Raw genomic sequence first — 564621 nt, 5'->3', positions numbered from 1 at the left:
TCTCACGAGATATTTCGGAAGAAAAGCGATTTATGACTCTTTAATATCTCTTCTGCTACCATGCTAACAGTAAGAACAGAGATCGTCTAATTTAGGACACTGGATGTCCGATACAGTTTAATTATCTACGGTCAAGATCAAAGACTTATGGTACTTACTCGAGTGACGTTGGATGATAAACTCAATAATCCAAATATGATGAAATATATCTGACTGATACAAACTACAGTGGGAAAACTATTAATTTAGACAGACAAATATTTTATACATCGAAAAAAGTAAGAAGCTAATTATAATGACACCAAGACTTAAAACACAAAAATCAATTTTGTGACAAAAGATTCTATGCCATTCGTCATTATGTAATATTTGGGCATTCAAACTGACAAAAATCTCATCACAATCACACAAATATATATCCAACTAAAGCAACGCCGCCATGTAGCTGGAATATAGCGGCGTAAAAGTAAACACACTCAACCAACTAAAGTCCCTTATCCTTTCTGGTATACTGTTGTTGAGTCTGTTAGTGATTATCATGTAAGCATATTTTTCCGGCTACCTGATTGGTCTAGAGGCGGGCATGTGACCGTCGACAGAAAAGCATATTGACTCCAACCCTGGTCCGACCAAAAGTCATATTGACTTGAAGTACTTTGACGTCAAGCTGTGTCATAGTAAAGCTGATATAACGTTATTGGTTTGTAGTGAAAATAGAATTTCTTATCTTGAATGGACACGTTTTGGTTTTAAGCAGCTTTTTTCGGTAATTACATAATAAAACAATGATAGACTGGTGAATTCGGTCAATACCTGCTTTTATGGACCCGCGAAAAGCAATAACCGAGTCCGAGGTTAATATTGCTCTTCCCGGGACGTTAAAATCAGGTATTGACCTCATCACCAGTCTATGATTGTAAAGTATCGAAGCACTTTCCTACCCAGAGTTTCATGCGGCAAGCCAGCATAGCATCTCTGCCACAGGCCAGAAAGATGTGACGATTCCTCACACCTTACACAGTCCATTTAATACTATGTATACAATTTCTTAACTTCTTTATTTTTGATGAGTCTGCATATCAAATTAAACATCGTTGTTGAAATGGTTTAGTTTCACTGAGAAACTATCCTAAAACGTGTAACACTATTTCGATTTGCGCAGCGATCCTTTGTTTACATGGGTTATACGGCTCCACGTGCTGTCATCGAAGCTTAATGGGGAGCAAAGGATGAAACCGTTTTGAAAAATAAATATGTATTGTCATAAACCCTACTGACGCAGTTGCAGAAGAACATTTTCGTAACAGTGTAAAACAATATAAAAACCTCGTCGTATCAATTCCGTTATGCCAGTCTCAGCTTATTTATGAATATGTGCACTTGTTTACAAACATGAGAAAAGTCCGGTCACGTGATATACAAATTAGCCTGTGGCAGTGATGTTATGCTAAGTCATCGCTGCGCCTGAGTGTGGTATCGTAGTGCTTATACGAGGTGTTCACAAAAGGTCAATGTAGTCAATGTCACACACAGCACAACGTCATCGGCACACGGCATAACGTCAATGGCATACGTCACACACGCATAACGTCAGTGGCATACGTCACAAGCGGCATAACGTCATCAGTAAGGCTGTGTATTGGCAACTACATTACATTGCAATATATAGACCATTCTTAATTTTTATGCATGTGACCTTTGACCGATATCAAAACGAGGTTATACCCGCGAAATCTGCGAATTGTGATGGCGACGAAATCTGGAAGCGATCTGACAGCTGTACCGTCTCTCACTTTTTCCTTCGTGGAGACTTATATTCAGATGAACAGCAGAAGTGCCGGTACTTCCCAACTGAACAAAGGCTTCAAATATTACAGTGAAGGTTTCATTTTCAATTTGCGAAGTAAGTTTCATTCATCAATTTCCATCTGTAAATGGTAACTATCGCACTGGCTGTCAATGTCATTATGTCATTGCCGATTTATGACTGAAGATGTTTTTATTTTCACATAACATGTTATCGTATAAATACGGAACACACGTTAATTATTATGATGTGCAACGCAGAAGCTCTTTTGGGACTTCTTTTAGTTAGATTAATGACATTTACAATGTTTACATGTTACTGTGACCTACATTCAAGCATGTCAATAATCAAGGTCGTAATTCTCAGATCATATTACGTTAAATTCATATAAAATTATTCCAAGTAATTTCTATTTTCTTGTCTTGTATCTTTTTTCACTTGTAATCGTTTTCTTGCAGCAACATGTGATGACACATCTTGTGTAATAACAGCTGGCTGTCACCGTTCCATGAAGAAAAATGAATCGCCACATAAAGTAACTGTAAGTTGGGTACATGATATTGTCTGGAAACAATGTGTGTGTGTGTGTGTGTGTGTGTGTGTGTGTGTGTGTGTGTGTGTGTGTGTGTGTGTGTGTGTGTGTGAGTGAGAGAATGCATATTTTGTTAAATGTCTCACTTGTGCTTATTAATTGTGATAGCCTAGTTGATTCATTTCATAAAAGTACATGTACTATTAAATGCAGGTCACCTTAGAGATCAGTCCAGTGGTCAGAGTGGTCAGTGCCAGCTGCAACTGTGCTATAGGTCAGAGCCAGTGCTGTGGTCATGTGACAGGTATGTCATGAGCCTATTTCTATCAGGGATGGCAATTTTCCACGGAAATCAGGTCCTCCTGTTTCCTTTCGTGTTCCATGTATAATATTAATATATGTCTGGGTATTTTTAACTCAGGATCTGATTCTGTCATTCCTATTGTTTGAAAATATGTTTTTTCTTCCACAGGTGTTTTATACCTGATGGCCCACTATAAGCAGCGAGGATTGAAGTCCATCCCACGGGATGTTGCCAAGACCTCCATGCCACAGACATGGCACATCCCTCGGCTGGATAAAATTGCCGGTATGTCTGTACCAGAGATAAAGGTGTCTGGTTACAAGAATGATGGAGAGGACCGGCCTGTGAAATCAACCCTCTACAACCCCATTAGGTCTGCCCTTGCACCGTTGGAACCGTTTTTGTCATCTCTCAAGTTAAATTATCCTGATTTGTCATTATTAACAACAGTTCCACAGACTGATGAGCCTGAACCACCTCTTGTAAGAACCAATTTTGGACTGTTTCTTAAGGGCAGTACCATCAGCCATCAACAGAAGTTATCTGGGAATTGTCTGATAAACATTGTAGATGGATTTTATCCTGACTTACCCCTTAGTGTTGGGCAGATTGGGGACAACAACTACAGCAATGTGCTGACAGCCAGCCAGACAACCCTGCTAGACTCCCTCAGTGTCAGTCAGGAGGATGCTGTGGAGATAGAGAGAGCCACCAGACTACAGGCACAGGACAAGAAGTGGGTGCGTCTCAGACATCACAGGGTCACAGCTTCCAAAGTTGGAGAAATTTCAAAGCGTAGGAAAGGTAAACACAGAAAAACCTTACTTACATCAGGTTTTCTGTCTTTAGTTTCATTAACAGAAAAGTTTTGACCCAAATCCCCAATGTGTGTAATATTTCAGAACCTGAGAAGTTTGCAGAGAGGCTGAGATCTTCTTCAAGGACCGTCCTCACAGAGGCAATGAGAGAGGGTGTTGCTAATGAACCTGTAGCAGTAGAGACATATGGGAAGGTAAACATTTCCAACTGATTAACTCATATGTGTTAATGGATCAACTAAAGTAATGTGCATGTGTACATGTACTTCAAATTGTATGTTAATATTTCAGATAAGGAGGCTAATATCAACATACATAATAATGAGGTGTACACGTATAGTGGTATTTAAAAATAGTGTGTTGATGTTTCAGGTAAAGGAGGGCAATGTGAATATATATCCCTGTGGGATTGTGATAAGTCCCAGAGCAGCATGGATGGCTGCTTCTCCAGACCGAAAGGTGCTAGACCCCAGGTCCAACCCTCCTTTTGGCCTACTGGAGGTGAAGTGTCCAGACCTGCGGAACAAGGACCTCCATGATCTGCCCTACCTCAGCCGGAAAGACAATGGCCAGCTTGCTCTTAAGATAACATCAAACTACTATCATCAGATCCAGATGCAGCTGGCAGTGACTGGTTTGAAGTGGTGTGATTTGTTTGTATGGTCTGAAAGGCAACACCATCTTGACAGAATCGACTTTTGTCCTGAGAGTTGGCAAAGTGTGAAAGACAAGGCAGATAAATTCTACTTTGATTACATTCTCTCTTAGGGTCTGTATCACTCTGTTACCAGTCATTTCTCTGTCTATTTTAATTACCTATATAATCAGCATTATTCTCAACATCAAGACAGATGAAATTAGATCATGTTTAATGCATTCAGAAAAATACAATAAAGGTAAACCTCTTTCATTGTTTAATTGTGAGGTAAGCATGTCACATATACATAAGACATATTACCTTTTCATTTTGATATTGTAATTTATCCTTTTTGAAACAAAACCTTACAATAGTATGGTATGGGCTAAGGGGAGATAATCACAGTTCCAGGAAATAATTTTGTGCATTTGTACTGAAGCTGTTATGATACATTCGCATATTCGGCGAATTGAACCATAGCCTTTCATGAATTCAGTTCATTATTCAGTCCCCAGTACCAAATATGAATGATTTACATTTGTTTTAATGGAGCATGTTTTACTTGAGCCCTTATGTCTATTTTCAAAGTGAAATATGCAAAAATGTAATATGTACTAGCCTTGCAGAAGTGCAAGTTATGTTGGTTTGCAATTGTTGCACTTAGTACTGTGGATTATGTCAGATCACTGGTTATTACTACAACAGTTAGTATTGGGGTTCCGTATTATTCATTAATCACTTAATCAGGGCTACAGATAAGGAGCGTACAGGCGTAATGTACGCCTAAAACTCAATGACATACGACATAATATAAGATTTCAAGCGTATCATGTATGCACATAAATACCTTTCTATGTCAAACATAAATGAAGTTTAATGAAGTTTAAGATGAAAAGTTGTTTAATATTATAAATAACAAACTATTTCTCCGGCTTGGTGACTCAAAAATATACCAATACTCTTTCAAACGTCTCAGTACACTTCCACTTGCAGCATGAGGGGTAATTACACACACACACCGAAAAGTTTTCTAGAGCCCAGCTTAACTAAATTATTGCATTCATGAATAATAATTTGTTACCAAATAGTTGTGATACATGTCATATTCAGCACTTAGAGTATCCATTGCAATCCTTACTTTTACCATCTTCTGTTTCCATTACAATATACTGACACCTATAAGCCTATAAAATTTAATAGATCTGTATATTCAGAAATTTTACATTTTATGAATATTACATATTTCACCATTTGTCAAAAAAGTTTTCTTATATTACTGCAGCACTGATTCAACGAAATGTAATTATGACATATTTTTAAGGTTTGAAAAAAGATATGTAAAACCACAGCATATCATCTGTAAGTACAAATTTCCGCTGTCACTATAGTTTCATTATGTGCACTGAATCTATTACAGACTGATGAAAACTAACACTGTACATAAATACTCTCTTATAGCATTAATGTAAATATGATGTATATTTTTTTATCTCATAAAAATAAATTGCACATTTCTATTAATGAACATGAACACTCAATCAGTTTTTATTCATTTCTTTTTTATCAATGGTCCTTGAAAACTTGAAGTAATGCAAGCTACAGTCCACAGCTGATTGATGCTGCCCAGCTCTGCAAGAGATATTGTAGAATCAAACAGGTGATTCTCTTTAACTCTTCTGATCAATCTTTCCACATGAATCCTAAGTGATGCAATGGACTGGGTCTCCTCTACTTCACTAGGTGTGAACTGCCCAGAGGAATACAGAAATGGAGGAATGTTAAGACCAACACCTCTCTCACTCAGTATACTGGCAATAGTAAAACCTTTGTCAGTCATAACACTGTCCCCTGGCTCCAGCAAATCTAGAATGCCAGACAATTTTGTTATTTCAACATCTGACATGACACCTGTGTATAGATTAGATACAAAGGTAATAGCACCATTTGGAGCAATGCCAATCAAGCCTTTCAGAGTGCAGGAGCTTTTGTAATGGGAATAAAACATGGAATTTAACACCAAAGCTGAGGGAATTTGGATCCTGAGCTCCGTACAGTCTAAAATGACTCTAGTAGATGGGTATGTTATCTGAAACTCAGGAGGCATGTATCTGTCTACTGTCACTCTGGAGGGCCAGATAGGAATTGATCCTAGAACAAAATACAGAAAATTTGACCAGGTGATAATTTTTCGACTAACAGTCGAAATGTGGCAATTAAAACGAACAGCAAGATCCTGCTCTGGTAAGCCAAGCCTCAGACGTACAAAAAACATGAACATTTCATCAATAAGGGCCATGTTTCTTGGCCTACCTGCAAGAGAAATGGCATTTGCACATGCGTAATACATACTGCACATATTGGAGGCACTTGGCTTTACAAATTCAAAAAACTGTCTGAACAATTTATAAGAACGAAATGATGTGTAGTACTGGATGAGATCATCATTTCCAGCGAATCTTTCTAATCCAAATCTCTCAATGGTGAGCTGTTGTTTTAACAAATCGTTCTCCTTCTCCAGTTCCAGAATTCTTTTTAGAAGAAGCTGTGTATCTGGCAGGCTGACATCTGTCTGGGTCTGAGCTGACAAACTGTCCTCCTCTTCTTCATGGGGGTCACAGTCTAACAGGGAGCTTGTAGGACTGGAAAAATAAAGAATTTTACATACAGTGGAAATCAAGAAATGTGTGTGTGCATGTTAATGTGTTTGCTCATTTCTGAATATCATGAAACACAGACGTCCAATTAATGTTTCTTTCAAAGGAATCAATGATTATGATTATCAATGAGGTGTTGCAGATACTAATCAGATTTAATGCTTTAAAATTAAACAATGCTACTCCAAAAAACAGACTTTGGTTTGAAGAGCATTTGAACTGAAGTAGAGCTTAAAATAAGAATGCTTTCTTATCTACAAACATGTTTCTAACTTTAAACCGACCTTTCTGATGAATTTGGATTTTTCGGCATAAGTGGATGACGGATGGCTGGTGCTTTCCTCAACTTCATATTTTCCAAGTTCCAAGGAAATATGGATGGCACAGATCCTTGCTTGAGGGTCCTCCTTACTGGTGTGTACTTGTAGTCCTCGGGCCGGAAATGCTTCGAGCATACAACACTCTTCCTTGTTATCTAAATACAAGTGAATTTAAAATAAGCCCATTGCCATTATAAAAATTTATCAAAGCTATAAAAAGAAGCAAGTCTTTTTTCCGAATGGTTACAATAAATAGTTGTAACCTCGCGCACGCAACACACTTGCTTCTTTGAGTATATAATCATTGTTCTTGCGGTCTATCTGCCACTTTTTGAACTTTTTCAATTACAGCACCACACTGAGCAATCGTTACCATGTGTTGTTAATTAACTTAATTTATCGTTTAGGCACCATGACATGTTGTTAAGGAATAAATATTATTTTTCTGTTGTATGCGCTGCTTGACAGCTGCAGCTCCGATAGAATGATTGCAGTTTGAATTTGGCGCCTCAAATAACTCGAGATTTAATTCAGAAAATTCTGAATGAAAATTATAGCCTACCGTAAAGAAGGGTCCTTCGTCTCGTCGAATAGCAACTTTCCACCTCTTTCGAAGAGCTTCGGGCTTTGGAAACGTGTGAAATGACAGTGAACCGTCGTTTCGTGCAACGGATGTACACAGGTACACAACAATGGTCAGCAGCCATCGTTGCGGGTATAACCTCGTTTTGGAATCAGTCAAAGGTCACATGCATAAATATTAAGAATCGGCTATTGCGATTCTGGGGCCCGTTTCATGAAACTCTCGTAAGCCTAAGATCTCGTAACTTTTCTCGTAGTACTATAAAATAGGAAGTAGGAATGCTATGAGAAAAGTTACGAGACCTTAGGCTTACGAGAGTTTTGTGAAAGGGGCCACTGGTGGGGTATATACGCATAAGCAATGATTGACAGTACGTCACACGTATTGTACATGCAGATCACACAGTTGTACAAACTAAGGCAGTCAAAATAAATGCTAAGGTGCTGATAACATTAATCTCAAAATAGGGTTGAAAGGTTACGAATTCTAACTTTCCTTCTTTTTAAACATTTCATGTCAAGGTAAGCCTGTATGTGCCGTTTTGTCAGCAATTTGCGAAGTGAAATATCATTTGTGAATGAAGATATGCTTAGTTTTTACACTTAAACCATAATTATACTCACAAAACATACATATTTTTAACTGAAAAAATACCGGTACTGATAATGAATTATTGTAATAAGTATCGTCTGTAAAGCGTATATTGTGATAAACATGAAGCCAGAAAAACTGTACCGTGCTTGTCATCATTCATAATCCTTAGCAGTCAGTGGAGCTATGACATTACTAGCAATACACCTTTAACGATTCGTGCCCTGATGTCAAGGAGTATATTCATCCCAACATCAAGTCACGAGGTCAACACGTTTCAGACAAAACCACCTATGGATGAGTGATCACTCTTCACGCGCAGAGAACTTGGAAAACACTAATTATGCATCATCCAGGGTCAAGTATGCGGTAATTAAGCCCATCCCATGATGCAATTCACCAGAGAACACGTGTAAGGTGAAATTAGACTGCACTTTGCACCCATATCACTGATAAGCTAAAAGACATTATAAACACACATTCAGAAATGATAATATAGCGCATTCAAGTGAAACCAAATATGAAAGTAGGAGAGCAACCTACCTTTGTTGCAGAATTCGTCGCAGCCGGTCTTATGTAACTCCTCACAGCGCCTTTACCTCGCACACTGATACTGAGCTTGACCGAATTCCCGATTAAAACTTCACAGATAACTCAGTAATACGTTCAAGAATCCACGCACCTGCAAATCAATATGGCTTTTATTATGGTTGAATCAAATGTGACAATACTTTGGTCATGAAAAATGTTCGGGTGATCTTTGCAGACTCATTTCAAGCAGGGATGATTTGTGAGTATACTTATAGCTCTTGGTCAGAAATTTAAAAGTCTTAATTAAGCGCATGAAAAGTGACTTAACTGAATTTTGAAAAATTTGTGTCCGATATCATATAGAAAGATGGTGTACACGTTAGATCACTTCGCACAGTAAGTTGCGCGAAAGCATGCTATGTAACTCTGCTGTAGTTTCACAGACCACATATGATCATAAACACTTATAATTAAATAGCCAGAAAATCGAACCTCGCATTCAAGTATAATCACCAAAACAATAATGATTAGACACATCCAGTTCTATAATATTCAGGCTCTGTATGCGAGTAACGACACATTACTGCAGGAATCTTCAGTATTTCGTTGTTACCGGACGAAAAACTGCTGACTGGACACAAATGATTTTTCTATAAAAATTCGGTCGGTAGAAATGTGTGTCAAGTAATGACAGGTCTCTGACCCATCAGCTCCGTGTCACCCTGACAGCTACTGTAAGTCTTAACGTCAAGCACAAGTGAGGATTCGGCAGTGATCGTGACAAGCGCGTGAAGAGCTCGAGCTGACCTTGTGACGTCACCAGACGTTGGTACCCGGCATATACGTTACAAGTGCACTGTGTGGGGTTCATATGGACTTGGATACGGACTTAGGGGCGTCCCGCATCAGATATAGCGTCACACCTGCAGGTTAGTCATCTACGGGCCACCCAGATCGTATCACCTATTTCAGCACGGCTCCCTTGGGGGCTGCTTTCGCCGCCTTACACGCGCATGCTGCATGTCGTTTGATAGCTGGACCCTGGAGCCTCACCAAGAATTTTTCGTATACCCAATGCTCATCTTATCATTAAGTAGGGCAAGGCTCGGTGAAACTGGGGCTTGTTCTATTGGACTTGTGGAAACGTCACGTCAAAGTTAATGATGAATATTGATCTGCCATTTAATGATCAACCTCCTCATATATTTAGAGGTAGTAGTAACAGCGGTAGATGTCATTACTGTAGCAGTCTCGGTAGTTGAGGTAGTAGTAGTGGTGGTGGTAGTAGTAGTCGTAGTAGTGGTGGTGGTGGTAGTAGTGGTGGTGATAGTAGTAATGGTAGTAGTAGTGGTGGTGGTAGTAGTAGTAGTAGTAGCAGCATCCTCGGTAGTAGTAGTAGTAGTAGTAGTAGTAGTAGTAGTAGTAGTAGTAGTTGTTGTGAGCGAGCGTAGTTTTAAGCCACTTGTAGCAATAATTCAATAATTCAGCAATATCACTACGGGGGCACCAGAAATGGACTTTACACATTGTACCTATGTGAGGAATCGAAATTATTGCTGCCCTGAGAAATTGATTTTGCATTGATAAGGTCATTGAACGGATGATTGAAAGGAAGATGTGTGAATCAGTTTAAAGACGAAGCTCTCCCATCATCTGTGTGAGGAAAAGTGGGTTTTGAACTGCAAAGACTGCCTAATTACCCAGGTTGTTTTTCAGACACACAAGTCTATAAGGGAATAATTATTAGTTTTACTCACGGGTTTTTTTTTATAATTATGTACAAAAATAAGAACATGTTGTCCCTTGTCCCATGTTTACAGCGATATAATTACTAGGGTGTCTTATCATTCAGTACAGCCTAAGAGGTAGGCAAGCTCACACCTTGAAACCACTCAAACCGCACACCGCGTACAGAAATATGCATTGGCAAGTCTAGAGGTTGCGGCATTTGAGAGTAATGGGTCACGGGAAAAGATGCTGGGACGCCATGACGGTGTGTGACGTTGAGTTTGCTATTTCTAGAGGAAGGGAACGAATGAGTGAGTTTAGTTTTACGTCGCACTCAGCATCATTCCCACTATATGGCGACGGTCTGTAAATAATCGAGTTTGGACCAGACAATCAAGTGATCAACAGCCTGAGCATTGATCTGCGGAATGGATGATATGTGCCAACCAAGTCAGCGAGTCTGACACCACCCGATCCCGTTAGTCGCCTCTTACGACAAGCATAGTCGTGGCAAGCAATGTGCTGAAGGCCTATTCTACCGAGAACCTTCACGGAGGGAAAGGGAACGAAGTGATGGCGTGAGTGGGTCGGTGGGCAAGTTGGAGAATATTGCTAAAGCGGCGCAAAACTAAACTCTCTCGTTCACGCGTTAGGTAGGTAAAGGCGAGGCGTCACAGTATCTTATCCCGACCAAAGTAGCTTCAAAAGAATTCATGTTGGACATCAGATCCACATTTGCGTAATGTTAAACACGTCATGTTCACAATGTACATATACTTACACAGTATATATGCGTGCACCTCCAGACCTCCGTAGACTTTCACCCTAACATCAAACGTACAAGCATCACGTGACTTTGTCGTTATCACCAGTTTGTCACATTATCAGCTGTCACAAAAGGTCTCTTAGTATATATACATTTGTACTGTTTTATTTGCGTGTTTGTTTGCACAGTCGGCCAGTTTCCGGCTATATGACGTCGGTCTGCAAATGATCGAGTCTGGAGCAGACAGTCTAGTGATTGCCTTCACGATCATCGATCTATGCTGTTGCTTTATGATACATGAATCAACGAAACCAGTGCGCCTGACCAGCTGATCCCTAATCGCTTTAAAGGACCTCACGTATATTCAAATTCGCAGCCGGTATCCCAGAAGCTCTGACACATGTCACGTCAACTAGCGCAATCTAGCAGCATAACCTGAACACGGAACTGGTGGCTGTTTCACCTAGTTATTCCCTTTGACCTGGCCTGTTATCACGTGTCCGAATTGTTACCTTGCCAAGAAATGGCGAGGTCGCACTCAAGGAGCAAACAGCATAAGCACATTATCATACTATTCTCTAGTCTGACCCAGTTATACCGAGCCAAGATAAACCACTGTGCCAATGACAGGTGGACGATAGGAGGAAGTGAAACAGGCAAGAAGTGGTTACTCGATGGTGATATCATTATAGGTAGTCTAGTACTCGCACAAGTTGACGTACACGCCACCAGGAATCCAGGCTTGCAGATTGAAAGTACGGTAGTGAACAAAGTGAAGCCGTTATTTTCCTCATCAATGTGTGTTGATTAACAGATGTCACACATCCTACATGACCACAACTAGAGATAGTGCTCGCCCAGTTCACATCAACGATGTCGTAGGCCGCCTGTCAACGTCAGTGGGAGTACTTTTCGTGTGGACCTTGCTATACGTTTGCAATGTTTGGGTAATAACTTACAGTTTGTTTGTTATCGTCACACTTAGCAATAATCCAACTATATGGCGGCGGTCCGTAAATAATCGAATCAGGACCAGACAATCCAGTGATCAGCAGCATAAGCATCGCTCTACGCAGCTGGGATACGATGACGTGTCAACCAAGTCAGCCAGTTAGACAGGTAACTTGTTGTTAGCGTTTGTAGTTTGCTGACAAATCAAGCGGAAGAGACAGGTAAGGTGTTTTAAGAAAGCTTATATCATGATTACTACCGCTGAAGATGAGTAGGGACCTTTTACACAAAGACATCTTAGCGTGAAGGAGATTGCAATTCCCATGCCTTATGATTAGCTTACAGCAGTGATGGGTCACTTTGTGAAATGGGGCCCTAGTGGTCCTAGTCACAGTCCCTGAACCACATTACTTTCCCTACTGCCAAGCCTTCTCTGTAGCGCTTGAGCTTACTGCCAAGCCTTCTCTGTAGCGCTTGAGCTTACTGTCAAGCCTTCTCTGTAGCGCTTGAGCTTACTGTCAAGCCTTCTCTGTAGCGCTTGAGCTTACTGTCAAGCCTTCTCTGTAGCGCTTGAGCTTACTGCCAAGCCTTCTCTGTAGCGCTTGAGCTTACTGCCAAGCCTTCTCTGTAGCGCTTGAGCTACTGCCAAGCCTTCTCTGTAGCACTTGAGCTACTGCCAAGCCTTCTCCGTAACGCTTGAGCTACTGACAAGCCTTATCTTTAGCACTTGAGCTACTGACAAGCCTTCTCCGTAACGCTTGAGCTACTGCCAAGCCTTCTCCGTAACGCTTGAGCTACTGCCAAGCCTTCCCCGTAACGCTTGAGCTACTGCCAAGCCTTCTCTGTAATGCTTGAGCTTCAAATGAAGCAAGGCTACATTTCCTCAGGTTCTGAATCCCAGGTCTAGTTGGGGCACCTTTTCAATTTATGTGGGTTAGTTTGTAACTATCAAAATTACATATATTCAGAGACTAAGCATTAGTCTGTGTTAGCCTAGGGCATGTGTGTACACGTTTTACCGTTGAAGGACGTATCTCCAAGTACTCATTACACAATGATGCTGTGTGCCTTTAGAGTTCTTCCTTTTGCAGAAGCGTTCTTCAGAAGGGATGTCTTGGGTGTTGGCAATTCCGTCGAGATGGACCATTTTATGTCTTACATAGAGAGTGCTGGCATTGCAACAGCACACACTGACATGACAAGTCAGTTAATCAGTCAATAAGTGTATTATTTAAGGGGAGACTAAGCGCAATACCCAGTCTCAACTGTAGCCTTGTAACCAAAGTCTTTTGAACATTGCTGCTGTGTAGTTATAACAGTTCGATAAGCATTATTAAATGCAGCCCACTTGCAAAGCGGTGTTAGACTGAGTGTTTTGTGCTGGGACTTACAACTTTGTTCCAGTCAAGTCTTCCTTGAAGCCCACTCGTCTCCAGCAAACCCTCTATACACACACTCATAAGAAACCAGAAACCAAGACTCGATAAAAAGCTTTTATCGTTTCTTGACCTTGTGGAGATTACAGGACGTATTGGCTTCCTCGGACCCGTGCTTGCATGAGGTAACTAGGGTTTGCTGCCATTCATAGCCTGTGGTCTGGGACGTCATGTGAAACCTGATCACCAATTACCCACCACACACTGACATCTTCAACTGACCTTGTAACAGTAACCTGTATTATCACCTGATAACGTCACGCCTCCCTGCGATAAAAGCAAGCCGCGATGCTCGGTAATTGTACACAGTTGCTTTGATCGTATGTACTAACCACACCGCCGCCAGTGTACGTGCTATACAATACGTTTCACAACACAGGTAAGTAAGAGGTAACTCGGGAACTATGATCACCAAATCTGGACCGTTATGCTGTTTTACGCCGTACTCAGCAATATTCCAGCTTTATCGCGGCGGTCTGTACATAATGGAGTCTGGACCAGACAATCCGGTGACATATATGAGCATCGATGTACACAACTAGAATACGATGACCTGTGTCAGCCAAGTCAGCGAGCCTGACCACCCGCTGCCTTTACTCGCCTCTTACGACAAGCATGGGTTACAGAAGATAATTTTAATCCGGATCTTCACGGGTCACACGAACTGGAGAAAGTAAGCTGCTTGTACATGGATTATTATATAATAACTAATATTAGTTATGTATATATTTCAAGTGTTTAAGTGTTGTTGCACATTTATTTTGAACAGAATGGACACCAGATAATCATTTATTCAATGTTAGTATATTGCACTTAAGACTATCACGCTAAGAGAGCTTCAAAAATGTAGGCCCAGGGTTCTGTTCCCAAACAAAGGTACTATGTGTGAAGCAAATCCCTGGTGTCTCAACCGTTACATTGCTGAAAGCGGCGTAAACCCACACTCACTCACAATGGTGGCAGTAATCAGGTGTCAGGTAACTGTCGTCACGCGTTGTGGCCTAATGCACTAGGAGCTTAGCAGACAAGGGTGATATTACATTCGAACGCGTTTGAATAATTTTGACACTACCTGCATACTAACATGCTCATGCACACCAGACAGATTCATGTATCCACCGATAGGTGTTGAATTTGGTGAGCAATCTGTTTGAATGGCAAATGTTTAGTTTGTTTTTTTCTTCTTTTTTTCTTTTTTGTTTGTATAGTAAATGTATATGATACAATTGCGCTCATCAATACGACTCTGCAATCAGTTTGAGCTATTAATATTGTTCACATAGTCAGTTTTACAAATATATATACCACTAACAAGGGGAATGTGGAGACGTGGAGAATATATTACTTTTATAAGACGCCTTTCAGAACAAACAGCTGTCTCAGTAACATGACATTGTCCAGATTTTATAAATACATGCCCACCTCAGCTATAAGAGTAGGCCGAGTTAAACTGAACCCACGTGGTGTGTATTCCTCATCCACACTCGTAGTTATTGCAAACACAATGACAGTATATTGGCGCACTTGTGGTATTTGCAGACTGTAAACTAGAGCCTACATAGAGTGACATTAGTCATGCTATTTTGCATCTTTGTGATATTGAATGGGAGATATGCTTTGTGATTACGTGGACCAGAGAATGCTGTAATGGAATAAATGATGCATTAATAACATATGTAATGTAGAGAAATATATATTTACCACGTTAATTAATTCCTGATCGGGAACGTCAACTCGGCACATATATCACTTATCTAACATATATCACTTATCAACAGACGACGGTACTGCCTCAGTTCGAGGCGGCTGGGTAGCCTACTGGTCAAGGCGTTCGCTCGCCAGGCCGAAAACCCGCTTTGATTCCCCATATGGTTACAATGTGTAAGGCCCATTTAACTGGTGCCCCCTGCTATGATGTTGTTAGAATATTTCTAAAGGCGGCGTAAAACTACACACATTCACTCACTGTGTCAGTTAATTTGACAGGCATCTCCAGTGTTTGCGGTCCCTAACTAATCGACTTACAATCCGGTGTACTTGAACATTGATTTACAACTCGGAATCGATGATATGCGTCAACAAGTCAGCGAGTCTGACCACCCGATCCCGTTAGTTGCTTCTTACGGCAAACATAGTCGCCTTTAGTGGCAAGCATGGGTTGCTGAAGACCTATTCTACCCCGGATCTTCAAGGGTCACTTTTTGGTTTTGTGTTAAGTAAATCTTGGACAACAATCATGTGGTCGGACTTTTCCCGGCTTTACATCAATGTCATAATGCATTTTAGACGGAAGAGACGCTCTACGTCACCAAAATATGTGCTTGCTATCAATCAACTGTTCTTGATACTGTTAATCTGTTCATAACAGTGTGCGAATCAACATGACCATGCCCTTCTGTGCAGTAGACAAAAGACTGGTGATAATGTCATGCTTCAAGAATCAAGGAGCATCCTGTTACGACTGGCAGTCGTGGTCTTCACATTTATCTTGGTACACAAAGTCCTTTGTGTAGACTACCAGTTTCTGGCTTCTATTTCTGTGGTGGCTGAGTAGGTTAGATGGCTGTTTTGTGTGCTGGCGATTAGGGGCCTTCCTTTAGTGGCATTATTTAGAAGTTAGAGAGTAATATATGGACAAGCTTTAAGAATGAACAGCTTCTCGCTTGCTAGTTTGACAACGATACAAGAATCTGTATCGAAACGTCGCATCATCAGAATAAAGAAGTTGTTCGTCCATAATGCTTGTCCATGAATTAGGAGCCTCACTGAGGGTGATGGAATCTCGAATTGGACTCAACCCCCAAAAAGAATGACAATGGTTTTACGTAGGTTTTAGCAAAATTCCAGCTATATCACAAAAGAAATGAGATTCTCTCATTGTACCCATGTGGGAGGCCGGGGATTCGGGGGGGATGAGCGAACGCTACCCCATCGACCTTCTACACAAAAGCAAATATAAAGAAGAACTAGGCTCGACTAAATGACAGTCCTAGCATTTTTATATTTCCTTGTATATAGTGGCAGTGTCTTAGTCTACCAGTCCATGTGACACTGCGCACATACATACTGCTGTTAAAGATGGGCGACATTTGACAACCGACGATGTCTGAATGTCACCCATGGTATGAGTTCCTGCATACAGACCAGACAGATCATGGCCATCACACCATGAGTCTCTCTCTTCAAATGCACTTTTATAATCCACTCACCTGACAACCACTACTGTAACACAACAAGTACTTCTTTTCCCCTACTCGATAAGAAGTCGTGTCTGATAAGTATGTAAGTATCCAGTATCCCATAACTGATTGCTTGAAAGATTGTTTGAGTGATTGATGTTTAACGCCGCACTCAGCAATATTTCAGTTGTATGGCAGCGGTCTGTAAATAATGGAGTCTGGACAAGACAATCCAATGATCTACAGCATGAGCACCGATGACATGTATCAACCAAGTCAGACAGCCTGGCAATCCGATCACGTCAGTCGCCTCTTACAAGCACATTCAAGAGGTCTCCTCAGTGACGATTGGATGGCTATACAGCGTTTGGCCTGGGTCATGTATTCATGCTATCACCCACTCGGTACTCATCTCGGAACTCCCTGATTTACAGCAAACAGTGGATTAGTGATGACCATCAGAAAGTAGATTCGAACCTAATTTAATGATAACAACTTGCTACATCTTCCTACCTGAAACAATATATCAACCAATTTTAGACCTCCCCATTGTAAACCACTTGTATGAGTGCTGTAGGTTCCACATGGACAAACCTATTTCATGAACAAACCTATTTTTCAAATTTTATAAAGCACATTAGATCATACAAGACTAAAGTTCTGTTGTACAATAAATATAGTAAAACATAGCAAATCACCAACCATTAGTTTAGGAGACGCTGATGTACACGTGAAAATGAAAACATGAAATGGCAGATTTAATTTGAACGGCGTGCCTGGTTGACGTATTAGCCAATGGCAGACCATGCAGGCACAAATCGATGCAGCATCGGTTGTATGGCTTGTAGAGCATCGTAATATGAAGTAAAAGGGACCCACGACGTAATGCAGCAGGCGGTGATCCAGGGTGTTGTGTGGGAGGCTTGTCTCGTGCTGGGTGTAGGAGGGATGGAGGAGTTGGTTAGCATTGTTGTTGGTGATTGTTGTAAGATCGATCAATGAATGTAAGGATATGTCATGTAAATACAAAAATATTGATTACCCTCAAGTGCACTACTCCCCGAATCACCCTCGCCCACACTTCTCCCGGAATCACCCACTCCTGCACTACACCCCAAATCACGCTTTCCAGGACTACCCCCGAATCACCCTCTCCTGCACTACTCCCCGAATCAGCCTCTCCTGCACTACACCCCAAATCACCCTTTCCAGCACTACCCCCGAATCACCCTCTCCTGCACTACTCCCCGAATCAGCCTCTCCAGCACTACACCCCAAATCACCCTTTCCAGCACTGCACCCCAAATCACCCTTTCCTGAACTACTCCCCGAATCATCCTCGTCTAGCGTGAGAACCTTCCTGTACATCGGAGCGTAGTGTAGGAGTGCATAGTTCAGGGTGTAGCTGGGGGTGCTAATCCAGGGTGTAGTGTGCGTGTGCCGGCGGTGTTAATCCAGGATAGTGTAGCAGTGATCATGATCCAGGGTGTAGTGTGCGTGTGCCGGGGGTGTTAATCCAGGATAGGGTGTAGCAGTGATCCAGGGTGTAGTGTGCGTGTGACGGGGGTGTTAATCCAGGATAGGGTGTAGCAGTGATCCAGGTTGTAGTGTGCGTGTGCCGGCGGTGTTAATCCAGGATAGGGTGTAGCAGTGGTCCAGGGGTGATACGGATGGGTGGGATACACCAGGTGTAGTGTAGGTTGGGATACGCCAGGCGTAGTGTAGGTTGGGATACAACAGGCGTAGTGTAGGTTGGGATACAACAGGCGTAGTGTAGGTTGGGATACAACAGGCGTAGTGTAGGTTGGGATACAACAGGCGTAGTGTAGGTTGGGATATTCCAGGCGTAGTATAGGTTGGGATACTCCAGGCGTAGTGTAGGTTGGAATATTCTAGGGAGCAGTGAAGGGTAGGACACTCCAGGGTATAGTGTAGGGTGGGATATTCCAGGCGTAGTGTAGGTTGGGATACTCCAGGCGTAGTGTAGGTTGGGATACTCCAGGCGTAGTGTAGGTTGGGATACACCAGGCGTAGTGTAGGTTGGGATACATCAGGCGTAGTGTAGGTTGGGATACACCAGGCGTAGTGTAGGTTGAGATACAACAGGCGTAGTGTAGGTTGAGATACAACAGGCGTAGTGTAGGTTGAGATATTCCAGGCGTAGTGTAGGTTGGGATACAACAGGCGTAGTGTAGGTTGGGATATTCCAGGCGTAGTGTAGGTTGAGATATTCCAGGCGTACTGTAGGTTGAGATATTCCAGGCGTAGTGAAGGTTGAGACATTCCAGGCGTAGTGTAGCTTGAGATATTCCAGGCGTAGTGTAGGTTGGGATATTCCAGGCGTAGTGAAGGTTGAGACATTCCAGGCGTAGTGTAGCTTGAGATATTCCAGGCGTAGTGTAGGTTGAGATATTCCAGGCGTAGTGAAGGTTGAGACATTCCAGGCGTAGTGTAGCTTGAGATATTCCAGGCGTAGTGTAGGTTGGGATATTCCAGGCGTAGTGTAGGTTGGGATATTCCAGGCGTAGTGTAGGTTGAGATATTCCAGGCGTAGTGTAGGTTGAGACATTCCAGGCGTAGTGTAGGTTGGGATACAACAGGCGTAGTGTAGGTTGAGATATTCCAGGCGTAGTGTAGGTTGGGATACAACAGGCGTTGTGTAGGTTGGGATACACCAGGCGTAGTGTAGGTTGAGATATTCCAGGCGTAGTGTAGGTTGTGATATTCCAGGCGTAGTGTAGGTTGGGATATTCCAGGCGTAGTGTAGGTTGGGATATTCCAGGCGTAGTGTAGGTTGAGATATTCCAGGCGTAGTGTAGGTTGGGATACAACAGGCGTAGTGTAGGTTGGGATACACCAGGCGTAGTGTAGGTTGAGATACAACAGGCGTAGTGTAGGTTGGGATATTCCAGGCGTAGTGTAGGTTGAGATATTCCAGGTGTAGTGTAGGTTGGGATACAACAGGCGTAGTGTAGGTTGGGATATTCCAGGTGTAGTGTAGGTTGGGATACAACAGGCGTAGTGTAGGTTGAGATATTCCAGGTGTAGTGTAGGTTGGGATACAACAGGCGTAGTGTAGGTTGAGATATTCCAGGTGTAGTGTAGGTTGGGATACACCAGGCGTAGTGTAGGTTGAGATACAACAGGCGTAGTGTAGGTTGAGATATTCCAGGCGTAGTGTAGGTTGAGATATTCCAGGCGTAGTGTAGGTTGGGATACAACAGGCGTAGTGTAGGTTGGGATATTCCAGGTGTAGTGTAGGTTGAGATATTCCAGGCGTAGTGTAGGTTGAGATATTCCAGGCGTAGTGTAGGTTGGGATACAACAGGCGTAGTGTAGGTTGGGATACACCAGGCGTAGTGTAGGTTGAGATACAACAGGCGTAGTGTAGGTTGAGATATTCCAGGCGTAGTGTAGGTTGAGATATTCCAGGTGTAGTGTAGGTTGAGATATTCCAGGCGTAGTGTAGGTTGGGATACAACAGGCGTAGTGTAGGTTGAGATATTCCAGGCGTAGTGTAGGTTGGGATACAACAGGCGTAGTGTAGGTTGGGATATTCCAGGCGTAGTATAGGTTGAGATATTCCAGGCGTAGTGTAGGTTGGGATACTCCAGGCATAGTGTAGGTTGGGATATTCCAGGCGTAGTGTAGGTTGAGATATCCCAGGCGTTGTGTAGGTTGGGATACAACAGGTGTAGTGTAGGTTGAGATATTCCAGGCGTAGTGTAGGTTGGGATACCCTAGGCGTAGTGTAGGTTGGGATATTCCAGGCGTAGTCTAGGTTGGGATATTCCAGGCGTAGTGTAGGTTGGGATACAACAGGCGTAGTGTAGGTTGAGATATTCCAGGCGTAGTGTAGGTTGGGATATTCCAGGCGTAGTGTAGGTTGGGATATTCCAGACGTAGTGTAGGTTAGGATATTCCAGGCGTAGTGTAGGTTGGGATATTCCAGGCGTAGTGTAGGTTGAGATATTCCAGGTGTAGTGTAGGTTGGGATACTCCAGACGTAGTGTAGGTTGGGATATTCCAGGCGTAGTGTAGGTTGGGATACAACAGGCGTAGTGTAGGTTGAGACATTCCAGGCGTAGTGTAGGTTGATATATTCCAGGCGTAGTGTAGGTTGGGATACAACAGGCGTAGTGTAGCTTGAGATATTCCAGGCGTAGCGTAGGTTGAGATATTCCAGGCGTAGTGTAGGTTGGGATACACCAGGCGTAGTGTAGGTTGGGATACACCAGGCGTAGTGTAGGTTGGGATACACCAGGCGTAGTGTAGGTTAGGTTACTCCAGGCGTTGTGTAGGTTGGGATACCCCAGGCGTACTGTAGGTTGGGATATTCCAGGCGTAGTGTAGGTTGAGATACACCAGGCGTAGTGTAGGTTGGGATAATCCAGGCGTAGTGTAGGTTGGGATACAACAGGCGTAGTGTAGGTTGGGATACACCAGGCGTAGTGTAGGTTGGGATACACCAGGCGTAGTGTAGGTTGGGATACACCAGGCGTAGTGTAGGTTGGGTTACTCCAGGCTTTGTGTAGGTTGGGATACACCAGGCGTACTGTAGGTTGGGATACACCAGGTGTAGTGTAGGTTGGGATACACCAGGCGTAGTGTAGGTTGGGATACAACAGGCGTAGTGTAGGTTGGGATACAACAGGCGTAGTGTAGGTTGGGATACACCAGGCGTAGTGTAGATTGGGTTACTCCAGGCGTAGTGTAGGTTAGGATACACCAGGCGTAGTGTAAGTTGGGATACACCAGGCGTAGTGTAGGCCGGGATACACCAGGCGTAGTGTAGGTTGGGTTACTCCAGGCGTAGTGTAGGTTGGGATACACCAGGCATAGTGTAGGTTGGGATGCAACAGGCGTAGTGTAGGTTGGAATATTCTAGGGAGCAGTGAAGGGTAGGATACTCCAGGGTATAGTGTAGGGTGGGATGCTCCAGAGCGCTGTGTATAAGTGGGTGCATGGGAGTTCGACGTGCAGGAGGGGGTAATCCAGGGCGTAGCATGGAAGGGCGTAGTGCAGGAGAGGGTGATGCGGGGCGTCATGTAGAAGAACTGATGAAGGCAGCAGTGTGGGAGGAGTTGAACCATTGTGTTGAGTGAGAAGTTACGTCAACGGTTGCTGGTTTGACGAAGCCAAGATATGGTTCTAATTCACAACTCTTCTCACCGCCTAAACAAAGCCGGACAGCCACATCGCTATAGGTTAACCTTGTTGATGTTTTATTCTTCCATTTTAGATTTATGCCCGAGTGGTACTTTTCATGGCATAATAAAGATGTGGATGACCCAGGATAAGGACAGTTTGGTCAATGAGAATGTTTAAATTGTGTCCTCCAGCGGGACAAGTCGAACCCTGTCAGCCCCTTATTCAGCATATCAGAGTCTTGTATTACAATGACCCAGAGTTGACTTGTGACCTAACCACATGCGGTTATACTTACCCAACCAGTAAACTCATCATGTAAGGAACACATTTCCTGCAATTGTTTAAGAACACATGGTAACCATATGCCAAGGTGAAGGTCACGGACGGTGTCCCGTGAGACCTCGCACGGAAGGCAGGAACACTAGAAAGGTCAAGGCCTGATATTGCTTTGTTTCGTGGTGCAACATGCATGTCAGCGACAGTTAACTAGACATTGGACCAAATACTACAGTTGGAAACAACCCAGGCATGTTAGACAGACAGATAACTGATCTTGTCGCGACGTAATTGCGTGTAACCATTCAACGTTAAAGGACGTGACATTTGTCCTTTGGAGTTTTATGTTCTCCGACAGGTCATGTTTTCAAATTGGTTTATTTTGCAAGGTTGTTTTGTTAATTTCCTGTTCAAATTAGAGTGTAACTGCTTCTCAAGGTCGTAATTCTATTATAAAAAAATATTTTTACAATGACGCTGACGTAGTTGGTGTTCTAAAGCAGTACACATCTATATGCCACACTTGCAGCGATCACAAACACATTCTGAAACCTTCATACATATACGTTTCCATAAAATTAGCATTTCAGCAAACTTTATTACAACATCTCCTCTCTTCTCCTTTCCCGTCCACCTTTTTCAACACATAAAAATCATATTTCGCTGTTCTCGGTTCACTCGCGCATGTGTGCTTTCTCATTAAATTTCAAAGCTGCATATCATCCCCTCAGGCGGCCTGCACTGAGAGAGTTGGGGACTGTTTCACACCGACCCGACCAGCTACCTTACAGTCTGTGTTAACTATACTAGAAGAATTGCAATTTATACAATTTGAGTATTTAGCCATTATTTCGAACTGCATGTTAACAGTGCAACAAGTTCAAAACAATTTGTTTGTTAAGAACAATTAATGTGTTGTGCAGAGTTGCTCCCCTTACATAACCTGTCTTAACACCACGTGTAGGTCGGTTTCCCTGGTAAACGTCAGTGACGACTTCGGTTCATCTTACTGTTTTGTTTGTTTGTTTGTCTGTTTAACGCAGCACTAAGCAATAATCCAGCTGCAAATAATGGCGTCTGGACCAGACTATGCAGTGATTAACATATGAGCATCAATCGAACCACCAGCCTTCCACTATCCGCTGCCCTTATCTGTATCAACGGCCTGTTTCACAAAGTATCTACTGTACATTAACACTGACTTACGACGGTGCGGGGTGCAAGGCCGTTTCACAAGCTGACTCGCTTGACATGCGAACTGCATGCCATCGTAACCCTTCAGTCGTTATTCCTAATATCAATCACCCGACATCTAAGGCTTGTGTGTGGCAGCACACTCAAGATGCGATAGGTTTCCAGTGCAATATCACATTCTGCATCCCAGTGCACATGCAACACGTGGGACTTGATTTGTGCATTAACCCTATCGCAAGGGTGCACTAATTCAAAGGGACATCACTGGAGGGGAACAAATCATTGCTTTGTTCTGGGAAAAGGCTTACTCAACAACAAAGGGTCTGTAATGTCTCAGTTTTCAAACAGCATTGTCTGGACTTCGACAACCTTCGTGATGCTGGAGTTGACGATGTTTGACATTCGTGCAGTCGTTTAGAACTGACAGATCGTGGTGTCCAGGACACGCTACCACAGTGACGGTAATTCATATTTTGAAGTTGCCAAACATGAAGGTAATTAATCTGACCCCCAAGGGATTATTTCGAGTTGAGGGTATCGATACACGTCAGATATGACAAAAGGTCATGCTCACTGCCAATATCAAAGCCAAGCGAAGAGCAAAGACCTCAAACAAACCGTACTGTAGTTTACCAACTAGTCTCTCCGCCTGTCTGTCTCACGGTTCCTGAACAGCATTACATTCCCTCCTGTTCACCCCCACCTGTCCACCCCCTTCTGTCTGTAATGCCAAAACATACAATGAACCCAGTCTAGATTTCCTCCGGTTCTCAATCTCCTGTCTCACCGAGGCTGTTTTCTGTCTACATGGTATTCTTGGTTTCGATCAAACATTTATTATTCAGAAACTAAGCGTAAGTTTAGTACTGATACTTCTAGTGACAAATTTGACATTAGGTTTCAGTTGTTTCACTACCCTCAAATATATAATTATCCGTTCAGAAACTAAGCTTTAGTCTATGAAAGTCATTGAATCATATTACGTGTCTTTCCATCGAACTTTTGTAATGCGAAATGCCTACATGAAGCAGGCCCGAATATGCCTCACGTTTGGCCTCGTCACCTCTCATATCACTTTGACTCTTGTTCAGTATGTGCCATTGTGATGTCGTAGTTCAAATCAAGTACTGCCAGGAATCAATTTGCCTCAACTGATCCCATAAAGCACTAAAGTATCCCTTCATCACGCACGCTAGATATCGATCGGCATCCGGCATGGTTGTAAATATGAGAAGCTTATCTCTGTCTGTTCATGGAACAGAACATAAATGATACAATTATCTGTTTCAGCAAGTGCGTGATCAAACTCTGGGACCAGTTGACACTGTCTGATAGCCGCATTATACACACTAGATCATGGCCTCGTCTGGCATGGTCTGGCGCTCACCATCAGAATAGTATGGCGGCGATGATCTGAGCTCGGATCTATGCATACAGAACATATGTGCGTCTCCTATCGTATAATTCTTGAACCATATTATTTTCCTTCTGCCAATCCCTCCCTCCATTGCTAAAGCTCTAGACTAGATTTGTGTCAGGTTCAGGATCTCACTGGGGCTCCGCTTTATTTTGAATGGGTATATTTCTTACTACAATGAATAATATAATCAGAATAATAAGAGAGACAACACGTCAGTATTGCATGTAGAGTCTAATTTACTGACGGCAACCACGATCATGACATGGCGATACTGGTCCACTCCTCAGAGAAATGTTTGTTGTCGAAGAAGGTGGGGTATGCGCGCACGTACACACACCACCACTTCACGCACACACATACCACAGCACTCGCACGCATGCACCTGCACGCACGTACACACACAGGGGGGTTCGTATCACCCATCACACAGGGTCCTTTTCAAATTACATGGAACTGTTTGAGGTGGTGCTTTTATGGATTTAAGGCAAGTTACGGACATAAGGAGATAAGGGAGGCAATCGCCACAGTTAGACGTGCAGAGCTGCGTCCCTTGGGCTCGTTAGAAACCTGTGATGATTCGATGGAATCCCGGTTCGATTTACCCCGATTATGTTTCTAGGTTAGACGTCGACAGACCCGTGGTAAACAAAGACGTATATCACTCACACAGAGAGGTGGCTGGAACACTGTTAGAAGAGGCGAGAAACTGAATCCGCTCACTATTCAGATTAATATGCCCTCCCCACTTTCCCAACACACACACACAGACACTCACTCATTCTCTCTCTCTCTGACACACACACACACACACACACTCACACTCACACTCACACTCACTCAAACACACATTCACTCACTTCGACCCGAGCGTTTATTTAGTAAAACACGGTAACGCTAGTGTCTGTTACAAATGCGCATACTTTATACTCCCTCCGCTACACTGATTGTCGAGTCAATGACATTACTGGAATCTTTCTCCACGTCAATGTTAACTGTCGACTGTTTCCACTGAGTTGCAGTTTGTTTACATTCTTCAGAACAAGTAATGGAACACTAAATTTAGGGCTGGGACGACTAACCCGGATACCAGAGAAGGATGGGTAATTAATGAGTTGAATCCGGGTACACATCTCAATACCCGGACCCGTTATGATCATGTCACTAATACATTAACCAGTGTAATGTGTTATTCTTTCATGATTAAAAAGTCGTATTGTCTTTGAAGCATTACCGATTTTTAACATTGTCAAGATACTGAAAAGTTCGAATGTTTAGCCTCCGAGCTGTAGAATATATTTCCGTTTGATGTAAGGAATAAACACAATGTTTACCCGGATAAGGTAGGATAATACATAGTGGATTAACCGGGAAGAAAATTTGACCCGTACCCACCCTGTTTAATTTCATACCTCTTCACGCAGAGCGTTGTAGACAGAGTATCAGGGATCGGAATGCATAGCGAAAACAGTGGGGGTAAATCGTACAACCTACGGGCGTACAGAGTACAACAAGTGTTATTATAGCTAGTAAGGGTTTACGGAACTACCCTGCCATGGCAACATGTATCGTCGCCAGTGTTGTTCTGTGACATGTAGGTCTGCATTCTAGACTACCGCTTATAAGTATATATATACAGTCAATTAGCCAGAGGTACTTGAATGCACAAACAGGCCCACGCAGCTTCACCCACGTGGAGCTTTATGACGCAATAACTGGGAACCGTCTAGATTTGGTTACGCATAGTCACAAACACACCATATTTATCGAATAATCAGAATGAGCTGTGCTTATAAACACGCCCCCCGTCTGTAACGTGATAAATACATAGAGCCAAGTGGCAGACATGGATTTAGACAGAGTAGCAAGTAGTACAGCTTCATTCCATCACAGCTGACCTAGTTCCTGTCAAAATAAACCCTGGAGAAGCGAGCAAACGACACTTACCTTACGGTAGAGAAACAGGCGACAGTTCGACCTTGAAGCAAAGTCACAGCAAGTACATTGTCCGTAACATGGTTGACCTTCACAGCGGACACGGGTTCCGAAATACTCTGTATTCTTCAGGTACAGCTATAAATACACCACTTCTAACGAGCAGCCATGGTGGTTCTGTTGAGTAGTTACGAGTGACGATCAATGGAGGGTAGATCAGACTCTCACAGACAATCCTGCAGAAATGACCTGGCAGATTGAAAAAGGACAATTTATGTAGCATCGGGTTTATCACTGACAGCAACTCTTTCAGGAAGGATAACCTGAGCTTTGAACACGTAAGAGATCATATGACCTCTGTATGTAATAAATAAGAGGGATTGTTTAAGGTATTACATATCACGTGAGTGAGGTCAGTTTTACGCCGCTTTTTAGCAATATTCCAGCAATACCACGGCGGGGGCCACCAGAAAATGGGCTTCACACATTGTACCCATGTGGGGAATCGAACTCGGGTCTTCGGCGTGACGAGCGAACGCTTTAATCACTAGGCTACCCCCACCGCCCCCTGTTATATATTACGATGCATTCAGATTCACAGTTCCAGTATTGCCAGGTTTTTCATTCAAGGTGGTTCAGGTCCATTCAGTTTCTTACTACAGATGAGGCACGACTACGACAGTAGACGAGCACGACCACTCTACAACACAGATTCGCACTACTTGTCCAGGATCCGCTGAATGTGGATTCGAATCCAAGTGTCTTAGAGCTTACGATTCATGGATTGTCAACCCCGTACCTGCTGTTATGCGTGTGTTTCATTGTGCTATACGTCATGCATTGTGATGGTTTTCACACTCACTCACTCACTCACTCACTCACTCATATAGTCACTCACTCACACAATGGAATCAGAGACGCTGTACAACATCTTGAATATAGAAATATTGTACAAATCGGTGAAATGAGTCATTGAGAGAGACGGGTTAAAAGAACCAGAATATTACATATTAGCATTTAAGGCATCTGAACCCCAGATTAGATTAATATGTCGTGGGCATATCTTCTATCCCAAAAAAAAGAAACGCATAGGTGAATTTTTAGGATTTTTACAAATCTATTAATTACCTATTGTTTTCTAACAATCGTCAAAATATGTAACAAAAGTGTTGATACCATGGTTTTATACAACTGCACAAGTTTAAAAATCGATTTCACCTGAAAATATTGATTTTGATGAGGTTTCTTACAACGATTAGAAAGGCATCGCTACAACACACCAGAGATCACCTCTCAGTTGAAATTGTGCTTTGCCAGCAAAGAGCATTTACTGTCTGTCAATAAAAAAATCCAGATTACTTTCAGAAAAAGGCATGTGTTGTGAATGAGTTTCAAGGTCAAATCATGACATCAGGTCTTGACTCAGGGAACATCGCCATTAAAAGAATGCATACTGGAAATCGTCTGAATGTTAGTCTGAGCAGGGAGCCTATATTATAGAGTATCCCTGGTCTGAGCAAGACATCATGGCTTGCAGTTCGCTGCAACCAAACAGGTATGTACGTCCACGTACAGGCAGACCTCGAGGTATCACTGCAGCCCAAGACTGGTACATCCGGGTACTACAGTTGCGGCATCGTACTGCCACGGGTGAGAGCACTGCATCCAGGGTGCCCAGACTTTCGAGGATATCCGGTCAAACTGTACGGAACAGGCTGAAAGAGATTGATCTGAGAACCAGGAAACCCGACGTCGGAGTCGTACTTCATCGTCACCATCGCGCTCAGCGTCTCCGTTATCTAAAAGCATCCACTTGGTTGTATAGACATTATCTTCTTCTAAACTGGCGTGAAATGTCATGCACTAGAGTCCATTTGTGGACGGGTTATACATGTGTCATAGACTTTCTTTAAAACTTCATTCATTTAAACGACCTATTAGTTTCAATATATGTGCATCGAAATTGTATCCCCTTTGTCTATGTAATGTATTCAGCAAATGTATTCGGTGTATCTCCTCTTATCATAAATCCCCTCAGGGCAGGATCCTTAATTCTCAAACGCTGTCAATATATGTCAATTAACACCTCCCTACGTCGGCGAATCTTACGTATGTACATGTGCATGGACCAGTGACCTTGCACAATGTGGCGTAATAGCCCTGTGTATAAAAACCTGACTGATATGGTCAGAACGGGAGACCAACCAGCAAGACCATCCAGCAAGACCAAGCAGGGATACCATCCAGCAAGACCAAGCAGGGAGACCATCCAGCGAACCTAATCAAGGAGACCAGTTACGGCAATCAGACAGGCCGTCGCCCCACCTACAACTCCGTCGACGATGAAGAATCGCCGTCGGACTTCTGAATGTGTGTAAGTGACAGAGCGGCTCTCCACATCAGGATCATTAACCACTCAGTCCCGATGTGCGTTCTGTCACAAGTTTCCAACTGTATAGTTACCATTTCGACCATCTTTCGATCAAACACTCATAAAACATGGCTGCTACTGTCTTCAAGTCTACCACTGACTCTTGTCTTCCCTGTTTCTTGCCCACCATCCTGAACCATCACCCTAGAGCAACCACTACGGACGCTCTTGGACGCATGTTTGAAAATACAACATTTTCGCACAAGATTTCGCGTCTATACTTTTCTTTTTGGTGGGGGTGGGGGATAGTATACATTGATATGTCGGCGGCAATTTGGAATGGACAACAGTACATCACTGGCATCCTAGACAGGGTGGTTGTATGTAATTTCGATCCCTGTATTTTGTACATAACACCAGTCTTCATGGACGACAAGGCTAGACGACGTCATGAAGGTGCCGCTGAAGACGTTTACGTCAAGAGACGCTGGCAACGCTGCTATGGACCGCCAGGAATCCAGATCAAAGATTGGTTTGATGGTTTGATGTTTATGGCAACCATACTCCTGCTATATGTCGAGTCTTAACTACTTCTTTACCTTACTTCGATACCGTTTTCGTGACATTTGATCAAAATCTTATCAACCACACATCTTGTATTTTGCAAATGGTTATATTTCAATGCAATTTCACTAAACAATAGTCATTTCGATGTAGAATGCTAAAAAGAACTTGAATTTATTAAAGAGATTTTTTCTGGGGTGATAGATGAACTGTTGTTACTATTCAAAATATGGACGCTGCGTATGCCTTTCCATATGTATTCATGATGCAGTTTTTTAACTTCTCCAAATTGGCAGAACTCAGTCCTTCACAATCGTAGGTAGTGAAAATCCATGATTAATGACCTTAGTATGGTTGCATAAAGCCATAGGAAATGCAACGGCTATTGCAAATTTGCATAATGAATTTCAGCCTTGCAACAGAATAACATTGTTCATTATATGATTATACATTAACATGTACTGCTGATGTTTGGATAAATTTATTTATTGGTGTTTGTAAGGTTCTCTTCCAAATTACCCAATACCTAATTCAAATTTGATTTGACAGTTTCCAAAACATCGCATATATGTTATATACGTTCAAATTCAACACTTTCAAATGCCCACAATTCACATTTGTAAAGTGATACTGGGACCAACAGTTTGCCAAAAGTAACAAGGCAATTACAGGTTAGTTCAAATTTCGTGCACGCTTTAGTTTAAGTCGTTGATGCCTTTCATCCAAATATCTGCTCCATATTTAAGACTGTCTCCAGCCTACAATTTCTGTGGAATGAAACCCCGAATCACTTCCGGTTTCCGGTGATTATAGAATAGACATGTTTTGTTTCTTTCGCCTTAACCAGATCCAAATATACCATCCTTATGTTATTTTGATTATCCTACAATATCTATTTGTTATCAGGCGTCAGATAGGGACCACGAGACACCATGGCACCGAACAAATTACAAACAATGATGATCACAAGAAAACACAAGGTCAAATGTTTTCCCATAGTGTTCCATAGTATACTTCGTTATATTTGCTTTAACAAATAACCAGGCCTTTAACCGACAGCTCTTGATGTTCATATATGCATAGTATAGCCGAAAACCTGCAATATAATAAACACGCATTATAGCCATCTTAACCAGTTTCTGTTCCGAGCACCGGAAGCTGAACACACCAACACCAATTTCACACCAAATGTCATCTTCTTAAAAACATATGTGCTCACAGTCAGGCATAAATCATCGTGTTAAAAAAAGATAGCACTAGATATCAGAAATGAAGTCAGTTTTAATTATTGACAGATGTACATTTACTAAACAAATATCTTACATAATATCATCCAATCACAGGTGTCACATATCTCAATCATTGCCCAGGTAGCAGCATCTTCTTATGGAGTGTAGCGCAGAACCGGAAATGGTGACAGGTAAGCATACCTCTTCTGAATGACCCAGTTCTTGGCTGACGAGCAAACAATAAACTGAAGATGTTCAGTACAGTGCTGCTCAGAGGTTCCCACTCAACAAAATACCAAGACCTTTCCAGATTACTTGACACCTTGACTCATCCATGCCTGAGGTTTCCTACAATGTGAAAGATATTTACGACCTGGGTGCCGTTGTACAAAACGATCTCAGCGCCAAAGTGACCTGAACTCCCATACGTTAACATAGACGTATAGACTATAAGAGAGTCTTAGAGAAGAAGTACAACAGCACCTTGCGATCATTCTACCTGCAATCGTGACAGAGTACTGACGAGTTTGTACACTCACCCACTCACTCACCAACTCAATCACCAACTCTCTCGCTCATTCGATCACTTCGTGTTCCAATTAGCTGTTAATAAGAAATCGTTCATTTTGTACAAAGGTATGACTAACACACAAACGGGATGAAATTCCTGTTAATAATGAAGTTAACAATGAAATGCAACCAACACTGCACAGTTCTGACGTACTGTCATACGTACCGATGACACTGACACATGACAGTGCCTTCATTCACCCTGTGTGTTATCAAGCCAAACAAAACAAACGGGCCTTGTGCGTCTTTAGTGACGTCGATCAACGACCTTGACCTGAATCATAATATGTTTACAAGGAATCAAATTATAGTAATGGTGGATTTTTTATCATGGTGGTGTTGTTGCTTTCGTAATTTGACGTTGCACATAATCAACATTACCCTTTAAGCTTACAAAACGGACGCGCTATGGCGTGTCGAAATATTCGTTGCTACATGACGTCCAATATTTAGGGAGGAACAAAGGGAAAGGCGCTGAGTTATATAATCATCCACCGCGACACGAAATACCAAGGTATAACTCTCCATATTCATCCGATGTCGTCCACATTTCAAAAGAATTACATTAAAAGAAGACAAAGAACAAAAACAATTTCACGAAGGATCATATTTCTCTCCGTCATGAGACTGATGGTAATTAAATATACACCACTGACGTAAGTTTAAACTCATATACAGTTGCGAACATGAGTTTCTTTCCACGCGGCCCTAGTATTATCATGAATGAATATCGCTGTTGAAAGGGGAGTAACTGTTCACCTACATTCCAGTTGTATTGTCATGTGAAGAGTTAGTGTACTGGATATGGCATAAAACCACAACGACATCAGGAGAGTTGGAGACTGTTTCCAGAGGCTTTTAAAGCAGTTGGAGACATAAACTTCAGAGTAAAGGGAACTTGTCACCGTTCATCCTGTAAGGAACACTCTATTGTAAAATAAACTGGAACATACCCTATGGAACATGTCTGGAACATGTCTCCCACTACAGAGCCAGGTCAACTGCAAGCTGCTTTACGCGAGGAATGGTGTAGAGAGGACCAGGAAGCTGACAGGGGGTATGGGGAGGCGAGTGCTACCTGTCATACACCCATACATTATAAGCGTTATTGAAATTGAATCTGAATATATCACACACACACACACACACACACACACACACACACACACACACACACACACACACACACACACACACACACACACACACACACACACACACACACACACACACACACACACACACACACATTCTCGCTATATATATATATATCTCTCTCTCTCTGGATCCGACTATGCATGTTTTGTATGAAAAGCGGTGGGTTATTTATAAAATGAGCAGTTATCATCATAAATTCGACATGGCATCCAATCATTTTGTCGTATGAGTCAAAGGATCATACGGATATGCCAACGTGGTCACCACGAGAGGTTATATGTAAGTAAAACCTATCATTGCATACCTATCATTGCAAAAATAGAGGGGTGCTTAACGAAGTTACTTGCGCACATGGATACACGCGCACGCGCACGCGCACGCGCACGCACGTGCACACACACACACAAACATACATACATACATACATACATACATACATACATACATACATACATACATACATACATACATACATACATACATACATACATACATACATACATACCCATGGGCCGTGTTCATCTCATAATTAGGCCTGATTAACCATAATACCACAGTAAGGAAATTATATCATAGCGTATGCGCGACAGATGAATTATTGTTTCATTGATATATGCTCAAACGGGGCCGCGCTATTTCGATCACAGGCCCTTCACATTTGTAGTTAAAGCACTGTCGTAGACAGCAATATAGAAAATGTCATGGTTGTCACATTTACATTCGCCCCGAGTGATATAGGTTTCGTTACTAAGGAAACACTGATGTCCACATGGGAATATTAATAATAGCTCTTTACATGTATCATTCAATTACATATATCAGTGTTGCATTTCTTAGCCATACAAGGCCATGTTCTGCGGTGCACATAGTATATATAATGAACGAGTTTCTATATGAACCTAACAGGAATAATTATCATTTAACATATAGGAAGTAGTCGACCTACATCAATATGCATATTATTTTGGGGGGCCCCGTATTGAGTGTGTTTGAAGCCCCGATCGAGAATAACATGGTCAGTTGCAAGATAGAGACGCAGAAGCAAGACACCATGGGAAATATTGATCCGTGAGACAAGACTCAGCTGGAGATGATGAAATTCATCCACTAATCAATAGAGATCGATAGCTAGAACCGCTTCGGGTGCCATCTTTGATCTTCATTTCGGGACTCCAGTCATGTCTGCCCAGTACGTTCGTTGAAACATGCAGTGATTGTTTTGGTGTAAGGTCACTGTGACATGACCTCCCTGTTTGTAACATGAGATGAATGAACGTTACATACCAGCAGTTTACAGTAGATCTCGGTTATCCAGGTTTCAGCATGAATAATTTTAAAAGGGGGGCGGCGGGGTAGGCCAGTGGTAAAAGCGTTCGGTCGTCACGCAGTAGTTCGATTCAGTAGTGCGCACGGTGAGTGTACCCCATTCTAGGTGTCTCCTGTCCTAATAAAAATGCTAAAGGCAACGTAAAACTATACTCACTCACTCAAGATAAAACAATCAAGAACATCTTGCTCGATAATGAAACAAAATCATCTAAACATTTCGCATGTTGTTTTTATCACTGACTTTTGAGGTGTTAGCTTGGTTATGGTTCAGTACAACAGATGAGTTGACCAATACCCGTTTCTGCATGAGACTTCTGGATCTCCTTTCGTCGTTACATGATTGATTGCTGATCATAAACCTTTTTCTGACAAAAAAACATTCAGAAATGTTTTGCTTATATATGTAATATCTGCATGATCTTGTCCCATCTTTTAAAACAACAAGCATGTTTCTTTAAATAATTCGCATCCGATAAGTAGCGACAAAAATCAGATTTGGGAACATCAGACACTTTCTGCGAATAGTATTAAAACTGTTGATAGTTTGCAAGTTAAAATGAAAGAGAAAATATCAAAATCTTAAGAAAGTATCACGGTTTTGATGTGTGAAGCCCATCTCTGGCGTCCCCCACAGTGATACCGCTGAGATTCATTAATTCATTAACTCACTCATGTACATAGACGATACATGCATGCATATACACACATACAGGTAGGTAGGTGTATGTGTGTGTGTGTGTGTGTGTGTGTGTGTGTGTGTGTGTGTGTCTGTGTGTGTGTGTCTGTGTGTGTCTGTGTGTGAACGTTTACAATTGCAATTGAACGATAAACCCATTAAGATGTCAGTTTGTGGTGAATGATAGCGTCTCGGCACAAAAGCACACTTGAGTAAGTAGATACCTTGGGTTGATGGTAGACTTCTTTCCTAGGATCTCAACATCTCCTTCAGGTATTCTCTATTCCAATGATTAATGTCAGTATAGGTAGTTTTCTAAATTGCCAGGCAATACTGATGCAAGTTGTCCTTTCTTCCTTGTTCCTTCCCCCGATTAGGTAAGACAGAGACGAAGAGAAAGTAACTGACTTGACTGAATGGGAACTGTTCAACGCTCCTATGAAAAGTATTTATCATGTGTCCAGTTTTTATTGTTGTAGATATTGCCACAGTGGAACACAACTATCCACAGAAGCCCATGAACACAAGTAGTCGAACTTAATTCTGGTCGAATCTGGATTCGAACCCTTGATTATAGGAGCCAGAATCGCAAAGGGACGTAACTCTGTATGGCGATATGGCATCGGTAATGTTACAGATATCGCTTTGAGACAAAGTCCTGAGTTTCGCGCTCAAAATGCCATGTTTAATAAACCTACATGTATTCACAAATAATAAACCAGATAGCATAGCCAAAATCTGTTATCATATATAGAACGTCAAACAAATCTAGACGATTTCAAGATCATCCTAGATCATTCTTTATATTTCAATTAGTATACGTTCTGTTACTCCGACTTATTGTTGTATATCTCGTTTGTGTTGTCTATAGAATATTGTCACTGTTTCTACTTGTTTCTACTTTGCGCAAGAAAAGTATCTTGTCCCTTGTATCTTAAATGGTAAGGGGTAAACATAATTCCTCTACCTTTCGAACTGGCGGTGCGTGAGGCGGATTATTTGAAGGGCAAATGAAAGGCCAGAGACGTAAGGGATCTCCCAGTACCAACAGCATTGTTTAGAAATATAAATATACGTTTCCACGACAACGAAACGCCAACGAGATTTTTGGATAGCCATTTCAGATATCGTGGTATTCATTTTCACCTCTAGATAACCCACGAAACCAACCGAAGTCAGGGTCACAAACATTGCGTACAGCTGCACGGGTTGATCAGGTACACGCGCGTAACACGATCTGGAATTCCACGCGCGATGGTTTCATGGCTGGTGTCAAACGTAAAGTGTTTATTAACGTTTTCCATAAGACATTCTTTCGGCATAAACTGCCATGTAAGTGCATTACGATTATCATGACATAAATGTGAACGTTTTATTAAACAGTTACCAAAATAGTTACTTTTATTGATGATATCGAATTGACAAGAGAGGTACAACGGAAATTTTGACAAGTGCCCTCGTTTTTGTTGTGGTTCAATGTGAATCTGTATGTGATGGAAGCCAGTAAAACGCCAAGTCTCGTTGACTTCATTGGACGAAGCAATTAGATGACTGTTTTGCCTTCTGGTGGTTTGCTGATCGATAACAGGGCAATATCGATTTCATTATTTGGTATGCCAGACTCATTTTGTGTCGACCAGCGAAGGTCCGGGATAGAATAGGTCTTCAGCAACCCATGCTTGCCGTAGCAAGTGACTTTGTTTGTCGTAAGAGACGACTAACGGGATCGGGTGGTCAGGCTCGCTGACTTGGTTGACACATGCCATCGGTTCCCAATTGCGCAAATCGATGCCCATGTTGTTGGTCACTGGTTTGTCTGGTCCAGGCTCGATTATTTACAGACCGCCGCCATATAGCTGGAATATTGCTGAGTGCGGCGTAAACCTAAACTCACTCACGCACTCATTTTGTGTAATTTCTTTCAAAAATCTTTCTTTACAATGTTTACAATCTCCCTGTTTAGAACAAATATACACATTAACGGAGATTAACAGATCTAAAACCATGAAATCGCTGGTGTGGCTCTTCATGGCGTTGACAGAAGTTCGATTCCCATCACGGGGTTGGCCAAACTCACAAATATGCAAATTAATTAGCTGCTAAAAATGTAAACCAACAATTTTCAAGTTGGCCTATTTTCTGCTATTAGGATATGCTTTGAGCATTGTAAAATTATCTCCCTGTTTCCATAATGCCTCCCTCCCAGATGTATTACCAGTATGGTATGACAAGTCCAATTCCAATATATTTATTGTATTTCAGGTCTCCGGCCCATACAAATTGGAGTTACATACATTATACAATCACATACTGCTTGAACACACAGATGATGTTAACAGAAATATTACGCTTAGACATTGCATAAGGAATGTATTGTGATGTTTTCAAGTTGATACAGTTATCTCAAGCCCTGCTTTGAATACAAAGGTTGAGCCAATGTTGTTTTAAGCAACAACCCATTGGTGCCAACCCATTGCTGAGACAACGTATATATATATAACTGAGCCGTGACCTGGCAGATGGTGACAGGGAGGAAGAGCTGTAATCCTCATTATCTGACTGGATACTGAGGTCCTACGGGTCAGGGTAATAACTGGTCATCACCAACCCATGATTGTCGTAAGAGGCGACTAACGGGATTGAGAGGTCCTTCTTGCTGACTGCTGACTTGGTTGACCCCAAATGTAGTCGTATCCCCATTGCGTAGATTGATGTCCATGCTGGTGATCACTGGATTGTCTGCCCTAGACTCGAATATTTACAGACACTGCCATATAGGCGGAATATTTTGCTGAGTTCGGCGCAAGACAACAAACAGAGGTGATGTCCTTCTACCGAATCTCAACAGGGACTCCACCTATAGACAAACGTTTCGACGCATGTTTTGTGTACATCAGTCCTAAGAGAGTATATGAAACTTCATGAGTTAAATATGTATTGACTTCGTCTGTAATGCGGTTTCACACTAGTTGTCTTAATACTTTCTAAGTTGGCAAACATCGCTGAGTTTATGCCGAGATTTTAGAGGAGGCGAATTGCAATAGTCCCAGAAGAGTTATCTCCCACAATCACGAATTGTGTTGTTCGCAACCGCTCAGGCACTGGGAACACAAATAGAACACCTACGACAGACAAGTGAGTATGATTGCCGATGGTTTTTGACAAAATGCCTGCTTACTGTCGGGGAAATGATGTGTACATGTTGCAATAAGTTTTCATACTCGTGGAATGCTTCTGCCGATCGAATCTAGCCCTACACAGGTGCTGTCAACGTGACTGAAATTAACAAAGGAATATAAGAAGTGAGTGTTTGCTGTCTTGGGTGATCCATGAATTTGGCCTGGAATCGCTGTTTTCGACGAGTCGTGGCGTATAACCTTTGAAATAATGATCTGATTGTGACCATTTAAAGATCATCTCGAGTGGCTTTCAATCCACTTGCATGGGTCGTAGTGGACGAAATCTAACGTTGACAGAGGAGGGGGTGGTTTTGTCGTCACACCCCTTTCCTTTCATATAGTACTAGGGTGGGGTCTGTACACCTCTCTCTCTTTCTAACACCGTTTCTAAGAGATACAAGGCCCTCTAAAGATTGCTATAAGTAGAAATTGAAAATATGTTTCATTTTACCATTAAGAGTTGAAGATATATTATCTGTACTGCCGCCGTTGTTGTTGTTGTTGTTGTTGCTAGAATTTTCGTTGCAGTTATTCTGTTTTAAAATTAAAAAATAAAATACATAAAATAAAAAATGAAAGCTTTGAAGGGTGGCCAAATGTTTACTCATAGACTTCCATGTGATTCAACATGTACATTTAGAGTTAACTCCCCTGTTCCGTCATTCGTTTCAGGCAGTGGCGCTAAGGTACATGGTACACGACACCACGTTTTCCCATAGGTGTCTATATCAGTGTTTAAAACTCCCAAATTTTCAAGCCAGACTGTCGGACTGGTAACATTAAAATATTACCAGTCCGGATACAAACTTGCTTGTCCCGTTTTCAACAATACAAAAAGCCTAAAATAATCAGGTTTCTGAATACTGCCTTTACTGCATGAAAGCCACATGGCGTGGTTTATAAATCTGATCATTTTCTACCTCACAGTCACAATCATGATCAGACAAATCTGAGTCAGTCTGAGTCGGCAGTGCATTTTATTTCAGCAGCAGGAACCTCGTCATCATCTGCAGCTAAAATTAACCTAAATGCTGTTGAAACACAATAGCACTCTTCGAAGTTTTTTGGACCTGGGTAAGAAGTCAGGTCTTCTGTGGTGATTTTGATTCCATCTGAATCTGTCTGCGGATACTATGAAAAGTATACTCTTAGCCACTTAGGCAAATTAAGGGTAAAAATATCTACCAGACCACCGGACTGGCAACTTTTGAAATTAGACCGTCCGAGATGAAAACAGACCGTCCCGGACGGTCGAGTAGGCGGGAATTTTAAACACGTTCGCTAGTAACCCTATATTTTTTTAAAAAATATCCAGGCTATCAACAACCATTCCATGTATATAGGGGTACAGTCTGGTCTTTAAGCGACAATAAACCACAAATTCTTTCCAACCTGTCCTGTGATTTTTCCCGCACAGGAAGCGGCACACATCAACCCTCCATTCCGCACCAAATGTCACCTACTTGAAAATATCGGTCCACACATAAGCATAAGTCATGGTGATATAAATGACAGCACTAAATACTTCAAATTGTGGTCAGTTTTAATTACAGGATGGGTGTGCTTTTAACACATAAACATCTAACACTATTTCATCCAATCACAGCTGTCATGGGCCTCTGCTGAAGACCGATTCTAACCTGGATCATTGGAGATGCCTAGATCTTGTAATCCTGTTTCATAGGTGATCTTGAGACCTATGTTTGGAAAAATATCAAGCCCAGATATTGAGTTTAACTGAGTGAGTTTAGTTTTAGGCCGCACTCAGCAGTATTCCAGCTACATGGAGGCGGTCAGTACATAATCGTAAATAATCGACCAGACAACATGAACATCGATCATCAATTGGGAGCTGATGACATGTGTAAACCATGTAAGTGAACCTGACCACCCGATTCTGTTAGTCGACTCTTACGACAAGCATAGTCGCCTTTTGTGGCAAGCAAGGGCTGCTGAAGACTAATTCTAACCCGGATCTTCGCTGGTACCTAGATCTTGTTATACTGTTTCAAAGACGATCTTGAAACGTATGTTGGAAAAAAAATACCAAGCCACACATAAGTGTGTGAATGCGAAGTGCAAGGTTAGACTAAATCTAGAGTTAATGTAAATCTCATAGTTTAGGTGACTGGCTGCACAGATCCCTCGCTACGCCCGATGTTTGAGAGTGAACATAGAAACCCATAGACTATACTCTGAATGCCGTTTTAATAGTCTTTCCTACTGTTCCCGAACCACATATCTATACCTGTCTGTATAGCCTTATCTGAAGCAAGTTCCCATCTCACTAATTATGTGTTTCCATTTCAGACAGTCATCATCAGTCCAGCGCTGAGGAAACGAGGACCAGTTCGGGTTTGCCGATAAGTCACACTGAGCTGCGACAGATCTCGTCGGAAGTGTCGGGAGTCGAGATTTCAGCCGCTTGTTTCAAAATGCTCAGCAATTGTCAGCAGTACACAAATGTATCTGCTTTGCATGAAAAGTACCTCATGTCTGAAGGTGGTTAAAACTGAAACAAACCAGAATTCCTCAGATGACTTTGCTGTGTATGCTAAGGGTATGAGTGAGTGAGTGAGTGAGTGAGGAGTGAGTGAGTGAGTGAGCAATATTCCAGCAACAGGGACACCAGAAATAGACTTCCCACAATGCACTCATGCAGGGAATCGAATCCGAACCTTCGGCCTGACGAGCGAATGGACCTAAGTATGCTGTGTTTCCCTCGACTGTTATCAGCATAGAACCACTTTGATAACGTTTGTAATTATCTTTCGTCAACGGAAATCATCAAGTTTATATTTCTTTTCCAGTTAATGTATAGTGGTTAATGGGGTCGCTTGGAAGCTCATGAAAACTATCAAACGTCATGACCAAGATCACGTGCTATAGTGACGTTACGTTTCTTAGTAAGATAGCATCGCTAGGACTGTGGGTTACTGAAATTCTACTTGTCAAACTTCGATAAAAATTTAGCACTGACCGTGTTCATTACACACCGAAATGAAGCTGACACCTTTTGAGTGAGTATTGTTTTATGGCGCCGTTAGCAACACGTCAGCAATATCACGACAGGGGACACCATAAAACTGGGAATGGAACCCGGGCTTTCGATGATTACATAATTCACATTCTACATGTATCTCCATATATTATCATCATGATGAAATCACGGATCCTTATTACCCCAAACAGCGTCCCCATATGGACACAACTATAGTTAACTCTGGCCAGTCAGGTTAACAGCTCAAAACAACCGTGGAACGACATTCATTGGTTTTCTTCCGAGACCAAACACGCCACAGACTGTTTACCGAGACATTGGCATTCGGTCAGTGCTCATGTACTAAAGGTCCGGGGCGGTGGTTAAAGCGGATGTCACGCTGAAGACACGAGGTCGACTCCCCACACTGGAGCTGGTGTCCCAGTTGTGCTGTTCCTGGAATATTGTTAAATGAACTCACTTACTCACTCACTCACACAATAGGATGTTCACCACAGGTTATTCTGTTGTCAGATTATAATATCTCTCATCGTCTCCAAAATAGAAGCGGCCATAAAATCTTGCAACTAGTCCATCTCGTGTCACGGTTAACAACAATAAGAGTATACAGATTTGTTTATAAACACTTTACAGCTGGAGAGGATGCATCGTCGATTATCAAGTGTGCTGCATCTCCATGGTGACAAATACACTGGACCATCCACTACGGCCTTGCCATTCTGAGCCTTGTTGGAATAATTCTCTCTCTCTCTCTCTCTCTCTCTCTCTCTCTCTCTCTCCCACCTCTCTCTCTCTCTCTCTCTCTCTCTCTCTCTCTCTCCACACCCCCACCCCACACCTTACACACATCACCCCTCCAGTCATTCATTATGAACGCCTCCGTGCGGTTCTTTTCCATTTACGGGTGGAGTGGCGGGGTAGCCTTGTGGTTAAAGCCTCGTTCGGTCGAAGACACGGGTTCGATTCCCCACATAGGTACAAGATGTGAAGTCCATTTCTGATGGCCACCGGCGAGATATTGTTGGAATATTGCTAAAAGTGGCATAAAACTAAACTCACTCACTCCACTCATGAGAACTATAAAAATTCCACGAAACGCTCTGCAGAAATACACCTTTATCACTGTGAACCATGTTTATACAGTAAAACCTCACGATCGTTGATACGTGATATGCTCGGTTATTGCTAATGTTACTATTGACCTAAAATTTCAGCAAAACATAGCACACGCATTTCAATGTTTTTATCGTACCCGCGACACCAGTAGGCAGCTGTGTCTCGTCGCCATGGCAACGCTGTTTGACACCGCGCACGGTGCAGGTAAACGAAGTCTACACATACCTTGGAGAGAGGACATGTTTGTTTTTCATTTGAGACCTCTATTTACATACCGCCTTTACCCGATATATACAGGTGAAGAAGAAGGAAGTATTGAGGCCAGGCCAGATACGGGTTGCTAGGATATTGTCACATTTCCTAGTCACTGCTCAAAAGCATGTTTTTCACTGCATTTTTTTCTACAAATATACCTTCAGGACGATTGTAAGTATATTTTTCATTTTGCTCCCAACCCGTTAAATTAAATAGTGAACCCTTAAGTAATTCATTTTCCTTTTTTAGACAATTTCACAAACATGTTCCAGTGTACACGTGGAAAAAGTATCGCAACACTTATGATTTAGATAGACATTTATCTTATCTTCTTGGACCCGTGAAGGTCCCGGGGTAGAATAGGCCTTCGACAACCCATGCTTGCCGGGAGACCCGTGAAGGTCCCGGGGTAGAATAGGCCTTCCACAACCCATGCTTGCCATAAAAGGCGGCTATGTTTGTCGTAAGAGGCGACTAACATCACGTGTGGTCAGTCTCGCTGACTTGGTTGACACATGTTATCGGTTCCCAATTGCGCAGATCGATGCTCATGTTGTTGGTCACTGGAATGTCTGGTCCAGGCTCGATTATTTACAGACAGCCGCCATATAGCTGGAATATTGCTGAGTGTGACGTAAAACTAACCTCACTCACTCACGCACTCTTATATTCATGTAATATGCTTTGATTTCACTGGCCAGTGACACTACCGGCTTCGGTAGCGTTGCTACAGGGGCGTACATAATACCGTATTACCCTCGAAAGAAGCAAACAACTTGTAATGTTCATATCATGATTCATATCATATTTCTAAGATTACTTTTGTGTGCACCGTATATTTAGATATGCACATGCTACGATCAGTTGTACCCGTTATTAAGCAAAATATCAAGTTTCGGTAAACTGTTCTTACTGATCGATAGCACGAAAAATCAGTTGATTTCGATGTTGATTAGTGAACGCTGGACGTCTTCGTCTGAACTGCTGAAATATGGCAAGTCATTGGTATGTCAAACACCCACCCTCCCTTAAAATCATCATCACCCCTCCTGCCATAAATTATGAACAGTCCCGTGGCCATTACATCGGTATACTCTGACAGACTCGATTATAGATTTTGGTGATGGAACAACCCAACAGTAGTGACCGTTCATGGTGTATGGCAAGGGGGTAAGAGAGATTATTTACAGACGCCGTCATATTGCTGGATTATTGGTGAGTGCGGCGTAAAACTAACCTCAATCACTCGCCTTAGCAGACGGGATCAACTAAGATGTATGCTACTATACTGACTTATAACAGGGGCCAAACAATGATTACGTACGTGAAAGGGAGGCATTAAATTACTAGGATCAGGGAAGGTAGTATCATCACAAATAAACAGCTGACTAAGATCACCGGGTATGTGGAGGGTTCAGGAAGCCAGGGTCGAGAAGACTCTTCGTCTGTCGATCAGGTTCGACTTTCCCTTCGGGGCTTCTCCAACAGCACGGCAAATGAACGGGAAGTGAGCCAGGCATCGTGTCCTTGTGAGTAGAGGTTTGTAACACTAAGGTTTGGCAGCCTTCATCACATCCCTGTTGGCGTTAAGACGTCCTGATGAACCAGATGTATGAGTATCTCTCTAAAGGTTTGAAGGCTTACCTGGATATGTAGGAGTGGATCTGCCCCCCATGGGCCATGGCCCTGTCAGCTACCATGACAATGATGGAGGTCAAGGGTATAGGGGGTATAATCTATGACAGCTTCATTTAGAATAAGGAAATGAAGTAACTGAATGTTGTACTGATTTGAGACACTGATAAGATATTACGGTAGCTCGTCAAGGATGACAGAATTGATGGTGAGTTCGGGGCTCGGCTGGAGCTGGGTCCTGCATCCGGCGTTTTAAGTTGCGGGTTGGCGTATAGCTGTGTAGGCCGATATCGAATTGTCCGCCATTTATTAATACGCCAGTATATTGCGGAATTAGTTCGCCTGGCTAGGGGTTACAGCTACACACACGACACAAGACCGGAGTGAAGAAACGATGAATATCATTGAACAGCCACCGAATCATCACTTAAACTGTTTTCTCAAGAATATATACAATCACATTTTATGACAGGTTCTTGTCGTTTTTAGGAGTAATTGTATACTAAGAACAGCAATGCTGAAAAAGGATTAAAACAGATACTTTAGCGGTACTTTAGTAGATACTGTAAAGCGGTTTACGTATTGTTACGTTTACGTATTGTTTGAGTGAGTTTAGTTTTACGCCACACGCGGCAATATTCCAGCTGTGGTCTGTAAATAATCCACTCTGGACCAGGCAGTCCAGTGATCAACAGCATGAGCACCCATCTGCGCCAATGGGAACCGATGACATGTGTGAACCAAGTCAGCGAGTCTGACCACCCAGTCCCGTTAGTCGCCTCTTACGACAAGCACAGTCGCCTTTCGCGGCAAGCATGGGTTGCTGACAGCCTATTCTACCCCGGACGTTCGCGGGTCTACGTTTACACAGACTAGAACACACTCGACACACTCGACACACTCTAGTACATAGTCCGACTCATAGGCAGTTACTCAATATACACGATACAGTATGGTTCAAAATTATTGAGAATAGCTAAAGCATTTCATATTATTAAACGAGAACAAATCAGATAAAATTGAATGTATTGTGAAAGTGAACTGACCTTTTCATGTTGTGTAGGTAGCAATTTAATATTTTATCAAGTCTCCTTGAGCTTCACGGCAGAGTCTAAGACGGGTAGGCATACTTCCTATCAGAGAGGTTAGTGTCTCGTGAGTTATGCTGTCCCAGTATCGGACCACTTCTCTCTTCATGTCTTCAATTTTTGTCAACCCCTTTTGATTCACACATTCCTTCATCATCCCCCAAATGTTCTCAGTGGGATTTAAGTCAGGACTATATGCAGGAAATGGTAATGCAGTCACATTTTTCTCCTGAAACCACTGCTTGGAATGTTTTGCGTGTGTTTAGGATCATTATCTTGCTGCAAAATCCAATCATTTCCATAAAACACATGTGCCCTTGGAAGGAGAAAATTATCTAATATGTTAGTGTAGCGTTGACTTGTCAGATTTCCCTCAAACACACACAGCGGGGTCGTTCCTAATAAGGATATCCCTCCCCATACATGAAACTTTGGGCTGTATTTAGGTCGTCGATACAACGGTGCTGACGCAGACTTTGTCCATAGTTTCACATTATTGGGATATACCCATATTGAGCTTTCATCTGTAAAAATCACATTTTCCCAGTCAACGTTTTCATGTGCCAAACACCACTCAACACGCCTGTTCTTGTTTCATGAGAGGAGAAGGAATTCCAGTCTTTTTCTCCCATCCAAGATCAATCAAATTTCTTCTAACTGTAGATTTTGATACAACTGTTGATCCCCTTTCTATCATTTCATACCTGATGTTGGAGATGCTTGCCCTTTGCTTTTTAGACGCTAAAATTCCCAGCCGGACGCGATCTGAAAAGTCCAATTTTCTGGGTCTCCCTGCTCCTTTCTGGTGCCCAAAATCCTTTCCCTCTTTAAAATTCTTCCTAATCCTATACACAGTAGAAAGAGGAGTTCCTGTTCTCTCTGCCAATGTATTTACATCATCAATTCCTTGATTACACAACTCATAAATCAACCTTCTTTTATCTTCAGCAGACATTGTTGACAGTGCTGAGGAAAATGACGTCTGCTACAAATTCAGGGGAGGTAACTCTAATTGTACTATACTCAGTAGGCCAAGATGAGTTACCTCCCTTATACCATTACTTAGTTTTAAGTATCAGTGAATCAGTTGAGGTGTTAGAATAGCTCAAAGTAAGAAGAAAAATTCTCAATAATTATGAACCAGACTATATATACAGAGTACAATTTTGGACATCGTCATGCAAGACGATTTTAGAAGTTAGTGGTCTACTGTAATATACCGACCGTTTTGAAAAACAAAAATCAAAATCAAGAATGACATATAATGCACGTGTATGTGGCTACAGCGTTGTGCACGTGCAGCTCATGCGTTGTGTCTAGCGGTGGGCATAAAGTGAAATGGTGGTGCGTTTATAAGATTTGCTTTTGCTTTTGGAAAGTGTGCTCCCGCATATACTTCCTGTCCAAATTGAAAGTTCAGGTTCACCTAATTTTTAAGAGCATATTTTCACATCATATGTTATTAGAAACTGGAAACAGTACTACCCAAGTGACCTTTGTGATTTAACCCGCCATGGGTCACACTGACATAGGATGACACCGCCTGAGACCAGAAGTGAGCTGTCAGCTAAGATAAAATTATTCATCATGGGTTGTGGGTTACGATCCGGGTTAGAACTGATCTCCGTAACCCATGCTTTTCATAAGAGCGAGAAGCGGGGCCGGATGGTCATACCCTTTGTCCAGGTTGACAGATGTCATCGAAGCCAATTGTGAAGATCGATGCTCATGCTGTTGATCACTGGATTGTCTGGTCCAGACTTGATTACTTACAAACTATTGATATATTGCTGAGTGCGCGTAAAACTAAACTTGCTCACTCATACCAGTACTGTTGTCATCAATATCATTGTAAAACGTTATCATAAAATTCTGTCAAGACAGAGTGACGTAAGTTAAAGATAACAACCTTATCGCCAGTTTGGCAATAAGACCGTGATAAAGCAACTGAACCGCACGATAACACCGTTGTCGTCAGTTTAATCAGTCAGCGCGATTACATATGATAGTTGGAGGAGGTATAAAACATATGACGCTAGATAGGTCACTTCTGATTCAGCCTTACTATAGTCCGTTTGACTTACATACAGTCATGCTTCTGTCGGTATCTGTTGCTACCATAACATAAGACAGGGTAGACCCATATTGGAAACGCCGATTGGTTTCCGTCGCTTACAGCTGACCACAAGCGCACCTTTTAAAATGATCGAACCTGAACATGTTCCAAACTATCGATTTTATTCATTTTAATTTGACCTTGAACTTATATGTCATAACTGGAACGATATCTTTACTCACCCCTTTGTCTTTCCTGACGATTGTTATCTCTTTGTCACTCGGGAAATTCTGTCACCACTGTCCTCCCATCTTTAAAGCACTCGTGAGAATAATAGAAACTCTAAACAAGGAAATTGATGTCATTTTCTAACGGTTTCGGGATGCATTTTTCCTTTTGTGAAATTATTTCTCAGTTTTCTCAGTTGAAATTAAGCAACGATGGTCGCGGACGTCGACGGATGGCTGAACGAGTTTGGCAGCTTGACTCGTGAAAATTTCTGTGACTTTAGTCCTGCCCTTTCAGGAAGCACGTGACACACATGCTCTTACCTAAGCAAGTGAGTTTGTTCATAGATTACATCTGTTCATCCAGCAGTGAATGGGTACCCGGGCGGATACATCATATGGCTGTTTACCTTCTAGGACCTCACAGGCAGCTGGGGTTATCCGGGGTAATAATGCGTTAGTGCCTTGAGCATACACAAGTGCGTGGAAACAGGCGCTTTATAAATAGTCATTATTACTGATTAAGCAGCCATTATTATTATGACAATACCACGATCTAAGTTAAGTGTCCTGCGCCCAAATATTTAACCCGTTTGTGATACACAATGACACATTCGATCGCAGAGGCCGAAACTATTGTTCGGAATACCTCGTTGCTAGATAAATCAACACATTCCGGTTGCCTTACTTGTTCTGGTGCGTTCTGAATGTTCTTATGAAAACTCGTAAGTGCCTAATTATACGACTGGCACTTGCACAGTAATGTACATCGGTGTACCTTAAGGTGGTTGCCTTGACTACAAGGTCTATATATTACCACTTTTACGTTAACGTGATGTATGGAATATCATATTCAATCAATCAATCAATCAATCAATCGGGACGGTCTTTTTCTACCTCGCAGCAATACTTTGGACCGGATGCGCTGAATTTAATCCAAGGATAACTGATTAAGTCCGAGCTACCTGCTGTTGCCAGAGGTGAAGGTCACTTATCCACCTGAATCAATACGTGCACCACACCTTACTCATGGAGCGTATCCTGTTCCGACTGACGGCGGTATTGTTCGCCTCAAAGAAATAACATGTCACCAACATGCCGAGGGAGTATTCAATGAACAACTCAACGTAGACACTGTCAAGTGGACAATACATAGTGGATATCGCATAGAACGCCCCATACTAGGAAGACGAAGAGCCTGACGGCGGTGGCATGAGGTTGTGTGAGGTAAGGCATGAACTAGTGGCCGAGTAAACACGGTGTATACACCTGGAAAATCTTGTTGAACCGTTGAAACGTTCTCACGCGGTAACAGTCACTGTGGATGAATGTTTAGGAGCTGGATTGAATTTAAAGATACATGTTTTGGTAAAACATTGTTGAAATATTGATGTAAAAGATGTCTGAAAGTTAACATATAATCCGGAATTGTTCCGTACAAAGCTGAACGAATGTTGGATTGGCCGTTCCAGGCTTCCGTAGCTTTGCCATTGCATAACAATAAATAACGGAATTCTCCTCGATTCGCTTTAGTGGGCAACGTTGTATTGAGAAACCTAGTGTTATCATGTACCCGGGGGGTCGGACCTGCAGTGACATCACAGTTATGTGCGGCTCCGTGTTCACTGTCCCACATCCACTGGTCGCATTGACTGACTTTATGTAGGGCAGTCTGAGAGAGTTGGCGAGTTTTAAACCTTGGTCGACTATAGATGTGCAAGGAGAGTTTTGTCCTGACATGATCCACCCTTCCGGGTGACGGTGGTGCAAACATACCTATCTCACATGTTGTATCCACATTACCGTCATATGTCGGCTCGCATGACAGGCGTTGGGTAGCAGGGCAGCAGCATACACTGACCCACATCCTATCGACAGGAGAGTTCACTCCGGTAAACATTCACGTACGCACTCCTTAGAGTAGGGTGGCTTTAGTTTTACCCCACTTTTAGAAATACTCTAGCAATATCGTGGCGGGGGACACCAGAAATGGGCTTCACACATTGTATCCTTGTGGGAAATCGAACCCGGGTCTTCGGCGTGACGAGCGAACGCTGTAACAAATTGGCTACCCCTACTCTAAACAACAAAACAAAAACGAAAGGGGTCCTTGTTACAGCCCCCCACCCCCCACCCCCCACCCCCATCTTAATATATCCGATAGCAGAATTCGTTACAGGAACCATATGAAAAATGGAGAATTAAATTCAGAATTACACTTTGTAAATATTTTGACAAGGCCCTCAATTGCAAACTAATTCAACCATTCATGTTGAGTTGACAAGCATTGAAATAGCTCATATATTGACCTACCCCTGGATACCATTGCCACCCAGTGAATAATCCTGAACACATTGTGTGGTAACAAAGCGATGTGGCGATCAGGCAGGTCGGTTGAAGCGAGTACGCCACACTTGAGTGAACGCAACCCTCGACCGAGGCGTTGTTTAACTGGTTCGGCACGAAACACAACGAGCAGTACAGTGTACATTGCAGTTTACAACACCGTGTCCATCTCTTAAGGTGTTCATGAGTTAGGAACATCGTGAAACACGACAACAACCAGCGATTCATCTCGTACCTGCCGATACATCTGCAGGTAAATATGTCAGTACTACTCAGTTTACTTGGTCGTCTTTGACATTTTCTAATAATGTGCGTTGTACATTCTCGTTCTAAGAGGCGTCATAATATTGGTCGTTGCATTCGCTGTCTCGTTTGTGTTGTGCTGTTGCTGATGTTGCCATGTATCTATGTTAGTGTTGTTGTAGATGTAGACACTGTAGAGCCAAGTGTGTCAAAATGTGGTTCAGGAGTGAAATCACTTTTAGACTTTTTTAAAGGTTTACCGAGACCCAAACAGCGTACTTTGATCCTCTACTTACTTTTTCATAATATCTGAAGGATAAAACCAACACAGTCACACGCTCAGTGCAGGGGTCTCAAAGTGGCACCAGGAAAGGCCGATGAGTTTAAATGCATAGGACAGGTTTATATCCTCTGGAGTATAACTTCAGTGCTCCATAGCTTGTGGTGATTAGCAAATATGTTGCCCAAGGTGAAGTCATTGTCTCAGTTCTCCCACCGTAATTTGTATGGGATGTGCTCCAGCCTCATCGATGTTTCATGATATGTATTTAAATCTGTTAAATGGTATTATAGGTACCAAAACCAAAAATCAGTCCGTCGCAAATGCTCTGCTCTAAGTTAAGCCATGTGCCTGTACAATCTGATCATAGTCCAAATCAGAGTGTTTGATCTGTGTTCGATCCAGAATGGCAGTCGAACTGAACCCAATTATCACTGATGTGCCTTGAAATGTATATTCACCTGTCGAAGTGCATGTCTATTTATAGGACCCGACCCATCTCAAAAGGCTTTCGTCAGCACTCGGCCCTTTTCGTAAATGACTACATGTATTACCCTCACCACGGATACTGTCAGCGGTAATGGCAGCACGATGCATTCACAAAAACTCAATAGTTTAAGATCGATAAATCAGTTTTGATGACAGCAGTCATTCATGCTGCCTGCACAAAATATATAGCAATGCAGGCCTTATAAATAAAGTACAATGCTTGGCCATGGTTAATTCATTCATTTTGTTTAAACAATCATAGTCAGATCCAGGAATTTCCAGGCTGGGGTGGGGTGGGGTTTAGGAGTTCCACCTCCTTTGAGAGCTGAAGCGATCCATCCAGCTGTTCAATACGTGCAGAAAGAATCGGAGTGCAGTGTGTGGAGCTTGAATGTAACCATGGCAGCTGATGGTTTTATGACAAACATATACATCTTTCCGTTTTCGTCAAACAACAGGCCATGAAAATTGCATTGCCATATATGTTTTGGAGGTAAGACACTACATGTATCTATATATGTAGTAAACAATTCATCGAAAATTCTGCCAAGGTAACTCAATGCAACTGTTCAGCAGTGGCCGATACGCAGACTCGATGTCCATAACACAAACGACAAACCCATATCATGATGTTTCCAAGGCTGTAAGCGATGACGATCGAAGTGTTCAGTGACTGTTAGCCATGACTGATGTCATACGTTATTTGTTTCTTTGTTTGGTGGGTGTATTGGGTGTTTTACGCCGCACTCAGCAATATCCCAGCTATATAAATATTCGAGTCTGGACCAGGAAATCAGGTGAACACCAGAAAGAACACCGATCAGCGAAATTTGGATACGGTGACATGTATCAGCCAAGTCAGCGAGCCTGACCACCCCATCCTATCAGTCGCCTCTTGAGACAAGCATGGTTTGTTGAAGTCCAATTGTAACCCAGATCTTCAGTGGTGAATGTCATTCATTGTTGGTGGGACTCATGGGCGTGAAATACCATGGAATAAACAAGTTCTATGCAAAAACATTCCTAACCTAGCGTTCACGACTTCATATCGTTGATTATCTATGTAGATAATGCCTTGTGTCGCTCGTGTCAGAGTAATCCGACTAGAAATATTTGAACCACTGACGAAATCATTGTTACATGATCATGGGGATGACCTGATTTTAATGCATGTGACATAGGAAAGTATATCCTTGTATGTGTTTGATGGTGACTGAAATAGAACAGTCATGAAATGGTTGTACAATGGCCTTGTGGTGTTTGTTACGGGTATCACTTTACTCGATGTACCCTTAGCCTGCAGTATTCCCATGAGTCCTGTCACACAAGCAACGTATATATATATAACACACAGAACAAGCGTCTCTGCTACGTGTTTCATTTACTTATACAGGCAAATTGAAATAAACCAAACGACTAGCAGTATACCTGTATCGATCTGTATTCAGGTGACCAATGAATTAAACTCATGGAAACGAAAAGGGGGAAACGTGAAAGAACAACTGTTCCTTTATGTATTTCCAGATTTTCACATATGAGCATGACAAGAAACACAGAAAAGAACACCACACAGAAACACTTGCATTTCCTCTATTCGTTTCCATGAATGTATGACTCGGGGCATGACTCGGGGCATTAGTATCGGTAGACTCAGGCTATATGATTTTGATAGCAACAAACAAGCCCATTTTAGTTGAAAAGGAGCCCCAGGGAGATCAGAGATTTAACCTACGGCAATATAGACTTGTTTTATTTAGAGCCATAGCACTGCAGGGAGGGCTAGACTATGGGGGAAATAATGTGGTTCAGGGACTGTAAGACAGGCTATAGTATCGGATAACTGCGGGAAGTGATCGCGTTGTAGAGTATACAGTCCAGTTGGTCGTGACAGGCACAGAGCTTTAACCTAATCATTCAACAGTCACTGAAGCAAACGAACAATATACACCTGTTATTGTGTTGTGTTTTGCAGGATGTTCCATGTCGGCAGTTTACGCTGGATTTGATATTACTCGTAATGGATTCACTCTGACATCACACCCAGATCGTTTACTGAGATTCTGCTATAAGATATATGTAAGTATATATGCATGGCTTTCTTTAATCTGTGTGTTCCAGGTATATATTCCTACAAGTGTGGGGTGTACCTTCTTCCCCTTCCTGTACATCTTTGAATTATCTGTCAATTAGTAGACGCTTGCTGTTGTTTCTCGTCTATTGTTTTCTTGTTGACAAATAGCTGACAAACATACTCTGTCCACCTGTCTAAGTCTGTCTGCCTGTCTACCTTTGTATGTATATCTGATTGTCTACCGTGGTTGGTGTGTCTGCCTGTCAACTATTGTCTGTCTGCCTGTCTGCAATTTTTTGCCTGCCCCCGTCAATCAATGTCTGTCTATCCGCCTGTCAACTATTGTCTGTCAGCCTTTCTACCATTGCCTCTCTGTCCGTCTGTCAAGCATTGTTTGTCTGACTGTAAATCAATTTCCTGTCTGTCCGCCTGTCTTATACTGTCTGTCTGCCTGTATACCATTGTATGTCTGTCCCCCTGTCAACTATTGTCTGTCTCTCTGTTTACCATTGTTTGTCGTCCTGCCGACAACTGTTTGTCCTTCTGTCTATCATTGTATGTCTGTCATCCAGTTGCTATATATCTGCAGTAAACCCCTCTGATCAGTTTGGGAAACGCTTTTCTCTAAGCGAGAAAGGGGCAGTTACGAGGCTGTATTCGAGACATACCTTGAAGGCTGTAATGAATCACACGTTCGGGTGACACTCAGTCAGTAAGCACGGCTTATTGACAGGGCCAGCGTACTCTGATTTAACGCAACGTTAATCCCCAAACGAAATGTGCATTATTATTCATAAATTCTAGTAGCATAACATTGGAGATGTGCGCAGAAAGATGTTTTGTTGTGACACATCCAGTCAGTTTGCATAGTTTCAGTACACACAGTTCCTTAAACGCTTGAAGATCGACAATGATTGATGGGTTTGTAAGCATCTATAATCTACTTCAAACCAGATCTCAGGGCGCAACACCGTGGGACATCTCACGGTACAACGACATTTCATCGGACCAATCACAGGGTTGGTTGCGAGATCGCGAAAACTTGTAATCCGAATGATTATCGAATCCCGCGACTTTGGAAAGAATAACCTGGGCTGCACGACGTATTCCGAATGCCACACAGTGCATATAGGTCAGTCAGACTTTCAGCAGCTCGCGAAAAGATGTTGTATATGTAAGTGTCATCAAGTCACTATTTTGAATAGGGTTTTTCTGACGAATTCTGCAATCTGATATCCCAGATTGTTTAACGCCACATTCAGCAATGTTATAGCTACATGACGGCGGTCTGTAAATAATCGAGTCTGGACCAGACAATCTAGTGATTCCCAGCATCGATCTACTTAATTGGGATATGTATCAGCCCGACAAAACCCCTGTGGACAATATCCCCTTGGGACAAAAAACCCTTGGACAATACCCTCTACCATGTAGGACAACCCCCCCCCCCCCCGTCAAATAAATAATGAAGATGTTTAGCAGTCACATATTTACTCAGCTAGCACGAAGCTGCTAAGTGTCTAAGAGAGTTTTCAGAAGCAAATACTGTCACTCTAATCGAGGAGCTGGGTGCACTGTCATAGATGAGAAATGGCTCAGGATTGGTATCGCCTGTTGTAGTCCATGGATCTTCAAAATGCAGGTCATGTAGAAACTTTGGTACTGGCGGAAAGCTGCTGCTTACTTGTGACGCCGGATGCTGCGTTTTACAGTATCTAGTCTTCCAACTTCAGCACTAACCTCTGTAGGTGCTGTCTGTAGGGCGTTGGCAAGAATCTTTCCTGGTAAGACCAGGCCAACTGGAGCTTGGTCCTTCAGATGGGATCTGAACTTGGTACCCTCTACTGCTGTCTTGTCTCCAGGATGATTGTGTGGTACTTGTTACTGGATCTTCCATCCGTAAAACAATATATGTTAGGAAACTCATATTCATGTTTGTGATATAGCAATTTTAAATTCAATACGGAAGATACATAATGATACAATACGGTAGATATTTATATTGAATATACTTACTGTCTTCATAGCCCCACGACAGCTCAGGGCTGCACGACGGCTACATTCCCAGCGAATGTATATCTTCCCACTACTCTTCTTTGAATACATATAACCTTCGTAGCTTAACTTGACACCACCTTGTTATTCTTCAATACCTTTCATGCTGGAATGCTACAGCCTTCTTAGTTTATGTAGCATATATTTATACCAGTTGTAATATGACAGTGAGTTGAGAGTGAGGTGAGGTGCTTAAATATGTGTACATATCTAAATAATTAGTTCATTAAGTAAGTTTTTAAAACTCTTGAAGTCAGTTAATCCTAATCAATGAATTCAGTTAATCCTGAATTCAGTTAATCCCGTAAAGAAACACTAAGTTAAGCATGTTAATCCCTACCCCTTATAATTGCTCAGTAGTTAAAACATGTTTGGGTGTTTTGTCCTTACGGGGTATTGTCCTGGGGTCGTTTTATCCTAGGGGTTTTTGTCCCAGGGGGGTATTGTCCACCGGGAGTTTTGTCCTAGAATCGCCCAACCTCCCGGTAGTCACATCTTCCAGTTATAGCCCGGATGTTCACGGGTCAGGACCAATATGCGCATGTACTGATACAGATCATATCGACTGATTGCCAGAGGAAATAGTCGAAGAAAAGTGTCTACTCGACGCGCTAGAAATTCAGGTTCAGTTTCTTCGCGGGCACAATGTACAATGCCATTTTCACTCAGTTCTGTGCGTCAGTTGAACTCATTAAATAAAGGGGTGGTGGGACAATCTTATGGCTGAAACGTTCACTTGGAACGCCGGAGCCCGGGTTCGATTCCCCACATACTATGTGTCAATCCGCACCTCTGGTGTTCCCCGCTGTGGTATTGCTGGAATATTACGGCGTAAAACTAAACTCACTTAAACAGATTAAACCAATGTCATTGGAAATCATAATAAGTCCACAACATAGCTGTTTTATCCTGTGAACGTTCCATCTCGTCAACTGTTCATTCACGCAAAGAAGGAATCGATTTTCCACGGATATAGCTCGATGGCTCTCTTTACCAACACAACTTCGAAATAACCTTGATATAGAACATTAGCATTGATTAGTTACCCCCAGTCACGCTCTCAGTGAGAAAAATCCATGACTGACTAATGAAATTACCGAAACAAATACGATCTGAACTGTCATCTTCACGGCCGCTATATCGGCAAGTTCATATGTTCTAGAAAAACAGTCTTTGTGCAACTTGTGTTGACACAGGACTTAGTTCAAGGTAAAGGACTCTAGCCATCACGTGCACAATGGTCGATGTGCACGGCTTTGTAAAGCAGGTGTGTACAAGTCGGAGTTGAATTGCAGGTAATGTTTACATAGCGAGGGCACTGTTGAAATCTCTGTCTTCTAGCGGCATTTACAAAGTCACTCTGCCATACGTTAATTTAAAGAAAGACAATTAATTATGATACTTAGTTAGCTATTTATGGATGTGTCTAACTCGTTCTCTGCCTCCGATCATGTTTTTATATAACACGGCGGAAGGGAATCATGACATTGTAAACAGATGTTTTCTCACAGCTAACTGTAACAGGTATCGCCATTCCTAATGTCTCATTCGCTTGTTGCTGTCAATTACCGGGGAAAGTACCGGAATTGTATCTGACCGTAATTCACCGGGTGGAAGTGCTGTCCCCAAAGCAACTCCATTTCTTCGATCGATAGTGAAAGAAACACAAGTGGCACATGAGTAAAGTTAAGGTTGACTTCGCATTTTCATTATTTTGCAAGTATATCTGGGTTTCTTTAATATCTTGACACCATCTGTATTTATTGCAATTGCGTATCCATCGAGGGCACCCTCCTGAGCGTCGAAACAAGATTACGGAAAATGGTCGTTTCAACACGAAATATGACATACTCATCAGCAGACACGCCTTTATAAGCAGTCATTTCTTACTTATTGTTGTTTTAGATCTTCACTCACAGTGTAGGCTTTATTGCCTCAATAATTCTTTTGAATCACCTCCCCATTTCGTGTGGACAGTGCTTCCATCCCGTGTAGCTGCACACGTGTGACACTGATGTCTTGGCGATAACTGGTTATGCTGCGGTAGCTGTTCGCTAGCCAGTACAGGTTATCCATATTTGTACGCCATCCGCATTACCTGAAGCCATATAGCTGGACTTCACGGTATATTTGTACTTTGTGACACGGCTGCCATTGCACGTCCACGTCTTAGATATAGATAAGTAACAGCGCTGAAATAAACTCATGAAAAAATATACACACGACCGATTGTCGTCTAAGCAACAGCGTAAATATTATGAGGAATGTTTGGTTTGTACCTACGTTACGTTACGAAGTTTCCGTGGCCTGATTTGACTGCTGTTGTTGCTATTGTTGTTGTTTACAAATATCACGATACCTTATCACGTAATTTGTGAAACTGTTACCAAAGCAATGCTCCGTGACATCAAACTATTTCCGGGTTATGGAATCTGCCTAAGCTGCTCTCATTGTCCTGTCATCTCTTTACGCATTGTCATTGAGTATGACAAGCGCTGTAACAAGTTTGCATGCTAAACATGGACGCTACTTCTTGATATCGTTGCTGATCCCATAATTATGTCAAGACACAAGTGACAAAATGATATAAATAAAGGAAACTGTAGAGAGGTGTGTTAGTCAGTGGAATGTGTACTTAATTTACACTGTACACAAGCTATTGGCGATGAAAACAGTCAGATTCCGTTTGTATCTCCAGTCACCCGTGTGACTGCTGCCAGGTATGTAGTTTATATCGCTACAGGTACTAGATGGGGACCACGTGGGCTGCCTGTATTTACGAAGTCCGCAATTCCCACATGTTGCTTGACCGTAAGTATCAATTCACAGTAAATAATACTTTATAGACTGCACATCAGATCTTTAAACAGATGGTCATGGCGCATAAGGACCTACATTCTGTCATATAGGTCATTTCGATATTCGAGAAATCAACTGTCACAGGGGACATGTATTCACATCTCAGACGAGGATGAATGTTTTGGAATGCCGCATCAATTGGGCAGACCAAAACTAGGTTCCAGCTATTTTCGAACACACAATGACGTTTTGAAAGTCTCCAAATATAACATATGTCCAAATATGACATATAATATATTTGGGATTACATGCCTAATACTTATGTTCGACTGAGTTGCATCCGGAATTCGAGCCCACACTCTCAGAATCAGGCATGCACCTCATCGCCAGCGGAATCAGCCAGCTAACCCACTCAGCCACCTAGGATTTCAGCCTAACGGCGACAGTTTAGGTTCGAATCCTGGATGGGACTCAACCCAAGAGTTATTTTTTTCTTTTGAATCACATCTTCTGAATGTCTAGACCTCGTGTCACGTAAACGAGAATTTCAAAAAGGTTTCAGGAATCCAACGAGATCGTTGTGTGCCCTTGTCGTGGGGACTGGGCTGCGGTTTTGGATCAGAGAGTTGGAAAACACGTATCCAGGTGTCTTACGGGGCATGATGACAGGTGTGCATCACATGCAGGTGATCTGGGTCTGTACAGATCAGGATGACAGGTGTGCGTTACATGGAGGTGATCTGGGTCTGTATGACAGGTCAGGTTCAACGGGGGAACGCTTTAAATAAGCACTAGGCTGCCTCAGCGCCACATGTTGTTCATGTATAATTATGAATGTAGCAACTCTCGACAACACTGTAAATGGTCTGCATATCGATGTCAGACAACGCCCAGTCCTCCATCGTTCGTAACTCCTCGTCCATTTCCGTGAATGACACAAGTACTTATTGATGGTCCTCCTCGCAAATCGACGGGATCCCGGCAATGTTCTTACTGAAGATGTGGAACAAGATGTCCCCCATGCCGATATATTCAGGTATACGCTATGAGCATGGGGCTCTGATTCGCATTAGTTGAATCACATGCTAGCTGGTGCGAATGGGGTGCTTTTAAATCAGTGAATATGCGTTTTGTATTTGAAATGGTCATAACCGGTTACGTTTACACACAAACTCATAACAGTGCTGGGCTGTTCAATGGCGATGCATATAAAGGTGACACATCACCGAGAGGAGCTTAACCCCCTGGATGCCACAGGGACATATGTCCTTCCTCTACATCCCTCACTTTGAAGTCCAATAACATTCTAAATATACCACGCATATATATATACTTCACAGTTTTGAATTCTGCGGAACATTCCCTGTTTCTTGATACCATCCACTATTATCTCAGACCAAGCTAAAGTGCTTAAAATTGCCTTTCAAAATTGGTTACATCGTAAATGTCGCCATTTTTCAAACTGTACAAAATCGAGATTCACAGCGCTATTTGCAGTATGTTTTGAAATGTGAAAATCGGATAATTACTGGGAGTGATGAATTTCAAAAATAGCATATTAATGATCACTGATATCAAGTTTTCATTTAACCAGTAATCATAATTCTGAAACGTCGCCGATGAACCCAGAATCGGTTGGGATGTTTTCGAAAAATCACTTACACGAACGCCGAAGTGCGCTTTCCGCCATATTGGTTAGTATTTACAAAATCACGTTTCGTTAAGGCCGGTATTGAGACGCCTATAACATCACGTGTATTTCATAGTCAGCTGCGACAAATGCACCATTGAATTCCCCGCACATCTTAGAATCAAATTACAAAAGGTCATTGTCACCAATACCAACTGTCTAGATAAAACGAAGCGAAAGATAATTGGCATGAAAACGAACGCTGTGCTCGAAAGACAGCGCTTGTTTGAAATGTAAACAAAGAAAAAATCCAGTTTTACACTGCGTAGCATTTTCGGAAATTTTCCATCATCCAGCAGTCTAATCATTGCTTACAATGGCTCAATACGCTTAGTATCTTCAGGGGAAGAGTATCGTAGCAAGAAATAGCAAATTAAAAATAGATACAATGAAATAATTTGGTAATTCATAAGAAACTGTCAAACTCTTAGTGCAGCGTGACGCCATGATTGACGCAAAATCACGCAGAACGACAACGGTACTTACCGGTATTTCTGGCTCCTTCCGTCATTTACAATGTAAACGATAAAAACATATAACAATACACAGATAGTCAGAATAATTCTGATTACTTACATTTCACATTTATGTACAAAAGATCCCCGAATCAAGGAAAACGTCCTCGCAAAATCCTGTGTACTCTTGTCAGCGAAGCCGCCATTTTGAAAGAAATCAGTCATCGGTAGAGTGATGTCACACGTCAACATTGTTGCGCAAATTAGGCAATTTCTTTGAGGTGAAGGTCGGTTGAACGAGAGTAAACACAATGCCCATACCATTCCCATTGCACTTTTAGTATTGTGATGTACATTTTGCGTATCGTTCAGATAATTTTTAATGAAACTGATTTCAGTATCTACATTTATCCATGTTCAACACCATATCATATGTGGATGTAAGGTGTACGTTTTTATTCTTTGAAAGCTTTTGATTGTTTGAATAATATTTACATGAAACTGACTCAGTAAATGTACTATACCACATTTTAAGCCTCTACACAAGTGTTGGAAGATCACACGTAGCCATTACTGCAACATGTGCTTTAGTTCCCGTGATGTACAATATTCAATGCGCTGGAACAAATATTGTAGTTTCATATGAACAGGTTAATGAATAGCGATTTAATTCCAACTTATAAGTAAAACTGACAATATTAATGAAAATGATTTGAACATTTTATGAATTGTAGGGGCACACATATTTAAAGGCATTGTCTCGTTCATTGTATTGGTTTGTGTCGTTTTTATAGACAAAACAATTATGAATATTGATTGACCAGGTGCGAGATTGCAGAAAACGTTTTATGATTCATTATCATTTTTTACTTAATAAAGTAAATTCAAATTCGATTAAAACATATCTGATGGCAGAATATCTAACTCAAACAATATTTATACGAAAATTGTTAAAAATACATAAACCAGGTCATTTCTTACGTCCATATTCTAATACTTCTGTACTGAAAAAGCTATCTCCTTGTGCCTTTCATTGCATACTTATGAAGTGAAATATTTTCATAATCATAAGAAGAAACGTCTATTTCCTAAATGAATATTCAATGTATATTCAGGTGTTGTGAAATTTTCATTTACGCAAAATTGATGCTTGACAGGTGCGTGCTTTGCTCAAAATAACATATGTAGTAAAATCGTGTAATTGATGATATATGCAGGACACTATTTCAGTGGTAAAACCATTCATTTTATATTTTGGCTAAAAAATGTTGAATTCTGACACAGAAGCCGAGATCTTTTACACATTGAGTGGAAATTAGGTTAGATATATACTAATCAGCAACCAGAGTTGTCTTTTTCCGACGTCACTAAATGCACAAAACATGCCGTGACGTCAACTAAAATGTCGCATTATTTTCAGTTATCTCATTGCATTTGAAAATGTGGCTGTTACTCCGTTAATAATAATGCAAAATTAATCAAAATACATCTACACAAACAGGAGAATATGGGAATCTAAGACCTAAATTATGTATCGGATAGGGACATCCAAATCGCTATTGCCTGCTTTTTGATGTAGTACATTCGCATCTTTTCTTACACATTGTGAAACTACCAAAAGGTATCCTCTCACATTGGGGAACTTTGTACTGGAATAGTTTGGTTCACTGTAAACAAAACATAACGAAAATATACTGCCCGTATCCACAGCAAATTCTCTCCATGTGATCTAAGTTACATTAACCTAATGTAAACCATAGCGTAGTTATGCCACCTTATCTTTATACGTGCATGACCTCTCTGTCGACGTTTGACGTCAGAGAAGAAAATCGATTTTTCACATTTATTGCAGGTCATTTTTGATTTTGTGAGTATGACGTTATGCATTAGCACATACATCCATTTCATATACACTTATGTCGATCAGATATCAAGCTGTATTTTCTTCGCTCACACTTTCCGTAAAGATACCAAATTAAAAAAAATCGTAGCAGAGTGCTTTTATTGGTGCACGATAAAAACTGAGAAATTTACTGTTTTTCAACACACACAAAAGTTTGGGACAACTTTTAGCATCGTCAGTTTCTCAAACCCCTGAGGTAGTCGCAGTTATATTTATACCAACGGATAGGAAATTAAACATTCTACATTTGTGTGTAATTTTATAGCCGTACGCAGATCCAGGACCACGCGAGCGCAATTCTCGCACAACGTTCACTTTTCAAACCTTACGAAAATGTGCGCCTGAAAAAAAACTCGGCATCACACTTGTAACTGTCTGACGTCACAGAGCATTGTTTTGGTAATAAAGTTTCACAAATACGTCATAGGGTATTGTGATGAAATTTGTAAATTTTGAGGTGTGTCCCGCTAAACTGGTTCCCGGCAACCTCCGCGCGCATCACCTTGTTTATGCGGTATGCGAGATTGGACTCAGGGTCCCGTTAAACTGGTTCCCGGCAACCTCCGCGCGCATCACCTTGTTTATGCGGTATGCGAGATTGGACTCAGGGTCCCGTTAAACTGGTTCCCGGCAACCTCTGCGCGCATCACCTTGTTTATGCGATATGCGAGATTGAACTCAGGGTCCCGTTACTCAGAGTGATCATTACGCTACGACACAGTCGTAAGAAGCAAACTGTAAGCATCATGTAATCGGGACATGGCGTTTTAAGTTGTTCCTTTTAGAGACGACCTGGTCTGAATACTTCGCTCACTGAACTCACTACAAACTCAAAACCTGATAAGCTGATAAGAGGTTCACATAACTGTATTTTTCAAAAGTGCACAATGTAAGTTACATGGCCAGATAGTACAGGTAAGTTGAACGGCGATTAATTGTAGTCTCGTTTACTCCTTCTCTCACTAACTTACTCATTCAAGTGTGTCTTCACTCACCTATTCACTCATCTTTAATGAACAGAGTCCCAGTAACCGACTAAAAGGGATCGGCTGATCTTGATGTGTGGTCTGTTTTTCTTAAGTGTTGTCTATGCTGTCAGTCACGAGCTTGTCTGGTTCACACGACACTGTTCTCATAAGGCCATGATATAGATGGAATGTTGCTTTCTGTCTTATTATTAGACCTCCATTTGCTGCTCATGTTAACGGCCATTGCTTTGCTGGCTCACACTAGCTTATCAACGAAAATCAATGACATAGCTGATATCAGAATACTGCAGTCTTGTTTGTTGTTAGTATTAAAGTCTGGTCTACATGTTTATTTAAGTGTGAAGTATTTCCTCACCCGACCCAAAATAGCTAGGGAAGATGGAGTTTTGTAGCCTCTCTCTCTCTCTCTCTCACTCTCTCTCTCTCTCTCTCTCTCACTCTCTCTCTCTCTCTCTCTCTCTCTCTCTCTCTCTCTCTCTCGATCGATCGATCGATCGATCGATCGACCGAACTCGACCGAAGCTTTAATTATTCAAGTTATTAAAATGGAGTCACAGTACACTGGGATTAACCTTAATCAGTTGTTATTTTTTTCTATTGCATGTGTAAGGATGGTGTACCGACAATGCCTGAAGTACCTGAGGACCGTCAAACAGAAGAGGCGTCTTGTGCACAGGTGTCGATGTGTCCGTCTCCGGTGGCTGTTTCTATGGTTACGCGCGAGGCCACGACAGATCCTTGCACTGTTATGTCTACTCACACTCCTTCACCTACATTTGAGAGTCTTACCACGATCAATGGGATACTACAACAACCGGTGTTACCTCAGTCGGGAGGAGATCAATAATATGAAGTACATGCTCACTCAAGTCACTGCGGCTTTTAATAAACAAAACATGACGTATTGGTTGGACTATGGTACGTTGTTGGGGGTCTGGAAAACAGGGGAGATAATTCCATACGACGGCGACATCGACATTGGCAGACATTTCACAGGAATCACAGCCGACTCGTTTTTGATCAAAGAATCACGGAGACATTTGAATCAGTTCAATGTAACACTCAATGACTTCCAAGCCAAGTATAAAGGAAGCACAGCAGATTTGTTCAGATGGGAGACCTACGGGAACACTACCAAGATGCTCAGAAAGTGGTACCCGTTTGTCGAACACTTTGGTACCATTGAAACTATAGCCAATTATTTCGTGCCTTCGGACATACCCTATGACGTCATATTTCCTACAAGGGAGCTAACCGTGTACGGGGTAAAGATGAAGATTCCCAATAAGCCCCTATACCTGCTAAAGCATCGTTATCCATTCACTTGGTTTCTGTCATTTCCCTATAAATGGAAATGTTTCTTTGAGTCAAAGCCACCAAGCTGAAAACTCCACTCCGATGTACCAAAGCGGTTGCTTCGTCATGCATCCCCGAGTTTTTCCAGATATAACAAGAACTGTTATATCAAGATCTTATTCTTACGAGGGCTTTGTGAAACGAGCCCCAGTTACGTTTCAGAATACAGAAATGTACACACGCCAAAATGAAAATACAGACCTGGCTAGCTATTCTCGAAACGTTCGTGGCCCTACGAACATCTTAAACCCATTCTTAACACATTGGCTACGATCACAGTTAAGAATTCTTAGGGCTACGAATGTTTCGAAAATAAGGGCGCAGAGCACCGGTCCCCTACACGTTTCTAGCGCTATGAAATTCGTAAGCATATGAGTAACAGCACTTTACAGAAGTTTGATGTAAGACCCTGGTGCAAATCACCAGCATGAAGTTTGCAGTTTTGTCCAAATCAGCAACCACCCCCAACCCCTGTCCACCCTCCCAGTCCCCCATGTTAGTGGGAAAATACAAGATATAGTGGGTGTAAACTTTTGTGACCGCCTCCTTGGTGTAGTGGTTAGAGCCTCCGCCCTGAGAGCGATTCTATCTCCGACCGTTAAACGTTAAAATAGGGTACTTGTTCCTTGTCTGGCACTAAGCATTACTAGGTACAAGGACTTGTTGTCTTGGAGTCAGTATAATGTGTCTGAGTTGGATATTCGTGCTTCACTGTGGCATGGTATCTCAGTGATCTAGCTCTGTAAGACTATCTGGCTAGTACAAGCTGCCGCACATACACACGCATGCACGTCGTCATATAAGTATGACGTTATACCCGATTTTACCTAACCTCTAAACTTTTGATGGGTAGTGCATTTCTCAGGACAGAGAAACAGGGTATGCTTTTGCACTTACATTGTATTTTACATGCGTTTCCCGACAGTTTGGTGACGTGCTAACTACAGATCTTGACGAGCGATCAGACGTCGAATTAAATAAAGTCCAAAACAGTCCCATACAATATTTGCCGGAAAAACAAGTACTGGCGTCTGATGCTGGTAAAACAATCTGTCCCCTACTGGTCCACCTACTGTGGACTTCAGGGTAAACTATCAGTTTGAAGGAGTCTACATGATTGTTTATCCTGATGAGTCTACATTCTGTGGATATTTATATACAAAATCTTGCGTTTCAGATCATTTTAGCCCCAAACATTGTTTTTAAATATCTTTTGACTGGCATTTTATATGGTGCAAATACAGAAGTCCGTCTTGTGAAACTTCCATCTTGTCCTGGTCAGTGAGTGACTTGTTTTAGCAATACTCCAGCGATATCATGGCGGGGGACCACGGAATTGGGTTTCACAAATATCCACGCGGAGAATAGAACCCAGATCTTCAGCATGATGAGCGAACGCTGTTACCACTAGGCGACCGTCCGGATTAACGGATGTGTGTTTTATCAGTAATATCAGGACATTTTATCAGTAATATCAGGTGTATTTTAAGTCTATGCAACAATCTTGTAAACGCTAAGTGAAATTTGTCATATTTTTGTCCCATTATGGATATCATATTTTTCTAAAATATATGTTTAAAACCATGCCAGAAAGAATCAGGTTGAATGACGTATTTTATTGAATAAATATTCACACATAAAGGACATAGCTGGTGTTTATATGTTGTGAGTGTGAGTGAGTTTAGTTTTACGCCGCACCCAGCAATATTGCAATGGCATGTATACAACAGTCTGAACCAAACATAAGTAAGGTTTCACTCCGCATCTACAATATTTTAGCAATACATATCATGGACACCACAAATCGGTTTCAGACGTACCCATCGAGCGAGAGAGGGAGGCAGTTTCAAATATTTGCAGGCCTTTGTGGACTTCAGTATATTATCTGTCAGTCTTGTTACTTTTTTCACGGTCATCTTTTCTTTTAGCGCTTTGTGCAGAGTAATGTCAACACTAGTCTTTAACGAATAGGCCTGAAGCAACCTATGCTTGGCACAAATGGCGACTCTGCTTGTCGTAAGAGGCGACAACCGGGATCGGGTGGTCAGGCTCGCTGACTTGGTTGCCACTTGTTATCGGTTTCCAGTCGATGCTGTTGATCTCTGGATTGTCTGGTCCAGACTCGATTATTTACAGACCGCCGCCATGTAGCTGGAATATTGCTGAATGCGGTGTAAAACTAAACTCACTCACTTTAAAGAATAAAACATTCTCAGATCACAGCAGGCCCTGATGGCCAAATGGCAATATTAAGTATTGCTTAACACTGCTTCCACATGCACTTGATTAATCACCAGGCTACCCCTCCGCTCCATGCCAAATAAATGCACAGCAAAACTGCACACACGAGGTGCCTGGGCATGCCAAAGTGCTGCAATGTACCAAAAGAATGCACAGATGAATGGGGCACCCTTGCCCTTTCTGAGACAGGGAGCTGGCTGAATGCATAAGCACCGTCATGCCTGCACAAGGAGCCTTTGTTGCAAGCTACTCGTAAACAGATAAGCAAACCAGTAAAGATATCTGGTTTTGTTTATTTTGATAGTGATGTACTCCAAGCCTGAAGTACATTGTGACACATCGTGAAAGCTGGACGGATCTCAAATACATCAAAAACTTAAACACAGTTGACATAACACTGGAATTATACAATTCACTAAACAATTAACACTATGTACAACTACACATTTGTATTCAAGGACACGCCAGCTGGACAAGAAATGCGAGCACACCATTCCACACTTTTCAGCATGGGTGTAAACGGTAGCTGCTTCGGACATACTCACAAGTGTTATGTTGATTATACGTGTTCTCATTCTAAGACTTAAGTTGCTCATCAGGTGAAAGAGTTGTACAGAGTTTCAAACAGAAATCTACACAAAACTGCACGTAAGCAGTTCAGATGCTGGGAAGTGATACAACCAAACCTCCATCTCACATTGTGGATAATACCTGTGAAGCACAACAGTTAAAAGAGGGATTTATCTTGAGTTTATAAGAGGCTTATGTTCAACCCTAAGTTTGCAGAATATGTCTGCAAAAAATTGCATATTTTAATTAACTATTTCCCTTTCAATGTTACATAAGCTTCTGATGGCTTGGTCAACTTGTATTTTAGTATATACTGAGAACTGCGAATTTTAATATATCGTTTTACATAAATGAATTAAATGCAATGTACAAATAAGGAAAAGTACCTTTGACTCTTAGAAAACAAGATTTTTTAAAGAATTCCAAATATCAATCATATCAACAAATTTCTTGCCAAATTTAATAGCAATAGGAGCTAGGACATAAATTCCACATAAATCCTTTCAACCTAAAATGAACATTACTATATGCCCTGGAGTAGTTAGTATTGACAGCTGTCCACAAGGATGATTAACCAGTCACGGCACCCACTAACATCTGCTTCCTATATTGTATATCCTGCACAAAGCTTCACACTTCTGCTGGAAAATTCAATAAAAATTCTGCATATATGTTAAAGAGACATTTGTATTCACGATCTTAAAAAGGAAAATCAATATATTACTGGTAAAATCAATATGATCAAATGAAATATATTACAATTTAAATTAATCTAGATAAAGACCTTGCTTGTGTCCTTACCACACTTTCAACCTATAAATAACATTTATAACACATTTATCTCAGGATGGAAAGGTTTACAATGTTGTTAGTTAGTGAGACAAAATACAAAGATAAATCATTTTCCTCAAGGCCGTAACTGATGACATGTTATAACGATTATTACTAGTTTTGAAAAATGTTTAAAATTAAAATCATTCCTGCAGTGTAAGAAGGATGCAGAAAATCCTGCCTTTCCACAGGACTGGCAATTCAATTTTTTTATTTATAAGTCCTGCCAAAATCAAGCCTGTCCTTCTCATTAAGCAAAGGGGGAGAAGTCTGTCCTCATATAGCAGACATCTCATGAAATGCTTGATTATGAGGACGGTCTAGATTGTTTTTTAACCCGTCCTTCACAAAATTCACCTATCTATGGGACAGGCTATCTTTAGGCTATCTTTCCTACACTGATTCCTACACTTCAACAAATGGAGGTATATCTGCAAATAAATAATTAATAGAGATAAGTTTTACGCAGCATGTTTGCAATATTGCAGCAATATCACGGCGAGCAACAACAAAAATGGGCTTTAACCACACAGCTACCCCAGTCTCCCTAGTCATGAGACAAGTGATTGCATTAACAAAAGGATAATGATCAAAATCTACTCACTGACATGTCCAAGTATTAAAAACACTGTAAGCTATTTTACATACACATCTATCACCTAGTGAGAATGTAATCACATGGCAGTGGAATGCAACACGTACTCATATCATAGACTGGGAATATCAGGGTAGAAAAATGGTTTACAAATCAAATAATATCTGTTTGGATTTTACAGTGTCTGAGCAAAGTGTTTCCGATACCGACAAAAACAGTTTTACATGTCTTCTACCTCCTGTTCTTTAATATGTAGCACTGTTCTTGTTTAGAATTTGAAAACTAATACATGTACCTCCAAACCTTTTGGCAAAGAATGAAAATTGTGAAACCAAAGGAATGTATTTATGTATATATTTCACATACCTCATGACATTCTGAATACACATGCATGTCTGTCAAGAAAGTTTCGTGTGGAATCTGAGTTGATCATTCCACTTGCAGTTTGATCTCAAAAGCTATGAACATGATAGAGCACAACTAAATATTTTCAATATAGCATCTCTCTCACGCACACATGTATGTATAGTAGATCTACGTGGAATTGCATATTCCAAATTTTGCAGGAAAATGATTCGAAACTGTGCATGTGGAGGTCTGGCTCATAAGTGGAAACCATACAATGTGTCCTCTGTAACGGACATAACGCTAACAATATTTTAACAACACATTTACACTGATAATGAGAGACAAATGTAACAGTCATTCATGACACAATATACAGTATGGCCATCTAAAAGCGCAAATGTCCCCTACAGGATAAATCTCTACAAAACTATTTCTTTCACATGAATCACAGGACACTGAAAAATAAGTACATCTGTGTCTCAATAAGTTAATGATTTCTTTGAGAGTCTTATATACAGTAAATGAATACCACTTTTAAGTAGTTCTCATGGAAAAAGCAAATGGTACAATGACTTTAAAAAATCAAACAAACGAATATTTGTTTCATGAATGCTTACCCAAAATTGTATTAAGCATAGGACTGAGAATTAAAGAAAACAGAAATGTAGACTGAAAACTGCTACTGTTCAGTATTGACATAATACATTACAGATAACCTGTGACCAAGTTTACCATAAATGGACACAAATTCTACACTGCAACAAACACCTTAGAATTTTTAAACAATTCTTATGGAAAACAAAGCAAACAAAAACACTGAGTTGCCATGATATTGTTTTAAAGAGAAATTCTGTTACTTGCTGGGAGAGTTTAATACAGCAGCCCCTAAAGTAATGCCATAAAGCACCAGTAGTGTAACAAGCTATTTGAACTAGATAGTTTATGAAGGGTTTACAAACATTGTAGTTCTACAAGTACTTTGTGGAGGGGGACCAGGCTCCAGGTCCTTGACCTTATCATCTGGTAAGAACCACAAGCTCAGGATCAGATATGGGTCAGTCTGAACAACCAGCAGATCCTTGCACACTGAAGGGGCACAACTCTGAACAATAAACTGCAGCAGCAGACAAAACCTATCTAAAAGGATAGATAGCCTTTTATGTCTTTACACATACTTCACAAGATGTCTGTTCAGGTTTAATTGTATACAATAGAACATGGATCAAATTATTTACTGGAAGGATGTTTGCGGTTTACAAAAACAATGTAACTTGTTCAAGCTAATCAAGTTATGGCATTACCATATAATTTTCTTTTGTAGCCATTACCTTTACACAGTGTTAGGTATATTAATAATTTCTTTCATAAATATAATTTAGGAAATACTGATCAAAATGATGGCAGATTCATCTGCAGACAGCTTAGACAAAACTAAGCAAAATCATATCAGTTAATTTGAACTTTGAAGCTCAGGCAGTATATTCAGAAAAGGCAACACAATTTGCTTATGAAGGCACATAGTAGCCATGGTAATAAAGGACAAATATGCATAATTTGTACCAAAGAAATAGGTAAACTACCATTGTATCATTTTTTGCAATTGGTTATGTGCACTGAAATAAAGGGGTGCTGTGTGTTATGATGAAACGACCAAAAATGTAAATTAATAATCATAAATAATAAACTAATAATGTTTCTAAACCAAGTGCCAATAAATAAGAGACAATGCACAGTGTGTATATATCAAGGAAAGGACAAGGTAAAGGTGAAAGGTAGGAATAGAATATGATAAGAAAAATATATTTAATTCCACAGAGAAATATGACTGACATATCTACTGAAACTGACGTCGTTCAACAACATACAAGGGACTGTGTTGGGTATTAGCAGTAATGAGTCAATACACAAGGATGAGCACCTGTTTCTGTATGTTGGATTTGTTCCACTTGTTCCTGCAACTGATCAGTCGTCTGTAGCGGTGGGAACCATAACATATTTTCATGACAGTTACTATGGTAACAGTGAGTTGGGATTAACTCAGACTAAAACAGACTTTTCTGTTTCACAGAGATCAATTCTTACAGAAATTACAGATGTCGTAAAAGACATTCACAAACTCATTTAAACCAAAAGTAAACAATATGATGCTTTAATACTAAGAATCACAATCATGGTCAATCTGAAATTTGAATCCAAAATCAGCAAGCTCTGCTATGACAGAGGCAAACACTGCAGAGGAAAGTGCAACTACTTATCAGTGAATTAGACTACAAACTACACAGCACATAAAAACAGATAAAGAAAATATTAACTGTTTTAATCAATGTTTATCCCATCAATGTGCATAAATAACCAGTTTTGAAATTGATGTTTTTGTAGTATGTGTTGCCTCATTTTCTGTAGTGATTCAACAGTTTAGAAGCTGACCATGCTCAACCAAATCCAGTGAGGCATGATTATCTCCCCTTCATGTAAAAATTTCTGAGTGTTCACACAGTCCCTGTGACAAGGTGGATGGAATGTTGAAAGAACATGTGTATATCACACTTAACACAATGCTAGGCACAATATCTTGATGAGGTGCACAATGTTGGAACAAAATGCATTTCCATGGGTGAGCTCTCTAACAAAAATGACATGTTACTTCAGGAAAAAGGCCCACCATTGGGGTTCAAGTGATCATAAAACTTGCACGTAAATAAATGTGGAAATAAAACCTTTTGAAACCCATGGCAAAAAATATCACAGATCTTTCAGAAAGGACATAGATCTTAATATTTTCATTTACAACACTACTTTCCTTCTTAATTCAGGTTTCATGGAATACAGACGACAGTCATTTAGATATGCAGGACAATCTTCTTTCCTATGTCCAGCAACAGGATTATAGACACAGTTCAATATCAATATATATTATAACTCATATAATCTTGATTTGACAGTGTATTCTATATATGTCTCATGGATAATCACATTTCCAAGAAAAATATTTGTTAAAACCATGTTTACAAAATGAATAGAAATGTCTCCCTGTCAAAATGCATTTCTTGTTCAAGAGAAATCAGCAGAAGTTGAGAAAATCTCTAAACGAACAAAAGATGCCCCCTGACAAACCTCACACGTCAAGATGACTAATCCAGATTGAGTGAAATATTTCTCCCTCTTCTCCAATGAGAGCTCCCCAACCCCCCAACATGACTTGCTAAAGACAAACATCTCACTTCAGCAGTGTTGCCATGGTAATGCTAGACATAGAATATCCTGACTTTGGATGTGCTGACAATCATGTCTCCGTCGAAGAAGTTGGTTTCTATCACTACATTGCCGCTGAAAAACAATGAAAGGCTGGCAATACACTCACACATACAGGAAATAAAACTGAGTCAGTTTAGTTTTACACCGCTTTTAACAATATTCCAGCAATATCATGGCAGGGGAAACAAGAAATGGACTTCATATATTGCACTCATGCAGAGAATCAAACCCAGGTCTTCAGTGTGATGAGCAAACACTTTAAACACTGGCTACATTGCTGTCTGACATACTATTTACAGTGATATGTGATTCTCATAAGGTCAAAATTCATTACCTGCATCTATCCAACAAACTCCTTTAATGAAACAGTAGCATTTTAGGAAACAGGAAAAATAAAGTAAACGATTTCCAGGGCCCTTATTCTCAAAATATTCATAGCCCTTTGATCACAGTCAATGTGTTATTACTGTTAAGAATGGGCTTAAGAAGATTGAAGGTCTATGAACGTTTCGAGACTAGCTAGCCTACATAACCAACTTACTTGAGTACATTTGCTGGCATCATCTGACTCTCTGGAGCTGCCTCTATAACAGACTGCCAAGTGTTTGTAGAACCAGGGATAACAAAGCCAAACTCAAAATACCACTCTGAAACAAACAAACTAGGAATAGTAGGATGTCAACCACATCACTGACAAGTGAAGGAAATCAACTTTGAAGATCCTGAGCACAATATTCAAACGTTAACCATATTCAAACAGTTTAGTCAGTGCTACATGTAAAAATGTCAAACATGTACCTTCTAAACATTTCCCTTTGAAGAGGACCCTCTGTTCAAGACGGAATTTCTCCATGGCTTCCTGAGAGGAGAAATTCAATTCCCTTGAAACTGCTCTGCATTTTAAGATCTTCTTGGGGACCCGAGCTGTGAAATAACCAGGATGATATGTTCAAATAACCCTCAATTCAAACATGAAATGTCAATTGTTTATAAAGAAAGAGCTGCTGTTAACCCAACTGAGAGAAATGATGTGTTATCATCCAACTTTTCGAATCACGACCTTTTCAGCTTAAACACGTTCTACAGAAATCCTTTATAGTTTCTCAAATATTCAAATTATCATAGACTCATAGCTACAAATCTTAACAGTCCAAAAAGGCCTTTGACATTCAAATGAAAATCTACCTGGCTGTAACTGTAAGCATGGCCCTGCCTTCCACACCCAAGTTCTCAGTCATACACACAGCAATAATAGTGATACACATACCTTCATGTTCAGATTCAGGGGCAGATCTGCAAAAAAAGCATTACCGCAATTATGAAAAAGTATGCTCATAACAGAAGCAAACAAAAAAAAAACCTGATGGCACCAAGACCATCCCACATTCAACCCCATTATTCACTTCGTACAAGTTCCAATTCTGATTAAGCTAACTCAGATGAGAACCATTTCACCAAAGTGTTCAACATGTATAACATGTCAGTAGTCCCCTTTGGTTCCATGGCCACAGAATATCTGCTCAATGAATATAGTGAAACTACTGGGGAAACCAATCCTGCATGCAAATGTTCTCTCAATGTTCACAAGCTGTGTACATTTCTGCTTTTTATTTGCAGCCAAATTCATCAAATAAACTGAAGAATTTTAACAATTTTAGTAGTAGTAACAGTAGTGTACCCATGTAGTGCTAATTCTACAACAAAAGCAAAAACTGTCAAAATGTTAACATAGTTAAAGTCCGTCATTTTGGCAACTGACATTACCCTTTGACTGTTGACCCATGAATGAGAAAACCTTAGCTAACATCCTGTCCAATTCCCCATCATGCCAACATCATTGAACATGAAGCCACTACACAACTTACAGATCATCACTGGATTGCCACATGATTTTCCCATTGTCAGCATCTCTCAAGTTCATCCAGTTGCTGGTGAGTATTAAGGAATACAATACATGTATCTAGAAACACAAAGAAGAGGAGTGTATATTTGCTGTACACAGGAGAGAATGCTACCCTGATGCCGTGAATCTGGTCCCAAGAGAATGTGGTTGAAATTACCAGCAATGCCCCATGCCATAAGGGTCCGAATATCTAAATCACTCCCAACAACATCAGATTTTTTCCTCTGATACACATCCACCTACATGTTATTATGCAAGTACTTCCCAAGCAAGTCAAATCTGGACAACTATGAACGATCCTTTGGGAAGACTTCTTAAATTCCAATGTAAACAAAGAGAGTTCTTGAGCCAATCAAACAACTCCTCATTCTAAAATATTGTGTTTGTCCAAAGCATAAAAATGTAGGAGTCACTTTGATTGTCTGGTGTCATGACAGGGAGTCATGGACATGATTTTGGGAGTCACTATCAGTTTGAAACTTATCAAGACATAAACTGCGATTGCTTAATAACAACAAAAAACAAAACAAATAAATAAATAAATCAGGTATTTAACTAGCACTAAGCAGTTATCTGACAAACATTTAGTTTTGGAAGTTTAGATTATCTGAACTAAGTGGCCAGTATTATTGTGGCAGCAAAGAATCAAGTTTCTAAATTCCCTGCTTATTCAAGAAAATTTGGGAGTAAAATATGCAGGTTTTCTATGTCATGGCAAACACTGAATATATTCAATAATTTTTATACCCCTTTACTCAAACATGTTGATTTGTTCCTCTAAAATAGTTTCTTTTGGTAGTACAGACTTTTGGGTGTATATTCCACTACACTCTAAAAGTAACTAAAACAAAAACATTTTATGAACATCTACACCACAGTAGGAGTTGTGTTATTGTTTCTTAATTAACATAAAATCAGGGGATGAATCGGACCTATCAAAATCCTCTGACGATCTGGAACTAATCCTGAGAGCTCAGCAAATTATCTTTGAACACAGGGGACTCTCAATATGAAATGCTGACCTACCTTTAGAATACAGCAACACAAACCTTAAAAACATGTCATAATGCTCTTTTATGTAATTGTAGGTGATTAAGGTTAGGTTAGAGTTTGTGTCAGGTCAACCTAACCCTAATGTCCTCATGAGAAGTTGCAGTGCTGTATTCTTAAGGTACTCCAAAACATTCTGAGTGCATTGTATGAAAATGGTATCCAAGATCCATGTTACTGTCATTATGTTGCAGATGCTTTATTGTGAAAAGCAAGAAAACTGGAAAATTGTATAATGGGAGTATTTCTAACAAGAAGTGAAATGTCCCAAAGATGTAACATGAAACATGCAACTTTAACAGATATAATGATATGGAGCACCTTTAGAATACAGCACCACAACCTCTTGTGATGGTGGTAGGGTTAACTTAACCTAACCTTAGCCCATACCCTTATCACCTACAAATGTGTTAAAATCGTACTATGACATGTTTTTAAAGTTTGTGTCAGGATTCACTATGTTGAATATTTGAATCCATTATGATTACATACAGCTCACTGACAATACAGTGAAAACAATATAAAAGATACACAGCTAAGACTAAATTGGGATCCCAATGGAGTGAGTGAGTGAGTTTAGTTTTACGTTGCACTCAGCAATATTCCAGCTATATGACAGCAGCCTGTAAATAATCAGGTCTGGCCCAGACAATCAAGTGATGAACAACATGAGCATCGATCTGCGCAATTCATTGGTTTCACATTAATTTAAGACTCGCTGTGCACATGCACAGAGCATGCAAAAAGTATCTACTGGCTAATTTCCGCTTTGGTCGTACATTTACCGATAGTGTAAACACACTCTACAAAAAATGAAAAATCAAAGCAAACACATAGTTTTACGTCGATTACAACTTATTTTATACTTGTATGCACCAAAGACAGGGAGTAGTGAAATAAATAAGACAATTTATGTCAATAAGTTCTTATACAAACACATCTCACCACCACCGTTCTTCCCACACATCACCTTCTCACAACTAACAAAACACACATTTCTGATGCAGCTGCAACCAAAATAGGGTTCCAAGAAGATCTTAAAATGCAGAGCAGTTTCAAGGGAATTGAATTTCTCCTCTCAGGAAGCCATGGAGAATAGGCACTGAAAAGCATATGCAAATCGATATATTTAGTGAGATATGAACAGTTGTCACTCGTAAATAATTATTATTTATCATTTTGTTTTGAGTGTATTTACACTATGGGTAAACGTACAACCAAAGCAGAAATTAGCCAGTAGATATTTTTACACGCATGCGCACAGCGAGTCTGAAATGAATGTGAAACCAACGAATTGGGAACCGATGATATGTGTCAACCAAGTCAGCGAAACTGACCACCTGATCCCGTTAGTCGCCTTTTGATCCCAATAGAATACATGTTATAGGTACACCCCTAACCCTTGAGTGGAAAAGATTACACTCTAAACCGATATCATCTTCTCTACACTTAGCAATATATTTTCACAACCTATACCACATGGGGGTATGGGGGTATGCTGCAATTATCACACTAATGCAGTAGTTTCCCACATCAATCAAGCTAAACATGAATTCCAACCTAATTGTTACGTTCAATAATGCAGTTGGTGGTTCATCAATATCGCCGACATCGTCCCACCAAAACGCAATGCCATGTCACGAGGTTACTTCACGAAACTGTGTTTTTCGCGTTACCAAGACAATGATAAGCCATAAGAGAAGGCAGTGCTAATCACAAATTCAACGTTAGAAATAAATCGTAACTACAAACACCCAGCAGAAAGATAGCATATTATTGACATATTTCGGTCCATTTGCAGTTTCCAACATTCTGTCGGTTTAAACTTAAGGAAATCTAACAGCAAACAATGGTTTGTTAAGGATACAGTCTGAATCCCTTGAGAATATCCTCTGCTTTAGCTGGCATGTTGATGACTCGGTGGTGCTGTTGTTTGCTTCGAAATCGTCGACTATCGGTTTCCAGAGAACCAGTCAACAATCCAATATGGCGTTCAGACTTGTTCCGATTACGTCACGAATATTCCTACGCCAATATAATACTAACCTGAGACTAATCTTAATTTAAAATCCAACGAGAACGTCTGTCGCAACTCCACAGACTGGAGGCTTGTTCTCCTTGCTGTTCACTCAGCTGTAAACAGAGAACAGCGGTATGAACTATAGTAGACGAACCTGTTTTCATAAAACTCTCTGTTTCAGATACATACTTTGTTGATTCTTTTGAGAAAACAGACTCATGCAATTTCCGATAACATGAATTCAACCGATTTCTAGATAACTTCGTGGTTGTTGTTAGCGCGTTTCTCAACACAAGTGCGTGAGGTTAGTTTTCCACTTTCAGCAATGTTCCAGCATCACGAAATATCTTTTTTTAAACACAACAAAAAACACGTTTTTATTCGATAGTAGAATATTTTCAGTGTTTCCAAAATATTGTTTTCCTGTGATTTATATAGAAAACATTTATCGTTTACTTCAGTCAGTTTGTACTTTAGGAAATAACCTTCCCCCTCTCAGAAAAACGGAATGTCTGGATGTTTTTGCACCATTTTTACGCAATATTCAGTAACCTGAAAATGTTAAATTTTAGCGTGTCCAAAACGGGGGACTTCTCCTATCATTATCATGAATGCTTACACTAAGATGTTGGATACATTTAGAAAGCTACATACATTCAGATGGTTTTGTAAATTAATGGTATGATGTCAGGGCACGGAGTAACACGTATGATAATATACAATCGATTGTTGACAGCATGCTCTACAGTTAGTGATACCATTTGCAGTTGAAAACAATGGCATAACCAATAATCAAAAAGACCAAAACCGTCAAGTGGATGAATGGGTTAGATCTGACGAAGGTTTGAAGAATATTCCATCACACCGGATCAGATACAGGAAAGGCAAGAATTATGTTAAGGACAAAATGAAATTCAACCCCTACTATTGTTTTTTCAAGTAGCCGGGTGTCTAACGACTGTTTTCTCGTTTGAATAAACCCGTCAATCCCACTAACCACGTCAATCCCACTAACCACGTCAGTCCCACTAACCACGTCAATCCCACTAACCACGTATGACCTTGTGGATCAGGAGAGGATTGTTTTATTATTCAGTCGGCTACGTCCCAGTGTTACCGAGACCGCCTCGGACTAAGCTAAAGTGAAAAAGGAAAACTACTGCAAGCAACATCAATCATCACAGTCCAGGTACGATCATGCAAACAAAAAAAGCCAGAACACAATGACCCAGGTAACTAGTGCTAGGAAGCTTTTGATCGCATGCCGAAGTTCGAAAGAATTGTAGAAAAGCACGTAACACAAAACCAATATTTTTGGTGTTGCTGCATGTTCTCTGCTTGTGAATCCAGTGCTGAAACGTGAAAGAACAATGGGTCTATTGTAGTGTGTTTCGGCAGACGCCGATAATCATAATATAGCACAATAGTTAGTGGATTAGAAAATAGTATTTTATTATGACGATGAAAAATGAGCACCTTTTTAGGCTGAACACACCCTCGGCATCACTATATTTTTATACAAAGATAGTATCTAGTTTACGTACAATAATCATTCTGTTAATTAATACTAATGTGTTTCAAAATAAAATCAACACATGCAGAACTATTTAAATACAAAGGTGAAGGTCACCGGAAATAGCAACCTTCAATGGTCAGGGATGTACTCCGGTCAAAATACAAACATCAACTTTCAAGGTACAAAGTCGACCCAACACGTAATTGCCTCTAAAACACAACCTATCATTTAGTATTTGCAAAATAGAGAGCCATATTTTAAGTGTTTGACATTCTGAAACTGTTCTGAGGAAGAAAATGAGTGAAACGTCTTGAGACCGAGTTCACGTCGAACTGGACCGATCGTGATCCGACTGCTTCTGCACTGTGGAAGAGCCACGAAGCATGAAATAGAATTGTGACGAATATAAAAGTGAAGGTGACACGATTATTCTTTTGGTTCAAACCATCTGTTTCATTACTCATTTACGATATTGATTATAACTGATCAGGTAAGAATGTAAACAGTAAGAACACCCCAAATCGAAAAAAATAACAAACACAAACAGTGTGCCCTTTCATTGCTGTTTGTATCAAGATGAGACGTTGCTTTTTTCTTCTGAAGCACTGGTTTCCTGCTTGTCCAATCTGTCAGTTTTATATAGATGGTTTATGCCTGCCATCAATAGGCACTGGAATGATTTTAGCTGAAATATTTTTGAAAGCTGACTCCCAAGATTTTCAAGGTGCAGAAATTTATACCATGGAGACTATATCCCGGTGTCAGAGGTTTTCGACGATGTAAGACAAAAACGTAATTTTTATCTAAAATATCATTTACAGTTTTTATTTTGCTAACCTTTAGTGATAAAGATATAAATGTTTCCTACAAAAATAGCATTGATGACATCATATCGGCGAAACTTGCCGCTTGCCACATCCAGATATTTTATTTGTGTTTTCGAGGATGAGCCATACTTTTATCTCCGCACAGCGAGAGAGTGTTTTGATCACGTGGCTTCCTGTTTAATACATAAACTATCAACAGCAGGCGACTGATCTTTCTGAATTTCCCTCGCTAGTTTTTGTTAAACAGGCAATTGATTTTGCATCTGAAGTGGTATTAAAGGGACACTGATGCGGAGCAATTTCTGTGGACTGGTGTAAATTTTTGTTATTGTTTTTCTCCAGTGAGTACCCGGATGATATCCCAGAATTCATGACTGGTTCGTGACCTCTGCTGCGCAGTCCGTAAGCGCAATTGATAGTTTTATTATAGACACATCAACTTAGGTGAAGTCATTTTTACTTGATTACAAATGTATTATGAAAACAAATGAAACATTTTGAAGGTTAATCATCTGCCAGTGGTAGAAATGGTAAAAAACAATTAGGACGGAAAAATAACGAAGCCAATGTACATCTCTATATTTTGTCTCATAACCCTAATTGCTTTATTGTCATATTTATATGATTCTGAAAATTAATAAAAGAACACGCGATCTGCTTATAATTATAGTAAATTTCTAACATAACAGCAACATTTATACATTGTATAGATTGCCAATGTGGATCCTATTTCACACACATACGCAATCTAGTATGTGTTTTCTGTCATACAGATTCTGCTGAATGCTACAACAAATAGATTAAAACAAAATGCTAATAATGAATGTAGAACAGACTAATTTTATAGCAACAATGTCAGGCTACTACCTTGTTCAGGAATGTATCCATCAATATCCACGTAAAAGAAATCGTATTCCATTCATCTGCAGCTGGTAAATAATCCTGCTCTGTGTCGCGTGTCTTACAACTGTCTAATTTGCGAAAAAGTAACACATCGTTTCACGTCTTTCGTTGGTGAAAAACAGATAAACATCTCATTGGTCACCCAAGATAGCACACCTGGCAACTAATTGTATGATGTCCGCTATTCTAAGTAATTTAGTTAACCAATAATGAGCAATCAATCAATCAACGCAAGGGTGGTTAATTCTTTGAAGGGAGGATGTTGTTTTTGCACTCACACTTTACGACAGGGTATAGTCATCTACACACACTGCCTTTTGACAAATCTGCCAGAAGATAAAAGTAATTAATCAATCAGTGTGTTATCGGTTAATCCTTTGATCGATGTTTGTTTTTGTAACTCAGCTGATAAATCCTCTTGCATCACTTACATGCACATATTACTTAACATACAATATATTTGTCATTACAGACCTTAATTTATAATGTTGAGTATTTACTCCAGACAGGAGAAATGCCAAATGGGAACCTTTGTTGAGTAACCGAAGTGGTGTTACTACTAATTATACCTGTTACAAATTCATTAATTGACCATCCAGAGAATGATGACAAATAACATGTGTGGGTTTACACCATCAAACGCGAGTTACAGCAAGGAAGATGTAATCTCTGTGTCGCATGCAACCTGAAAACACTTATGGGCCGAAACTGTTTTGAGGATACCAACGGAATTTCGTTACATAAGAAATACACACAGGCATTTGCTGTGTACTTGGGTAAATAGGTGAAATAAGGGGTTTTTTTACGTAAGAAAATTTTCAGATTTCTCTACCAAAGGCAAAGTCATCATTTTTTGTTTACAGATTCAAATAAATCAAAAGTGTGTTTTTATTATCATAAATAACAAACCATTGTAGCTACCATAGCTACCAAAATTTACGTATGATATTTGCTATCACAGCTGAACCAACACTCAAAACTACCTAAGTATAAAGCTTTGCAATCTTCCATACTGAAACAAATGGCTTGCTAAGTGCCTGTAGACATCATATTTTCATGTAACATGATTAAATATCGAGGTTAAAAACACAGAAATAGGATCAAATTGGATCAGTAACTATACCATCTAAGCATCTGAAAAGAAGTACACTGCTGGGATATTTGGTTACGATCAGACAAGGACAAGGAATACCATGGATATTTTTAAACAAATGGCATATGATGGGCATTCAGCCTCCTGACTGTTTAGGTGAAGAAATTCTGCTAATATGGACAGGAGCCCAGTTCTTTTGTACGTCACGGTCGAAGGAGCAGGCGCTGACCAATTTGCGGTTTGGTTTCGTAATTAGACCGTTGGCGAGAAACATTATTCGCTCCGCATCAGTGCCCCTTTAACGATCTTGGGCAACTGATACTGATGTTTATTTGCTCTTTAAATGAGTTAACATCTGGATTTCAATTGTCAGTAAAACCTGGGAGCCTATATAGAGGGGCAGAAGAAACTCCTTGAAAAGCCGGTGAACGTATGTCTCGGGTCGTTACGTAACCAGTGTAGCCAATATGGTGGCAGCTTAGTATTTTAGATTGAGCCCGGTTTATTTTCAGCAGCTGATTAAAATTCTCTGAGTGTTGTGACATCTGAATATCCTACATGTAGAAGATAGGTTAACTGTTTTGTCTCTTCAGTTTAAGTCAGATAATTGTTATTAATGTCAGTATTAGTACAGTAGATTTATAGTAAAGTTTCAAGTGGGTATGTTATAGCTCACTGGCTTCCATTCTCGATTCATCATGAAAATAGACTAAATTGTGCCGATAAAAACTTCTTTCACACATTTGTTTAATTTTTAGGAGAACATACCTTTAGTTGGAATGTATTCGCAAGTAATAGTGACAGTTTTATGGCTTTAAAAAATTGTTTGGGCGTATTTGAGGTGTGTGAAAAATATGACATATTGCCGATCTGTGTTTGAGTGTTCGTAGTTATTTCTTCAACAACATCTTTCACATACACCTTTAATTCTTATGAATGCAATATACTATTAGGTGAAATGTGTTTGCAGGTGAGTGAGTGAGTGAGTGAGTTTAGTTTTACGCCGCACTTAGCAATATTCCAGCTATATGGCGGCGGTCTGTAAATAATTGAGTCTGGAACAGACAATCCATTGATCAACAACATGAGCATCGATCTGCGCAATTGGGAACCGATGACATGTGTCAACCAAGTCAGCGAGCCTGACCACCCAATCCCGTGTTTGCAAGTAATAGTGATAGTTTCATAATCTAAAAAAGAATTTTAGGGTGTATTTGAGGTGTGTGGAAAATGTGACATTTCACTGATCTGATCTGATCTGATCCGCCATTGAAATACTTCATGCCATTGTTTGAGTGTTTCTAGTTATTACTTCAAAAACATTTTTCACATACACCTGTAATTCTTATGAGGTGAATATACTCTCATGTGATCAATGTGATAGCAAGTATTAGTGATATTTTCATGTACTTCTCTCCTTTATTTTTCTTTATTTCTTTCATTCATTCACATATAATTCTTGCTCTTAATTCTTACTATAATTCATTCATTCATTCATTAATTGTAAAATTCCGACTGATACAATAAACTGGTTGAAGTTCTGTTAAACACAGCTGAAGTTGCGCTAGGAATGAGTCAAGTCACAGTGTGCATTGGAGCATGATGAGGCACACATTAATTAGTACAAATGGTAAAGAGAGCAAGTGAGTGACCTATCCCTGTTGTAGATTATCCCTACTTATACATAGAATTTCTAACATGAGCTGTGAGACACTTCTGATCTTTTGGGTTCCGTTTAATACAGTGTGACATTAATAAATAATCAGTAATACCTATCTGGATTTTTGTTTAAAAAATCAATGTTAGCTTTCAGAAAACAAAACAGATGAACTCAATGGAGAGTTTTCTGGTCCATGATTGATCCCCCCAAACCAAGTAAAGTGGATATGGTTTATAGAATCGCCAGCATCAGCGTGGATTGTTGCTCAGATTTTCAACCACTGGTTTGTCCAACCCTTGAATCTTATAGAGTGTCCTGATACAGCTGGGATACTTCTGACAGCAGCAATATTCACTAAATCACATACATCCGTTGCATGATCACACTGAGGTCAAGATATTGTGTTTATACATTTCACACATGTGGCTGATTACTGAAATTTCTGACCTCAGTCTAAGGCCCAATCAAAATATTTCTTGTTTCTCAGACTAACCTATCCCTTAGCTGTAAATAGTGTTCAGGTTCAGGTTCAATTCAGGTTCTGCATTTATGGAATTAATTTCATTGTAGGAAGTGCTGATTCTTATTTAACTTACCAATGACCAGAAATGACAATTTAACAATGATTCATCATAAAGGCTAAATAAATTGTTCTGTGTTGAAAGCGTTGCTATGGTTTTGGTTGGTTTGAAGTGAATATAGTCTGGTAATCAGTAAAATTTGAGGTACCTGCTATTTCTACTTTTTTAAATGTTATTTGTGTAGTGGTGTATGTTCGTATTATTAATTAGTGCTAGGGCTGTGTATAGGCAGATAAATTGTATTGCAATATATTGTGGTTTGGGCGCGGGTAGTGCAATATATTGTGATTCGGGCACAGGTATTGCGACACCTATTGTGATATATTGGGAACTTACATGTGTGACAGTAAGTACCACTAATTGAAAATGTCGATCCTGTTTTCTACACTAGTCCCTATGGTTCTGATAACAGCAATCTCAAAATTAAGTTGCATAGTCAGGGATTTTATTTTTTTCTATATAATTCATAGTATTACAGTATGAATAACAAGGGAAATATTTGTTTTGAATGAAATTTGTTTTTAATTCAAAACATAAAGATAACAAGCCAAAATTGTGTCCAGGGACACAGATGCCCCCACTGCTGTAGCAAGTGTTCCCTACACTGAGTGTGTCCACGGACACAGGTGTGCCCACTGCTGTAGGAAGTGTTCCCTACACTGAGTGTGTCCAGGGACACAGATGCCCCCACTGCTGTAGGAAGTGTTCCCTACACTGAGTGTGTCCACGGACACAGGTGTGCCCACTGCTGTAGGAAGTGTTCCCTACACTGAGTGTGTCCAGGGACACAGATGCCCCCACTGCTGTAGGAAGTGTTCCCTACACTGAGTGTGTCCACGGACACAGGTGTGCCCACTGCTGTAGCAAGCGTTCCCTACACTGAGTGTGTCCAGGGACACAGATGCCTCTACTGCTATAGGAAGTGTTTCCTACACTGAGTGTGTCCAGGGACACAGATGCCCCCACTGCTGTAGCAAGTGTTCCCTACACTGAGTGTGTCCACGGACACAGGTGTGCCCACTGCTGTAGGAAGTGTTCCCTACACTGAGTGTGTCCAGGGACACAGATGCCCCTACTGCTGTAGGAAGTGTTCCCTACACTGAGTGTGTCCAGGGACACAGATGCCCCTACACTGAGTGTGTCCACGGACACAGGTGTGCCCACTGCTGTTGGAAGTGTTCCCTACACTGAGTGTGTCCAGGGACACAGATGCCCCTACTGCTGTAGGAAGTGTTCCCTACACTGAGTGTGTCCACGGACACAGATGCCCCTACAGCTGTAGGAAGTGTTCCCTACACTGAGTGTGTCCAGGGACACAGATGCCCCTACTGCTGTAGCAAGTGTTCCCTAAACTGAGTGTGTCCAGGGACACAGATGCCCCCACTGCTGTAGGAAGTGTTCCCTACACTGAGTGTGTCCGGGGACACATTTGTGCCCTCTGCTGTAGGAAGTGTTCCATACACTGAGTGTGTCCAGGGACACAGATGCCCCCACTGCTGTAGCAAGTGTTCCCTACACTGAGCGTGTCCGGGGACACAGGTGTGCCCACTGCTGTAGGAAGCCCCCACTGCTGTAGCAAGCGTTCCCTACACTGAGTGTGTCCACGGACACAGATGCCCCTACTGCTGTAGCAAGTGTTCCCTACACTGAGTGTGTCCAGGGACACAGATGCCCCCACTGCTGTAGCAAGTGTTCACTACACTGAGTGTGTCCAGGGACACAGATGCCCCCACTGCTGTAGGAAGTGTTCCGTACACTGAGTGTGCTCTGGTGATTAATTTATCCAGAACAAGTTCAATAAACATCTATGCAACTATGAGATAACCACCTCTCAAGTCGCAATGAAACACATGTATAAGCATAATCGATTCTGTTTAGGATTTTCAAAATTATTTCAAATGTCTCTAACGTACGAAAAAACAGTTAAATACTAAAACAAGATGCTTACCTGTAGAGTCTCTATAAAAGATGTGTAAGCTAAATGAGTGTTGTGCTGTGGTTTTTGATTAAAAGTGGATAAAGTACACCCCCTGTTGTACAGTACAAACAGGATGAATAGAACCAGATTCAACTATGTTCAAACATCTGTATAAGTGACAAAATTAAGAAATTGGATGAACAAGGTATTAGATCCACACCTTTATAGTCCCAATGAAACACATGTAGAAGCTGAATCAATTACCTGAGCAGCTTTTGTGAAGAAGTTGATAGACCTCATCCCCTATAACATTATTTTCAGAGGGAAATTCAACAAAATGTATGGAAATTCAAACAGCATTAAAGTTTTTTAAAAATAATTAAAATTCAAAATAAAAATATGAGATGCACACCTTTAGAGTCCCCATAAATTACATGTGTAATCTAAATGAATTCCATGAGTAGATTTTGAGAAGTGGATAAGGTACACCCCCACTTCTTCCTCTATTACTCTATCATCATAGAAAAATTCAACAAAATGTACCTAAGTTGAAATGTCTCAAAACTTACCAAAAATCAATAAAATACTAAAACAAAATATGAGATCCACACCATTAGAGTCCCAAGAAAGGTCATGTATAAGTTCATTGATTTCCACAGAGCGTTTTATGATGGAGAAGTGGATAGAGTACATTCCCTGTTTCATACGAACGGACACAGAGGGTAACCCTATATGCCCCTGCCATATATGCCGGGGCCATAATCACAGAGAAACTTTATATGTTCTTTACATAATATACCAGTTCTCAGAATCAGTATTGCAGACCTTATCATTTGAAAAGGGTATTGCGATGTAGAGGTATAGTGGTAATACAGCCCATACTGCCCTGTTTATTACCATATACATTATACAAAATTAGCATGTTTTATTTACTTTCCAGGGATGATTGGGTAGCCTAGCAGTTAAAGTGTTGGTTTATCACACCGGAGACCTGGGTTTGATTCCACACATGGTTTCAATGTGTGAAGCCCATTTCTGATGTCCCTAGCCCTTGCTGGAATATTGCTGAAAGAGACGTATAACTCAACTCACTCACTCACTCACTGTTTACTTTCCATGGCATGTGCAAAATAACTGTTGTTAATTGCAGGTTTTTTCATTTAAAAGAAGGATGGCTGGACGTGGACTTGTTGATGGCGAGTGTGGGGGAAGTAACTCCCTCATGAAGTTAAACTCCCATTTCACTCGGGATCGGGCGTTTAAGCAAGTAAGTGAATAATCTGAAACTGTAGGGCCGGGATAGAAGATATCGCTTTAGACTTGATGCTTTATTGTGTTTCAATTTAGAGAATAGTAGAGAACAAACTTAGTTCAAATGTTGATGGAACCTTGATAGTTTTGAACAGTTAGTGATATACCCTTTAGTGTCTCACATACTCTCAATGAAATATTGATGAAAAGCTGCATTAAATTAGGGACATCTCAGTGAACAATGCCAAGTTAGCAATTTTATATATACATATCAACATTGCAGGTCCTTTTAGGTAGACAGTTTGAAGTTGCTAAAATTATTGTTTGATTTTTTTTCAGGAAGGTTTTCGACCACCAGGGCAGGTAGTGTAACTTACCACTAATGTTCATGTACTTTCATCTTTCCTCAAACACTCCACGAATCTGCAGTTATCAGAGGCACAACGGCTAGGTGTTAAGAGTAGTGTCCCTTAGGAGTGCCAAGATGTGATGTTTTAGAGTTCAGGTTCGAATTCCTTCAGATGACAAGATGTAACATAGAAACTGTCCAAAGCAGCATTTGTCATACTGCAGTTTTGGTTTCCTCCTTGTACTGCTCTAAAGTTTATTTACGTCCTTTTTCTCCCCTGGTTGGCTCACAGCACTGTTTCAAAGTGTGACAAATGTAGATTAGTTGGTCTCACTTGGTGACTTGGAAGGTTGCTAAGAATATTAAAAAGTGGTTCATCTTGTACAGATTGAGTAATGTACGGGACAGTGGGATAGCCTAGTTGTTAAAGCATTTGCCCATTACACTGAAGACCTGGGTTTGAATCCTCACATGGGTACAGTGTGTGAAGCCCACTTCTGGTGTGCTGCTCTGTGATATTGTTGGAATATTGCTAAAAGGGGATAAAACTAAACTCAGTGAGTCAGTAATGTACAGGTTGTCATCATCATGTAACTGGAATACTGCATGCTGTGACCTACAACAATGAACAAACTGTGACACGTCCCACAAAATGACATCCTCAATATCTCCAGGGTCTTCGTTCCAATAAGTCTCTGCTATACCCTGGATGCATCAACGACTCAGCCCAAGATTTTTATTACCTCTATTGGCTGGCTTTTTATTCAATGAGGTGTCTACAGTGGGAAGTTGAGCATAGCAGTCACAACTCACTTTCACTTTTTAAATTATCTCACCGATTAAACTTTGCAACACAAACCATGCGGAGGGACTCAGAACGAGGGAGAAGGGGTGTCTTTGTTGACACTGGCAAGCTCGGTTGTAATGGCGGCTTAGCTGGTTGGCTACTGTGAGAGTGCGGAGCCAGGAAAGGGAGGTAAAAAAAAGTCTGGGGCCAAGCCGTAGTAGATGCATCCAGTGTATAGTGGAGATTTATCGGAACATATACTGTGGAGAATCAAGTATGTCCAAATGATAACTGCAAGCGATAGTCACTGAAGATGAAAACAGGAATGATACTATTGCCGTTGTTATAGATTGCAAACAATAAAACACAATAAATGTCTTCTTTTAGTTCTGCCATTTCAAGAAATAATCTTGAACTCAGTGTTAGCTCCATTTCATGTCACCTCAAAGTAATGCTATCTTTAACCAACTCTTATATGCGTTGAGACATCTGACATGTTAAATTTGACTGTTTTTAGGCTGGGAAACCCATCACACAGATAAGTCCAGATGAGGTAAGTGATCTAAATAAATGATGAAAATAATGTTCACTTTATAGAGAAGCCTATCTTTCAGTTTTTTTCTCCATCCATATTTTTATGATGCATCAAAGACCCTTCATTAATACTACTGTGCTTAAAAGATAACAGAAAAAAATCCCATTACACAGCTGCGATACTCTATCATGCATCTACAAAGTCAACCTGTCTTGGTTGTATTCTGTTAATGGCCGCTTATAACAAGCAAGGCTTGCTGCTCACCAGTACCAAACTGAACTTCAAATCGGAAACCTAGTGTCCTCTCAAACAATTTATTCATTTAGCTTAGCTTAGCACCCAACTAACAATACTTTAGCTTTATCATGTTGGTCTGTAAATGATATATTTTTAGCTAAGTAGGCTTGACCAACCTGTGGTCAATGTAATGAGCACCAGTATGGCAGTTTCCTATTGAAGATATATAACAAAGCAACTGAAGCTAATGCAGATCATGATGTCAGTCTTTGGAACATCTGGTCCATTTTAATCATTTGCAAACTGTCACTAAGCTGGACTGTTGTGAATTGATCATTGAAAAACAAACAACACAGGTAAAGCAAGTAGGTCTGAGCTGTGTGTTTCAGCTGGTGAATGAGTTCATGCTGGGACATCAGACAGCAATTGCACCCCAGACATTTCACATGAGTAGCCTGCTGCAGGAGATGAGAGAGATCGAGGAGTCGGAGATGAAGCACATGCCACACAGAGGTGAGGGTGTAGTCACTCAGTTCCCAAGAACTGTCTCCCCTTGAATGAAAACCCACAGATATATAACGTTACAGAGGAAGTTGTCAAAAGCAACAGCTGTCCAATCCGGCAATTTGTCAACACCAGCATGAAATCTCAGTCTCATTCGTCTAGTACATTTGTCATCATTTAAAAGCTTTGCAATCCTGCAGCTGTCAATTTCGGATATTGGCATGAAACGAACCGCCTGAATATGTATTTACACAGTAATCAACACTGTCTAATCTGGTGCACTGGGTGGAGTCGACCGGACTCCTTGTTACAATTAATCCTGCATTGAACCTACATGATTGCCAACAAAGTCAATTTAGTTCAGCATGGGTATACATGTACATTTCACTAGTTAGTTGATGTTTTACCTTGATGTAACAATGGAAATAGTGACAGAACTGGTTCACTTCTCGTCAGAGGTAACCTTGTCAGCTCTACAATCAGACATGCTGTCTAAATCAGATTATTTCTTCAGTTCTGATGAGTGCCTGTTTAGACAGCTTCCACTGTATTTTAATTTGTTTTCAGCACAGTTTAATGAATGCATTGGGAGTACATGAATTTCAAAGCCTCAGCAGCAGGTGCTTGTCACTGCTATGACTTGACTGAGGATTGGATGGTTTGATGTTGAATCATACCCTGATGCTATGGATTGTTGCTCATGCTATCAATCACTGGAAATACTGGTCCAAACTCTTTACATGCCACACTCTCCAAGCAATGCTGCTGCTGGGTGCAACGTAAACATACTTAAGTCAATTAACATTTCATCTTTTTGCCAAGAACCTTTGTTGCTGCATTCAGAAAGCAGTACAATGGATTCTTTCATCTTCATTAGTACTTCTTGTTGCTGATAAGTGTGGTTTAACGCCATTTTTAGCAGTACCTGAGCATTATAGTGGAAGTGGGCTCCAGAAATGGGTTTTACCCATTCTAACCATATGGGGAGTCGAACCCAAGCATTCAGTGAGATGCTAGAATGGTTTTAACCACTAGTCTCACTGTATGTTGTTGTTTGAGCTGACATTTATTACCCATATAACCGTGAAGATCCGGTTTAGAATTGGTCTTCCGTAACCTATGCTTGTCATTGAAGGCATCTAAGAAGACTGGGTGGTCAGGCTCGCTGATTTGGCTGACACATGTCATCTCATCCCAGTTGCATAGATTGTGTTCATGCTGGTGATCAAAACTAAACTCACTCACTCACTCACTCACTCACTCACTCACTCACTCACCTCACCTCACCTCACCTCACCTCACCTCACCTCACCTCACCTCACCTCACCTCACCTCACCTCACCTCACCTCACTCACTCTCTCACTCACTTCCATGAAGCTCCTGGAATAGCTGAGTTGGCATCTGACGCCAACTGGGCTGAGGAATTCCTGACAGCGGAGAACATGGCGGCAGCAAGTGGAGATTGGGTAAAAGAATTCCAGGCAGGGCAACAGGCTGCGGCAGCTGATACCAAGTGGGCAGAGGAGTACCTCGAACCCACGCTAGATAAAACATGGTACGTATAATTATAACAGACCTGGTAATGCCATGGTTGTTGTCATCCTCAGGTTCTGTTGAACCACTCTCATGAATGTACGCTTGGTTTTGTTAGAGTGGATAGGTTTGTGACTGTTTGTGACTATAGTGTAAAAGTTAACTGTCCAGTTGTCAGTTGTGATAGTGTAAAACCTAATTGTCTAGTTGTCTGTTGTGATAGTGTAAAACCTAACTTTCCAGTTGTCTGTTGTGATATTGTACAACCTAACTTTCTAGTTGTCAGTTGTAATAGTGTAAAACATACTTTCTAGTTGTCCGTTGTGGTAATGTAAAACGTAGCTGTCTAGTTGTCCGTTGTGATAGTGTAAAGCCTGATTCTTTAGTTGACCATTTTGATAGTGTAAAACCTGATTCAGTAGTTGACTCTTATGATAGTTTGAAACCTGATTCTCTAGCTGACCATTGCAATAGTGTAAAATGTGATTCTCTAGTTGACCATCGTGATGGTGTAAAATGTGATTCTCTAGTTGTTCGTTGTTATTTTATCAGGTCCGAGCAGTATGAGCGAGAGCAACTGGATGATACCAAGTGGATTGATGAGTATCATCAGAGCAGTGACTTAGAGAAGACAGCCAATGATCTGCTCGGCTCTGTCGATGACCCCAAGTTCAGTAACTCAGAGGTAATGATTGCGTCGACATATCATGACAGTCAGTGAATATCTTAGTGAGTACAGTCATTTGAACCCGGGACCCTGTAAACGACCAGTTGTGGTCTAGGCAAACCAGTGGTTGATAGAATGAGCAACAATTCACATCACTGACATCACACATAGTAACCACTCTCAAGATGCCTACAAATTTAAAGTGCTGACAGAGTGTGAGTTAACTTTTATATCCACATCTGGACCTGTTGTGATATGCTGTGTGGTATTGTACCTTGATTATGTGGGTCACTACTCAGACGATTATCCACTGGTTTTCCTCTTGAGATTTTATGTATTTAATAGCTGCATTGATGTACAGGTTAGTGTAGGCTGTGGTATTAGAAGACACTCACTTACCCTGCAAACTAGAGTCCTTAATTGTATCAGCTCTTGCTAATAAATCTGATGTACAAGTTACTGATTTCTTTAACTAAAAAGGAACATCTTGAGGAAACTAGGGCTGTGGGGTAGCCTGGTAGTAAGGTATTTGCTGGTCACGCCAAAGAGTCCGCTTCGATTCCCCACATGTGTACAATGTTTGAAGCCCATTTCTGGTGTCTGTCGTAGTGATTTAGCTGGAATATTGCTGACAGCGGGCATAAACTTACTCACTTGAAACTTCTTGGATTTTCTTCTTTAGCCTCTTGTTCCTACAGTTAACCCATGTTTGAAGCCTCTATCAGGAGTTTTCTACCCTTGACCAGAGTGTATCTTGTTTTGGGAACTGCACTAGTGAAACACTGGGGTTACTTTTTACAGCATGGTTTCTGGGAATGTTTTTTATGACTTTACAAATATTTTTGAGTTGCCATGAAATATTGGTCCAACTGATCTACTTCCAGTTCATGAAGTTTGTGAAGCGTATTGGTGATGGGGAAATAACAATAGAGGATAATAAAGTGCTACAGAAAACTCCAGGTCAAAGGTCAGATGACTGGGCACAAGAATTCGCAGCTGGGCAGGTAGGGACAACTAGCATGGGGTCAGAGGTCAAATTTTGTCAGTTTGCTTCAGATCAACGGGTGGATCGATCAAGAAAATGTGTTTATAGCTGCTTCTTTTAAACAGCTGTCGCAGCTATTGCTTTTTGGTCTTTGTAAGCTGGTCTCTGTGAACCTGCATCCAGAGCTCCAGATAATTTTTGAAGCAATTCGTTTTTTACTCCAATATCTCTATGTGTATGAATAATTGTATGTTTTAAGGACTAACTAGCATTTTGTGTCCTCACGCTAGTTTAAAGAATTGTGTACTTTCACACAGTTTCTTATCCTTATTGGATAATTAACGCTTATAAAGATATAAATATAAATGCTTCTGAATAGACCCACATTTTTAGTAATTCTTGTGTTGCCAAATAGTTGACTTCCTTTTTTGAGCACTCAACATGGAAATCACGTGGCCACAACAGTCAAGTCTGGACAGAGGTTACAGCTATTTTAGCTATTTTTTAATATATAGGCATTGCTTAACATTTGCTAATGCTGGTGTAGAGTTCAGGCACCACAATGAATTATCATATGGAAGCCAGATTAGTTAGTTAGGTAAAGTACCCAAAGTATTATAAACCTATTGGGTTTTAAGTAATTCTTGTGCGTTTTTTTTTATTCCCAGATTGGGTAAATGTGATTTTTATTGTGTGAAATACACAAATATGCAAATATGCGCCTTGTCTGGAGCTCTGTCTGTGTCTGTGGTGCTCTTGTCCTTTCCAGTTTCAACCCTGTGTATGTGTTCTCTTTTCAGTCTGCTTTCTGTGTGAATGGTCTGACTGATGTTATAGTCTGTAGACATGAAGCATGTGTTTTGGTTAAAGACTTCCTTGCTTCCCAACATAAGTAGGTGTTCAGCTGTGGCACTTGGGACTCTTGCAGCACACTGTGTGGAATGGGAATCATTTGATACGTTAAACTTGCTTCTTCTCAAGGGGAGACAAGTTCAGGTTCCTAGCCACCCATGCTCGTCATAGCTGATGGCCCGACAGATTGGTTGGCAAGACTCTGATAGTGTGATTCGTTGCACAGGATATTGATGACTAGATTGTCTGGTTGAGACTTGATTGTTTACACACAGTTTTCATTTTGCTGTGGTCTTATTGCATTCAAGTACCCTGAGGATATGGGTCATTCTACAGGATACTGATAACTGATTGTTTGGTCTCGACTTGATTGTCACAACTTGCTGTTATTTTGCTGTAATCTTATTGCATTCAACAGGAAAAGAAAACAAACCGTTGGATAGGACTTTCAGACTCCATAGAGTGTATGTTATTTTACCCTGAGGATGTAGGTCATTCTACAGGATATTGATCACTGGAATGTCTGGTCTCAGCTTGATTGTCACCAACTTGCTGTAATTTTGCTGTAATATAACATTAACAAGAACATAAAAAAAACCAGCTTGCTGGTCCATGAATGAATACCAGTGCTGTAAATGATGGTATAATGCTTGGACGATAAACAACAATTCATTATTGCAAGCATAATGTACACCTGTCTCTATGGAAACACACGTGAACACTGTACAGACAAAAATAGTCAGTGTAGGTCATGGAGTTAGCATGAACCATTGAGGTGTGTTGACATTTGGAACATCTGAAAACACTTATTGACAATCCAGTGATCAACAGCATGAGCATCAATCCACACAATTGGGTTACAAATAATTACAATGACTTGTGTCAACCAATCCCATTAGTCACCTCTTATGACAAGCATGGGTTGCTACAGATCAGTTCTGACCCACATCTTCACAGTGGTGTCAGTTGGTGGTTTGGTGGGTGTTTATACAGTGTACATTATTATAGGACATTAAAGACACTACTTTAGTGTACCTATTAAGAAATATATAAATGTTTTCAATCAGCATAGGGGGCAGTGGGGTAGCCTGTTGGTTAAAGTGTTGGTTTGTCTCGCCAAAGACCCGTGTTCTGTTCCCCACATGGGTACCGTGTGTGAAGCCCATTTCTGGTGTCTCCAGCCATTAAGTTGCTGGTATATTGCTAAAAGCGGCGTAAAAGTTAAAACTCACTCGGTTAACACAGGAGTAAAAGAGACTCACAGACTTTCATGCTTAATATTGAGCAAGGTATTCATCATTGCTTTTACCCTATCTTGCTAAAAGCACTTTCTGTTTAAGGTTATTTTATCCTAAAATCATGATACTATGGGTTGGTTTTTGTCGATTTTGATGGCTGTTTATAGCACTGGGTAATTTGCATCAAAACTATGTTGACATGGAGCCATGGTATTGGTGAGGGCATAGTTGAAGATTAGGTAAAGAGGGTGTACTGTCAAGATTGGATAGTCATAATGTTTTACCTGTATGTTTTACAAACTGTAGGCAAGTATCTTGAAATTGTGATTGATCAGCCTGATGTATGTCCGACTGCCAGAAATATCTCTTTCTTAAGTTGAGTAAGATATGCCATTTGTGACAGTGGAGAATACAAAGACCTTAAGGCTGAACCAGAAGAATATCATCAGTAAATGAAATTTTCCATACTGTGACCCTTTATTGAGTGTATGAATTTAATTTCACATTGTTAATTTATGTTGGATATTGATCCTAGCCTTCATCATAGAAAAGTGTATTGATGTGGATAAGTCTGGACAGGATTTTTTGCTCTTTGTGCTTTAAAAGAAAATATTTTGGATTGCCTAGCTTTAATGGACCTGACTTAAAATTTCTGTACACAACTGAAGCCACCTAAAGTAGTGATTGACTGTGCTAATGTACCCATCAATACAGATTATCTTAGCACACTGTTACCATGGTGACTTGATGGTTCAAAGGTTTATCATCAGAGTGCCAGGAATAAGAAGTGCAGGTGTCATGTCTACTCTCACTGGAACAGGTGTTTTGATTGGTTGTTCTATTCTCCAGGCAGGGGCTTCAGTGACTGACAAGTGGGCAGAGGAGTTTGCAGAGTTTTCAGCCAATCAGGCAGAGCCAGAGGCATTCTGGGATAATCTTCAAAAGCACTGGGAAGATGTGGACAGGTACTTTATCTGTAAACTGTCAGCATATTAACAACAGTCATCACTGTCAGTGTAGGCATCTCCTCATTGCATAGTCCTTTGCCAGATCTAGTTGTCTGAGTGCCTGGGACCAAACATGGATACCATTATTTTGGATCAGCATTTGTTGTTGATGTTTTTATCAAATTGTCATGCTGATTATACTGGAGTGAAGGATGGGATTTTGTAGTGATTGGATGATATTAAATATGGCCACCATAGACGCCATCTTGTAAACTCAAACAGAGGTGATGCAGCATTATTTGTAATGACTGACTCATTCACATGAAAATAGTCAACTGTAACAAAACTGTCCGATGTGTTTCACTGACACAGGATTATAAAGAAGTTAGACATCTTTGAATGCAAGCAATAAGCACATGTGCAAGTGGTGGGGATCAGCTCATTTGTTTAATGTTTCAGAAATGACAGTCAGCCGTGGTTGACAGAGTTTGAGCAGTCCGAGCCGTACAAGGTAGGGGACTGAAAGATTTGGTTCTTAGCTGTGTGTACTTTCAGATTAAATTTTGTTTTATTGTAGACTTAATACTATATGATTTAAACAATCATTACATGTGGTTTTTTATGCATTCTATGTCCAAATGATTTTAAAAAATGTTTTCATAAAATTACATGGAAAGAAAAAGAGAATGAACCATTTGTAATATCATATGTCTGTTATGAGCTAAGGTGAAAGTATGTTCTGTGTCATGAATATGGTATGGATGTAATCTAAAGAAGTCACAGACGTCACAGACGTCTCAATCTCACAAAATATAGAATTTTTTTTTCAAAACTGTAATTGCTATGTTTCAGACCTATAATTTTGAGGCTGACAACCCCTTACTGGATCATCCAAACCCATTTGCAGCCGGCATGGAGAAGTTGGGACAGGGAGACATTCCCAACGCTGTGCTGCTGTTTGAAGCCGCTGTTAAGAAGGATGACTCACACATGGAGGTAGGGGAGACATGCTGTTGTGGCTGTCACATGGTCCCTGTGTCTCATCTAGGGTATCTGCTCCTAATTCCTGCCCGTTCGTAATATCTTGTTCCTGTTGTTTTATATGGAGACCAGATCTCCAGCTTCCATGGCACACCCTGGGTTGCCACTTCTTCTTTTCCTCCTCTCTAGCCTTTCCTTTACCTCTTCGGTGTTGAAATCTAGTGGTCACGCTGAAGTCCAGGGTTCAATTCCCCACAAGGGTGCATTGTTTGTAGCCCATCTCTGTTGTCCTTGCCGTGATGGTGTTGGAACACTGGTAAATGCAGCATAAAACTACACTCACTCTTTTGTATAATTAGTATGGTGTAGGTCACAATGAGACTAGTGATCTATTTGTTGTGTGAGATCATCCCGACATCAGACTGGCATGTTTGTGTTCCAGGCTTGGCAGTACCTGGGAACGTCACAGGCAGAAAATGAAAATGAACCTGCCGCCATAGCAGCTCTTAAAAGGTGGGTGATTTCTGGCATTCTGAAATCAGAAAATCAGATATGATTATCACAGTGTTAACTTGCAGATACCACAGAAAGATCACTTTATCTGATTTTATATAAATGTAGTGAGAAGGTATGTAGGTAAGCCTGTTTTGCTTTCAACATTACTTTTCTTTGTTATGGCTGATAAATTCAAAACTATGAACATGATCAATCTCCCTGTCTGTGTTGATCAGGTGTTTAGAGTTATCTCCCACAAACCTGACCGCCTGGCTGTCACTAGCTGTCAGTTACACCAACGAGTCCCTGGGGTCCTACGCCTGCCATGCCCTCAAGTCCTGGCTCAAACACAGTCCCAAGTATGCCAGTCTGGTGCCAGGGCCTCTAGGGGAGAAGCCAGTCACCTCATCCTTCATGTCAACGTGAGTGAAGATCCGGGTTAGAAAATGTCTTCAGCAACTCATGCTTGCCATAAAAGGCTTGTAAGAGGCAACTAACAAGATTGGGTGGAGAGGCTCGCTGACTTGGTTGACACATGTTGTCTGTTCCCAATTGCGCAGATCGATGCTCATGCTGTTGATCACTGGATTGTCTGGTCCAGACAGACCACTGCCATATAACTGGATTATTGCTGAGTGTATCATGAAACTAAGCTAGCTCGCACACTCGCACGCACGCTCTCTCACTCACTCACTCACTCACTGTAGAGTAAGACTGGCCAGTCTTGTTTGGACCTGGACAAGGAGTTGAGTCGAGTCACCAGGAAACTGAGCTCTCTCACTCATTCACTGTAGAGTAAGACTGGCCAGTCTTGTTTGGACCTTGACAAGGAGTTGAGTCAAGTCACCAGGAAACTGAGCTCTCTCACACACTCACTGTAGAGAAAGACTGGCCAGTCTTGTTTGGACCTTGACAAGGAGTTGAGTCGAGTCATCAGGAAGCCAATGCCTTTCTGTAGATCCTACATGATCAACTTATTCCCAATGTATTCTTTAACATATATGAACCGAGGCTGACTTTGTTAACAAGAACTCTTTTGATAGAAATGACCTGTTCTCATCATTAAGCTGTGTATTTTCTAAATTGTAAAATACCTGATATTGCTTCATAGTGCTACTATTGTATTCACTGTATTGCCCATAAACATGAGTTCATACTTTGGAAGCCGTTGTATTGCCTTTGCTCATCAGAGAAGTAAGGTATTAAGTCCATCATGAGCTTGGATTAACTATTTCCTCAACTAACCATGCATTGTAGGAGTTGATAAGCAGGACTGGGCGGTCAGGTTCACTGACCTGGTTGTCATTTGATTGATGCTCATGATATCAGTCACTGGATTGTTTAGTCCGGATTTGATTATTTACAGATGATGTAACTGGAACATCAGTTGGAAAAGTGGGGTGTTAAACAACAGACTAACAAACATAAACCTGAAACTGAAGAGGTTATTAAACATGATAGTGGGGTGTTAAACAACAGACTAACAAACATAAACCTGAAACTGAAGAGGTTATTAAGCATGATGCAAAATAGAATTTAGTTCCTATCATTAGAAACAACACTGACTTGTTTTATCACAGAATGGAGACTGAGATGTTTTAATTGCTAAAATGCAGGAAACAAAGTGTCTAGGAATGTGAAATCTGGATATGCAGAACAAACCCTCCACTACTCCTCTGGATCCACCTATGATATGATGTGTAGCAATATGTTTGATATTAGAATGTGGGTCTGAAACCATTGATTGTTTGTACACTGACTGCTCTGTGTCTGCTGCAGCCAAGACTACGAGGAAGTGAAGGAACTGTATCTGAAGGCAGTACACATGGAGGACAGGAGCAAGATAGACGCTGATGTTCAGGTGACAACAGTGTCTTTTCAATGTCCCACGTTGATGTGAGATTGTGTTGCAGTAGTTATTGACATTCTCTTTGTGTGACTTTGTTGGAGTATAACATCCTTTATTTGGGGTCATAGTCTACTGAAGTCTCACCAAGAGATAGCTGAATTCTGAAATTGAATTTTAATTGCTAGCTTGTATGTATGTGTTGCAGATGAGTGTTTTACTTTGTAAAAGCAAGCATGGGAGTAATATTGTAACATATGTCATATTTGGGATTACACTTTCTCAGTAAAGTACAACTTCCAGTACTTTTTTCGAACCCGCACCTTCAGAGTCAGGCACCTAATCACCATCATGTAAAGTCAACTGCCTAGCCAGCTCAGCCACTGTGACTTCCTTAGTAGCAGATACTTGAGTCCAGCTATGTCTTGTTTTGAGATAAAAGTACTCGTGTGCAGGTTTTGAAGTAAATGTATTCTTATGCAGGTTTTGAGATAAATGTACTCTTATGCAGGTTTTGAGATAAATGTACTCTTATGCAGGTTTTGAGATAAATGTAATCGTATGCAGGTTTTGAGATAAATGTAATCGTATGCAGGTTTTGAGATGAAGCCTCAGTAAATTGTGTTGAACATTCCAACATACATTGTGAAATATTGTGTTCCAGTGTGCCCTTGGTGTTCTTTTCAACCTGAGTGGGGAATACAACAAGGCTGTAGACTGCTTCCAAGCTGCACTGCAGGTCAAACCCAAGGTCAGGCATAATGCTACCATAATGGTCTCTATAGCGGAGACACAGTCAGGATTATGTCCCTTGGTACTGCCAGGAACCTATACCTATCTTTTCCAATCCCAGATTCATTTGTGATGTTTCTTGATTTGCCAGCACAATAACCATGATTTAAAAAAACAGTCAGCATCTGAGACCTGTCACTTCAAGTTTTCCTCCAAATTACAAGGGGGAGTTTTGGTAGCTTAGTGGTCAGACAATCACTTGTCACACCAAAGGTCCGAGTTCGACCTCACATGGCTACAATGGTGGAGGCAGTCTGTAAATAATCGAGTCTGGACCAGACAATCCAGTGATCAACAACATGAGCATCAATCTGCGCAATTGGGAACCGATGACATGTGTCAACCAAGTCAGCGAGCCTGACCACCCGATTCCATTAATCGCCTCTTACGACAAGCTGAGTTGCCTTTTATGGCAAGCATGGGTTGCTGAAGGCCTATTCTACCCCGGGATCTTCACGGGTCGTTTTTCTGGTGTGATATTGCTTGAATATTGATAACATGGTGTAAACTATACTCAATCAATCATATGTACTCATGGAAACAAATAAGGGAACACACAATAGTACAAGTATTTCTTTATTCTTTTCCAGCTTTCTTCACAATGTATGTATTGCAGGAGGTTGAAACTCTGGAAGTAGATAAAGGAACACTTGTACTTTCATGTGTTCAAGTATTTGTTTCCTTGAGTATATATGATTGATTGAGTATAGTTTTCATTCTGTGGCATTGGGATTCCAGGTGGAAACAGGTCTGCAGTACGATCTCATTGTCATAAGGTTCTGCTGAGATGAGGACTTGGGAATCAGGGATTTTGAAGTGTGTGCAGCATGCCCTTATGGGGTGGACCACTCCTTAAACTAGTTACTGGTTTGTCTGGCCCAGTTTGTATTTTTTGACAGACCTGTTTGATATAAGTGGAATATTGCCATGGAATAACATTCCCTCCCTCTGGTATCCTAGGATGCCTTGCTATGGAACAAACTAGGTGCTACTCTGGCTAACGGCAACAGGAGTGAAGAGGCGGTAGAAGCTTACCACAATGCATTGCAGCTGTCCCCAGGCTTTATCCGATCTCGGTATAACCTTGGCATCGCCTGTATAAACCTTGGTGCTCACAGGTAAGTCAGAAGATATTCAATAAAATATTATCTTTCAGCACACAGTTTGATATCTTATCATATCTAATGGTCAGTAACTCCCTAGAAATTGAATGTGATGTCTTGGATGGGTACAAGTAACTGTATTTAACATTTGTCCATTTTTGGCTGACACCATTGAAAGTTAACAACTTATCGTCATGTGACATAATTGTATCAGACTCAAGGGCAACTTACTTTGATATTGTCATGGTGAACAAATGTCATCTCACCTTCATTCAGGAAGTGAAATTGCCTTTTCTCCTCATCTCAAGCTTAGAACTGAATTTCAAGTTTTAAATTTCATTGAACAAATGACCAAAATTATGAATACAGAGCGAGAATTACGAAATCCAGTTTCAAACTTTTGCCCTTGTGTGAGAGTGATGCCTTGATGCAGTTATCAATTGTGAAGACTTTCATGAAGCATTATTCAGCTACAAAATACTTTCCTGATACCAGAGTAGAGACATACCCCAAGTCTGATATCCCAAGTTGTATTTGTGAAGATATGCAATTATACCAGTTTCAGTGATAAATGAACATGCTGATATGACTTGACTTGCTTGTATATATGTTACAGTCAAATGGTGAAATCAGTTACTTCGTGAAATGACTAAGAATTTCAGTCATTTCTTGGAATGAACAAGAGGGTGACCCATTTTGCATAATATTGTGTAACAACAATCAATATACGAGGGTTGGCTGAAAAGTTCTCAGCCTGAATGGTTTTTTTCCCCACCAGGTAGAGACAGGTGTTTGCCACCAATGAGGACAATCATTTAGTGAATCATAGACACAAGAACTACAAACGTACTAATAGTTTTATCTCAACTACAGCTCTTTTGGTAAACCTACCCTCTGAAATCATCAGAAATGGACAAAACTGAATACAGGGCAGTCATCAAGTACTTGCAAAAGAAAGGGATGTCCCCAACACAGATACATGCTGACAAGGTCTCCACTCTAGGGGATGATGCTCCTTCATTTTCCACAGTAAAGAAGTGGGCTGCAGAATTTAAGCGTGGCAGACAAAGCCTTGATGATGACCCACGCTCAGGAAGGCCTTCAACAGCAACCACTCCAGAAAACATCAAGCGAGTGCTCGATATGTTGATGGATGATCGACGATTGACTACTCGACAAATTGCTAGTGTCATCAGTGGGCATCTCTCATGAGAGGGATGAGCATATTATCACCAACGAATTAGGAATGACTAAAGTTTCTGTAAGATGGGTGCCAAAGCTCTTGACAGCAGAACAGAAACGTGTCAGGTTCCAGGCATCCCTTGACAATTTGCGTCGTTTTGAAGCAGATCCTGATGATTTTGTGGCACGATTTGTAACCATGGATGAGACCTGGACACATCACTTTCAACCAGAAACAAAACTACAGTCAAAACAGTGGAAGCATCCTGATTCACCAGCTCCGAAGAAAGCCAAGTCTGTTCCTTCAGCTGGAAAGGTGATGGCATCAGTCTTTTGGGATTCCAGGGGTATTCTGCTCATTGATTATCTTGAAAAAGGTCAAACTATCAACGGCAGATACTATTCTGATCTACTGAACCAAGCAATCAGAAGCAATCAAAGCCAAACGACGAGGGATGATTGCTAAAGATGTCCTCTTCCACCAAGACAATGCGCCTGTTCACAAATCAGTGGTGGCCATGTCAACAATACGCGATTGTGGCTTTGAACTCATTGACCATCCTCCTTATTCACCTGATTTGGCTCCTTCTGACTTCCACCTGTTCCCCAAAATGAAAAAGGAACTCACCGGTCGCCATTTTGCAAGTAATGATGACGTCATTTCCGCTGTGACTGATTTTTTTAGGGTAGCTGAAGAAGATTTCTTCCTGACCAGGATTCGGGCCTTGCAGCATCGCTGGCAAAAGTGTGTGAACTTGGAAAGGGACTATGTAGAAAAATAAATTTCAAACGTGGACTTTGTAACTTATTTTCACAGTGAGGCTTAGAACTTTTCAGCCAACCCTCATACTTCCGTCATTTCATGAAATTTCACTTAATCTACAAAAGTGGATCACAAATTTACATCACTTATTTTAACAGTTTGTGGCAGCAACTGTTGCTCTTCAGCCTAACTTTAAAGCATTTACACCTGTTTGTTTTGACACTTGCTGTGTCCAGAGCAGCCACACCTCACAAACCCTTGTCCACCACATGTAGATGAAATGAAATTTCATGAAATGATTAAAGTATATTAGTATAAATATTCGTGTAACAAGAAATGCCAGAAAATGGCTGATCCTCTGACTCATGTCATGAAATGATTTCACAGAATGATTTATTTCACAACCTGACTGTAACATATATGTAACATTGTGGCAGTCAACTCAACTCAGATCAAAATTATTGGGTCAAAAGACCAAATGTATAAAATAAAATAAAATGAACATATTATAAGCCAGGTAACTGAGTAACTTAACAAGTTCGGGTCGTCAGACTCAATGACTCGGTTGACATGACATTGTAGGTCAATGCCCATGTCAGTCTTTTCTGGTATTGTCTTAATAATTTACAGACTGACGTGACAGCTGTAACTTTGCTGAGTACTGCTTTATACAAAACCTGGCTGCACCAGCATCATTCCTGTAGCAGTTAAAGTAGAACCAGTCAAGATATCCACAGAATACAGTATCAGTCTGCCCTGTAGCAGTTAAAGTAGAACCAGTCAAGATATCCACAGAATACAGTATCAGTCTGCCCTGTGGTAGTTAAAGTAGAACCAGTCAAGATATCCACAGAATACAGTATCAGTCTGCCCTGTGGCAGTTAAAGTAGAACCAGTCAAGATATCCACAGAATACAGTATCAGTCTGCCCTGTGGCAGTTAAAGTAGAACCAGTCAAGATATCCACAGAATACAGTATCAGTCTGCCCTGTGGCAGTTAAAGTAGAACCAGTCAAGATATCCACAGAATACAGTATCAGTCTGCCCTGTGGCAGTTAAAGTAGAACCAGTCAAGATATCCACAGAATACAGTATCAGTCTGCCCTGTGGCAGTTAAAGTAGAACCAGTCAAGATATCCACAGAATACAGTATCAGTCTGCCCTGTAGCAGTTAAAGTAGAACCAGTCAAGATATCCACAGAATACAGTATCAGTCTGCCCTGTGGCAGTATACAAAAGACAACATAGTGAAATCATTTTCTTTTTCAGGGAGGCAGCTGAGCATTTCCTGACAGCCCTGAACATGCAGCAACAGAGTCGAGGCCCAAATGGACCAGAGTCTGTCATGTCCACCAACATCTGGTCAACCCTCAGAATGACACTGTCCATGCTCGGCCGACCTGACCTCTACAACGCATGTGACTCAAACAATCTAGACATGCTGAACAAGGAGTTCAAGATGCAGTCATGACATAAGTCACTGTCAAAGGAGAAAACCACCAACTGTCTGATTGCTGAACAGGAAACAACGTCCATGCCGGAACTACTTCCTGATGTGGACAATTTACCAGGAGTACTTCGACTTATATTCTGCTGAGATTAACAATTTCTGATGAACTTGATTCCGTTGATAATTAACTGACGAAAACCGAGAAGGGTTAAGGGTCATGTTAATGGATGTCTACTAGTATGAAAAACTAGTGAATGAAATAGCATTATCTCTGCGTGTGAAAAGATTATAATTATTATGGTTGTGTGAAGTTTGTATTAATCAGAAAGACATTTGCTATGACCACAGTGCTGACAAATCAAAATTCTTGGATTTTAATCCTTGATCTAAAGTGATCTTAACAGATGTGCCTTCACAACCGGGCCTTCATTTAGATAGTTGTTAGGGTAACTTCATGGTTTATGTGTTTGCTGGTCACACTGAAAATGCAGTTCGATTCTCCATTGGGTACAACATGTTATGGCCATTCCTGGTGCCACCCACTGTGATATTGCTGGAATATTGCTGAAAGTGATATAAACCTAAACTCATTCATTCCATGGTGCATTAATGCAGATTGTTATTGCGGTCTGCTTAAGGAGAAAGATCAGAAAAATACTTCTGCAATAAGGTTTGATGATGAGAATTTCTTCAGTTCATTGTCGCCAACCATGCAAATTCAAATTGCATCAATAGTTGAATCAGCTGTTAAGCTCACTCATTGTCAGGAACTTGAAATTAGTTTTGTCATTGTGGATTTAATCTCAAAGTGACAATTTGACACACATGTTGTGTTTAGTGTAGAATTACCCGAACCAGTCAGTTTTGTGAAAAACGGAGAAACTTTAAATGATCTTGCCATGGATGTTGATCCTCAGATCTCAGGATAAAACTTGTGATAATGGCAACTAAAACTTCCAATCATATAACTGCACTAATAGCTATGTCTATCCAATCACAGACACTCACATTATGTCTATTTTCTAAATATCATAGGTAGCACTAATACAATTTTTGTTCAGTGAAAGAGCTGATAAGATGAACTATCCAATCACAGACACTCCCATTATGAACTTGATGCAATGCTATCTTGAAGTGCCTGAAGACAGCTTTTCACAATCCAAACTGTTTTATTTACTTCTGTAACACATCTGCAAATGTCCAAAGGTTGATTTGTCTTTTTCAGTTTCACAAATTTACACCAGAAAACCTCCCTTGTCACTCCTTGTTACCGACACCAGCAGATATTAGCTTCTCAGTTTCTGAAAACTATTTTATTTAACTCCTAAAGATGTTCCATGTAGGCCCATGGATATCCTAACATTGTGGTTCCAATATATCACAGATATTGTATGTATGAACGTGTACATATGTGTAAAGATGAATGAGTGCAAATGGAATTGTAACACCTGTGTTGTTTTGATTACTAGGGTCAATAGCCTACTGGTCCAAGCAGTAGGTTCAATCCCCATGTTGGTGCAGTGTCCTTTTCTGATTATATAGCTTAAATCTTAACAGATGCAGAGTTGAGTGAAATGGTATGTTCCTACCATGGTATGGTACATATTGCAGTACAAGGCCTTCGGTTCAGTCAGTTTGTTGAAGTATATCGGAAATTACTTCCGTCTAGCAAAGAAATGCATAAATTTTGACCAGATCATTTGATTCCTAGAGATTGGAAAAGGTTAATGAAATTACAGTATGAAAAACAAAAATACCAATTCCTTTTCTTGCATATACTGAACCAAAAGTCAAAATACAGCAGTTCTACAAATACCACAGTATACCTTTTCACCTCTAATACAGGGTGGAGACAGCGTTATGCGAAATCCTTCCTTGTGTACAGGCGAACCTGACACTGTACTCCAGACACAGTGACTACCAGTGCTACTGCTGTGAAAACGTTTTCCTATGAATATAGTTCACCTTTCAAGGCTATGACAGATTCACTGGAGTTACATGAAATCAGTCATCAAAGGAAAGAACAGATCATCTGACAGTTACGTTAAGTCTTGATGTTTTTATGTCCAGATTGTTTCCATGCTAACAATCTGCAAAAAAGCCCCACTTTAGGTTCTGTTTGAAATATCTACCAATTTTTGTTGAAAAATAGTGAATGTATTGGTCAGTTATGCTTCTGAAAAAAAATGATTACGGACAGACGGACAAAGTGTTGACTATATCAACCCCACATTACATACCTGGGGATAAATATTCATGTGTTCTTCAACTTCTTTTGGTTAAATAGATCTAAACATGAGACCTGTGAAGGTCCAAGGTAGAACAGGCCTTCAGCAACCCAAGCTTGCGATAAAAGGCGACTGTTATGAGAAGCAACTAACAGGACCCGGTGGTCAGACTCACTGACTTGGTTGACACGTCATGCGTTCCCAGTTGCACAGATTGATGCTCATGTTGTTGATCACTGGACTGTCTTGTACAGACCACCGCCATATAGCTGGAATATTGCTGAGTGCGGCATAAAACTCAACTCACTCACTCACTCTAAACATGACAAAACAAAGTCTGAAGTTATGAAAGTATTTTCTTCATGTACACAAAAACAGAATGCAAAACATGCGTAGATGAAACCATCACAGAAACGATGGTGTACTCTCATCAATAACTAGGAAAGTCAAGTCATACTTTAAGATTTTAGTATCTGAGTAAATAAACCCTAGGTGTTGGAATCATGATAGAATGTTGATGGTCTTGAAACAGTATCTACATCCCCATCACCGTACAAACAACAGGCTCTGATAAATAATGAAGAATACCAAATATTGACCTCTAACAAAGCATGAAAATCATCCATAAAATGAGCAACTAGGCAAGCTGTCTTCTTAATTTCAGATGGATAACCAAATGTGTGTGAACAAATAACTGAGGTACCATGGTCTCACTGTTGTAATGGGCGTTTTGAAATATTAAGCACAGTGATCGAAATAACTGCCTGCCCCCTTGCCTGAGGTTGGCAACTTTTGTGTCAGACCAAAAAGTAATCTCCACCTGCTTGATTATCTGACTGATATTTATGAATGCGTTCCTTTGAATGAAGGCACATTTTTTTTAAATTTTCAGATAATACATGTAAATCACTTTGATGATGTAAACCTTATCATAAGTGGAATATTTTCAAATGTCACAGGCTGGGAATGTGACTGAGCATTTTAGTTCAGGCTTGTTGTCTTACTAATTCACATTTGAAAGAATGATGGGCCGGCAACTTTCAAGACTGACAGGCAACAGCAACATATATTGGTCAGTATGTCGAAAGTAGAGTTGAAAATATCTTTGAAACGTACTTTTTATATTTTATTCCAAACAGATAATTGAAACTTTGTTGCAAAACATAACCAAGATTATTTAAAATGATTTTTGGATGAAATGAAGAATCAATTATACACACACAAGTATATACTGATTTATACACTATCTATGCTCTGTACAAAGGTGATTGGTGTATATTGCACTAGGGGAGACAATCACGAAGTGTAAAAGTATAACAAATAATATATACAAGAACGTGAAGGCACGTGATAAAGGATGGATAAATAATATCAGAAATAAGATACAAGCTCTGAGCGAGCCAATAACCATGGCAACAGGAATGAAATAATGTCCAATAGATATAATTATTAATAACAACACAAAAGGGTGACAAAATCATACATCCACTCCAGTACAAGAAACATTACTCAAACTGATTATATTTTTATCAGTTTGTTTATGGAATATGAGTCAAAACTTAACTGCACAAAATTTCAGAATTTTTCCAAATAATAATTTTGTATTTCGTTTCAATTTACTTTTGTTTGCTTCATCGTTACACCTGTAACCTATGGATCTGACAATCTGTTAATCAGTATAGTGAGCAACTCTCCAAACAAACAACACTCAATGAACCATGTAACAGGGCCTCAAAACCCACATTCCTTGGTCTCGCCTAACATGGAGCAGGGAACCTATATGAAGCCAGAGTGACCCCTCTAAAGTGCAAACAATGTGCCCTCCTCTGCAGAACTGCACATCTACAACAGACTGCACTGAATTTTCATGCTAACTAAAATATATTGTATACTTTAATATGAAAGCAAGAACTGTTACTAAAATATTTAAATCCACATAATTCTAGACCATAAATTGTGAAACATAAATCCTGAACACATGCCTATTACAGTAAATATAATAATGGTGACTGATGCTCATGTCAGTATTACAAGTATTACTTCTGTCAGCTACGACCCTTGGCCTACTCACTGCAGACAGCAATATTCCGGCCATAAGACTGCTGACTGTAAATAAGTGAGTCTGGTCAATACAGGCCAGTGATTGATATCATGAGCAACAAGCAAATCTTATGATCGATATCATGACCAACAGAAACCTGTGTGCAAGGATACGGGGTAGAATTGGTCTTCAGCAACCCATGCTTGTTGTAAGAGGCAACTAACAGGATTGGATGGTCAGACTAATTGACCTAGTTGACAACAAGGCAATGGTTGATGCTCATGATGTTGATCACTGGATTGACAGGCTTAAATTCGATTATTTACACACCATCAGCATATTGCTGGAATATGCCATGAGACAAGCAACCATCTAACCCTTGGATCGTGCACTTAGAGCATGAAATATTCTTGGAGTCAAGCACAATATAAATGAGTTATTACTTTTATTATCTATAAGAAACATCTCCAGACATCACAGTACACTGAAAAAGATCAGGCCTTCACATCTATGCCAATATTCTTCTTCTACAATCTTAATAACGATTGAATACAGTGCTGAATTGTGATATTTTTTTATGGCATCCGCATAAAATGGTGGAATGATGGGTTCCCTATCAATTTTTTTTCACGATCGAATTGATCAGTTTTTTGGACAATCAATACAGAGACCTTACTAAACAAAAATACACTCAAAAATGGGAAACTGTATCACTTTTTGTATAACAAGTCCTGGAATATTTTCAATGTAGACCTTCAGTCCTCCATGTTTTCTACAAGCGGTAACTGATGGAAACAGACGTTCACACCTGCCGACTTGGTTGATATTCCAACTGTGAAGATCAAGCTATGATGCTTATCACTGCATTGTCCGATCAAGACTCAAATATTTACTAACAGCAGCAATATTGCTAAGTGCAGCATTAAACAACAAGCATGGAGTCACCTTAGTCAATACAAAAACATCGACAATAAAACATCGCTGTGTGCAATATACCTAAAACTTTTTGTCCACTATTTGTTTTCTGTTTTACTCAATAAATTCTGTTTTCTGTTTTACTCAATAAATTCTAGAGTTGTAACAAAACAGTTAAACCATTAACTAAAAGAACACATCAAATGAATAGACATATTGTGTACAACAACTTCTTGTATACCCTTTACAGATGTTTTGTACCTTTATATCTGTTCTAACCTTACAAAACATATAGTCTTTTATGCCGTTTGTAATTTATCTCAGAATTGAAATGTAACAAAACCAAAAAAAAACCCCAAAAAACATACATAGAACAAACAAGAGCACCTACAATATTCTAATCAAAGCGTCTGTAAAAGGCCATAGGTATGTTTTTATGCCATTTTTAAGCAATATTCCAGCAAAATTATGGCAGGGGACATCAGAAATGGGCTTCACACATTGTACCCATGTGGGAAATTGAACCTGCGTTTATAGCTGGACAAATGAACACATCCACCACTAGGCTACCCCACTGCACCTCTCTAAAAGGAAAGGATGAAAGTACGAAGTTATCAACATGAACGCTCCCATCATAACCACGTCCTGTTGCACCCTGCAGTCAACCCAAGCAACATCCCCTAAATCTGAAAGTGTATATATTATTCAGTCTGTAAACAATAAATTCCTAAACATACAAAATTCTTTTGAAAAATCACCTTGTTATATTTAAAAGGTTTTCTAAGCATTACTACTGATTAGTAGCTAAACAAAAAAATTTGTCTTACATTCATACACTTACATAAGACAAGCTGCTTTATAACTGAAGCTTTCTTATGCTTGTGAAAATATATGTATAACATACAAGCCGAGTTAAAACATACAAGCTGAGATATTTAGATATTTACAAACTAGATAATTCTGAAAGGAGACACTGTTGAGTAATGCAGTTGAACACTTGGAATGATGTATTTCAGTTACCATGGTAACTTCATTGGAATGGTCATCCCAGCATTGACTTTGGCTTCATGCCGCTTTAAGCAATATTCCAGCAACATCATGGCAGGGGACACTAGATATGGGATTCACATTTTGTACCCACATGGGGAATCGAACCTGGGCCTTCAGTGTGACAAGCGAACACTTTAACCAGTAGACTACCCCGCTGCCTCCTTTCCAGCAATAATAATAGCCGCCTGCATATTTGAGATAGATGTCAATACACTTGCACCTCAAGCCAAACCCTGTTATCCTGAAACCTGACTTACCATATAATTCCTACATATAGTGCTGAATACCAATGGCGTCAACTGTATCCAAACTACCACCGACTCATCAACTATAAAGTTGATTCAAACGATTGATAATTGAATATACTGTCAACAGGAACAATTAATGATTCTCAATATGAAAATAGGGGCACATACATGTCACCAGTTACCAGTGGTGGGGAATATATCAATTTCTCTCAGACTTTTTGGCAGCATTTTTGCTTTAAGTTACTTCTCAGATATTAATTAATAATCAACCGATATTTAGTCAAAAATTACCCATCTCTATGATCTATATCAACACTCTAGTACCAGTCACACTAATTAAAATATTAAACAGCAAACTTACTTTTCAACAAACCATACAGGGCAAAAGATCCCTAAAACATTACTCAAGTATTTTCATCAACTTAATACAGGACACACATTTCTTTCATGCCCCTATCCTGACTGATCTGTTTTTGCAATCCTCGTGTACTCAGCACCAGTCATTCAGATGTAGCTGTTTGATTTAAACACACGCAAAAGACACAGCTGTAATTTCCTCTATTTCAACCATTTATCAACTGCATCGTCATCGACTGCAACTCTGTTGACAATACTCTACTGTTGAAGTGGTGGCTTGTCCATTGTATCATGCCCTGTGGCAGTTTCCACGTTACTTCGGTATGGCGATGGCTGGTCTATGTTTTCATAGCCACCAGGTGGAGCTGCAACAAAAAAAATAATGTTATTTGAGTTAAACTTGCCTCTATTTCATTCACAATTAAGTCATGTATCGTTATTTTTTTGTCATAAGATACATTTCAAGAATACCATCAGGAGAAAATTCAGCTGAGGAAAATGAGTTCTCAAGGTCATCCTCAAGATTGTTCCACTTGCAAAGTGGCATGCAAAGTCCTAAGGCAGGACTATTTGTACTTTTCCCGAAAACGTCAGCTCACTCAGATACTAGGGCCTAGATTTTTTAAGCTCTCTCAGTGCTAAGATACCCATACATAATGACAATGTATGGGACTTCCAACCATCATAGCACTAAGAAAGGCTTGAAAATCTCAGCCCTATCCAATAGGCTGTCCAAAATGTCTCTACCACAGATGGATACAGCCTTTGAGAAAGTGGGGAAGGGTGCACACTATTGAGAAAGGGGGTGCACACTGCATTTTCACAAGAGTTTCAATACTCATGTAATATACTTTCAGGACAAAAGCACATGCACACACACCCCGTTCTGGATCCACCTCTATCAGAGAAACAATACAGCAGGGACAATACACCCCTCTCTGGATCAGCCTCTATCAGAGAAACAATACAACAGGGACAATACACCCCTTTCTGGATCTGCCTCTATCAGAGAAACAATACAGCAGGGACAATACACCCCTTTCTGGATCCACCTCTATCAGAGAAACAATACAGCAGGGACAATACAAGAAAGTGAAATCCCAAATATGACATATGTTGCATTTGACCACTTTCTAAATGGCATCGTGTAATCATAGCTTTCGGCCGTGGGAGCCGTGCCAATTTACACTCATCAGAGGGGTACACAAAGTACGCAGTCTAGACTACCAGTTGTCCGACTTTCATTTTTGTGGAAGTCGCGGTGGCTGAGCGGGCTAGGCGGCTGACTTTGTGTGCTGGCGATTAGGTGCCTGACTCTGAGGGTGCGGGTTCGAATCCCGGATGGGACTCAACCGAAAAAAAGTACTAGAATTTGTACTTTACTAAGAAAGTGAAATCCCAAATATGACATGTTGCATTTGACCACTTTCTAAATGGCATCGTGTAATCATAGCTTTCGGCCGTGGGAGCCGTGCCAATTTACACTCATCAGAGGGGTACACAAAGTACGCAGTCTAGACTACCAGTTGTCCGACTTTCATTTTTGTAGAAGTCGCGGTGGCTGAGCGGGCTAGGCGGCTGACTTTGTGTGCTGGCGATTAGGTGCCTGACTCTGAGGGTGCGGGTTCGAATCCCGGATGGGACTCAACCGAAAAAAAGTACTAGAATTTGTACTTTACTAAGAAAGTGAAATCCCAAATATGACATATGTTGCATTTGACCACTTTCTAAATGGCATCGTGTAATCATAGCTTTCGGCCGTGGGAGCCGTGCCAATTTACACTCATCAGAGGGGTACACAAAGTACACAGTCTAGACTACCAGTTGTCCGACTTTCATTTTTGTGGAAGTCGCGGTGGCTGAGCGGGCTAGGCGGCTGACTTTGTGTGCTGGCGATTAGGTGCCTGACTCTGAGGGTGCGGGTTCGAATCCCGGATGGGACTCAACCGAAAAAAAGTACTAAAATTTGTACTTTACTAAGAAAGTGAAATCCCAAATATGACATATGTTGCATTTGACCACTTTCTAAATGGCATCGTGTAATCATAGCTTTCGGCCGTGGGAGCCGTGCCAATTTACACTCATCAGAGGGTTACACAAAGTACGCAGTCTAGACTACCAGTTGTCCGACTTTCATTTTTGTGGAAGTCGCGGTGGCTGAGCGGGCTAGGCGGCTGACTTTGTGTGCTGGCGATTAGGTGCCTGACTCTGAGGGTGCAGGTGCCTGACTCTGAGGGTGCGGGTTCGAATCCCGGATGGGACTCAACCGAAAAAAAGTACTAGAATTTGTACTTTACTAAGAAAGTGAAATCCCAAATATGACATATGTTGCATTTGACCACTTTCTAAATGGCATCGTGTAATCATAGGGACAATACACCCCTTTCTGGATCAGCCTCTATCAGAGAATCAATACAGCAGGGACAATACACCCCTTTCTGGATCCACCTCTATCAGAGAAACAATACAGCAGGGACAATACACCCCTTTCTGGATCAGCCTCTATCAGAGAAACAATACAGCAGGGACAATACACCCCTTTCTGGATCAGCCTCTATCAGAGAATCAATACAGCAGGGACAATACAAATTTGTGCTCAACTCAGTTTCATTGCTCAAATACATGCTCAGCTGAGTTTTGTACTCAAGAAGACGTTGTAAAATGTTTTCAGTCTGTGCTCAGTTGAGTAACTCACACTCGGTTTGAGTATGTGTAATATACTGTTTGTTTGTCACACAAGCGGCAACTTGAAACACTGTGTTTGTTCTTAGGCAGTTCTTAGAAACCGTAATTTAGATTACTCATACAGAGATTCCATTTTGTAGGCCTTTTAGTTTCAAATGAGACGGTGAAAATGTCAACTTTGAAGATAAACAGACACTAACATTATATGAAACTGACGCCATTCCTTTGGAGTTGGTTGGAAATTTAAGTATAAAGTTGTAAAAAGCAAGTACATGATGTATAGCAGATAGTTTCCACACATAATGGTGAAGCATCTGAACACATTAATGGAAAACACTAAAACCTTTACGCCGTAGTGAAACATATTGGATTTACCTCCACACCTGTACAAGTGATCAATCGATTAAATTAAGAAAACAGATGGTGCAAACACAGCAAAATCAAGAAGAGGGACAGGGTCAAAAGTCTTAATAGCATTTCTGAACAAATGCTGACAAAATCTTATCACTGGACACTTCTGTTTAATCTGTCATCAAACAGACAGGGACAAGAGAACTACATGTACTTCCCTTTTAACATCAGGTTTTGTTTCTTACAGAAAATGTTAGTAACCATGGCAACAGTGAAATGTTCCTTGTATATATCATTCCATGATTTCATAGTTCATGCTCATAAAGAAAGTAAATATGCTAAAATTACGCTATCAATGGAATGTCACCATTTTGTTATTTTGGAAAACAATCAGCACAGAAATAATATTTGCTACAGATGATTCTTTCAAGCAATAAAAAATCTGATATGGTTCAAGTTAAAAAAGTTACATCCAGCACATACTTCCAGTTTTAAACACACGTACATGCAGAAATGTTTAACACAGAGTCGGAGTTTGGAAAGAAACATATTGTGTCACTACTGAACACTTTGATTACCTGTAGATTTACCTGGGCCAAACTGAACATGGAAGCAACACTCATGATGAAGTTTCAAGTGCGAAACACTGATACTTGCCTTTAAACAAAGGCTGCGTCAGTAAATAATGGTATGCAGCTAAAATAATGTGCATGAGAAGAATGCTTTACTTAGAAAGGACAGAGCAACTGTGTAATCTGACGTGAAGTATGAAAACAATAGTAAGAAGTGGTTTGAGAAGTGGTTTGAGAAGTGGTTTGAGAAGTGGTTTGAGAAGTGATATACATGATAAAAAGCAGTTTGATCACTTGAGGTGTAACTGTCTCTTGAGATGGGATCGTCACTTGAGATGTGACTGTCATTTAAGATGGGATTGTCACTAGATGGGATTGTCACTGAGATGGGATTGTCATGTAAGAATCTATTCACATTTCTTTTGTATATGACTGGCATATGATAGACACAAGATGGGATTGTCATGTAAGATGTGACTGACACATGAGACAGGATTGCCAGGTGCGATATGATTGACACGTGCGGCAGGATTGCCAGGTGTGATATGATTGACTGTGAGGCAGGCTTGCAAGGTGTGATATGATTGACACGCGAGGCATGATTGCCAGGTGTGATATGATTGACTGTGAGGCAGGATTGCCAGGTGTGATATGATTGACACGCAAGGCATGATTGCCAGGTGTGATATGATTGACATGTGAGGCAGGATTGCCAGGTGAGACTTCATACACACCTGAAGCCCCAGAGTTACCTGTAATTATGAGACGTGATGCATTTTCTTTGTGCAAAAGTAAAAAGAAAACAGACCCACAGAACCACCAAATCAAAATATGAAAAGACAGACAACAAGCAAATTATCCCGACAACAGTTAGCAAATCACTGTGCTATACATACTTGTTCCTCCATCTAGATTGCCAGCTGTGGTGCACACAAAAATATTATTATAAACAACTGTGAGTCAACAGTAGATGACAGATTCATGCATGATTGCATTCCTCCAAGTTTTAAACACGTCTTCAACTACCACATCCAAGTCTATTCTGAAAAAGCCCTAATGACAATGGAACAATGTCCCTCATTAAAATTACAACTGTTTCCAACTGTCCACATGATAAAGATTTAGGAAAACCTTCAAGAAATACATTACACTTTCAGTGACCTCAGACCAAAAAATCCCAAGCATGATTTATGTACACATTAAGATTTTATTTTCCACAGACATATGAGGTTGAGTTAAAAAAACACAATTTCTTCTTTGACATTTCTATGAAAGTACATAACTGAAAATATTTTCAAAAAACTCAATTTATGTCTTTTAACAGTTAATCTTTCATGTCATGACAGATTCACTTCCCTCTGAAGAAAATCAGGTGTTCCTCAATTTCTTTTGAACAACATATTTTCTTTATAACACCACCTTATTCCTCATGTGGCTGAATCACCATCAGCAGAAAGTGTTACCATGGCTACCAGCTTAAACAAACAAGATATATCAAAAGACCATGCACATATCTGGATATGCTATTTCATTATGTCCTTTATCCAAACCTCGCTCGAGACCAAACTTTCGGCAAAATGCAGAGAAGCAATGTTTGGTGAATGAAAAATATAAAACTCATAAGGATTCTACCATGTTCAAGTGTATAGCATTGTAGCTGGTGTGACAGTCTCACCAAGGTAACTTGTATACCACTGACAGCATAAAGAACAGTCCCTCCTTGATTCAGTGACTCCACGGTTGCAGAAAAACTCACGGAATTTACCTTGGCATGGAGTGTCTGGTGCCACTTTTCTCCCGCGGAATTTGCTCATTTTAAAAACTGAGTGAAAACTGACTGTCAGCCTAAACAAAAAGTAGAGCTAATGTCAAAAGTTCACATAAAAATGACTGACATATTTATTGTGACAACATTTTCAAAACAATCATGATTAAAGGTACTTTATTAATAGAGCAAGTTTTAGGCATTTTTCAAATAATATTACATGAATTTGACACTGCAATTACATTCTCAAAATCGATCATTTTGAAAATTTAAATTATTTCTGATTTCTTTTAGGCATAAAATTGTCTTCCTGAAACTGGAAGTTGGTAGTCTGCATCAAAGTTACAACTGAGAGGAGAGAAAAAGGTGTGGGTGCTTTGTCACTCAAGATGTGATGAGTACTGTCAACTTAACTTTAGATCTGTGTTTGAGAATTAAACTATGAAGGTCTGTATAATGTTTTTGTCATTTTTTTCTAAATGTTTTAGCCGCAGAATATTTTGCAGAATATTCAAAAGTTGGGTACAGAATTTGGAACAGAATTCTTAAGAATTTGCCTTGGAATCCAGGAGGGACTGGAAGAGCATCAACGTACTGAACGCTATGCAACAATGCAATCTTAAAAGCCTAATGAAAATAACTTAACTGTAAAATTTTGAAGAAAAGAAACCATTCTGTCACATTATGCCTGGAAAACTCCTTAGCTCAGAGAGTAAATAAATCCCACAAAGACATCAAAGTTATTATCATAAATTTCAAACACTGACAACCATGTTTACTCCAGCAAAAATGTAACAAAACTTACCAAATCCCGGGAAATTGCTGACTCCTGGTATATTGAACTCTGCGTAATCTCCACTCCGTGATCGGAGAATCCGGAAGAGAAGAAATCCTGTCACTGGTTTTATTAACAAGTCCACAATGGCCATACTTACATCAGGCTAAGGAGAATTGTGAGTGTATAGATATTCCACATACAAAACAGTAGCATGTGATTAATCAGGTCTTAATGAGACAAGCAACTCTCCCAGACATTCAGATTAGATGCTTCTTTACCAATCGGATCACTCACATTCACAAGCTAATCGTTCAGGTAGCGAGATGGGTAAAGCATCTGCTTGTCATGCTAAAGAACAGAGTTCAATTCTCCACATGGGCACAATGTGTGAAGCTAGCTCACTCGCTCGCTCATTCACTCACTCATTCACTCACTCACTCCATTTGGTTGGATCTTACAACCAAACAAAGTTACTAGGGACAAATACTAACACAGAATCCCCATCACAAGAGATACTGGGGACCAACTCCACCCTGTATTCTGCTCTGTCATCCCGAAAAGAAGAATGAGAAACATACTGTCAGAAACAATATACCATGATATTTTTTCAATGCATTTGAAAATTGATAACATACATAAATTGCCTTGCATTCTTACCTCGCCTAAACATTTCCGTATTAAGTACAACAAACACACAATGTATGATACACAACCATAAGAAGATACAAATCCTGGGTCAAGCTGGCACACAATCATAAACGCCATGCAAAGGATACCCGAGGCTGAACCTGTACTCATCGATGTAGCCCTGATTGCGAGAAGCTGTAGCTGCGGACAAAAACACATTATGATCATCATGGTGTTATTATTCCCCTGCAGATAGTCAGATGTATTAGGAAAAATGGCTCAGTTTCCATTAAGTAATTTTCTCTTTAAACTTTGGTTTCTTCAGATCAAAGGATACATTATAGTATATTGTGTTTGTTTCTTGTCTAACCCTGCCCAAAGCAATATTCCAGCTGTGTGGTCTGTAAATAATCATCTGGGCCAGACAATCCAGTGATCAACAGCATGAACACTGATCTATGTGATTGGGATACAATGACATGTGTCATCCATGTAAACAAGCTTGACCACACAATCCCATTAGACTTTTTACGACAAGTGATGTCATATATACAGGGTCATACAGCTACATGTACAGCTTTTTCCATCTGACTGAATGTTGGGATCATAAACATCGTCTAAACTGATTGCTGAAATAGTGGAAGTTACCTGAACAAATTATGCTTCATTAATCATGTTTGTCATTGTATTATATGTTCAAAGTGTGGAGATATAACATGAATAAAAAGAGGATAAAAACATGAATAGTAGTATACACGATGGGGGTTCTGGACCACTACCCACATAAAGAAAGGGTAATCACAGTTAACACTTACTCATATCATTTTAACTGATAACCCATATTACAACCACATTTCATCTCCCCTGCTAATTTGCAGACCATCATCCTATCACAGATGTATCACCACATAGTCGAAAATATTGAAAATGTTGACAAATACATGAAATGAAAATCATTGTAAATCTGAGAAACATTAAAGATTATTCTCGTTATCACTCTCATCCACACAGCACTATTTATACTATATGGTGACATGTCTCTAATAGGACGTCAGCCTGCAATTTGCAGGAGAGACGAAAAGTGGTCATTATCAGTTAAAATGATGTGAATAAGGGTAAACAATGATCACCCATTCCTTGTGCGGGTAGTGGTCCAGAACCCCCATCGTGTATACTACTTGAATCAATACAAGTGTGTAGCATGTACTGAATCATCTGATAAAAATATCAATGCACTGATGTATTTGTAACATTTGATATCCCTACTGAATAATGATTTCAAAAAACAAATCAAAAAGGCAGATCAGACTAGATGACAAGGAATAACAACTTAATGTATATATGTATAAACATGACAAATATGATAAAACAGGGCAAAAAATCATGACAGCAGCTTCTGAAATGACTTACTTAGATCGTATCCTCTTGGAGCATATATCCCCAGCAGTATAATATCTTGGATAACGCTAATGCCGTGCATGACAAGGTACTGGTGGAGAGAAAAAATTATTCTCTGTAGCAATCAGATAATTTCTTCTTAAGCTATTACATATTGGATAAAATACTGTAGACAGACTACTCTGGATCAAAACTCTCTATTTGCTCTATTAGACACCTTTGACAAGGCAAAGCATTTCCCTTATTTCCATATTTCCTTTACTAGATGCCTGGGAAAAAGCAAAGAAGTGCCATATTTCCTCTATTTGATGTCTGGGACAAGGAAAAAAAGTAACATATTTCCTCTATTAGATGTCTGGGACAAGGCAAAGAATAATTATATTTCCTTTATTCGAAGCCTGAGAAATCATCATATTTCCTCTATCAGAGGACAAGGCAAAGAATTACCCTATTTCCTCAGTTAGATACCTATCTATTAAATCATTGTATCACTGAATATTGATGATGGTGGTTTTAAACAATGGAATATTGACAAACTTGACACTACCATCATGACTGGTTCTGGAGACTCTGGGTTCACAATAGCCCAAAAACCAAAAGCTAGGACAAATCCATTCAGATACAGGTAAGCAGCTGGCATAAGATATCCAGACATCGATCCCCTGCAAACAAAAAACATATATGATAATATCTCGCCAGCTGGCCATGGCAGAAATGTGTGTTGAAATCATTCAATACCTTACAGGTTTTGCATACTCACCATGCATCCATTACCCACTAAAACACCTTATATCTAGGATGGACACTTGTCTTTGTGAGTGAGTGAGTGAGTGAGTTTAGTTTTACGCCGCACTCAGCAAATATTCCAGCTATATGGCGGTGGTCAGTAAAAATTCAAGTCTGGACCAGACAATCCAGTGATCAACACCATGAGCATCGATCTGCACACTTGGTAACCGATGACACGTGTCAACCAAGTCAGCAAGCCTGACCACCAGATCCTGTTAGTTGACTGTTACGACTTGTCATTGTGAAGGTAACAGAATGAAATGTTCAACTTGTCTAATAACCAGGAAAGATAAACTGTTAAACGTCTTGTTCCTCATATTACAGAAGACAATCGTATATCCCCCTTTAACAAAATGTGTTTATCATGGTAAAAGACATAAGGAAGATGGGTTTACTCCTTGCAGGACCTTTGAGCAAACTCAGCAAGTCTGTAAACTGACCCAACAATCTCATGATCAACAGCATGAGCATCAATCTATTTGAATACGATGACATATGTCAACCAAGTCAGCGAGTCTGACCACCCAAATCCTACAGTCGTCTATTACCACAAGCATGGGTTGCTGAAAGCTAATTCTGTAAAACTAAGACAAAATTAGACCAAGATATATCCCCGCAACTTCTCTCAACCTCTTGTACAGAAGTACTCAGCAATATTAATTTCAACTTTAAGGACTTCCATAAACTGAAACTTATCAGAAAATACTTTATGCCAGTTATTATTTTAGGACATTCTTTATTCAAAGGTAGGTAAACAACTTACATTCATCATCAATAAAAACGTAATTAAGATTTCTCCAAGGAGAAATAATAGATTTTCTGCCACCTTAGTAACAAATAGTACAGTTTTATATATACAATATTGATCTCTATCCGTGGATCTAATAATAGATTCAATAAATGTTCCCAGGTGCTGTTGTACAAAACATCTACAGCACTAAGGTTGTTGCAAGTCTGTGTATAGCATCATCATGTTCATCTCCTCTCTATTGAGATAGCTTTGTTAGATGGCAATTTGGACATGTAAAATATTCATACACAAGTAGTTACCAAATAATGCAGGTCAGACCAACAGTTCTTTCAGTGACTTGAAAACATTTGTATGTAGATTTAGTTTTTGTATTTCTGCATAGTCCGCAATTATTTACTTAAGTGTGTCAAACATATTTACATTATAGAGAGTGTGTTTAGCTTCACAACATATTCAGCAACATTGCATTTATATTACAGCAGGCTGTAAATAATAGAGGCTGGACCAGACAATACAGTGATCAACATGGACATCGACCTCCACAACTGGAATACCATGATGTGTCAACTATGTGAGTGAGCCTGACTATCTGCTTCCATCAGTTACCTCTTACAACAAGCATTGGTTACTGAAGGTCAGTTCCAGCATGAAACCTCACAAGTTCATAAACATTAAAACAACTGAATCGAAAATATATAACATTATCAAGATTTTTTATAGAAGTACTTATTCATTAATCATGTCATTAAAGAAGTATGTATTACACGAACCTTGCTTGTATGATACTGTAAAGCAATCACAATGTTGTAAGTGCTTAAACTGTTATGGCTATACTATGTGTGTAATCATGGTAAGTGGACAGAAAGGTTGTGCAATGGATACCGTCACTCTTGCATATTTCACACAGACATCAGCAGTATTCACAATCACAAGCTGTAGCCTTGGATGTCACTGATCATCAGAATCATGATAATGAGTAAAACATTATCAATAATAAAATAACAATTCAGGTCTCCGGAAGAAGATAACCATGGCTGCAATGAACAATGTGAAATTTCTAACTTTAAGTTAAAATTCAAACGAAACTGCAAAACAGATTTATCATCAGTAATCCATTTGCAAGTCTAAAGGTCATTTTGTTACCTATACATAAAATAACTGACATATTAGTGTCAGTATATCACACCAAGGATCTGTTATGAACTTGAATGATTCAGTATCACAAATATCAGTCACAGTACCCTCTCACTGCGACCATGACTCGCTATTGTGTCACAAGACCATGAAAATAACCAGTTATTGGAAAAATGCAACCTAATATTTATGCCGCCATCAGAGATGTGGTGCCAAGTCTACAAGGATCCAGTGCTTATAACAAAATTCAAATGTGTCTACAAATGAGGAACAAATTTTATGAATTTCATCTATATCAAAATATCACATCTACAAAAAAAAGAAGTTGTTCTTTCACATCATACCGGCTGCTAAATGCCACTTAAAGACCCTTACTAATTCACTCCGGCTTTTATCTTACCTTACAAATAAATGTTGTTTTCTGATTGGCTGAGCACTCTTCTATTATTTTCAATATACCCTGTTCACAAGCAAGTCACACTGCTGGAAATGCATAACTCATTTGGTACTTTGTGATGGTAAGTCTTTATCTTGAATAACACTGAATCATGCACAGTCTAAGTAAACTTTGTCTCAGTGTATTTCGTTACACTCCACCACTGAGTCGAACGAAACCGTAACAACACTTTAGATAATGTAACATGTTATAAAAATGATATTTCTTTCAATATTATGTGACAGACATGAAGATAAGCTTAGATTGTATGTATATCCACATATATGTTTGAATTTGCATGGATTTCTTGGCTTAAATAGATTTGTATGTATACTTTCTAGAAATCACACATAGAACTAAGTTTCCATTTGGTTTTCTTTTGGGCAAAACCTCACCCAAGAAAATATTTTATTACATCAATAGTATTGAAAACATCATACTTCTAGATACAGTATTTTTAAATCAATATGATTATTCAAAACCTTAAAAAAATACAAAAAATATTGTTGTTACAGGAGAGATACGCTTGTTACAAGAAAGAAAAAAAATGTTGCGTAACAATCTGTTTTTCACATTAAATAAACATCAATATATTGGACCCAAAAATGTGAGTTTACACTGGTTTACACCTAAGAATATATTAAGACATATGCATATTTAATACAAATATCCCCTGTGAACAGCTGTTTTTCTTCACCGTAACATAAACGTTTTTGCAGTAACAGAATTAAAGCGGCACTGATGCGGAGCGAATAATGTTTCTCGCCAACGGTCTAATTACTGAACCAAACTGCAAATTGGTCAGCGCCCGCTCCTTCGACCGTGACGGACAAAGGAACTGGGCTCCTGTCCATATTAGCAGAATTTCTTCACCCAAAAGAGTCAGGAGGCCGGATGCCCATCATATGCCATTATATAAAAATATCCATGGTATTCCTTGTCTGATCGTAACAAAATATCCCAGCAGTGTAGTTTTTTTCGGATGCTTGGATGGTATAGTTACTCAATTTGATCCTATTTCTCTGTTTTTAACCTCGATATTCAATCATGTTACATGAAAATATGATGTCTACAGGCACGTAGCAAGCCATTTGTTTCACTCCGGAAGATTGCAAAGCTTTATATATATAGGTAGTTTTGAGTGTTAGTTCAGCTGTGATAGCAAATATCATACGTAAAGTTTGGTAGCTATGGTAGCTACAGTGGTTTATTATTTATGATAATAAAAACACACAGTTGATTTATTTTAATTCGTAAACAATAAACGATGACTTTGCCTTTGGCGGAGAAATCTGAAAGTTTTCTTCCGTAAAAAACCCCCCTTATTTCACCTATTTACCCAAGTACACAGCAATTGCCTGTATGTATTACTTATGTAACGAAATTCCGTTGGTATCCTCAAAACAGTTTCGGCCCATAAGTATTTTCAGGCTGCATGCCACACAGAGATTACATCTTCCTTGCTGTAACTCGCGTTTGATGGTGTAAACCTACACGTGTTATTTGTCATCATTCTCTGGATGGTCAATTAATGAATGTATAACAGGTATAATTAGTAGTAACACCACTCAGGTTACTCAACAAAGGTTGCCATTTGGCATTTCTCCTGTCTGGAGTAAATACTCAACATTATAAATAAAGGTCTGTAATGGCAAATGTATTGTATGTTATGTAATATGTGCATGTAAGTGATGCAAGAGGGGGTTTATCAGCTGAGTTACAAAAACAAACATCGATCAAAGGATTAACCGATAACACACTGATTGATTAATTACTTTTGTCAAAAGGTAGTGTGTGTAGATGACTACACCCTGTCGTAAAGTGTGATTGTAAAAACAACATCCTCCCTTCAAAGAATTAACCACCCTTGCGTTGATTGATTGATTGCTCATTATTGGTTAACTAAATTACTTAGAATAGCGGACACCATACAGTTAGTTGCCAGGTGTGCTATCTTGGGTGACCAGTGAGAGGTTTATCAGGTTTTCACCAACGAAAGACGTGAAACGATGTGTTACTTTTTCGCAAATTAGACAGCTGTGTAAGACACGTGACACAGAGCAGGATTATTTACCAGCTGCAGATGAATGGAATACGATTTCTTTTACGTGGATATTGATACATTCCTGAACAAGGTAGTAGCCTGACATTGTTGCTATAAAATTAGTCTGTTTTACATTCATTATTTGCATTTTGTTTTAATTTATTTTTTGTAGCATTCAGCAGAATCGATATGACAGAAAACACACACCTGATCGCGTATGTGTCTGAAATAGGATCCACATTGACAATCTATACAATGTATAAATGTTGCTGTTATGTTAGAAATTTACTATGAGTATAAGCAGACCGTGTGTTCTTTTATTAATTTTCAAAATCATACAAATATGACAATAAACTAATTAGGGTTATGAGACAAAATATAGAGACATACATTGGCTTCGGTATTTTTCCGTCCTAATAGTTTTTTTACCATTTCTACCACTGGCAGATAATTAATCTTCAAAGTGTTTCATTTGTTTTCATAATACATTTGTAATGAAGTTGATCTGTCTATAATTAAACTATCAGTTGCACATACGGACTGCGCAGCAGAGGTCACGAACCAGTCACGAATTCTGGGATATCATCCGGGTACTCACTGGAGAAAAACAATAACAAAAGTTTACACCAGTCCACGGAAATTGCTCCGCATCAGTGCCCCTTTAATACTTTACTGTAACGGTTGCATTCATTGTAGTTAAATCAGTATGTACGTCCAGCAAATGCTGTTGATTGCGTACACATACGGTAGAGAATAATATTCATGTAATGATTTTTCCTACTTAGGGTAAGATATTAGTAAAAACTTGAACATGATAATAACAGAAACAGATATATTCTTTCCATTCTCTACTGTATTACCATTCTCTACTGTAACAGTCTGAGGGGAAAAATATCATTTATCATCTGTTTTTCACATTGTATAAACATAACATATTGAACCAAAAGGGTGGCAGGTTCACAATTAAAATAATATATTAAGATACGCGTTTAATATACATAATTCCTCTTTTAACATCTGATTTTTCTTTCCTGTTACAATGTTTAGCATTACAGGAAAGAATGTTACAGGAAAGAAGTACATCAACACAAATTACATTATGAGGAAATTAATGCCCCCTCGCAAAAACTGGACTTTGCAAGTTTCAAAATTTTGTAGTATTATGCATGTCAGTGCAACAGTATTGTTACAGGAAAGATTCTTAATAAATATATGCTCCAAGTCCTAATATTTTACGCCCTTTCCCTGCAGCTCTCAGTCAGTAGAACATCTGAAACTTGGGTCATCATGAGAACACAGGAAGTGCCAAAGAGCACGCAGAAGTTTGGGTATCTTGGCATCAGGGATCATACATTATTTCAAATTTGAGGCTGTCGTTATGGGAAAGAACAATAGCTGAGGGACAGCTACAAAACATGTCTTATTTAAAAAAATATGGCATCAAACATCTTTCAATCATTATGTGTGTGAACTAAACAGTTCATACACATAAAATCAGCACCCGAAAGTTAACTAATTTAGTGAATTTGTATCAAGAGATATGAAAAACGAACAACACCCTGACTGAGGGACAGTGAAAACAGCTAATTTTTTGCCCTTTTTGCCCTTTGCCCTGTAATAAAAAATCTAAACACATTTGTCCACAATTAAACATGGATATAGAAACATAATGCCTTAATTTCTGTCTTGGTCTGAAAAATTGCAACAAATTTGAAGAAATATTTATGTGATTGAGCAGGGACAAGAATTCCTGCATTTTTTTAAAACGACTCATATATGCTTTTGGGTTTCTTTTGACACGGTTACCCTTAGCTAATATTTCCACAAGATAACATCTTTGTAGATTGCCAAAAACACTATTTTCAGCGACTGTTTACTCAGCATTGTCATGGCAGTACGTAAGCCGTGTGCATCATCCGGAAGCGAGCGTACACTAAATAGCATTCGGAATCATTCGGGTATGAACCTTTTTGAGATAAAAACTTCAATAGGTATGTGCGAATGTGCACTTCCGCGATTTGGTAAGCTGTGTTCTGATTGGTCAATCTCAAAGGTTACCTGACATGACCTCCCATAAGGTTTTGTTAGACTCAGTAGTGGACTGTAACGAAAGGCACTGAGGATATGGTTACTTAGACTGGAATCACGCATGATGTATGGCAATTACTGATGTTTTGCAAATGCAACCTACATATTCTTTCTGCATATAACTCTAAATCTGTTTTTCTTATTATCTGCAAAATCTAGCAATGGCTACAAAAACACGTACCCATGATTCAAACAACTTAAAATTAACACTGAGGTGTTCGGTAAGATAAATATGCTGATCACTGGTCCTCAGGGCCCATGGGTTGATGTACCCTCTGTGTGTGTTTATGTTCCCATGTACAATAAATGTCATGTTCACTGTTCACTGACAAGACACGTGGTCCCAGTATTTACTACGACTGTGCGACTCATCAGACTCAGTGATAGAGTTAATATATAATGCCAAATGAAAACAAGAGTCATCAGAAGATGACATATCCCCCCCGGCCCCCACATGTTTGAAAGGACAAATAATCTGAGAGTTACTCATTGTTTTTTTAGACTAAGTTTGAAATGTTTCGATGGAATTCATGAAAATTATAAATGCCATATATCTGTAACAAGCAAAGTCACAATTTCATATATCTACCAAGATCTGTTGAAAGATATGACAAGGTTTTCGAGTTATGTTCTGGGAACGAAGCCCACCCCTCCACTTTGAGACTAGGTCCAAAATGTTTACCATGGAAACCAAGAAAATAATACATCACAAAAACCTTCAAAAACCAAAAGGCACCACTTTGGGGTCTGCTACACATATCTAGAAAGTTTTACTAACAGATATTAAGAAGTTTTCGAGTTCTGCTCTGTAAATGAAACATACCTCTCACTTTTCAGACAAGGTCCAAAATGTTTCCATGGAAACGAAAAAAATAATAAATCACAAGATCCTGTACAAAGGCACCACTATAGGTTCAGATTGATATATCTACTAAGTTTTGCAGAAAAATATTGAACGGGTTTTCAGTTCTGCTCCGGAAACAAAATGATTACGGACAGACGGGCGGATGAGGCGGAGGGGGACAAACACACACAGCTGATTTTTAAACTAAAAACAACCACTTTGCCATTGGTGGAGAAATCTGAAAATATTCTTATGTAAAAAAAATGATTACACCTATTTACCCAAGTACACAGCAAATGCCCTGTATACATTTCTTATGTTACAACGAAGTTTCCTTGGTTTCCTCAAAACTGTTTCGGCCCATAAGTGTTTTCAGGCTGCATACAACACAGAGATTACATCTTCCTTGCTGCAACTCACGTTTCATGGTATAAACCTACACACGTTATTTGTCATCATTCACTTGATGGTCAGTTAATGAATTCATAACAGGTATAATTAGTGGCAACACCACTCAGATTACTCAACAAAGGTTCCTGTTTGGCATTTCTCCTGTCTGGAGTAAATACTCAACATTATAAATTAAGGTCTGTAGTGGCAAATGTATTGTATGTTATGTAATATGTGCATGTAAGTGATGCAAGAGGGTTTATCAGATGAGTTACAAAAACAAACATTGATCAAAGGTGCAACCGATAACACACTGATTGATTAATTACGTTTATCTTCTACTGCGGATTTGTCAAAAGGCAGTGTGTGTAGATGTACTACTCTGTTCTGACTCCACCCTGTCGTAAAGTGTGAAAACAACATCCTCCCTTCAAAGAATTAGCCACCATTGTGTTAATTGATTGATTGCTCAATATCGGTTAACTAAATTACTTAGAATACCGGACATCATACAATTAGTTTGCCAGGTGTGCTATCTTGGGAGACCAATGAGAGGTTTATCTGTTTTTCACCAAAGAAAGACGTGAAACGATGTGTCACTTTTTCGCAAATTAGACTGTTGTAAGACACACGACATAGAGCAGGATTATTTACCAGCTGCAGATTAATGGAATATCATTCTTTTATGAGGATATTGATGGATGCATTCCTGAACAAGGCAGTTGCCTGACATTGTTGCTATAACATTAGTTTGTTTTAAATTCATTATTCGCATTTTGTTTCAATTTATTTGTTGTAGCATTCAGCAGAATCTATATGACAGAAAACACACACTAGATCGCGCATAGAGCATGTGTGAAATAGGATCCACATTGACAGTCAATACAATGTTTGAATGGTAAGGTCATGTTAAAGATGTACTATAGGTATAAGTAGACTGTGTGTTCATTTATTAATTTTCAAAATCATACAAATATGACAATACAGGGTTATGAGACAAAAAATAAAGGCGTACATTGGCTTCGTTATTTTTCCATACTAATAGTTTTTTACCATTTCTACTACTGGCAGATGATTAACCTTCAAAATGCTTCATTTGTTTTCATAATACATTGGTAATGAAGTAAACATGACTTCACCTTAGCTTGAATTCTGTGATATCATCTGGGTACTCACAGGAGAAAAACAATAACAAAAGGAACAACCACAGGGGCTTGTAACGCTGAAAACTGCCATCAAGGTATATATTGTCCAGAATGGGTATTACTAACTACTATATACTATACTTTTATATAGTAGTTAGTAATACCCATTCTTGACAATATATACCTTGATGGCAGTTTTCAGCGTTACAAGCCCTTGTGGGAACAACCAGTCCATGGAAATTGCTCCGCTTCAGTGCCCCTTTTAACTAGTTAATTGTCGTTGATTGGTAATGAAAATTTACATTTAGGTGATCTCGAACAGATAGGTATTGGACTAAGAGGGTGGAAAAACAATGCCTATACTTACCAAAATGTCAGCACAAAATGGGCGACAAATATGATCTGAAATAGGAAGGGAAATTACAGGAGAATTTCGCAAGTTACAGATTAATTATCATTCCATATCGAATGCATGCTTCATTAACATATTTCATAAAGGTACCTACGTGGGAGTACGCGATACATGGAACCACTACATATAAAGACAGACAGTAACAGTGCACAAAAATACAATTATTTGGTAGATCTATAATCAGTTTGTGAAATGAACCAGAAGTTGCGAGATAATCTTATCGATCACCGAGGAAGCAAAGATCCAAACACCTTTAACGTCGTTTGTGGCGCGTTATTCATGGTGAATCCGTTTTCAAACTAGCTGGACTGGAGTACGATGAGCGGCTACGTAGTTCCTTATGCTAGACCAGACAACATTTGTTGATAACGTTTGATTTCCGTATCACCGTCACGAGCATAAGTCTCGTGTCGAGTCACAACAAAGGTGAAGGTCGTTCCCTCAAACCATATATTCTTATTGAAAAACGTAATTTTTTAAGAACATATAACCTATCATCTCATATAAAATTATCAGCACCAAGGCAGTTTATTGTCACATTGGTGTGATTTGTACTTTGGGGAATATTCTATGAAAATTGATAAATGTTATGTAGTTCAGAACATTGCATTCGAGGGTACTCGAATAAATCAATATGGCTGCGCTCTTGTAGGAAAACGTGAGTAGTTAAGCCAAAATAATAATCTATTTGATCTTCAGGAAACACCTCGCGATTAGTCTTGTCTGTGTATATCTGGCAAGAGTCAGGGACCCCGAGTCAGTGTTTATAAAGGTTTCGTGTGGAACCGTATGTATTCAAAACACTAACGGAACCTGAAACTTTGAGAAGCATGTCGCTCTCAGGTCAGACAATATCACACTGAAGTTAGGTCAGCCGCAGTCACCAATGTTCCATCACTGGTTGGGGGAGTGAATGTTGGGATATTTTGGTAGATCTTTGTCTCAACAGAAAAATGGCTCTGGTGGGCAGGATCAATAATTTGACTTATTGCCTCTTGTCCCGACAGAGACAGATGATACTCATTCACGATATCAACTACACCTTTGCCTGATCTGATGTAGATGCAGTGATATAGCATTGAGTGAGTTTTGCTTTGCTCCATATTCATCAATACACCTGCTTGTTGATGGCCGAAAAATCCAGTGATCAGAAGCTTGAGCATCAACACTTCACAATTGAGATACCATGTTTCTACCAAGTAACAAGTCTGACCTCTAATGATCATGATGATAAGCATGGATTACTGTAGCTCCATCCTAGCCTAAGTAGAAACAGGTCAATAATCAGTTTCAACGCGATGCCACACCTATGTGTGTTCGTGTACATGAACAAGTACTTGTATGGTGTAAATCTGCATTGAATATGCTTTCAGAACATGTTAAGTTAATGTTTCTATGAAACTGGCACATATGTGAAAACCGTCATCAAAACTGACTACTTTTGCCTCTCGTACATCTATTGACGTTGTGAGGGCGGTATGTGTGTCTGTGGCCAGTAGGAGGAAAGTAGATATATTTCAGCATGATGGCAGACATATGTGCGTTCGTGTACATGAACAAGTACTTATATGAGGTAAATCTGCATGGAATAAGCTTTCATAAAATATGACGATCATGTTTGTGTGAAATGTGCACATAGGTGAACATTGTCGTCACAAACTGACTACTTTTGTTCGTGCTTCTGGGAAGTGTCTTTCATACGCGTAACGAAATTGTGAGGCCGTTTGAGTGTCTGTGACGAGCGAGGGGTGGAAAGTAGATGTGTTTCATCGCGATTGTACACCCATGTTCATTCGTGTACACGAACAAGTACTTATACGAGGTAAATCTGCATGGAATAAGCTTTCAGGAAATATAAAGATCATGTTTGTGTGAAATGTGCACATAGGTGAAAATTGCCGTCAAAAGTCTAAAATCTACTGATAGCAGCAAACATCAGTAGAAGTGGTCATGTTTTCCAATGATTATACTTACAACAAAAAGAGTAGTCCGTATGAAAAAAATGTTATTCGTGATTTTGTTACAATTTATTATATCCTCATTGTTGTAACACAAGAAATATATCGCCAAGTAAATTACGTACTCTTCAGACAGTCCAAGACGCAAGACGGATGTTTTGACTGAGCAATTTAGTCAGGCATCAGTTACCTCCCATTAATGACACGGTAACCCAGTCACTTCTACACGAGACGGTTCGCGCAGTTTCGAAGAAAGTAAACATGTTTCAACACAATAACAAAGAGGTGTGCGTTTTTGTGCATCGAAAGCTGGATATATATTATGAATCTACGATGAATGAGCTTTCAGAAAATACTAAATTTAAGTTTCTGAAAAATATGTACATAGGTGAAATTCTGTGTTAAATCTCGTCAATTTTTGCTCAAATTTTGCACATTTTTGTCATTTTTTGACAATTTAATTTCCTCTTTTTATGCCTTCATTCACGTCATCCAATAACTTGACCATCAGTCAGCAACCGTAGCAAATTTTGTTCAATTATTTTCATGAATAACTCTTTTAGACACGTTTTTGTGTGACATGCAGAATTTCTCTGTCTGTGATCAGGCAGTCAGGCGTATGAGTGACCCCCTCTCAGGTAGTCACTTGTAGACGTCACTTGGAGATCGTCTTGCGTACACGTTACATCCTCTACTGATAATATACCAAGAGAGAGAGTAGCACAGTGAAGGGTGTTCAGTTGGACATGTGTGAACAGGTGATCATAGTTGCATGAATAGAATTTGTACAGGCATTATAGTCTTCCAGCCTGAACATTATTTTTTTTAACAGTTGCATATACAACAGGAAAACATCTGACCAAAAGTGATTGGCTCTTGCTACAATAGTACTGACCTTTCATGTCTCTTTGATCCCCAATAATATAGTTGTAATGGCTTGTGATGAAGATGTGTGTTATGAGTAAGTGGGGTTCAAAGTTGTTGTGCACATGAGTACTACAGTTATGTACCGTTTGGGTATTTATTGAGAAATGCACACAAGCCAAAATCAGAATTCAGAAACACATATTAGGACATGTACATTCTGCTTTGCATCCATTTTCTTGATGAGAACATAGCATTGTCGTTTGATTCAATAAAGCTTGCTTGTATGACATACATACATGTATACTGTTTAACAATGATTGGCATTACTTCTCCTTTTTGCAACATTGTACACCATTCACATTGTGCATGACATGTTTACTCCCCTTTCCACTGTATCCCGGTGCAGTATTCATGTAAGCTTATGCTTGTTTATCAATCCGGTTCCTTTCATTTAAAATTAATCTGTTTGAATCATATCATTGCTGTATACTAAACAAGAACAGATAGTGATGAATATTTGCACAGTATCATTTGTAATCAGACAAATGGGAACAACATGAACTGGTTTAGGTTTTAGATTGAGGATCATGGACTCACCGACCATTTCAGGTACAGGGTACATCTCTATTCTGACTTTGTTATTGGTATATTTCTGCATACAAAAACATGCTGACAACAACACCTTCAGACCCATTAACTTACTACAGACTGCTTTATCATAAGCTATCACAACTATTCTTTTATGTAATCTGAAAGAAATGCAAGATCAAAGTAGTCAGTCAGTTAGCAAGATATATTTATGCCCAGTAAACTGCAGTTTCTTACTTGCTTTTATTTTGTTATGCATTTAAACAGCCAATAGTGTTTTCAATTTCATAGTCCTGTGCCATGTCTAATATTTCAATTTCAATTTTGTTTTTACTCTTTCAGTAACATATAAACATGGCTGCATTACGTTCAGCATCAAGTGTACTGCGCCTAGGAAAATCCCTACAACGCCTTTCTGTCAATGGTAAGTCATTATCATAATTGTGACCCTCAAAGGCACACAATGAAAGTGTAAGCTGTGATATGTGAAGGATCACAAGTGGACTACTTGTCTAAGGTCCTTTTGCGATGGAGTGTGCATCCATCATCTTGTGGTTTCTAATTTCCAAATCACCCTCAATGTGTTTCAATTTTACTTTGGTAGTAGATGTTCCACCTTGGTTACTGGAGTTATCTGGTCCAGGGTTGTCATTATCTGATAAGTTTGCAGTATGGAACACTGTATTATAAAGGTTAATCTCATTTGAAGATAAAGCAGTCAAACAGTCAAGGTAGTCCAGTGGATAATGCTTCTGTCAGAAGGTTGATTGTCAAATGCCAGTCAGCTGCATACCAATATTTGTTAGTTGGTGGTTAGCACTGAGGGATAACAGAAGGACTTGTCTACACAGAGTTAGTGTGCTGTGTGTGAGTGGATTATCCAGGTGTATCTTGATGAGCTGTAACTTCAGCATTAGAATGGATTAGAAAGGTTCAAGGTTTTCAAATCTTGAAATAAGGAGTGCACATTGCTGAAGACCAGATATTTCACCCTTAAAATAAAGTAGTAAATTTATCCAAATATATTTCAGTAATTGAATCATGTCATCTTTCATATAGCTTTAACCTTGAAAGTTAGAAGAGAACTCAGTCCATTTAGAATACTGACATCAATAGCTACTGTCAACATGATGTTGTCTTTTCCAGATAACTTTCATGGTTTTTTGAGATGCATTGGAACTCAAGGAGCAGTCAGTGATCGTCTCCATATGAAACACAGTCTCCATGGACACATACAAACAATGATTTCTCCCCAGCAATCAGTTTTGAAACATTTACCTCATAAGCTTCAAAACATGACTCAAGAAAAAGAATACATTTGTCCTTCACGGCTTGGCCTTACACAACCAGCTGTGGCAATTCTCGATCAGTCCATTTCTAGACAAGGGGTGTTAGACTGTCCCACTCTTCCTCAAGCTCTAAGAGATATCATTGTTCCTGAAGGTGAGGTCAAGGTTATATATGACCCAAACTCCCACAATGCACCAGTTAAGGAAGCAAAACACATTATAAAGATAAGGAGAAGGAAAATGAACCGGCATTTGTTGAAGAAGTTTCGGAAACGGATGTTGTTTACGTTGAGAAAACAAAGGAAAGATCTGAGGAAGAAGAAAGAAAAGATATTTCGTGAAGAGTTGCACATGATCAGGAAGAAGGGGGAGGACTTTGATGCAATGGCACATGTTCAAAGTGAGCTTGAAAAAGCTCGCAGAGGAGGGTTTTATATTGAAATATTACCCAAAGAAACCAGGTGAGAAGAACTTCCCTGAATTATTAGTACATCTTAAGACAATTCCGTCAAGAGTGTCATATACCAAATATATCATTTGAATGAAAGGACAAGTTGTCTTTTGTGAGCCTCTAGGTAATCCTGATGGCTTCTACCATGTATTGTGAGATCAGGACAGCAATAGTGCTGTTTGAATGTGGAGTGTAAACAAGATTAGCTTGATTTTTGAAAAATGTGCCATTACCATGGTAAATAAAATGAAATAAAGGAATGTGTGATACTTAAACTGGTCTTGGTTTTTTCCTGTTTCCAATACGAATGTAGATCTGACATTTCCTGTGTTAGGTGATCATGCTGCAAAATTCAGCTGATTCATAGTAAACCTCCAGTACCCTGTGCATGTCAACTCTCGATGTCCAGGTAAGAATAGGTAACCTCCAATCTATACTGGTCATAAGAGATGATAGTTGAAGTGCTGGGCAGGACTTGGTAACTGTTTGATGGTGTATCATATTAAATAGATCATATTGCTGAATGATGTTATAAAATACATATATCACCCTATGTACAGAAGTGGGGAGGGGTGTTGGTTTGGGTGGAAGGGTGGTCATCAATTTTGTACATGTGTTCTGGAGGGAGATTTATTGATCTTGTGCATGTGTTCTGGGGGGAGATTCATTGATTTTGTACACATGTTCTGGAGGGAGATTCATTGATTTTGTACATAGGGGGTTGTCACTTACTTTGTACATTAATTTGTGGGGAGGTGTCATTCACATTGTAAATGCTACTCTATAAAAATCGTCATCACACCCTCGAGCCATAAATTCTGAACGATCCCAGACTATTATAGATATTATTATGGAGGTATCAATGTGTGAGTTCAAGTGTCTGAAATGTTTTTGTTTCCAGTTAGTTAAACAAACCAGTCATTTATGATATGACAGCAGTCTTAAAATGGTAAAAAGATATTCATCAGCAAATATGAATGTGACAACAGTCTTGCAGTTCACAAAGGAAATCTCTTACTTTTGAAACATATCTGCTGTAGACGTTGAAGTTTTCTATTGCAATGTGTTGAAACTTGACACCAAGAATTAGTTCAATAAAACTTGAAAACCATAATGAGGCTGATGAGAGACTATACTGGTGATACTCAGCAGAAGGCACTGTGAGGCAGCACCACCTGTGTGCATCCGTTAATGCAGCTGACACCCATCATTCCCATCACTTTCACACATAACAGCACATAGCTACAACACCCAACACTTTCAACTGATATCTGATCTTCCTGTAAATTGGATAAGCATTTTCAGAATAACAGCACATAGCTACAACACCCAACACTTTCAACTGATATCTGATCTTCCTGTAAAATGGATAAGCATTTTCAGAATAACAGCACATAGCTACAACACTCAACACTTTCAACTGATATCTGATCTTCCTGTAAAATGGATAAGCATTTTCAGAATAACAGCACATAGCTACAACACCCAACACTTTCAACTGATATCTGATCTTCCTGTAAAATGGATAAGCATTTTCAGAATAACAGCACATAGCTACAACACTCAACACTTTCAACTGATATCTGATCTTCCTGTAAAATGGATAAGCATTTTCAGAATAACAGCACATAGCTACAACACTCAACACTTTCAACTGATATCTGATCTTCCTGTAAAATGGATAAGCATTTTCAGAATAACAGCACATAGCTACAACACTCAACACTTTCAACTGATATCTGATCTTCCTGTAAAATGGATAAGCATTTTCAGAATAACAGCACATAGCTACAACACTCAACACTTTCAACTGATATCTGATCTTCCTGTAAAATGGATAAGCATTTTCAGAATAACAGCACATAGCTACAACACTCAACACTTTCAACTGATATCTGATCTTCCTGTAAAATGGATAAGCATTTTCAGAATAACAGCACATAGCTACAACACCCAACACTTTCAACTGATATCTGATCTTCCTGTAAAATGGATAAGCATTTTCAGAATAACAGCACATAGCTACAACACTCAACACTTTCAACTGATATCTGATCTTCCTGTAAATTGGATAAGCATTTCTGAAAATGAGAATAATCTCCCTTACATCAACCTCCAATCTTAAAACAATCCATGTTGTTACACTGTGACTGAGTTTTTAAGTGCTTTGTTACATTGTGTACCTTTTACACCATGTTATTACAACACGTTTGTGACTATGTTGGATCTTGGCAGTGCAAGTAGCTAATGGACAGAGATCTTTGTAGGACATGGTCTGTTTGAACTGGCTGCTGATTAAGGAGCACCTAATTTATTCATTTTTGCTTGTGTCATTTTGGTTTCATGCAGCTGCCAGACAGTCTTATGCCAGAGGACGACTGGATGATTACTTCTATTCCGATGTCTAGTAAACTCTTAGTCACTGTCCTTTATTCCTTATTATCAACGTCAATAAACATATGTAGGCCAGTTTCTGGGTGTTATTGAGTATTTGAGTCATGGCAATATTTCATCAGTGCCAAATGAATTCCTGTTCTTCTAATACTCAAGAACACAAGGATATTGGCCAACACACATTTAGCTCCTAAATGACTACTTGTGCCTGCCCAGAGGAAAAGCTGTCCTGAGATGATACCGGTTGTTAATCCTCCAAGAAACTGAGTGTGTCATTATTACTCTGTACACATGTACTTCATCTTATGAATGTAATAGACCATCCTGTTGTACATACATAATATTGAACATTTACTTGCACAGCTTGTGTCACCAGGACTCATATTTATACTGGAGAAAATAAGTTCGGGATATTCGTATTTTAATGACTGATATTTTATCAGTGAGTCAATGAGTAGATAGATCATTATTCATAATCTTAGAATTTACATATATCCATAACTATTCTTGTCCAGTATATATTCATGTACATGTTAAGATTGTGAGCAATATCAGGGATATTTTATGTCTTCGGATGCAGATTCTGGAGGAAACAAAGAAATTCCTTACTTTGTATCCTACTGTATGGAGTCTCAGTGCAATGATCATTTGTTATTACAAACATCCACACAGCTCAGAATGGTGCAGTTTTCTTGAACACATGAAGAGACAACTAACAGGATTGGCTGTCTGACTTGCCGACTTATTGGAAACATGCCATCGTATCTCTGTTGTGTAAATTGATGCCCATGGAGGTTGGGTAGTTGTGTAGCCTAACAGTTTCAGTGTTTATACATCACACTGATGACCTGAGTTGGAATCCCCACATGGGTACAAATACTACAATTTGTAAAGCCAAAGTTTGAGGGCCCGTACCAGAATATTGCTACAAATGGTATTAAACAAAAAAACTTGCTTATTCAAGAGTCTGTGGGAATTCTAGATGGATATGATTGGTTGTAACCAGAAACCGAATAAATTATGTGGTCAGACTTATTGATTTGCTTGATAAGGTAGCATCTTACACGGGTTGGATCACTGTTAAGAATCACTGGATTTTCAGCTCCAGATGTATTTATTCACAGGCTATACCTTGAATAATGACTAAAATGGTACATAACTGATAGATAAAGGGTGCTCTGGTGTGACTTGAAACAGTTTACATGCTTGTACTAGCTTCCAAACCACTGTCAATAAAACACAACAAGCACCTGTTGATTACTTTACAGCTTTATTAACATTTTGACAAAATAAATCATTATGCACTGCTGCATGAATAAAATAAATACTATCGTATCCATGTACTCCTGACATCATGGATGATAACAGTTTGTCCATACACAGCCCCTGAAAATCAGTCAACATTCAGGGTCCACATCCATAATCCAGTCTCAGTAGAATATACATTGTAACATGCAACAGATCATAAACAAAGAACATTTAAATGATAAATGTTGTAAAAGTCAAGCAAAAATGCAAAAAGGCTCAGGGAAATTAACTTCAAATATAATATTTTATTTTCAGTTTAGGAACTAATTCCATATGTGCTTAAAGTTTCCAGGTTCTGAAGTGACATGACAAGTTATCAGGTAAGTGGCATCTTCTGTTATCAAGCATATCCTATCTCCATTCTACTTCATGTCTTTGTTATGATCAACACCAGAGCCTAGATTGAAAGCTCTCTTAGTACTAGGACAGTCATAAGTTAATTTTAACATATGGCAAATTAAGACTATCTTAGCACTTTGAAAATCTAGGGACCCAGTCATGATTTCGAGTCTGTGTACAGGGTATGACCAATAGAGAAAGGAGATATGGTACCCTTGATAATACGGGTTGGGCCACTGACAGTGTAATCATTATGTCGAGAATGTCCCTGAAAACATCTGACCTTGAGACTTCCTGCAGATGTGGACCCCGGTCCTTCACAAACAAAACTTGAAACATACTATTTTCTTCAAAACTTGATCCCTTGTCTTGTGGAATCTGTTTCGAATGGGTCATTTCTCCCAGAATCGACAAACTTTGACTAGCTGTTCAAATGCCTGTTGATTGACATTCGTGAATGGATGGCATATTCAGCCTGCAAGGGAGATAACCCCAACAGAGCAGTACAGTTATCTAGCAGTTTCCATCTTTGCTTTCAGCATTAGGCCTGTTACAGAAAGAGACATATTAAAACATATACCTATTTCTGAATCACATGTGTCACCAGATTTGTTTGATTTTGACTATTTAAACCATGTTGATTGTTATGCCTTGTTTGTGATATTGTCATATTCCTTTGTAATTCCCATGTTAGAGACACTCAGTTAGAAACACCAGCAAATGTAGTATGAAAAAGATGAAATCTGCCCTCATAAAAAGTATTAGGAATGAATATTTGAAATATAAGAGTTAGATTAAAAAGTTGCCCTGAAATCATAACATTCTTTGTAACTCTATCACAAAAAAAGAACCAAAAAAGAGACTTACAAAAAACTTACAACACAATGTTCAAGACAAACCCAGTTGAAGTTACACAAATAGTCCAATGTATGATTCTAAAACCTTAATGCAGATGACGCTCACTTGTATTTACAGCACCAATCGGCAAGCGCTACCTACTGGAGCATGTCTACTGTACAAAATATACACTGAACTATAGAACAATGGGAGGTGATACGACATCGTATCATCATACTGTATTCAATACAGTATTGAGTCTTTGCTGTTGCATTCAATACATTTTATCATGTGATTAAGAATACATAATATACTGTGTTTCATACAGCATCCATTATTGTACTCAATACAGTTTGTATTATTGTATTCATACCACATGATTTTGTACATAATACAACAGATCATACTACTTTCAATACATCTTTTGTCTTAAACACAGCTTAGCGTCATATAATTGAGTTGGTTACAGTTCCGTATAATACTGTTATAACCAACAGAGAATTCTACTGTGTTTTTGTATTAAATACGTGTTATATTGTACTGAATGCAACATTGTATCAAATTCTTGTATTCAAAACACAGGCTTTGTACAGTTTTAATATTCCAGCACAGATCAAGGTCACAGAGATGAGAGAATTAACAAAAGTTAGATTAAAAATTGCAATTTACCAAAATACCATGGCTAACTGTTAAAAATCCAAACCTAGATTTACCCCAAATGTATTGTCTTCACATTTTCCAACCTACCAAATACAAACAGATCTGAGACCAAGAGATAACAATCACAAAATGAAGGAGGCTAATTAAATTTGATTCAAAGCTAACATGGCGCCATTTATGATGAAAGGCAATTAGCAAACAGTCCTTCGCATAACTATATAAATGTCAACAAAAAGTTACAGACATTACAAAGACAGTTAATATTGCACTGATAAACAGGACAGTCCTGTGATCAAATAGTTTCTATTTTAACATGGTCAGCACTAATACACAGTCCATATTTGGACAAAGGTATATAAATAATTTACATATTCATGTACACATTAAGCACAGAAAGTCCACTCTGTACACACACTGAAGGGTTTGTGGAGTCATCCAAGGATTCCTCATTGGAACCCACTCTGTCTGAGTCCTATTTGTAGTGTACATGGCTGTGAGGTATGGATGACGGGTTGTATCTGTCATATCAACCTGAAGTAAATGTATATTCAGCACTTAATCTATTAAACCACTCGTCAGTTGAGAACCAAATAGATGGCTTGTTATGACCATCAGTCTGGGTAAAGCAATCTGTGACAAGCAATCAGATGTCATCTTACAACCAGGTCCATTGTTTTTGTAAATCATTGGTTAAAAGTAACATATGATCATTTGGCAGTTGGCAGAAAGTGACAATTGGGATCTGAATAAAATTTCCAATGACTGAGATAAATGGGGTGAAGCTGATAATAAAACTCTCAATCTAACATCATCAGTCCAAATGTTTTACCAGTGAAATTCAGGGTAAACCAATGGGTTATAGAATTTGTTAATAAATTGTTGCAAAAGAAGGAAAACATCTGGACAAGATCACACAAGGAAATCGACCAATCAGGAGCATGCATTCCATTCATTTCAGGTTTTTGGCTCTGAATAAACCATTAATTATATAATGACTAGTCTCAACATGCAAATACCCATATATTTTGGATTCAAATATTCACATTGTCATAACAGACCCTCAGCTACTGACATTGGTTTGAATCAGTGAGGCAAGCAGATTCATATTCCTGTTATCTTACATTCAAGACCTTTGCTGTCACACAAGGATCTCTTGGAAAGGGAATCACACATTGATTTCCTTGAAGACATTGTTCCCATATTGGATATGGTCAATACTGAATCATGACCTTGACCTGGTTAACTCATTCCATAACTCTGTACCCCACTTACAAGTGTAACTGGCACAACTCGAAATCATTCCGAACAAAACATTCAATGTTTGTATGCTTTGCTCATTGCCTGGTCTGTTTCTGAAATATCTCTGTCATGACAAGACTTTAATCAAGTTTGAAGAGTCAGATTATTTGACCAGGCATAACATTAGCTATTCCACATATGCAACTTAAGTCAGGTGGAAGAACTCCAACCATCAGTACTAACTGTCACTGCTATTTGTGATATGTTTTCCTCTAGATACACATGATACTTCCTCTGTCTCCAAGATTTGGCCAAATTCACACACTTTTCCGCTGTATTCTTTGTCAAAATTGATATTTCACCTCCTTTTTTGTCTATAAATCTATTCATCACAAACATCCATTCGTTCTGTTGACCTGCTTTACGGTACTGAGTCTTGCATTTAATACTGAAATCTACAGTAATATTCCCATCGCTGGACGAAAACTTGCACATGGAGAAACAGGTCATCGAGACACATGTGAAGGATCTCTATTTCATCAGTTGTCTGAACCATGATGTACAATAATCAGCTTTGACAGTATTTGGAATTGACTGCTTAAAAATCTTTTGAGGGAAAATTCCATGAAGTGCAGAGCAACTGGTTGAAGTTCAGAGCAATTTCAGCACAAATCGTTAATTCCCAGTACTTCAGAAGTCCCCAGAGAGTCTTTGTGGACACTGCTCTTTCCATGGTAACATTCAGCACTTTGAGAATCTCATCCATTCCGATGTTTCCACAAAAGTCACTTGTGTGACACTTTTACTGTCCCGACTGTTGTAGACCATTTTCTTGAACCTCTTTGGACAAGTTATCAAGAAGACCAGGAAAGCAAGAATAAGTATACTTAAAGACTCTCTGATAGCTGAACCATTGCTCAGACACATTTTCTCGTTCAAAGCACAAGTGATACTTCTTGTACTGCATTTGCTCTGAACACAATTTCCACACAATATTCTTCTGTTAGTGTGTCCAAACAATCCTAAAACCAAGAACTGCAAATCAAATTTTACCATCTAATCCAAGACCATGTTAAAGACTTTTTCAGTTCAAGACCTTGTTAAAGACTGTTCCAATTCAAGACTGAGACAGAGACTGTTCCATTTCTAGACATGTTAAAGACCATTCCAATCCAAGACTGTGATAGTGACTGTTCCATTTCTAGACATGTGAAAGACCATTCCAATCCAAGACTGTGATAGTGACTGTTCCATTTCTAGACATGCGAAAGACCATTCCAATCCAAGACTGTGATAGTGACTGTTCCATTTCTAGACTTGTTAAAGACTGTTGAATGATATTCCCTGCACCACACACCAGGGATACAGCCTTCACATATGTCATGTAATTTTCACACTGTAAAGGCTCTGTATTGCACTGCCAAAGGTCATTGGAAATACATCTGTTTCATCCTTCAGACACTCATCAATCTTGCTTCTACCCGATTCAAACGTGGGTCATTGTCAGAATGCCATCAAGGCCAAAAACCTAAACAACTTAAGAAACAGTATACCTTCCGACTTAAACACTGCATCCAAGAGTCACATGTGTCCTTCAATCTGTCTAGGTTTGATTCACTGAATATATCAAAAAGCTTAAATGCACCTTGTTCAAACACTTGCCAGTTTTCTTTTGTAGGCCATGTATTAACAAGGATCAGTTAGGCAGTATGATACTGTGACATTACTTCACCAGTGCTTGTCTTGTATATACATGTATGTACATCATGGGTTAGTTTTCAAGCCTTGAAATACAAAATAAGCCTCGAACAATCCTGCCAAGATCCAGACACAGTCGCCCTTTAGCCATTCAAACAACTTGTTGAAAGTTCATTAAAGATATTATGAAGGTTGTCATAAAAACATGAAAATAAGGTGAAGGTCATCAAAAAGGTTGAAGGTCACTGATTTGAGCTTAGAACCTAGCACTGACATCAACTCTTGGTCAAGTATTACTGTTCACATTATGAAGGTGAAGGTCGTATGAGCTGAATTGTAGTTATGGCACTTGATGACAATTGTTGAGTCTTTGGTCCAGAAAAGCATATCTCCTTGACATTCCGAGCCATATGGAGGTCTGAATGGCATTGATTATGAAGGTGAAGGTCATTATACTGTTGCTTCTGGACTTATCTCGATGACAGGAAACTTGCGTCTCTGCAATTCACGTGTGACTTGAGCGAGATCGGTCATCAACTTTAGTTCTTGGTCCTTTAGCTTTTTAATCTCTCGCTGACTAGTCTGCAAAAAGAATAGTGATTAGTCAGCACAATAAACATGTCAGTTCATGATCAAGCAGTGCTACCGTGATGTTATTCAACCTGGTCTAATCACTGTTACCATGCACAAGAAAAAATTGCTTTGCCTATTGTGAATACTGTAACTGACTAATCTTACTAGTTAGCTTATGACACTACATATTAGTTGATGTTTTATTCCATCCGACAGAAAAAATACAATTGATTTTGTTTGACAGCCAATACCTTTCACATATTGTTTACCTCCCATATTTTTATGACTATAAACACCTATAACAACTTGTTTGATAGTTGATACCTGCAGCAATGTTTACCACGTACCACGTTTTGTCTGAGCAGTTCTAACTTCTCACATCGTAGTTTATGTACCTCTGCTTTCAACAGGTCGGCTTGCCGGGTAACAGCGTCACCTAGTGGACAAATCAGGAACCAGTCAGCTCAAGCAGTAATGATTTAGCAGACATGTTTCTACCATCATTTTCTTCAAGGATGTTATAAGAATTAAATTTGCATTTTATTTGGGATAAGTACACTGACAGCCATTTAGAAGTTGCAACACGAAGGAAGGATAACAATATATGGATGTACACCTTTCATTATAACAGTTGGAGTAGGTTACAAACTTGGGATGGGACGGGTCCAAGTTGTCTACCCGGGTACCCCATCCCATATTACCCTACACTACCTGGATACCTGTTATGTCAATTCCTCATATCAAAATTGTCAAAAAGGGCAATGGGTTTCTTTTCAACTTGGAGACTAAAATTTTGAGTTTTTCAATAACTAATATTAACTAAATAATTCAATTGTTGATAAAGTTTAAAGCAGAACTATTGTAACATTTGTAATAAAATATTACTATAGAATAAATCAATATTTCATACATAATTAAGGCGTGAAGTGTTGGTGCAATAAATATGAAATTCTTCAACAAAAACAGTGTGCACAAAAGGTCACTCAAAATTAGGTGAACATATAACCCACTTGTTTTGAGACATCACCAAAACATTCAAGAAAAAAAGCACATAGAGATGCCAAAGCCTCACTTTCACCATCCAATGAAAACACACAGCCACCATCTTCACTGAAGCTATTGGAGAGGGATGCACGGATATTGTTGCTGGGGGTACCGGCTGATGACATACTCTCCTGAAACAGAGGAGAGGAAACTCTACTAGCAAGGCAGCGTGGGATAGCACAACAGTGAGGGTGCACCACATAGTTTGGGAAGTTTGGAAAAAGGGAGGCAAAAAGATTGGGTTTGGTCAGCTTGTTGAGCAAGAACAGAAGCGCTGGTTTACAACTTGGGCCTAGGATCATATTTTCTGATCCAGGGACTAAAGATCTTGATATCTGGATGATGACAAAAAGATTGGGTCATGTCAGCTTGTTGAGTGAGAAAAGAAACACTTGTTTACTGCTTAGGACCATGAGTGTTGCCAAGTACCAAGGATGATAATAAGGTGATCCTGATGCTATAATCACGATATTTGGATCTTGGTACACTAAAGATAAAGAATTCACCGGCACATTTCCGCCAGTTCACATGGTGACCCAAAATCAGAAGGAATGGAGGGTTAGAAGATAGAACAATGGACCAATGCCAGTAACTGATCATGGTTTCAAGACAGCGGTAGCAGGCAACACACTGGACTGGTTATTGCTCCCATCTTAAGAAGCTGGGGAACAGAAATGAGTGAATAATGTTTCAGGATGTTTCAGAGATATTCCTGTGTTATCAAGGTTGTCAAATGCAACTGGCAAACTGAAGTCAGCAAGCATGTGCACTGACACTTGTCATGATGACACCCATCAGCAAGCCACTCCATTCTCTTTCATGTGCATTGACAAGTAAGGGCTACTGGATAGATGGCCACAGATTTGACATTTGATTGACCAATCAGGTTTCTCCACATCACAATGGATGTCATATGTATAGGTGATATTACATAGAAGGCTGTGACATAACAGGGTTGCACAATGTTTGCAACTGGGAGAGACAATTTTAATAACACGCTTGTTGGATCCAACACAACTATTGGCATCAAACTCAGCCAATGAAGGAAGGAAGAGGAAATGGAGAGTTGGGGAGAGGAGTGGGGACATTGGGAGACAAATTTAATCAGCATTCCGGATATGCTGTAGATTGGACTGAGCCACTGCAGAAAGAAATATTAGGAATCATTGTTTCTTTCAAGGTGGAATAGCAATTTAGAAATGCATCTAACTGACCAGTGAATGGAAGTAAATACTGTGACTACAAAAACGTTTCTTCAGTAGAACCCAGTAGGACGCCTCCAGCCTACCTACTGCTGGTTGGACTGAGTGCAGGTTCAGACACTAGCTGTGGATGACAGGAGAGAGAGAGTGGGGGGTCACAGACAGACACATAGGAGTCCTTCACTATTCAGTGTATCGTATCTCCAATTTGTTGTGACAAAACACCATGTTCACCATCATACCTCTGTGCTCTGGTGGGTAATTTAGCACAGAATCCTCTAGCTCATGTGAGTAATATGATTGGATGGCTATCTTTAGCAATTGGCCTTTTGACTTTTGATCCTAATGAAGTAATGGTTGTGACAAGGTCCAGGGTAGGAGAAAAAAACAACTAGGGATCATATTGCCATTGTTACAGATAATTAAACTGTGTTCCAAAAATGATGTTACAATACATACAGGTAAAGAAACAATTTTCAGAAAATAACTAAATTTTTTAAGTTTTCACATATCTTAGCGTGGTATAATTCTGAAATGATTTTTCTTTTCATATGTATTGATGCAAATATATTTTGTGTGACTACATGCATTCATGCAAATCAGTTATCTTTTTCTCCTGTACTGACTTCACTGGAGTGCAAGAATATGACAGAAAGAATACGTTTGATGACGAAGCCCCTTGAGAGATGACCCGGAGAGTTGAGCACCAGGTGCCGTGACAACAGCTGATCACCACACTCACAAGACAAGAAAGACATTGTCATATAGATGGAAAAGCTATTTCAGTGACCTGCTCTCAGAAAGCATGTATCTTTTTAATTAAATTATCTTAATCCATGACCATTCTGTCCAAATAAAAATTTAAAGGGCTCTAAGTTGTCTCGGACACCATGAACTTCAGATCTGTCCACACTGAAGGTTCTGAATTATTTCCCCTCAAATATTTGGAATATAAACCAATTTCTGTTTGTCTTAACTGAAATTCTGAAAGATGACTTGTCATATCATATTGAAATTTTGCTTTGTGAGTAAAATCCTGAAACGCTTTTCCTTCTGAAGAGCGACCCCTTGCGGCTGTGACACGTACCATGCCTGTGTCGGAGTCTTCGTGGTCGTGGTTGTTGTGTGTTGGTGTGAAATCGTCCATGCTGTTGAAGCTACTCTCAGAGTTGGAGGGAGACAACTGAACACTATTGTGGTTGATTCTGAAGAAAACCCAAATGAAAAATAATTACACCCTTCACTATTATTTTGCAGCTGATTCTAGACACACTGAAGATGCTATGGTCAAATAAAACATCACAGTTTTGGTTTACCATGCATTATCAACAAAAGTAACACAAAGGAATCAAACACAGACCAGTGCAAGGCAGGTACATAGCAAGTAAATACTTGGCCAAGAAAGATGTGGGTTGGGAAAGGAACGAAGTCATATGACATGTTATACCCACCTGGTTGCTGATGACATGCTGCTGGGACTAGACTGGGGGATATATGACATGTTATACCCACCTGGTTGCTGATGACATGCTGCTGGGACTAGACTGGGAGGATATGACATGTTATACCCACCTGGTTGCTGATGACATGCTGCTGGGACTAGACTGGGAGGATATATGACATGTAATACCCACCTGGTTGCTGATGAGATGCTGCTGGGATGAGACGGGGGGATATATATTATGATACCCACCTTGTAGCTGATGAGATGCTGCTTGGATGAGACGGTGAGATATATGACATGTTATACCTACCTTGTTGCTGATGAGATGCTGCTGGGACTAGACTGGGGGATATGTGACATTCTATACCCACCTGGTTGCTGATGAGATGCTGCTGGGATGAGACGGGGGGTTGACATGTTATACCTACCTTGTTGCTGATGAAATGCTGCTGGGACTAGACTGGGAGGATATATGACATGTTATACCCGCCTTGTTGCTGCTGAGATGCTGCTGGGACCAGACTGGGGGATATATGACATGTTATACCCACCTTGTTGCTGATGAGATGCTGCTGGGATGAGACTGGAAGGATATATGACATGTTATGCCCACGGTATTGCTGATGAGATGTGACTTGGACTAGAATGGGAGGATATATGACATGTTATACCCACCTCGTTGCTGATAAGATGCAACTGTGACTAGACTAGAGAAGCTATATGACATGTTATGCCCACGGTATTGCTGATGAGATGTGACTTGGACTAGAATGGGAGGATATATGACATGTTATACCCACCTTGTTGCTGATGAGATGCTGCTGTGACTAGACTAGGGGATATGTGACATGCTATACCCACCTGGTTGCTGATGAGATGCTGCTGGGACCAGACTGGGGGATATATGACATGTTATACCCACCTTGTTGCTGATGAGATGCTGCTGGGACTAGACTGGGGGGAAGGAGGGGGGCTGCAGGTGATGTAGGAGGACATGCTGACAGAACCCTGACTGTCCTGACGAGACCTGGAATACATGCCACACATTAGCACACTCTCCGAGAAGGTATCAACTTTCAAAAACAGTAACACACTTTTGAGCACCAAAACACATTCAAGCATTAGAAACATCTTTAAGCATGATAACACACTTTCAGGCATAGTAACACTTTCAAGAATATCACATATCTTCAAGCATGCTAACAAATCTCAAGCATGGTAAGAACTCACAAGCACAGTGAATCAAGCAAATGATACTGATTTTCAGTTGTTGTTACATGAAGAATGGTCACATCAACACAAGACATTTACATTTAATAAAGCACTGTAACATTCTTTCAAGCAAGACAACATTCACTCAAGCAAGACAACATTCACTCAAGCAAGACAACATTCACTCAAGCAAGACAACATTCACTCAAGCAAGACAACATTCACTCAAGCACAAAAAGTATCAAATAAAACACTTATGCTGCAAAGCCAAGGTGGCATTTAGTCTCAGGTAATCTCAGGTAATCTCAGGTAATCCCCTGCAGTAGTTGATTTCACACCAGTCAGCATTAGTGTAGAAATATCCTCACAGCTAATACACAGCTGTGTCTTTGCAAACCATTCACATAGCTTTTGTTCAGTACAGTAAGCTCTCACTATGAACAGCAGGGGTCTGCAGTTCAAAGGACTCAGAGTGAGTGTGTGAGTGAGTGAATGAGTTGGGTCTTATCCCATCTTCCCTTACATCAGAGAGATGTTTTTAACTAATGCCTTGGCAGACTTCCAAGGCCAAGTAAATCAGAAATTTATCCATTTCTTTTCCATTTTTTTTTATATTTCATTTACTTGTGATTAAATTTCTCCAGGCACTAAAACTGCTTGTCACGACCTACCCCTTATCTTTGGATTTCTTCTCAAGACTACTGGAGAACTGCCGGACTAGACTACGAGGTGTGGAGGGAGACTTCTTCACCTGAACATTTAAAAATACACACTGAGTATAACAAAACAATGAAGTCAATTTTAACACACTTAAAATTAAATTCTTTACTGTATTGAACACAACACAATGTAACACCTATTATATTTGTGATTACACTTTCGCACTAAAGTACTGGTTTTAGCACTTTTTATGGTGTGGGTTAAAGCGCTGACTTTGTGTGCTGGCTAATAGGTGCCTGACTTTTGAACCAGAGTTTATATCCCAGATGGGAATTAATTAATTTCAGAGCAACCTTTAACATAACGTAAGTTCTAGTCCCATTCTAAGTGTGGAAATGGAAAATCATGGAAATAAGGCCAAAAGTTAAACCCACATTCAGAGGCAGAGTAGTCACAGTTTGAGGATCATTATCTAGGCAAATCTGGGATTAAACACAAAATCATTAATCCTAGCTATGGGCTACAACTGTTCAGAGAGAATTACGCCTTAACCCCACTTGCCTATCTGGGCTGTTCCTAAGAGTGTTCACTATGAAACACATCTGTTTCTTACCGGTGATGGTGAATTCTTCTCATCTTCTCCAACTGTTGGAAGTGATGTAGGAATGCCATTGCTCTTACGACTGCCAACCGGTAAATTTGATTCAAAGGACTGGCTTCTTCCCTTCCCACTGAATGCCCGTTTGACTGAGTCAAACAGACGACTTCCTTCCTGTTTGGAGCCAGGAATAAGCGAGAAACCGAATAATTCAATATTCTTCTTGTGAAGGTCCTGCTGTAAGGAGTCGAGAAGAGACGTCCGTGTCCTCTCCTAAAAAACAACCATTTCAATCAAAGCAAGCTGATTTACAGTTCTTGTATGTGACTTTGTGATTGTGTGATTTTTGTCCACAACAGCCATAGCATAGCTAATCATAGCCAACTGTAAATGATCGAGTCTGGACCAGACAATTGAGTGACTGATGGCATGTATAGGAACTTTCCTTCACTCAAGTCAAGAGAACAAGCACAGGATCTATTTGTATCTGGTTGGTTGTCAATAGAACCGTGCAACCAAACATAAGGAAATATATTGAAATATATGCATCAGATAAGTATTTATAACATACCCCAAGTTTAGCAAACTGTTCTGATTTGTAGCAAGCAAGTTCTGCATTGATCAGCTTTGTCAGGAGGAATTCACGGAATTCTGGTCCCTGCAATTATAAAATTTAAAATATGAATTATAAAATTATGGAAACAATGCAAAAGTCATAACTAAACCATTCATTTGAAAAAACAACATTTTGTAATTGACATGACCATATTCAAGTAATATCTGTCACCAAATGGAATGAATGAAGGAGTGATTTAGATATAATCTCACTTTGAAAGAATATTTGTATTTCATTTACATCATGTAGAGACAAATAGCGTCATAATGGGGTAGGAACACCAAGATGGTGCACGCGTTAGATATTGGATAATTTAGTGACATCAACGAACATTTCGAGTCTGAATCTGGGGAATCTTGGACTCAAATCAATAGTAGGATTAAGAAATGCATTTCTCACCTTTTTGAATACTGCAGGTTTCTGGAGAGCTGGGCTAAACATTGGCACATCTTTCCTGGATGTAACACACACCTGTAGAAGAAGACATGGATTGAATCATTTGGTGTCACAAAGTGTGACTCCTCACGTTTTTTTACTATAATTTGTTTAATGTTCTGAAGCAAGGTTTCTACTTTTGTCACTGACTGGATATTTGAGTGCTTTGATCTTTTTACCCACTCTACAAACAGCCTAGTGGAACTGCATGCAAGAGTGGGACTATGTGGGTTGTCTCCCCTTGTGTTTTCCTGGCTGAATCACGTGGTGCTGGGTTGCAATACATGTTTTCTGCGTGTAGCCACATATTAGTTTTTCACTGTCTGGAGATACAGTACAAGAATCAAAGGGTGCTTATAATGACAGATAGAGTCTTAAAACATCTCAGACGTTTCCTACTCAGGTAGATAATTAATGTGACCTCAGATAACGACAACCTTCCGTATCTGTCAGAGTTGAAAAACATAGAGCTATCTCCCTTGGACTAGACACCAAAGTGACAGGTGAGTTACCTTGTAAGCTGTGTAGTCAGTGATTTGGTGGATGGGCTGAACTACAATGTAGAAATGAATGGAAGTGGGAGGCAATCAGTTATCTCCTTTGGACTAGAGCCCGAAGTGACTGGTGCGTTACCTTGTAAGCTGTGTGGTCAGTGTTCGGTTGGATGGGCTGCACTACAATGTAGGAATGAAGGAAGTGGGAGGCAATCAGTTATCTCCCTTTGATTAGAGCCTGAAGTAACTGGTGCGTTACCTTGTAAGCTGTGTGGTCAGTGTTGGGGTTGATGGGCTGCACTACAATGTAGGAATGAAGGAAGTGGGAGGCGATCATGTTCGGAATGAACGGTGTATTCTCCTCCTGGAAGATGATGGCGACGATGTCATTTCCTATGTGTCTTTTACGCTGTAACTGGAGACAGAAGAGAAACATTCATGAACAGGAAACATGTGAATGTGAATGATAAGTACGGAAAAAACAACTCTTATATGTTGTAGTAAGAGTAAAGAGAGAAGCAAACAAACCCTACCTGTTGTAGCAATGTATGGTATGGTATGGTATGGTATGGTATGGTATGGTATGGTATGGTATGGTATGGTATGGTGGCGATCTGCAAGTACCAGAGAATCCAGTGATCAACAGCATAAGCACTGGTCTATGCCACTGGGAAAAGATGACATCAGTCAGCTAAGTCAACAAACCTGATCATCCCATCCCATTAATTGTCTGTTACGACACGCATAGGTTATTGAAGACCAATTTTAACCTGGATCTTCAGGAGTTGCAATGTTAGTACAGAAACAAACCAGACCTAGGTGTGAGTACAGAAACAAAAAAACCAAGTCCTACTTGTTGTGGGTCTCCTTCTGTGTGAGGAAGCATGGTAGAGACATGAAACATGATTTCACTATCGCGGTAGTGTGTAAACACTGACTCCAGCCCCGTTTGATCATGCAGAGTGTCCAGGCCACCACGAAAGCTGCAAATGTAATCAACACCAAAATATCATAAACATCATAACATCACTTCCAATTAAAAAAATGCAGAAAACAATCATAGGGCTATTAGTAAAAGCTGTTTAAGTTTTCAGTTGAATATACACCATCACTCACTGCTTGAAGTCCTTCAGTTGCACCTTGTCCCCAATAAGCTGGAGGAACTCCTCCATGGCTGGACTGTGGGACACATTGCCAAACAGGTCTTCTTCAAAAGTCTGCAATCAAATGGACATTAATAATCCACCCATGACACCTTCAATCATTCTCTTAACATTACGGATCATCAAACTGACTAAGATATTCTAGAATTGCAAACAACAGGAATAGCAAGTCTTTATGGATGATATTCTACAATAGAGAAGTTGATCATAAAAAGAATTTGTCATTCCTAACGGTCATTACGTTTTCAGTATTAATGCTGTGTATTGCCATTAGAAACATTGTTGAAGCTTGGTTGGCTAGAAAACCGACAAACATTCTCCCTGGTTAAAACACCACTAGGACTGTGGGTTTTTATGGTTTTTTAGAACAGATTTCTGCCGAGCAAAATATATTGTGGTTATGAAAACAATGCCAACTTCTTGCAGGACAAATATCCCATTCTTTGGTTCTTATTAAAACTTCTATATATGACATAGGTGAGATCTGGTTTCCACCTCCATCATTACACTGTCTTCGGTTCAGCTGGTGGGAGGTGGGATTATACGTCTGACTGACTCACCTGCTTAAACTTCTGGTATATGATACCGAACTTGAAGGTGCTTGTTAGGACATGTTCATCGTAAGACACTACTAGATCAGAACCCTGGAACCACAACACCTCCAGTTAGTACAAACACAAACAGTGGTTTACAAACAACAATCAAAATCAAAGCATTTCCTCTACTAGATGCTAGCCTCTTATACACACCAGCCTCTAAATTGATGCCTTGTCCGAATTTCTGTTCGAAACTAGAAGCCACCATTCTACTGAATATAAGGTCTCTAAACATACAAAACGTTTACCACTAGACAGCTGAGCATCCAATAAAGGAATTATGGTGTAACAGTCTAATAGATCAAACATGTCTTACAGTTTGATACTGATAGAGGAAATATATTCTTACAGTCTAAAAGAGAAAAAATGGTCTTCCACTCTAACTGAAGAAATATGGTGTTACAGCCTAAGCACAGAAAGCAATAGTCAGCAGATCTGTGCTCTAACTGGGCAGGACCAATGCCTTCCATCCTTGTACACCTTGTATGTCTGGACTTAGGTGCACTCTCCCCAGGGAGCCGAGAATACCACTGACCTATCATTATCTATGTTCATATCCCAGTGCCTCTACCTTTCAATATTCCTTACCTTTAAGGATAACACAGGTTGAAACCTATCTGTTGTGATATCTTCGCATAAGCACTGTGTAAAAAGAATAATAAACATACATAAGATGTTATTCACATTATTTGCTCCATTGTATAATGCATATAATGCACAAAGTATATACCACTAGCTGGGATTGTAACATTGATAACAACATGTCTTTCATATATATATCTTGGCAACTGACCAAGAAATTAGAAACCATTGAAACTGAGTTGATTTTAAAATGTAGTGGCCACAGACTAAAACACAACAATTCTTTAAATAGAATAGGGTGAAAACAAACAAATCTAAGGTTAAAATGGACCTTACCTTAGCTAGTTTGGCTGGATTGGGATTTTCAAGCTTACTGGATGGTACTACTTCATATTTTGTACTGAACCGCGTTCTAAAACACAAGACACAACCATTACATGATAACACTTAATACAAGTGACTTAATACCATGGTTTTACACTGTTTTCAGTTGAATTCCACCAATATCACGATATCATGGAAGGAGATTAGGAAGAAATGAGCTACAAGTATTATACTCTTGATGAGAATTGAACCCTTGCTTAAATCAAATCCTGTTCACAAGCAAACATTTAACTCGCATAACACTACCTGGCCAGTAAGTGACTATGCTTAGTTTTTCCTGCTTTAAGCAGTATTCAAGCAACATCACAGCAGGAACACCAGAAATAGGTTTCACACATTGTACCCATGTGGGGAATCAAACCCAGATCTTTGACGTGAGAAGCAAACAGCTTGGTTACCCCACCGCCCCCTGGACTGATGAAGATAATCTTTTAAGGATGGCAATGATGTAAGGAATACTTGTTTCAGCATTCTAATTTGTAGCATATGATAGCGGTGCTCACCTGAGTATGACTCTAATATCATTGTCTGTCTCTGGGCATGTCTTGATAGACATGACAATTGGTCCCACATTCTCATCCACTGTGTAGTAGTTGAAGTGCTCCTGAAACAATCATCATCACTATCTTCATCGTCATCGTCATCGAAATCATTATCACCACCAATTTCTTCATAGACATCAACATCATCGTCATCGTGTTATCTTCATCATCATCATCATCATCATCATCAAAATGACCACCACCATGCATCCCACTGATTGATGTCACATCATCTCCTCATCACGTCCTAGATGATTGTTCACACTATATGAGTGTCACGTGACTGACAAATGACAACTGTCAAACCAGACAACGGACAATATATCCTATCATGTTGTCGCCGCTCACATGCAACTCACTCAAATGAATCAGGTGTAATTACATATGTCACAGAGCTGAAAAATGCACAGAGATCATATAATAATCTATAATATGATCTCGGATGCATTTCACTTCAAGGGTTGCGTTATCATCTGTTATCCACTAACAGTAAAGAGCCATATTACTTTCATTATCAATACAAAATGATGACTAACTTGGATCCTTATATATCACCTACCTTCCCAAGGAACTGATGCCGGTAAACTAGAGCAGTTTCATCAAGGTCAAGGCTGAACTGCTCTGGGTTGCACTCTGGGATGATGAGGTTCCCACTACTGTCTACAGTGTCAGACTGGATTGCCTCCCCTTCCAACCAATAGCCCCCATCAGAGGGCAGCACCACCATGGGGTAAGGGCCTGGTTTAGCCAGCAGCTGGGTGGTGACAGAAGGTGGCGTGTTATCTCACACTAACATTGATATTCATAATTTAAACCCGACTGGAAATTCATCCATATAAGGCTTGCTACAGTATGAATCATAACTCTGTGAAACTATCATAGTTGTAACATATTTCTGTTCTTACAATGTAACATACACCTGTTCAGCATTGTAGATTACATTTACACCTGTTCAGCATTGTAGATTACATTTACTTACAATGTAACATACTCCTGTTCAGCATTGTAGATTACATTTACTTACAATGTAACATACACCTGTTCAGCATTGTAGATTACATTTACTTACAATGTAACATACTGCTGTTCAGCACTGTAGATTACATTTACTTGCAATGTAACATACTGCTGTTCAGCACTATAGATTCCACTTGCTTACAATGTAACATACTCCTGTTCAGCACTGTAGATTCCACTTGCTTACAATGTAACATACTCCTGTTCAGCACTGTAGATTCCACTTGCTTACAAAGTATTACACAACTGCCCCATACTGAAGACTCTATTTGTTGACACTATGACACACTCCATTGAACTATTATCAGTGTGAGTGACACATTTGTCCTAATGTCACCTACTTTTGCTCCACACTTTACCTACCTGTTTGATGCTCTCATTTTCCTCCTTTGCTGGTGCAATAGGTGGGGCCTGAAATTTCAACATATGCTGTTAGTCGGCAGGTAAACATTGGCTACAACAAGCCTAACATTCTTCTCTCGATTTTGGTCATTGAATGAAAACAAAGTACACTTCCTACACTTAATCTTTCCTTTAAATTGTCAGTTCACAATACTTGTCAGTTTTATCCTGTCATTTCAAGTGATCATCAATGAATCCCATTAATTTTCCCTGAAAAGTTTAAAGTTTAACAGTTTACAAGAGTAGTTTAAGACTGAAATAATGACATTCAGTGACTGAAATTGCAAAACTGTTTTCAGAACAGTAATAACGAGAAAAACTGATACATGTTGGTTGCTAGAAATCCGTTAATCTGATACATGTTGGTTGCTAGAAATCGGTTAATCCGATACATGTTGGTTGCTAGAAATCGGTTAATCCAATACATGTTGGTTGCTAGAAATCGGTTAATCTGATACGTGTTGGTTGCTACAAATCGGTTAATCCGATACATGTTGGTTGCTACAAGTCAGTTAATCTGATACATGTTGGTTGCTAGAAATCGGTTAATTTGATACATGTTGGTTGCTAGAAATCCGTTAATCTGATACATGTTGGTTGCTAGAAATCCGTTAATCTGATACATGTTGGTTGCTACAAATCGGTTAATCCAATACATGTTGGTTGCTACAAATCGGTTAATCCAATACATGTTGGTTGCTAGAAATCAGTTAATCTGATACATGTTGGTTGCTGGAAATTGGTTAATCTCATAAATGTTATTAATATGTTATAATGTGATACCAGAAGAGATTCATCAATCACATCCACAGCTTTACATTATATTACTTCGGTGAGAGTAGAACTTTACCCGTTGTGTTAAGATATATGTTATACAAGAAGCCAAACATTCATTAACTGAACCCAATAAATATAGATTATAGGATCAATCAGGTCAAGTTTATGGGATGATTTGAATTCATGAGGAAAATTTGATACCTAAGGAAACAATATTATCAGATTACTATCAGTTTAATTTTGGAGACTATAATCTTATATAAATATCCTTCAACCTACTTGCTGTTAATCCAGTTTACTTAAGTTTTTTCAAGCTGTTTTGCTTGATAAATGAAACAAAATGTGATCAGTTCTTTTAAACCATAATTGTAAATCCTTCAATTTTAGATCTAATTCACATAAAGAAATTTATTTGGGCATGTATAACCCTATTTTGTCTCCAGAATTCATTTCCAGAATCTGAAAACATTTTACAAAAACATGTAAAATGTATATTGTTTCACATGAATGACCAATTCTTTCTCATTGTTTGGTCATTCATGACCTAATTTCAAGACTGTTTCACAGAAATACATTTTTTCAATGCTTCTCGGCTCCTATAGGTCTTTTGGTATTAACATCATCGTGACATCCCAAACAAGACAGACACCATCTAGTCCGACATACAGACCCTGTTCCAAATATATCCAAGCCCAAGTAAGTCCAGATTTCCACAGCTTAAACAAATTTAGTCAGTCTTAGGGCTCCTTTTCATTATGTTATATCATTTTTTTACAACAAACTTTTTTACTGTGAAACATGTTTATTTCAGAGACTAGTTGTTAGTCTAATGCCATTTGTAAACTGTCCGTACTAAGAAGAAAATCATACAGTGACAGGCTGTATTCCCAAGAAGTTAGGACAGGCTGTATTAGAAAATATATCACAATACAGAAGGAATACACAAAGATGATACATGCTGACGATAAACAGAATAATGTTTAGTAAACTTCTTGACATCTAGATCAACCTTTCTGAGGAATAAGTTAATCATTTCCACATCAGCTGATTTTGGACTGATAAGTTGTTTGTTCTTAAAGTGGTATAAATATTTGCCTTCCTCAAGAATGTTTTTCTTGCAAGACGTCTTTTGGTTCAGTTTCCCATAAAACTACTTCAACTGGTTTCACAAAACGCTGACTTATTATTCAAACTGCAAAGCCAACATTTGAGAAGTCAAGTAAATATTCCATACTCTAATGACTGTGAGTGTGGGAATTAATCATACCATTAGAAAACAGCTATTTGTTTGGAAAGAATGTCTTCACAGTAATCATTAGCACCTTCACTACTGAAATGTTTTCAAAAAGGAATCATTTGAATGGATAAGAAAAATACAGACAGCATTTTCTTTTCATAAAATAAAACACATTTAAACTCATATCAATCCAGAACTTCAGAAAACCACAAGCCATAACTTCATGATAGTTCTTAGAAAAGCTCAATGAATAATATCATTAAGATGACCACTTTCCCAAATCTAAACCATGAAACTTTCAAATGCAACATTATTTAAGAACCATATGTTTTCACAGTTATCCTCAATGTCATGTGACCCCATACATATTCAACAGTACAAAGTTATGCAACTGGTTACCATACACAAACAAGAAGGAAAACAAAAAGAAAAAGAAAAATATACTCATGAACAATGTGCTTTTTTCACCACACTGAAACTGTCATGGAGGTACAAGTCAGAGTTACCTCCCATCCATTGTATAAAACATGGCCATTTGTTGGAGGAGAAAGGTTACACATCTCAACAGTTTTACAAAACACAAACAAACTGAACAAAGCTGTGATGACATACAAATCTGATCTTCCTGTCAACTGTTTTACATCTGTTTCAACACCTCAACCATTGTTTACAAAACAACAGAATTCAAGTAAAAATAAAATCAAATTTGACAACACAAGAGGTCATCAGAAACAACTAACAAGCATCACCATCAAAATATAATCTTGTGAAAAAAGGAAAACAAAAGAATACATCTTTCAAAAGTTCAATCAATCAATCAATCAATCAATCAATCTTCCTTTCTTTCAATGTCTACTGTGTCAGTTTGTATGTTGGATAACTATTACTGGCCACATTTCCACAATCCAATTTCTACATATCCAATCCTTATTCAGTCACATACTAAGGATGAAGGATTATCTATCCTTGTTGTAACAGGAATCACAACTGTCCAGTGCAAAACACTCAGGTATCCACTTAACTAGCACTACAGCCTAACAATAATTGATGAAAATGACAAGTCCACCTTGAAAGACTGAAAAACAACCATATCACAAAAATATTGGTAACATAATACACAGAGGAAAGTTAATAAGGAAAGACAGTTATCAATGACAGGATATGAACACACATGCAGGTTAATGATAGTCATGCACAGACCATGGTGACCTTGGGCTGTATTTACCTGCCAGGTGTTTAAGTGGTCATGTCAGTTACCTTGGCTAAATTCTCTTCACATAACTACATGTTGTAAAGAAAATTTATTGCCATCATTGATATTTTCACCATCACAAAACTATACAATTTCCAAACATAATTAAACAAAATCGTCTGCTTTTCTGTCGCTTTCATCTCAAAATATTCACTAATTTGAAAACTCTTTGTTTCTGTGACCCAAATATTTCAATATTTTATTACGTTTTAAAGAGCATGCATCATGGTTAAGAACGTAAGATGAAAATTTATGAAACGTTTTTGCAAATTACACAGGATAAAAACACATCCTTGTTTGACTCCACTCAGACACCTAACAGAAATCCAGTCCCAATAGGTGCTGTGCAAGGTGAAAACAAACACATCAACCTGGATGGGTTTTGGTAGTGGCATCGTGCACCGTTGATCTTCGTAGCGCCGACTTTGGTATTTAAGGAGAGTGTCGAAAAAATCAGGACCCTATAAGGGTACAAAAGAGTTAATAACAGACTTTCACAATTCACTGTAAGTGCTCTGTTGACATCAGACTAAATAGTCATTCCTCATCTCCAGGCAGCTATTTCATGACGGATTTCTCAAATGTTAGTAGACAGTGAAACAGAAAGGCAGATTGTGAGCTCTGAAAATATTAATTATTTAAACATGCAAGATGTTTCTATGGAAACGAACAGGTGTAATTAGGGTGATCGTCTCCGATTTCAGTGGATATATCTCTGAATGAAACCATTTTCGATGCACATTTCCTCTTGTATAAATTCTAAATTGTAGCAGGAGAAATATCTAACCTGTTGATATATTTTTCATAAAAGAGCATTCTGTGTATGTGTTAATCCTTTAAATTCTTGAAAATAGCAATATAAGCTATAAACTAACTACATTATTCCACTGATGACCATGAAGATGTTACATAAAATCTCTCAATGTACGAAGGAGTGAGTGAATTTCCTTTCATGTCACTTCAAGTAATATTCTAGCAGAATCACAGCGGGGGACATCAGAAATGGGCTTCACACACTGTACCCATGTGGTGAATCAAACCCAGGTCTTCGGAGTGACAAGCAACACTTTATTTACTGGGCTACCTCATCATAGCTTGACCCGAGGCTCCTATGCAATGTGTGTCAATGGGTTTTTTCTTCACTTATTATTAATTGCAAAGACGGCATAATGGGAAACATGGGAACATATAAGCGTGGACAAATTCAAAAGGTAAAAATCATAACTGGGGTATATATGTATAATTATAAATATACATTAATCAGTCAGCGCGGACTGGGTGGTAAGGCATCTCCCAAGGGAGTTCACTGATGATTAGGGGTGGGGTTAAATTATGTTAGTTACAAGAGCAATACAACAACAAAAATGCTGGATCATTCTTGGGGAATGAAAATGCATGAGGAAATCATCTAATATAAATGTATTGTTGTAGGTATGTTCTATGTAACAATACTCCCTCACTCACTCATGTATGTGTACACTGTATGTGTGGTAACTGATCTCAGAGTGAGTGAGTGAGTGAGTGAGTGAGTGAGTGAGTGAGTGGTGTTTACATTACTTGACTCCATGTATTCAGCACTTGCATGGTGCTGAATCTAAATGCTACGCCTAATTGTCAATAAAGAAATTGTTTATTCATATTACACCTTACCATTACTTAATAATATGATAATAATACTTATGTGTAAAAAATAAAATTGAACATAAAATATATCTAAAATATGCCATTTTAGGAATATTCATTGGGTTGTTCCAATACATCTGTATCCATTGCGATTAAGATCATAAAATACTGACTTTTTGCTCACAAGAATTCTTCCCCTCGATAAAAGTGAAATATGATGAAAACTTAAAAAAATATCTGAGGGTTCCTTGTGATCAACATAAGATATCACAAACAGTGTGTGAGCCATAGAGTTCATCTTGTATCACAGAATCTTAGAGTGACGCATGAAAATCAGATCTTTAAAAACATATTTTACATGATTTTTCAAGAATTAAATGTCAAACGTTGATAAAGAAGTAAATGTTTTCTTAATCTGACAATGGTTTTGAATCAGTTCTGTTTTTGATACAGGATTTTGAAGAGTGAAAAGGAAACTATGTTTTAAGGTATCAGATTCTCATCATAGTTTGACATTCATTGCATTGACCCCTTTTATCATAACACATAAAAAAGCAAAATTATCCATTATCATGTTTGTTATTTTTAAATCTGTTGATAATACATCTAATCTGAAATTCCAGACAATAATATTATGCCAATGACTTCAAAGTTCTATAGTTGAAAGACAAAGAGCCTATTAATAATTCATAGAAAAACTGATTGAACTTGAAGACTCGACACACAAGATCAATTTTCCCTGACATTACTCCCAGAGCTTTGGAGTCAGTTTTCTCTCCTAGGATGAAATTCCAATACATGAATTTAACTTCAAAGGAAAAACAACCCCCTTACTAAATTGCTACATCATGAGATATTTTTTAAAATTTTTTTAGAGAAAATATGACACATTGAAAACATGGCAATGAGCTGTGAGTCTGTTTTATGTTGCCAAAACTTCAGTCATTTTCTTAAACAATTCAATTTGTTAAAATTTCAAACATAAATAAATTACTCCATGAAGGAAAACTGTTAAATTTAATCCTCAACTCAATCATGTTCTGCAAGAATGTCTAGAGAATATGAACAATATCCTATTTGTGAAGAAAATATCTTTGAAAATACTTTGAAGAATATAAAATAGGTTATAAAAGTAAAATACATATTAATCAAACATTTCCACGATAATAAACCTATAGGAAAATATGCTCAGTTTAAGCTGAATAACCCATCATTGAACTGTGAAAGTTCAGGTTAATATAAACAGCGGTAGACATGTAGTATGACTGTGTGTTTGACTATATAAGGCATGTGAATGTGTTAGTGGTGCAAGAGAGAGTGGTGATGTAAAGCTACAAATTAACTCCAGGGTTTACCTTGAAGAAGGCTGACATATCACACCTCTGGTCGTCGATTCGCTTGCCCTGCAGACGTTCCAACATCTCAAACAGGTCTGCATTCTGAAAGAGAATTGATCAAGTATGACATCTAACATGCTCGATTTAATCAATTTGCACTTAAATATTTATAATTAGGAACATAAATCATTATGCTGAGATGTCAGATAATGGTCAGTGAGATGTAATATTTGAGGCTAAGTGCTTAAAGCCATTTTTGACAGTGTCCCTCAGTTATGTCACAGTATGTCAGACTGACATCAGAAGAAACTGTAGTACAATTATTGCAACATTCATTCCTCTGACATCAGTGAATTAGTAAAGACAAACCCGAGGTAACTGTGTACAACAAACTTGACCCTCATGACTGGTTCAGCCATACCTTACTTAAGCCTATCCATACAGGTATCTGTAAAGTATAAACTAGGAAATGGTATCAGAGTAAACGTATAAATGACATAGCAGAAAGGCTCATGGTCAACTCAGATGGAACCATAACCATGAATAACAAAGACCTGTTGATGTGGACTGTGGACAGTCCTCAAAAAGTATCCACAATGAATGAACAGGTTAATGACAGTTCAGCTCCTACTTTTCCATGCAACAGTTAACGTGAGTGAGTGAGTGAGTGAGTGAGTGAGTGAGTGAGTGAGTGAGTGAGTGAGTGAGTGAGTGAGTGAGTGAGTTTAGTTTTATGCCACACTCATCAATATTCCAACTATATGGCAGCGGTCTGTAATTAATCGAGTCTGGACCAGACAATCCAGTGACCAGCAACATGAGAATTGATCTGCGCAATTGGGAACCGATGACATGTTTCAACCAAGTCAGCGAGCCTGACCACCCAATCCTGTTATTCCAACATTTAACGACTCAAATGGACCACTTATTTTAGTTCACTATAGTTCATTACATAAATTTCAATTAAAATACGAAGCAAGTGGTAATGACCAAATAGACCTTTTCTTAAAAGTCATTTCATAATAATCTGTAATTTCTGATGACTGTAAACAATATCATGTTCACATACTGCAAACCTATGTGAGGATTCAAACCTGGACCTTATGCCCTAATGGATGCAGTCATGGTACAGTCACATAATTCACCGCCTACCAATCTTCTGTGATATGGAACATGGATCAGATTATTAACCATTTATTGTCTTGCTGGATTTATTATTTAGAATCATATAGCTGGAATGTTGCTGAATATTGCTGAATCCAGTATACACAGCATCACATAAAAACATATGACAGAAAAGATAAAATGTTAATAAAGTATGTTCTCCCTACAAATTGGGGGTGGGGCAGCCTCATGGTTCAAGTTTCCACCTGTTAATCTCTACCATACAAACAAGAGCATATTCAACTAATTTGCATAAAGAGCACAAGATTCATATCTATCTAGAGATGTAGCTCTAAAAATATAAACAAGCTCTGACAGCTTAATCTGTAAATAATAATGCGGCTTGTAGATCTGAATACTTCAATATTTAATACCAGGTATGACTTGTCATCTTACTGATAAGCATCCACTGCCATGAAGTCTGTATCATAAATAAAATAATCCATATAAAATTAAACCTGTCCATATATCAAATCAAGGTATAAATATCTAGCAGGATGGGTGGAATACTCTCAATGGTTGTACATTATCAAGAGATAAATACATTAATAAATGCCACATGTGTAATTTCCAGCCTTGAGGAAAACAGTTTAAGGGATTATAACTCAGATTTCTCGTAAATATAATTAAAACATATCTCTAGATTTCAAATGAAACAATCATTAGATTAATTTACTTGACGTGTAAAGAACCCAAAATTACCTCAAAACTGTGCGCCATCCGAGAACTAGGCTTGTAAATAAGACAATGTTTTACATGCTGACTGCAGTCAAATGAAACACCCTCATAATACTGTCTTGACGACTACCATCCATCACGGCCTGCATGCCTTCAATCATTATAAATCACTTGTTGCTTTTCCTCTTTCTGTCTAGTCCCTTGCCTCTGGTGGCCAATGGTCAGCAAAGATGACCACAGGTCACTTCAAAGTCCAGGGTGATATAAGGTGTTATGCCCCAGCTGCATGTGCAAGCCATGTCCCACATGGCACATATGTAATACTGTTACACAGGTACTGCAACCACATGTGTGGAACAGACAAATGTACAGTACACATCATAAATATATGCCACTCAACCCATTAAACCTGCCTGAGGCTTACAATCATCCTCAACCTTGTCTAGATAATTCACTTTTTTACTTAATGATATTTTTCCAATAGACTACAGAATATAGTACAAGAGCTTGAAATACCTTCATTAGGCTATTAACAGGAAACACGACCCTAAAACACTACACACATTAAACCTAGAAGCTTAGAAAATATCAATAAACAATTTATTAAACTCATTACCAAATGCAATTGAGTAGATATTGAAATAAATAACGTATCAGCTTATACCACAGGCAAAGCCATTTTCTTCCAGAAATAATTAAATTATATAATGTTTTCCAACCATGAACTAATTCATTCACGCAAGTAGGAGTGCTCTTACAGGATTGTGTAAGGAGTAAACGAGGTATTAATTATGTTGTGTCTAGTCACTAAGGGAATTATTCAGGTTCCCTGGGTACACCTAGTAGTGACTGCCTGAAGGTATATCAACATCGTGGGATGGAGGACTCCATTAGTTGGAATGGTGTGCTTGCATTTAACTACACAATTTACTCCTATTGTAAATATTCCCATGTCATTAGAAACTTTGTCATTCAAGCATAGGTCATTCAGTACTTTGTTTCACAGCAGGATAAACAAACTGTTGACTTTTCATATTTGTACATTTTTCCTGAATAATCATAGATTACTTATTTAAGTCATGAAAATCTCCGACAGATTAACATGTGGTAGGCCTTCCTTATTTGAGTTTGGTTTTAGAGAGTTTCCTTTCAAATACTTTACACTGTAATCACAGTTGATTTGAAAACTGATTTGAGCATACCTAAAGTATATGACAAAACATTAGTGGGAAAATGTCAGTGATGTGATAATTTGCAGACTTTTACATAAATGTGTCAGCACCAAAACATCATAGGTGAACAGTGGAACAGACTATTAGAAAAAGATATACAATCAAGAAACAGGTTATAGATGCTTGGCAACAATATGGTGCCACGGGTAAGCCCCTCTACATGCACTCCACCCTAGCAATGATTTAAAGCACAACTCTGGCTACTGATGGTTATAAGAAGTTATGCCAGAAAATAAAGACAACAGACACTAAAGTCTCATAACTCTATGCTTTAGCACTGGTTCACAAAAGACATAGTGCAACCAATACTTAGTGGATAGAGTCCCTAAGACATATTCCGGCCTGAAGACGACCTAGGTTATAATGTCTACAGTAAACTAGCAAGCTAATCACAGAGGTCCCAGGGAGTGTGTTTTAATCACTGTGCATTAAAGAATTTAACCTTTAAAAGTTTAAATGCTTAAAATTATTTGTGACATCTCCAATATGTGATTGTAAACAGTCCTGGCACCAATTACAAGTCAGCCATGAAGCTAAAAGTAACATTAACAGGCTCTCTTTTACGTATTCAATCATATATTGGGAGATAAAGGTCTTATATGCATAGGTTGTGAGATAGGCTTGCTTTAACCCCCTGGATGCCGAGTTTTTTTTCAAGCGCACAAGCGTAAGGTTTGAAAAGTGAACGTTTTGCGAGATTTGCGCTCGCGTGGTACTGGATCTGCGTACGACTATAAAATTGCACAGAAATGTAGAATATTTAATTTCCCATCAGTTGGTATAAATATATATGCGGCTACCTCAGGGGTCTGAGAAATAGACACTGCTAAAAGTTGTCCAAAACTTTTGTGTGTGTTGAAAAACAGTAAATTTCTCCGTTTTTTATCGTGCACCAATAAAAGCACTCTGCTTTTTTTAATTTGGCATCTTTGCGGAAAGTGTGAGTGAAGAAAATACTGCTTGATATCTGAACGACATAAGTGTATATGAAATGGATGTATGTACTAATGCATAACGTCATAATCACAAAATCAAAAATGACCTGCAATAAATGTCAAAAATCGATTTTCTACCATGACGTCAAACGTCGATACAGTATTCATGCACGTATAAAGATAAGGGGGCATAACTCAGCTATGGTTTACATTAGGTCAATGTAACTCCGATCACATGGAGAGAATTTGCTGTGGATACCGACAGTATATTTTCGTGATGTTTTGTTCACAGTGAACCAAACTATTCCAATACAAAGTTCCCCAATGTGAGAGGATACCGTTTGGTAGATTCACAATTTGTAAGATAAGATGCCAGTGTACTACATCAAAAAGCAGGTCATAGCAAATTGGATGTCCCTATCCGATACATATTTTAGTTCTTAGATTCCCATATTCTCCTGTTTGTGTAGATGTATTTTTATTAATTTTGCATCATTATTAACGAAGTAACAACCACAATTTCAAATGTAATGAAATAACTGAAAATACTGCGACATTTTAGTTGACGTCACGGCATGTTTCGTGCATTTTGTGACGTCGGAAAAAGACAACTCTGGTTGCTGATTAGTATATATCTAACCTAATTTCCACTCAATGTGTAAAAGATCTCGGCTTCTGTGTCAGAATTCAACACTTTTTAGACAAAATATAAAATGAATGGTTTTATCACTGAAATAGTGTCCTGAACATATCAACAATTACACGGTTCTACTACATATCTTATTGTGAGCAACACGCGCACCTGCCTAGCATCAATTTAGCATAAATGAAAATTTCACAATACCTGATTATTCATTGAATATTCATTTAGGAAATAGACTTTTCTTCTCATGATTATGAAATCAATTCCATCATAAGTATACAAAGATATTGCTTTTTCAGTACAGAAGTATTAGGATATGGACGTAAGGTTTGTCCAAATTAAGACATGACCTGGTTTATATAGTTTTAACAATTTTCGTATAAATATTGTTTGAGTTAGATATTCTGCCATCAGATATATTTTAATCGAATTTGAATTGACATTATTATCGAGAAAAATGATAATGAATCATGAAACGTTTTTGACAAACTCGCACCTGGTCAATTAATATTCATAATTGTTTTGTCTATAAAAACGACACAAACCAATACAATGAACAAGACAATTCCTTTAAATAGTAGTATGTGCGCCCCTACATTTAATAAAATGTGCAAATCATTTTCATTAATATTATCCGTTTTACTTATAAGTTGGAATTAAATCGCTGTTTATTAACCTGTTCATATGAAACTGCAATATTTGTCCCAACGCATTGAATATTGCACATCACGGGAACTAAAGCACATGTTGCAGTAAAGGCTACGTGTGATCTTCCAACACTTGTGTAGAGGCTTAAAATGTGGTATAGTTCACTTACTGAGTCAATTTCCCATGTAAGTATTATTCAAACAATCAAAAGCTTTCAAAGAATAAAAACGCATACCTTATATCCACATATGATATGGTGTTGAACATGGATATATGTAGATAATGAAATCAGTTTCGTGAAAAAATATCTGAACGATATGCAAAATATACATCACAATACTGAAAATGCAATCGGAATGGTATGGGCATTGTGTTTACTCTTGTTCAACCGACCTTCACCTCAAGAAATTGCCTAATAAGTGCAACAATGTTGACGTGTGACATCACTACCGATGACCGATTTCTTTCAAAATGGCGGCTTCGCTGAGAAGAGTACACAGGAATTTGCAAGGACTTTTTGCTTGATTCAGGGATCTTTTGTATATAAATGTGACATGTAAGTAATCAGAATTATTCTGACTATCTGTGTATTGTTATGTGTTTTTGTCGTTCACATTGTAAATGACGGAAGAAGCCAGAAATGCAGATAAGTACCGTTGTCGTTCTGCGTGATTTTGCGTCAGTCATGGCGTCACGCTGCACTAAAAGTTTTACAGTTTCTCATGAATTACCAAATGCTTTCATTGCATCTGTTTTCAGTTTGCTTTTTCTTGCTACGATACTCTTCCCCCGAATATACTAAAAGTATTGAGCCATTGTAAGCAATGATTAGACATCTGGATGTTGGAAAATTTCCGAATATGCTACGCAGTGTAAAATTGGAATTTTTCTTTGTTTACAGTTCAGTCAAGCGCTGTCTTTCGAGCACAGCGTTCGTTTTCTTACAAAGTATATTTCATTTCGTTTTGTCTAGACAGTTGGTATTGGTGACAAAGACCTTTTGTAATTTGATTCTAAGATGCTTGGGGAATTCAATGATGCATTTGTCGCAGCTAACTATGAAGAATACATGATGCAATAGGCGTCTCAATACTGGCCTTCTCGAAACGTGATTTTGTAAACACTATCCAATATGGCGGAAAGCGCACTTCGGCGTTCGTGTAAGTGTATTTTCGAAAACATCCCAACCGATTCTAGGTACATCGGTGACGTTTCAGAATTATCATTACTGGTTACATGAAAACTTGATATCACTGATCATTAATATGCTATTTTTGAAATTCATCACTCCCAGTAATTATCCGATTTTCACATTTCAAAAGATACTGCAAATAACGCTGTGAATCTCGATTTTGTACAGTTTGAAAAATGGCGACATTTACGATGAAGCCTATTTTGAAAGACGATTTTAAGCACTTTAGCTTGGTCTGAGATAATAGTGGATGGTATCAAGAAACTGGGAATTTCCCGCAGAATTAAAAACTGTGAAGTATTTATATATGCGTGGTATATTTAGAATTTTATCGGACTTCCAAGTGAGGTATGTAGAGGAGGGACATATATGTCCCTAAGGCATCCAGGGGGTTAAGGCTGTGAAGAATGATAAGTCCATGTGTGTAAAGGAGTAGTAGGGTAGACTAGTGTTCACTTGTCATGTCAAAGATCTAGGTTCGATTCCCCACACAGGTCTTATGTGTGAAGCCCATTATCTGGTGTCCTCAACTGTGATATTGCTGGCATATTGCTGAAAGCAGCATAAAACCAAACTCACTCACTCCATGTGTGTACAGTCATGTAATCAATATAAGTAAACCTAGATAAATATATGTTACAAGGAAGCCAGTCTTTTATAGGGTTAAGTAGTTCTTAGTAGTTACATCACCAATACGTAATTATGATTTAAACTAATAATTATTGCCTGAGTGACCTGTGCAAGTCTAGCTGTAAGAATTTTTATTATCTTGTGTTTTCATTTGTATTTATGTGTGTTGCTGAACAGCTTACATGGAGAAAGCATTGATATACTGAAATGTCCTCCAGTCTGGTCACTGATTGTGCTCATGTAATTCCACCCAACACTCAATAACCCCTTTTTGTTGATGTTATCAAACAAGGTATATCAGTCTGGAACATCAGAACATTGCCTCTTATCAAATGACTGTAGGAACTCTAGCCTTGATGACTATCATACACAACAGTCTGGCTGACAGTAACCAGGAGTCAATCCTGCAGCAGACATCAACCTGGCTTACACATCATTACCAGCCTAGTCTGTATGCCTATTTTGAGTGAGTGAGTGAGTAAATGTGAGTAGGTGGGTGAGTGAGTGAGTGAGTGATGTTTAATGAGTTGTGTTTAATGCAGTTTTCAACCACATTACATTTATATTCCCTTGCTGATTGGCTTAATGTGGGGAAATAGATCATATATTTCAGAACTGCCTTGGTGAAGGCTATTAGGCTGCATTAAAAAATTAAATGTTTCTCGGGCACATTTTTTTAAAAAGCGAGGAGGACATCAGACTTTTTTTCATTTTAGACAGAAAAAAAACTGATGAGGGAGGAATTTGTTTTTATTTTTGTTTTCTCTCATCTTTGGAAGTTTAGTACATGTTAATGAGTTGCAGATTCAGTCACACTCATTCTTATAGTGGACAATTGGATGATTTGGACATGGCCGCGTCAAAAGTATTTATTTAAAATGACAGCAAAAAATTGCTACGTGCACAAATAAAAGTGACACACTGATGTCTGAGAAACATTTCACTTTTTTATTTAGCCTTAGCAAGGTGAGGGAGTGAGTGAATTTTGGGTGGGTGGATGGGTGGGTGGATCTATTTCACTAATTATCAGTTTTCCTAGTTTCAACGTCTACTCAAACCTCATAATTCAGTCCCAGATTACTCTATAAAGGAGACCTTCTCACCCTCATGCACACTTAAATAATTATTTTGATTGAAAGCCAATTTAATGTTCAACATTGGAGTTAAGATTCAGCCATTTCTGTCAGATGTCCGACACAATGGCTCCACAAGTTGGCATATGTAGGTTATAAATGTCACCAGTTTTGTGGCAAGTAGTACAGCAAGCCTCTGGCTAGTGATTGACAGGTTATCATAACAACGTATGACATTTCTCTGTTTGCAATGACCTCCACATGCAGATTACATCCCCACCTTAGTCCTAGTTTTAAAAATACCAAGTCCGATTAAAATTTTAAGAACATTTTTAATTAAACAATTTCAAGGTTTAAGGTTTCCTTTGAAGAACATGGGCATGAACTTTTTCATCGCAATGGCTATGACTGTAATCATGATTGCTTTAGTTTTGTACAAGCAATTTGAACCAAAGCCTTTTAAGACACTGATTAACAGCTACAAATTCCATTTGTGCCCCTGAAGGAGACGTATGAATATTCTTTTTCTCTAAGAATAGGAAAAATAATTCTTTTTTCTCTGATGTTTTAATTTCCATTACTGAAAAAAATATATTATCACTTGTCCAAACATATTTTTCAGAACTTCAGAGTACACACATGAACTGACCTTCACAACCAGTATTACATTCACTCTAAATATCGAAGGTTTTAGGCCTCTTGCTATTATTTGGGTTTCAAAGGGCAGCAAAGCACATCAGAACTTGTCCTAATCATATGTTGTGAAAGTCATATTCGAATAACATACTTTTACCAGTCTGGATATGTGCCAACAAAAATACACAAGGTATTAATAGAAAATGTTTTTTGTTTAATTATGATAATATTTGTTATCAACAGAATATTCACTGCAGAATTGTTACAATGATGTTCATGATGTCATGCCAACGTAGTTGGAGTTGATTCCAACCCAAGAATTTATTGGCTGGTCATTGTCACCAAGGAAAACTGACACACTGATAAGTCTGAGAGCAAATCATAAAGAAATTATGCCTCAACCACAATATAGTTTAGTTTAAGCCAGAGAAATCAATTGAATTAACAGATTCTTGCAATTTCTCAGTTCGCTATTTTTCCCATCAGGATCTGACTTTCACCCTTACTGATGATTACCTAAACTGTGTCACATTTTTTCAAAAACCTCCAACAATTTGTACACTGTCACATGAAAATAACACATCAGCTAAATGGAAGTGGCAACCATTTCATCCTGAACTCCATATGCTTTTTTCAAGGATATTAACTTCACCAAATCCATGGCAGATATGAGGTACTAGGGCTTATGATGGCCAAATATTGGGGAGATGTGTCAGGTAGACAATAAACCAGCTGGAACTCACTTTGTCTTCTGGTTCTGGTGTTGGACCTGGGCCGGGTGTGTTGGGTAAATGTGCCTCACAGAACAGCTGACTGTCCATAGTCTGCTTCCTGAAATACAACAATGCTTGGTTAGAACAGCCACACAGACATCATATCTACACACTGAAGCAGAAATGTGATACAGACATTGAAGCAGACATCTTATACAGACACTGAAGCACGCATCATATACAGATACTGGAGCAGATGTCTCATACAGACATTTGAGCAGACACTTCATACAGACATTGGAGCAGACATCCTATAAACAGACACTGTAGAGACATCTTGTATAGACACTGGAACAGATGTCTTATGCAGACTCATAGATTGACATTCTACACTTGAGTTTGACTCCTTTTTCTCATACATTCTCTGTGGCCAGGACAACAAACAGACACAGAGTGTACATAAAACAATATTAGTCCAAATCCCTTTAGGCAGTCCTTGATCATTTGGAAATAGCCTTTCAGAGGTATTATTGTATAACAACTAGACAACTATAACAGCTTCATCTGGATTAACTGAACATCAGGTTTTCCTTCCTTTCAAACTCTCTTGGTTGAATACAAAAAGGAAAAGTACTTGGTGAGGCATAACAGAAGAAAATGACAAAATGACACAAGTAGCAAGACTGTTGGTGAGGACTGGTTGATCAAAACGACACAAGTTGCAAGACTATCAGTGAGGACTGGTTGATCAAAATATCCATCCTGTTCAAACGTGAAATCATTGAGAAGTATATAAACATATTTCTAAACACCAATTTCTAACCTTACAAATCTTACACACTATGAGCAGTCATATGACACAGAACACAGTCATAAGCAATTTTCATTTCATCTGAAAGGTGTAGAACTGTTCAGAAAACAACACTGCACAGCTATATCACTGATCATTTAATACAAATCTATTTTGACAATTATGTGAGGGCTGCATTGTGATGGAAATCAAAATACTTGCATGAAGGTTGCAAATGTATACATTGTCATACCATCTACTGGGCCCTAACCATGAAAAACTATCAAACAGACTTTTGTCCTACTTCCCTGACAACTGTTGATAGATAATGAAAGCGCTTCCTGTTCATGACATGAGATTCATGACTTGAAATATCAGTCTAATTCACAAAATAACACAATAATCCAATTATTCCATGATTTTGATACAAGATTTTCCTCCCACTCATATACGCTATGGTGAGGTGAAAGGCAGCCTCAACAACTGCATTTCTATTTTGAGATCAAATTTTGTGATAAAAGCTTTGGAAATTATCAGATATGATTACCAGGGATGGGATGCCTCCTCTAAAGCTGAATCCTGTTTTGTCTGATAGTATTTCATGACATACAAAACCACAACCATGTCACTTCACAATCAAAGTTCTTGTGGTCCTCCAAATAGAGGGTTAGGTCTATGATACAAATGTTAATTTGATAACAAAACAAAATAAGTCCTACCAAATTACACAACAATAACTAATAATTTAATGACAGAAAAATGTACTACCAACTGATATTGGAACCACAGAAAATATCAATTACTTTTCTACAAAAGAATACTTGGAAAATACTAACCAGTGATATTCTCCAGAAATCTCCAAATTTTTAACTGTAGATTTTTCCAAACTTCGAAACTGATTTTTTTTCAAGAGCCCAAAAAATTCCCAAGTGCCGAACAGATTTCCTTCCACTAGCAGGGGAAGTGTCTAATTTGACCACTAACTAAATGACATCACATGCTAGACATTCCGCCCCTGAAGGGTATTCCATGGCGTGTCTTGTTATCATAAGCCCAAATCCCTTCACAGTCGTATATCCTCAAAGCAGACAACCAAAGGACAACCTAAGGAAACTGAATCCAACTTGCCAATTATTACTCCAAGATTGTGGGAACGTCCTTCGATGACTCGAATTGCCAATAGGAAAGGCTTCATTAAAAATAGCTCTGGAAGGAAGTTTACATTATAAATGACGACCTGTCGGAACAAAAGCAGTCCATGATCCATGACATGAGCTACATATGGATATCCTAGGTAATGATACACAAGGCATGTATTTTCAAGGCGTGTACTCTCCAACTGATGAGAAGCACCTGTTGAGGGTATGAATATGCAGCCAAATGGCTGTCAGGTATAGGTGAAATCTACAAGGTGTAGTCTTTTCACACCTCATTACACTCAAGCCTGTTCACTGTCCCTGATTAGTGAAAGTGATATTGTGATCACGTACTTTGAAACTTCATTTTCCTCTTCAGTAAACATGGAATATCTCGGCTTCGTGATTACCCAGAATGTCTCCTTGTACGACTAATGTATTAATGGTAATTGTAATATAGGTTCTGAACTGTCTGCTGGCTTTTCTTATGTATGATTAATGGTATATGTTCACGAAATAATAGCCCCAACACGCACAGCTAGACCTGTTGAATGAAGGCCACTTCAGGGTGGTCAGGGTGGAATATGTTAGACTGGGTAGTTAGAATAGGTGAGTGAGTGAGTGAGTCGATAGGGACACAGGGTAGGCCGTAGGATCGTCATGAAGGTGAAAACAGGAAATCAAGAAGGACACCAGCCATCAGAAGAGAGTATGAAAAAACATTATAAATATACAGTAATACCCAACAACAAAAACATCGTTAAAACCCTGAAAAGAATCACGAATCACAATCACAGACTCACTTTAGTTTCTGGAGAAACTTGATCAGGATACACCTCTTGCCCATGTTCACAGATTGGAGTATACTTCTACGACTGACATAATAAACATCTCCAACTGTATCTGACAACCAACAACTCCTGCCCATGGTACAAATCCGTGTCTACTAGTATGACTGACGTAACAAACATCTCTGTCCGTGTCAGATAACAACTTCTTTCTTAGAAGTTCTGATTTCTTAAAATCCTTGTAAACATAATTTTTCTGCAACGTAGATTAAAAAGTACATCCTGGAATACATACAGCTGGACTAATTAAAGAAACATCCTAGTGTCTATCTGACACTCATTGTTGGTTCTGTATTACACAACAGCTGTCATTGATAAGCCTGTGAATGAAATATGCCTGTGCTATCTTCCACGATACACTGTGCAAGTTAGGTGTTGGTAAAATGATTTGGACAAAGCAGTTCTTCATGTTTTTCAGTGATTACATGGCAAATGTTCTCACAACAAATCACTAAAACATATTGTCTGCTGGACACAGGAACACATACACTATTTGGGTTAAGTAATCTATCATTTAAGTTGTGCTAGTCAGATAAGACTCTTTTTGTAAAAGGACAGAACAGAATATGATATATAATTCTGTTGTTTTTTCACTGAGAGACAGGACTTACTTTTCTGCACATAATATTAGTTTCACTTATTTTCCTTAATCTGGAAAGGTAAGAAATATTTTCTCTGGTGTCGATGACACAACAGGATATGGCTGTTCTGTTGATGAACCCCTAGTGTCACCACAGAATTTGTTATGAATTATTATAGTGTTCACAGCTACTTATGCTGTTAATGTCTATGGAAATGGCTTTTAACAATAATGAAAACTGGTTATTATCAGAAGTCAGTGTTTCATATTTGTGACACAAGTGATTAAAATTTAATTCCTCCTACATCACAACATTTTCAATTTAAGGTAACATCCATCAACGTGAACATAATCATTATACACACCTAATCAACATAAACCCTCTTGGGCTGATGGTTCAACATTCCACAAGTTGACACATAATTTGAAATTATCCATGTTGCCATGGCAACTAAGTGACAGCTCATATGACCAAGTGAAATTAGTTCATCTACTCATGTGTTTTGTACACATCAGGTCACTAGTTCCCTGTTAGAGTTGTAGCCCACCTAAAATACATTAACAAGACCCTCTTGATAAAAGATATGGGATATGCAATGACTTGATAATTTCAATGTTCCTTTTAAGTGGAAAATATTCATTCAAACCAATATCAACTCCCTTTTACTGATGTTTTAAACATGCTAATACCTAATTTGGTATGAATAATCTTGAATGCTAAATTAGAATAAACAAAATAAAAAAAGACAAAAATAAAAATTGATCATAATGTTTGTTTTCAAGTGATAAGCAGTTATTCATTCAAAACCAATATCAACACCTGCTTATTCACCTTTCAAAACTGTTAATTTCTAATTTGTTTTAAAAACAATGAATACCAAAGAAATATGATAAATAAAAATAAACATTTGAAATATTTACATCCTTAAAAAATAGTCATGTCATTATTTCCCACAAAAATGTAAATAATCATTTTCCATTTGAACTGGTTTAGTATTGTGAGTCCTAGTTATGCATGGTTCACTGTGAATGAGCATTACTCTGACTTCTAAACCAAGCAGGACCACAACAGGCTGACTTTACTGTAAAGGTTATACAAATGAGGCACAGCAAGCCAACAACTGTCAAGGGCTGTCAAAACAAAAACTAAAGATTCTGACAAGTGGGTACTTGACATTTACAGGGTATGTTTTTTCTGACATGTACAGCACACCAGTGGAGGGGAGGTATAAACTTTAAAGGGTAGATTCAAAATTAGGATCCCAGTTTGGAACATTTAGAAAAGGTGGTCCACTGTTGCCATGGCAAACTGTACATACACTTCCATCAGAAACAAATACATTAAGGGTGTTTCATTTGCACCTAGACTAACACCCAGTATCTGAAATGAACATATTTTACTGAAAGAAATTCATAGCAAAAAGCTAGTAATACAATGAAATGGAGCCCTGAAACTTTCTTCACTTTTAGAAGCAGTGGAGATCTAGACTTGCCATATTTTCTAGACCTGTGTGGGCTTTCTTGTATGTATTTGCTTCAGGTCTGTATGACAGACTAAATTGCACCATCAGGACTCAAGTAAATATATGTTTTTCACATTATTAAATATCATTTGAAGCACCATGCTTAAGGGAACATGACTTACACATGCTTATTAAATGAGGAAAAAGAATCTAATAACTAATTACAAAACAGATAGTTAGTAATGTGATTTAGCAACAATTTCAAAGAATACAGCACACCACATTCATATTAAAATGTAAACTGAAACACGAACACATTGAACATGCCCTTATAGATAAAGGCAAAAAGAAAGGTAAATGATTTAAACTTAGTACATATGCACTCACCTAGTTTTACACTTCTTAGGCATGTTAATGTCTAACATCTTATCAAATACAGCAAAGCTCTGTCTTCTCACGACTGAAAAAAGCTGACAAATATTGGTTCTTATATACACAATTTCTCCTACATCTTTGCCAGTGATGAAATCAAGTTGTGATATAAACATCCTCTGCCATCTTGTGAAATCAAAATTTCTTCACAACAAGTCTTCTTTTCAAAAATAACGCCATAGATTTTCTCCCAGAATTCCATCACAAGACTATGTATGGTCAACAGGAAGGCCACAGTATTTACAACCTAGAATGAAATAACCATTGGCCAAATCTAATCAATTACACGTTAACTGCAACGATTTGTACGTATTCTCTAGTGGTCTAGTGATTGTGATGGACAGATATCGATTAATCCCGCCCACTAGTTGTCTGTCTGCAACACACAGTGCATTGCTATGAAAGGCGATGGAAGGCTAACAGAACAGATCCTGTCATATGTCAAAGTTCAAATGTATCGTCATTGTTTTTTGCTGCATGTAAACAGATGTTGATATGCCTGTCAATAACATCAACATGTTTGAGTTATTGATGGAACACAACATTGATGAAATCTTCACATTGAAATTCACACTGGTAAGAACTCAATCAAGGATTAGTTGGATTCAAACTCATGTATCTTGAAAGCAGAGGGAAGTAACTCTGAACCTTAAGGACCATGGCTGATGTAAGGGTACCATTAAACAGCCAAAATTGAGTTTAAGACAGTAACTTGTTTGACTGTGTTTTTAGGGATAATGGGTGTTGAATGGGGGTGGGTGAGTGAGTGAGTGAATTAGTTTTATGCCACACTCAGCAATATTCCAGCTATACGGTGGTGGTCTGTAAATAATCAAGTCTGGACCAGACAATCCAGTGATCAACAGCAGGAGCATCAGCCTATGCAATTAGGAACTGATGATGTGTCAACCAAGTCAGCAAGCCTGACCACCCGATCCCGTTAGTTGCCTCTTACAACAAGCACGATTTACTGAAGGCTAATTTTAACCTAAACATTCATGGGTGAGTGGAGTCATAAATTCTGGGGACCTGTAGTAAGTTTTCTACATTTTTCAGCTCTCAAAATTAATCTAAATGGCAAAATAGTCTCTTTGATAATTCAGATTGTCAGTCTGTTTGTTGAGAAACAGCTAGGAGTGCTTTAAATTTATACTTTACCAGGATCCAACACCAACTGGCTTTGTTGTATCATTACACCTGGTTACATACTATCTTTACAGTAAAATCTTAAATGATACTAAACATTTTTATGGGCTTTTGAAATTAATCTTTTCCAACAAAAATTTGAATCAATCATATAAAAGTTCTTTGTAGAAGAAACAGTGAACCCCATCTGGATAATCTTGTAAGGAGAACCATAGACTGGATTGATGAAGTCATACATGAACACGAAAGGTCACCTACATGATGTCCAGATAATCTCGAAGTGTTTGAGCTAGTCATAAACTACCTCAATATCTACATGCGCAGGTTCCATGTAGCACAGAGCACCTTCTGTAGCTGCCCCAACATCAAATGTCGGACAAACTGTCAACTCACAAAACATCTTTGTTCCATAATCCTACATCTTGATACACCCAAACGACATTTTGAATCTGTCTTACACCGGTGATATTCCAGCACTTAACAGTCGTTGTGGTGTGGAATGCCTGTGGTTTGGTAAGCAGTGCTGCTGATAAAAATGACAAATGTGCGAACCATATGATTGAAATAAACAGAATTTTTTAAACTAACATAAGCCTCTACTTTGGAGACCATGACTTTGCATTATCAGTTGTACCAAAGACTATTTCACATGAATTTCACTCCTTACTCATGAACAAACTTTTTAAACAGTGTCACATGTGATATATACACCCTGACACTAAATGCTGTTGTATCTAAAGTAAAATTAACTTCTATACTGAAAACTGTTTATTTCCATTCTACCATGATGAAAAATAGTGGTGTAAGCATGTACACTGTGTGAAACGAGATTAACTTAATCCTGTGTTTACAGTGGTTCTTTTTTTTATTGGAGTGATGAATAAATGAGGTTTTTACACCACTTTCAGCAATATTTCAGCAATATTTCAGCAATGTCACAGCAAGGCATGACCACATGCCATACTCACTCAGACTCCATCCTGTCAGGGGGATTTCAGCAAACATTGTGCTTTGCTACACATCGTATAACTATTATGACATCACAACTCAATGTGACAATAGATCTGTGACATCACAGTCACATACAAAATAGAGGCATTTTTAATCAATGTCGGACTCCATCTTGTCAGGAGGATTTCAGCTAACAATGCTTTGCTACACATCGTATAACTATTATGACATCACAACTCAATGTGACAATAGATCTGTGACATCACAGTCACATACAAAATAGAGGCATTTTTAATCAATGTTACGTATTGATACATTTGTCAAATCTGCTATTTTAATCAGGGGAAGTGATTGTCATTTGGTATCTCTGACTGACCATTTAGAATCTACGTCCAAATTCATAGCAGAATTATATGTCCCTTCATTAGCTATTTATTCAGTCAAGTAGCATGTTAGTAAAGTCATTAAAAAACTGAACACAGGCCCACAACTGGAAGAAAACACATATCATAACGTGTAGTCAAGCATAAACAAATATGTCACTAATTCAGGAAGCAAAAATATTTTGTTTGTATTTTTTGTTAAATTCATTGAGTACATGCAACCAAAACATCATGAACAGTGACATTTTTTGGGTTCAAAGGGACCATCTCAAAATCTAAAGTGATTTCCAATGCAATAACCATAACATGTCTAGTTCAATAGGTACATAGAACACCAGGGGTTAAAAAGTGAAAGCATGCCCTGCCCTCACACAATAAAAGAACCCCACAAGAACAATCACATCTCATGGTCTGTATGACATTAAGAATAATTTATGTTGATAAGTTTTCATGTTTTGAGACTGACAGTTTTCAGTAACCTCACAGACAACACCCTCCAGGCGTCATCTGTATGTCTGTGTCACATGTTACTGTGACCAGCTTCTCTACAGAAAGACACCGCGATTTTCCTTAGGGTTGTGACGAGGATCTATCGTAATGCTTTGAATGTCATTGTAATTAGTAGCAAGGCTTGGGTGTGGGCAATATGATGACATATTTCATGCCCTTTCAGTCGGGCTTCACTGATCCAGATTTTCTGACATAATGATGATATGATGGTACAAAGAAACCTTAATATGGTTAACTTTGACATTTTCAAGACAAGTTCTGTTAACACCTAAATATACAGATAGTCAGATGAACAAAAATCCAGATTATCAACAGAAAAACGAAAAATAAGACAGAAAAGCAAGTAGGATACACACTGAATGAGAAATGGGAAAAAGGATGGAGAGAAAAAGGGAAGAAAAATAGACGGAGAGAGTGAGAGAAAGAGGAGAGAGGCAGGATAGATTGAGACTGAGATGCATGGAAAGAGAAAGAGAAAAACAGACAGAAACAGACCCAAATGAAACTCCACTATATCTACCACCTGCTCTCCATCTTTTTTTTAAGAGACCTCTTTTTCTAAGGAGCATACACTGCAAAATGTAATAAAAAAAAAGGCTTTTCAAATCATTCCCTCAAAATGTAATTCCCACACAATACGTTTTAAAAACAAACCTGAGCGTTGATGTATTTCTAACAAGCTCCAAGGGAAGGGCACCACACAGTAACAACATAGTTTCAGATTCACATTTCACAGCGCTCGTCAGTGTTGATGTTGCCTTTTTAAAAAATCTACTTTTTTAGCACCACACCTAACGTAATTAGAGTGGGCCTTCCCCGTTAAATATTTTAGCATATGATGGTGAGCTTAAACAATTTCCTGCACTGCACCAAAATAAAGCACACTGGCACTGAGAAACTTTAGTGCAGTCATTTGCTTGAATACTTATCACATATTTGAAAACAATCTTTCACAAAATAGAGCCATATCTACACAACTGACAGTACGATATTTGAAAATAAACTGCTCAATGAAAAACAATAACTTCAATAATTTTAGACCATATTAAGGACAGCAGAAATATTTTTCCTAATAATAACAACACTAAAAAATTTGAATTTCAACTGAAAATATCTAACGTTTTTAAGTAGCTTTCTTAAATATTTAATTTCCTAGGTACAGATGGACATTAAACTATGTCACTAAGGAACGTTTCCTTCAAACAGATGCATTCCGTAACATCACTAGGACAGGGAAGGACAAAACCAGTATGTCACAGGCTGTAAAAAGGAATAAACCCTTGAACATGCATTCTTTAAATTCTCCTTTGAGACACATCTTTGAGGTCATCAAAGCAGAATGTGTTCATTGCCCAGAATCCAACAATACAATATTGTGAAAAGTTCATGTGTGCCGCCGGAAGGAAGTTGATGACAATAAAAAGCCAACAAAACAGAGAATTATTGAGCTCGGGAAATGCGTTTCGATGATGGTAACGATTGATAAAAGAATACTGCATCCTCGTCTGTAATGAGCACTGGAAAATCATATTGAAAGCTTAACAATGACACAGTGTCAAGCTGGGATGAAACTCTCCTTCATTAGAGGGTTTGTTAAGAGACAATTTGAAGACCCTACAATCGATGAATGTTACTTGCAGACTGTTACCAAAGTTGTATTTGTTTGTGGACAGTGGCCAACCTAACTTCAACACAGTTGGCAATAGGCATCGTGGAACTGTAGTAATTGAAAAATCATAAATCTTTCAGACACAGCCATAGACAATATCTTCCAACACAATCCCCAACAATACCAAGGCCCAATTCCAGAGTTTAATCGTTGTAAGTCATTGTTGAAGAATTGAACTTCCCATTGTCTTGGTGCAGAGATTGTTCTGTTGATCCCTTGGCCTTATCACACGAGGATGCCAGTAACATAATTGAAAGTCAGTAATAAACTATATGTATCACAACTGTCTCAGTACTTTGGTGCCATGTCTTGGTTTACGGAAACGTTTTATCATACTGCAAAGAAAAATGACCAAATAGTTGGAACTGTACTCCTCTCCTGGGATTCTGTTTTAATTTCTGAAAAGAGATAGTGGGTGCATCCTTGTAGTGAATTCCCTGAAATATCGACCTTTCTTTATGAAAAATGTAAAACAAACTGAAATTGACATCGCCAAAAGGGTGACCTTGACATTCACCTCTTTCATGAAACGTGAGTGAATAAGGCAACAGCATGTAGTATATGCTTTCCCCAAGGACCCATGCTTGACACAAAAGGCAACTCTGCTTGTTGCAAGAGGCGACTAACGGGACTGGGTGGTCATGCTCACTGACTTCGTTGAAACATGTCATTGGTTCCCAATTGCACTGATCAATGTTCATGCTGTTGATCACTGGATCGTCTGGTCAATTACCCACAGATCACTGCCATAAAGCTGGAATATTGCTGAGTGCAGTGTAAAAGTAAATTCACTCACTCACTGCCTTCAGGATGGTTAATTCAGGTGATCTGCAGGTTGAATGGTTATATGAATTGCTATGTCAGCAGATTTTTCTGGCTACCTGATTGGTATAGAGGCGGTCATGTGACCATCAACAGAGAAGCATATTGACTCCAACATACATCCGACCAAAAGTCATATTGACTTCATAGTACCATGGTGTCAAGCTATGACATCATTCTGTCTCAGTATTGTTGACATAACGCTCCTGGTTTGTAGTAAAAATAAAATTACTTTTCTTGACTAAATGCTCATGTTCTCAGTCATTGTTACTTTCCATAAAAACAGGTATTGACCTCATCACCGGTCTATAATTGTATATATCCCAAACATTTACCAGTGCCACTAATTTTGCAAACCATATTCCACAATACTCTCCAGTGTGAAGAATTGCATGCTGATATACACCTATCAGTGAACATGCTTCAAAATAAGCCCATATGCTAATAAAACCCAGACTTTCAGGTTGATAAATGAACATTTTAACCACTAGGCTATCACACTACCCCTGATACACTTTTAACATCCTCCTAAATGCCTTTGCATGAATGGTGCTGAAGTAAATGCTGCATTTATACATTTGATCTTGACAGACAATTATCTTCTTGAAATATTCCAAACAAAAAGGGAAATTCGCCTGCATCTTTGTCCATTAAGGATTCAGAATGAAATCTTTCATTCAGGACAAACAAAACATTATTCTTCAGTGGGAAGAAAGAGCATTTCACACAGAACACTTTAAAAGTCTTTGATCCCATTAAGCCTAAATGACAAAGATGTAGGCTACAATTTCGATCAAGTCAGCCCTACGTAAATTCATTCATTTCTCAAAAGGCATTTGTAAATACATCCACTTTTTATATCATCTTTCAAATCAAATATGTCTGACTGATGCATACAGCCTTTTAAAAGAGCACTCTTTTATCTGTAAAAACCTTCCTTTCTCGCTCAATCAATGTCAAAGAGTGAATTATTAAACGTTACAGATACTATATGACTCACATATTCCTTTCAAATAACACTGGTTACATTCCTTGAAATTCTTATCCTCTAAGACATACAAAATAAAAGACACATTAAAGATAAACTGCTTTTAACTAAAAATATATCTACGGAACAAGAATTAGAAAATACAGTGAGGGGTTCTTGTCCAATGAGATGACACCATTTGATCACATGATACACATTTTCAGCAAAAATTGCATAAGTCAGGATTAAGTTCCTCAAAGTAGGTGAAGAGCTGACATGGGGTTTAAGGATATCCTCTGGGATTCAGATTGTGTTAAAGTGTGCAACATCATATTTATAAGTCAATCTACTGCCATTGTATTGCTATTGTATTTCAAACCTTTCATTTCATACATTTGTCAAGATATTATACATTCAACCATTATCATCTTTAATACACTGAGATACAAAAACTTTACAAGCCCTGAGCAAAGAGACTGACATCTAGTATCTGAAACAAACATATTTTACAATCCTTAAGGATTTATTTACATTTTATGTGCATTCATCAAAGGTTAGGAGCCACAAATTTTACAAAATCTCAGCCAATCAGGGTGATGGATATCTACAGGATAAAACATGTATACACTTTGTGATGTTTAAAGTATAATCATAAAATTGATATAAATGAGCCAGAGACTTTCTTCACTCCCTGAAACTGTGGTAATCTAGACTTGCATATATTCCAGACTTGCATGGGTTATAATGGGTATGATTGCTATATATATCCGCAAGTCAAACGGGTAATCTAGACTCACCACATTTACTACACTTCCACACCCTTGATCTTTTGGGTATATACCGGTTGAACTAAATGTCTTAATTCAGTCTGACATGATATCATACAGTACACATATTTTTACACTATTAAATTTTTATCAAGAAAACTGTCACCCAGTATGATGATGTCACAAAAACTCTTCAACATATCAATTCCTAACATATTTTAACTTCCGACAATGAATGCCTTAACAGATATTCTATCTCTGTTCAGTTTATGACAGTACTGAGTAGCACTGACACATCCTTAGAAGGTGCAGAGAGTGCAGATGCCTCCCTACGTTACCACCATATGTCAGTCATAGATTTTGAAAATGAATACTTTTCCTTTGGGAAAATCCAGCTTATATCATAAATATGTATATGTATTTAGAGCTAAATCAATATTTCTAACACATATACACCAGCTACACTTACTTCTGTTTCAAAAATCCATAATACTGTTTAACTGCATGAACGAGAGCATTCCACATTCCTTCAACTTCAAGTCGACATACAACACAGTCCGCTGTAAGCAATCAGTTGATTGGCTTCTGTATAGGCAACTTCCTCATATTTCTCCTGACCCCAGACCTCCCATCAACGACCCAGATAACGCTGGGGTCATTACATAACACTGGACTCTAATTACTCTCATTAAACATCATAGGAACTTCTCATAGGAACTGGATCCTCAAGAGGTATCACTATTAGTAAACACCTAGGATCAAAGTGGAATTGTTTGACAAAATGTTCACCGATGGAAAAGTGTTTGTATATACACATTATAACTAGTTATTAATATCTGCTAATCAAAATAAAGGATCATGGGTAAATGATCACATACTCAAAGTTAAATTGTGGGTTTTCAAATTTGGCATACATTATCCCTTATTCATAGACAGGGAATGTGTTCATTGAGTTCCTTATGAACATATACATATAAATATTTGTGGGGTGAACATGTCAGCGACTGCACCATCAGTATGCTGGTTATTTACACATGTTTTGCAGTCTGTGAATTACAATGACTGGCTCATGGTGTGACTGGTTGAATATCAACATGTGGACAAATGAAACACACAAACACGACCACTGAATGAGTGGGGTTGAGAAAGTGGTTCTGTGGTCTGTTGAATGTGTGGTTGTTTAAGCGGGCAGTTAAGTGGTTCAGTGGTCTGTTGAATGTGTGGTTGTTTAATCGAAGAGTTAAGTGGTTCAGTGGTCTGTTGAATGTGTGGTTGTTTAATCAAAGAGTTAAGTGGTTCAGTGGTCTGTTGAATGTGTGGTTGTTTAATCGAAGAGTTAAGTGGTTCAGTGGTCTGCTGAATGTGTGGTTGTTTAAGAGAGCAGTTAAGTGGTTCAGTGGTCTGTTGAATGTGTGGTTGTTTAAGTGAAGAGTTAAGTGGTTGAGCAAGTGAGTGGGTGGTTGAGTGAGGGGTTTTGAGGTTGAGTGAGGAGGGATCAAGTGAATGGTTCAGTGGAATGGAGCTCAATACACAGGACACCAAGAAGCAACTACACATCATGTCTGTGCCCAAGTCGAGGATCAATCCCAGTTTCTGTGCAATAACAGCCAATGTGTTGTCTACTGTGGTATCCCACTATCTACAAATAAAAAATATGCACGGTCATATCAAGGGTTTTTTTTTATATTTATACTCTGACAATTTTGCAAAACATCTTTGTGTCAGTCCCTGGCATGTCAGAACAAGGGAACTACAGACTTGTGCATGTTGCTGACATGTCAGAACAGGGGAACTACAGACTTGTGCATGTTGCTGACATGTCAGAACAAGGGAACTACAGACTTGTGCATGTTGCTGACATGTCAGAACAAGGGAACTACAGACTTGTGCATGTTGCTGACATGTCAGAACAAGGGAACTACAGACTTGTGCATGTTGCTGACATGTCAGAACAGGGGAACTACAGACTTGTGCATGTTGCTGACATGTCAGAACAAGGGAACTACAGACTTGTGCATGTGAGAAAATTATTTGCCCTAGTTATGTGAGGTATAAGTATACCAAACCTTATTTTGTCTTACAGGTGGACCTTACTCATGAACATACACTTCAGACATGTCAATCTCAGTAGGACCTTCCTCATGAACATACACTTCAGACATGCCAATCTCAGTAGGACCTTACTCATGAACATACACTTCAGACATGCCAATCTCAGTAGGACCTTACTCATGAACATACACTTCAGACATGCCAATCTCAGTGGACCTTACTCATGAACATACACTTCAGACATGTCAATCTCAGTAGGACCTTACTCATGAACATACACTTCAGACATGCCAATCTCAGTGGACCTTACTCATGAACATACACTTCAGACATGCCAATCTCAGTAGGACCTTACTCATGAACATACACTTCAGACATGCCAGTCTCAGTAGGACCTTACTCATGAACATACACTTCAGACATGCCAATCTCAGTAGGACCTTACTCATGAACATACACTTCAGACATGCCAATCTCAGTAGGACCTTACTCATGAACATACACTTCAGACATGCCAATCTCAGTGGACCTTACTCATGAACATACACTTCAGACATGTCAATCTCAGTAGGACCTTACTCATGAACATACACTTCAGACATGCCAATCTCAGTGGACCTTACTCATGAACATACACTTCACACATGCCAATCTCAGTAGGACCTTACTCATGAACATACACTTCAGACATGCCAATCTCAGTAGGACCTTACTCATGAACATACACTTCAGACATGCCAATCTCAGTAGGACCTTCCTCATGAACATACACTTCAGACATGCCAATCTCAGTAGGACCTTACTCATGAACATACACTTCAGACATGCCAATCTCAGTGGACCTTCCTCATGAACATACACTTCAGACATCCCAATCTCAGTAGGACCTTACTCATGAACATACACTTCAGACATGCCAATCTCAGTAGGACCTTACTCATGAACATACACTTCAGACATGCCAATCTCAGTAGGACCTTCCTCATGAACATACACTTCAGACATGCCAATCTCAGTAGGACCTTCCTCATGAACATACACTTCAGACATGCCAATCTCAGTAGACCTTACTCATGAACATACACTTCAGACATGCCAATCTCAGTAGGACCTTACTCATGAACATACACTTCAGACATGCCAATCTCAGTAGGACCTTACTCATGAACATACACTTCAGACATGCCAATCTCAGTAGACCTTACTCATGAACATACACTTCAGACATGCCAATCTCAGTAGGCCTTACTCATGAACATACACTTCAGACATGCCAATCTCAGTAGGCCTTACTCATGAACATACACTTCAGACATGCCAATCTCAGTAGGACCTTCCTCATGAACATACACTTCAGACATGCCAATCTCAGTAGGCCTTACTCATGAACATACACTTCAGACATGTCAATCTCAGTAGGCCTTACTCATGAACATACACTTCAGACATGCCAATCTCAGTAGGCCTTACTCATGAACATACACTTCAGACATGCCAATCTCAGTAGGACCTTCCTCATGAACATACACTTCAGACATGCCAATCTCAGTAGGACCTTACTCATGAACATACACTTCAGACATGCCAATCTCAGTAGACCTTACTCATGAACATACACTTCAGACATGCCAATCTCAGTAGGACCTTACTCATGAACATACACTTCAGACATGCCAATCTCAGTAGGACCTTACTCATGAACATACACTTCAGACATGCCAATCTCAGTAGACCTTACTCATGAACATACACTTCAGACATGCCAATCTCAGTAGGCCTTACTCATGAACATACACTTCAGACATGCCAATCTCAGTAGGCCTTACTCATGAACATACACTTCAGACATGCCAATCTCAGTAGGACCTTCCTCATGAACATACACTTCAGACATGCCAATCTCAGTAGGCCTTACTCATGAACATACACTTCAGACATGCCAATCTCAGTAGGCCTTACTCATGAACATACACTTCAGACATGCCAATCTCAGTAGGCCTTACTCATGAACATACACTTCAGACATGCCAATCTCAGTAGGACCTTACTCATGAACATACACTTCAGACATGCCAATCTCAGTAGGCCTTACTCATGAACATACACTTCAGACATGCCAATCTCAGTAGGCCTTACTCATGAACATACACTTCAGACATCCCAATCTCAGTAGGCCTTACTCATGAACATACACTTCAGACATGCCAATCTCAGTAGGCCTTACTCATGAACATACACTTCAGACATGCCAATCTCTTCTCCTATCGCCCACTGCCCCAAAACACAAGTTTGCTTCCATGAGAATTCTAATAATCGAGAACAAACACAAAATATTCTGAACTGACACTCACTCACATTCAAACATGAATGTCTTTTTGTGTGCTTCCATTTTAACCTAATGTCAGCCATGAGTGACTTATGTTCAGAATTGTATCAGAATGAATTGGCTTAAAAAGTCTATGAAACAAAAAATTCAATTGCCTTTTTTTCAAGAGAAATAAAACAAATTCTTTTGCAAATATTTCAAATTTGCTCAAATTAACAAAAAGTGCCAAAGACATTTTCTGTGGCCTTGGATAGTAAACTCACATGTGTCAGTTGATCAAACAACATCCCCAACAATGAATAAGGCATTCCAGAATAATTCTTCAAAATCAGCAATATGCACATGACAGTTTTCCTTGCCCTTTATACAGAATATGCCTTCACCATGACTCAAAAAAAAAGAACACACAATCACTCATCAACAGCCTAAATGCAATACAGACAACAATTAAACCAGGTGACAATTTACCATTGACTAAATTCCATGATGACATTTATTTAATTTCTTTTATGATAAATACTTGGGTATTTTTCACATTTGTTCAAAATTATGCACTAGTAAATTAAAATTTGTATTCTACCATGACTTCAGTAAATAGTCATTTGTGATTGGCTAATCAAACTCATTCAGAGATATATAATTACATTATATTACATAGTTTAGAGCTATCATAATTTTGTTATATACTTCTGATTTCCAACTCAGTATATTTATCTTCTAACTATCGTTCAAAAAGATTTAAAATCACAGGCTATATTGATAACATACTGCAAGAGCTATGTGAGAACACACAGAAGACACTCCTTATGAACACTATCGACAGAATTCAAATACCACAAACTCAATGGATGAACTCTACCATTTCAACTCCATGAGGAGAATACTAACTTAGACAAAACCTTACTTCATCAATCTGTGTAGAATATCACATATCCCACAGGTAATCCTGTGTTGACGTGACTTGCACACACGGAACTAATCTCAGTCAAAGGAAGCACTTCATGGACACAATAGTGGCATTTCCGCAGCAAACCAAGAAACTCTACAATCAGACAGAAGAGCCAAACAAGTCCACCTGGTGGCAATCAGTGGCACTAGAAGCACATGTTCATAGCCCATATCATCCAGACATCATTGTTTAAAGAATTCTTTAAGCAAATTCAAAATATTATTGACATGCTGAATGTTGGACACAACTGTCATGAGACCAAGGGCAACTGACCTGAATTTGGATACAAAAACATTTCAAGTTTCCCTTTAGGAGTTTTGTCTTTTCGTTCAAATGCCAAATGCGCAAAGATATCCAGATTTCAACCATGTCTTTGAATAAAAAAAAATAAAAACCATCAAAACATGAAACATGTACATTGGTTTAGATCCAATTTCAATATCAGTGCAAGCTGAAAAAAGAATCTTTATCTGTTCCAACACAAATGAAAAAAAAAATAAATGGAAACACCATAGTTTCAATTTCTTTAAATCCATTCTTCCACTACAGCTCTTTTTTGAACAAAATAAAATTCAAATGTTACAAAAGCACTATGACATAAAAATGTTAGGAAACCACAGAAATAAAAACCCCAGAATAATAAACCCCTCCCTTGCCACCCACAAGCTCCAAAAACTGAAAACAGCTCTCCTTTCTTCTGTAGCCCTTTGCTTAGATATCAACAGATTGCAGAAAATATAATCCGATATCAAACCATTTTCAGAAATCCTGACAAAAACATCAAAGACTTGAAAGGAAAAGTTGCGAGACCAATGATTTCCTCCCATGAGGCCAAGAAAAACCAAACCCAGTCACCTAGTTTGAAAACCATACTTCCTCCAGTGGGAGCAGGGTAAACTCATAGTGAAGAAGTAAAGGGGTATATTTGGTTTAGCTGCATCCACAGGTGATAGACAGCCTGATTGGCTAAAGACTGTTAGTAGCACTGCATTTGTATACATTTCATTAGAAATATTTCTCATAACACACTTCAAATATGAATGACATAATTGTAAAGACTTCTTCTCTAACAACATGAAAGATTCAAATTCATCTGACATCAACAATATCAGGATCCAGTATATAAAGCAATCGCAGTGTTAAGACATCTATGGTTAAGATAAGCAATCTTTACCAGGTCATAACTCCCTTATGAGGGACTTATGACGAAGCTAGTGCTGAGATGGTTTGTCTTTAGACAGTTTATACATCCCTCGAATCATTATTGTTGAGCAACATGGAGCATATACTCACTATACCTTTCACTTCTCTTCATCTGTTCCTGGTATAGATTAATTTTCGATTACTGTTTGTTCATGTGTGCCTTTCAAGGTAAATGTGCCCTAAACGTCAAAATGTTTAAAATCTTTGCAAATGTTTAGTCCATCAGACAAATGATCAAACTAATGTATCTGTTTGAGGGCTCTGTATACATGGTAAACAACTGAAAGGAGTGTGTATTTGTGCTAAGTTTTATGCACATCAGTTAGGTATACCTATAAAAGACTTGAGATAAGATATATGACACCGCGCTTGACACCAGCAATATTTTGAGATGAAAATAATCTTAGGGGTCATATTTCACTTTTGAAGATTTTTATCTGAACCAATGTCAGACTTAAATTTATGTCATGTTTCAAAAAGACACCCAACAATACAGATAAAGTATGTATGACTTGCCTGAATTTGATTTGACATCACATGTTCCCACGGGTCCACATTTTGTTGATTGAAACTCAACCATGCACGACAATCAACAACGAACTAAATGTGAATTTGTCCATTCAAGGGCGATAACTCCCTTGTAGGTTAGAACGTTTGATTGGCCTATGTCATTTACACAGAGTGACCTATCACTCCACAAGGCATAAATAGCTATCAAAAGCCTAATATGACCACAGTTGTTCAATTGTTGCCCACAACAAAAATAGAAGCACATGATTATTTTCACAAACTAAGTTGCCAGGCTCAATATCAAATATGGTCAAATCAAGGTTTCTAACCTACTATTCACATCCTGTATTGATCTATGGGACACAACTCTCTACAACTAATTGTACAGCCAGGTGTGGTGCCAGCCCACAAAAACATCAGTACGTGAGAACTAGTTGGGAAACTGAAATATGTTTCAGTCTGTTCCCCACCTGGCTTTTCATCACAAAAACATGTTTCCAATAAATACATATTCCAGAAAAATGGAATCAGTTACAAACACACAAACCCTAAGTATCATGGGGAGCAATAATTTCCTTAATTTAGTGAACAACCACTAAAATGTTATATATTTATTCAGCAAAAGTTTTAAGACTTAAGTTAAAGGTTTATGAATTTAATGAGTATTAGTTTATCGGTACAGATGTAACAAGAATAAACATCCAGCTATACTCACAACTTGGGCCTCTTCATTCTGGCAGGGTGATAAATGCAGCTGTAGAATCCGATAAAACCTTTTTAGCAAATATGGTGGGAGTTTCAAGTCTACTCAGTGTCAACATCTCATTTTGTGCCCATTCAGCATTGACTCCATTTCACACTTTTTCTTGAGTTTGATGATATCAAATCAGTTCATGAAATATTCCTGTGCCCCACCCAAAAACACTCAACGTACACCTAATCACATCCACATATCAACATTATCCAAATGCCAGAAATTGCAAAAACGTCTGAAGTTATCCTGATATCAAAAGCTCAAGACAGCAATGATTAAAATGTCCAATTAAAACAAGCCCAATGACTTGACAAAAAATCACAGAGTATAATTTCACCAAAATGAATCACAACACAAATAAGATACACATCAGTGTCTCCAGGCTTCCATCAGTCAGTACCTGCATTGTTGGTCCTTCTGTCTGCAAGTGTCAGTCGTGACCACATAATCCTGCTATGTCAACACATGGGAATACACCTGTCCACAGCTGTCTCTTCTACAGTCAAATCAAGGATATCCTTCTGTTGGTCTCACTCAAAATGGATACATCCTGAAACTGTAATCCTCTGTAAGCTTCACAGACACAGGTACATTACTCATCCCAACAGACTACTCACATCTATTTTTGTTTTGACATCCAAAATTTCAAAATCGCAGTTCTGAACACATCAACAGAATGTTGAAAGATTTAGTCACTAGAAAAACAAACTGTGCTTCAACAAGGTGATGAAAACATCAACACAACAATGATCCAATATTACAAGTGTCCCATCGAACAGCAAAACATGAACTCTCAGAGTGGTATATAACACTACTCCATGTGAGAATCGTGGGGTTGTTATGTACTCCTTGAATATATCTCACACTATCCCAGTAGATATTGTCCCGTATCGCCAAACAATGGATATCACGCTGTAGTAGAGAATGAATGTTTATGGAACTTGTTCCACTGTATCAATCTTTTCAACAAGAGTCTCCGTCCTGGATTCAGTAGCAGCAGATTCAAGAGCACAGATGATGCACTCTGCAGGTGTTGATAAGTGGACTAGCAATAATAAGGTCGGTACATTAGGGGGTAAACGTTACCCCCTATCTCAACAGCTGAGAGGGTTGATCAACATTGGTTCAGATATAAGCACTGTGTGACAGGCTCACTGAAGAAAAAGAGACACACTGTGACAGCTAGACTGGCAACTATATGTGCCAACAGCAAATACCACCATGGCTAATCAAATTAAGCAAACCAAAATATTGGAGATCTGTTTTTTTCTAATGTAACTTGATGATTAAAACTTCTGAATTGGAAAAGTGAATTTAAAAAATTCACTCACTCCTGACATCAATGACAAAAAAAATCATGCAATTCTGTCCTCTTAATTTTGAATTACTACTTTTCACAGCAGTGGCATATACAAAAAAAAAACAGACTACCATTCTCACTTAAGATGATGAGAAATTATACATGACACAAAGAGATGATTTTCACCTCTTCAAAGTTACCGTTTGTGACACCATGCACAAATACACTACATGAATTACAGTCGTAACAATAACCCATTAAAATCTATCTTACCCATAGGAAACAGCAGAAAACACAAAAATAACTCCTCAAAACAACGAATCTCACAAAAGTAAAATTCTCCCCTCACCAACAAGCCTCAGTAAAGTTATGCCGATCTGCTCATGAAACCAACACAACCCTTATCAAAAGCGAGTGATTACGAATCGGTTACAGATAATTCCATGCTGTGTGGAACAGTAAGCGCACCATGTACATATCCTTCAGAACTCTTCAGGCATGGAGATAGAAAAACGCACTACTACTGAAGTGAAAGCACTGCAGCGGACAGCATGAGAAAACTATTGGAGTGTGTTGGCGGGTGGTTAGGGCAAGTGATTCATTCTACGACCTCTCAACGATGAGATGCTATGTACTTTCTTGAAAAGAATGTTCTTTAGAGAGGCAGTGACTGATATCTCCGAGGTGATGGGTATACAGGAGAAAATGGTGGGAGAATGAAAACCTTTACAAATATATCTGAAAATGTTGGATTGGATGACTTGAGGCATGTGAATCACAAAAGTAATTTAATAGTTGAACAATGCGTACCACCCATTCCACAAACTCTATCTATTATTGAAAGTGAACCCACAAAAAACATTTCTAGTGTGTGAAAATCATGTGAACATTTGACATGAATGGTGTTCAGCATCTCTGACAAAACATTTAATTGAATGGGAATACATCCTTAAATAATTCTCATGAGAGAAAAATTTGGTTATGTGTATACGATTGTACTGTTGTATTTAACAATTTAACATCACTGGAATTATTGACACAGTGTAAAAAGACAAAAGACAAATTGTGAAAATAGGTTGTGTCTTAAGATTATCCATGACACCACAACATATGAGCATTATGAGAGACAGGAATATTTAACACATAGTATCGCATTCATAACATGTCCCTTTATAGATAACACATGCCTATGATTGGCTCCATGACATTCTATCAGAGATGCATTATGCTATTAAACAAGGATGTGATAACTGGACATATCACACCCTTGTTCAATAGCATGTGTAGGATAACTGAATATACCCAGGACATGAAGCCAAAAACAACAAAATATATAATGAAAAAAAAAGACAAGAGCCAAATGTTCAACATAACCAAAATTCGTTTTGCGAAATGTTCAGTTTCCTAAGTGAAAGTAGACATTGAGGTGAAAAAGTCAGAAGAGAAACAAGAGTGTGCTATCAGCCTGACATTAATGCCTGATCTGTCAACATAAGTTGCTCCACATGGCGAGCCTGGGAACAGGGAGGTATCACTTTAAGGCTGTACTTGAACACACTGGTTAACTGCACTGGGAGATAGAGCCAGGGTGTTAAACATACGATACCACTGACCTACAAACTTCACTCCCCTTGCCCTAATAGCTTACTAAAGAATGGGGAAATGCACAACGAGGAAAAACTAAAGACATTGCCGAGCCCATGTTCATGCTTTGAAACTCAAATATTCTTCTGAAGTCCAGGACCAAATCTTTCACCAGAACACAATCTTCATCTTTTCAACAAATTCTTTTTCTAACAACTAGTTTTTTTAATCAGAAACTTTAGCCATGGTCATAGGATAGGAATTTTGTTGGCAGTTGTCACTGGATTAGTTGTCTAATGTCAGGAAATTTAGAAACGTGTTATCCGGGAAAAACATTATTTTCATGACAACAAAGAGAATACAAGTTTCCCCCTGTGGATGTGAGGATGACTGACTAAATACAAAAGGACACAACTGAACAGGCTCTCCAAGGATTTACGCTGTTCTATGGTTTAATTACTTTTATATTTGCTTTTGTTAAAGATTTAACTATCTTGCATTGGGCAATACCTTCTACTGAAAGGCGATCCTGTGAAAATTAATTACAGATACCCCAACAAGACATGTACATATACAACTGTCTTTGCTATGAGTTTGAAGAGGATGAAGTTTAATTACTTCAGGAAAATATCCACTTGCTTGAAAAAGGTTTGATGAAAGGAACTCACAAAAGATGTCTGTAGCAGGATTAAATGATTTTTCCTTTAAACATTTATTTAATTAGGAGGTTACACTCCATGAAAGTATTCAAACTGTTATGGAGTTATGTCCCTTAGATATGTCAGGATACCTTCATGGGCAAACAACATTTATAGTAAAATATTGGAGTGTGAGACAGTCTTGGATTTTTAGCATGTTGTTAAATGCTGCATTAGTATCACTTTCAGAACAACTATACAGTAGTGGGTGAGTGTGTTGAGCTGTAAGCTGCACTCACAAAGGTCCACCTGTATGGTAGAGGTCTGCAAATAATCAAGTCTGGAAACATCATGAGCATCAATCTACACAACTGGGATATGATGAAATGTGGACCAAGTCAGAGAGACTAACCTCCCGATGCTAAGGCGACTCAGCTTGTCGTAAGAGGCGACTAACGGGATCGGGTGGTCATGCTCGCTGACTTGGTTGACACATGTCATCGGTTCCCAATTGCGCAGATCGATGCTCATGTTGCTGATCACTGGATTGTCTGGTCCAGACTCGATTATTTACAGACCGCCGCCATATAGCTGTAATATTGCTGAGTGCGGCGTAAAACTAAACTCACTTACACTCACTCCAATTCTAAGGCGGACCTTTAATAAATATCTTATCTCCTTTGTACCCATCGTTAGTCTTGGGGATGATGATATTGTTAAAGGGTTTGCATGTCACGAGACATTTGGGGTTAAGTTGCACACCTGGATATCATGTAAGATGCTCATTTATTTCCTCCACCATGACATTGGTGAAATATTACTGAAGGAGACAATACTCACCCCAAACTGTCAGTGTTTTCAGCTGACATTTTGCTGATGTTACCCAACAAAGCTATAATGTCGTCCAATGAGGATCACCCTCGAAACATTTGTAATGTATCCTTGAAGGAGATTCTTGTTGTTAGTGATATTTCAAATCCATAATGGGATAATTCATTACTTCCTCATGAACATCATGATGTTGTGACGTGGGGTAACTTTCCGGAGACAATAATATCCTGGTTTTGACATGTTGACAGGTGAGATATGAAGTACCTGTCACTAGAGATAAGCAGTGTATTTTACCTCAGTATGCCTATCTGTGCAAACAAACTCATAAACAATTATTTGACCCCATACCTTTCACATTAATTCACCACTACATATTGATTGCAGGTGAATGTTGTGTTGTTGAATACAGTAATCAATCACATTTACCTTGCAGCTGGTCTTCTTTATTTCTGTGCATATGTGACCGTAGCTATAGAACAATTTTCTGCTATTACTGATGATTTCATGATAAAAAAACAAACATCTATCTGGAAACAATGAGTTTAAAGAACAAGCATTCAGCCAATAAATCTTCAAAGTTTACACATTAATGTCAGCATGACAACATGTAGACTTACACTGTTTATTTATCATTCAGTGTCACTAAAATTCAGTATGTAAATTCAACAATAATTTGTGCATAATCACTACATAACGCCACACACAGAAACAATCCAGATTATACGAGGTCTCAGAATAACAACTCAGTGATAGATTCCCACCAGGTATGCCATCCAATCCACATTGATGTGGCTTCCAATCATCACAGGCATGGAACCTAACCTCGTACACCCCCTTCCTCCGTACTGGTGTGCATGTGTGTGTATCGAGGGGAGGGGGAGAAAGTGAGAGAAGAGAAAAAAAGGGAAGATAGAAAGAAAAGGGAGAGACAGAAAAAGAGATAGAACTGAAACTCACGACAGGTGATCACGTGAATGAAGTCATATGTAGACTGGAAAATTTCACCAGCAAATTTCAACATATATAATAACACCACTATCCCCATCATATATCATCTCCTAACCGCACCCATCTCAAGATGAAGATTTCCCCATTTTTTTCCTTGATGATTCAGCTTTTATCAGCATGACATAATCAAAAACGACAAAGCCCATCTAGATGTTATTTATCACTGTTGTGCCTCTCAGACACGCCATCGTTTCTCCCTCCTCCAGGTATTACATTTGTTTGCCTAGATGTGATGCACAGGTTTGAGTTTCAGCGTCAGACAGGCACCCTGTTTTTATAGACACCACTATTGGGAGCTGTGGAATGTAAAATGTTTGGAAATACTAGGACCAAGGATGATATTTATCTCCTGTTACTATCAAAATTTTATATACAATTATTTATATGGGCGTCAACGCACTCTTACCTTTCCCACTGTAATATGGGACCTTGTTGGCAATCTCAGCCACATATCTATTTATCTTACCTAGCATTAAGATACTGGCTTCTGACTGGTTTCTCATGGGACTTGGTTCTTATGTATACCCAGACAGGTGAGGTACAATTTTCATTAATCTCCCCTCCATTTCAGAATGTGAAAATCTGATTGGTCCATGGCTGATAAATGCTATATAGCCAACTTCACAGAGAATTATTTTTTAGTGTGGAAGAATAATTCTGTCATGCCATATCACAAAGAAAACATGCTGTATATGATTTTGGAAGAATATATAAATTGTACTAAATGCCCTTTGAGTCTGACACAATAAATGCTGAGTTATTTAGCCTTTGAAAGTAAACCATATTTTTCATGTATATTTATTCAATAATTTCAGCAATGCAAAACAAATAACTTGTAACTAGTAAATGTTGATATATGAACAAGCTTACACAAACAATATTGGTTTAATCATCCATGAAGGCAGTTCTGGTTACGTTACTTTCTATCCCAGCCTACAGTATTTACATACAATATTCACTTCCATTCCTTCCTAAAACCTAGGCAGTGAGATAGCCTAATGGTTAAAGTGTTCACTTGTCATGACAAAGACCACAGTTTGATTCCCCACATGGGTACAATGTGGAAAGCTCATTTCTGGTGTCCCACACCATGATATTGTTGGAATATGTTAAAAGCAGCATAAAACTCAACTCACTCACTTACTTCTTCATGAAAACAAAACATGACCACTGTCAGGACACCTTTAAACCCTCATGCAAACACCTACCCAGTTCCGAGCCAAGAACCCACAGATCTATTAGTTCAGCAGCTAACAGTAATTCCCACTTGCACAACCTGGGATTGGCTGCAAACATGACACAGAGAAACAAAATGTTGAAGCACTATTCATGTGCATCAGCATTATTCACACATGCCTTTGAAGTCAATATGATGTGTCGCCTATGTATAGACCCCTGGCAAGTAGTCTAACTCAACACTTAAGTCAGAGCACATTGAGTAACTTTTGCACATTGCTGGCAAAGGTGACGTGTGTCGCTAATGGAGGAGCGTGCATTGATGTGTGTGCAGGCCTTCTGTGCCAGGACTGTTCCATACATCAGCAATGCGTCATTTTTGGATTTATACGTTATAAGGTTTAAAGGAATGTTGAAGATGCACGTTTTGAGGAAAAGCTGTGGGTTTTTTTGCCTTCATCATCATCATCATGATCGTCGTCATCATTGTCGTCATCACCATGAGTGGTGTTCGGGTACCCTAGTGGTTAAAGCATTCACTCATCATTCACTGCTTTTCAATTTTTGCTGCCATTTTCATTACCAATATTGACAATTAGTTTGTAATTGATTTTATTGACCATATAATGATCATATGTGTATAGTACATGAATAACATTGCTGGGGAGAAAGTGGCTGAATATGCCTTATCCCTTTGTCATTTCGGAAAATAAAACATGTATAAAACAATCATGATTAATAATCATTGTCTAAATCATCACAAACCCAAAATACTTTCACATCACTTTCTAAACTGTTTTGAACTTTCGTCACTTCTGTATTGGCCGACCTTCAAGAACACAACCCATCCCCTTCAACATGACCTCAACATTATCAAATAAAACAACCATATTATTGCTATGAGACAACAGCTTATTTCAGGGATGGGAAAATATCCCAGCCAGAACATCTGATTCAGAACTTCAGGAATTCTGGGTAATTATCATGGAGCAGACGGCTTGATTCACCAGCAGACGCCAAGTCATGTCCATGTTACTCACTCAGTCTGAACAATCATTTCTTCAATGCTTCAAGGCCCAAAGAAACAAAGAATTACCATGATTAAACAAGTAAAGTCTGTTTAAGTTCCTCCTAACCTGATACAAGGGCATCCCTTCATCCACTCTGCAGATATCCAGTATCAGATGTAATGTTCATCATCCTGTTTACTCGACAGATGAGACAGAACAATAACTGCTTGATTAACAAACTCAAATCAAGGCGATAGATAAAACTGAAGAATCTTATGACATGAGAAACACAAAGAAAATCCTATGAGTTGCCACTAATAGATACTTTTAGAGTCCATAAATTTTAAATTAGTTTTAAATACGGGTCTGTAGTAGATGTTTCAGAAACAAAATGTTAAAAATATTAAAAAATTGATATGAAAGGAAATGACTAACCTCAAAAATGGATGAATGAGACAAAATATTTTAATAATGTTATTGTTGTGCTTGGATATCAGATTCCTCACACACTAAGGATGAGCCTGAAAATACCTCCAAGAAAGGATGCCATCACAGAAACAAGGGGAACCATTCCAGAATAATGCTTTTCACTAACCTTGACTTCACCATACAACAAAGACACGTAATAATGATTCATAAACCGTCAAATAATTATCTAAATCCATTCTTTATCTTAATTGCCTTGTTTCATTACAAGACACTTGTGAGAAGTAAGAAGAAGGGAGAATTCATGATCAAACCAAATAATGTCTGACTTTGAACAAAATTTGAACAAAGAAGATGTTAATTAACTGAGCACACAATTGTATTCATCTTTTATTCAAACCATGTTTTCAATGTGTGATGCCTTGTCAAGTACACCAAATGTAAAGGATACTAGGGACCTTGCACAGCAAGCTTAGTGCTGAAGGCTTTCAGATTTGATCCTCCACATCCATACAATATGTGAAGCTCATCTGTGGCGCCACCTATTCTATTATTGCATGAACATGTAAATCCACTCTCCCTCACCCCTGACCCGTGAAGGTCCCCGGGTAGAATAGGCCTTCAGCAACCCATGCTTGCCATAAAAGGCGACTCAGCTTGTCGTAAGAGGCGACCAACGGGATCGGGTGGTCAGGCTCGCTGACTTGGTTGACACATGTCATCGGTTCCCAATTGCGCAGATCGATGCTCATGTTGTTGATCACTGGATTGTCTGGTCCAGACTCGATTATTTACAGACCACCACCATAAAGCTGTAATATTGCTGAGTGCGGTGTAAAACTAAACTCACTCACTCACTCACTCCCTCACCCTCAGTTCAGATCTCTGTGAACAGAAGTGTCTAAGAACCAAATCTAGAAGGGATCAAAATCATCCACAATTAACAGACTTTAGTTTAAAAGACACAAAATAGCTAATTGTTGCTGATAAACATGTTTGGAAGCAATTTGAATTCGCTAGTTGACATTTTGGTAAAACCAAATTTGAGTCAAAATCTGGGATGCTCAGTCTCTCATTGGCAGTGCAGTGTTTGAAGCTGAATGAGGGTCTCATTAGAGCCTACAACTTGCTACAGAGTCACCTGAGATACAGGAAGATACTGGGGTTAGTTTAAAACCAGGTCACATCACACTACAGTCCATCACTGGAGCAATGCATCAGAAATAGTAATTCATTAATGATAAGCTACCCACGCTTTAGGATGAAACATTACATATCTCAATGAAATCTCAATTTCTTTGATTTCTCAACTACTAATTGTGTGATTGGCAATGATTGCTGAGGAAAACTTACTGGACGATTAGACGTCGTTTCTTTCATTTCTCAACTACTAATTGTGATTGGCAATGACTGCTGAAGAAAACTTATTGGACAAAAGACGTTTCGTTCATTTGTTTCATCTAATCCCACTTCAGTAGAGCCATGTTCATGATACTGATCAGTGGTGGAAATGTTTGAAGGGCGATTTAGATGTGGAATGTATACGAAAAGCAAGATTTGTGGATGTAATGTTCTTTATTGTGAACAACACCACGTTTCAGAGTGTATGCTTGCTCCTTTATCAGAAAAGCAAGATTTATGAATGTCAAATTCTTCATTGTGTATAACATGACATTTGGGAGTGAATGCTTGCTCCTTCATCATCTTCTAATCACTGGGTTGTCTGGTGCAGACTTGATTATCTACAAATCGCCCGCTATTTAAGTTGAGTATTGTTTCATGCAACAAACAAACATTCAAAGATACAACTGAAAGAAACTGGATTGAACCAAACATACTCCTTCAGTCTGCACAGGATGCAGAAGTCAGATGACGGTCAAAACATGGTTACCTTTTATGATATGCATAGGCTGTTGGAGGCTACTCTTCCTTAGAATCCCCATAGGGCTGAAGCAAGACTGAACCAAACAGCTCGAGTGAATGTTACATTTGACTTCTTTCCAACTGACATTGTCTATTCATAGTTTCAACAATATTCCTGAATAATGCATTCTGGTTTGTGAACAGCGTATCAAAACTATCTGATAGGAAAGGCAGTAAGACAAAGTCTACATTGGAGAAGTAAACATAAACTGGGATACTTGTGTGAGATCTAGGGGGTTAATCAGGCAGAACCCATGTTCACAATACCATTGCTTCTTTACCTGAAAAGGCATCACACAAATGATGATGATGATGATGATGATGATGATGATTTGGAATTTTGATGTGCGCTTTCCAACATAATGCATGTTTTACACAAAGTCATAAATACTTTGTGCCCATGCAATATCAGTCTGTTATCAACCAGTCAGATGACAAATCAAGGCCAGTAGCAGTCAACTTATATTCGACTGGCCAAAACTGATAAAAAATGCCTAGCCAATCAAATACAATCATTTAGAAAAAAAGGGCTGTTCTTAGTCCATGTAGATTTAATTCTATGCTAAGAACATTGCAAGAATATTTTTCATCCAAATTCTACATTACAAGTACTGAAAAAAAAACAAAAAAAAAAACCACCGGCAGGTTATTGCTTCACAAATTTCTGATACAATATTTGATTTGGATTAAATATTCTATAAATCATAACCAGTCTGTGGCAAAGAATCAAGTCAATGTTCCACAAACTCTTCAGAATGAGAAGACCCAAGACCAATATAGTCACGTAACATTAATTTTTCACAATATTAGCCAAACGGATTAGACAAAATCTGTAATGTTGTAAAAACAAATATCATTCAGCCAAAAATACACAAGGCTGGAAATCCTTCCATGCCATGAAAACAATGACCACTTGATAAAATACAATATTGGGAACAACTTCCCCTATAAAATATTCCAATATAAGGCCACATAATGTTCAACAATGCTCCCGCCCCACAGTATTACCCAGCAACCATGGAATGATAGCAGATCAAATATCCCCTTATCACACGGACACATGTTTCGGTAAACAGTTGACATTTAAATTCCCCACTACCTGCCATTATTACATTAGTTCTGTCAACTTTAATCTTACCAACTGCCAATCAACAATATTTTCTCCCTAATACGCTCATGATTTTCTCAAGAAAAAATACTTTTCCTTCAGGGCAAATGTATGATCATGAACTGAAATTCATTTGCATCAGGATTGTTTTTTCCTTACGCTATCCGGAGCATTTACTATATCCTGCTTATTACACTTTTAGGATTTGTATGAAACAAATACTTGATTGTAGAGCAAACTTTTTTGGCATAATGTGTATATTTCTGCAACTACTTCTACAAACATTCCTTTTTCATGATAAATTTGCTATGCTTTCAAAGAAAAGAACAATTTTTTCAAACAGAAATCCCAAAACTATTTCTAAAATATGTCCTGACATTTACAATATTTATTACTCCATGTTGTTTCCATGTGATTATACTACATACTGTTGTAATGTACGTCATGTATGTATCTATATTTCTATGTTCATAACTACTGTGCTCATATTTGTAGTTTATAGAATATTGCTGCTGTTTCTTGATGGAATGCTATGCAATAAATATCTTATCTTACGAAAATTCACAAAAAACAAAAACACAAATGAAAAAGATGTTTCACCTATTTAAATCTTAAAATGGACCCCAAAATTCAAAATAGCAAAAACACTTCAACCCCAACAAGGAAAAAAACAGATCACATATCATATTATGTTGATTCAAAATAATAATAAAAACTGACCAAAAGTTGAACCAGTTTTTAGACAATTTTCAAATGTCCATGATTTGAAACTCAAATTCTAGTTCCCATTTGAAATGGGAACAAAACACCCAACATTCAACACGCTACATTGAAGCTTAGAGCCTGCTTTCCGCCTAAGTTATTCCACCTGCTGTTTAACAGTTGGGTAAGTTTGCAACCACCTTGTTCAAGTTAATGTTATACATCTGTCTCAATAGCTGTGTCGCCAGCTTTCAAACTCGGCACACTGCCGACCTAACTAATTGCACATTTTTCAAATTTTATCAGAACTGTTTTCACACTCCTAGCGTGGATGTTTGTTTTGTGTTTGCCTATTTTGTGACGATCCCGTAGGTTCTTGGGGGATAGGGTGAGTGAGTGTTTTTTAGGGTGAGTCACTGAGCAATAGAGGGAGACCACATGTGAATGACAGCATTTGAAAGTGACTGAAGGACAGTTTTACTGTTCAAGAGTGAGTAAGTGAGTGACTGTCCAAGAAATTAGGAATAATTATGAGCCAATAATCAGAATTTAAATATTTGTAGTTTATAGAATATTGTCATTGTTTCTTGGAATGCTATGCAATGAAATATCTTATCCAATCTAAACATGAGTGAGTGAATGACTGAGTGAGTGTGTGAGAGAATAAGTGTTGTTAGATGAATCTGACAGAAGATATGATTCCATATTCCACCCCTGTGGTATACGGAGTCAGACTTTTGAAAGCAACGACTGGCTGGTCTCCATCATGGGGGGGGTCATAAAATCTTCAACTTGACTACATGCTCTGCAACTAACTATGCCTATCTTTCAATGATTCCATATATATTTTTTTTTTCTTCAATTTATTTTCTTCTTCTTTCATCTTTTTCCATGGCAAACTAGGTGCAACCTGACAGAAACTGTGAGTAAGCTGTAGGTATGAAGGTTTTGTGTCTGACCTCTATTGCCCAACTGAGCCATGCCCTCACAATCAGTCTTGAAGCTGCATCATCAAGAGGAACAGCTAGGCACTATAGATCAACAGGCACTATAGATCGTATCAGCCTGGTATTTGATATAGACAGGAATGAGACCACTTTTAAACAAAGAGACAAATTGTTATCCAAGGCATTTGCTGACTGACAGATCTGATTTCAATGTGAATTCATCTTTTGTTAGGAAGTGGAAATCGGCTGTAAAGTCCTTTTATCTTTTGTCATAAAGTGTTGCCATGGTGACATCCTGGAATTTGGTGTCTATCAATCCTAGCTATCTATTATCCTGGTATTAACTGTAAGTGATAACATGTTCAAGACAGATTGAAGAAAGTTCTTGTGGAATAATAGAAACTTGCTTAAAGAATTTGTTTGGCCATGTCTGCCGAAATGTCTGATCTTTAAAAGTGTGAAATGAAATTACAAACATGAAAGAAAAAAAAAAGTGCCAGTTACAGACTTAATACTTCTATGACATGCTCAGTTTGTAATGATGACACTTGTTCTGAAGATCAAGTTAACCTGATAGTTGGATTTAATTTCCCGTGTGCTGTTTCAAGGATCTATGTGACTGCTGTGTTGAGTTCTGTCAAAGATCTGTATAACAGTTGCACTGTGAAAAAAAATCAAATTTCTCCTGTGTTTATTAAAGATCAATATGCTGGTTGTACTGTGTAAAATTTTATAAATAGTTGTGCAGTGTTGGAGATGGTAGTACCATGTGTCGTACTGTACTAAAATGAATGACAGCTGTTGCATTCGTGAAGCACCTGTTCGTGATTTGGTACATTCATGAACATTTTGCTAGTTTTGAATCATAACGTTAACGCTACTAGCATCTTGAACAACATCTTGTTGTGGTCTGGCATCAGTCCTTCTGAAGAGATACAACCAGTCATATAGCAGCCAAGATAACATGGGAGAAGATTTGCAAAAACACGCCTCGTTTTATCCAAGATCACTTTCAACATGTAACTATTATTTTGCTCTGTAAACACACCAAATCCCATTATTCTGTATCTAGCCTACAATTGAGAGTTTCTGACAAACAGTAATTTGCACTGAGCCCTGCGTGGGAGTCCTCGCACAAGGACATCATTTATTCTACCTGATCACACACTACAGTTGTAGCAAATCTTGTCGGGACATAAATGCAAATGCACAGCGACTCTATACACACAGCAGTGCACTTATCAGACCAGATATCACAATTTATTCTATTGTTTCATGCACGTCAAGGTTAAAACTTTTTTCCCTGAGTAAAATCAAACCGACATTGCTATGAACCCATAAATAATAGATGTGCTTTTCATTACAAAAATGTATGCCATTTGCAATTTAGCAACTGGTACTTCAGTTTCCAGACAACATTTGCTTAATCGCTTCAGTAGCTAGATACTGACAGCCATAATACACTGACTTATCTGAAAATAAATATTGTGAACAATCCGTCACACTCCATTGACAGGCAAGCAACAACCATTCATAGCATCGAATATCCACATGGCAACACTGCAAAATTTCAGAAGCTATCAACATCAAGAGATTATCCCCACAGATGAACAGAGACCAAGGGGTTTACAGAAGAAGAAAGACAAAAAGAAAAGTTTTTATTTCAGTGTCACGTGATCTTACAATAAGATCGTAAAAGGCTCATAAAATATATTGCACAGATAGTACAAAAGAGCATCCGATTTACCTACCAGGGAAATCAATAAGACACCAGGCTTCACCAATCACCTCCTAATCCACTGTTACAGCATCATCCCACCCTTAGTATCTTATCCTAGCTTTTGTTAGACTACCACCACCCCCCACCCACCCTCACCGTACACCTATCAAATACATTGGCCTCCATTGTAACAATACCATACCAGCTTTTATATATTTTAATTCTCTTTTCATCTGCTATGTCTTAATTGTATAGACATGCTTAAAATCATCAGTCTGGCTTCATGTACATTAATAGTATATATATCCTGTTTAACTTTTAGTTAGCATCCACCTGACGAAGGGGCAAGGAATTGCCCAGAAACGTCGTGAAAACAATAAAGAAGAAGTCCATCACATCCCTAACATTTTGTCATATAATAAAATCAAACCTCATTTGTGATTTTACATCCTCCAATCAAGTACCGCCTTAAATGGTATCAATCACACCTAATTAAACTGTCTCTCAATCAGAATATTTCTACTGATGTTTTCCTAATCAAAAACATGAAACATTACACCTAAGACCAAGTTCCACCCACAAGATAAGTCATGTGGGATGCATGCAATACACTTGAAAACTGAATTTGAAAAAGACTTGGCAAAAAAATGTACATGAATTTTTTATAATTATTAATTCAAAACATTTTCATGTCTTTTTCACTGCAATTCAAATCAAAATGCAAGACAATCATATCAGTACATGCCAACACATAAGATAAGATATTTGTTGCAAAGCTCTCCCTGAAGGAACTGTAGCAACTTTCTATAAACAACAAAAATAAACATAGGAAGTACAAAGATACATACTAAGTCTTTTTTTATGTATTTCAGAATATGTTCAGTAATGTAACTCCCATAATCTGGGACTGATAATGTAGCAATGTTTATTTGATATCTCATGACATTTCAGATCTGAGCACTGTCGTCAAAGGTATGATAGAAACTGACTTAAGCATTTCATACTAATTTTTTTTTGAATAAACAATAAAAATAAGGCACAATTTACATCTAACATACAGTGGAAGCTGTCTAAACCAGCACTCATCAGGACTGAAGAAACAATCCAGTTTAGGCAATGTGCCGGATTGTAGAGCTGATGATAAATGTTCAAGCCACAGACAGGACTGAGATTTTAAGGTGTTGACACCTTGCCAGATTGGACAGATGCCAGTTTTGACAGCTTCCACTGTAGTACATTTCAGTTGTTTTATGCTAGCAGTATACTCCCATCAGAACCCTCATTCAGAAGTTCTCAGCTACACAGGTTCCTAACTGGCCCCAACAAACAGAAAAAGCCAAGGGCTAAAAGAAAGCCATATTATATGGCAATTTCTGATGCCCTCGGTGACCTCATGGTTGTTCATGGCCAAGTCCTCTGGGCCACAGGACAATAGAGGAATTCATTTCTCCTGAACATTTTATCACAGATTGTATCCTGTCTTGAATCCTTAAACCCTAAATCAATTACTAACTCCCTCATCATCAACAACAGCATCCCCACCACTGAAGATGTTGCAACTACTCAGCTACAGACTCAAGGTCAAAGACCTTCTCACAGTTCCTGGCAAAAGCTGTGCCCTCAGTATCCCTAACACTAATTGATCTCTGAAGAGATAGGCTTAGCCTTCTACATAAACAGCACCAGAGTCTAATGAAGTCCACAAAATGGGTTTAGCACGCCTTTGCATGAATTTCAATTTGTTATAAAATCTAATTCTGTCTCTGCTGATCGATATCAACATCTTTTCCTTCTATTACCATGGAGTGAATTTTCAATTTCATTTCTTAAAAGTATTTTTGAGTTATTGAAAAGTGAAACATTTTTAACATGCTGTTAGGAGTGCTAAACTTAATTACATTTCTGAACTTTTCGGCTAATGAAATGGCGTTGTCAAGAATACCTTACAGCCCAGAGTGAGTTTTCTTTAACATGTCACTAAGCAGCATCGCAGTTATATTGGATATTGCTGTTATTTACTATTCAGTTATATGCAATATTGCACATGTAGTAGTTATAGCATACAGAGATAAAGTCAGAAATCAAGCCATTTTCTGGACAGCGGACAAAATGTGAAATATTCTGAAATGATGTGTAAAGATGTTAGAAATGTGTGACGACAACCCTTAGTTTGTCATTTACCCTGTTATAGGACCTTGTAGATGCTTCCAGCTCTGGTAAAATACATTCAGAGTGAGTGAGTGAAACATTTTTAACAAAATTCCAGTCATATCATGACATGTGTACAAAATGCTGGAGGAAATATGAAGTAACTGTGCATCATTTACCAATTTTGTGAATTGCACTTGCATATCGTGTTGGCAGGTCAAGAAACACACATCACACAAAAAGGGGGCATAACTCTGCGCAGTGAACAGCAGACAGGCTGGGCGCAAATAGGCTTTTTACTGGCCCAAGTCGCCCTAAAACTGTAAAACCAACCAACCAGCAGACAGGTATGACTCTGAATTTGTCCAAAGGATATCTGCAAGAATCATTATCAACGGTTATGACATCAGCGTTTGCAATAACACAAGTGTATTTTTCTGCACCCGCGACACACATCACAAACACTGATGAAGGAAGGTACATTTGGAAAAACACGATCTACTTTACATTTTACGTTCAGACCACCCAATTACAGAGCAGCATCAACATAAACTGATATGTTACCTTGTCACTGCCACACTGATGGTGAATAATGGAATTATACAACACAATGGTTGTTGCTGTCATTACGGAGTCCAGTATTTTACTTCATAATGCCAGAGTAATTTAAGTTCAACGCTGAATTGAAAAAGATTTCAGTTGGCATCGTGTAGGAGGAAGGACTGAAAAGGTTCAGATATCAGACAGTTTGTTACTTTGGTAAAATCTCTAAAGCATGGTGAAAGGGCTGTCAAACCTGGACACAATTAAGGCTAACTAGGAACTGAACCCATGATCTTAGGTGTCTGGTGTGCCCATTGATGTATCTCATATCAATGAATTGTGTTGCATAACATGTCTGGTCAATCCATTCCAAACTTCATGGAGTGTTTCGAAGGTAAATCTCGCTAAACTTAGTGAAATAACATGGCTTCAAGTACACAAAGTGAGTGTCATAGAACCACAAGTTTTGATCATCCGAAGATAACATAATCAGCGCAACAGGCAAGACAGCATGAGTGAGTGATTGAGTGAGTTTGGTTTTACATCACTTTCAGCAATATTTCATCAATATCACAGTGAGAGACACCAGGAAGGGGCTTAACACATGGTACCCATGTGGGGGGTCGAACCTGGGTCTTCAGCATGACAAGCGAATGCCTTACCCATCAGGCTACCTCACAGCCCCTAAAACAGTAGCAAAGCTATTTTCATTGAGGACACCTGGTGTTCATGGAAAGCATAAGCTCTTGCTGACATGTACAGAAGAAGCTGTCAAAACCAGCAGCTGTCTACTACTGCAAGTTTTCAGCACTGGCATGAAGTATCAGTGCCCTCTGTTGCATGCACATATATCATCACTCAAACGCTGTGAAATCTGGCAGCTGTAAAATCAGGATCTTGGTATAAAATGAGCTGCCAGAACATGTGTTTATACAGTATTTAGTGCTGTCTAAACCGGCATGTGGCCCAGTGTGTGGCGAGGAGTCAGATGGATGTGTATTATCACCAAGTAATCCAATGTATATGAGAGTGACAAAACTGGTACTGTTATAGCTGTAGGCAACAGTGTAAGCTCTAGAATCCAGCACGCTGTCTAAACCAGATTTTGCCTTCAGTCCTGACACATGCCGGTTTAGACAGCTTCCATCGTATAGACATGGGTACCACATGAACCACAAGATTAGGAAATTCTGCAAACTCAGCAATATAATATCAACAGTCATTTGCAGATATCTCTGATATTCTGAAATTCTATTTCTTTTCAGTTAGTGCTTAATACACACTATCATTTTCAGATCAGATAGGAATCATTATATATGGTGTGTACTTGAACAGAATATCTACCATATCACACCAACTCCTACAAATTTCAGAATGTAATTATGTCTGTGTCTATGGATATGACCTGTTATCTTACAAAATGATGACTTATCCAGTGAAACCATCTACAAGTTTCCAAAAACCTATTTTCCAAACAACTGTACATCGACTTTCACCATTACGGAATCCCTACAGAATTCGTACTGTCTGGTAAATCCATCAATGTTATCTACAACCTTAGCACAAACCAGCCATCGAAACTACCTGTCATACTGGAAGATTCCATGACAGATTAAGCTAATCTGAAGTACAAGTTCTGTAAGTTGTAAAATTACATTTCAAACTGACATTATCTCGAAACCCACTACAACATACCAAATAACTGGACCATAACTTTCCTGTCTTTGAATCCTTCATTTAGACATTAGCACTGAAATATAGCAAGTCAGTGAGTTAACATTAAGACAAAATCATGTTAATAGATAAATTCCATCACAAAGATTTCAGGACATACCTTGGCTTTTTGGTCATGGCGGTCTCCAATGTCCTTGTATTATCCACAACACATGCACTCAGAACTTCACAGTCACTGGGCAGAAGATGCACAGCAATTTGACCCTAAGACTGAGTGACATGTAGGGAGTCACAACAATTAATTAATTAGTAATCAATTCAATAATTATCCCCTATGGAATTACAGGGATTTATTCCCCATTCAGCAGACTCCGCTTCCTTCCTGGCTGAGCAGATGACACTAGTAGCAGAGGACACTGAGGAGCAGACGCGAGTTGGGATGGTTAGAGGAGAGCATCTCAATATCAATATACGAGTGGTGAGGCTGTGGACAGACCCTGTGACAGGGTTGTGATTAGGAAATTGTCACAATGGACATCTGCATTAACTGTTTACCAACAGGGCAATTTCATCAATGAAATGTTCAGTTCATAAAAAAACTGTGTAACTGGCCATCTTTCAAGGAAAATAAAAAATTCACTGAACACATAAATATGGAGTAAGTGATTTGAGAAACTGCCAACACTCCTGGAAAGAAGCTCTTGGAAACAGGGAAATGAATCAGAATGTTTTTTACAAACTCCACTGGCGTCAGAGCAGCGCACTGTCATGGATACCGTGAATAATATCTCAAATATACACACTTTATCACAACAGTCTCTACATTGCTATGTTAAGAACAAACATATACTGTGAATGGATACATATTTCCTGTGCAGAAAACCAACTGAAATGACACTGCACTGATATGTCCAAATTGATAATTTGCAAGTTTTCAGTTACAGAGCCAATCCCTCATTTCCATATATAAACTCATCCCAAATATATACTCCTGGATTGAGGTAATTGTCCTGTCATGTGAGGAAAAGTCAGATTACAACATTAACACATTGTTCACATGTGTTTGATACAGTAAGACTGGGAAAGTATGTACAGAACACTTCCTTCCTAGACTTGGCGATGCTGGCTGTGGACTGTCCAATCAGAATCATGATTCAGTTTTATCATGTTGCACTCTTGTTCAACAAAACACAGGCTCATTTTTGAATCACGAAACTGAACTGAAGCAAAATGGGGCAGTTTTATGAACCAACCGTGAGTCATTTGAGGACAGGAACAAGGACATATCAGGAGCCATTGTCAAGCCCTTCCTGTTTTCCTTTGTAAACCACTTCTTTCAGAAATCCTTTATCATTTCATTTTGACTGAAATGCTTTGGTAATGTTTTCATTTCATTACTGTAATCCTTCTTCTCCACAAGATAAAAGTATGGTGGAAGCAAAATGGTTAAATTGAATATGACACTGTTTCAACATTCAGATAATTAAATCTGAATTTTGCAACTTTACAATCACAACTTCTGAAAGCACATATCGATCAAGATTTGAGGATCAGCAACAAATCGTCCATACAAAACAACTTCTGCCAGACCTTTCACTGACAAAGCATAAACCTTCACGATCTATATCCACCTCCTTTCAATCCAAGAATTCCAATCAATGGGGGAAAATAAATCTTCAAATTTCCCTCCCACTGTCAACTCCTGCCACACCAGAGAAGTGACTGTGAGGCATGGAGGCTAAGTTCCACAGAGCTAATACAGAGCATTACCATCTCAGAGCCTGGTCTCAGAGCCCGGAGCCCAGTGCAATATGGAGTTAAACACCCTCAGCTGTCCTTCCACAAAGTACCTCCCTCTCACCATATCAACATCGTAATCTGACACCTTGTCGTGCAGCAGCAGCCACCTTAATCAACACAGCCGGTTAATCAAGCTTCAGGCATTCTTTTAAGGTTTTGGGGTGAAAGATAATATACTGTTTATTATTTCGGCATCCAGATCCGGGTTGCATTTTACAGGCCTATTGTGTTTCTGTGCCAAATTCCTAAAAAATCAACTCACGTGCATTTAGAGGTTCCTTCATCTTTTTTCATAACTATATATTTTCCTTCCTTTGTCAAAGTATTTCCTTCTGTCAGATGCAAACATTCACTGATTAACACTGCATGTAAACAAAATGGAAATAAACTCTACATCTGCTTGTCATTTTCTTAATTAGTTGGTGCAGTTGTAAAACAAACAGAAAATACATCTAAACATTTACATAACATATCCATACCAGACTCTGTGTTGCATGTTAATGCTTATAACCAATCAATTTCACATACAATAAACCTTAACTACATAATAATCAGAAAACAATATGATTTCTACAAATCACAGCTATTCCTTAACAGCTGTTTACAATATCTACCTCCACTATAGACAATGATTGCTAACCACTTTACCTCCACACAAAGATGACAATACACTGATAATTGCACCACTATAATCAAAGATGAAATCAAAACACTAGCTTCCACATGACTTGTTTTAGTGACAATGAAAGCATCTCTTTAAATTCAAACTCCGACAACAAGCCTCGTCTATTGACCAATGTCTTCAGACAATGCTTCTGGACGACAAAGAGCAGTGGTTTGATGTGCATCATTACATTCAAGAAGCCTTGGCTCTGTGCCCAATGAAATCTCACAACCATCCAGTTGTGAGGAGGCATGTGTGTTGGGTGAACTCGGCCAAAAGGAAGCTGCCATTTTGTTTATCTGTCCAAAGAGGCATCTGGTGTTTGGATATGGCCACACATGTTTTTTTATGACATGGGGTAATTTTCAACTGACCTTGTTGCCAGTTTGGTCATAAAATTTAAATCTGGTGTGGCATTTATGCATTTCTTCCTCAAGATGGCTGCTTCTATTTTTATTTTGCTTGCTCTGGTTCAGTGAGAATGTTGGTCATAAACTGCACACCCCAAATCCAATGGTAATAGTGAGTGAATGATGCATAGACAGTCACTAAATATGTGGATATGATAATCACACAACACACTGGTGGATCCAGGGTGGGTTGGGTGGGTGTGTGGGTGTTTTCGGTGCTCACCCCCCACCTACCCCCCACCTCCCACCGAAGATTCATATATCTGCCTATGCAACACACTGAATTCATTCAGCTGCAGTGATTCCTGTTATACTTATCATCAAAATACAGAAATACACATTAGCCAATATCATAACACAGAAAGAAAAAAATGCCTCAAACCCCAGGTCTACAACCCAAAAACACCTCCTGTTATAGATTGGTGAAGTACAGTTTAGGTCTAGTACTGATCACTAATTCATGTTCTGAATCAGAATTATACTACATACATCGCAATCTATGCTTGTTAAGATGGTGCTACTTCATACAATGATGTGACAGTTCCCATTGAGAAAATAAAGGAAATCTTCCATGCTTGTAGATAAACTGACACAAGAGCAATGCTGAATTTTACTTTGTTTTAATTAGTGCACTATGGAATGGCCTTTGGTGTACAATTCTGTATTCTTATTTAGGTTTGGGTATGGTTCAGTGGCACGGTTTTAATATCGCACATGCTAAAAAAAATATATTCTGCAGACTTTCTACATCAGAATATCATTAGAATTGTTTCTAAGCACCAAATGTGAAACAAAAAAAAGAATTTGTTGAAAGTATGAAGGCAAGTAGATATGATGTTATTCTAGCAGAGAGTTCTGTTATAAGAAATCACATTCATGCAGTACACACTTTCAAATTATAAACACCATAATATCTCTTAAATATCCTCATACATAAATCAGTATGATATGTTTCACATATGTGTCAGCCATTTTCTTTGTGGTCATGCTTTCTGAACTTCACAGAAATAAATTCAACACACAGGATCCTGGTGTGCCATATTCAACGTCTGAAATATTCATCAGTTCCACTTCATTTCCACAAAATCATGACAAGACACATCAATTAACTTTAACAAATTTATTTTCCCATCATTCTGAATAGTAAGCTGCGGATTATACGAAGTGAGGGAAATATCACATGTGTGTTGGTGGTTGTAAAGAGAAAAACAACTCCTCACTCTCCTGTTAATGTAATTGATAGTGGTGAAACTGTTCTGATCATTCACTGAAGGTAGCTGAATTCCCTGAACAACTAGGTTAACCACCCCACGTGTACAGGCAAAAAGCATTCTCCACTTCCTGTTGGCTTGCAGGTTCAACCAACCAGCTTCAATCCAGAAAACCAACTAAAATCAACTCAACTATCCAGCCAGAATCCAATAATCCTAACAACCAACTTCCATCAATCCTTACAACCAGCCTCCTTCAATCCTTACCAACTATCAATCCTTATAACCAGCCTCCTTAGATCCTTACCTACTATCAATCCTTATAACCAGCCTCCTTCGATCCTTACCAACTATCAATCCTTATAACCAGACTCCTTCAATACTTACCAACTATCAAATCTTACCATCCAGCACTCATAACAACCAGCTACCATCAATCCTTACAATCCATCTATCTTAATAGAACAGTCCCCACTAATCCTTATAATCAGACTCCATCAATCCTAACAACCAGCCTCCATCAATCCTTACCATGTAGCAACCCTGACAACCATAAACCTGTAATCCTTGTCATTCTTGAAACCAGCATTCATTATGTGTGGAAACAGATTCCAACGTGCTGTCGCTACAAACTAGTGATGGAAATTACACAAGTGGGTCACTGAAAACAAGAGGTAACACTAGGTGTTTGTATAACAACAACAAACTGAGTGAAAATCACAAATCACCAAAAATGGCATACAAAATAAGCGACTGTATCAGTTGAAACCAAACATGCAATCTCCCTCTCCCACTTTAATGATGAATTCTGTTAACAGCGTGGCTTGTGTGGGAGGAAAGCCTTCAGTGACACTGGCCCCATCACGGAGAAATCAACAAGCATGAAAGTACACAGAAATAATGTCCTTGTTCAAGACCTGTAGGCAAAAGGCAACAGGACAAACATATGGTATCAGAACTTGAACGTGACTTTGGTTTCAGGATGAATTGGAAGTGACCCTGGAAATTTAGTTCTTATATTTGAAGTGAGTGAGTGAGTTTAGTTTTACACCGCACTCAGCAATATTACAGCTATATGGCGGCGGTCTGTAAATAATCAAGTCTGGACCAGGCAATCCAGTGATCAGCAACATGAGCATCGATCTGCACAATAGGTAACCAATGACATGTGTCAACCAAGTCAGTGAGACTGACCACCCGATCCCGTTAGTCGCCTCTTATGACAAGCATAGTAGCCTTTTGTGGCAAGCATGGGTTGCTGAAGGTCTATTCTACCCCGGGACCTTCACGGGTCTCTTATATTTGAAAATATACTTTATAGAAAATAACATTCTTAAGGGGCCCAGAACAATTATTGCAGAGACTGGTCTAACAATTATTGCAGAGACTGGTCTAACACATATTGCAGAGACTGGTCTAACAATTATTGCAGAGACTGGTCTAAACTAACTCCTAGTCTATGAATATTTAAAATTTGTTGAGAAACGAACTATTCTTTTGGAACAGAAAAGGAGCCCCAGTGAGATGTCAGATTCAGAAACTGAACTTAAAGAAAACTAGTCTTGTTTCATTTAGTTCTTAAAGCACAGCAGAAAGGGCTTGTCAGAAGGGAAGACAATGTAGTGTATTGACTGTGAGACAGGTTAAGATTGAGCAGATCATACAAATCTTTCTAGACTTACGTTGGACATCTTTTTCAGTTTATTCCCTCCAGAATGGTAGATGGGCTTGATCTAGGATGTTGAAAGGGTGCAAAAGAAATTCTGGCATGGTAAAGGTCTGCATCACATAATCCCTCCAGTGTATATAGAGTCTATTGTCACAGTACACACATACATCAAACAAACGTGCTTCCTGTGAATAGGATTCCTTCGATAGTGTGGTTACCATTAGCAACATACTTGATCTTGATGAAACAAACAATCATCAATTCTCAGCTCAAAACTTACATAGAACATTCAATCACTGCCAGTCGTTTGGCAATACAAGCCCCTACCATGGATGACAAAACCTTATCATAATAAATAATAACAATCTATTCAACTTCCGTGATGAAATCCCTTTCCAACATGCCTTTCCAACACTGGCCCCTAACCTATAAACATGATGAAATTCCAAATTCGCAACTTACACAATGGGTCCAGATAATGCCACGATGCAAGTATTGATCTCAACAGTGTAATAACTTGGAATTTTGGCCTCCTTGTCTTTGTTGGACACATCGGTGCGACACCCTATTTAGTGATGCCTTGTCCAAGTCGGCAATTTCCATTCTGGTCACAAACTAACATGCAGTGTAAATTACGATAGTGTTTATAACAAGCCGTGTTTATAACAAGCTGTGTTTATAACAAGCAGTGTTTATAACAAGCAGCCATTTGCATGATTTGGGGGGAGCTAAAAAACAAGATCAAAATGAATCCATCCCTGAGAAGGAGACTTCCAGAAATATACTACCCCCCAAAAAAAGAAATGCAAAACAAGATTTTGTTTTAATTGCTTAGTAACATAGGAACATTTGATATACATATCTATATAACCTAAATAATTCAGAAGTATATAGTTTTACTTTTGTAATTCACATTAATCAGATTTTATTTTGAATTTCATAATTTCAGTCATTTAAGTCAAATTTGTCAGCAAGATGAAATATGTACGACAATCATAAACATATCATACCAAAACGTTTTAGATAACTGATATACATTCGTTCATACTTTATATTAATAACACAGTGCACCTTTCTTCAGTAGCATAAATGACATGAAGTACATCAAAATTCTGAAAACAGAAACGACCTAAACATTACTCTCGTAACCTTTCAACTTTTTCAAATGACATAATATTTACATATATCTGATACAACTTTGCTTTGTTCCGTTCAAGTCCTGTGAAACACTAGAAAGTCAGCCTTATGATGTTTCTCATCTTTGTCTCACATGTTGCCATTAACATTGCCATGTCCGCAAAGACCCACAAAAAAAGCTATTGACTAAAGGCTACATGTCACAGATGCAGGTGATGTCCTTATCACGCTGGTCTCGTAAAATGACCCTCATATGATGACTGATGTTGGAAAACAGCAGGAAGAGAGAGACAGTAACAAGCTCTGCATGGAGTTCTATTGTAATGCAGACTGTAGTCTTGGGGCGGAAGTCAAGCCAAACTGCTTCCTGTGTGCGACTGAGCACGCTCAAAACATGGTGATAGATTGCTGTGGTACGGAACAATGCCTCTGACACGGAAATAATGATACAATTATGTGGTAAAGCCCTTCCAAAGAAACACAGGAAACCCCGTGCATGTATGAGTTCTTGATAACATCGTAACCTGAGTGACAAAAATAAAGCAGGGTAATATTTTACTTTGGCTCATATTTGCATCCTTTCCACAAACGCCCATTCACTATCATCATTTAATGTTAAACAGACAAAACCTTTAGATTCATACACTCATTCTGGGCTGAATAGCTGACTTTTTATCAAGAAAAACATCCCAAAATACAGAGCAAAGAATTTGTTTTATTCTCGATGCTGAGGACTTTTCTCAGTTTTGTATCAATAGGAAATGTGATTAGCAATAACGATCGATTTCAAGCAATATGCCACAATTCATTAAAGTGAATGAGTGAGTCTTATTATCAGATGTTAATGAGATGTAGACTGAAGTGAATACATGATCACCTACACAATAGTAACTAATGATCAATGTATGGCAAATCGTACAAGATAACTGGTGGTTGACAGCATGAGAAAGCATCCATCAGGGTACAATGATATATTGTAACCACCTATTTGTCATCATAGTGACAACATACATGGAGTACCTTACCACTAACTCTACATGTGAATACATCGAGAAAACCCAAACATATATTTAATAAATTAGTTTATAAGATTACAACAGTAACAAAATACATAACCAAGGGCTTTACAGTACACCACAAACATGTAGTGATCCCCAACTATTAGTTTCTGGGGTCACTGCAGGCAGTATGAAGTTCTTTAAAGCCTGCAATGAATCAGTGATCGTGTGGACTGATGGGTGAGGAGATGAACATAACAGCTCTTAAAGAAGCAAACACTTACCAAAGTCATAGAGGTGTTGTTGGTACAATGAATACTGACACAGTGAAATTTGTTTCTGCATCCATTTTCGACATGTATGTGCTCTAGATGCACATTTACACTTCATGTAAAACCCTACAAACCATGACAAAAATATACTTGGCATCAGTAAACATAATTGATTAAGTTCTTGAAATCTAAGAGTTTAGTAACCAAAAACTAAAATTAGTATTTCTAATGAAATCAATCCCAGCATTTCATCAGAAACAGGAGAGGCCAATAAAAACCAACCACAAGTGATTATCAGTTCCTATTTCAAAATGTCATTAGATTATCAGATACTTTCATATTAGTTCTATGCCCAGCAGAAATCTAATCTAACCATTACTTCTCAAAATAGCATATATAACATCTACTTTTACATGCTTATAATCTCTATATAAACCACCTCCCACACACAATATATCCTTCATGTAAGCATCATTGTAGCATGAAATATGCTGACAAAAATTATCTCCAAAGCCCCGCGGGCACAGAAGAATGTTGGATGGGAGAATGTCACTACAGTTCAGATCCTAATTAACAGATTATGCAAATAATGACGACAATTTGCATCCTATCTACACGTCCTAATTACATTGGAAGCTGTCTAAGCCAGCATCTGTCCAATCCAGCAAGCTGTAAACTCTGGTATAAAATCTCAATCCCATCCACCCCTTGTACATTTGTTATCAGTTCTACAATCTGGCACATTGTCCATTTCTTCAGTCCCAATGAGTGCCAGTTTAGACAGCTGTATAGGGGCAATGACCTATCAAGGTGGTTAAAGAATTTACTTATCATACTAAAGGTCCAGGTTCCATTCCCACAAAGGTATAATGCATGAAACACATTTCTGGTGTTTCTTGCTATGATATTGCTGGAATATTGCTACAAGTGGCGTAAAACTCCCTCACTTGATGATTATAAAACTACTGTACATCCACGTACTTATTAATTGGCAGAGAATTTGAGCAAAGCTAAATGAGACATCACCACCCTATCAAAGTGAATGTTGTTTTAAGGCTAAAACGGTTTTCTTCCCATATCACTGCTGCGTGTATATACACCAAGCCGTCAGCAAACCCAGTGGTCAACAGCATGACCAACAACTCATGAAGGAATGGATACTGTCAGCCAGCAGCAGAATAAATCACAAGTGTCACAAAGTGAAAGGCAGACATACGAATGATGAGAGGAGGTAGTCACTTCGAGGTGATGACTTTTCAAAGAGACAGCGCTGACATATGCTATCTGATTCTGTGATCTTACTGCCACAGAAATGCCTGCACATATATCTGGAAGTAAGTCAGTGAAATTCATCTTAAGATAAATCATATAATTTCTCTGTTATCTGACATCGCTCTCAGCAATATTAAAACTACATGGCAGCGATCTGTAAATAATCTAGTCTGGACCAGACAATCCAGTGATCAATAGTATGAGCACGACCTAAGCGGTTGTGATATGATGACAGGTGTCAACCAAGTCCGCGAGCCTGACCACCCATTGACCACTGTTAGTCGGCTTTTACAACAAGCATAATCATAGAAGAATTCGATGCAGTGGGGATTTGGTGGCTACAGTGTTGATCCCAACAGTGATCAAAAAACATAACAACTAGCATGTAATTAATGGGGAAACATCCAAATATGGCCTAAACACGGCCAAAATGACAATACCAAGTACTGTTTGAGGGCAAGTAATCTAGTGCTACAACGTCAAATGCTTATGAAAGTCCACCTTCCACACTAAATCACAAGTACCTAATGTCTCCAACGTAAGTCCTCATGTCTGCTGTCAGTATGAATGTCAAGAACTTCAGCTTGTGTACAATTAATTAAGAATACATAAACTACCTGCAATAATGGACAAAACAGTACTCACATGGACTGAACTTGAATCATGACTAAAGAACTACACAAAATGAAACATTCAATACATGATGTAACAAAATACTACCTTCCCACAACTGTTGATTCAAATCAGTAAAATTAGCAGCACTTGGCGACCAAGTTGCGCCAAGAGGCTACTTAGCAGTTTTTGCAAGTAGCACATGTTGAGTTATAATAAACTACAGCTATAACAATGTCCTGTAATGTATACACATGGAGGGGGAGGCGGCGGGGGAGGGTTGTACCGTGTCAAGTGGGATATTCCTGCAGGGGAACGTCCCCACTGCACCAGCTAGGGCAACCATGTCACAACTCGGTACCAATGACCGTTATTAAAACATTAATTACATCAACTTAATTTTTTTCCCATACTTATACTTCACCATAAATCGTTAGGCATTCACATTATGACCTGTAGTCAAATCAGGATCTGCTGATGAAGGCTGAGATTCTCTGATTACAATCCTAGGTTTGTCAATACTATATTTCTTGTTTAGCCAAAATTCCAAACAAAATTCCACAACTTGCAACTTCCACAACTTAAGCCTGACTGTCTCCAAGGTCCCGGAGTAGAATAAGCCTTCAGCAACCCATGTTTGCCATAAAAGGCACTATGCTTGTTGTAAGAGGTGACTAATGGGATCGGGTGGTCAAGCTCGCTGACTTGGTTGACACGTCATCGGTTCCCAATTGCACAGATCAATGCTCATATTGTTGGTCACTATATTGTCTGCTCAAGACTTGATTATTTACAGACCGCTGCCATATGGCTGGAATATTGCTGAGTGCTAAAACTAAAACTCACTCACTCACTCACAGTGTCTGCTAGAGAGATCTGAAAGATAGGGGTTTGCTCCCTGGCTGCATTACACCATAAGACATTACAATAACTTATGGTCAGTAATGCCTAGTGTATGCATCAAGGGGCTAAATGAGCACAGTCATAACTTAAAGAGGTGAATTCATCTTCCTCCCTTCATCGCCTTCATCCCACATGCCGTCCACCAGGATCATTGATCATAATATCCACCACTGATTTGTCTGAGCCAGATTTTATCATCTACACAGAGGCATGTTAAATAGCCAGGGCTGGCATCAAACAACCGACCCACATTAACATCTCACCAACAGAGATAAATTGCTGACACAAGAAACTTTCATAACTACAATAAAATCATACAAAAAAATAAACAAACAATTATAATAAAAATAATCAAAATTCAAAATACATTTAAAACATGTATAGTAATGTAAAAACCACATATGCCAAAGGAAAGTTTGAGAGTTTCAAGTGCTGGCCCTGACATCCATTTAAGGTCAAAAAGATCAAGTGTGTTGAGGAACTTGAATTCCAAAATAAATGCAATTATGTGCCAGGAAACTAACCCCTCTTCATGTTCAATCAAAACTTCAAAGACTGCACATATAAATAATTGATAAGATATCATTCTCAACACAATACTAGCAGTAAAGGACCCTTGAAGTAGCAAGATTAACCATTAATATAGATTCCCGGTTGGCAATTATTTGGGTTGTCATACTATCCAATCAGAAGAGCCAATATGGGTCAAGGGCATTCAGCATAAAAGCTATATTCAAACTAATGATCTGTTATACTGGCATAAATTTTTGAGAAATTACAATTTGTTGCTACAAATAACCAGAGCAAATGGATATCCTATAAATTTAACAAGAAATGAATTCCTCATCAAAATAATTTAGTTTGGTATTTTTATCACAATGCATTGGATATTATATTTCTTTACTGAAGTAATTCATTTCCATCGGATAAAGTGATAGTATAGAGTATAAATGTCTACCAATAACATATAAAGTAAAAGATGCTTTTATGACAAGAATCATGATGAATGTCAGCAGCCATGACAGCCAATACCTATGCCAATCATCGTTAGGACCAGATACACATCCCAGCCGATGGTAATTAATACACGTTGATACCGCTCATGACCTAGACTAATGATCAGTCTCTACATGACAGCCAATACCTATGCCAATCATCGTTAGGACCAGATACACATCCCAGCGGATGGTAATTAATACACGTTGATACCGCTCATGACCTAGACTAATGATCAGTCTCTACATGACAGCCAATACCTATGCCAATCATCGGTACGGCCAGATACACATCCCAGCCGATGGTAATTAATACACGTTGATACTTCTCACGACCTAGACTAATGATCAGTCTCTACATGACAGCCAATACCTATGCCAATCATCGTTAGGACCAGATACACATCCCAGCCGATGGTAATTAATACACGTTGATACCGCTCATGACCTAGACTAATGATCAGTCTCTACATGACAGCCAATACCTATGCCAATCATCGTTAGGACCAGATACACATCCCAGCCGATGGTAATTAATACACGTTGATACCGCTCATGACCTAGACTAATGATCAGTCTCTACTGTTTTCACAGCAATATATAATCCCAGTGAGATGGGAGATTCAGACCCTGAGGAAATCTAGACTTGCATATTCACTGCTTTTGCACTGAAAGTATTTGTTAGAAGGGAATATCTTGACTTGCTTTCATCCTGCTTTTGTATTGCTTATCCCTAGATTGTAGATGTGGACTTAAGCATTTATAAGCTGCCATTATATGGTAGTATTTCTGCTTAGACCATTAAGACAAACAAACAAATGTTTGAACCTAAATTATATATGATCATAATCAGAGCTACTCTGATATCTACCCCCATGACCAGTGAATCCAAAGAAGATAACTCAACCTTTTCAGTCATTTTCATCCATACAGTCACTCAAACTTCTACAGTTTCAGAACGGTGGGGCAGTCTAATGGTTAAAACATTTGCTCGTCACACCCAAGATTCAGGTTCGAATTCTCATATATCTACAATGTGTGAAGCCCATTTCTGTGTCCCCTGCAGTAATATTACAGGAATATTGTTCAATTAAACTTACTCACTCTACACTTTTGGGACTATGTTTTGAACATGTATCTGCAGACACCACATCATTTACATATTTATCCAATGGTCGTATCAACATCATCAGATTGTTTGTCAACAACACTATTCTTTATACAATATTGTATCCATCATATGTTCAGTACATACATAAGAAAGCATCTCCACCTTGACCTTTGAAGGCCATACGGTTCGGATTGGTAATTTTTTTCCCAAGAATACTATACATTTGCTTTCAAGTGAGTTTTACATCACACTCAGCAATATTCCAGCTATGTGGTGGTGTGTAAAATAATTGAATCAGTAACAGATTATCCTGTGACCAACATCATGAGCATCAATAGATGACATGTGTCAACCAAGCCAGTGAGTCTGACCACCTGATCACCTCTTAGTCCCTTACAACAAGAATAGGCTACTGAAGACCAATATTCTAATCCAGACCTTCACAGGTCGTATTTGCTTTGAAGTTGACAATGACACCAAAAGCATCTTATTGTCTACAGAGAGGTTCATAAATCAGCAGGTTTGTCCCAGCTGGTGCCAGCTGATAGTGCTGGTAGGCACATCAACGTATGACACTTCAATTACTGTAAAAAGCTCCCGACATAGATCACCATCACACCAACAACAACAGCCACAGGACAACAAAATTAATTGAAATAAAAGTATCCATTTACAATTATCCTTGTCACCCAGTCCCTGAAAGTATCTGATAGCAATGATCCTTGCCCTTCAGTTCCTGATTAACTGTTTTTCCCATTTCTTTTCTTTTGTTTTCCTTCAGATACTCCCTTTGACATTTTGTGGGATGTAGACTTAGAACAAAAACATACTTAATTCCTCAAAAAACACAGACAAAAAAACACCTTCCTTCAGGTTTACAACAAAACTTGAAAGTATTATAAAAATGTGGATTAGAAAAAGTTTTGTTCTAGAAGAAGAATAGATGTCTAGAAGCAGCAACAAAAGACGGATTGTTTCAAACATAATAAAAAAAACAACAAATAATTAACAGGTTGCCACTTGTCCTCCATCAGTTTGTTTTTGTTTTGTTTTGTTTTCAAATAATTATAATTTGTTCTTTTCTCAATTCTCTTGATCATTTAAAACAAAGAATAAACAAAATTCTGATCAAAACAAATAATAAACAAAAGTCTGGTCAAAACAAAAAATAAACAAAAATTCTGGTCTATCCACAGTAATGAATAAAGAAGCACAAAGTCTCATCATATTTAAAAGCATGGTATTTTTTGAAAGCAGTATCCTGTGTATACTGAATGCCACAAGTGACACTGGTCATTGCAGATTACATCTCTAGCACAATTCATAAAATGGTATTGGGCTAAAAGGTCATGGATCATGATTTTGGTTTAATCTGGGATTCAAACCCGTAACCTTTGTATCCATGTGCCTGACACTACATGGCCACCTATGTCCATACCTGATGAGGACTACTGGAGGTGCAAGTCACTGTTTGCCCATAATGAGGACCTATTTAAAGTTGACCAAGATCTTTCATGGATAAGTCTTCATTAAATTCTTTGACACATGTTTTATTTTATATTTATATTTAACATTGATAAAGTTCAGCAATTGGTGGAATGTCAAGCATTTAAGAACATCCCTGTGTTTCACTGAAAACACGAAATTATGAAAATAAGTGAGTGAGTTAAGTTTTAAGCAGCACACAGTAATATTCCAGCTGTATGTCTGTAAATTATCAAGTTTGGACCAGACGATCTAGGGATCAACAGCATGAGCATCGATCTATGCAACTGTGATCCAATGACATGTGTCAACCAAGTCAGTGAGCTTGACCACTCAATATAATCAGCTGCCTCTTGCAACATGCATGGGTTACTAAAGATCAGTTCTAACCCAGATCTTCAATGGTGTATGACAATGAACTGTAACAGTCATTAAAACATTCACAAGAAAAAGACCCCAAGATGCCTTGTGCCTTGTTTCAGAAATGTTTCAAATGTTACGCTAGATGGTTCAATTTGCTTCAATTAGATTGAAAACACACCAATTTCTCAACCAAATATAACATTCTTCACAGAAAGAGCCATAGTATCAGAACATGATAATATTCAATTTCCCTCTAATAATGGCAGATGGAGAGAGAATCTCCCTGTTAAACACATTCAACAATATCATGATTCGAAAGCATTTACTTTGCAATTACTACATCAGTCATGAATTCAAAACAAGCACTTATCACAGTGTCCACATTATATTTAGGGAACTCGGAAGCCAGTCTCAGCTACCAGATGCTCATAAAATGTCTTGAGCTATTCACAAACCTAATATAAATGGGTCTGACAGCTATTTTTAGTTTCCCGAAATTGTCCAATCAATAATGGTGGATGACTTTTCGGCTGGTGGACTTGACTAGAGACAAGCACAGAATACAGAACCAGAAGTCCGTCTAGACTCTAGCCATCAAACCTCGGTCATTATCAATGTCATGAAGGCTTATATAACTCTAACATGGAGACACTTTGATGGGACTGTACATTTCAAAAGACTAGTGTCAGGATTGATTCTGCTAAGACTGAACCTACACATCTTCAAGGAATCGTTATGCCTTTGTTGCGTGGAAGCTTTATCTGTATCACACATACTACTTACCCGAAACTGATCATTTCATTGGATGGATGTACATAAACTACTTTTACAACAAACCTACGTACAACAAACATTCAGATAACGAACGTATTGTTTATCCCAAGCACCTGCTTATGATCAATATAGGGTGTTGATCGATCAGGAATAGTCGCAATTTCATGTGGTAGGGATTTATTAATTGTTATTTAATTAAAATGTTTCATCCCTTAATAAGTAGCTTGGTGATCACTATGTGTACGAATACATGGAACAAGAAGTGCTGCAGTCATACCTTCCGAACTGAAGCAAACACAAGGGATCGACAACTCATACAATCAATACAATTGTCATGGCCTCCATTTCAAGCAAGGACAGTGAAGAACACGTGAATACTTTTAATGCTGCTAGACACTAACAAGGTATTGTTCACACCTTGCTCACCAAATAGGGGAATAAAACACAGGTATCTAGCGAGCAAAGACACCACCTCAAACACCTAGCTACCCACCAACTTGTTATATTAAACTAATCCCCCATTTTGACACTTTAACTAGATACATTATTTAAAACAAAATATAAAATGAGATAACGTTTGGATAAATTCTGATTGGTGGGATTATGATGTTTCAAAATATCAGACTCAAGTCCTTTGTGGTTTAAGATGCTCAGAGTCCTAAGTTGTGTAACTAGATGACAATATGAGTAACTGGTATGTAAAGTCCATGGTCTGACTACAGTACTGCTAGACTAACAACTAGCCGATGAGAAGAACACATTAAACAGAAAAGAAGTATATAGTAAAATAAATACAACAAAATGAAAAGGAGACTGTTCGGACTGTAATGTTCAGAAGCTGTGGAAATCTAGACTTTCCACATTTTCTAGACTTACATGGACATATTTTTGGGATATATTTGCTGTAGGGCCTGTATGACAGACTAACCTACTGGTTGTTCAAGTTTCAAGAAAATGTCTGACCTGGAAATGTTTGGCATATCAAACTGTTGCATGACACAACAGACTCAACCCTGTTCAACATGTGACCTCTTTCACCTCATCTACCAAATCTCTCATATCTCAGAACCCATTAACCGTATTACAATCTTCTACCAACAAATGTCATCATCATCACAGTGAAGCTGTTATATGAAAGCAATCAGCCAATTTGGTATAAGACCATTTTGAACAGCATTTCAGTTGTGTCAAGGTCCATCAAGTTCACTTGCAAGAACAGCAATAGTCTCACAGTCCCTGAATCACACTATTTTCTACTGTCAAAATCTCTCTGCAGTGATAAAGCCCTAAATGAAGCAAGTCTAGATTTCCTCAGGTTCTGAATCCCTGGGCTCCCTGGGTCTCCTTTTTAATTTAAATAGGTTTATTTGTTGCTATCAAAATTATGCATTCTGACACCAAGTGTTAGTCTTGTATAGCACCTAGTGATGAAGGTTCTAATATAGTGCTGACCAACATAATCATTGGAAACTTGTGGGCTGAACTCATGATCACTGCCTCCCAACAACTCATCAAATCACAGCAACTTAGTAAATACACAATACCATTTCGAAACTGGTCGCATGTAACACATGATATATTTGGGGTTACCTTTCTCAGCAAACGACAGATTCTAGTACTTCGGAATTGGAACTCACACTCTCAGAATCAGGCAGCAGATTCAGAAGCTGGGTGGGTCAGATGGCGTGACTCTGAGAATGCAGGTTTGAATCCTGAATGGGACAAACCCAATAAAAGTTCCAGAATCTGTACTTTGCTGAGAAAGTGTAATCCCAAGTATAACATGTGTTAAAGATGACAAGAATTTTTATGGATGATCAACTTCTTTATTGCAGGGTAGCGACGTTTCGGTATAGATTCTTATACCGTTTTCAAGCGTGTGGGGAATGGCAGGGGGAGTACAATATATATACAGCAGAGATGAGCATGTGATGACAATACAACAATAACAGGATTAACAATAACTATTTGAGGTAACAATACATTAGAGAAGTGTTGAGGTAAGCTGATTAAGGACTGAAGCCAGCGGGTGAGTTGACAGAAGCCAGAGTGAGATGAGTGGCTTAATTGGTGGAAGCCAGGGTGAGTTGAGTGGATAAATTGAGACTGGGGGCCAGAGTGGGTTGATTAATTAGTGTTAATTAGTGATTAACATGTGTTAGTATAGGCTCAAAATGAAGCATACATACCTACTCTCAGACAAGCATGTACAATAAAAAATATATGATCAAACAACATGTGCCATATACTGGCCACCAAGAACACCAGATGTTGCAGCAAGTGTCAAGTTGTTACTCTCAGTAGGGAATTACAATATTTATCAATCAGCCATTGTCATGTCATAACCCATAAATCACCATGATATATATGCAAATGGACTGTTATACATATAACAGATAGTCAACACTTCATTTAAGATTTTTATAACAGATCTCACAATGGACATTTTTGACTAAGGGTTATTTTTTTAAAGCTAACATATTATAAAACAAATATTATTAAGTTATTTCGCCCACTAGAATGATTAGCACAATTTCTTCAAACCAGAAACCAAACAACAAACAGAATCACACAAAGTCCAAATCTGTTTCCATGTTTATTTGAGGACTGTTGCATTAGCATGAAGTATCTGGCTGCACTGGACCAACAAACGCCTTGATATAGCTGAGGGGTAAAACCTTATTAACAGTGTGACGCACGGCTTCTGTGTGTGGGCTGACTCTGAATGAGGGAGGACATATTCAGAGGTTATCGGTCAGGATTTGCCAGGATTTGCATGATCTTCACCTCACATTGAGAGGGCTCCAGCCTTAGTCCCTCGGGTTACAACAGGCATGTTGAAACCACAAGGATATGTTGAGGATGTTGCAGTAACTCCACTTGTACCTTCTGTCCTTGGTCAGAGACTGCCTTCATGTCATACTTGGGGGTAAAAAGGCTTGTATTAATGGCGTCCTCTTTATCATACAAGATCAGAGGGTTTTCAAAAGGTGTGAAGTGTGAATCCCGTTTCTGTTGTCATCTTATGTGATATTGATGGAATAAACAAATGGATTAAAAATCATCTCACTCCCTCACTCTTGGATGAAATGTTAGTTTATTTTTCTGTTGGTAGTTTTATGTGTTTTAGATAATGTCCTGTTTCTCAGGTTTGTCAGGAAGATATTTCTTCCAGACTGGAAGATGTTTAAGTGTTGTTCAAGATACACTATACACATAGTCATAAATTTTGTCCTGCATCTTTCTTACTCGTGACATCACAGAATGGCTTGAAGCTTAAGTCACTGTAAAAAAAACAGAACTAGTTGGTAGATAATGAGGGTTAGTTACTTCCAGCATTAGTTACACCAACTTGTACATTCTTCACAGGTGCTTTGAATTCAAAATGGATCATTTTCATAACTGGTTAACAAGCAATTCAGCAGAAACAGGTTTGAAAAAAGATATTTTAGTGGATTTTAAAGGTTTTTAACCTCTCAGCATGGTGAATTTCTTAAAAGCAGTTTAATTTTCCATAATGAGATTGATATAGATATGTGTCTGTTGGCTAAGTACAACTTCAAATGCAGTACTTTCAGTTAAGGGCTTAACACTTTTAATCATGATCCTCATTCTGATTCAAATAGATTTATAGAAATCCTTCACAGAGGCCTCCCACAACTATGGCCGCCATGGTGGGCAGATGTCTTCCTGTCACACTTTCTTCACAACTATTTCAATGTTACACACAGTTGGGGACCTGAGTCTGTCAAAATTAACAAGAAATACTGCCAGTAGCAATGTCTCTCTCACAACTAGTTCACAATGCCTGACATCACGAGACCTCAGACAGCTAACTACGGCCTCACCCATGGGGGATCGGCCTCACCCATGGGAGATCGAAACAAGGCATTTAATTAAACGCCTCATTGGTCAAGGCAGGTCAAGATGCTCCATTTCACGGCTTCAACTGCGATTTCAAAACTAATGAAGTAATCTTTCATATTGATTAAACACTTTTTCATCCAAAACTTAATTAGGAGAAATGAGGAGTCTCCAAGCGATGGCTACTGTAGTGAATTACGACAGCCCAAACAACTTGAGGTCGGCCAAGATGGAATACGCTACTGAAAGTTACAAGTTGGAATTGAGCACACATGGCAAAACAGTATCATTAGCGATGAAAAATGTATTTTGTGGTTGTTTCCAAATTAGCCAAAAACAATTGAAAGAAAATGGTCTCATTTCCTTTGGCATCTTCATGTTTTATTAGATATTACTACCTTTCACAATCACAAATATCTTGTTAATCATGAATAACTGTTTCTCTTAAATTATCAACATAGCAATGGATGGTGTGATTATAATTCCACTTCCAAGGAAAATATATGACAAGGCAACCATCAAACATTTGTAGTATGTTTTCCATATACTGATTTAGTCGCAAATGTCATGAAAATAGTATGATAAGGGCACTCATATAATTTTCTGTTAATAACTGAAGTTGTCAAATTGAGGAAAACATACCAAAATCTACTTTCAAACATAGGCTACCATTTGCTGTTGCTGCATGTAGAACACAACATCATAGAAGAAACGTGATGTCATAGCATTCATGATGTCATGTCACTATGACAAAGTGATATTTTGCCATCTTGGTAATTAAGTAAACAAACATATATGCTGATTTATCATTATAGTACATTTAGTACAAAAACTGCTTAAGAACATTTTGTTCTCTTAACATCTCAATATTTCTAGTTACCTGACAAATGAAGATAAACCCCACTGACAAGAATGCTGCTAAAACAGTAGATAGGGGAATATCCCGGGGAGATGCCCTCAGAATGTTTACTTGAAGCAGACACTGGGATGTTAAGCACCAAGATTATACCACACGAACTCCCAAGATCCTGATATCAAACACAATACCTACTGTCAGAGACAAACTTCATTATAAAGATGCTTTCACTGTCACTTGCATTGTAGGGGTGGCAGGGTAGCCTAGTGGTTAATGTATTAGCTCGTCACACCAAACACATGGGTTCAATTCCCCACATGGGCAACGTGTGTGAAGCCCATTTCTTGTGTTCCCAGGCATGATAATGCAGGAATATTGCTAAAAGCGGCATAAAATTAAATTCACTCACTTGCATATTTCTTAATCTTTTGTTTGTGTTTCAAAGGCAGATTGTTTCTTGTTTAATTTCAAATAATCACTTGAATCTTTATGAAATATATGACTGATGGATTGTTTTCATGACATCATCAACATAGCCAACACTCATCATGTGCAAGACATGCATGCAATTGATACAATGAGCAAATAAATTCCCAAAACTATTGACTACTTGAAAAAAAATAAGAAGAAAAAACATTATATTGAAACAGTAGCTCAGTTAATGAATTAATGGGCAAAGAAATTCCCCTAACCAATGACAATTTGAAAAAATACCAGTATATTGTCACAGCGGACGCAATACATCCAGGAAGTCAGTTAATGAATCAATATGAGTTCCCTCAATCCTGTGGTGATATCTGAGGTTTACAATATGACCAGTCAGCACTAAAGATTACTTGTAAAACATCACAGCAATACAGATATTTTCCTCACAATTATACTACAAATCGCTTCTGAAAATAAAAATACTGTCCAAAAAGATGCTTCAATGACATTAGGACATGTCTCAAAACTAGAGCAAAATATAAACAAATCAGAACTCGGATATTCACAAGGAATGCGGTGATGTAGGGAAAGGACCAATCATATCAATTACTAAACATGCATTAAATATATCTTTATCACAACAGGACAAATTTAAAGTTGTGCAATTTCTGTCCTAGCTACTGTGATTACCTTGAAGTGAATTTTCTCCAGTATTTGTGAAACATATCACGTGGTAGCCACAATTAACATCCCATCTTGGTATCCTTCTAGATGCATCAGTGTAACGAAATGTAAGAGAGCTGCCCGCAAGTTACGATAATGGATGAGGTGTCTGTTTCTGTCTTTGTTTTGAGAGTCATGCTCATAAATTCAGTATAAAACCAACAATGAGGTTGTGTTTTCATAGGTGGAACGTCATCTTCAACATGTGGACAGGTTTGTGTGACAGCTGGATATCGATGAAGTTAAGCAGATATTGATTAACACAGTTTTATGCTAACTGGACAGTTTTATACAACGCTTTTATCACACTCTAAAGAGGTCAATACATGTTCTATCACTTTCTTCTCTAAACATACATTTGTGTCCTCAACATCTTCTTTTTAAAATGCAAATCTTAATTGTTTTGTAATTTAATGTCCCTATCTTACACTGACATATCTATGAAATATCCTTCAGACATTTAATAAATTCCAACATATGCAGAAATGTCCAAGGCATCTACCTTAGATGATTTATGTATGTGTTACCCATCTTTTTTGTTGAGTATTCATTGTTGAGTATTGAGTATTTTTGTTGAGTGTTCAAAGACTGATTTAAGAGTGAGTGAGTGAGTGAGTGAGTGAGTGAGGGGTACGATGAAGTCCTCAACTAAATCTATTTGGCAACTCATACAAGGACAGGCTGCTGTAGAGTGAGTGAGTGAGTGAGTGAATGAGCGTGTGAGTGAGGTTTTATGTTGCTTACAGCAATATTCCACAGTGGGGGACACCAGAAATGGGTTTCACACATTGTTTCATGTAGTTAATCGAACCTGGGTGTTCCGCATGACGAGTAAACACTTGAACATCCGGGCCACCACACCATCCCTCATTTAAGGAAAAGGGAACCAGACAACAGTTAAAACACTAGTGAGACAGTGGGATGGGATTGATTGAGAACATAGAAAAACTGAGTACAATGACATATTGCAACCATCTAGTTCCCAACTTAGTTACAACGTACATAGGGAGTGAGGGAGTGAGTGAGTGAGTGAGTGAGTGAGTGAGTGAGTGAGTGAGTGTTACACACAGAATTGCTCAGTTTCTTCAGTACTTTATGCTCTAATGGCAATTTTTAACACATATGCAGTTAATCCAAGGCTTCATCTTGCCTCGTAGACTACCTGCAAGACAGTTTTCAACAGACTATGTGATCAGCTATTGCAACCATGATAGCCACAAAGCCAATTTCTGATACATGAATCTGAACTCTTCTGAAGCGAAACACAAAATCAGCAGCCCCTGAGACATTTAACCAAATCTGTATCGAACATCCGATTCATCAGATGTATCATATTATATCATGAAGACATTTAATGAGATGAATCTGAAAGACTACTGCAGGCGGAGCTGGTGCATGTAACCATGTGCTTAAAAAGGCTTAATTCCTGCAATTCTAAGGAGATAAGTTAAGTTGACACAAGTTTAGCCACCGACACAAGAAACCTCAAGTCTGCAACAACAAAGCACAGGCCTTGTCAACAACAAGGCGCAACTTGCAAGTTGTTTACAAGCCAAGACATCAAACTTCACATTTTTTAAACAAGAGTCATCAGAAGATGACATATCCCCCCGGCCCCCACATATTTGAAAGGGCAAATTATCTGACAGTTACTTATTGTGCTTTTAGACCAAGTCTGAATTGTTTCCATGGAATTCATGAAAACCAAAAATGCCATATATCTGTAATCCAAATCAAGATCTGTCTCATATATATGCCAAGATGAGTTCTGCTCCTGGAAACGAAACACACCTCTCACTTTTGAGACTAAGTCAGAAACATTTGCATGGAAACCCAGAAAATAATAAATCACAAAAACCTGCGAGTAGCAAAAGGTATCACATTAGGTTCTGACTGACGTATCTACCAAGTTTTGCAGAAAAATATTGAACGTTTTTTGAGCTATGTTCTGGAAACGAAGGCCATCCCTCCATTTTGAGACTACTTCCGAAACACTTCTATGGAAACCCAGAAAATAATAAATCACAAAAACCTGTAAATAGCAAAAGGCACCACTTTGGTCTGACACACATATGTACCACATTTTGCAAAAAAATATTGAACGGCTTTTGAGTTCTGCTCCGGAAATGAAGTCCACTCCACCATTAGACTGACACCAAAATGTTCCATGGAAAAACAAAAAAAGAAGAAAAATGCCAAAACTCTGTACATAGCGAAAGGCACAACTATAGGTTGAGATTATTATATCTATCAAGTTTGGTCTAAAAATCTTTTCAACAGTCTCTGAGTTATGCTCCGGAAACATAATGATTACGGATTAACGGATGGATGGACAGACTGATGGACGAGGCAACAAATATAACACACACACACACCCCGCATTAGATGCTGGGGATAAAAAAGTTTTGGATTACAAAAATAAAGTGAGAACATGTTGAGCCCTGCAAATTACTCATGATGGGTATTTTGAAGCCATTATTCAATGACATACAACATCAACTGTCACTGACAAGGTGAGCATGGTGCCACCTTATTTGTAACAATTCCGACACAGCGGATACAAACACAAGACAGTGTCTGTGTTGAAGATAGCTACACTATTGATCAAAATCATTAGCCAGCTGGTTGATGGCTGTCTGTGGCTGGAATCAATGCCGTCCCAAAGATGAGAATACACAGTTGACACTGCTTCATCAATCTCTGTCAGAACAGTCACTCTCCGCACCTTACCACCCAAACACTGCCAGATATAAACCTGTCAAAACGTACCATGAAAAACAAGCAGCTTTATTACCAGGTACTACCCAGAGATGAAGAATCTGTTTGCATCTTCTGCCATTCCTCTAACAAAGGCACTCAATTTTTAAGAATTTGAGAATCAATGGTACAACCGTCTTATTTAGTGGTTTGATATTTATACAAAATTACAGACTAATTCCATTTAATAATCAGTCTCTAGTAGGTCCCAAAACAGACTGTCAATTTCATTAATGACAAACTATGAAACCTATATGAGTGGATCATGAACACCATGACACCAGTCGTTTGTAAAAATGTTGCTGTTCTACCAGCAGCACCTGTCACTTGCAACTGTAAATAAATTAATAAATGCCTTTAATAAGAAGTCATGAAGACTTGGTTTAAAGTTATAATTTGAAATCAATTAGGATACTTTTGACAACATTTGTGCAGCAGGTATTTCTTGTTTTTTTAACAGTCCCGTCTTACAAACAACAGTTTTTTCCAATATCACAATGATCATAGTTTTGGTTTCAATATCAACACAAATGCTAGATAAGGTCTCCTCCAGGAAGAGAGGTGAGGTACCCTAATGGTGAAACCAATTGTTATGCAAGACCCAGGTTCGATTCCCCCCATGGGTACAATGTTTGAGTCCCATTTCTGGTGTCCCTCTGCCGTGATATTGCTAGAAAATTGCTAGGAGTAGTATAAAACCATATTGATTCACTTATTCACTTGGTCCCTTTCAGGAACACAAATATAACACAAAGCTTTTGCTATGTCAAGACACTGCTTAGTTTCAGGAGCACACAACAGAAAATGAGGTTCTTAAGTAGATGTAGACCTAACAAAAAATACCACAGTTTCTTTTTGTAGTGATTTGGCTTGTACACAGCTCTTGCCATAGGAAATACATATCATTTGATGGGCTCCTGATTTTAAGAAAATTATTAGACAATTTATTTTGAAAATAACAGAAGATTCCTTTTCATGGACAGCAAGTATACAACATGGCGGTCTGTCCAACATGAGGAGACAGTTCCCATATGCCTGAAACAGGAAGTGGTTTAGTGCTTCTACCATGACATAAATTCTACTCATACCACAGAAAAGTGGATTCTCATATTATCTCAGGTGATTAAGGTTATATGACTATTTTAGTGCAACTCAGTTGCCTACATTTACATTTTAGTCACTTCTGCAAAGTAAAAACATTCGCAACTCATTGCTAAGATCAATATACTTTGTATCCTTGAATATTTCATCAGACTGTTTCAGTGTCCTACAAAAGATATAAATGCAACCGTCAACTGTCTACTCCAAAATATGAGTGTAGACGCACATAAAAAAATTTGAAGCAAACAAAATTGTTTATAGCACTGGATTATTGGCTCATTAAACATCATCTGAATGATAATGAAATTTGCTGCACGAAACAGTTCTGCAAGAAGATTCAATACTGGTGATGCATCACCCAACGCCGTTCCTTCATCTTGGATTTATCCAACAATGAAGTTTTTACAGATTGATGTGAGGCATCAGCCATTACTATTTAAGACAATCAATGGTGTTTCTAGCCTGTAAACTTTGATGAAAAGATAAAATTGGGATAAAGTTCCAGAGAATGTTGCTATTTCTGAGACGGTCGTAAATGTATTGCATAATAGGATGATTTAACGTCTTTGTACACACGTTCACAGTTGAATCGATACAACTGTGATGAACGGCCATGATGAAATTGAATGAAATGAAGGCATGCATGCATCACAAGTCACAACTGTAGCATGATGCTCCATTGTTATATTTTCTAAAACATGAAGTTCCCCAATTATTTTTCAAACATAAGGAAACCTGCAATATTTCTGCACCCTTCTAAAAAGACCCAATATCTCTTTTAACTGTTTTGAAAGAATAATTTTCCAGGCCAATCTCTTTCAGCAAGCACCAGATGATGTTCATCCTTACCAGTAACATGGTCTTTCCTTTTCCTGTATGGGAAGCTGTTTTCTAACAAGAAAGACAGGATATGTCACATGCTCCTTGAGACATGATGCTCTCATGGTTATTTTCCAACAGAAACACATGAGATGTTTTATCTTTTTATTACTGCAAAAGATAATCTTACACAGACAGTGTTAATCAAGTTTAATAGCACAATTATTCATTCCACACAGTCTTAACACATGATTAATGACGCCAGATCATATAGCTGCCACAGTAATTATCTTTTTATCAAATTGTGGTAGTAACCATTTGAAATATGTGCTAGCTACAGACCAAAGAAAAAGACAGCAGCAGACCCAGCAAAGATCAATGTATTTGCTGAGACAAGTTCAAAGGATATACTCTTTATTTCCAAAATACTATGATCATCAATATTCACTGTCCCACAAGCTTGTCCCTGCATGGTTATAGGCCCAGATTGCGACAGTTGGACTAAATGAAGTCACAAAATGAAATCTGGAGATTTTGTTGAAAGATTACTTGCACAAGGGAATCAATTTCTCTTTAATGAAATATTTCCAATTTCATATCAACCAAGCAGCTATAGCAAGAGACATTTTCAAAGGTTTAGCAGAAGAAATTCAAATTTGAAGAATTTAACTCTATTTGTGTTTCAAGCAAAGTTGAGAGGAGATACTAAATTGGTTTCTGTATGAAAATTGTACATGCATGCAAATCAGAATTCCTTGGTCAACAGAAATATTTCTTTGGACTTCTGAGGTTCCTCTGAATGATTAATGCAGCAGAACCATGAGCTCCAGAGTGTCAGCACAAACATTATCGAGCATTTAAGCTACTGCTAACACAGGGACACAATTCAACCCCTGAAGACCAAAGGATGAATTCTATATCCGACCTCAAGAAGCTTCCTAATTGGACAATTTGAACACATGGGATGGCATCATGGGATATATTCGTGGCCCAATTACCCTGGTTTACTTCCAAAACCAGAACAATTACGATATCTCCACAACATCTTGGCATGAATCGACACCAATGCAATGGGCCAACAACCTCAAAAGAATAGGCAACTATTCGCATTGATCTTCCCCCAAAAGTTTTAATTGCTCGATTTCCATGCAAATGTGGAATTATCCCAGCAATGCAGACGTGAATTCTGATCAAGCTCGCTGCTACTCGCAGCAGCCTGACCACCTATTAGATTACCAGGACCTGTGAACGGAATACAGATCAAGCAATGAAAGAATAATTACTGGTAGCAAAAAAATGTAATGTCAGACTTTGAGAAATCAAATCATGTATCAGGCTTGTTTAGACGCGACATACATGCATAAAAGCATGGAAAAAATAGTGTCATAGTGAGTGAGTGAATGAGTGAGTGAGTGAGTGAGAGAGAGAGTGAGAGTGGGTCAGTGGTGGTTTTGAGTGTCTTTCTATCAAATATGTGTACTGATGTGCATGATCTCCACCACAGGCCTGTCATTTATTGACAGATCATCATCAAACAGCTAAAGTATTGCTGATTAAGCCATTAACAAAATAAACAAAATAATCGAACAATTACGATCTTTGAGGCAAGTTAGAGGTGAATGGATTATTCTTAATGGCCCCCCTTTTTTAGTCTTCGTCTACAATGACATATTATCCCTGAATAAAGTTATATTTTATATGACATACATCCATAAACTTATTCCAAAAGAGCCATGACCAACTCTTTTATTTCTTAGAGATGAAGCAGTCCTCCTGACCCTGAGTTGGACTCCTTGTTCAATCTATTCTCTAGGGTCTGAGCGACAGACCAGACTTGTCCCAGACACCGTAATTACAACCATGTGTGAAACAAGGCATTTTCTCCGTGTAATTAGGGGAATCGTTAACTGTTCAATTGATACACATCATACAATGTCAGTGAAATTAATTTGGATTGAAGCTGCTTGGACCTTCTAAAAAATCCAGAAAGCTAGAAATTTATCTGGTCATAGATCATTGTTTACAACACTCTAAGCCCAAGAATGCACATCATGTTTGATGGCATAACATCATGCACCATGAACGCATGTATCACAACTGTAGCATGATGTCCCACTCTAAGATTTCCTAACACACGAAGTCCTCTTGTGAAATTTAACAATGAAGACTCTCTGCTACAATACTATTGAGTCAAGATTTATCTTCTCTGTCAAAGTCCAAGAACTTCACAATGAACATGTAATATGCTCACTCACAAGTATCAGTTTATGATTTGAACTTACAACCACATGACTGGCTGGTTGGTATGAGGCTACTCACATAAAGCTGACGAATGCGAGACACAATTCAAACCATGAATGAGGAAACTATTAGGAATATATTTATGCACAACACAAAATTATTCATTAGAAAAATGTACCCCGTTATATATTTAACATTGTTTCATCAAATTCTGGGTCAAAATAGCAAACATGTTAAAATGAGTTTGTTTCAGTTTCCCCTTGTCATCCTTAAATAGTCAGTTTCAAATAAAAAAAAAATTTTTTTTAAAGTTAATGGTATTTTTTCAAAATTTGTATGAGAACATGAGACGGTTTAAAGGGTTTAATTAGGCTACTGATGAACGATCACAAGCAATCCCAAGGAACAAGCCTCTTCCTAGTTCTGAGACATTCAATTGGCCTTAAGAGATGAGACGTCCACAAAATAAACTAGTTTGCACAATGGCATTTTCCTAAAACATAATCACTTAGACTTGACAGGAAGATCGATCCGAAAGACAGTGTAGCCAGGGAGGGTGAGGGAGCCAAGTGGAGCAAGAGCTGGAGCTAAGACAAGGCTCCACAAACTAAATACATGATACATCCTTCAGGCAAGGCATTGTTAGACAGGGACCAGGCTGAGTTTTGTATTAATGAGGTTCCAAATTGAATTTCTTTTTAGAATTGCGTGCTGTTCAGAATTTCTGCAACAAATTCAAATGTGAATGACAGGCTAGGATGAGGTTCGAATTTCTGTAATCATTTGTAAAATAAGTCATTTTTGTTTTTCCCCATTTTCCAAGTTTGTTTCAGTGCTGTGCTGTGTAGGAGATTCTTCAAATGAAATCATTTCTTAGAACAATTTCACTGTGATCTGTTCATTCAAATATATGATGAAAGTGAGCATTTGAAATTCCATCTGTGATCAGCTTCTGAGTGAATGAATCATGGTATCTCATTTCAAGGACAGGTAATGTTGAAATAGAAGGCAATGTCTTGACTTGAATTAAGAAATTGTGGGTCAATAGCAATGTGGTCAGAAAATAGACCCAAGACACCTTGAGGAGTCTGTTATATTCCACATGCTCACACTACACTAGGTCACAAAATCACCAACTTGATACATTGGCTGACATGTTCCTCCATTCATACACTTGGGGAAAAAAGTAGCTGAAATCTCATCTGCTGGCATGTTGCCATCGATTGGCTCATATCTGCAAGCATTTTGTAAAAATGTCCAAATTAATGCAATTTGCAACATTTCTCAAGGGAGGCTGCACAATTAGAACTCCCTTACTGTTACAGCTCCACATGCATTCTCACATTCCATAGCTCAGCAGCAAGACATGCACAATATCTGATATTACAATTTACAAAAATCCTACCTTTCTCGCCTTTTGCGAGCACTGAATGAGATGCAAGAATTCCATCTTCTATACTTCTGTGACAATGCAATGTCCGCGTTCGGAGAGTCTCGGAAGTTCCGACAGCTCTGGGATCCTGGAATAACCCTTTCCATCTTTGATGCTATACAAAAGTCCTCTGACTTTAGTGCAAGAAAACACCCATTAAAATGGAAATGTTCAGTCAGAAATCTACTCCTTCCTTGCACGGCATGAGTCACTCAATTCAGTCCACTAACCAAAATGTATTGTGACAATTTTCTCCCTTTTCCGATTATGCAGTCTCAAAATGTAATCATACTCCTCCCCTCAAGTGTATTGATGAATCTTGATCTTCATAAGCCGAGAAGATACATAGTTGCTTCGATCACATGATTTCATTCAGGGGAAACAGACGGCATCCCTGTACCAAAACACCAAGCGCATTCCGGCACAGGATCAGGGACGAAGAAGCCTTGATCAAGAACAAGGTCACAAACATACCCCACAACTTCCATAAACAGAGCGCTACAGAGGGGCATCCAAAATTGATTTCTTCGTTCAATCACATGTGAAATAAATTGGGTCTGCAAGTCAGATGGTTGTGTTCTAAGTAACAACTCCTGCTGGGAAATAATTCCTCAACCGATTGGAAATCAAAATCGGGCGGCCAAACAACGATAGCAGTGGCCCTCCTCACAACTGCTGTCAAATTCCGACGTATTGCTTCACAGGCACCAGGAGCTTCTCTCTTCTGATTCACAATGCGAGTTCTCTTTCCAGTGACAAGTCTACTTCGTCAAAACTTGCTAAGGCATCGGCTAACTAATTCTCGATCCTCCCTCTTGCCCTCCCCACAATTCATAATTAATCACTCCAATCATTAGGTTTTCAATGTAAACAGGTTGTGAATAGTTTTGATACACTAAAAGCATCTATAGACTTTATGTGGTTTTTGAACAGTGCATTATTGGCCAATGTTGATGTTTGGATAACTCTATACATTCACTAAAAGCATGAATGTTTATTTGATTAAAATTTATAACACACCAAAGAATTCTTGAAAAGACTAATTCTAGGCTGTTATCTTCTTTCTAAAAATAATTACAGGGTTTGAATATCGAAGGAAGTATAATAAATTTTCACACGATCCTACACATGACTATAGTCATGTTTCTGTTTAGGAGGAAGAATTAATGGTCCGTAAGTTTTTTCTGAAAGACATCACTTTTTAAGATTTAGATATTTCAAATCTACTTCCCTTTTTTTCTAAAATAATCAATGAACATGAAATAACATTTTGCTTAGGGAAATCAATATTTATATCACGATCTTTTAAGTTTATATCTGGCACTGATATTAAGCTCAGCAAGTGAAAGAAAACTTTTTCTATTTCTCATTGATTTATATACAATATCAAGATGAGCCCACTGAACTGAATGTTGATTCTACCATACTGTTAATCACAGTTTTCTCAAGTAGCCTTTGAAGGATGAAACATCAAATTCGGGAGATCTGATGCACAGTTATCACAGAGACTCTTATCCACTGTGTCAGATACACATTCAGTGCTAAGCCAAAGCATTCAAAATGTCAAAGGTTTTCTTCACTGTCTTCACAGTTGGCACATGACAACCTCTTTAATCTGATTCACCAGTCACTAGATTGGTACATTCAGTATTCTCAGGTAGAGTTCTATGTCACAGTACATGTGTCATCTGTCTTCACGGTTGTCTGCTGGAGTCTTATGTTCACAGGTCTCACTAATGAAGTAAAGGAAAATGACACTTGTCACAATTACTTCATTACCAACGTCATGAAACATATATCCACTTCTCAATGACCTTAAGTCTAATTGCTCTTTTACATGAAAGCTCACCAATCTGACACCACAACAATATCTCCAACTGAAAAATGAAACTATCTGCCAGTTCTTGTCTCTTCCCCCATCTCTTCTTCCATGCCCTGATTATTCTTGACACAAATCTAAGTTAGAACTCTGAATAATCTCCATACTTCAAATACCACAATACTCGAACATATCTGATACCATGTTAAATTTAAATATAAACATATCCAACAGCTATGAATCCTGAAGTGTAAATTTTCCTCTAGCTCGCCATAAAAATCCTGTCAACACAATTCCTCCAGTGACTTGAATGCGTTTAAGGTCACAGGTCCTAATGCATTACATCCAAAATGTTTAAGCGAAATATATTCGTTAGCGTCATGTTATTGGCCAGTCTTGAAAAAGGTTTCATGAATTTCAGAAATGTCTACCACTGGAATATGTGGATGAGCCCAAACTGAATTGCATCTCGGCCATAATAATGTAACAATCAACGACCTTGTCACAAGGACAAATACACTGAAATTGAAATTGGAACCTAGATTTTTTTGCTCTCAGAACATGCAAGTCTTGCTTCGCCTCAAACAACTGGCACAAATTCTGACAGAAAATATGAGCTTTTTCGATGTAATTAACCAGAATTCAGCTTTCTAACAGCTAGCACAATGACAAGGCCTTCCCTGACAGATTCTATGATGGTCATACAAAGTGGACATAACCACCACCAAATTGCGACACAAGGCAAAAACGGTTCGCCAGGCCTATTGCTCATTCTTTGACAGTAACCATCTCGTTTTGAAATTGCCAGGGATGAATATACGGCTGCTGGTTGGAATAATGTTTGTGAAAACAGTTCTGTGGAAGGATGGCAGCCATTGCGGTGCTTAACACAATACGGCAGATGTTGATGTGAGGATCCTGTTATAAGTAAACCCAAAAGTATTGATTTTTCAAAATTTACCAGAATTGGATTACACCCTGTCAGTCATAGGGGAACTATTCTCTAGAGTATCAGACAGGCCGCTGACATCGACATGATGTTGTTATTCAGCTTTGTGTTGAACAAGAAAGTGTTTGGCCATGTGTACAAGCTGTGCTCAATATCATCAGACAAAACCCATACACCAATGTAATGAGTTCTTCAAAGACAGGCTTACCAGGAGACGTGGGGTAGCTTAGTGGTTAAAGCATTTGCTTGGACAGCTGCGGACCTGGGTTCGATTCCCCATATGGGTACAATGTGTAAAGCCCATTTCTGGTGTTCACCACTGGAATATTGCTAAAGAATAAAACCCATTCACTCACTCTCAAAAACAAACCATGATTTAACAACACACATGAAGACCTGACTCTTTAAAGAATGTACTTATAGAATGAGGCTGTCTTTCATTAAGATCCACCAGTGTTTTCTGAGCACATTCATCAAGCAAAATGTCACATCTCTAGGTTCCTCGTGGACAGTGAGAAATGTGTATCACAGTCAAAGGTTCATCTTCGGGGAATTGGGTTAGAATTTGGCCATGATCACCATTCTTGATATTCATGCAGCCAATGAAATTGCAAGCAATTCAATCGCCTGCGGTGTTGGTCTTGTATATATCATCACAAGCTTGATTGGAATGGGGAAGCTGGGGCTTCTATCACTGGGCCAAAGAGATTACATGTGTGATACTCCTTACATCAAATGAAAACTGAAAATTCTGACCACTTTCTTCAAACAGGCTTTCTTTCCACATACTGTTCATCTGTTTAAAGCAGTCCTTATATTTAAAAAAAAGAGCACTATTATCTTTTTAGCATTATTCCTGCAATATCACAGCAGTGGACACCTGAAATAGGCTTGACGTATTGTACCCATGTAGGGAATTGAACTTGGACCTCTGGCAAGACAAATGAGCTCTTGAACCACTCCGCCACCCCACCCCCTTCTCACCTCTGCCTAAAGGTATGTTGCATACAAAAGAGTTGTAACTGAATATTGTGAGAAGAAATCCAGTGATCTTCAATATCACTGTGATATCAAACTGTTTCACAATCATGCAGTTAAAAAAAATTCCTTAATTTGAGTACAATAGTAGAGTTCACATATTCTACAACTTTGTTTTGGTATATTGGTATCATATCCAAACAGAATCTTTGCAAAAACCTTCAGTGAGTTCTCTCTCTAATGAGGCCCTTATATACCACCCTGTTTATTTTGTATTTCAATTCGATGCAAGTAATATCCATGTTGAATTTTCTCAACAGAACAGATTACAGAAATGGAGAAAAGGTCTTCCCAAAAAAATAAATCCAATTTTGAAGATGTATGGAATCAGCGACTGATTGGCTACTGAGAGCATCTCCTTCGTACCAAAACACATGTGATGGTTATTGTTCACGTGTGCACAAAAATAACCAACTTAAAATCCACTTCAAGATGGAATTGGAGACAGTCAAAACACTGCCATTATGTAGGCCTACTGCTCATAAGACAACCGTCAAGGGAATCAGCCCAATTCTGGCACCATAGTATGAAAACTTCAAAAGGCTGACTGTCCATCAAAGGCTATTAAGTCTTGAAAAGCCTTGAGTCAGCAGTGAATTAGGAAAGGAAGTCATTATGAAATGTAATAAAGATTTCATTAACAGATATCACATCTATCATTTCAGGAAAGTTTCTGGTTGCGTAACTTCAATCATGAAATAACTGTTCAAATTAGATCTGAAACCTCAATAGTATTGCCACTGGTCTTATATAGTTTGTGTCTGATTGATGGAACTTGGATCTTTCAGCAACTCGGGTCCAAAGGTCACTTTTGATCTATACAAAGGATATACTAGTTATTGTCAACTTTCAACAACAAGCGAAAGTGGAATGTAACAGATCCCTCAAAACAACCATTCCTTTTTTATACCAGCTGTGATCAGGAACATCAGATCTTGATAATTATTGTCAAAACACACCAAAAAATGAAACTGATTCTCTTGAAGGACATGCTTTGGAGTTGGAATGGTAAACCTTTCAACCTTTGGCCAATACGCAAGAATTAATGGTCTGTTGCAAAAGCAGACGTCTCCTAAGTCCTCAAATGTCAGATATTCTATAGACATGATAGTTGCCATGTAAACAGATGCCAGGATGTTCTTGAGGTTGAATGCCAGGCAGGGTAACAACATATATCACAATTTACATACTTAAAATTGAACTGTGGATCAAAACAAGGGGGACTCAAAGTGTTCATGGTGTCTATCACTGGATGAGCGTGTGTATGTTTGGTTTCATGTTTGTAGTAATCTTCCATCAATATCACACCAAGGGACACCAGAAATGAGCTTCACACTTTGTGCCCATAAGAGAAATCAAACCCAGGTCCTTGGCATGAAGAGCAAATGTTTTAACCTCTAGGCTACCCCACTGCCCAAATCACTTTCTGACCTGGCCTTGACTAATCAGATACTTTAGTTGGAACTTCAAAAACATACTTAATGAGTACAACTCAACTACAGTGGATCTCTTCCTGCATATTTCTGTTGTACACTTGTATACGGACATGAACACATCTGACGAAACACTAGATTACTTGTCTGCACAGTACATGTTTTCATTATGCACCGACACAAAACACATCCTTTGCACACAAATGACATACATTTCACTCAGGAGACATTATGTTATCAGATGACTCTCATGTATTGTTAGCCTTCTGGTTAAAGCATTTGCTCATCACGACTGGGTTTGGATGCCATTCTACCACTATGACCACCAATTTGAACACTACTACTCCATCTCCACATTGAGTGAGTGAGTGAGTTTCGTTTTACGCTGCTTTTAGCAATATTCCAGCAATATCACAGCAGGGGACACCAGAAATGGGCTTCACACATTATACCCATGTAGGGAATCGAACCTGTGTCTTTGGCGTGATGAGCAAACGTTTTAACCACTAGGCTACCCCAACGTCCTCTCCACATTGGGTCAGTGGGACAGCCTAATGGTTTGGCAGTTGTGCATCATGCTGAAGACCCACTTTCAGTTCCCTGCATAGATACAATGTGTGAAGCCCATTTCTGGTGTACCCTGCCATATTGCTGAAATATTGCAAAAAGTCGCGTAAAAATAAGGCTCATTCACTCATGGATGGTGGGTAAGGCAACTCCTAGCCTTCACATTGTGGGTGTTTTTACCTTCAAAAACATTATTCTTCCCAATCTTCTAAAGATACTCTTGCTGTCCAGGATAAAGACCAAATTTATCTACATGGGCCCCGAACAAGGACATTGCCATTTCAGTTGAAATTCTTTTCATCTCTTTCTCAGAACAATCTCAAATCTAAAAGACAGTACTGTCTTATCCTAATAAATAAAAAATTGGATTCCCTGTGTGGGTATTATCAAGTGTGAAATAAGCAGGCAATTCTTTCACTGCAAGTGCAAATTCATTACTCACCAACGTCCAATGATTTTTAAAGTTATGAAATCAATAACGATTTTCTGGAGTTGCCTAACCTTGGCCATTTAAGAGAGTATAAGTGTGGCCGCTTAGATGACCTGTACAGCACCAAATATCACAATCCTAGAAATAGAGGTGACATCCATTATGCCGTAACATTAAAATGGTGGGCTTGTAAAATACATTCTATTAATTTTCTGAGTGAGTGAGTGAGTGAGTGAGTGAGTGAGTGAGTGAGTGAGTGAGTGAGTGAGTGAGTGAGGTGTACGATGACATGTCTTCAACTAAATCTATTCCATCAACTCACAACCAGCACAGGTCGCTGAAGCCTGAGTGAGTGAGTAAGTTTAGGGACAACAGAAATGTACTTCACACGTACTCAAGAATGGAAACAAACCCAGGTCTTCAGCATGACATGTGAACACTTTCACCACAAGGGTACCCATCACCCCTGCTGAAACATGATTCTAAACTAGATTCCTCATGTCACTGCTCGCATTATTAATATATGTGGTATCAATAATAATGAATATTTTGCTTCAATCTTTATCATGATGCAAATGTTTATTATCGTGATCATATTACAAACTTGTATAAATTATTCAAAGAAAAAGAATTCAGAAAATGTATTTTATGATTTTTTCCCATTATCTGCAAAGCATGATCTGAAATGAGTTTTCCAATATGGCCGCCACTAAAATATTCACTGTAGCTGATCTTCAAATCTGAGCACAGACGCTGGCTCAGTTCATATGTATGTAGTCAACATGTTCAAACATCAGTAAAGTATGACATTACTACCCTATACAAATGTTACAGAATCAGCATTTCTTCAATGTATGATCCTTGTCATATAGTCAGACATTTCTACTTCAAGATGTGTAAAAATGAAAACACTTTTCTTACAAAGCACCTTCCCCTACCATGACCTTCAAACAACATTGAGAATCACATAAAGGAGAAGCGTTTTATGAGTATTTCTGCTGCCATATGTCAACCTATTGCCTGAAATCAATAATCGCAACAGTAAATAAGCAGTGGATTTATGTAAACAAGTGTTCTTCCCAATCAGTTTGTCTGGTGTCTCCATCGGATGCCAACACATGTATTGTTCCCCTGACATTAAACTGCATATGTAAAATCATAGTGGCACAATGAAAGTGTGTTTGAATTTCTGTTGAACTGTCGATCAAGAAGATATGTCCGTTTCCACAGATATCACGTTTCTTATAATACTTTATGGGACATAAAACAGAGTGGTATTTGCATAACAAGTATATAACGCTTATTGTATTTCCATAATTCTCGCATTCTGATGCTGCAGGAATGGGGCAAAACAAAAATGTCAATGCACAGACCAACAAAGTGGGTTCAGGAACTGTTAAGGCAATAAGGAATTAATTATCAGATTTTCATTCATTACCTCACTGACAATGATTTGTTGTCCTGAACCCTTATAAACAATATACCCATCTAGGCTTCATGACAAAACCCTTTTTTTCCATCTGAGCCAGGAGTCTGTTGTTCTATTCCTACCATTTATTTCTTTGCTGCTAAGTAGTATCCTAGCAACATCATGGAGAACACAACCTAGGTTGTATATACATGTATCTACTTACCAGTAGGAATATGAATTATATCTTACATATAAAAGAATACATTGTATCCAAACTTAAAATTTGAAATCAAATAATGGCTTAAGAGACAGTTTTGTTTGTTGGTTGTTTATGCCAAACCACAGCAATATTCCAGGTATATGGCGCTGAGCTATAATATTGGACTGGACAATCTAGTGATCAATAGCAAGAGCATCTATTTAAGTGATTGGGATAAAATGAAATGTGTAAACCAAATCAGTGGGCCTGACTACCCAAACATGTTATTTGCTTGGGTCATGGGTCATTAACAAAAACAAACAGCATTACTTTGAATACATAAGGCCATTTAGAAAGTGTTAAAATGTAACACGTTATGTTTGGCATTACATTTTCTAAGTGTAGTACAGATTCTAGTACTTATTCGGGTCCAATCTGGGATTCAAACCCACACCTGCCACGTACAGAGGTACTGTAAACACGAACACAGCTGTAAGTATTCACAAAATCTGCCTAAATTAGCACCAAGATCAACATCTGAACAAATTTATCATTATTTCATTACCATGTATGTTCTTTCCACAAACCATCGGAAATATTGCCTTGAGAAGCATGAATATTTTATTACACATGACATGACTATCTATGATTATCTATAAATCTATATCTACTCTCTTCAAACTACATATTTGTACACATAAATGAATTCAAAACAAACAGGAAGTAATGAATATTGTTGACATAAACCTAATGTATAAACACAAAACCCTTTCCTCATACATAGGAAATCTTTGCTAAAAACAGAGCCAACAGTACAATTCAAACTATTTCATGAGCATGTGATTTTGTGTGTGTTTGTTTTTTTATAATTAACTCTACAAAGCCAATTTGCAGTTTGGTTCCGTAATTTGACCGTTGGCGAGAAACATTATTCGCTCCGCATCAGTGCCCCTTTAACTCTACAAAGCAAACAGACAATATACTAATATACCCGTTGCTTAACCACATACACAACAATTACGATGCTATTGTCCACAGAAAAAACCCCGAAAAGATACCATATCATTGCATAATCCCTAGTTAGCTGTAAAATCATCTGTTTTAATCCCACAAAGGCTAAGCTGATTTATACACCAAGGTGCCGAGATGTCTATGTGAAATTATACATCACCAGACCCATAACACTCAGGGCACACTGACAACACTATCATATGCTGTAGGCATATGATATCTGGTAGTGTGAAAAACTGCACATATACATGCGACTTCTTAATGCAGTGAATATTTTAATATCAACATTGATAAGAAATAAGTCGATATCTGGAGGCATAAAATGTACCCTTAAGTTCTGGTCACACATACCTGAAATGTGTTGGCTGTCATAGGGGCATTTACATGTAAGCTTTCATAGTCATCAAATTAAGTACATGGACATAATTTATTCATCAAATTTACAATAATTCTTACAGCACAGTACTGAAACCTTTACCATTTTACACATGAAATCACCTGATTTATTACCTATCTCAGACCTGGGCACTATGAATAGACAAGGATAAGTCCCCACTTGCCAAGAATGATGACTTCTTCTTTCCAGTAGTCAACTTCCCCCTTTAATCTGAACAACTATCCTGCCACTCTGACTTTATGTGACTGCACTACAACTGATCACGCACTTTCTACATGGATTCCTATGATCCCAGTTGGATCTGGATTAATGAATTTATGTCTTTCAAAACAGTTTGGTAGATGATCCACAATGCAATTTCAGATTTTGACTTGTAATACAGTTCTGGTTACAACAAGCAATTAAAATCAAAGAAAATTCTAAAATGTCTTGAACCATTTATTATTTCATAAATGAATCAGTCTAATAGTGATCCGATAAGGTTCAAGGTAGAATAGGCCTTCAGCAATCCATGCTTGCCATATTACGCAACTGACAGGTTATCCAACTAACAGGATCACTTGATTGTCTGGTCCAGACTCTATTTACAGACTGCTGCCATATAGATGGAATATTACTGAGTGTGGCATAAAATTACACTCAGTCTGATATCTTATCTGTCTGCCTGTTAATAAAAATTTTTACATTTATGTTCCATACAATCCTTTCCACCACAATAAGACATGTAATACAAATGAATTCCGAATCTGTGCAGACTACATATTCCTCTTGGCAACAAATGAACATATCTGCATGCACAGAGTGAAGAGAACAAGTTTGAGAAAGAAACATCATTTTAAGCCACAACAAAGGATTTCTTATTGCCATCATATTGAAAAATTATTCAAACATAGATATGGACCAATGTCAAAGCCATCAAGTATGTATAATCTCCTGTTACATCACACATCAACTATAAAATCATGGGACGATAATATCAACATTATTTTGTCATGACCTAAGGATATAATTTCTACATTTTTGTGTTTTACATAGTCTTCTTAATAAAACATTGGACTGATTTGATTATCATAAACAAAAATAAACACTGTTCTACTAGAAACTTAGCAAGCTGCATGTTGAATGTCCTACACAGATTTGACAAGATCAATACAAAGTGAGCGTGTTTTCTTTCCCTCAGAACAGCCTGTTCTAGGAAAGATGGACCAGGAAATACCTTCACTTGTATTTGAACAGCCATTAATGGTCAGCCAGTGCAAAACACAACATAAAAACATCCACGGAAACAGTACGAAGATCACCTACCTGTAACTCTTCAGAGTAAGGGGCGTGTCACATCTGAAAATAAACAACCAACATTAGCTTATTCTACAAATGAGTGAGTGAGTGAGTTTAGTTTTACGCCACACTCAGCAATATTCCAGCTATACGTAAATAATTGAGTCTGGACCAGACAATCTAGTGATCAACAACATGAGCATCGATCTGCGTAATTGGGAACCGATGACATGTGTCTACCAAGTCAGCAAGCCTGACCATCTGATCCCGTTAGTCACCTTTTATGGCAATCATGGGTTGCTGAAGGCCTATTCTTCCCTGGGACCTTCATGGGTCATTCTACAAATGACCGCACATTTTGTAGACATACTGTCAAAATTGTGCCAATGCATGTAGCTCACCTGCATATGTGGTCTTTTCATGTTGAATACCATACGTTAAACTGTGCAAATATCTGATTTCATCACAAACTGGACAGGTAATAGCCATAAAAGTTTCAGCTTTCAGTGTGTGTAACTCTCATGAATAGCTTCACTAAACATCAATGACAAATGCAGATACAACTATCTTTTTCCAGCCGACATGATCTATTAACAAACTAACATCATTAGTGACATCACATACCAAATTCTATGACAGTTCGAACTAAAATGTCACTGTAGTGTAACATATATAAGTGAGTGAGTGAGTTTGGTTTTTTACCACTTTCAGTAGATAAACATCATGTGTTGGCCAGTTTCCGGGTGTTATTGAGTATTTGAAGCACAGGAATACACTTGGAACCGACCAGTCCTATAAAAGAACACTGTGACTTTTGGTTTACAATTAGCAATATTCTATCAATATCACAGTAGCTCACACCAGAAATGGGATTTACACACGGTACCCATATGGGGAAGGGTACCCATGTCAGCATGATGAGCATATGCTTTAACCACTGAGCTACCCCACCCCCCTCAATACCTTTTTACCAATACCACCTCAATGTTGTAATGTATGACAAAACTGGTCCAATTGACAATAACATATGAACATGATGTTTTACCATCTCAAACACAACGCTTCAGTTATGTGTTCCAAAAAAGGAGGTCAAGGCTTGAAAAGCGACAGAAAAGTAGACAACATCCAAGAAATTCAACAAAATGGTCTGCTAGTTCAAGGACACATACCAATGTACCAATATCATGATAAACCTTATCAATGATCAGCCTTATGTTTCACTACCACATATGGCCTTAATTAATGTGAAGGAAATGATTTGACCATTTCTGCCGATTTTGATCCCCAAGTCCATAAATTAGATAATGTCCCCATAAATAATTGAGGTCATCCAGAAACATTTACAAGAAAGTAATTGTTTTCATTCTTGATTAATGTGTTAGTATCTATTTTGTTCACAAAGGAGTTGACCTTTTACAAGATGTCAGGTCAGTGTACCACCCCTTCCTAATGAATCAGGTCAAAGGTCAGTGGCCTCACACCTCTTGATAATATGGGTGAAATGATGTGGTGCACATGCCTATAAAACAATGCCATAACGTGAACAAAATGTTCATTTTCCTGATGAATTCAACGCATTCATATTGAACTCATGTTCTGCAGTATATAACTGTAACATTTCAGATTCCTTGACTAAACACTGTTAACATACAAAAAAAAATAGCAAGAAGCACATTTGTAGGTAAGTTAATGGGTAGGTTCTTATTGTCAATGATGAGGGTTTTTTTTCTCACAACACATTTATTGTTATATATTGCATCATGATTCGTCATCATCATCATCATCATCATCATCATCATCATCATCATCGACTAACAGGATCGGGTGGTCAGACTTGCTGACTTGGTTGACATGTCATCGGTTCCCAACAGCGCAGATCGATGCTCATGTTGTTGATCACTGGATTGTCTGGTCCAGACTCGATTATTTACAGACCGCCGCCATATGGCTGGAATATTGCTGAGTGCGGCATAAAACTAAACTCACTCACTTACTCACTTATCATCATCATCATCGTTGTCATTGTTGTCATCAATATCACATCATTTATTATTGCTGTCATCACCATCCTTGCTGTCATCATCATCATCATCATCATCATCATCATCATCATCATCACCACCACCACCACCACCACCTCGAAATCATCATCAATGTCATCATCACCTTCATCAGCATTATTATTACAAACCACATTCACCATACGTTTAACACCAGCAAATACAAACCCTGATACAATTCATATATGGCTATGTGAGGAAAGACGGTGGGAAGCAGTTTCATCAGATTTCCATATCGATCTGTTATTGTTATACTGGAGCTCTTTTCACATATGTGATGAGAATATGATTTCCATTGTTCCTACTTGTATAATGCCTGTTGCATGCAGACTAGATCAAAGAGAAAGTTGCAGCAGAGAGACTTTATTGACCCATTCTACCAAGAAAAATATTAAATTACACAGCTCCACAAAATGCACATTGTAGACAGCCTCTGCAGGATATTTCTTATCCAACCGTAGTTCCTTGGAACACATTAGAACGGAGAGCAACAAAATATATCGTATCACTGCCATCATCATCATCATCATCATCGTCATCATCATCATCATCATCATCGTCATCGTCGTCGTCATCATCATCATTGTCATCATCATCATCATCATCATCATCCAAAGCAAAGCAACGCCATTAATGATAATACTGAGAGAGTTAGGTCTAATGTGGCTTTGATTTCATATTGAATTTTCAGCTAGTCTTAATAAACTCTTCATAAGTACCATTAGCAATCATTGTCAGTCATCATCATCATCATCATCATCATCATCATCATTGTCGTCGTCGTCATTATCATCATCAACAATAACAACAAAAGCCACATACAATTTGTGACTGTTTGGTACTCTTAAAGAAATTGTTGACAACGTCAAACACTCAGCCAGACTTAACGTACATCTTAGACATTTGCCCCCTACCATTCCAGATAGGATTCATAAGAGTGGGTCTTGAAGATGCACTCTCATGTCAGCCTCATCTCCAGAAACACCCCTGGTGTCTCCATATTCATTTTGCCCCTTCTGGCTCCCCGCTGACACATTTGTCAACCTGAACCAAGCAGGCCCTGCCTTTTTAACTGTTACAACCTTCTTGTAACTGTGAGAAGCCAGCTATTTATTCATCTGCCTCTCTGACAAGGCGTCTCCAAAACAAGTTCTCCTTCGATCGATTTCACCAACGAAATTATTTTGGCTAAAAGATTATCCGTCTGCTGGTTGTGGCGCCCCCACAGCATGGCATTCTGTGAGCGTGGGGTGAAGAGGTTTAACCATGTCAATCTCCCACAATGCCATGGGTTAGGGAAGGTATCCTTGGTTGGCTTAATTGTCACAGGGATTCAGATTAAAGGAAGCCCTTTGTATGGATTGTATTCTGGTTTAGAGGCTAGAGGTGGGGGTTGAGGGGAGGCATGCTATACAAAATGGGGCAGGTGGGAGTGTGGTGGGTGTAGATGGGAGGGGCAAAGGGGGTTTCTGGTAGATGGGGTGGTAGGCGGATTGGAGACAGGGGGAATGTGGTGGCCAGCAGGTGGGGTGGAAGCTGTAGATGGGGTGGAAGCCGTAGATGGGATAGTGGCCATAGATGAGGTAGAGGCCACTGATGGGGTAGTGGCCAAAATTGGGGTGGAAGCCGTAGATGGGGTGGAATCTGTGAATGGGATGGTGGCCATAGATGGGGTAAAGGCCATAGATAGGTTGGTGGTCATAGATGAGAGTGGAGGCCATAGATGGGGTAGTGGCCATAATTGGGGTGGAGACCATAGATGGAGTGGAAGCCATAGATGGGATAGTGGCCACAGGTGGAGTGACTGTGAGATGACAGGCAGCAGAGAAGGTAGTAGCAGATGCATGTGAGGGGCTCGAAGGGTGGTTTCAGGTAGACAAGATGATGACAGATTGACAGTGAGGGACTTGCATGGTTGTTTCACACAGATGGGACTGTGGCTGTTAGGTAACGGGCAGCACATTAATGGCAGCAGTCCATACTGGCTTTTCAGGTACATGGGGCTGTGGATGGTAGATGGGGGCAGGAGTTGGATGGGAACAGCTCATACTGGGGTTGATGACAGATAGATGTGAGAGGTTTATAGGTGGGTTTTCAGATAGATGGGGTTGTGGCAGGTAGATGGGGGTGCAGGAGATAGATGTGAGCAACTCATACTGGGGTTTCAGGTAGATGGGATGATGTTAGGCAAATAACTGAAGATGGTAGGGAGATGGCTAGACTAATGCTTAGTAACTGAATATATACAATAGAAACAAACTGACCCATACAAATTGAAAAGGAACCCCATGGAGACCAGAGATTCAGAACTTGAGGAAATCTAGACTTGCTTCATTTAAGGCTTCAGCACTGCAGAGAGGGTTTGGCAGTAGAGAAAATAATACAGTTCAGGGACTGTGAGACAAACTAGGAGACGTCCAGAAGATAAGTGCCTACTGGGGATGGTGGAGGTTTATTAGGGGTATATTGAGTGTGTGGCAGCTTAGAATGCATGTACACAGAGGTGGAACTAAGGCAGAGCGTAAATTGTAGGGTAGTGTTGATCCTGAGTGGCTGGAGGTAAGAGGCCATGGTGAGTGAGTATGGTTTTCATACAACTTTTAGCAACAATCTAGCAAAATCACAGCAGGAGAAATGGGGAATAAAGCCAGAAATGGACTTCACACATTGTACCCATGTGGGGGATCAAACCCAGGTCAGCTGCATGATGAGCGGACACTTACCCACTTGGCTACCCCATCGCCCCTATGTGGAAATGGAGTCATACAATGGTGAAATTGGTGTCCGTAGTGGCAGTGTGGCATCAGATTATACATCCTGCAAGGGTAGGATAGAAGTGGGACCTCTTACTGAAGTGGTGATGTTGCTGGTTGGAAGTGGTGGTGGTGTTAAGGACACTGAAAGTGACAGCAATGTAGTGACTAAAGCATTTCAGCTATTCAGTCAAGCTAGGTTACCACAGAAGGGCAAATCTTCAAAGAAGCCCATCACTTTCAACAATGAAAATAAAAACAAATCTGAAAACCTAAGCTCATCAAGAATTCAACAATCAGCCCCGTGCCCTTCAAGAAGGCTGATATTCTATAAATACCCATATATAAGCCAATTAAAAGGTTGTCCATAGACAAACTCAATTTAGCTGTATGAGAATCCAATAGGAGTCTCCAAGCCCATTTTGAATATAACTAATTCATGTCTGACTCAGACAAGTAGTTATAACCAATGAAATACACATTAACACAATGTATTACCCTGTCTGAAGCCAGGCTGATTGGACAGGATCATCTGCTGAAGTTCCAGAACAGTATGGGCACTCTACTGCAACACCGTATCACCATCCTTTGATGATGCAGAACAGGTAATAAGGTGTAATGACATTCACTGATTAAATAACAAACACAGTCCAATCTGTAAGATGTCTAACAGGGGTAAATAGAAAATTTCACTTTCGTGTCACAATATCAAATATATCAAATGAGTCCACAAAGTATTAAAACTTTAAGGCTTTGACATCTAAACCATGAGGTAAGATCCTTTTCATCAAATTCAACTATTTCTCTTTATATAATGTAATGACTCTTGTCTAGAGTATAAAAAGTGAATTAAACTAGCTTCAGTAACACAGATAAGTGATGCAATTTGATTATGGTGAGGTAGCCTAGTGGTTAAGGCATTCGCTCACTATACCAAAGACCTGAGTTTGATTCCATGGCTACAATGTTCTAGTGTTCCCCACTATGATGGCGCTGATATATTGGTAAAAGCAGCATTAAACCATATTCATTATCTCACTGTTTTGAAATGACATCATGTGATCTGTGATAATTCAACTGTTGTAGTATCTTGAGGAAATAGTTTCATATTTTACATATTTACAGTAAAATTATGTACAAAACATTCTAAAAATACAGCGAGGAGTCCTACAGTAAAGGCTATTGACCAAAAATTCACAGGTAATCACGCAGTACTTAACTGATACACCATATCTATGCTGATATGATAGTTATTCAACTAGTTGTAGGTTACCAAGTCTTTGACACAATCTGGACCATACGACTTGTTCCATATATGGCAAAAAGGCCCAAATGGATACTACAAAATCATTATAATATTAAAGGTCACTGTACCAAATTAACTTAATTAAATTAAATTAATTTATCTCCCTCTTTCAACAAACAACCATATTTTAAAATAAAAGTTCAGGTTTCCTTATTAGAGTGGGGAAAAACTTCATCATTTTGTAATTACATATTCAGGTCCAGCAGGTGAAAGGGATGGATTGGCTGTCATGTCATCAAATGCTCCACAATTTGCTGTACAGAGTTACCTCCCTTAGGCAGGTTATACTGAATGTTGTAATGAAATAATCCATTAACTGCTACTGTGAAGTACAGAATAAATTAAACTTGTTTTTAATTAAACTTTAATATTATTTAACTGCCTCTGGGTGGTTGTTGGGTAAGGTTGCTTACCTTGGGTCACTCCATTGTCTACCATAGCTCACACCTGATTGGCCTTGTGTAAAATACTAAGGTTGAGTCACTCCATTGTCTACCATAGCTCACACCTGATTGGCCTTGTGTAAAATACTAAGGTTGAGTCACTCCATTGTCTACCATAGCTCACACCTGATTGGCCTTGTGTAAAATACTAAGGTTGAGTCACTCCATTGTCTACCATAGCTCACACCTGATTGGCCTTGTGTAAAATACTAAGGTTGAGAACATCACCAGCACAACACACAGCCCACTAACACTGACCAGACATTGTTACAAATAAGTTACGTATTTTACAATCATTTACTTGTATATAGGATTAAATCATGTTTTGATGTTATCTGCAAAATCAACCTAGTTATAACCCAAATTGACCTAAACATCACCTTTTCACGTAACTATTTCTGTCCTTGAGAATGAGTGAGCAAGCATGCGGTATTTATAATCTATGTGTTTGTATATATGAATAAACCTTCAAAACTCAACCCTGACCTGTGTGTCCTTATTAAACAGTCCCCCCCCCCCCCACGTCCACACTCTGGAGCACCCACCCATTGCTGTGTCCTGTACAATGGTACAACCCCAGCAAATATTGGCATCCAATAACTTTCGAATAATTTTCAGCCAGCAAGATGAAGAGATGGTAGATAAGGACTATATATGTGAGTGAGCAAAAATATGTTATATTATTACAACATTTTACTTCATTTAAAAGCTGGACACCATTATTTCAGTTGAAAAACTGAATCTCTACACTATTTAGATGAACTGACTCTAAACTAAATGTTTCCAGTTATGTTGCTTAGCAACACAATAATCACAGTTAGTATAAACTGGAGAAAACGTGTGAGAATATAAACTGTTTTCATGACAACCACTTCTGAATACCATGACATTATAAAGTTGCTATAAACACAAACTAAATTGTTGTAAAGCTGAAATCTATGGATTGTGTCAAAAACAGTTATGCATTCAAAAATATTTAACCATACAACTTTCTACACAAATAAATTCTATCTCCCTTGAACCCCATTGCTACAGTTACCATTCATGGTTCCTCATGTGTGATATCCTTACAAGTTTCACTGTAATTGTCTCCTCATGAAACATGTGTCCATATACTTGACCACTGGACAGGTAGGAAGGCAGATGCCAGGCTAGTCAATCTAACGAGAAGCACAGAAATTACAACACCATTGGCACATGTATCTTCTTTGAACGTCATCTATAAGACGGATTCTATAGTGCTGAAGTCACTAAATAACACATTTGAAAATTAGCTATTCACACATGCTACTTTTCAAGAAAACTGTCATCGGTAAAACAGTCAGTAATTCAATCTATCCATCAATTAAAGTTTTCTTAAACCCCTAAAAGCACATTTGATGCAAGGATAATCAATTACAAGTCAACTGAAATGTCAAATGCATTTCACTTTTTAGACTAATTCATTTCTTACACTAGAATAATGACTAAAGTAAATATTACATTTAAAATGTGTAGAATGTTTTCCTCATAATTGTTTCCCTGGAGCAAAGAATTCTGAAAGTTTTTCCCTAACAACTAATTTGATTTAATCAACTGAAAACATTCAGTTCTCGGTAATATTAACCCTGCAACTGGTAACACATTTGAAGGAAAAACTTATAAAAAAGTAAGAAAATTATAGTACCTGATAGGGTTAATAACCTTTCTCAGGGAAAATCAGGACTGACATTTATTAATGAAAATTGCTAATAGTATTCCCTTCATGTGGGGAAAAAAAAGCCATATCTGCACGAAAAAGATATGCAAACTGATTAACAACTAATACGTAATTCATGACAATACTTGTCACATCATCTGCAACAGTGGAATTATGGAAGGTCTCTATTTGAATCTGGATATACACAAAATCTGTGGGTAATACATACAGACTATTGTCATACTGTTTTATAGATGAATGTCATTCTTGCATTTACAGAACACAATCTAGGCTGAAGTATGAATGTTATCACATAGAGTGAGTGAGTTTGTTACTACTTTTATAAACACTCCAGCAATAGCACACTCTGGACACAAGGAGTAGGTTTCACATGCTATCCCGTGACAAGATCAAGTTGCACCACTACATAAAACATTATTAATTCACTCACATACATGTGACATTTTTTACAAATGAATTATGGTGTTTTGAAATTAATGATTTGGAACAATCTGTAAGAAAATTTACACACAGAAAAGATATTTGTCAACATTTATCATTCAACAACTTTGTCTCTGCATTACTGTAACGCTAACCTAACATGGACGTATGTGCCAAGGCTGCAATGGCCAACAACAGCAATTACTATCTTGTATAACTGTCCCACAATTGCTCAAACACTCAATGACAGATCTGGTGCTGAAAAAACATGCAACCTTTTTATGATCCTAATAGCGAGCACACAGCTCAAATAGTTACATTTTTAAATCATCTGCCTCCATAAAATGTCAATCTATTCACCAAAACTGACTGATATGTTGACACACTCGATACATTTCTACACAAGCTTCACTTACAACGCCCTCTGGTGTAGGTTTCCAAAGACAGCATATAACTGCCTTGTGGAAGTGTAAGCCTATACCATCTTGCAGGAAAACATTCAGACTTTTTCAACCAATATAATTATTGCTGTTTTATAGCTTTTCTGTGGGTGTTTTCAACATAATGTGCAATGAATATTGTCTTTTGTGTGGTATATTACATCCAAGACACATGATCAGGGAGCAGATTTCAAGCGGTATATTCTCCATGTCTATTTATTTGTTCAGTGAGTTGATCAGGTTGTTGTGTCTGTTTGAAGAGTATCTACTTTCATAAGTGGATAAATTATCAGTTTCTTTTTTTGTGATTTTGTGTCACCTTGAGCATTACTGACCAACATATGATCTTGACATGGTAGGAAAGCCTTTCATGATGCTGAATGTAATATTTTAATCTTTGCCACACTAATCATGATCAATGTGAAGCTGAAATATACATCTGCAGTGATAGGATCCTGGCATCCCTAAGGTATGTAACTCTGGACCACCTATTGCTGTGTCCTATACAAGTGAACAACCCCAGTAAATACTGGTGTCCAACAACTCATTTTCAGCCAACATGAGGATCAGATGTTAGATAAGGACTGAATATGTAAGTGAGCAAAATATGTCATATTAATGTAGTAGGCACTAAATGTCTGAGTCACATACTGGGATTCAAACCATGAACCATGATCCATAGTTGGACACCTTGTCCACAATACCAAAGAGGTTAAGCCCATCAGCAAGCTGACAAGGTGGATGTGAAAGCTGACAAGGTGAAGATTTCATCTGTGGGATGACTCCACCCCTGCTACATTAATATAAGATATTATTTCGTTTTAAATGCTGGTCAGCATTATTTCAGTTGAAAAAATGAATTTCTACACTAGTTAAATGGACAGTTTCTCAGCTAGATGTTTCCAGTTTTGTTGCTTGGCAACACAATAATCACAACCACTGGAGAAAACATCTGAGAATATAAACTACTGTTTTCATGACAACCACTTCTGAATACCATGACATTGAAAACTTCCAGTAAACACAAAAATTTATACCTCTGATTCAGAAAATCAAAAACATGTTTTGAACTTGTGAAATAAGGTAAAACGCCACCAATAACAGAAAGAGCAGGATATGTGAAGGGTTATTTAATAGATGTAGGACCCAAAAACGGAGGAAAGGACATCTGGTGCCCTTTAGATTGGTCTTGGAAAACCGAACAAGCAGTTGTGAAGAGTTCACACAAATAGGTCTTATAATACTGAGGACAGATGTATTATACATAATGCTTCATGGATCCACACAATCCAAATGTAAAAAGCCAAAAAGGAAACAAATTTATAACACATTATCCGAAAATTAAATGTTCAGTCCATATACTCGCAGATTGGCTCAGATCCATGAAATTCTAAATCTACTGTTGTTGATGATTTAATGGCACATTTCTACCAGAAATACCAACACTTACAGCTCTCTGTCTGAATCCTGAATACAGATATACACAATTCAGTATTGAATACTATTCTAGAACAGTCTCTAAAACAAGAAGAAGTGACAATAATTCAAGACCTGCAAGCATACAAATCACAGAGGAGACATTCTTTGAAACAGTTATTTACCTGTCCACAGGTAAGTTACAAATGTTGTTACAGATTAGTAGAAATAAATTTTGTAAGGATGTGGCCATATTTGTTTAAAGATGCACAAAACAAGTTACCTGTACTTTGAGCTTTGACTACGCCGATATTCCAAAATTCGGTCGAAGCTAAAGCTGCGACGTCTGCCTCTATATTCCATAGTTGTTGAAGAATGGAAGTACACAGTCTCACAACAAACACCAATTACTCACAATGGTCAACTGACAATACAAGTTGACAGTGATCAGTGATCAACATTGTAAATATTCAATATTTGTTGCCCACACCACAAAGTAAACTTTCACATATATCAGCAACGAAGGCTGCTATAACAATGGAATGTTGTTGTTAATTGTAGATGTTTACTGGCTTGAAAATGTCCAACAGAAAGTGTTAACGATCCACTGATGGGATAATTGTCACGAAATCATCAATAAACACTTATAGTTCTGCAGCCATCCTTTTACCTTCTTTGTACCCTCCGAAAGCATAAATGTTCAATTCAAACATATCCAAAAGCGATCGGCTGTGACTAGTAAATGGTAAAAACTATTATCCTATGCACTATATATTAATACCAGCATCCTCCTCACACACAAACCATCATGGTTGCAATATGACCTTAGAAAAGTTGGTGCTCTGAAATAGCCTGTTATTTGAACCTAATTTCATTTACAATCCAACTTTCAAATGTCATCTGTAGAATCACGGCAATTTGTCCTCACAACGTTGTCATAAAAGAAACACTTGGCACATATATGTCCTTTGCATGTTGAAATCTGCTTATTTCCATTCTTGCTTGAAACATCTGCAAAATGTCATTGCATTTTAGAAGAGTTTGATTGTTCATAATGAAACATTCTCCTGGAGCACATCGCTGGGACACTGGTCTTGTTACTATGAAACACTCGTATGTATTGAATAAGTAGAATTCTCTGTCTTCATAATAAAAGGTAAAAAAGCCAAGGTCAAGGTCATATGATTACAGGCAAGCCTTTGAATGAACTTCTGATTGAAGATATCCTTGTTTAAAAAGGCAAAATTCATTTACTCCAACTGTTTGAGAAATAGCATCATACTGCGTCAAACGAAACCTTATAAAGACGACAATAGCCTGTTTTCCACTTATTTGAGAAGGATCGAAGGTCACCTACTTTACACGTCTGATACAGCTGAAGTAATGCTATCCCATAAGCCTTCAATTTTCGTCCAAATGAACCAATTTACAATCAACCAAACTTTGTACTTCCTTTATCCAAATCTGGGCAAAGCTTATCTGAAGAAATGCAACACTGACAGTCTTTGTACAAAAATATTATTCATTTCCAAGATCATGGATTCAGATTGTAATGCTGATCAAGTAAGCTGCAGATTTCCTCTAAATGCTGTTTGTCCTGTGTTTGTCATAGAACTCATTAACAAAAGGAATTTAACACACTGCTGAGTGAAAGCAGGGTAAAATGTCACTAATAAATCACACAAACTGCCCATTTACTCCCTAACAGACTGCCTTGGATCATGGACATTTCTGTCAAACCTTCCACACTGGAGCATGCAGAGAGATTCATGGAATGAAAACACTAATTCACTCTTCACAAGAAAGGGTTCAAATAATCATAAAATTAAATTCAAGCTGAAAATATGTACAAAATATACTTCATCCATGAAATAAAAAATGCATTTTATGCCTGCTACTGCATCAGGATAACATGACGTTTCTAAAGTACTCTGCCTGCTAGGATATCCTAACTTATCGATTTCAACTGTTCAAGTTCTCCAATCAATATGTAAAGAAAACAGTTACAGCTGAATTTAAAATTTCAGTCCACTCTCCTAGTCACACTTGGATCCAGCAGGATACAAAAACAACTCCTTGATTACCGCATGATTTCAGGAATCTGAAATGCGTATTTTAATCCGAACTGTTCACACATCCTTATGAAAATCTTTGTTATGTGAAGTAGAGAGAGATCTTCCTTATGAAATGCAAATTCTGACTTTCAAATTCTTGAATTCTTGTGCCCAATGTAAAAGAGCCTGTCTGCAGATGATAACAATTCCAAGTTGAGCATCAAAGCAGGTGATCAACAATCTGTTTAGATTACAAGATTCCCCAACACGGATAACATGTGTCACATTCGTTTCTTGTGCCTGTCAACTGGGTTAATACGAACATCAATTAACACTCCGGCATCAACATGAGGTCCCCACAAACACTGACCACACAGGGATTGGGGTCATCAATTTCAACACAATCTAAAAATCTCAAACTTAACACCACAAAGAGACAAAATGGGTTTGTGTGCCGATTTCAGCTTAGTGTAAGAAACTCCGATAGGAGTCACGTTTCTGCAGAATCAGACAGGAACAGGTGCCCACCCCATAGTAATGCACATTTTCTCAATAAACTTTCTTCTGAATCAATGCCTCAAACTGAAAAATAATGTTCAATGTCAATCCGATTCTTAAACAAAATCTTTTCTTTTTTCAAAGACTCTCAGAAGATATGTATGAAGACATGTTTCCCGACTGCTGTGTTATAACGAGGTATGGATTGTTATTTGACCAGGTGTACTGATTGAAAGGTCATTAATCATGATCAGTAGACTTCCTTATAAGGAATCTATAAGACACATTTTATTTATAACCACTCCTCCTGTTTAGAACAAAGCTGACAGGTGACAAGATAGCTACTAAGGCTGATGGGCTGATAACTAATAGCCTGTCAATCAGACAAATGACCTTTTCAAAACTATATTCATCAACAACATATGTCAGATTACTTACTTAAATACATTAATCTGTCATTATTGAATGCATATCAAATTGAAATTTTATGACTGACTTCAAATTTTATTAAATCTCTGCGCGTGCGTGCATGAAACCATATACTGGGAAATATCAAAAAGTCTCCATTCTACAGGTCGTAAAAGTTTAAATAGAGTCCACATTTAGTTACTCTGTTTTATGTTATATTCCTTGCATTGAGAGTATATTTTAATGAAATTTGGTATTGACATACCATCTTTATCATAAATAGTAACAATATATGTATTTTTGAATTTCATGTGTAAACTATGTCAATAGTGCTTCCATGTATCAGATACAGAAAACTGACAGTTTTGATGAATTACATTTAACCTGAAACCACAGAGTGAGTGAGTGAGTTTTGCGTCACAGTCAGCAATATTCAAGCTATATGGCAGCAGTCTATCAATAATTTCATTGGGACCAGGCAATCAAGTGATCAACAACCTGAACCTCGATATGCACAATATTGGGAACCTATGACATGTGTCAACCAAGTCAGCGAGTCTGACTACCGGGTCCTGTTAGTCGTCTCCTCCCCTATAATATGACAAGCATGGGTTGCTGAAGACCTTTTCTACCCCGGGGCCTTCATGGGTCAACTTGAAACCAGACTTTTTCACAAATAAGCACACTCAGAAACCCATCACAGTAGGGTATAGCTGATGTCACATATACATGTTCTTTGGATTAGATCTTCTGATTAGCCCTTATCCATGAAGATCCATGTTAGAATTTAATTTCAGTCACTCATAGGAGGTGACTAACGGGATCGGGTGGTCAGACTCGCTAACTTGGATGAAACTCATCGGTTCGCGATTGAGTAGATCAATACTGTGGATTGTCTGATTAATCAGTGGAATGTCTGGTCCAGACTTGATTATTTACAGACACCTGCCATATAGCTGGAATATTGCTCACTGCAGCAGAATCTAAATACTCTCACTCTGATTAAATCTGATACATAAACTTTCTGAACAATTTCTGAACTATCATGCACCTCTTCCTCAGTGCCAAACATACACCTCGTCCTCATTGCCAAACAGATTAACTCATCAGGTAAGGTAAGGATGTCACCACATCCAGTTACATAAGACAGCAGTTATAACTGTCAGATGGAGGGGAGATAGGGGATTGTATTCCTCCTAATGATCTTACATTCTCAATTATAACAAATAATACTGGGCTATTTATATAGCACTTTTCTGCATCACACGAATATGCTCAAAACACTTCCTGAGCTGAAGTATTACTACATACAGCTAGCTGGTACAGAGATCAAAAGTCACTAGTAGTGAAAAGATGAATTCTATAATATCACATCATTGTGCCTTGCTATAAACTGGATTTAACCTCTCATTTTGATTATTTCACTCTGTGCATGCATGTGTTAGCATTACTACCTGAACTAGACCTCGAACTGAGTGAGTGGTTTGGGCGAGGGAGTGAGTGAGTGGTTTGGGCGAGGGAGTGAGTGAGTGGTTTGGGCGAGGGAGTGAGTGAGTGGTTTGGGCAAGTGAGTGAGTGAGTGGTTTGGGCGAGGGAGTGAGTGAGTGGTTTGGGCGAGGGAGTGAGTGAGTGGTTTGGGCAAGTGAGTGAGTGAGTGGTTTGGGCGAGGGAGTGAGTGAGTGGTTTGGGCGAGGGAGTGAGTGAGTGGTTTGGGCGACGAGGGAGTGAGTGAGTGGTTTGGGCGAGGGAGTGAGTGAGTGGTTTGGGCAAGTGAGTGAGTGAGTGGTTTGGGCGAGGGAGTGAGTGAGTGGTTTGGGCGAGGGAGTGAGTGGTTCGGGCAAGTGAGTGAGTGAGTGGTTTGGGCGAGGGAGTGAGTGAGTGGCTGGGTGAGCGGGCGGGTGGGTGAGCGGGCAGGCAGGCGAGTGAGTGGTTTGGGCGAGTGAGTGAATGGGTTGGGTGAAAGAGTGTGTGAGTGAATGGTTCAGGTGAGTGAGTGAGTGGGTGAGTGGGTGAGTGAGTGAATCAGTGAGTGAATGGTTTGAGTGAGCGAGTGGGTGAGTGAGTGAATCAGGGAGTGAATGGTTTGAGTGAGCAGGTGGATAGGTTGGTGCGCTGGTGAGTGAGTGGGTGGGCAAGATTTTAACAGCTTTACCCACATTCAAGCATGAAGGGGGAAAGCAAGAAATGGTCTCATAAAAAACTGCACTCAGTACACTGACCATGTGCTGACCAATCCTTGTTCTAACCCCTTAAATCCCATGAACCAGGCAGAGTAACAACAAACTAACTATCAACACATACACCGATAAATCAACATCATCATCAATGCATGCACATTTTGGCCAAGATTGGTCCTCAACAGCCCTTGCATCTAACAGTATCGGTGGTCAGACTGATAGCTGATGCAAGACATCGTAAACAATTGCAAAATGTGTAGAGTGATCCCCTTGATGTCTGGCCCAGACTCTATTATTTAGAGTCCGCCATCATATAGCTGGAATATTGCTGAATGCAGCATTAAGCAACGAATAAGGTCATAAATCTTCTACACCGCTGCACATCTTTTGAAAACTTGCGAGGTTAAAGTCATGGCACATGATTGAATTTTGATTGCTTTTTTCCCTGTAATAAAAACTAACATGAGAGCAAAACAATTTTATGATAAAAAAATACACGAAGGGAATGGCCGAGTTCTATATAGAAGATACCAAAAACCTTGAAAGTGGAATCCTTATGGGATATAGGATAAAAGATCAGGAAAGTGCGTCATTTGGCTGCTAATGATGTCAATTTTGACAATTAATTTCCAATTTTAGATGCCAACTTCTTTTTAATTTCAGTGTTTAATGGCAGCACTTGATGACAGTGATTTGGCTCGCTACTGCAAAATAGACAAGTTGATGACGGATACTTGGGAGAAATCCAATGAAAAGAAGCTTTAATTTGAACTCTTTAGCTGAAGCCCTTGAGCAAAGAGGTTTTAATGATTTCGTCAAATACAAAGAATATTGGAAAAGCAGTGTGAATTATTTCACAAAATAATTAAAATGCCACAGCAATCAAAATAAAAAAACTCCAACTTTCACTTGACTTGACATTTTGAAAAGTTCATTCTTGAGTTGGGACTTCCAATTGAGGATTTTTCTCATGTGAATTTTTCCTCAAACCCAGAACAAAAAGAAAAAAGTCCTTCACACAAATACACAAATATTAACAAACACATCACCTAACAAAAGCATAATCTGTTTGAATAAGGCATTTGATTTGCAGGTCTTTTCAACAAAACACTTTTGTAAACAGAACAACTTACTCTGACACCACAGATGGCTGCCATTTCCTGGAATAACCTCGACACATGGATGTCATGTCACGTATATTGGAATCCTGTGTCAGTGAATTTCCCACTATTTTCCACATCTGATGTCCACTTCTGTTGCGAAAACCATTAATGGCTGATTGATCGATCACTCTATCAAGCTAGTAATCACAGCCTATCAAACTCAACACATTGTCAAAAAATAAGGCTGACCCTGTCAGACACTCTTTAGCAATGTTCAACACTAAACATAGGTCAAGTATGATACTTTAACCTTTTAACCTTTAACGAAACAAATCACGCTTTTTATTCTTAAAGTATATCACACATCTAAAGCATACACTTAAATCTGCATTTCAAGAATACCCACACTTTACGTTTTGGATAAAGATAAAAAAATACCTAACAATAGAATAAAACCATTATATGGTAACAGCTTTTCAAAAGAATATTTCCTTGATGTTAAATTCAGTGGAAGCTTCAAAACTTGAAAGACCTTTTCATAAAACAAAAATCATGTGTACACATGAGAACAAACTTCTTGAGATCCCTTGTTTTTGAATATCTTAAATGATATTCTGCTTGAATGTATTGATAGGATCTAACTGGTTAATGTAGCCACCGGTCACATCAGCTGGGGCAATAAGCTTCCTATTTCACTGCCAGCCATGACCCAAATGCAATAATCCTTGGCCATTTGGTGATATTTCCAGGTAATCTAGGAAAGCATTTTGTCACAATAACCACTTGATTAATCCGTTTAGAGGAATAGCAGGCAAATAGTTCTCACTTCAAAGGCACAGGAAAAGTAGTGTAAGTGTTATACAATGGATTATCACATAAGCCTCACTTTCATTGAATGTCCTCAGGTCACATGGCTAAAACCCTCACATCTGAGGTGTATACACAGACTGTACTATGACTTGCCGAATACCCAGGACTTTTGAAAAAAACACATGGATAACAGGTGGTTTTATGTATGTTGTTGTATAACATAGTACTGTTGCAGCACATTTCCATTCATCTAAAAAATGCAAATGAATAATGAACCCTGGGTGCCATTGTAGAAAGCGATCTTGGTGTTAAAGTGAGTATAACTCCCATACCTTAACATAGACTAAAGGTAGTCAGCTGTACCCTGGACAAGACTTTCCAGTTGAGCATTTTGGTCACCATGACAATACTTCTGGGTAAGTAGAACAGAAAAACTCCTCTACATTCAAGCGAGGAGATATTGGGTACATAAGTGGAAGTAAACTGCCAGCAAATGTATCAAACATATTGATTTTCTCATCCTTGGACAGATGAGGTCTGTTTGCTGATTTGCTAAGGAAGTGAACAGAAGTTTAGTTTGTCATATATAACAGATAAATAAATTTGTCATATATAATAAAATAATAATTTTGTCATATATAATAGAAAAATAATTTCTCTTATATCTTAGAATAATTATGTTGTCACATATTATAGAACAATAATTCTGTAATATATAATAGAAAAATAATTTTGTAACATATAACAGAATAATAATAGAATAGAATCACAGAAAACTGAAGATGTCATTTAATCGAAGATCAAAAGTTTTCATTTTAAGATATATAGCAAAGAAGGAATATATGATTTGACCATATTCCCTTAAAATTACATTAGGATTAGGTTAAAAACATATTTTGACATGAATAATTATTGGTTTTTATTCAATAACGTTTTACATGTTCCACATTCATCCTCAGTCAATTTCAGAATCAGCCCTTTAAATAATGTTTCCTCCCAAAAAGATACATCTTGAAAAGAACTGAAGACAGTTTCATACAGAAATCAGAATGGAAAACCAAGTTTTTAAATAGAAAAATACAAACCTTTTAATGAAACACATCTCTTGCACATAATTAATATAATTAATTAATTATGTGTTTTCATGAAATTGATGTGTGTAAGTCAGCACTACAGGTACACAGAGAAACAGGGACCAGCCAGTAAGTGGTATTAGCTACAATGTTGCAAATCTTTCAGCCTGGGGCTCATTGATTCAGGAAACACCAGCTTCATCAATGTTGCAGGCCATTCATATAATACTTCCCTCACAACTACTTTATTCTGTAAGTGCTGAAGTTCTCCACTTGACAACAGGTATTCAGCAGCACTTTAGGAAGATATCCACCCTACAGTAACTTCTGCCCAAATCCGATTCTACTTAACTTCACGTTTGATGTGATTAGAAGGCAAAGACTATCTAAGTCCCTGAGAGAGGAATTAGGGATAATTTCATACTGAAGATCACTGCAATTTCTAAACAACATGCATGCGAGATATAGGTGAAATAATGTCAAACGTAACACTGAAATCCCACCTCCTTCATATTTTGCTTGGAATGTTTTGCATATCAAGGGAAGTAACTCTTGTAAACTTTGGTAAAGCCAAACAGTCAACAGAGTCAATCTGAGATATTTAGTTACAATTCCTGAAATAATTTATCATTGCATTTTTATGTAAGAAATTATTTCAAAATATATCAAAACAGTATTTATTCATTTTACAAGTATTTTCAAGCTTATCAAAAGCCAGCCACACAGCTATGTGATTTATTCATATATAAAGACAGGTAATATCCTAGCGTTCATCCAAATCCACTTCAATTTAGAACAAAATGTTCCAAAATTTATATCTTCTTCAAGATCAAAATAACTGAGAAGTTTTGTCTCCAAGAATGTATTCAGAGTTAACACAAGAGATGAATTACAATTAAAGATTTAAACTCAAGTGAACTTTATAACTTATCCGTCTCAAGAGCACATTAGCATTTCAGAATGTTCAATTCATACAGCGTCAACACTGGCATTGAGAAAATTATTTCACTTCAGCTAAAAGTAAAGCTCAATCACATAAAAGTCCCAAGTCTGAAACATGAAAGATGGCTTTTCTTTCATCTGCAACTTTAACGAACAATTATAGGTTTGGGATCGGCAGTTCTCCTGGCTGCTTGTCAACTAGAGCTGTAGGTAGTCATTAAACCTTTTCATCAACATCCATTTGGACCAACAACTGGAGACATTTGTCTAGGGTGAAGACTGCAGAAAGAAGTACATCCATGTGCATTGGAATTAGAACCGGGGTCCTGAAATATGGCTCTAAGTGACTATCACATAGATTTTCATCAAGGGAATTACATCTTCAAAGAAAATCAGTGTAACTGATGAAAGAGGAGGGTCTTGTTTTAGTGGCTCGACATGTGTATGTAGTGTTCATCATAGCTCATTAGCGGGAGACAGGTGTGAGAGGCAGTGACAGGTTGGGGAAGTGCAGCTGGGATAGCAGGTGAGATGGTGGTAGGCTTATATACAGGCTAAAATCTCAGGTGGGATGGTTGTAGGCTTATATACAGACTGAGATCTCAAGTGAGATGATAGTGGCTTATATCCAGACTCTAGATCTCAGGTGAGATGGTGGTAGGCTTATATACAGACTCAGATCTCAGGTGAGATGGTGGTGGGCTTATATACAGATTTACAAATATCAGGAAAAGGCACCATGCTGGGCTTATATCCAGAATAAAAGATCTCAGGTGAAGACAAGATGGTGGGCTTACATCCAGTCACAATTTTGACTGGGTGATAAGTATAGGTGGTGGGCTTATATGCAGGACTCACAGATTGCATGGGGTCAAAGGCACAATGATGGTGGGCTTATAACTAGGGCTCAGTGATCTCAGATGAGAGGCATGATGGTGGGCCCATATGCAGACATGTAACTCTAATTGGTTGACAGGTATGGGTGGTAGGCTTATAACCAAGAATTACCTTTGTAACCAGGCCTGACTTAGGATGGGCTAAAAATGAAATTGACACAGATTGGATCTTTTGATTGGCTCCGGTGCTGGGCTAATAAACTGGAATGACACTGACTGGGCTTATACCAGGGACAGACACTGACCTGACTGAGAGATGGGCTCTGACAGAGGGCTTGCAGCCAAGTAAATAAGAAAAATGTTGCTGACTTTGAATAATTTCTTAAAATAACCTCTTATGCATTGATACCTTGGATAAGACCAGGGCATCATGTTAACAGATAAACAACGAGCATTGGAACATTCAACACATATATCTACAAGCTATATATATACAAGCTCACGTATATCATTCATATCTAAAAGATCAAGGCACAAATGGGTATTTCCTAGATGGCAAATAAAGATTTGAGAGTAGATCAGTAATACTTATTCAAAATTAACTAATATTTCATTGACATTAACTTTCAACCAACTGGCAAGATGAGAGTTTTGAAGCAAATGACAAAAGCATCAAGGATAAAAGAGTCATATTTAACCTAAAAATCAATGTGAAGTTACATATCTTTCTATATCTTTAACAAATTAAGTCTGCAAAATGAAAAGATAGTGTTCACTAATGAATGTCAGGTGCCTTGAGAAAAGAAAAATTCTTTATGGTAAATGGTACATCATCATCACCACCACCACCACCACCACCACCATCATCATCATCATCATCATCATCATCATCATCATCATCATCATCGCCATTCCAGTATGTTCAAATCCCATTTTTAGAATGAAATACAGTGACAGATTACCTGCTTGGAAACACATTTCCTAAGGCTGAAGTACCAAAACATTAGTGTAACCATACTACCATGCCTGTCCATTCATACTCGCAGATAACAAAGCTTAGAGATCAAAGGCAGCATCCTCCTTTGTAGGCGTGGACTTAATGAAACGCACAGAAGACTTATCATTGCCTTTCACCAAAAACTTGATCAGTCCCTCAAGGGATTATCAGACATTCAATGTATTAATAACGCCTCGATTTATGGGTTATTCTCGACACGATGGGAAATGAAGTCATTGTTCGTGGAACCCAAGATGACAACAATGAAAAGTGTCTGTTGAGCATATTCAGCCCAATGAGGCTGTTTGTCATCTTCATACAGAAAGTTTGTATCCACAGAAAGCTTCCCATTTGACGTGCAAGACACAAACAAAAGGCCTTGTTTCTTATCATCTATTAAAAAATACGGACATGCAGGTGTTGTATTCATTTTCACTTTAAGGTTAATTTTAATTGTATTATATTTTAAGTTTAATTTGAAAAGAGGTGGAGTTAATTATGTTTAAGAAACAGAATGTAACAGCATAATGCAGTTTTTAATATTGTGTTTGTTAAGTGACTTAAGGGGTCTACTTAGTGTGTCGTGAACACAGCAAGGTTGGATGGTTAGTTTGTTGTTGCACTCGGTAATATACTGAACATCATTGAAAACGCACCACCCCTAAAATTGTGGATTTCTAAGAGCAGAAGTGAGCAATCTATGTAAATTTTACATATTTGTGTAGACCAATGTTTGATAAAGAAAAGAAGCAAAAAACAATCAAGCAAAACAGTGAAGATTTAATGCAGCTGACAATGAAATAAAGATGGGGTCAAAATGGAAAGTCAGTAGCGTGTATGACCCCCGTTAGCAGCAACACAAGCTGTGCAACGTCTCCTCATTGAACGGATAAGTCTCTGAATAAAGTCCTGAGGCACTGCATTCCACTCTTGCTGCAAGGCACTGTCGAGTTCCCCAAGGTTGTTGATCTGCGGACGACGTGTGAGGCGTTGGCCGATGTAATCCCACAAGTGTTCGATGGGTGACAAATCTGGTGACAATGCAGGCCAATGAAGTAGAGGAATGTTGTTGTTAGCCAGATACTGTATCGAAACACGTGCAGTGTGGGCTCGTGCATTGTCATGTTGAAATGTGTGCAGATCTTGATGCTGGTGAAAGAAGGGAACGACGTTGTTCTGAAGAATGTTGTCACGGTAGATAATGGCATTCACTCTGCCACGACAAACAATCAGAGCGGTTCTGTGGTGATAACTTATCCCTCCCCACACCATAATGCTGCCTCTACCCCACCGATCGGTTTGCACAACACAATCCTGATGATAACGTTCACCCCGTCGACGCCATACCCGTAGACGCCCGTCAGCATTTCGCAAGTGAAAACGCGACTCGTCGGAGAACACCACACCATGCCAACGTCGTAACAACCACACACGATGCTGTTCAGCCCATTGTCGGCGTTCACAGCGATGCCTGTCAGTCAGGATGGGTCCAACGTAAGGGCGTCGACAACGTAACCCTGCCGCACGGAGACGGCGTCGGACGGTGGAAGCGCTGATCAAACCACGTCGACCCTGGACAGCGTTGGCGGTTCTGGCAGCGGGCAAGGTTCGATCCCGAATATGGCACCGTACAATGTCTCGATCTTGACGAGGGGTGGTAACACGTGCCTGACCTGGGCGTTGCCGGTCCCTGCTGGTTCCTGTTTGTTGGTATCTGTTAGCAAGCCTCAGAATGGTCGAATGATGACACCCAAATCGTCGTGCAATGTTTCTGCTTGAAGCGCCGACCTGCAACATACCCAAGGCCTGTTCTCGTTCCTCTGGTGACAATCTTGGCATGGCGAAAAAACTTTACTTACGAAAGTACTGCGAAAATGAGAACGGTTTTGTGCCGAAGGTCATTTATACCCCTGAACAGCATGCTTTCTGCATGCAATTTGTGCCCTTCGTGTGTGATGTGCATGAATTTTGTTGTTTTCATGTGATGTGTTCGATGATGTGTTCGAACGATCCGTTTCTTACTGTAGAGCGTTATTTACGATCTAGTGTGTTATTATAAAAATTCCCACCATTAATTTTCCATTTCCAAAAGATTCTATTGCCTTATTTCAAAATTTACAGGTGGTGCGTTTTCAATGATGTTCAGTATATAACAACAGTCTGTAAATATTTGAGTCTGGACCAGACAATCCAGTGATCAAGAGCACGAGCATCAATCTATGCAATTGAGGAACGATGACAACCGAGTCAGTGAGCTTGACCACCCCATCTTGTTAGTCGCCTCTCACAACAAGCATGGATTGTAGAAGATCAGTTCTAACCCACATCTACGCAGATCAGCACAACAAGGCTGACAGTCAATCTGTTGATGGCTGTTCTAGTCCTGATGGATGTTTGAATGAGTTCTAATTTCACATCTCTTGTAGCAATATTCTATCAATATCACAGTGTGGAACTTTGTACCCATGAGGGAACTGATCCTGGGTCTTCAGTGTGACCAATGGATGCTTTAACCACTGGGCTACCTTACTGCCCCCTGCACTGATGGAGCACATTGTATCACGGTATCAACACTATGTCAATAGGCCACAATAAACAACATCATCTGCAACAACGATAAAATGCTATAATCTGTAATGGATACAAAACTATACTTTCCCATGCCCTGACAGGAGATTAACGATCTAACTTGCCAGCGTTTGCCTCATGGTATAGTTATTACGATAAAGGTGTGAAACATACACATTTATCAACATTATCTTACATGCACCATCCTGGTCGCATACTGCAAGAACAGGGGACCATCTCAAAAGTAAATGTATTACAATTTCCATTGTACATCTATATAGCACATGTATTACGACATATATCCATAATATGATAAAGAAAATCCAAATTCAGCCTGTAATGTCTAAGACATAAACACTGACGATATCATTTCCAATTTGTTCCGTCCTTCTGTCTCAGTTGAACTCTAAATGATATTGAATTTGAGTGAGTGAGTGAGTGAGTGAGTGAGTGAGTGAGTGAGTGAGTGAGTGAGTGAGTGAGTGAGTGAGTGAGTGAGCGAGCTAGCTAGCTTAGTTTAGTTCGATGTAGCTTTTACCACAATTTCAGCAATGTCATGGCTGGGAACACCCGAAATGGTCTTCAGAAATTCGCTAACTCATCACCCCAAGGCATCTTATAAAGTGAACTAGTGTTGTTTTATGGTGCAGTTACGTTATATCAGCTGCAAACATAAAATGAACAAATACAATTCATGGCTGTAGGTTTTTTCTTAAGTCTCCACTCGGATTTTCTATTTACACATTTAAAAGATGAACATAAAGATTTGAAGAAGAAACTTTGAACAGTTTTTGACCTATTCAAAACAAATGGGATAGATATATTCAAAGTAAAATGAGCTATGGTGCTCAGACACATAGCCGCTCCTTTTTAAACGACACACAATTCATAAATTGATTCTTATTTCTCATCCCACAGCTCATCTAGATTGCATGGCACCTTGGTATTGCTCAGATTCTTTGAAAGTCTTCCACACAAAGCGGCTCCAATTCCTCCTGGAATCAGTCGTCACAGAAAATGAGATTACTGTTAGGTTTGTTTTCTTCAGAGAGCAGTCAGTAATTTCCTTTTTTTTCATAAATATGTCCAAATATGTTTTGGGCTCCATGAATTTAATGCAATCTTCAAAGCTATTTCTTCAAAGTCTCCACACAAATGTTTTGTCTACAGTTCAGTAATATGGACTGTAAAGGGCTTTTATGTGTGTACATGTTGTGAATCAACAGAAGTGTGAGGGGGTGTTGGGTGTGTCCATTGGTAGGTGTGTCAATGAGTGGGTTAGGGGGAGTTAAGGCAGTTGGTAGGAAGGGTATTTAGTCAATAGAAGTGTGAGGGGTGGGGGTGTCAGTGGATGGATTGCTGGGTGTGTCCATAGGTGGATTTGACAATGGGTATGGGGTAAATCATTTATTGGGTAGGTTCGCTGGTACAAGTGGAAGGAGGGAGATGGGATGTTGCCACAAACTATCACCAAGTGCTGAAGGTTGTAGGATCTGAAGATATGGATCAAATGCAAGGATCGAGCCACATCACCTCAATAGGTACAAAAAATATATATGAAAACACATTTTCAACGAATATAGTGGCCGCATGTGAGTGGTAAGAATTTCAAGTTACAGAGGAAAGAGACAAAGTGGAGTTATTTATCATTTCCAATCAACCTACAACATTTCTGAAATGGAAATGCTTTCTTGGGAGGCCGGTAGGACAAACTTTGGAGTTTAAAAACAATATTCAAGACATGAAATTAGTCTGCTGAATGGACTTGAAACACTACGTCAGTTATGTTGTAGGTTGTAACGCTACCGTGACACCCTGTAAGTACACTTTTCTTCACAATATTCCACAATATCATGTTCTAGGACAGCAGAAATGGGCTTCAGACACTGTACCCAAGTTGGGAATTGAACCTAGGTCTTCGGTGTGACAAGCAAACACTTTAACCACTCAGCTACCTCACCGCCCCTGCAATGTAACACATGAAGTCACACTGTATTCTCACCATGATCAGATGTAGTTACAATGTAGTGACACATAAAGTGACACAGTAGTCTCACAATAGTCACATGTAGTCACAATGTAGCGACACATGAAGTGACACTGTAGTCTCACAATAGTCACATGTAGTCACAATGTAGTCACAATGTAGTGACATGTGACGTGACACTGTAGTCTCACCGTAGTCATATGTAGTCACAACGCAGCAACACTCTGTTATCACACTGATATCATATCTGTTACCATACTGTCATCACAATTAGACCTATTTGTCATCACAATGAAGTCAGAGGATACAGTCAAATCACAATTGTGAATTCACGCATCCACTCCTAACTATTGTATAGTGAACATTCTGAACTGTATGAACACCATTTTATGTAAAAAATAACATTATTCCCTCCCTCACAACGAGTGCACAGCTGCAGAAATCTGAGCTGGCACTTGTACATATACATCCTCTGTACATCACAACCTTCTTCATTCTTAAAGTTCTCGATTTCTTATGAACTCAGACAGTGGAGTAGTCCATTGGCTGAAGTGTTCAATCATCATGCTGGAAACACAGGTTCGATTCCCCATATGGGTATATGGGTACAATGTGTAGAGCCCACTTCTGGTATCCCCACCCTGCTGTGACATTGCTGGAATATTGCTAAAAGCGGCATCAAACCTACAACACTCGCTCCCTCCCTCCCTCCCTCACAATTACTAATTCCATGTGTCTCTTGCTGAATGAACAGGATCCCCAGATAATGGTCTTACCAAACAGGGAGTCCAGCATGGATATACATATTCATTTATCCTTCATAGAGACATTTTTGTAGATAGAGTCACTGCAGGAAGTAGTTTTATTTCATACAATCACACCCACAGTTATTCACTCTGGAGGAGGACAGAACATATTCTGACAAACATAGCAATTATTGTGACCTAAATGTTAATTGTGTCAATATCATGTTTGCCTTAAGACACTGTTTCATTGTCCTGGCTGTTCAACAACACACTCTGCTGTAGGAGACCATGTTTTTGACACCCACTCTTTCAAGTACGACATGGATCGCATATTACATCTACTTGAGGCACAACTGTCATTGACACCCATCAATCAATATGTTCAAGTTGTCGATATCCAACCATACAATATACTATCTTCCTGGGAGCTAGTCTTCACAGACTCAGTGTCTCACAGTTGGACATTCAGTCTTACTTTGAGTACACATTAAACAAAGGTGTTTGTTAAAGACCACAATGGTGAATTGTGTGACAGATGGATTATATGTGAGAACTTCCATGCAAACAGAATCATTGCTTTTCGCTTGTGTTCATACATCACTGATATGACTGAGTCAATGCCACTGGCTATGGTTACAACATTATTGTGTTTGATCTCTATTGACATTAAAATTCTAAATCTTTGGCCAATATGTGTTAGAGTGTGTTAGTGTGTTAGTGTTAGTGTGTTAGAGTATGTGTGTGTGTGTGTGTGTGTGTGAGAGAGAGAGAGAGTGTTAGTGTGTGTTAGTGTTAGTGTTAGTGTGTGTGTTAGTGTGTTAGAGAGTGTGTGTGTGATAGAGAGAGAGAGTGTGTGTGTGTGTTAGTGTATGTGTGTGTTAGTGTGTGTGTGTGAGAGAGATTGTTAGTGTGTTAGTGTGTGTGTGCGTTAGTGTGTTAGAGTGTGTGTGTGTGTGATAGAGAGAGAGAGAGTGTTAGTGTGTGTTAGTGTTAGTGTGTGTGTTAGTGTTAGTGTGTTAGTGTTAGTGTTAGTGTTAGTGTGTGTGTGTGTGTGTGTGTGTGTGTGTGTGTGTGTGTGTGTGTGTGTGTGTGTGTGTGTGTGCGTGCGTGCATGCACCTCCATTGCACCTACATACAGACTGCAGCAGAAACAAAACTGGTTGTCAGCATTTGTATTGAATATATTTTCTGCTTATAGTGAGTGAGGATTGAAGACATAAAAATATAAGAGTTATGGATATATGATGTAGATATCTAACCTACCACATTTGAAACCCCTGACGCTGCAAGCTTTGGAAAAGCAAAGGATCTTTTTTAATTAAAGATGGCTTCCTGGTGGCCATATTTATCGTTCAATTTTTATTAAACAAACTTCAGCCTTCTTATAGTAAGTAACAAACACAAGATTTCAGCTGAATTCAACCGTCCTTGCCTTTGCAAGATGCCAGCGTGAACGGTGACTTACAACACGACATAGCTGAGTAAGTCATACATATAATATGGAACTAACTGGCATAAAGAGCACGACATCTAAAGTCAGTTTAACTAACACCCTTGGATCTGTCACGAACTATAGCTTTACTGACAAACTGATAACTTTCAAGGTATATAGTAGCTCAACTATCAATATTGTGCCATAACTGTCCTACAAGTGAGTGACTAAGCCTTACTCTGCTGTTCTCACAACATCATGTTAGGGGACACCAGAAATATGCTTTACATGTTTTAGCCACTTGGATACCTTATTTTATTTTAATGGATACTGAGGTGGAAAATTTGTTTAAACGTGGAAATAGGTCCAGTGTCTATTAACTATAAAAGTCCTTACAATTTTAAATGAAACATTTGAAATAATGACAGAAATTTACTCTTTACCCTTTTGAAGAAAACAGTAAATTCTATTAATTATCAAATCAAGAATGCATCATAAAATTGTATATTACAGCTGTCTCACTCTAAAGTCATCCTCAACAACATCACTATCACATAATCACCAGTGTGGACTTATTACCAAGTTCCACACATTCCTCAAGGTGACAATGCTTTCACCATCAATAACTTCAGTTTCACAATTCACAAGAAAAAGCTTGTTTTGGACACAGAACCTAAACATTGATTTCAGAGGAATAATCAATCAATTACTGCCATGAGTGGGACCTTCTTTTTTTCAAACTAAAACACAAGCGACATAACACCTAATGAACACGCAAAAGCAAAGTAGAAGAATGAAACTCACCCACATTCTGTCCAAACAATCCCAAACAAGCTCACAAGTCTTCACCGAGTAACAGGCTTGAAGAATAAGCCGTCTACCATAAGTGATCATAACGCACCTCTGACAACCGTCTTCACGTTGTCGCTGTGCGGTGGCCTGCCGTGGACCCACTAGTCAAGTCTCACAATCAATGTCCATCACGAAACATTGCAGATGTAATGCACTGCTCCAACATGGAGGTGTGCCGCTCAAGTCAACGTCGTCACAGTCCAAGACAATCATTGCTGACAATGACCACAGCAAATATGATGTACGAGTTGATCAACATAATCCCAATCTTCTAATCATAAGTTCTCTGTCATTTGTTCTCAAATTTGGTAATTAATTAATTACCCATCCTTGAGACAGAGGAATCCCATTCTTGTTGACAAAAATCAAAACTGAATAAGGGTTGGAAGCTATTAATCATTCCAGAAAACGATAGTCCATACATAATTGACTATGTGTATTCACTGACTGCCTAGCACCTGCAGCCATTTTGACCACCAAATCCATATACCTGACTTGTACTTTACATACTTTGATTGTCTAGGATTGCTTCTTGATCATCCACAAGAAAGCTCATAATGGACATATTATTATTAGAGTATTTTATTGAGCATGTCATTGCAAAATACAGAATTATACAATGAGTTATCCTACTAGTGACAGCTAACAATGTTTTCCCTAAAGGCGAAGACCAGAGTCCGATTGCTAACATGGGAACAGAATTTTGGTTTTGAAATTTTTCCATAATGCTTCACATATCTGACGACAAGATTCATAAGTGTTTGTGGTTGTTTCAACATATTATAGGAAAACCAACAGAAATCTGTGTTACATAACATTATTTCCTGATTTAATTTTAAGTAGTACTCCCAAACACCAAACTAACAGACTTACAGGAAGATTGCTCAATACACAAAGGGTTTACAGCAAAATTTGATAAAATATGTTTTAAAAACACAGCTGAAGAATACAAATTCAAACGGAAATTGAAATTTGATATTACATTATTGCATGTTTAATATTACATCACTGCATGTTTGATATTACATCATTGCATGTTTGATAATACATTATTGCATGTTTGATATTACATTATTGCATGTTTGATATTACATTGTTGCATGTTTGATATTACGTCATTGCATGTTTGATATTACATTATTGCATGTTTGATATTACATTATTGCATGTTTGGGGTGGGTGGGAGAATATCACCATGGCTGAAAAATACATTTCGGAACTTGCAAAATGTAACAAATGTTATACTTGGGATAACACTGCCTTAGTAGAGAACACCTTCGATCATTTCAGGTTGTGTCCCATCTGGGATGCTATAGATATTTGAATTTATCTCATCTCCTTCAAACTCAATTAGTTGCTTAAGTGAATAATAGCGTAACACACCATCACTTACTGCCCAAGCAAACTGCAGTAAAGAAGCAGAAAAAATATTTAAATTTGTTACAAAATCAATAGTCTACTCAATTTCTCATGATACCTGCAATGCAATAATATTTACCAATTAAATAACACAATTCACAGAGTATAAAAAATGTATATTCCACCTTTTCAAAAAACAAACATCCCACAACTAAGACTGGTCTCAACATACAATGCTTTCAATGTGATCAATTCTTCCTTTCAACACTCCATGCTTATTTTCTCTTAATAACATCAAACTGCATAGCAACTGAAGATACATTTTCTGATTTTTTTTTCGATTTCATGTTTTGTACTCTGTTATTAATTTTGACACTACCTTACGTCATGATTGTCCATTTGTCCTGAAAACCAATCTAGCTGTTTTTGTGCATGTATTGGAACTCTACCTGGGGCATGTCTGTCCCTGCACAAGCCTATATCTCATATTGATTTCTGTAACAGCATGAAGCAGGTAGGTGGAAGCAGGTCTCAGTCCATGGCTTAACATGGCAGGCAGATATACAGGATGAAGTACATGGTAAGCATTTGAAAATGCTTCAAGGCAGATACCATGTGATAAATTAGCTACACGTTTACTTGACAACATAAAGCATCTTAAAGTAATAGTTCTCACCACATAACAATGCAGCAAACACTTCCAGAAATAATTTATATATGGATCTTATTTCTGTTTATGGCATTAGTTTCAATACATGATCACAAAAGGTACTTGTGAAATTATACTGAGCCAGCAATGTAAAGCATCATGGCTTGTTGTCTTATGTCACACTAAGAAATATTCAAGCTACATGGCAGCAGTCTGTAAATAATCAAGCCTGGACCAGACAATCCAAAGATCAATATCATGATAACCTGACTGATAACATGAGCACTGATTCATGTGACACACAGATTCATGTCACATTTCATCATGAGAACTACAATAAGAACTCAGGACCAATCCCAACTCAAAACCCCTTCCAGTGTTTGCAGCGACCTGTTTGGCTGAATCACTGAGACACCTTGATTACAGAAACAGTTCATGAAGTTGCCATGGAGAGAACAAGTAGTTTCAGTCAGATTTTCACTTATCTCACAGTTTGTCAATATATGGTTTGAGGACAACCCAAGTTGACACAGGTCGGAGTTATTTACCAGTTTGGTGAAATCCAGGAGTACTGAATCACAAGCAGTTCAGTAGACATGATAGAATTTTGCAGTCCTCTTGGATAATGAGCTCTTCTGGATATAACACACTTCTGGAGTGGCATAACACAGTTCTGGTGCGTTTTATTCAAGTTCTTCTGTGGTGTAACCAAGTTCTAAATGTGTTTGGTTGTGGCATAACAGAATTCTGATGTGGTATAACAGAGTTCTGGTATGGTATAACAGAGTTTTGAGATGGTCTGGAGAGTTCTAGTGTGACAGAACAAGAGCTCTGATGTGCTATAACAGAGGTCTTGCTGTGGGATAACAGAGTTCTGCTATTGCATAACAGAGTTCTGGCATTGTACAACAGAGTTCTGGTGTGGCATAACAAAGTTTGGCTGTGTATAACCATGTTAAGTCATGATATCAAATCATCCTACTGTGATATAACCCAATTCCGCTGTGGTTTAATAGTTCTGCTGTGGTATAACAGAGCTATCATGTGTATGGCTTAGATAAGTCATGATATTATATCATTTTGCTGTGATATTACCAATTTTTGCTGTGGTTGAACAGTTCTGATGCTGGTGTAACAGATTTCTTATGTGTATAAAAAAGTTCAGCCATGATATTCTGCTGTGGTGTAACAGAGTTCTGGTACGTCACGATTAATGTTTTTACATGTAGCATAACTAAGTATGGTGTGACTGAGTTTTTTGGTGTCACAGAACTGAGTTCCAATATGGTGTAAGTAATTTCTTGCATGGCATTATTGACCTCTGGTGGGATAAAATTCCATTCTAGTGTGATATAAATGTGTTTTCATATGGCAGAACATGGCATTCATGTGTGTGTGTGTTCCACTGACAACTCTGTGCTCTCTGACATCAAACTGAAGAATCGCTAACACAACACTATTTTCTAATGTTATTGCTTCAGATTTCAATAATGAATTCAATTCATCATTGTGAACAGTTTAAGCCAAGACCTGGATCCTGTTTCAGCCATAATGACTGAAGTCTATCAAACGATGTGTCATTCTCCATATGCCAAGGCCTTGCAATCTAATTCAGGTGGAACTGTTGAAATACGAACAAAAAATGTAAAGTAATGACAAGAAAGATGGATTTGAGAAGTCCTGCATTTTCAGGATCGATGATCATTTCTGAATGTCCATTAAGTCAGGGGCTAAACTACAGTACTCCTAGTGCAATGTCACGTCTGTGACAGCTAGTCTACGAGAGCCATCGCATATTGATAGAGGGAGAGCTCTCAAGAAAAGAGAGGCAAAAAGAAAGAGGAAAGGAACGGCAAACAATTGAATGAATGAATAAAAGGGTAAATGAAAGTGAATGAGTGAAAGAAAATCAAGTGAAAGAACGAATGAGTAAACGGGAATCAGCTCTACTTTCCAGAGTATTTCAGTAAGGTCTCAGCATGTCAGTGTAAGAGGAAAAACGTTCTCCTTCTTTGATGCACACTAATAGGAATGTTTTACTATCAAACCTGCAACATGCCTTTAATGAACTTTAGAGAGCATCCAGATACTTCCCAGCAGATATAAGCATCATGGTCAATGTCAGTATCAATGAAACTGTGGTGATCCTTTCCACACCAGTTTGTATACATCAGTGCCTTGTGGAGAATTTGTCAATCACAGCAAAACCACACCAGAGAGGCACAACAAAGTTGCTCTGAACAAAATGGTTAAAACTGCCTGAGGTAAAAAGCCACATTGCATGAGAAACACACGGATCTCAACACCAGGCTCAATATGTTGTGGAAAAAATAGAAAAAGGTATTCAAAATGATGAGATTCTATTTTAGCTGTGAGATCAAACATGGTGTTGTATAAGTTAAAAAAAACCCTCCAAATCTGGGGAGAATGAAGCCTTTAGATTGCAGCATGATGGGGTCAGGTGACAACATCACGCAGTAACATTTCATGCCAAGTTGTGTACCTATTACAATCACTACATAACTCCACAATGTTAGAATCGGTTGACACTTTATTGCCAATCTTGGTAGTATCTGTTGTCACTCTGTAGTTATTCATGGTAGAATGTGTCAGTGTTCTACAGGTAGTTATAGTGGAACATATAGGCACTCTGTTGCCAATCATGATAGCATCTGTTGTCACTCTGTATTTATTCATGGGAAAATGTGTCAGTGTTCTATAGGTAGTTATAGTGGAATATGTAGGCACTCTGTTGCTAATCTAATTAGTGGGATCTGTTGGTAGATGTTCTATTTTGACAGAATGTGTGTACACTCTCTAGTTAGTCATGGAAGAATTTGTAAGCACTCTACAGCTAGCCATGATAGAATGTGTAGGCACTCTACAGCTAGCCATGTTAGAATGTGTAGTCACTCTACAGCTAGGATTGGTAGAATGTGTAGGCACTCTACAGCTAGTCATAGTGAAATCTGTAGGCACTCTACAGCTAGCCATGGTAGAATAGGTAGGTACTCTACAGCTTGACATGGTAAAATCTATCCACACTCTACAAATAGATAATTATGGTGGAATCTGTCACCACTCTAAAGCTAGCTAGTCATGGTGGAATCTATTGGTCCTCAACAGCTAGTCATTGTAGAATCTGTCAACACTGTAAAGCTAGCTAGTCATGGTGGAATCTGTGGGTGCTCAATAGCTAGTCATGGTGGAATCTGCCGGTGCTTAATAGCTAGTCATCGTGGAATCTGTAGGTCCTCAATAGCTAGTCATTGTAGAATGTGTCAACACTGTAAAGCTAGCTAGTCATGGTGGAATCTGTGGGTGCTCAATAGCTAGTCATGGTGGAATCTGCCAGTACTCAATAGCTAGTCATGGTGGAATCTGTCGGTGCTCAACAGCTAGTCATTGTAGAATCTGTCAACACTGTAAAGCTAGCTTGTCATGGTGGAATCTGTAGGTCCTCAATACCTAGTCATGGTGGAATCTGTAGGTGCTCAATAGCTAGTCATAGTGGAATCTGTCGGTGCTCAATAGCTGGCCTAAAACAAAATTTATGAGCTAAAGCATTCATGTCTGCTTGCATGAGCAGCAGCTCATCTGTTTTAGCCACACAAGTGATTGCCAATTCCAATCAAAATCTGGTAACCACGTCATTGTCTGGCTGGCCATTTTTTTAATTCAAACTTAGAATTTGTGCAAATATGACAAATTTCAATCCATCCAGCTTTTTCCCCAGACTTGCATATTTCATATTGCCAACGGCTCTCAGGCACCCATTTTTTTCGTGCTTCAATTCAGTCATAATGAGTTATTTGATGATGCAACTTCAACATGCAAATGTAAAAAAATAATCGATATTGTACATAAAAAGTGCTCTCTGTGCAAATAATATGCCCGAGTCCACTCTGTGGTGTTGTTCCATTATTGGGGTCGTTGCTTTGGCGGGGGAATCAATTAAATACTCTGCAATTTTAACCCACAAAAGGTGTTCTTTGTCAACAGACTGAAAGCCAGTTGTTGGGAAGATGCAATACACACATGCGCTCAAAAGCGGTTGCAGGAAACATGTACAGTTTTGTTCACTCAGCAAGGATTGGTAGCACCATGTGGTGATAATCAATAAATACTGTTTGATCAAATGAAATATTAACACATTTTAATACTTGTTGAAAATGTTAACCTTACATGATATTTCCGACAATTAGTGTGTAATTGATTAATGATTATGAATGTACAAAAATTAGTTCTTGACTTGAAATAGGTTTGGGAAAATAATATTCCCATCCAATAAACCTCTCTATCAATCAAAATGAATGAGTGAGTGAGGTTAAGCAATTACATTTCTTAAAATCTTTTTAGCAATATTCCATCATTATCATGACAAGCACCTGTCAAGAAAGCCACCAAAATAGGATTTGAACACCAGCCTCACATGGCAAGCCAACACTTGAACCACCTGGCTACCCAACAGTCTTGTCAGCCTGTGAACTGCAATCAAATCTAGATGGCCCCTCACAATGAAAAGGATTTGTACAAACTGCCAAGGGTATAAAGTTGTGACCATAATCAAATATGCTATGACAATCCCCAATCTCTTAGTTATAGGGGATCAACCACATCTCGAGCACATTGCTCACCAGGGCCATGTAATACAAAGTAGTCAAAGCGATATACTGTAAGCACACCTTTACAACATTCATAGGGCAAAACCGATGGTAACTCCTACATGTCCTATACACTAGCATACCAATACCACTTTTGCCTTGCGAAGCCAGTGATAATTAATGAAGAAATACACTTTGCTCTACCCCCAAGTATAGTGTTATAAAGTTGCCCAGAGCTATTATAGTTTAAGTGCAAGGTGTTTGTGTGACACAACATTGGTCCATTGGTTCTTTCCACAAAACATCTTACAATATTCATTAGAATACCATTACAACAATCCTGTCTAAACCAATGGCAATTCCTATATATTAGTATACCCTTATGACAATTATAGAACTATAACAATGGTAATTAATGTACACTAGCATTCACTTACAGCTACCATAATGCTAACATTTGAGGAATCGGGCCTCGATCTGTTAAGCTGCCTCTTGTGACCTTGTGCCTGACCTACCAGTGGCCAATTCTAACCAGGAATCCTGGCAGAGTTAATCAGCTAATGTTGGATAATCAATAGCCAAGATAGAGCGAAGAGATAACGGTTCAGAACCACTCCAGGAACATCGGTAGCCACCCAAGCAAAGCAAGTAAGATTCCCCTGGCAATATTGGTGTTTGAACTATTTGAGAGAGCTGTGGTAATCTTGGTAATCAAGACTTGTCATACAGGTTTACTTGAACCAATCAGTGTCACTACAAATTGATGCTATTAATTTCAATCACTGGCTTATCTGGTCCAGACCTGACTGTTTACAGACAGCCATGACACAGTCAGAATCATGCTGCCAGTGTTAAAAAAAACCTCTACCACTCACAGTCGGTGGGGTAGCCCAGTGGTTAAAGTGTTTACTCATCATGTCAAAGACCTAGGTTTGATTTCACACTTAAATGTGAAGCCCATTTCTGGTGTCCCCTGCTGTGATGTTGCTGGAATATTGCTAAGAACGAAAACTAAATTCACTCACTGACATAACTGTTTCTCAAAACAAACACCATATCTACTCAAGGTAAAGTACACTGAAGTCATTTTAATCACGACAAATTATGTACTGATGCACTATCAACACTGAAAACTGTGTAACAAAAATGTTGTGGTGGACATCAGTGAACATATTCCAGATTAACTCTCCACCTCTCTTGGTGACACTGTCCATCTCTCCAACTAATCTCAGTCACTACAACTGCTTCAAGCAGAAGACAAAAATATCTTTTTAAATCTCTTTTCCATGAAAATACATTTGAGAAGCCTATTCGATGTCCAGCTAAAGCGAGGTCCAGACATCTTCACGAGGAGTAATCTACTTTCAAAGCAGTCATCAGTTTTTATAAAGGTATTGGAAGCAGTATCGGAAAGAGCAAAGTGCAGCTCGACCCTCAACACCTCTCATCCAATGGTCACTGGTCACTTGACACAGACTGTCTTCCGCACAACTAATTATAGCGAAAATCCAATCAAAGCTTCTGTTGACTGGCACTGCTCAATTAGTGAAGTCAACATCAGATTTGTATGGACAGTAGGATCGGATTTTGCTATCAGGACTATTCCTTGATTTGTCTTTTGTGGCTATCATTTATGATTCAAAGTCGATGTCATCCTGTGCAAGACATCTTGATAATTTTAGTTTGTCAGATAAAGGGAGTAGGTTGTGCTGGACAAAGATGTGATGACCCCTGTGTCCCGATTTTACTCTTCACTGATTGGATTTACATAGCCACGGAATAGTCTTCACCATGGTTAACAAAGGGAGACAACTCAAGGTTGATCGAAACTATCGATGAATCACAAAAATTTGTTCAGTCCAAAGAAAACACATTACCATGTAAGGAATAAAATAATGTTTGAAATTTAAAATGGACAAAACGATGACTGGAACAAGGTATGAAACACAAAAGTGATCGGGAGGAGTGAGTGAGAGTAGTTTTACGCTCCTTCTAGCAATATTCCAGCAATATCAGAGCAAGAACACCAGAAATGCATTGTGCAGATTGTACCCATGTGTGGAATCAACCGAGATTTTCAGTGTATCATGAAAACACATCAACCACAAAGTTACCCAACAGTTGTGATCTAAAGGATGAGGCTCTTGTAATGCTACCACTTATACTTTGGGCAAGCTCATAGAACATATTGTCAAATGAGAAGAATCTTCTTATTAATTCATTGATTAATGCCTTCGAGCAAACAATCAACTTCAGTTTCTGAGAATGAATTCTTGAAGACTCTTATCATTGTTCATCCATTCTACAACAAGAAACAGTTCAAGCTGGCTTAAAATTCCAAAGCACACTTTACAGAATCTTAATCCTTGTAAAAACCATAAGCATTGATATTCATTATTCAAATAAGATGAAAGGTTGCATTGACCTGGTAAACTTCAGAAATGAGAATAAAAAATAGAGTAATCAATTTACCCCTAATGATAAACATTGACAGTAACCACATTTTTTTCCACCTCTACTTTTAAACAAACATCAGTTTTAGCATTCAAACTGCTCATTTAACCCTAAGAGATTAAGAGATCATACGTCTAACTACAAACTGGAAAATATGATTTTTCAAAAAAAGAAAAGAAATTTGGAAAAAATTAATCAATACCCAAATCATCAAATTCCTTCAGAATTGCCTTCCTTGGCTATGTCACAGACTGCAGGAATTCCTAATGATCATATTGAACTGGTCTCTTCTACAGACCTTCAAAGTAACCTGCCCACGTGCCGTCTGCTAATCAAGGGGAGATAATTGCTCCAGACCCGCTCCAAGGTAACGCAAGTCTTTGATGCGCTTCTTGCTAATCCAATTCCAGGCTGGTGGAGGAGTGAGAACTTCTCAGCCAAATTAGCACAATTATTCCACAAATATGCAGATCTTTCTCCCAATCTTGAAAAATAAATCACACATTTCCAAAATAGCGCTGGCTCACCACCCATTGGAAAAATTGTGAAAAATGCATTGAAATGAAAGGAACAATTTTCCTGCATCTTGTATCAGTGAGACTACAACACTTAAGTCAATGCTTACCCAGGTACAGAAACTTGTGTAGGTCCTAGCCTCCAGTTGGGTATCCCCTGAGGGATTGAGTGAGTGAGTGGACTTATTGCTGCTGACAACAGGGATCTGTTTAGATCTATTTTTAAAACAGTCGGCCACATTTATGACTTTTTGGACCTTGTCTGAAGCCTAAACTTAAAATTCTGTGCCTAGGAAAATTTTGTTGTGTCTGATAGGTTCAGCTACCATACATAGTAACACTAAAGTCTTTGAAGGTAAAAGTAAGAGCCAAGTCTGTGCTTGTCTAAGAAAGCTTTGCCTGAGGTTTTACATCACTTCTAGCAGCACCAGGAAGGGGTTTTTACACACTGGAATCAAACCCAAGTTTTCAACATGACCTACGGATGCTTTAACCATTAGCCTACCCTTGACCCGTGAAGGTCTGGGGTAGAATAGGCCTTCAGCAACCCATGGTTGCCATAAAAGATAACTATGATTGTCATACAAGGCGACTAACGGGATCAGGTGGTCAGACTCGCTGACTAGGTTACACATGTCATCAGATGTAACTGCACAGATCGATGCTCATGCTGTTGATCACTAGATTGTCTGGTCCAGACTCGATTATATGGCAGTAAAACTTTCTCACTCCAGACTACCCTCATGCTCCTTTTGACAGACTGCTGTAAATAATCAAACACACTCCTCAGGCAAGTAGTATGAAACTCAAAGCAGCAATGTTGGACCATACTGGTTCACACAAAAGTAAACAGACACCCAGACATCTGAATCATCTGAAAATAACCAAATCTGTTTCAGCCTTCTTTGTCCACTATTAAGTCTATAAATACAAACTAACACAGCTAGAGGATAGTGGTGTTTAGAATGCCTCACATTCCCACAGAAAGTTGACCCTCTGATCAATGGAGCAATGTTTATAAATACCACTTTCCTGAAGACATGTCTTGAAACCTGATCTACCTATATCAACCCCAAGTGAATGGGGTGGCTAGTTGTTGTTTATAAACAATGGCGATTGATGAGATGACCAGTGGTGTGTTGTGGGTTGCTTGCACACCTGGGGGTCTGGGGTCAGTCCAATGGCCTTAACCCTGCACCAAAATACTGGGGGTCATGCCATGGTGGGGCAATACTGAGTTGCTTCTGATACTGTTAAAGTGCTACACATCTGCACACACCAACACTTACTTCCTGAACATATATAATTTCAATAGCAAAAAATAATCCCATTGAACTGAAAAGGAGTCCCAGTGAGATGGGACATTCAGCACCTTCAGAAATCTAGACTTGCTTAATGTATGTCCGTAACACTGCATGTGGCCTAGGCAGTAGGGAAAATAATGTGGTTCAGGGACTGTGAGACAGGCTAACATCTGAAGTAAGTCTTTCAGCTCTAATACTTTCAAAACGTGTCTCATGTCATTTCTGTCAGATCTATAACCCAAGCTATACTGACACCATGACACCATTCTGTGAGTCTCCTGCAATCATATCTCTCATATCTAGTGTGAGCTAATATTACCTACTAATACTAATCATTTATATAAAAAATAACCACGTTACACGTTTCAAACCAAATAAATTAAAAAAGAAATATCAAAATATTTACAATTTTTTAAAGTACTACTTCACCATGAATAAATCTTTGAAACCAAACAAGAACTCAATATTCGTACTTTCTTCAAATTCATGTGGATTTACAGGGCCATGATACATCCCCACATTCATGAACAAGTCTCGAAAGGAAACCCAATCACCATGAAAATGTCCGTACTTGCAGAATCACAAGTAAGTCAAACACTGGTTGTCTGTACACTGATATTACCTCCCAGTAATCATTCTCTCCCATCTCACCTTTATGGAGTTTTATTTAGACACGCTAAACACTATCTCCTGGAAGTCAACAAAATGCTAGATTTAGTTAGACAGAGCTATTTAAGAAAGCAGACCAATCAAAGCTTACACACTATGTGGTTTAATAAAAACACACTGACATCAGAAATGTCACACTCATACAGATAGGTTTCAGGTTTTCAGATTTGTGAGATGTGTATATGTGATTCTAAGTCAAGGAAATATGAGTTCCTGGAACAGACAGACCATGAGGTGATTCCAAGAAATAATTCTTCTCAAGTTTTCAATAAAGAAGACAAACTTTAAAACTTAGGACCTTACAATAATCTTTAATGCCTCAATCTCTGGAAACTGGCAAATTATCTTTTATCCAGAAAATAATCTATTTTATGGCAAGAACCAATGAAGACTTACATAAATATTGAAGGCAACAATGATCAATATACATCATAATTTCTAGATTTCATAACTATACGAACAAGTTGTCCCCATAAAAGACTTAGTAGCATCCTGTACTGTTCATTCTACCACGATTTCAGTAAATACTGGATTGTGATTGGATAAGCAATGTCATTCAGAGGTATATAATCCTGTCATACATCTCCGATTTTCTAACACAGTATGTATTTGTTTTAATTCTGAATGACTCAGTTATGGCAGAATGGAAATTAACATATGCGCTATTATAATAGCTGTATTTAAACACTCATGGTATGTGTTCGGTAAAATCAATTTTTGAGCTATAATGACTGTTATATATACCTCTGATTTTTCAAAACACCATGTTTATCTCCTGATTATCTAGACAGTGTAAATAGTGCCGTTAGACTATCATCTGACTCACATACACAAAGTCCTCCTTTGAATATTACATAGCAACACAGAACTCATGCCCCATATAATTCCCTAACCTCAAATTTAGATCCAAGCATACTTGTAAGAAATATACCTTTAAAGCATACCCAAAAAATATTATCATATGCATGATATCACAACCTCTTAGACAGATAATGGCAATGATGTTCCTGTATTCCATGTTATCGTACTTTGGAGGTTTATCACGTACTGAGTAATACGTGAGTTATAAACAAGATTAACTTGCTTATCACCCTCTAAACACTCTCTAGTGAAAGAATGACACCTTCTTCCATCAACACAGAAATAGACATGTGTTAACTTCTTCGTGCAAGTCATTAATCCTTACCCGCTGTTCATTTAGATGAGCAACTTTGCCTATGTAATTCTCTGAAGATGTTGAAGCGTTAAGCAAATATTTCCATCCATTTTTCACTTAAGACAACATGACTTGTGAAATATAAGAAACGATAATCATTTTTCATGTATTTGAGATAAGATATAATGTTCTTAAAGTTTTTGAAAACTAAAAACGACTTGTTGCAATAAAGATAATTCCATATATAAAGCGTTCATCATAAATCAAACATATTGTACCAAAAGATAGCCAGGAGGAGCAGGTCTTCAGCTAGGAAAACTGCAGTTTGCTTCCTTAAATAGTTACAAAAAACAACACTCACTAACTCTCTCATGATCTAAATCGGTGGGTTAATGCTGCACTCTGCAATATTTCAGCTAGATGGCAAGGGTCTGTAAATAAACAAATCTAGACCAGACAATGCAGTGATCAACAGCATGAGCATCGATCTATGCAATTTAGATACATTGATGTGTCAGCAAATCAGATGCCGGTGTTACTCATGATCTATAAACTCAATGAGATCTAGAAACATTTTCTGGATTGTTTGCATCTGACTCAGGAAGAAAATCATTGACATTCCTACTTACTAAACATTACCAATATTTACACAAAAACCTTTCCCAATCTCGAAGGAACCATGGTGGATTGACCCAATTAGTCCAAGGCTTGTTTCAGAGACAAATCATTATTTTAAGCCTAAAAGAAGTATGAGGAAGAGAGACACAAGAAACGTACTTACATTACTTTTTTTCAATACGTTACTGCCAATGACGACAAAATATCTACAGTAACATACACTATTACAAAACATTATGTCTAGCAACTATGCCTGCAACGTTATGTGCATCAACTTCATCTGCAGCAACTACATCTCTGCATCATCATGTGCAACAACTTCGTCTGCATCATCTCTGAAACATCATGCGCTGCAACTTTATCTCTGCTCCATCATGAGCAGTAAATGCACAGCAACATTATCACCAGCAACTTCATCTCAAGAAACATCATTGGGAACAACATTTTGGGGCAAGTTCATCTTGACCAAAACCAAGTCTAGCAACATCACCAACAACATGTCAAACTCCTGTCAAAGACCAGCAGCAAAGCATTACACCAAACAGCGTCACACACAGAATTCCTCTTCAGGACAAGCAGTAAAACAAATATTTTCAAACCAAAATACCCAGACTCTAATAAATGGATTGACAGAGGTAGTCATGCCATCATCTCCCCTAAGTAAAATATATGTCTCTGGTTGCTGCCATCAGCAAGGATTTTATGTCAAATTTCAGCAGACAGATCATGTCTCAATATTACCCACTGAACAAATGAAGCCTGAAATATCTGTCTGCGTTTCAAAATTAACAGACTGGAACATTAACTGCTGGCAGAAAAACTGTTAGCTATCATCCTTTTAAGATCATGTGGTTTACCAGCACTTGCACTGGCCATCTATCAGTTGGGAGCTTTGATAGCATCCATGTGACTGGTAACAGGTTGACTGGTTAGGCATACAAATAGCCTTGCTTTAAGGCTGTACTGAATGCTGAGTCCTAGCCTAACAACAAATCTCTGAAATTAACATATTTTACTTTCTTGGATATATTTACTTCATGGTCTGTACAACAGACTAGCTGGGCCCATGGATGTATAGTAATTCAATCCTCCAGGGAGGCAAGTCTAGATAAGTGGACAAAGGTTGACAGTCTGTTAGACTAGTGTGACAGAGGAGTATATATACTTAACAGAAATTATCACTTGAACCATTAATTATTACATTAGAAACTGGTGCAAGGCTAAGTACAAAATTTGTTTCTTACAAAAAATAAAAACACTTCATTAGGCAAGAGATGTAAATTAGTAAAGAATTTGAACAGGGGTTGACTGAGGTTCCTGAGGGGTTTGGAGTCTGTTTGTTAAATGTTTATTTTGTGGTAAGGGAGAAAATATTGAAATAAAACACAGGGGCAGGGCAGGGCAAGGCAGGGTTAAGAGATTTGAAAATTTACACCTTGGTTGGTATATGGGTGTGGGTTAGGCCTAGGTAGAGTCTGTTATACAGACCCTGAAACATACATACCCCAGAAACCCAGAAAGCCCATGCAAGTCTAGAATATGTGGCAAGTCTAGGTTATTACAGTTTCAAGAAAATGTAGAAAGTAAGAGATCTGTTTTCCATAATATTTTATAATGATAATATAGGAACTGTTTATTTGTAAAGTATGTTCACTTTAAAGACTAAATGTTAGTCTAAGGTTAGAGTTAACATGAAAGTTTGAGCTAGGGTTAGGATCTACCTTTAGGGCAAGTGTTAGGGCTTGGTGCTTCAAATCATAGTTCTGTTGAATTTTTACTTTTGTTGTCTATGATATGTAGGTTTAAAGTAAAAAGGAAATAATCTTTAGAGGAAGTCAAAGTTGATAACAGTCATCTTTCAATCAATGTAATCATTTCATACAAATTCCCAGAAAAAACACAATGCTGAGTTGGAAAGGAACAAAGTCCTCCATCATGTCTGACTGCATACAGAGCAGGAGCACCTATACTCCCCATTATCTTCGTAATCATCTGACTGCGACATTAATCATATGATCCGTGTAATTACAGCTACAATGTAATTAGATGGCCGGATGATACTAGGTTTATTACCTAATAACGTCTTAATCCCAAAATACAACGTCTACCTAATAATCATCAGGGAAAGTCTCAGATTTTTTATCTCAAATTTTCAGCCGAAACAAAAAATGCTGACTATGATAATCACGATCAAGGAAATACTATTATATTCTCATTTCTAAATGGAACAGTGTTTAGTTTAGTTTGTTAACATACAACAATTTCTTCTAATATTTTTTTTTAACAATACACATATTTAGTCATGTAGTTTAGAACATAACTGAAGAAAATACAACTGAGAAAAGACAGTAATGGCACCCAAATACAATGGTTACAAATGCAATGTCGATGACTAATTCTTAATCCATACTCTCCAATTAAGAAGTCCCTATTAATTTTTATCTGACCTCCACTGAAGATATTGCACGTTTAAGGACAAGCTGCAACATCCCCTTTAGATGTGCACCTCCTTACAGCAGCATTTATGGCCAGTATTAACCAGCTACATTCCATATGGGCTCTTCATCGCACCATGTTGCTATTATACAGCTAAAGATCAAAGTGTTTAGTTAATGAGGTATTTTTTCTGTCAAAAGCTGGCGTTTGTAGGCCCTGTCTTGGCGTGAGAGATGATCGGGAACCAATAACGTTCATTACCGGAGCAGAGTGCTACAAAGGTACAGAGAGGTTAAACGAACACAGGGCCGCTTTCAGGGTGTCATTGTAATGACTGGCTCTCTGATGACAGACAATGCCTACATTGAAATCAACAAAACACAATATAACAAAAAACAGTCTGTTGGCAGAATTAGTAAGCTTTCAGAATGAGTGAGTTGTCAGAGTGAGTGAGTACTTTCATGACATGACACAGCATTAACCAATCATCTACACTGAAGACCCGTGAAGAGACGGGTTAGAATTGATTCTCAGTCACCCATGCTTGTCATAAGAGGTGACTAATGGGATCAGGTGGTCAGGCTTGCTGAGTGGGTTGACCACATGTCATAGTATCCAAATTCTGTGGAATGACGTTCATGATGTTGATCACTGAATTGTCTGACCCAGACTCAATTATTTACAGACCACCACAATATACCTGTAATATTCCTGAGTGTGGCATTAATCAACAAAACAACTATCTACTCTGAAACCCTTAAATACAATGATACATTTTTATTTTTCTACATATGACCCTAAAATATTTATCAGGAGGTCTAAAAAAACAAAATGCGTGGCCTTTGAATGTTTTATTATCATATCTGTAATGATCTGAAGCAAGTAACTGTAAGATGAAAGTTGTCATTAATCTCCATTCCTCACATTCAGTCAGCCCAAGGTGGATGAAATAGACAGCCTTAAATCTGAGGTTGTCAATTTCCATCACTCTCCTGTCAAGCAGGCAAGAAACCTGCACAGCTAACTAGGGGCTATGTCAAAAACTCCACAGGAATTTTTCCCAATCTTCTTGCATAATCCTTTTGACTGGTTTCCTCTTGGTTTTTATCAAACTTTATTATGAGGGATAGTGTCAAACTCTAAAAAGTAAAAATTCAAATGGCTAAATTTTGAAAACAATAAAATTGATCTCTATACATTTCAGCATGAAACAAACATTTATCAATACAAAAGAAAAACTCTTATAAAAACAAAACATAATGAATAACTTCATCAAGTTTCTTCATCTCAAGTTTTCACTCACAATCATAATAATTCTGTAACTTATATGATAAGTGACAAAAACTTACCCTCTTTTTCACACACATCTAACTTTTCATACAACCCCCACTGCTTAACCATCAGAAAGTTGCATGAAGGCATAACTCAACATATTCTGCCTCCTTGTGAGCTTGAATAATTTGTGGACCGATAACATACCAGCTTGGCAGTGTGTAAGAATCTGTATTTATTATCCCTCCAAGGTTATTAGTCACTCCTTTTAACATAGTGAGGAAAGATTCCTTCATCAGCAGAGTGTAGAGAACTGATAGCATCTTCAAAGTGCCAGCTTCTGTTTGAGGGAACACTTCATTAAACCCCAGCTTCATAAGCATTCATGTGCAGTCCTACTACATGCTCCCTGTAGAGAGTCCAGATCATGACAGCTCCCTGTAACTTATGCTTGTTGTCTTTAGTGGTAGATAGGTAACTGATACTTGTCTCCATGTCTGGATTCAAAGGTAGACAGGTGCCCTTATATGCGAAATCCAAGGAAGAGTGAGTGAGTATAAGCAATATTCCAGCAATATCACGACAGGGGACATCAGGAATGACTTCACATACTCAACCTGGGTCTTCCGTATGAAGAGCCAACACTTTAACCACTATGCTACAGACCATCCCTCCTAAGAAGACAGGTTCCGGGTAGCTTATGTCCGTTTTCCCATGTGGATTCCTAATACTTTTCTGAATTAATGACCGTTTAAAAGCATTCTGAATAATATTTCTAAAAACTAATATTATACATTTTAAAATTGTGCCTATCTGTCAACTTTCCACAAATTTCACCTACCTTTTACAAATAATTCTAAATTCATCTCACTGTAAAGCTTTACAAAGCCTTTATATATACATTTACACACTCTGTTTTTCTCTACTACATTTATTTCTTAAAGTTATTTCATAGCTACTTGGTTTTGGTGGGTGTAGCAAACTAGATGTGGATGTATTACTCTCAAAGTGCTGGGCCACATTGGGTTATACAGGGCTGTACAGGGTTAAGCTGGTTTATAAAGGTCTATGAAAAGTAATGCAGGGCTATATGGGGGTTATGCAAGATTATACAGGGTTATACAGGGCTTCACAGGGTTGTGCTGGGTTACACAGGGATGTACAATGATATACAAGGTTATGCAAGCCTTTACAGGGTTATACAGGGCTTCACAGGGTTGTGCTGGGTTACACAGGGATGGACAATTATATACAGGGTTATACAATCTTATGCTGAGCTATGCAGGGTTATCCAGGGGCACGAAAGACTATACAAGGTTATCCAAGGGCACGTAAGACTATACAGGGTTATCAGGGGCACGTAAGACTATACAGGGTTGTGCTGGGCCATACAGAACTACACATGGTTCTACAAAGCTTTACAGGACTATACAGGATCCTACAAACTAAACAGGGCTATAAAGAGTTATACAAACTATGCAGGCCTTTACATGGCCTTCAGGGCACAGGGAATAAAAAACAAAACTACTGGACCAGAAAAAAATTTTTTATGTCAAATGATTTGAGCCTAAATTCATTACATGGCTATCCTGTCTTCTTGTAGTCACTGATTTCATTGAACAAAAGCAGACTGCAATCTTATTCAGCCATTCTGTTACATGCATTATGGACTTGATACATCAGACACAGATGCACTGAAGCATTTCCCTACCTTTCCGTGTTTAGCGCGTAAAGTTTTCTTAACTCTTTTACCTCCCCACAAGGAGATTTCACTTCCTGAAACATTCTGCGTGCTTTATGAATTGTCGCTTGATTAACGGAAATCTCCCCCTCAACACCCCCCTTCATTTTAGATTATCGGTTCACATTGCTCTCAATTACAATGAACCCCTGGCACGAACAAGCAGGGGACGGCCATTGAGTGTGAACATCTCATGCTTGCAGCAAATTAACACTAACGACCCTTCTTACAAAGCTAGGACTAACAATGCTACATGATTCTACTGTGAAATAAATTGGAACAATGGTCGCTTGTCCCAATTGTACCATCATTACAGAAAAGGCCAAACAGTCATAGATACTTATTCATACAGGGACCTTATCTAAGTGAATAACAATCATCCACTGAAGGAAATGCAGTACCTATACTTTCTTATTCATGTTTACAACATTTAGATGTAAAATTTGTCAACTTGAAAATATTTTGTTTAGGATACTGACATCATGTTAATGATGTTTGTTGTTCCCATTGAAGTATTTTGATTACTGTCTTGCACAATTAAGTTAAATTGATGAATGAAGTACATGAGCTGGTTATAACTACAATAGCATCATGGGAGCCCGGCCTATTGTATTTATAGGAATCAGCGAGAGGCCAAATGTCAGCTGGACTGGAGACCTGTCACAGATTAAATTAATGATTAAATGACAGGGCCATCCATGCCCTGAAACATCTACCGGCTACCTCAGTGACTGCAGGGCCATCCACGCCCTGAAACATCTACCGGCTACCTCAGTGACTGCAGGGCCATCCATGCCCTGAAACATCTACCGGCTACCTCAGTGACTGCAGGGCCATCCATGCCCTGAAACATCTACCGGCTACCTCAGTGACTGCAGGGCCATCCATGCCCTGAAACATCTACCGGCTACCTCAGTGACTGCAGGGCCATCCATGCCCTGAAACATCTATTAGCTATGATGAGTGAAAACAGGGCCATCCATGCCCTGAAACATCTACCGGCTACCTCAGTGACTGCAGGGCCATCCATGCCCTGAAACATCTACCGGCTACCTCAGTGACTGCAGGGCCATCCATGCCCTGAAACATCTACCGGCTACCTCAGTGACTGCAGGGCCATCCATGCCCTGAAACATCTACCGGCTACCTCAGTGACTGCAGGGCCATCCATGCCCTGAAAGATCTATTAGCTATGATGAGTGAAAACAGGGATATCCATGCCCTGAAACATCTACCAGCTACCTGACAACAGGGACATCCAGCCTTGAAACATCTACCAGCAACCTGACAACAGGGACATCCAGCCTTGAAACATCTACCAGCAACCTGACAACAAGGACATCCAGCCTTGAAACATCTACCAGCTACCTGACAACAGGGACATCCAGCCTTGAAACATCTACCAGCAACCTGACAACAGGGACATCCAGCCCTGAATGATCTGTCCAAAACCAAAGTGATGCTTGGTCAACTGAACTACCAGCAACCTGACAACAGGGACATCCAGCCCTGAATGATCTGTCCAAAACCAAAGTGATGCCTGGTCAACTAACTACCAGCAACCTGACCAATGACACAGACATCAATACCCTGAAAGATCTTTCAGAAACCAAAGTGACAACGGGGTCATCTGTACATACATCAACAAATTCCTTAGCAAAGGTGCACAAATGCTCAAATTGACAAGACCGGTCAACTGGCCATAAGAGTAACCAGTCAGACACCAATTAGACAACAAGAATTTTTTTATTTGAGACACTCAAGAACATTTAAAAGGCTATTTGAAAACAAATAATTGTCAATTTATGCACCATCTTTACTGCGCTTTTAAAGAGCAATGATGGAACGAGGTCAAAACACACCTTGAAAGTGCAAGATATAGTCTGTCTCACAGTCCCTGAGTAACATTATTTTCCGTAAGGTCCTGTCATACCTACAATGCTTAAGCCTTAAATGAAGCAAGCTGAGATTTGTTCAGGTCCTGTCTCACTGGGCCAGTTTCAGTTTGAATAGGTTTATTTGTTACTATCAATGTGATACATATATTCAGGGACTAAGCGTTAGTCTATGGGTAGACAGAATCTGGGCGTCAGCTGCAGACAAGTAAATTACTGCCTATACCAGGTAGCAATAAGTTCCAGGAGCCTGTGGACAGATCATGATGTACAACACACCACAGTGATTCCACCATCATATCAGTGTGTCAGATATCATAACCTTCTAATGCTGTATAATATAGGAAACGACATGTCTGATTAGGTTCATTAGATCTGACTTTACTCACCAACTTCACAGTCATGGATAAGGTTTTCAACCATAACATTCCAGAATATGAATACTGTTCTGATTGTGGATAAATTTAACAAATGTTGATAATATTCTCAGTCATGGGTATATCATCCTCCACTACTAAAATATATTCATGCATGGATAACATTCTCAGCCACTGATACCTTCTCATATATGGATAATATTGTACGCAACAATAATATTCTAAATTTAAAACATTCTCAAGGATGGATAGTATTCCTCAAAACTGAAAATCATTGAAAAATCACCAAATAATATCAGTCAAAGACAAAATTCATATTCATGGATAATATACGCTCATCAACTACTCACAGTATTCTTATTGTTGACAATACTTTCAGACGTGGATACATTCTTTGCTTATGAACCTACCACGTTGATTCCAGTTCAAAAACATTCAAAATCAATCATAAAATTGTGGATACCATAAAAAATATATATATTTCAAGAAATATCACGCACGGTTGAACTTACTTAAGAACTGTCTCATCCTTTCTGTTAATAATGTACACCTGAAGTGGGAGTCTTCTGCAGCATCGAGCACATCCAGGCCATCATATCACTTTGTGTATTAATATCTTGTTTCAGAAACAATCAAGAAGTTTGATGAAGTAAATGTGATGTTAAAGCTATCAATCATCCCTAACAACTATCAACAAATCCCTTTTTCTCCTAGCAAGTCCAAATTCAATTACCCTAACAACTACTCAGATTAAATAAGATTTGAAAGTACTTACCTAACAACTACTTGGCTTAATTATCCTGAGCTAGCACCACTGAGATGGCACATCCTTACAATCGTAGGCAATGCACCAAATGGTTGTAGACTGGCAAAAACAGTCTACTCTTTGGTCAACACTGCCTTGGGGGAGGAGATGCAAAATAAATGTATGGTTTCCTCTGCTGGCTGAAGAACAGAGAGTCTCCAAGACCACAGAACACACTTTAGCCTAAGAGGCAGATTCTCCTGCAGGGTGGTCAGAGGGTCTGTACAGAGGGGAACATCGACAGGTATACTTCAGGTAAAATTTGGAAAGGAAGCAAGTTTCTTCAGTGGAATCAAAGATTTACGCAGATGGATTGGATGTCGAGGATGAGCGTTTCGTGTCATGTTTGAATAATATTACTGGTGACATATCAAACAAGGGAGGAAGATTGGTACGGGTCGATAATAATGTTAGGCATTAATGGCTCCCCATTTAGAGTCTCCAATAAAGAAGAAATGTTGATCGAGTGTGAGCAGTTAATTAGAAGCACAAGCCAGGGATGGGGAGAGTAGCTTGAGGGGGTAGGCGATCTCAGGTCCCCCTGCCTCAGGTGAAGTCTCTGTGTGTCTGTGTGAGTGATGAATGAGTGAGTGAGTGAGTGCATGTAGGAGTGCGTGCGTGTGTGTGTGTATGAGCATGTGTCAATGTCTGTGTGTCTGTACGAGTCTGTGTGTGCCTGTGTCTGTGAGTGAGTGATGAATGAGTGAGTGCATGTTGGAGTGTGTATGTGAGAGCATGTGTCAGTGTCTGTGCGTGTGTCTGTGACCATGTGTCAGTGTGTGTGAGAGCATGTGTCAGTGTCTGTATGTATGTGTCTGTGTGAGCATGTGTCAGTGTCTGTGAGAATGTGTCTGTGTGTGAGCATGTGTCAGTGTGTGTGAGCATGTGTCAGTGTATGTGTGTGTCTGTGTGTAAGAGCATGTGTCAGTGTCGGTGAGCATGTGTCAGTGTCGGTGAGCATGTGTCAGTGTCTGTCTGTGTCTGTGTGTCTGTGTGTGTGTACCTCTCTAGGAAGGGGACACTAACATAGAAACACTAAGACTTAAGACTGATAGCACGAGATAGAGAAAGACCGTGAAAACAGTCAAAAAGATAGTCACTGAAAGTCATATAAGGGAAAAGGAAAATGAAAGAAGAGACAAAACAAGAGAAGTGAGTGAGACAGAGGAGAGACAGAAGAAAAGAAGGAAAAGATGAAAAGAAAGAGAAACAGTACAAATGAAAGAAGGAGGGGCTGAATTCAGGCCCTGGGATAAAGGGAAGGTGGTTGGTAGAGTCAGACAGGGAAGACTTGAGGATGCAGATTTTACATGAGGTGAGCTGTTACAACATGCTGCCACAAGGGTCTGGAACTGACAGTTAAAGCCATGAAGCAGTGTAGAGGTGAGCACTCCAGCAGCCTGGCAGGGAGGCTGGATGAAGAACTAAAGCTGTTACATTGTTTGTGTCTCAAGAATGTAGGCTGACATACTGCAGGTTGTGTATTTCCATGTTTAATGTCACATTCCAGCACATCAAGAAGGCTTTAAATATCAGTCTAGTGAAAGAAACCAATGGTAGATATTATGAGCCATGTTCCATGTTGGATGATGTCACACAATCAACTTAGTCAGTAAGCCTGACCACTTCAGCACCAAGACTACCTTCAGTCTATGTTAAAGCAAAGCAGTACGCTCACCATAACAGTGTAACACGCTTTGTATAAAGACACCCTGATTCATAGAGAGTATTATATGAGTGTCCATGTCATACTGTTTATGACACATGTGCCTAAATGTTGACCTTTCCCCAGCAAGAGTGAGGGCACAAGTATCGTAAACACAGTATGCAATAGGCATGCAAATAATATTCTGCCAGGCTACCTCAAAACGTTCGTAGCCTTATGAACTTCATGAGCCCATTCTTGAGACATTGGCTACGATCAAAGTTACGAATTCTTATGGCTACGAACGTTTGGAGAATAAGGGCCCTGTTTATTACCAAAGTCATTAAACTGAGCAAAATACCCCCAAATCTACTTTCAAACATGGGCTGGCTACCCACCGTCACTGCATGTAGAATGCAACGTCACAAAAGAACCATGTAATGGCATTGTTCATGATGTCATGTCACCATCATATGAAAAATGTGAACCCGACATGTGCACCCTGGTGATGGGGTAGCCTAGTGGTTAAAGCATTCCATCATCACACTGAAGCCCCTGGTGCATTGTGTCAAGCCCATTTCCAGTGAAATCCCCGCTATAATGTCCAGTGAACTCCAGACTTGTATGCTTATTATTGAAGAAGTGTGGACTGTCAGTGCTTTGGGAGGGAGGAAAGACTTTTTGAGATTCAGGCTGGTGGATGTTGCTCTAAGGCTGTGTTGAATGTACCATAATTCTATCCTTTGAAGATGCAAGTCTAGATTAGTGAATAGTGCACTCTGAGGACACAAGCTTGTTAGGACATGTTCTTTCCATTTATATCTTTTTCGAAATCATTTAAACTATTATTTACTACCGTAGAGACTTGTGCAAGTCTAGGTTCTAGGTTGGACTTTAGGTTAGGGTTGATTGCCTAGAGTTTCACATGAACACATCATGGGGAAGTTTGAATGTTAGGTTTTCCAATGTTTCAGGATTTATTGGTTGATCGCAACTGGACTGGGACAAGAAGGTGAACATTTCAAAGAGAAATTTAATCAGGTAAATGGCTTTTCTGGTAAAACAAATTAGCACAAATTGAGAAGACTCTTAAATATTTCAACCACTTCTTGATTCATCCTTATATGAGAACTGCTCTAAGGATGACCATTTTGAAGACATAACACCTTCCTTGTACCATTAGCGTGACTCTTGGGATCTCTTAGCAAAACACAAATTGCAATGGTTTCGTATTGCAAGGCAATATCTGGGATCATGTGATCTAATCATGTACATGTCCGTCAGGAGTAGGGGACAAGAAAGAGACAGGATAATTATAAAGAGCCCTCAAGGAGCTCGGGGAAAAAAATGTATGTCATCCACTCTAAAATGCCTTTCATCTTCAAACCCATCACACATTAGATCATACATAGGAATGACACTCCTCATTTGTCTCTTCCAGGTTATTACGAGCAAGAGCTTTATGAAAGGTCTCACACACCAAAATAACACTTCTGCTTATACCAAACTAAAATGTTTATTCCGGAAATAAGACCCCTATAAATGTCACAGGCTGAAGAAATTCACAAAAATGGTGACTTGGTAGTGTGTCAGTAGGTCAAAGTTTGTTTGATGTGAAGTTTCGGTGTCTCTCTGGGACTAAGAAATAATCCAATTTACCTTCCCATCCTTGTTGAACCTTCTTATATCTCTGGTACACTATATACAAAGGCTGACATTCAAGGTATTAGAAGATTGGTTGTTAAGTAGCTCCAAATGTTTACTTGGAGCAGTTGTTGAGAAAACTGTATTTGGTCTTTCCAAAGTTTGAGTGCTGCAAATCAAATGAGGACTGACAGTCACTGCATCAGGATATTGAAGTAGTTTTAAGGATAGTGCTATCAAACTGAGTTATCTTAAGTATAAGTGGTTGATAGGAAATGGTAATTCTTCACTGATGCAGACTTCTGGGATACATTTAGTTATTGTTTGCCCTTCTGTCATCAACACCAACAGAGAATATGGGTCAGCTTTTCAGCTACAGAATGAAAGGGTATCGGCAGAAAATTATCAAAATCAACATTTTAAAGTACTGTCATAAATGATTTTTAAAGCATTAACTTCGTCATATTTTCACAACAAAGAACTGGACTAAGTATGTAAAACCATATATTCACTCACTCCGAAAAGACCGCTCAGAGCTAGGATGATCACTGCACCAATATCTCCCTATTGTACATGTAGCAAGGGCATAAAAACTTCTGCTGAATTTACATGTTACATCTGGAGATAAACGTATGACTTATAAGTAAACACATAATACAATGACACTTCACTATATTTGTTTCAACACAGATCAGCCTATCCCATCGAATATCTTTAAGACATGACATTAAAATAAATCTCATAATGACCCATGCCTAGTGGAAAGGAACCCACAGATAATGGCAAACAGTCTTGACACAAATTCACAACCTCTTCAGACAAGGGGAGGAAGGATGGTGGGAAATGTCAACGCCATCTTGACGTTTGGACTTAGTCCCCAATCAGAGAAATGAAAATCAGACCTGCTGTCCTAATTGACAAAGTCACTGCCAGGCAGCTTATTTTCGAAAACATCCGAAAGGGCCATCTGCTGACTACCTATCATTACATCACCCACCAGTGACAGAAGAAAATCCTTAAATTGCTGGGATGACAGCACCGGAGACTTCAGCATTAAGCCGCACTCCCACTTGTTAGTCAGAACATTGGGAACATGAAACAATGTGAGCCTCTCCTGAGATGGGCAGCCATGGTGGGCCTCTGGACGAGGCTCTATGTTCAAAGACTCTATGGATGTCATTGGCATACTGAGCTCTAATGTCAAACTTCTTGTGTGTAATCAGGAACTGGTGGCAATTATTTAGCTCTTCATTAAGATTGTAGCTGCCTTTTCCTACACAAATTTGTCACCAGACAAAAATCCTTCTTTCCTGAAATGCCACAGTGGCCACTGTTGGCTTTACACACTGAAGACATGGGATTGATTCCCCACAAAGTGTGAAACTTATTTCTGGTGTCCCTCATTGTAATATTGTTACTCACTAACACACACAGTTATGAAATAATTCACAAACCTCTCAATCTCTCCTCATAATGCCTACCTGTCATCAACAATCTTCCCCCATAATGCCTACCTGTCATCTACAATCTCCCCTCATAATGCCTACCTGTCATCTACAATCTCTCCTCATAATGCCTACCTGTCATCAACAATCTCCCCTCATAACACCTATATGTCATCTACAATCTCTCCTCATAATGCCTATGTGTCATCTACAATCTCTCCTCATAACGCCTATATGTCATCTACAATCTCTCCTCATAATGCCTACCTGTTATCTACAATCTCTCCTCATAATGCCTACCTGTCATCAACAATCTTCCCTCATAATGCCTATGTGTCATCTACAATCTCTCCTCATAACGCCTATATGTCATCTACAATCTCTCCTCATAACGCCTATATGTCATCTACAATCTCTCCTCATAATGCCTACCTGTCATCTACAATCTCTCCTCATAATGCCTACCTGTCATCAACAATCTTCCCTCATAATGCCTACCTGTCATCAACAATTTTCTCCTCATAATGCCTACCTGTCATCTACAATCTCTCCTCATAATGCCTACCTGTCATCTACAATCTCCCCTCATAATGCCTACCTGTCATCTACAATCTCTCCTCATAATGCCTACCTGTCATCTACAATCTCCCCTCATAACACCTATATGTCATCTACAATCTCTCCTCATAATGCCTACCTGTCATCTACAATCTCTCCTCATAATGCCTACCTGTCATCTACAATCTTCCCTCATAATGCCTACCTGTCATCTACAATCTCTCCTCATAATGCCTACCTGTCATCTACAATCTCTCCTCATAATGCGTACCTGTCATCTACAATCTCTCCTCATAATGCCTACCTGTCATCTACAATCTCTCCTCATAATGCGTACCTGTCATCTACAATCTCTCCTAATAATGCCTACCTGTCATCTACAATCTCTCCTCATAACGCCTACCTGTCAACTTCTATTTCTCCTCATACAGTTCTATCACATTCTTTCACAAGTATAGAATGGTCATTATGCTTATGTTGCTAGGTTACACCCAGTTCTTTACTGTTAAAACAACTGAAAACCTGATTCTTTAACATTGCTATAGGTAAGGCATGGCACACCAGCATAGTAATGTAAAAGGATAGGATATTCTGTAAACTTTTATGAGTAGAATGTTACAGGTTAACCGATTCAAACTATCTACAAAACCTCTATGTGACGTAATCCACCATAATTGCAAAATTGTCAAATACAATCCTTCTTTTCTTGTGTATACATCTCATACTTGTTTCACACCATGACTTACTCACACGTATCCACCTCATTTGAGAAGAATCAAAATCTAAATATCAACCATCAAAAGGCAGCTAATTGCTTAGCGCACCACACTGGACTTCCAGATAAACATAATGCCTCCTGAAGCTGGCACACGCCCTGAAAACACACGGTCACTAAGCAGATACAGTGATTTAAGACGCAATGAACAGATGCAAATGGGCAAGAGGAAAGAATCACTAGAGATACACTGATTCTTGCATGCCCTTACATTCAGGAAAAAAACAGCAATTGTCACCGATTCCACTTTCATTTGACGAATAATCAGCGATAATGCTCACAGCATGTAATTTAAAGCCAAACACCGTAATAGCTTGGTTGCATTAATGAATAAGGAAATACTCTGATTCCTGATTTGGCATTGGCTTGCCACTTTGCCTCAAGATAACAAAATACAACAAACACTCTTAACAGAACACATCAGGAACAATAAAAATGTTTCTACCATTTGAAGCCTTTAAAGTTTCAGGCACTCTGTCTTTTTTACAAAACTATTCAAATTTCAACATCAAACTGTGTCAGAGGACATAGTCAAAAATAGTTCAAATGATTTTGTCATCTTGTTTCGGTAAAAAAACATATGCTACCAGAAACAGTCTCATATTTCATAAGTTTAAATTGGGAAGGTGATACATTTGAAACAATGTTTCAAAAACACATGTCTTGAAGGAAATAATAAATCTGAAAAAAAAATAATAATAAAACCTGATGAATTCACATATTGCCATTGGGCTTCCCCTCAAGCCCTTCTTGGAAAGTTTTCATTAAGTCTTCCTCCAGACCTTACCACCATCACACCATCCAGGGGTGGAAGGTAGCCAAGTGGTTAAAGCTGTTGCTTATCACCAAGAAAGCTTGGGTTCGATTCCCTAAGGTACAATGTATGAGGCCCTTAAAACTGGTGTTCCCCACCATGATATTGCTGGAATATTGCTAAAAGCAGCATAAAACCAAACTCATTCACTCATTCACTCAGACCATCCAGGACCATTGGGTAGCCTAGTGGTTAATGCTGTCATCCATCACACCAAAGGAATGGGTTTGATGTCCCATACTGGTACAGTGTGTGATGCCCAATACCGGTGATATTGCAGGAATATTCCTAAAAGAAGCATAAAACCCAACTCACTCACTCACTCACACCATCAAAGCAGTTTCTTCCTGAGTAAGCAGCTTTGGAACCAAACATGGGTAAATGTCGTAAAAAAGGATGATGACCTTGAAACATAAAAATGTCATTACCAGACCAAGGATTATTTTCAATTGAACTCATCACAAAACAATGAAAAGTCCAAATGTCAGCAGCACCAGTAATAACCACATGAGACCATAAACCCTGATAAATGTATTCACTAAAAACTTCAATGAGACCAACAGGACAATCCATTCTATCGTAAATGATTTGTGTCAAGAGGTTTAATTCTCCATCAAAAATGATCTGGAAAAATGGGTGTGAAACTGAAAACGGAATGAGCACAAATACAGGGCCTGTCACCACTCGTGTCCGATTTCCTGACTGCTGAACCAATCAATCTGTCAAAAACCTGAAGATAAATGCAAACAGAAAGTGGATTGGTCAAGTCTAATCGCAAAGAAAGTCGAATCATGGAGGGCAAACACTCAGGGATCCAAAGTTGCTGTAAATAGCGCCATGAGTAGCCTTCATTATGTTGAGGAAGCTGCAGAGACTGACTTAAAGATGATGTTCAAATTCATAGTGGACAGGAATATTCTTTTTGATCTATTTTGATCATTTTGGATAATAAGGATGTAACTTTGTGTAGAATAGACAGGAAATGGTATTCATTTAGATAAAACCTCTTAAAGGTGTAGAGACCCGAAGTATTATAAGTGTTAGTAATGATGGTCATGGTGCTGCTGCTGCTGCTGCTGCTGCTGATGATGATGATGATGATGATGACGTTGATGATGATGACAACAATGGCTATTGACCAAATGACAACAATAACAATAAAATACTGCCCGTTTTTCAAACAGCTATGGGAAATTTCTGAAGCTTGATCATAGCCTCAAAGGAATACAAGCAAATACACGTGATTATTTATGTGAATGAAAATCACGGAATGCAATACCTGTCATCATACTATTAATTCTGATGATCAATCTTTTGTGATTAGACCTTCATTGATTTTCACACCATCCAATTTACAACACAAACAACAGTGCCCCGGTGTGTTTGCTAAACATTGCCATACATGTGAACACGGAGTAACCTGGGAACTAGCTGTAAATTCAAAATTGCCAAAAAATCGGAGACTTGCTTGAAATTATATTTTATGTTCCCATAGTTATTTGTTGGCTGTTAACATCACACTCTGCAATAATATTCCAACCAAATGACTCATCCTGTGAATATTTAAGCCTGTTGCATGAAACCAATGACAGATGTCATGAGCAACTGCATCAAGGTATACCATCATCCACACCACTGACTCTGACATTGATGAACAGAGATTTTTCCGGGTTACATCTTTTCATTCTGGAGTAAAACGTTTCAGGGCTTGTTCTAGCCCCATCATCAGGTAGAACTCAACAGTAACCGTTAACTCTGACAGTGAAGATCAATTACACTCTACCTGATGATGGGGCCAGATCAAGCGCTTAACCTTTGTACTCCAGAATAGAAACTAGATGTAACCCAGAAAAATCTCTATGTTCATTAAATAGCATCTGTTATAATGCCAATCAAGTATCTCACTTTGACATAGCTATCTATTAAATCACATCATATGACTAGCATGGATTTCTATGGACCTATTTAATCTGTGAAGACCTATGATAACATACTGATCATACCTTGGTAAATGTTTAACTCACACACATCTTTTCATATTGGTGAATTTTTAAATACCAGAATATTTTAACATTTTGACATATACATATACATATACATATATATATACATATATATATATATATAGACACACACACACATACACAGGAATTAACTGCAGCTAGCCTGTTTGTTTTCAGGATTCACACAAAACCATTCATCTTAATGTTGAGATATTGCGTTTCTCATTTGATCTGAGTGCAGTCATTTTTCATTGCAATAGTGCCAGTTTCATGTCATTATACCTCATAACGGTTGAGAATATCCTACCCCATTTAAAGGTTAAGTTTTAATCTTAATAAATATACATATTATCACCGCATCTGAAGACATAGTCTGAGCCAAATACCAGGAGATCAATCTCAAATGTCAAGTATCACGTATCAGGACCATCATTATCCAGGGTACTAGAATAATGATAAGTCTCTGAATATGTACAATTTTGATAGCAACAATAAACCCATTTAAATTGAAAAGGAGCCCTAGTGATATGAGATTGTTAACATGAACATTCAGAACCTGGGGACATCTAGTGTTACATTATTAGGGCTTGAGCATGCAGTAAGGGCTGGACTATTGGGAAAATAATGTGGTTCAGGGACTGAGAGACAGAAAACCCATGCATGTGTACATCCACCAGTCACATCGCGTCTTCCTCCTGTTCATTGTTAATGAGAGCATGTCCCACTGGATCTGTGCTAACAAGGAACATGCACTACCCTATTACCAGCATTAGTTCCAGACCAGCGACAAGTTGGGGATCATCCCCTGATTGTTGTTTAAATGAAGGGGGAGCTGTCAGCCATTCTGTGGGGTGGTGTGGCACAAACAAGTGGTAGAATAGCCACTTGCAGATCAATGTGATGTGAGCGACATAATGCTACAGATTTCCTCATATCTGATTGGTTCCTGGTTCAGATCAAGTGAGTGAGCAGTCAGTTCTAATGATGCTTTGACAAGGTTCTAGAGAGGCATTTAAAAGTCAGTATTCTAATACACGACAAAATGTTATGGATGTCAACTTCTTTATTGTTTTCACAACATTTCTGGGCTATTCCTTGCCCCTTAGTCAGGTGGATGCTAACTAACAGTTAAACAGGATATGAATGAATGAATGAATGAATTTCTTTATTTCCTCCAGAATTTACATCCGAAGATTTACAGCATCTCTGATGTTACTCAGAGCAAACACATAATGTTAATATATAGAATATGCTAGAATAGAAATATGAATGCTAACGTCATAAGCTGTGTAAATAACTATTCAAAAACATATGTACACAGACTGCCGGTTATTGCTGCACAGAGAAGAGAGGACTGTCCAACACATTCTTGAGATGAAATACATATTTACAAAATAATAGTGACACATTTTCCCAAGTGGTCAAGCTAACAATTCCAGCTAATGTTTGAGCCGCTCCCCAGAATAATGCAAGCATTTCATTTTCATCCAAAAGTTCAATTTTAACATAACTGTCAACATCAAGTTGGTCAGTGAGGGTGGAGAAGAATTCATCTCGTTCAGTTACATAGTACTCATCCAAAAGTTCAATTTTAACATAACTGTCAACATCCAGTTGGTCAGTGAGGGTGGAGAAGAATTCATTTCGTTCAGTTACATAGTACTCATTCAAAAGTTCAATTTGAACATAACTGTCAACATCCAGTTGGTCAGTGAGGGTGGAGAAGAATTCATTTCGTTCAGTTACATAGTACTCATCCAAAAGTTCAATTTTAACATAACTGTCAACATCCAGTTGGTCAAAGAGGGTGGAGAAGAATTCATTTCGTTCAGTTACATAGTACTCATCCAAAAGTTCAATTTTAACATAACTGTCAACATCCAGTTGGTCAGTGAGGGTGGAGAAGAATTCATTTCGTTCAGTTACATAGTACTCATCCAAAAGTTCAATTTTAACATAACTGTCAACATCCAGTTGGTCAGTGAGGGTGGAGAAGAATTCATTTCGTTCAGTTACATAGTACTCATCCAAAAGTTCAATTTTAACATAACTGTCAACATCCAGTTGGTCAATGAGGGTGGAGAAGAATTCATTTCGTTCAGTTACATAGTACTCATCCAAAAGTTCAATTTTAACATAACTGTCAACATCCAGTTGGTCAATGAGGGTGGAGAAGAATTCATTTCGTTCAGTTACATAGTACTCATCCAAAAGTTCAATTTAAACATAACTGTCAACGTCCAGTTGGTCAATGAGGGTGGAGAAGAATTCATTTCGTTCAGTTACATAGTACTCATCCAAAAGTTCAATTTAAACATAACTGTCAACGTCCAGTTGGTCAATGAGGGTGGAGAAGAATTCATTTCGTTCAGTTACATAGTACTCATCCAAAAGTTCAATTTAAACATAACTGTCAACGTCCAGTTGGTCAATGAGGGTGGAGAAGAATTCATTTCGTTCAGTTACATAGTACTCATCCAAAAGTTCAATTTTAACATAACTGTCAACATCCAGTTGGTCAATGAGGGTGGAGAAGAATTCATTTCGTTCAGTTACATAGTACTCATCCAAAAGTTCAATTTTAACATAACTGTCAACATCCAGTTGGTCAATGAGGGTGGAGAAGAATTCATTTCATTCAGTTACATAGTACTCATCCAAAAGTTCAATTTTAACATAACTGTCAACATCCAGTTGGTCAATGAGGGTGGAGAAGAATTCATTTCGTTCAGTTACATAGTACTCATCCAAATGTTCAATTTTAACATAACTGTCAACATCCAGTTGGTCAATGAGGGTGGAGAAGAATTCATTTCGTTCAGTTACATAGTACTCATCCAAAAGTTCAATTTAAACATAACTGTCAACATCCAGTTGGTCAGTGAGGGTGGAGAAGAATTCATTTCGTTCAGTTACATAGTACTCATCCAAAAGTTCAACTTGAACATAACTGTCAACATCCAGTTGGTCAATGAGGGTGGAGAAGAATTCATTTCGTTCAGTTACATAGTACTCATCCAAAAGTTCAATTTGAACATAACTGTCAACATCCAGTTGGTCAATGAGGGTGGAGAAGAATTCATTTCGTTCAGTTACATAGTACTCATCCAAAAGTTCAATTTTAACATAACTGTCAACATCCAGTTGGTCAATGAGGGTGGAGAAGAATTCATTTCGTTCAGTTACATAGTACTCATCCAAAAGTTCAATTTAAACATAACTGTCAACGTCCAGTTGGTCAATGAGGGTGGAGAAGAATTCATTTCGTTCAGTTACATAGTACTCATCCAAAAGTTCAATTTTAACATAACTGTCAACATCCAGTTGGTCAATGAGGGTGGAGAAGAATTCATTTCGTTCAGTTACATAGTACTCATCCAAAAGTTCAATTTTAACATAACTGTCAAAATCCAGTTGGTCAATGAGGGTGGAGAAGAATTCATTTCGTTCAGTTACATATCACTCATATACAAAAGCTGGTATGTTGTTGTTACAATGGAATAAGCAGTAGAAGCCAATGTGTTTGATTGGTGTACAATAGTAGTGGGATGATGGTCTGACAATGTATAAAAGCTAGGATAAGATACTAAGGGTGGGATGATGCTGTAACAGTGGATTAGCCGGTGATTAGTGAAGCCTTGCGTCTAATTGATATCTCAGGCATTGGGGAGGTAAACTCCTTGGTCTCTGTTCATCTGTGGGGATAATCTCTTGATGTTGATAGCTTCTGAAATTTTGCACCATTGCCAAACATCGATGTTCGATGCTATGATGGTTGTTGCTTGCCAGTCAATGGAGTGTGACGGGTTGTTCACAACATGTTTATAAAGGGATGACTTTAGATCTGATTTTTCTACTAAAGTTCTGTGCTCTTTCAGCCTAATGTCAATGGGGCGAGATGTCTCTCCTACATAGCTGCTGCCACAGACACACATAAGCTTGTAGATGCAGACCCTGGGCTTGTGAGTGGTCTTGGTTGGTGTACATCTGCCATTGGCCTTCAGAATGGTCTTCAGTGAGGGTCACATCCATACCGGCAGTTTTCTTGAGCAGTCGGCTGATGGGGTGGCTAATCTGACCATGGTAGGAAATGTTAATTCTAACTGGGGATGGTTCAGGTTTTGTTTCGCGCTCTTCTTGCTGTTGCAGGGATGATGAAAAGGATAGCCATGAAGGTTGATGAATGTAGTTCTTAGATGGACGGTTTCAGTTTGGAGATGGTCAGAATCGCAGATAGATTTGGCTCGTCTGGTCAGGGTGGAGACAATTGCACAGTTGATCTGGGGGTGATGGTTGGAGAGGTAGTGAATATACTGGTCAGTGTGGGTGGGTTTTCTGTAGAAGGAGAAGGTAATGTTGTTGGGGGAGTTCTGCAAGGACACATCTAGGAACAGTAGTTTTTGTTGGTCTTCTATTTCCATCATGAGCTGGATGAGCAGGTGCTGCTTGTTGAGATGGTCAAGGAGGATAGCAGGGTCATGGTCAGGATCTAGGATGGTGAAGGTGTCATCCACCTTGCTGTACCAGCAGAGTGGTTGGAAAGGGGATGTAGCCAGGGCTGTCTCTTGGAAGCTGGCCATATAGATCTCGCTGATTAGCGGTGACAAGAGGTGAGCCCATGGGGAGCCCATGGATTTGCTGGTAGATGCTGTCTTGCCAGGTAAAGTAGGATGTCTGAAAGCAGCTAGAAACTAATTTGACAATGCTGTCTACCATGAGTCTTGTGTCCAGGCTGCTGATACAAGAGTCAAGTTTGGAACGAAGGATGTGGAGGGCTTCATCAAGTGGAATGTTGGTGACCAGGTCTACAACGTCGTAGCTAAACATTGTGCCATTTATGTGAGAGTCCGAGAGTTTCTTCACAAACGTAGCAGAGTCACAGATAAAGGATTTACCTTCTTTGCCTAATTGTGATAATAATTTTGAAAGGAACTGAGCAGTGTTACAAGTATTCTGCTTTTTACAGGATTTTTGTGTATTTTGACAGTTGCAGGTGCATAGAGAGGTCAACCAGTATTTCAGTTTGTGTTTGTTGATCAGCTTGTTTGGTTGGTGTTAAACACTGCACTCAAAACTGTTGTAGCACTACGACTATCATAATTCAATGTCACAGCATAGGGTTTACAATTGCCATGACAGAGTGAGTGCCATGAGTGAGTGTGTGAGTGTATGAGTGAGTGAGTGACTGAGTGAGTTTAGTTTAACATTACACTCATCAGTATTCCAGCAATGTTGCAGCAGTCTGTAAATAACCTGAACCAGAGAAATCAGTAATCAACAGCATGAGCATCAATTTTCGCAGCTTGGAGACAAAGACATGTTCAACCATGTCAGAGAGCCTAACCACTCAATCCCAATATTCACCTCCTACATGCATGGGTTACTGAAAATCAGTTCCCATCCAGATCCTGATGAGAAGGAGTTGAGAGGTACAGTAGAATACTTTTATAACGAACACGGATATAACGAACTGACGGACATAGCGAACTGTTTTAAACGACTCTATGTTATCATATAGAAACGTCGTGTATAGCGAATTCTCTATAACAAACCTACCAGCTACAGTGAACTGATTTGTAATCCCTGCGAGTGAAGTTGTAGTTTGCATTATTAACCAATCAGATTGCCAGAGGCCGTAAAGCCCGTCGCTGACGACCTGGCTTTATATACTTCCGGCAAGTGACGAGTGCGTAATTGTCCGGTTTTCCATCACGTCGCCGTGATTTCGTGATGCACCCTTGCAGGTTATATGGTAAGGGGGTTGGATAGTAAACCGAGACTTAGTTTATCGATTTTTGCACCCGCAGTGGGCCCCTGTGTAAGATTACTGACTTTTTAGTGAAAAGACGTAATATGAATGAATGAATGTATGAATAAACTGAGTAAGAATGTGTCATACTGTACAGTGTGTTTTACTGTTCTTTCAATAGATTTTTGTGAATAGCGAACTATGGATATAACGAACTAATTTCACTGGTCCCTTGTAGTTCGTTATAAAAGTATTTTACTGTATTCCAAAGAATTCGAGGATGGTCATTTAACTCCACACAGCATTATTCCAGCAATATGACATCAGTCTTGAAAAAAGTGCATGCACTAGCCTACATCTGCTCTTCCATTCAAAAAACCAAAAAGATTTGCTCACTGCTGTGCACATCCTTCTTCTCGTATCTTTGTTCCCTGTGCCAGTCCAACTTATGCTTGTTTGCCAGTATGACAAGAGTTACATGGTGTTTCCATTGAGTGAGTGAATCTTCTTTCATGTCAGGGAAATATTTTGAACAAGATGACAAAGATTTGCAAATAATGAAACTAGTGGTTTGCTGTACGAGCACCAGATTTCAGAGACACACCTTTGTCATGTCCGCCAAGCAAACGTGCATATCACACTGTACCAGTGTCTAGTTGATTTTCTTTAAATGAACAAGAAAATCAGTCAATCTTGTGGAAAAGTTATCAGTGCACATGATTTTACATGTGCCACTGTACTGGAGTACACTCATAACTTTGAAGTTATTTCCACCCCTAGAGACACCCAGGGCTGACGGACTTAAGCAGCCTGATCATCTTGGGTTCAAACTGACATCGGAGAACATGAAATGAAATGTCAGGGTAGAGTATTCAATTCATACACCCCTTTGTTAGAGATTTCTTCATGAATTAGTTAAAGCACACATCGTAACAAGATTTTCAACCATACAACAGAGTTCTGACAAAGCTCTTTCCATAAAGAGAATAATTGATTTGAGAGAAACGTATTTTCCAAATTTGACACATGCCTTAAAAAGCGACTCACCTGGAGGACTTGATAACAGCACTGATGATGTTGAGAATAACTTTCTCCATCAAGATTGGAGGGGGCGTCTCAAAATCTCCAAAGTGATTTAAAGGCAATCAATCCAGTGTAATAATCAGTCTGAAATACTTTGTAGAGGATATGGTTGGTCTGAGTAGGAAGCGAATCAACGTTCCGTAATCAAGCAAGGAAACAATGTCGAGACTACAGCTTAGAACAGAAGCTCAACTGAGTGAAATCACTCCTAGTTATTGTGTCCTCTGAAAATATTCATAATTGGTCTCCATCGAGGTGTTGTTGTCCACAAAAGCCATTTTCTTGACAAACATGTACACAAATATTTGAACAGTAATGCATAGACAGAAGATTAGTAAAGAAAGTAATTATTTCTCATATTGTTACATTAAAGATCTAGAATAAATCCGCCGAGAAAGTGTTGATCTTTCACAGCAATGGTGCCATGTTTTCAGTGTAAGATCAGATGCATGCCATTAACAAAAATGTGTTGAGCCACATTGACTGTGTCTTTGATGTTTGCGACCTGCACACCATGACTGTATTTTACGACATTCAGTCACATTCCACAAAGCAAAATTTTAAAAAAGGTTTATCACCTATTCCTTAGAGGTGAAACAAAATGTCCAGTTAAGAACTGTGCTGACAATTGTCTGTCAAACCACAGCAAAATATCCACGATATCATTCCACTTGTGACAGACTATTCTTCTCAAAGTCACATTAAGTAAAGATTTCACAGACACTGAAAGCTTGCCTTGCGTATTCTTAATCCAGTATTTCACGGACACACTCTGTCGACTTTTCCATCCTTCAGATAGAGTCTTTCACTCCTGTCTCCATGTTGATTATCAACCTCAATGTTTGGATTGTGGTGTAAGGAATCCTCTGTCCATGGACAACAGCAGATTATTTCAAAAGCTGATTAGAATAAAATCGTATTTGTTTGATCCGAGAACTTATGTAAGTGTCATGCCTGAATTGGACGGAACAGGATCATTGTCTCAGCAGGCAAACAAGCGGCTTCAGTTTGCACAAAGAAAACTCCAGCATGAATCAAAGCACTGTCTCCCATTTCAAAACTCTGATGAAATTCTCTTGACGATTCACAAGAATCTTGTCGGAAAATTAAAGGTGTTCAACATTCAAAATATTTGCGTTAAATCCAGATGTTGAAGAAAGTGAATCTTTTTTTTATTATATATGGTGACATGATTTAAGTGCTTTCAATGTCCAGATTCCTTCAAGACTGAAACAGCATCTGTCATTTCCAATTTTATTGATGAGATGTTTTAGAAACAGTTGTGAAATATTACTTCTTCCTGAAGTTTCAACAAAGGCAGACAACTGTGACGGACTTAAGACAAGTCCTGGGTAGAGTCCTACCTGTTCAACAGGTCACTAGTCCGGAATATCTGTTTGACTTTCTCCTGATTTCCATAAAACTTATTTAATTCCAGATGATCAACACTTTAAGTCCATTCACAAATCACATCATAACAAATATCCACCAAACTCAAAAATGAATACTGCCACCGACGCATTAAACATCCGGAAAAAATTATGAACGAAGTTTCGCAAAACTAGAGGAGAGTTTAAACACAACTGACAGTGAGGTCATGTGACCATTGATGTAAATGAGCATGTAAATTGACAGCAACCAAATATGTTTACTTGTTTATTTTCCCGATTTGGAAGCCGCGTGCGTCCCTGATGCCCAACCTTGTGGGATTGAGAAGGCTCCTACCCTTTGAGCAAATACTCCTTCCTTGTGTATGTCCATATTGAGAAATACCATGGTCTCGGTCTACGTGCCCTCAGGTGCTATAAGCGTATTGACATCAGCCATGTTTATATAGATGCCCGATTTACGACACTGGTGCTCAAGCTTTTGATAAGTGTGAAAGAACAAAGAAACGTATTTTGTCACCAGTGTCTGTTAGTTCTCACCACACTTGTTTAAGTGTGTCTGCGGAATTCCACGCATTTTGGCGATAAGCTCTAGCTCAGTTAGCATATCCTCCACATAAACACGACTGTATGTATACTCTAGTTTACCGTCAACATCGGTGGCTATCTGTGAATAACACTATATACCTAAAAACTATGAAAAATAGTTTGTTTCTAATTTGGATGTATGAAGTCAACTTCAAGTTTAATTCATCTTTACAAATTCTCAAAATCCACTTTTGTTACAATGATTATTATTCATGACATTGTCAGCAAGTACTATTTAAACTGAAGGTTATAAATAACATTTGAAGAAAATATTTATCCTATTCTAAAATGTGAAGCATAAAACAGAGTTGCACTTTAGTTGTCATTTAGAAAAAGGGTTTCATCCAGATTATAACATATAATTAGATCTGTCAAACAGGTTTTTTTAATTTTTGTTATTTTTTTAGAAAAATGTGCTTGTTCCTTGATGATTTGTTCACAAATTATTGTCTTTACGCGGACACTTGGTAGGATTTACTTTGGGCCTAATTAGCCATTGTGTGAATCTGAATACCTTGTGCAAACTTTCTCAATGCACTGAAAGATTACCACTCCCCATGGGTTATGTCGACAAAAGAAATGGCAAATATCTCTATACTCATTTTTGATATAAATAATCACCACATACAAAACAACTCAACAAAGAAATGTTTATTTTACCCCATCAAAACAACAGATTCTTCAAAGAAACACATGAGCCCATGTTTGTGCTTCCCATTCATTCCATATTGACATGAATCAAGCAATCTGTGGTGGCCATCTTTATTTGTTCATATCCTCTGCACATGACAATATTTTCCTTACAGCTGTTTATTCCCCTGTCATATGTAGACCAAATATTCCCATATTGACAGACACAGAGCATAACAATGTCACCTTTCACAAACACTGTCAGTTCTTCAATATCCTCTTTGCTGACATAATTATCACATATTGGAAATAGTCATTTATGATTTTCGAAAAAAAAAATGTTTTAAAACAAATATGATCTAAAAAGTATTTTTAGTGAAAGCCTTAGACTCTTGTCAATATCTATAGCAAGTTTCCGACATGATAAGAAGAATGCCATCAGAATTATTTTCATGTCTATACTGATAACTTTGATTCTTGACAGTAAATTGTTGATAAAATGGGCCAGACAATCCAGTGACTGAATCATGTACTTCAAGATACAGATTTGGGGTACAACAACATGAAGCATCATGCAGCCAAAGCAAGCTATTCTGTTCTTCAGTGAGTGAGTGGGTGAGTGGGTGAGAGAGTTTCATGACACTTTTAGCAATAATACAGCTCTATTCCACTCTTAAAGGTCACATGCAACCAAAAAATCAAACATAATTAAAACACATTTATCACTTATTCATGACATATAATATACATTGCTGCTTTTAAAAAAACAAATAAACACAGTTATGAGCGTACAATCGCGAATCAAAAGTGCACTATTTTGTACTTGGGCTTACTTCCCCCGAAACGAAGCCCTCGGGCAACCGAACCCAGTCATCGCGGGTGGATATGCACTCAAGTGCAACGACGGCTTCCGATTGGCTGTTTCATTTACTGATATGCTGAGGGTTCATTGTGTGCACAGAAAGATGATCTGTTTGATGGGCATTTTAGAAGTATAGCCAGTCACAAGAAAGTAAGATTCTTTATGGATAATAACTTCTGTTTGTGTACTTAATGCGTCGTTTCAGTATGGATTCACATATTGTTGTCAAACAAAATCATATACACTAAAAGAAGTCGTTATCCATGAAGAATGTATATAGAGATGTTGGGTTTTGAAAATACATGTTCTCTGAATTTGCGCTCGATCCAATCAACAATCATGTCAGTAGAGATGGTAAACTACTGCGTGGCTGGATTCTGTCATTCGTCCAAGACCAAAGCAGGACTTAAAACTGACAAGAGTTTGAACCAGTTTCCGTCAGATCCAGTCATCCGAAAAAAATTAATGTAGTTTGTTTGCAACCCACAGACATAAAAACATGTCATGTGTATCACACGTGCCTAATTACATAATGTGGCAGAGACGGGACTCGGGTGCACGAGTCATAAATCAACTTATTTTCTTTATGTCGTACAGTCTGATAGGTGTTAAGTTCAAATTGCACGTGGTCAATGATTGAAGGTGTGTATTGCATGTTGTCTTTAGCAGACGGGCAGGCAGACATATAGGTGTGAATAAACCAGACACTGAGCTTTCTCTGTGACAGAGACTGCTTACCACAATCAACAAGTTTTTTTACGTAACGAGTAGATTATTTACTTGTTTGTGTACACAACCAACATTAGAGTACTGCTCACAACTCAGACGCTGGGCATGCATACTGTTTCCAAGCTCCGCGAACCTATTCACTGCGCATGCGTTACGGACGCAGCGCAGCACAGCAGTTGAAAACAGTTTTCCCCCCAGCGCTGGGGGGGATTTAGTGAAACGTTTGAACTCCGATTTCGCGGGCTTTTTTTCATCGCGATTTTTTCAACTTTATAGGTTGAATTGGCATTTTTTATGATTTGTTTCAGTAAGTGCATACCGAAACGTACCAGAATCTGCAAAGTTGTGTTTTACGTTGCATGTGACCTTTAAGTGAGTAAAGGAATGATAGAGTTTAGGGACACCACGAATGGGCTTCACACACTGTACCCACGTAGTGAAGTCAACACAGGCCTTCTGACGAGCAAATTCTTTTACCATAAGACTACCACACCGCCACAATTCCATTCTCCAACAACCATGCGGCGTTGACAGTAGTCTCAAGAAGCAAATTATTCAGTGTGTCTAACAATTTAAACTGAAAAATCATAGTTGATAACAACAGTGGTCACGTATTATGAATCATTATTGTTTAAACAAAAATTCACACAAAACAGATATTTTCTGACATTAAACCCTGGTGAGTTGTCATGTCACCTACTTCTCATTTGTTGACTGTCCAAAGCAAGGATGTGTACTTGGGACATACCATGAACCCGAATTCCAAAAGGACTGGACAATTACTATACAGACAGTGCTATGATAAGCCAAACCATGATCTACCTCTGGGCCAATCTTCAAGTAGTTTTGATTACCAACCTCTATAAACCTGAGTCAGTGAATATGCTTCAAAGCAGATCAAAAAGCAGTATTCCAGAAATACCATGGCAACACCATGGCAACACCATGGCAACACCAGAAATGGGCTTCATACATTGTACTCATGGGTGGAATCAAACCCTGATCTTTGGAGAAATGAGAGCAAATGCTTGAACCAATAGGCTACCCATTGTCCCTCCCCTACAACAGATGTTACAAGAGTGTGTGCTTTCTGTAATTTGTATTATCATTGATTTAGTGATAGTTATCATTGGGTCACAATGTTTAGAGTTTAGAGAGTGGACTGTGGGTCACTTTTCATATCATATATGTTCAATGGCAAAAGTATTTTTAGCAGCAGGCCTTCTTGATAGCACTCCAGTTACCTGCCCTTGGCAATCTATTGTTTACTTCCTGCATGCGAAGATTCTGGGTGAATGACGATATGACCATATGAAGATATGTTCGCTAGAATATTCATGTCTGTGTGCCGTATATATAAAGCCTGGTTGTTGTGTTGTGCAACAGGGAACACACACAGACTTACACTCACACTTCCATCTGGAATTCTGCCTCTGCCGATCATCGACTATTTGTCAACAACATGACCTGAATCATCTGACCTGGAAGACTGACACTTCCTGTCTGACTGCTTCATCAAAGGAAACTAGCTTCAATTAATATATCTGATCTCACTGTAAAATGCCAAGACTCTGGTGAGTTAATATTTGATATTTGTGAAAATATTATCCTTAGACTCAATTGCACTTCACTACAAATCTGTATTGTGATTCATTGTAACTTGCTCATTGTTTGCTCAATATATCACTGAATATTTGACTTGTCTGTTTTATATTTTGCTGGTTCAGATTTCTCATACCTTTTGTCACAGCAATATATTAACCATAACACTGACATAAGGAGAACATCATGATACAGATTTCCTTGTCTAATATTTATTTCTTTCACAAAAATAGCACCATAGAGTGTTGGAGGTTTAATTGATAATTGTATTCATTCTGTTGACCGTCTTGTTCACAATTTAACTTGGTGTTTGGATTTCAAAACGAATGAAGCCTAAGATGCCTATTAAGACAGTACCACAATTCGTCCCAAATGTTCTCATGTCATCCTTAACCCCAACCTCTCCATGAAGTAACTCCAAGTTATTTCATATCCTGACTTAACCTCAGCCTTTAACCTCCGCAACTCTAAAATGTAACTTCAAATCTTCTGATAAGCTACCTGAACCTCAAAGCATTCCATAATCTACTCAACCTCACATCATTTCATAATCTACCTGAACCTCAATTCATTTCATAATCTACATGATCCTCAACTCATTTCATAATCTACCTGAACCTCAATTCATTTCATAATCTACATGATCCTCAACTCATTTCATAATCTACCTGAACCTCAATTCATTTCATAATCTACATGATCCTCAACTCATTTCATATTCTACCTCAACCTCAATTCATAACCTCTCTGTCCATCTCTAAACCCAGGTCGACCTTGTCTGACTGTTAGCCTTACCCTGACCCCTTGCCCTGGCTCTGTACACTCTGGCTTAACCACAGCTATATTTAGATAATAGCTTTCTTTACATTAAGCCCAAAGCAAACTGATCGCTATTTTTTCACAAAATTGCTGTCCGCTACTTCTGCTTGTTCTGAAAGACTTTCATGATTGGGACAAATTACTATACTTACCAAAGAATTCTTTTTACTTAACAAAAGCCTCCTCTAAATGTTTTGCAATGTGAAAAAGCACATGTCCTATGTATGCCCTGTGTGCACTATTTAGTTGAAAGTGTTTTGACAATGTACCATCTCTTGAAACGACACATTTGTTTCATGGAAAATATATGCCATTCCAGAACGAACAAAAACTGAAATTTAACTTTTCTACTGTGGACCAAAATATCAGACACATGAAAAATCGTGTGTTTTTGTTTGTGTGTTTGTTGTTTAACACGACACTCAGCAACATTCCAGCTCTATGGTGGGAGTCTGTAAATAGCCGGGTCTGAACCAGACAATCCAGTGATCAACATCATGACCAGACATGAGGTAATTATTGTTTTCCTGTTGAAAGTTGAGTGGGTGCTTGTATGAGTGGCATGGAGAATGGAGAGGGAAAAACGGAAGTAAAAAAAAAATTAGTAAAAATCTGTAGTATGAAAATGCTGAAGTTAAAACACTATTTTGTGCATGAATCTTAAATGATTAGCTTTAAAGAAACTGCAGGTAGAAATTTAGAGAATGACAACAATCAGTGTGTCAGTTTAAAACTGGAGTGAGTAAGTAAGTGAGTGAGTGAGTGAGTGAGTGAGTGAGTGAGTGAGTGAGTGAGTGAGTGAGTGAGTGAGTGAGTGAGTGAGTGAGTGAGTGAGTGAGTGAGTGAGTGAGTGAGTGAGTGAGTGAGTGAGTGAGTGAGTAGTGTTTCCTCCAGACCACAAATAGGGCATGGTGAAGTTTCTACAGAAAAGGGCACCCTAGTTTGAAAAGGGCACAAACAACAATAAAAACCTCATGTATTATTAACCTACACTCTCCTTTGCTTTTTTGTCAAGAAGCTTTTCACAACAGCTTCCAAGTCGGTGTCATTGTTGCTGTCAATGTTTAGGCCAAAGTACCAGGCAGAGCGCAGTAAAAAGGGGCAGGGTGCAGCGCCCTTCTAAATCTGGAGCAAACACGAGTGAGTGAGTGAGCCTTCCTTTCATCCCCACCCTATCCTTTCCCCACCTATGTGCATGAGCGTGAAGAACTATCCTTGCATGTCCACATATATTCTTGTGCAGAAACAAAACAAATTCTTAAATATTTCTATTCTGATATTTGTAATAATATATGTAGTGCCCTTGAGGAATTATTCAACGAGGCCTCAGCGCCGTAGAAAGGATTGTACAGGTGCTTCATTCAGAATTAATTTGTAATATTTCATTAAACTTCATTACTTCTTAACACCAATTCAAATCATATCAAAAGAAGAATATAACATAAAGCAAAAAGTATTCCTGCATGTGCATTTGAATTAACAAAACTAAAATTTAAATTTAAATCATAGATATTTATGTTCTGCAACAGTGTCATGCGCTGAATATTTGTACACTATAAACTACATAGGAAGGATTACAAAAAGTTTCTGTTTGGAAATCTCAATCATACGAGAATGTATACCTCTTGTCTGGTCAAAGGTTTCAGTAGATAAACAGATTATCATTCTAATAACCATGATTTCAGGCTTCTTAAGCCTTTAAATACACACACCTGAAAGACTGAAACAATCATTTCTGAACAAAACAAACACTAAGAAAAGATTTAAACAAAACATGCACAACTTACCCTTTCTCTTGACATTCGAGTGACTTTCATGAAAACCTCAAAATAGAAAATCCTTCAAGAAAATACGTAAGTGCAAATACCAGCACACTTTTATTGGCAGCTCTTGACAAGTACTCGGTGAGATAAAGACTTGTGTTTATTTTTGTATAACAGTTGTAAACACAAAGATCTGAGAGTAAAATCCTCAGGATTGAGTTAATCCTTTCGACTTTGGCCCCAAATCCGCAACAAGTGTATGTCTAAAGACTGCAAGCTTACACGAGAATGGCTGCCACCTCCTATGGGATCTAAACGTCAACATGTTCTGTTTATTTCCTAAAAATGTTAAGGGTAATTGGAAACTCAGAAATATTGTACAATAGTGATTTCATCATTTTTTTTTTCAAGGGACAAAAGGGAAGATTTAGGAAAAACTACTCTTGGAAGATTCAGTAAAGATTTGGCTCAAGGCAATGGGAAGTCCCTGCAAATAGCAAAATTATTCAAAACAAACTTTGTTTACACAAATTTCAGAATTCTGTATCTTCCTGTAGGCAACCCAGTCTGAGAACCATATCATTTACTTTTCTGCCCAGGCAAATCTGACTCTAATATCACAAATCTCTGCCACAAATGCAGTTCACTAAATAAACCCAATTTTTACAAGAAAAATAAGTGCTTCCAGGAAAAAATAACTATTCAGGCAATATTTCTCCCCCTAATTTTTTCATTACCTATATGTTTATAAGTATCACCAAATTAAATCAAATCAGGTATGACATCTACTGAATTAAAGTATGGTATACAAACAAAATGTTAAACTATGAGTTTTTCAATTGATCTATACTAGGGTATATAGTTACTCAGCATCTTGATGAGAAATACATCTCTGGACAAAAACTATATAACCCCATTTGTGGCTGAGATTGTAACGATGTAGCCAAAACATGTACATTTTCTTTGCTGACCAAATGAACTAAAACACAAAACATTAAAACGATATTAATATTTGGATGATAGGACATTTGTTTGCCTGAGACATAATATTTTTTTCAGTCAGTGCTTGATATTTTTCTCACAATATAACTTGTTCCAAATTTAGGCATCATATTATTCATATTAACGCAATCCAGCACATAGCGGCATTCTTGCTGCACATAATCTTACAAGAGTTATGTCCCTTCGTTCACAGTCCTCACAAGCAGTTTAGAAATCAGCTAACATTATTGTGGCAAAGTTTATCTGTTTGTCTTCACACTGCCTTTGTTCAACATGAGTCTTAATTTCTGTATGGTTATCTTGATTTTCTTTCGGGGGGGAAAATGGACATTAGCTGAAATACATCATTTCAACAAAAGGCAAATTGTAATTTATCATCAGACTATTTTCACATTCCAAACTCATCTATAGCTGCTATTAACACCAATCACTGGATTGGTCTGAGTCTTTCTTTTATCTACAGGACACCATAATAAAGCTGAACTGTGGCCTTTTGGGTCCCATTCCTCAAAGTGATTGCAGTGTTAAGATGATTGTAACTCCCATACTTCAACCTAGACTTACAGTAGTCCAGGGCCAGTGACTTTAAGCAAGCACCTTGCCCTGACTAATTTCCTACTTGCCCTGATTTAATGACATAGTGTTGATGTCATAATTATGAAAGAATAAATCAACGTGGTACTTGATGTAGATATTGGACTATTTAATGAAAAGTGATTACTAAAAAAGAAAGATAATTCTATCATATTATCATTGTAAAACTTAATAGCTCATTCTGAGCAGACATGAAGTGAAATCAAAGTTTATTTGGAATTTGAATCTGTAAGCCAAAATTATCTAGTAGTGCTTGGACACATAAGATATAATTGTTTGATTGCCCGAAGTGAATACCGACTGATCCCAGGTATTGGGCAATGTTTTGAACCTGCGTAGTTGTAGCACAACAATCGTTTTGAGGAACAAAGCTGTGGAGAGTAACACTACACAAAGTAGAGATACAGAGTTGGACAGAAAGTTAGAATCAGAACACGAGTACATGCTTCTTTCATTTGTCCACCCATTACACAAGGATAAGATTAGGTACGAGTGAAGAAAGATAAAAATGAGCCTGGGTTCTAGGTTCAACAGGTTTAGACGACTCACAAGAATGAACCCAAGGTGATCATGTCGACAGAATGTTTGCTGGTCTCAGTTAACCAGCCTTCATTATATCATTGCTCAAGGCTGGTAGTTATAGAATACATACAAGGCAGTTTTATCTCCATGTCTGGTCATTCATTATGTGAACCAACTAGAATCAGTGACACAATTGATTTTCCACTAATCATCCAATCACAGATCATTCGACAATACAGGAGGTTGTTCAGTACAATACCACACTGACAGCGACTGTCACAGCCGACTAGGAAGTAATTACACTGATGCTACTGACATGAATATTGCTTGTGATCATCCAATAAACAAGCAAAAGAACTGAAAGGGCAGATAACCCTTACTGATATTTTACCATTAGGTTTGAAAATAAAAATCCAGCATATCCAACATAATCATTTTTATAAATAAATAACCATGCTTTCAAAGTACAACTCATTTTTAAGCTCATAGATAATTGTTGATGTGGTTTCCCTGTGCAAATTAATAAGTATTTTTTAAGTATTCTTAAGCACAGTGTTAACTCACCCCATTTTGATCGTGAAGGGGTGGTGGAGTAGTCTAGTGCCTAAAGCATTTGCTTGTCACATAAAAGACTTTGGTTCAATTCCCGACATGGACACATTCTGGTGTCCCCTGAAGTGGCATTGCTGGAATATTACTAAAAGCAGTGTAAAACTTTACTGAATCATAAGTATTAAACAAGTTGAAATAATGCAGTGATTCTGTCAGTAATACCTCCTTCCGTTTGCAAATGATGAAAACCATATGCTTTAGGACAAGGAATATTATTTCTTTTGCTTTCAGAAAGAATATGTTTGATGGCGTCAATAGTTCCACAATTATGCATGATTATTAGTGAATGTCCAAAAATTTAATGAATTAATTTCTTTTTACTCAAAATAAAACTGAACAGTTCCTTTAATAGCATTTATAATCTTCAAAACTAGTAGGGGAACCTGAACTTTGAAGTCTGGTAGAAAGAAAACACATTGAGGAACGATACAATGACATTCATCTTGTGTATGCAGTATCATTTTACGTTATCACTACACGCAAACACAATGCATGAGCTGCAAGTGAACAATGTGGGAGCCCTCTACATGTGCATTGGGTGTCATTATGAATCTTGACACTTTTCAAGCCGATCAATAAATCACGGTAGACCATTTTTTCCAATAATTTTCTTGCATCTGTGCCTGGTCAGGGTTTTCAGGGTCAAATCACACACTACTGACTGAAAATTGTACAGCTTTGCTTTGAATGAAATCCATGTGGTGATGCATTCTCAAAACATCAATTATTATCGTATCAACATTGATTCAATCCCATATATCTCCCAATTTCGACAATAGTACATTGAAAGCACAGTTTCCCTACTTTTTTTGACGAGTACATATTTATTAAGTACTCATGATAATAACCATCCAGTCTAGACAGGGTGTAGGGTATCTTTGAAGGTAATGTGTTCATACGTCACACCATCCAGTCTAGACAGGGTGTAGGGTAGCTTTGAAGGTAATGTGTTCATACGTCACACCATACGTCACACCATCTCAAGTCTAGACAGGGTGTAGGGTATCTTTGAAGGTAATGTGTTCATACGTCACACCATCTCAAGTCTAGACAGGGTGTAGGGTATCTTTGAAGGTAATGTGTTCATACGTCACACCATCCAGTCTAGACAGGGTGTAGGGTATCTTTGAAGGTAATGTGTTCATACGTCACACCATCCAGTCTAGACAGGGTGTAGGGTATCTTTGAAGGTAATGTGTTCATACGTCACACCATCTCAAGTCTAGACAGGGTGTAGGGTATCTTTGAAGGTAATGTGATAATACGTCACAGCATAAGCACTGAGTTCACTTCCTCAAATGGCAACAGTGAGTGAAGCCCTCTTCTCCTTCCTCTCCATGATGTTGCTGGAATATTGCAAAATGAAGCGTAAAACCCAGTGTGCAAAATTCAGACTGGTTCTGTAGCCCTGGCTTGAAAACATTCATCCAGACCAATAAACGACAAGTTGGCAGTGGTCTTGGTGGCCAGCGAATTTTGTATTGATAGTTAAGTAAATCTACATATGTCACACCAGTTAAGTACACACAGGGCTGCTAGTTATTGTGTCCTTCCTCGTCCCGTGGTCTAGTAGGAAATTTTGAAAGGTTTCTTTATCCAAAAACCAAACGTACTCCCTCTCTAGGTTTGAGTCTATGAGAGACTTATCCATGAGAAACATCTGACTCATTCAGAATTGTTACACCGGGCTGTTACTATAATTATCCCTTACTACCTGGCATCCAGACAAGCTAGAACAATAGAGCCACAATACTATCGACTAACCTGTCAGCTGGTGACGCAACTGAAATGTAATCCCAGGATCATCCACGTTATAAATGAAAACTGGCAGCCTTTGATTTCTAAACACAGGGGTTGCATAATACCTAACTTAGCATTATCAAAACATGTGAATAATAATATCTGCATTAGTCATTATAGTGATTGATATCATGAGTAGCATTCACCACACAATCAGCATCCAATGACACCCACACAACCAAGTCAATGAGTCTTGATTCTCTAGAGACAAGCACAGGTTTCTTGGGACCAAGTCTTCCATGTGATCTACAGCATCTTCCTTATACACCAGCGTAAGTGCAATTATGCATCTTTTTACATCCATGTATCTGACCAATCACTGGCACTTGCTGTCACATAAACCACAAGGCACCATTGGTAAATACATTTCTACCGATGTCTCCAACATAAATAAGTGGCATTTTGATCTAAATGAACTATTCTTAGAATGTTTTAAGAATGGCTCACAAAAATGTTGAAATTTTGAGTCAATCATCTCTCACATAATGGTTAGAAGTTTGAACCACTTGGTGCCATTGGTAATGATCATCAGTTTCAACCACAAGGTGACATTTGTAAATACATTTCTAGAATCAGCTCTCACATAATGATCATCAGTGTGAACCACTTCGCGCCATTGGTAAATACATTTCTACAATCAGCTCTCACATAATGGTCATCAGTTTGAATCACTTGGTGCCAGTGGTAAATACATTTCTACAATCAGCTCTCACACAGTAGTTGGCAGTTTAAACTACTTGGCACCATTGGTAAATACATTTCTACAATCAGCTCTCAGGTAATAGTTGGCAGTTTGAACCACAAGGTGCCATTTGTACATATGTTTAATTGAACACCCTGACTCAATGACTACTTACCTGGTTGTGCTTTGTCCACATATATTTCCCAATAAAGACCAACAGCAGGACTTGCGGCCAACCAGAGAGTAGGACCTGCGTGGCATCTTGGATATATATACCATTGATGGCAAACACACTGAAGTGAAGAGAAGTCCCACGTTTTGAGCAAAATGACTCTCAGTCAAACAATCGTGTGATGAAGCTGTGAAGATGATGTCGCTTGTGTCCAATATATACGTCAAACATCACACCTGGTGTTCAAGATACATATCAAACATCTTGCCTGGTGTCCAAGATACATGTCAAACATCACACCTGAGGTCTGAGATACACATCAAACATCTGGTGTCCTGAGGAATCTACAAACTCATCAATGAACATATCATATTCAAAGTCACCATTCACATTTGCATTGATACTTTGAACCAAATTCCTTCTAAATCATGTCAGCGTTTTATCCTGGTATTGTCAGTGATGTTTACATCTCATCAAAAACTCCACAATGAATCTTCAATGTTTTGATGAAACTTTTGTTGACTATTTACATTCCCTGTTTCCAGTATTGTCAACAATGTTTCAGTCTCAACAAAAATGGTTCCCATGAATTTCAATGTTTCCAACAAATATTTTCTTGAATATTTACATTCCTTGTGCATCTGGCTTCCCTGGCCACGACACCTGATCAGGGAAGTAAATTGTATCATAAGTTAAGATACACTGGACAAGAGCACCTGCTGCTTTCAATCTGCTAGTCCTGACAAATAAATACCATTAGGTTCACTCTAGAAATACATTCCAACAAGGTCACTGTCTTGTATTATCTTCTTTAACATCCACAAAACATTCTGATGAAGTTAATTTGAAGCAAATTTGATCAGACTATTCCTTACATTGAGTCCCAACTGGATTAAATGTTCATTCACTTCAATTCAGGATCGATCAGTACTTAAATGGCGTCTGCTCAAGGTTTGCTTCAAGCACACTTTAAAAGGACCTGCAGACATATATTCTCCAAGTGAGATAACAAGATACACAATCCCAATGAAGATATCACTCCTTAGAATACAAATGGGCCAATGATTACATTGGCAAGTCGAGACTTTTGATCAATGGAATCAGTTACTGGTTCAGACCCTACTTGAGACTAGCTTCAGTTTGTGAATATCTCTTGACCAGTGTCGTCAGGTCAGTGGACCAACAATTCTCCAACAGATTGTTCCAAATACAGACACAACGGCTGTCCTCACACAGCTTTCAGATGGTTCTGCAAAATAATCTTTAATCTTCAGGATGCAGGTTCCTTTTCCACTATTCCATATCCGATGTAACAGGATTAATTATTGGTGACTTCTGAAGATTGAATCAGTTTCTGGAAATTGCTTTTTCCAAATCACATTGCGAATTGCGATTCCATTTCTTTCAGTGGGTTTCATTACCTTTAATGCTGAATGAATGAACTGTGATTCAGTGTTTTTATTCTATTATTTTCATATCCACTGATGATAAGCAGATCTACCTGGATGTAAGCAAAAACAATAAATAAATAAATAAAACTTTGAACATGGACTGAATATGCTAATACCTCAGAAACTGGAGAATGTCAGCATGTGTCATAAAGACAATTCAAATTCTCATTCCACGTTACAAGTTACACATGGGATTACACCTCAGTAAAATACTATTTCTTGTAAAATTTTGTCCAATTCGGGATTCAAACCCACACTGTCAGGGTGAGGCACCTAACTGCCAGCATATAAAGTCACCAATCCAACTCACTACACCACACAGGTTACAAAGCCTGAGAACTAGTTAAGACCATGTGTGTCGTGAACCTTCAGACAAGTGTAAAGAAGTTACGAATACATGATATGGTTAAATGTAACATAGGTTATATTCAGGATAAACAGTGAATGTGTAATCCCATAGTCCTAGTTGGTGACATTTACCATTTTGTTGACATGCCCAAATATGGATATGGTTGATATAAAAAAATATAATTTTATGCAAATCTGGGATTCAAACCAATGAATACTGAATTCTTTCAAAAAACAGCACAAACATCTCTGCAAGTGCCTAGACAGGGAATAGCCTATTAACAGTGAACAAGATGATCTTGGTTTGATGTCAATCATGTTTTCTCACATGATGTGAGAATAGAATCTTTAGCTAAAGCAGCACTAACCGATTTAATGTTTTGCCTATATACAAACATTAGATAGAATATACACATGATAATTTAACACATTCAGAAATTGGAGAATGTAAAATAATCCTAAAAATATTTCAATACTTTACATTAGTTATGAAGTCAATGAAAATCTGATAGAACATCAGCACCAACGTTATATTCTCAGGCTGTTAGCAAAATATTTGCCCTCAGTTCAATGTTTGAATAGCAATACAAATTAACTGACAATAATACTTTGGCTACGGAAAGAGGTACCTATACATCCACAAACAGAGGAATAACGACACTTGAAATAAAGATGAGAAAGATAAAGTCATTCATATAATTGATTTGTATTTCATACCTAGAGATACAAATACACTGTCATCATATCTCCCTGCTGTAATCTGATTTCACTGGGAAAAATTCCTTACCAATATATACATACATTTAATGAGACTGAAATATCATATATCTCCAAGGCATGAATATCATCTTCGTTTCATTGCCATGTGTGTCAAGATATTTTATTGATTTCTCCGAGCTGTCATCTATGGCTCAGTCCAACTTACACTAGCGGCACACTAGCTCATTATTCCACATACATACATCAGGACTCAAGAACTGAAATACATTTTATATGCTACTGTATAAATAACACATAAAATAACCTAAACATCTATTTTATGGATCACATCATGACAATACCATACATTTCGATTTAAGAATAATGACATACACTTATTTCCTTTTTGAGGTAGGATTTTCAAACCTCAGAGCCAAGTGTTAACTTAGGAGATGGTGTGCAGGTCTTTGTTGGAAAGAGATATTTATTCGTGTGTTGTTTTTTTAAACACTCTTTCATTATTTTCTGAACTATTAAATACTTAACCATTTAATTCAGAAGGTTAAACAATAATAAACACAATTATATCTGACACAAATCACAAATGCATTATTCCTAAGTAGTTTATATTTCGTTTTACTTCATCTGTCAAAAGTTTGACAAGTACCTTGTACTTGAAAAAATTAACAAAAACAAATCTGCTAAAAATAAAAAAATTATGTATCAGCATATTATTATGTAGTGGTATTCATAATAAATAACCCACTCAGGTGTCACTGGAATATTGATATGAGCAGTGTAAACCTAAACTCACTCACCCACCCACTCACACATAATAGACATCTGAAATTACTGAATGTACTTACTTACTTACTTATTTACTTGACAGTGTTGTAAGTACCTGTCCATACCCACTTGTCATTAACATATTAATTGTTTCCTTAGGGGAGAAACACCATGGCATGACACAAAAACTTCACGATCAAATCCATTTAAATCTTCTCTTGGCAGTGTCAATCCTCATTCATGTCAGTTGTCTTCACAATCCAGAACAACTAGCCTCTGTTTCATTGTGACATCTCTAGACTTATTTTTATCCAGTCATTAATTCTTATCTGATATCCTGTTCTTCATTTGATGCACTCTTGATGCTGAAGCACTCAGGTATCAAATAAACTCTTCAATCATCTAAGAATACAATAGTGCATTGGAAATACTCCAATCAAACAAAAATGTCAATCGCCTTTAAAATATTCACTTTCATAATTTCAAGCTATAGTCAGCACCTTGAAGACACCACCTTGTAACAAATCCACAAGCAACATACAACTATAAAAATGTCTTTGCAGTCCAACGCTTTGATAAACCCTCCCTTGTGAGGCATTGCCAGGTGTTCCATCAGATTCACAAGTTTCATGAATGAAAATCTGAAAACTCCAACACTTCAGTCATCTTCATATTTCTAAAAGAAAATGCAAGTTTGTCTGCATCTTGAAAAATAATAAATATCCTCCAGATATAACTTTTCACCACACCTCTGCATGTAAACACTATCCCTTGTTTCCACAAGCTGTTCTGATCTCCATTGTCAACTCTTGTCATATGAGAAATGTTCAAATGAAGCGACTCCGTGTTCAAATTTTTCCGTGCAGCATGTCCACCTCTAAGTTGCAGATATCAATTCTTGTCATGTGAACCGATGTTGCCCCTTAACGTCAATGGTGATACATATTCAAATGTTTTAACCATTGCTGTTCGAGATTTGAACAAAGCACCAGCTATTGACACTTGAGAATGTTAAATCGATGCTCAAGCACCAAGGAAAGAATTCGCCAAAATGTACGAACACCACACAGGTGATTCCAGCAACTGAATGGTATTGATTCGAGATGTTTGACAACAAATATTTGAAATCATCAGCACAACGACAGGTATCTGTTGTCACGGAAACAAAGAAAACACTTACAAATTGATGGATAAATACTCGCGCCGATGAGCAACAGGTCGCAAGTCAGTCCAATGACACACTGTCCAAACAAGACCACAGCAGTGTCACAATTGACTTGAATTAATATCACAGCTAGTTTTCACCTTATTACAATGTCAACTCCCTTTGTTGGAAAGCTTGTTATCTCACCTGGGTGTCAGGTAAACACCCGACAATAACTCCCAACCTTACTGTCAATTACTGCCACTTTAATAACGCTACACTGTCGTTCACATCTACCTTGATGTCGGCTCTGGTTACAGTCACAGACTAATTGTCAGGGTATAGGGTGCAGCTTCAGAGCAGTCTACTAGAAACGTAGCTTTGGATTCATGATCAGGCAGATCATTATCATTGCTTTATATGGTTCACGCTAATCTGTTTGTCACAGTTAATGTTAGCGATGTGGATAGTGAGAGGGAATGCCAGAATTGGCACAAACAACCTGACGCTATAAGGGCATCGCCACCACCATCATCATCACAGACATCATCATCATCGAACAATTATGACCACCGAATCGATTCAATCATCATCATCATCATCGAACAATTATGACCACCGAATCGATTCAATCATCATCATCATCATCATCGAACAATTATGACCACCGAATCGATTCAATCATCATCATCATCATTGAACAATTATGACCACCGAATCGATTCAATCATCATCATCATCATTGAACAATTATGACCACCGAATCGATTCAATCATCATCATCATCATCGAACAATTATGACCACCGAATCGATTCAATCATCATCATCATCATTGAACAATTATGACCACCGAATCGATTCAATCATCATCACCATCATTGAACAATTATGACCACCGAATCGATTCCATCATCATCATCATCATTGAACAATTATGACCACTGAATCGATTCAATCATCATCACCATCATCATCATCATCGAACAATTATGACCACCGAATCGATTCCATCATCATCATCATCATTGAACAATTATGACCACCGAATCGATTCCATCATCATCATCATCATTGAACAATTATGACCACCGAATCGATTCCATCATCATCATCATCATTGAACAATTATGACCACTGAATCGATTCAATCATCATCACCATCATCATCATCATCGAACAATTATGACCACCGAATTGATTCCATCATCATCATCATCATTGAACAATTATGACCACCGAATCGATTCCATCATCATCATCATCATTGAACAATTATGACCACCGAATCGATTCAATCATCATCATCATCATTGAACAATTATGACCACCGAATCGATTCAATCATCATCATCATCATTGAACAATTATGACCACCGAATCGATTCAATCATCATCATCATCATCGAACAATTATGACCACCGAATCGATTCAATCATCATCATCATCATTGAACAATTATGACCACCGAATCGATTCCATCATCATCATCATCATTGAACAATTATGACCACTGAATCGATTCAATCATCATCACCATCATCATCATCATCGAACAATTATGACCACCGAATCGATTCCATCATCATCATCATCATTGAACAATTATGACCGTTGAATCAATTCCATCATCATCATCATCATGATCATCATCATCGAACAATTATGACCGTTGAATCAATTCCATCATCATCATGATCATCATGATCATCATCATCGAACAATTATGACCGTTGAATCGATTCCATCATCATCATCATTGAACAATTATGACCACTGAATCGATTCCATCATCATCATCATCATCATCGAAAAATTATGACCACTGAATCGATTCAATCATCATCACCATCATCATCATCATCATCATCGAACAATTATGACCGTTGAATCAATTCCATCATCATCATCATCATCATCATCGAACAATTATGACCGTTGAATCAATTCCATCATCATCATCATCATCATCATCGAACAATTATGACCGTTGAATCAATTCCATCATCATCATCATCATCATCATCATCATCGAACAATTATGACCGTTGAATCAATTCCATCATCATCATCATCATCATCATGATCATCATCATCGAACAATTATGACCGTTGAATCGATTCCATCATCATCATCATTGAACAATTATGACCACTGAATCGATTCAATCATCATCACCATCATCATCATCATCACAGGCGTCATGAGCAATGGCTATTGGTTACAGTGTTTGCTTATGTCACCAAGGATCTAGGTTTGATTTCCTGAATGGTCAGTGTGACAAGCACTGTCTATGGTGCTGATTGCAGTGACATTGCTGGAATATTGCTAAAATTGGTGTAAAATACTTCAGTGTATTGCACTACAATGATGACTTACCTACACAAACTCACTATCTTCATTATCATCACTGTCATCATTCAAATCATCCTTATCTAATTCACTTGGTGACAATGTATTCATTCTCAGTTCCAAAAGAACGGTAAACAGAAACCCTTTGTGGAGAGGCTCACTCTGTACTGTTTAGTATTCCAAAAGCAAATGCCACTTGCTTCCTGCATTTACCTGTTAAATATATATCTGCACAATCTGCACAATCTGCACATATTGCATCTACAGGTAAACCACCTACATTTACATGTGAAACATATACCTGCACAAAATGCACCTATTTCACTGACAGGTGAATCATCAAAGTACTCTGAGAAATGTTTCATAGAAATTCACACAAAAAATTAAAAGAAATCTTCAAAGAAGAGGAGTTCACTGGTTGACTTTTTCCAAGAAAATATTTGTTCTTTGTACTTCGCACACTTTTAAAATTAATTTTTAGGTTAAAAAAGCATTTCTTGATTTTAACGTATTTTGAAGAAGCTTATATGCGGGCCCATGTGAAGTGCATACATTTCATAATGACAGAAATAAACAAAATCCATAAAAAATATCATTTTGTTTAAAACATATTTCCCACATTATTTACTGAACACAAACTTAGAGATTTTAGAAAATATTCCAAATTCACCATTTCATATTTTACATTTTCTCCTGGACTTTCTAAAAACATGAACAAAGAGATTTTGTATTGCAAAACTAGTCAGTGTAAACAAGACCAGTGATGCAGATTCCTATAGGCGGAAATCCAAATATTTCAATGGATATTATTGGATGTTTGTTTACAATCTAGACGCATTATTTACAAAAGGGGCTGCCACATGCCGGATACATTGATCAGCAGTTTCTCAATGGCAGTTTCCTTCCTCCATTGATGAAGATTTCATCATGGCCGACTTGTTCAACTTCCTGCTTCCATTTGCATAAAATCATGACGGAGTGAAACCTGTAGATACATAGGTTGTCATGTGACAGTGTCTATAATTACTATGAAATGATCAATGCCTGTATTTTTGGTTGAAGACATACATGTCGCTTGAGGCAATCTTGACAAAATGAATGTTTCTTGCTGTGAAGCAACAGATTGTTTTAATCCCTAAGTTGACACTGGCACACATCATGATGAAGATAAAAATGATTCTGTAAGGAAGGTTTGGAAGGCTCTGTACAAGATTGTCAATGAGTATATTTTATGTCAGAACTAACAATATACCTTACATCATAAAGATCTGAACATGTTTCTGAGCCTGGGCAACCAAGGGCTGACTACTGTCCATCCTTAAGGGTACAGTGAGATACCATCAACTTATGTTCCATTCAGTAGAGATGTCTTAGCACCATGGCTATAAGTGTATATCAGGGCCAGGTAATAATGCTAGCTCTTTGAGCATACAAGCTGTATGATCTACAGTTTTAACTAATATCAGAATTTTGCTAAATTACACAAAAATAATGAAACCACACGACATATATAGCCTAATATCAATATACTGCTTATCTGCAGCAACCGGTATCCCCACGCTTTATATCCTTGGAATTCCAATTTTAAAGGTCAGGTTACTCCAGGTCAATAAAAAACAGTTCACAACAGGTCAGTTGAACTTGCTCACATTCAGACATCACACTTAATTCACATCATAGCTGAGCTGTCATGCTATTTCAGAATTAAAACTAAACCCCTGTGGACACAAAAGAGAATATGGATATCCCTTGGGAGTGTACATGCAACATAGCTCTGTAATTGAAATGCAGTCACCTGTCCTAACGAGCATACAGGTGTGTTCAGGTGCAAGCAGACAGGTGAGGTCAGAGACCCCACTGTGAGTATATTTATGATGTAAAGCACATCAGGCAGTTATGTTTACGCCTATCTATAAATACATGTCAACTTTATGATGTTACAATATTGAGCTGGTACCTAGTCATCACAAAAGGGAAAAGTAACACACTTTGACACCAGTTCTAAGATGATAAAGCAATAAATTTCATCATAATGAATTTTTTTGACACAGTTTAATATAATTATTATTCAATGATAAATATGCCAGTTGTAAATGAAATGAGACAAGCAGCCCATGTTTACTTTGTGAGTGAATGCATTTAAAATTCATACACTGATAAATGAATAAAGTGATAACAAATCTTTTTATATCTAGCTACAAGTAGGGCGGTCACTCACTCAGGGATAGCCTAGCGGCTAAAGTATTACCTTGTCCCACCCGCTGCCGATAGAGAACCTACAGCTTTAATTGTATTTGTTCATTTTATGTTTGCAGCTGATATGACATAACTGACAAAACAACACTAGTTCACTTTATAAGATGCCTTGGGGTGGTGGGTTAGCCTGGTGGTTCAAGTGTTCGCTTGTTCTGCCGAAGATCCAGGTTCAATTCCCCACTTGGGTATCGTGTGATGCCCATTTCTGGTGTGTCCCGCCTTGATATTGCTGGAATATTGCTAAATGTTGCATAAAACCAAACTCAGTCACTCACTAATCATAAGTAATGTGTTATTTTTATGAAGATAATAAAAAACAATGCATGCATGCCTAATGAGTGAATGCCATTGTGCATGATTGAAGTACCACTTTAACAGTATCTGTGGAAATTGTAAACTGGCTCCAAACAAACTGAACAATGGTATTGGCAGCTACACTGAAATGTCACCTGGAAGATAAAGAAGTTGTACATCCTTAGAACTCTGCCTGTTCTTCATCACACCAACTTCTACATGCTGCTCAAAGAGATGATTCTTAACAAGTCAAACCTGGTGTTGATATCAATGTCAGATCTGATATCCATGCTCCCTAATCAATCCCTAAATGTACCATAACATTGTCATCATCATAACGAGTAGTGGGGTAGCCTCTTGGTTAAAGCATCCACTTGTCATGTTAAGGCCCTGGTTTGATTCCCCAAATGGGTACAATATGTGAATCCCATTCTAGCAAGTAGTGGGGTAGCCTCGTGGTTAAAGCATCCACTTGTCATAGCTTAGGCCCTGGTTTAATTCCCCACATGGGTACAATATGTGAATCCCATTCTAGCAAGTAGTGGGGTAGCCTCGTGGTTAAAGCATCCACTTGTCATAGCTTAGGCCCTGATTTAATTCCCCACATGGGTACAATATGTGAATCCCATTCTAGCAAGTAGTGGGGTAGCCTCGTGGTTAAAGCATCCACTTGTCATAGCTTAGGCCCTGGTTTAATTCCCCACATGGGTACAATATGTGAATCCCATTCTAGCAAGTAGTGGGGTAGCATCTACTGCTGGAATACTGCTAAATGTGGCATAACATTAAACTCTCTCACTAATTGTTATTAAGACATAATCAGCATGCTCATAAATAAGCCAGTTAAATTTATGTACACATTTGTCTACAGTTCAAACTTCCAATTGAGCTTAAGAAAAGAATACATAATCAACTCCTAATTAATCATTGTGTCAAGGAGACCTTTGAAAGCACTATCATTATCTTCACCACTGTGAGCAAGGGCACCACATGGAGACAACGGTGTTCTGAACACCACTGAGGTATATTGTTGTTGTATCTTATATGTAACATGGGAAAAACCAGGTGAAGTAGCAGGAGAGGATACTAAAAGACTGATATGAGCTGGGTAAACGCAATAAACACAGGTCTCTGGTCTAAAGGGTGAAAGGTTCACTGGTTATCCTACACTAAAAACCTATCCTTTGTTGAAATGTGTGTTATTATGTATGTTATATACTTGTCCCCTTAGGCATTCATTCACCCTCCCAATATCATTCCACACTCAAAATAAAAAAAAAACATAGACATATCCTTGAGAGTGGCTTCCATTTCAAGGGTTCTCTTACCCAGAGAGTGAAAATAGAAATTCAAATGACAACAGCGACATATTCCAGATCAAGAGAATAAACAACCAGATCAAATGTTATGGTTTGCCCTTTAAACAATACAGCAGGACACACAGACTTCTATCAAACATAATATAATTGTTTTATGGTTTTATTCAGAATTATTCACAATGCATCATGGGAGTTTCATATTTCTATATCCAATTTGAAAACATAATCTGTTCTTGCGCAATACCGATAACTTGAGTAGTTTTCACATATGTGAAAAACGTTACTGGGGATCTCTAAATCAAAGTTACTTAACTTAATCACACAAAGAACAAAATCGGTAATATGAAATGGACATCGTGGCTGAACATTCGGAAAACACTTCTTGTATTGTGAATGAATTTCTGTCTGATGAAACAGAACAAATGTTTATTGTACAGTATTCCATGAAGGAACAGTGGCAATATTCTACAGACCACAAACAAACCCAGTATATTCCAGTTATATTACACGGATATATAATCATCCACCAAGTGGACCCTGCATGAATGTGCAGGACCATACTACTCTATCGAAGGTCATTGTAAAACACTTACTAGGGCTGAAGGGTTTGTTGTCGGCACAGTACTTCAGATGTATACCCCCTGGACTTGGAACAATGACTCTGATTACTAGGAGCAATGGCTGAAGGACTTCCTGGGTTCTGTTTCACAAAGCTTTCGTAAGCCTAAGATCTCGTAACTTTTCTTGTATCACTGGTACCTCCTATGTTACAGTATAGGAGGTAGGGATGCTACGAGGAAATTTACGAGATCTTTAACTTACGAAAGCTTTGTGAAACTGGCCCCTGTTCATGAAAGTTTGGGAAGTAAAATAATTACAGCTTTCTTTTGTCATAATACTGTTCTCCTTTTGTCATAATACTGTTCTCCTTTTGTCATAATACTGTTCTCCTTTTGTCATAATACTGTTCTCAAACATATTTACCAAAACATAAGCATTATATTTTTAGTTTTATACAAGGCATCAGGTGTAACCTTATCTGGTGCAACAAGGTGATTGACTTCCTTTCCATAAATCGACCCGTCATTAACAGCACCTGAATCAAACCCAGCAGCTGAGTTAAGCTCACACTTCCACTGGATCTATGACTTAAGTGAATGTTTAACTTGTTCAGATTGACTGCATTGAACATGATACAACGGATGGAGCTTAAAATAGTTGCTTGTGTTAGTTCACCTCTTTGACAACTGACTGCATTTAAAAAAATTGTCACCAAACAATAAACAAACCCCACTTAAAACTCAAACTGGAAGTTCTGTATTTCAATGAAATATTTAATCTTGACTCTCAAAAGAAAATGGAAACCAGCAGCCATTGTTTGTTGACACTTCCTGTGCTGATGCGAACTGGCCTTGTGTCATTTTTAATGACCGACAAAAATCACTGCCAAGGTTCAAACAACATTCCCTATTTGATAAGCAACCAAATACAACATGCCTAACAACTAGAATACTTTCCAGTGAAATTACAAAGAGTTACATTGTCATGTTGTAATCAGGACTGGATTGTTTGCATGTGAATTGTCAATATCTTGTCGGTAATGAGACAGACATTCGTTAAAGGTTGTTTGTTTATACAGATGCAGCATGTTGTCTAGCCTGATTCATCCATACAACAGACAGGCATATCAACCTCAGATTCTAAAGGTTTAAGACGCTGAGGTAGCCTAGAGGTCAAAGCATTTGCTCGTAACACCTAAGTCCTGGGTTCAGTTCTCCACATGGGTATAACGTGTGAAGCCCTTTTCTGATGTCCATCACCGTGATATTGCTGGAGTCCTGCTTAAATCAGCGTAGACCCCAATTCACTCGCCCACCCACTCACTCACCCACTCACTCACCCACCCACTCTAAAGGTTTGCATTACAAAGTTTTCGGGATCAGCCATGCTCAAGTTCAGTTACCATGAGAGACTGACAGAAAATGAGTGTAAGAAGGAAACAGGACAGAGAGAGGAGAAAGATTAGTATTGCAGATAAAAACAGCAAGGGACACACTTAAGGAAAGAGAGACAGACTGAGAAACAGATACAGAGAAAGAAGGTAAGAAGGAAGAGAGCGAAGGGGAAGAGGAAGAGAGAGAGAGAGTGACACAAACTATATCAGATCATGTACCACTGCCAAGCACTGTTTCAGACATAATTTAAAGGTGTGACATTGACAAAAGTAGGATTACACTCTGCAGTTATTCTCTCCTTCACTCACTCACACACCTAACTCTTTCCTTCACCTGTCCTTACTCACTCACTCACTCACGCACTCACTCACGCACTCACTCCACATCCATATACCCAGACAGCATGTACTTGAGCTACGTCCTTGTACTTTTTTGACAATTTGTTATTTCCGGTCATAGTGATTAAAACATTATTGATTTTACACAAAAAATGTTACAGTTTCAATAAAAATTCTGTGTCACACTTTAAAATATTTGTGTCCAACACCTCTTGGTATAAGACTGTAGCTTGCTTTAGAAACATAACTACAAAACCATCCTTGTTGACCTTCATTTCAAGAGTTCTGTTATTGACACAAAAATAACTCCCTAAAAAGAAAGTGTTCACACGAATATATCCAGCAACAAAATATATAGCGATGTTTCAGACATACTAAATAAAGTATCAAATAAAAATTAGACATTTGAAAAAGACTTATGCTAAATTTACATTTTAGCAAACTGTTTTCTCTTGTAATAGGTATTTCAACTGGAAGATAAAGCTGTTTTCAATTTTGCGGTCCTTTATCAATGATTTAAGACCGCTAAACGCATATAACAAGTCACTAGAACAAGAGTCATCAGAAGATGACATATCCCCCCGGCCTCCACATGTTTGAAAGGACAAATAATCTGAGAGTTACTCATTGATTTTTTAGACTAAGTTTGAATTGTTTCCATGGAATTCATGAAAATTATAAATGCCACATATCTGTAACCAGCAAAGTCACAATTTCATACATCTGCCAAGATCTGTTGAAAGATATGAAATGGTTTTCGAGGAAGTCCACCCCTCCATTTTGAGACTAAGTCCGAAACGTCTCCATGGAAACCAAGAAAATAATAAATCACAAAAACCTTTAAAAACCAAAAGGCACCACTTTGGGGTCTGCAACTCATATCTAGAAAGATTTATGGACAGATATTAAGAAGTTTTTGAGTTCTGCTCTGGAAACGAAACACACCTGTCACTTTTCAGACTAGGTCCAAAACGTTTCCATGGAAACCGAGAAAATAATACATCACAAGATCCTGTACATAGCAAAAGGCACCACTTCAGCTTCTGACCGATATATCTACCAAGTTTTGCAGAAAAATATTGCATGTTTTTTTAGTTCTGCTCCGGAAACGAAGCTCACCCCACCATAAGGCTAACACAAAAATGTTCCATGGAAAAACAAAAAAAATTATAAATGCCAAAAATCTGTAAATAGCAAAAGGCACAACCATAGGCTGAGATTACTATATCTATCAAGTTTGGTCTAAAAATATTGAACGGTTTCTGAGTTATGCTCCGGAAACAAAATGATTACGGACGGACAGACAGATGGACGGACAGACGAGGCGTCGACTCTATCCCCCCGCAATACATGCCGGGGGGATAAAAAGCTGTGAAAAACATTAAATATGAATTCAAGTACTCTATTGATAGATATATGAATAAAGATGTGCCCACATGTACACATTTGTGAGATCACAGTATAAAATGTACACATTTGTGACATCACAGTTTTACATGTACACATTTGTGACATCACAGTTTTAAATGCACACAGTTGTGACATCACAGATTTACATGTACACATTTGTGATGTCACAGATTTACATGTACACATTTGTGACATCACAATTTTAAATGCACACAGTTGTGACATCACAGACTTACATGTACACATTTGTGATGTCACAAATTTACATGTACACATTTGTGACATCACAGATTTACATGTACACATTTGTGATGTCACAGTTTAAAATGTACATGGATATGCCTGAAGCTATCAAAATGCATATGGTACATGTGCCATGTAGATATTCTCATACAGACTGGTTCAGGCTGTATTTGCATAGTGTCACCTTTACACAAAAGCTCTATTCTTTGGCAATTGTTCAGATAGGTCATATTTTTGGTAAATACTCTCTGTGATATCCTAACATATTCCAAAGTGACAAAATCTGAGATATTCCAGATTCCTGTTGATGTATGAAACTCACCTGCAAGAGAAACACTTGTCATGTGATAATTCAAAGGTGGCAGCCATAAATGTTGCAACTTTATAAAATGTTCATAAAAAAAAAAAAAAATCTGTAAAAAGAAAATGTACATATTTGTATCATACAAAAGTCTGAACAGAAAGGAAAGAGTTGCAAATGAAATGTCTTTTCTTCTCAAAACAGATGGTCATATTTCACTTACCTCGAGCACTTGAAACAAGCAATGTGATAGACGTCCCCCTTGACTGACACCCGCTCGTCATTCAGTGGAAAGCCACATCCGTTACATCGTTCATCCCCACGCCACACTCTCTGCACATTTTCAAGTTTCTTGCGGCGAATTGAGCGAGGTGATAGAGTTTTACGTAACAAAGATGGAGAGAAACTCTTTCTTCCTTTCGGAGAAGGTAATGGTGATGGTGGTGCCCCACAGTGTTCAGGTTGCTGATTGGGTGGGCAAGTTGTAGGCCGTCGTCGGGGAAGACTGGGCGAATTCTGATGGCGTCGAAAGTGGACGGAATCATCATGTTCAAAATGGACTTCTGTAATATAAGTATACAAATGGTATGAAACATAATGCATGACAAAACCTTTTGTTTCAAAGCTAATTTTTTCAGTTGGTGGACCCTAATGGCTTTTTACTTCATTAAAAGACTTCAAATATTTTCTTTTAAAAATAAAAGTCATCAGAAGACGACATATCCCCCCAGCCCCCAACATATTTGAAAGAACAAATCATCTGACAGTTACTTGATGTTTTCTTAGATTAAGTTTGAATGGAATTCATGAAAAATATAAATGCCATATTTCTGTAAACAGCAAAAGGCACCACTTCAAGATCAAGTCAGAATTGTTTCCATGGAAACCAGGAAAAATAGAAATGCCAAAACATTGTAAATAGCAAAAGGCACCAAAAGGTCTGCTTCAAATATCTGCCAAGTTTTGCTGTAAGATATTGAATAGTTTTCGAGTTGTGCTCCGGAAACTAAGCCCATCCATCAATTTTGAGACTAAGTTGGAATCATTTCCATGGAAACTGGAAAAATGATAAATCACAAAAATCTATAAAAAGCAAAAGGCACCACTTTAGGGTCTCCCCTACATACCTGCCAAGTTTTACAGAAAGATATTTAGAAGTTTTTTGAGACGAAGTCCAAAACATTTCCATTGAAACCAAGAAAATAATAAATCACAAAAACCTGTAAAGAGCAAAAGGCACCAATTTGGGATCTGCCACACATATCTAACAACTTTTGCTGACACATATTACGAAGTTTTTGAGATGTGCTCCGGAAACGAAACACACCTCCCACTTTTCACTAAGTCCGAAACATTTCCATTCAAACGAAGAAAATAATAAATCACAGAAACCTGTAAATAGCAAAAGCCACCACTTCAGGTTCTGAGTGATATATCTACCAAGTTTTGCAGCAAAATACAGAACAGTTTTTGAGTTCTGTTCTGAAAACGAAACGCAAGTCTCAGTTTTGAGACTATGTGCGAAACGTTTCCATGGAAACCGAGAAATCAGTAAATCACAAAAACTTGTAAATAGCAAAATGCACCACTTTAGTTCCTGATTGATATATCTACTAATATATGTACCAGGTTTTGCAGAAAAATATTGAACGGTTTTTGAGTTTTGCTCCGGAAACAAAACCCTCCCCAATTTTTGAGTAACATCAAAATGTTCCAAGGGAAAACAAAAAAAATTAAAGTGCCAAAACTCTGTAAATAGCAAAAGGCACAACTATAGGTGGAGATTCTTATATCTATGAAGTTTGGTCTAAAAATATTGCTCCAGGAACAAAATGATTACGAACGGACAGGCGTCGTTGACTATATCCCCCCGCATTACTTGCCAAGGGGACAAAAATATGTCAGTGAATAAAGTCCCTGTTCTGTGACTTTCTGTCATGCTGTGTTGAAAGACCCTGATTCTATCCCCACATGGGTACAATGTGTGAAGCCCATTTCTGGTGTCCCCTGCCGTGATAGTGCTGAAAATTTGCTAAAAGTGGTATAAAACCAAACTCACGAACTCACTCACAGAGTGTATGATTAATTGGTTGAACACTGAACTAATCATGTTTCTTTTCAGAAAGTTCTGTCATGAAAACTGGGCTAATGACTACAAAGAACATGTTGTCAACAGCAAAATCACCTGCATTAGTCATTTTTTCCACAAAGCAAACTGTGGTTTAAAACAAGTTACTGAGTTGTGAAAAGATATTTGAGATTTTAAGGATGCTTCAAACAATATCTTCACATCATTGACATATATACAGTCAAGTCTTGTTGATCCGACATTGTCCCTTGCACAGCAAATTTTCAGATTAACAAGGATGTCAGACTAAATAAATGAGCCTAAATTACATTTATTCAATTTCTTAACAACAAAAGCGTCGGATAAAGCTGATTGTCAGATAAATCAAGATCAACAAGACTTGACTGTAATTTGGGCATTTCTGTAACTTTAACAAAACCAATGCTTCCAATGATACAATCATATTCTTAATAATTACAAGAATACAAAGATTTTTGAGAATAATGTGTAGTAAGACTGGCTGAATTTTCTTTATATTCATGTATAGCTGTATTGCTGAAAGTCCACACACAAAATACCTTGTATTCAATGTTCAGTCTTTGCATGGAAGATGAAAGGTGCTTTTCAAAACTCTATCTAACAAAATGTGAATTGAGAAGCTCTTTATGTAAATACTATAACACTGAATATCAAGCATCTACATAATTTCTGACACAAAACTTGGCCATGGAAGGGCCATGGGTAGCCTAATGGTTGAAGAGTTCACCTGTTACACTGATAAGTCAGGTTCTATTCCCCACATTTTCCAAGGGAAAAGAGCAGTACAGACATTAACATAGGATATTTAGATAGATTCACGAAACAAAACTTAATAGTAAGTTTTTCTATATGGTACTGAACTAGAACCACAGACAAACCAGTTTGTTTTCCAGGACAGTTAATGTGATATGTTTAAGTGTACTTGAGTAGTGTTTTCTGACTATACGCATGTCTGCACAAAAGTCATTATCTTTAAGTGATTTGCTCACATTGATGTGAAATATAGACAGACAATAAGCTGAAGATAATTACATATCATAAATAACATATATATGATATTAAAGAGGTTGGATGCAGCGGTTTGTACATATATGATATGTGACAGTATGTGACAGCAGAAACAAGTAATTATGTTCGCATAGTTATTTCCCCTTATCTTGCTCATAATCATACTTCATGATATTTGGCAACACAAGGAAACCTGGTCAAGAGTTATATCCCTTCGGTATGCCAATTTAATTGAAGATAATGTTTATACCCTCTGGTAACAAATTATATTTTTTTTAATATTAATCTAATGTGACTTTGCTATGTAAAAATCATTTCATAAAAAAACCTTGCTATAAACTCTTTTTTTTCCCATTAATGAGTAACAATGTTTTGTTTTTTTTAATTAATGAGTCAAATCCAACTTTATTTCATATCAATACTGAAATATCTTTTTAAAAAAAGTCACATAATGAATAATTAAAGTAAACAATTTACTTTTAGAGAACCTTTGCTGACATTCTACCCCTTGTGGCACCACTTGTAAAACAAATGCTGTGGTGGCTTGCCATTTTTATTACCTAATTAGATTCGGGATACATTTTTTTACAAAATGATACCAAATTCTACAATTTGTCGACATTCTGATACTCCTTAATGAACTGGTATTTGCAACAGTCCAGTGAGGCATGCTTCAGTGCTGACACCCTCTTTATCAAGGTGCTTCATGTATGCTCTCAGCTTCTTGTTGTGCAGACTGATTATTGAGCATGCAGGTATTTATCTCATGTTGATCTTATTTGCATAAATATCCATGACACTGTGCATTATATGACATATTGGCTTTCCAAGACATTTCAGAAGGAAAAGTACCATCAGATCGATGTCATTTCATGTTTTTGCATGATAATCTTGATAATTATTTTGTTTATAACAAAATCAGAAAAACAGAATGAACCCTCCACACAACAATGGGAATGAAGCTATTACATGAAATCGCACCATAAAAATCTCTTTGTGAATATTAAAATAAAACTTAATAGCTGCACAAAAATAACTTCAATGTACATACCTTCACTTCGGAAAGCCATTTTGAAATTTCAGTGGAATATTTATCAGAAATTTACAATTGTTTCTTAGCCTGAACAGCAACTTTTGATGGTAATACCAAATCCATAGAGCACATTATTTAGTTATTTCCTGATTTCTGTGACGACATCATTTACCAAACAGAGGCAACATAGGAATACGGTGGCGTCACTTTGAATACCAGAAACACTGTCTTGTTTGGAGGTCTGACTTGTTGACTGTAATCATTCTAAGACTGATAACATCCTTAAATGAAACCTGGCCAACAATGAGTTACTTCCCTTTCATGACAGCTATTATTTGGCAGTAGCTATTTTAACACAATTAACAGGGTCAAGGCTTTTTGTATGTACAGTACACATATTCAAAAAAAACCAAAATGATTTGATTTTATGAAACTTCATTTTTAGAACGTTTACCACATTTCAGCTTGCATCCTTCCTTCCAGTCATCTCAGGATTAACCCCCTTAAAGTTCAAGTGGGATACAGTGCACAATTACACACTTCTACTTAGTCATTTAACAGGAAAAGGGTTAAGAGGATCATGTGACTAATCTTTCCTGTACCATTGGATGTTATTTCCGATAGTAGCCAATAGAAATCTGTCACCAAATAATCCCTTGTGTCTTCTAAGTAATGTCGATGAATGTGGCAACACATATACGTAATAAATATGAAAACAGGCACAGGGAAGTAAGCATACGTGTCTAAAGTTCAAACCATTGTTTTCTTGGCTTACATTCAGTTCCTGTAGATATAAATAAATTTTGGCAAATGGTCATTCTCTCTTTCACTTAGTTTAAACTACATAAGTAGAAATCTGCAGTATAAAATATGCTAATGTTGAACACAATGATGCCAGATATAGTAGTCCACTGAAACAGAGTGAGTGAGCGAGTTGAGTTTCACACCTCACCCAGCAATATTCCAGTGATCAACAGCATGAGCATCAATCTATTCAGTTTGGATACAATGACATATATAAGCAAGCCTGTTACGACAGCCATGGGTTACTGAAGATAAATTCTAACCTGGATCTTCATGTTTGCTGATAAAGAGTGAGTGAGTGAGTGAGTGTGTATAATTTTATCCCACACTCAGCAATACTCCAGAGATCAACAGCATAAGCATCAATCTACACAGCTGGGATACAATGACATATGTTAAGCAAGACATCAAGCCTGACCACCCGATCCATTAGTCGCCTGTTTTGACAGGCGTGGGTTACTGAAGATCAAATCTAACCTGGATCTTCTCGGTTACTGATAAAGAGTGAGTGAGTGAGTTCAATTTTATGCCACACTCACCAATATTTTGGTTTGTAAATCGAGTCTGGAAGAGACAATCCAGTGATCAACAGTATGAGCATTGACCTGCACAATTGGGAACTTATGAAATGTGCCAACCACATAAGCGAGCTTGATCCCATTACTCACCTCTTACACCAAGCTCAGTCCCCTTTTGTGGCAAGCATAGGTTCCTGAAGACCTATTCTACCCTGGACCTTCACCAGTTCTGATGAATACCTGGGATTCAAACCCAGACCATCAGACACTGGTATTGCTAAGGTTTAAAGGGAGTTTCTATGCACACAGACTATAAGGACACACAAGAATGTATGTTTAAACTGAATCGCAGTATTTTAATGTTAGTTTGCTCTAATGATAAGGCCAAACCAATTGCACTTTTTGTTTAATGGATCAGCCTGTCATATTTTTCCAAGAACAAGAAAGAAAAATTAAATAAGTATTTATCAAAAAAAAAAAAACCTGTAATATTTTTATTGGCTAAACAACATAAACTCACAAGAATGTTTTCATACACTTTAGAATTTGCACAAAGTGAAATATTTTCAGTACTTAAAATAAATATCACTTGACTTGTGATTTGAAAAAAAAAAAATCACTCCTGCCTATAGGTTTTCAGAGGACAAAAAATCTGTAGACACAAGAAATAAAATTTGTCTGGTGTAAGGTAGTTTTTAAATGTTAGTCACATCTTGTAATATCCCATGAGCTTGAACTTTTTCAAAAATTGAATTAAAACTTAAATTTAAATTTCTTATTTAAAGGTTAAATACATAAAAGATAAGGTTAAACCCTTGACTTATTAACCAAACAAAATAGACTACAGAAATACATTACAAAGAAACGTGTAAAATACTACTTGAATATTGAACACTGTATTTTGAGCAGTTAAAAAGTTAAACAACAATTTCGTTTTTTTTACTATGAATGACAAATATAATGGAAATATCAAGTAGGTGTCAACTTTCAATTTCTGGTGAAGCACATCAGGGGAGGTAACTCTTACAGCTTTCACCATACACGGTCACAAAAACAACAAGAAATGAAAAGAGCTCATCTCAAAAACTGAAAAAAAACCCCCAATTAATCAAAATACTTGTTACTTGTGTTTAATAATTTCACCTACATGTGTACAAGTAAGACTTAAAGTAAATGATCTGTACAATGAACATTTTCTCACAAAAGCTGTCATATTTTTCAGGGCTATTTTTTAAATCAAAAATAGGAACAAACATTTTTACCCATCAAGCTCTAAACAGAGCTAGTAGACCTTAAATTAAAGATTTACTGACTTATGTTTATGTTCTCTACATGCAAAAAAAGACTTGCATACACTTATAATTTCATTATTTTAAGGCAAAGGAAATAACTGTTTCAGCGATTAATATAAAATTTGTAACACAAAATTTTGTGCTCTTGGTAGTCTCACTTGGACAGATAATAACTTGATTAAACATTTGCATTTAAAAGCATCTCTTTTCCTACAGTCCATGCTATTCAAACATAGTATGTAGTGGAATGATTATAACCTAAGCAATAACTGTCTTCATTTATATTCATCCTGTTTTCAGAATACTATATATTAGATCAAATTAAATCAACATTTATTTGGCAATAATTAACACCACTTCCTACCGACAATTACTTCAGATTTGGGGCAAGATATCAACCCCTGAATCAATCTAAATAAATCCCTGTTTTATTCTATATGTTGTGAGGAAAACATTATGAGCTGTAAGTTACCTTTTCTCTGACTAGATGGGGAGTAAGTTCTGTCTGGTTGTTCATAGTACCCATGCTCCCAAACGAAGGCACGTTGATTATAGTATTCATAATAACCAACACTCGGGAAGAACTTCATCTTGAGTGCCAACCGTTGACTTGGTGATAGGTACGGGCAGTATTCCAAGTCTGACAATGTCCACGGTTCCTCATAAGGTATTCCAGAATTTGCATAGTCTCCGTTGCCATAGTGATTGCCATTATGGTTTGGTACTATATAATCCATTCTTCCATCACCTGTAAGAAAAGCATAAGATGTAAGAACCAGCCAGATCAAAGTTATGGTCATATTCGATAAGGGGTCCGCTGGGAACAACAAGGAATGTGGACTAATTGTAAAAGGTTTTTACATGGAATTAAGAAAACAAAACAAAAAAAAAAGACATAGATACCAAAATCATGCAATTTTGCCTCAGTAAATGATTTTATTACTCCAAGATACAGGATCCATGATGATCAGGGTTAGAACTGGTCTTCATCAACACTTTAAGAGGCGATTAATGGGATCAGGCGGTCAGACTCGCTGACTTGGTTCACACATGTCATCACATCCCAGTTAGATAGCCACAGTCAGTCAGATCTTAGACAGTTTTCATTCTGGTCAAACCCTTCAGCATTGTAGTATGTGTCAGTGGGTGGGAGAATCAAAGAGTGGTAATCTCACATAAAAATCAATGGTCTGCAGATCCTGTAGTAACAAAGGGACACAACTCTACATTGCTATGCCACTAGTGCCCTCTCTTATCAATCAACTTTACAGCTATATTGTCAGCATGTGAACCGATTGTACCCACACAAACCTGAACCTGGACCAGGCAAACATTTTACCCTCCCCTCATTGCTAAAGGTGGCATAAAACCATACTTATCACAACCTTAAGAACCATAGTAGGGCATGGACAGGTAACCCAGGTACACAGGTAACCCAAGTACACAGGTAACCCAGGTACATGGGTTAGGTAGGTCCTTGGCAGAAGTAGAAGTACCCAAACCCATAGAGCGTCATGTGATGTATTGCTCAGAGACAACAACAGTAGAACACATGATTACACTAAAAATATAAGGCTAAATAAGAAAAAGTTAAATGTTTCTTGGGCATCGGCACATCACTTTTATTTGTGCATGCAACAAATTTTTAATGCCATTTTAAAAAAATGATTTTGACTTGGCTGCATCCTGATCTTCCATTTGTCCACTATAAGAGTGAGCATTGGTAAGAACGAGTGTGACTGAATCTACAACTCCTCAATACATGGCGAAACTTTCCAAACTGTATTTACTCCCTAGTCACTTTTTTCTATCAAAAACTAAAAAAAAAGTTTTACCACCCTTATCACTTTTGAAAAAATTGTGCCTGAGAAACATTTAATTTTTTTTATGCAGTCTAATAGAAAAAAGTTACAAAGAAAGCAGCCTGTAATTACATCGTTGGCACACCTGTTAATTAAGCCTGCTGTCTTCTATACCATGAGTTTCAGTGTATATGATAACACTACTGTAGGTATTCCACATAGAGTATTTGAATAACAAACCCGCCGAGAGCACATTTTTCAAGCTATTTATAAGAGACAGTGAGACATGAGACAACAAAACTTAAATCCTGATGTACACTGCATGAAAAACATTGTGTTCAGTAGATATTTTCTAACCAAGTTTCATTCTCATACCAGCTCTGCTGGCAACAACAGTATTCTAACAAAGGTCACACATGTACCCTTTCTTTCATTGTCTGCAAATCACAGTCCTGTATCTCTTAATCTCACAGCAAACAGCAACCGCATGTATTTAGATACAATCCCGTAAAAACACATCTTAAATTAATAAACTCACATTCAACCATCACCCAGTGTGGCGGTCACAAATGAATGAACTGCCAACAGTCTAAACTCACAGATAATTAAAGTTTATCACCATCCTAGATCTCCATCATGGTGAGAAAGTTCTCATAAGATTTAATCTCAAAATATTTCAGCTTGTCATGCCCAGAAAGGAAGCTGTAATCTCCAATCCCTTTCAATACAGAGTTGGGGCCTTCCCCAATGATGGCAATCCTGCAGTGTACAAGAAAAGCGGGGAGAGTTAAATCTCTGACTTACTGGTGTAAAAAAGGATGTTTCTAAATATACTTGCTAAATTACTGCAGATTGTGTTGATAAAATTATTCTAAAAATAAAAACAATTATGTTTATTTCTTGTATAGGCCAACGGCCAAAATCAAAAATATATTATACAATTTTCAAAAACACATTGCCAACATTTTGCCTCCGCTACTCGACCCTTACCCAAACCCCTTAATAAGATAATGTGACAAAAGATAGCACTGGAAAGACAATAACATTCACAGATAATTCAGTTTGGTTTTACCAGAAATATATGATAAGCAAATTTGGCTGAGTTCAAACTTAATTCTTCAACTCTGGGTGAAAATTTATGTACTTCACCTTGTTTGGAGACTTATATTAATCCAAAGGTAAATAGCCAGGTCTACATGTCAAATGCTTAAGACAAACCATGACAACATGATATTTATTCTCTATATCATTATTGCAAAAAGGACATAAAAGTGTTTTAAAACAGTTTTGGTCGAGCCCATCTTCTTTTCACAATCATAAGTGAATGAAAAGAAACTCCTAAGCATGTCAAGTCTACCCTGTAGTTTATAATATCAATTTGAGATAACTAGTTTTCCATGGTAATTATAAGTAATGATTTGATAAGCAAGAATATTCTTGTGTCAGTAAGCGAAGTTAAATCATTTACCCACATATGTGAGTGTATATTAATAACCTTTTGTCTAAAACCATGGTATAAAACCCGTCCGATTTACAGAATTCTTTTAACTTTTTCCATCTATTGATTTGTTACTAACTGAAACAATCAGTCAATTCCAACAAAGAAATCTCAAATTACACAAAATATTAATGAAAAATGAAGTTTGTTTTCATTCTTAAACATATTCATCCATAAAACTGTACAACATGAAACTGAACTGAGCTAAATCTGGAATTAAAAACAGAAAAAATTCAAAATAATGTACTGACTTCAACTTCGGTAGAACTCCATAGAGTCTGATGTTTGAGCAGTGATGAGACTGAGTTGAAACATGAAGCTTTTATCAAATACATACCAGCAGTTATACAGCCATACCTTAATTGTATAATTTATACAAAAGTGAAACAAACACAGTTTCATTTGTTTCAACAAGATGAATATTTACAAAAACTGTTTTCACAACCTTTTATAAGTGTATAAGTGGAAATAATACACTGAATAGCCTATTTTAGGTTAGACAACAACATCATTCCAGTATCATAATGACCGTAACAAAATATATGTTTTGGTTTGTACATCATTACATATCTTAAAAAGCAGAGACAGAAAAAGGAAAATACAACCAAAACAATATTCATCCTCTACATCAGCAACATCTACTTATTTTTTCTGCAAATCCAAAAGTAATTTCTCCATTTGTGAAAGTTAAAAAAATGAGTGAGTGTAGTTTTACGCCACAGTCAGCAATATTCTAGCTATAAGATAGCAGTCTGTAAATAATACAGTCTTGACCAGACTATCCAATGATCAACAACATGAACATCGATCTGCGCAACTGGGAACCACTGACTTGTGTCAACCAAGTCAGCAAGCCTGACCATGGGATTTAAAGAAAGAAAAGGAAAAGAAAGAAAAGAAAAGAAAAGGAAAGAAAAATGAACTCAAAGAATAAATTAAGTAGTCTTTGATGCCATTTTTCTCCCTTATTTCCTGTCATGCGATGCTGAATGCAGAAATGGGAGCAGGTGTTTCATTTTCATGGAAAGTAAGATAAGACAAACGTATTTACGCTTGAAAATGTCAGCCGAATTAATTCATTGTTCTACACATTTTTGTGACCAACATCACCACAGAACGTACTTTGAATTATGACTAAATGCCCTTGACAGGCCAGTTGTGATACATGTTCTTAAAGGTCACATGCAACGTAAAACACAACTTTGCAGATTCTGGTACCTTCCGGTGGGCACTAACCGAAACAAATCATAAAAAATGCCAATTCAACCTATAAAGTTGAAAAAAAAGCCCGCGAAATCGGAGTTTAAACGTTTCACTTAATTCCCCCCAGCGCTGGGGGGAAAACTGGTTTCAGCAGCTGTGCTGCGCTGCGTCCATAACACATGCGCAGTGAATAGGTTCGCGGAGCTTGAAACAGTATGCATGCCCAGCGTCTGAGGTCGTGAGCAGTAGTCTAGTCTTGGTTGTGTACACAAACAAGTAAATAATCTACTCGTTACGTAAAACAACTTGTTGATTGTTGTAAGCAGTCTCTGTCACAGAGAAAGCTCAGTGTCTGGTTTATTCACACCTATATGTCTGTCTGCCTGTCTGCTAAAGACAACATGCAATACACAGCTTCAATCATTGACCACGTGCAATTTGAACTTAACACCTATCAGACTATACGACATAAAGAAAATAAGTTGATTTATAACTCGCGCTCCCGAGTCCCGTGTCTGCCACATTATGTAATTAGGCACGTGTGATACACATGACATGTTTTTATGTCTGTGGGTTGCAAACAAACTACATTCATTTTTTTCGGATGACTGGATCTGACGGAAACTAGTGCAAACTCTTGTCAGATTCAAGTCCTGCTTTGTACTTGGACGAAAGACAGATTCCAGCCACGCAGTGGTTTACCATCTCTACTGACATGACTTTTTTATTGGATCGAGCGCAAATTCAGAGAACATGTATTTTCCAAACCCAACATCTCTATATGCATTCTTCATGGATAACGACTTCTTTTAGTGTATATAATTTTGTTTGACAACAGTATATGAATCCACACTGAAACGACGCATCAAGTACACAAAAAGAAGTTGTTATCCATAAAGAATCTTACTTTCTTGTGACTGACTATACTTCTGAAATGCCCATCAAACAGATCATCTTTCTGTACACACAATGAACCCTAAGCATGTCAGCAAATGAAACAGCCAATCGGAAGCCGCCGTTACACTTGAGTGCACATCCACACGCTATGACTGGGTTCGGTCTCCAACGGGCTTCGTTTCGGGGGAAGTAAGCCCAAGTACAAAATATTGCACATTTGAATCGCGATTGTACGCTTATAGTTTTGTTTATTTGTTTTTTTAAAAGCATCAATGTATATTATATGTCATGAATAAGTGATAAATGTGTTTTAATTATGTTTGATTTTTTGGTTGCATGTGACCTTTAAGTTAAGTTAATTTGTTAACATTTTGTTTTCCAATATAAGGCATTAAGTCACTGATAACAACATTTGTGTTATACTGTGCAATGACAGAATATTACCCATTAAAGTCTTTTTCCTGGTCCTGCAGTCAGTGAAATACAAACCAAGCTTTATAAACAACTACATACATACACTGTTTGAGAGCACACACAAGTCTAGAAAATGTGGCAAGTCTAAATGTCCACAGATGAAAACAATGAAAGTTACATGGCTCCCTTTCATTATATTTTTTTTAACTATGAACTTTTTTGTGTGTAAAATATGTTTATTTCAGAGAATGGTTCTATATAATTATCAGTGTTGATTTAACAATATTTTCATTAGATATGAAACTCTTGAAATAAAAATTAAAACTTATGTTTTAAAAGTCTTTTAAGTGTTATTTTCAAAGCAACATAAAAGGGATGATTTTTTTTCTTTTCAAAACTTTTATCTACACATTTTTATCCATAGAAATTTCAGCACTGAGTCTCCGAAACAATGAAGAACTATGCATTTGTGCCACATCTCACCAAACAATCCTCACATTGACAGGAATTATCAGTCCATGTCAGAGTTGAGAATCACAAACACAGATAAGCTCTGGTGATATTCCCAGGAACACTCTGAACAGCAAGAACGTTCAGAACTTGTTTGAACCATGGAAGATTTGAAAACACAAAGGCTTTTGTTTCTAACATGCAATTCCACAACAGACAATATCTGCTCATGATTGCATGCCAATAAAAGCCGGAATAATTATTTCTTCACACACTGATATGGAACTTCTAAAGCACCTGCCAGGGACTAACATGATTTCTCTGAAGGTCAACAGTTGTGGAGTGTAAATGACAGCCAGATATTCTGTTTAATGCCCGGCACAGATGTGCCATCAATCTGGGACTCCTCATTGCAAACAGAATAAAAATTGTTGGAGTTCAGGGATGAAGAAAGAAGAGAGACTGAATGTGAGAAGAAAATATTTGCCTATGCAAGAATGATAAGGAAATTTGCATTGGTAAGAATGATAATGAAAAATGCATACACAAGAACAATACGAAGAACATTTGCAAGAACAATAAGATAACTTGCACAAGTGAGAATTATAATGAAATCTACATATTAAAGATAAGGAAATTTGCATTGGTAAGAATGATAATGAAAAATGCATACACAAGAACAATACGAAGAACATTTGCAAGAACAATAAGATAACTTGCACATGTGAGAATTATAATGAAATCTACATATTAAAGATAAGGAAATTTGCATTGGTAAGAATGATAATGAAAAATGCATACACAAGAACAATACGAAGAACATTTGCAAGAACAATAAGATAACTTGCACAAGTGAGAATTATAATGAAATCTACATATTAAAGATAAGGAAATTTGCATTGGTAAGAATGATAATGAAAAATGCATACACAAGAACAATACGAAGAACATTTGCAAGAACAATAAGATAACTTGCACATGTGAGAATTATAATGAAATCTACATATTAAAGATAAGGAAATTTGCATTGGTAAGAATGATAATGAAAAATGCATACACAAGAACAATACGAAGAACATTTGCAAGAACAATAAGATAACTTGCACAAGTGAGAATTATAATGAAATCTACATATTAAAGATAAGGAAATTTGCATTGGTAAGAATGATAATGAAAAATGCATACACAAGAACAATACGAAGAACATTTGCAAGAACAATAAGATAACTTGCACATGTGAGAATTATAATGAAATCTACATATTAAAGATAAGGAAATTTGCACATGCCTGGAAGGATAATGAAAACTGCCTACATAAAAATGGCAATGACATCTGCATATGAATGAACAATGAGGAAATTTGTATATGTGAAAATATTCATGAAAATTGCAAATGAGAATAAAAAATTATATTTACATTTGACTTTTGTGAGTTGCATATGTATTTACTTGTTTGTTTAAATCTACACCTGGCAATATTCTTGCTATATGGAAAAAGCGTGTAAATAATCCAAGGGTTACTGAAGATAAATTTTAACCTGGATCTTCACAAGCTAAGTCACATCCGTAAGAAGGGTAGTACGATTCATGCATCCTTCATAATTTTAAACTGCAATCATACAGCAGAGATATTGATGATATCAGACAATAGTAAACAAACAAAACCACAACCACTGGATCAAGATCCATATGTTATTGCGAGTGAGTTTTACACCACTCTCAGCAACGTTCTAGCTATATAGTGGTGGCCTGTAAATAACTGAGTCTGGGCCAGACAATCCAGTGATCAACACCACGAGCATCAACCTGCGCAATTTTGAACCGATGACATGTGTCAACCAAGTCCGCGAGCTTGACCACCCAATCCCATTAGTCACATCTTACAACAAGCATGAGGAGACTGAAGATCAATATTCTAACCCAGATCTTCACTGGTCTTATTGTGGGAAATCTGTTTCTGATTTATCAAAACTGAGTCTGACAATTTGAAACAGGTGAATTCCTAACTTTCTACATTTCTAAATAAAAAAGCTCAAACAACTCAAGTAACCAATCTATGTATCAGCTGTGTTTGAGTTAAATATTAATTTCAGCTTATTCTGGTAAATGCATTTATATGTGTTTCACTAATTTGAGCAAAAATTGTAACTGAAGCCAAAACTCAGACTTGCGCTTCTTGCAAGAAACTGGGGCAAGGTTCTCAGACAACTAAATATGAAACAAAGATTTTCATCAACATGCCTAAATGTCAGTAAGATCGTTAACTAAAAAGCTAAAACTGATATGATCAACTGAGTTCAAAATGCTAAAAAATACAGTGAATTATCAATCTTTCATGAGTATTTCAGACATGGAATACATCAGTTATACCAAAGCAGGTCAGGTTGATGTGGAGGTGATGCCTGTCAGGGAGGTTCTAACTTTTTACCGAACCCCATGTTCACATTTACAGGACAGATGTAGACATTAATCGACACATCATTTCTGGTCATAACAAATGTAGCTATTACCCTCTTTCCTGCCCTAATGCACATCATCCAATATAAATGAATCCGAGCATCTTGACATTTTAAATTTTAAACACTTCAGAACAGTCTCTCAAATCAAGGCGTTCGACTCTTCTGGCCATCTATTTGAAAGCAAAGTTCTTCAACTCACAAAAACATTTTCATTAGAATAATTCACAAATGGTGATGGCTCATTCGACATGAAGATTACATCAAATGTCAACAAAATTGCATCTAACATGACAGATGAACAAAGAATTTTACAAATACATTTTGAGATATGAAACAAGGGATACTGTCTTCTAAAAGGCTTGTCACCAATCATCTGGACATCTGGTGTTATAGAGTAATGCATGTGTCATGTGTAGTTGTATCACTAACAGTATCTTTGTCTGTAATCAGGAAGCTAGACTGGAGTCATTGCGGTCACGGTTAAGTTAATTCACTCGTCTCAGTTGCTCACATCAAAATCATAACTGAGGGTAAAATTCATAGTCTCGGAATAAATCTGGAGCAAAAACATAAATACATGATTGGATATTAAATATTTTCATATTGTTTTTCTATATTAAATTATCAGTTATAATGACATACTGAATTAAATATAGTATGCAATTCATTTTTTACTTATATTTAATTTAATTATTTGTTCCTTTGGTCAAACCCCTGTGTGAGACACTATTCCTCCGAGGATGAGTTATTCTATCACACAGTCCGTGCACCATATTAATTTCCCTTACATTCATCATTTTTCGCAATGCCAAACCTTAAAGCATGGATCACATCAGCCAGGGGCAACATACAATGAGGCAGTCTATGATTTTTCATACAATGTTTTAGGCATCGTGGATGACCGCCTGTTGGAACAGTTGTGTTCACACTGTCTACTGGCATGGTGTGATTTCCTTGGGAACAGGCTGAGACAAACCTCCATGGGGGCTGCACAGAAATTGTACATGGGCCATGAGTGAGTGAGTGAGTGAGTGAGTGAGTGAGTGAGTGAGTGAGTGAGTGAGTGAGTGAGTGAGTGAGTGAGTGAGTGAGTGAGTGAGTGAGTGAGTGAGTGAGTGAGTGAGTGAGTGAGTGAGTGAGTGAGTGAGAATACAGATTTGTTTGCTTTATGTGTTTCATGTTACACTCAGCAATATTCCAGCTACTTGCCAGCAGTGTGTCAAAAATTGTATCTGGACCACACAATCAAAAGTTTTCGTCAATCATATTTTCATTTTTGAGACAAGATATGAAGACAGATCTCTTATAGTTCAGAAACAAAATGATGAAGAGAAAGTAAGTTTGTGAGTAAGGTAGTATGCCTCCTTTAGCAATGTCACAGCAGAGGACACCAGAAATGGGCTTCACACATTGCACCCATGTGGGGAATCGAACCCACGTCTTTGGCATGATAAGTGAATGTTTCAACCACTAGGCTATTGAAGATGAAGGATGAACTGATGAAGGGTGCATATAAAAATATGAAATCAAATGTGAGATGAAGAGTTCTTGGAATATTTGTGAATAAAACGCTAAATTATAATCTGACATCTGACATTTATCAGCATTGTATGGCTCCACCTTTAGTCTCTTGATTATGATCGAGACCTTAATCCAGTCCCTACTTCCTTTAATGGCTGGCCAATGTCACACATTGATTCATCAAGGCACTTAGCAGAATAATCAGAAAAATGTCAACATTCATATAAATGTCAAATAACCAACGAAATCAATATTGTTCTTATAAATATTGATCAGTCTACATATTTGTATCTCTGAAAATCCATACAGATTTGGGATTCAGCAAGAGAAGTAGTTTGGGACTGGATATGGTTCAATGTCGCTGGACTGTGTTTCACTTTCACCAGAACATGTCAGCCTAATGGATGACACCCTGAAAAGATGCATGCAGGTCTGGGATGTCACAATTTCGGAGAAACCCCAGTGTTTCCACTGACTAAATTATTTTATCAGTCAGGAATTAAATGTGCCGGTCATATCCCTGACAGTCATCCCTTGAAAGAACACAATTCGTGATATCGCAGATTTGGGTAAACCTCTTTACGTCATCAAAAATAGCACTTCAACAAAGCCACTGCTGAGCTATTGTTAATCACATGTAAACTAATGAAATTCAGCACAGATTGCAATTAACACGATTTTCCAGATACTTAAAATATGCAGGGTTTTCTCAATAATAATCACATAAACAGTGAAACACCGTAATAACCTTATCAGAAAGACATGCCATCAGCCAAGTACTTACAGTGTTTGCTCTGATGCAAAACACAGTATTGAAGTGCAGGTAAACTCCGCCATCCGAGAACATATGTCACAAAACACATTTTATTGGATTAAATTCAATCTCATTTTCATTCCAAGAATCATTTACAATAACAACAGAGCAGCCATGGGATAAATGGCATTATCACCTTCCTTACACGTACAACTTGCGCTTACCACACGGCGATAACACTAATTTCACATTATTCTCAGCAATCACTAACAGATTACAGTCTCATAATCCATGGACCCCAACATCTGCACTATTGACTCATTGAAGTTTTATTTGACAATTAAATGCCAACATTTTTTTTTCACAATCAAAGTGGCATGTATACCGCAGAAAGTCAATGGTGACTTGTCCAACTGTCTCCCACGTAAAATGTATCCAGCCAGTGCTTAGTCTAGTATGCTAATTATTATGTTAAATTTCATATAGAAAAAAAAGCATTACACTAATACCATAGCAATATACAATATCTCTGTTAACATAACTCCTTTGGGTGTTACTAATTATAACTTCTTGAGATCTGAGAGGAATTCAACAAAATTTATGTAAGTTCAAACGGCATTCAAATTGGAAAAATAGCTAAAATACAAAATCAAACCCCCTTCGTCCCCTATTAAACTATCATCATAGAGAAATTCAGCAAAATGCACTTAAGTTCAAATGTCTCTAAACTTACAAAAAAAACCCCAATAAAGTACAAAATAAAAAACCAATAAAGTACAGAAACAAGAGTCATCAGAAGATGACATATCCCCCCCCTCCCCCCAGCCCCTACATATTTGAAAGGACAAATCATGTGACAGTTACTTATTGTATTTTAGACCATGTCTGAACTGTTTCCATGGAATTCATGAAAAATATAAATGCCATATATCTGTAATCAGAAAAAGTCATCGTTTCAAGATCTGTCTCATATATCTGCCAAGATCTTTTGAAAGATATGAAGTGGTTTTCGAGTTGTGCTCCGGAAACAAAGCCCGCAAAATATTCATGGAACCGAGAAAATAATAAATCACAAACAAACTGTAAATACCAAAAGGCACTACTTTGGGGTCTGCCACAGATATCAACCAAGATTTACTGACAGATATTAAGAAGTTTTTGAGTTCTGCTCCGGAAATTAAACAGTCTGAAATGTTTCCATGGAAACCCAGAAAATGATAAATCACAAAAACGTGTAAGTAGCAAAAGACACCACTTTAGGTTCCAATTGATATATCTACCAAGTTTTGCAGACAAATATTTAACGGTTTTTGAGTTCTACTCCGGAAACGAAGCCCACCCCACCATTTGACTAACACCAAAATGTTCCATGGAAAAACCAAAAAAATAAAAATGCCGAAACTCTGTAAATAGTTAAAGGCACAACTATAGGTTGAGATTATTATACCTATGAAGTTTGGTCTAAAAATATTGAACAGTTTCTGATTTGTGCTCCGGAAACAAAATGATTACGGATGGATGGACAGACGAGGCGTTGACTATATCCTCCTGCACTACATGCCGGGGGGTGAACAAAGTATGAGATATATGAGATATACACCATTAGAGTCCAAAGAAAGCCCATGTAGAAGTTTATCGAATTCCACAAAGCGTTTTTATATTTGGAAAAGTGGATAAAGTACATTTCCTGTTTCATTCGGATGGACAGATGGATGGACGGACATGGGGGGCATAAAAAGTATTTGACAACTTGCTGATACCAGGCCTGTAACAGGACCTGAAGTAAACTCTATATACAGTAGTAGTAATAACTGACAACATCAAGAGCATAGCATGTCTTAGTCTGTCTCACAGTTCCTGAACCGCTTATTTCCCTTTCAGACCAGCAGTCTCTCCTATGCTAAAGGCCTAAATGAAGCAAGTCTAGATTTCCTCGGGTTCTGGTCAGCATTGGCCTCCTTTTCAATTTAAAAGGATTTATTTGTTCCTATCAAAAATATATGTTCAGAGACTGAGCACTAGTGTATGCAGGTCTGGGATACATACAACAAAGGATGTAAAAAGAGGGTACATGTTGTTACCTTGCCTTGTTCATAGCATTAAAGGGATAAAATAAACTTATACTCCTGTCAGACCTGAGAATAGCTGTTTATAACATCTAAGTGAGACATCCATGTAAACTTGAGGCATGTATCTCATAGGGATCACACAATCTGTCACATACACAGACACACAGACACATGCGGACACATGCACACATGCATGCGTGCACATATAAACATGCACAAACACGCACACACACTCTCATATGCACATGCATGCACACATGGCACTGTACCAGACCAATGATCTTAGCCTCAAGGCTAAAGCCCCTATATCCTGCCTCTCTTGCAATAAGGTAATTAGTACTTTAAGTAGATTATGTAAAGTCCACACATCTCATTAGTTAATGGACATGACTTCTAGTGGACAAGACGCTGACCAGTAAATCTTTATGTTTAATTAGCTAATGACCAATGTTCTTGTGTCCGGGTCTTCAGACTGGGCCTGAAGGACTTACAGGGAACATTTCAATACTTTTAAAGTCAATTTACTTCTTGAAGCATTTCAAGAAGTGAACCAGAAAGCATATAGCAGATTATTATATGTATTATTATATAACAGACTATTATATGAGACACAACTCTGTTCAAACAGTTATAGAGGGTAAACGGTATACACCAAGTCATGATGCTTTTCACATGCTCAAATAATGAAAACAGATTCCCCTCAAAACTGGGAAGATATATCAAACAACATACAAAGCAAAAACACAGCTGTGATTCAAAACAGACTAACTATTGTTTCATTTACTTTTCTGGCTTTCATTCAAAATGCAACTGATGGTAAGGTGAAAAAGTTTTCCTAGCCTTCTGTTTGAGATGCCCCCTGACACACAATGACCAGGTCATGCCACATTATCTCTGCTTTCACTGACTCTTGGAAGTATGTCAACAAAAATATTTCAAAAGCCTAACTAGTTACATTAATGAAACACTGCCACACAAATCTGTCATGCAAGATACAAGACAATTAATAAAGACACAGAAATAAACTAGACAAACAGTGTTTGAGATGCCCCCTGCCAGGCCACACCAGCGGTGAGACACAGTAAGCTATGGGTTATTATCCCACCATTAACAAGCTGCTACTGTAGATGGTCTTCATCTTGTCAGTGGTTATTTTCCTGCTGAGTGAACTAATCACACACTACAAATAAGATAACAACAGCCAGCCCTATGAACATAGCTATTCTGCATCTTTCACACTGACAGAACTCGTAAAGGTTGCAGGTGCCCTTCATCAAGGAAATCTACAGTTGCAAGTTTCTGTGTGATGATTGCTGGAGTTGGCCATTTAATCCTGTTGTTGACTTGAGCTGTTTGACGTTCCTACTCACAGCTAGTTAGGGTGCAGTTGTTAGCAAACATCACAGTTACTGCAATAATTATGTGGCAGACAGAAATATATCACAAATAAATTCTGGAGGCTAATAATGCATATATAATAATGTAATACATATAATGCAGAAAAACCTCTCTATGTGTTAAAAAATAGAAAAATAAGTTTACTTAGACTGAATTAGCTAATTAAGTAACATCTGATTAAAATGAGATTTGAGAAACTAACAAGCATGGGTATGGTCCAATGAAACCTAGAAACATAATCAGACTGTGGGATTCAAACTCATAACCATAGTTTTCTGTCTGTCTCTTGGCCCTTCACACCTACTGTACCATCCATGGTCTCTATATATTGTAGGCAATGAATAAAATCAATAGCATTGTTGACTGTTGTTAATGAAATGCCATCTATACTGAGACACACTAATAGCATCTCCTGAGTAAACAGCTGACAGGTGAAATCTACAACAAACAGCTGGTGTAGCATGCAGTGTTGAGTGAATGTGGAATTTATCTGAGCAATGTTCCATTATAATGGCGCTGATATGTAGTGAAGAGATTACAATTTCTGTCAAATGTCAGTCTGATATTTCTGTCAAATGTCAGTTTGGAATCAAGAATAAAACAAGTCCACAAATACAATTCACATGTCTGTCTCTCTGTCTTACTGTCTGTCTGTAGTGTGTGCATGTGTGTGTGAGAGAGAAAGAGAGAGAGGGGGGAGAGAAACACAGTTGTGTGTGAGAGAGAGACTGTTGTGAGAGAGATCTTAAGCTTATTGATATATATTGATTTCATTTCAGTGTATTTCATCTTTTACTTTGTGTCTGTTCCAAATTTAGCTTAATCTCTACTCAGCAGGGATATTGGAGCACCTGCCTCTCTTCGTCACAATCCAGGAAAGTAAATTCACTTCCTGTTTGTATTCTGTGGTTCTGTCACTTCATAAATCCATACCTAAACAAATACTTAAGAGGAAACACATAAAACACACCAGTATTAGATAATTACCTAAAATAGTAATGTTATTACATCTCTTGATCAAAATAAAACTTTCAAATATTCCATAAAAGTACTTCATTAACGGGAAACCCAAAAATGAAGGTCTCCTGCAAACCCTGTGATCAGCAGATCTTTAAAAGATAGAATATTTATCTGCAAACCCTCTAATCAACAGATCTTTAAAAGATAGAATATTTATCTGCTCAGATGAACGGCCAAGAACCTGTTAATGAGAAACATCAAAGCAAGGATCCATTAGTAATAAGGTGGGGACAGCACTAACAAGATCATAACTCAACTAACAAACTCTGCATCATATGATAAACATTTCCCATGACTTGCAATTAAGCATCTTAGCATCTGCAACATACTAAAGGAAATTTAAACCTATGGCCACACCTTAAATTGGATGACTACAGGTCTGCTTTCATGAACCAGGGCATATGAAGACATTAAACCTGTCAGACAAATTACAAGCTGATTCCGTCCAAAATTATCTTAATTAGGGCTGTTCAAATAAAAGAAACAGATTACATCCATTTCAGACCATGTAATTCAAGCATATCTTTTTTCCTTTTTATCAAAGATGTACTGAACTAGAGTCAATAAATCCTATGTGCATTCATTAAATTTCTGATGAACAAATCTCTGCAGCTGGTTACAGATGGATTTCAATACAGTAATTTGTATTTTAAAACGTGCAAAAATAATCAACATACAGAGGGACTCTAAACATCCTTTGTTACTGAGTTAGCAGCAGAATAGAAGGTTGAAAATTGTTCCAACATGGAACATACTCCATTAGGACAAAAAATACCATGAACTTAAAATATCCCTCAATTGTATAGATATTACTCAGCCGGGGCAGATTAATGATTAAACGTCATTACAACCGAGATACTCTCTACCTCTTTCACTAAATTTAGATTTTAGAAAAGAATATTGCAAATTATATTCAAATGAATTCGGTGTCTGAACTACAGTTGTCAAAAGAGTGTTCAAAATTAAATAAATAATTATCTTAATGTGCAGCTGCGATACCTTGCCCCATGGAGTTGTTGATAGCTTAGTGTACTAGGTTTACCTGCACCCCCCATGGAGTGGTGCAGCGGTTCAGTGAACACTAGTGTCTCCTGGCTCTACATAGCCTCGGAATAACCTCTCGTATGTTCATGGATCACCTTAATCCTGGAGTTGACGAGCACTGATTTAGCCATAATGATAGCAGGTCATAGTATTGCCAGATAAATCTTGATAAAAGTATAATTAATCATAATGATCTGTTTGCCTGAGTACTCGGTGACAAGTTGAAGCTTGTTGGGGTGTTGGGAGATTATTTCTTTATAGGAGTGAGTGAGTTTAGTTTCAAACCTCCAGCTGTATGGCTGCAGTCTGCAAAAATCAATTCTGGACCATATAATCCAGTGATAAACTGCATTAGCATCGCAATTGGGAACCAATGACGTGTCAGCCAAGTCAGGGAGCCTGACCACCCGATTCCGTTATTTGCCTCCTACAACAAGCATAGTCACCTTTTGTAGCAAGCATGGGTTGCTGAAGACCTATTCTACCCTAGATCTTCATGGGTCAGAAGCTTGTAAGGGTGTTGAGAGATTATTTCTTTATAGGTAACATTGTTTCCTAAAATGAAACAATAATAATAATTTTCTCATTACTAGATTTACATCTCTTCAATACTGCAACATGAAGAGAGGGGCAGTTGATTTCTATCTATCGAACAAGCTGTTACTGGCAGGTTGTCAGGACAAATTGCTCTGCAGCAAATATAGGAACAAGGAAGCAAGTATCTTCGCATGTAGGCCCTAGGGGACAATAAAATGATGATAGCACATTTGGTAGGGAGGAAAGCAATGATAAAAATCTAATAATTAATTCATTATTCCTTAATGCTGTACTACAAGGGTTATGTATGTTTGAAGGTGATTATCCGCATTTCCACCTGCTAACGAGATGCTACTTGGCGACAACTGGAATAGGCATTTCACAGGCCTAAAAGTCTGCCAGATGAGAAATCTGGGATTTTCTCTATCTGAGAATATATGATGTGACATCAGTTTGGCAGATGTAGGAGTCATTAGGCCAAATTTGGCATGATATTGATGAGTTGGCAGGACATTGATGAAAATATAAAAATATGTTAGACTGTAACCAAAATTTTATTGTTCAATGTGTGGAAGTTTATTGGTTTCATTTGGGTTTTAATTATTAATTTATGGTTTTTGCCCCACACTTCTTTAAGCCATGACACTTGGCACTGAACCCAGATAAAAGCTAACACCAACGAAATAGACTGGCAGAGAATTGTAACACATAAAGTTAGTAAGCAATTGTTAATTGCAACAAAAAATGAAATACATCATTAGGACGGCAGGGAAGCTTAGTGGTTAAAACGTTCTCGTCATGCCACAAGCCCAGGTTTGACTCCGAGCATGGCTACAATGTGTTAAGCCCATTTCTGGTGTCACCTGCCATGGTTTGTGCTGGAATGTTGCTAAAAACCAAACCCACTCATTCACTCGAATATTCTATCAATTTTGACAACCTGCATTAATTTTCTTTCAAGTTTGTACATCTTTGCCCAAGATCCAATATGGCTGCCATTTTACAAAGACTATTTGTCAATTCTAATTTAAATTAAGGATTGACTGTGTGTTTCTTTTGTTGCATTGAGGTATGAAACTAAAACCAATGTGCAAACTTTTGTAAGAATCAGGTCCGAAAGTAGTCCGGTTCGGTGGGCGTGGCCTAGCTTTTCAGATTCATTGGGAAATGAAATCAAAAGAAATGTTAACAGTTAACCAATAAGATTGCCAGAATTTTAATGAACACAATAAAAATTTAATAATTGTCCTGCAAATACCCTTAAGAATCATTCATGCATGATAATCTAATAGCATGATTGTGACAGTTGTAGCCTCCGACAGATTTGTGCCAGAGAAAAGGTGGAACAGACTCTCAACACTGTATCACACATTGGTCTTATACATCTCTTGGTGAGTAATAGCATCTAATGTTGAATGATGGTATCAGTGTTTGTAGTGGGCTGTGTGTGCCTGTCAACCTGAGGGGCTTCACTGTAAGAACAGACAGGCACTGTGTATAGGACACACCAGATGTAATAAATATAAGGAAGTCTCAATCATGCCTTTGTTGACAGTGGGTACAAAAATTCAAAAACAGCATTTCCACCTAGGATTATAATGAGAGTCTCCTTCATTGCAGGATGGAGATAGCTGACACATCAGACTTGGTAAACTAAAGTTAACTATATAACTTGGCAGCAATGGGTCATAGGAGCCAAGTTGCTCAAGATCTGATTTGTAAATGTTGTTCTCATGTTTGGATATCAACCTCCTCATGGTAGGAGAAAATGTCAACGGAAATGATGATTTATTTGTCATTTAACCCTGCACTCCTAAACAGCATACCATACGGCTGCAATCTGTAAAGAATCTTGACCACACAATCCAGTGATCAACAGCATGAGCACCAATCCATTTACTTGGGATACGATGACATGTCAAGTCAGTGAGCCTGACCACCTGATCCCGTTAGTCACCTCTTACGACATGCATGGGTTGCTGAAGATCTTCAGGGATCATGGATAAGATAAGGTATGTCATTGCATAGCATTCCATTAAGGAACAGTGGCAATAATCTATAAACTACAAATATAAACATAAAAGGTACAAAGATATAGAAATACACATAGATGATCCTTATCATATCAATTAGATGCCAGGTGCTACATAAACTGGATATATAATGAATCACAGTAACAAAACATATGATATGATGTGTATAATAATGGCTAGAACATTCAAGAAGTCTTCTATTTTTGTTTGAAGCTATACATATGGTAACAAAACTTTGAAATTTATTATTTTGAGATGAAAGGGACTTCAATAAGTTGCACCTTACTTCTGAATATTTAGTACAAACATGAAATAGTACTCTTCATGCTCAAGGACTGAGTAATGACTACAGGGACTGTCTTCCAACGGTGTTGGTGGTCTTGTTCTCTAGTCTGTCGTACAGACCCTGAAGTATATATATCCAAGAGAGCCCACGCAAATCTAGAAAATGTGGTAAGTCTAGATTTCCTTAGCTTCAGAAAATGAAGAAAGTCTCAGGGCTCCATTTCATTATATTATTTTTTTTCACTATGAACATTTTTTCAATAAAATATGTTCATTTCAGAGACTAGCTGTTAGTCTATCTTGTTCTAACCTTGTTCAAATTGTAGCCTATGATCACTCAGTATAAACTTTGTGAAGTGGAACAGTGTTTCACTACCTTGTCGTGTTCAAGGTAAGGTTCAAATTTAGTTTCTGATTTAAATTTTCTGTAAGTTCTGAATTTGGTTTATCTTGAACAGAGGAGTGGAACATGTCTGAAAATTTCAGTTGGAATTCCTCCAGAACAGAGGAAGAAGTTACTTAACTTGATGTTCAACTAATCTAAGAGGCAACTAAGTTTATAGTACCGTCAAATGTTTTGTTTGTCAGTTTTCATTGATTCATTAAAAGCATGTTTCAAAATGGTATTTGGAGATTGTAATATATATGTCTGTAGAATTGAACAATGGATTTAATTACTTTCACAGAAAATCCCAAAGTATGTTTCAGAATTTCTTTCATACTTTTTCAGGAGAGATACTATTGTATATTGATTTGAAATGATGACATTTGTTGGGTCAGTAATGTTGTTCTTGTAGACATGACCCCTCTCACAGATTACAACTTCATTATTGCTTGTAATGACCTCAAAGGAATACTTTTTCTCCTGTTCTGTCTCTATGTTCTCTCAATCTTTAATGCAAACCACAGACTTAGAGCTCTTCTTCTTGGCAGAGACGAACATATAGTCTCCAAAATGTAATTATGTATATTGTAGAATATAAATAATTTGATAGAGAGCCCTTGAGTATTAGGAAAGCTAAAGTCTCTTAATTTCAGCATTAGTTCCAAAGGGTAAATTGTACTGGACAGTTCCCATGGTTACAAGATTGAGGGATAATAACACTCTATATTCTGGACTGTAGTTCTGCAGCTTTGGAAGGACCCCAGATGTATTAAGGGGAAGAATATATACTGCTAGAGCTGAGAAGGGAATAAGCATGGAATGATTGTTTGATTACATATATGCTCTGGGGCCTTTAAGAAGAGATAATTGACAGTCATGATGGTCTTACCAATACTCGGTGCCAGTGTGACTAATTGCCAGAAATGTCAGGTAGGAGTTGGTCTTTCAGCATCAGATACTTCATGTACATGGTGACAACATGGTGATAAGCAAGTTTGGTCTTAAGCCATTTTTAGCAATAATCCAACAGTTGTAGTTGAGGATGCCAGAGATGAGCTCACATGTTGTACCCATGTTGAAAATCAAACCCCAGTCTTTGGCATGACCAGCAAACACTTTAACCACTGAGCTATCCCAATATTGCTGGAATGTTGCTGGAATGTTGCTGGAATGTTACTAACAGCATAAAACCATGCTGATTCACCAAGATCTTTTGTGGATAAATCTTCTTTTTAATTCTTTGAAATACAATGTTTTGGGGTCATTTCAAACCCTTCATCATGGTCAGGAAATGACCTAGCCTGTCATACAGACCCTGAAGTATACATATCCAAGAAAACCCATGCAAGTCTAGAAAATGTGGCAAATGAAGAAAGTCTCAGGGCTCCATTTCATTATATTATTTTTTTTCACTATGAACGTTTTTTCAATAAAATATGTTCAGGCAACTAAGTTTATAGTACCGTCAAATTTTTTGTTTGTCAGTTTTCATTGATTCATTAAAAGCATGTTTCAAAATGGTATTTGGAGATTGTAATATATATGTCTGTAGAATTGAACAATGGATTTAATTACTTTCACAGAAAATCCCAAAGTATGTTTCAGAATTTCTTTCATACTTTTTCAGGAGAGAAAGTAGCAACATGTCTCAACAGAGCAAAGTCAATTCCCCAGACTTCACTGTAATACAGAATAACAGGTTCAACAAATGCCTTGAAACTTTGCAGCATACTGATGGGCCTAAATCACCTCCAAACAAATTAGAAGAGGGAACATAATACGCTGTTTGACCCTTCTTCACAAGTGATTCCACACAACGTTTAGATTTAGAATTTTGAGGAAACATAACCCCTAAGTAATTGTATCTGTCTAAGACATTAATATTATGCCCAGTCACTGACCATATGAATATTGGATAGTGGATTTTTGTGCCAAATATAACTACATTAGTTTTTTTCAGTGTTGATAGTTAATTTACTGTCAGTGCAGTAATTTGAGAGATAATTGAGTTAAAACCTCAAATGAAGCAAGTTAGATTTCCTCAGGTTCGGGCTGGTCTCCCTGGGGCTACCTTTCAAATAAAATGGGTTTGTTTGTTACTATCAAAAATATACATATTCAGAGATTAAGTCTTAGTTTACAGCAAACAGTAAATGGCATATCTTGACACCAGCTCTTTATCAAAATATGATTCAAGATCATTGATAAATAGATTAAACAAGTGTGGGGATATACATCCTTGCCTTACCCCCATATTTGAAGTACAAGGGTACAACATTCCCTCGCTTGTTTTAACTTTATAAATGACACTGTCATATAGGGATATTATAACACAAAGTATATTACATGATATACCCATTGCATTTTAGTTTTGAAGTAAGTATACTACTGTCAACAGTGTCAAAGGCCTTTCTGAGTCGACAAAGCAAGCATAAGTTTTTAGTGTGAAGATGTTGTCAGATGTTTTGAATCCCTTTCTAAATCCAGTTTGACATTTACCAAATATTTGATTGTTTTCACAATATTTGGCCATTTGCTCATTCAGTATTTTACAGAAAAGTTTACCAAAGCAACTGCTTATAGCAATACCTCTATAGTTGTTGGGGTCTATTCTATTACCCTGCTTATGTAATGGGTGAATAACAGATGTTGCCCAAGTTTGTAAAAAGTGGCCACTGTTAAGTAGATCATTAAATAGCTTTATGAAGTGGTCAATGGTAGGATAAAACATAGTCTTAATGAATTCATTAGTAATGTTGTCCTCACCTGTACTTATTGTTTTTCAGTTGTTTGCTGCAGGCAAATCATTTCCTCAGCTGATTATTAAGGATGGGGCAGACATGTTTTTCATCACTGTTCATAGGCAGAATTCTGGTTTGTTGAGTAACTTTCTTACTATTGTATATTGATTTGAAATGATGACATTTGTTGGGTCAGTAATGTTGTTCTTGTAGACATGACCCCTCTCACAGATTACAACTTCATTATTGCTTGTAATGACCTCAAAGGAATACTTTTTCTCCTGTTCTGTCTCTATGTTCTCTCAATCTTTAATGCAAACCACAGACTTAGAGCTCTTCTTCTTGGCAGAGACGAACATATAGTCTCCAAAATGTAATTACGTATATTGTAGAATATAAATAATTTGATAGAGAGCCCTTGAGTATTAGGAAAGCTAAAGTCTCTTAATTTCAGCATTAGTTCCAAAGGGTAAATTGTACTGGACAGTTCCCATGGTTACAAGATTGAGGGATAATAACACTCTATATTCTGGACTGTAGTTCTGCAGCTTTGGAAGGACCCCAGATGTATTAAGGGGAAGAATATATACTGCTAGAGCTGAGAAGGGAATAAGCATGGAATGATTGTTTGATTACATATATGCTCTGGGGCCTTTAAGAAGAGATAATTGACAGTCATGATGGTCTTACCAATACTCGGTGCCAGTGTGACTAATTGCCAGAAATGTCAGGTAGGAGTTGGTCTATCAGCATCAGATACTTCATGTACATGGTGACTACATGGTGATAAGCAAGTTTGGTCTTAAGCCATTTTTAGCAATAATCCAACAGTTGTAGTTGAGGATGCCAGAGATGAGCTCACATGTTGTACCCATGTTGAAAATCAAACCCCAGTCTTTGGCATGACCAGCAAACACTTTAACCACTGAGCTATCCCAATATTGCTGGAATGTTGCTGGAATGTTGCTGGAATGTTACTAACAGCATAAAACCATGCTGATTCACCAAGATCTTTTGTGGATAAATCTTCTTTTTAATTCTTTGAAATACAATGTTTTGGGGTCATTTCAGACCCTTCATCATGGTCAGGAAATGACCTAGCCTGTCATACAGACCCTGAAGTATATATATCCAAGAAAACCCATGCAAGTCTAGAAAATGTGGCAAATGAAGAAAGTCTCAGGGCTCCATTTCATTATATTATTTTTTTTCACTATGAACGTTTTTTCAATAAAATATGTTCAGGCAACTAAGTTTATAGTACCGTCAAATTTTTTGTTTGTCAGTTTTCATTGATTCATTAAAAGCATGTTTCAAAATGGTATTTGGAGATTGTAATATATATGTCTGTAGAATTGAACAATGGATTTAATTACTTTCACAGAAAATCCCAAAGTATGTTTCAGAATTTCTTTCATACTTTTTCAGGAGAGAAAGTAGCAACATGTCTCAACAGAGCAAAGTCAATTCCCCAGACTTCACTGTAATACAGAATAACAGGTTCAACAAATGCCTTGAAACTTTGCAGCATACTGATGGGCCTAAATCACCTCCAAACAAATTAGAAGAGGGAACATAATACGCTGTTTGACCCTTCTTCACAAGTGATTCCACACAACGTTTAGATTTAGAATTTTGAGGAAACATAACCCCTAAGTAATTGTATCTGTCTAAGACATTAATATTCTGCCCAGTCACTGACCATATGAATATTGGATAGTGGATTTTTGTGCCAAATATAACTACATTAGTTTTTTTCAGTGTTGATAGTTAATTTACTGTCAGTGCAGTAATTTGAGAGATAATTGAGTTAAAACCTCAAATGAAGCAAGTTAGATTTCCTCAGGTTCGGGCTGGTCTCCCTGGGGCTACCTTTCAAATAAAATGGGTTTGTTTGTTACTATCAAAAATATACATATTCAGAGATTAAGTCTTAGTTTACAGCAAACAGTAAATGGCATATCTTGACACCAGCTCTTTATCAAAATATGATTCAAGATCATTGATAAATAGATTAAACAAGTGTGGGGATATACATCCTTGCCTTACCCCCATATTTGAAGTACAAGGGTACAACATTCCCTCGCTTGTTTTAACTTTATAAATGACACTGTCATATAGGGATATTATAACACAAAGTATATTACATGATATACCCATTGCATTTTAGTTTTGAAGTAAGTATACTACTGTCAACAGTGTCAAAGGCCTTTCTGAGTCGACAAAGCAAGCATAAGTTTTTAGTGTGAAGATGTTGTCAGATGTTTTGAATCCCTTTCTAAATCCAGTTTGACATTTACCAAATATTTGATTGTTTTCACAATATTTGGCCATTTGCTCATTCAGTATTTTACAGAAAAGTTTACCAAAGCAACTGCTTATAGCAATACCTCTATAGTTGTTGGGGTCTATTCTATTACCCTGCTTATGTAATGGGTGAATAACAGATGTTGCCCAAGTTTGTAAAAAGTGGCCACTGTTAAGTAGATCATTAAATAGCTTTATGAAGTGGTCAATGGTAGGATAAAACATAGTCTTAATGAATTCATTAGTAATGTTGTCCTCACCTGTACTTATTGTTTTTCAGTTGTTTGCTGCAGGCAATCATTTCCTCAGCTGATTATTAAGGATGGGGCAGACATGTTTTTCATCACTGTTCATAGGCAGAATTCTGGTTTGTTGAGTAACTTTCTTACTATTGTATATTGATTTGAAATGATGACATTTGTTGGGTCAGTAATGTTGTTCTTGTAGACATGACCCCTCTCACAGATTACAACTTCATTATTGCTTGTAATGACCTCAAAGGAATACTTTTTCTCCTGTTCTGTCTCTATGTTCTCTCAATCTTTAATGCAAACCACAGACTTAGAGCTCTTCTTCTTGGCAGAGACGAACATATAGTCTCCAAAATGTAATTATGTATATTGTAGAATATAAATAATTTGATAGAGAGCCCTTGAGTATTAGGAAAGCTAAAGTCTCTTAATTTCAGCATTAGTTCCAAAGGGTAAATTGTACTGGACAGTTCCCATGGTTACAAGATTGAGGGATAATAACACTCTATATTCTGGACTGTAGTTCTGCAGCTTTGGAAGGACCCCAGATGTATTAAGGGGAAGAATATATACTGCTAGAGCTGAGAAGGGAATAAGCATGGAATGATTGTTTGATTACATATATGCTCTGGGGCCTTTAAGAAGAGATAATTGACAGTCATGATGGTCTTACCAATACTCGGTGCCAGTGTGACTAATTGCCAGAAATGTCAGGTAGGAGTTGGTCTATCAGCATCAGATACTTCATGTACATGGTGACTACATGGTGATAAGCAAGTTTGGTCTTAAGCCATTTTTAGCAATAATCCAACAGTTGTAGTTGAGGATGCCAGAGATGAGCTCACATGTTGTACCCATGTTGAAAATCAAACCCCAGTCTTTGGCATGACCAGCAAACACTTTAACCACTGAGCTATCCCAATATTGCTGGAATGTTGCTGGAATGTTGCTGGAATGTTACTAACAGCATAAAACCATGCTGATTCACCAAGATCTTTTGTGGATAAATCTTCTTTTTAATTCTTTGAAATACAATGTTTTGGGGTCATTTCAGACCCTTCATCATGGTCAGGAAATGACCTAGCCTGTCATACAGACCCTGAAGTATATATATCCAAGAAAACCCATGCAAGTCTAGAAAATGTGGCAAATGAAGAAAGTCTCAGGGCTCCATTTCATTATATTATTTTTTTTCACTATGAACGTTTTTTCAATAAAATATGTTCAGGCAACTAAGTTTATAGTACCGTCAAATTTTTTGTTTGTCAGTTTTCATTGATTCATTAAAAGCATGTTTCAAAATGGTATTTGGAGATTGTAATATATATGTCTGTAGAATTGAACAATGGATTTAATTACTTTCACAGAAAATCCCAAAGTATGTTTCAGAATTTCTTTCATACTTTTTCAGGAGAGAAAGTAGCAACATGTCTCAACAGAGCAAAGTCAATTCCCCAGACTTCACTGTAATACAGAATAACAGGTTCAACAAATGCCTTGAAACTTTGCAGCATACTGATGGGCCTAAATCACCTCCAAACAAATTAGAAGAGGGAACATAATACGCTGTTTGACCCTTCTTCACAAGTGATTCCACACAACGTTTAGATTTAGAATTTTGAGGAAACATAACCCCTAAGTAATTGTATCTGTCTAAGACATTAATATTCTGCCCAGTCACTGACCATATGAATATTGGATAGTGGATTTTTGTGCCAAATATAACTACATTAGTTTTTTTCAGTGTTGATAGTTAATTTACTGTCAGTGCAGTAATTTGAGAGATAATTGAGTTAAAACCTCAAATGAAGCAAGTTAGATTTCCTCAGGTTCGGGCTGGTCTCCCTGGGGCTACCTTTCAAATAAAATGGGTTTGTTTGTTACTATCAAAAATATACATATTCAGAGATTAAGTCTTAGTTTACAGCAAACAGTAAATGGCATATCTTGACACCAGCTCTTTATCAAAATATGATTCAAGATCATTGATAAATAGATTAAACAAGTGTGGGGATATACATCCTTGCCTTACCCCCATATTTGAAGTACAAGGGTACAACATTCCCTCGCTTGTTTTAACTTTATAAATGACACTGTCATATAGGGATATTATAACACAAAGTATATTACATGATATACCCATTGCATTTTAGTTTTGAAGTAAGTATACTACTGTCAACAGTGTCAAAGGCCTTTCTGAGTCGACAAAGCAAGCATAAGTTTTTAGTGTGAAGATGTTGTCAGATGTTTTGAATCCCTTTCTAAATCCAGTTTGACATTTACCAAATATTTGATTGTTTTCACAATATTTGGCCATTTGCTCATTCAGTATTTTACAGAAAAGTTTACCAAAGCAACTGCTTATAGCAATACCTCTATAGTTGTTGGGGTCTATTCTATTACCCTGCTTATGTAATGGGTGAATAACAGATGTTGCCCAAGTTTGTAAAAAGTGGCCACTGTTAAGTAGATCATTAAATAGCTTTATGAAGTGGTCAATGGTAGGATAAAACATAGTCTTAATGAATTCATTAGTAATGTTGTCCTCACCTGTACTTATTGTTTTTCAGTTGTTTGCTGCAGGCAATCATTTCCTCAGCTGATTATTAAGGATGGGGCAGACATGTTTTTCATCACTGTTCATAGGCAGAATTCTGGTTTGTTGAGTAACTTTCTTACTATTGTATATTGATTTGAAATGATGACATTTGTTGGGTCAGTAATGTTGTTCTTGTAGACATGACCCCTCTCACAGATTACAACTTCATTATTGCTTGTAATGACCTCAAAGGAATACTTTTTCTCCTGTTCTGTCTCTATGTTCTCTCAATCTTTAATGCAAACCACAGACTTAGAGCTCTTCTTCTTGGCAGAGACGAACATATAGTCTCCAAAATGTAATTATGTATATTGTAGAATATAAATAATTTGATAGAGAGCCCTTGAGTATTAGGAAAGCTAAAGTCTCTTAATTTCAGCATTAGTTCCAAAGGGTAAATTGTACTGGACAGTTCCCATGGTTACAAGATTGAGGGATAATAACACTCTATATTCTGGACTGTAGTTCTGCAGCTTTGGAAGGACCCCAGATGTATTAAGGGGAAGAATATATACTGCTAGAGCTGAGAAGGGAATAAGCATGGAATGATTGTTTGATTACATATATGCTCTGGGGCCTTTAAGAAGAGATAATTGACAGTCATGATGGTCTTACCAATACTCGGTGCCAGTGTGACTAATTGCCAGAAATGTCAGGTAGGAGTTGGTCTATCAGCATCAGATACTTCATGTACATGGTGACTACATGGTGATAAGCAAGTTTGGTCTTAAGCCATTTTTAGCAATAATCCAACAGTTGTAGTTGAGGATGCCAGAGATGAGCTCACATGTTGTACCCATGTTGAAAATCAAACCCCAGTCTTTGGCATGACCAGCAAACACTTTAACCACTGAGCTATCCCAATATTGCTGGAATGTTGCTGGAATGTTGCTGGAATGTTACTAACAGCATAAAACCATGCTGATTCACCAAGATCTTTTGTGGATAAATCTTCTTTTTAATTCTTTGAAATACAATGTTTTGGGGTCATTTCAGACCCTTCATCATGGTCAGGAAATGACCTAGCCTGTCATACAGACCCTGAAGTATATATATCCAAGAAAACCCATGCAAGTCTAGAAAATGTGGCAAATGAAGAAAGTCTCAGGGCTCCATTTCATTATATTATTTTTTTTCACTATGAACGTTTTTTCAATAAAATATGTTCAGGCAACTAAGTTTATAGTACCGTCAAATTTTTTGTTTGTCAGTTTTCATTGATTCATTAAAAGCATGTTTCAAAATGGTATTTGGAGATTGTAATATATATGTCTGTAGAATTGAACAATGGATTTAATTACTTTCACAGAAAATCCCAAAGTATGTTTCAGAATTTCTTTCATACTTTTTCAGGAGAGAAAGTAGCAACATGTCTCAACAGAGCAAAGTCAATTCCCCAGACTTCACTGTAATACAGAATAACAGGTTCAACAAATGCCTTGAAACTTTGCAGCATACTGATGGGCCTAAATCACCTCCAAACAAATTAGAAGAGGGAACATAATACGCTGTTTGACCCTTCTTCACAAGTGATTCCACACAACGTTTAGATTTAGAATTTTGAGGAAACATAACCCCTAAGTAATTGTATCTGTCTAAGACATTAATATTCTGCCCAGTCACTGACCATATGAATATTGGATAGTGGATTTTTGTGCCAAATATAACTACATTAGTTTTTTTCAGTGTTGATAGTTAATTTACTGTCAGTGCAGTAATTTGAGAGATAATTGAGTTAAAACCTCAAATGAAGCAAGTTAGATTTCCTCAGGTTCGGGCTGGTCTCCCTGGGGCTACCTTTCAAATAAAATGGGTTTGTTTGTTACTATCAAAAATATACATATTCAGAGATTAAGTCTTAGTTTACAGCAAACAGTAAATGGCATATCTTGACACCAGCTCTTTATCAAAATATGATTCAAGATCATTGATAAATAGATTAAACAAGTGTGGGGATATACATCCTTGCCTTACCCCCATATTTGAAGTACAAGGGTACAACATTCCCTCGCTTGTTTTAACTTTATAAATGACACTGTCATATAGGGATATTATAACACAAAGTATATTACATGATATACCCATTGCATTTTAGTTTTGAAGTAAGTATACTACTGTCAACAGTGTCAAAGGCCTTTCTGAGTCGACAAAGCAAGCATAAGTTTTTAGTGTGAAGATGTTGTCAGATGTTTTGAATCCCTTTCTAAATCCAGTTTGACATTTACCAAATATTTGATTGTTTTCACAATATTTGGCCATTTGCTCATTCAGTATTTTACAGAAAAGTTTACCAAAGCAACTGCTTATAGCAATACCTCTATAGTTGTTGGGGTCTATTCTATTACCCTGCTTATGTAATGGGTGAATAACAGATGTTGCCCAAGTTTGTAAAAAGTGGCCACTGTTAAGTAGATCATTAAATAGCTTTATGAAGTGGTCAATGGTAGGATAAAACATAGTCTTAATGAATTCATTAGTAATGTTGTCCTCACCTGTACTTATTGTTTTTCAGTTGTTTGCTGCAGGCAATCATTTCCTCAGCTGATTATTAAGGATGGGGCAGACATGTTTTTCATCACTGTTCATAGGCAGAATTCTGGTTTGTTGAGTAACTTTCTTACTATTGTATATTGATTTGAAATGATGACATTTGTTGGGTCAGTAATGTTGTTCTTGTAGACATGACCCCTCTCACAGATTACAACTTCATTATTGCTTGTAATGACCTCAAAGGAATACTTTTTCTCCTGTTCTGTCTCTATGTTCTCTCAATCTTTAATGCAAACCACAGACTTAGAGCTCTTCTTCTTGGCAGAGACGAACATATAGTCTCCAAAATGTAATTATGTATATTGTAGAATATAAATAATTTGATAGAGAGCCCTTGAGTATTAGGAAAGCTAAAGTCTCTTAATTTCAGCATTAGTTCCAAAGGGTAAATTGTACTGGACAGTTCCCATGGTTACAAGATTGAGGGATAATAACACTCTATATTCTGGACTGTAGTTCTGCAGCTTTGGAAGGACCCCAGATGTATTAAGGGGAAGAATATATACTGCTAGAGCTGAGAAGGGAATAAGCATGGAATGATTGTTTGATTACATATATGCTCTGGGGCCTTTAAGAAGAGATAATTGACAGTCATGATGGTCTTACCAATACTCGGTGCCAGTGTGACTAATTGCCAGAAATGTCAGGTAGGAGTTGGTCTATCAGCATCAGATACTTCATGTACATGGTGACTACATGGTGATAAGCAAGTTTGGTCTTAAGCCATTTTTAGCAATAATCCAACAGTTGTAGTTGAGGATGCCAGAGATGAGCTCACATGTTGTACCCATGTTGAAAATCAAACCCCAGTCTTTGGCATGACCAGCAAACACTTTAACCACTGAGCTATCCCAATATTGCTGGAATGTTGCTGGAATGTTACTAACAGCATAAAACCATGCTGATTCACCAAGATCTTTTGTGGATAAATCTTCTTTTTAATTCTTTGAAATACAATGTTTTGGGGTCATTTCAGACCCTTCATCATGGTCAGGAAATGACCTAGCCTGTCATACAGACCCTGAAGTATATATATCCAAGAAAACCCATGCAAGTCTAGAAAATGTGGCAAATGAAGAAAGTCTCAGGGCTCCATTTCATTATATTATTTTTTTTTCACTATGAATGTTCTTTCAGTAAAATATGTTCATTTCAGAGACTAGCTGTTAGTCTAAAAATGACCCCGAAACATTGTGTTTCAAAGAATTATAAAGAAGATTTATACATAAAAGATCTTATCAGTTTAACAAGGAAACAAACTATGACACTAAAACGATTGCAGAGACTTTATGTCTACAAATTCCACCTGCCCAAAATACACAAAGAAAGTCAACTGGTTTTACAAAATTATAGCGAAGACAAACAAACAAGCAGGTTCTGTGCATCAGCCATTAAGTGCATTTGGTTAATGCTGACAGCTGTAATTACACCCATGTCACTGGCATTGGTCAGCCTGTTAACGCCTTGATGGGGTCAGCCAAGGTGACCGTCAAATTAGCATTTCTCAGACTGCACTGAACACTCTGGCGCCAGCTGCCATTTTTTAATAAATACATTTCTCGCCATTCTGCAGAACACAATTTAGTGCTTACAATCTTTTTTAAAATATTTCGTACACCCAGTGTGCAAAATGGCCACTTGCCCACTAGCCTGTGGCTAGTAAAAATCCAGACATGAAACTAAATTTCCACTGCAGAGTGAATTTTCATGGTGTTATAAAAAAAAATAAATCACTCTCTCTGAATTTATACTAAATTTCTAAACCATGCAAGGTTATAGCCTCATAAAAAAATGTTCTTGATAGTAGCGGTTTAATGATGAAACCTGTGTCATGCCAACAATATCTGTCTTACCTATTTTGGTAATCTTTTGCTCAGTTTCCACATTCAGATTTCAGGCTAGTGAATTATTTTCTGGGCTAGTAACTTTCAGGCATAACTAGCCTGACAGGCTAGTAACTTTCAGGCATAACTAGCCTGACAGGCTAGTAACTTTCAGGCATAACTAGCCTGACAGGCTAGTAACTTTCAGGCATAACTAGCCTGACAGGCTAGTAACTTTCAGGCATAACTAGCCTGACAGGCTAGTAAAATGTGGAAACAACTTCATATATACCACCTGACACCAGTTTGAAATAACAGAAATCACATGACTCTTGTTAACACTTGAAATTTCATAATAATCATGAATTCATTAGCACCAGTTGTTCCCACTTGCTAAATAACAGGAAATGTATTGTAACCATGGTTACCCTACCTGTAGGCATTGTATAATATACAACCCTGACAATAAAGGACATATTTTATTCTTTACAAGATAAGACTTCATCATATTGGGTAAGGCAATATGAATGTCCTTTCGTAATGCAATGTTCTCCTTTCCAGGGCTGTCCATACAGGAAGCAGACGTACTGTCCCCATGACTACTAGTATGGTGCTCTACCTTCAGTTTTTGGAAACCAATAGCCTGTTTCTACATTGTACTGACATATATAGTTAAAATATTTTACATTTAATTACTAGTTTTGATTTTATTCCTGTGATGATCCAGTTGTTTTATTGTCCTTTGCAGAGAGGTAAATATAAGATTTAACTTTATTTTTACTTATTTATTTATAAATTTACAAGGTTCTTCGTCATGATATGGCTGAAATACTGTGACTTTAAATATTAACTCACTCACTCACTCACTCGTGTTCAGGGGAGTTTCTGTGACCAGTGGGGTGACTCGTGGTTGAAGTGTTACCTCATAATGCTGAAGACCCCTTGGCCAGACTCCCCCTAGGGAAACTGAACTAAGTCTATGTGTGGATTGGGGATAGGTACCCTTGAGGTAAAGCGTTCCTGGGTTCGATTCCGCAGGTTCGATTCCCCACATGGGCACAATAAGTGAAGTCCATTTCTGGTAGTGGTATTACTGGAATATTACTAAATACGGCGTAAAACCGTACTCCCTCACTCACTCTTTAACCGCTTGGTTATGCCATTGTCCAGTACCAACCACTGGAACCAGTATCAACCAGTATCAACCAGTATCCATGAGAAACAAAATAAATATCCATATATATTTACAAACTTGACAAAAAGCAAGTGTTCACACTGAAGACCTAGGTTTGATTCCCCACATGGGTACAATTAATGTGTGAAGTCCATTTCTGGCGTCCACCTGCCTGGTATGACCTCACTGGCGTCATATCCACATGTCACCTGTGAATGGGAGACTTGTTTGAAGATAATCTATTCCATCCAATTTTCCAGCTTAGACATTTGTCACTGATAACATTCGGGATTCCAAATCTAATCCTGTGAGGCTCAAAGCAATTTGTTAACTGATCTTGTGTGCCTGATTCTACTTTTACATCTCAGCTGACATCTGTGTTAACCCTTGTGTTTCAATGTTAAAATACTGTACAGAAATAGAGCTGAGCTCACTACCGATGGATTGTTGCTGGATTGCAATCATCCAGGTCATAAACTGAAGCTGAAGGGGTCATTGTACAGCAGATATCTACCCATTATATCTGGGGTCCGTCAGATATGTACCCCAGAAACATGCCCTAAACAGAGTCAAAAGATAGAAATGTTTCCTTTTCCATTTCCTTAAATGAGGGATGAAACCATATTCCACAACCCCTAACTGAATCCATATGTAGTTGTTCATAGTGAGTTGTGATTGTTTCTGATAAGTATGCAATCAAATGCATCTTCAGAATGACAGATCTGATCAAGAAAAGCAGCATGCTGCAGAATGGAGTCGTCCTAGGGTACATTTCTGTAGTCTGAGTTTGGCTAGGGTGTGTTTCTGTATACAGAAATGTACCTGGGGTATACATCTGTAGTACCCATAGTGATGAAGACCCCTGGAACCACACTGCTCCTGCCCCAAGTACATGGACCAGTTCTGACCTGGAATCCTGACCTGCATTTTGAAAATGATGATATACATCACCCTACCAAATTATCAGAAATATGTTTTAAATTATCAATTTCATCTCATAAATGTTACCTTCTTGGCAAAAGCCAATTGATACCTACAATGACCCACATTACAAACGTTTTTTAAGCAACTCCTTCATTACAATAATATATCTGCATTACTGACTCACAGTCCCCGAACTACATTGTTTTCCCTTCTGCCTAGTCCTCCATGCCTTAAAGCCCTATATGAAGCAAGTCTTCAGGCGACATTGTTTACCAAATGGTTATCAGGTCAACAGATGCTCCCCTATGAAACATTTGGACTTTCTAGTGGAATGTCTTGACAGACAAGTTGCCAGACAAAGATATCAGACATTCCTCAGATCTACAGGCAAATCTGTGACCTAATTTCCTCCAAGACATGCTTCAAGCTGCCTTCAATTCCAGGCAGCATGGAATCAATGGACAACACATGTGTGGCTGGCACCAGGAACCTCCTAATGCTGCAGGTTGCCGGGAGTGGGTTGGGGTGTGTCATTGTAACTTTGTGGGGAGGCCATAGTGCTTCCAGTCAGAGAGTAAATATGGGGAAATGTGGCTATATAAAGAATCAAAATTCCCTGAATCGACAGAGTCTTTTGACATCAAAAATATAATCCTGAATTGAAAGAATGTTCCATAGTGTAAAGTTGTTTGTTGTTTAATGCCAGCAATCTGGTGGCAGCCATTAAACATTTTTTTATGTGAGCATATTTTACCCAAGTCTGTGGGTCTGACCACCCAATCCTGTTAATCACTTCCAACAACCATCAAGGGTTGCTGAAGACCAGTTGTAACTCAGATCTTATGGGAGGTGATGTCATGGTAACCAATGATGCCATAACGGTTTGAAAGGCACAGTGATGTAATTTGTTTGTAATAAAATCTCACCCAAGCCCTTCATTTGCATGTTTTTTTGGCAGTCATTTTCAGATGATATAATAATGGTAATGAATTTGACAATGATGTTCATGGTGACGCTTTTTTTTGTTTTGTTTGTTTCAATGTTAATCATCGATGACTCAAAAATGTTGATGAAATGATAGTGGTTATAGTAGTAATAGTGATAGCAATGAATAATCTACATTGCATGTTTGATGATGATGATGATGATGATGATGATGATGATGATGATGATGATGAGAGTGGCAGATGACAACATGGTTCTTCTGGTGACAGCTTGTACATTATGTACCTGCCAAGAATGTGTCAATACAAACAAATCATGCTATTCATTACACTGACAATGAGACAATGATTATTATTACATTTACAAATCATATCTTGACTTTCATTGGTCAGGATCACATCATCTTACATCAAACACCCTGCCTGCTATGCAGTGATCAAAAGTGAAATAACCCTGTATGATTCAACCAAAAATATAGTTTCTGCCAGTCCAGCTATATTGAATGATTGTCCATTTACTTGTTGTAATATTTCATCCCAGTATTGCAATATGTATAAAAGTTATTGTTTGATAAATTGTGTTACAAGACTATCACTGATTATGATTTGGGTAATATATTTTATGGACCCCAAATGCTGATATTCAACCTGTCAGTTAGTCTTGGTCAATATCAATTTATTGGGTCCATAAAACATGATATTACCCTCGTGAATGGCCAATAATATAAAAAGATAGTTGAACAAACCATCCCATCCCATACAAGTCTCAAGACAGCTGTCAATAGCAAATTAGAAATGGCTATACTTGTACATGTCAGGGCTGAGTGTAGGACTCAGACGGGGCACTTTGCAAGATATTAGTCCAGTCTCAGGACATGGCGGAGTGGCTGGGGACACTCATTTTGTCAATGACCCACTGACATTTGGCTGTCTTCAAGCTGTAGCAAGCATCGATTAAAGTACATATCCATTTGAACAGAGCTCTTCCCATTCTATCCTTTTCAACAAAGCCAACCTCATGGTTGTCATATTGTACATGGTCCCATATTACCAACCTCATCCTGAAATCTCCACATGCTGTGGCCTTGTGTTCTCTATGATTACCATATAACCAACCTGAAATCTCCACATGCTGTGGCCTTGTGTTCTCTATAATTCCCATAAAACCAACCAACCAACCTCATGCCATATCACCTCATTCAACCAAACCCATCATGCCATATCACCTCATTCAACCAAACCTATCACGCCATATCACCTCATTCAACCAAACCTATCATGCAGTTTCAAACTTCAAGATCAAGCTGCACTTACATGGCGATTACACAGAGATTTATGCAACACTATATACAAATATCACACTGTTTTATAAACAGTACCAGTTTTATGAGAACAAATAACAGGTGGTGTCCTTTAATGGAATACACATCCACTGCAATTCATGGCGCCACCGACTGAAATTAATATCTTTCACATTAGACAGCTTTCTGCTGTAAACCTCTTTGATCAAAATTCTCTTGCAATGGAACTCTGACATAAAATTCCATCGAGAATCCACTTCCAAGAATATTGTCTACATTTAGGACAAAGCCAGGAATAGTTAATTCCATTGATTTGCAGAATTTCATGATATACCTCATAATATAAACAGGAATTGAATTTAATTCCATCGCCTATATAGGTGTGACAACTGCCTTTTGTGTGGATGACTGGAATCTTGGGTTGTTTTGTGTTTTTGTCCTTGGTTTCATACTTAGAGGTTAACATGAACAGAATACTGAATATCAAATTTTTTATGAGATGATAATGATAAGAATAACTTTTAACATAAATTTCAGGCCACTATCAGCAGTATTCAACCTACAACACATCATCCTGTAAATCATAAGTCTGTGCATAGAACCTAGTGGATGATACTATGAGTGACAATCCAGGATGACTCAATAACATGCCAGACTAAACACTAGACTGTCCGACCCATGTCAGCTGTTCTGTCATGAGGCAATTGGGATTAATTCTGGCTTAATTGCCAGAATTGAGATTGAACATGGGAGCCTACATTGCCACAGAAAAGGGTAAATTCATCTGTGTAAAGGGGATATGCGTATACTAAGAACAAGCAGCAACTACTGACAGCGAGTGAGTGAGTGAGTTAGTGAGTGAGTGATTGAGTCTAGATTTACACTACGCTTAGGAATATTCCACCTTCATGGCGGCAGTCTGTATATAATCAAATCTGGACTAGACAATCCTGTGACCAACAGCATGAGCATTGATCTTAAAACTGGGATACAATGACCTGTGCCAACCATGTCAGCAAGCCTGACCACCTCATCCCGTTAAGTCACCTCTTACAACAAGCATGGGTTACTGAAGATCAATTCTAACCCGGAACTTCACGAGTGTACTGTCAGTGAAATGTGTTGTTACTTCACAAAATATAACACAGTTCGAATGGTTAATACAGTAAAATGTACATCCCTCTACTTTTTAAAAAGTACTAAGATCAACATATTTATTTACAGGAATTAAACGGAACTTCTTCCAGGTTTGATTTCCCTCTACTTGTATTTACAATTTTAGTATATGCAAATAACATTGGAAAAGAAACACTTAAAAATTATACTAGTGGTATGAAAACTAATATCAGGTAGCATATATTCTGAATTACACCCAAGATCACATGACAAACAACCTATAATAACTATCATTTATAACAGCACCTCTGTCCTGATAAAACTAAGGTCAGCTGAAATGGAAATCTCCAAAGGTTCAAAATAGACGTAGATATCTGAGAACTTCAATTCATTGAAAAACAAGTCAAATGACCTTGCGCAATACAAACAGTCTTGCTGACAGAATGATGTAGGCACATCTTGTTGTGAAAACCATCCATGAGTTAAATTACAAGACTTACAATGCTATATTTTTAAACAAAGGCCTTTGTACAACAAATCTATAAATACAAATGGAATAAAGAAGCCTTGACATTTGGCAAGTACAATGCCTTTGAAGTCCGATTAAAAAATGTTCTGACGATCACAATGAGATGTAGTTTTATGACTTGTTCTAAAAACTGTTTTCATCAAATTGCTATTTTAGTTCGCCCACAACCATTTGAAATTATCTTCTGACATAAAATTTCTATAAGGCTAGACCAATTTTATTTCTTGGTTTATGAATTATTATCCCCAGAAAACAGAAACAAAAAAATCTTTTAAAATCACCAGTCAAAGCAAACATTCACATGAGTTTCCATGTTAACTACTTTTGTTTGTTTACAAAAATAAATTATTTTGTTGTCTTATTTTAAAAAAAATACAACCAGCATATATTGAACAGAAATAAAATTGGTCTGGCCTCGTGATTTATTTCAAACACTTAAATACCACTTCAAGTATGTACAGAAGAACCAAATATCTCAGATGAGAAATGAACTATTGCCATAAGGAAAAAACATCAAATTCTTCAAGTTCTTTGGGTAGAATATGGTGACACATAAAGCATACTAGCTATGATAAACCAACCCAAGTCACTGTACAACAACAACTCTGTAACGGATTGATTGCAGGTGTTTTCACAAACAGTACCAAGTATTTCTCACAACTCTTCTAAACATAGGTGCTTTCACCACAGGGGTCAATCAATCCCGACAGTAATTGAACCAGGGTAAATGCAAATTGACTTTTAACTTGCCCCTAATTTCATGACAATAAAATCTCTGTGATGCGTATCAAGCCCACCATGAGACACATAGCTAAAAACTAGACGTGTTTCTATCATTAATGTCTCATACAGACCATTACACATAAACAGCCAGGGGGACAAATAACAGGACCCCAGTAGTTTACATTTCTTTAGAAATACTCCTCTCTCTTGACTGACGCAACTGATTCAGCACCATCTGACTATCTTACCAAACAATTGTTTCTCTGACATCCAAAACATGCCCACTATTGGATGATAGTTTCCTAACAGAGTGAGTGAGTTCAATTTTATGCCACTTTTAGCCATAATTCAGCAATATCATGGCGCTGACACCAGAAATATACTTCGCATATTGTCAGGGATGGCACCAGGATAAATGGTTTTCAGCTGAAAACTTAACATTGTGTCATCAACTGGAGGTTCAGACGATTTACAAAATTGATCAGTTTGAAATATCCGTGGAAATCCATGGAAAACTAACATCCCTGTATTGTACCAAAATGGGAAGATAAACCCGGGTCTTCAGCGTGACAAGTGGATGCTATGACCACAAGGCTACCCATCACCAAGTTTCTTAACTGGTTGACACAAGAATGGCCAGAAGTTGAGCTGTTTTCTCTACACTAAACAATGTCACCCTGAAATTGGCCAACACATGACGTTTATTTCCTAATGTAACAATATATTGAAATGACACAATTGTTGCGGTGTATTAAGTCAAGTTGTATCCTCAAAAGATTTGCAGTTGTTTTTACCTGAATTTTTTTTCTGGTGCCCAGTGGCATTTCTATCCCTGTATTACTGTAATTCATCAATCAAGGCTCGAATTAAGTCATGGTAACCTACTTGCACCAGGGGCAACCTAAGATAAAAACCTAGTTGCACCAGCCAAATTTCAGGTGCACTGCTGTTATTTTGATATGTAAGGAAAGAAATATGATATTGAATTATTTAGATGTTTAATTCAGGAGTCTACCCACTAAAAACTGACTCGCACCTGGTGCACGTTACAGTAATAACAAGGATGGACTTTGTAATATTGGTTTGCACCAGTGCAAGTAAAGATGCACTAAATCAAGCCCTGGTTATACTTCAATAATGACCATATATAAAGCACCTGCTTCCACACATTTGTGCATGCTCAAAGTGGTAGACTTATCCCACCTGGTATCTATTTTCTTCTGGGTAATTTTTTTGTTTCGTCTCTGAGCTTAGACATATTGCATCACATTTCTTTTTTATCATCATCATCATCATCACCATCATCATCACCATCATCATCACCATCATCATCACCATCATCATCATCACCATCATCATCATCATCATCATCATCACCATCATCATCACCATCACCATCATCATCACCATCATCATCATCAACAACTTAATCTGTAATATCTACATCACAATCAACATTGTTGAAGTAATGAATAATATAATAATTATCCCTAATTTTAACCCTAAAAGACAAAAAAGAACATTGACATAATTTAGGATTATCTCATGACCTCTCGTGTCACACTGGAAACACATCATAAAAAAGACAAAGATGTCAGCCAAGTCAATGATGACAACAAATCCAACAATGCAATTGTCCCACTTGTAGCCTGTATGAGTTTGCTTGCCTTTGAAAACAAAGGACCCTGTCCTACACATAATCTCTTGTAGCCAGAGACACACTCATATTGAATAACCCTTCATACTGAATCATGTCTGATTGCAGAAGTCATGGGATTTAGTGGGACTAGGCCTTGAGGAAAGGATGGACTGATTGGGAATGGTGGCCATCTACAGCAAGGGTGATGGAGAGGGTTGGAGCAGTCAAAGTCTGTCTCACAGTCCCTGAACCATATTAATTTTCCCTTCTGCCTGAAACTTTCTACCCTGCTAAAGCCCTACATGAAGCAAGGGTTCATGATCAGGTTCTAAATCTCACATTGATTTGGGTCTCCTTTTGCCTTAAAAAGGAATCAGTTGTTTGTCAAAATTACATATATTCAGAGACTAAGAGCTAGTCTTTGGTTGTCTGTCCCACTCAAGTTTAGAATGATTAGGCAAGTCTCAACCCCAACTAGAAAGTAAGGATTCTCCTGGGCTTCATTGGGATTTGTTTTGCAGATAAACAAATATTTTAATTCATTTTTACATATTTCATTTATTCATATATCCATATTTCTGTGACTAAATGTCAGTCTAAGGTCTCGCTTGCTGTAGAGGGTACAGGGTTGAATTAAATTTAGTTCTCTGGGTGAGAATAAGGGTGGGGCTGGAAGGTGTTTAGTTGTAGGTATTTAGTTTGTTTTGTTAGAGGTTGTAGGTGTTTGTTTTGGGTGGGGCGGGATTGGAAGGGGGGCAATATAGGGGTGGATGCATGGATTTATGACAGGGGTGAGTGCTACAGGGTGTGAGAGGGAGGGACAGATGGCAGAGGAAAAAGAAAAGCGTGATGCTGGGGAATGAAGGAAATTGAAGGGAGGGATGATTCGTTATGGAGGAATAATGACAACAGTTTTAGGTTTTAGTAGAGGCTGAAGATAATAAATATGATAAAACAACATCTTATATCAAAGTACACAACAGCAGACAGATAACTTCCTAGACTTACAACTAGTCTCTTAAATAAACACATATTTACAGAGAGAAAAGTTCATGGTAAAAGAAATAAAATATCATCAAAAGGAGACCTGAGACTTCTTCATTGTCAGAAGTTGTGGAAGTCTAGAGTTGCAACATAATCTAGTCTTGCAGGGGCTTTCTTGGATATATACTGGACAAAAATAATTAGGGATATATATACAATTATTAATAAAATTATGAATAATGATCTATGTATTCACTGACACACTGATGAAGTATCAATCATAAAAAATACCAATATCCCTAACTTATTTTGTCCAATATATTTGTTTCAGGGTCTGTATGAGTACCTTCCACTGAGCTTGTTCAGACTGAAAGAAAGTCTCAATAATTTTCATTTATTTAACAGAGATCATGGGGTCTTTTACTAAGCAGCACACCAAATTCTTACTTGCTCATTCTAAGCTCGATGCTGTGTCACTCAGTCTGTCTGCATGACCACAACAAGGAACTAAGTGCAAGCAAATCCCCAAATATACAATTCAGAGTGAACATCCCAAATTAAGTATACTTCAGAATCAATAAGCAGAGAGCCACATTATAGTCAACATGGAGGACTGTCCTAGATTGTTGACTAGATGCTATAAATGCGTGAATTGTCAAAAAAAATATGGTTGTATTGTTGTACTGACTACATATTAACACTGCAAGGTCGTCGAGTCTTAACTTCAAAGGTATATGCCTACACAGCCTCTACGTCACAGGATTCTAATGATGGCTGACAATGCACTCACAGGCAAACAGGTAAACTGTTCATCAAAGTGATGTTTATACTGAAGTTGATGGCACTAAACTCTTATTCAAGACACAAAAAACTAATAGTATAATGTAAGTTCTTGAGAGTAATCACTAGCAACATATACACCATCTCTGTGCCAATAGAAGAGTGAACATTGATGATGCTAATGAACGGCAACCAGGTGACCATTTTCTACAGCTGGATGTGGAGACAAAATAATCAATTTATTTGCTAGTAGTGTGAGTAAGGTTTTATGGCACTTTTCGCAATATTCCAGCTATATCATGGCAGGAGACACCAGGAATGGGCTTCACACATTGTATCCATGTTGGGGATCAAACCCAGTCTCCTGCACGATGAGTGAACACTTTAACCACTGGGCTACCACATCATTTCTACACTACTCAAAAGAGTTAATGAACATCTGAAATTGTTCATATGGCTCTAGTTACATGTCATGACTGACAAACTGTTGTCAAGTAAACAGAACCACTGATCTTTAACTTAATATGAGTAGTATAATGTATCTGAAATTAAGAAACCCTTCATGAAAATGTCAAATTTGTATACCTGAAAATTCACAGCATTGTGAAATATTTATGTGACAGAAAGGTTGTGCTTAGTCAACCATTCCATATTTATTCCTAACAATGAGAGGGCAATAGGTCTGTTATACACCAACTGGTATATATCAGACAATAAAGCAAAACATATGGAACTCTTCAGTTCATAGCATGCTGTATGTCCATTGACCATTTCACTGTTAGAGCTACTTTCCTACTTGACATTTACCAATATGTCAGCTTCCCACAAATATAATATGCATTATTGAACTATTTTTCCACTTGAACATGCACTGGGCATGATGGTCAGAAATACACTGTGTGTTTTCAAAGAGTTTGAATCACAAATCACAAACGTTGTCTTCAGATCAAGTCTTGATAAAGAGTTTGTGTGAACTACGTCTACGACTTCATGACTTTGCTGCTTCACGTCTAAGGAAATCCCAATAACATGTCTTGCAAATTCGCATAAGCCTGCAAGGTATTTCACTGTACTGTTGTATCTGACAACTTAACACACTGTCAAAACAAATTACATGTGAATCATTAATATATACAAATGTGCTTTCATCAGATAAAGATTTACAGGTTTGAATCACATGATAGATTGTGAGAGGTGCAGTCAAAGAGAGGTCCAGATATTAATGAGCTAAGGAGTTGATGCAAAGGAGCCCAGTGTTGATATTGATGGAGAGAAAGGATGAAGAGTAGACAGGTGGACAAGGATGGAAAGAAGGATGGATGCATAGATGGGTGACAAAGAAATGGACAGAAGGACGAAATACAAACATAGCATACACACTGATACAGAAAAGGAAAGAATGATGGATGTTTATGTCAAATGTAATGTTTGATGCCACACTTAGACACATTCTAAATGTATTACACCAGTTTGTTATAATCATGAATGGACCAGAAGATCAAGTGATTGACATCATGAGCATCCAACTCTGCAATTCCGATGCAACAACTGGCTTGTCAACCAATGTTTAAGCTAGAAAGCCTGACCATCCAATCCCATTGTTCACTTTTTACAAGCATGGACTGAGAAATTGATGAAATAATTCATGGAATGGATTGCAAGACTGATTGCAGTATGAAGCTGTAATGGTAGATAACATATCTGTATATAACTATATACAAAATAGGCCAGATAAACATATATATAAAATGTCACACATAGTTACAGGACGATCAGAACAGAATCATTAATGATGAGCTACTCATATGTTTATTTATATTTGCTAAGCCTCATTGAACACCACACTTACCTAGGTACAGCTAAAGACCAACGCATGACAGAGCATACAGCTGAACAGACACATACCTTGCTTAGATTTTGGATGCCTCTCTTTCCATTTCTTAAGATAAGCACGTTCATACATGGTAAATATCCAAAGATGCTGGAACAGTAATTTCCATGAACTGAGGAGCTTCCTAACTGTCAACCTCCTAGAAACTCCAGACTGGGTGATTTACCAGAGAGAGGCTGTGAGGAGCTTGCTGACACTGGCATACAGTCCGTGCTCTGATTGGCTTGTATTGATTCTGTCATGTAGTAATACCCATATCGTAGAGGTAACATTTTCCCAAACAATGGGTGACAACATCGTATCTCAATTGTTGAAATATTCAATAGTTGAATGGAATCAGGGTCATGGTTTGGGATTACGAAGGTCGGGGGTTAACACATGTCTATTTCAACATGGGGCGGATAGGCTGAGTGTTTATCCTGGAATCCTGTTGTAAACAGCTCCTTCTCGGTGTTGTGTCACGTTCATATAGTCCCATGCTCTGTAAGCTGGTGATTCCGTTGTTTTACGACGTTTATTTTAGTCTTGTATTTCAAATATGCAGGAAACACAAAAACAATGTTTTGTCTTTTAAAGCATTTGGGGTACAAGTGTAAAATGTACAAAACAAATCTTAGGAAATAGCTAAAATTGTTCTTGGCAAAAGTTGAAATAACAAAAGTTGTTTTTCAATCACAACAAAACAAGAAGATCATGTACATTTTGTCTTTGCTCTCTAATAAATTCTATCAGTATGGACAAACACCTGTATATATTTCATCAAATATTTTTAAAATATTTGTTATTTAATCAGATACAGATAACTGCAATGGACATGCTTCCAAAATTGTGAATCTTGATTATTTTGATATCGCTTTTGCCAACAGCAGAATTTCTCTATACGATTATTTCTCTGAACTAATCCCATACAGCCCATACAATGCACAAGCAGTTTTCAAATCAAACAAAAAAAAGGTGAAAACAAGTCACATTTTATGTTAACAGTTTACTTATGATTTTATGATCAATAAAAATCTCACACATATGCCCCAAGCAAACCTATTCAAAACAGCGTGGTCAAGTCAAACCTTAGTATGAATACTGACAACAACAATTCACCAAATCATCACCTCATAACCTCTTGTTCTCTACTATTAACTTTTCCAATAATTGTCAGAACTAAATACATTTTCTCAATGTCCTAAGAAGACTAACCCTTGGTGATGATAACGAGCTTCACAGCCAGGTGGCAATATTTTGATGTTTTCAGGTGAATATATAAAACAGGAAATCAATGCACTGGACAAAGACAGTCTTCGATGTATCAGATAAAAAGTTGCCTCTGTCCAGGACTTTGTTCTGGCTCGTCAGTGAATGGATCTCCATGGAAGTAGGCGTTTTTGTTCGGCACAGCCAGAACACTCAGGATTGTGTTTTATTACTTTAATTACCCTTGATCCTTCATTTCCTCCTCCAAACAGTTCCATTGCAACAGGTCTAGTAATAAATGGCTGATAGAACGGGTGGTTACACGTGGACACTACCCTGGTGATTGTATTTCATGACTCTGCTTTGTGTCTGTCTGCAGTTTATGATATTGTTGTATATAGCTCTTGTATTGAACAGATCATCATCATCATCATCATCATCATCATCATCATCCCCTGCACATCTTACAAGTCAAAACCATATTCCAATTGTGCAATTTCTTCTTACCCGAACAAGCTTATATTTCTTTTTTATATAAGCACACAACTCTCACACTGGTACACAGCCTAGACACACAGCAAGGTAACCCAAGGCATACACATGAAGAACAATATTGCATTGACGAAACATGTCGCCGTATCTCCTCTGCTAACTTGCAAGTGTAATAATGTAATTAATAAATTAAATAAACCAATTTCTGCACAGTGGGCCTGCTCACAGTCTGCTAGTTCCATCCAACATTAATGCAGTACTGGGCACGTTTTCATTGACAAACCTGTAACATAATTATCTTAGCTTGAGAAATTAAATCAAAAGGACTCATGTCTTTCAAAACTAATCAGTTTGTTATCCTTTCTGATTTCCTCTAAACGCCATTGTTAGCTAATCTAGCCAATTAAAACTACATGTGGAGGAAATTAGCCACTTTCGGAAGATGCCACCATATCACAAGACATAATGTAAAAGAAACATGTCCTCACATCCTCCATCTTGGCTATTCTGAATAATTTAATTAATACATGTTCAGAGGTTAGTAAAAGATGCCACTAATATGTCTCAAAATCTTACATTTCACAAAGTGTGAACTAATTCAATCACACAGTTTGAAAAGTTTGATCAACTTACAGCTTATGATTATTTCACCCTTAAGTCTTCATCTCAGGTAATTGTGGGACTGTGGGGTAGGTAAGTGGTTAAAGTGTCTGCTCGTCATGTTGAAGACCCGGGTTCAATTCCCCATGTATTTCTGGTGTCCCCCACTGTGATCTTGCTGGGATATTGCTAAAAGTGGTTTAAAACTAAACTCACTCACTCACTCACACTCACTCATTCAGTTGTGGTATAGACTGCAGTAGGTGAGATTTCCAAATGGAAGGGGACCCAGAAAGGACTCTAGGTTAGAAACGGTCCCAGGTGCCAATGCATTGAATGAATTGGGTGGTCAAGGGGGGTTCTTATTAGCCCATGGCATCTGAAGACAAAATAGTTACAATATGATCACTTAGTGGTCACAAAGGTGAAATATTGTTTAGAGTATGGAGTTTAACAACTGAGAAAAACACACATTAAGGTGATGGATGTGCTTCACTCAGAAACACTTCTACCAGATTCGAAAGAGTGAGGACAATCTGTTAATAATGTGCAGCACCAACTAATTAGGAATTGGAAATTCAAAATGGCCAATGAGTTTGATTAGTTTCTGGCGTGTGACAAAATTAGATCCGTGAATGAGCAGTACCCACAAGTGATTATACCATACTACTGCAATTTTACCTAGTATTACCCACTTATGGCGATTATACAAATGATTATACCATACTACAGCAATATTACCTAGTATTACCCACTTATGGCGATTATACAAATGATTATACCATACTATAGCAATATTACCTAGTATTACCCACTTATGGTGATTATACAAATGATTATACCATACTACAGCAATATTACCTAGTATTACCCACTTATGGTGATTATACAAATGAGTATACCATACTACCTAGTATTACCCACTTATGGTGATTATGCAAATTATTATACCATACTATAGCAATATTACCTAGTATTACCCACTTATGGTGATTATACAAATGAGTATACCATACTATAGCAATATTACCTAGTATTACCCACTTATGGTGATTATACAAATGAGTATACCATACTACAGCAATATTACCTAGTATTACCCACTTATAGTGATCATACAAATGATTATACCATACTACAGCAATATTACCTAGTATTACCCACTTATGGTGATTATGCAAATGATTATACCATACTATAGCAATACTACCTACTATTACCCACTTATGGTGATTATACAAATGAGTATACCATACTACAGCAAGGTGATCATATGTGTACCTCTCATTGTTTTAAGTCTCACAAACCATTGGAAGGTGGTATATTGATGATTAACACCATGATATTGCATTATTACCTGTTATGACCCAGGTATGGCAGCCACCCAAATTAGTAATACAGTCATCCCTCGCAATAACGGGCTTCGCAATATTGCGGATTCGGTTAAACAGCGGGGTAATCCGTGGCTCCCATAAAAAGGTTGTACTGCGATCAAACCCTTTCACGAAATTGAAAATAGCTCATCAACAAATCTGCTGGTGCGCTCTTACGTAAACTAGTGAAATTCAGTGCGGATGGCAACTGAGTGTGTTTTTCGTACATATCCCGTGTTTCACATGCTTAAAACATGCAGGGTTTTCTCAATAATAATCGTACCAATATCATAGCAGTAACTTATGAAAGACAAGACATGCTATCGGTTGAGTTACGCCGAGTACTTACAATGTTTGCTGTGATGCAACACACCGCGCTTTGGCGCAGTAAGACACAGTCATCCCAGGATGCACAGCTGATCACTATTTCCGGCTTAGTTGAATAACAACAAAGACGTATAATCACGTGAATATACGTCTTTGATAACAGGTAGAATAACTGGTTCAACAATCAAGTTATCATGTCTAGTGATTTCTGATTGCAAGTTTCCCGTATACATATATATTTTCATTTTCAAAGTTTGTTTATTTTCACCTTCAGCAATACGATATATATATTAATTCACGAAATAGCAGTTTTGTTATGTGCTTGGAATATACGATCTTACTCGGCCTTTGTTCCACATTATGTAATAGGTACTACACTGGCCCAAAAAAGAAACGCATAGGTGAAAATCCAATGTTATGAGAGATGATTTATAAACTTAAATTGCACAAAAAGTAATGGAACTTGAGCAATGATAATTCACACGGGTATTAACAAATGTGTGTCAAGACATATACAATCATTCACAGTGGTATTAAGCGTCTCTATTTTCCATGGCATAGTGAGAAAGTCAGTATCTGGTGTGACCATCACGGGCATCAATCACTGCTCTGCATCGCCTGGGCATTGACTGTATAAGACGCCGTATCCGCCTTTGTGGGATTCTTCTCCACTCATCTCGCAACGCATTCACCAACTGTAGACGTGTCTGTGGCTGCGGCTGTCGACGTCGTAACCGTTTACCCACTTGGTCCCATAAATGTTCAATTGGGTTCAAATCCGGCGATTTTGAGGGCCATGGAAGAACTGTAATGTTGTTGTTGGCAAGGAAATCCGTGGTAATGCGTGCTGTGTGCGGTCTTGCATTGTCGTGCTGGAAAATTTCCCTTCTAGCGTCAATTGTAGGAACAACATGACGGTTCAGAATTTCATCCCGGTAGCGTACAGCATTGAGATTCCCTTGCACATGCACCAACTGTGTCCTGCCGTTCATAGATATGCCTCCCCACATCATTACACCTCCACCACCGTGTCTGTTGACCTCACGAACGCACTGTCGAGCATATCTCTCATTTCGACGTCTGTAAACACGCATCCTTCCATCATGTCTGTACAGCAGAAAACGTGACTCATCGCTGAACCAGATCCTCCTCCAATTCAAGAGGTTCCATGCCCGAACGTTCCTGCACCACTGAAGACGTGCACGACGGTGATGGGGATGCAGAACAGGTCCTGCATGAGGTCGCATAGGTCGAATTCCATGCTCTCTTAGGCGATTCCTGATGGTTTGTGGAGAGACTCTACGCAGCCCAGGAACGTGATCAGCGGTATACGTAGCAGTGACGGCCCGATTACGCAGATGAAGCACCCGGATGTAGCGGTCTTGTGCTGGAGTTGTCACCCTTGGTCTCCCACTCCTTGGACGGTCTCTGGTCCAGTTGTGTTGCGTGTATCGTTGCCAGAGACGGGAAATCGTGCTCTGCCTCACATTCAGACGTCTGGCAACTGATGACTGACTTTCCCCAGCTTCCAGACGTCCAATGGCTCTATTTCTGTTTTCTTCATTTAACCTTGGCATTTTTCGCGTCGCATAGAAAGAAATTCGTAGAATGAATCGCAACAGGACCTGTCCCCTTTTATAGCCATCATAATCAAGATTGAGATCCTGCATTTGCACGTGCATAATGCTTTCAGATTTTCCCACGTGCAGATTATACAAAGCGTTTTCAAGGTGCTGTGGTGTGGCGAATAATCACCAGAGGTTGTGTTTGTTTGTCTGCTTTGGTTGTATTGACTATAAAAACACTTAATATTTACATTAATTGTCATTCCATTCCATATTTTCCGAAAAAATCTACTTTAAAAATGAGATTTCAGCTATGCGTTTCTTTTTTGGGTCAGTGTATAACGCGGGGGGTCTTCCGTGGACCCCAAGACCCGCGTTATGGTGAGGGATGACAGTACCATACAACAATATTACCTAGTATTATCTACCTGAATGTCCAATACTAAATCAATATTATCTAGTATGACCCAGTGAGTTTGGTCATACAAATGACTAATACCATACTGTAGCAATATGACCAAGTACAACCCACAGAAGGTGATCATACATAGATCTCTCATTGTTTTAAGTCTCACAAACAATGAAGCATGGTAAAAAATGTCACATATGTATCTTCAATGTACATTCATTAGTACGAAAACATTCTCGGTTTACTGATAGTTTCAAACCTTCCACCTGCTGTATACAGGTAATTAAGTCTGACATGCACCTAGACTATTTTCATGCACTGTTGCACCAATATGTCTGCATAATATCCTTTGTTTCTACAGCTTTCCTTTGCATGAATCAATCCATAACCCATCAACAAGGATCCTTGAATTTTCACAACCGCACAACTTATTTACATACAATCCCTGTATCAATATAGCAGCATGTACAAAGTGGTTTTGATCATTAACACTAATATTTGAACATGAGATCAGCATCTTCAAGATGTTTGCACATCAACCATCAGAGAAAAATCAAAGATGGTTTATTTCATGTCACTCTTTAAATAATGATCACACATGCATGAAATACAATTTAAAGTAAATTCCTCTAAATACTTTCATTCTCACGGCAATAATACAGTTTTTAACAAGACCACCTGATTGGGACAATGGTCTGGTTTCCAAAGTTGAATAATTGACCAAAATTGTCTCCCTTGCAATCCAGATTGTACTTCCTAGAATGGAAGCACTTCTGGTTTGATTATAGAAAGTTCTGCTGCTGATCAATGTTTGCATGAGGAAAAGTACAAAAGGTTCTCCATGTAAACTAACGTCCATTGTGATGACTTGACAACACACGTTGCACACAGCTCAAGGATTATATGCCGCACATTCGTATTGCAGTCAGCAGCAACAATAAAAAAATCCACTCGAAAGAATGGGATCTTTAAGTCACTGGTTGACAAAGGATCTCTAGGGAGCAGACAGATTCTTTTATTCAGAACTATGTTTTGTAGTGGATTTACAACTCTGAGTTGAGTGACCAGGAACAATGTGCGTCTGCTCGTGTGTGTGCGAACGGTTGTAGTGGTCATTTCTTTTGTACGACGAGCAGACAACACAATGGTAGGAATCAAAAACATGTTGATGGTTCTGCACAAAGAATATATCTTAGGAATGATACACTGGCCATGATGGTTTTATCCCATCACCTGAAATATGACTCATGTCACCGCTGGTTCTGTATCGTACCAGAAAGTGTAAGTGAGTATGTATGGTTTTACTCTATTTTAGCGATATATTGGCAGGGGTCACCAGAAATGCCCATGTGGGGAATCAAACCCATGTCTTCAGCGTGACAACCGAACACTTACCCGCTAGGCTATCCACCTAGTTACTTTACCAGCCATACCCACACTTCCTCCAATGGATAGATTCATTTTGACGGTACAAAGTGCACATAATTTGGGCAATTACATCTTCCATAAAGCAAGATATACAGAATATCACCCACGTGTCTACTGATAACAAATATATCAACACAAGTTGATAAAGTAACAAATATCGAGGCTTGCTGAGGATATTTTTACCTTTATCAACAAGTATTGATATATTTGATATCAGTAGACATGCTCATGACATTCTACTTATCAACCCAAATCATTCTTCATTAGCTTTCAATTAAAAATGTACATCTCTGAACACAGCACTGCCATTAGATTTGCAGTGCAGTGATGTCATAGCATTGTGACGTTGTCAAGTTCATGATGTCATAGCAGTGACAGGTCATTGAGCAAAATCTACTGTCCAAACGATATCTTCTGGTTTGGGACGTGACTCCTCGGAGATATCGACTAATCTCACCCAGGCGATATCTCCTGTAGAACAGTTTTGGATGATAAACATTGAATCAATCCTTGAATATAAAATTTTTAAAAACGATCAGTGCGTAAAATGAAACCTACACATCCCTTAATTTCAGATGGGATACAGAAAAATTGGTCTGGTAGAGGCAAACCTGAAAACATGGGCCAGGTTCAAACCTACAATCACAGTATTCTGGGATGTATGGTATTGCAGTGAGTTTCAGTACTTTCAACAACTCAGGTACTCGTGTCACCACAGATCATGTTCTTATACATCACATTCATGACATAAGTCACAGCAAACAGTAGATACAAACTAATCATTACTACCTATCCACTGACTACAGTACTGATCTCCACTGATCAATCATGGTAATGTGATGTCAATTGGATAACACAGAAACAAAAAAATTCAACCAATGAAAATCAACATTCGTAAGTATACTTCTAGTCTGCCGTTTGGAGAAAGCCCACTGACGTCTGTGGCAAGTCAAGATTTCCACAAATTCTGAAAGTGAAGAAAGTCTCAGGGCTCCATTTCATTATTTTACTTTTTTTTCACTAAGAACTTTTTTCAGTAGAATATGTTCATTGCAGAGACTAATCTAGTTAGTCTAGTATACTTTGAATTCAATCCTCTTCAAACTGCTTAATAGTCAAAGTTGGGCTGTGGGGGGAGCCAACTGGTCAAAACATTTACTCGTAAAACCTAAGACCTGTGTTGGATTCCCTACATGGATATAATGTGCGAAGCCCAATTTCAGGTGTTCCCAGCCATGATATTGCTGGAATATTGCTAAAAGTGGCATGAAGCTAAACTCATTGTCAATTGGACATCAAAGAAACACTTATCCTATGACTGTAAATAATTTCAGCAAGTATACTTTGAACTTGGCGCACATCCACTGGCTTATGTGTCTAAATGTTGAAACCTAGTTGAATGTAGTAGAAAGGTTATTAGCAGAGAGCATGGAGTTAACAGGTTTTCGATGTTTATCAATAAAATAAATTTACCTCCCAACCATCAAATGATGCAACATCCCAGAAAAATAATCCAGTTTGTGTAACCTGAAATTATGCCTGTACAGACAAAAACTCATGATCTCTGAAACACCAAATCAATACACAATGTAATTAACTCAATGTACATTTCTGTAATTAGGACTCTGTTCAACAAACAGATACCTCTACCTCACCCGACAATCAGGTACATCCTGTCTATCGGCAATGACAAAAATCTATCACTTTCCTTTCTATTGAAATCTCCCATCAGTCATGAAGGGCAATCTTGTTAAACAAGAGTTTCATTTTGAGAGGAAGGCTGGATATGTTGCCAACAGATTTTGTTGAGGACGTGTACCCGAGCAATCGGGTAATAACTTGATGCATGGACGGCTGTACTGCAGTAAATATCTGCATCATTTACCATTGGTTCTGAATCATTAAAGATTCTGCTTGAAGAAGCAACAGCAGAATTGCTTCAATCTGCATTGATGTTAGTTCACATTTAAGCTAAATGATTTTTATCATTTGCATTTCGTCATAATGTTTGTACATGATGAGTGTGACAATATTCTTAAATGTTAATTGCTTGTTTTTTTAAAGGATTCAGTTCATTACTCATTCAGTGCAATGATTTCTATTACATATTTGATATTTCACATAAATGATTAAATAAGATAGGCATGTGACTGAGTGATTGAATGACTCTGACTAAATAGTAGGGCAGGAGAATGAGTACTTTGGTGGATGGATGGTTGGGTGGGTTGACCAGTGGAAGAGTGGGTGAGTGAGTGAGTCATCAAGTGAGTGAGTGAGTGAGTTTAGTTTTACGCCACACTCAGCAATATTACAGCTATATGGCGGCGGTCTGTAGATAATCGAGTCTGGACCAGACAATCCAGTGATCAACAACATGAGCATCGATCTGCGCAATTGGGAACCGATGACATGCGTCAACCAAGTCAGGGAGCCTGACCACCCGATTCCGTTAGTCGCCTCTTACGACAAGGTGAGTCGCCTTTTATGGCAAGCATGGGTTGCTGAAGGCCTATTCTACCCAGGGACCTGAGTCATCAAGTGTTGGAGCAAGTGGTTGAATGAGTGGTTGAGTGAGTCATTGAGTGGTTGAACAAGAGGTTGTTTGAGTGATTGAATGAGACAAGTGCTTGATTGAGCTAGTGGTTGAGTGAGTCATAAAGTGGTTGAGCTAGTGGTTGAGTGGGTCATCAAGTGGTTGAGCTAATGCTTGAATGAGTTGTTGATGGCTTGAGTGAGTGGTTGCATGAGTGGTTCAGTGAGGTAAGATGTAAAGTTGTCAAGCAAGTGGTTGAGTGAGTCATCAAGTGGTTGTGGAAGTTGCAGAGAGGTTGAGCGAGTGGTTGAGTGTGTCATCAAGTGGTTGTGGAAGTTGCAGAGTGGTTGAGTGAGTGGTTGAGTGAGTCATCAAGTGGTTGTGGAAGTTGCAGAGTGATTGAGCGAGTGGTTGAGTGAGCCATGTCATGTTCCTGTAACAGGATTCCCATATTTAGCCAACAAAAAATGCCTGGAGCCAGAAACCACTGCTCAGTCAGTCGATTTGGAACAATGACGAAATTGAAATTAACAATCGACCATTTTTCTACAATTCATGGTATAAAGAGGGAGTTGTATTTGTAAATGACCTATTTAGTGAAGAAGGTAGAGTTTTAAAATTTGATGAATTTCAGATGAAGTTTAAAGTTAAAACAATTTTTTCTACTTTTTCGAAAGCGTAAAAAGAGCAGTGTCAGCCTATATAAACAAACTAGAACATAATGAAAAAGAAATAAACGTTCTTTTATGTCCAATTTACCCTTTCAATTTTTATCATATTGATAAAAAATTAAAAAGTAAACACGTCTATGCAATATTGCTTGATTCTAAGTTTCAACAATTGTCTTGCTATAAAAAATGGTAAAGAACTTTTAGGCCTACAATTTCCAGATGAAGACTTGAGAGTGTTCAATACCATTGCACAAAAATCTACTCGTAGTACTGATCTAAAATGGTTCCAATATAGAATAATTCATCATATTCTTCCGATTAACAGTTTTAAATTTAAGATAAAGTTATCAGATTCGCCTTTTTGTCAGCACTGCAATGCATAAGTAGAGACCATAGAGCACTTATTTTGGTATTGCATAGAAACTGTGGAAATTTGGAAACATCTAGAAATGTGGTTAAAATCAGTTCAAGTAAATGTATCATTTATGATTTCAAAGATAATGTTTGGTCTAGATGGAAAACAAAACAAATCCTATAAATGCAATAATTTTATTAGTCAAAAACCTGATTTACAAATTCTCTATTAAAAAGCAAAAACCTGATATTGCTTACATCAAGAACCAGATTAAACAGTACAATGATTCCTCAAAACATTCATACCGATTATCAGGTGATGAAGACATGTTTGTTAAATTCTGGTCTTCCCTACATGATTTATTGAGAGTATGATGTCTTTTACTGTTATCACTTATCTCTACTGTACCTCAGAAGCTAGTCTTTATACCTTATTGAGAATACATGTGTTCGTTCAGTGTGTCTGAATATTGTGAATCATGTCTGTATGTTGAAATTATGAAAAAAAGAAAAAAAGAAAGAAACCACTGTACACACCCTGTCTAGAACCTCCAAAGCTTACATCACTGAATTTGTCAAACTTCCCCATGTTACAAAATGGTGGTCAGAGTGAGTGAGTGAATGTTTTTTTGTAACGTCTAAATCACACAAATGAAAATTAAAGCAAACCAATGAAGTCATTATAAGCAGTATGTTAACACAGTAACACATGTATGTCCCAGCCACCCAGGGGCCGTTCATCAAACCAATGAAGTCATTATAAGCCGTATGTTAACACAGTAACATGTATGTCCCAGCCACCCAGGGGCCGTTCATCAAACCAATGAAGTCATTATAAACAGTATGTTAACACAGTAACATGTATGTCCCAGCCACCCAGGGGCCGTTCATCAAACCAATGAAGTCATTATAAACAGTATGTTAACACAGTAACATGTATGTCCCAGCCACCCAGGGGCCGTTCATCAAACCAATGAAGTCATTATAAACAGTATGTTAACACAGTAACATGTATGTCCCAGCCACCCAGGGGCCGTTCATCAAACCAATGAAGTCATTATAAGCCGTATGTTAACACAGTAACATGTATGTCCCAGCCACCCAGGGGCCGTTCATCAAACCAATGAAGTCATTATAAACAGTATGTTAACACAGTAACATGTATGTCCCAGCCACCCAGGGGCCGTTCATCAAACCAATGAAGTCATTATAAGCCGTATGTTAACACAGTAACATGTATGTCCCAGCCACCCAGGGGCCGTTCATCAAACCAATGAAGTCATTATAAACAGTATGTTAACACAGTAACACATGTATGTCCCAGCCACCCAGGGGCCGTTCATCAAACCAATGAAGTCATTATAAACAGTATGTTAACACAGTAACACATGTATGTCTCAGCCACCCAGGGGCCGTTCATCAAACCAATGAAGTCATTATAAAGCAGTATGTTAACACAGTAACACATGTATGTCCCAGCCACCCAGGGGCCGTTCATCAAACCAATGAAGTCATTATAAAGCAGTATGTTAACACAGTAACACATGTATGTCCCAGCCACCCAGGGGCCGTTCATCAAACCAATGAAGTCATTATAAACAGTATGTTAACACAGTAACATGTATGTCCCAGCCACCCAGGGGCCGTTCATCAAACCAATGAAGTCATTATAAGCCGTATGTTAACACAGTAACATGTATGTCCCAGCCACCCAGGGGCCGTTCATCAAACCAATGAAGTCATTATAAGCCGTATGTTAACACAGTAACACATGTATGTCTCAGCCACCCAGGGGCCGTTCTTCAAAGCAATGAAGTCATTATAAACAGTATGTTAACACAGTAACATGTATGTCCCAGCCACCCAGGGGCCGTTCATCAGACCAATGAAGTCATTATAAGCAGTATGTTAACACAGTAACACATGTATGTCCCAGCCACCCAGGGGCCGTTCATCAAACCAATGAAGTCATTATAAACAGTATGTTAACACAGTAACACATGTATGTCCCAGCCACCCAGGGGCCGTTCATCAGACCAATGAAGTCATTATAAGCAGTATGTTAACACAGTAACACATGTATGTCCCAGCCACCCAGGGGCCGTTCATCAAACCAATGAAGTCATTATAAGCAGTATGTTAACACAGTAACATGTATGTCCCAGCCACCCAGGGGCCGTTCATCAGACCAATGAAGTCATTATAAGCAGTATGTTAACACAGTAACACATGTATGTCCCAGCCACCCAGGGGCCGTTCATCAAACCAATGAAGTCATTATAAGCAGTATGTTAACACAGTAACATGTATGTCCCAGCCACCCAGGGGCCGTTCATCAAACCAATGAAGTCATTATAAACAGTATGTTAACACAGTAACACATGTATGTCCCAGCCACCCAGGGGCCGTTCATCAAACCAATGAAGTCATTATAAACAGTATGTTAACACAGTAACATGTATGTCCCAGCCACCCAGGGGCCGTTCATCAAACCAATGAAGTCATTATAAACAGTATGTTAACACAGTAACACATGTATGTCCCAGCCACCCAGGGGCCGTTCATCAAACCAATGAAGTCATTATAAGCAGTATGTTAACACAGTAACATGTATGTCCCAGCCACCCAGGGGCCGTTCATCAGACCAATGAAGTCATTATAAACAGTATGTTAACACAGTAACATGTATGTCCCAGCCACCCAGGGGCCGTTCATCAAACCAATGAAGTCATTATAAACAGTATGTTAACACAGTAACACATGTATGTCCCAGCCACCCAGGGGCCGTTCATCAAACCAATGAAGTCATTATAAACAGTATGTTAACACAGTAACATGTATGTCCCAGCCACCCAGGGGCCGTTCATCAAACCAATGAAGTCATTATAAACAGTATGTTAACACAGTAACACATGTATGTCCCAGCCACCCAGGGGCCGTTCATCAAACCAATGAAGTCATTATAAACAGTATGTTAACACAGTAACATGTATGTCCCAGCCACCCAGGGGCCGTTCATCAGACCAATGAAGTCATTATAAGCAGTATGTTAACACAGTAACACATGTATGTCTCAGCCACCCAGGGGCCGTTCATCAAACCAATGAAGTCATTATAAGCAGTATGTTAACACAGTAACATGTGTATGTCCCAGCCACCCAGGGGCCGTTCATCAAAGCAATCTCTACTTCTGTTACCGAATACTAAGGCAACTGCAACTCCCATATGTCAACACAGACTTAGGATAATCTCAATACTAAGATCATTTTGTTAACTGGAGCCACATTTGACAATGTAAACCATTTTCTTTAATTTGCCACAAATGTGTTAACAGGTGGTGTTTGGCAAACCTAAGAATCCTTGTAGGTTCCAATGTTTAAAAATAAAATTACAAATTTCATATAAACTTTGCTCAAGTTCAGTACCTATATAGAGAGGTTAAAAAGTCATGTCAGAATATAGGTTAAGACCTCATCTACGAAGATCAAATAGCAGTCATTTTACCTTTGATAAGAAATAACCCTTAATCAAATGATTAAATATTTACAATGTGTAAAAACCCACAATAGGATGAGTACAGGTATAATCTTTAGCCTCATTAACAGCAGAAGAAATGTATGCCTTTGTACTCGTTAAACACTGAGTAATATCTTCCTAAAGACTACATCAATCATATATGAGCCACCATATTACAGCAGGTGAATACCTGTAGCGTACCTGAGATCATACTGTGTTTAATTACCAGGTGCATGGATCCCCATTGTAAATCTACCTAGTGAAGCTTCAAGAACTATTTCATGCATCACAGGCAAATTCATTCATAGCATTTTACGCCTGGAATGTCACAACATGACAGAGCACTTGCCACAGTGATCAGACAGTATATACATGGTAGGAATGTTCAACTAATCATGAGGCTTTTCTTATCTTTGCCAAGACTCATACTATTTCTTGACAAACATATTTCATAAATAATATGTTTGTTAGCAGGTTATGAAGAAACTACAGTTTCAGAGGTATTTCAGATTTCTGGGTTTGTTACCACGATGTGTTCTTGCCAAGTGAGCATTAAGTTTAATCCCATGTCATGTATAGTGAGCACATAGTTTTCATTTTGAGAAATACAAAAGTTCCTTTAAGATTTAATTTCATTCAGAATGCACAGAATGCCTAAGTCTTTGCCCTCAAGCTGACTCAGTTACGTACACATGCACTAGATGATAGAATATCAAAACATACCATTACATTTTGACTATAGAAGCCAATATCATAACATTAATCAATTTTAACAATAAGATTCATGTAGTCATAACTTTATTAGTACATCTTACTTATTGTTTTACATATCCTGAAGTTTATTCTAAAAAAAGTTCAGTGTACTAGAAAACATAAACAAGAAGGATGTGATTGATATACACTACTATGATTAATGAAATCAACTCTCACCTTCATCTTCTGAATAATCCATTACAGAAAACAAACTTCTCTCCAAAAGAAACACCCACCCATGAATATCTTCAAGAATTTCCAATGTCATTAATCAAATACGACAAGAAAACATATTGTCTCCCAATATGTCTTATCACCATCTCTGACTTGGACACAATAACAAAACATTCTCAAAGTATTTTGTTCAAAATTCAATAAGCCATCCAAAAACAATCAATAAATCGACCAAACACAATCAATAAGTCGACCAAACTCAATAATAAAGCTCTCAACAATCACAGTATCTGTCCATCCCACCACATGTCCTGAAGCTCTGTCCTTGCAAGAACTTAGTGATAATTCCTCAATTGTCAGTTCCAGCGTGATCCTGTTAATCACAGGCAACTAACAGCCACATTCCCCAAGCTAAGAGGCTAAATCACTTCAGCGTTTACCATCCTATTTATACACCTTCATTACTATAAAGGTGGGAGTTGTGACCCCTTGCTGCCTCCCTACACACAGAGCATGGGGACCGCTGCCTCCACTCTTGACTACTGTTGACATGATTCAGAAAGTCCACAAACTATTACCCTCAATATGTTTGACGTCTGCAATGTCAAAGTTCCGCCAGTTTTCTTGGCCTTTCTGTATGACCACCTGGACTACTTTGTCCTGGCATGACCTTTCTGCCAAGATGTCATTCTTTGTATGAACAGTACTTGGGTTCGTGATTCAATATTTTATTTCGACAAAAAACAGGGTGGTCAACGGATTTATTTGTTGCTAGGGAGAAGTGCTTGGAAGACGTCTAAGGTTAACATATCTGAATCACTGCTTGCTCTCCCCTCTGCCTTCTTATGAAATGTCCACATGATTCTCTTGATGTGGGATTCACTAGCTGCTAAGCTAAATCCTTGATGTCTTTAACATGTAGAATTCAAACAACAAGGCTGGACTCTTTGAAATCCCAGAATACCATACCTGGGCCAATTGCCTGAACATGAATGTTTCAAGTTGCAGTTATAAAACATTTTGACTCATGACCTGTCAAATGTTCGTTGCAGAAATATAGAAAGGAGGGAGTGTGTGAGTTGGGCTGTAATGCAATATTCCAGCATAATCTGGCAGGGCACGCCAGAAATGGGATTCACACATTCTACCCATGTCTTAATACATCTTATCCCAGTCAAAAAGTAATTCTGTTTCACAAAAGTCTTATGAATGAATGAATGAATGAATGAATGAATGAATGAATGAATGAATGAATGTTATCTGCACTTGACACAAATGAGTTCAACACTGAGGCATGGATGTTAAGTAACTCAATCATTTTAAGAATCAAGTCTACAGAAGTGGATAGTGAACTCTTAGGATGCAAGTCTGTTAAGGGACAATGTGTCAATCTTATTCATTTTTTTTCCTTTAAATTATCATTTAAACTATTAATCATTATTTTAGAGACATGTGCAAGTGTAATGCTAACCCACATTTCTGTGATGTAGTTTCTGCAAATATTGGTGTTCTACTGTCAAACATTTCTAGCATTCCAAAGTGCATCACTACATTTAGTTATTTGATATACACAATGCAATGTGGTTACATATTCAACCGTGTAATATCAATAATGGATGTTCAAGCATGTAATTCAGTACTACAACACAGATATTATTTCATCATTTCAACATTGATAATGTATTCACATTTATTTAAATATGCCATTGTGACAATAATGACATAAAGTTTTTATGAAAATAGATTATATTTTGAAAACATTATATCCCTAAAAAATAGTCCCATCATAATATACTTTGCATTTAAAACATGTAATCAAGTATTTATATCTCTCAATGCATTCCTAGCCTGATTTACGCCTACTTCGCATGAACCACATGTAAACTAAGCTACACTGTCTAGGCAGACACAATAGAAGGCAAGAGCTGACAGCTGTGAAGTGTCTATAGTCAATCCATCATCACTATCTGCACACACTGACATATGAACTCTCATCCCTTCAGTAAAATATCACAGCAATCACATCGCTCAGTACTAGCAGTTTAAGGTTACATTTTAATTCACAGCAATACTCAACACTTTGTCCATTTTGCCCACGTTCAGTGAGTGAATGAGTGAGTGAGTGAGTATGATTTTGCACTGCTTTAATAATGCTCCAGCAAACTTGGGGAGTGGGGGCAGGGAGTGGGGGTGGAGGAGGAGAGGGAGGTCCTTTGTCCTTGTCTAAATCAAGGGGGGAGATCCAATATTATAGACTAAAATGAAATGGAAATATTTGTTCAATATTGTCCGTACAAATATAAAAGAAAGGAAAGTAGATAACCCCCTAAATCTCCCAGTTTGCTATGTAGTTAATTTCATATATACATATTTATTTAGAGGTCTGAAAGACCTCAGTATGCAGAAAAATAACTGGAGAACTGATGTTGCCACTGTGTCTTTATGGAATGTTGTGCTATAAATATGTTATCTCACTTGTTGTTTAACACATTGTATCAGCTTAGGACTAATTACTATAAATGCCATACATGTATATAGAGCATATTGGCTCAATACAACAGAATATCATTTCTATATGATATAATATAAGCACTACATGGTATAATACCAGTACAATACGGGTTAGTATCAGTATTAAATGGCATAGCTCTGTGCATGTTGAGGAGCAATACTTGTACATATATTTCAGGTTCCACTGTGTGTTAATGATCCCTATATCATCACTAGTATCATAAATCATCATCATCATCATCATCATCATCATCATCATCATCATCATCATCCCAAGAATTCTTCAAGCCATTATAACTTTGACTTCTCAGAAATCAAGTAAGAACCAATTTTGTACATAAACAAGAATTAAAAGCCTGTTCCATATGTTTCTTCCATTAAGCAAAGCCCAGTAAAAACACAACTTACAAAAATAAACACTCCTGTTCACAGAAACAAGTACTCATTACTTACATTTGAAAGCCAGTTCTGCCATTATTTTCCTCTACAATAAAATTGGCTTGTTTACATACACCCAATGCCATTCCTGGAAGTGGGCTGTTTAAATGAAAACCTTCAGTTGAGTGTTAAATTATACAATAAGCTTGTGGAGAGCTTTTACCTCCCGGGAATATACAAGCGTTACATGTTGAGACCTGACTGACAGATGAATGAAGATGCATGGGTGTTTATTTACACAGTTACTATCTATACCATTCAGTTATTTCCACCCTAAATATACCAATAACAAGTTTATTATGTCAAACTGCTTTCCCCTAAACAAGTTAAATTGTTCGAAGTTAACAGCACAGAATAGCAACTACAAAATACTTTCTCATGCATCAGTCAGCTTTTTTTAGTTGACTTATGCAGCATAAATTACTATATGATTCAACAATTCACATCAAGCAACTGCAACATTCTTTGGCAATGGAAAATATCTCATATTCTAACGATGTCCATTCAATATTTCAAGTTTCTAGATATACCCCATTTATTTCATTCGTTATATTTCCCTTCCATCATGCATGGGATCCTTTTGCAGAGTTGTGTCCTTTGAATAATCCAGAAGACAATGATGTGCAGGTTGCATTCTAGATAGACTAACAGCTAGTCTCTGAAATGAACATATTTTACTGAAAAAACGTTCATAGTGAAAAAAAATAATATAATGAAATGGAGCCCTGAGACTTTCTTCATTTTCAGAAGCTAAGGAAATCTAGACTTGCCACATTTTCTAGACTTGCGAGGGCTTTCTTGGATATATATACTTCAGGGTCTGTATGACAGACTACATTCTGGACTAACAGCTAGTTTCTGAAATGAACATATTTTACTGAAAAAATGTTCATAGGGAAAAAAAAATAATAAAATGAAATCTAGCCCTGAGACTTTCTTCCTGAAGCTAAGGAAATCTAGACTTGCCACATTTTCCAGACTTGCGTGGGCTTTCTAGGATATATATACTTCAGGGTCTGTACGACAGACTAGTTGCATTCCAGTTCACCCTGATTGTGGTTCTAATGTTATTATTGTAAGCAGGGACCTGCATCAGTACTGCTCTTCTCCCACACCTTGACACTGAAGTAATGTTGAAAGTGGGGTATAATATTGAACTAGGGAACATATGGGGCCTTTATGAATACATGAAATTTTGAGTAAGCTGAAATGAGATGAAGGATGAATAATATGATGGAATGACAAAAACAGTAGGATTGTGGAATAAAAGAATGAGTATATATTTAATTCACTATTTCCAAAGAGCATGTTCATTCATTCATTCATTTTCATTCATTCATTTATTCATTCGTTTGTTCATTTGTTTGTTAATTCGTTCATTTTCATTCATTCATTCATTCATTCATTCATTCATTCATTCCAATGAGCACATCCATCCCATGTGGTACTCCCTTCATCACGCAGGTTCCAGATTTGCCATTCCACTACAGTGTTGCCGTATATCCCAGGTATGTGATACAGACCAATCCCTTAGCCACCAACAATACTTCAAGCAGCTAGCATTACACAGCATATGGCAGAATAACATTGTCTGGAATGTCCTCAGTGATTCCAAAAGTCGGTCAGGTCACAACATAACACTGACAATGTAGAAAACTTTTATCAGATATGTTAGCTACAAAATTCCCTCTCTCCGTCACACAGGAACATTTTTTTCAGCAGCCTCAGATAAACGATTTTTGTTTTAACTTCAATACATTTTTACATGTCATTATTTCTAAAGCATATTTAACTATAATATTCAATGCCATTATACCAAAAGTATGAACATCATACAACATAATCACATTGTTATTTTAAAATATTAAAGATATGAAGTACATTCTGTGTTATTCATCATCATCATCATCACTCTCATCATCATCACTCTCATCATCATCACTCTCATCATCATCACCACCAGTAGTATGCTGTTGCAAACACAAGCAGAATATTTGGAAGCATCTTCAGTACTCAGGAAAATACCTTTAGGCAAAAATCATTTTGAAGTGCCTTATGATTTTGTGATGGCTTTTGTGGAGCGAGTGAGGGAGTGAGTCATATCAGCAGTACTTCAGCCATGTCCGACCCCCCAGGAAAGCTGCTACTTTAGGTGAAGATCTATGACTTATCTATGGAGTGTCAGTGACAAGTTGGCCCATGATATAGTTCATAATAGTACAGAAACAAAAGAAAAACATGGATAATAACTGCACTAACACAAAACAAATTTGATTATTCTTTGTTTAGAGCTGGTAGAATGTTTTGTTTTAATTATCCCGACATGGAAGTACTCATAATTATTTACATGGTTTAAAGAAAATGATTACTGATCAGTGATACAATACAAAACTTTGACGAATTATCAATGTATTACACCTTATCAGCACGGATGTACCATGGAATAAATAGGAATAAATCCCCAGCTGGAGCCATGTTTCACCACTAAGACTGTTTTAGCATATCCACACTCCAGTTATTCATGTGATACTGATCCTCAGTGCAGTAAAAAATCCCCATGCCAGACCAATGTTGTTTCTTGTTTTACAGACTTCATGTCAAATGTTTTCCACAATAAGGAAAACAAATTAGTTTAATTTTTCCCACTCAAAAAATAAAATCCTAATATTTTTATTGATCCAAAATGTAAATGTACAAGAATTTTTTGCTAGATCATTTTTGGCCCCATAAATAAGACATGAGATTTGACATGTGATTGTTGTTGTCACACCTTTCGGTTGTCTGAAGACAAAAGTCTGTAACACAAGTAATAAAATTGGTCTGCCCTAATTGTGATCTTAGAATTTTGTCTGAAGAAAAATTTGTGTCATTTAAGACAAGCAATGTGAGCCGAAACTAGAAAAACACCACTTAGATGAAAACTATTCCACAGCTGCCATCATGATATGATGCATGTAGTTTGAGTCTTTGTATACTTGGAATCGGATAATGTTGACTGGATGATACGACAGAGTGCCTATTCATAGCACCAGACTTACAAATACATGCTTGATGTCATCACTTAAAATAAGACAAAAAATGTCAAGGCATTATTTCTGTTATGTTACAGCATGTCAGGTCAATGTGCCCATGAGTTAGACATCACATTCATAATGACAACTCCATCATAGTGAGGTGCATATGTGAGTGGTGAAAAGTCTTGCCATTAAGCTGTTCATTCATCACACTGATGACGTGATTCGATTCTCATAAGTACAAAATGTGAAGCCCATATCTGGTGTCCCCCAGTGTGATGCTGCAGAAATCAAAATGCCAAAGGCAGTTTGAACCCACTCACTCACTTGCCCATAAGTGCAAATGCATGCTTGCATATATCAATCAAGACTAATATCAGTGTTATAGAGCTAGTCCACTCGCATACCATGCACTTTAACATTGATATCCTACTAAGATATAGTACAGACACCTTGCCGCCTATTCCTTGTTATTTCCCAACACTGCCAATGACTAGCCAAGGAAATAACAAGTACCTCCTTTGGATGTCTTTTGGTCTGACATGGTCTGGGATTAAACCCTTCTTAGGCATACTAAGTAGACTACAGAGAGTATTACTCTCACTGATTTGTCACTTTCTTAGTGAAGGGGGAGTGAAGATCCAGGATAGAATTGGTCTTCAGTAACCCATGCATGTTGTAGAAAGTGACAAATGTGCTAGGATGGCTGTCTTGGGTGACACACGTCATCGCATCCCAATGGCACAGAATGATGTGCATGATGTCAACCATGGGAATATCTGGTCTAGACTTGATTTTCTAAATATCATGTCATGTTGCCAGAAAATTGTTGAGCATAGTATTAGCAACAAAGTAAAGAAAAGATGCCTGCATAAGTTAACAGGCAGGTGTGATAGAAAAGTTAAGTAACAACCAAACTCAATTTTTTGGTACTCTTTTTATGACTGCATATGAAAGACTTCTGGTTAGTAAACGGAACACCATTTTTTAAAAAACACCTTGTGGTTAATTAATACCAAGCGCTTAAAAGTTGCTAAAAGCCGTCTGCTTCTCTCTCGCCCGCAAACGAAACCACAGACACTGTTACGTAACTCTGTCGCCAGAGAACCGGACGTGACATAATAGAAGGAATGATTTCCAATTAATTGTATAGAAAATGTGTAGCAAGCTCGACGTCGCCAAACATATGCTGAATTGTGTGTTGCCGTCAATTGCTCCTTGGGGTCGTTGATAGTGTCATTATACACAGATTTCCACTGGACCCTGTAGTTTGTGCTTAAATTGGTTGTTTGTGTGTGCGAAGCGAGCGTTGTGGAAGTCTGTGGTATATACTTAATTGGTTCGCCCCCTACCAAGCTTCCAGGATAGAAAATGGGAGTTCAAGTTTCATCGAGTTTATAAAATAAAGACTGCTTACTACACATTGCTGACCAAAGGATTTTGCATGAATGTAATGCTTTCTTCCTCGGACGCGAGGTTGTGGTCGAAGTGCCAATATTATCATAAATAATATTATATCAGCCCCCGCCTCGATTCCAAGAGTGAAATTGTTATGTTATAAGCAATATCATGTAAAATCCTAAGGTCCTACAATAAAATACATATTTTACTACAAGTGAAAAGCAATTTTGATTTTGTAAGTCGGTGAAAAGAAACTTAAATAGCATTTATCTTCAGACAGGGTGCCACCATTTTTTAAAATGGCACGGGTAAAAGTTGGTGAGAATTATTGAGATTATGGTTTGTTTTCAAGTTAGAAAATCCAAACTACTTTTTACCAGTAGTTAAATGAGTATTTCAATCATGGCCAAAATGATTTTGCATGACACAACTTGTAACATAACGATTTCTTCCACGGAAGCAAGGTAGGGGTCGAAGTAACATTAATATTGCTAATTATCTTGCCCTCCACCTCGCTTCCAAGAGTGAAATTGTTATGTTATAAGCAATGTCATGCAAAATCCTAATGTATATGAATAAAATACATATTTTACTACCAGTAGAAAGTAATTTTGATATTGTAAGTCTATGAAAACAAACTTAGCATTCATTCTAAGACAGGGTGCTGCCATTTTTTAAAATCGTGAAGTCACAGACTACTGTCTATTTGAATAAATGAGATTATGGTTTGTTTTCATCAAGTTAGAAAATCGAAACTACTTTCTACTAGTAGTTAAATATATATTTGAATCATGGCCAAAAGGAGTTTGCATGACATAACTTGTAATATAACAAGCGAGGTCGGGGTTGAAGTGAAAATGCTACACGATAAATTTCTACACTTGCTAAATTTACTTGGTTTGTAAACGTTCACTCACCAGTGTGTAGACACTTGTCAACATATGTCTTTATATTTGGTCTCATGATTACTTAATAATCATACTTGTATGGATTTTGAAACTTTACAGAAAGAAGTGATCTGCGAATGTATAACAGGAATGTAATATCTAGACATTTTATAGTTTGCCTATATGAATCATAATTCGCATGCCCTAGTGTATGTCATTTGTATCATTACAACTTCACGACAAAATTAATGATTCTGTTGAAAGTTACGACAGCTTAATAAAAACAAAATGCAAATATTAACATTAAAACAAATTAAAGTTATAGGAGCAATGTCAGGCTCCTACCTTGTTCGAGGAATGTATCCATCAATATCCACAAAAACGAGTGATATATAAATCATCTGCAGATATCCCAAGTGATGTGTCTTTCAACAATCGAATATACAAAATGTATCGTTTCAGGTTTTTCACATTCCTGTATAGTATCATTGGTTACGCAAGATAGCACACCTGGCAACTAATTGCATAATGTACATCATTCTTTTAAAAAAGTAATTAGTTAGCCAATAATGAGCAATCAGTCAATGTATTGGCGGTTAATCCTTTGAGAGAAGGGTGTTGTTTTTACATAGACAGATACGACAGAGTGTATTCAGTATAGATTAGTACATGTACATACATAAACACTACCTTTTGACAAATCCCCCATTTAAATCCATATAAAACTAATTAATCAATCAGCGTGTCATTGGTTAATCCTTTGATCGATCCAGACACAAGAAATGGGGACCTTTGTCGGGTAATCTAAGTGGCGTTACCACTAATTATACCTGTTATAAATTCATTAACTGAGCATCAAGTGAATGATGACAAATAACGTGTAGGTTTATACCACCTAATCTAGCGACACCAAGTGATTTTGACAGAATCATCTGTGAAAACAAGGGTTGTAACTCGAAAACTAGGCAAAGCAGGAGACAAAACTAAGTCTTAGTAGATTGTGAGATTTGTGAGAACACATAGCTTTCATTTTTCACAACAGCTTTTGTGATTTCAGGTTTGTATAAACCTGTAAACGAAATAGTTTAACCCCTGAAATGTAGATGAATACTGCACAGGCCCTCATTTCTATACCTACAATTACATCACGGGGACATGCTGTTCTGATTGGTTGAAATTTCGTTTGTAGCCGAGAATTGTGCACTGTTGACAAAAAGGTTGATTAAGTTAAGTAAAGGTGGAAATGAATAGTTTTAATGGCGGGGTTTCATTTATAGCGATGTCAGCAAGTGATTTTGTATTTGTACCCTACTAGAGTATATGTGATCTTTAAACAACACATTCTGAAACTTGACACAGAATTAATAATTATATCAATACAGGAGCAGGCAGTTCATCTACAGCATCATCCGGAGTCAACTTGCAATTCTGTGTTCCTACAGTGGCTTTGAAAGCACCGACTACACAAAGCATCAGTCAGAGTATCTCTATAGAGAGATTTCAAAGGCAAGGGAGAGATCTGAGGTCTAAGAGTCAGTCTCTCAGGTTTCCGTGTAAGACTGTCTATATTTGACAGTAAATATCAAAGACACAGAGTCTAATATCAAACTACACTACACCTTCCCTGTGAGGGCTTCAGTAATATCATCTGGTCCAGAATCAATGACAGACTATCATTATATTGTGTGGTAGGTAATTAGCCAGACTGAGGCAGGCTGAACTTGATATGAAGACTTACCTCCCTGGGCAATATAGGGCTGTAAAGGGTGGTGTGCGTTAGTGAAATGTACATGTGTGTTGGTAAAATGTGCACATGTGTGTTGGTGAAATGTGCACATGTGTGTTGGTGAAATGTGCATGTGTGTTGGTGAAATGTGCATTTGTGTGTTGGTGAAATGTGCATGTGTGTTGGTGGTGAAATGTGCATGTGTGTGGTGTTGAACAGTGAGCGTGTGTGTTTTGTGAAATGTGCATGTGTGTGGTGGTGAAATGTGCATGTGTGTGTTTTGTGAAATGTGCATGCGTGTGTTGGTGGTGAAATGTGGATGTGTGTATTGGTGAAATGTCCATGTGTGTTGGTGGTGAAATGTGTATGCGTGTGTATGTGTGGTACTGTGTTATGGTGTTGTGCATTGGTGGAATGTATGTTGCAGGTGTGTGTTGGTGGAGGGTGCATGATTTTGTGTGATAGTGTGAGTTGTGATGGAGTGTAAAGGTGTTGTGTGTGTTGGTGCATGATAGTGAGTTCTGGAGTGTGTTAGTGCGGTGATGTGTTGTGAACCTTACTCATCTAATTTCTAACTCTGAAGGGTTACTTGTCATACCGAAGATCCAGGTTCAATTCTCCACATCGTCACAATGTGTGACGCCCATTTCGAATGTCCCCATTCGTGATTTTGCTGGAATATTGCCAAAAGTGGCATAAACCTAAACTCTCTAACTCTGAAAGCAATTGTAGTTAAGTCCAACCAGTTTTAAAAGCAAAAACTACATTTCAAGATCAAGTACAAAGCGACCTTACCAGATTAGCAGCCTGTTACACCAAGATATGAGGCATACATGACCTGCATACTCACAAGTGTGCCAAACTATGTAAACATGGCCATTTTCTAATCCAATCAAATTTTACATTAGCTCCTATTTTCATACAACTGCCCCAGCTGTCGAAATCCTAGTCCAGAATTAACATTTTCCACTTACACAGCAAATGTTTTTTCTTTTGAAAAACATACACATTGGTATTCAGTATCTTGTCATATGAGCCAACATCATCCAATACCAATGTGACAGCATACATTTAACTTCTTATGCAGGAATCAAATGAAAACATCAAGTTGCAACATCTTTACATCTTGTCAATTCAAAAGCATCATATCAAATCACTGAAGTTTTTATTGACGCTCAAAATAAGAATAATGATGGGCACGTGCAGCTGTCTCCATGAATAAACACGCAATTGTTCTCATCTGTTTGATTCAGTATCTTACGATAAAGAAATCACAGTGTCGTCCCACCTAAACCATTCAATGGCTACAGAAGGGAGAATCCATTATTTACAATGAGCACAGCAGGGACCAGCGATTGAAGGCCTTTGCAAGCACAGCAGGTCTTCATCATTCTTCTAATAGGCAGGTGGCACCACTCAAGGTTATACAAAGACATCTACCCTGCTCAAATGTTCGGCCACGTGTGAATATTTAATAAAATACTCAGCATGAAAAGATCTAGCCAGAGCTGATTCCTCCATCATTAGTTGTTGTTAACGCTTTGACACGCATGAGCGGGTTGATTCAGTCATTTTGGATTGATGGTTTCCATAATAAATGTAAACAGGTAATATCAACATTTGCTAATATTTGAAAATAATAAAATGTTGGAATAATCATAAACATGGAAATACTTCAAATATAACAATTGCAACCAAATCATTTGGAAATAAACCTCTGGATGTAATTACATTCGCCTGGTTGACTCTGTTGAGTTTTGTTTTATATGGATGTCAAATAATCCAGCTGTATCACAGCAGCCGCCTTCATTCATTCTTTCATTCATTCATGCATTCTGCAATGAACATTTGACAGGTCAAGGGTCAAAATGATTATTCATTCTCCTCTGTGTAATAACCAAATCTGTTCCAGGCATACCAATGGTTGTTGAAATGACCAAAACTGTTGGATAACAGACACACACTCATTTAGTCATAACACAGGAAAGTGGGAACATGAATCATGACAATGTCTTAGAAAGTGTGAGGGATCTTCTACTGGTTTTGAACTGGTTTGAGGGCATAATCCTTAATTACTATCTGTTCTGACCTTCAATGTCTATACAATTCATCAGGATAGCCAAGAACAATTTGTGGAGATCTATGCGCATAAAATCTGAGAGAGGAAGGTACCCTCGATTAAAGGGTGAGGTATGTATCCTCAGTTCTGTTATAAAATTATAGACCCTGCATCCTCACTTCTATTGTGATGTATAGACCCTGGGCTCATTGTCCACCATAGCAATACTGACTGAAATGATGTCCCTAACACAATCTCTTCTGTTCCAGTTCAATCAAGGTGTGTCAGCTTAACAAGGAAGGAAGACCATAGCATTACCAGTCTCAGAAACCCATGTCCACAAGTATGGTGCTGACAAACATAGAAGCACACCTGGGACAGAACCGGTTTCAAAACCACATCCTTACATGCTCAAGGGACACAACTCTGCACAATTAACTGAGATGATTTGCTGTCACCCAAGGCTACAGGTAATCAGAAAGGAAATACACAAAAATAAGATTGTCTCATTTTGCAGCCATATGGAAATGGACTGCTGACACTAAATTTATTGTAAAAAATTATTAAAAAACAGAGTTGGGGTACATGCCAATTTCTGCTAAATCACAACAGTAAAAACATCTAAGGAAAGGGAAAGAAAAACAGGAACTCTGATCTTGCACCCTATTACACACCCAGAGGTCATGTGTGTATATCTATCCATAATCCTTCCTCCCAACCTAGAGAGCAATGCTTCCTCATCTTCGTATTTCAGACAGAACAGCGTGGGAAAATTCACCAGCAGAGGAAATATGGGTTTAAATATCCACAGGAGCAAAAAAAACTTATCTAACTTTAGAAAAGATCAAAAAAGTTCCTTCTTGATTGGATAAACACATTTGTTAGCTTCAAAACCAGGTCAAGTTTCTCAGAGTTTTCGATGACAGATGTAACAAGGAATTCTCCAATAAACTTCATAGTATGTCAGATAGTCTTGAGTGGAACTTTCCCATGAAGGGAGGGCACGTTTCACCGGTGAAATTATACCTCAGAGTGTAGAACTAAGATGGTAAAGGTTTCTTACATTAGAAAGTAGTTTATACAGTATGGCCTAAGGTCCTGTTTTCTTGTTTAGAATATTTTCTTTGGCAAAATATACTGGCTTGGAAGCTGGAAAAGAAAAGAACAAAAACAAAACTGGATGATATTTTATTCAACAATTAGGCCAGACTAATCTTATTTCTTGTTTTATGGATCCACAGGTCGTTTTTTTCCAAGAATAACAAAGAAAATAAAAATTAACCTTTTTCGCTCAAATAACAAAATATCCTAATCTTATGATATATATGAAATACTCCCAAATTCAGTGTGAAACCTAAACTCACTCATTTTATGCATTATAAGTTGACATAAACAAAGCAAAAGAGTCAACATAGGAACTTGTGTAGGCTTTTGTTTTGACCAGTGATTTAATAAAAAAAAATTGTAAAAAATTCCCTCCAGCCTTCAGGAGTTCAGAAGACAAAAATCCCTAAAACAAGAAATATATTTGACCTGGCCTTACCTGAACATGTTGCCATGAGTTACACTGAAGACAAAGAACACCCATTCCTTTCACATATGTAAATTTGTAATGGTACATCAGACTACCTCGTCATGTGTGTGAGTGAGCTGGGTTTACCCAACTTTCAGAAATGTTCCACCAATATCAGAGTGAGTGAGTGAGTGAGTGAGTGAGTGAGTGAGTGAGTGAGTGAGTGAGTGAGTGAGTGAGTGAGTGAGTGAGTGAGTGAATGAATGAGTGAGGTTTTATGCGGCTATTAGCAACATTCCAGCAACATCAAGGTTGCATCTGGGGACATCAGGAATGGACTTCACACATTATACCAATATGGGGAATCAAACCCAGGTTTTCAGCTTGACAAGTCCACCACTCCACATCACAGTGAGGGACATCAGGAATGTATCAAACTCAAGGTTATGTATTTAACAGCTACAAAATGAAGACAGCTACACTGAAGACAAAGAACACCCATTCCTTTCACATATGTAAATTTGTAATGGTACATCAGACTACCTCGTCATGTGTGTGAGTGAGCTGGGTTTACCCAACTTTCAGAAATGTTCCACCAATATCAGAGTGAGTGAGTGAGTGAGTGAGTGAGTGAGTGAGTGAGTGAGTGAGTGAGTGAGTGAGTGAGTGAGTGAGTGAATGAATGAGTGAGGTTTTATGCGGCTATTAGCAACATTCCAGCAACATCAAGGTTGCATCTGGGGACATCAGGAATGGACTTCACACATTATACCAATATGGGGAATCAAACCCAGGTTTTCAGCTTGACAAGTCCACCACTCCACATCACAGTGAGGGACATCAGGAATGTATCAAACTCAAGGTTATGTATTTAACAGCTACAAAATGAATTTTAGTTAACCCAAGTTTTTAACCAAATAACAATTTCATCCAGTTTGTAAACAAAACACACTGGGTATTAAATCACAGATAAATCCCAGGTAATAAATAAATAAACTTTCTTCATAACAAATGACAACAACCGTAATCATTTCCTGCCATGAAAGAAAATAAATAGCACTCACATGCACTTAAAATCAATTTTAAAGAAGTTCCACCATCCCACTGTTTATCTGATATCGATGTTTATAAACATGCATGTCTTATCCAATATCTTTCACAAAAAACACCTCAGACTGATGTAACAGCAAGCCAGTGCTTCTGGGGGAAGTGATGTAGGTTTGTATCAAATGAGCAGCTGTTATCATCGATAGACTTGAAAAAGTCTCTCCTATGTTATGCTAGGTAACCTTGTTATCAGTCATCTCACCTGACGGTGTTGCCATGGTACCACCACTGCTGTCCGTTTACAGAATTGATAAGAGACAAAAAATGAAATGACATAAGAAAAAACATAGAAATTGTTTTTACAAGTTCGAGGAGATGACTGTTTTATAAATATTGTATACCTCTTAGGCTGCAATAAATCTACAATCTTTCTACACAAGGCAAATATCAATACACTATTTCAACAAACTGAAAGCACTGGAGTACTTCAAACAATTTTATGGTAAAACATTCACAGTGAGAAACATCAGAAATAGGCCTGTTAGATTTTTTTCATACCTGAAATCAAGCTTGTTCATGACAAGCTAACAATGCAACCATTAGGCAACCCCTCCGACTGAAATTCAGAAAGCTGACTGTCATATCTAAGAAATTAGTTTCTTTCCACAGAAAGCCAAGCCAATATTACTTGACGGATTAGCATATATACCAGCACTTACACACCTAAATAAACACAACCCCTTAAACTTTACCCCCAGTTCCCAGTATTAAAGGAGACTGCCAACTGTTCACCTAACTCCTATTGTGGCATATGTCCAATACCAATAGCCCTGGATGTGATGCTTAATGTTAGTATATAGTTGTTAAGTAGATAGTATCTGAATGTCAAGTAGTACAATATTCCCCAGTCTGTAATTCCCCTGTCTGTAATTCCCATCTTTTACCCAGCTTTGAAAGATTAACGTTCAACAGCCTGCAAAAATAAATGTCTTGAGCAGACAATTTTCACAGAGAGATTCACATCTGACAAATCCTGCTAGTGTGAAATTAATGATGCTGAGGAGAAAAAGATATGATTTTATGTAGCATTTTGTTTTTGGTTCTTTCTGGAGTTGTTTTCTCACCAAAATAAACTGGTTTGTCGGTTGAGCAAATGATCGTTCCTGACTTCTGTTAGTCTGCAGACTAATGATACTGTCTGTATTTCAGTCTGTGAAAACATTCACATACCTGCATGTCATCAGATCCCAACATCTCAAACTTTCTTACATTTTGCTAATAATGCCATGTTTATGTATCATATTTCATTTTAAATACAGAAAAATAATGTCTATTGGACTGGGATATGATCTGTGGGAAAATAACATTCAAATGTGCTGCTATTCCACAAACAAAGTCTAATCAGTGAATATTTCTGTATATGACACCAATATGTATGTTTTCTGAGTATGTTACAAAAGTTACTTTCAATTAAATTTAAACAAAACTATTACTTAGGATATTTCTTTCAAGAGAAAAATTAAGGAAAAAATTCCATATCAAAAGAAGGGGCTCAAAAATATTTTGAAAAGCCACTTGCCCTGTGGCAAGTGACCTCAAGAACGTAACTTGTCCTGAGTCAATTTCCACTTGCCCTGATTTTATGACACAATGCATGATGTTACTGTTTACTGGACTCTTTATTGAAGAGTGACAACTTCACCCTCTACTAGCTCTACTTTATTATTAGTGCCAACATTAATAGCTTCATTATGAGCAGATATGAAATGAAATCCAAGATTATTTGCATATTGAAACCATAAGTCAAAACTATCTAGTAGTCCATGGACAAGTAAAAGATATCAATATGTGATTGTCGGAAATGAAAACTGACTTGTCCTGGGCGTTGGGATTTTTGAACCCCTGAAAAGAAATGAAAAAAAACCCCAAACACCTACTCCATGAACAGTATATAGAGTAAATACAAATTATATGTCTAAAACCAGTTCAAAAGCAAATCAATGCATCTCCATAAACCAATAGCTGGTTACTGACAGAATCATGAGAGTTTATGTTTCTAGCACATTATAAACTGTAGCCTTTAGCACAAGTGTGTGAATGAACAGTGGGAACAGCTGCTCTGATACCTTGAGACAAACGCACATCAGTCTTAAATGCTTTTGAAAATGGGTTCATTTTTCAATATTTTGGTGCCTAGCACTCGTACATGCTTCAGAGCACTTAAGTCTGATTATTTTTACAGAAATCTGTTTCACACATATATCTTCAACAGAGTTGAAAAACTTCATTTTATCAGAGCCTTAATTTGAAGTACAGCCTGGAGTACACTCAGTGTTCCTCCACATTTTGATCTAAAAATACACATAGAACAGAATTCTGACAGGAAGACTTTGACAGTCTCTGTTACCTAGTTTTAATTCAACAACAATTTTAATTCAATAAGAGTCCTTCTTGTTGTAGAAGGAACAATTACAAATGTTGAATGAAATTAAATTGAAACACACAAAAAAGTTACAAAAAGGGTTTCAATGCATTTACAGAGTAATACTCACAAAATCTCAACTCTGATTTGTACGACATATTGTGTGTAAGTTGAAGGACCAACTTACTCCACAAGGTTTCCATCCAGTATTGCAACATCTTAGAAGATGAACAACACGATATAATATTTTGTACCAAGTATAGCAAAGGGAATCACTTATACAAACATTGTTTTATCATTTCAAACAGGACAGGAAACCATTTCCAAAACATGTCATGATATTTACAATTTTAAAAGAATATTGTGTACTACCCTAGTTTCTTCATACTGTTTCCATGTGATTATGGACACACAATTTGTAAATTTGTTATAATGTACATCATATCTGTATCTGTATTTTTATATCTTTGTAACTGCTGTGTACATATTTGTAGTTTAATAAGATAAACAACATTGTTTCTTCGTGGATTGCTTAGCCATAAATATGCTATGTTATCTTGTTTTATAAAAAGCAATGGTTTAACAACGAAACTGCAGGCACCATGCTTTGGCTTCCAGACAACAGTATCTCTGGTACATGAAAGTGCCACACAATAGTTTGTCTGTATGATGTAATGTTTCACAAAGACTGTTTCCAGTCTAGTCTCAAGGCTGCCATCCCCGTGAAGGTAAGTAGGCCTGTAGGAGGCGGTGATTTACTACCACTATTAATTCTGCCAGATGCTTTCACTGTTTGCAGTCAACCACAGACAACTGCAGCAGCAATTACCCACAAATGGGGAGGGTGTGGGTGGGGTATTGTGCCAGAGCACATGTTGGGGTCAGGGCTGGCAAAAAGTCAAGAGAACAAGGATATTTGATGTTGGAGCAAGTTCAGAGGGAAGTATTTGAACAGATAGTGAGAGCAGAATGGAGGACAGGACAAAAAGTGTATCTCTTGTCAATGCAGGGTTTGATAGACAGATGATTTGAGATTGATTCAGTCTTCAGCATTATATCAGGACAATCTAGAGGGGTACAATGGCATCTGGAATTAAATGTGAGTGTTTGTGCGACAAGAGAACACTTCAGCCACAATGCCACTGAGACTTGTGTAGGATAAATCTCATATAGAATGACAGTGGGTGATGAGGAAGATAAATCGTTGACTTGTGTAGGATAAATCTCATATAGAATGACAGTGGGTGGTGAGGAAGGTAAATGGTTGACTTGTGTAGGATAAATCTCACATAGAATGACAGTGGGTGCTGAGAAAGGTAAATGGTTGACTTGTGTAGGATAATCTCATATAGAATGACAGTGGGTGCTAGGAAGGTAAATCATAGACTTGTGTGGGATAAATCTCATATAGGATGACAGTGGGAGCTGAGCAAGGTAAATCGTAGACTTGTGTAGGATATATCTCATATAGAATGACAGTGGGAGCTGAGCAAGGTAAATTGACAGGGTGCTAGATGACAGGATGGAGTTGGGGGTGAGGTGGACAGTCAGAAAAAGGTGGACATGTTTGGGGTGGGGATGACTTAGAACTACTTGTTCAATCCTCGCCACTATCTTGTTTTTTTTTCCACCCAATAGAATCTGTTTCACTATATGATCTTGCTTTGATGTTTCACGCAATCAAATTCAATAATCCCAAATATAACGTATGTTAAGATTTCAGTTTGCTTCAGAGAAATTTTAAAAGTTGCATCATGGATATGTCCCTGTTCATGAGGACTTGGTAAATATGTCACACAGTCACTGAACAGCATTGTCTTCCATTCAGCCCAGCTCTTTCTGCAAAGCAAGTCTAGATTTCCCCGGGGTCTGAATCTGCCACTGGGGCTCCTTTCATCTTGGTTTTTATCAAAATGACAAACAATAATCTAGGACTTGGCATGTCATGGACAGTAGGTTCTGCTTCCTAACTACAGTGGAGAGGAACGTTTGGTATTATGGTATTTTATCACACGTGTGGGCTATGATGGAAATAATCATTCTCCATGGGCACCAGAGAAAACATGGTCTGTCCTTGCTACCAGGAAAGATGTATATTTGGAAGGCCCTGAGGGTAAAGGCAGACATTCGGGGGACCTCACCTGAAATCCAGGCATCCTCAAACAGGTGCTGGATTAATTACCCTATCACCCCCAGGAACCCAGCAGAGATAAGGAAGCTCACATCACAAATCTTCAGTCCATCAATGTAAAGATGGGCAGATCCACTTCAAAACCTGAAATAAAATCTCCCTTGCCCTTTACACAAGCACACACGTGTGCACACACACACATGCCTGCACCATGTATACATACACAAACATTACTGGAGCTACAAGCTACAAGCTGGACAGTTTAATGTTTGGGTTCCTCTATCCATAGTTGTGTCACCACTACTCTCTAGGAAAATAAGGTCCCATACCTCCCATCCACCTGAGGAATGGTTGTTCCTCCAATTCTTAATATTAAGCAATCAATATTTATTTACAACTTTTTTTTATCAGCTCTGAAGGTCTGAGCTTACTGATGGAGATTTTAATGAATGAGAGATAATCATTTGGGTTTATTTTTTTTTTTGTCCCGACAGGAGTCATAAAGTAATTCTTGTCTATTTTAAACTGATATGCTAGCCTTGGTGCAAGGCTGTACTGAATGCTAAGCTAGTGGAAATAGAGCAATTGCATCTTCCTGAAGTGGCAAACAGGCAGTATCTAAAGATGCCAGTCTATTAGAAGGACAAAGTGTTCTTTTTATTCTTATTTTTCAAACAATCATGTTAACTGTCATTTATTAATTGAAGACTTAAGCAAGTCTATCTGTATGCCCAAAGGATATGAAATTTTGTGTCTGGTAACAGCCAGCAGTAAGCATATGAAGGAAGGTGTTTTTGTCCTCTCCCTTTCACTGGAGAATGTAAAAAGTGGGGTTCCAGAAAAGTCTCCAAGGGTTGGCAGACCATCTGTAATGAAGGGAACTCCTTTCTATCTGAAACAGGAGAGCCCCAGCTCAGAACAGTCTAAATGAAAGATGTGTCTGGAAGGTGAAGACAGCCCTTACCATCAGGTCATGACCTGAGATTGCCCTGGAGAACACAGGTGAGTGAGCCTGCTACTCGGGTCTCATTGCTGAGTAAGTGAGTGAGTGAGTGGGTGGATTGGGTAAGGTTAGGTCAGGTCAGATCAGACTTGATTGGGGAGTTTTTGTTTTGTTTTGTTTTGTTTGTTGTTTAACACTGCAGTCATCAATATTCCAGCTATATGGAGACAGTCTGTAAATGATCATGTTTGGACCAGGAAATCCAATGGTCAACATCATAAGCATCAATCTACACAATTAGGATACAATGATATGCATCAAATAAGAGAACGAGTCTACCTGATCTGATCCCAGTAGTCACCTCCTACATGTGGGTGGATTAATGATGAATGGATCATTGTATCAGATTCACTGAAAGAGTTTTCTGTAAATGTATACAGCTGTATATAAACTTCACAAATCCTCCGCCAACCAATCCCCAACAACAACCAACCAGTCCCATACAGACAGATAAGGTATCAATCCCTCCCTAGTCAACCAAGGACTGAGTTTCAATCACAAAAACTAACACCAACATCCACACTTAAAATACAAAACAAATATACCTGAATCTCCAAGAATGCTTGACTAACATACAGTCTTCAAAATGATTTTCTCTTACAGACAGAAAAAAAATGGTTCCTAAATAAATATCATCATAAATATATTAAAAAGAGCCAAGAGACCTTCTTCATTTTGGAAACTGTGATAATCTAGACCTGTCAAATTACTAAGACTTGGATATATTTTTTCCAAGGTCTGTATGACTCACATTGAAGGACCTATCCAAATCCTGCTTTCACTTTGATATCAAAGGTCCACAGGAGCATCCTTTGACATTCGATAACAAAACAAGCAATATCATCCCTCAATACTTCACATATACTTCAAAGCAGATGGTCATTGGCTCTACTGACAAATCATCTCTCCCGTACCTGTGGTGTTTTACCATCAGATTATCCAGTCATCTTTGAAGTGTTTGTGGAGCTGAATTATTAATCCACTGCTTGACAGAGAAGCAAAGTTTCTTCAATATGCTTTGAACTACATTATTCCCTAATAAAAGGTATGGTATATAATTACATATCAATCATTCCGTGTACAATACCAACCTCTTCCAGTAATTGGTTCATCAATAATGGAGGCAGCAATGGCCTTACAAGTCTTCCATACAAGCTCTAGTTCACAAGTCTAGGAAGAAGGGGCTCCTAAGATCCTGCTATCATATTAGCCACAAAGCACCAGTGATCTGATTATGAAGGATCACAAGTGTTACGTGTAGTTTAACATATAGCTTATTCTGTCACACAAAATATGTGATAAACTGGATTATTCCCATTCATGACTGATCGATACATAAAGGACTGTCTTGACAATTGGGGTATTTACATAAATATATCTGTAATAAATATATAATATATAAAAATAACATAATAAATAATTAAATGGCTTAACCTATCCCCATCAAAGGTCAATAATCTAACAGGTTTACTAATGGTGGATACTGAGCACTTCAAAGAATATCCACATACACAAACACAAAAATACACAGACATAGACAAATTTGGTGGAACTCACACAATATTTATACATATGTCTATGTGAAGCTTATGTGTGTATATGTTCTGTCACTGTTGCAAGCAGTTTTTACCCTATAACGTCACTCTTCATTCATGAAAGGAGAGAGGAGCTTTTAAGTGGTTGCTGATCATTCAACATAAAAACACCCTGGAGAGAAGTCGGTATATATATCTCTATATTTCCCATGCACATTGTCAGTTTATCTCCTTCAGCAAAGTGAATAAATTGATAAAAGTGTCAAAATCAGGTACAGAATGAGTGGGCAAGTTGACATTACCTCAGCTCAACTTGAATTTGTACTCTATGTTCTGTTTTGGTCTGTTTTTTTTGTGTGTGTGTTTTGTTTCATTTCACTAAGAAATATGTGAATAGCTGTACAAAATAGTATGACAAAGAGATATGGCCAATGACCAAAATGGTGTTTTTATTGTCTGTTGAAACAGATCCTTGATTTCATAGGTTTGTGAGATGAAACAGTCTAATTTAAATATTTCACAGTATATTCACATTTTAATTTCCCATTTTACAGTTTCTACTTGTAATTTACTATTAAACGTTGAGTAAGGCTTGTTCTATGGATCCGTCTGTCAGATGTTTTCCATGAATATGCAAAAGAATATAAAATAATTTTCCCTGCTCAAAAAATAAAATCGGGCAAAAATGTAAACTTACAAGAAAATTTTATTTTAGATTGGTTTTTTGCTCCATATACACTTCATAAATTGTGAAAAGTAACATACCCTCAGTATGTAGAAGGAATATTACTTTGACTTGTGATTTTATCTTTTTTATTTTTTCCTCCAGCCTTTAGATTTTCTGTGGACAAAAATCTGTAAAACAAGAAATAAACTGGTCTGGCCTAAGCACAATGGTCTCTGGTTAGAATGACATAAATATGTTTTTCAGAAATCATCATTTCATATCAAAAGTTTAAGGAGGTTTGTTTATTAGCGGGATATATTTTAGAAATTATCATATAAACTGTTAACAATTACATTTGGGACTTGCACAAGTCTAATTCAAAACTGACAATAAACAATGGTTGTGAGTGGAAGTTTAGGGCCTCACCCTTCCCTGACACCAGCCTGATTCAACATGACACACATATCTAACAATCTCACAGAGAACTGCCTGCTTCATTGAAACATCATTCTTCATAATTATGTTTATCACCTTGTTAGCTGGTAATAGATAATCAAAGCACTTTCCCTGTATGTACAGCCATTCAGAACTTGATGAATGGCCTGAAATCGACAAGTAACATTTCCTGAAATGTGTGGTATTTGTACCCGTTATGATAAACATATGGAAAAGGGCTGTAGAGTTCACTACATCCTAGCTAGTAGCCTGGGAACTGTTTTCTTCTTGTATGTTGTGCCCTCCATTCATACATGGTACTATGTAGTGTAGATCTACATGATACTGTGATCCAGACAACTATATTTGTTTGTACAGCCTGTATTTAACAGGATTGGGTGTGTTTGTGCAAACAATATACTAGTATCAACATGTTCATTTGTTCTGATGACAAAAACAGGAACATTTGGGATAGCATCTTTACCTACAAAGAACACTGAGCAAAATACTGCTGTCGATAGCATGTTATTTGTATTCGGTGAAGTTAAACACTCTTTAATCTTCAACACCTATACTGTTTCAAGTTAAGGAAACGGAAGAAATTTTAAAAACATTTTTCGTAATGATTCAGGGGTAATGACTGTAATAATAATAAAATTAAGTTGTGTTCCTTTGAAGATGTAAAAAATACTCACATCTTTTTAGATTACTTCAATATTTGACAAACATAAACAGGGCTCACTTCTTACCGCTTAATTTCATCAACAAAATCAAAGTAATGACCATAGTCTTCAAAGACTGAAGCCCAGAAATAAACATTTTACGATACATAACATCAGAGATACCCGATTCTCACACAATCAGGGACCGGCATCTGAAGCTACTTACAAACCTACAATAAAAAGAACTTGGGAATGGGGCTATAAAATCACAGCTAAATAAAGTATCACAATTTATATCACAGGATAATGTGCCCTTTCATTTATAACCCTGAAATTTGTAAAAGCATTAAATGAATAAAAACACTGAAATATTTTGAACAAGAAAAACTTGTGTCCAGGGACACGGATGCCCCTTGTACTGTAGGAAGAGTTCCCTATGCTGAGTGGGCTCTTGTGCTTAGACTGATCCCCTATTTCAATATCATCATACAGAAATTCAACAAAATATATTTAAGTTCAAATAAAATACAAAAATAAGAAATGAGATGCACATCTTTAGAGTCTCGATAAAAGACATATGTAAGCTAAATGTTTTGTGCTGTGAGAAGTGAGAAGTGGATAAAATACACGCACTGTTGTATGGGATGAACAGTTTGAATGGAACCAAATTCAACTAAGTTCAAACATCTGTAGAAGTGACAACATTAAGAAACTGCATAAAAAAAACAATGAAATGCTCACCCTACAAACGACACGTAGAAGTTCATTCAATTCTGTTGAGCAGTTTTTGTGGAAAAGTGGATAGACTTCATCCCTATTAAACTATCATCATAGAGAAATTCAACAAAATGTACCAAAGTTCAATTGTCTAATAACTTACAAAAAGCAGTAAAATACAAAAACAAAATATGAGATGAAAACCATTAGAGTCCCTAAAATGCCAATGCATAAGTTCATTGAATTCCACAAAGCGTTTTTTGTGGAGAACTGGATAAAGTACGCTCCCTGTTTTGTACGGACGGACAGATGAACGGAAGCAAGTGCATAATCCACATCAACACTAGATGATGCGACGGGACAGGCGGATGTACACATACATTGGTTGTCTGTCTATAAGTCCCTGAACCACATTATTTTCCCTAATAAGTCCTAGAATCTCTGGAGTCCTTGCGGCTACTTTTCAATTTAGATGGGTTAGTTTGCTACTATCAAAATCCTAAACATTCAGAGACAGCCCTAGTCTACAGTGACACCATCAGTCGCCTGCAAGATAGCAGTCACGAAATGGGTCTCATTCAATCAGACTTATTATGAGCAAAGGTTTAAGTCATCAGTGACCATGGCCCTTATTCTCAAAACGTTTACTGTTCTGAGAATTCTTAACTTTGATTGTAGCCAGTGTGAAGAATGGGTTTAAGAAGTTTGTAGGGCGATGTTTCAACAATAGCTAGGCAGAGTCATGAACATTCTATTGAGAATCCTATGATCAAGTTTAGAGTAACGATGGTTGTTACACAAAGAAGGCCTTGTAGATCAAGATATAGGTTCTGTGCCACAAATCAGCCATTACATCAGTGTCATTCCTGCTTGTCCTTCATTCTCCAGCTGTTCTAAACGCCAACATGACAATCCCATTTCTAAAATCACAGTCTTAACAATAAGTGCAAGTAATTCGCACAAACTAATATTAAATACTTCAGTCACCACAGGCATATGTCACATGTATTCCTCAAGCGTCTTTTCTTCTCTAACACACTGGTGACTAACTTCTCAAAATTCCTGATCACAAGTCTGAGAGGGTTACCACACATTTAGTCCTGACTAATGTTGAAGCGGTACTTGTCAAGCTGACCAGCATATTTGTCAACCCTGTAATTATGTTAACATGCTATAACACTCTTCTCCATGCCCCGGGATATGATCGCTCCATGACTCTAAGACACATGATAAAAATCAAACCTCAATTCCATCAAAACTTACCCACAGTCTGATCCATTGTGCAGCAGACACCACTCTAAACAAGAACAACAATAAGATCCACAGAGATCAAACTCCTTCAAAAGTATATCCCAAACCGAAGCACAGAAACTTCACTGAGTAAAACGGTAAATCCACGCACGGTATATGTACGCGAGCACCAAAACACGTCTAGCACCAGAAAGCGGCAACTAGATTTGTGTGCCTCTTCCTGAACATGCAGCACCCTGCTTGAGAGACTGGCAGAGCAAAAGATAAACTCCTCATGTTATGAACCGGGGCAAAAAACACAGAAAGCAGCAGAGGCTATGAGAGTGAAATTTGATACAGTATTAGACCCTAGCTGTCAGAACTGGCAATCTACATGTGGTACTCACTGCTTCTGTACAACAACTTATGTGTCATTTAATTATACTTGGCTCTTAGTTCCAGAGGTTACCTGATTCTTTTATTTCTAAAAAAGCTTTTCATTCAGTTACAGGGTCATTAAAATCAGGAGTGGGGTTTCAAACCTGTTACTTGCACTTTAGATTCTTTGGGTTTTGTCAGTTTCTTAAGGAAAATTGGTGGTGCTTAAGTATCAAGTTTTGAGGTTGCTAATTAGAAAATAGGTGATCTGATTTGGAACACAAAAATGTTTTGGTTTATTTAGGATTATGTTTTGGCAAGAAAAATGCAAAGGATTTGATTCAGCACTATAGTTTTTAGGTGCCTGAATATTACATTTCTACAGGAAGACTGTGTGAATGTTCTTTGCAGAAGAGAGTGATAGTTTGGGTGGGTGTTTGTTGGGTTAGAACTTGTTTAAAATAATATTTCAGTCATATCACAGCATCATAGTACAATCAGACCAAGAAACATCATCATAATTCAAAACCAAACTTGTAGGTTCCTGCAATGACCAAGGGAGATAACTCTGCACCATGAATTGTAGCATTTTAGAAGAGTGGGCCACACAAGCCATCTGCCTCTCAAGGGCTCTGGCTTCTTAGCTGATGTAGGTTACAAATATGAAGCAGATGTCAGAATGTGCAATGGGAATATGGGAATGTTGAATCTTGTCTGCTACTCTGGTTATGTTCCACTCAATTATTCTTGTCTTTGAGTCCTAAATATTTTGCATGCTTGGTCCATGTGGTCATTATTGGCATTTAGAGTAAGTGAGTGAGTTTAGTTTTATGCCACTTTTAGCAATATTCTGTCAGCATGGGGAGGTGGGGAGATGGGAACACCACAAATGGGCTGCACACACCGTACCCCTTTGAGGAATGGAACCAGGGGTGATGGGCAAATGCTCAAAGCTCGTCCATACGCCAGTGCACTTGAAGCATCAGAAGAGATAAAAGTAATTATGTTCCCATTCCCTTATGAACCCACTCAATACTGCACTGCCTATGAACCCACTTAATACTGCGCTGCCTATGAACCCACTCAATACTGCGCTGCCTATATCCCAATATTTGAAATTCAAATGAAAAACCAGTGGACAACAGCCTGAGCAATGACCCAGTCACTGCGCACAATGGCACATGATTATTAAAGACAGAGAATCATCTCAACAACAATCCTTTATCATGATCAAGAATTTGCTGAATTTGCTACTCTCTCCAAACAAGAACAAGTCTTAACGAAATTCACAAACAAAAGTCCTGAATCAATTTCCAAAACATGTTACCATATTCACCATTAAAAATGAATTCTGTTTATTACCGTAGTCTCTTCAAATCATTTCCAATTCATTATACTACATTTAATTTGTGAAACTGTTATAATGTACATCATCCCGACGTGAAATGTATCTGTACTTCTATATCTTACTACGTATTTACCTCCCTTTCATCTCAAAATAATACATTTCAGTCTTACTACAACAGAAAAATTTAACCTCATGTTTAGAAATAATCAGCCAAATAGTATAGGAATAATTTATTACCATATGTATAGCTTCAAACAAATGTAGAAGATTTCTTAATTGTCCTAGGCCATTATTACACACTTTATATCATATGTCTTGTTACCGTGATTCTTTATATATCTTGTTTATGTAGCACCTGGCATCTAATTGTCATGATAAAGGTCAGCTATGTGTATTTCTATATCTTTGTACCTTTAATGTTTATATTTGTAGTTTATAGAGTACTGTCACTGTTTCTTAATGGAATACTATACGATATAATATCTTCTCTTCTCTTAGTCTTCCAGATGAGAAAAAGAAGACTGTGAAGACCCAGGTTAGAACTGAACCCATGCTTGTGAGAAAGGGTGACTAACCAGGGATCAGGTGGTTATGCTTGCTGACTTCATTGACACTTGTCATCCTATCCCATTTGTGTAATCGATTATCATGCTGTCAATCACTGGACTTGATATATGGACTTGATAATTAACAAACCGCCGACATGTAGCTTGAATATTGTTGAATGCAACACTAAACAACAATCCATCCAAATCCAGATATGAGGTGCCCCACAAACTGCATACTTTACAAAACCATGAGGTCTGAATTGCCAAGTGTTATTTCTACAAATGAATTGTCCATAGGCTGGCTAAACCAAGACAAATTAGACCACACACACCGATTCTGAAGAATTCCAAAGAATCACAAAGAACCATGTAACCAAAACCTTGAGAAATTCTGAACAGAAAACGTGGGAAGAACAATGAACACAGAACTGCAGGGAACCTTGAAGAACTACAAGGAGCTGTATAAATGCTGTGAAACACTGCAATACTTCACTTGAAAATCAGACACAGACTCGAATGTATATATTGGAAATGTATCAATTAGTCACTGATAGGGAACCACCAAGAATATGAAATAACTTCTATCTTGAGGCATATGGCAGACTTGCACAAGTCCCTGAGACAATAATATCTACATTATTACCCAAAAAAATCAAGCTGTCCAAATAAAAGACAAGCTGGCCTCTCCAGCATATTGTTTATCTGCAACATATATATCCATGGACAAAGTCTACAGAACAGCTTTAAAGCAAGGCTGTGTTTATGGGGCGGTCCACTGATCTAGAACCTCTGGATTTCACAAATGGGAACAATTGTAAGAGAAGTCTGTAATTCTTGAACCATCAACACATGGTTTGATGCACATGTGAAGAAACACATCTGGGACATCTGCTGATGATTTTGTTCTGTCCTTGAAGCATAAATTTCCTGTAGATCAAGACCAGAGTTTGCTAAAGTAAATCTATAACAAAGACACATATGCCTAATATCTAGCTTTTTTTATAGCAAGAAAACATCTTAAATCATATCAATAAAATATTACATAAAGAGGACTTCAATTTCAATTGAATTCTGTGTATTACAGTAGTCTCTTCACATTGTTTCCATGTGATTATAATGAATATGATATGAGAAATTATTAAAAGGTACATTATTTAAATGTGTATTTCGACATCGTACCGTCTGTATTTACAGCAGTAGTTAACTTCACACAGTATTGCCACTGTTTGTTAATGGAATGCTATGCAATAAACTGTCTGATCTTATCTTCCTTCATTTTCAGAAACTGAAGTAATCTAGACTTGCCAAACATTAGACTTACATGAGTTTTCTTGTATATATTTGTTTCAGGATCGGCATATTATCATTACACTAGTGAGTGAGTCTAGTTTTACGCTGCACTCTACAACATTCCAGCTATATGGCATCAGTCTGTAAATAATCGAGTCTGGACCAGATAATCCAGTGATCAACACCATGAGCATCAATCTCTACAAACTGGGAACAGATGACATGTCAAACAAAATCAGTGAGTCTGACCACCTGATCCCGTTAGTCGCCTCTCACGACAAGAATGGGTTACTGAAGACTAATATTCTAGCCAAGGTCTTATTATTGCACTGACGTCATCTCTTAAAATATGAAATTTTGATAGAAACCAATAATTCCTTTTAAACTGGAAAGAAGGTCAGAGAGATGGGCGATTCAGAAGCTGAGGAAATCTAGACTTGTTTCATATCGGGGCAGGGCTGGGTGATAGAGACAGGCCATTATGTCATCTGCACATACAGGAAATGTGTGTGCTAAAAGCACTTTTCCCAACACCTGTTTCATAATCAAACATAATCTTAAAAAGGCAAAACATTATTGAAATATTTTTCCTGATTTACCTAGTTCAACACAAGTCCACTTTTACAATATCAAACATGCATGAGTGACTCAGTCCTTCTCCATAATTTAGTAAATCAATCGTGAAACCTAACTTCCGACATTTTACTCTTTCTTCCGATTAAAAATATTTACACAGCAAAGGTGGACATTAATTCCCTTCTTATCAACAAAGCCAGCTGGTGGTTAGAAAAGCACTTAAAACACACTGGCTGTTAGTTGTTTATTGTGCCCACTGGGAATGTTCCACACACTGTCCTCCACAAACCCCGCTTCTGTTGAGATGGCGCTGATTAAGTTCCACTGCAATCAATCAGAGACCAGCTGTTTAGTGAAAGTTGTGTCTCCACTGCAACACTGCCTCTATTGCATGAGTGTCACAATCCATTAAGTTACCATGTAATCTGTTGTTTTGTTTTCACTGCCTTCCATAGTCATCATCTGTGTTGCTATATGTAATAAATGCTTTTCATGTCAATTTTGACAAGTTGAAATTTGTCACTTAAGAAATAAATCCATTCATTTAAACATGAACAAACTTTGTCCATCACAGTATCACAGTCCCTGAACCTCTTTATTTTCCTTTTTGCAAATGCAAACTTTCTACATGAAGTAAGTCTAGATTCACAGGATCTCGTTCTGAATATGCTTCTTCACACTGGCTTTTTTTAAATTTAAAAAGAATTCTTTGTTTCCATTAAATTATATAGATTCAGAGACTCAGCATACAGCAGAACAGAATGTTGACCCTGGTTAACCTGGTTTTTGCCTATGAGATGGGAGAAGGTTAATAATACCCACTGGGTACCCATTCACTGCTGGGAGAACACCAACATTTTTTTAAAATCAGTTTCCTTAGGAGAGACCATGTGTGTCACATGTGCTTTGTGTCGACCAAGTAAGTAAACCTTATGTGCCATCCGATCCCACTAGTTGCCTCTTGCAACAAGCATGGATTGCTGAAAACCAACGCTAACCTGGACATTCTCAGGTGGAGACTGAGAGAAAGATATATATAAGGATTATATATACTCTGCTTATCCGGACAATCAGGTTAATAACCCATGTCATGCCAGGACATATTACTCATAGTTACATAGAAGAATCAGGTGCTCCCTAACTTCATTTGAGCTGTACACATATTCTATAACACATTACACAACCAAAATATCATAACTGTCTCCAGCAAATATTTTGAAACAAAATATCTCAATTTGGCGCAAGTCCATAATCTGTTTCTAAACACATGCTTTGATTTCCTGTGTGTTTATTTTGACAGGTATCCTTCCTTTTATCTGCTCCTACAAGCTGACACTTGTTTGTAATCAGGCCAATAGGAAGGTCAGAACAGATAATGGATGATAGGGATAGTTCACCAGTAGTACACAGTTGCGGAGACCCAACTTTTATAGACTTTTGTGGTTTCCTGATATCCGGATTCTGAGGCTTCTGGAACTACGAAAGATTCCATCCAAAGTGTCAAAGGTTCACCCTCACTTTCATAACATGCGATATGTTGTTTTGCTGTGGTTTTATTGTTTCTGTTGTGGAATTTTTGATGACATGGAAAGTGAAAACCATGTGCCAGAAGAGCAATGGAAGTTACATAACGTCTAGCAGATATGCTGTTAGCTTGATTGTCAAGTTGGTGACGTATAACAATTGGGGACAGAATACAAGCAATGATGTACAGGTTGAAAGAGATGAATGAATCTGGCAACGCTAGCAGCTAAGTATTGCTAAATGTCAATAAAATCCTATGAAATAGTGGTGTTTTTCTTTATGCTGGTGGTATATACTTATAAGAATGTAAATTCAATTTTCAAACAATGTTGCTGTTAGTGAAGGTGTCAGTTGTGATCCTATGACATACTGTTAAGCAGGTGAAATGATGTTGCCACGTCAGTGCATAATCAAATACTACTATACTATACTAGTATATACTATACTAGTATATACTATACTAAGCACTTCTGCATGTTAATACTCCATATACATACAGATTCAAAAAAGATACAAAAACTTGTTTCAAAGACATTGTAAAGCATTACGCATCTTTCCACAAGATATCAGTTATAAAGATTTCATCACATATTTGTAGTTTATAGAATATTGACACCGGAATGCTATGCAATAAATATCTTATCTTATGTATGACATGTAAGGTGTGTTTTTCAAGGGTTGGTGTTATACAGTATCACTGTTTATTCCCTAGTAAATATCCCATGCATTATCTTAGCATGACTTCTTCTTCCATCACACAGTTATATTTGTTAATGACAGTTTGGCAGATCCTGAAATCTTTCCAGATAACAAATTAAGAGGGGGACTGACAGTTCCAAGATAACTTCATGACAATCCCCAAACAGAGAGGGATGGCTCAATGTCCTGTGTGTTCCTCAAAAACTAATTTCCTCCTGTTATCTCTGAAAACGTTGCCAGAGGATGGCAGAGTCTGTACATGATGTGAACATCCTTCCTGTTTGACATCCACAGACCTGAAGACGCTAGTGTAGTGAAAAAAAATATCATAAAAAACACTTTCTGAGGATTATAACTACCCAGCAATTTTGTCAACAGAAAAAGGCACAAGGAGACAGTCCATGCTGAAATAATCATAAATCATAACTAAAGAAATCAAGCATTTCTTTATTTCATTCTGTTATATTACATGTTATGTCCATATATAGACCAATGTCAGTGCTATACTATAATACAAAAACATGGACAGCTGAGCTAGTTCTATGCACAGGTGCTTTTTACTTATGTTTATGTATGAAAATACAAATAACATATATTTAATAAATATTGAGATATTTCTGAGAGTTGTTTGTAGAAATCTGAGTGAGTGAGTGAGTGAGTGAGTGATCGAGTCCTGACCAGAAAGTCCAGCAGTCAAAATAATGAGCATCAATCTACACAATATGGGACAACGTTTCGAACTAAGCGCCAGCCCGGAGGCCCAGTGCCGGTTGTTACTGTATTGAGGTGGCAGTTTCAAATATTTGCAGGCCCTTGAGGGTTTCAGTAAATTATGTGTCTTTTTTCCAAATGGAATCTTTCCCTTGTTTCATATTTTTTTTAAAAATGACATTCAGGAATCATCCATGATCCTTCATGTTATGATAACTTACAGTTTTACTTACTAGGAATGTCAACATCAGTATTTGACAAATAAATACGTCTCTCCAAGCCAAAAACTTCGCCATTCAAATTTGTACAAACAGTGTAAAACTGTGTACAGTGTAGTCTATTTTGTTTTTATTGGTTTGACTTTATCAAAATAGGCCTGCAGCTTTCATTCTGGGCCTGCAGATTTTTTAACATGCAGAGGGCAACAGGCCCTGATGGACAAATTACGAGATAAACATCATGTGTTGGCCACTTTCTGGGTGTTATTGAGTATTTGAAGCACGGGAATGCATTTGGAACCGACGGCGTTAGCCGGAGGTTTCAAATGAAATATTCCCGTGCTTAAAATACTCAGAAACACCCGAAAATTGGCCAACACATTTTGTTTATCGACATTGTAATCACAAAAGTAAATCAAAGGGATTTACTGTCTGCACTCGTTTACATCGAGTACTGGTGCAGCAGTGAAGCGTCATCAGCTGGCCTGTTTCAGCTGGTTCCCATGGTAGCATCTGGAGTTGCTCATTTGTGACGTCATTCTAACTTTATGTCACAATATGATTTGAATGACGTCCCCACTGCTGATGACACAACACAAAAATTGTTTTTGCTGTTTCTACGTGTCAATATGCAGTGAATAGTCTTGCAGTTTCTGGGAATCTAATACCATTTGATCATGTTTTTTAACCAATCAGATTACAGAACACATTGACTTTTGGTTTACAATAGCAAAAATAAAGTATTGCAAACACTGGATTGGCATACAATGACATGTGTCAGCCAAGTCTGTGAACCTGACCAAGTTGATCCTGTTAGTTGTTTCTCATGAGTCAGTGAGTAAGTGAGGTCTTGCATCATTTTTAGTGACATAATGGGGGATACCAGTGAGATTCACACATGGTATCCATGTGGGGAAACGAACCTGGATCTTTGACATGATGAGCAAACAACTTAACCACTGGGCTACCCCATCATCTCTCTGATTATATGAAAAGCATCATTATGAAACAATGATGAGACAATATTTTCCCAGCAATGAACAGCATAATGCTGAGATTAGAATGGGAAACAGGCTTTGACTTTCTACATAAACTGCAACAGGCAGTCTTCTGAATCGTTTAAAATTTCCACCCTAGAACTAAGTGTGATAGACAAAATAAAGGACAGGAGAAAGAGCCTGCAGAAAGCCTAACTGGCTTTGTTTCTTGGCTCTGCAGCTATCTGGTAGGACACACTGTATTTCCTCTTTTGAGTGCCTGGGCACTTGTGTTTTTCACCTGACTTCCACACCAAACAAAGGCACTTGTTGGAGATGCAGTACTTATTGTGATTATTGGGTGTACTGTAATTAATTGTTAGTGAGTGGTACATCAAAGTTATGGACCATCCCTTAATAAATCTATTATTGGATCAAGGGAGAATATATTTGTATAGAATGAACCGAGCACTTATTAGAGGCCTAGCACTTATTCCTTAAACCGCTGCTTTACCCCAAGTCCTTACTAGAGATCCAGCGCTTATTAGAGGAAATATGGTAAATGTGTGATTTAGAGAAGAGGTTATTCATGGTGATAGTGGAGATATCAGCTCCTTTCTTAACAAGGTGGTAGGATATTCTAGTAGTGAAAAGGGTCACTCATCACAGTGTAGATTTGGGGTCAATTTCTCTACATGTGCCTGCCTTGATGTTGATTTAATATTGCCCAAAGCAGCATAAATCCAAACTTTTACGCACACCCTTTTTTTTTGGAATCATTCCAGGGACAATAGATTTTTCTTCTCCAACATTCCAGGAAATCGCCCAAAAGATTCCCTGACTGAATGCCTTGTGTAACAAACCAGGAACCAAGACTCAGCCATCAAGACCGACGTTTGTTTGGCACAGGTTCACAGAGGCACCATGTGGTCACATAATGGAACCCTTGTTCAGAAACTGATCAAAGTCTTTCATAGACTTTCATACAGATCCCGGCTAGAACAACACCAACAAAATACATTTCACAAATAATTAATAATGCAGAGTAATTATAACTGTATACATTGTTATAATATAGATCATGTGCATGAGTTTCTATATCTTTGTACCTATTGTGTGTATGTTGGTATTGTTATTAACAACTTCTGGATGTCTCAAGATTTTCAATGTAAAGTATTTAAGTCCATTTTCAGTTTGAGTTTGGACATACCACTCTGCTCTGGCCAACCTTAGTAGATTTGTCTGTCACTTGTACACCTTAACATGTCTGTCACTTGTACACCTTCACACGTCTGTCACTTGTACACCTTCACACGTCTGTCACTTGTACACCTTCACACGTCTGTCACTTGTACACCTTCACACGTCTGTCACTTGTACACCTTCACACGTCTGTCACTTGTACACCTTCACACGTCTGTCACTTGTACACCTTCACACGTCTGTCACTTGTACACCTTAACACGTTTATGTTCAATAAAGGACCATCTGCTCAGTACAAGAAAAACAATATTATATCTCCTTCTGAAAAGTCTTTTCCATTCAGAGCCAAATACATCCAGGTACACCATTTGTATCAACTCTTTCTAAGTAGTTGTTTCCTTTCCCCAAAGAATAAGCAAGTGCCAAACCATCCCAGTTTATCATTTACCATTGATGGCTGCTGTTATTACTTATATCACATTCAACACAAACACCTTGCCACACAAACATTTTAGTTAACATGGAATAATGAACTATGGTTTCAATGAACTAACATCTATAGGACTCTTTGACTTCATTGTGACCCTTGTTGCTGTATTTGGAATTGGAAATTCTGCTAAAGATGAACCATATACTGATGGGGATGATGTCAGGCCTTTTCCTGGTTAACAGATTTCTGTTTCCAAATATATCCTCCATAGGAAAACAGATAAGAGATGTTTTAAATATTTGTCAGTTGTACATCTAACCCCACACAGATGCACTGTTTTCTTATCCATGTGTAGAGTGCATTCCTGTGCAGCAGAAATGATGTCTTTCTAGTTTCAAGCCTGAAGCCTGAAGCCAGAAGCTATGGGAATGGGAGATCCTGTTACAGATGAACAAATGACTCTATATACCTTTAGATCTAACTTACACTGATGACATCATTTTTAACTACGTTAACAAACTTTTCCTGTGCAAAAACAATTAACGGTTTAACTATTTGTCAGCTGAATTTATTTTAGGACCTTGTCTGCTATTGCAAAGGATGTGAAACAGAAGTACAATGTTATGCTTGTCTTTCTCTAAGCATCTCTTTAAGCAGGCATGCTCTTAGATGCTTGATTGGCATCCAAAACTACTGGTATATGCTCAGTAACTTCCAACATCAACAACAAATTTTAAGATAAAATAGATGGAATGATAGATATTTATTCATTTGTTGTTGAATTACACCGACAAATGAGACTGTGCCAATACCAAGTTTTATTCTAATTCAGATTTGGTACATGAAGGTTCCCAATTCTCATTTACAACCCTGTTTCTTATTTACACCAACATTTTAGACAATAACATTCAAATTTCACTTACTTTCAAGTCAGCTGAAATACCCCAAGAACAGTTGATAATGGTTTTTCAGGCATCTGTTAATTCTTGTTGTCCAAGCAAGGTTGGGTTGACAAAATGTCTTCAAGCTAATGGTGAATCAGTATGCTCTTACCACAGTACAGTACAGATTGTGGTACAACGCCTTTTATACGGTACATGAGAACTTACCTTCAGGCAAGTTGCAGCCAAAAAGAAAGTAAAGACAAAATTATTTGATTTCTACACATTTTAGAAAAGGTTTTAAAAGATTAAAAGTTGACAGTATGAAAACTGAGAATACCAAATTTTGGGTTTGCATCATGGCATACTGAATGGAAGGCAAAACACTGCAGTTCTAATAATACAATGGTTCATGGTTTCACCTCTACCTCAAGTACAGGCATTTAAAGGAGACAAACTCCTACAAGCCATATGCATAAAAAATTGACAACAGTATGCATAAAAAATTGACAACGGATGCAATGAAATAGATTAGCAAGTTCACAGGGATGTAGAAAATACTTTTTTTTAATATGCTGAGCAAGTAACATTAGCAGTTTCATTGGTGTGATGATTGTGATACACAATATCATAACTGTGACTGAATTGCAACAATATTACAGAATAGTATAAATAATACTATTTAAGTGTCTGGGATCCCATTTTGTTGTCTGGGATCCCTAAAAGTTAGGAGGATGGGTCACAGGGATCCTCAAATACAGGGCTCAAGGTATGTCCCTGCAAGTATCTGCTAACTGGTATTACTGTGATGCCTACAACTCAAAAGAATATTAAAAGCCCCTGATTTTTTATCATGAGACTACAGGCAATATGTCACACCTTGACCCATCAGCTACTGTCCTGAACTTATTTTGAGTAGTATATACAGACTTGACAGCACAGAATTACTCCATATCCACAAAGTGTTACAGAGAGGATATTAATGACGGAGTCTAGACCAAGGCAGTAAATGGCCTCCTGACAGTGCTTCACTGTCCCTCTTTACAATTATATTAAACGAAATAATGACATCATTGACCCAGTTTAGTGAATAAGGTTTGTTATTAAGCAGCTTTATATAAAATTTCACTTATAAAACTGTCTCATCTTGACTGGGATAGGCTAACAACGAATCTCTGATATGAAAACATTTACAGAAGAAAAGTCCATAGTTATAAAAATATAATGAAAATGAAAAGGAGCCCTGAGACTTTCCTCAAGCTCCTGAGACTTTCCTCAAAGCTACGAAATCTAGACTTGCCACATTTTCTTAACTTGGGTGGGCTTTCTTGGATATAATTGGTTAAGGTTCTGTATGACATGGGAGTAAAGAGCTGTTTGTCTGTTGTTTAATGCCTCGCTCTACATCTGATATGGAAATAACGATTATTATCACCTGCAAGAGCAAAAATACTGGGTTCATATTTATTTTTCATATGATGCCCTTAAGCAAAATATCACTTTGTCATGGTGGCGGGACATCATGAACAATGCTATGACATCACGTTTCTTCTGTGACTTTGCATTGTACGGCAGGTAGCCATAGTGATGGCAGGTAGATAACCAATGTCTGAAAGTAGATATGGGTTTATTTTCCACAATTTGACCTATTCAGGAATAAACAGAACACTATTTTTGTGCCCATATCATAGTATGTTTACGACACTGGTTTCCTAAATATTGGTATATCCTCAGTCCACAGGTGAAGAGTGAGTGAGTGAATGAGTTTAGTTATAAGCCACTTTACCAATATTCCAGCTATGTCATAGCTATGGACACCAGAATGTTCTTCACATATTGTAACTATGAGGGAAACTGAACCTGTGTCTTCAGCGTGATGAGCAAATGCTTTAACCACAAGACTACCATACCACCCCTCCTAAGATGAAGAAGTCAGTGATAGGTGATCTGAACATACAATCCTAAAACAGATAAGGGGCATAACTCTGCCATGAGAATTACGGTCAAGTATCTGTGGGGGCTTGATGTGCATCCAAACTTTCCCAGAGAAATTTTAACATTTGTTGAGAGAAAACTCCCCTACTTTGATTTGAACTTAAGTGCTCTTGGAAGGCAACTTCTTACATATTTTTTATGCTTTCTTTACATATTATTACACATTATTTATTTTTATACAGTGGGTGGGGGTGAGGAAATCCTGAACAGCATAGGCAGCAGGTCTATGCAGACCAGATGCATATACAAAGTTTCCCGGAGAACACTCCAAAAGAAACATGGCTTCCACAAAGTTGTTTGGGTGGACGGTAATTACACTGTAAATATTCCAACTTTTTTTATACGAAAAGTTAAAAAATTCCAATTTATCAGTTTTTCCAAATTTGCTGGTAAGGCCATATGACTTGGAATCAAAGATAAATCCATATGAGAACTGATGTGTAAAAGATGCAGGAAAAAAATGCCATTATTTCTAAAAATTCATTCAGCCCTAATTTCTAATGCTGTACATTATCAGTCCAGTGTTGACATGTACAAAGCAATCATAGCAGTACAATGATTGTAACTCCATTCTTCAACATAGGCTTAAGATTAAATGCTATAATTGCTTTGTGCAAGCAGGCCCTGGTCTTGCCACCAAAGTGGGACAGTAGGGCCAAGTCAGAGTTGTGTCCCTTGGGGATAGCAGAGAGCTGTTACCAAATGTTCAAATCCCAGTTCTTCTAAGTATATTCATAGACTTGTTAGCACCATTTAAACCACTGCACCAATACATTTTGCAAGTTTAACAACAGGTACCCAACATGATATTGTTGCCTGTGATAAAGGAACATCAAACAAAATTCACCAGCAAATGAGGGAGCAATGGAATTATGGACAAATAGTTGAGTGATTGTGTGAATGGTTGTGTTATTGATTGGTTGAATGATTGTAAGTGATTGTGTGATTAAGTGATTGTGAGTAGTTGAGTGATTATGAGTGGTTGTGTGATTAAGTGGTTGAGCAAGTGTGTGTTTAAGAAGATCACCTTGTATATATGAACTTTCCAACACAGTTAAAAACTGCCTTATTTCAACACTGTTGAATATAAGAATTTAATGATCAAATGTGTCCTTCAGCAGAAAATTCCCCTGGAGTAAAATTTAAATAAATGTATCAGAGTATGTTTGAAATAATGTCATGATTAAAACGGGGTGTTGCCCAAATACATGCTTCGCCATATGGCATGAATAATATGGTGAAATATGCTGCTATCTTCCGGTTTTACATTAAGGAAATACACACGAACCAAACATGGATGAAGGAAGGAAATACAGCATCCTGTATACGCTATGACCGTCAAAAAGTCATTGACTTTTTACTCGTTAACATTATTACTTTGCATGGATGAATTCCAAGAGTGCTGACAAGGCAAAATGTACTTTGGCATGAAAGAACCTGCTTCCCTCGAAGCAACTTGGCACATCGATGGAATGTTTTCTTTATAAACATCAAACATAAATATCATTTAAGGGTTACAAATTGATTAAATTCATACCATTTCAGTGCCAATCAGTTTGTAAACCATCTGATGTCCAGACATGGTGGTGGTGCTTGTAACAGACCACACTGGAGGACATCAAGAATAACACTTTGTCCACCAGTGATTGGTTTAGAACTCACACATTTCATCCAGTCATATGTTCGTATTTTCAGTGGTGCAGCAGTATATCCACTATGAAGCCTGTGCTTTATTTCTGCTGTATTCTGAGTAATGACAGAAACTCTTTGGCTGACACTATGAGTGAGTGAGTGAGTGAGAGTGAGTGAGAGTGAGTGAGTGAGTGAGGTTTTATGTTGCTTTCAGCATTATTTTAGCAATATCACAGCAGTGGAAACCAGAAATGGGGTTTACATATTGTACACATGAAGGGAATCGAACCCAGGTCTTCTGCGAGACGAGCAAATGCATTAACAGCTATGTCACCCTACAGCCCCCAAGAATTTAGAAAGAATAAGTAGGCCTCATGCTGCTTTCAGCAATATTCCAGCAATATCACAGCAGTGGACACAAGAAAATGGGGTTCACACATTGTATGCATGAAGGGAATAGAATCCAGATTTTCAGTGTAATGAGCAGACACTTTAACCATAGTCTACCTCCATCATCCGTAGCATTTAGAAGTGATACACATAGAAAGTGATAACTCATGGATGTCAACACCCTTATTATGAGGAACATGATTCGAGTAAATGTGAAAGAGGAAGAATATACTCTTAAAACATCCTCATAATAAAGCAGTGGACATGCAAACTTTTCACCTTTTAATAACAGAACACTTCAACAACTACCTGGTGCAGATCCTCTACTATTGCCTGGAAGATTCTTAACAGCATGAGACCCGTGAACGTCCCAGGCTAGAATAGGTCTTCAGCAACCCATGCTTGCCATGAAAGGCAACTATGCTTGTCGTAGGAGGGATCGGACGGTTATGCTCATGTTGTTGATCACTGGATTGTCTGGTCCAGACTCGATTATTTACAGACAGCTGCCACAAAGTATTGCTGAATGCGGTGTAAAACCAAACTTACTCACTCACTCACTCACTTGGTAGCCTAGTGGTTAAAGTGTTTGTTCTTCGAATCTCCATTTAAGTATAACATCATGATATTGCTGGAATATTTCTAAAAGTGGCATAAAACTAAAACTCACTAACTTAACAGCATGACATTGATCTGCATTCTAGCCCTCCCTACAATATCCTTCCCTTGAACTCCTGAATCTACTCTCAACAGACCAGGGTAGTGATTCAAATACTAAATGAAAGAATATGAACGTATTAAGTAAAACTACTAAATTAGATTTATATTTGCAGTGTCTGGATCTCGGCTTTTCCCAAGTTGGGCAATAGGGTAGCCTAGTGGTAGTGGTTAAAGCATTCACATCCATCGATCCAGGTTCGATTCCCTACATGGGAACAATGTGTGAAACCCATCTCTAGTCTCCCTCTTCATGATACTGCTTGAAAGTGCAAAAATCAACATAAAACCATTTTCACTCAGTAAAACTCACTCACTTTTCCAAGCTTCAAATTCATGAAGTGTAGGAATATGCAACCTCCAACCATCAAAATCCAGCTTAAAACACGCCTGTTTACATGTTACTACCTGTAGATCTGAATACCTGTTATGCACTTTGAACATATGGCATACTTTGAACATATGGATACCATTATCATTGTTATCATCACACCCATAATATGGCATACGCATCATATTAAACCCCATTGTTACACCTCTAAACATTACAGAGAAGCTAAGAGCACTGAGGATTGATTTTTGCCCCAGAATCCCAGGAGTGTTTCAAAGGAAGCGTTTTCTTTACATTTTCCCTCATCCTGATATAAACTCATTAGTCATCTTCTAATCCAACCTTGGCAATTATCGACATCAAACTCAAAATATTCTTTGATCAGTCAAACATAAATCTGGTAATTCCATTACCTCTTATTATCCAGCCCCAAGCAGTAATAAATTACAAATTATGACAATTTTCATGAAATACTTTCTCAAAAGATTTTTCTCAGATTTACGACGACTCTTCCCATGAGAGCACTAGCCACATTCTCCTGTCTGCTCTAGGTCGTTCAATAGGTCTATACAGACTGTGTTTGTCGTGGAACAATGGATAAGGAAAGAGCACCTGCTGGAACAATCAATACAAACCTACCCTTACAGTTGACTGAACACTTGCAAATTGCGTATTTGGGATATTTACAGCTTTTCAAGCATAAAATATCATTTGTGAAATATGAAATTTGATTTGGGTACGTATTTTAAAATTTGTGCAAAAATTCATTAAAGATATTTAGATTGCATGTAATATTTATACAAAACTATTAAGACATGGAAGTATATAGATATTTAGCTTATTTACTGTTTACTTTTACGAGGACAATGAAATTTGCTCAACAAATGAGATCATAAACTAAACCTAATTTTCCTGATTTATAGGGTTGGGAAATACTCAATATAGTAACACTGTTATTTCATGGCAGAGCATCTTATGGCATGGGTTTGGGTGTTATAAGTTTCTTGCCTTGCCAAACTTGGATGAATCTTACACTGATTGAATCTTGACTTGTGACGACAAGAGTCACGTTCCTTCTATGTCCAGCTTACTAACTATTCATACCAATCAGAATCCAAATCTGATGTCACTTGCTTCCAGCAAACAACAGTTTTTTTCAGTTTTTTCTTTCCAAATAAATTGCAGTGTCCAGACAAGAAAATCTAAACAAGTTAATCGAAGAAAGATTCAAATTCCTTGTCTCAGAAACCCATTGCTTGTGGATTACAGCACGTCAATTCAGCATGCTCATTAAAAACAGTAAAAGATTTGGAAATATCTGTTGATGTCCAGTTCATGGGACACATGCTTAACAAATCCTTCAGACTACAAAAATCAGCATGGATAGGATTAAGCATGGACTTGTCGGTCCAGCTGAAGGTCCAGCTAAAGGTCATAGCCAAAATATAACTACACAATTCCAGCCTAGTTCATCAGCTGTGAAAAGGGAACTTGTATTCAATGTAGTACAATAGTATGGAGACAACTTTTTCCATTGCGTAAACAAATTCCAGGCTCGATAGGATTGCATATGAAAGCTAAAGGTTACTCCCAGACACATATTTCCTCAAGTGATCAGGTTCTTTAAATTCAGATTTTTTTACGTAAGAGTAATACTTTTTTCTGTCACAACTGGGCACACACTAGACTCTTCAAAACAATGTTAGTTGTCATTGACGGCATTTAATGGATTTTATGTCAAACTCTTTGTAATGAAAACATATAGAATATGAAAAATAATATCCTAAATCAACCAGTCCAGCACGAGACAGATGTTTTACAGAAGTTTCATCAGGAAATATTCAACACTGTTTTCCTTAGAGGAAGCGAGTATTTTCAATATGCACCATCATGAAAATGGAAAAAAATTCCCCAAACCCTTAAGGTAAAAACTGATCCATAAAAGGAGTTCAACAAAAAACTAATTAAAGGCTTATGAGTCCTGCATCAGACACCAGGACAAAAGACATATACCAAAAGCTATAACCTTGTGTTTTCAAGTGGAAAAAAAAGGACAAAAATTCCATGAACGTTGACCGATACTCCAGATTTAAAGTGACACACCAATGTCCCTAGAATATATATACAGATATACCCAGGCTTTCTCTCAAATTTAAATTGAAAAGAGCACAATTCAGATTCATGACACCATGGTCAAACTAGAGAAAAGATCATCCATGCTAAATTAGCTATCTTTTTCCCAAGCACAGGCCAAGGCACTAAGTTTGAAATCAAGGACAGGTGGTGTCAATGCTTAATGGATGACCTTTCAGTGAAGTTGCTTGGAAAGTAGCATAACAATGGTTGGATACACAAAGGAGATTGTGTCTGCAAACCAAAATATTAAGGATAAATACATTATGCCTTATTAATACTGACACTGACCATTTATCGTTTTTGTTTTCATTCATATCAAGAATTTCTACAGGTCCCACACATCCAACATATCAAATCCAATTGTTGTTCTTTAAGTTGTTTAATATTCCAATGCAGAAGACCATTGTTGACTTTGGTGATCAACAGAGAAACAATCTGTTCAACTGACTCAAAACAAACACACATTAAAACTTTCCTGTGACCTTTTGATGACGATTATGCGACCTGAACCAATCAGTCTACAATGCTACTCATATAATCACACAGACTTGTGCTTATAACAAGATCATGCTGTCATTAGTAAACGGATGCCGATAAAGTCGTCCTATGGGCTACCTGACTGAGTGTATTACTGGACAGGGGTAGCAGGTAATTAGGCATCGATTGCTGCCATGGTCCGGTGACTTAAGGGGTCATGTCAAAATCTTGCATGTCTTTTTTTTTCTAAATAGAATAGGGTTGCATCGTACATTCACTGGAAGTGTTACTATTTATTTGCAACAAAATCTCTTTGAAAGCAGAAACAAAGCAACACAGCTGCTTTGTACAGTGGCAGCTTGTGTATTGCTGACAGTCCATGGACTGAATAAGGCAATCTCAGATTCAAACTCTCTAGTCACAATGGCTAAGTCAAGCATTTTTTGGTTCTGGCAGAATACAAGGTTACAATTCCTGAGTGCCCTTGCCAAAAAAGAATCCTGGTGACTATTTTAAGTCTATGATAGATCAAGCATAGCAGTTAAATCATCAAAGAAAAGATCCATCAAAATTATAAACACTGACATTTTGAGACAAACCCTCAGATTAACCAAACTCATAATCCTATAAGCCCTCCATACGATACAATCTATAGAACTCTCTGTGGGTCATTAATCACTATTTTCTTTAGTTATGAATGAACAATAATGTTGCTGATAGTATCTCATGTCATAACAATCCACAACCTGACAACCAAATCCTCTCATGATTCTGACAACAAGCAACAAACATTTTCCACGAAACAAAAAGAAGTAAGATAATAAATGGATCATTTAATCATTATTTGATGATTGGAACTAAAAATCATATTAAAGTTCTTGATGGCATATCTTTGCAAACAGGACGTCATTCACATTTGGCCCAGCTTTCTGTAACACGTTCCAACCAATTAATGTGATTACATTATTTTGACATCATTAAACTGACACAAACTAGACTGAACAGCAAAAGAAACACAACTCTGGCTTTTTGTCAAGTTTTTAAAAGGAGGACATAAACATGAATGCTTACTTTTATGAGATTTCTATTTTTTGGTCATACAGTGCATTTCTTTTGCTGTTCAGTATATCTGCAATACAAGCCCTCAAACTTATGACATTGTCATGAAAATGCTTATTAAAACAAAATGCAGTTTAAACATATTTTTAGAGAATAAGTAGTAGTGAACAAACTGTGCGCCAATGTTAAATCTACTGATTTGTTCTGTATGTTCAGGCACAAGTTTCCTCATACAGAAACACAATTGCTATTGTTCCCTGGTGAATATTACATCATAACTCCCCTACTGTAATATATGCTTATACATGATTGTCGCAAAGTTAACCTAGAAAGTATGTAAGACAAAACAAGAGATGATGTGGTAGCAAGTCTGCTGCCCTTGACCTTCAGTGACTTGTGTTCTGCAAAACTGAACAATTTCAATGATGATTGGACAATATGTTGTCAATATATCAAAGTTTTCTAAAGCTCTCCATTGCATGTATAATTTCACATACGAACGTTTCTGATCAGTAATTTATGAAATTCTCCTATGGCCAAATAAAGAATATATATACCCTGTTTACCCTTATAATCGTCCTGACAAAAGAGGATGCTTACTAAAACAATACAAGCCCCATTTGTTTTTCAGAGATTCTGTGGTACTGGACAGGCTTAGTTCAAATGTGAATCACCTTGAAACCTTTACAATAATAACTAAACAATGATGTTTTCTGTAAATATCCTGAGAAATACACATGAACATGAGACCGTCATTAGGGTAACCTTACACAGATTATTTACAGGTAACTTTAGAAGTTGATCAGGAATACATCCATAGTTTTTGGCATAAACCATCTCTTCAAAATTTTAATTTTTTTTATAGCTAGCTAGACTAGTTTTTTTCTAACTAACATAACCATATCCATATATTCCAAGCATATTATGAACTGACACAACAAACCTTTACAACCAATAACAGACATAATGTTTTCCTGAAGACCGGTTTAAATGGTTCCATCAATAAAATCATCCCATTCCATACAAATATGACACCGATCGGGCAATTCATCATACAAATGAAAATTATAAAAAATATTTGTTAATTTCCTGCACATATTCAAACAGCCCACTCAAATATGTATTTTCCAACCTTTCACATTCAAACAAAAATGTCATTAGGTACAGGATCCTACTAGAATGGAAATCAATTACAGATGTTTAAATGAGCCATATCATTTGTATCAAATTTCAAGTCTTTCCATTCAAGTTGTATTAGACGCAACAAATTATCTGTGCAGAATGGTTTGAGTTGTGAGAATCTTGATAAAAACATATGTGGTTGATAAATGTTCTGGAAACATGAATGTCCACGAACTTATATCAGACCCTTATGGATGCTGAAATTATTCCCATAATTCAAATCCCAACTAAATTGGGGCTGGCTAATGATAGAGATCCTACAGATTGATGATTATTATGTAAATATTGATCGATTATCAATAAACACTGGAGAAGTACCTTTCATCAACTTATCAATGAAAAGAAATTTTGAAATGATTATGGATTGTAATGAACTTTTCACGCGCAAACGATTTGGACTACATATTTTTAATTTCATTTCTGCACGTACTCTCACAAAACCTACCGCGAACACTACCTACCCTAGTTTGGAGACATGCTAGATATTCATGTCTAGCAATAAGTAAATATGAGTGTTTACACTGAGCAGTTGTAAACTGAGCAGTTTCCTAATGGTACAATGAGGACACCAAAGACATGATGTGTCACAGATGGCCACCATACTGGCCAGTTGCGAGTTGTGTAAGTTGAGCTTTAAAGTCAAGAGCTTTAAAACTTTTGATGGTTTATTAGACAAAAATCCCTCCCTCCCTCCCTTGGTTTGTCTCGCAGTCCCTGAACCATATTTTTTCTCTATTCCCTGAAGCTCTACATGAAGCAAGCCTAGATTTCCTCAGGTTCAAGATCTCTGGTCTCCCTGGGTCTCCTCTTCAATGTACATATGGGCTTATTTGTTACAATCAAAGTTATATACTGAGTCAAAAAAGAAACTTCACAAAATGTAATTTTTATAAATAATGAATAATTTTTCTCTGATGATACATCTATGTATCAGAAATGGGATACCTATCTTTCGACAAAACGTTAGTAAAATCCACTCAAACCAATCCATTTGTGGTGCAAATGACATTAGTGCTGAATTAGGTTTTGCACGTGCAGTCCATCACATGATCTTCACATCGAATTTTTCTTCATTTGCATGTGTTTGCATTGGCCTCAAAAATTGAAAAAACACTTTTAAACCACAGTTCTAATGGTATTTTAAATGCCATGATTGTCAAATAAGCAACGTGAATGTGCCATTGGCATGTTGCAAGAGGGAAGATCTGTTATTGACGTTGCAAGTGCAATGGGATGCAGCCGTCGTACTGTGTATGACATGCGAGGTCGTCTATAGTTTATAGTGCCCTGAAGAAAGAATGTGAAGTTTCTTTTTGGATTCAGTATATATATATATATATTTATCCAGAGACTAAACATTAGTCTATCTCTCTCTCTGTGTAGTGATCTGTGACATTAATATCCTGCACAAGCATATTCTTGATGAAATCTATTTTGATAAATCTCTATTACCTGCAAGCTATGTTGCAATTTATTAATGCTGATTCTTCATTTGGGAAAATATGTAACTTAATATAATATTGGTTCTACTTGATTAATCAGAACGAAACAGCTGTAAAATTAAACAATTTACATCTCATCAATGCTAATAAATCACAACTGCATAACAAGTTTCAGTTTTAAGAATATCATTTCAAGTTTTGGAAAAAGAAGAAGTTCGAAAAGAATTCTCTCTTTAATGGTAGCACATAATGTATTCATCCATTAATATTGCATTTAAACAAACAGACCATACTTTACCACCCAACAGCATTCATTTTTTAGCAAACATCTTAATGATTCTGATTAAATTTGTAATAGGGAAAAGTAAAATTCATTACAATTATATAATGATTTGTTAAAAACTATAACAGCCCATTTTAGAGTCTCCACTACTTAGATCTTCAGTATTAATGAGCAAGAGAAGGAATAATCAATGGGAATGACTAACTTGTGAATAATGAATGAAATCACAAATACAATTTAAGCAACAATAAAAGACAATAAAAAAGAAAAAAATGAATGTACAGAATCAGTGTGAGAGTTATTTCGATCTCAAGCTGATTCATCGACCAGAGTCAACATCAGTTTTTACTCTGACTGTCTCTTCACAACATAGTCAAGGGTTCTCCGTCACAAAGGGTCCTGTGACTGCCTACCTTAACCCATGACTTACCCCACTTTCGAGAACTCTCCATTCCGGAAGACACTAAAATCACCACCTCTGCCTGGAGGGCATAACATGTGCATCATCCTTTTCTCCAATGCAATATTGATCTGATACGGCCAGTATGGAGACACTGTTATCACGGTGACTGAACTAGGAGGTCATGTTTAAAGGTGCAAAGCTCATCCACATCACAGACAAACATAGAAATCTGTGAATGAGTGAGTGAATAGAGATATCAGATTGATGTCTGCCTGACACTCAACAGTGAGTGAGTGAGTGAGTGAGTGAGTGAGTGCAAGTTCCAGCAATATCATGGTAAAGGGACACCAGAAATTGTCACACATTGTACCTATCGACAGAATCAAACCAAGGCCTTGGAGATGATCAGTGAACCCTTTAATCACCAGCTCACCTAACCATGTTTCACTTTAAACTGCCTCTATGCTGATGAAGTGAGTGTTTTTAATACAGCAATCTCACACTCTGTCAGGTTCTAGAGTTACGAGGGAGTGAGTTGGGGTTTTACGCCACTTTAAGCAATACAATATCACAGCAGGCACCACCTTCCCACATTGCACCCATGTGTGGAATCAACTCCAGGTCTTATGAGTGAAAACAATTGATTTAACCACAAGGCTACTCCATTGCCCTACTGCTACGAAAGATCCCAAGAGTACTCAACTGACAAACCTGGGGTCACAATCAGGGATCCAAACTGAATTCACCTTTGCAGTTAATGGGTACCTGGTATGATGCTTTGGTAAAACCCAATCTTATAAAAACCGACCAAGTTCATGGTTTGATGTTCACCTATGTTCATCCTTCAGTTAATGGGCACTCGGATGGATGCAAAGGTTAAGGCAAGCACCATACCTTTAACTCTGATTGACCAACAGGTAATGGTTACCAAGTAGAATGTGATGTAAATAGCAGGACACATGGTTTGAACGCCCACTTGCACATAGTTTGGATCTTCAATTTTCACAATCTGAGTTGTGCATTCTTTTCTAATACATAAGCGAGTGAGTTTGGTTTTTATGCCGCTATTAGCAATATTCAAGCAATATCATGGCAAGGGAGACCAGAAATAGGTTTCACACATTGTACCTATGTGGGGAATCAAACCCGGGTCTCCGTGACAAGCAAACACTTTAAACACTTGGCCTCCCCACCACCCGTTACATAAGTCACCTACTATTGTTTTCATACTTTTGAAACACTAACGCCTTTATCTGTTACTTGTGTCCACAACCTTAAAGCTGCAGTTGTGTATGACCAGAGAGAAATGTCATGTTCCCCAGCTGACATTTCTCTGTTACATTGACGAGTGGAGCAAAACCTATTGATCACCCACCATGTGATTGTCAATAACATTTGACGAACTGGAAATATAAATGCTAGAAACAATGCACTCAAATCAATTATACTGATAGTGCATTGCATGTAAGTGAACACTCAGAGCCCACATAGATAATTGATTATCTAATTGTGGATCTGTTTATCAGCTGTATAAAACTGCACTCTATCGTCGGACATTTTGCAACCATACCACTGCTAAAGGCACAATGCCATCTCAACCAATGAAACGACAGGAAGTTCTGTTGTGACACATCAATACTTTGTGATTGGTTTGGTGGTTCTGGACTGACTTATAGACCAACGAGTTTGGAGTCAGTAAATTGGGCTTAACCTGGAAGAACCATCTCCTCTGAATGAACGAGGGTTCTATTACACTCTCTTGAACAACATCTGAGTTAAGCAGTGTGTCAGCCTGACATGAAAGAAAAGTTCAATATATGACAGATTAACACCATGCATACACTCTAGCAGATCCATTCAAGACGGGAATCCAAAAAGGGAGATAACCCAAACATGAAACAGTTGATGAACAGATTGATAGTCCAACCAAAGGAAACATTGAATGAAAAAGTAATTTACAAAACTTCTGCTGTTGAATAAATAACTAGAAGCTCAAGTTCCTTGTCTACTGGGTCAGATATGCTTCATTAATTTCTGAACAACAAACACAATGTGACCACTCTTCTCAATCAGACGAGACATTTCTGCATTAACTGTTTATAAATATTTCAAACGAGTCACATTAATGTAAATAATTGGAGGAAGTAGTCTCATGCCAAACCAAAACATATGGTCATTCTCTCAAGAATGGCTTTCTGACATGCAATCCCTTTTATACAGGTATTTTTTAACACAAGCCTGCCACATCAGTTAGTGACTGTGAAACCGTTCTTGAGTACAGAAGTAAATTAATCATGCTGATTCCTCAATATCGCCATGTCACACTGACCAAAGATTATCCACAAAGATTAACTGACATGTGAAATACAAGGAACACTGTTTCAAAGTTGTTTCTAATTGCACATACCTTATTCTGTCAATAATTGCAATTCTTCCACGTTATTTGATAGCAATGCAACCATGGTGATGCAATAACTGGCCTTGGATCTGTGGTTCCAACATGATCGTTTTCAAGAGATTTATCCGCTGAAGATTATCAACTTTGATGTCAGACCAAGCTCTGAAGGGAAACATAAAATATTCATATTTAAATTAGGTTGATTAAGTATGCATGACATTTTCTTTTGTTTACTCATCTGATGTAATTACACGGCTCATGTTTTAAAGGAAACTACTATCCTAATTGCTCATTTCAGTTTAATCAAAGCAGGAAAGAGAGTGAGCTGCAGAGATTAATATTTCCTTTATTCACAAATAATGAAATGAGAATAGGAATTAGGAAGACAAATAACTGAAATATTTTTCTGCAAGTGATGGTTTTAAAAAAATACCTTAACAGTCTTGAAATACACGCCAAAATTCAGTCTAATTTGTGTCAGATTTTATAATGCTACAGTGGTTTCAAAATATGTATTCACTCAAATTTCAAATTTGGAGAAGCCTTGAAAAAGGAAATGTAATAATAACTGACACAGTTGATAAAACTGACTTGCACCACTTCCTTTTTTATTTTCCTTTTTGTTTAATTGGTTCCTCAGCTTGCAATGGTATAGGTACAAACAGATGTTACATAAAGACAGATGACGTGCAGGTATTATGTCAACATCAAATTGACAAACACATAGAAGTCGTGAAAAGAGAAAGATTATATCAGGTAAATATGAATACATTTTAAATTCATCAAAGTTTAGTACAACTTGCCTCATTAACATGCAGAGTGGCATACAAAATAATATTCAGTTTTGGAGAGAGTTTTCTTCGAAAAAAGGTGATTTTTAACAGAAACATAGATACGAACGAAGTCCTTTAGTCAAAACTTGTCACATTCGGGTTGGAAGTACGTAGTTTCTCAAGGATACGGAAACAAAGATTTATTGGCACGTGAATAGTCTGAAGTAGTACCTTTTTCTGGGTTTGACAAAACTTGATGATAACACATTCCATTTCTGTTACCTAGATATTAATGAGTGACAACTGAGTGTGCTCGCTATTCGTGGGGCAACGCCCACGGAGCAAGTAAATTGTCCACTGGTAACCGATAGGAATAAAGTAACATGTCCCAAGTTTATAACATGTGCTACAAAGTACCACCACCCAATGCCACGCCCTTCGTGTACGTTTTCCTGAACAAAACCAAGTAAGTTTCCAGTTGAGCACTCAATAACAAATTACTTTTTCCATTGTTGGCTGTTAAATATCTTTGAGTACGTTTTATCAATCAAGCCTGCAGATGAGGTGCATCTTTTGTCAAAATTAAAAACAATAAATTTTAATCAATGCCTGAACATAATCTGTGACATGCACGTGTAAGCACCGAGCCGTTTGGCATTCTTGTACCTTGAAAGTGTCAAATGTCAAACACGTCAGCACGTTCGAGTTGAGTTCAACACCTTTCTCTGGCTCCTGCAGACGAGAATCAATCATCTCGCATTGCCGAATCCCGGACATCGGTTCTATTCTTTGTTGGACCTAACAACAGTTAGAAAAGCTTCGAAATGAGTAAGATATTGAGTTTATCACCGTCTGTTACGTGTGTTTTGATTGGTTGGTCTTTTTCTGCTTAGCCAACTAAAACGGAGGATTGTTGTTCAGCACGTGCAGACATTCTTTAACCTTCAGACGACCATGGTTGGTTAAAAATTTCAAAGGAACTGTCGCTCCTTAGTATTTTTTTCAATTTTGTCTGTATTAAAATTGCGAATCAATCTTTTACTTAGTCCCGAATTTTCAACAGGAGAGGCAAAGGCAACGTATAAACTCAAGGGAAAGAAATAACCGAGAGTTATTAACTCAGAGTTATTTACTCAATGTCAGAGGCCAAAAAAATAAAATGTACAGGGCTCTGTCTGCAGAACAAAATTATCTAAACTCATATCCCATGGACTCCGCCAAGGTTTATCGGCTACGGTCAACGAAATAATAAGCGAATTAAGGGGCTAATAGCGCTAACATTCGTATTCAGAAACCGAACCAGGTATGAAATAAAAAAATAGTTTAGTTGTCTGATGCTTAAATCTTTCCGTACCAATATTCCGTCATACATGTATACGTTTTACTTAAACTCTACGGCGTTTTAATTTTCTAATGTTCACTTTAAAATCTGACATTTCCAGGGACTTAAAGAAAAGCTTCCCCACGTTTAACCAACTTTGTATGGAAATCGTTGTTGCAACATTACCGACACATGAATCGTGAATATTTTCCGACATAAAACTCTTCCTGTGTACAGTCAGTAACAAGGAGGCCCGCCTAACCATACCAATTCAGGCTTTAAAAATGCTGTCCTCACTTTACATAATTCTTTATAAATCAAATACAGATTGGAGAAAAAGTAAAACTCGATCTGGCATATTTTTCGCTTCCACCCAACCCTGTAAAAGTTAGACAAAATAGAAAACACACGTTTTATTTAAAACTGTTGTCACAGAATAGGTTGAATTACATTTATAATTATCATCTCAAGTTGCACATTGATACAGTTTTGTCAGTTCAAACAAAACACTTGTTGAAAAACTGAACGGGGTTATTCCACTCAAAATATTTGTCTCTGTAGTTATCGGATAATGTATATTTTACGTACGCTTTCTTAACTCCGGCGAAAATTGTTTTGCTGTTTTATTCTGCAACCCTTGCCAGCATTGGATTTTGAGTTGTGAACTGGTGCAAGTTCATGGTTTTGCTGTAGGACCATAGACTTTTAAAATATATAATTTTCATAGAAACAAACAACTCTTTAAAACCTAACGAAGATCCCCGGTGAGATGGGGAAATCTTCACTTGCTTCATTTACAACTTTCGCAGTGCAGAAAAGGCTGGGCAGTCGGGCAAAAAGGAGATTCAGAGAAGGTGTGGAGGCCCAACAAAGAGATTCAGAGGGGGTGTGGAGGCCCAACACGGAGATTGAGAGAGGGTGTGGAGGCCCAACATGGAGATTGAGAGAGGGTGTGGAGGCCCAACAAGGAGATTCAGAGGGGGTGTGGAGGCCCAACATGGAGATTGAGAGAGGGTGTGGAGGTCCAACACGGAGATTCAGAGGGGGTGTGGAGGCCCAACAAGGAGATTCAGAGGGGATGTGGAGGCCCAACATGGAGATTCAGAGGGGATGTGGAGGCCCAACATAGAGATTCAGAGGGGGTGTGGAGGCCCAACAAGGAGATTCAGAGGGGGTGTGGAGGTCCAACACGGAGATTCAGAGGGGGTGTGAAGGCCTCCTTTTGTTCTGAAAATTTATTACATGACCATTGGAACTCTTGTGAATAATGAGTGAAAATGAAGCAACCACCCTCCACTTCCTCAAGAGGTCTTGAGAACGCTTTAGCCACTCTGTTACCACACCTAACCACCATTTCTTTATAAACTCATATTTCTGTGTCCGTATTATCTCCTCTCGTTGCCAAATAACTGTGTTTCATCATCATGGAAAGGTTGCAATAGAAACAGGACGTACATATGTCCATGTAAATGAGTGCCTGGCTAAATGGAAAATATTAGTTGGGTATTGCTTCTTGCTATATCCAAATATTCTGGTGCAACCTTGAGGTGGGTATCATACCTCATACCCATGTAGGGAATCAAACCTGTATCTTAGGTTACCCATCATTAGACCAGGTTCTTTACATAATAAAAATCAACACACACTGAGAATCATGAAAAAAAATAGTTTATTAACATATTACTGTACATTTTTCATGACACATGAAATGTTGATGGTATTATACAATGGACTGACAGGTCACAAACTCTAAAAATGGGAAATACACCAGAAATGGGATTCACACATTGTAATCATGTGGGGCACTTGACCTATGTACCACTAGGATTCTAGCTAATTGGTAGTATACTCCTAAAGGAGCTCAGAATGAAACTAGACAGTGTACTGACAGGAGCAGTTACAACAATGGATGTGAAAGTGCAGGCACTTCTGGGAAATAATTTTTGAGAAAATCTACAAAAACCTATTCATTTACCCACTGTACACACAGACAGTTTCATCCATACTTAGAGTAGTATCTCCGAGGCATGGTTCTCACATATCTCCATGAACGTTCAAGCTGCTGGGATGTTTACAAATACTGAATACCATGATCAGAGAAAAATATTTTCACTTGAATTTAGGACACAATAACATACTTTTCTCCACTACTTACTAATAATAACAAAGACGTTTTTACTCTTTGTCGTGCAGATTCCTTATGTAAGTGGCACTCAATGCTCACAGCTTAGGACCCCCAAAAAACATTATTAGATGTTTTTGTCTCCACCTCAATGCAAGCACCTGCCTCACATTTATTTGTATTTGTTTGTTGTCATTTAACCATAGAAACAGATACATATTGCAATGCAGATAATGTAGGCCATAACATATTACTATATATTCATCTCCATTACATTACCGATAGACAACTGCTGCACATTATATTTTGTATAGTAACCATGGTAACCATGGACCTAGAAAAGGGCTGTGTGTCTTGACTACCTCAATATTTACTGAAAAACATCGCAAAGTAGTTCTACCCAATGTTCATGCCTTATATGCTTTACATCACCATCAGTTAACGGATAAATGCCTTCAACAGACTGCTCTCGTGAAAGAGAAACATGTTAAAAGATGCCTCTGACCCCAGTCCAGGAAAATGTAGATGAAAATCTAGCCCAACTGACACCATGACTACCAGCTACATGGCATGAGTGAGTGAGTTTAGTTTTGTGCAACTATTAGCACTATTCCAGCAATATCATGGCAGGGGACACCAGAAATGGGTTCAACAGATCATATCCTTGTGGGGAATCAAACCCAGGTCTTCGGCATGACAATCAAAAGCATTAACCACTAGACTACCTCATCGCCACTTTATGACATGGAACAATGAAAACAGCACAGCTTGCCCACCATCATACAATTCAACATGTATGACGTTTTGTTTTCGACAACTGGGATTCGTAAGAAACCCAACATGGAAAATTGATTTTCAGGTCACAATGCCTTGAACAATTCTCAGAAGAACCTTTGAACTGCGGACCATTAGCACATACATGCTTCCTGTCTACTTGATGATTGACAAATCTCAGTCTCACATCCTGCTCAAGATAAACACTACCTCAGTCAGTATCTAGACACAACTTGGTCTCCTGTCAATCACCAGCTAGACACACCTTGGTCTCCTGTCAGTCTCCAGCTAGACACGACCGGGTCTCCTGTCAGTCTCCAGCTAGACACGACCTGGATTCCTGTCAACCTCCAGTGTAACACAAGTCAGTCTCCAGGTAGACACAACTTGGTCTCCCATCAGTCTCCAGGTAGACACAATTTGGTCTTCTGTCAATCTCCAGGTAGACACAACTTGGTCTCCAGTCAGTCTCCAAGTAGAAAAAACTTGGTCTCCTGTCAGTCTCCAGCTAGACACTACCTGGTTTCCTGTCAACCTCCATTTTAACACAAGTCAGTCTCCCATCATTCATGAAGACTCCACCAATAGTTTCCACCCTTGCGACACCATCAGACACCACCAGGAGATTGGAAATCAGCTACCAATTCCACTGCTGCTTGAAATCATCCACAGAAATATCAGTTCACTCCTCAATCAACTCTGCTCCATCAACTTAAACATCTAAACCATCCAAGCTAGACCCATCCACAGTGTATCATCTCCCTTGAGGCCCTGATCCATATGTACATTCTTACTGACATACAGTGTAATGGCAGCTGCTGAGTCTTTATGTCCTTATGTACACTGAATGTTGCAACGGTCTGCTATCTCTATCATCAAAACCTGGGGGGTGGAGGCGGAGGTGGACCCCTCCATTCAGGGGGTGGGGGCCTCATGCCCCTGGGTGGGGGTGGTCCTCTCATTCCTCGGGGTGGTGGTCCTCGCATTCCTGGGTGTGGTGGCCGACCTTAGAGGGGGAAATTAGGATTGCAATTAGGGCTATTTTAGAGCTTCAGAAATATAGGTTGGTTGGTTCGTTGTTTAACACTGAACTCAGCAATATTTCATCTATATGGCTACAGTAAATAATAAAGTCTGGAACAATCCAGTGATCAACAGCATGAGCATCAATCCATACAATTAGGATGTGACGACATGTATGCCATTTCTTAATGACAGATTATCGATCAATTAATTGTATATCATTTTTAAACATTGTCAGACACTACTCTGAAATATGGAATCCCAACAGAGGTGGCGCATATAGACACACATATAAATTTTGAAACTATGTAATATGCTACCCTCTGGAACTCACCAAATCCTCCTGGTCCTCTGGACCCAGGGGGTGGTCCTCTCCAGCCTGGGGGTGGAGGTCGCATCCCTGGGGGTGGGGGAGGACCATAGTTCTGGTTGCCTCCTGGGGGTGGTGGAGGCATGCCAGGCGGGGCAGGGGGACCTGTGACAGGAGACAGTGAGTGAATAAGTGAATGTTCTTTACACAGTTAATACTAATACTTGTCATGTCTCCCTGTGAGTGAGTGAGTTTAGTTTTACGCCGCACTCAGCAATATTCCAGCTATATGGCGGCGGTCTGTAAATAATCGAGTCTGGACCAGACAATCCAGTGATCAACAACATGAGCATCGATCTGCACAATTGGGAACCAATGACATGTGTCAACTAAGTCAGCGAGCCTGACCACCCGATCCCGTTAGTCGCCTCTTACGACAAGCTGAGTTGCCTTCTATGGCAAGCATGGGTTGCTGAAGGCCTATTCTACCCCGTGACCTTCACGGGTCCATGTCTCCCTGTAACTTACAGTAAGGATTTTGGACATTCACAGCACAATGACAAGCAGACATTCAAGATCAGGTCTGATCAGTGTTAGTCAGGACTCTCTTTAAGTTAAGTTAAATATATTAGCACAGTATATACACTGATGAAAACTCAAACATGCAAATATTTGAGAGTATCAAGTACAACAAAAAGTACAAATAGAACACTGAAATAGAAATAATGCTTAATTACAACTCCTAACGACAGTCACATTTTATTTGTTAGCTGTTTAAGGCAGCACTAAGCAATATTCCAACTATGTGAAAAACACATCAGTGGATCTTAAACAGTTGTGGTATCGGTTCTACCTGGACGTTTTTCAGCAAACATAAAAACAAATTTCTGGGACAAAATCTAAAATTTATCACCATACAGGCAATACATTCAATGCCCTGAATTCAATGCCCCAAAGCATCTTCACACAATGACTTCAGACTCTCATTCTCTAGTCAGTGAGTGAGTTTAATGTTACATCACTTCTAGCAATATTCAAGCAATATCATGGCTGGGGACACCAGAAATGGGCTTCACACATTGTAGCCATGTGGGGAATCGATTCTGGGTCTTTGTCATGACAAGCGAATACTTTAACACTTTAATCACTAGGCTACCCCACCGCCCCTTTAAACCACAGAGAGTTGTCTACCTTGCTGGTTGTTTTGCTGATATTGATTCTGTCCTCCCATTGGGGGCATCATGTTCATCGGAGGCGGAGGGAATGGCGGCATCGACTGACCTAGAAACAAAGGACAGTACATGCAGAAAAACCACAACCCACTATCACTATGCAAAACATAATAACCTCTATTGATTTATTCAGAACAAGAAACCAGAATTCTTTAAATAATCTGTCATCATCACTCAAAGCAAGAACCAAACTCGGTGGTCAGTCAGGGGAGATAACTCTTACAAGCCTGACATTAGTGACAAGACCTGCAATGAACTAACACTGCCATGAAACTGTTTTAACATCTGTTTTTGTTTGTTTTTTTTAAAAATGATTCACAACAGGAATTGTCATGGAGAAATATTTGTTTGGATCCTATTAACAAATACGTCTATAACAATACAAATCTCTATGGTAACAGCAAGAGGTGTATGTCAATGAAAATGAACTGACATGACACCCAGGTGTACCATTCACTCAACTATCAGTTCACAAAATTGTAAAGCACACCAGCAATAAATATGAAACAGCCCTGAAACAACTAAATAATTTACACTGATGATATTCCAAGTTAAAACACCTATTGCTGATAACTAAACACAATCAGTTACAAAAAGTAACTGAATCAGAATTACATAGTTTCTGCAAATTAATATCACCAATACAACAAATTCCAATATTCACGAATACCATGAATATCACTTTACATGAATATCATAAATACCATAATCAATGAACACCACTATTCATGAATCAATGAACACATCATCATCACTATCATGCGTATCAAATTTCAAGAATCTCTGTTTATTAGCATCACTGCAACTTCCCCCCAGGCCAGGGCTATTTAACTGTCATGTTTAAGTCTGAACTCTGCTTAACTGTTTTCTTCACTGTACTTACCATGCGGAGGCATTCCTGGTGGGGGGAAGGGAGGCATTCCTCCTGGCGGCACCGGGGGTGGATGCATGGCCTGCTGGGGTGGAGGAACTGGAGGGGGTGGGATTGGAGCTGATGACACTGAAACAACAAAACAACAAATATAAGTATCCATTAGCCAAGTTCTTGTTCAGTTTGTTTCTTCCTTAATGCCTTACTAAACAATATTCAGATTACGTATATTCAAAGCTATACATTTTAAAGTCTGGATCAGACAATCCAGTGATTGTTACACTTGTGATCCAAGCCATGAGGATACAATTACAAATGATTAACCAAATGATGGAGTCTGTGTAGGACTGCACTGGAAACACAGTGTGTTCATGTCCTAAGATTTTGTTTCTTTCGTTGTTTTATGCTGCACTCTGCCATATTCCATCTATATGATGGTGGTCTGTAAATAACCAAGACTGGACCAGACTTCTCAGTCCCACATGTCCTGAAGACAGCTTTTCATCTATACCACCAATCATCCACCAGTATTTTACTCAACTTTTGAAACTCAAATCACATCTAATATCATGTACGCTACACTTACACCATACCATAGCATGTACCATTTTTGCGCACCATAAGATAAGAATCACTATGAAAAATTACTAGTAGTCCATCAACGATCTCATGGGGACCCGTGAAGGTCCCGGGTTAGAAAAATTCCTTCAGCAACCCATGCTTGCCACAAAAGGCAACTATGCTTGTCGTAAGAGACGACTAACGGGATCCAGTGATCAGACACATGTCATCGGTTCCCAGTTGCGCAAATCGACGCTCATGTTGTTGATCACAAGATTGTCTGGTCCAGACGCGATTATTTACAGGCCGCCGCCATATAGCTGTAATATTGCTGAGTGCGGCATAAAACCAAACTCACTCACTCACTCACTATCTCACGGCAGTAAAGGGAGAAGGGATGTGTTAATGTCTTACCTTGCATACCCATGCCGGCATGTTGGGGGGTGAGGCTGGAAGGGGGTGGGGGAGGAGGAATGAGGGGGTTTGTGGCTGAGGAGGGTGCAGGAGGTTGTGAGGGTGGTGGAGGGGCGTCAGCAAACAGCTGATGGGGTCGATCTGTCAGCGACAAGGGGTTCTGAGCAGCCAACAGTCGTTCTGGAAAATAGAAGTTTCTATGCTGAATGAAGGATGCATGGCAGCATTAAACTAGGTTCAACAACTTTGAACTGATGTAGTTTACTGTATAAAATTTAAATGAGATGCAGCTCTTAGTCATTTTCTACTTTTATGGAACTAGACACATTGATTGGTCCTGACAAATGTGGATAAATGATGAAGTTGAAGCGGGAACCGACTCTTTCCTGTTTACAAGTACAAGATTACAAGAAAAATACCCATACATTTTTATACAGTAAACAAGAAGACAAAGTCATCAATACCTTCTGTACGGCAAAGTACTCTTCATGAATATGTCTACTACTAGTTGTGACTATGTCAAATGTTTTATGTAAATAGCAAAGTGGAAGGACAGCACTGAAAAGTTTTGAAGTTCTGCTACAGAAAGGAGTACAACCAATTCAGTCAAAGTCCAAACTGTTGCCATGAAATTGCAAAAATATTTCATTCAGAAATCCAAAACAATCAAAAGGCACCAGTTCACTACCAGACCTATCTAAGTGTGAAGTTTGCAGAAGAAATAGTGAACGATTTTAATGTTCTGCTCTGCAAAAGACAAATGAGCACAGATGGATACACAGATGTACAGATGGAGTCTGATTTAATCATTTGAAGATCTTAAGAGAAATACAGTGCTTGTATGATGTTCTCTCTAGAGAGTTATCAGGTCATATCAACAGAATGACATGACAGAGTCATAGGATGACAGACAGTACACTCAGACATTGCAGTCATGATGACACTTTCCGCAGCATTATCTCCCCTTGTCCACTCACCAGCTGCAGATCCATGACGCTCTCCTTTCGATTCTTTCTTGAAAGCGTAAGATATTGTGATGGGTCTATTACAGAGGTACTGCCCATTCATAGCTTCAATTGCTGCATCTGAGGCCTCAAAACTTGCAAAGTTGATGAAAGCATAACCCTTTGAGTTGCCAGTGTCGGGATCTCTCATGATCTGGAAAAAACATTGAAATATGCAGTTTTCTCAATAAAATTGATATTTCATTCTTATTCTGACACCGGATGTTCTCTATATATCTATATCAATAAAATATCAAAAGTATCAAAACATCTGGGGTCTAGTCACATTAATACATTAATGGATGTCTCTTTCGTAAGTCTGTAATATATTTATTAATTAAACAGCTTCCCTCTTGGTAGATGATTAACGTGGTTCGTGTAAAGTATCTCTCTGCCATGCTAAAATTCCTTCACCTAGATTCTATGATGGCATATGATGGAGCTGCATGCAACTATTAATATTATTTGGTGACTGACTATCTACACTAAAAGATTTGATCTTCTGTTATTGATTACACTTCCTCAGTAAAGTACAGATTCTAGTACATCTGTGGCTGACTACAATCTAGGGGACTTAGGGTGAGGCGCCCAATCAAGATAACACAAAGTCAGTGATCTAACACATTTATTCAAACTTGTCGTAAGGGTACACAATGTATATGATTTAGTTTACTGAACAATCATTTTTGCAGGAAAAGGCTGTGTGTCCAAATATTAAGCGAGGTCATCGGGTCTTTTAAGTCTTCCAGTTTGAAAACTATGGACTACCTGGCCACTTAAAGCTTGTGCATAATAAATGTATAGCAATTGTTAATCATGTACCTGTGGGATCTAGTACATACCTTGGGCGTCTGCAGGATAACACCAAATGCACTGAATGTGTCATAGAGGAGTTTTTCATCAACCTCAGGGTCAAGGTTGCCAATGAAAATATTGGCACCTACATCAAGATTCTTCTGATGAGCTGAGGCCTGTTAAAAAAGACGGTGGTGTACATATAAGATATTGGTCATGTTAGCTGAAATAAGTAAACGGTAGTGTTTAAGCATGCAAGGGAATATGGAGAGGCATGGACACTATATCAGAGTTAGGAATATCATAGCTAGATCGCAGTCAGTAATATTACCACTAGATTACAGTCAGCAGTATCACCACCAGATCACAGTCAGTAATATCACCACTTCATCACAGTCAGCAATATCACCATCAGATCACAGTCAGCAATATCACCACCAGATCACAGTCTGCAGCATCACCACTAGACCACAGTCGACATTATTACCACTAGATCACAGTCAGTAATATCACCATCAGATCACGGTCAGCAATATCACCACTAGATCACAGTCAGCAATATCACCACTAGATCACAGTCGGCAGTATCACCACTAGACCACAGTCAGCAATATTACCACTATTTCACAGTCAGCAATATCACCACTAGACCACAGTCGGCAGCATCACAACCAGATCACAGTCAGCAATATCACCACTAGACCACAGTCAGCAATATTACCACTATTTCACAGTCAGCAATATCACCACTAGACCACAGTCAGCAGCATCAGCACCTGATCACGGTCAGCAATATCACCACCAGATCACAGTCAGCAATATCACCACTAGATCACAGTCGGCAGTATCACCACTAGACCACAGTCAGCAATATCACCACTAGAGACCACAGTCGGTAGCATCACACCAGATCACAGTCAGGAATATTACCACTAGACCACAGTCAGCAGCATCACCACTAGATCACAGTCAGCAATATCACCACTAGACCACAGTCAGCAATATCACCACTAGAGACCACAGTCAGGAATATCACCACTAGACCACAGTCAGCAGCATCAGCACCAGATCACGGTCAGCAATATCACCACCAGATCACAGTCAGCAATATCACCACCAGATCACAGTCAGCAATATCACCACTATTTCACAGTCAGCAATATCACCACTAGACCACAGTCGGCAGCATCACAACCAGATCACAGTCAGCAATATCACCACTAGATCACAGTCAGCAATATTACCACTATTTCACAGTCAGCAATATCACCACTAGACCACAGTCAGCAGCATCAGCACCAGATCACGGTCAGCAATATCACCACCAGATCACAGTCAGCAATATCACCACTAGATCACAGTCGGCAGTATCACCACTAGACCACAGTCAGCAATATCACCACTAGAGTCCACAGTCGGTAGCATCACACCAGATCACAGTCAGGAATATTACCACTAGATCACAGTCAGCAGCATCACCACTAGATCACAGTCAGCAATATCACCACTAGACCACAGTCAGCAATATCACCACTAGATCACAGTCGGCATCATCATCACTAGACCACAGTCAACAGTATTCCCACCTGATCACAGTCAGCAATATCACCACTAGATGACAGTTGGCAATATCACCACTTGTTCACAGTCACGGTCAGCAATACTACCACTTCACCACAGTCAGCAATATCACCACTAGATCACATTCAACAATATCACCACCAGATCACAGTCAGCAATATTACTGCTAGATCACAGTCAGCAATATTACCACTAGATTAGTCAGCAATATCACCAGTCGATCACAGTCACGGTCAGCAATACTACCACTTCACCACAGTCAGCAATATCACAAGATGACATTCAGCAATATCACCACCAGATCACAGTCAGCAATATTACTGCTAGATCACAGTCAGTAATATCACCACTAGATGAATGTCATTAATAATAATACATTATAGACATCAATTTAAATTTTCTTTACAAGGACATATGAGGAGTATATAAGGAATAGAATGATGTAGGGTATTGTATAATTATTACAATGATAGAACATTCCAAAATCATGTCAAGAAGGATGTCATTATTTTCCACATTTGGGGGTAGGTCGGGATACACAAAACAAAGAGTGGAGGGTGGGATATCCCATGTCTGTTCAATATCTTCTACAAGTTAGTGTCCACTGGATCAATTTTGCAGTTTTATTTACATGAGTGAAATTTTCTTCAGCAATGAGCAACTGGCAAATGTAACTTGTCAACACAACTGACCTTGTTCACTCGGATGGGTTTTCCATACAATTTGATCATGTTCATGATCTTTATGGCGTAGTCCGCATCTTCTTCCCCCAAGAACTCCACAAATCCATAACCTTGGTGAGCTTGTGTCACACGGTCTTTTGGCATGTGAACATTGACTGAAAACATAATACAGTTTACAATAAGCTTGCTACCTTCATCCATAAAAGCCAAAACTTGCATAAGTCAGCACACAGAATGAACTTTGTATTGCTTTCAACCTTTTCGTCACAGAAAATATGACTATGAGGTGGTACACTGGGATGAATTGCACTTCACTAGATGAACATATATGGTTTCAAGTAGTGTCATGCATCCAGATCTGTTGCCAATTAGAAACCTTTCCAGGCTAATGAGTTAACTTGACTTACTTGACTTGTTCTCTTTATTCCTTGAGGAGTACAGTGAGCAAGTCAGATGGGCTTTATGCAAGTTTCAGCAGTATTCCAGCAATATCACAGTAAAGGACACCCAAAGTGGGTTTCACAGAATGCACCCACATGGTTAATCGAACATGGGCCTTCGGCATGCTGAGCAAATGCTTTAACAACGATGCTACCCCTGAGGAGCATAGGGCCTCAACAGCTATCCTCCAAGCGTGCTGGTCAGTGACTATGCTCTCGGTAGCCTAACAAGTTAATCTAATGAGCAAATACTTTATTGCACATGAGTAGGCTTGGGTATAATCTCCACTAAACCTATCACAAATAACCTCAGAAAAGAGGTAAACAAGAACCTGAGTCTGCTGGTGCTGTGAAATACTGTCAATTTCACTATTACCACACAAGTTTAAGAAAACACATACCAACTGGACCAGCTTGTAGAAACAGTTCCCACAGTATGGCTTCTGTAACCTTCTCATCCAAACTCCCCACATAAACTGTGGCATCTGCAAACACAAAAGTTTCAACATCAAATAAATATTCATGTTAACATGTTACAGTTCGAAGATTATAATATCCACTCCACAACATCATTGTATATGTAAGAAGACATATGTCTAGGACAAGTTTTGGATCAGGAGTATCTCAACACATTCAAAATAAGAACCTTGGCTTTTGTGTTTGTTTAGTTATTCAACATTAATGTCGTTCAAGAAGGTATTGTCGAAAAAGATTACATCATGTACTTGTTTTCATTTGCTGTCATATTATCTATATGCACTGACCATGATTTATGCTTCAGTGACGTTTTCTTAATATTCTTTGTAATCACCTTACAAAGACTGAAAGAGTTTGAATTTCCACGCTGGCGAACCTTAATTCAAAATTGCTTCCAGGTTCAAGAAAGAAACGTATCATTACTCCCATTGGGGGACAGAAAGCAATAGGAAAATACGGCAGGTCCAAATATATAACCCTTAAAATAATACATATCGGAAGAACGTTTATACAAACCTTGATTTCTTTCTGCTATTGGTGCCGACGACATTTTGACGCCATGCGTATAACCGGAAATAGGCTCAAGGAAGTACTATTACACACGCGACTGCAGTCCCGAGTTATCTCCCATGTAATAGTTTATGCTCAGTGAGTCAGTGTCTATTTCGTCAAGCAGAAACATTTGGGGAAATAAAAACACAATTGCATTCAAATCACCCATTTTGATATACTGGAAATACCAATTTTATTAAGCGATTTCAAGAGAAATACGCGGGCATTCACAGAGTTTTATACGTGTCTCCAATCACAGTCATCCGAAAATGTAATGAATCTATTCTCACTCATCTATCTAACTCAACTGAAGTCCGAAATTATCGAGGTATTACAACAGGCAGTGAACATTAGTGTGTAGGAAACTCGGACATAAATAGCTCCCCCAGCAGCCATCGTCACCTCCAAAGCAATGAAGAAAAGATATGTTGTGCTCCTAATTTTGAAGGTGACATACATGCGATCACCTTTTTACCTTGAATCATTGCTTGTACCGTATATCACTCTTTAAACAATATACACGAATCACTGCTCCTTAAATCGTATATCTCTCTTCAAACAGAGTACGTGAATGATTGCTTTACCGTATATCTCTCTTTCAACGGAGTACCACAATATACGTGAATCAATGCTTGTACCGTATATCTCTCTTTCAATGGAGTACCACAATATACGCGATTCAATGCTTGTACCGTATATTTCTCTTTAAACATAGTACGTGAATCATTATATGTACCGTAAACTGTCTTTAAACAGTGTGCACTGAATCAGAGGTTCTACTGTTAATATATTTTACTGTAACTATTCAGATGTCTGCCTGTATAATGTGAAGTCACAGATCATTTACTTCAGAGTCACGATTGAGGCCCGTGCAAGGTCAGCTTCGGTTGAAAGTCTGATCAAGCACGGAAAATGGTAATCATGTCAGATACGCAAAACCGGAGTCTCGTCTAGAAAATCGGTTGCTGACACGAGCCAAACGGCCGACACGATAAACGTGACGGGAGACATTTGATCAGTTTACTAGTCACTGAAAGGTGATTACAAAGATGTTTCAATTAATTAAATAGGTATGACGGTACATTCATGGCTTGCCGGAGACTAGGTCAGTAAATCGAGTCGGTAATTTGGCCGGAAGTGCATTTGTTCCGTGTTGTTCAGTAGGAAGCAGTCGAGGATATTCGCACACGGGCTAGAACAAAAGAGTGAGTGAGTGTGGTTTTACGCCGCTTTCAGCAATATTCCAACAATATGGGCTTAATAATAATAATACACGGGTGATTAAGCATACTCCCCACCCAACCCTCAAAAACAAACAAAACAAAAACCCTAACAAAACATTGATTACAGATGTCTTGCTCCCTGTTTATTGGGTTTCGCCCTTTTGCGCAAATTAGTGTGATAACCAGTCCAGCAGAATTTTTAGACTAATCCATATAACCGGATGCATAAATATTAATCAGTATGATTTGATACCTCTAAGCACTTCACTATTGCAACGCTACGCTCCTAATCCTTGCAAACACGTACAGTGTGCTACATAGTACAGCGAGCTCTGACAAACGGAAACCTGGAAATAGTGGGAATCTCAAAACGATAGTAAGTCGCTAGAAAACTTTGGCGGTATAGTACGGAATTGATATTATATCAATCTCATTGTGCGTCACAGAACTACACTGAATAGGTGCATACAACACATAGCAGGTGTGACCAGTGAGTCAGATCCATTGTGAATCATTTTACGCCCCCATCACACAGGGACAGTCTCTGATTCCTTAGTTAACATATGTTGCCTAAACCTCGACAAAAAATACAGAAATAAGGAGTTATTAAATCTTAAAATTAAACTTCATTTGTAAATACCATTTTCTCATGAAACGAGGAATTGGAATTCAGTGTAGCCAGAATTGTTTGTGGTGTCTATTTTCACTTTCACACGAGAAAAGCAAGTCATTGTTTGAATATTAATGAGACTCATGTTTCTGTATGATTTGCTTATTGAGATCTGGTATTGTGTAATTTATATAGTACATTTTACATGACGAACGGCATATATAGTGTTTCATATAAATCATAGATGGGAAATCGTAAGGTTGTTTGGCTCAGATATTGATGTGTAAATGTGTCCGAAATATGCAAATAAAACGAATCACCTGTCAGTATGTTGGACAGTAAAAAGCTGGGTGATCGGTATTAATAATAAGAACACTATGTCATTTTCCGAGGTGTGCTACCTGGCTGGTTTCTCAGTAGATATTTACGCTTCATTGATAATTATTATTAATCATACGTATGTATGGCCTCGTCAACTTTAGGTATCAAAAGTAAGGATAATGCTGATCTTCTTAATATAGATGTCGTGGTTTCTCATATACTTTCATAGTAAAATTAATAGACTTACGGACATGTAGTTGCACTAAGATCCTTTTGTGGAAGTGGAACTGGCAAAAGCATGAATAAAATGTCTTTTTTTAATAATTTTTTGTTTGTTTTGTTACAAAATCACCAAAACAATTCAGAACCAACAAATCCCATCAAATGCTCTCCATCAAATGCTTTGACCAACCTCTTGAAACCATCTGGTAAATAACTCATGTCACCTAGCATCCATGGTAGCATATACATTTTTTAAAAGGTCATTGTCAAAGTCTGGAGAATATGAAAATAGAGATATTGTCCTGAACTTTTACCCATGTGTACATAAAAGCATAACCCATGGTGTTTCCAAAGGCTACTGTTGCCCCACCTTTCTCTTATCCAGTGAGTATTGCAGCCAAAAGTGGCTTGTGACTGCAATAGCTTCAGCCTGTTATCACAATATATAGTCTGGTTCATAATTATTGAGAATTTTTCTTCTTACTTTGAGCTATCCTAACACCTCAACTGATTCACTGATACTTAACACTAAGTAATGGTATAAGGGAGGTAACTCATCTTGGCCTACTGAGTATAGTATAATTAGAGTTACCTCCCCTGAATTTGTAGCAGACGTCATTTTCCTCAGCACTGTCAACAATGTCTGCTGAAGATAAAAGAAGGTTGATTTTTGAGTTGTGTAATCAAGGAATTGATGATGTAAATACATTGGCAGAGAGAACAGGAACTCCTCTTTCTACTGTGTATAGGATTAGGAAGAATTTTAAAGAGGGAAAGGATTTTGGGCACCAGAAAGGAGCAGGGAGACCCAGAAAACTGGACTTCTCAGATCGCGTCCGGCTGGGAATTTTAGCGTCTAAAAAGCAAAGGGCAAGCATCTCCAACATCAGGTATGAAATGATAGAAAGGGGATCAACAGTTGTATCAAAATCTACAGTTAGAAGAAATTTGATTGATCTTGGATGGGAGAAAAAGACTGGAATTCCTTCTCCTCTCATGAAACAAGAACAGAAAGACAGGCGTGTTGAGTGGTGTTTGGCACATGAAAACTTTGACTGGGAAAATGTGATTTTTACTGATGAAAGCTCAATATGGGTATATCCCAATAATGTGAAAATATGGACAAAGTCTGCGTCAGCACCGTTGTATCAACGACCTAAATACAGCCCAAAGTTTCATGTATGGGGAGGGATATCCTTATTAGGAACGACCCCGCTGTGTGTGTTTGAGGGAAATCTGACAAGTCAACGCTACACTAACATATTAGATAATTTTCTCCTTCCAAGTGCACATGTGTTTTATGGAAATGACTGGATTTTGCAGCAAGATAATGATCCTAAACACACCGCAAAACATGCCAAGCAGTGGTTTCAGGAGAAAAATGTGACTGCATTACCATTTCCTGTATATAGTCCTGACTTAAATCCCATTGAGAACATTTGGGGGATGATGAAGGAATGTGTGAATCAAAAGGGGATGACAAAAATTGAAGACATGAAGAGAGAAGTGGTCCGATACTGGGACAACATAACTCACGAGACACTAACCTCTCTGATAGGAAGTATGCCTACCCGTCTTAGACTGTGCCGTGAAGCTCAAGGAGACTTGATAAAATATTAAATTGTTACCTACACAACATGAAAAGGTCAGTTCACTTTCACAATACATTCAATTTTATCTGATTTGTTCTCGTTTAATAATATGAAATGCTTTAGCTATTCTCAATAATTTTGAACCATACTGTATTCTTAGTTTCTGCTGGGTGTATGAATAATGTGTATGTTTTGTGAATGTACTGGCGATTCCTTCCATGACAACTATCCCTATAATTTGGTCCAGTTTACCAATGGCAAGACACACAACCTTACCATCAATGCCTGTTTCATCTGGTCAAGATTTTACTGTACAGGCCAATGATTTTCAACTTAGTATCCATGTTGACAAAGACATGTTCTTTAGCATAAACAGGAAACGCTTTGACCTGTTGGACAACATAAAACTCTCCAAACTGGGATTAAAAGGGGATGGAGTGGTAGCCATTGTAAAATTTAGACAAAAATCCTGGTCTGATACCATACCTGTCAATCAGACATTTGACCAGTTTTTTCTATTGTTTTTCTCACAAAATCCATTAACAGGATGTTTTTATATATTACTGCAGGTTCTGATTATCACCTGCACAGGCACAATGTGCCTTAATCTTCCTTTCTCGCACTCCTAGCTGTCCCTTTCTTTGCACTCCTTCATCATAAGTAATTGTGAACTGTGTCAATATTCTAATGATAGTTTAACAACTTTTTCACTTTGAGGGCTTAAATTCTGGAAAAACCTTAAGAGCTGGTCTCATGTTTTGATTATGGTCAGTGTTTGTGTAATACATGTTTATTGGTTTTTGAGTTAGACTGCAATATATTGGTCTTCTTTTGACCTTTTGAGTCAAACGGACTGTAGGTCACAGGAACAAAGACACCAATGTACAAAAGAACAACAAACAAGTCTTTCTGTTCTGAATATTTATTCAAGATGAAGAAAATACTGACAAAGTTGGTCACTCTGTGGCACTTCAGTCATATTGCAGGTGGTTTGTGGAATAAATAAGGAAATAAATAAACATGGAACACTTTATCACATGAAATAAATGGAAAACCAGACATTCCCGTCTCCAAAAATCATCTTACTACCTAGTAACACCATGTGCACTGAAGACCAGGGAGAGGAATGTACCTGTCCTCAACGTGAACCAACCAAGGGGAGAGAACTGTAGCCACTTTACACTAACTGTGACATTTACTCTTGTTGTCAGGTCAAGTCTGAAGCCACTGGCAGTGTTCCTTTGAATGGGCATGAGGTACATTGTGAAAATCATCAAGGGGAGAGAAGCCCACAGAACGGCTGCTGTTGGGTAAGACTATATCTCAACACAGGCTGAGTTATTTAATCTGCCTGTGAGACAGGGCACCTGTTAAGGGACCATATCATAAACAGTGCAGTTAATTTACGAATTATCACAAAGACAGTATACATCAGATCTATAAAAGATCAAACATTTCTGTAATGTATTAATTTACATAAAGACAGTGATGGCATTTAATATACTGCTTGTCCATGTAGGAGTGAACAAATATCATGTACTGTTCCCCTACAAAACATCTGTGATACACACATATGCAGGTTTAACACCTGTAATTCATCCTTCAATATGGCAACACTATTTTTGGTACTCATGTAACTAATGCAGAAATGATTAATTGCTTCTGTAATGCACACTTCGGGACACACAGCAGTTGTATATTTGTCACTGAGGTCAAGCCAACTTGTATTTTGAGCAAGTCTTCCCCAGTACTACAAAAGAGATAAAAAACAAAAAACAAAAAAAACAAAAACATGTCATATTGGAAAAAAAATCTAAATTTTTGTTCAGATCAGAAAAATACATTTGATTAAAAAATATTGTAGAAGTGATAATTTGTACTTCAGCAGACTGTTTTAATTGTTAGTCAGTGGCACTAACTTGCAGTGTAGAGGGTTATTGAATTTTTCAGCTCTCAATACATGGTAAGACTTAAGTTTTCATCTGAAAAGCACATGACATTTGCCACTACTTCACAAAGAAAACTTAAGCAAGGTTTCTCTTTGTTAAAATTCAGTTTCCATTTTATTGCCAGAGGCCACAGGTCTCTCCATATATCGATTCTTTTCATATCCATCTCAAATAAACTGAAGAAATATCAAGGACTATACTTGAACTGGCCAAACAGTGTGACAGAAAACTAAAAGAATATCAAAATGTGAATAAATATTTTGATTTAACAACAGAATTTGCATGTTTTGACAAATAATGCTATAATTATAAATTAATAGTACAGACCAATGAGCCTATCTAAGTGGTGAAAAGTGTACCTGATACTACAAATATGTAACAAAGCATCAGTATTATATTATACAAATGCATGATACATAAGGTATAGTTTACAACCATATTATACTTGACTAGTTGGTGTTGGTTTTGGTGACCTCAGAGTACAAGAATGAATGGGACTCTATAATGCTGGTCAAAGCAAACATCTCAGCTACCAAGTTCTCAATATCAGAAACATTCCAACATTCATTCACATGAGGAAATGGCATGTTATCGTACAGAAAGCTTGAGGCTACAGCATGTTATCATACAAAAAGCTTGAGGATATGGCATGTTATCACACACACAGCTACATGAAAATACACAGTAATTAGAAAATTTCTTATAAATGCTCCTCAGCACATCTACAGGTGAACAAGAGAGTTGGGACTATACTGCTGTCTGCAACTACGGCAATATTTTCAAGTGACAATCCACACATACTTACTCTGATACCTGTTCGGACAAGTGATGCCAAATATTCAAGGATCATAACCACATTATAATGACATCTTATAATCCATGGACCTTCCATGACATAGGGACACCACTCTGCAAGCACTTTAGATCAGTGTCTGACTTGTATGTCTGGGAACAAACCCCTGAATATGGAACAAAGCACTTCATGGAGGATACAACATATATACAATGCAATTTGTCATGCCCAAGACACTAAACACTGGCAATCTTCCTCACAAAAACTGTTCGGTAGATTTTTCAAAGGATTCATATTTTCCAAACAAACAGACAGAAGAAATGTATCTCCTATTCTCACAAAATCAGAAAAACTTAACGGAAATTTCATTACCACCAACAGTAGCATATTATTCCATTTCAGACATTTTCATAACTTAGACGAAAATTTAAGTCTCACCAAGAAAGTGGAAATATACAGTACTAACTGAACCAAAAAAACTCAAACATAAATATATATTATGTTAACAAAATAAAGCTCACTAAGCATCCCACACAGTCTCTTAATCAAAGGCGCTCATTCCTATGTGTTGACAGTTTCACACAAACCATTAGAAAAAAGTAACGGATATTGGATTTACAAGATTGACAACATGCAAATGATGAAGCCAAGGAGGAAACAAATGAAGAGTCATGAAGGGAAAATGTGGCAATTTATTCCATTCCTTTGGAAATGTTTCATTTGTATTAGTATAAGGTACTTTTTCTCAAGTGCATTAACATTGGCTAGTAGTATGTTTGCAAACTGGAATATCCCCAACTTTTTTTAATGGTATATTTAATTTTAATACTGTGCTCACAGGAAGGTCATTTAGCACAAGTCTCAAGCAATATGATCCATGAAAAGTGCAAGGTATTCTTATAATTTCATGTACAGTATTTTTTCCAATATTTAATCGACAAATACCAAGAACAATGTTAGATAGTAACCACATGGGGAGTCAAACCTAAGTCTTCCATCTGACAAATCAAGGCATTACCACTGGGCTACCTTTCACCCCAACCAAAACTTCAAGACCACCCGTGGCATGTTTATAAACTACCTTACACATTTATTTACACAAACTTATGCAGCCTTTTGTAACTGCTACATACTGTGTGTGATAAAAGAACACGTAGCTACAATAATCCTATAACTGATACAGTATTTACACTAATACAACAGCTATTAATGATAACAGCCAAATATTTGAATGAGCCCATTTCTTCAAACATGAAATCGTAATTTCTGTTAATTTTTTGGTGTTTAATGCAAACTGATAAATTATGCAAATATTCAAAATATAAAGGTCTAGATTTTCAAGACCAATCTGCACAACACAACACATCTGATCTTTTTTCACAACCAAATTAATACACAGACATCTGAGTATCGAGTAAGTGAGTGAGTTTCACACCAGTTTTAGCAATATTCCAGGAATATTACGACTGGGGACACCTGAAACAAGCTTCACATATTGTACCCATAAGAAAAGGTGAACCAGGGTAAACAGTGTGAAGAGCAAATGCTTTAACCACTAGGCTACCCCACCGTCTGTTAAGTATGAAGTAATTCATCAAGATAGATCCTTTATAATATTCCAATAGATCTTCAGAGCCTGAGCAACTGAAGCAAGAATTGTGCTTGCAAACTCTTGACCCTTCACTACTGAGCAGTTCCAACTCTGGAAGAATAAGAGTGGGTGAGTGAGTTTGGTATGGTACTGCTTTGAATTATCCTTTAGTTATACCTATTATACTACATCTGTTTGATACGTGAGGAAAACCTGAAGTGATGCAGGTATCAGATTTTAGTCACTGAAGAAATAAAGTTACTGAGTGAGTGAGCAATATTCCACCAAAATCGAGGCGGGGGACACCAGAAATGGACTTCACAAGTTGAACCCATGTGGGGAATCAAACCAGCAACTTTGGTATGGTGAGTGAATGCTTTAACCAGTAGGCTACCCCTATCAGCCCCTACTTACTTTCAAGGGTATCAACAGGACTAGACTTAAATTCAAACCCGCATTCAGCAGATCCTGGCATTTTATGGTAGGTAACTCTGTAAAGTTATATCCCACTGGTGTCCTTTCTTATCAATTGGCCACTAAAAGCATAATGTATCAGGTTTACTAAAACGTTCCCATATGCCATCAGGTAGAGGACTGTTTAATGAAATGACTCATTAGAGCTCTAACTGTCATACTGTATACATTACACTCCAGTCATGTACATGTAGTTCCTTTACCTTTAGTCTGTGAATTCCACATTAATCCAGATTGTACTCATCCTAATGAAAGTATCTGGCTGAAAAAAATTAAGATTAAGGCCAAAACAATTTTATTTCTTGTTTTACAGATCCTCTGGTCGTATTTTTGTAAGAATAAATAATAAATGTAAACTTCCCAAAAATGTTTTTCTGAAAAGATTTCTTTAGCCCCATATACACCTCATAACAAAAGTAAAGTACTTTTAGTATTTAGAAGGAATATTACTTTGGTGATTTCTTCAACAAAACTATACACACCTCATAACAAAAGTAAAGTACTTTCAGTATTTAGAAGGAATATTACTTTGGTGATTTCTTAAACAAAAAATCTGAAAAAAAAAAGAAGAGAAAAAAAGAGAGGACAAAACCAACCAAAAAAGGAACACAACGAAAATGTAAAACAAAGAAAATAAACGTGGTCTGGCCTTATGAATCAACATAGAATTAGAAGGAAGGGTGTTCAGATTAGCATAGTCTGGATCATAAAACAAGGCTTCACTGTACTGCTTCCACCTGACAAATATTTCCTCAGCTTATCTGCTGAATGGTGGGTATGCCAACATCCCTCTGGTGACAATGACAGGAAACACAAAGCAAAATTTCACAATAACATCATACAAACTATTCACACACAACACATATGGCAGCTACCAACATTTATGTAGGTACAAGACAAACCCTACAAATACATACAAGTTATTACAGGCAAACCGACCAATCCACCACAATCAATATCGTCCAACCATACCATAACTGAATAATATACCCCACAAAGCATTTATGAAAGAAAATGGTTATCTCCCAGCAAATACAAGCATGCTAATTAAAACTGAAACACAACATCCTCTTCCAGGAAATATGCTATAAGCATCACAAAAGCCAAGGATCCATTTAAACAGAGTTCCAACAAAACAAGCAATTATCATCCAAACACATTTTACAAAATGTGGCCATAAATGGTCATACTCATTGCACAAATCAAGGATCCACTTGTATAGGATTCCATCAGAAGCAAGCCATCCGCTTTCAAAATATCATTCTTCCAAAATCCTGTACATGGTCACAAAAAACTATGATCTTGGCACAAGTCAATGATCTATCAAAATAGAATAAAAAAACTCAAAGTTCATACAAAATATTCTTACCCAATGCTTGTTAAGTGCACTAAATGCTACATTCATGGCATAAACCAATGATTCATTTATACAAGGTACACAGAAATATGTGCAATCCTCAAAAATATTCTTACAAAAACATTTGATACACATTTCCACATTCTGGCTGCTCACCCCTATATACACTGTCCAATTCTTTCATTCATTTCTAGGCAGTTCACGATGAATGTAAAACGATACATGTCTGCTTTTATCAGACGGTCCGTGCAACTGATCTTGTTACAACACTAACAAATGGTCACGGAAATGATTGGATAACTTTTCACTTGGTTCCCATCTTCAGTGTCTTCAATGAGTACTTGAACCTATATTTGCCAAAGTTAAACCAGCAAATTAGACTGCCAACTTGACATCAATTACCAGATATTTCCTTTCTTTTTTTCAGAAAAGCAGAACATCTGAAATCTCACTTCACAACTTCAGTTTTTCCATATTCTCAAACTTGGATGTTTTAACACTGATGAATCACCGGCATACTGCAATATGCCACCTTTAATGAAATCATATAATCACCATGGATTAAGATATCATCATCAAAACCATACTCTGATTATTCACTCGAAACACTTGGATAATGAAAAACACTTGAGCACCATTGTTACCGACTAATATCGGATTCAGAACCAAGCTCTGCAACCTTATTCACCAGGTTTGCTTTCTCAATGACACACTTCAATCTTGGCTTAGGTCTTTTCCTTGAAAGTACCTCTTCAGAATCATCAAAATCAAACAGAAAGTCTGGGTCTTCTTCACACAGCAAGGATGAGTCCACAGCTGATCTCTGCTTCTTTGGCGGACTCGTACAAGACAGTGAAGTTTTGATAGGCTCTGAAACCTGTTCATTTTGGTTTACAGACCCAGTTTTATCTGCCTTTTTGCACTTTGTTGGTGTCTTCTTGATATTTCCAGTCTCTGGGGCACTCTTTTTAGAACATCCAGATTCAGATTGTCCTTTCTTTGGAGTGACCTTGACCTTTACAGGTGTCCTTTTTGGAGTTGTCTTTCCTTGTGAAGTATTGTTATTCTCAGTACTGATGTCGGTACATGTACTACTAATTTCTGTTTTCTTTGAGGCTGTCTTATTTGGAGTCTTTACTTCAGTAGGGATATTCCCAATGTCGGAATTATCCATAGAGGTGCCCCTTTTATTTTTCCTTGGTGTTTTCTTTGTAGCTTTTTCCACAGGATGAGTTTCTACATGATCACAACCCGAACTTGCATCAGTTTGGGGGCTCTTTGTCTTTGCTTTGCATGGAGACTTTTGAACAGTAATTTTTCTTGGTGTCTTTACCTTGGCTGTTTTCAAGGAAGGTGACTCTCCTGGACTAGCATTGGCATCTTTTTTCGGGGATTGTTTCACTGTTTTCTGAGGAGGAGAATCCTGCTTTGTCTTCTTTGGTGAAATGTTTATTGGTTTATCATTAACAATCTGTATTATTGGTGTGTTAATAATGGAAGGTTTGCTTTGTGGAAACACGGTTATCAAAGTTACTGTACCACCATCAAGAACATCCCTATTCTTGGTCATATTTACAGGTGATGCCGTTTTGATTGCCAATGCAGGCTTCATTACTATGTCGCTGACTTGAGCTAGCTTTAAGTCACTCCTTACTGGAGCGATTTTTACTGGTTCCGACTTTGCAACCTGACCTTTCTTCTTCTTCGTGGGAGAACCTATAGTATTACCAATCAAGGATGATTCAGTCTGTTTATCAGCAGTACCGCCATCACCTATAAGGCCCAATTTAATCATTCTGTTTTTCTTCTTCTTTAGCAGAACCTCTTCCAGGGGAATCTTCCTCACATACTTCCTCTTCTTCTTCTCTGGACTCGACCCAGGAGTTCCTGATCCGTCACTTGTGGTTGGGATTTCACCTTCAGATTTGACAGGACTTAAAATGTTTTCTTCTCCTGGTGGAGGTTCCGGTGATTTCTGAACATTTTTAACTCCCACAGAGTCCTGAACATTACCAGATGTATCAGGTTCTTCAACTTTTCTAATATCTTCAGGTTCACTGATATTTCCAATTTCTTCTGGTTTTTGTTTTGGTGGAGAAACTGCTGTTGTTTCAGGTTCAGAATGGGCAGGTTCACTGGGAGATCGTTTGGGGTTCTTTCTTGGACTTGTGACTTCAAGCAGTACCTTTGGTTCTTCAGCTTCCTTGGGTGCCTCTTCTTTAACTGTACTGATTGGCTTCTTCTTTAACTTTCTTGGACTCTCAGGTTTAGCACTTGTAGAAATGTCTTTCTTTGTGTCAACATCATCTTTGCCTGATGCATCCTTCTCATTTTTCTCTTCTTTCTCATTTTCTTCTTTTGATACTTCTTCCTCAGGAACAGCTCCTTGACTTTCACCTTCTTCCTCCTCTTCAGAATCATCTTCTTCACCATGGCCAGCAGGAAGCAACTCATCCATCCAATCCACTTCAGGATTCCACAACATTGGATCAACCAGTTCCCCCTCTACATCATCCTTGTCATCGGGCTTCCTCTTCTTTACGTAAGTCCAGCAGTGTCTCTTACGTCTGTTCTTTCTCTTCATCCCCCTTGGCCAGCCTCCTCTCTTCCTTCTTCCATCATTCTCATCAACGTCTGTTTCCTTACTCTCCAATTTGGCCATTTCAAGTTTCTTTATCAACTTCAAGAGGTCTTCTTCATCTTGAAAATCCTCTGCTCCAAGCAGACCTTTCTGCTGACGAGATTTCCTCACTGAACAGAATGCTCTGTAATGATTAGCAAGGCTCTTGAGGTATGTAAAGTGTTTTGAACAGTATCTACAGGTATGTCTTGGTTTCTGGGCCATGTCCTCAAGCAAGGAGCTCTGAACTGGTTTCAAACTTTGAAGTTTATCCCTCCCTGAACACTTCTTTGCATGCCTCTCAAGCAATGACAGGGTCTTGAAAGTGTTTTCACATCCACGACACTGGTGCTTTTCCAGAACATCAGTCATCTCTCTTCTGCGGACATGATTGTGCGGGTTGTACAGTAGTTCATAGTTTCTTCTCTTCCTATTCTTTGGGCTATCAATAATACCATCAAGTCTCTTCTTCCGACCTAGTATTCCCCTTGGTCTACCCGGTCTCCTGGGAGGCTCAGCAACCACTGGAGTTGGTTTTACCCCAGCTTCATCTGTTTTGGATTTCATTGCTTCAAGCATCTGCTTCCTCATTTTTCGTCTGTACTTTCTTCTCTTTGAGGCAAGTGTCTCATAATTTTTGGGATCACAGTTAATGATATGGACGTGGAGTCTGTGGATATGCTTAAAAGTAGAGCCACATCTGGTACACGTAAACAAATCCAGATTGCGACAATCTTCGGAAAATGGTTGTGAAGATGCAAGAAGTCCAAAATTGCATGGCCATGTGTAAAACAACAGATCAATGTCATTGCCATTCTCTATCTCAATGTAGCTGAAATCTATAGAAGGATGCTTCTTAAAATGGTGCCTCAACAAAGCATCAGTCATCAAAAAATGTTTCTTGCAAACTCCACAGATGTAATTCACTTGACCATGGCTACCAAAAGATATAGTGTTGAAGGAAGCACTGGGTACTGGGCTGAGCTGGAGATTAGGTTTGCATCGGATTACTTTCCCCTGAGGAGGTATCTCTTCTTCCTTGTCATCCTCGTCCAAATTGCTGACTGTCAAGCCATCCAGACTGTCTTTGTCCCATCTTATAAGCTGAAGATGTCTGAAAATACTGGTTGGCGACTTCAGGTGGTCGTTATAAGTGGTCATCACACAGTTCGTGAAGCCAGGATGATCTCCTGGACTACTCATTGAAAACTTTACTTCTTCTTCAGTTAAGTCAGTTTCCTTTGAAACAGGACAAATTTGGTTGATGATATCGGAGAGAATCTGGGATGCAATTTGAAAACTATCTTCATGATCATCTTCATAGTCTTCATAGTAGGGTAGTAACACAGGGGGTATCTCTATCTTAATACTCTCCATACATGACGTAATCTTGTTGTTGTTTCCCTCCAACAATGGACTAGAATCGGATGTGATGTTATTTGAGGCGACCTCACACAGGATGGACTCAACAGCATCTTCAATATCTCTATCCACAATAGGTTCAGTCTTTACAATTCTTTGAGTCTCACCAAAACTGGCCTCAGTATCTAATCTCTCCTGCAGCATTTTCAAAGAATCATTCTCAATCAATTCCTTCTTAATGACTGTTCTGCAGTTTGAAGTGACTGTAGCAGAACATGAGAAAACATTCTGAATGATATCACTGATGACTACATTCTTGATCCACAACTTTAAATCTGGTTCACCAACGACACTGGCAACAGACGGTGAATCAGACACTGCCCTGTCACTCTGCTGAACCTTGACCAGGCCAAATTTGGCACTGAATTCTGCATGGCTATCATTACAACTTTGTTGAACACTGGCACCAGTTTTAGGAACACTATCACCTGCTTGTGCGTGTGTTTTTTCTTCACAGGATGAGGCATCATATACCACAGTTAAATCTCTGGGCCCTTCACGGTTTTCCATATGCGTGCTAGTTTTTGCTTCATCACATGCTTCCATACACTCAGTTTGTTTCTCAGTGGCACACAAATATTTCTTCCTTTCATCCAGGACATGCTCAATATCCTGTGGTACTTCACTGTGGCTACTCAGTCCTCCTTCATTAGGATCACATTCTGATGCATTTCCTTGACCAGTTATACCACAATTAACATTACATGGCTCAGGACACTCATATTCAGGGCAAGACGATTCCACATAAATAGGAGAATCATAGAGACAAGCTTGTGACTTGTGCATGTCCACTGGAAGGTTTGAATGTAAAGTATCCTGAGTTGAAGGGTCAGACAGAGTTTGGCTACTCTGTATCACATGTATTGTGTCTGCTGGTGGAGCAGAAGTTATAGGCACTGTTTCTGTAGGGGCAGGTTTAAATGGAATACTGATGTTACTTGTCACATTTTCTTTTGATTCACAGGATAAGGAACTGGTGGAATCACTTGTAGTTTTGCTAGTCAGAACAGAAGAGTCAGTTGATTCCTGTCTGGAACACTCAACTAAAGCATCAACAGTTGAATATTTGGTTTTGAGAACAGAAGAATCCTTCACCAATTCCTCAACATCAGTGGGAGAATCTGTAACCAGTTCAACATCTGCAGGACTATCTATGAATCTATGAACATGATGTAAAGAATCTCCTCTTGATTCACCAACCTGAACTGAGAGATCCTGCTTAGAGTTTTTACCCACAAAATCACTTCCACATTTGACAGCACCTTCCTTATTGCAGTCTGTCACAACTAGGGAATCTGCCCCAGAAATAATTTTTACTGAAGAAGCAGTTTTTGCTCCAGTAATACAGTATGTTTCCATAATGTCCTGGTGATCTGGCATACATTCTTCCTCAAGGCTCTTCTTAATAACATCCTTGAGACTGGAATTTGTAGAAGGGACATCTTCTTTCCCATGTTCTACACAAGGCCTTGTTGGTGATAATGTATTGTCTTCCTCAAACAATTCACCATCATCTGTTGCTTTTGGCACATTAATATCACATGAAACCTTATCCTGAAGAAACACCATGCCAGAACTTTGAATGGAATTGGTCACTTTCTGCTGTAAATGCACACACTGTTCAATCATCTCATTCATACATTCTTCAATATCATAGTCAATTTCTTCAGCATTGTGATATGGCATAACTTCACCATTTAAACATATGTCAGTGTGATAATCTGTTATATTCCCTGTTTCATCACAATCATCACCATCATTATTTATTCTCTTTCCACTTTCAAGCTGTTCAACAACACAGCTTTGGTCATCAGATACAGCAACTTTCGGAACCACTGTATCATTGTGAGAGTCAGTTTGTGTTTTGACTTCCACTATGTTTTGTGATAAATTGTTCTGGCTTTCCAGCCTGTTAATGTCTTGCTCAGCTTGAGATTCACATTTCTGTTGAGCAATGACTATTTGGTTGTGTTCACCTTCATTCCATGATTTCTCTGGTTCTATCTCGCGCAAAGTCTTTGGGTTAGACTTTGGGTCATCCTGTCTATTGGTCGACACAGATTTGGGTACTAAATCGGTATCATTTTCTGGTTTAGGCTTTGATTCAGGAACTAAATTTCCATCCTTTCCAGGTTCTGACCCAAATTCAGGCATCAGTTCCCTACATTCTTCAGCATTAAGCTTCAGTTCCAAAACTGAATCTCCACATGGATTCACACTCATCACTGGAACAAAATCATTGTCTATCCTGGAATCTGAAGAAATTATATCATCTTTTTCAGTCTTGAGATCTGATTTTATCTCAGAATTATCACAACCCCCAGACTCTGACTTTATTTGTGAACTTCCGACATTGTTCAAACCACCATCCTCAACAACAGCGATGTTCTCTTCTTGTTCTACACACTTTCTGTCCGGAATACTAAGATTGCTGTTCTCATCTCCGGTCTCCTTGTTCTCAAACGATGCATCGCTACTACTTCTACTTCTCCGCAGTCTTCTGGCTGCACGTTCATCTCGGAAACCAATTTTATCATACACACTAAGGAGATCCTCCTCAATGTCATATCCCACAATGCCCTGCCAAGGTGTGTAGGATTTGGGAAAGTTGTATTTCGACCAGTCTATTTCAGGCTGTTCCTCAGGGGCAACAGTGTATACTGATTGGTAATCCGGTATTCTCACATGCTTCTCATAATTGGTCAAAGCCTCTTGTTTACCATCGATATAGTTGTCCAAGTTAGTTGCAATGTTGTCTGCAATATTTGCATAGAACTCTGCCGGGGTTATTGGGATATAATCATTAACCACCACACAGTCCTGAAGCCTTGCCGCTATCCTTTGGCGGGTCACTGTGGGCATGCCATATTTCTTGACCCTATGAGCCAGTCTCTTGTGTCGACACATGTTCACATAACTATTAAACTTCTTCTTGCACAGAATGCAAGCAAAATGCAATCTGGCCTTCTTCTTTAACTCCTTAGTGATTTGTATCTCTTCTTCCCATGGGTCCTCCTCCTCAGCTTCTTGAGAAATCTTTTCAAGACGTGCAGACTCAAATTCCTGACTATGTGTACTTTCACTGTCAACATCTTGCTCCTGCTTAACGTCAACCTTTTCAACTTTTACATCAGAATTCTCATATCTGAGCATCAACTCCAGTTCCGACTTGACCTTCTTTTTTCTTTTTCTCTTCAACCTTTTCCCATCAGGCCCAATAATGATGTCCGGCTTGCTCTTGATGAGTACTCCATTCACCATACCCTCTGGGTGCTCGGCATTGAGGTGTTTACGGAGACTGGCCGGATGTGGGAACTTCTTGAAGCAGAAGCGGCAGGAGAAGGTCCTCCCAAAGTGATACTGGAGATGCATCTTCATGTTGGCTTCACTTGGGAAAGCCTTGCCACAGACTCTGCAGGAATAGGGCTTCTCAGCTGGAAAGGCACAATGGTTAACATTAGTCATAAGACATACAATATGACAATAACAATACTTATACACCACATACACTTAAATACCCTATACAGTTAAATAAGATACATACACTATACAGTATATATACTCAAACTGGATTTGTTTATACTTTGTATAGTTTTCTAAACAGTACTGTATATATTATACAAGTGAACATCTTGGTTAGAAATGGTCCTCAGTTACCTGCGTTTGACCAAGGGATCGGGTCGACAGACTTACTGACTTGGATGACACACATCATTGTATCGACACTCATGCTACTAATCTCTGGAAGGTTGGGTTCTGAATCAATTCCGCTGTGATAATGCTGGAATATTGCTAAAAGTGTCGTAAAATAAAAACTCACTCAATCACTCACTCACTCTGAATCAATTATTTCCATCACCATTACTGCATACTATGACATTTTCAAGCCACTAACATCGAGGTTTGAAACCCCCTGAGCTTTCCATGTAATTTAAATTCTGAGGTTTCGGGACCTAAAATATATAGATATTTTAAACAGTTTTAATTTCAAGGTTAGAAGAAAGTGGCCAGAAACATCACTTAGTGGATCAGTACCAATTTCGAGATTAGACGAAAGTGGCCACAAACATCAGTTAGCGGACCATCAGTTACTCACTGAGCTATCGGTAAATCTCTAGTAGCCAGTGACACCTGCAAAGTGACTGTTATAACTACCAGTACCCCAATCTAGGGCAGCAATAATAGATATGAAAACAAACCTCAAAAAACCTCTAACCTCAAATATCAGGTACCTAAAGTTTCTCAGTATTCGATACCTGAAATAATGCTGATTGTCTCGTTAAACAGCTAACAATCAATATACATATACCTCCTTTCAAAAGTTAAAACTCACAAGTGTAAATATAGCCACTTATTTCAGGTAAGCGTTATAATCTAAATATTGCAAAATATTTCACACAGTTTAACAGTACTATTTACACATTGTATTGGAAAACAAATTCGTAATGTTCAAAAGATTAGTGTTACAAATTAAAAAATGATTAAAATCAGTGAAAACAATGGCAAATAGTGAACAATGCTTTACAGAGCAATTTGATGCATTATCCTCCTGAAATTCAGTTGCACAAGGCTTGAGTTGGATTCCCCAAGTTAGTGGAGAAATCAACTTTTAATGTAGCAATATATACATGTACATAACCAAAAGTGAGTGTTTTAAGTGAGTATAAACTTTTGGAATTAAGTATCTTTAGCTGGTTCTCACCAGAAGCTTTCTGACTCTCGCTCACAGCAGCCAGCTGCTTCACTGGTTTCCCTTCCTCTTTGACATCAGACACCATTTTCTCTACGTCTGTTTTCTCAGATCCAGCCTTCTCTGGGAACTTCTCGTCGTATGTTTCATTCTTCTTCTGGTGAAAGTTTGGCACCTTGCGGCTAACACCTGGTGTCTTGTTCAGATTCTGCTTCATCTGGGCCGTGTGAATGGACCATAAATGTTTCCGGAGACCAAATGGGTGTGGGAACTTCTCCTTGCAGTACCGGCAACTGAATCTACGGTTGCCATGGAACTGAGCATGCTTCTTCATACTTGCCTCGGAGGAAAAGCGTTTGTTGCAGATTGGACAAGGAATCGGTTTGTTAGGATCTGAAGGATTGAAAAACAATAAACATAATAACACAGATTGCATGTTTGCCCATTACTGAATTTCAGTAAATAAGTTATTTGAAACTGAAAAATGTTCTTATATGTTGACAACATTTTGAAAAGAAATTCATCAACACCATAAAGAACTAAATGCTTCATTTCAGTTTTGAATTAGGAAAATACTGTCTACAAGCACAAGGATGATGGCATGTGATCGGTCAGAATACATAAATGTTTTTGTTTTCACCAGTAATGTTAGCTGAGTGACACAACTGCAAACCAAGAAACCACATGCAACTGAGTAACCTACTGCGGGAGTCTGTACAAGGTGACTACTGATGTGTAACGTGATGTCGGTTACATTGTGATGAAAATGCAAAAGTATTTGATTACGTGGAGGCAGACGAAAATGGCACTGACGCTGTGGGTTTGAATCCTGGCTGAGACTGAACTTAACATAAGTCATAAAATCTGTATGTTACGGAGAAAGTGAGCAAGTTAAGTTTTATGCCACACTCTGCATTATCCTGACTGTATGGAGGCTGTCTGTATATAATAGTCTGGACCAGATAATCCAGTGATCACCAGCATGAACATCAATCTATGCAAACAGGATACGATGTTGTATGTCAACCAAGTAAGCAAGTCTGACCAACCAATTCCATCAGTCAATTCCTTCTGACAAGTATGCGTCACTAAATATAATTTCTAGCCTAGATGTTTACAGGTACTTTAATGAGAAAGAGCAATCCCAAATAAAACGTGTTCACATCTACTTTCTTCATTACCATATAGTGCATATATTTCTTCACAAAATTCTTAAAACTGATATCTCAAAGCAAAAGGTGTACGTGGACTGTACAATGGAAGCTGTCTAAACCTACACTTGTTGGGACGGAGGAAATAATCCAGTATACTGTACTGGATTGTAGTGAGTGAGTTAGTTTAGTTTTACGTCTCACACAGCAATATTCCAGCTATATGGCGGCGGTCTGTAAATCATCGAGTCTGGACCAGACAATTCAGTGATCAACAACATGAGCATCGATCTGCGCAATTGGGAACCGATGACGTGTCAACCAAGTCAGCGAGCCTGAGCCTGATACCGTTAGGCGCCTCTTATAACAAGCACAGTTGCCTTTTATGGCAAGCATGGGTTGTTGAAGGGCTATTTTACCCTGGGACCTTCACAGGATGCCGGATTGTAGGGTTGACATGATTACCTCCAACCAGAAGTGTCCCAGTTTTGTCATTCTCATATAAAACATGTCAACTCACTGATTACATGTACAAGTATACCTATACCGAACTAACATTAAACTGCCTTTTCTGGCAATCATGTAGTTTCAACACATGATCAATTGGTGACAATACACATTCTAACTCTTCACAACATGCCAGATTAGACAGATGATTATTGTATAAACACATATTCCGGTGGTTCATATCATGCCACAATCCGGAACGGATAGCTGCCAGATCGTAGAGCTTCTAAACAATAATAAATGTACAAGCCATGGATGGGACTTAAGCACTGACAACTTTCCAGATAGGACGGCTGTCAGATTTGACAGCTTCCACTGTATAACAAAAGCACATACCCATGGTGGTCAAGTCCTTGTTCTGCTCTGATCCACCAATCTTGCCACTTCCTGAGTCTGATGATGTTAGTGCTGATGTGACCAACTTTTTCTTCATCTTCTTCTTCTTGATTATATTGACCTTCACCGGCTTCTTAGCCATCTCTGAAGGTTCCATCCTGACAGGTTTATCCCGCCCGGACTCCATCTGCTTCAGCTGAACCGCCATTTTGGATTCTGAACCTGAGTGCTCCATGCGGACATGCTTCCTGAGTTCTGCGACTGTTGAGAATTTTTCGGAGCAGATTCCGCAGGCAAAATTCTTGTTAAGATGAAACTGAAGATGCTTTTTCATGTTGGACTCCTTGTTGAAACCTTTTCCACACACCATACAACACACTTGCTTGGATTCTGTTTTGAAGGATAAAAAAGCATATTAATTTTGCAAACATGTAAGCATTAGTGAACTGGTATATCTATTTCTTGATTTCATGCAACACACAGAGACTACGGACACAGTGTTACAGCTACACAGCTATATGGAATTGGGGCATATTTCTTTTTTCACCCATACCCTTTCAGGAACCCATTCTCATTCTTAAAAGCAGCCAATCGGATTGAGTGGTTTAGGTTTATTGACTAACTGATTCATAGCATCATTTCCTACATGCGTAGACGAATGCTTATGATATTTATCACTGTGTGCCCCTTCAGACCATGCCATTTAGCTGGAATGCTGCTGTATGTAGCATTAAACAACGAACAAGCAACAATATCTAAAAGTATACCAAACATTAATCTGAGAAGCACAAATAGGATTCTTTAGCTGAGGTAATATGTTTACCATCAAAATACATTCTGCATGCAACTGGTAAAACTGCAAAACTGAGACTTACTAATACTCACATGGCAACAATTTCAAACGATAAAAATGAAAGGAAGTTAACTACTACAACTATCACCTGCTTAATGAAGCATAAAACTTTCAACAACAAAACTTTTTATCTAATCTATGACATGTCAGGTCAACAGGATTTGTCTGTGTATTTGCCATGTTTCAATCATGCATACCGTCTCTTTGTTTCTAAATGTAGAGCTGCCAACTCAGAATCTTATGAAAGCCTGGCCTGAACCCTGATGGTGAAATTTGGGGGTAAGCGTGAGAAGGGACTTGGATTTAGCATAGAAAATGCTATTTTCTTCATTTTCTGGGCATACTTCCCTGATAAGACGCAACTCAAATCAATATAATTTAATGTATACTTACTAAAATTGATTCAAACATTCTAAATTTATAAACATCTTTGTACTTCCTTTTAGTTTTTCAAAGACAAATAAGAGAGTGACTTTTGTACCTGAGTAACTCTGCCCAAATCAGGGTGGTTGGCATCTCTGCTAAATGCCAATCAGTAAGTTCTTTCAAAAATACTGTTAATTTACTGGTTAGTCTTACAAATACCATCTACAAATGTTCTGATGTACTGTTTATTGGTCACTGCGTAATATTCCAGCTCTATGTCTATCAAGTGTATAAAGATCATGTCATGGCCTGACAATCCAGTGATCAATGATCCCCAGAAATAGCATAAGAAGACATACCATCTACCAAGTCCCAGCTATCAATTTGGTAGCCTCTCACCACCAGCAAAGGATGCTGGGAATCTATTACAACTTACATATATGAAAGAAAAACTAACCAAGGTGCGTCTCCTGATGTCTTGCAAGGTTGTTCTTTCCGCTGAAGGTCATACTGCACTTTTCACATGATAACTTCTTGGCCATTTTCTCCTGAGATGGATGGTTCTGGGTGTGTTTCTTCAGTTCATCAAGGTCATCGTACAGTTCCGAACACAAGTAGCATCTGTAGACGCCTGGCATTGTTGTTTTCGGCTTACCATCCTCGGTTCTCTCTGTACCTTGGTCCTTCTCAACATCGGAACTTTTCTGTTTGTTTGTGTCTTTAGAAAACCACTTGGCATTTCCTTTACAGTTCCTCACTGCAGATTCTTGTAGTACAACATTAATGAGGCAGTTTGTGATATCACTGAGCGGTAGGTACTTTGCATTGATATGACTACGGAGGAAATGTCGCTTTAAACTGAACGCGTGGTTATAGGGAGCGTGACATATATCACAAGAAAACATCTTCTTCCCCAGTTTATTTTCTGCATGATGTTCAGGTCTGATCTCAAATTGGAATATCTTGCCTGATTCGTGTTCACTATGAAGAACCATTCCTGCCATTGCAAGATCAGGTGGACCATCAGTCTTGATCTTATTCTGACCTTTGACCTTGGGACTTGCTGCTGACATATTTTTCAGTTTAGGTATGGCTAACTTTTTAGGTGATGTTGAAATGTCTGGTTTTGAGACACCATTTTTAGCATCCTGCATGGCAATAAGGTCTTTAACCTTCAATGCTTTCTTTGGAGTTATTTTCCTGGAATTAATTCCTGGAGAAACATCAGCAGATGGCACAATAATTAGATCCTTAATTGGCGTACTGCTTGCTGTCTGTGGTTTCTTAGTAGGGGTTGTTGGTTTGCCCTTGAGCATATTCACGTCAATACTTCCAGTGGACTTTGACTTGCTCAGCTTCGGCAGTTTCCTCTTCTCCTCTAAAACTGCAGAAGTGTCTTTTGCTTTCTTCAACTTTGTGTCAGAAGTCATGATCTCGTACAACAATGGCGTCCCCATGTCATTTCCAGGGGTTGACTCAGACACGGAGGAAGACTTCTTTTTCCTTTTACATGGTGCAGTTACTGGAAGAAGACAGGATCAAATGATCAAACTTCCTTGACCTCCCAAATATATCTAGTGAGCTACTTTTATTTTTACGCTGTTTTTAGCAATATTCCTGCAATATCACGGCTGGGGACACCAGAAATGGGCTTCACACATTGTACCCATGTGGAGACTTGAACCTATGTCTTCGGCGTGACGAGCGAACACTTTAAGCCCCAGGCTATTCCACCAACCCCAAATAAATTTTGGTGGTTTACTGAGCTGCAAAACTTGCAGCTAACAAGAATGTCAGCAAGCATTCACCACTGCCTGTACTGCACGGTCATGATAGCTTAAGCTATGACTTTAGCTGGACCAAGCCTCATTACCAGTTGTATGATATCTCCAATCTGTCTGTACATTATGAATACAATAACTGTTGCTACTCCAAAAATAATACATTAACAGGTTACATTGTTTAAATGACCTTAATACAAGGCCAGAGTCCTTAACTTTAAACTAAACAGGAATATTATGATAAACATAAAATACTACACCTTAACTACATGATAAATGATCCACTTTCTAACAACCATATTCGTAAAGGCCAGGTAAAACTTCAGATATGCTGTCTAAATTTAGCAAAATACAGTCATGCCTTGTTTATCCGAAAACTTGTGTTTTTCTTGAAATCGTCCGGATAAACGAATTTCCAGATATCTGGGCCATGGACCGTATGTACATGTACAAAGAAACATACAAAGAAACGAACATAATAGGACTCAGACGTAATCTTTATTGATTGATAACACTTCAACAAGCACCTGCTGCTTCACCTTCATATTTCCTGCTCGATACACTATGTCCAGACATAAAGTATTTTAACCAGCCATGAGACTACGCCAATTCTGTGATACCCATGTTATCGCCAAAAGTACGAGCTTTTTCAATTAACATTTCGTCATTGACAGGGCAAATTGACACACCTGAAAATTAACTTAGGGTCACCTTGCTAGGTAAAGGTAGTGAATCTTCTCATGCTTTCAAGACTGCTTTTATGTTAAGGCACACAAGGCCAATTAGTATTTGTGTATGTAAACATACTGACAAGTGCTCAGCCATACAGATATGCCTATAATTTATCGTGTTGTTTGAGAAACTGACCGTCAAGCTATGGAAACCGGATTTTGAGATAAGTGAGTCATTTTATAACGTGAATTGATTTTGAGGAATTTTCGTTCGGAAAGTGAGTTTTACATATATCTGTGGTTCGGATAAACGGGGCACGACTATACACAAAATGCAATCATAATTCCTAAAGAATTATGAACTGTCAGTTTAACTGCACCTGGCATATTTCAAAATCCCCCAAATATCAGAAGCAATGTGTAATAACGTTTTACAGCTAGAACTTGCGTATCTAAAAATCTCTAATGAGCTTTATTTACTCACTGAATGCAGGCATCACACAAACATGAATGCTAGACTACTGTTTACAAGTCAATAATTTTTATTAGGTACATACATCACTTGTAAGTTCATGCAACACGTTACGCACTAGGGGCATCATGAGAACACAACAAAAAGTAGGCATCACATGAAACATAACTATTAAAAACACATCCTTTAAACATATGAGACTGAAAACATACTCGATATCCAAAGAATGCTAACTTGAAGTAACTACTCAAAATTTATGCGTGAAATGCTTGGCAGAATTTGGATCAGTGCTCAACCTTCTCAAGAAAGAACCACTCTCCCTTTACATGAGTGAGTTCAGTATTATGCTGCTTTTAGCAATGTGGAAAACGAATCCTGGTGTCAGGTGTGACAAGCAAACACTTTAACCAGTAGGCTATCCCACCTTCAAGTACTGGGCAGAGTCCTACCGACAAAATATTGCCTCTTGTAAGTGATTCACTCTTTTAATGGATAAAGCCAAAAATGAAATGAAGAAATGTTTGGCTGATTGATTCAAACAGAACTTAAGTTGTGATTGCATTCCTTACTTAGGCTAGGCCAATTTTATTTCTTTTTTTTCACGGATTTTTGTCCTCAGAAAACCTAAAGACAGGAGGGAAAGCAAATAATAATAATAATAATAATAAAAACCCAAGTCAAAGTAATCTTTCTTCTACATAATATAATACTTTACTTTTGTTTATTTATGATGTGTATGTTGGTTAAAAAAACTCACAGAATTTTCCTGCACTTTTACATGTTTAGCCCACAAAAAAATTTGGATTTTTTTTTCTTATTCTTGAAAATATAGGACCGACAGATCTTTAAAACAAGATATAAAATTGGTCTGACCTTAACATTATATTTTGCTAATCAGTATGCTTAAAGTTGAGTGTGTCATCTGATTCCCTTCTACTATCTAACAGAAAAATCCAAATCCAAAAAGGTCTCAGTGAACTTCTTGGACATAAACAGAAGCAAACAATGTGCCTTTGTTCACACCCTAACTGTCCAGTATTATAAATGAGAGTTGTCTGGACTCCAAAAAGATACATCCAGATATGTCTTTGCCCTTGGTTTCAGAAATTCAAGGTCACCAACCTGTTTCCTTCTCTTCTACAGCATCAACACTCTTCCTCTTCTTTTTTTTCTTCTTCTGCATCTGGTAGCTCAGAGAGAACCATGTCAGAAGTTCCTCCCCGGCCGGGATGTCCTAGAACACAGTGAGTGAGTGAGTGAGTGAGTGAGTGAGTGAGTGAGTGAGTGGGTGGGTGAGAGAGTTTCTACAATAGCACTGAAATGTAGACATTGAGTCTAAGATTCAACCTGGTGTAAGAAATCTTGCCTTCAGATTCTTGCTTAATTTTGTATTCTTCTTGGTATGTATAACACAAAGAGACAATGTCGTAACCATTTTGAGTAAAAAACATAAATATGTCGAGTTAAACATAACTCACAACTGGAGTCACTTTGGAACTGAGTCACAATGTGCAGATCCTGGCATAGCCAAGGTAGACAAATCTGCAGACAGCATTCTGGCAATCTAGACTCCAGGACTACTTTTTTACAGTAGAATGACATGACTCAGCACTGTGTTGTCAATGAAGTGGAGGTATTTTTAACAATTTATAAAATACATCCTGGTGAAGTTAGTACTAGCACAAGCTTTTGCTGTGAGAAACATTTACAGCAAACAGTGTTGCCAAATTCTATTAGTGAAAGACAGTATCCTTTTCACCTCAAAACTTCTTACCTATATTTTCTGTGTTTTTAAATGTAAGCTGTTCTCTAAGTAATACATTGTGAGTGACTGAGTGAGGCTTAATGCTGCAGTGATTGGTGATTTGTACTAATGTGTCCATGAAAGCTCGGAAGAAAGCCGAATTGATGCTGGCTCCCGACATTTTCTGAAAACACCAGAGTAATAACATCTTACCCTGATGGCCTTGTAGAATATTTCACTGCCGATCTGTACAGACACAATATTCTGTTCCTCAAAGTAGCGGGCACAGTTGACATATCTCATCCAGTTTCCTGTCTCTGGCTTAGTGGCATTGATGATATGCATCAGCTCGTTTGTGTTTGAGTCATAAACCTGACGTTAGATGCATAAATACATTTTCAAAATTACGTCACATTAGACATATCAGTGAGACCGTCATAATAGTTACCAACAAGTGCAGTAGAGTGGAAGCTGTCTTAACCGGCACTCATCGGGACTGAAGAAATAATCCGGTTTAGACAACATGCCACATTGTAGAACTGATGATAAATGTACATGCCATGGACAGGACTGAGACTTTATGTCGGTGTTGACAAGTTGTCGGATTGGACAGATGCTTGTTTTGACACCTTCCACCACTGCTCTTGCAAACCTGATCTACACTGTCATGATCAGAAATAAATGAGATTTTTACTTGTCCACAAGAATGCCTTGCAAATGAGATGTCATCCTACATCCTACTCATGTTGTACGGAGACTACAATTTCAGCAATATTCCAGCAATGTCACAGCAATGAACACAACAAAAAGGATTCACACACTGTACCAATGTGGGGAATCAAAGCTTGGTCTTTGGTGTGACAAGTAAATGCATAACCACTAGCAATGTCACAGCAAAGAACACAAAAAAGGCCTTCAATAAATATGCGAATGAGGGGAATCACACCTTGCTCCTCGGTGTGATAAGTGAATGCTTAACTGCTAGCCTACCCCACAGACCCCTCGTCAGCTTTCTGTTGTAGGGAAATTGACGAAGGTGAGTGAGCTTAGTTTTACGCCACACTCAGCAATATTCCAGCTATATGGCGGTGGTCTGTAAATAATCGAGTCTGGACTGACAATCGAGTGATCAACAGCATGAGCATTGATCTATATAACTGGGTACTGATGAAATGTGTTGACCATGTCAGCGAGCCTGACCACACAATCCCATTAGTCGCCTCTTATGCCAAACATAGTCGCCTTTTGTGGCAAACATTGGTCTCTGAAGACCTATTCTAACACGGATCTTCATGGGCCTGATGTAGGTTTCAAATGTCAGTAACTTTGGTGAAATTCTGGTACTGACAAACAAAGAAGCATAATAACTAGCCATTCTCAGACTCCAAAGGTGCAATGAAAGTCGCTGCCATAGATGACATAGGTACTTTTTCCTCATTCATGATTTTGAATGCTACCTGCATCTGAAACAGTTTTTATCATGACATTTAGTAAAAGTTCAAACAGTATACAAGCAAAACTATAAACTATTTACATGATAGTTTCAGCAATGAACCTACCTCCCACGCATAGCGATAATCCACCTTACTATCACCTCCCTCCAGGATTACCTCCCCTGCATAGGGGCCATACATCTGTCCCTCATGGACCCGGTTGAGGCAGAATACACCTGCAGAGGTAACATGGAGTAGGAGAGGTTGAATGGGACGTTAATATTATCTCTCACCATAATAATATATAATGATAATGGCCATTTATACCTCGTCTTTTTCACACGCTTGTGCATGCTCAAAGCTCTAACATATTATTAACCAGTATAACCCAAGCTGTCTGTGAGGCGCTAGGTTGTTAATCACATGACTTGTCCCACCGGGTACCCACTTTCTGCTGGGTGAACAGACGCAATTTTCAACAAACTCATTAGCATAAGGTGAGACCACATGTATCACATGTGCTTGGTTGTGGGGCAGGACTGAAGTCCAGAACTCTCAGGAACCAAGCTGCCAAACAAGGTCACCCATCCAACGACTTGCTACACTCAACGCTGCTGAACTTCAACCAAGTTATGACCCAAGCTCTGTGCACAGGACCACATGCCACGTGTATATTTAAGTAGAAATCAACTGGTCCCATATCAACATGAGAGTTATCTACATTACACAGGGGCTACATCAACTTCCAAACTTTCAATTAAGCAGGATTATCTGCTAAATAGAAAGACATATGGGATTGTCCTTATCAAAAGTTGAGAACATGCATCTCTATGGCAAGAGACGTGAGATGCATGGTTATCCCCAGTTTTTGGTCTAAATGAGTGAATATACGATCTGAATGTAGGACTGGGACGATACACAGATGCATTGGGATATATTTAAGTTTGATACAGTTATCGTATTGTCGACAAAATGATACACAACTTCTTTTCAAAACAGTATTATCTTAAACATGAAAAACTACTTATCTAGATACAAACACACAAGTATGATAGAATTACCTACTTGTTTATTATAACAGTGTTACCTTGAAATAAATCATCTTAAATCGTAACATTGTGTCATTCTTTCAAGGGTGTATGTATTGTGTTACATATCGTTTCGCAGGTAAAATATTGTGAAACGTTACTTATTGTGACATCATGCCCTAGAATGTAGTTTATTGGCACTGTCAGAATATTGGCCAATTAACAACAACCTGTAAATGTTCGAATTTGGACCATATAAATCAGGCCCAGATACAACGAAATACTGTCCTTGTCATCAAGGTATCATTACCATTTCAGCTATCTACAGACATCTGTTATCAGAAAAAAGTGTGTTGCATTCAAGATTGTAAACCAAAAGTCACCATGTTCTTTGATCTAATTAGCTGAAAATCATGACTGAATGGTATTCGATTCCTGGAAATTGCAAGACTGTTTGCTGCCCATTGACACTTAAAAGCATCGCACACAATTGGTTTATTGTATCATCGTCAGTAGTGACGTCATTCAAATCATATTGTGACGTAGAGTCAGAATAACATCACAAATTATCAGATCCAGATGTTACCATGGGAACCAGCTGAAACAGTTAGCTGATGACACATCACTGCTGTACCCGTACTCGATGTAAATGAGTACAGACAGTAAAATCCATGTTAGCCTTTTGGTTTACTGTTGTGTTTCCATTGTCAATAAACATCATGTGTTGGCCAGTTTCCAGGTGTTACTAAGTATTTTAAGCCTGGGAATATTTTCTTCGATAACTGCAGCTGACAAATAAATTCCTGTAAATAAAAACTTCAATAACACCTGGAAATTGGCCAACACATGCCGATTATCTCCTAATTCTATCATGACTTCAGTAAATACTGGATTGTGATTAGTTAATCAAAAGTCAATCAGAGGTATATAATTACATTATATTCCTCTGATTTTCCCCACACAGTATGTATTTGTTTTAAAATGTTAACGTGGTTATCGTAGAATGGAGATAAATGTTATTATTATATATCTCTGATTTTCAATCGCAGTACATTTACCTCCTAAGTATCGTCTTTTAACATCTTTTGACAAATTATCTAACCAGTGACCTTTACCTCTTCAGGAAATCGACCAGAGGCAATTGTGCTAATTAGAAATGAGAGGGCATTAACAGGTGAAACATCTTCGAAGTAAATATTTTAATTAGCATGCTTTCACTTCTGACCAATAATTCATGTTGATTCTGCCTTACCTTTTGTGCCATCCCCCACCCCTGAGTCCTTCAGAACAAGCCCAGGGGGAGTCAGCAGGTGGCGGGGGATGCTGTCTTGTGATGCTGTTGCCATGGCAACTACGTTGACATCATATAAAGTGTAACATCTGGAAAAATGAGGCAAATGTGTTCATGTAATTTAAATGACTATTTCTTAACATGTATTCATTTGTCAATAATGTTTTGTTTCAAGGTAAGTATTTTTCATAAATATGTTTCATAAGTATTCATATATAATTTCAAATCATATTATTTGTACATAAGGATAGTGAAAGTTTGTTACTGACATTTTGAATCAAAGTATCATGATTTATCAATGTACTGATTAATACTGAAACAATGCATTACGCATACATATGGATAAATACTTCCAATTCAACCACTCAACTTGATGGTAAATGTCAACCAGGATTATCCAACTAGTCAATATAATTCATACTGTCTCTTTTAACCATAGTAATATGACTAAAATGTCAGCATTCACAATAAGCGAAGGTTAATGCTTTAATTTAAATTCATCATCTGGTATCAGTATGATACTGACACAACTAATTTATCAATTAATGAATTCTGTACATGATGATATCGTTAAACTAATATGCACAATCCAGTAGTAATCAATGGGCCTTTGTGCTCACATGGGTCAATGAAGTGAGATAAACAGAAAAAATGGATACCTGGATTTTCTTGAACTTAAGCAAAGTAATGCAAGGATTTGAATATAATCCACAATATAAGAGGAATGAGCAACTACAAAGTTTCTAAAGTCTTAAAATCTTTACACCAATTAACATTCACTGGTACCTAAAAAAAACCTGGCTCTATTAGGCTAAAAACAAATGCTGTGGTTCCGAGTACCTGACTGACCTTTGAATTCTGGTGCCAACCCTGTATTTTCTAAGCAGTAAGAGCATTCAGATACCATTGTTTTTCCCCGTGACAGAAGGACATTGGTTATTCTGATACAGAAAGACAACATGATGGCTACAAGCTTGATTGTATAAACAATTACACATTAATAAATGTGTTATTACGCATCATTTTTTATATTTGGCCTTATCGCTTGTATGCAAAATGATGTCTTGCTTTGTTTTTACAGCATCAAACATGTGATGCCACAATGTCAATAAATACACTCATCTCTACCTAAGTACACATGGTAAAAGGATTGTGATGTTTATTGTGAACAATAAAATGACAGGAAGACATAGAAAACCGAATCCTGGGTTTGTGCTGTTTTTTTTGCACCTGTGAGCATTTGACTGAAAGACTTGTAACAGCAAGGTTCCGCTCTTTCTGTAAATTACCATGGTAACAAGCCATCCACAAGTCTTATGTCTGTGCCCATGGCTGATTTTAAAGCTGAACAAACTCATAATTTTAAGTCCAGTCACTGACCCCCATTCTTGTAACCCAAGACTTACTAACATATGTCTATATTATTCACTCCAATGTATAGGCCAGTGTTCCATCCATGAGAGAATAAGCTTCACAAAGCCAACACATGTTCCACCATGGTGACCTCTACACTTTGACCCTGCATATATATGTCAGCCATTCAGAAGATTATGTAAATCACAAGAAGGTGTTGCCTTGTCGAGATCAACCTGCTTACTGTATTTATGAACACAGTTGGACACTTTTGGTCACCAAGTGACATCAACTGCACTTGCACTAAATGTACTTCAAACAATACATGCATATAAATTTATGTTGCATAGACATTTCATGAAAGCTTTCACTGGGAAAAGTATTCTAATTATATAATGGAGTGTCAGATTGTAGATAGAAAACATGTACCATACCAATCGACGGAAACAGGAAAATAACCTGTTTTGGCTGTTACTCTGTAGGCCTTAAATTTACACAACTGCAAATGGAGATGTCAAAATAACTCGCTTTGGCCTAAATAGGTATTCAAAGGGATGTGTAAGACAATATCCTGAAAAGCATGTTCACTCGTAAAATCGGGCAAAACAGAAAAACAGGAATAGCTGCTGAAAATAATAGATCAGACAATAGATGACAACTAGGTGTTCATTCAGGTATGACAAAGGACCATTGACTCATCTGGCATGAAATGCATGCGTTGCCTACTGGCAGAAAAGGGTCATGTCAATGATATTTTGTGCTTTTTCATGAGAGTTGAATATGTCTCATCTATTGATTGACATCATATGTGTCTTGTTTTCATGCTGTTTACATTAAGATATGTAAAAGAGTATGATACCTGATACCCGCAGGAAAGCATTGTATTAAATGTCTCAAAATATACAGATGGCATGACCATCAGCAGATTGACAGGATTGGATATTGTTCTATATGTTAGACATACCATGTACTTCCCTACTTTAACCCCTATGAGATTATCATATCTTAGACATCGCTGGGTCCTGAATAAGTGGGTTGGGTTATAAGCATTACTGTAGCCAATATTGAAACATCATGTAGAAGGACAACACTCAGACATTAGTCATAAACTTCAATGAATCAATGCATAATTTAAAAAACGTTACATGACTTCTCAGTTAAGGTCTGATGGTCTGGACCTGTTTGGATCTTTTGCCATTGTCATAGTGAGTGAGTTTGGTTTTACCCAACTTCTAGCAACATTCCAGCAATATCATGGCATGGCTTCACTTATTGTATCCATGTGGGGAATTGAACCCAGGTCTTTGATGTGACAAGCATATACTTTAACCACTAGGCTACCCTACCACCTTTGATGTTAGTCATAAGTCTTAAGTCTGTATAAATAGTTGTCATTAAGTGCCATGGTTCGTTGGCTCACGATCTAGTTTGACGGCTTCAAGTCATTATATGTATAATATGTTTTGGTTTTTTTTCACTCAAGTCCACATACATATTACTTGCAAATATTCACAGCTTGGACATATTACCATGGTTACAGAATTATGTTTAAGGATTGAATTTGTGCAATTCAATATTGATAAAATGTGATGATGGTCAGTGAGTCAGTATGAATCCAGGGTATGAGTGGTCCAGTAGAAGGGGCAGCAATTCATCGAGTTTGAATCCACATTAACCCCCTTTATGTCAGCACCATCCCTATTGGTCTTACCAAAGCGACAAACATCCACATCTCAGAGACTGTTCAAAACAGCATCAAATCCAGCTGACCCAATCAATCACTCTCGTTAACTATCTAACATTCCTTCTTTCACATTTAGGAGTGCCACACTAGTAGCATCAGGTGGTAAGGGTTGAGGTTTAGTGAGAGTTTAGAAGTTTCCAAAGCAGGGCAGTGATGCAGGGATAGGCTCTGCAACTGGAGGAAGCACATTACAGGCTCTTTACAAAGACAGCATCATGTCTCACATGATGCAAACAGGTTTAAACTCACAGTTATGAAATGTTTCAACATCTAGAAGCATACCTCCACTTCTCTATACTTCACCGTATGAACATTATGCCCATTTTGTGATCAAAGTTACACAATTGTCAGAATATAGGACATAGAGAATTATGAGCACTACATGAGTGTCAGGGCATCTTCACAACCATTTGTGAATGTACTTACAGTTGATACAACACTTGGATAATCTCATATCACTATCGGCTTAACAAAAACACCCGCACGAACACTCAGTGATGGCAAGATGACAAGTCTGTAGGGGTCAATAGAATCACTTATAATGGCCTATCCAAAGACTGCAAATTTTCTTTTTTCACATGATGTCAGAGATGACGCAATGCAGACTTGTCAGTTCATTCTAGATTTGAGTAGGACTTGCATTTCAGTTATTCTCGGATGCCTGAGTGAGTGAGTGAGTGAGTGAGTGAGTGAGTGAGTGAGTGAGTGAGTGAGTGAGTGAGTGAGTGAGTGAGTGAGTGAGTATTGGTTTACACTACTATTAGCAATATTCCATCAATGTCAAACCAGATATGTGTTTCACATATTTAACCGATGTGGGGAACTGAACCTGTACAACGCTTCAACCACAGGGCTACCCCACTGTCCCACTAAGGTTTGGGACATGACATAGCCTTGGGACTGACTACACAATCTTCCCTTTCATATTTTTCAATATCCTACTTAGTTCCAGCAAACAGCTGAATGCACTGGTGCAAAAATTAACATATTCCCAAATCTCTCTTGCAGAGGTATAAGTGTGAATTCTCTTAAGAGAAAAGGAAATGGCCTACACAAACACACAAATATCACTACACAATTGTCAGAATATAGGACATAGAGAATTATGAGCACTACATGAGTGTCAGGGGATCTTCACAACCATGTGTGACTGTACTTACAGGTGATATAACACTTGGATAATCTCATATCACTATCGGCTTAACAAAACACCCGCACGAACACTCAGTGATGGCAAGATGACAAGTCTGTAGGGGTCAATAGAATCAATAAGGCTGATTCTGCAACAGTAGGTTCACAGGCTGCATTGATAATGCATAACGAAGCCAGCATGCCTTACCAGACATTCAACAGCAATACATGTTGTACTGTAATACTAGAGGCATGTGTCACTGCCAGCGTTGGTGGGGGAATCTAAAAGGACGTCTTGTCGATATTGCTGGCATGGCTTTCACAGAGGTCCTTGAGGATTTTAGCTTTAGTGAATAGATATAAATATTCATGTCTATCATTTCTGATTCAACTTTAATAGTTCAGGATCATATACTAATGTGGTAACTTTTAAGAAAATGTCTGCGAGAGACATGCAAGTTTTGGTGAATAATAACTTAGTTTTTGCTTGTAATTACTTTTTTAGATAATTCCTGTCTCTTATTCAGGTGAATGAAGAGAGAGGAAGTGGCTCTTAAAATTTGACATGTTTTAACAAAATTTCCCTTTCCCAAAAAGTTTCAGATTTGTTATTCTAGATGCTGCAGAACTAAAATTATTTCACCGACCTAAACCTAATTGTGATGAAACCAGACTACAGACACACATCCATGTACAGTCAAGTCCTGTTAATCTGACCTGTGTAATCTGACCGTCATCTTTATTCAACACTTTCATTCGTAACAAACAGAATGAACATAATTTAGTTTCATTAATTCACTCTGACATCCTTGTTAATCCAACAACTGGCTGTGCACTGGACGATGTCGGATTAACAAGACTTGAGTTTATATAGTAGACTTTGACCTGAAATTTGTACTCGTCTGAGAATATATACAATGGCGGATGGATTGCTCTCTAAATAAGTCCATATTGTTATTTCAATACAGATATCAAAAGGCTACACCACTGTCATCACCACTGTCATCACCACAACTGTAAATAATCTTCATGACAACAGTATACAAGTTCAAATCACTTCCAAAGCAGTATTTGTTTTCTTGCATGACATAGATACTAAAGGAAAAGGACGTCATGTTTCATAGGACAACTACATTTTCGGGTCATTACGTTCACAATAAATCTTAACATCCTCAGTAATAATGTTAACTGTTTGAGGCTGTTACGCAATGTTTATAGCGAATGTTTAACACAAAGGCTGTCATGGTTGTTACATACTGGTGAAGCAACCCTGTGACCTTTTGATCACAGACTTGGCGAGTATTTAGAGACATCTTGCCAGCTTCTACTTACATCAGCTATTTATCTCCATGCTTCATTTACTAGATGCTTCTTTTCAAACCACCATCATCTCTACAGATAGATATAAGACGGTTAGGTTTAATCAACACTGAGAACTGATGAAAGGCCAACAGTGTGACACAATCATTGTCATAAATGTTTGATGGCTAACTCCTCAGGATTTGTAGTATGTTGAATCAAAGTACTCTTTAGGCTTAGAAACAAAATTAAATCTTCATGGTAAGTAAGTTAGAAAAACAGGTATCTAATAAAGAGTTTTATGTATGCTGGATCAAGCTAGTCTTTAGGTATAGAAAGAGAGGGGAGTATGATTTTACCCTGCTTTTAGTAATATTCCTGCAACATCATGGCAGGGTTACCACAAATGTGCTTCACCCATTTACTAATGTGAATAGAACCTGAGTCTACAGTCGGATGAATGAACGCTTTAACCAGTAGGCTACTCAACTGAACCCACTAGGCTAAGAAGCAAAATTATATCTTTGTAGTCATTAGGTTGGAACAACATATACAGCCGATATTGATAGGAGTTTTAATGTCCTCAGCAACTGTCACTTGAACCATGTACAGGGCCAGGTTTCCATGACGTGGAACATCAGTTGCAATGCTTGTTACAGTATTCACCATATTAAATTCCCCTGCCTCAATAAAATAACAGCGATGCATTAGAGATACAATACTGGTTGATTACAACTATGGAATTTCTTTAAGTTCAATCAAATTTTAAACAAATGTATTCTTGACTGTTCGATGTCCAAAAATAACTGAACTTCTATTGAGCATAATAAGGGACCACCTCCCAATTTAAGTTTGTGACTGTTCTTGTTTATTTCAACAAATACGGCGCTGATAGTTTGATGTTGGAGGAAAGCTACAAGTTTTAGATATTTACCACTCATGCATAAAGCATGAGTGCAGATGATATGTTCTACTAAGTAGTGGTTTAACTGTGAGACTGTGAAACGACATGTATCCCAATAATTTGGATGTGATACAATTGCATTTCAGTACCTACATGTATCTTTAAACCTTACCAAAAATGCAGAACTTTGAAAATACACATCTACTGAAAACACTGAAGGCCTTGGTTCTATTTCCCCACGTGTAAAGCCCATTTCTGGTGTCCAGTACAATGATATGTTGGAATATTGCTAAAAATGGCACAAAACCCATCTCACTCACTCGCAACAACTTTGCTTGGTGAAAGTCAGCAAGACAACATCAGCCAAGAAGAAAACTGACCTGGTAAGAACACCTAGTAAATACTAATTGAGAGCAGACTGAAAACCTTTTCTGTTCTGAAAACAGGACAGAGGGAATATATTAAACTAGCTAGAGACATGCTGGAGACCTGTTCTAGGCCTCTTCATAAGGGTATCATTGTGCTGAGAAGATTTTATACCAGGTTGTCATCCTAACATTGGGACTGTTCTGATTTTACAAAAGGGACATCAGCACACCAAATCCTAACATCTTGAACTTTAACAATGACTGCTAGACAATGGTACCTGAAACGCTGCACTCACAAAATAAAAAAAACTTGGTCATCTTTTTTAGTACAAAATAAGACCAAGTAGATAAATACAGAAAACATGAAAAGGTAACATTTTCACATTTGTCAAAGGAAACTTCTCTGAATTACTGGCAACAATCAGCAATAATAAGAGTTATATTCAAGTGCTCAGATATAGCAAAAAGAGCTTCATCAATGTGATTTAAATGTGACAGACACATAAAACCAACACTAAGACATATGATCCCCCTTACAGAAAGAAGCAATATTTACTTCTGGCCAAATAAACATGAGAAGCAGGCTGACTCATATTCTTGCTTCTCACAACTTTCTCTCTCTGTCAGATGAGGAAGTCCTCACCAAGAGATAAAGTCTCATGTCTATATGTCCTACCTTACTAATGTAACACTATATATATCTTCCAGATAGGTCAGTATTGTGTATTATCATCTACCCATACAAGAATGCGTATAAAGTATGAAGGCATTTTTACTGCTTAGTTACCACATTTGTATGTCTCATTTTGTGGGGTAGACAAATTTTGTGGTAATGGTATATAGACCTGTCATACAATGCACCAGGCACCAATTCCAACAGGGCTGAAATTTGCATGAGAGGTGAGCAGCATCAAGAGGATGTAAGTCTATGTATGCCAATTTTGGAACCCAAACAGGAAAACTGCCCGGTAAAAAGCAATACATAATTCAACTACAGAAATTATCTCCACAAGCATAAAGACCAGACAACCAGTTGCCACATAATTATATACTGAAAGGCAAAAGAAATTTTGTAATATTGGAAATGACATTTAAGAGTATTTGAAAGTATTTTTAATACATGTGCATTATGCATGTATTCAGGCACAAAATGTCGGCTTGAATGGCAATCGTTGACTTGTTTTCTGAACACAACGGCTATGGCTAGGTTAATGAGAGATCAACGATAAGAAGGCATTTGACGTCCACACAATCTCCAGCAATGGTTCTTTTGGCTTTCAGTATATATCATATCAACAGGGCATTTCATCCTTAAAACCCAAGATCACTTTGACCAGTCATGCTGCTCAACCATCAAAGTCCACAAAGTCATCCTTGTTAAGTACACACTGCTCTGACCTAGATCTCATCACTGCAGTAAGTGGAAATTTAGACACAAAAGTCTGCACAAGCTTATATTATGATTCCAAGCAAGCTGTAAAAATGATAAAAGGTCAAAGGAGATATTACAGAACTTCTGAAAATCAAATATTTCCTGCTGCAACGATTTTATTGTTTTGTTTTACCTCGGCAATCAGCACTACATGAAAGAAGACTGTAAACAATAGGAAGACAATACTGTGGGTGACATAGGAAGAACGCATCTGACAACAGTCATCAATAATCATTATGCAGGAAACAATGAGGTCGGGGCATTATGTAATGAAAGTATGAGCTTCAAACTGCATAGAAGCGTATGAATTATATATCTATATAAACCATGTAACAAACTCCACTGATATCACAATTTACTGCATGAGCTGCCTGCTGCATGGAAGATGTATTTACCACATGGAGCACTAGGCATGCAGATATATGGGTGATATATTCTATACACACTGGCTACAGATGTCAGATTATCTAGTGTATTACATCCCTATTTTGTTCTGATACACTAGGGCAAAGACTGTAGGTTTACCTGAGCTGAAACATATAAAAAAAGGCATGCACAGCTAGAAATATTTGTGAATATTAGACACTGCTAACAGCTTGTATTATTGTTGTCATTAAACAATGTATCACATGACTGAATACTTGTCCCTGTAGTCCGAGCAGTCACGTTCTGGACAGAGCTGATTTGTATCTAAGTTACCCATACTAGCCCTAGGTTCATCTCCCTTTCTTTCACACTGAAGTCAGCAATATTCCATCAATTCCTGACAGCCATACAATACAGCAGACATTACACAATTGTTCACAGTATTTCCTCTATCTACAATGTCACTGATTGGTCATTTACACTGCAGTGGGGGATATTACCAGTAATCTTACACTGGCTTTTAATGATACGAGTTGCAACTTGGGAAACTTGTGGTTGTTAATCTGAGCAGATGAGCCAGTCACCACACAGACCAACAAGCAAGCTGGGCCATCCATTCTCCATCTTAATGTATGAATATGGATTCTATGTAATAATGGTAATTTTATAATTTAGACGGTATCTTATTCCTAACAATGCAATAATGCATTAAAACCATTGTAAAGGCCTTGCATCACATTTATTATAACTGTAGCATGAACTGGAGTTATTTTGAATTCTAAATTGTGATTTTGTACTATCACTGACTGCTGACAAGTGGCTGACTATCAGCTTCCCAGCAGCTCCAGATAAACCTCTGGGCCCATCCCAACCTCTTGCACTTACACATTACAATCTCATACACTACTCCAATAGAGAACAGTGATGGGTAACTAAACAATAAATGCGAGGATGCAAATATTTGAAAAAAACTGCATTTACATAATGTGAGAAAATATTACCCGGCCTTTTGTTTACATAACAACATATTACAAGACCATGAAACCTTTTCTTCTTAAATGCACATTTTCATTAACAAATATTTGTTTGTAAGCATGGTGTGAGTAAGCTGTTCAGGAACTTGATCTGGGAAATATACCTTCCATAGAGTGTGGGTCACTCTGGCCATGTCTGTGTAAGTTCGAGAGAGACAGAATGACCTATGTAAGATACTAGCTTCACCAATCTGGGTCAGCTGCACAGGCAGCAGCCAGTGTCGACATGAAGGTTTAGGTGCCCAGGGTTATGCATGCGTAACACTCCCAACATGGTACATTATCCCAGTGTTCAGATCCTCTACACTTCCCAGTACAATCAGTCTGTACAGCACAGAAATCATACCCACGTTATCATCCTCAAAATTCAACTGTATTGAAGGAAATCTTTTCTTTGTTATACAACACATTTCACCTGCAAAGCTCCACGTTTGATATAGTCTTAAAGGATATGTACAAATTTACATGTTGCATATAAATGATACTTGATCTCACACTGGTCTTGTTGACTACTGAGCGCATTAAGTACAGATGATGAATCATTATATTATCTCTGCTACAAACTTGCATACAGCAGTTTCTTTCACTGTGCTTCAGGAATAGCCCATTTCATAAAGATAGACCTTCAGACTTCCTGTATGTGTTCATATGGTTTGGACAGCAATAAAATTTGATCTCCACTAGATTCACATTTACAAACGCAACCTCTTCATCAGTAGCACACATCATTCCATCACATATGATTACACTGTACACACAGACAAAGGAAATGAAGACCCGTGATGCTGATTCTTTGTTCGACTAACATGATGACTACACGCTGAATAACACTGTACCACCAAACATTCATGCTTCACTATATATACCCATTAACACTCTACTTACTCAGTAGCGTTGAATAATGTCTTAATACCAGTAACAAACAAAACACATTATAATCTCAGACCCAATCCTTTAAAAAAAATACATTCATCCAAGTAATTCTTAAATGAACATGACAAACTATCTGATGTACACATCAAGATATCTATATTGTTTCCTAAGTCACCAGGGACAAGGAAATGAACCTTGACCTCCTGTCATACTGCTACATGTCAAAAGAAACTGCTGACCTGTTCAGATTTTACAGTAATAACACATCCTATCAAGCAAAGACTTCAGAGTGTCACATCATTCACTTGCATCAGGGTCTTCTGACATATGCATATGTGCATCCAGTATACACAAATGTAGAACATGGACACAGAAAAACACAAAATTCACTGCATCCAGATGGAAGCACAATGTTATTCATTGTAGCCACAACTCATCTGTGATTTAACTGAAAGTTTGGTTGTATCTTTCAGAGCAGTTACGTGCATAATTTAATCCATCAGTATAATTCATTTCAGGATCTAACACTAATAATTGGGGATCTCCAACATCCTCATGTTTGACAGTCAAAGTAAAACCCTGCTCCAAATATCACCAACTATCCTGACCAAACATGTAGCAAAACGAGTTTATACACACAGTTAAGGCAAGTTCTTCATTATTAGCATTAGCATTTATCATTTAAAACTGTGTTCCACAGAAAATATTGTGTGAGATCAAACAAAATCTCCTCAGAGATATCATTTTGGCAGTAGATTTTGTACAATGCCCTGACAATGCTAACGTCATGAACTAAATGACGTCACAATGCTATGACATTGCTGCACTGCAAATCTAATGGTAGCACAGTGTTGCGAGATGTATGAGTGAGTGAATAAGTTTAATGCCTCTTTTAGTAATAAATGGGCCGCACATATTGTACCCATGCGGGGAATTCAACCATGTCTGCAGCAGGACAAGCAAACGCTTAAACCACTAAGTAACATTCAGCATTGTCACTAAGGTGACATAATCGCCCGCCGCATATTATCAAATCAAACTTCAAAAGAAATGAAAGTGTTGCTGTGACCTTGAAAATTATGTGATGGTCACCAAAATCAACTGGGCCCTTCACCTTCCCTAGATAAAGCTTGGTGTTAATTATGAAGAAAATCTAGTGAACAGTTCTTGAGATATCTCGCTGACAAGGTAAAAAGCTAAAGTCCCCTTGTGACCTTGAGATGAAGGTCAAGGTCATCAATCCTGAATGAGACCTTCATTAAATCTAGATACCAAATATGAAAAGAATCTAGTCAACGGTTCTTAAGATATTCCAATCTGGACGTACGGATGGACAGAGCTTAATAATACTATATCCCCGCTTCGTTCTAAATGCGCTGTGGGTGATAACTAAAACTAGTGGCCCCTTTGAGTTTATTATCACCATTGTTTACTGTAAATATTACATATCTAACAGAAGTAAATGTGAGGAAACAAACATCCAACTGAACAACAAACTCAAAAACAAATTTCTTACATCTAATAATAACCTCATAATTGCTCTTAATCCAGTGAAAATGTCTAAGCCTTGAATATTACACAATAAATGATTTGCTCAATAAAATAGGTGTTGTTAATGTTTCCTGCGGGTTTACACTGTAGACTGATTGCAAAGCCTCCATCCCATTGACTATTCTGAAAACATCAGCATCTGTCAGCATCCAGATGACTGCTGATCCAGAGGTATTGATTGGTGGTGTACTGATATATTATGGCTGGCAAATGGAATGAGGTAATCAACTAGTTTGTTAACACTGATGTACCACTGACTGAGCTTGACTTACAGGTTTGTACAGGTACAGTTACCAAGCACCTGTTTGACTTTAGTAATGTGATCTGGCAGACTGTCAAGATCACTGTGGACATTCCATAGACAGCCTTATTTAGGCACTCTGTGCTACATCCACTTGAGGGATAAGGAAAGGGTGTGATAAGAAGAGGCTCTGATATGAAGTTCCTTGTGTATATCTCTGCTTGGGATCTAGTTGCAAAGGGAGGGTGATACGATGCATACTGTCTCATGTAGTTCGGGATTCAATGATACAGAGTAGGTAATACAAAAAAATATTGCCATATGTTATTTGGAATGAATTGATAGAGTGGTTGGTATGGTACATACTGCCACATTAACAAGGGGATTTGGAAATACAAAGAGCGCGATATGATACATACTGGAACAAGTAATTTGGGATTCAATTACAGACGAGTAATACAATAATACTGTAACATGGAAATTGGGATGCAATAATACAAGAGATGGAGATACAAACTGCATGTGCAGTTTGGGAAACATGATACAAAAAGAGGTCAGTGACACAAAGAAGGGATGACACATTGTAATATGTATTCTTGGGACTACATAATGCACAGTGAGTGAAAGAGTGAGCGAGTGAGTGAGTGAATATAGCTTTATGCCATCTATCAAAAATCACACCAAAAGCGTAAACAAAGGGATCAGTATTGTGAAACACAAGATTCAATGAGGCTCCGAGTCTATGATATATGATAAATATATTTATTGAATCACTAAGCTTCATACACCAACACATGGCTCCTGCTTAATGTTCATATCACAAACAAAATGGAGAAAGGTAGTGAATAAAGAACTTCAGTCATATGACAGCTACAGCAGTGCTATCAGGCCCTCAATCCATAACATTGCAACAAACACTGATACTATCATTAGCTGCCAGACAAAAAGCACTGGGTATACCAGGGTCTTCTTTTGCCATGTTTACCATCCCCACAGGAAGCCATCATCAGACCTCACACAGCAACAACATACACATAAAGGAAACCATGCTCATTGTTGTGCTGACATGTCGTTGTTATAGAGAGAAAGGTAAATAAATAAATAAATAAATAAATAAATAAATAAATAAATAAATGAATGAATGAATGAATGAATGAATGAATGAATGAATGAATGCTGTATTTTGGCCATCAAACGTTACCAACTATAAAGTCAGAGTAATAAGGATCAATCAATAATGGACAAATTACAAGCAACCATCAATAAATGTTTTGCCATAATGCTCATATTATACATCTCTGGCTGGAGCATTATGTTCATTATCATCCTGGCAGTTGAATACTGTCAAATGAGGATCTTTCAGTCATCAAAATCAGATAGTGTTCATATTTCATCCATAATGCGAGACAGTCAAAGCAATTTCATTATTCTAATCCTTGCCAGTATCATCATTGTCATCTTTCCACCCAGTTTAGATGTTGAATTTCACTATTCCACAGCTAACTATATCGTCACTGTAATTTCATTATTCCACCTAATACTGTCAATGTAATTTCATTACTCCACTCAATACTGTCATCATAACAACTAACTCTTGTGGACCTGTGGATTAAGGCCTAACTACTCTTGTAATAGTCTTGAAAAATTCTGCTAAGAAAACCATATATGTAGGGCTTCATTATCAGCAGACTAGAGGTGCCCACCTTTAAGCAACAATACCAAAAACGTTTCTTTTCCAATAGTAATTAGAAGACTATATTCTACTTTCCCTAAGGATACTCCAAGACTAATTCATGCCCCTAAGTGGTGAAATTTCCATCCCAAATATACAATGAACAAAATATTAATGCTATAAAGCATCTACATTAAGTCGCATGTTACTCGAGGAGGTATGAATCAAGAAGGCCTACAATGCATATGTATTCAACATAATCAAGTTGGCCAAGGGAAGTAACTCTAACTCATTATAACCAGACAACTACAAATTAACAAACATTCCTAACACTGACTCACAGTTCTCATGTACTAATCCAGCAAACAGCCTTCTGAAAGCACAATTATGTCTATTTACAATTTCAAACCAAACCAAGAACTTCAAATGATTACATTAGATAGTTCACAGCTTGCATAATATAAAAATAATATTCACCACACAACATTCCATAATGTATAAAGTGACATTCATCATGTATAAATTGATATTCACCAAATAACATTTAATAATGTATAAAGTGTTCTTCACCATACAACATTCATTGATGATAAAGTGATATTCACAAGATAACATTTCATGATGTATAAAGTGATATTCACCAAATTAACATTCCATGATGTATAAAGTGATATTCACTAAATAACATTCCATGATATATATAGTGATATTCACCATATAACATCCCATTTCAGAAAGTAAGATTCACCACACAACAATCCATGATATAAGGAAGTAGTTATCAAAACTTTTTTTTAAAAAGTGAAATAGTGAATAATAAATATGTTCATTAAAAAATATCAACCTTAATGAAGGTAGTTCATGTAAATAGATCAATATTCGATATAAACTCTGGAAGGGATAAAATCAAACGTGTTCTTATATTCATTTGCTCTAGTAGAAACAGTACCGGTGTACTTAGAGGCCATGATACAATGCTACAATCAACACTCCTGTAAAGGTAAACAATACCTTACATAACAACAATATATGTACAAAAACATGAGACTAATCCTGAACTCAGAGGTCCAAGAGAGAGAAGAGAAACCCATGCAGTTCTCAGGACACACGTGCATGAAAGAGAAGAAAAGAACAAGCAGAGCTAACGACCTCAACCAAGAATCCCCAAATACTGAAGAGAAAAAGCAGTCCTAACGACCTCAACCCCTAAATCCCTAACGTAAGCCTGAGAAACTGCCATCATTTCAACCATGCAACTCCAAACTGTAGCATGGCCTGTATCTACAATGAAGCTGTCAATTCAAAAGCACTGATAGCTGTATCACCGCTGAATGGGGACAGATCTGAACCTATGCTAAAACCTAGTTATTGATATTGTCATAGTATTGTTAGACTAAACTAACTGGAGCAAGTGCTACTGCTGTTAACTGAGGCTTTCAAACAACTAGTTTAGCCACTGATCGACCTGGAAGTGCAAAAGGTATTGTATGCTTTGTGAAGCTTTATTCTGTGTCCATATGTGGGAAACAGATTTCTTAATCTGTTAACATTCTGAAACCTATGTCTCCAAATAAATACCGAATAGGCAAAAAAATTTTCTCTTCAACATAGGCCAATGATAATCATAAAACAATAAAAAAAACTTTAGTCAATAAAGTTTTTATTAAAAGAAATTATTGCTTTGACTAGAATAATAAACAATCACTAAGAATATTATCAAAAGAGGCATGAAAGTTACGGGCATTGTCAACCCTTATGGTTATGTGAACTGCCAAAGACTTTGATGGGTTTCTTCATTCATATATTGATTCAATGAAATTATATGAAAACTACTTGAAAACTTCATGAAAAATTCTGTTTTCATTTTACCAACGATAGTACACATGTCTTCTCCCTTGTTAATTAGAGTAGAGCAGATTAGCCCAGTCCTCTGCTATTCGCAGGTTCCTGTTCAAGGCAGTTGACCCCGCTTGTTATTGGAGCAGTGTTGAGCATTGCCACACTCCACTGCTTTCTGACAGTCCGAGTGTGTATTCGATAAAACATCTGACTGTCCGGGTGTGAACCGATTCCCAATATGGGATTGGCATGTTTAGTGTATGAAGGCCATCTCTTTAGTCGCTTCAGTGAAACTGGATGAACATCTGTACCAGAGATATCAAACCATAAACACTCACCTACATAGAAATAGAAATATGTTATCACCCAAATAGTAATACAAACATGTTATCACAAAAACAGGAACATAAATATGCTTCCACCAAAACAGACACATAAATATGTTAAAAACTTTATAGAAGGGACTTATATTCCACTGGCAAACTGCAGCAAAATATTTTTTTCACAAAGTTGCTGAGTCACAATCCTTGATAATTAATACATGCACATTGTGGGATAGGGTTAAGACATCTCCTGCCTTGGTTTCAGACAAATGTCCAGGTTACGTCCTGCTCTACTTCAGTATAATACACAAATCAGGTTCAATTGCCCAAATGGGTACAAATTGTGAAGCACATTTCAGGTGTTCCTGCTGAGATATTACTATTTTATAACCAAAAGCAGAGTAAAACCATACTCACTCATGATTATCCTTGTTTTGAAATTTACAAAATTGGTTACGACATTATGATGTTAATGATGCATATCAGTAAGTCAACATTTTTGCAACAAAGCCAAACTTTCTGAAATATAGTTGTCAAACTGGATCAGGTAGTTGAGCCACGCCATGGAAAGACACTGAACACAATGGCAGTTACTTGTGTATCATGAGCCAAGCCTTCTCAAGAAAATTATCACAGGGCACTGAGTTGTGCATCTTGTAAATCTTGACTCTGAAATAGCAGTAGTACATCTGGATCCATGCCTCCTTAAACTAAACTGTAGAAATGGCAACTATAGATGAAGATCCAAGCCTGGCAATTTGAAAAATCATAACAGAGTGAAAGAAATTAGCATGAGTGAGAGTAAGTTTAGTTTTACGCCACACTCAACAATATTCCCACTATAGTTTATAGCGGCAGTCAGTAAATAGTCTGGGCCAGACAATCCAGTGACATTTGACCAACATCAATCTGCACAACTGGGAAATGATGACATGAGTCAACTTAGTCAGTGAGTCTGACTACCTGATCCGGTTAGTCGCCTTTTACAACAAGCATGGTTCACTGAATATCGTCTCGGGTACACAGAAAGAAGCATAGTCCCCTTTTATGGCAAGCATGGGTTGCTGAGAGCCTATACTACCCCGGACCTGCACAGGACCCTGATCATCAGATTCAAATAAAGAAAACTTTCTCCTGCATATTTTTCTCATTTTCCTTGTAAATAGGGTGCTGTCATCTTGACCAAGTTACACAAAAGATTTTTTGTAGGGCTGCACTGTATTACCGGTATATTGCAATATGCTTTTCAAATGATAAGTATTGCACTATTATCTCTAGAACCGATTTATTGGGTCAAGAAAATACAATTTTTTGTGTGTGACCTTCATTATGTTTTAAATCAAAATTTCATTCACAACAAAGTTTTTCATTTGTTATTCAATGAGAAAACAGCATACTGTAATACTATGAATTGTATAAAAAATAAAATAAAATCCCTGCCTATGGAACTTCATTTTCAGATTAGTGTTATCAGAACCGTAAGATATAATGTATGTTTAGTATTGTTTACAGACTAATGTAGAAAATATGATTGATGTGTACAATTAGTGGTACTTACTGTCACACACTTAAGTTCTTCATATACTACAATATGTACTGCAACACAGGTGCCCGAATTGCAATATATTGCAAAACAATTTATTTGCCTATACACAGCCATGATTTCTTTGCTGAAGAGGTTGTTAGATTACTGTAATTGTTGCTTATTTTGTTTGCTAGGACAGTGGAGAAGTCTTGTGGCTGATGCATTCACTCATCAAGCAAAAGAATTCGGCTTGACTCCCATCAGGGGTACAATGTGTGAAGTCCATTTCTGGTGTCTCCTTGATTTGATATTACTGGAATATTGCTAAAAGTTGTGTAAAACTAAATTCACTTACTATTTGATCAATTAGGAAATGATAACTCAAGTTAGTTCCTGACATATTATCATGAATATTCACAGCAATGTATCTAAACCTGATCCAAGGAAGATATTTTGCTCCACATGTGCAGCCAACAGTAGTAAAGTTTTGACCAAGCATTGTCACTAATTCCTGCGGCATTTTTCCAATCAAACTTAAAAAGTAATGAATGTTTAAGAATGTAATGAATATTCACAACAATGTATCTAAACCTGCTCCAAGGAAGATATTTTGCTCCACATGTGCAGCCAACAGAAGTAACGTTTTGACCAAGCATTGTCACCAATTCCTGCAGCAGTTTTTCCAATCAAACTTAAAAGGTAATGAATGTTTAAGAAGAAGGTACATGTCAACAAAAACATGACTAGTCAACCTCTCTTGATATCTTGCTCTTTACTTATTCAAGTGCACAAATATTTTCAAGTCTGAGTGTGACCTTGACATGAATGTCATAAGGCATGAAACATGCAAAAACAGAACAAAAGAAATTGCTTAACAAAAACATTTATGGGAGGTCTTGAAAGTCTATGAAGAAAATCCAGTGAACCGTTCTTAAGATATCTTGCTGACAATTCAGGTTGACATGCCGAAATCTTCAAAGTGTTGCCTCATGTGAAGGTCACCAGAATCAACTGGGCCTTGATGAAGTTTGGTGTCAAATATGAAGAAAGTCCAGTGAATGGTTCTTGAGGAATCTCGCTGACAAGCCAAATCATTCAGGTAAATATGCTGAAATCTTCAAAGTGTCAATGTGACCCTAAAAATTACCAGAAATGACTGGGCCCTGTGCTATCCATAGGCAAAGCTTGATGTATATACGAAGAAACTTCTTGGTTCTTGAGGTGTCTTGCCGACAATTGCTGACATCTTCAAAGTGAAAATTATGAGATGGTCACCAAAATCGACAGGTCCTGTGCCTTCCCCAGATAAAGGTGGGTGTTGAATATGAATAAAAATCCAGCAAAGGGTTCTTGAGATATATTAACATGCTTAAATCTTCAAAGTGTTGCTATGACCTTGAAAATTAGGTGAAGGTCAGAAAAGTCGACTGGGCCCTCTGCCTTCCCTAGATAGAACTTGGTCTTGAATATGCAGAAAATCCAGTGTGAGGTTCTTGAGATAATCTTGCTGACAAGGGCAAAAGGTTCAAGTCCCCTAGTGACCCTGAAATCAAAGTCAAGGTCAACAAACCTGACTGGGACCTTCGTATGCTGTGATGAACCCAGGTACCAAATATAAAAACAATCTAGTCAGCAGTTCTTAAGATATTCTAATTTGTGTGTACCGCCGAACTGTGCCTAATAATATAACCCCCGCTAAATGTAATGCACAGCAGGGTATAATTAAACACTTCCCATTCCCTCAGAATTCACAAAAAAACCATCCCTGCATGATGAATGTCAAGGTATACATAATTCAGATGTAATGTAACCAAAATTACAAATAGTGATGTTCTGATACTTCCCATAACTGATTTAATTAGCTCCATATACTTCTTCATTTCCAACAATAGAAACCTTATAATTCTTCAAGCTCCTTACTATTATGAATGGGTAGCCTGTTCATATTTTTCCAGGGATGAGATTTACAAGCCATTAAACATCACACACAACATTATGCATAAGTGTGAAGCAGTGGGTGAGTTGAGTTCAACGTAGCACTCAGCAATATTCCAGCTATATGGTGGTCTGTAAATAATAGAGTCTGGACCAGACATTCATTCCTGTGAGAAATTTGATGAGCATCGATTTGCACAATGACATGTGTCAACCAAGTCAACGAGTCTGACCACCCAATCCCGTTAGTAGTCGTCTCTTACAAAAAGCATGGTCGCCTTTTGTGTCAAGCATGGGTTGCTGAAGACTTATTCAAGCCAGGATATTCACGGGTGTAGACAGGTAAGAAGTGTGTATATCATGAGTGCAGCAATACATGCATATTGTCAACTCATGGACTGTAATGAAAAAAAAAAGGTATGCACAATCACAACTGGTACAAGCCTGGTGTGAGGACAAATCATACGAACCTGACATAACACAAAACATTGATATGAAATCATAACAAAGTTTTATCTTTAGTTGATGCTCCTTACAATAAACTCCGAACAATGATCCACTTCAATGATCCACTTCAACATGATAAAATATTAGAAACAATGATCTACTTCAACATGATAAAATATTAGAAACAATGATCTACTTCAACAGGATACAATAGTAGGAACAATGATCCACTTCGACAGGATACAATAGTAGGAACAATGATCCACTTCGACAGGATACAATAGTAGGAACAATGATCCACAATGATCCAATTCAATAGGATACAATACTAGGAACAATGACCCACTTTTACAGGATACAATATTAGGAACAATGACCTACTCTACTGCAGTACAATGATGATCAACCAATTCAACTCAAAACAAGTTGAACAGATATTTTCTGCTTTGACAGGATAAAATATAATGAACAATGATCCAGTTTTCCAAAATATGGTTAACCAAGTTGAGCTAGAAATTCATATCATGAGCACTGATCCTCGTTGTCATGACACAAAATTATGAGAAATGATCAAGTTTGCCACACTACAATGACACAGAGTTGACAAAATCAAATCAAAACCAGTTCAACCATAGAACATTTTAAGTAATGATTCACTTTATCAGTATACAGTATTTTGAGCAATGATCCTGACTGCCACAATACCAGGTCACACAGGTTTAACCAGGTCAAATGAGAAGAGCTCAACCGCATGTCGATATTATGAGCAACAGTCCGAGATCTCAGAGGACTCTCAACCTCCTGTTTTCTCCAACTGGTGTCTCCTTGAAAACCAGGTTTTGTTTTCAGAGATTTATTCTATCCTAAAGGGTTTGAATTAGAGTCAAGCAGCTATGACCTATGCACAACTCATTACTGATGTAAACAGCTAAAGATGAATAAATACCTAGCAAAATCAACATAGCACTGCCTGTCGTAACTGTAACATTATATGTGACAATACGCTACCTATGGTTGGTTTTGATGTTCTGATGATCACATTTTGCATTCAATGCGGTTATTTCCTCATATATTTAGAGGAAGGGATAGAGACCAGGGTACATTCAGGCATGCATACAAACCCACTATCACACATCATACAGACCTCTGAGACATCAGTTCAGTGTTCTTTACAATTCATCTCAACTCCAAGTTTTCAAACACATAACTTGATGTTTTGCCATGTTTTTTTGTCAGTTGACAATACGGGTGAACTTTGTTTGTCTCACAGTTCCTGAAATAAGTTAAGCTTGAGTTTACAGGGAACTGGAAATGAATATCTCACTGGGAGCTGATATTCGCGTAAACTCAAAAACCTGCACATTTCATGCAAATACAGCTACATTTCACGTACAATATTTTCTACATGCGTGTTCTGCACACAAGGCCTTTCCTTTGTTCTGGGAACAAGAGTGAGTGAGTGAGTGAGATTAGTTTTATGCTGCATTCAGCAATATTCCAGCTATATGGCGGCGGGGCATGACCATATGTACAGCTTCAGCACATTTGGGAACATTTTAGTCGCCTCTTACGACAAGCATAATTGCCATTTATGGCAAGCATGGGCTGCTGAAGGACTATTCTACTCCCGACCCACGGGTCTCTGGGAACAAGAAACTGAAGATCATATTTTGCTCTAGAAACAGCAAATTAAATAAAGTTTCTCTCAGCTACTTTGACTTGCAAATGATGACACTGAAGAAAATGGCATATAAATTTCAAAATTTTCACAGGGGACCCCATCCTCAATATCTCCAGAGTATACATTTCAATAAGTTTCCACTGTACCCTGGATGCATCTAAGGCTTGGCCCGAAATTTTCATACATCCCTTTGCTGGCTCTACAGTCTCACAGTAGCCATTCTGCTTGGCCATCCCTACAACTGAACCTGCCAGTGTGAACAAAGATAGCAGTCGCAGCTGTGAAGGTTTGGTTGCTGTGCGATTCATATTTGGGGGAAATCCTACAGACACACTGATAGGTCTGACAATTTAACGAAAATATATGCAAGAAATTCTTCTGAGTCTTTCAGAGGACTTGTGCATGGTTCATGTTGCCAAGTTTAATTGGTCAGATAATGTAAAAAGCGAAAGTGAGTTGTGATTGGTACGCTCAACTTGAAAGTGTATCCTCCTGATTGGATAAAAAGACAGCCAAGGGAGGTAATAAATTTATCCAGTTTAGCTGTAGATGCATCCAGGGTATAGTGGAGATTCATAGGAATGTATACCCTTGAGATATTGAGGATGAGGGGACCCCAAACCCCCTAGCAACCTCAACGCTTTCTGGCTGGGGCAAAACCTGCAGTGCATGCACACAAAAGATTCTGGAGTTTTGCGTAATAGGAACTCTAAGATTTTTCCTTACCATGAAAACTACCAGCTCTTTTTCTGTTAGGGGGTGGAGGGGCAGTTTGATTCCCAACATGGACACATTATGTAAATCCCATTTCTGGTGACCTGCCAGCCATGATATTGATGGAATATTGCTGAAAGTGACGTAAAACAAAGCAAGCATGATTCCACATGTTGTACCTATGTCCTCTTTTTGACAAGGAAACACTTTAACCACCAGGCTACCTTGAAGTCCAGGGATCGAAATTAAGTTTTCTTCGAGCGTGCCTCTTGGGCACTGTCATGATAATTTAAGTGTGCCATTTCTTTTTCAGAGGTGCCATAAATTCATTTTCTATTAAAATTAACTTCAACACATTACATGACCTGAAGTAAAAGTAAAAATTATTGTAACATTCACTAATAAATCCTGAGTAATAGAACAATGCTAGGTATGTATTTTTGTTTATTTACTGACCTCTAACTTTGAAAAGACATTGATGAGTACACTTTATCATTGGTCTTCATTCATAATGTCATGAAAGATAATAACGGTTAAAACATACTTGAATGCACTTTTGCAAACAAATCAAGTGTGCCTTAAGGGCACACAGGGAAGAATTTAACCATGCCATTTCAATGTTAGCCGTGTCATTGGTACAATGGCACTAATAATTTCGATCCCTGAAGTCCCTTCTGATTTGAGGCCGAACACCAGGGTCAGATGACCACAGTGAGGTTAAGACTAACAGTAACCTCCCTTGCTGATAAGGAAGGTCAGTTTGTTGACAAAAACAGCACTGCAAATAATGCCTTACTACCGTCAGTAAACAAGTAGGCCTGGACCAGACAATCTAGTGACATCATGGACATTGATCTATTCAACTGGGAGATGATTAAAAGTATTAACCAAGACAAAACACTCAATTTCATAAGTTGCGTCTCAACTCAAGCATGACCGAAGACAAAAACAAATCTTGGTTAAATCATCACAAAGCTACTGACAAAGCAAGACCAACACCTACAGCCTATCACACATACAGTTCATGGAAATTCAAGTAAAAAAAAAAAAAAAAGTGACGTCATAAGTAAGTCATAACTTATGTGAAGTTTTCGACTATGGGTACCTGGTGGGATAAAGTCATGTGACCATAATCCTCCAGCACCTAACAGACACCTTGAGTTATTCATGGTAATATTAATCACATTGTTTGGGTGCTTTGAGCATGCATTATGCATGGATCAACTGCACATGACAAATGGACTATCTTTATTATCATCATTTTGAAAAATATTCTGTCAAAACCTGGTGATACTGATGGACCTACGTGGGCACTGAAGGAAGACTTTCCACGACTCAGAAACACCAGCCCATTTTGAATATTAGTACCGCTATCATCAGGGTTTATTAAACATGGCTGGTCAGTCTGAAATAAGGGAAACTCTGAAATGTCTGGTAGTATTCTTTCAAAATATAATTGCCTAAACCCTGTCCAAAATGAGTGAACGAGTTCAGTTTTATGCCGTTTTAGCAGTAATCCACTAATATTACAGCTGGGAACACAACAAATCAGCTTCACACATTGTTGTCATGTGAGGATTTGAACCCAGTCTTTGGCATCACATATGAATGCTTAAACCATTATACTAGCCCACACCCTCTCCAAAATGAATTCCTCAGACACAGCGGCAATAGGGTAGCCAAGTGACTAAAATGTTGGCGTGCCACGTTGAATGCCTGAGTTCGATTCCCCACATGTGTACAATGGGTGAAGCCCATTTCTGGTGTCCCCTGCAGTGATATGGCTGGAATATTGCTAAAAGTGGTGTAAAACCATACCTACTCACTCTTCAAACATGACCACAGGCCTGTGTCTTCAGAAATTATTTGTATTGTATTCACCATACATTTCATTGTGATCAAGTATTTGTACTGATATATACTGTGACACTTGTGAGTCTGTAAGCACGAAGCCAAGCCAAACATGATTCTCTTGTTCCTTTCACAACAGTGTCAACGTCAGCTAAGCATTGAAATTTTGTGGTAGTGGATACAGGGAGATAACTTGAGAGAAACATTACATACTAGTATGTGGTTACCAGCAGTGTACAAAATAGTTTTGAAATGTGGCCTGTCCAAGGACTCGCTGCACAAAATAGCTGCTCTTAATACACTGTTACCAGCTTTGTCGAAAGTGCAAACATCTTTTTATGAATTAATTTGTGCACCTATTTTAGGCTAAACGATGCAAATAATACAGAAACTTCTCAAATACTTTTTAAAAAAAATAAACAGAAATATTGAAAACATATGACAAGTATTCAGTGTTTGAGTTAACACAGAAACCTGCGTTTTTCACAAAAAAAATATAATAGAATCATGCCATAAATATTTTGCGTGCATGTTTTGGACTTATAGATTCTGATCTATGTAATTTTAAAAAGTACCTTAAAACTGCAACATATAGATAAACAATACATTTTAACATGATTCAGGATTTTAAAGAAAATTTCACATGCAAAAGATTTGGACTGCACTTGTACAAAACCTGCCACAAACACTGGTATTGTTTCATTTAAACACTTTGCACTTAAAAGGTACAGTGCTCTGACCAATGGCTTCTTCTAGTGATCTTGCTCATAGTATAACCAGCATACCGGTATTTACCGGTTCACACATGAAAATGATACGCATTGCGATACGCTGACCAAAAACCAGTATTTTGACACGAATTGGGAAAACTTCATAACACTCAGCAATATTCAGATATTTCCATTTTCAAAATTGTTCTTTTCCTTGTTTCATTTCTTCAAAATATTATTTATATTTTTATTTTGCTATAATTAAAAGTTTTTATTTGTATTCATTAAAGTGACCATGGTGAGTTTTTGCATTATAAATCAAGCACAAACTTAATTATTAAGTTTTTTGTTGAATAAAATCTTGCTATATATTGGAATACATATTGCAATATACAGTCAATTATTCTTAATCTGACCTCCGTTTATCAAACAATCAGCTTTATCCAATGCTTTTGTTTGGTAACAAATTTGATTATACGTAACTTAGTCTCATTCATTAAATCTAACATCCTCGTTAATCCGACAATATGCTATGCAACGGAATTTATTGGATTAACAAGACTTGACTCTATACTTTCGCGTTAAATATATATTTCAATTTGAATATTCTCTGCAATACCCACCTCTACTTGATTACGAACATGTTCAATAAAACATTTAGCATTTAGTCTTTGAAGGTGGCCAATTGAAGGCTTCTTGCCATCAAGGACATACCATGACCAACTGCTGTCAATGCTGACTTTTTTGTTGACTGTTTTCAAAATGTCACTGCTGGAGAGGACATTTTACTACAAGCACTGTGATTACTGATAAGGGCAGAACAGTTTGTTTGCTAATTTGTTGCTTAACGCTTGACTCAGCTATAATTCAAGCTGCATGTCGATGGTCTGTAGATAATCGAGTCTGGACCAGACAATCAAATGATGATCATCATGAGCATAGACCTACAATGTTGGGATAAGATGACATGTTTCAAGCATGTCAGCACGCCTGACCATCGAATCGTTTCTGTCAATTCTTACAAGCATAGGTTGCCAAAGAGCAATCTCAAAGTGGATGTTAAAAAAATAATCTGAGGATTTCATGCTTGCTGTTTCACTGAATGAAATCTCTGAATCCAAATTTGAAGTAGTTACTGATTTGATTTACCAATAATCCAGCCTAGGGTCCTAAGTATAGAATGTTAAATACATCACTAAATATCACACTTACATTCTAAAATATATTTTGATGATAATTTCCTCTATAATAGATCACACACTTGTACTGATCTGCGCCTCAGAGCAGCCTACATCGTGTGTGGAAATCAATAACTCATTGATTATTATCTATCCTTGGAAAATCACTACCTAATCTATGGGAAATAAACAGTCACAGATAAATATTCTCTTTTGATTCACAAAAAGTTATCAACAGCTGCAGAATGATAATATCAAATCGACTCATTGGTAAACGAAGCTATATTACTCACTCAAGGAAGATTCTGCGGGTAATTTTTGTGGCAATAGGACACTAAAGCAATACCACGAGACGTATGACGTCATAATGGTTCTCAGTTATGACATCATAGTGCTAATGCCGCTGTCACAATGGTACTTGACCTTGCTTGACTTGCGGAAAGCTGAGAGTCATCACACTGTAGTCAATTTCACCGCTTTTTCTATTTAGATATGTTGGAGAGTAATAAATAGAATACTTAACTCACTTCCATGAATTACCATTTTTATTAAACTCATTTGATACTAAATCATAAACTTGTTTAATAAAAATGGATTACACCACCGTTGTTTCATATTTTTTATATATTACTTGTCCTTTGTAAAATCAGACTACAGCAACAACATAAGGAACACATTTACACAAGAGGAAGTACCCTGTCCATGAGGAAGTAATAAACTAGATTTAAACTTTCATAAATAATTTGACATAGCCTTTATCATCATAACATTGTAATAAAATCGCTTACAGCACCATAACAACTGACATACCATCATATGGTGACACTGCCTCAATATTTGGATGTTTTGTATGTTGCAGCTCACAATATTGTTGAAACTTTAACGTTCATAATGCATCAATATAAACTTATGAACATTGAAATTAATGATTCAGCTGCAGAAACATATTTAAATATTAAGTTTAAGAAGGACAATGAGAATGTTGGAAAGTCAACTTTAAACACTGATTCATATTTGGTGTTAAACTGATGAACTGCAGGTCTACATCAGTAAGTTTTGTTGATGCACAATATACTTTTAAGTTGGTGTACCAATACTTATCCTTTCAATCGGACACTTATATTTCTTTGTGATTTCCTGTTTATGAGGCCAGTTTACACTAACTAATCTCAGAAAGTTCCTTCATTTACCTGTCATTTCAATTTATGACAATTCAAAGATTACAAAATATTTATGCAGATTGTATCGATGACATTCTGAAGATATGGTTGTTTTTACAAAGAATGTGAAAAGAAGTGATTCAAATAAATAATATCCCATAAATCTTTACAAATATGTATGAAAATAGGCTAAAATCTTAGCATGTCAATGTTAACCAACATTTGAACCTTTTTAATTCTGACGATGTTAGTTTAAAACATCTGTGATTAAGTATTATATGGAATTGAAATTCTTTATACAATGATTTTAGCACTTCTCTGCATCTATTACTCATTCATCTGGAAGTCAGTACCACATGGAGTAAAAAGGTTCCATTGTCTTGTCAAGAACTATTTAACATTCATTTCTCACATGTTTGCAGAACACTTTTATTCATGATTGGAAAAGTTTCTCTAGAACATATAATATCAGTGGCAATAAACATGCTGAACTGGCTTACAAAGTCTTTGAAAAAGAAACCCAATTAATTTGTTTATTGGATGAGCTAATTAACATTGAAATAACTTTTTTTCTCTTGTTCACAAACATGTATTAAATTTTTCACTTGCGATGTAGCACATCAAAATTGAGAAACCTTTGAATGGCAACATTATGCCATAGAGAAAACAGGTACATATGTTGGTATCATTCAAAAAGTTGTTTTAATAAAATATCTGCCCCATACTATACTGATGTCTAATAAAATGCATTTAAATATGCAGGCAAACACACACTCTACACTGGGATAATAAGCCATTTGAGCAAGCATCTTGTCTTCATGGAAGAAAACTGGGCCCTCTCGCATGTGTCCTTTGTTTGCCTTCTAAAAAAACACATCTAAGGACATGCCCTTTCTACAATATAAGAATACTATGATCATTGGTCCTTCATTTTGAGGGTCAGCACGATCTAACTTCCATGCATTTCCTTCCTATATTCACAATTTCATGAGCAAACAAAAGAAACTCATTCATCGCGCATTCGTGAATAGCCTCCCCAACTGACATGAAGCGAGTTCACACAAGTGGAGTTATGAACTGATAAACACAAATCGAATTCGCACCGAAAACGCCAGCTGTTTTTAATTCGCAGATAATGTCAGCTAATCCACAGCCAAAACTGACAATTGATTTGGCTTCTGGAAGTATCTAGTCAACTATCGTGCGTCTAACATTGTCAAATCTCACTAGATGTATCGAGAAATACCGCATCGAACACAATGACCCCCTCATAAGTCCAAATCGCTCGTGCGGCAGCCATGTTGGATTGCCATCAGAGTTGGCTCAAATGAAATAGCGAACATTTTCTTACAAAAGAAACAACAATGGGGCATATGTAAGCCAAAGAAGCAATCGGTTGGCGACTTGGATGTTAAATACATCAAATGAAGTCAATTAGCTATCAAAACCCACCGTAATTAAGTTTCAGTCGCTTAATATATCGGTAGTGGCATCTTAACTGGATGCAGCGAGCCCTCTCTGCACTATCTACATACATTGGGAACGGACTGGGAGCTAACGAAAATATCGTTTCGCCTTAATAAGAATGTTACACTATTCATAAGCACAGTTTTGCAAATGACATATAATAGTAATGATATAAATCACAATACATATTAATTTTAAACTCAATGGGTAATATTACTAAATTCCTATTACCCATTAGTCTAGATCCTTATAGAGGGAGTAAATTGTTTCCTCCAAACTTACTCGAAACACAGTTTCCTCTAAAGATTTGCTTGTGTCATCAAGTTAAATGAACTACGCCTAATTTGATATCTGTCATACCCGTTGTAAACTCTAGGTTTCCAACTTTCCGTGTTGTCAATGACTTTGAGGGAGTATATTCGTCTCTCACTTCAAGCATTCTTTATTTGCGCGAGCTCATGTTTAATTGGACTCTTCTCGCAGTGGGTAAGGAAAATCGACACTTTTAGCTTAAAGGGCCTAATTGTGTACCTGCTCGCAAGTTCTCCTCCATGCAACTGTCTGAGACAAACCCAATCGTAACCCGACGACATAGCAGTGTAATATTTATAAACACTGTCGAAAAGACAACATGGTAGTATCGACCGAGAGCCGGCTTACCACCCAAGCGCCCCTATAGTTAGAATAGACTGATCCGTATAGTGATTACACATGGAGGTGTTTGTATTGTTAATAAGAATATAAATGAAGTGTAATGGGAAATATATAACAAGACAGTTTTGCGGTTCACATAACAGTAGTTTGATGTCTGACTAGCACTTATTAGTTTAACGACAGAAAATATTTACTAGGGCTCTCAGTTTCCATGACCCCTAGATGTGACCCCATTGTTAGGTTTACTGCACGTAGGCGCTTGTAATCTCGGTGTTGCTAACAGATAGTACATAAATATATACCCCACCAAACTCATCATATGTAACAATTCTTCAGCAATATAATGCTTCAGGGAGACGAAATCACAATAACAAACAATAGGCGGAAATTATTAGAAAACATCCTTGTACATACATTTTAAAAAAAACGTGACTAATGTCGATCCGAATGATGAAAGTAACCTTTACGCTTATCTGAATCTCCTCCTCATACCACAGAGACGCATGTTAGGAGACTTACTTTGATGATTATGTATTGTTGTGAAAAGGGCCCGTATCTCAATTCCTAGCCAGTGCAGATATTTATAGGCCAAAGCATGCAGAGCAATAACACTCCGATACGGCATTATGTTATACCAAACGGTAGGCTACATTTAGATATTACCATACTATCACCAACACCCCCGAAACATGCGCTATATTCAGGTGTAAGAGTCTTGTGGACAGTTGTAGAATCGCCAGTTAAGTATCCTACAATGGTGCATTTCTCCAATATGGCGGACAGGGCTTACTGATGTGACGAAGTAGTGAGAAGCGCAGTATAGTCGGTGATGTTAGGGAGTATCGCCTCTCAGCTTACACTGTATTAGATACAATTCTTATCGTTCACAACAGTGATTTAGTTAGGTGAGAAAACTGGATGATACATATATATGAAATCTCGACAGCTTTGCAGAATTCTTTTATACACAGTTACATTCTTTTGATGATACCTAACCATTAGAGGTGTACGTGTTGGTTGCATGTATCGAGGGACGTATGTGGTAATTATGCGTGAAGACAGCTGTACAAGGACACTAAACAGGGTTACGAATAGCAACAGTGCACTAATGAAACGATTCCGAAGAAATGTACAACCGATCTTGTATAGATACACGTTTAAAGCATTGGAGAACGGAGGGGTCTTAAATCGGTTCAGCTGAGCAGGCAATTCGGTCAATAATTTCTCCCGACTGGGCCGCGTCCTCACGAGGAACATCTAAAAGCATGCTACAGACCGCGTTTTGAAATTTTCAACATGACAAATGTGTTCTAGTACTAAAACACAACTGAAATCATTCAACTGTCCTTAAATAAACTTTGTTCTCAAGTTCATCTCTCGTCGTTAGCGGCGCCATTGCAATGACACGTTCTTGCATGTATGCAACTTGCCTCCCAGCACGCGGCTAGAGCTCTCGTGGTGTTGGTTAGTAATACGTACAGACATATGTTTAAGTCTGTATTCGTGGAATGGAGAATTATACCTTAACCTCTCACATGGGATTGACGGTTAAATGCATTACGTAATCTACAGTGGACGATAGGGGGCGAGGTCAGCTTGGAACTGACATCCACGCACATGAATTAATCTAGGCAGGTAACCATCTCGTGTGTCGGTATCTAGTGCATCAAACGCCTGCGTGATATATTTTATATATCATGTCAAATATGAGACGTATTTCATTCAGGAGGCGTCACTGATAATTCTGACTATTCGTCATTAGTATACGAATTTTTTATATCTGTACACATAAGGCACATTTCCATTGCTACCACAGACATGTATCTAAATACTATATTCCGTTCAAATTGACAACATTCTGAAAATAAAAAGAAATCCATATTTATTATGATAATACATAATTATATCTAGCAGTAAGAATGACGTCACTGTATATCGCCTCTCTAAAACTTGCTTCCTTTGCGACCTCTCTCTTACGATTGTCTCTGTGCCAAAACAATCTTTACATTTTCCAGTTGCAATGGAATCCCTAACCCCGACAATACGACATCTGAATCGTTTTGAGCATCTTTTACATGTCCATGTTATGGATTTGTCTGTAAACGGGTTAAAGCTGCTCCGTACGTCGAATGAAACCCAGTTTCAGAAAATGTCCACCCATCAACGTGCTGGTAGCCAGGCCATCCTCAAACTCCACGTGATGTCTTATGACTTTCCCTTGGTCATCACTACTGTGTCAGAAAGCGTGACGGGTCACATGTGTGTGACACGCATGGAAGACGTCAGAGGGAGTACAAGTTTGATCAGTGCAATGCCCTGGGCACTGATGTGTCTGTAGCTGATCAATATAATAGGTACATTACTGAAACAAATGACATTAGCATTTATTTATGTGCATCAGATTTTCAAACAGGTCATTCACAGAACAAAAACCTGCACAAGTTTTTGCTCATACATGTAACCGAAAATAGCTATATAATACAAGGAACAATCCTCAACATATTTTCCCCGTGGGCGTTCATCTTTTGAGGTATGAATTACATGGTAAGAGGTGTTCATGGGGCTGAGACACCCCATCATGATGACAGTATGACACGATATGACACAACATGGCATGGTATGACGTGATATAATAGCATAACGCAGCATAGCTTGTATGACGTGAGGAAGGGATTCTTGTACGAAAATGAAGTAGCAGTTGCTGAATTGGTTGACAATGTCATCGTATCCCAGTCGTGTACACCAATACCCATGCTGATCACTGGATTGTCTGGTCCATATTCAATTATTTACAAACCACTTGATGAGTGCGGCATTAAATCAAACAACGAACAAACAGGCAAAATCTGTACACGGCAAGGCACGGCTGGACATTGTTGTTTAGGCGCAGTTATTCGCTGAGCACAGCAGGGTCCCTTGAGCTCCCTTGAGAAACGCCCCTACCTGGGTTTGGATCCCTGTTCGCCCCACATATATAGCTCGACACCACAATACCCGTGCTCGGTTGAGAAGGGGGTGGTGGGGTAGCCTAGTGGTTAAAGCCTTCGCTTGTTTCCTCTGCCGTGGTATTGCTGAAATATTGCTAAAAGAGGCGTAAAACCACATATACTCACTCACTCACTCACTCACTCTTTGCAAAACTTGGAATAACGTCTTCCGCACCTGGCCAAGTGTAGAAGGCTAACATGTAGTCTCCGAAATGAACTTTTTAAACAGAAAAAGGGTTCCTTGATGATATTCATAAATCTGCTGAAAAGGAGCCCAGTGATGTTCTTCATTTCCTGGTAATCTATACATATTGTGGTCTTTCAAGAGTTGCATCATTGTTTCAGGCTCTAAGGGTGTAAGGTATCGCAGATTGTTTTAATGTCTGTTGCAGATTGTTCACTCACTCACTCACTCGCTCAATCACTCACGTGACCGAGATGCAGAAAAAACCCCAAAACAATCATCGCGATCGGGGCGAACATTTGGCACGACCAGCGGATCCTTGATTGACCAAGGGACGCAATCGAAAGCTTCATACAAGGCTACAGGGCAGTACGCGTACCTGTTTAGATGAAGTGCCCGTTTTTCAAACTATTCATATTATGATAGTCTCAGTAATTCATTTGAAGGTGAACTATTTTTTGTCACCAGGCATAAATAAGAACGTGAGTATATATATCCGCTCGTGTGCATTTGCAGTGTCAAGACACAGACTGCATTACTTAGGAGATAAACATCATGTGTTGGCCAATTTCCGGGTGTTATTGAGTATTTGAAGCACGGGAGCGTCAGCCGGAGGTTTCAAATGAAATATTCCCGTGCTTCAAATACTCAATAACACCCGGAAATTGGCCAACACATGATGTTTATCGACGTTGTAAACACAAAAGTAAACCAAAGGGGTTTTAGTGTCTGCACTCGTTTACATCGAATACGGACACAGCAGTGAAGTGTCATCAGCTGGCCGTTTCAGCTGGTTCTCATGGTAGCATCTGGAGTTGCTCATTTGTGACGTCATTCTAACTTTACGTCACAATATGATTTGAATGACGTCACCACTGTTGATGACACAACAAAACAATTGTTTACGTGTCAATACGCGGTGAATAGTCTTTCAGTTTCCGGGTATCTAATACCATTTAATCATGTTTTTCAACCAATCAGATTACAGAACACAGTAACTTTTGGTTTACAATATGATATACAGTCATGTTTCAATGCCATTAGTAAGGAAAAGCTGGATAGTGAAAGCGGCAGCTTCTAGTTATGACGTCATATGACATTGAATGTCGTCATAGTACAACACTTAGTAACGTCACAAGCACAACGTCATAATATACGTAACGTCACTGACTATCAAGTCACCAATGTAATGGTGTGTCTGCATGGTTACCTTATAGGGGAGCACGTGTAAATTCGACCGAAAGTGCTTCTGTTCAGTTTTTGTTTCTTTCCACCGAGCTGATAAGTACACTGTCATTCGATTAAAATATCATAATTACTTGCTCTTAAACATGAAGGGACTTGATATTCACAGAGGACATGGGCACACTGATTATACTTGATGCTTCGTTTTAACGTTCGTCACATGAGTTGTCATGATCATAAGCAAAGGAATTGCATGCCTTTTGGAAGCATATTCAAACTCGTTTGATGTATCCTTTATTTAGGTGACGACATTGCAGGATATCAGAGAATCAACCGTCTTTTTTGCTGAAAAGAGTGATTTTCTTTACACAATGGACATCTCTCACGACCCTCGTCCAACACAATGACATTGAGTACCTCCCACAACCCACGTCCAATATACTCATGCCCGTGAAGATCCGGGTAAGAATTTGGTCTTCTAAAACCCAGCTTGTCGTAAGATGCGACTAAAGGGATCCGTGGTCAGGTGACATCGTATCCCAGTTGCGAGTATCGATGCTCATCATGGCAATCACTGTATTGTCTGGTCCAAACTTCATTATTTACAGACCGTTGACATACAGCGTCTTACAACAACACCAACCAAAATGAAGTTGTTCAAAACACAGTGAATGTGTGTAAGCTTCAATCCTACGCCGACGTTCAGGTGACTCACGTTATGCCAGCTTTCGCTCGAATCGCAAAGTATCCGCTCGACTATAGATCGAAGTTTATAATGTAGACACAGATGTGGACGTCCATTAGCATAAACACTGATGTTCCGACCCAGTTAAATACACAGCAAGCTGATACAGGTGTATAAGGGTGTTATCCAAACAGACAAGGGGTGGCCAGTCTCATTGAGACCGACAGTCGAGGGAGAGTTTGACGCTAAATATTTCATATCGTCAAGACACAGACTGCATTACCTCCGAGGTACCAACGAGGTGATTGGATCCTACTGGCGTCCTCGTGGTAGAGTTGAAGTTTCACCACAGCAAAATGTCATTATTGGCATGAAGCCTGCCAGAAAGATCTGTCTTCGATAGGGGTAACTCTGACTCTGTAAAGTCTGCATGGTGGATGTTGATGGTGTTGGCAGAATTCAACCTCACAGCCATCTACTTGTATACGATGACATGCGTCAACAACATGCATGTTGGACAGGTGTAGTGTCCAGGAAGACGACAGTCTTGATAATCTCTATCCGTTGCCCTAACAGATCGCCATGTTGGACACTTGCGCAAGGTGGTCCTAGGTAGCACTAAGACTGTTGTAAGTCCGTGCTGGATTATGGGAATTACGATCTTCGTAAAACTAAGATCGCTTTGTGCATGTGGGCCATGGTGTCTCAGGAGGTAATCCACTGGTACGAGTAGGATAGATTAGATACAGGGTAACTCAAGCTAATACCTTGCCTTGTGGTGAAACAGACTTTCTTTTCTTTGCCGGAAGTTACGTCTGGTGTTCCCCTGACAATTTTTACGACAGATCTTTCTCTGGTTGAAAGTGGTGAACGCAATGGACAATGGATAAACATCGCTCAACAATACCGGCAGCATCTGCTTCTCGAGACAATGGAAATTCCCCGACAGGTGATAAAACTGTACCGTTTCTTTGTGTCATTGTTGTTTAACGTCACACTCACAATCTGATGATCAACAGTATGAACATCTACCTACGCAACTGGAATACAATGATGTGTGTCAATCAAGTCAGTGAGCCTGACCCCCCGATCCCGTTAGCCGGTTTCTACTACAAGCATGGATTACTGAAGATCAGTTCTAACACTGATATTCACGGTTCCAGGAGCCTTGGCAAGTACAGTTCCGATTAACCCCACCTGTGTCATGAGAGATGCCTGCTGACCGTTCCCAATGATTGTTGAATATGATCAATCATAATATCATATATTCCATTAATGTTTTCCCACGTGGTGGCAGTTGAACGTCTTCCTGATCTTGACTCATCGCCTACGCTCTCTTTCCTTCATTGACCTACGCTGCTCACACTGGTAAATAGACACCAGAACAGTGACAGTGAGAACACCATACCATACACTAATAGTACGTTCGCATGGATTTCTGAACGATGATTTTGTCAATGTTCAATGGAAGTTTACGGGATGCAACCAAACTGTGGTTGGTGCCCACTCTTTATATACAAACAGACACACAAGCAAGCACACAAATCACAAACCACTGCCAAAGAGGTTTCGGACAATGGCAACGCAATGTGACAATTGTATATTTTACAGGCGCCTCAGACACCCTTCGATTAACTGAGCAATAACAGATTGTTTTAAGCAAGTATAATTTCTTTTCAGCTTAAGAAAAGAGAAACAAAAAATGACAAACCACTTCATTTATTCATTTATTTTATCAGCTAATCACAAAATAGCATCAAGAATAATGTGAAGGATACGCTCCTAAACTTGCATTAATACATATACTGAATTTCTTTAGTGCCGTGCAGGTATTCCGGGGTAAAATAAAATCTCATCCATTTATCACAATCGTTTTCAATAAGAATATAATAAAGCATAAAATTAAAAAAAACAAAACATTTAAGGACCCCCCCCCACACACACACACCTTCTCCTTCCCCTTAAAAAAGAAAAGCTAACAAACAAAATGACTCACGCCTTTGAGAAATCTGCGCTCGACAGACGTATCATTAGCATCAATTATATTTTCATTCACAACTATGTAGTCACATTTTTCATAATAACTTAATGATTACAACGGGGTACCTGGTATATAACAGGTCGAATGATATAACATGGGCTAATATTCAGGAACTGACAAACGTGATATTTAATTCAACCTTTCTATGTATTTCTAGATGACCAAAGACTAAAATATGTCCATTTTTCCCTTAGCTCATTAAAATTTCAGTTAAAGAAACGAAATGATGACATCTTGCACATAATTACAGATGCAATGTGTATCTATCGTAAAGACTAACGCTTCGAGTTGCACGAACATGTGGCAGTTCTTCAGAGAAAAACGGTGAAAGGGAGACAACTCTTCCCAAACCTCGACCGAACTGTACCATGACGGGTGCAAATATTGTTGCGTACCCTTTAGTTATTGTCTGACGTTACCAATATTCCAGGGCCAGCGGAATTCCAGAGCCAGAAAGCCAAATATACAGTATTAATAGACAAAGATAACAATGTAAGACAGGGACAGAGATTATGATACACTGGGAAGGTAGATACCTCGCTCTCCATGGCTGACGTATTTCTTGGCATCTGGATGCTTTCTTGAAGTTTCCTTTTCTTCAGTGGTTGATGTTGGTGTGCAGAATGTTTAAATTTTCAAATATGGGTAATAGATGTAATGATGAGTCAATCAAGGATCCAACAGCATCAGAGAAAACCAGAGAGTACGGAACCATTCTTACTCTAATATGTTTCTTGAAAACCTGAGATCTAGGATTGCGGAAAACAAAGAAATACTCCTAAACGAAATTGATAATGATATTGAAAATGCAATTAGTCATGCTAGCTGCATGAAAAAGCCAAGCCGACATAGTTTACAAACTGTTAGTCAAAAACCATTAAATCTAGAATGTAGACAAGCGAAACGGGAAACACGTAGGACACTTAGATCACAAAATACTGTGGCAAACAGAAAAGCATATTGCAAACAAAGAAATCATTATAAACTTTGTTGTAGAAAATATAAATCTATCTCATGTAGGAAATTAGTAGACAGGTTGCATAGAAGCATTAATAGTCATTCAAGGTTTTGGAAAAAAATAAGATTTTTACAAAACAAACCCAAACAGAAGAATTTTACAACGAAAAGAGAATGGCTTTAGCACTTTAAAAAAGTTTTTTTTGCAAATAACAATGTTTCTTTCTCCTCACTTAGATAATGAAAATGAAATCTTTTCAGATCAGTTCACAGATATTGATGCATTTATTCTAAATTCTAAAATAATTGAACATGAAATTACATCATCTATAAACAAGTTAAAAAGCGGAAAATCTGCCTGCTTGGATCTAAGAAATAACTTGTTAAATGGATTGTCACATTTACCTCACCAAGTTCTCCGGACTACCACCAATTGTTAAACGAATGTTATGTGTTGTCGTGATTTCCACTGAGTCTACAAACTTCGAACATTGTACTTGTGTAAACCTGTATATTGGCCGATGGCCTTTGATACAATAAACTCACTGGTATGTCGCCAGGAAATATGGTGGTCGCGATTTGTTATGAGGTGTTGCGAGATTTCATGTAAGATGTCAGCGGTCTTGTGTTCTTTTGCCGTGGTGGCTATTGGCGTGATGTCTCTCCTATGTATTTGTCTTCGCAGCTGCATGCTACTTCGTACACGCATCATTTGGGGTTGGGGAGTGAGCGAGTGAGTGAGTTTAGTTTTACGCCGCACTCAGCAATATTCCTGCTATGTGGGGTTCAGTGGGGTAGACTAGTGGTTAAAACGTTCCCATGACACGCCGAAGACCCGGGTTCGATTACCCATATGGGTACAATGTGTGAAGCCCGTTACTGAATCACCAGCGGTGACATTGATATGATGGATTATTGCTTAAAGTGGCGTAAAACTAGACTCACTCAGTCGCACCTCTGGTGTTTGTGGGCAGGACGTCCTCCGCTGGCATCTAGCACGTTTGTTCTAGCGTTCTGTCTGCGAAGGTGTCCGTTATAGGTAACGTTGTTTGATGCCGCAGTCAGCCGTATTTCAGCTCTGTGACGGGTGTCTCTTGATAATCCACTACCAGACTACACAATGAAGCGGAATGCGCATTGACCCAAATGTAATACGATGACACGTGTCAACCATGTCCAACGGACCAACCGATCCCATCAGTTATTTTTTGCGACGGGCATAGATTGTTGGTGAACAATTCTAACCAAAATCTTGTATGTGGTATATGGTCGCGCGAGGAATTGCCCCGTTTGGAAACCACGTGTGGGATATTGTCCTAGTTGTTATGTACATAGTGGGTGTGTGTGCGTGCATGGGGACTTGAGTGCAACCTACTCTAAGTCATTACCCCAGAACAACAACAATATACCCTTGTACCATGTTCAACCATAATGTGACACTGTGAAGCTGCCTATGCATTTCGTGATTGATTCTGTTTTTATTAGAAGCTCGATTTATCTATGTTCACTATGTTCACCTATGTTCCCTGGAGACTATCTCAAAGCAAAGTATTTGAGTTGCGCACATATAACAAAACATACTTGTAATACCACTGAAATTGACATCACCAATTAAAACGAACTGATCAGACTTGAATCTTGTCGACCCAGCCATTGCTTTCTATCAGTGAAACTGACTTCCGAGTTTGTCGTGTTCATCCGAGGTTGTCTCCCTTTGACTACTAACCGTCAGGGACCACAAGCAACTGACAATCTATGCACAACATGGACTTTGCATGCACGTTTGATGGATATAACTTTATATCAAACACTGTAATGCAGAAACATTGTAAACCAGATTACAACGTTGATTACAATGTTTAACGCCCACAAGTGGCGACACCCAATACATTTAAATATTGAAATTACCGCCAGTTTCCTCAAACGGAAAGAGGAGGATGTCCTGCAACTGAGCGGAAAATTGACGAAATATTCAGAGACTGATCATATTTTTATCCCCGTCACACTTCATTCAGATGAAGCCAGTATGCTGTCGGAATGGAAATTTCTAGAAATTCGAACTAAGTTCTAAAACTTCTTACTGCATTCCGAAATCTTGTAACACGTTCAAACCTTTCCAGGCAAAAATATCGAACGGTATTTGAGGTGCGTTCTTACTGCATTCTAAGTATTCTGAACATATTGGACGGTGAATAGAAAAGACAAGTCACTTCAAATCATGTGAGTGGGAATGTATCTCGACTGCTGCTGGAATTCAGGTGGAATATCCTTCAAATGTATCAGAATATCTCGACTGAAGTTAGAATGCAGTTCGAATGTACGTCGAACACAATTTGAATACAATCAGAACGTCAAGAATGCTCTTCAAGCGGGCACTGACGTCAGAACACGGCCGTATCAGACAGCTTTTGGGAGTCGCATTCTTACAAAAATTGTACATTTTGACACTGTCTCCCGAATGCGTTTCGAATTTTGGAAAAGTGTTTTGCTGGCTGATTCTCCTTGATTCTGCCAATATGTGTGAAGGAGCCTTAGAAACGGTTACCGATGTGTTCTAAAACAGCCCCTGACGTTAAACAGCATTGGCTTTCAGCTTCGTCGACGCTGTGAAGACTTAATTGTGATTGTATAAAAAACACACTGACAGTGCATGAGCTCAGTCCAAACGAAAGCAGCAGAAGGTCATAATACCTACGCTGGCAGCAACGACAATGGAGGAGTCATCGATTTGAAATGACAGCAAAAATCACGCTAACCCTAGATGACCACCAATACACTCGACAAAGGGGCAACACGTGGACAGTTAAGTGCCCAACATGCGTTTCTTGAGTTTATCACCTCCACACACAAGCTTCACAAATCAAAGATACCCAGAGCGTACCAAAACGTGAACAAATGTGTGCCCAGAATGCGTTTTTTTTGCGCTTGCGGTATCGGCACATAGCCCCTGCACACACAAACGAAAACTGCACCCAAATCTACCATCAGGTACACTCTAACCCTAACCCTAGCGTTCCTAGTTAAGTGCCCAACAAGCGGTTTTTTGTGCTGATCACCTCCGCACACAAGCCCCAGACACACACAAACGAAAACTGCACCCAAATCTACCATCAGGTTGAAAATAAACCCTAAACCCTGCACATATCCCCTGCACACGCACAAACGAAAAGCACACCCCTCCCAACACTCCTTCCCTGCCCCGTCATACTAAGTGCCGTGGACAGCCAAAATAACGCTAACCCTAGGTGCACTCTAACCCTAACCCTAGCGTTCCTAGTTAAGTGCCCAACAAGCGGTTTTTTGTGCTGATCACCTTCGCACACAAGCCCCAGACACGCACAAACGAAAACTGCACCCAAATCTACCATCAGGTTGGAAATAAACCCTAACCCTAGCTCTTACCCTAACAGTATCCGTTAGCTGAAAATCTAACCCTAACCCTAGCCTGCCGACATAGGCCAAAACGTGCCCAAATATGTGCCCAGCATGCGGTTTTTTGCGGTTGCGGCATCGGCACATAGCCCCTGCACACGCACAAACGAAAAGGGCACCCCTCCCAACACTCCTTCCCTGCCCCGTCATACTAAGTGCCGTGGACTGAGTCCAAATCACGTTAACCCTAGGTGCACTCTAACCCTAACCCTAGCGTTCCTAGTTAAGTGCCCAACAAGCGGTTTTTTGTGCTGATCACCTCCGCACACAAGCCCCAGACACGCACAAACGAAAACTGCACCCAAATCTACCATCAGGTTGGAATCAAACCCTAACCCTAGCTCTTACCCTAACAGTATCCGTTAGTTGAAAATCTAACCCTAACCCTAGCCTGCCGACATAGGCCAAAACGTGCCCAAATATGTGCCCAGCATGCGGTTTTTTGCGCTTGTGGTATCGGCACATAGCCCCTGCACACGCACAAAGGAAAAGGGCACCCCTCCCAACACTCCTTCCCTGCCCCGTCATACTAAGTGCCGTGGACTGAGTCCAAATCACGCTAACCCTAGGTGCACTCTAACCCTAACCCTAGCGTTCCTAGTTAAGTGCCCAACAAGCGGTTTTATGTGCTGATCACCTCCGCACACAAGCCCCAGACACGCACAAACGAAAACTGCACCCAAATCTACCATCAGGTTGAAAATAAACCCTAAACCCTGCACATATCCCCTGCACACGCACAAACGAAAAGCACACCCCTCCCAACACTCCTTCCCTGCCCCGTCATACTAAGTGCCGTGGACAGAAAAATCACGCTAACCCTAGGTGCACTCTAACCCTAACCCAAACGTTCCTAGTTAAGTGCCCAACAAGCGATTTTTTGTGGTGATCACCTCCGCACACAAGCCCCAGACACGCACAAACGAAAACTGCACCCAAATCTACCATCAGGTTGGAAATAAACCCTAACACTAGCTCTTACCCTAACAGTATCCGTTAGCTGAAAATCTAACCCTAACCCTAGCTTGCCGACATAGGCCAAAACGTGCCCAAATATGTGCCGACAATGCGTTTTTTTTGCGCTTGCGGCATCGGCACATAGCCCCTGCACACGCACAAACGAAAAGCGCACCCCTCCCAACACTCCTTCCCTGCCCCGTCATACTAAGTGCCGTGGACTTGGCCAAAATCACGCTAACCCTAGGTGCACTCTAACCCTAAACCTAACGTTGCCAGTTAAGTGCCCATCAAGCGCTTTTTTGCGCATATCACCTCCGCACACAAACCCCAGACACGCACAAACGAAAACTGCACCCAAATCTACCACCAGGTTGGAAATAAACCCTAACCCTAGCTCTTACCCTAACAGTATCCGTTAGCTGAAAATCTAACCCTAACCCTAGCCTGCCGACATAGGCCAAAACGTGCCCAAATATGTGCCCAGCATGCGGTTTTTAGAACCTGCACACGCACAAACAAAAAGCGCACCCCTCCCAACACTAATTCCCTGCCCCGTCATACTAAGTGCCGTGGACAGCCAAAATCACGCTAACCCTAGGTGCACTCTAACCCTAAACCTAACGTTGCCAGTTAAGTGCCCATCAAGCGCTTTTTTGCGCATATCACCTCCGCACACAAACCCCAGACACGCACAAACGAAAACTGCACCCAAATCTACCACCAGGTTGGAAATAAACCCTAACCCTAGCTCTTACCCTAACAGTATCCGTTAGCTGAAAATCTAACCCTAACCCTAGCCTGCCGACATAGGCCAAAACGTGCCCAAATATGTGCCCAGCATGCGGTTTTTTTCGCTTGCGGCATCGGCACATAGCCCCTGCACACGCACAAACGAAAAGCGCACCCCTCCCAACACTCCTTCCCTGCCCCGTCATACTAAGTGCCGTGGACTTGGCCAAAATCACGTTAACCCTAGGTGCACTCTAACCCTAAACCTAACGTTGCCAGTTAAGTGCCCATCAAGCGCTTTTTTGCGCATATCACCTCCGCACACAAACCCCAGACACGCACAAACGAAAACTGCACCCAAATCTACCACCAGGTTGGAAATAAACCCTAACCCTAGCTCTTACCCTAACAGTATCCGTTAGCTGAAAATCTAACCCTAACCCTAGCCTGCCGACATAGGCCAAAACGTGCCCAAATATGTACCCAGCATGCGGTTTTTAGAACCTGCACACGCACAAACAAAAAGCGCACCCCTCCCAACACTCCTTCCCTGCCCCGTCATACTAAGTGCCGTGGACAGCCAAAATAACGCTAACCCTAGGTGCACTCTAACCCTAACCCTAGCGTTGCCAGTTAAGTGCCCAACAAGCGGTTTTTTGTGCTGATCACCTCCGCACACAAGCCCCAGACACGCACAAACGAAAACTGCACCCAAATCTACCATCAGGTTGGAATCAAACCCTAACCCTAGCTCTTACCCTAACAGTATCCGTTAGCTGAAAATCTAACCCTAACCCTAGCCTGCCGACATAGGCCAAAACGTGCCCAAATATGTGCCCAGCATGCGGTTTTTTGCGCTTGCGGCATCGGCACATAGCCCCTGCACACGCACAAACGAAAAGCGCACCCCTCCCAACACTCCTTCCCTGCCCCGTCATACTAAGTGCCGTGGACTTGGCCAAAATCAGGCTAACCCTAGGTGCACTCTAACCCTAAACCTAACGTTGCCAGTTAAGTGCCCATCAAGCGCTTTTTTGCGCATATCACCTCCGCACACAAACCCCAGACACGCACAAACGAAAACTGCACCCAAATCTACCACCAGGTTGGAAATAAACCCTAACCCTAGCTCTTACCCTAACAGTATCCGTTAGCTGAAAATCTAACCCTAACCCTAGCCTGCCGACATAGGCCAAAACGTGCCCAAATATGTACCCAGCATGCGGTTTTTAGAACCTGCACACGCACAAACAAAAAGCGCACCCCTCCCAACACTCCTTCCCTGCCCCGTCATACTAAGTGCCGTGGACAGCCAAAATAACGCTAACCCTAGGTGCACTCTAACCCTAACCCTAGCGTTGCCAGTTAAGTGCCCAACAAGCGGTTTTTTGTGCTGATCACCTCCGCACACAAGCCCCAGACACGCACAAACGAAAACTGCACCCAAATCTACCATCAGGTTGGAATCAAACCCTAACCCTAGCTCTTACCCTAACAGTATCCGTTAGCTGAAAATCTAACCCTAACCCTAGCCTGCCGACATAGGCCAAAACGTGCCCAAATATGTGCCCAGCATGCGGTTTTTTGCGCTTGCGGCATCGGCACATAGCCCCTGCACACGCACAAACGAAAAGCGCACCCCTCCCAACACTCCTTCCCTGCCCCGTCATACTAAGTGCCGTGGACTTGGCCAAAATCACGCTAACCCTAGGTGCACTCTAACCCTAAACCTAACGTTGCCAGTTAAGTGCCCATCAAGCGCTTTTTTGCGCATATCACCTCCGCACACAAACCCCAGACACGCACAAACGAAAACTGCACCCAAATCTACCACCAGGTTGGAAATAAACCCTAACCCTAGCTCTTACCCTAACAGTATCCGTTAGCTGAAAATCTAACCCTAACCCTAGCCTGCCGACATAGGCCAAAACGTGCCCAAATATGTGCCCAGCATGCGGTTTTTAGAACCTGCACACGCACAAACAAAAAGCACACCCCTCCCAACACTCCTTCCCTGCCCCGTCATACTAAGTGCCGTGGACAGCCAAAATCACGCTAACCCTAGGTGCACTCTAACCCTAAACCTAACGTTGTCAGTTAAGTGCCCATCAAGCGCTTTTTTGCGCATATCACCTCCGCACACAAACCCCAGACACGCACAAACGAAAACTGCACCCAAATCTACCACCAGGTTGGAAATAAACCCTAACCCTAGCTCTTACCCTAACAGTATCCGTTAGCTGAAAATCTAACCCTAACCCTAGCCTGCCGACATAGGCCAAAACGTGCCCAAATATGTGCCCAGCATGCGGTTTTTAGAACCTGCACACGCACAAACAAAAAGCGCACCCCTCCCAACACTCCTTCCCTGCCCCGTCATACTAAGTGCCGTGGACAGCCAAAATAACGCTAACCCTAGGTGCACTCTAACCCTAACCCTAGCGTTGCCAGTTATGTGCCCAACAAGCGGTTTTTTGTGCTGATCACCTCCGCACACAAGCCCCAGACACGCACAAACGAAAACTGCACCCAAATCTACCACCAGGTTGGAATCAAACCCTAACCCTAGCTCTTACCCTAACAGTATCCGTTAGCTGAAAATCTAACCCTAACCCTAGCCTGCCGACATAGGCCAAAACGTGCCCAAATATGTGCCCAGCATGCGGTTTTTTGCGCTTGCGGCATCGGCACATAGCCCCTGCACACGCACAAACGAAAAGCGCACCCCTCCCAACACTCCTTCCCTGCCCCGTCATACTAAGTGCCGTGGACTTGGCCAAAATCACGCTAACCCTAGGTGCACTCTAACCCTAAACCTAACGTTGCCAGTTAAGTGCCCATCAAGCGCTTTTTTGCGCATATCACCTCCGCACACAAACCCCAGACACGCACAAACGAAAACTGCACCCAAATCTACCACCAGGTTGGAAATAAACCCTAACCCTAGCTCTTACCCTAACAGTATCCGTTAGCTGAAAATCTAACCCTAACCCTAGCCTGCCGACATAGGCCAAAACGTGCCCAAATATGTACCCAGCATGCGGTTTTTAGAACCTGCACACGCACAAACAAAAAGCGCACCCCTCCCAACACTCCTTCCCTGCCCCGTCATACTAAGTGCCGTGGACAGCCAAAATAACGCTAACCCTAGGTGCACTCTAACCCTAACCCTAGCGTTGCCAGTTAAGTGCCCAACAAGCGGTTTTTTGTGCTGATCACCTCCGCACACAAGCCCCAGACACGCACAAACGAAAACTGCACCCAAATCTACCATCAGGTTGGAATCAAACCCTAACCCTAGCTCTTACCCTAACAGTATCCGTTAGCTGAAAATCTAACCCTAACCCTAGCCTGCCGACATAGGCCAAAACGTGCCCAAATATGTGCCCAGCATGCGGTTTTTTGCGCTTGCGGCATCGGCACATAGCCCCTGCACACGCACAAACGAAAAGCGCACCCCTCCCAACACTCCTTCCCTGCCCCGTCATACTAAGTGCCGTGGACTTGGCCAAAATCACGCTAACCCTAGGTGCACTCTAACCCTAAACCTAACGTTGCCAGTTAAGTGCCCATCAAGCGCTTTTTTGCGCATATCACCTCCGCACACAAACCCCAGACACGCACAAACGAAAACTGCACCCAAATCTACCACCAGGTTGGAAATAAACCCTAACCCTAGCTCTTACCCTAACAGTATCCGTTAGCTGAAAATCTAACCCTAACCCTAGCCTGCCGACATAGGCCAAAACGTGCCCAAATATGTGCCCAGCATGCGGTTTTTAGAACCTGCACACGCACAAACAAAAAGCACACCCCTCCCAACACTCCTTCCCTGCCCCGTCATACTAAGTGCCGTGGACAGCCAAAATCACGCTAACCCTAGGTGCACTCTAACCCTAAACCTAACGTTGTCAGTTAAGTGCCCATCAAGCGCTTTTTTGCGCATATCACCTCCGCACACAAACCCCAGACACGCACAAACGAAAACTGCACCCAAATCTACCACCAGGTTGGAAATAAACCCTAACCCTAGCTCTTACCCTAACAGTATCCGTTAGCTGAAAATCTAACCCTAACCCTAGCCTGCCGACATAGGCCAAAACGTGCCCAAATATGTGCCCAGCATGCGGTTTTTAGAACCTGCACACGCACAAACAAAAAGCGCACCCCTCCCAACACTCCTTCCCTGCCCCGTCATACTAAGTGCCGTGGACAGCCAAAATAACGCTAACCCTAGGTGCACTCTAACCCTAACCCTAGCGTTGCCAGTTATGTGCCCAACAAGCGGTTTTTTGTGCTGATCACCTCCGCACACAAGCCCCAGACACGCACAAACGAAAACTGCACCCAAATCTACCACCAGGTTGGAATCAAACCCTAACCCTAGCTCTTACCCTAACAGTATCCGTTAGCTGAAAATCTAACCCTAACCCTAGCCTTGCCGACATAGGCCAAAACGTGCCCAAATATGTGCCCAGCATGCGGTTTTTTGCGCTTGCGGCATCGGCACATAGCCCCTGCACACGCACAAACGAAAAGCGCACCCCTCCCAACACTCCTTCCCTGCCCCGTCATACTAAGTGCCGTGGACAGCCAAAATCACGTTAACCCTAGGTGCACTCTAACCCTAAACCTAACGTTGCCAGTTAAGTGCCCATCAAGCGCTTTTTTGCGCATATCACCTCCGCACACAAACCCCAGACACGCACAAACGAAAACTGCACCCAAATCTACCACCAGGTTGGAAATAAACCCTAACCCTAGCTCTTACCCTAACAGTATCCGTTAGCTGAAAATCTAACCCTAACCCTAGCCTGCCGACATAGGCCAAAACGTGCCCAAATATGTGCCCAGCATGCGGTTTTTTGCGCTTGCGGCATCGGCACATAGCCCCTGCACACGCACAAACGAAAAGCGCACCCCTCCCAACACTCCTTCCCTGCCCCGTCATACTAAGTGCCGTGGACAGCCAAAATCACGCTAACCCTAGGTGCACTCTAACCCTAAACCTAACGTTGTCAGTTAAGTGCCCATCAAGCGCTTTTTTGCGCATATCACCTCCGCACACAAACCCCAGACACGCACAAACGAAAACTTCACCCAAATCTACCATCAGGTTGGAAATAAACCCTAACCCTAGCTCTTACCCTAACAGTATCCGTTAGCTGAAAATCTAACCCTAACCCTAGCCTGCCGACATAGGCCAAAACGTGCCCAAATATGTGCCCAGCATGCGGTTTTTAGAACCTGCACACGCACAAACAAAAAGCGCACCCCTCCCAACACTCCTTCCCTGCCCCGTCATACTAAGTGCCGTGGACAGCCAAAATAACGCTAACCCTAGGTGCACTCTAACCCTAACCCTAGCGTTGCCAGTTATGTGCCCAACAAGCGGTTTTTTGTGCTGATCACCTCCGCACACAAGCCCCAGACACGCACAAACGAAAACTGCACCCAAATCTACCACCAGGTTGGAATCAAACCCTAACCCTAGCTCTTACCCTAACAGTATCCGTTAGCTGAAAATCTAACCCTAACCCTAGCCTTGCCGACATAGGCCAAAACGTGCCCAAATATGTGCCCAGCATGCGGTTTTTTGCGCTTGCGGCATCGGCACATAGCCCCTGCACACGCACAAACGAAAAGCGCACCCCTCCCAACACTCCTTCCCTGCCCCGTCATACTAAGTGCCGTGGACAGCCAAAATCACGTTAACCCTAGGTGCACTCTAACCCTAAACCTAACGTTGCCAGTTAAGTGCCCATCAAGCGCTTTTTTGCGCATATCACCTCCGCACACAAACCCCAGACACGCACAAACGAAAACTGCACCCAAATCTACCATCAGGTTGGAAATAAACCCTAACCCTAGCTCTTACCCTAACAGTATCCGTTAGCTGAAAATCTAACCCTAACCCTAGCCTGCCGACATAGGCCAAAACGTGCCCAAATATGTGCCCAGCATGCGGTTTTTAGAACCTGCACACGCACAAACAAAAAGCGCACCCCTCCCAACACTCCTTCCCTGCCCCGTCATACTAAGTGCCGTGGACAGCCAAAATAACGCTAACCCTAGGTGAACTCTAACCCTAACCCTAACGTTGCCAGTTAAGTGCCCAACAAGCGGTTTTTTGTGCTGATCACCTCCGCACACAAGCCCCAGACACGCACAAACGAAAACTGCACCCAAATCTACCATCAGGTTGGAATCAAACCCTAACCCTAGCTCTTACCCTAACAGTATCCGTTAGCTGAAAATCTAACCCTAACCCTAGCCTTGCCGACATAGGCCAAAACGTGCCCAAATATGTGCCCAGCATGCGGTTTTTTGCGCTTGCGGCATCGGCACATAGCCCCTGCACACGCACAAACGAAAAGCGCACCCCTCCCAACACTCCTTCCCTGCCCCGTCATACTAAGTGCCGTGGACTTGGCCAAAATCACGCTAACCCTAGGTGCACTCTAACCCTAAACCTAACGTTGCCAGTTAAGTGCCCATCAAGCGCTTTTTTGCGCATATCACCTCCGCACACAAACCCCAGACACGCACAAACGAAAACTGCACCCAAATCTACCACCAGGTTGGAAATAAACCCTAACCCTAGCTCTTACCCTAACAGTATCCGTTAGCTGAAAATCTAACCCTAACCCTAGCCTGCCGACATAGGCCAAAACGTGCCCAAATATGTGCCCAGCATGCGGTTTTTAGAACCTGCACACGCACAAACAAAAAGCACACCCCTCCCAACACTCCTTCCCTGCCCCGTCATACTAAGTGCCGTGGACAGCCAAAATCACGCTAACCCTAGGTGCACTCTAACCCTAAACCTAACGTTGTCAGTTAAGTGCCCATCAAGCGCTTTTTTGCGCATATCACCTCCGCACACAAACCCCAGACACGCACAAACGAAAACTGCACCCAAATCTACCATCAGGTTGGAAATAAACCCTAACCCTAGCTCTTACCCTAACAGTATCCGTTAGCTGAAAATCTAACCCTAACCCTAGCCTGCCGACATAGGCCAAAACGTGCCCAAATATGTGCCCAGCATGCGGTTTTTAGAACCTGCACACGCACAAACAAAAAGCGCACCCCTCCCAACACTCCTTCCCTGCCCCGTCATACTAAGTGCCGTGGACAGCCAAAATAACGCTAACCCTAGGTGCACTCTAACCCTAACCCTAGCGTTGCCAGTTATGTGCCCAACAAGCGGTTTTTTGTGCTGATCACCTCCGCACACAAGCCCCAGACACGCACAAACGAAAACTGCACCCAAATCTACCACCAGGTTGGAATCAAACCCTAACCCTAGCTCTTACCCTAACAGTATCCGTTAGCTGAAAATCTAACCCTAACCCTAGCCTGCCGACATAGGCCAAAACGTGCCCAAATATGTGCCCAGCATGCGGTTTTTTGCGCTTGCGGCATCGGCACATAGCCCCTGCACACGCACAAACGAAAAGCGCACCCTTCCCAACACTCCTTCCCTGCCCCGTCATACTAAGTGCCGTGGACTTGGCCAAAATCACGCTAACCCTAGGTGCACTCTAACCCTAAACCTAACGTTGCCAGTTAAGTGCCCATCAAGCGCTTTTTTGCGCATATCACCTCCGCACACAAACCCCAGACACGCACAAACGAAAACTGCACCCAAATCTACCACCAGGTTGGAAATAAACCCTAACCCTAGCTCTTACCCTAACAGTATCCGTTAGCTGAAAATCTAACCCTAACCCTAGCCTGCCGACATAGGCCAAAACGTGCCCAAATATGTACCCAGCATGCGGTTTTTAGAACCTGCACACGCACAAACAAAAAGCGCACCCCTCCCAACACTCCTTCCCTGCCCCGTCATACTAAGTGCCGTGGACAGCCAAAATAACGCTAACCCTAGGTGCACTCTAACCCTAACCCTAGCGTTGCCAGTTAAGTGCCCAACAAGCGGTTTTTTGTGCTGATCACCTCCGCACACAAGCCCCAGACACGCACAAACGAAAACTGCACCCAAATCTACCATCAGGTTGGAATCAAACCCTAACCCTAGCTCTTACCCTAACAGTATCCGTTAGCTGAAAATCTAACCCTAACCCTAGCCTGCCGACATAGGCCAAAACGTGCCCAAATATGTGCCCAGCATGCGGTTTTTTGCGCTTGCGGCATCGGCACATAGCCCCTGCACACGCACAAACGAAAAGCGCACCCTTCCCAACACTCCTTCCCTGCCCCGTCATACTAAGTGCCGTGGACTTGGCCAAAATCACGCTAACCCTAGGTGCACTCTAACCCTAAACCTAACGTTGCCAGTTAAGTGCCCATCAAGCGCTTTTTTGCGCATATCACCTCCGCACACAAACCCCAGACACGCACAAACGAAAACTGCACCCAAATCTACCACCAGGTTGGAAATAAACCCTAACCCTAGCTCTTACCCTAACAGTATCCGTTAGCTGAAAATCTAACCCTAACCCTAGCCTGCCGACATAGGCCAAAACGTGCCCAAATATGTACCCAGCATGCGGTTTTTAGGACCTGCACACGCACAAACAAAAAGCGCACCCCTCCCAACACTCCTTCCCTGCCCCGTCATACTAAGTGCCGTGGACAGCCAAAATAACGCTAACCCTAGGTGCACTCTAACCCTAACCCTAGCGTTGCCAGTTAAGTGCCCAACAAGCGGTTTTTTGTGCTGATCACCTCCGCACACAAGCCCCAGACACGCACAAACGAAAACTGCACCCAAATCTACCATCAGGTTGGAATCAAACCCTAACCCTAGCTCTTACCCTAACAGTATCCGTTAGCTGAAAATCTAACCCTAACCCTAGCCTGCCGACATAGGCCAAAACGTGCCCAAATATGTGCCCAGCATGCGGTTTTTTGCGCTTGCGGCATCGGCACATAGCCCCTGCACACGCACAAACGAAAAGCGCACCCCTCCCAACACTCCTTCCCTGCCCCGTCATACTAAGTGCCGTGGACTTGGCCAAAATCACGCTAACCCTAGGTGCACTCTAACCCTAAACCTAACGTTGCCAGTTAAGTGCCCATCAAGCGCTTTTTTGCGCATATCACCTCCGCACACAAACCCCAGACACGCACAAACGAAAACTGCACCCAAATCTACCACCAGGTTGGAAATAAACCCTAACCCTAGCTCTTACCCTAACAGTATCCGTTAGCTGAAAATCTAACCCTAACCCTAGCCTGCCGACATAGGCCAAAACGTGCCCAAATATGTGCCCAGCATGCGGTTTTTAGAACCTGCACACGCACAAACAAAAAGCACACCCCTCCCAACACTCCTTCCCTGCCCCGTCATACTAAGTGCCGTGGACAGCCAAAATCACGCTAACCCTAGGTGCACTCTAACCCTAAACCTAGCGTTGTCAGTTAAGTGCCCATCAAGCGCTTTTTTGCGCATATCACCTCCGCACACAAACCCCAGACACGCACAAACGAAAACTGCACCCAAATCTACCATCAGGTTGGAAATAAACCCTAACCCTAGCTCTTACCCTAACAGTATCCGTTAGCTGAAAATCTAACCCTAACCCTAGCCTGCCGACATAGGCCAAAACGTGCCCAAATATGTGCCCAGCATGCGGTTTTTAGAACCTGCACACGCACAAACAAAAAGCGCACCCCTCCCAACACTCCTTCCCTGCCCCGTCATACTAAGTGCCGTGGACAGCCAAAATAACGCTAACCCTAGGTGCACTCTAACCCTAACCCTAGCGTTGCCAGTTAAGTGCCCAACAAGCGGTTTTTTGTGCTGATCACCTCCGCACACAAGCCCCAGACACGCACAAACGAAAACTGCACCCAAATCTACCATCAGGTTGGAATCAAACCCTAACCCTAGCTCTTACCCTAACAGTATCCGTTAGCTGAAAATCTAACCCTAACCCTAGCCTGCCGACATAGGCCAAAACGTGCCCAAATATGTGCCCAGCATGCGGTTTTTTGCGCTTGCGGCATCGGCACATAGCCCCTGCACACGCACAAACGAAAAGCGCACCCTTCCCAACACTCCTTCCCTGCCCCGTCATACTAAGTGCCGTGGACTTGGCCAAAATCACGCTAACCCTAGGTGCACTCTAACCCTAAACCTAACGTTGCCAGTTAAGTGCCCATCAAGCGCTTTTTTGCGCATATCACCTCCGCACACAAACCCCAGACACGCACAAACGAAAACTGCACCCAAATCTACCACCAGGTTGGAAATAAACCCTAACCCTAGCTCTTACCCTAACAGTATCCGTTAGCTGAAAATCTAACCCTAACCCTAGCCTGCCGACATAGGCCAAAACGTGCCCAAATATGTACCCAGCATGCGGTTTTTAGAACCTGCACACGCACAAACAAAAAGCGCACCCCTCCCAACACTCCTTCCCTGCCCCGTCATACTAAGTGCCGTGGACAGCCAAAATAACGCTAACCCTAGGTGCACTCTAACCCTAACCCTAGCGTTGCCAGTTAAGTGCCCAACAAGCGGTTTTTTGTGCTGATCACCTCCGCACACAAGCCCCAGACACGCACAAACGAAAACTGCACCCAAATCTACCATCAGGTTGGAATCAAACCCTAACCCTAGCTCTTACCCTAACAGTATCCGTTAGCTGAAAATCTAACCCTAACCCTAGCCTGCCGACATAGGCCAAAACGTGCCCAAATATGTGCCCAGCATGCGGTTTTTTGCGCTTGCGGCATCGGCACATAGCCCCTGCACACGCACAAACGAAAAGCGCACCCCTCCCAACACTCCTTCCCTGCCCCGTCATACTAAGTGCCGTGGACTTGGCCAAAATCACGCTAACCCTAGGTGCACTCTAACCCTAAACCTAACGTTGCCAGTTAAGTGCCCATCAAGCGCTTTTTTGCGCATATCACCTCCGCACACAAACCCCAGACACGCACAAACGAAAACTGCACCCAAATCTACCACCAGGTTGGAAATAAACCCTAACCCTAGCTCTTACCCTAACAGTATCCGTTAGCTGAAAATCTAACCCTAACCCTAGCCTGCCGACATAGGCCAAAACGTGCCCAAATATGTGCCCAGCATGCGGTTTTTAGAACCTGCACACGCACAAACAAAAAGCACACCCCTCCCAACACTCCTTCCCTGCCCCGTCATACTAAGTGCCGTGGACAGCCAAAATCACGCTAACCCTAGGTGCACTCTAACCCTAAACCTAGCGTTGTCAGTTAAGTGCCCATCAAGCGCTTTTTTGCGCATATCACCTCCGCACACAAACCCCAGACACGCACAAACGAAAACTGCACCCAAATCTACCATCAGGTTGGAAATAAACCCTAACCCTAGCTCTTACCCTAACAGTATCCGTTAGCTGAAAATCTAACCCTAACCCTAGCCTGCCGACATAGGCCAAAACGTGCCCAAATATGTGCCCAGCATGCGGTTTTTAGAACCTGCACACGCACAAACAAAAAGCGCACCCCTCCCAACACTCCTTCCCTGCCCCGTCATACTAAGTGCCGTGGACAGCCAAAATAACGCTAACCCTAGGTGCACTCTAACCCTAACCCTAGCGTTGCCAGTTATGTGCCCAACAAGCGGTTTTTTGTGCTGATCACCTCCGCACACAAGCCCCAGACACGCACAAACGAAAACTGCACCCAAATCTACCACCAGGTTGGAAATAAACCCTAACCCTAGCTCTTACCCTAACAGTATCCGTTAGCTGAAAATCTAACCCTAACCCTAGCCTTGCCGACATAGGCCAAAACGTGCCCAAATATGTGCCCAGCATGCGGTTTTTTGCGGTTGCGGCATCGGCACATAGCCCCTGCACACGCACAAACGAAAAGCGCACCCCTCCCAACACTCCTTCCCTGCCCCGTCATACTAAGTGCCGTGGACAGCCAAAATCACGTTAACCCTAGGTGCACTCTAACCCTAAACCTAACGTTGCCAGTTAAGTGCCCATCAAGCGCTTTTTTGCGCATATCACCTCCGCACACAAACCCCAGACACGCACAAACGAAAACTGCACCCAAATCTACCATCAGGTTGGAAATAAACCCTAACCCTAGCTCTTACCCTAACAGTATCCGTTAGCTGAAAATCTAACCCTAACCCTAGCCTGCCGACATAGGCCAAAACGTGCCCAAATATGTGCCCAGCATGCGGTTTTTAGAACCTGCACACGCACAAACAAAAAGCGCACCCCTCCCAACACTCCTTCCCTGCCCCGTCATACTAAGTGCCGTGGACAGCCAAAATAACGCTAACCCTAGGTGCACTCTAACCCTAACCCTAACGTTGCCAGTTAAGTGCCCAACAAGCGGTTTTTTGTGCTGATCACCTCCGCACACAAGCCCCAGACACGCACAAACGAAAACTGCACCCAAATCTACCATCAGGTTGGAATCAAACCCTAACCCTAGCTCTTACCCTAACAGTATCCGTTAGCTGAAAATCTAACCCTAACCCTAGCCTTGCCGACATAGGCCAAAACGTGCCCAAATATGTGCCCAGCATGCGGTTTTTTGCGCTTGCGGCATCGGCACATAGCCCCTGCACACGCACAAACGAAAAGCGCACCCCTCCCAACACTCCTTCCCTGCCCCGTCATACTAAGTGCCGTGGACTTAGCCAAAATCACGTTAACCCTAGGTGCACTCTAACCCTAAACCTAACGTTGCCAGTTAAGTGCCCATCAAGCGCTTTTTTGCGCATATCACCTCCGCACACAAACCCCAGACACGCACAAACGAAAACTGCACCCAAATCTACCACCAGGTTGGAAATAAACCCTAACCCTAGCTCTTACCCTAACAGTATCCGTTAGCTGAAAATCTAACCCTAACCCTAGCCTGCCGACATAGGCCAAAACGTGCCCAAATATGTGCCCAGCATGCGGTTTTTAGAACCTGCACACGCACAAACAAAAAGCACACCCCTCCCAACACTCCTTCCCTGCCCCGTCATACTAAGTGCCGTGGACAGCCAAAATAACGCTAACCCTAGGTGCACTCTAACCCTAAACCTAACGTTGTCAGTTAAGTGCCCATCAAGCGCTTTTTTGCGCATATCACCTCCGCACACAAACCCCAGACACGCACAAACGAAAACTGCACCCAAATCTACCATCAGGTTGGAAATAAACCCTAACCCTAGCTCTTACCCTAACAGTATCCGTTAGCTGAAAATCTAACCCTAACCCTAGCCTGCCGACATAGGCCAAAACGTGCCCAAATATGTGCCCAGCATGCGGTTTTTAGAACCTGCACACGCACAAACAAAAAGCGCACCCCTCCCAACACTCCTTCCCTGCCCCGTCATACTAAGTGCCGTGGACAGCCAAAATAACGCTAACCCTAGGTGCACTCTAACCCTAACCCTAGCGTTGCCAGTTATGTGCCCAACAAGCGGTTTTTTGTGCTGATCACCTCCGCACACAAGCCCCAGACACGCACAAACGAAAACTGCACCCAAATCTACCACCAGGTTGGAATCAAACCCTAACCCTAGCTCTTACCCTAACAGTATCCGTTAGCTGAAAATCTAACCCTAACCCTAGCCTGCCGACATAGGCCAAAACGTGCCCAAATATGTGCCCAGCATGCGGTTTTTTGCGCTTGCGGCATCGGCACATAGCCCCTGCACACGCACAAACGAAAAGCGCACCCCTCCCAACACTCCTTCCCTGCCCCGTCATACTAAGTGCCGTGGACATGGCCAAAATCACGCTAACCCTAGGTGCACTCTAACCCTAAACCTAACGTTGCCAGTTAAGTGCCCATCAAGCGCTTTTTTGCGCATATCACCTCCGCACACAAACCCCAGACACGCACAAACGAAAACTGCACCCAAATCTACCACCAGGTTGGAAATAAACCCTAACCCTAGCTCTTACCCTAACAGTATCCGTTAGCTGAAAATCTAACCCTAACCCTAGCCTG

At 38.6% G+C, this 564621-nt stretch overlaps 9 protein-coding genes and 1 pseudogene across 28 annotated transcripts in view; 4 read left to right on the top strand and 6 right to left on the bottom strand.

Moving 5' to 3' along the window:
• Positions 1–27001, bottom strand: part of LOC137268933 (solute carrier family 2, facilitated glucose transporter member 3-like) — a 99885-nt gene extending 72884 nt beyond the window's left edge. Inside the window, exons 1-2 of one of the 2 annotated variants that reach the window (XM_067803552.1) lie at positions 26823–27001; positions 8790–8928 (exon numbers count right to left, since the gene is read on the bottom strand). The gene's annotated coding sequence lies outside the window, so the exon portion shown is untranslated. Of the gene's footprint in view, positions 1–8789; positions 8929–11286; positions 11314–26822 lie in introns of those variants that run through there. The other variant, XM_067803553.1, reaches the window with a different exon arrangement.
• LOC137267828 (uncharacterized) lies at positions 1690–5128 on the top strand (annotated as a pseudogene).
• Positions 27002–48310: 21309 nt separating the features above from the next.
• Positions 48311–65580, top strand: LOC137268929 (uncharacterized protein RP689-like). 5 transcript variants are annotated; one of them, XM_067803546.1, is made up of 3 exons: positions 48311–48491; positions 52595–52698; positions 63195–65580. In XM_067803546.1, coding segments are annotated over exons 2-3 (777 nt in total). In that variant the 5' UTR covers positions 48311–48491; positions 52595–52696; the 3' UTR covers positions 63970–65580. The 5 variants fall into 5 exon arrangements, with proteins under 5 accessions (XP_067659647.1, XP_067659646.1, XP_067659648.1 ...); XM_067803545.1 differs by lacking the exon at positions 48311–48491 and adding an exon at positions 49743–49863; XM_067803547.1 differs by lacking the exons at positions 48311–48491; positions 52595–52698 and adding exons at positions 56376–56439; positions 62381–62510.
• Positions 65581–71329: 5749 nt separating this feature from the next.
• LOC137268932 (retinal rod rhodopsin-sensitive cGMP 3',5'-cyclic phosphodiesterase subunit delta-like) lies at positions 71330–76728 on the bottom strand. Its single transcript, XM_067803551.1, has 6 exons — positions 76601–76728; positions 73646–73708; positions 73048–73073; positions 72579–72704; positions 72322–72427; positions 71330–71852 (listed from the first exon to the last, which is right to left on the bottom strand). The coding sequence occupies exons 1-6, from the start codon at positions 76639–76641 to the stop codon at positions 71771–71773; spliced, it is 444 nt and encodes a 147-aa protein (XP_067659652.1). The 5' UTR covers positions 76642–76728; the 3' UTR covers positions 71330–71770.
• Positions 76729–78380: 1652 nt separating this feature from the next.
• On the top strand, positions 78381–105503 carry LOC137268026 (peroxisomal targeting signal 1 receptor-like). 6 transcript variants are annotated; one of them, XM_067802521.1, is made up of 17 exons: positions 78381–78448; positions 86402–86518; positions 86842–86865; positions 88156–88191; positions 88800–88923; positions 90293–90470; positions 91001–91133; positions 92000–92119; positions 95040–95155; positions 95597–95648; positions 95990–96133; positions 96561–96631; positions 96850–97035; positions 98393–98474; positions 99124–99210; positions 100212–100369; positions 103569–105503. In XM_067802521.1, the coding sequence occupies exons 2-17, from the start codon at positions 86423–86425 to the stop codon at positions 103768–103770; spliced, it is 1809 nt and encodes a 602-aa protein (XP_067658622.1). In that variant the 5' UTR covers positions 78381–78448; positions 86402–86422; the 3' UTR covers positions 103771–105503. The 6 variants fall into 6 exon arrangements, with proteins under 6 accessions (XP_067658622.1, XP_067658623.1, XP_067658625.1 ...); XM_067802522.1 differs by having other exon boundaries at positions 78382–78686; positions 86419–86518; XM_067802520.1 differs by having other exon boundaries at positions 78401–78686.
• An 812-nt stretch (positions 105504–106315) lies between these two features.
• Positions 106316–129240, bottom strand: LOC137268453 (type-1 angiotensin II receptor-associated protein-like). 2 transcript variants are annotated; one of them, XM_067803019.1, is made up of 8 exons: positions 129049–129231; positions 128753–128787; positions 119312–119426; positions 118777–118855; positions 117516–117567; positions 116767–116891; positions 115093–115116; positions 106316–110953 (listed from the first exon to the last, which is right to left on the bottom strand). In XM_067803019.1, exons 1-8 carry the CDS (start codon positions 129076–129078, stop codon positions 110847–110849), a joined length of 567 nt encoding a protein of 188 aa, XP_067659120.1. In that variant the 5' UTR covers positions 129079–129231; the 3' UTR covers positions 106316–110846. The 2 variants fall into 2 exon arrangements, with proteins under 2 accessions (XP_067659120.1, XP_067659121.1); XM_067803020.1 differs by lacking the exon at positions 115093–115116 and having other exon boundaries at positions 129049–129240.
• Positions 129241–129415: 175 nt separating this feature from the next.
• LOC137268931 (uncharacterized) lies at positions 129416–134219 on the top strand. The gene is made up of 3 exons (XM_067803550.1): positions 129416–129455; positions 132553–132634; positions 133357–134219. The coding sequence occupies exons 2-3, from the start codon at positions 132565–132567 to the stop codon at positions 133962–133964; spliced, it is 678 nt and encodes a 225-aa protein (XP_067659651.1). The 5' UTR covers positions 129416–129455; positions 132553–132564; the 3' UTR covers positions 133965–134219.
• A 3378-nt stretch (positions 134220–137597) lies between these two features.
• Positions 137598–437486, bottom strand: LOC137268927 (rap1 GTPase-activating protein 1-like). 8 transcript variants are annotated; one of them, XM_067803536.1, is made up of 25 exons: positions 437456–437486; positions 353069–353344; positions 346058–346397; positions 250610–250642; positions 171190–171277; positions 161634–161717; positions 159027–159116; positions 155351–155398; positions 154530–154724; positions 153932–154032; positions 153381–153456; positions 153051–153104; positions 152427–152510; positions 151820–151920; positions 151557–151686; positions 150963–151118; positions 150174–150245; positions 149730–149816; positions 149174–149431; positions 148572–148651; positions 147611–147715; positions 146332–146449; positions 144071–144173; positions 143346–143434; positions 137598–143007 (listed from the first exon to the last, which is right to left on the bottom strand). In XM_067803536.1, the coding sequence occupies exons 1-25, from the start codon at positions 437469–437471 to the stop codon at positions 142876–142878; spliced, it is 2916 nt and encodes a 971-aa protein (XP_067659637.1). In that variant the 5' UTR covers positions 437472–437486; the 3' UTR covers positions 137598–142875. The 8 variants fall into 8 exon arrangements, with proteins under 8 accessions (XP_067659637.1, XP_067659638.1, XP_067659639.1 ...); XM_067803537.1 differs by lacking the exon at positions 159027–159116; XM_067803538.1 differs by lacking the exons at positions 353069–353344; positions 437456–437486 and adding an exon at positions 350001–350233.
• Positions 437487–466390: 28904 nt separating this feature from the next.
• Positions 466391–477630, bottom strand: LOC137268451 (splicing factor 3B subunit 4-like). Its single transcript, XM_067803017.1, has 10 exons — positions 477548–477630; positions 476956–477039; positions 476124–476269; positions 473898–474026; positions 473029–473209; positions 472052–472231; positions 471089–471205; positions 470165–470254; positions 468998–469138; positions 466391–468646 (listed from the first exon to the last, which is right to left on the bottom strand). The coding sequence occupies exons 1-10, from the start codon at positions 477579–477581 to the stop codon at positions 468516–468518; spliced, it is 1233 nt and encodes a 410-aa protein (XP_067659118.1). The 5' UTR covers positions 477582–477630; the 3' UTR covers positions 466391–468515.
• Positions 477631–488293: 10663 nt separating this feature from the next.
• LOC137268134 (uncharacterized) lies at positions 488294–537342 on the bottom strand. 2 transcript variants are annotated; one of them, XM_067802658.1, is made up of 9 exons: positions 537239–537342; positions 508042–508169; positions 505888–505997; positions 504542–504700; positions 503707–503818; positions 500118–501182; positions 498442–498831; positions 496460–496840; positions 488294–495191 (listed from the first exon to the last, which is right to left on the bottom strand). In XM_067802658.1, exons 2-9 carry the CDS (start codon positions 508133–508135, stop codon positions 488356–488358), a joined length of 9147 nt encoding a protein of 3048 aa, XP_067658759.1. In that variant the 5' UTR covers positions 508136–508169; positions 537239–537342; the 3' UTR covers positions 488294–488355. The 2 variants fall into 2 exon arrangements, with proteins under 2 accessions (XP_067658759.1, XP_067658758.1); XM_067802657.1 differs by lacking the exon at positions 537239–537342 and adding an exon at positions 536864–536955.
• Between the last annotated feature and the right edge of the window lie 27279 nt (positions 537343–564621).

Source organism: Haliotis asinina, chromosome 16 (assembly GCF_037392515.1).
Source record: "Haliotis asinina isolate JCU_RB_2024 chromosome 16, JCU_Hal_asi_v2, whole genome shotgun sequence".
Classification (NCBI taxonomy): domain Eukaryota; kingdom Metazoa; phylum Mollusca; class Gastropoda; order Lepetellida; family Haliotidae; genus Haliotis; species Haliotis asinina.
This window is presented reverse-complemented; position numbering and strand designations above follow the sequence as displayed.

Coding starts and splice junctions, on each gene's coding strand:
- LOC137268932 (XM_067803551.1), bottom strand. CDS start 76,641: ATGCCAGCTAAAGCAGAGGATATTCTCAAGGGATTCAGACT. Junction 72,705..73,047: donor CCCTGAATCTGAACATGAAG/GTATGTGTATCA, acceptor GTTATTTCACAG/CTCGGGTCCCCAAGAAGATC. Junction 71,853..72,321: donor ATGCCAGCAAATGTACTCAA/GTAAGTTGGTTA, acceptor ATTGTTTTTCAG/CGGCAATGTAGTGATAGAAA.
- LOC137268026 (XM_067802521.1), top strand. CDS start 86,423: ATGGCTGGACGTGGACTTGTTGATGGCGAGTGTGGGGGAAGTAACTCC. Junction 88,924..90,292: donor GAAGCACATGCCACACAGAG/GTGAGGGTGTAG, acceptor ACTTCCATGAAG/CTCCTGGAATAGCTGAGTTG. Junction 98,475..99,123: donor AGATAGACGCTGATGTTCAG/GTGACAACAGTG, acceptor ATTGTGTTCCAG/TGTGCCCTTGGTGTTCTTTT.
- LOC137268453 (XM_067803019.1), bottom strand. CDS start 129,078: ATGAATAACGCGCCACAAACGACGTTAAAG. Junction 128,788..129,048: donor CGCCACAAACGACGTTAAAG/GTGTTTGGATCT, acceptor TTCCTATTTCAG/ATCATATTTGTCGCCCATTT. Junction 115,117..116,766: donor CAGCAATTTCCCGGGATTTG/GTAAGTTTTGTT, acceptor TGTGCACCACAG/CTGGCAATCTAGATGGAGGA.
- LOC137268931 (XM_067803550.1), top strand. CDS start 132,565: ATGGCTGCATTACGTTCAGCATCAAGTGTACTGCGCCTAGGAAAATCC. Junction 132,635..133,356: donor ACAACGCCTTTCTGTCAATG/GTAAGTCATTAT, acceptor TGTCTTTTCCAG/ATAACTTTCATGGTTTTTTG.
- LOC137268927 (XM_067803536.1), bottom strand. Junction 152,511..153,050: donor AACCTGTGTTATCCTTAAAG/GTAAGGAATATT, acceptor TTGTGGTTCCAG/GGTTCTGATCTAGTAGTGTC. Junction 150,246..150,962: donor CTGACCACACAGCTTACAAG/GTAACGCACCAG, acceptor CTTCTTCTACAG/GTGTGTGTTACATCCAGGAA.
- LOC137268451 (XM_067803017.1), bottom strand. CDS start 477,581: ATGTCGTCGGCACCAATAGCAGAAAGAAATCAAG. Junction 477,040..477,547: donor AATAGCAGAAAGAAATCAAG/GTTTGTATAAAC, acceptor TTGTGTTTGCAG/ATGCCACAGTTTATGTGGGG. Junction 468,647..468,997: donor CAGAGGACCAGGAGGATTTG/GTGAGTTCCAGA, acceptor TCCCCCTCTAAG/GTCGGCCACCACACCCAGGA.
- LOC137268134 (XM_067802658.1), bottom strand. CDS start 508,135: ATGGCAACAGCATCACAAGACAGCATCCCCCGCCACCTGCTGACTCCC. Junction 505,998..508,041: donor GGTGGGGGATGGCACAAAAG/GTAAGGCAGAAT, acceptor TTACCTCTGCAG/GTGTATTCTGCCTCAACCGG. Junction 504,701..505,887: donor ATTATCGCTATGCGTGGGAG/GTAGGTTCATTG, acceptor ATCTAACGTCAG/GTTTATGACTCAAACACAAA.